This window comes from Hippoglossus hippoglossus, chromosome 6, assembly GCF_009819705.1.
Source record: "Hippoglossus hippoglossus isolate fHipHip1 chromosome 6, fHipHip1.pri, whole genome shotgun sequence".
NCBI lineage: Eukaryota > Metazoa > Chordata > Actinopteri > Pleuronectiformes > Pleuronectidae > Hippoglossus > Hippoglossus hippoglossus.
Window position 1 is genome coordinate 26,462,919 of NC_047156.1, and position 576,716 is coordinate 27,039,634.

A 576,716-nucleotide genomic window follows, 5' to 3' on the forward strand; every position below is an offset into this window, starting at 1 on the left:
CATCAAAGTAAAAATGTGGAAAATGGCCAATATGGCCACTAAAGTCAAAATGGCGGGCTTCCTGTTGCTTTTTTCCAATTGCACCTCCGATCTTTTTTGTTTGTCTGGTCATGATACACCTGGGCTACGATTTTTGTGAAGATCGGTGAGGGGCTTTTCCTTAGATGGCGCTGTTGAGCCATTTTTCCATGCCCATTTCAAATTACTCCAGAAAACAATTACTTTTTGAGGTTTTGAATTCCCTGCAAACTTTGGTATGAATTTGAGCATGTCTAGTCCTGAAAAAGCCCCAAAAGGGAAATACAAATCCTTCGAAATACAATAGGGCCTCCCACCGGAGGTGCTCGGGCCCTAAATAGCCATCAACCATTAATTTAAATTTCCCAAGGGGAACTAAGATATTTATTTTAGGACACTTTGTAATGAGTTCCAGGCAGTAGGCACAAAGAAACTAAAAGCAGTCCCAAACAAATACGCTGTACAAATATACAAATGCGAAGTATGGAAACAATAAAACATTGTTTGGGTACATGATTCCTAGAAAAGCCCCACTTTCACAATTCTTTAATGACTCTCAAGGACAATTCCACAGAACATTTATATAGCATGTCTGTGGTGCTTGGTCGTGGCCTTAATTAGATACTCAGTGGTGTTTGTAAAGAAGAAAGCTTCCAGGTCTAGTTTGGAATGTGTAGGCACAAAAATCAGACCTTTTTTTGGGGATCGTTCAAAACCAGCAATTGTAATGTTTTATTTGCTTTTCTCAAATCCACCATCTTCTAAGGATTTCCATGGAGTCGTGTATAGAAGCGCTCATAGGAGATTATAGTGTGTGTTCATACTCTGCCATTATCATGCCTTATATATATGACTCTGAGTTGGTATGATTTAAGTGCGGACTTAAATGCTGCAGGGAGCTTTTAGGATCTATTCAATTCAAGCAGTTTCTTTTCTGGGGGGGGTTGAGGGACAAGCGATCCGGGCGGGGCCAACAGACGCCCTGTCATTTAGGAGCCACACGGCATTATCCTGCTAGACAGCATGTTTTAAGGCTTCAAAAAAGTGGGAGTTTAAAGTTGCCGTAATTGGAGCAGAAGTCACATTCCTGAATTTGAAGTAGTCACCACAATGTAGCTGCTTTGTTGTGCAGATGATGATTAAAAGACGCCAGTGCCAGCTGACTCTCCTTATAATTTACCAGTTTATTTTTGGGTTCATGCTGATAGTTCAAAATTACTGAAAGTGTGTTCCAGATGTGGGAGGCGCACTCCTCCTCCTCCTCCGCCTCCTCCTCCTCCAGCCTCCACAATACCTGACATAGAGGAGGTGGAGGAGGGTGTTTGTCAGTGAGGGAAATTTGGCAAGTGCCCTGATCTCCTGCTTGTCCTGTTCTGTGCTGCTGAGGGTTCATCAGGATGAAGGCCGCTGGGCTCGTTATGTTGCTGCTGAGTCTTCATCACATGTGCTCCTCCTCTGCTCAGGTGAGTACAGGTGACATGAGGGAACTTGTTGGTGTCTCTACTGAGGCTGGATAATCATGTCCTCTGTGTGCAGAGGTTTCTAACAGCAGTGTCTGCTCCTCGTCACGTCCTCACATGGTAGATTCATGAACTTGTTAGAAAAGTGGTTCCCAGCCTGGAGATCGTAACAAATTATTTAGATGTGTTTGTTGTTTTTGTGGAATACTGGACACTTTCAGCTAATCACACCTCTAATAATCCTTTTAATTAAACCATGCTTTATGTATCACGTTCTTTTGAAATTGTAGTCGTATCCACAAGATGCTTGTAACCTGTGATGGGGTCCAGGTAAACTTTTTTCTTCTTGTAATGGGTCAAAAGCACAGAAGCATGGGAATGACATGACTGAGCAACTCTGAATATTAATGTTTACCACACCAGTGCTGTTTGCTGGAAGTGTAGTTTTATTCATTAAATGCTTAACATGAATATGTTCAAATATTTTTACATTCATTTAATAAAGTCAATTAAAACAATTTATCATCTGCCAAGAGGGATAATAAACAGAGTTTCTTTTTTGGGGACTTGATCATCCAAATGATTTTGAATGGGTCATGCTGTTGTTACTGACTCAATGTAATGCTGTTATTGTCTCGTCTTCACAAGAAAACTCTTTTAGAGTAGACTAGACTTTTAAATCAAGAGAAAATACAAATTCTGTATAAAATTGAGTTCAAATGTTTTAAAGCAAATGTCTTTTTAATTGTGACCCTTTTTAAGAGTCTTAAGGTCTGTTGAGATGTAAACCTCTTTTTCAGTAAAGATTTTGACTCTGAAGACTGAAAAATGAAATGACACATTACATGAGTCTGTATTGTAGTAGCTGATATATGCTGTATATGTTATATATGTCTGATATACAAATTATCAAAGGGACAAAACAGTTGAATCCAATGATTTTCTGAAAATGTTACTTGATAAAGATCAAATCAGTCCGAGCTGGTTTAAAAATGATTAATAATAATAAGAAAATGATTGGCAAAATACTCAAATATGCTTTAGACAGAAAAGGAACAATCCTAAATAATGTAAGATCTACTTAAACGTCACTAAGAACAAGGAGACATCAAAGTGTTTGGTGCTGCACAATGTTAATAATTGAGGATACACAAATGTAAGTGTTTAGCTCACAGACTCTTGGGAAGTAGTAGGGTGAGAAAGGAATTTCCTTTTTTAAGATGGAAGAAGTTTCAGTTTTTTGTGTGCAAACATGAATACAGTTCTTTCTTAAATGAACCTGGAATCAGTTGGAACAGAAGTGAGTGTGAGTGAGAGTTTCTGCTCTGTTTTCACCTCCTGTGTGTGTCTGTGTGTTGACTGTTGATTGTGATGGGCTCCAATTGGGTTCATGCTTCTGCTTGTTTCAGTGTCCTTCAATAAATAAACGTTTTATTTGACCTTTATCAGTCTGCTTTTTATTTGTTTAAAAAAGAACTCTTCAGTGTCCTGAACTCACTGAACTCAAGTTCACCTTCATTATATCCACCACTGTGTCATCCCACACACCACACATTCCTTATGTGGCTGCAGCCTCTTGTTGGGTTGTATTCGTGTTGCGTTGTGTTGATGGAAGTAGTGTATTGTTTTGTGTTATGCTGTGTTGTGTTACGCTGTCTTGATGGCGGCGGTGTGTTGTGTTGATAGCAGTAGTGTGTTGTGTTGTGTTGATGGCAGTGCTGTGATGTGTTGTGTTGATAGCAGTAGTGTGTTGTGTTGTGTTGATGGCAGTAATGGGTTGTGTTGTGTTGATGGCAGTGCTGTGTTGTGTTGTGTTGATGGCAATAGTGTGTTGTGTTGTTTTTATAGCAGTAGTGTGTTGTGTTGTGTCGTGTTGATAGCAGCAGTGTGTTGTGTTGCATGGTGTTAATGGCAGTAGTGTGATGTGATGTGTTGATAGCAGCAGTGTGTTGTGTTGTGTTGTGTTGATGGCAGTAGTGTGTTGTCTTGAGTGAATGGCTGTAGTGTGTTGTGTTAATGGCAGTAGTGTGTTGTGTTGCGTTGTGTTGATGGCAGCAGTGTGTTGTGTTGTGTAGTGTGAGGTCAGCGGCGGGCTCAGGGCCAGTTTTCACCCAGGTGTTAGTGTGCGTTTGAAAACCTCACCTCTATGTTTGGAGCTCACACCTGAAGCTGGAGACAGACTGGAGTTAGTCTGGTGTCATCGTCCTCTTCCTCTGCTGGAGTAGTGGAAAAATACATGTAGACAGTGTGAGTCCCTTTAATAACACGATGTAGCTACACACTTGTGTTGTTGTAGTTCAGATTTTTTTAATTGCATGTTCATTTGATGATTCTTTATCTTTTAAAGCTGTTATATTGACAGTGGATCAAACATCCACTTTCAGTTGTTGGTGTTGTGGTTCACAGTTCTCTCAACCTAATAGAACCAGGTAATGCATCATCAGAGAATCAGTCATCTTGTCTTCGTCCCACAGGAGTGTGCGTCCACTCACAACCTGCTGACCTCGCTGCAACAGGTGGAGAAGATGCTGGCAGTCCATGAGGCGTCGTACCAGCAGGGCCTCCGCTCCCTCAGGAAAAAGATTAGCGCCCTGCACAACAGCACCATCGCCATCTTTAAGACGACCAGGAACGGTGAGAAATACGGTGACACTCTGTGACTGGGTTTCTCTTGGGGAAGTGAACCTGGTAGGAGGAGGTGCAGATCATAACTTCATCTCAGGCCATGTCAGTGACCCATGAGGAGGAGGAAGTTGATATTGCGTTGGTCTTTATATATATATTTATATATATATATATACTTATACATTCTGTATATAGAATATATATATATATATATACAGACACATTCATACAGGGTATCTGTGTACAGCACTTTCTCTATCATACATCACTCACACACTGCCAGGGGCTGTTTAGGGTCAATATCTCGCCCAAGGACACCTCGGCACACAGAATGGGGGAAACTGGGATCAAACCACAGACCATATCCAGGGATCCCTCACCTGGCTCTCTCTGAGGTTTCTACATTTTATATCCCCCTCTTGATGAGGGTTGAGGGCAGAGGATGAGACAAACTGTGATTTGTGAATATTAGCTAAACAAATAAAATTGTATTGATTGATTGATCTCTATCTGGTCCAGTATCCTGTCCCAAACCAGAGGCCCCCTCTCACGGCCGCAGACTGGGCAGGGTGTTTGGCGTTGGACACGAGGTTCACTTCATGTGCAAACCCGGCTATGAGCTGATCGGCCCGAGGACCCGGTTGTGTCTGGAGTCTCTGAAGTGGAGCGGCCAACAGCCAATGTGCAGACGTGAGTCAAGCGATCAGCTAAACGAACCACTCCCTCTGGTTTCATGGCTGCAGCTTTGCTATTTTTTATAATTTTTTCTCTGAAGTTGTCTTTCTCTTTTTCTTCTCAGGTTTCAACAGCACCTCTAACTCCCTGGCCTCCTTCTCTCCTGCTGCTCCCTCCTCCTCCTCTTCCTCCTCATCCTCGTCATACCTCCCTGTCTCTGCCGCTCTGTCAGGGTCCTCCTCCACTTCTTCTTCCTTCTCAGCAATTCCAGCCTCTACTCTCTCCCCCTCATCACCTACATCTTCCTCTCCCTCCTCTTCTGTCCGACCGTCTCACTGTACCCACTTCCTGGGCTCCACCCGCTGCACCTGTGACGTGGGTTTCACCATATCAGGCCGTGACAACAACATCTGCACAGGTGATAAATATTATTCGTATAAATAACCAATTTGGTCTTAACTACCACTAAGCGCCCTGTGTCCTGTGTTCCAGACATCGACGAGTGTCGTCTGTTTCCTCTTGGTCAGCCCGGCCGGCTCTGCGTCCATCAGTGTGTGAACACTCCTGGCAGCTTCCACTGCTTCTGTCCAACAGGATATGACCTCGCCGCTGATGGCCGTAGCTGCAGAGGTCAGAGTTCACCGGTCATCTTATCAGTTACTAGTTAGTTGTGGTTGTAATCCTCCCCTCTGCTCTTCTTTGTCCAGACATCGACGAGTGTGAAAACCGCATGCACAACTGCACAGTGAACCAGTTGTGTGTGAACACATACGGGGGGTTCCAATGCGTGACGGTGGAGTGTCCTCACATGAAAAATGCCACGTACATCAAGACGTCACCAATGTAAGATCATGTCCTTCTGACGCACACTTTCTGTGATCAAATCATCTTTACTTCACCTGAGCTCTTCATTTCTCTCTGACCTTTACCAACACCCACAGAGGTCACAGGACGGTCTGTTCCAACAAGGATGCACTACGTACTGTATCACACATCAAGTGACAGCTCAAAAAAACCTTTGGGTTTTGTTAATTTCTTAAACCAATCATTGTGTATCATCCTGTCATTGGCCGGAGGCACTGTATATGAGACACAAATGTCAGAGCGGAGGCAGAAAAAGGCCATACACACAGAAGACACCAACGGAGATATCAAGAGAACTTTTGGTGCTTAGGACCAACACCGGTGTCCAAGTGATGTTAACATGTGATATCTGCAGTGGAATATATACGTTACGTCCTGCTTCAGCCTGCTTCAGCCTGCTGCACCACCCCTCACCTGAACGCTCTGGAGATGTCTGTGTTGTTGTGAACGCGTCTGAATGAAGAACATCCTGTTGTCTTCATCATATGTGGAAGGCAAACTCCGGAGAAAGTCTGAACCCAATTCTGCGGACATTCTCCAGAGTTGAAACTTACTAAGGTTGCCCCACAGTCCTGGATGGAAACTTCCTGTATCTTGAACAGTCTATAACTACCGTGGTAAATTAGCGATGATACATTACTCCCACCGGCTGGTTTTATTCAGCAAAAAGGCTGAAATATAGCTTTCAGTAACCAGGACTCCATGAAGAACACAGATCTCATCCACTATCACAACTTTGGCTCAGTTTCTGTAGACCTCCTACTCGGATGTTTGATGTTAGATTTGGCAGTAGTCAGCCTCACTCTTGTATATAGTAAATGCAGCTAACAGTACAATTCTCATTCAGCCATCTACACACACATTCGTACAGTGCCTGTATGCTGCACTTCTATCACACAGTCAGCACAGCCTTCCGTGGCAATATGGGGTTCAGTGTCTGTGCAACATTTTGCATTTCAGAGTTAAAAACAAGACATCTCATCGACACGGAATCACAAGACATCGAAACAAAGAAATTCATTTCAGTTCAATTCAGTTTTATTTGAATAGTGCCAAATCACAACGTACAGTCTCTCAAGGTGCTTTACATAGTAAGGTCAACCCTGTGGTGGGTTTCACAGCACTCCTTAAATATCAAACATGAGCGTCTGCGGCCGTACGAAGCACGCTGATCTGATGGAACCGTGACCCAATCCCCTCCATCTCCTTCCAAAAGAAACCAATAATCTGCACATCAATATATGGGGGTGTGTTGTCTTCTAACCAGAAGATCGGAGGTTCGATCCCTGTCTCCCCCATTCCGCATGGTAAATGGTCTATATTTATATATCGCTTCTCTAGTCTTGATGAGACTAGAGAAGAGTCGTCCCCTGACCCTGGAGACAGTGGTAAACAACATGTAAGCCTCTGACAGCCCAAATAGCTTAAAATAAACTGTAACAATGAAGCAGCAAACAAAGCAACTAGAGAAGAATGCAACGAGGGGATAGACAACCATAAACCTGTCATCTCAAAAGACACAGATCTGATTTATGACAGGGGCAGAGATGGAGAGAAATTCGAAAACAATGACTTTCACATCTTTGTCGGCCACCTCCTTTCTCCACCCGTCATTTAGCTTCCCTCCACTAACAGTAACCGAGCAGCGAGTCAGACTGAGGTTTGCCGCTCTGCAGGCGCCCTGCTGGGCCTTCAGGCTCCAGTCCGTTCATCAGCTGATTGGTCGAGAGGCGTAAAGCATGTTTATGATTATGGATGGCAACTAAATATAGTTGTCTGACTTTTATTCCAGCAGCTGAATTACAATGGTATATGTCGGTAATGAATGTAATTCTCATATTTGAGCAGCTGTAACCAGTAAATGTTTGGCATGCTATTATTATTATTATTATTATTCAAATACTTGTGTATTAATTTTCTGAGTGTAATTGTCGTTGCTCCAGCTACTATTACCATTGTCACTGACAGATGTTTTTATGTCATTAAAGCTTTGATGGTTTTATTCCTCTGTAAAAATGTAATAACAACCTTTCTTTATGTGTCACCGTCTCCAGGCGCTGTGAGAGGAACCCGTGCATGCTGGGAGACAAGGCTTGCACTCAGGCGCCAAACTCAATCTCTTTCCATTTCCTCTCTGTGGGGTCCAACATGTCCGCCCCTCGGGTCCTCTTCCGGGTTTCGGCGGCTCGCGTGTTGGGCGACACTCTGCGTTTCGGCCTGGCGGGCGGCCGTGGACGGGGCCACTTCAGCGTGCAGCGCTCAGGCCGACAGACTGGCACCCTCCTCCTGGTGACGCCAATAAAGGGTCCTGCCACTTTGGAGGCTGAGGTGGAGATGAGCGAGCTGGAGCGCAACGCTCTGCTGGGCCGCTACCTCACAAAGGTCACGCTGTTTGTTTCTCCGTACGAGTTCTAAGTGGAGCATGGATGGGTGGGGGTGCAAACCACTGAGTGTTTTCGGCCTCTTTGTAGGTGATTTACTGTATCTGTTGAACTCTTTAGACCACAGTTATCTAGTGCCTGGAAGTTCATCTAAACCCAACAGATTGTTTTCTTTTCTTTCTTTTTGATTGATATTTTTGGCCTTTATTGAAATGGAGAGCGAGAGCAGTGAAAGGGCCGATGATGGTCCCAGTGAGTCTGACAGGACGAGAGCCAGTCACCACAGTGCAACAGCAGTTTACACTGAAGGTGCATCAGTGTCTCTGTTTGATCAGTTGATGCGATTACAACTGATGAAGTCCAGGCAGCAAACTCACACACACAGATTTGTTTGGTTGGAAAACAGAAACAGGGATATTGTTGGCAGAGCTAAAATGATCAGTTGTTTTATCTTAAATATTACATTATCAATATAGAATTTATATTTTAATCTTTAGCCAAAATTTGGAGGATTTCACTGGTGCGTAAATGTGAGTATTTCCAGATTTCTGTGACTTGACCTCAATAAAACCAGTTTGTAAATTGTTCCACTGGTCGAGGCTGGGATCGACAGAAGAGTTTGAAAAGTCCTTACATGTTCATGTAATCTTGGCACTATGGTACAGAAACATGTTAAAGAATATATTTCCTTGATTACAACTTCAGTATCTTATGCTCTTGTAATCTTATAATCTTGTGGGGTTAAGTTCTTTTGTTATGCAGACTCATGTATCTTTTAGAATTGGTTTTCATTGAACAATGTCATTGCTTTTAATATGTGATTTGTATTTTCATTGATGTTTGCTATTGATGGCCTGTGTGTTTCTGTGTCTGTTCTGTGCTTCAGTCTGTTCACTGTGTTCACTGTGTGTGTTTTTGTTGAATCTGTCACTGTTTGTATTTATTTTTTAAATGTTTTATTTCTTGACCAGGACTCCCTGGCAGAAGAGATGTTTTATCTCAATGGGACCAAGAGGAGAAATAAAATAAATACATTTGATAATTATTCGATTCTAAGTCGTAGTAAGGAAACACGCTAAACTCTTTTCTGTCTAAGTCACTGAGCCCTTTTTCAGCTCAGCCTGAAATCTCCATAAATCATATTCTCTGTAGAAGTCACGGTGTTACAGCTTTTCTTTGGTCAATAGACACAAATCCAAGCTCACTATGGACAGTTTTAAAGAGACTCCTAAAAAGGATTAATTCTGGATGGAGAAACACTTTCAAAGAGAAATCAACAATCAGATTCTGGCTCCAAATGTAAGTTGCTGAATTAACAGCTGTTTGCTGCAGTGTCTCCTTATTCTCACATAGAGGAAAACTTGATTGACAGGCGAGCTCTGCAGTTATAATGAGTCACATTGAATCTAGACAGATGTGCATCATGTCTGTGTGTGATCTGACTGAAGTAGAAATTGCAGCAGGGAGGGTTTTTTAAGGGGATCCATAAATGTACATTTCAGTCTTCACACATCTTTATAAAAAAACTTTTATCATATGATGTCTACGACTTTTACTATCTGTATCTTTATTATGTTTTTACTCTGATTGAGAATTTCATATTGTTTGTTGTAAAGCACTTTGTTACTGGTATTGAAATGTGCTATACAAATAAAGTTATTATTATTGTTTACCCCCAAATCGTGTCACATGCATGTTTAATGTCGTTTTTTTGTCGCGTGAGAGTTTGTGAATACTCCTGGAAGCTACATTTGGATGTTTTGAGACATTTACATTGTTGTGTTCAACAGAAGCTGCGAGGTCGATGCACTTCAGTCTGTCGGCCTGAAGAATTTAACACGGATCTGTGAGACAGCCTGAAGCAGGCACAGACCAGACATACAGACACATGTGTTTACACTGAATGTCTGCAGACACCTTCTCACACGCATGTATGGCTGCATGGAGACCATACATACATATGGTATCTATATTTTTAGACAAATCCTCTGAGAATGAGAGATGTCAGCATACAGAGACCACATCATATGAGTGATTCAATATTTGTAAAGGAGCGCAGCCAACATGAGCTAACAAGACACTAATCACATCACCTTCAGATGCCAGAGGATGAAAAAGAAAGGAAGCCAGAACCTGTTCACTCGTGCCCAACATATGATAGCAGATATGAACTGAATTAAAGATTACATATAACTTATATGTTATGTATAAACATATATTCAGCTATAACATCAGAGCGATCACGATGCCCAGCAGACGTAACATGAGACTTTTGACGTGGATGACAGAGTTTTCATTCAATGTTTCATTCTCCACCTCCACATCAGCCACATATGAATTCATGACAGTCAGATGGTGTCCCATTGACCTGTAACACCAGTGACCCTGTCACTGTTGGTAAGAATAAGAAAGTTGTTTGAAGATATGATAAGAAACTCTCTCACGTTCAACCAAGACCTGTGTCATGTATTTTGTTGAGTTGTGTCGTTTAATGTACAACTTTCAAACCTGCAGAAATCAGAGAGTCATTTTAATCAAAGTAAGGTGCGTTTCATTTTGTCGCCTGTCAGTGGCATCAATGTGTTTGCCTGCCAGAAGAGTCAAAACGTTCTTTTTATGTCTGTAATACACTTTTGAACCAAATATTTTAATCAAATGAAGGAGTTGGTTGCCTGGACGTCTGGATCTTAAGTTATTAGAGAAATAAGATGAACAATCCCAATGTTAGCAGCAGCTAATGAAACCCTCATTTTTACAGTTTTATTTACAACTACAAACTTGGCATGACATATTAACACTTTACAAGTTCAAACCCTAGTTGACCCTGGGCCCATTGTTAGTTTGTGGTTTCAACACTAATGTCACCACGCTCACAATGACAATGTTTAGCAGGTGTAGTCTTCAACATGTTCACAACGTAAGTTTAGCGTTTCAGCCATCCATCCTGTACTACTGCTAATAATTCATGTTAAGGAGAACATGGATATTTGAACAACATTTTATGGCAATCCATCTTAAAGTTGAGAAATTACATGCACACACACACACATCCTTTATATATAAACCTCATGGTGGTGCCAGTGAAATATCATTCATCCTCTGAGGACCATCAATGTCTGAACCAAATTTCATAGCAGTCTGTGAAAACATTGATACAGTTTGGACCAAAGTGACTTACTGAAACTGAAACACAGCATCAGTTTTATATCTCTTTTAATTACAAAATAAAATTAGCAAATAACTGATAATGAAACAAATTTTTTTCATTGTCTCATTTTCAATTATCAAAGTATTATGAGATCATTCTTATTGTGTTATGCAAAATAAAACAATGAGCCAGTGGTAATGATGATTCCCTTCAGGTCAAATGTTGAGTGCAGAATTGTTTTATTCCACAGTGTAACAAACCACAACCACCGGCTGCAGGAGGGAAGGAAGACAAAACACTAAAACAATTGTGGGCTGGAATGTGAAGTTCACTGTATGTAATTCAGTTACAAGAGACGCCTCCTTCAATTTATTCAGAGCAAATATTGTCTATGTTCATGTCAGACTTTGTATAATCAAACATCATTATAGACAAAGCTACAACAGGATTACAGTTATTGTCTGCATGTTGTTTTCCTGCTGCTGACAAGTTGTCTCTTGGAAGTAAAACAAACAAGAGCAGTAGCCTGATAATGACACTGAAAACTGTCTCGGGGGATTTGTCTTTGGGAAACTGAATGCCCAAAGCAGCTGCATGCCCAAAGGTCCATGTCAGCCGTCCATCTCTGTGACGAGTTGAAAGGTTGTACGGCCTGGGCGACAAAAGACTTCCTGAGCCTGAATACAATGTCTCCAGGGGGAGCTGTTTGAAGTTTGATAAATGTCCTCAAGTGATGCTACCTGTGTCAGTGTAGGTTTGGTCTTAAGTCTACAATTTAAAAAAGTAAGACAATTAGGTAAGAAAGCTTATCACCTCCCCGACTGCTGCATGAACCTGCAGTTATAGAGATGCATTGTGGGTAATGTCGGCGTCAGCTTTGGACAAGGAAAAAGAAGGTCTCTCTTTCTGCTGCAAGGACAGTGGATAGTGGACAGATAGATGTGATATATTCCCTGCTTCAACAGTAGGTGGTGTTTTTTCACCCAATAACTGGATGTAAAGATGGATGACATTATGGCTCACAAAAGTCAAGCCAAAGTGTCTTGATTGCCCCCTGGAGGCTGGCTGCAGAATAGGCAGAGACACACATCCTGGGCGGCTGTGGCTGAGGGGTAGAGCGGTCGTCCTCCAACCTGAAGGTCGGCAGTTCGATCCCCAGTCGTCCCCATCTGCATGCCGAAGTGTCCTTGGGCAAGATGCTGAACCCCGAATTGCCCCTCATAGAACAAGAAAGTGCTGCTAATAGATGCACTGTGTGAATGTGTGTGTGAATGGGTGAATGTAAAACTGTACTGTAAAGAGCTTTGAGTGGTCATCAAGACTAGAAAAGAGATATATAAATACAAAACCATTTACCATTTACATCCACCATGTGGGACAATGACAAAACAAAAATCAAGTTCCCGTCAAATGTTTCCAAACATAAGTTTAATTCATTATTTGATGTTCGGAAATCCGGCTGTGATGTCATGACTGACAGTTGAGACCGACCTGTATCAGCAGGTGTATAGGCCTCACTTCCTGATCACTACTGTGCAGATTCTGGCTCCAAATGTAAGATATTTTCCCAGCTCAATATGGCAGCGCTCATGATATGTTGGCTTCATTTTTAGTGATACAGCACAATTATGTTTTTATTTGTATTATTCTGGCAGTCGTTCTACTTGCAGTAAAAGCCTCTCATAACTGTATAGAGATCAGGGAAAACTGACATTCCTGAAAAAAAACATCAGACATTGTAAAAAAAACCCCACACAATTGTCTTTTCCAGTACACAACACTGGCATTACTCAATTTCCTCATGGTCAACAAAGACCAAATCCAAAGGGTCTCCTAATATATGTACTATTACTTATCTTCCTAAAGCTTTCAGCTCATAAAAGGGTCAGTAACAGTGACCAGCTGTCACTGTAGCTTTTAATCAAACAGCAGGAAAGAATAATATTGTTGGGGAGTATTTTCAGAGGTGGATTAATACACATTTGGTAGGTTAGTGTGTCAAGTTTTCGGTATTAATAATTAATAGACACGTGCTCACAATACTTTTCGTTGAAATTAAATGAAATAAACAGACATGACAGTGGAATAGAAACCTTGCAGACTTTATTATTATTAACAAACTTTCCAATTTTCATCTGTACAGAACAAAAAAAGTGTACAGGGAGAAAATAAATCAGATGACGACTGAGGAGCTCCACGGATTCAGACACAAAATATTGTTTACAAAAACATCTTTATCATCACAAACTTTAAATCAAACGTTTTGGTCGCCATCACCTGGGACAACTAAGACCGCAAGGAATCGACTGGAGATCACGCAGCATTCGGTCCGAAATCTGTGGGCAACTCACACACACACAAACACACATCATCCATCAAACACCAACACACACTCACAGGCCCACATGCGTCTCTGCTGGGTGCCTCAGGGGGTTCTGGGATGTTCTGTACAGCGGGATCCCTCAGCGGGACGGCGAGTAGGCACGCTTTGATAAAACTGATGTCAAATGGGGGATAAAAAAAAACGCAAAGGCAGTTGAACGAATCAGAGCGTCTCATTTTCAAGCAGGAAGGGCAGCGCTCACCTCACCAAGCTGCAACAACTAGAAAGGAAAACAGTTCAGTCTAACTGCAAGGTGCGTAGTTTACAGTTTGTCACGCAGTACAGTGCACGAGTGCACATGACAGGCTCGAGCTGGGAGAGGACACATTCCCCTCTGGTGGTTTTACAGTCGGCAAAGTCGCTGACAGCGAAACCTTGTCTGCCTTCTTCCTCCAACATTAACCTTCAAATTTCCAAATGATGCATAAAATACACAGCCAAACAGCCAATGAATTGAATGACTCAGAATTAAAATGCTAAATATCACACAGATGCCTGCTTTGCTTTAACGCCTCAAACTTGACCATTGCATTTTTTTTTATATTATGTGAATCAGCCCAGTTGTTTTGTTTTGTACAGAGTTAAATCAACATCTTTTACATGAACCGAACAATACGTAACAGTTTAATCAAACTTCCTGTTTGGTCTTCATGTCCACATCACTGATTGGTTTTAATAGTGAAGCAGCAGTGGTCATTCCCAAAGTATCATCACATTCAAGACATCCATGTAACGACCGGATTTGTCTTTTTCAGTCACAAGCTCAGATTATGTGGAGCCTCACTGATCAACAGTCACTGAGTGTTCTGGACACTGTGACAACTCACTCTGCTGACCAAAGAGGCGTTTGCTGCCCCCTGTGGGAAAAAAAATATCAGTCTGCTGGAGTAAGTTGAAACCTTGAGGACGCTGAAACCTTCACCCCCCTCCCTCCCACACTTGCTCGCTGGAGAAAAGGCAACCAGAGAACATTCAAATCATTAAAAAAAAAGTTTGTCCATTAGTAAACAAATAAATAAGGCTATGACAAAACAATATATATATATTTATAGATATAAAAAAAGAACTAAAAATGTGCAATGATTCCAGTATCATCTTTACACAAAATGTTCACATCTCTATGATAATGTAAAGTATTTTTTTTCTTTCTTTCTTTCTTTCTTTCTTTCTTTTTTTTTCCTGCATTGCTCTCAGCTTCTCTGTGCCAACCAGCGTGACACCGACAGCCACTCTGCGAGTCATGAGTGGGGGAGAGGGTGGCGAGAGGGTGGCGAGACAGCCAGTTTTCCCAGTATGTCTGCTCCACCCAGTTCAGGTTCAGACAGGGATCACTATTGATCCGGTGGCGTGATGGAACGAGGCCAGAACTTCCCAAGCAGTTGCTAAAACTGTGATATCAGCTAAACTGGGAGCGGCAGGTGGATGTGGTGCGCTACGGCACAGATTAGGCTTTAATGTTGTGGGGCTGCATTGAGCGAGCTGGCTCCCCCGCCCCCCTTTTTCTCATCTTTGTGGCTCGGTGGAGGGCTGGCTGGTTGGCACCACCCGCCTGGCAGTCCCATGGCAATAAATTCTAACACATCATCAAAAAAATTTTGTTTAAATTGGGATTGATATATCCAGAGCCAAACAATCCAAAAAACCTTTAAGCAGGAGGACAAACTAAAAGAATGTGGTGGTTCAAAGACAGTTTGCATCACACACACACACACACACACACACACACACACACACACACACACACACACACACACACACACACACACACACACACACACACACACACACACACACACACACCTATACATGAGCATTTCCCATCCCACTTTCTACACATTTACATCCACATCCCTCTCCCCTAAAGTTTCACCTTTGACCCCGTATCCTTAAACCCCAGACTACCTCCGACCCCTCCCCTCCTAACCCGACCCCTCCCACCATGGTAATGGGGGCAGGGGGAGGAAGAAAAAAAAAATAGTCAAGTAATACTGCATCTACATCTGGTGAGCGCAGGTAAAACAGCAGGATGACCCGGCACTCTGTATTGAAAAAAAAATCTGAAGAAAAATCCATATGGATGTGGTCTTCCTGGGGAGTGGGCGGGTCACATGTAGCGCAGGCAAGTCACTGATCACGCCCACTTTCACTTGCAAGACTGTGAATGATGTCACTCAAGAAGAAGCAGGAAGTGATTTAAAATGAAACAGGGGTGCAAAATGGAGAAGCAGATGGAGTATCTGTGGCTGTCAGGGGGGTTAAATGATGGGGGAGGGGTGGTCCTATTTCAGCTGTGGTCGTTTCTCCTGTGGGTGTGTCCAGACCCCAGAGTTGGCGTGGTCTACCTGTCCTTCAGCTCCTGAGTGACACGCTTAGTGAAACGGCCGCAAAGCAGCCCCATCAGGAAGAGCACTGCAACACCTGCACCAATCATAGTCAGGATGTAGTTCTTGGACGGTGATGTCATCACCTGCATGGCCAGGTCTGAGAAACCCTCAGCGGGAGCCACCTGCCGGATCGTATGGACAAGACAGCACAGTCATGTCATACTCTCTTTTACAGAAATAATGTTTTCATACTAAGCTCCTGTTAAAAAAACCTCAATACTGCCTGCAGTTTCTCACATTAAAAGAATACCTTTATATAGGCGTCAAGATTTTTAAAGTTAAAACTCTGGAGGAAATCCTCAGTTATTTTCGTGGTGGCTTTACAATATTCAAGGACAAAAGAAAGTGCCCTGTTGAAGAATTAGCACTCAGGATTTTTTTCAGGTAAACATGGAGAAAGTTTGGAGCTTGTAATAACTGGGGAACAGGAAATGACACAAAGCTTTGCCAAAATAAAGTTTGGCTTATCTCTGCCACTGAGGAAACTAAAGGACCCAATTTTCAAACAAAAACTTTCAGTAAAAAAAATCTAAATAAAAGGTCCCCTAAACCGATGTTGTAAAACAACTCTAAAATTAAATACCATTTTAACCAGCTTGTCTACAGCTTATTACATACCTTTGAAATCGTTTCACCTCCATTATGTATTTATTTATTTATTTGAATGTTCTTTCTCGCCTGTTTGTTTGTTTTATATTAGCACTGCTTCATTTATCCCCGATGAATTGTCACTGCACTACATTGTAATTCTGGTGGACATGGACTTCAAGGGAACAAATGGGGATGAAAGAGGGTGGGGGGGATGTGGGGGACCTCTCATAACTGTAATATTTTGATTAACGCAGCTGTACTATATTGTATTTCAATATATGCTGTAAACAAATATACAGTTTCTCTAATGGAAAACCAATGAAGGTTTGTGCAGCTCGATAATTCAATTTCAAAATGACAAGTTTTGTTGACTTTATTTCAATAAATGCAAATCTAAGATTTTCTGCAGCTAATTCTATCAAGCAATTTCAGACTAAAAAGCACCTTGAGAGTGAGGTTAATGAAGCAGAATGACTTCGGCAATTCCTCTGCTGGATTGATAAGTAGATACTGTTACTTAAGTTTGTCTCCACAGACTTGAGAAAACTAACAGCAGAGCTCCTGTTTTTGTAGTTATTTTGTGTTGTGGTGTGAGGAGCTCAGAGTTTCTCCTGCTCTATCACATTACCGCCGTCTGTGTTTTCAGTGTTTGGACGGTTTCGCTGACAGTGCGAGGAAGCCGGGGGTCACGTACCTTGGCGGCGTAGCTCCACATGTCTATGCGGTCCTGAAGTCTCTTCTTGCATTCTGGCTGCAGACGAATGCGTTTGTCCTGCAGCGACTCCATGAGACAAGACATCTCTGACGAAAAACAAAACGCAACATTACTAACATTAATGTGTTATCTTGACTTGAATGAGCTTAAATGATTTAGAGTCGATGGTTACAAGCCACTCAGTCTTTACTTTTGAAATTGTTTTAGGTGTAATTATATATAATTAAACTTGTGGCAGCTTCTGGTACAGAGTGGTTAACATACAAACCATGTAACTGCAACATCACTGGTACAGTTTCAGCTGGGGCCTTTGCTGCATGTTGTTTCCTCCACTTTCACTGTCTCCCCTATGACTATCAAATATGGCATTGTGGAATATGACAGTATAACCAGAGCGTTGCAAAGATGATGTGAACTGGAGTTTTACTTTTAAACTACTTTTATATTGTTTGGAGGTTCGTAGGAGTTTTATTATGGCATTTAGTTTTATGTTTTTACTTGTGCTTATATTTTGCAGGTACTTATTCCCTGTAATTCAGCATTGGTTGGTTAGGATAGGAGCACTCTAATTTTAAATGGATCAATAACTTGTCCCTGAAATAATATCAAGAAATAAAAGCAGACTTTTTGTGGGTCAATAATCTAGATCTTTTATCACCAGAACCTTCACTACTAGTAATAAAATGGGGACTTTATATTTTTCGTGTCTACGTCACAGCTGAGGTGTTTGGTAGTTTGTGAACTCACGGCGCCCCCTGCCAGGTGGGATGGCGGCACAGTGGTGCTTGATGTCCAGAGCGCAGGCTGTGTGGAGGACAGGGTCGACGAAGATGTCCGCTTTACTTTCCTTCAGCATGTTCAACACCTCCTGCAGGGCGATGAGGGAGGCAGGGCAATAAGAGGGGAAGGAAGACAATGAGGAGAAAAATATTTTGGAAAAGGCCAAAGATGATGAAGATGTGGAGGAGGAAATGGAAGGTCAGCAGGAAAAAGCATCATGTGGTAAATGAGGAGTAAGAAAGAGGAAAAGAAAAAGATTTCATATGTTAGAATTAAAATCCAGAGAGGTAAAACATTGTAAAATGTGTTTCCTTAGTCTATATAAAGCAGAAATGGGGAATTGTTTTGAAATCTAATAAATCAGCATCTGTGCTGGCTGTACGTCATGTCGCTGGGGTTAACCTTTCTGCTCAGTAATCAGTGATGGCAGCAGTGGGTTGGTTTACCTTCTTACATGGGTCCTGTTTGATCTTTAGTAGGTTGACCTTGAGACACTCCTCCACCTGTCCCGTCTGCTCCTGAGCTGCTGCCTCCTCCGGACACAGACTGGAGATCTACACACCAGATGACATCTTGTCATTGTTTTCACATTGGTGCCATTGTTTGTATGAATTTCTATTTTAACTCAACATTTTGTTGTCAAAATGCTGTGTATGACCAGTAGCACAGCTTTTTAGTGTGCATGAAAGAACTGAAAAACTTTATTTTTTATTTTAATTTATCATTTTGAATAATCAAATTACAATAACATACACTCAGAATTCTCAGCGTTTTCACAGTGTGTTGTTTGAAAGCAGAAATGTATAAACCTCCTGTGTGCAATGGATCTGCAGCTGAAGGTCCAGTCTGTAGTCCAGCGCTGACTCCTGCAGGATGACCCTGATCTGATCCTCACAGTCTGTAGACAAACGCTGCCACAACGCACACACACACGCATGAATACATTTGTGGTAAATATCACTTGAAGAATTAATAATAGAGCCTTGTGATAACTACATTTTAGGCCTTAGGGGATATTTTTCCCCCTCTTAATTCATGTCCACACAAAACATTTTACTGTTGGTTGTACAAAATATCACCGTACAAACTACAATTAAAAAACAACCGCACAACAGTCCTAATGTTTGTATAGTTTATAGAGAGTTGTGATTCTCACCTGGTCGGCATATTTGAGTTTGAGGCAGGAGATGACCTGACCCTCCAGCTCGCTGTCTGCGGTTGCTTTGTTGAGGATGGGCTGACAGAACTTTGGGATGTCGGCTTTACAGGCTTTCCTCAGCACCGGGTTCAGCCTGTAGTCTGGACAGGGACACGTACACACACACACACACACACACACACACACACACACACACACACACACACACACACACACACACACACACACACACACACACACACACACACACACACACACACACACACACACACACACACACACACACAAAGAAAAAGTCAGCAGTCCTACTTGTGGTCTTGATGATGCTGAGAGAAAAGACGTGTGAGATTGTTTACCTGTGTTCTGGGTGATCTGTCTCTTCGTGATCATCTGTTTACATTTAGGATCCATGAGCTCACCGTTCTTGTTCTGTTTCAGACACTGAAGAACGTTCTTCCCCTCTGACTCTGTACAGAACCGCTGTAAAAAAACATAAACACACATGTTACATACATAAAAACAAACATAACAATGTGCGTTTGGGGGATCTACAATTTCAGGGTTATAATCCATCTTCAGGAAATTTAACTGATCCAATTTACGTGATCACTCGATGATAATAGGACCAAAAATAGTCAGGTGGCAAATGCAGTTTGGTGGAATGTTTACAAAAATATTCAGCTCACCCAAATTTACATGTGTTAACTGGGAAGTGACAAATTACCATCAGAAGCAGCAGATGGGGTATCACAGGTCCATCATCTTGTTAAGGATTTAGTGGACCTACCCTGATCATGTGCTTGCAGACTCTCATCAGCTGGTAGTCCAGTTCAGGATCGACCATCTCCACCTCCTGCAGCTTGAATATCCGCTGGTGGCAGCGAGAAGTCAACTGACGCTTGTTCTCTTTCAGACACTCAATGACCTACAGTGACACACGTGAACAGATTCGATCATTGGTGAGTCATTTGTATTTAATACAGAACATTCCTTACAGAGTGGACTGATGAGGAAAGCAGAAAAGCAAGGAGGTTTTAAAACCTTAAAATGTACATGTCTTGTTTTTTAAAGCAACACAAAGACCATGCACATAAGAAAGTATTAACTGTGTATAATGCACACACTGTTGATCAAATGTACTTCTTTCATCAAGGGAAATTCAATCAAGTGATTGACCCTTCATCCAAATTGTGTTATAGGACAAGATAAGTTTGGTAAATAATATAATAATATCAACAAATCAGTGTTATGGTATCATCAGTTGAGTCTAGTGGCTTTGAACATAAACAACAGCTGTTTCTGGTTCAACAAAAAAATCCCTCTCTTCAACATAACGTCATGTCTCTGTAGTAATCTGGTCCATAACGTTGTCTGTAATAATCTGAGTCTGTTAGTATCAAAAAACAACACTGCAATCCACATCTTGTGATATAGACAAAAGCTGTTTACACTGCAGTGCAGTTTTGCAGTTGCCTGGTTCACCATACTTGATTAATACTGAACAAATTGAGAATATTTTTTTCCTGGTCAATCATTTACAACTAAGGATGCACGATATATATATCAGCCCGATACATTATCTGCTCGATAATGGGAATTTTAAATTATTATTTATTGATCGGTTAATGAAATTATAGCCGATTGAATGTCTGATAAACGGAGGTCATGATGTCATTATACCGCGCCAGTCCATACCCGTGTTACATAGGAACTGAAAATACGTTTTTCACAGTTTCTGAGAGTGACTGTAGTTTTACAATTTGCAATAAATGTTTTACAAAGGTTCCGAGAGGGTGAAAAACATTTGCAAATTCTATCACTACCAATCTCATAAGTCACCTTAGAGTCCATCATCGTGACGAGGAAAAAGGCCACAGCGAGGGTCAGTGTGGCAGTGCCTATCCAGCAGGCATTTGAGAACTGCAGGAAGTTTGCTAGAGACAGTCCAAAGGCTAAAGAAATTAATAACAAAATCACAGAATGTATCGCTCTTGTTGACCAGCCATTTTCCGTGCTAGAAGACCAAGGATTTTGCCGGCTAATGGCACATCAGCACAAACTCGGCCAAGTCGCCACTACTTTTCAGATGTGTCCCTGCCTGACCTATATGATGTGGTCGTCGCACACATTCATAGTCTGATAGATACCAATGTAAGTAACATAAGTTACAATTGACATATCGACCTCAGACGTCAGTCCAGTGAGTATGCGTAGATTGATGGCTCAGTGGCTGGATGATGATTTAAACATGAAACGGACATTGTCTCATGCGCAGGAGTGTTCCGGGTCACATAGTGCGGCAGCTGTGAAGCTTTTGAAACTATGTTCAGGCAGTGGAACATAACAAAGGAGAGGGTTCACTTTGTACTTTGGGACAATGCTCGCACTATGACCATGGCTATGGAGGACTGTGGGGTTGCAAGCTTGGGCTGTATGGCGCACACTTTACAGCGAGATGTAGAGAGGCTCCCTTTATGTTTTCAATGAAGGGTGCACTTTATACTTTGTTTCAACTAATTGTGTTGACATTTCTGGTCAGAGATATTGTCAGTGCATTTAATATATTTAGAATTTTTATGCAAAACATTACATACATGAATGCCACAGTATAGAGAAACCTTCCTCACTCTCATGCACTAAAAGTACACGAGCTCTGCCCAACCTTTTTCCTTTTCTTTACTGAGCATAATATTCCATGTGCTTTGGTCAGTTTTTAATCATGCTTTTACTTCTATAATAGCCTTTATTTTTAATGCACGTTATTTGATTTAAATTACTATTTTAATACATTGACATGTCTTATTTGAGATGTCAAAATATTTTATTTAAATTATTTTGAAGGGGAAATGTTCTAACCTAAATTTGTTTGAAGTTTTCTGATGTACTTCACAAAAAAACTAAATAAACACTCAGATCTGAGTCAGAGCTGTTTTTGTTGCGTTAACAATGGAATATTAAATCATGCATATTTGCTTACTATATCTTAGCCATTCTACCCTCAGGTGTGAATAAGCTACAAGCTATGAACATCTATTTAATATGCAGAAATGTGAAATTAATATCGCTATCTGTACCGGCCATGCTAAACAGGTCGTTATCGGTTATGGTATCGGCCGAAAAAATCCATATCATACTATATACCCATTTACAGCCAAAAATATGGGTAAATAAGTGCTGGGTTCAAAGATCCCAGAGATATCTTGCGTACATGTAATCCCGATCTAATAATGGTGGCAAGAAGTTGCTATCACCTGAAGTCGGAACATTTCTCTCATGAAAGCCAAATTAACACATGGCTCCACTTCACTACCTGAGAAACATAATTGTGAATTTTCCTAAGAATATTTCAGATGATTTTTCAGTTTTTCCCTGAAATGAAACTATTTTTTAAGGCAGGGACCTGCCATCTGCTGGAAAATGACAGCGTCCACAACTGTTTCAGCTCATCAATGCTAAAACTATAGTTACTTGTACTGACTGAAGAATGTTTCTCAATATTTAATCACTTGAACTGACCACAATCCTATGACTAAAACATTTCTGAAATGTAACTGAAAATGTAAATTTAACTGAAATGAAACTACCAAATGTTGTAGACACATTTTAGCAAGGTGTCAAGGTTTGATAACTTGACTAAAGGTGAAATGTGTCTTTTTGAAGTGAACATGCAGAAATTAGTGCTTTTGCATGTGTGTCTCCTGACCTGTGCGTTGCCGTAAGCCACATTCTGACACAGTCTGGTGATGTCCTGCTTACAGGAGTCGTAAAGCTCCGGCTCCAGACGGATATCCTCCGACTGCAGAGATTCAAAAAGGATTTAGTAGACATACAGAAAACATGGACACACAAAGAAAAGCTGACGTTTAATGTGTGTAGGCATGAAAAAAACAAAACAGAAAATGTAGAGGTCCAGCATCAATTCCACTACACCTCTCATCATGCCTTATGGAGGAACATATATCGATCAGCCACAAAGGTAAAACCCGTAATGTTTCGGCAATTAGCATACACAGCACGGTTTACACAACTCTCTGTAACTTTCCAGTTTGACTACAAAACTGTGTTCAGGTCAACCGACTTGTTTTGTCTCATTAATGCAGTGAGCATTGTTGGGGTTATTACAGACTCCCCGTCTCTGTGCTGCTGTTTTGTCTCTGTGAGACATCAGGTGACCGACTGTGATGTTGCCGTGTCAGTGAACGTACCATCTCTACCTCCTCCACCCGGAGCTGTTTACGACATTTGACAGACACCCGCTGCTCCTTGGCCTCCTGCAGCGTATCGTTCCTCACTGTGGTGCTGAGGCAGATCACTACGTCCACCCTGAATGACAGGAAAACATAGGGTCATTCAACTCAGTCGGATTGTTTTTACTTCTCGCTATGGAGAGTCTGTTAATAAGTTGTGGAAATAACAGCAAAAAGAAAGTGTTTGGCTTCCAACCATTTTGTCCTGTGAGCCCATAAAAAACTAACCGTTGTCACTTTCATCCCAGGTTTTACATGTTCATGGGCTGTTTTAGATAACTGGAGAGGTAAACTTCACTTTAACCCTGATGTCCTGACTGTGCGCTTCTAGTGTTGTGTGCGCACGTGTTTAAAAACATCACTTTTGTAACTTTAACGTCTGAAATCTACATTAATTTCAATCACTACAACATACATTTTTTATGTATGAGCTTGGTTTGGGCCATTGCTATTTGATAGGAGTCAACGCCTGAGCTACGACCTGCCTCTGGACATTAAGTTGGATTTCGGGTATTTCATGATTTTTGGTAACATCATTCAGGTTTGTCAAAATATCTGCTATAAACTGCACCAAGCTTGTTTTACATTTCTGTTTTACAAGTTGTGGCTAAAACTGAAATATTGAGACTGAGCTGTGAACAGACAGATTTTCTCATCGCATAATTCACATATATAACAGTTTGTTTTTATTTCATCACCCTTACTCCTAAATACATGTTTCATTTATAGTTTACACTGAGCTATTGTAGTAACATATTTAAGGTAAGTAAAACAGTACTTTACATAACTTAATTCAAACAGTACTGCAAGTGACAGGTAGAAGACCTCGATATCAGGCTATTATCTACTGACCTCAGTCAATCCTAATGACAGGTTTGTCATTAGCATTGCTTTATAGCAATAACTGTGTGTGTGTGTGTGTGTGTGTGTGTGTGTGTGTGTGTGTGTGTGTGTGTGTGTGTGTGTATATATATATAATAATTCTGCTGTATCTGTCTGAAGCCTTTTTTTTTTCTCATGATTGAGTGTGTGGGTCTTACTTCTTCTTGATGTTGGGACACAGTTTGAGGACGTCCTCCTTGCAGGCTGTTTTGAACTTATAGGAGAAACGGAAATCCTTGATCTGAATCTGAGGAAAGAAACACAGACATTATTATTAGTGACAGATTTAACAGAAAACAAATGCCTACACAGTTGCATCTTCATTTTAAGTGATATAACTGAGAATTGGGTTAAACGTCCAGTGTGGAGGATTTAGGGGGATCTATCAGCCAACATCCGACAAACCAAACACTTGCTCTTGAAAGGGATTATTGCCTTTGTTCTTACTCAAGGACCTTTGGTTCTGCTACACGCTTCACCACTCAAAGCCACTGCATACTACACACTGAACCTTTAAGACTTCTCGTGTTGAGCAGAATTTGACCGGCCTGCTCACCAGCTGGAAGTGTGTCACTCCCACCGCACACTTCTCATTCATCTCCTTTTGGTGTTTGTTCTGAACCAAGCACTCCATCAGATCACCAGTGTCGATCTGATTATCAGCTACCTCCTGACAAACAGAAACATGTAGACGTTAAAAAAGAGGCAGTATTTTTTTGAGATCTGAATCATTTGCAACAATTAAATCTCTTAGAGTTTTATAATACTAATTTTATTCATCATGCATTTAGAGTCCATTTGAAATCCTTCCTGCTTTATTCTCTCTTTTCAGTACTTTGGTTTTAGAGGCCAGTTTTAATACAGTGGACTTCCTTATATCAAGGCAGCATATCTCTTCTCTGGGTGCCAAAAAATTCAAAAATTCTTCCTATTACTTAAACTGGATTTCAGTAGTCGTTGGAAAAGACTTACGTGGCAGTGGGCCTGGATGACGGGTTCACAGGCTCTCATAAGCAGTGCCTCGATCTGAATATCCTGAGGACAGAACAAATGGAGCGATGCAGTTAACACAAGACATCCAGTAAGATCAGATCAGTCAGCTCTGACGTTGCTGATATATAGTCACTGTAAGAATTAGATTTGGTTAGAGGAAGTTCCCAACCTGAGGGTCGGCATTAATCATAGTACGATTATTTTGACAGATAATGTGATTGGGATGAGTCATGATTTCAGTGGAAATGGTAAATTATAAATGTCATTTGAACTGAAGAGAAACATATATAAAAGACTTAAAATTTGCAAGTTAAAATGGTAAATAAAAGTTCACATAAACTAATTTTCATTTCTTTTTCTGAAAAGCAAGCACTTTATCATGAGGTACATTTTTCAAAAGCAGTTTCTTATACATTTTATTGTTAACATTACATGTATATATTGGTAGAGTACTCGTTATTAGTATTAGTTACTTTGTTTTGTCACATTCCCAATACAAGCCCTGCACACTTAGAATGATTATGTAGTGTAAATTTAAGTTGCTTTCAGATATGCAATGAACACCAGACATTTTAGTGACATTTTCCAGAGCTGCTGCACGTGCGAAAGCAAATGTCTATCAGAGGGAGTGAGCGGCTTTGGAAATTTTTCTGAACTTTTCCTGCTATCCCCCTAGTCAAATGGGAAATGTGAGAATACAGCAGGAAAACGTTTCAGGGTTAAAAAGTGGAGCCATACAAGTAGAATATTCTGACAAAGATGTCAACTTGGAAAGACAATGGGATTTTGACAATAAGGGCTGATGCAGGAGCAGTAAATCAAAACACGACTTCCACAGCAGAATTTATGTTATGTTCGGCCTCCTGCCTGCTCGACCCAAAGGCTTTCATGTGTTGTTAGCCGCTGAACCAGAGTATTATGGGATGCAGCAGCAGTTGCAGCAGCTGTGGTAGTTACCTCAGACTCCAGCTCTGTCAGGTTTCCCACCACATCTCGGCAGCTGGACACCAGGTCCTCTAGATGGTCCTGCAGACACTCAAGCTCCTGTCCTGCCTCAGTCTTCTCGCTACACCACTTCCCCAGGTCGGTCAAACAGCGTTTCTGCAGCTCCGGGTCCAGCTTCACGTCCAGTGCCCTCTGGTGGAGAATCCTCTGCACCTCCACCTTACAGTCCCGAGAGAGCTGTAGGAGAACGATTACCATGTCCAGTTAGAAAAAGACCAGAGAAACAGCTCCCTTTTATTGTTCACTGAAGCTTTAAACTGATACTCCACTCCAGAATTTCCATCCTTTACACAGACATTTTTCAAAGGTCGCCATTTTAAATATGCAGATTTGTATGTTTATTAAGTGATTTATAATAAAAGAAAAACTTTATATATATATATATATTTTTTTTTTTTTGAGTGGTCATCATCATCATATATATATATATATATATGACCACTCAAAAAGCACTTTACAGCACTTTCACTATCACACATGATTCACACACCGTCAAGGACAGCCAGAGCCACGGTCAGAACATAAAAAGGGTTTTTTTAAGAATAATTTGTCATTGTTTGGCCAAAATAGGGCTGCATAAACAGCGTCAAGTAGTTTTATTTTCAATTTTATTTTATATACAATTACCCAAGAAAATAATAACAGTAATAATAAATTAATCAGTGAATGAAAAAAATAATAAGTTGGAGCCTTTAACAAGACATGTGTGATTGATGAACTCCCTATTCCTCTTCTGTGGAGCAATGACATGAAAATGACATGTCAAAGTTCATCAACGTCAAACAAATTAACACAGATTGACGTTAACCCAAAAACGAATCCACTGATTGTCATGATTCCACTAAAATTTGCTAAATTCACTGTAAAATCTAGCAGTGTAAATTCTGGTGTGCCCAGACCTACAGAGGCTGAGAATTTATGTTTGGAGTATCATTTTAAAGCAAATGCAACACTGATGATTTTACCAAGAACTTGTTTCACTGCATTTGATTAATGAATATAAGCACATCAAGATTATCTGGAGCTAAGTATTGATTATTCACATCACAGTGCAGTAGCTCACTTCAGTTTACCAATTACTCTTGAAAATCAGCTCCCACATGCACCAATACCAGCGAAGAATTACCAGAACATAAATCACTTCCCCCAACAAACCACCAGTCATCTTGACAGACGTCCGGTTTACTGTAATTGTTAGCAACAGGACATACTCACAGTAAAACCTTGGTTTTCTGCTTCAGCTGGCCCACCAGGCAGCTATGAGAATATTATGGTCAGTGAGAAAGCTCACAAAAACTGTATTTACCACTGGCTCTATTATCTTCTGCATACAGCAACCTGCTGTAATAAATGTATATTTGTCAGGGGCAAAAAACAACAGTAATTCACTTAAATTTTCCAGAATTAAGAATGATCATGCTGATGCTAGCTGATTAGCATCAGCATGTGAAGTGGAGAGCTCTTAGTCTGTCTTTTGTCACAGTCAAAGAATAAATCGACACGTTCAAACCGCACCGCTGACCAGTAACAGTTTGACTTCTGCTAACAGCTAACTGTTGTTGTGCAGATGTCTTGACTGAGACTTTCAAGTTCACAGCAACAACATGAACACTTCCTTCCTGAGTAAAAGCATCAGTTATTCTACTTTGATTAGTTTAATCAGAACTGTTCTTTATTTGACTTTATCATAACAGTGCTTAATTTCACTAAAAGGAGGAAACTTCTGTATCAGTCCATAACCTCAGAGTTTATCCTACATCCAGATTTTTCATTAGCATTGCTTGAGGCCAGAACAAAGGAGTATGCTACTGAAATGAAACTCTAACAGACGGACTGACATGTGATGAGCATTTATTTTAGAAATATGACTTAGATGTTCTATCGAAGTGTATGATTCAACTGTTAGCCTTTGTCTAGTGTTAAATAAAATTACCAACAGTTGCACTAAATGGTCATATCAAATTGCAACAAAGTGTTGTAGTAGTTTTGCATAGATTATTAGTATTGTAGTAATTAGTATTGATCGTCCCAGCCCCTAATATCTATATTTTTGTTTTAAACATTTAGCTGACGCTTGTTGCTTTTTTAATTCAACAATCTTTTTTTTTAGATCTCCATTGCTGACATTCCTGCTGTTGATCCTGTGTGACAGTATCAAACACATTTTGTCCCTGTAACACAGAATCATTTGGTAATGACCATGTGAATAGATTCTGAATTTTCTTTGTGTGGCGTAAAATAGTTCAGAATGAGAACTGCAATTATTTGTAATTGTGTGAGCTGGTATATGTCAAACTTTAATCTGTATAGACAGACAACAGTATTATCATTTGGGTGAACAAATCCTTTAAAATTATTTTAAAAGGAAATGAGACAAAAAGTCTCTTTTGTACCGGAGTGATCACAGTAGAGACTTACCCTGCGCCCCTGCTCCACAGAGCGGTAAGCGTGACGGTACAAGCAGGAGAAAATGGCACCCGGCGGCATCATCTCGCTGGTCTCGTTCCAGCCGTGAGTGTGGCAGAGCCGAGCTGCATCCCCCTGGCATTTCTTATACAGGACGGGATCCAGCCTGAGCAGCAGCACATGCCATGATTAACAGATGGGTTGTTCACTGAGGGTACCTCATGTGTCAGTGTTCAAACATTACGTACTAATGCGGCTCAATACGGACCACATTTACTGAAAATATAATAGCCACATACATACACAAAACATACATTAATACCTACTAAAGACAGACTATTTACTGTTGGAAGGTTATCAACCAGCGAAGATAGTGTAGTTTTACCAAGCTCTTTTTAAAAAACAATTCCGACTGTAATTAAAATTTAAACAGAAATACACTTAAAAAATTACTTGAATTTAGTCACTGTTCCCTAAAGATTCTGATCTAAACCCCAATTGTGTTTTTGTTTACTGTGCATAAAAAACGTTCATCTTACTTCCAGTCTCTGGCAATAAAGTACTGCAGCTCCAGCAGTCTGTGTTCACAGTCCTCTACCATCTTCTCAGTGTACAGATGCTCCATCAGACATGATAGGATCCTGCAGGAACAACACCAATATATTCACGTCTAACCGATGTTACACAACAAACACAACACTGCAGACATCATTAGAAGTTCAATATTAATATAGATTTTAACACACAGTATAACCTGCTCGTCCGAATGATCATCAATTCATGATCATTTGTAATGAACAGAGGTCATTTTACCTTAACATTTAAACTTTTTATAGATTCTTTAAATCAGATTACACACACACACACACACACACACACACACACACACACACACACACACACACACACACACACACACACACACACACACACACACACACACACACACACACACACACACACACACACACACACACACACACCTCTAAAATAGTACCATAATAATAGTTACATGTGAGTTCAGGTGTGTTTTTATGACATGTTCATGTTATTTCGTCAACCCTCAAACTGACAGGTTTGATCAGTGAAAACCATGTGATTTATTAAAATATACCAGTCACATGCTACAAGATATCTACCAACTAATTCCACAAACGTTTGTCTATCTGTGGAACGCATATCTCGAGAACTGTTCATCTTGTTGACTTCACACAAACATGCATATTGTTAATGGCCCAGGAAAGTGCAGTGCCGTTTTGGTGTGATTTGGACATGCTATACATTCAGTATTAATACAAATTGAATAAACAGATGGCCAGTGCCCAGCAGCTGCCTGTGCAGTATGCCTTTAGTCTGTGGACCGACCTTTACGTTCTCTAACAGGAGCGGTTGCCAACTGGGTCAAACTGCTGCGCAAAATCACTGCCAGATCAATGATTTCCATCACGGCAGCAACATTAATAGAATCAATTCTTCTTTAGCAAGTTGTCTTCAAAGTAAAAGCACAACTTTGTTTTGTTGCTATAACGCTGAGTGTACAGCTGTAATGCAGCGCTATTATTTTGAAAAGGTGTGAACTCTGAAGATGATGAGTGTTGATTGCTTAACAGACCTCTGAAATAGCCGACACACAATGTATGAAAACAATAACACCAGTTAAGTAAATGATTTTAACTTATGTTAGCCACACGCGTGTTATAAAGCAAATACAGTTTCATTTCATGAAAAACATTAACCATAAAATCTTCACTGTAGATAAACCAGGTAGGATGAACACAACATTTTCTAACTTTACTCTGCACCATCGACTGTTTATATGTTTAATTCTGAAGTAGCTTCGGAGCATTACCACAGGCCAAGCAAACAGCCCACATTCCACCCACAGGCGGGTTTACAACGAACACAGCACCAAGAAAGTGTGAAGCTAAGGCATTGAAGAGTGGGAGGACGACTCACATGGGGTCTCCATTGCGGATGTGTTTGCAGGCAGTCTGGATGACCGACTCACACGCCTCGTTCAGTGCTCGATCGATGCGGTAGTCGGCTCCTGGATCGGCTTCCTGAATCAGAGTCTGGAGCTAAGGACAGAGAGGAATATTCCTATCAAGAAAGGAAAAAAACAGCTGGGGTTCTGCTCTGTGGGGTGCTGAAAGACATTCTGGGAAATTAAGTATTTACTGCTAAAATTAGACAGGGCAGCATAACCAGTGGGTCTCCGTATCGAAAACAAGGATCTGTGACTAAATGTATGACATCTGGAAAATTGTTAAGTAACATGGTTTTTAACTTTGTCCTTACCGATTCCTGAAAACAACTTTTCACTGTAACAGACTTGACTTGCTGAACTTGCCACGTCAACACGGAGGCTCTGTTCATATCCATGTCTCTCCAGACTCAATTTATAGATGTATGACTTAGGAGCATGTATTTATTAAACATATCAAGTGTATTTTTATCATAATAGGCATAGGAGTTATTGACAAAAATGTGTGTTGTGAGGTCACAGTGACCTCGACCATTGATCCCCATATTCGAATCAGTTCACGCTCGAGTTCAAGTAATCGTTTCTGCCAAATAATGGGATTTTCTCAAGGCGTTCCTTGGATACCACATTGAGGAGAAATGGTTGGATCAACAACTTGTTTACATATGGGTAAACAATGTCATTAGTTTGCCGAGTGTGAGATAAAACCAGAGTATTTCGCTCCCAGCCGGTTAACATCCACATGCCTCAACTGAATGTGTACACATGTTGCTTCAGTCCAGTGGTTACAGGTCGGTTTATCCTGACACATTACTGCTACATATAAATTAACTAAATATTTTTAAAAATTTACCAGACGAGTATTGCTGGTGCTGAAGGTAAGGTATTATTCCCAACCCAATCTAGATTATAGTACGTATTAATGTAGACTTACCGCCCTCTGACAGTTGGGGTCGATGGCTCCCATGTCTCCTCGGCCGACCCTCATCAGGCAGTGCAGTGTTCGTCCTTTTCGGTGTAGACCGGAGCAGTGACCCTCGATCTCGCTGCGACACTGCAGCACTATCTCCGGGCTCAGAGAAAAATCCTCCATCAGCATCCGCCTGTAGTCCATCATCTCTCCCTGACACTCGCCACTGACCACACGACCTGACAACATACATTCATACATACACATGCACTTAAGACTTTGGGGGCATGTTTAAGTATAAAATACTGGACTGAAAAGATTTTATCAGATTATCAGGTATATTTCTTCTTTTTCACTTTCTCTGAGCTGCTCACATTCAGAGCACATGGTTTTTTTCTTCTTAGAGTTCTTACTAATGATAAGACGTGAGCCAAACTGACAGACGCTCATTGTGTATTTGACAAGTAAATAAATCACAGGTGAAAACACACCAGTGACTGACAGGTAATCCAGCTAATAGTGGCCTTTGGCTGCCCAACAAACAATCAAGGACAGTGATTGGTGGTTGGGACTGAGAGTGACTGACAGGTTCACAATGAGGCGGAGATGCTCACCTCGATGCACAGCGGACTCCAGACAAAGGAGTAGGTAGGACAGACGAGCTTCTCGAGCCCGGGGCATGTTGGTGTCCACGCTGCAGCGGTACTTCCTCAGGTCTGACTTGCAGGCTTTGGCCAGCGAGTAGCTCACCTTATAGTCCTGAGCAATCAGCTTCTGCCTGGTGGTCAACGCCTCGCGGCACTAAGGACATGGAGCCAACATCAGCATTACAACAGAGCTAATAACTATTTGCCTCTGATGTGACAGACAATCTAATGTGGGATATTTACTCACAGAATTTGATGTTAATAATCGGTTTTCAATGTAACAAAATAATTTACAGCATTATCTATATCGATAGATAGATAGATAGATAGATAGATATATACAGATAGATATATTATAATATTCCTTTTCTATTCATTTCTCCTCAAATTATTTCACACTTTAGTAAACATGGGAATTTTAAAAGTTTAATGTTAATCGTCACAGTACAACACCAAGTCAGTTAAACTTCAGGAATATCAATCTGTCCATTTAGGAAGCACAAGTGATTGTGAATCAATTTCACTTGCTTTGGTGCAAATGAAAGTGACAACAGGTGCAGTGGAGAGGCCAAATCAAGTTGTGTTCTGCTCATGTCCTTGTCACTACTGGTAGCAAGAGGAGGTACCTGCAGCCCAATCAGGTTGCACAGGTAGTACAGGGCTCCTTTGTGCGAGGAGGAACAGGAGGAGCACTGCCAGAGCTCTACAAAATGACCTTCAGCAGACTACACGTGTGCATGTTTCTGACCAAACTGTCACAAACAGACTCCATGAGGGCGGCATGAGGGCCGGAGTCCTCTAGTGTGACCTGTGCTCACAGCCCAGCACCATGCAGCTTGATTGGCATTCACCAGAGAACACCAGAATTGGCAAGTCTGCCACTGGCGCCCTGTTCTCTTCACAGATGAGAGCCGGTTCACACTGAGCATGTGTGGCAGGCGTGAAAGGGTCTGCTTATTTACTTTGCTTTTCAGTGTGGTTTTGAATCCAGCCCTCAATAGGTTGATAATTTTTGTTTCTACTGACTGTTGTTTTGTCATTTAGTTCTCAACAAATTATGCAATGTACATCAGTAAAGATTTTCAACTTGAATAATTCGTTTATCCAGATCAATAAATAATTTATTTGAGCAGTATATATACACATATTTGTGCATTAGTATTTTAACCTAGAGATGCTCAAAACCACCCAACTACTTGGTGAAAATGTAAATCTACAAAATTTCTCTCGAAGATGGTGAAGAAAATAAATTCTTGGACTGTGAGCAGTACTCACCCTCTCAGTCATTGCCTCCTCAAACTTGTGATTGAAGAGGCATTTGTAAACTCGTCCCTCTCCTGCCAGTGTCTGGAAAATCAAAACAAAAGAACACTTCTTACACCACAGCTTGAGTTACTTAATCATTCAATAACTCAGAGGTGAGGGTAATGTCACAGATGATGTTAAGAACATTAACAGTGGACTTGGAAATCAGGTTGTATTTTCTTTAAGTGTGTTTAAGAAATCTTCAGGAACTAAACTTTCACTGTCAAAGAAAATGTATTTTCTCTCAAATTAATTTACTCCTTAACACTTACTTAGAAAATAAAGCGTACAAAGCTGCCTATCGAAGGGGTCCAACTTCACAATATCAGCCCCATTATAACCCAACCCAGAAAACATGGGATTAAGAAATGATCAATGGGCATAGGGTGTAACATGTGATTGGTTAGTGTGTTATAATGGTCAACAACCGACATTACATCCAGGGTTCCTCAGAGCTTCCTAAAAGAAAGACGAGCATGATTGATTTTTTTAAGCTTCCACGATGGGTTTTGTCATTTCTGTGACGTTAACCAATGGATCACAGCTAACAACGCTCTGCCGGAAGAAGAGAAACTGTACACAAATGAGGAATAATGATTACACACACACGTTTTTAGGCTTTTCCAAGCACAAGACAGCCAGTGTCATACACACTGCTTCTGATGCCATGTTTGTTTACTGTCTTGATTGGTTGGGGTATAATGTGTTGTCTGTCATCTCTATGACATGACAATAATCTATGACTCTATAATCACCTAATCTAACAAAGAGATCATTTTAACAAACAAAAATATCACCAGCATTAGGAGTTGTTGATTAGAACTGACTCTATAGTAATTCCATACTAGATCTGATCGTTTCATAAAAATATATTCAGTATGTTTTCTGACCTGAAAACCGAGTTAAAAAGCACAAAATGAAGTAGAACAGTTGCTAAAAACCAATGAGTTTCAAAATGCAGGCAACTGATTAACTTGTTTATAAAAATAAAGTGATCAGAAAAAGAAAAGGCAAAGTGATTACATCCTAAGTCAATCAAATTCTATTTGAATAGCCCATATTCATAAATCACAATTTGTCTCATAGGGCTTAACAAGATGCGACCAAAAGCGACTTAAAACTATTAAATGGGGAAACACATCCTATAATGTATATTATTGTAAAGCAGGATAGACAATTTGTAGCATAAGCTGAAATCAGTCTAACTGAAGGGAAATAAGAATTAATACTATGGTGATAGTCTGCTCTTTTGCAAAGCTGTAATCAATTAATCAAATTTTATTTGTATAGCCCATATTCACAAATCACAATTTGCCTCATAGTGCTTTAACAAGGTGTGACCTCCTCTGCCCTTAACCCTCAACAAGAGTAAGGAAAAACTACTAAAAACCCTTTTAACAGGGTAAAAAGAAGGTAGAAACCTCAGAGAGAGCCACATGTGAGGGATCCCTCTCCCAGGGCGGACAGAAGTGCAATAGATGTAACTCGAGATCAGGAATAATTAGACTTTTCCTGGTGCTGTGGAGATGTGTATAAATCCTTACATTTTCACAGAAGCGCTCCCGGTCCTCGCGGCAGGCGAAGTAGAGGTAGCGGTCAAGGTGGAAGTCATCTGAAGACAGTTCAGCCACTCTCATGATGGCCTTCTTACAGTCTTCCTTGATGGTGTGCGCCCCAGCCTGCTCTTCGGCCTCCCGTACCAAACCTTTCTCCAGACAGGCGATCACCTCACCCTGAGAGTGGACGTCCTGCACGGAGGTCAAAGATCCAAGAACAGCAGAGTTTTAGCAGGTAGATTTCAGTGTCACGGTCAATGTTGTTTAGCTCGGTTACAACCAGGATTCATTTTAGGAGAACAGATAATCATTTCTGTTATGTTCTTTCATTTCATTCACTCCTGTTTATATCAGCCTCATGCTTCGTGTATTTAGTAAGACACAGACATTGTCTTTAAACTCTTACTTTCAACAGCTACAGTACATCACAGCAGCTTCTGTCCTTTGCTTTGACTTCTTCACAAGCCTTATTAATAGGGTCAGCTTTCCCAAATTCAATAACAAACCATGTCCTTGTTACTTTGAATATGAACAGACTGTTGACAGAATTCACTGGGACAATTTCATCATTATAAACCAATAACAACTGATGACAGTTTGTTCTGTGTATTATCCAGACGAAGTTGTTATTATTATACGGCTTAACTGACCCTTTAGAAAGGTTCTGCTCTAGTGACACAAAAGTACATATGTGAAAATACAATTTTTCATACAGGCATTAGTGCTCAGCAACACTGGGGAACAGTAGAGGTTTGAAGTTTTACTTGAGTGTTTGAGTGACCAAAGTTCAATAACCTTAGTTTCAGAAAATTATTAATTTAAATCCACACTGCAGCCATTTTTATGACACCACAAGTTTCTCAACTCAACATATCTGATGTGTCTATATCTGTCCTGGTACAACAGCAGCTACTGCATGATCATTTCATCAGCCACAATGATCTGGTGTTCTGCTTTTTCCCTTGTGGTTTTAAACTAAATATCTTTTGTTTGTATTTGTCAATTGTCCTGACATTTTGAAGACCAAAACAGAGACAAAAAATTGTAAATGAAAACAATAATTATCTACGTGCCTAATACACAAACTCACAAATGTTCCACTGTGTGGATTATAGTATCACCACGACCATATGTATTACATTTTCTCAGTGTGGTTGGAGTCAGTCTCATCTCGATCACATAGAAGTCAGCCGCCGTGACAAATTCCTGATAATGAAAACCACCTCGCTCCCCCTGACAAATGAGTCATTTGCTCTGAGTTCTGATTGTGACGATGTGATATCCCATAATAACTGCATGTCTAACATATTTATGAGGGTTTAGCTTGGCTCAGCAGAAGGAAAACACGTTCAAAGATTAATTTGCTCTGCTCGCTCACAAACTGCCATCAAACTTCTCTTTTCTCAGTCCAGCTTTTTTCTAAGTGGAAGCAGTGACAAAGGTTCATCAGACCCATCACAAAATCTGGAAACACTTTAGCTGCTCGACGAGAATGCAGAGTCCCTAAAAAACACTTTCACCGCTTGTTGTTCAGACTTCATTTCACCTGTCCTGCTGAGGAAATCTACAGGTCAGTCACTTGGTCAGACACCCATCAAGAAATCATTGTGCTCTACTGGTGCAACAATTTTGGATTATGGTCCTTGACAGAAATCTGTTGAAGATCACCAGATCTTTTACAGCTGCATTCAAGCCGCACACCACATCTCGACCAAAGTATCTGCATCCTGTCAGACAACTCAGCGACTTTGTCCATGACCGGTGACATGTTACTGACTTGGCTTCTTCCCCTGAGGCCTTGGGCTTTATCGTCTCAGATCCAGGATCACAGCTGCGGCCAAATCATGAATCATGGTGGCAGCTGTATTATGACTAAAGCTAGATTGCTTACCCATATCCTGGGCCTCAACACATTTGTACAGTATTTACAATACAACTGACTGGAGCACGTTTCAACTGTTAATCATTCAATTAATCAATAAAATTGTATTTGTTTAGCCCATATTCACAAATTATAATTCGCTTCATAGGGATTACAAGGAGCAACATCCTATACCTTTAACCCTCAACAAGAGTAAGGAAAAACTGACAAAAACATATTGATACATAGATATGATTTGTGCTGCCCATAGATGCATTGTATGTATGAATGTTTGTGTGAATGGGTGAATGGCATAACTGTACTCTAAAGCGCTTTGAGTGGTCATCAAGACTAGAAAAGCACTATATAAATACAGACTATTTACCATATAATATATCATATCTATATATTAATATGTTGTTGCTTGTGTGTATGTATGTATATACCTCTTACATAAGTTTGTATATGGTGCTAGTCATAAATCCCTTTCTGGCTTCATAACTACATTATTACTAGTGCATTATTACAGCTATTACCATTATTAGAATATTATTGTTATTATTGTTGTTATCATAATTGCTATGCTATCACTGTATATTATTATTAGTATGCAGCATGTACACTCATTATTGTTATTAGCATTACTGTATACGTACAGTAATATATACATACAGTAATGTATATACATATTTTCACTTATTAACAAACAAAAATTACAAAATAGCTTATCTGTGAGAAATATTTAGATTTTTGGTTACTTTTCTTACCGAAATATTGAACAAGAATCCTAACAGTTCAATGAGAGCTGTAGTCAATTCAACAGAAAATAACCTACAGTATATAGCACCCCAATATAATTAGAGTGAATGCATGCAGCTGGTGCTATGTCAAATTCTTATCTTTAAACACACTAAGTTCAGGTTTTAAATTTCACCTTCTCTCCTGTGCTGATGCTGCCGCAGCGCAGAGTGTTGATGTCCTCGCGGCACTGGTCCATGAAGCCGCAGATGAGCCGGTAGTCGCTGAAGACGATGCTGGTCATTTTGGTGATGTACTGGTTGCACTGGTAGTCACTGATGTTGCTGCGGTGATCCACCAGGCAGGACACCAGGAAGCCTTTACCCAGCTCCTCCGCCGCGCATTCTTTAATCTGTGCGAAGAGAGCAGACAGTGTCACGACTTTTGAACTGCCTTGTTAGTGAAAGGTCCTGCACAAATGAACTTGTCTTGAAAAATAATAATAAATAAAGGATACAGCACAGAAGTGAGTTTAATAAAACATTGTGTCCAGAAAGCTTCAGCTGCCATTGAGGCATGATTCAGATGCTTCAAAAAGTTTTAATTTCCCACACGTGACATGCAGTGTCTGAGACCACTTTCCCATTCACGTGAACGTCAAACTAGAAGACCTGAACTGACTAAAATGAGCAAAATTCAACATTCAGAAAATAAAACCATCAAATAGTTTACATAAATCCAAGAGGCACACTCACATTGAAAAGACTATAGTTTCAAAATTCTCTTTAGGCAACAATAGCAGCTGTATCAAAACTGAAAACAAACTGAGGCTTGTATAATAGTGGGAAAACATCAATGAGATTAGGGGTGATTCTTTAACACTCAATTACAAGCACTACCCTGCAAAACAAATAAGTCTGAATAAGTCAGTCATTTTCTGAAAATTGAAATAAAAAAACAGCAAGGAAGCTGTAAAGATCGGGTGTGAGGAACTGACCTCAGAGATGATCGTCTTGCAGACCTCCACAGCTACAGACTCAAACTTTGGGTCGGTGGTCAGGTTCAGCTTGTAGTTCCACAGCAGCTAGAGGAGAGAAGACACATCAAACTACTGCAGGCTATTTTGTTTTCACTTTTCTTATTCTCATGTCCAGTATTAACAAAAACTTAATTACACAATCTCTATCAATGTGGTAAAAGAATGAAATGTGACAGATTCCTGGGGCACTGAGTGCTTTTCATACAAACTGTACAACTTGTCATAGTGGATGATGTGTTGTCAACTCTTGTTTTGACTGAAAACAGTTTATGCACATTCTACCCTTCTCTTAGGTTGCAACTATCTTATGGGTCAAGAATGACATTTCATGCTTAACATTCAAACCAATACAAACGTAAAGTGCTGAAATTCAATATTGATAGTGCTTCCAGCACTGCATCAGCCAGATCAGTAACTGGCTTCTGCAAGGAGAAAGCTTCCATTGACTTCTAAGTAGTCTTAATTTTGTCCCTTACCCTGCACCATATTTAGTCCATTTGTCTAAACATCCACTGACTACAATTCAACAAATAGCTAAGTACGATATTCCAGCATATGTCTTTGGAAATGTCAGATTTTCTAGACTGCACATACGGCACATGGAATTAAAGGATAACATGATGCATGCTGGGAGGTTGTGTTTTAGGGTGTGGCACCAGAAGTCACTTACATGGTTGCATTCGGCAGCAATCTCAGTCTCCTGAAAGACAGAAAGAAAGAAAGAAAGTGATTTAGAGTGCAACGTGCGACATACTTTCAAGTTTATTCCTGCAGAACTTCATGTCCTTTGGGGTCGTTGAACACTAAATATAGAACAGTGGGTCAACCACACTGCCATTTCGCAAGTAACCAATTTCCCACACATCCCATCATCATTGCAAGCTTATTTGTAGAGTGATGGTGCGTTTAGGTGTTTGTCATCGAGTCCACCTTCATAGGTGGCCACCTCCCAGTGAGGCAGCCCCTGACTCACAACACAGCTTCTCGGGTCCAATGTGGCCTCTGTGTTATTTTCATGCAGTGCTGTGTTGACCTGAGGTGACATGTCTGACTTTCTGCCTTGACCAGATGCCAAGCCCCTGTAGACCAATGGGCTCCCCTCCCCTTTAACTAGAGAAAACCCCAAATCACTGCTGTATTCCCAAAGGAGGGCCAACTGCTGTGTGTGTGTGAGTGTCTTTGAAATAACAACTCTGCAAATGAATGAAGAGTTTCTGACTGTTTACCACGTAGCAGCCACAGCATGGGCCAGGAATAGGTTGTCTGTCTGTCTGTGCGTGTGCGTGTGCGCGTGCGCGTGTGTGGTAGGTCCTATTTACAGTGTATTTTACACACTAGTGTTACAATGCCCTTCATACCGACAGTAAACGCAGTGTGATGAGCAGGTCTCAGCCTGGTCAACGCGAGGAACAGGACAACAGGATAGTAGGGTGGGAAGAGGACAGACCGATGTTATAAACTGCACTGAGCAGACTCAGTGGGTCAACAGGGCGGAAAAAAATAAATAAATTGTCTTAGAAATGTGACCTGGACTAACCCGAAACAGCTGACACACCCACCACCACCACCGCTAAAAGAAAAAGGGCCTTTCATTATTGTCTGAATGTTTAGTAGGATCTTTTAGACCTGCTGCACACGAGAGGATTTTCAACTCTTAAACGATTTTAGAAAAAATGAGGCCACAATTTGTAGGAAACAATTTCACAGTGGTGATTCCAGTGACTTGGGATCTCACATAAACTCATGCGAGTCTTCTACTTCTCTGTTATTATGGTGCTTGGCAAACAACTTTGAGGTGCATTACTGCTACCTTCCTAACTGGGGTCTGGAAAACTTGCATGATAAAACGTGACTTCATAAAAACCAAAAAAACATGGAGGAGAATCAACGTCATCAGCTGGCTACACTTGCATGTGTTAAAAACTATGGATGTATGCATGTCTTTGTATACATACGTACGTACATACATACGTACATACATACATACATATACGTACATACGTACATACATACATACAAACATAACCCTAAAATAAGCTGCAAAAATCAAGTATGGATTGGGCTCTCATGTCTGTGTATGAAAGTGTAAAAATGTACAAAAGTAATAAGGAGATATTAGAATTTTTTTCAGTTTCTTGTCTTTAGAGAAAACCCCACCTCTGCACTATGTTCTGTCCAACTCTGGACTGAAAAGGCAGACATCACATCACACTGGTGAAAATGTGATTAATGTGGGCGTGTGTCAAATCAAATCAAATTTGATGTGTATCGCCCATATTCACAAATCACAATTTGTCTCATAGGGCTTTAACAAGGTGTGACATCCTCTGCCCTTAACCCTCAACAAGAGTAAGGAAAAACTACCAAAAAAAAAACTTTTAAGAGGGTAAAAAGAACATAGAGTGTCCAGCTAGGCAGGGGAAGTAAACGTTTAAGAAAACAAAAACTTCTTATCTAGTCAATACAACACTGATTTTAAAGCCCAAATAAACTAACAATGATGAAACAAGATTGTTTCTGACCAAGTAGCTGATGAAAACTGAGAAAATTCTGAGTTTTCTGGATAATTAGCTGTTCAGGCCCAACAAGTTCATACTCAAAATCGCTGTCCAGCTGTTGGAGCTGTAATCACACACATTAGGAGGAAATTAAACCAACACAGATGACAAACCCATTCATATCAGGCTGATATTCAGCCTCCTTTTGTTTACCATCCTTCCAGCTGCACTCAGTGAACATGAAAAATCTTTCAAGATCTCCATCTCATTTAATAGCTGCAGCTACATTAAACGTAATCAGCTCTCGTCTTGGGAAAACCATGAGGCTGAGCTTTAACTGGAACTAGGTGAGAGGAAGAGGAGCAGAGAGAGAAAGACACCTTGATACAGAGTTTGTCCTTTTAAGCCTTAGGTTGTCTAAACTGAATGAATGTCAAATGAGTGTGACCACTGTCATAGACTTACTATTGTAGTCAGATTTTTGAATTGAAAACCTTATTTTGTAAATTGCAGCACAATTGTAATAACAGTTACATAATACTTTTTAAAGCACCTTTTAAATAAATACTGAGTTCATATTTATCTCGTGAGGCTAGTGAAGATGTACTCCTCTAATGTAGAGACAAGAAGAGTAGGGAATTAAGAGGGAAGCCAGCCATATCCAACACCTTCTGAATCGAGAAGCACAGAGAACAGCAGCTAGGTGTTAGCATTTACACAGCATTCATCTTCAAGAGCGTTTCAACACAACTATTAAGGCGACATCCACACTAAAACATTTTCATGACAACAATTTCTGTCCAGACGAGCATTGAAACCCTCTCTATCAGAAACAATCTCCCTCAGTACTACCAACACACATGACACGACCATTTACGTACAATGGAGATACTAGCAGATTGTTTACTCTGCATTTGGTTGTTTAAGCCCCATTTCCACTGGTCAAAAAACCCACTAACACCCACTAAAATCTGGCTTTTGTCTGCAATGGGAATGGATTCCTTCTTACATTGGTAGTTGTGACTGATAAGCACCAATCAGGATTACTGGAAACTTCTGACGGTCTTAAAGCAGACTCACCCTCTGTAAATCAGAGGGCAAAGTCAACCATTGGATTTTTATTTGGTATCTGTGTTATCCGAACAGAGAATATTAACACAAGAAGAATATGACATTCATTCTCCTTTCTGCAGTTTTCAGAAATGAAACCAGCAATGATTATGTCAGTGCCAAGTGTTAATAACATCATAGTTATTTCATTGATTGTGTTATATTTGTGTGGTGTATAAAATGTCAGATAATAGTCAAGGTGCCCGCAATGAATCAACCTGAGGGTGAACTATCATATAAAGCATATGTCCACATTTGAGTATTTTTGCAGGTATTAAAATAACAAATACAAATCTGTCTTATATAGATTTTTCAGAATATTGCTGCTCTTACACAGACGTTCAAAGCAGCACTGTCATCTTTCTTTGTGTACTGAAGCCACACTATGGATTGTTTCTTATACTCCTTCCTCCTGCAAATTTGAACGCAGTGTGACTTTTACATTATTGTTTGGCAAAATGTAGCTGCCAAAAAAATATGCAAGTATCAATGCAACAAATTTATGAGCTCAAAGGCAATTGGAACCACTTCTCAATTCCAATCCCTACAATTTATATATATTTAAAAATGAGCAGGTTCAGCAAAATCTGTCCCATTTGCATGAAGATAACAGAGCAGAAAAAAGAGCCACATATGCGACGCTCTGGTGAACATCAGCAAAGCAGCAGGAAAGTCAGCGAATCGTCTTTGGGAGCTGCTACGGGGTAACTTTGTGCAGCCACACTGATAAACGCTGAGCAACGCATGCTACATTTTCAATTAGCTAATTAAAGACTAACCATGGTTGACTGGAGGCAGCACATCAGCAAACAGAAAGTGTTCAACCACTTTTCTTGATTCAGGTCAGCCTGTACCTCACTCCAGCTTCAGCTGACTCTATCCAGTTTTATTTGACTCTCCACCCAGAAAACACTACTATTTTTTTTCCTACTCAACAGCTGGAGAGGGCAGTATTCAGTTCAGGTGTGTGACAGATGTGTGCGCTTTCCTCACCACTGAAAGCACACACAGAAGAGAAAAGAGTGGGGGATGCTGACATTTCATCAAACTGTGAAATCCAGAAGAAAGAGAAGAATAAATCTTCACAACCAGGAAAACCAAATAAACTGCACACACGCAAACACAGAATAAAGCCTCTTTTAAATATTGGTGATGACGGTGTTAAAACTAAGCTGCAGTTGGATGATCACTTGAACGGGTTTTGGAAAATATCAACAGTAAGCCTGGATGAACAGGACCACACAAACACTAGATGCTGAGAGGGTGCAAAGGGGTGTTGCTTAGCAACCAGGAACAATTTTTTTGTCTTTTTGGCACAGTTTCAAAATAAATATGTCACAACAAATTAAAGCTCAGTATACTTTTGGTGATTCAGGACCCAGAGATGCTTAATGTTGCTTAATCATTGCTTCACAGGTTTTTATCCTCAATCAGGAAACTGACTCTGGGACTGACAACCTGTTTACCATCTACTACCTTGACTGTGGTGGCCCACCAGTTTTATATCCCAAAACATTTTTACAATTCTTATAATAAGATTAGATCTCTAACGTGATGTTTTGCACTGCTGTTTCAACTTCGGTTTGGGAACGGCACCTCCCTGTTTCAGCCTGACAACGCCTCAGAGTACAAAGCCAAGTTTGATGTGAAGAGGTTAACTGGCCCGCACAGAGCCCTGACCTCAACAACCCATTTAACAGCCTTGAGTTGATCCAGAACTCCAACTGTGAGTCAGACTCTATCAGCCAGCATCAGTGGTGGACTTCACTGATGCTCTTGTGTCTGAATGAGAGCTAATCCCTGCAGCAGGTTAAACATCTGCTGGAAACACTGAGCCAAGAGGAGTGGAGCAGCATATAAATGTTCATAGTGTTAGAGTAACCTGTTCAAGGATTGCATTTGGATCCCATGCTAGGGTGTCCACATACTCTTTGCTTCAGTTATTGTTCACAGTTTTACAGATGTGGTGATTCAAACTGTTACATCGTTTTGGCGGATGCAGTTTATGATGCAGTTGAACTGTCTTGACGTTTCTTTGGGATGTAAAAATACAACTCCTGGCTATCAGAGAAAAAGTCAGGATCAAAGCTCCAAGAGAGATTTAGGCAAGGCACTGACACTGCCCAGTTTAGGGGTCCCACTCCCTGTGTTGCTCAACAGGCTGAACATTGCACAACAACTCGGTTTTTAAAAATGCAATATGCTGCAACTTGTGCTAATCGATAATTACTTAAATTGTAAACAAAATGGTTTGAACAGAGAGAACAAAGCAAAAGCAGACATACAGAGGCTTCACGTAACCGACCGGCCATAACGAAGCAAGTCTTCAATCTCCAGAGCCTCCTCCCTCTGGACTCTTAGGCTTTGCACCACGTACACAAAACCACAGCCACCAGCTGAACTGACAGTGGGCAGGCCGGAGACACACAAAAATGCTACAATTCTAAAAGCAGCTCTTAATCTCACCCTGGAACCAGAGAACAGCAGCAGCAGAGAGCCAGCTGGGTGACTCGGGGGAATTCACACTGACACTTCTGATCCAAAACAACACCCACTGAAGGTTTTGTCTGGTGACTACACCTGCTAGATTTTCTTTTTGGGCCCAAATGAAAAAAATAAAAGCTCTGAACAACCTATTTATATATTTGATTATATGAGGTTAGAAAATCCTTTTGAGAGGTGGCAGGTGCTTAACTGATGGACTGATTCCTTTTGTAGTTTAAGAATTTATTATATTGAGGAAGTTTCTTTTAAAATTGTTTAGCCTCTTTTGTTCTTTTAAATCAATAACTCATTAACATATTGTAAGATGTATATTGTATATTTTTCTTTTGCTCAAGTATAGAAATAAAATGTTATTTTCAGTTTATAGGCTTTGTAGATTATAGACAAGGTTTAGAAAAATAATTTGGGGCTACATCTGACGACATTCAAAGAAAACTATTGAATTAATATTCAAAATTGAATAAGAAAGGTCTTCAGCCTGCAGCCTCAAACTACCAGGACTGTGCAATGCGATAATATATATTGTGTGACAATAGAAAAATGTCTTTTGTTTCATATTATGCCCTGTTGTTTATTTATGTCCTTCATTTGGACAACATTTTGTGTTCTTCTGCACGGCATAGATGCAGGCATTGAGAAGTTTGACCAAACAAAGGTTTGGCACTTGTACTTTAAATATTGTAATTACAATTTTGTGTTGCTCGACAGACATGAGAGAAAAGCAGTGAATAGTCATGTGTGAATGTGAGCCAGGTTCAATGCTTGAAGTGATCAAGAGTCATTTATTTTTTATTGACCCAAATCGTCTCTTTCTTTTAAAAAAAATATAGTTTTCTTAGCAGCTACTGTTCTGTAGTTGTAAGTATTTCATGAAAACTGTTCCCAGCAGAGATGACGGCGTCTTGTGATTTTGACTAAGCAGATAATGGGCACAGACCAAGGCTTGTCTTAGCTGCTGTAAGCTCCTGCTGCAGTGTATAGAGAGCTCTGGGTCTGCTGCAGTTCTGCTGTGGACAAGAAGCTAATGAGCTTAAAGAAGTGAGTGAGCAGTCAGCTGCCACCCGGCCAACAGCCACAGTACAAGGTTGATCCCTCAGGATGCGCTTGAATGGGCCTAAAGGTCACAACAACAACCTAGTGTCCTGAAATCACAAGTTCACAAAAATACAGCATGCCTGAGTTCCTTGAGCAGCAACAATAATCTGGACAGCAGTGAGGTCTCTATACTGTAAAAACCCATCGATATCTCTCTGGAAACCAATGTTAAATGCAAGTTAACTAACTAATGAAAACACTGAGTGAAGTTGAATGGAGGACAGAGACCAGTCAGTGTGGGTCATCTCCTCCATCCTCCCTCTGCCGGAAGTCATCAAATCCCAGCAGGTAACGCTGCGACACCGGGGGCGGCGGCTCTCTCAGCCTGACGTTACAGGTTTACAAAAATGTGACAAGATATATGGCAGATGAGGCTGCCAGTAAACATAAGGATAGCTTTCCTATGTGCTTGTTCATAAGGGTTCACTATTAGCTTAACAAGTACACTGAGGTTGTGTAAAATATAGCGAAGTGGATGGGAGCAGTTGAATATGTGGCTTTCCTGAGTGTTTGGAGCTTGTTGAACAGGTGGTGTAGCAACAAAGAACTCTTATCGGCTGTTTACTGGTGAGGCTGCTGGTGAATGTTGCCTCTGGTATTTAGAGAATGTTTTCACTTTTTGTGTGAGTACATTGACTAAATTGAGCTGATTAATCAAAGAAATGATTGCTGATAAAAATGACTGTGCCAATGAGGTGGTACTTGGTTCTGCAGCCAAGTCACACCTCTGTTAATCTGGGTGTAGGTGACTTGGTGCAGTACTTCCATTTGCTATAGTTGCTTTATAAATGTGTGATTTACTCCTGAAATGAAAAAACAACAGCCTTGGTACTGCTTTTGAGGGCGAGTCCGGTGTAGATTTTTCTTTTTCTGGCCATTTATTGCCTTAGCATGTCAGGGCAACATTTACTACCCCTGAACCATAATGGCGAGTAAACGAGAGATGGTGGTGCATCCCCGGGCCGAAGGGGGAGGACACTGACCACCTTTCCCCGGGGAGAAGAGAGAGCCTCTGCAGACAAATGGGTTCAAACTGCTGTTTGCCTCACAGTAAGGTTAGCTACCTACCAACTTAGACCTGGTCGATCCCGCCTGTCATCAATAACTAGCTATGGTCAGCAACCAGTCATTACGGGTCAGTGCTGTGTAACACTAGGGTCTTAACGCAAGAGAAACCCTGTCATTACCGTTCCTACACAAAGGCAAACATCACCCAGCGAGAGGCTGAGGTGGCTCTCTAGACTAGCATGGCTAACATAGTGAAGGTACCCAATATTAGCTGCCTTATGCTTAACTAACCAAGTTACCAGGTTACCAGGTTACCTGTCTATCTAAAACGTCTGGTGCTGGATTGTTCCTCTGGTTCGTCGCGCCTGTAGGTTCGCAACGAATGCGAACAATTGGACATTTAGCCCATGGAAAGTTCTAGTCCAGATGCACGTCGCCTTGCAACCATAGAAAGTGCCCTGATAATGTACCAGTTTGTTATGATCTTACTCGCAGCGGCATGACGGAGGTGAGCAGAACTTACAGCCCTTCGTCAGCAGCTGCCCTTTCTGCTCATTTCGGCTGACAACAGCACCACAGAGCAGCTCGACCTCAGTGGGACCCTGTGCTTCTACTCCTCATCGGTAGCACGCCGCTCAGATTCCATGTATTGAGGTGAGACGAGAAATGTGAGGCGACGTGGATTCAAAAACTCACAAGTCGTTGGGAAGGCAAGCGCAATTAGTGGAGTTGCAGCATGACGAATTAAAGAGTGGACCCTGGCAACTTTTAAACTGTGTGCAGCCTTGCACTGTGACCTGTGCCATGTTGAGGAGGATATCATAAGTCATAAATGGAAGACTTTTCTACCGGCATTCGGCGTGACGTTCTCTCAATACCAGGGCTAGCGACTGGCTAACACTTGCAGCTAACATTAGCAGGTTCGTTCGTCAGTCACACCCCGCTTCTTCCCCAGCAGCCACGGGTCCCAGTCCCGCTGACTTACCTCTTTCTTGTCCTGGAGACACTCCAGCACCGCCAGGTTGTTGTTCCAAGAATGTTTAGGGCAAAGCCGGGTCAGGTCTTCCTTGCACACCGCCTCCTCTGCCAACTTCCAGCCGGCAGAGCGCCTCCGAGGCAGCGAGGCCCCAGCAACCAGGCTCCTCTCAGCGGCTACCGGGATGACCGCAGCCGGCACCGGACCACCGGCGGGATTCTGCTGCAGGTTATCAGCATTACCAGTAAGTCTGGAGACAACACTGTTGTCTCCTCGGGTATGATGCACGGCCGACAAGATGCACATCAGAAGCAGGAGCAGAGGAACACGTATACAGTCCGCCATCTTCACAGAGCCAGTCAGCCTGCTGCTGCCTTCAGGGGCTGTCGGGAATTCTGGGAACTAAGAATAAAGATGCACTCAGATTTTTTTCTTTCCTTCCGGGATGACCGCGGACAGCTCATGAATAATTCACGAGTGAATGTGGGTTTCGTGCTCTGTGTCATCCAATCAGATAACCACCATCAATACGTGTTCTGCAAATGAATCTGAAACTGGACAGCTATAGCTACAGCTCATTTTCATGGGTGATAATGTGGGGACCAGCAGCAGTGTTGGGGTCAGGCATGAGAACAAAATCGAGATGAGGCCATTTATAAAAGATCTGAATTAAATCAGAGGAGACATTTGTTTTACATTTTTGCAGGTTGAGAATAAAGTTGGAATTTCGAGATTAAAGCCGAACTTTTAAGAATATATCAAAGTAATCATATAAGTGCATAGGACTGCCTCTAAAAATGCTAAGTATAGATGAGAGGGTGAACTGTACTTAGAACTGGTTTCAACAAGGAAATGATTTCTCTTCTAGTTCATAAACACAGTGTGGTTAATGGTTTATAATATAAACTTCAACTATAATCTTCTTGATGTAGTTCATTTTACGTAATGATAGTGTTTGTGTCTGGAGGGTTCGTGGAGAGGCCTGTTTTACAGCTGCTGATCACTGGTCACAGTTGTTGAGGGATTTTTGACCATCCTCTCACATTACTGTATATGCCACTATATATTATGTATATAGTGTATATTATATCTGTACACCATTAAGAGAATAGTGCCTGTCTTATTCCACAGATACTCCCTTCTCTATCTAAGCAGTACCCAAGGTCAGATTATAGATAAAGGACCAACCAACAGTACATTGTAGTGTCTACACTCAGTGACTTTCATATCTATTTCAGATGTGACAGACAGAGAGGCACCAACTTCCACTCTTTTCTAAATTACACCAGTGGCAAGATGTAAGGACACAATATGATCTAGGAATGCATACTTTAGGCTTAACTATCCAATAGGATGCAAACACCTACATGTAACACAGAGAGTGACAGCAATTCTAGCCATTCATGGATGTGCTGTTAAAATGGGTGACGCAAGTAGAGGAAGGTATATGGGGATGCTGTTGGAGACATCTTCAGTCCCCTCCTTTCAAGGGACCTAAAGTAATTGGACAATTGACTCAAAAGCTGTTTCATGAGCCGGTGTGGGTTACTCCTTCTGTATTTCATCATCAATGAGCTTGGCAACACAAAAAGGCCCAGACGTCCACGGAAGACAACAGCGGTTAATGATCACAGGATCCTTTCCATGGTAAAGAAGAACCCCTTCACAACATCTAGTGAAGTGGAGTAGACTCTCCAGGAAGTAGGCGTATCCTTTCAAGGTCCCTTGAAAGGAGGAGACTATGTATGAAAATTGTTGCAATTCCTAAACCCTTCCTCCACTTTTGATGTAAATACCCTCAAATTAAAGCTGAAAGTCTGCACTTCAATAACATCTCGGTTATTTCATTTCAAATCGATTGTGGTAGCATACAGGGCCAAAATTATGAAAATTGTGTCGCTGTGCAAATATTTCCAGACCTAACCTGTAAGCAATGTATCAGCCAGACCTTTATTTTGCCTATTATATACTCCTATGATATACTTTAAAAACAGTTACACAAGGAGCATGTCTGCATGCTCTGAAGTACTCTGAACTGTCTCTGAACGTTGATATTAGGTTTAATATGCAGTACTGAATACAAATTCTACCAACTTGGTTGTGTGATCATTTAGTTAATGGTTCTGATTCTGAGATGAATGGATTCAGTCAACAGAAACCCTAGAGTGCTTTTATTTTGGAACAGGAAGTGTCCCAAATATTTTAGTTTGTGACATATTTGACATTGAAAATGTGGTGACCGATAATTGTCACTGTCTAGCTTGCTGTAAAACCATGGTTTGCAGAAAAAAAATAGGCAAGACCCCGACTCTCTAGAGAAGGAGTACAGCTCGCGCAGGAGATGCATGTCTAACACAGGCAGTGTGTCTGCTCTAACCTGATGACATGGGGGCTGAAATGAAACATACTGGACATGCACCGCTCAGGCATCCAGTGTGGCCCAGCGCAATCAGATCTCTGTGTAATAGAGCCTGATCAATGGTGGAAGTGTGAAGGTATTCTTCCGATTAATTATCAGTCCACTTAGTCACCTGTGATTAAAAATAACGTGTCATTTTTATTAACTTTGAAGTTGTACTCAAACAGTTGGTAGAAAATATACATATATACACAACATTCTTAAGAAATGAAAACCAAGAAGAGTAAAAATGGGTCCTTTGGCAGTGTTCATAGTTGTGGTTCAGTAAGGAGTGAGACAAGAAGACGGAAAGAAAGTGTGATGATGGAGCAGTTTTCTGCTTGTGACGATTAAAATCAAAACAAAATCAAATGTGCTATAAAAGGAGACATGGGACAAAAGAAGATCAGTTTTCATGAACAGTTGAAAATCTGGGGCTGTTCTCAATGCTGCTTCACTTTGATGCAGCTGGGCTCATTTTTGAAATCCAAGTTTCTCCAAGTTGTTTAAACTGATTTTCAGAACCAGATGATGATCTGGCTGCAACATCTAATTTAAAAAAAAAAAATCTTTTTAATCAAATAGCTATGAATTTGTCACTGCTGAGCTCACATTGGAGAAAAAACTCAAATCTGGTATTTTCTGTCAGACCTGCCCCTCACTGTGTTATCCCTGTGACAACAAATAATTCACATTTGACAACATAGTGAGGTTTTAGACCAGTGTTAGATGAAATGTGCTCAGAGCCAGTGGTGACCAGGCTGCAGCCAGATCACTATCTAACTTCTTTGTTTGTGGTGGATTCAAGGATCCTCTGACATCTGAACATTCAGTTGAGAAGCTACAGGAAGGCACTGCAGTGACGAGCTGACTGGTGTGTAGAAAACAGATGACGGGCCAACATAGAGGTTGTGAAAACAAGGACACAAGTTCCTGATCTGCACCCTGCTCTCAAACCTCAACGAATTTAACAGTTTGTCAGAAACTTTTTACTCATAGCTTATACCTTTCAATCTGCAGCAGCTTTCAAGCTTACACCACAAACTGACACCTCTGGCTGCCTGAAATGAGGTAAAGAAATCTCAAAGGGGACAACAGAGTCAAGGTAAATTATCCATAGTAATGTGCAAGACACACTTTAGCAGCAAACTAGCGGTAATGGTCCTTTAATATCTCCATTAGAGGACCACACCCATGGTTTAGCACAATTTAGCCCTTCATTTACAACTGAATCAAACTCACATCAGAACTAAACCAACTTTTCAAGCTATGCTACTGTTTTGTCCTGACGCGTTTTCTACCTTTCCAGACTTCTATTTGTGTAACCCATCTCAATGACAATACAGCTGGACCAACCAATAAGGGACTGCCTGAAAATTAATACTGAAAGTGGATAATAAAAGAGATGTCACAAATGGATGTGGCGAATGGAACAGTCTAGACACTAACTTCAGCGCTCTCTGGTGGACAAACACTGGGACCGTCATTTCTTGTCCACTACAAATGAAGGATGGTGGTTAGAAATCAGCTGATATGTCCTGCCAACATATAAGTCAGGCTCCAGTTGTGAGGTAATGCTGTGTAGACTTTTCAAATCAACAAACAACAATGTAGTAAGTGAAAGAGGAAACAATGCCAAATATCTGCTGATTCCAGTAACACATTCACAGAAAAAGTAATAGGCAAACTAGCTAATAGTAGAAGCAGAAGTTGCAGCCATAGACTTGATGTTGACTGTGATGGGTTACACAATTCTTAAGATTAAGCAGAGCAGAAGTTGTCAACGTGTAAGAAAAAACTAAATTAAAACAGTTACGGCCTAAGGATGGAGAGACAAAGTCAAAAACACATGGTTTGTAGTTGTAGTCGGTGCTTTAGCTGCAGGGCTGATACCAAAGTATCACAATGATCAAACCAAAACACCAACACACACCTGAGAGACACCAAGAGAAAATCACCATCTTCCCCTTTATCAGCTCCAGTGTTGAAACTTGGAAACTGCAGGACCTCAGGACAGAGACACATCGATACACACACGCAGAATATTAATAACTCGACCTCAGACTTGTATAAATATAACAAACATATTCCTTTGTATGGGATCACAGTTCAGCAGAACCTCAGTGTGTCTATACACACCTGACAGAGGCGTTCTGTCTCGGGTCAAATGTCAATAGTTGCAGAAACCAGTTTGTTTGGTTTTATGTGTAAACAAGCAGACAAAGGTTTAGCAGCATTCGATTTCCAGCACAGTCAGATTCTGTCCTTGTGCTGTGGGACTGTGTCTGGTCCTTGTTTCCTGGTTCACTCCCACCTGTAGAGCTTCAGCATCTTTTCCGTCAGCGAGGCCAGGAAGTGCTCCCCGTTCATCGCAAATGGACTGATGTCCAACACGGGGAGGTCGGCTGGAAGCTTTTGGAGCAGAGAGCCGCTGCTGGCGTCCCACACCTGAGGAGGAGGAAGAGGATGTCGAGATCGTTGTTGGGCAACAAACAAATTAAATTAAGAATTGTATTCAACAGCTTCAGTCTACTTATGATTGTATGAATACATATAAAGAAAAGACAACTTTATGTAAAATGAAAATAAACAAACAGCAAAAAAGGTTCATACAAAAAGAATTAAAAAGAAAAATGAATGAGGCTATTTTATAAAATCCACTAAAGCGGATTTTAAAGCCAGCTGTCTCCAGCGGCAGGACATGGGGTCTGTATGTGGCCTCGCTAAATCCACTAAATCCACTAAAGCCTAACATGACATAATAAGTCAGCATAAACTAAATGAATCATACTTAAAAAATATATTTTGAATACAAATTAGGAGAAATAAATGTCAAACATACAAACAGGAGAATCAACTAAATAAAAAAAAAACACTAATTTAAATAAAATACAAGTAGGGAGCTTTTAACTAGCAACAAAATAAATACAAAATACGTTTTAAAGAAAAATCACACACCAAATGCTCTTTCAAATAACAAAAACACAGGAGTTAAAGTTTCAGTGTGTAAGATTTAGGTGAAAGGGATCTATTGGCAGAAATTGAATATAAAATAATCCTAGTGATGTTCTCATCTAAATTAATCATCTATATTGTACGAATATTTGTTTTTTATTTAAATACTATATTTTTACATCCGGAGCGGGTCCCCTTTTTACAGTAACCCAGACTGGACAAATTTAAAACCCTTTCAGTTTTTATGAGAACTGAAGACTACCCATCATGTTCGGAAGGGGAGGGTGAGGTGATGGGTATTCAGCTGCAACATGCAACTTCACCACTAGATGTCACTAAATTCAACACACTGAACCTTTGATAATATTTAATGAAACACACACACACGCGCGCACACACGCACACGCACGCACACGACTGACCATGGTAGAGTTTGAGGCCTCGTCCCCGGCACAGACCAGTGTTCCTACTCCATCTGGACTCTTGAAGACGGCGTTCTTGGTGAGCAGTTTACAGGACGAGCCGGCGCTGAACGTCTGCACAGGAGAGCAGGAGCAGTTGGGCAGCTGACTCGAGTCCTGCTGAGGCGTTCGGTTCAGAGCCATCAGGACACAGCGCAGAGATGGATTGGAACGTCCTGCAGGAGAACCAAGGAAACTTACAGGAAACTCAAACCAACATGTCTGTTCCTCTATCACCAAGCCTTAACAAGAGCTGCAGCTAGAGACTTCACCCGTCCACTGCAAATATTAAGATGTTTCATTTAAACCAAAAATTCAAAAATGGTTGTTTATTTGTTTTACAAAATTCTTGAGAGCATATCATTGAGTTCTAGACTGATTGTCGGACAAAACAAGGCATGGAGACACCATCTCAGGCTCAGAGAGATAGTGATGGTATTTTTCCCCACAATTCTTTGTATTTTGTAAGTGAAATGGAAATAATTAACTGACATAATGAAAGTAGTAACCAGATGCAGCCCTAAACTGGACTACATGTTAGTCTGGTACTATGCAAGGGTCAGAGTATACAGGGTATAGATGATCTCTGGAACTCACCTGGCCTGTATGTGACCAGACAGTGACGGCTTTCTGTTTCCACCTGGATGTCGGTGCAGCCAGCTGTCTCCAGCGGCAGGACATGGGGTCTGTATGTGGCCTCGCTGACCTGCTCCCAGAAACACCCGCCCTCCAGAGACCCTGCGATCAACCCGCCGCAGGGGAACGAGCTGGATGCTGCCCGCGGGACATAGCAAAGAGATGCCACTGGACACCTGAAAAAAAAAAGGTGAGAAGAATACATTTTAGCTTGTAAATGTAGAGTGTGTAGGGTGACAGCTTCATCCATTTTGTAGTGGCAGACCGCTGCTGCTTCAGGATTGGGGCAGTCACACTTTTTAGGCCTGGTATCCTGCCGCATGTCCTCCCTGGACACTTGCCTACGCTCACTGATCAAGTTATTAGGACCTGAACAGTACATGGAGTTTACTTCATGTTTGTTTTATTCACTCCAGAATTTATGAGGCATGTATTTCAATAGGTTGAAAATAAGTGTTTTGTTCACACGCAGTTCAACTGCTACACACAACACGGGACGAGAAGCGCACAGCCAGGACATGAGGGTTAAAGTGACTGGAACGATCTGGATTCATGATCCACCATCGATTAATAAATGTGATTGTCAGTTTGTGTGTGAAGAGCGACTGAGCTGAGCACACAAATACACATCCAGGCTGCACACAGGAGAGAATTTCATCCCGCACAGTAAACAGTTTTTTAAACTTCATTGTTGCTTAAGAAGTGATGCCCTGTTTATCCAGGAACATAAATATAAATGCACAAGGTCATTATAAAGATCTGTGAGAAAAGAGCAGAGGAGCAGGGCTGACAGGTGAGGAGTATTGCTCCTCAATGCAGGGGCGCTGCCAAGGGAGGTGGGCATGTGGAGCCACCCTGACACAGTAATGGCTATAATCAGAGATTTTTCATGACTTAGGTGCACAAGAGCCTTAATGCGTCAATGTGGAGGGCATCAAAATAACTTAATCAGTAATTATTTGGGGTGGTCAGATGTCAAATCGCGGGTTGGGTTGGCCTGCCCCCGCTGCTAAAAACAAATCCTAGAGAAGACACTGGTGTGTGTTGCTTACCTGGAGCGAAGCGGCTGTAGCTCCTGGACGTGTGTGGTGGTGTCTCTGGTGTCGTAGACGAGCACCGAGCCGTTGCTCAGACCAGCATAGATGTAGTTACTGTTGTCCAAACACCAGCAGCAGCTCCACACTGGTTTGCCTGCATTATAGGTCTGAACCACTGTGTTGGTCAACAGACTGAAACACACACGGTCAGTCAGTCCACTTATCACGTGTTAACATCACTGATTCGCATTATGTCTGTGTGGCTGATCACAGAGAGGTGTGATATATAAACTTGTGTGTCTGTGTACCTGGTCAGTTTGATTGTGTTGTCCAGGGCAGCAGACAGCAGCAGACTGTCATTCTGTCTATTGAAGGACAAACCTCTGATCTGTTTACTGTGGATGGGGACGTACTGACTCGCCTTCATGTTCACCACACTCACCTTCTTCACCCCACAACCTGAGCAGAGGAGACACAACAGTCATGACTTAGAGAAGAGGGAAACCTTTCTTCAGAATAAGTTTTATTTATTTTCCTAAATGTTGTGTTAATCTGAAAATGTTCATTCTCCAAAGAGGAAAAATGTGCTCAGAGAGGCTACATCCACAGTAATACATTCTCATTTTAAAACATAACTAAACAATCTCCATCTACATGAAACCTTCTGACAGTACTACATCTGGAGAAGGGACAGTTTCGGACTTGAAAGAGGAGTTTCATGATCCGAATGCAGGTATAGTCCCAGAGTTCCAAATAAGGTTCCTGCATTCAAAAGCTCCAATAAATTTGTATTTGGGATGGTGGTGCTACAGGGAAGCTTATAATACATCAACGGCAAACGTGGTAAAGGTAATCCCATGAAATCCCAATAAGTTTCATATCTGGCCAGTAGTTGTAATGACATGTTAACCTGGAGTAAGGTGTAGGAAACAGAGGCCAGATGGGCAGATATTCTCAGGGCCCTGCTGCTTCTGCTGGTCCAATAGTAAAAGACTCACCAGGCACCAATGTGGCTTGTGGGGAAGGCTGCGAGGCAAGCAGGCAACTCAGAGGTTCACAGTATGACAAAACCCTACAGCCTCCAGCCTGAGACACTAAAATTGCCTTGGAGAAGCTGTATTGGGCCTTCCTGGAGCCCTCTTGCCTCTGAGTAAGGCCGAGGAGTACGGCTGACCCCGAGGAGGAAGAGGGAACCGAGCTTCTACCAGCCTGAGCCATTAGAGACCTCAGCTCCTACAGAGACAAGAAGAGAAGAGGAACAGTTTAACCAGGAGGACGTCAGGAGATTCATCTCTTGACATTTCTGTAGCTAGAGGAGAAAACTCACCTGAAATCAGGTTACTGGACATTGTTAAATGTATGAAGTCTTGGGTAAGCCAAGTTAATTATAATCAGCTAATCAATGAATGCATTTATATAGATATATCCCAGGATGAAATAGTGGTCAACAGAACAGTAAATAGTATTTTAAAAATCCAATAATCAGTTCATAAACTAAAGGCAAAAGAACAATTTTTATTTTGGAACATAGGAAGAGATGGAGAATATCCCTTGTACGTTTGAAGGTCTACCGCACTTATTAAGATGCCAACCACCAGCTGAGTACAAGCAGAGTACTATGAAATCCATGTGGCCCGCTCAGTATATCAGACATCATTACCTCAATGCCTTTTTAAACTGAACACCTGCTGCCAGAACTGAAACAGAGTCAAAAACTGTCCCAGCTAAGAACATAGGATGATATATGGAAGATGGAGAATATCCCTTGTATGTTCTACCGCACTAATCAAGATGTCAACCACCAGTTTGCTGATGTTAGTGGCCACCAGCGGATGTTAGGGACATATCAGTTGTGTACCTTAGTGTCATCAGGTGTTTTCACCTTCTGTAATCCTACGAAGTGGACGACGTGCAGGGTGTTGGACCAGAGTACCAGGTCTGGTCTCAGAGTGGTAGTGACAATGTGTGGTGGGACTATGAGCAGCTGACCTACATCCATCATTATTTCCCAATCTCTGGCTTGCTCCAGCTGAACACTCATGACCACACCACTAATAGTCTTAATTTTAAACCATTAGTTTTTGAAATACCTACATGTTAATATGTAAATATAAATACTGATACAAATGATTTAAATATGATCAAAGTATCAAGAAATCTGAAAAGGAACTGTAGTCATTGGTACCTGCAGCTCTTGTTCTACTTGTCCATATCTGCTGGTGACGACCTGTAGTTTGAGTTTGTACTGAGCTGACTCCAGTTCAGCCTTCCTTCTGAGGGACTGCTCCTGCTCCAGAGACCTACACACAATCAAACACAGAGGGGGGAAAAAAAATGTTGTAGTGATTTCAGCCCACAGGTTTATATCACAACCTGTCCTGTGACACGGGTTGAAATGCCGTGCACGTTGCACCTAAACCATAGAACAACCCAATTTATACTGCGTATAAATTCATAATTCATTTCCTTACCATTTATATATGCAACCTAAGTTTGCATAATAATCAATGGAATGGTTGTCAGAAATTCAATGCACATTTAAACAACAATGTTGGGACCTGATATCTGGTCAATTTTCATTTGGGCTAAATATTTAAATCCCATATATATTTAAACTGAGTCATTGTTTCTACATTTCTTCTAATGTTAAATATTTGGGGAGTGAAAAAGCAGCATTTAGACAATATTATAAACTAAAAATGAGTGCATACCTCAGCCAAGGCCTAATAGTCGCTTTATGAAACCACATTTAAATTTGCCAGAACCAGATTGTTATTTATTTGGATCTGCACCAAATTGTACACACACATAAATATCATTCTCCTATACATGCCTGATTTTTTTTAAATCAAGATCTATGAATTATTCTCACAGATCAATGAAGACGTTGAAAATGCCCTATCTCACAATGTTTAAGATATTCCTAGATCCGCCACATGATCCGGATCTGTCCCAAAATTTAATGGGTTCTTCCTTGTGCCATGCCCCAAGAAGGTATAACTTACAGAATTTTTTATTAAAAATGGATTATTTTAATGCATGGCAAAATGTATCAAACTGTATTATATATTTCTTAATTACCTGAAAAACAGATTATCAAACAACTCCAATTACCATGCCTATGTACACATTTGTTTCCCCCCAGACTCAATAATCTTATCAGTTTATCTTTGAGTCCAAATGACAACTGGTCAAAATGTGAAGAAATTCACTAAGGCAGACTTGAGATATCATGTCCAAGAGGCTAAAACCATGCTTTGAGGGGTCTAACCTTGACCTTTGACCTCCACAATCGAATCAGTTCATCTATGAGTCCAACTAAACATTTTTACCAAATTTGAAGAAATACCCTCAAGGCATTCTTGAGATATTGGAATCGCAAGAATGGTACAGACAGATGGAAAGGCAGATGGATGGACAGATGGACCCTAAAACATAATCCCTCCGGCCACACCGACACATTTATACCAAAAGGGGGCAGTGACAGGTTGATACAAAAAATCATGAACGTGGTAAGATACTAACTGTTGTGGATGCAAAGGAAACATCGACATAAACAGCAGCGTGGTGTGATGCCATTTGTTTCTGAATATACGTGCCACAGGTTCACAGCACAACAAGATTATCTTGTTTGGAGAACTAGGTTTTACCAGCAGCCTTCGATGCCTTTAGCAAACACATACAACCCATGGGTGCATGTTCCCACCTTTATCACTGTAAAGTGTATAAATCCACAAACTAGCACCCACATGCAAACCCTATGCCTCCCACTGATTAGGATTACTATTCCACTGACACTTTGGAACAGGACTTTGAGTGTTGTCTTCAAAAACATGAAAAGGGCATGTTAGCTGTACTCTGACTGTTCTTTTACCAGTGATACCTTTATTACACATATTTCTTCACACTAGTTGGACCTCTGTAAACTTGGTGTTGTGGCAGAGAAAGAATCACTCACTTTTTTAAGCTCTCCTCCTCAGAGTTGTCCAGCGCTCTCAGCTTTGGAGCGTACAGCAGCACGATGTCTGAACGCTTCGCTTTCTTGTTACACTAAAGACAAATAACAGGAACAACCAGTGGGTCAATTAACACAAAATCATCCAGACAACATTAAAACATGGCAGCATAAATAACCCTTCATTCACTAAGGCCACCATTTTAGCTTCAACTATTTATTAAACTTAAATTGGCCTCAAAAATGAAATTGACTTTTGTTGAAACTGTATATATTTACAGGGCCAATGTGACTGCCTGTTAAAATACAGTGACCTCACTGACCTGTGGACATTTAGCGGCTGAACCCTGAGCTTTCAGCCAGCGCTGGATGCAGGTGTAGCCGAAGAGATGTCCACAGCGCAGAGCGGACAGCCGGTGCTCGCCCGCCGTCGTCCACGCCTCGAAGCAGATGGTGCAGTTGTCGCGTTCACTCTCCTCACTCAGAGATGACAGAACGGAAGCCAAGGTTTCCGAGGCCAACTACACATGGTGATAGATAGAAAGAACATTATTTATCCACACATCGTGGAAATTCACTTGTAACAGCAGCAGGCAGGTCAGAAAGAGGTAGACAAGAGAATAAAGAAATACAAAAAAGGACAATAGAAATAAAATAAGGAATTTAAAAGTTAAAAGTTTAAATAAAAAATAAATAATGTAGAATAAAGATAAAGAAAATGCTGAGTATGAACATTCTGTACACACAGGATGAATTGTTGAAGATTCTTTGTGATGACAGTTAGAGTAACATTGATGATAAAAGACCCAGAGCAGAAGTACTGAAACTAAATGAGAGCCATTTAAGCACTTCTACTCAGCAATCCAGTTAAAGAAAAAGTGTGAGTGAAGGATTGAATGTTACCTTGGCGCCCTGATGTCGATTTTCTGTCCTCTCATTTTCTGCAGCTGAACTGGGGTCTGAACACAGAGCAGATACACATTGGATCGACAGTAACACATAAAATCAATGTAAGCCTAGTTGGAGCTTCATTATAAAACCCTTGTTAGACCATAACATATTCTTTAAGATGAAAGAGTCTGCACTAGTGTGGGAAAACTAGTTACGGTCATTTAGCTCAGACGCCAGGGCGTGAAACTCACTGGCTGAGCTGACATCCTGTGGCTGCGTGTGATATATGGAGGCGTTGAGGTGAGAAATGGTTGGTGGGGCGGGGTCAACAGGTAACACAGCAGCCGAGGCACCCTCTTCCCCCCCCGCTTCCACTGCTCCATCCTCTTCATCCGACTCGCTGACCTCTGTGGTGCTGCCGGACTCTGGCTCAGCCACGCTGGCAGCCGGCGCTCGCAGCAGAAAGTCAGGGAAGCCTCTGGAAGGTGCTGCCGTCTGGCTGGGGTAGTGCACTCTGAGGCCCTGCCTGCAGCACCACACACACAAGTTTAACCCTTAAGGAACACACAAGTTTGAGACAATACTATACAGACAGGAGACAAATTAAAGAGAGTGAGGAGTCTGAGACTTGAGTCAGATGCTACCAAGGACAGTATTCCCTCTCTTTTAGGTCTGTTTGGTCTCCACCACCTCCTGAGCTAAATACTCCACTCTGTCCAACTGTTTACAGCCTTTTCTCTGAACAGCTGCTTTGGCCAAAAGGGCCACAGTAATAGCAGTGAGAGTGAACCAGAACAGAAAGCATTGAGCTGAAACTTCATCACTAGAAGCAGCATTGTTCACATTGTCATTTCCTACTATGTTATTGAGATTATAGCCACTTTAATATAATATACAAGTTTCAAAACAGTATATATTACCAACGTAGAACACAGACGAATTCTGGGTACCTGACTCTCCTCCGCATGGGTGCCCCCCGAGCTGCTGATGGCGTGGCTGCAGTCCTGCTCACCGCCCTCTGACTAAACGCCCAGGTCGCGGGAAGCCTGGGAGGTGGCCGAGCTGCCGCCTGTCCCCCATTGTTATCATGTTCTTCGTCCTCCACCTCGGTACTGCTGCCGGAGTCTGAGATGACAAGTGGTGCATTGGCATTCTCGGCCTGGCCTGCAACAGCTGCCTGTGGCCGTCTGCTGCCTCCTTCCTGTATCTCCACAGGGGAGTCTACCTCCATTGCCTCCATCTGCACAGCAGCACAGTGTGGAAACAGCAGAGATTATATTGTTAGTCAGTCTGCTCTGACAGCACATCACACAGCAAGATTGAGGGTCAACTTCCAGTTTCGTTCTGAGCTGTCCACAAGTATGAATGACGGCTTCTTACAGTGCTGGTATGAGCTGCTTTCAGCACGGAACTCCAGAGAATCTCTGGATATTTTCCAGTAAGAATGTATGTGAGAACGCAAATGTCCGAGTGAGAGCCTCCAAACTTCCCCCAGAAATGTCTGTGTTGTTGCGAACACGTCTGAGCGGAGAATCTCCAGCTGCGTTATTCATGTGTCAAAAGCAAACTCTGCAGAAAGTTTTACTTATGGACTATTTTATTTGCAGGAATATTGAATGTTTGTGTGTACTGCCAACATTACTGCAACAACACGTTCCTGTAGATTCATGCTGCACAACATCAGGAGAATACGCCCCCTTCTCACTGAGAAGGTGGCGCAGGTTCTGGTCCAGGCTCTGGTCATCTCCCGCCTAGACTATTGTAACTCCCTCCTGGCAGGTCTACCTGCTAGTGCCATCCGACCTCTGCAGCTCATCCAGAATGCAGCAGCTCGACTGGTCTTTAACCTACCTATAATTCACTCACACTACTGTGCTCCTCCGCTCCCTTCACTGGTTACCAGTGGCTGCCCGCATCCGTTTCAAAACATTAGTACTTGCGTACCGTGCTGCGAACGGATCGGGTCCAGTCAGGACATGGTCAAACGTTACACCCCAGCCCGTTCACTCTGCTCTGCATCTGCCAATCGGCTTGTTGCTCCCTCACTGCGAGCTCAACACTCGTTTGCTGTCCTGGCTCCTAAATGGTGGAACAAGCTCCACAATGATATCAGGACAGCAGAAAGTCTACACATCTTCCACCTCAAACTAAAAACACATCTCTTCCGACTATACCTTGAATAACATTTTAAACTAACAATTTAGTAGCACTTAAATGGCACTTACTTAAAGCACTTTGTAGTTCTGACTTTCTTGATTCTTGTTGTTCTAGGTTTGTACCCTCATGGTTGAATGCACTTATTGTAAGTCGCTTTGGATAAAAGCGTCAGCTAAATGAAATGTAATGTAATGCAATACACAGTGCAGCACCATTCAACCTTAAAACATGCAATGTACAAATAAAGATTATCAGTATTGTCTTTAACCACTACACCAGCACCACTGTTTGCAACACCCTGGTGAAGCTGTGATCCAGATCTCTATGCAGACATGATAATGTTACACTTGTCAAAGTACCGTTCAGTGAACACCAACCCCTCTCCTGATCCTGGCTCACAGCCAGACACAGAAAGGAGGTCTAACACAATATAGTCACAAAATTCAGCTGGCACTCAAAGGTTATTTCACCCAGTCCCGGATTTTTCCTGAGTACCCAACGAGTCCCTCCTCTTCCTGTAGAAGTAAAGTGAACATCTGGCTGCAGCAGCCTCACTTTAACCCAGGAGCGGTTCTAATTCATCCTGGTTAAACTCTGCACACCGAGCAGCAGAGATGCATTTTCATATAAAGATAATAGTTGAATCTTTAACAGACATGTTTAACGTGTCACCAGCTCACATTCCTACCTCGTCTGTGGTGGTAAATACCTCCCGCTGTCTTTGCCGGGCCAGGTGGTGCCGTTCTTCGGCTAAGCACAAAACTAGAGCCCGAGGTCACTGAGGCCTCCGAGCAACACAAGCTAACAGTCAGTCCCTCTATTCATTTCTAACGTAGGACAGCTTGTATTTTTAATGTAGCACATTAGTACATGAGCATCGTTACAGAAAATTACAAGAAATAATTGAAATACGATTGTGTTTTTATCTTTTGGAGACAACCTGCGGTTGAGCTACATTAGCTTTAGCATGTGTGAGGCTGCAAGCACACGACTACTACTTTACACTGGGCTCAATATGTCCACGATCACTGACGATATGCCCGGTGCTGCTGACACTGTACATCAGCTTTAGAAAGGAGCCCGGTGGACTCGTGGTTTGACCGACTCGGCTGTGCAGGGGACGGGTGGAGCGGGAGCTGCACACACACAAACACCGACCTGCCTGGAAGAAGTGACGGTTTAAGAGCCGCAATTCCTGCTCGGTAATGCAACGACGGGCGGCACCATGGCTCCAAATCAGGCTGCTCTGGCTGTGGAGGGCTTGTGGTGGACATCCACTCCACGCAACGGTGTCAATAAAGTCAGGTCCGCGGGAACAGGGCTCGAATCTCCCGGCGCAGGTCCCACTCTGCCCGCCCCATCCTTCCGGAGCGTCACCGCCAAAGATCGTCTGGAGCGAAGATGGACGACACGCTCACTGTTTGATGAGCTGATGTGATGCTCGATTATCTAATAGCATCATTTTCGCCACACACACTGGGGATGTAGGTCATTTAGGTGTTAATGTTGACCTGTATTACATCAAAGCAGCGGTCAGTCAGTACCTGACCTGGTTAAGATTAAACTAGTCATCAATCAGACAATGTCTCCTCACCATAGTCCTGAGGGGTGTGTACTATGTGGTAACTTTATAAGATTAGCTGAGAATAATTACATCTAAAATACTTAGCCTTGGCCAGGAAGAGTTGATGTCATCAGACGGTGTCCAACGTTCTTTGGGTGTTTCAATCCTAAACCGTAATACCCTCCCGTTGGCTGGTCGGCAGTGGTGGCAAAATCACTGCCCATCTCCTCCTCCTGGCTTCCAGCTCAGCTCCTCTCTCCTGTTCCATAGCCAGCAAGAGGCTCTTTCTGCTGCCTCCCCCATCCTGCAAGCTGCTGTCTTCCTCTCCTTTCCTGTCATTACAATGACTGTAAGCATTCTCCATACCGACTGGGCCGGGAATCCTCTACAGCCGACCTCAACTGGAAACAGCCATGCCTGCCATCCTTTCCCCCTGCAGTCTTGCAAAAGGTCCTGGTATTTGGCACTCTTCCTTTCAAAGGCTTGGTCGCACCTTTCTTCCCACGGGACTGTAAGTTCAATCAGGATGATCTTCTTCGCCTCTTCAGACCACAGAACCGCATCTGGCCTCAGGGTTGTCTGGATGAAGAATATGCAGCACACAACTGAAATAGCAAATCAGTTGAATCAGAGCAAAGCATTTGACACAGTAGCCTGGAGTTTTCTCTGGTGCTCTGTGGTCCATGGACAGGAGCCCAATGGCTCAGATGATAATTCAGCCAAGGGCACAAGAGTGACCTTTGAAATTGTAAATCAAAATATTCACTTTCACATGTTCCAACTGCTCCATTTTGTCATTACACAGGCCCCTACATCATTTAGGGTTAGGTATGGTCATCAAGATGTAAGGTTGGAGGATTGCTTTTCCTGTTCCCACCTTATCAGCCAAGTTCAGAAGAATTTATTTCGTTGTATTCTTTAATTTTATTAAGTGCTTGTCATGTAATGCACGTACAAGTACTGTGTGTTGTACAGCTGAGGGGGTAGGGCGGTCATCCTCCAACTTGTGTGAATAGCAAAAAACTGTACTGTACAGCGTTTTGAGTGGTCATCAAGACGCGAAAAGAGTTATATATATATAGTCCAGATGTAAGAGATGGTCCAAGAAATGAGATAAAACGAGAAACCTTTTACATCCCACAATGGGGAAATTTGCGATGTAAAGAGGGCAGTCAAAAATTTACATCAGTAAGTAATAGTAAATAACGATGCAATACTTACAATTGTGGGGAAATTTAAATAAAGATTAAAAAAAATGTAATAAAGACTAATATATACCCATGCTTGCAGCGACTGTGTGCAACCCTTGTGGAAGCTGCCGCCAAAGTGACCTCTTCTTCAGACGTAATAAAACAACAGAAACATGCCTCCATTCTGCCTGTGTAGTGTGATCCAAGTGTCCCCAAACCCCGACACTGAGTCCAACGTGAATGTTGGGGCTTGGGGACACTTGGATGACACTATACGAGCAGTATGGAGGCATGTTATGTTTTTTTTCTGTTGTTTTATTACGCCGAAAGATCTGTTAGTAGATTGCGCCTTAATTCAGCACAAAAACTGTAAATGATCAACTCAAGTATCACGTTGATGAATCAGATTGAAAACATCATAAATTGAGTTATTCTCTCTCTAGAGACAGCCACCCGAGGGTCAATAGAAGAGTCTTGACCAGATGTCTAAAACATAAACTTTTCCCAGGAAATATTTTCTGTGTTTCAACTGTGGGTTAGTTCTGGACCCCAACTGTGGTCAGCCTGCCCTAGTGGAGGACTAACTGTGTTTAAAGGGCTGAAACGCCCAATGACACTAAGGTACACAACTGATGATATGTCCTGTAATGGAATTTACTTAATAACCACTTACTTTACTTAATAACTTCCTAGTTTATGCTTACAGCAGACATTTCCATCTAATGTACAGCTCGACATAAACTTTATGGTGCACCCGTTGTCTATTCATGTCTTGCAGAAGTTGATCCTGAGGTCACTTGAATTCTATAGTGACTTTTTGCAGCACTCTGGTTGAACTGTGTTTATCCTTTGTTCGAAGAACTCAGCTGACTGACATTATTTCCTCTCCAACACATTTAAGATGCAGCCTATAAGTCACACCTTTACAGACTATATGTTCCAGACACAGAACAATACATGACCCCATAACATCAAAGAAGTGCAGACCTCCAAACACAAGGGGTATTCACCATCTTGCCCTACGTTCTAAAACTGTATGTCTCTTCAGAACAGACACACAGCAATGGTGAGGATGGAGTTGTGAACTAGTCATCACAACCTGTTTCCTCTCTATTCCTCAACGGAGGATGGAAGCATCATTAAAGAAAAGTAAAGCATATATAATATGAATATGTTACAACCCAGTTTTTGTCGAGGAGGAAGGGAAGCAACACAGCGCAGATGGTGTCAGCAACGCAGCCTTTTATTGTTAAAGTACAACAAATGATTTGCATTAACAACAGTGAACAGTGAACAAAAGTGCTACCATGATTGTTGTCTATGTCACTGCTTACTGTGAAGTGTAAGAACAGTAAAAAGAATTAAGGAATTGATTAATTTATATAGGCCTTAATTAGTCTTGTTATTATATTCTTCCATGTTGTGGCTGACTCATAGTCTGATCTCAGAATAGAGGTCTGTCTCATAAAGGATCTGATGTTTTCTGTTTGCATTCATTTTTTAATTTACTGCCCACCTGTGGCAGCAGCAGGTTATTGTCCCTGGAAGCTAGTTTTGACATCCAGCCACTTATCCGACCAGTAGCCTTTATATACAGTAGAGTACTATAAAAGCAACAGCTATTAACTGAACCAAACCTAATAATATGTCTTATTAAAATGTTATTTGTTTTACTTTGGGAAAGTTAATCTTAAATATATTACTACATTTAATCTAAAAAAAAAAGATCAATATTTTCGAATGAAAACCTGTAGTGAATGCAACCAAGCATTGTGTATGTATCATTAAACCAAAACACTGAAAAATCGGTTGAGTTCTGAACATTTTCATTGTGGATTGACCTACTGCACAAGATTTGACCGTGAAGTAAAACAGCAAACAAGATGTGGTCTGGTTAGAATTGAGAATATGTGTTATTCTATTTAGGCAGTATAATTAAAGCAAAATGTCTGACAAATCCTTTGTTTTAAATAGCGACTTACTGGAGATCAGCCACCACTGAGCATTACTCAATCAACAAGGTGTGTGTCTTGGTTTTAGGGTTAGGGTTAGGGTTAGGTTTAGATTAGGGTTAGGCATTTAGTTTGGATGGTTAAGGGTAGGGTAAGGGGCTAGGGAATGTATTTGGTCAATGAGTCTCCTCATTAAGATAGAAGTACAAACGTGTGTTAGTGTGTGTGTGCGAGAGGCATATGAGAGGGGAATGCAATCTATCAAAACTTATGTATATTTATATCCTATTATATTATATGGTTATGTTTGACAACTCTCTGTTACCCCCATCCACCAACCCCCTGTAAAGTCAGCCCCTGGTCACAGTAACTTGTAGCTTTTAGTTCCTTGTAAACCTTTTGGTGATTTATCTTAAAGTTTTTCGCATATTACATTGACTTAACACTTGTTTCTGATTGGCCTGAGACGCTGATGATGATGAGAGTTTTATTCCGCCTCCATCTGTGTCAACAAGCTCCGCAGTTTGTCCAATATCACTGTAGAAGAAAAAGATCACCACAGTGTTATTACTATTATTTTAGATGCTTTCTAACAGTGTAAGCTGTTTTTTGTGAGGGTTTTAAATTATGTTACTTTCATCCCCACAAACACCAAATGTCTCAAATCATTATCTGAAACCTACTTCACTCCTATCTAAATACCTGCCAACCTCATGACGGCAGTACATGAGGTGAGGACAGTGACTAATTTACCTCCTGCAGATGGTCTCTGGAAGCTATCATAGTCCCGGCAGGCGTTGATCAGCTGTACCAGTGCGTCAGGACAGTCGTCAGGAAGAGGTTCTTTAAATTTCTCTTCGTACACTTTCTGATAGATTTCCTTTGTTGAACATCCTGCAAGAAGCAAGACCACAAGTGAGTGTGTGAGTGAGCGAGCCATTGATTGAGTGAGTGAGATGCCAAATTCATGTTTGGTATCAGAAAATAAACTCACAGTACAATCTTCAGTTTCACGTACCCATACACACTCCTAGGTTATAGGTATACATGTACTAGGTTATTATCTAGCCTTGTTTATTTAGTAGAATTCAAGCTCTATCAGTTTATTCTGTTTTCTCTATTGACTTTTTTGTCGGCTGCAAACAGGCTACACATAAATGACCCACAATGCATTTATTCTCTTTATGCGACAAGCAGTCAGGCTTTACACCTGCTTGTACCACTGTAATTGCTGCAGTTACTGTTACAACGTGACATTGTTAACTCGCCTGACAAAAGCAGCACTGTGCTGCCATTTTGGATCCTTTCTTCTTCTGTGCAATGCTTTCTTTCTCTTGACGGCAACATTTTGGTAAATTATCTGCTTTCTGTGGGTTTTGGTTCAACTCATATCTGTCTGATGGTTTCAATTGTAGATGTCAAATCAAATACCTAAATAATTGATAAAGATCCCTCAAGGCTCATTATTAGCACTACTGCTATTTACTCATAAATTATATCTATTTCCAACTCAGCGCTTTAACAACCATTTCCAGCAGGCTGGACTACATTTCTAACAATCTGATTGGAGTTTGCAACGCGAGCCTCTCTAGTCACATCTTTGAAGAGTTCCCACTTGGCCATCGGCGACTGCTGATTAAGCATTAATCTTGAACTTTTGTGAACTGACTGACCATTTGGGCTGAAAAACATTTAGTGAGAACTAGGCTCTAACTAACTATATGACTGTTAATCTGCATGTTATCTAAACTAACAAATAAATAACACTTAACATGACAGCAACATATATAATATTGCAGTAGCACACTGAGGAACTTTATATCTATATTGATGACAATGCACTGTGGAGACATAATTTACATGATTTACACAATCACACACTCCAATTCTTCCTAAAAGCTACAATCCACTTTCAAGTTTCAAAGTGGGATTTGACTTTTGTGTAATTAAAGTCTTGGAGTGGTGAAGGGTGGTTTATAGAAATGTAACACTAAGAATTATTTGTTTGTATCTGAAGCTCATCTTGCTGACTGGTCTGCAGCTTCAGTGACAACAAGTGACTATCAAACAGAATACAATGATATCTTGCACAAAAAAAAACTTGACACTGTAGATCTTAACAGGAAACAAGTTGCTGGCAGATAATTGGATGCTATTGTAATAAACACAGTGAAAAAGGAATCAAACTTATTCAACTTTTAGCAGCTGACTTTCTTAACTAAAGGAAGTGAATATCTGAGTTGCAAAACTACATTTAGGGTCAGAGTGGGATATCGATGGCTAATCCACACATACACACCTTCAAAAGGTTTCCTGCGAGTTGCAATTTCCCACAGGACGATACCAAAGCTGAAAGACAACATTCTCCATGAATTGAGTTGTTTATCAATGGTTCATTGACAGTATGAGGCAGGGGTAATACTGAGCAGCTGCCTGTATGAACACAATCAGTAGCACCTCCTAGTAAATTAACCACAATAAAGTTGCAATTGATGGCTTAATTAGCGGTTTATAAATCATCTTAAACTAAGACTTAACATAATCTATAAATCTGAAGACAGTTTGGGTTGCAAGGTTAGTGTTTATCCTCTGGCAGGACAACTTTCCTTTTTTAACCCTTTTATTTATTTGACCATAAAACCTTCTGGAAAACACCTGCGGTGACATGTGGACCAAAGGTGCTTTAGTAGCAGAAACTTATTTGAATACTTAGATAACTGGAGACTTTGAATGATATAAAAAAAAAAAGTCCCTTTACCAATTACCTAAAAAGTGCTACTTGTACGTCCCGAGTGACAAGGTATCGGGATGACTGGTTGGGGCTAGCTGTTTAGCAAGCTAGCTTCAATAGAAGCAAAGACATGGTTGAAGCAGAAGCAAAATAACACTGACATTACTTTGCACCACTTTGAACTGTAAATCTTTCTGCTAGATTTGTATCTAAAGAGTTGTTATTGCTAGTATTAGCTAGCACGAGCAAACATACTAACATATAGCACCTTTAATTACTTTTTGGTAATAAAAATGCCTGAATGCGAGAAAGTTGCAATCCTGAATTTAGGATTTATTAACATATGGAACTGTTAATGAATGATTAATTACAGAGTAAATATCAATGAGCATTTACACACCAGCTTTGTTCAGATTGGATATGCTTGTAGATTTAACAATGCAGTTGAAGAAAATGTTGCCTCATAATGTGTTGAATTGTTTTTAAAATATGTAGGGTGAATTCGGGTGATCTGGGACATTTGTTTCAATTTTGTCTTCTGCGACTTATTCCAATATCTGTTTTACACATTAGATCAATATATTACACATTTCTGTAATCCTTAAGATGTTTTCTTACCACACCAGAAGAAAGAATGGAGATATCATAGATGAGACATGACACAGCTTTCAGTGTTCTTTGTGCCAAAAGAAAGAAAGATCTGCCTGAATTTGACAGGTCACTTTGGAATCTGGAACACTTGTATTAGGGTTTTAAAAGAACCTAAATCACCTTGCCAAGCATGCCAAGCTCAACATTACCAATATAAAAAAAAAGCATTATGCAAAAAGGACAGAAAGCTGAATAAGAATTTAATTATTATTCAAAGAAATGTCATTAATTCATATTGACATACAAGTCATTTGTTTTCATAAAGAGCCCTTAACATCTTAAATTAAGAAACTTTAATATTAATTTAAAACAATAACAATAACAGATTATTTATTCAGTAATTTGCCTTCTATTCAGGGAACAAACAGGTGAGAGACCATCAGCATTGATCAGCCCATTGTCTTCTCCACATGTTTCGTAATAATAATGGCTGCCGACCACACAGACCTCTTCTTTTGGATCATCTTTTTCCTGGAGAGTTAACTTATTATGTGCTGGTTAGCTAACCAGACAATCAGTTTAAATAGATAGGGACCGACTGCATTTACCATTAACTCCTGTCTGACAAGTGAAGATCATATGCTACATCTCTTTAGTTTATCTGTATTTACTTCAGGAAGTCACTAAATGTATATTTCCCCCATTGTGAGAACTTCAATGTCCCAGATTATCCAAAGCATACTGTCCCACATTATCAATCATGATTGATAAAGTGGGACAGCTAACAAATGTTTGGAAAAAAAATTACTTTCTACAACGACACTTGCCCCGCCCGTCTCTGTGACATCAACCTCATGAAGTCATGTGATTTTAGTCACATGATATCCATGCTAACCTATAGTTAAAGTCCTATTGACTAGATTGTGTTCGAACAGGATATAAACAGACTGAAGTTTAGATGTCCCAGATTACCTGAATTCACCCCTATGATAAAACAGAAAATATTTGTACCACCCTTGGATATCCCTCTGTCACCACTGTTATTAAGTGTTGGGCCATGGTTCTTTGTGAAACCACACTTCGGCCTACATGTTCAGTCAAAGCCTGAAGCAGCATGTCCCTCCAGGACTCCGTCTCCCAGGGGCCATCAAAAACCAGAGCAAGGAACTCAGTCTCCCAGAGGGCATCAACTTCACACAGAGGTGTGAACCCCCCCCCCCCCAGGGACACAGGTTTCAACTCCCATTGGTCACTCTGGACCCCATGACCTGTGAGGTCACCGGGCCAATATAAGGCCTGTCCTCTGGATCTTCTGCTCTCTTTCTACACTCCCTCAACGGAGAGAAGGCTGTCGAGCCTCTTCCTGCCTCTTCCTACGATCCTTCCACAGGAGGGAAGGCTGTCGAGCCTCTTCTCCAGCTCACATCTTCTCTTCCCATCCAACTCTTCGAGAGGAGCACAAAGGTGCAGCTTCCAGCTCATCTCAGCAAGGAAACCTCCTCGCCCTCCAAGCTCTACCAACGTCCTAGCAGCGATGCGATGTCCTGCAGGAAAACTTCAGCCAGCAACTGAGGTACACAGCTCAACAGAAACCAGCAAGACGACACAAAACTTCGAACTGCACAGCAACTTCCTTTTTTCCCTTTCCACGGACTGGTAACACAACTGGGCTTAATAATTATACTAGGCTAAGCAAGACTGTTTATTCGATTCTGTGTGAGGTTTATAAGTTTGATTTGTGGTGTTGTGATATTTTGGGTACAAGTTATTGGGAAAGTAATGTTAGTCTGTTATGCTCTTCACAGTCTTTCGTTGCATCCAATCTAGTAACTTCCTCTAATTTGGCACACACACAGACACACGCATAACTCTTCACCTCATTATCTCTACAGGTCGTAAACATTCCAATAGGTGGGAGAAGGGTCTTATCTCTTTGGCCAGCTACCATTTTGAAAGCACGCTGACTGTTTTTCTTTCACAAATGTTTTTTCATTAATGTTGCATAAGTGAATTTTGCCAACCTCTACACTGTCAAAAACCCCATATCCTTCAACTTAGCTAACTATCTATATGGTAATTTTGGTTATAGTTATTAATTTAATTGTTAATCAGAGTTCCAAATTTGTAGTTAGAACCTTTATGAGACTTAATCAATAAATTGGCTATCTTTTCCCTTCCTTTGAAGGGTGGTGCCCCGAGGTAACTTTAATCAATTAAAGTTATTATTTAATATTAATAATAAAATATTTATATTTTATATTTTATTTTGATAACCAAATTTATTGAATGCCGAAAGGCACACCATTTCATGGTATCACGTTTGATGCATTATGGCACAACATAAGCCTATGTGCTGAAGGTGTAACGCAGCGGTTGGTTAATCTGTGGGTGGTTTCTGACCTGTACATCTCACACTCTTTGTTGTAGTCATGGTTGATGTCTTTGAGCGTCTGAGGAGAAGAGTAACACAGGGACCCGATCTCGCTCTTTTTGTCCTTTGTTGGCTTTCTCAGTGACGTCTCTGTTTTTGCCAGTTCAAAACCTCCCAGCTGAAAAACAATAAAATTAAATAAAATATCAAGATATTATTCACTGGCCTCAACACCTCAACTGCCACAATTCAGATGGATTGAAGCCAAACCGGCATACTGTGCTTTCACTACCTTGACCCTGTAGCCTTCAGCCACCAGGAACTTGTTGCTGTTGATACATCCATGAACCTTACTTTTTTCTTCAGTTTGGTGCAATCTTAAAAGAGAAAGAAATACTCAAATAATTGTATCACAATGATGAACTTATAAACTGTAACTAAGTGTTTTTATTATTAACACTAAATAAAATTATGGAAGGTTGTATTTGTTTTCTAAGTCCACAAATAATTCTCACCAACTCTGCAGCTCTGTCTGGGGCGTCTTTCCTCATTGTTTTGGTTGAATGGCACATATATTCAGTCAGCAGCTGTTTAGGCTGACTGCTCAGTCAGCCAATTTACAATGATCTATTTTAATATCAAACAATGTTTTCTCATGTTTCTCAATATGTGCCCAAATATGTGCTCAAATAAATACCCCCCCCCCCCCCCCACCCTGCTTATTTCTCTGTTCAATATTTCCTTGCACACCTTGCACATTCAAATTTGTCAGTAAATAAAACACAAAAGGAATACGTTTACTGACCGGTAGAGTCCTTGTGCTGCGTCCAGACACATACGAACTTTTCTGGTCCAGGACAGTTTAGAGCCAGAATCCAGAACCTGTCGGAGACTCCCCTTCTCACAGTACTCCATGACAATCAGGAACTGAGGGCTGGGTCCTAGGCGAACATACACATTGTTTGAATTCTAAAGGTTTAATTTGAATGGATCGTCTGTGATTTTCATCCTCACTCCTACTCACCGTCCTCATCCTGGACACAGATGCCAAACATTCGCAGGATGTTGGGCGACTCAAAACGTCTCATGGTTTCAACTTCCTTCTTGAAAACAGACTGTACCTCCCTACATTTTAGAGAAAATGTTTAGATTGATACAATACAACAGGCTATGGTAAAATTCATGCAGGACTGAGTTTTCTGGCCAACCGACCATCATTAACTCCTTTAATTAGTTAATTTCTAATTAACTTCTTATTGCTTGATGGTCAGTTGCATCCAAAGATACAGTGTCATTTGTATAAAAATCCTTCTTATTCCCACAGAGATGTCGCAAAACAGAACAAAAGTAAACAAAAGAAGGAATTTTGCACAGAAAAGACTGTAACATTGGAGTCAACTGCCACTTCATACAAGATTCAGATAAACTCTGAGGAACATTTTTGTATTTTGTGGATGTTGATCATCATCCCTTACATTGTAAATGCATGAAGTAGGGATTGCTAAAGGCCCAATATAGAAGAAATGATTACCTGACACATGTTTTAATACAGACTAATTGTCAACCTATACCCTTTAATATCCTCTGACTCATGGTCATCAATATACTGGTGTTAATCACACACTGATTTCATCTACCTGAAGTGCTGAAATTATATTTCTCCAGGACTGTGTTGTTTCGGGGGACAGTAGTCGTGTTTCTATATAATTTTCAAGTACATTAGTTCAACAAAAAATTTTATTAGGTGGGGTAGAAATTTGAGAGCTTAACATTGTTTGCAGTTTGCAACACCTTCCATAATTAGACCCACCAACAACCAAAAACCCTGGTGAGGAGTGAACCCTCTTGCAGTTTGCCTTTTAATTGATTTATGAAAATGTTGATTATATCAGTTGAAACCTGCAGCCTCAAGGACTGTAAAAAACAACTTCATACTTTAAATTGGCCAAACTCATAATAGTTTAAAATAAAATTACACTGGTAGTGTTGCCTGGTCAGTTAGAACTGCTTTCTTGTCTTTTCATTCAGTATCCTTCTGCAGTGGAGCACTGACCTTGGACTGGCTTTCACAGGGTCCGTATATCTCTTGATGACCACTGTGAATCCATTATACTGTCCTTTGTAGACCTCTGAGGTCAATGTCTCCATGAAGGGCCTCTTGGGAAAATGGTACTCCAGTTCTTCTGGTTTGATCATTCGGATATCCACATCGGTCTTGCTGGGCTTATTCACTGTGAAAATGCACAATTCAATTCAATTCAATTCAAATTGTTTTGTATAGCACTCAAATCATAACACACATCATCTCGAGAGAGAGACCAGAAACATTTGAGTCTGTCATCTGTCATCCTGGTAACAGCTATGTCACATCTCAAAATGTCCATTAGACCTGTGAAGACAGATTTTCTGTCATCATAAACAAGTATTGAACATAACACTGACATATCATCACCAACTTAGCAAACAGCTGCTTATCTCCACATCCAGCCATTCCAGAACTACACAATAATGAATTTGGAGTGGCGTTTGTGTCCATGTCCTAAGTCAAACATTTGGATAGTGAGCCCATGAGTGTTAGGGGTCGATGCATGTAGCACTATATGCAATAAAATACTAATCTAGAAGCTTGTGATCTGGTGTACTCACATAGCTCCATAATCTTTCCCAGATCTCTTCGCATGGCATCCATTTTGTCTTCCTGGTTCTTCATGTACTCCAGCAGCACTGAGGAAGAAATGACACTGATGACACAAAGGCAACGAGACCTTCAACATCATTAAACCATCTTCTCTATAGTATCACAATGTCAATTTAGAAAGTGTAAGCACATTATACTTCCAGCCATAATAAGTGTTCAAATAAGACAAGTCTGATTTTCCAAAACTTGATGAAAATCCAATCTTGGTCAAGACAATATCTGTTTGAATACATTTTGTGGCTTGGGTCAATGTGCAACACCAACAGAATTCTGTCATGAGGGCGTTTCGTTCAGGACAGAGAGGAATTACAAGGTTCAAGAACCGTCATGTAACTAATGCTGTCCCACTTCAAGAGTGAAGTGACAGTGTTTGTTAGATTCTTGCAAAGTTTGCATTAGCAAAACTTCTTTTTCACCAATTAAACGTTCTTGCATTGCTTTAATTTGACTGGTTGATGAGTGCAGATAAAATTTACTTTGAATCTATTTAATATTCTTTTAACATATTATTCTAAATGTCTTGCTTTTGTTTGATCAGTCACAGAATAATTGAAACCCTGAAACTGGGGGTGAGGTACTAAGCCTAGACAGGTCATCAAGCGTAAATTAGCAATATCAAATTTTAGCCTATGCAGACACATATTGAAGTTTGATTTTAAGCTAAATCTAAGCTACAAAAGCTAAGTCAAAATCAGGTTCCCTCACATTTCTTGAGCTCTGCATCGTCCTCCTTCCCATCGACCTCATCTGCTTTCACTCTGGAGGTCAGTTCAAACACGCGGTACACCGCGTTCCCCTGCTCCACCTGCAGAGCGCCAGACAGCCACTGGAAGGCATCATTTAGGCGTTCATTCACACTGTTGAATTCGTCTCCGTGGCTGCTGGATTTCAGGATGCGCTCCATCAAGTTGGCCAATGTGTACTTCTGGATGAGCTGCTGTGCTGATTTCAGAGTGATGGAGAGTTCCTCGAGGGCTTTTCCCACATCAGCAGCGGCTTGAACCGTGTCCCTCTTTTTGATGGACCTCACCAGCTCCTCCAGGGCTTTGACTCGGTGAGACACACGGTGGCAGCGTTTCTTGTTGGCCTTCACAGTCTCAACCAGGGTGTAGATCTCTGAGGCAATGGACAGGATGGGATCTATAAAGTCCATAATCAGCTAGAGAGAGAGTGAGAGGAAGTTACATTATGCCAATGACAAAAAATAAATCAGAGATGCATGCAAATTAACTTATAACTAGTAAGATTAAGTAATCTACAGTTTCCGGAACTGATGTAACCTGAAGCAAAGTGAGTTCATTTTCAATTCCCCGAGCAAGCCTGATTTAAAAAAAACTTTCTCTGCTGCTGTGGCTTGTTGCCAGAAGTAGATAGTGATGATGTTCACTTGCCAAGAACTTCTTTGTTTTTACAATACAAGAGGTTACAATTCTCCCTCCGAACAACACTACCTCGTCAAGCCAGACCAGGCCAACTGGATTAGGACAAGCTGATTAGCATGCTAATTTAAGAAGACGAAAAGAGGTGATTGGACATTGGCACAGCTTTTTGACTTTGGGGTAAAAGAATGAAGATGCTGAACTTGCTGTGTTAGACTGGTAAGGGAAACTGAGAAGGGCTGTGGTTACTGTCGAAAATATGGATTCATCTGCCACTGAAAATAGTTCCCAACAAAGAACATTTTAGTGATGTTTCAAAAAAACTACAGCAACCACCTGTTTAATCAAATTACTGAATCTTTTCTGTTAAATAACACTATAAGTTGTGTCCATTTGTTTTACTTCCATAGGAACCAATGGGCTTGGAGCTGAAAGTCACAAATGGAGTATGGGAAGTCAAAAGTTGAGACACAGCCTACCGCTTTTTGGGTTTGGATCTATTTATGGCATTCGCTGATGGAATAAAATGTCATGTCCTGCTGTTTGGTCCACACAACGAAGTGTTGATTTCCTTTTTTTTCAGACAGATTTAATGCTGCAGGTCTCTGGACATATAGTCTTAACATTACCAACGTACCACACATCTGAATTCAACACGAACTGGTCTGTATGTGTATGAAAGCGCCATGGGCTATGATGTTGATGGTTTATTCATAAAGTACCTGGTGAGAAAAATGCTGCCTTCATGATGTCCACAGTTGGATAAATGCTGAAATGAATAAAAACCTTTTGAGCTCTTTTGTCATGTATTGAGTATTACTGATAATCCTCGTTACTGCAGCTTTCTTGTTAAATAACAGTTAATTGAATCATACTAGGCTACAAAGATACAATGCACCCATGAAAAACACAATTTGTAATATTTTGATGAGAGCAAAATTAAACCTGCTTGTCCGCCACAATGCATGCATTCACCCAAATGGCCAAGCAGCTCAAATTGTTGTTAAAGATATTCGACTCAAGACCCAAATGTCAGCCTCATGGTGATGCCAAAGAAAAGGTCAGAGGATCATCCTAATCATTAGGATTCTCCCTCTGGGAACCATCCAATACTAGTTGAGATATTTCACAGGATGAATGAAGTCACCAAAGTCATTAGAATTCATCCTGCGGGGACCATGAATGTCAAATTGGTGCAAAATTCATTAAATCATTATTGAACTACAGTTTAGAGTGCGGACATAAGTGATGGGCCACCCTGACAGAAGCAGGGCATATAGATTATGGTCCCAACCACTAAAGTGCAGTGGATGAAATAATCAATCCTCTACATCAAGAGAAGATTAAAAATGCTGTAGAAATACCAAGCTAATGCTGTTTTATTTAAATTCAATAAACCATATTAAGTATTTTGTACTTGACATGAATGATACACTCTACATGTTATACTTGTTTAATACAATTTTTTTTTCCTGCAGTACGTTTTGTTGTTACTACCCTTTCTTACCCTGTGGGGAAGATATCCTTGTGGTAAAAATCTGTATAGCGGTAGCGTGAACGCTCACAGTTAAAGTAGTATGGTTAAACAATCAGCCCACCCGTCAATCTCCTCTACAATGCTTTCCAGTTCCTCCTGCAGGCCGCCAAGATGAGATACATCATATACTATATATTAAGCATGGGAGGGTCCAACAAGCTTACCAATTTATTCATATTGAGGATGTATCTACAGCTTTGTGCAAACATTCCTGTACCTACCCGATTGTTGTTGTCCATTCCGCCTCTATTCAAGGGCACCAACTGTGCAAGATCCGCACCAAGTGCTCCAAGTACTTAGTTGTGTCTACAAATCCTGATCTTCTTTGACTATGTGTAGAAGAGTTGTTCAGCAGGTAAATACTTGTCTTTGTTTAATCTGTGCATTTTGTTTTTCTTCTGTGTCTCAGCCTGTGACTATTCAGGCATGTGAACAGGTTAACTCCACCTTAAACTGCCGCTCCTCAGACAGAATTCATGTTGGAGCAATGAGCAGAGTAATTATCTCTTTCTCTTTCCCTGGGGATAATAAGTCGTCCTGGTGTCAGTTTTCACCAGGTTTTTCGCCCAATGCGTCTTCAGCAAAACCTTCTTAAAGAGTAAACTGCCACAGGGAGCTGTCAGCAGGGACAACCAAAACAAAAAGATGACTTACCTGTGAGTGGAAGTCAATGAAAGCTGCCTGTCTCTACCCAGGTAAAGTGTCTTTTGTTTGAGTGCTGGGAGAAAATGAAACTGTCTCTGCAGACTTCGAGTCCTCCCTCTGCTGCTCACAACTTCCTCTTCCTCTGTGACAGTTGTAGTCCTTCCCCCCTGTGGGATTTGCTCATGCACCTCTGCTCTGACACACCCTGGATTTATTAACCTGTTGGTTGAAGCAGAAGCATAACTCACTGCAAGGTGATGCATCCAGACCTGATCTGCTCTGCACCTCAGGTCTGGATGCTTTGTGACTTGTTGTTTTATTGATGATCTGTCAGGCCAGCTGTTTTCAGGGTCAGAGGATATATTAGTACCGGGGGTCCTCAAGACCAAACTGAGTAATTAAATAAATAATTAAATAATAGACGGTTTGATAAACAATTAATCTTCTCTTCAATATCTTCAAATCATTGTGTAGATTGAATCTATAGTTATTTTGTGAAGCACTAAACCAGCCTTCTCAACCCTGTCTGAAGAACCCAAAGAAACCTGTTACGCCCCCGTCCAAACCCGGTATTAGCGTCCTGAGAGATTGGACAGATTTCAATATCAGGTGTAAAACGACAAGCTTGTGATCAGATCTCTCAGGACGGAGAACAGAACAGGGCCTGCGCTCCCCTTCTGTTAGGAGAAGAGGGGGAGATTTTTGGTAAGGCGTTGAGTAACTATAGCAAAAGTTGGGTTTAAAAATGGCTAGAGAACACAGCAGTGCCACCTATGGATGCATTATAACAGTGGTTCTCAAGTGGTCTGGCTTCGAGACCCACCATCACCTCTTAATGACAAGCCGCGACCCAAATCGAGAAAAATGTTCAACTTCTCAAATTTATTTAATAAAAAGATGGTGCAGTTTGAACCTGAGATAGTACAGAATATCACAGTATGCCAACACAAAAAAACAAGTTTAATTATAAACCAAAACCACCAGCAGGTGGCGATGCTAGAGAGGGAAATATTCCCTTACACTCAATTAGCTGCCTTTTAATTAAAAACCAAAAAGTGCATCTTAAGGACACAAGGTAATACAACTTACATAACAATTCAGTAACTTCAGCCTTTTTTAACAGACTCAACAGTGCTTTCATCTACTGAGAAGTAGTTTCAAAAAGACCCAAATTATGTAGCTTTAGCTGAGAATACTCACTCACTGAATCTATGACAACAAACAAAACTGATCCTATTCACACTCCTTAACAAATACTGTTAATGAGTGTGAATAGACGGCACTCCGCTGCATAAAAAAATCCCCTTCAAAATAAAAGCACAGGATTTTTTTCTTAACATTTTTTTTTGCCAAGGCCTGAGGGGTGTGTACTATGTGGTAACTTTATAAGATTAGCTGAGAATAATTACATCTAAAATACTTAGCCTTGGCCAGGAAGGGTTGATGTCATCAGACGGTGTCCAACGTTCTTTGGGTGTTTCAATCCTAAACCGTAATACCCTCCTGTTGGCTGGTCGGCAGTGGTGGCAAAATCACTGCCCATCTCCTCCTCCTGGCTTCCAGCTCAGCTCCTCTCTCCTGTTCCATAGCCAGCAAGAGGCTCTTTCTGCTGCCTCCCCCATCCTGCAAGCTGCTGTCTTCCTCTCCTTTCCTGTCATTACAATGACTGTAAGCATTCTCCATACCGACTGGGCCGGGTATCCTCTACAGCCGACCTCAACTGGAAACAGCCATGCCTGCCATCCTTTCCCCCTGCAGTCTTGCAAAAGGTCCTGGTATTTGGCACTCTTCCTTTCAAAGGCTTGGTCGCACCTTTCTTCCCACGGGACTGTAAGTTCAATCAGGATGATCTTCTTCGCCTCTTCAGACCACAGAACCGCATCTGGCCTCAGGGTTGTCTGGATGAAGAATATGCAGCACACAACTGAAATAGCAAATCAGTTGAATCAGAGCAAAGCATTTGACACAGTAGCCTGGAGTTTTCTCTGGTGCTCTGTGGTCCATGGACAGGAGCCCAATGGCTCAGATGGTAATTCAGCCAAGGGCACAAGAGTGACCTTTGAAATTGTAAATCAAAATATTCACTTTCACATGTTCCAACTGCTCCATTTTGTCATTACACAGGCCCCTACATCATTTAGGGTTAGGTATGGTCATCAAGATGTAAGGTTGGAGGATTGCTTTTCCTGTTCCCACCTTATCAGCCAAGTTCAGAAGAATTTATTTCGTTGTATCTAAACTACAAAGGATCTCTTCAATTTTATTAAGTGTGTGTCATGTAATGCACGTACAAGTACTGTGTGTTGTACAGCTGAGGGGGTAGGGCGGTCATCCTCCAACTAGATGGTCGCCGGTCCGATCCCAGTCTTCCTCATCTGCATGCCGAAGTGTCCTTGGGCTAAATACTGAACCCCAAATTTGCCCCTCTCATAGAAACATGAATGTTTGTATGAATAGCAAAAAACGGTACTGTACAGCGTTTTGAGTGGTCATCAAGACTCGAAAAGAATTATATATATATAGTCCAGATGTAAGAGATGGTCCAAGAAATAAGATAAAATGAGAATCCTTTTACATCCCATAATGGGGAAATTTGCGATGTATAGAGGGGAGTCAAAAATGTACGTCAGTAAGTAATAGTAAATAAGGATGCAATACTTACAATTGTGGGGAAATGTTTAAAAAAACGATTTAAAATTAAAATAAAGATTTTTAAAAATGTAATAAAGACTAATATATACCCATGCTTGCAGCGACTGTGTGCAACCCTTGTGGAAGCTGCCGCCAAAGTGACCTCTTCTTCAGACGTAATAAAACAACAGAAACATGCCTCCATTCTGCCTGTGTAGTGTCATCCAAGTGTCCCCAAACCCCGACACTGAGTCCAATATGAATGTTGGGGCTTGGGGACACTTGGATGACACTATACGAGCAGTATGGAGGCATGTTATGGTTTTTTTCTGTTGTTTTATTACGCCGAAAGATCTGTTAGTAGATTGCGCCTTAATTCAGCACAAAAACTGCAAATGATCAACTCAAGTATCACGATGATGAATCAGATTGAAAACATCATAAATTGAGTTATTCTCTCTCTAGAGACAGCCACCCGAGGGTCAATAGAAGAGTCTTGAACAGATGTCTAAAACATAAACTTTTCCCAGGAAATATTTTCTGTGTTTCAACTGTGGGTTAGTTCTGGACCCCAACTGTGGTCAGCCTGCCCTAGTAGAGGACTAACTGTGTTTAAAGGGCTGAAACGCTCAATGACACGAAGGTACACAACTGATGATATGTCCTGTAATGGAATTTACTTAATAACCACTTACTTTACTTAATAACTTCCTAGTTTATGCTTACAGCAGACATTTCCATCTAATGTACAGCTCGACATAAACTTTATGGTGCACCCGTTGTCTATTCATGTCTTGCAGAAGTTGATCCTGAGGTCACCTGAATTCTATAGTGACTTTTTGCAGCACTCTGGTTGAACTGTGTTTATCCTTTGTTCGAAGAACTCAGCTGACTGACACTATTTCCTCTCCAACACATTTAAGATGCAGCCTATAAGTCACACCTTTACAGACTATATGTTCCAGACACAGAACAATACATGACCCCATAACATCAAAGAAGTGCAGACCTCCAAACACAAGGGGTATTCACCATCTTGCCCTACGTTCTAAAACTGTATGTCTCTTCAGAACAGACACACAGCAATGGTGAGGATGGAGTTGTGAACTAGTCATCACAACCTGTTTCCTCTCTATTCCTCAACGGAGGATGGAAGCATCATTAAAGAAAAGTAAAGCATATATAATATGTATATGTTACAACCCAGTTTTTGTCGAGGAGGAAGGGAAGCAACACAGCGCAGATGGTGTCAGCAACGCAGCCTTTTATTGTTAAAGTACAACAAATGATTTGCATTAACAACAGTGAACAGTGAACAAAAGTGCTACCATGATTGTTGTCTATGTCACTGCTTACTGTGAAGTGTAAGAACAGTAAAAAGAATTAAGGAATTGATTAATTTATATAGGCCTTAATTAGTCTTGTTATTATCTTCTTCCATGTTGTGGCTGACTCATAGTCTGATCTCAGAATAGTGGTCTGTCTCATAAAGGATCTGATGTTTTCTGTTTGCATTCATTTTGTAATTTACTGCCCACCTGTGGCAGCAGCAGGTTATTGTCCCTGGAAGCTAGTTTTGACATCCAGCCACTTATCAGACCAGTAGCCTTTATATACAGTAGAGTACTATAAAAGCAACAGCTATTAACTGAACCAAACCTAATAATATGTCTTATTAAAATGTTATTTGTTTTACTTTGGGAAAGTTAATCTTAAATATATTACTACATTTAATCTAAAAAAAAAGATCAATATTTTCAAATGAAAACCTGTAGTGAATGCAACCAAGCATAGTGTATGTATCATTGAACAAAAATACTGAAAAATCGGTTGAGTTCTGAACATTTTCATTGTGGATTGACCTACTGCACAAGATTTGACCGTGAGGTACAACAGCAAACAAGATGTGGTCTGGTTAGAATTGAGAATATGTGTTATTCTATTTAGGCAGTATAATTAAAGCAAAATGTCTGACAAATCCTTTGTTTTAAATAGAGACTTACTGGAGATCAGCCACCACTGAGCATTACTCAATCAACAAGGTGTGTGTGTGTCCTGTATCTTTGTGAGGACCATTTTAATCATAGACCCAACAGAGTGAGGACATTTTTGGAAAGTGAGGACATTTTGACCAGTCCTCACTTTTTCAAAGGGCTGTTTGAAGGTTAAGATTTGGTTTTAGGGTTAGGGTTAGGGTTAGGTTTAGATTAGGGTTAGGCATTTAGTTTGGATGGTTAAGGGTAGGGTAAGGGGCTAGGGAATGTATTTGGTCAATGAGTCTCCTCACTAAGATAGAAGTACAAACGTGTGTTAGTGTGTGTGTGCGAGAGGCATATGAGAGGGGGATTCAATCTATCAAAACTTATGTATATTTATATCCTATTATATTATATGGTTATGTTTGACAACTCTCTGTTACCCCCATCCACCAACCCCCTGTAAAGTCAGCCCCTGGTCACAGTAACTTGTAGCTTTTAGTTCCTTGTAAACCTTTTGGTGATTTATCTTTAAGTTTTTCGCATATTACATTGACTTAACACTTGTTTCTGATCGGCCTGAGACGCTGATGATGATGAGAGTTTTATTCCGCCTCCATCTGTGTCAACAAGCTCCGCAGTTTGTCCAATATCACTGTAGAAGAAAAAGATCATCACAGTGTTATTACTATTATTTTAGATGCTTTCTAACAGTGTAAGCTGTTTTTTGTGAGGGTTTTAAATTATGTTACTTTCATCCCCACAAACACCAAATGTCTCAAATCATTATCTGAAACCTACTTCACTCCTATCTAAATACCTGCCAACCTCATGACGGCAGTACATGAGGTGAGGACAGTGACTAATTTACCTCCTGCAGATGGTCTCTGGAAGCTATCATAGTCCCGGCAGGCGTTGATCAGCTGTACCAGTGCGTCAGGACAGTCGTCAGGAAGAGGTTCTTTAAATTTCTCTTCGTACACTTTCTGATAGATTTCCTTTGTTGAACATCCTGCAAGAAGCAAGACCACAAGTGAGTGTGTGAGTGAGCGAGCCATTGATTGAGTGAGTGAGATGCCAAATTCATGTTTGGTATCAGAAAATAAACTCACAGTACAATCTTCAGTTTCACGTACCCATACACACTCCTAGGTTATAGGTATACATGTACTAAGTTATTATCTAGCCTTGTTTATTTAGTAGAATTCAAGCTCTATCAGTTTATTCTGTTTTCTCTATTGATTTTTTTGTCGGCTGCAAACAGGCTACACATAAATGACCCACAATGCATTTATTCTCTTTATGCGACAAGCAGTCAGGCTTTACACCTGCTTGTACCACTGTAATTGCTGCAGTTACTGTTACAACGTGACATTGTTAACTCGCCTGACAAAAGCAGCACTGTGCTGCCATTTTGGATCCTTTCTTCTTCTGTCCAATGCTTTCTTTCTCTTGACGGCAACATTTTGGTAAATGATCTGCTTTCTGTGGGTTTTGGTTCAACTCATATCTGTCTGATGGTTTCAATTGTAGATGTCAAATCAAATACCTAAATAATTGATAAAGATCCCTCAAGGCTCATTATTAGCACTACTGCTATTTACTCATAAATTATATCTATTTCCAACTCAGCGCTTTAACAACCATTTCCAGCAGGCTGGACTACATTTCTAACAATCTGATTGGAGTTTGCAACGCGAGCCTCTCTAGTCACATCTTTGAAGAGTTCCCACTTGGCCATCGGCGACTGCTGATTAAGCATTAATCTTGAACTTTTGTGAACTGACTGACCATTTGGGCTGAAAAACATTTAGTGAGACCTAGGCTCTAACTAACTATATGACTGTTAATCTGCATGTTATCTAAACTAACAAATAAATAACACTTAACATGACAGCAACATATATAATATTGCAGTAGCACACTGAGGAACTTTATATCTATATTGATGACAATGCACTGTGGAGACATAATTTACATGATTTACACAATCACACACTCCAATTCTTCCTAAAAGCTACAATCCACTTTCAAATTTCAAAGTGGGATTTGACTTTTGTGTAATTAAAGTCTTGGAGTGGTGAAGGGTGGTTTATAGAAATGTAACACTAAGAATTATTTGTTTGTATCTGAAGCTCATCTTGCTGACTGGTCTGCAGCTTCAGTGACAACAAGTGACTATCAAACAGAATACAATGATATCTTGCACAAAAAAAAACTTGACACTGTAGATCTTAACAGGAAACAAGTTGCTGGCAGATAATTGGATGCTATTGTAATAAACACAGTGAAAAAGGAATCAAACTTATTCAACTTTTAGCAGCTGACTTTCTTAACTAAAGGAAGTGAATATCTGAGTTGCAAAACTACATTTAGGGTCAGAGTGGGATATCGATGGCTAATCCACACATACACACCTTCAAAAGGTTTCCTGCGAGTTGCAATTTCCCACAGGACGATACCAAAGCTGAAAGACAACATTCTCCATGAATTGAGTTGTTTATCAATGGTTCATTGACAGTATGAGGCAGGGGTAATACTGAGCAGCTGCCTGTATGAACACAATCAGTAGCACCTCCTAGTAAATTAACCACAATAAAGTTGCAATTGATGGCTTAATTAGCGGTTTATAAATCATCTTAAACTAAGACTTAGCATAATCTATAAATCTGAAGACAGTTTGGGTTGCAAGGTTAGTGTTTATCCTCTGGCAGGACAACTTTCCTTTTTTAACCCTTTTATTTATTTGACCATAAAACCTTCTGGAAAACACCTGCGGTGACATGTGGACCAAAGGTGCTTTAGTAGCAGAAACTTATTTGAATACTTAGATAACTGGAGACTTTGAATGATATAAAAAAAAAAGTCCCTTTACCAATTACCTAAAAAGTGCTCCTTGTACGTCCCGAGTGACAAGGTATCGGGATGACTGGTTGGGGCTAGCTGTTTAGCAAGCTAGCTTCAATAGAAGCAAAGACATGGTTGAAGCAGAAGCAAAATAACACTGACATTACTTTGCACCACTTTGAACTGTAAATCTTTCTGCTAGATTTGTATCTAAAGAGCTGTTATTGCTAGTATTAGCTAGCACGAGCAAACATACTAACATATAGCACCTTTAATTACTTTTTGGTAATAAAAATGCCTGAATGCGAGAAAGTTACAATCCTGAATTTAGGATTTATTAACATATGGAACTGTTAATGAATGATTAATTTCAGAGTAAATATCAATGAGCATTTACACACCAGCTTTGTTCAGATTGGATATGCTTGTAGATTTAACAATGCAGTTGAAGAAAATGTTGCCTCATAATGTGTTGAATTGTTTTTAAAATATGTAGGGTGAATTCGGGTGATCTGGGACATTTGTTTCAATTTTGTCTTCTGCGACTTATTCCGATATCTGTTTTACACATTAGATCAATATATTACACATTTCTGTAATCCTTAAGATGTTTTCTTACCACACCAGAAGAAAGAATGGAGATATCATAGATGAGACATGACACAGCTTTCAGTGTTCTTTGTGCCAAAAGAAAGAAAGATCTGCCTGAATTTGACAGGTCACTTTGGAATCTGGAACACTTGTATTAGGGTTTTAAAAGAACCTAAATCACCTTGCCAAGCATGCCAAGCTCAACATTACCAATATAAAAAAAAAGCATTATGCAAAAAGGACAGAAAGCTGAATAAGAAAATGTATATTATTCAAAGAAATGTCATTAATTCATATTGACATACAAGTCATTTGTTTTCATAAAGAGCCCTTAACATTAACATCTTAAATTAAGAAACTTTAATATTCATTTAAAACAATAACAATAACAGATTATTTATTCAGTAATTTGCCTTCTATTCAGGGAACAAACAGGTGAGAGACCATCAGCATTGATCAGCCCATTGTCTTCTCCACATGTTTCGTAACAACAATGGCTGCCGACCACACAGACCTCTTCTTTTGGATCATCTTTTTCCTGGAGAGTTAACTTATTATGTGCTGGTTAGCTAACCAGACAATCAGTTTAAATAGATAGGGACCGACTGCATTTACCATTAACTCCTGTCTGACAAGTGAAGATCATATGCTACATCTCTTTAGTTTATCTGTATTTACTTCAGGAAGTCACTAAATGTATATTTCCCCCATTGTGAGAACTTCAATGTCCCAGATTATCCAAAGCATACTGTCCCACTTTATCAATCATGATTGATAAAGTGGGACAGCTAACAAATGTTTGGAAAAAAAATTACTTTCTACAACTCAGTGCGTTTGTTGAATACATCACAAACATAATTTGATAACATTTAGGAACATTATTTATTTATAAAAGATTGATATCCTTAACATTAATCTTCTCAGAATCCTGACATTGACACTGTCATGCAATTCCAAGGGAGAGCTTCTGAGTGACACTTGCCCCGCCCGTCTCTGTGACATCAACCTCATGAAGTCATGTGATTTTAGTCACATGATATCCATGCTAACCTATAGTTAAAGTCCTATTGACTAGATTTTGTTCGAACAGGATATAAACAGACTGAAGTTTAGATGTCCCAGATTACCTGAATTCACCCCTATGATAAAACAGAAAATATTTGTACCACCCTTGGATATCCCTCTGTCACCACTGTTATTAAGCCTATGTGCTGAAGGTGTAACGCAGCGGTTGGTTAATCTGTGGGTGGTTTCTGACCTGTACATCTCACACTCTTTGTTGTAGTCGTGGTTGATGTCTTTGAGCGTCTGAGGAGAAGAGTAACACAGGGACCCGATCTCGCTCTTTTTGTCCTTTGTTGGCTTTCTCAGTGACGTCTCTGTTTTTGCCAGTTCAAAACCTCCCAGCTGAAAAACAATCAAATTAAATAAAATATCAAGATATTATTCACTGGCCTCAACACCTCAACTGCCACAATTCAGATGGATTGAAGCCAAACCGGCATACTCTGCTTTCACTACCTTGACCCTGTAGCCTTCAGCCACCATGAACTTGCTGCTGTTGATACATCCATGAACCTTACTTTTTTCTTCAGTTTGGTGCAATCTTAAAAGAGAAAGAAATACTCAAATAATTGTATCACAATGATGAACTTAAAATTATGGAAGGTTGTATTTGTTTTCTAAGTCCACAAATAATTCTCACCAACTCTGCAGCTCTGTCTGGGGCGTCTTTCCTCATTGTTTTGGTTGAATGGCACATATATTCAGTCAGCAGCTGTTTAGGCTGACTGCTCAGTCAGCCAATTTACAATGATCTATTTTAATATCAAACAATGTTTTCTCATGTTTCTCCGTTTGACCATTTGTCAAAGAACACGCTATACATTTTTGGTGTGACTAGCGCCTCCATGTGGCCTTTTAAAGATCCCTTTACCTTGGGTTGTTGAAACTTTATTCTGTTTGGTAGAGATAATATTAGGATTAACACAAAAACTTGTCAAATTCTTCAATTGACCTATTTTAGATAATAATGTCTTATTATTATTTAAGACAATACAATCATTTTAATTTAGACAATACAAATTTATGAGTGAATCACTGAGCAGATATCCTTTATGTCACTATGAAATAATGCGATAAAGTACAAACTGTATCATGTCAGTGATTCAATCAACTGAATTAGAGAAAATTGATTTTCAAGATCATTTCGTATTTCACAATATTAATCAATATCATGTTGGAAGATTAAATAAACCTTGACAGATGATTTTATCCTAATGCCAATTTTAAAGGGCACATATTCAAAACCAAACAAAATGGCATTTTGCTTTTTAAACTCACCTGCTCAAATAAATATCCCCCCCCCCCCCCCACCCCCCCACCCTGCTTATTTCTCTGTTCAATATTTCCTTGCACACCTTGCACATACAAATTTGTCAGTAAATAAAACACAAAAGGAATACGTTTACTGACCGGTAGAGTCCTTGTGCTGCGTCCAGACACATACGAACTTTTCTGGTCCAGGACAGTTTAGAGCCAGAATCCAGAACCTGTCGGAGACTCCCCTTCTCACAGTACTCCATGACAATCAGGAACTGAGGGCTGGGTCCTAGGCGAATATACACATTGTTTGAATTCTAAAGGTTTAATTTGAATGGATCGTTTGTGATTTTCATCCTCACTCCTACTCACCGTCCTCATCCTGGACACAGATGCCAAACATTCGCAGGATGTTGGGCGACTCAAAACGTCTCATGGTTTCAACTTCCTTCTTGAAAACAGACTGTACCTCCCTACATTTTAGAGAAAATGTTTAGATTGATACAATACAACAGGCTATGGTAAAACTCATGCAGGACTGAGTTTTCTGGCCAACCGACCATCATTAACTCCTTTAATTAGTTCATTTCTAATTAACTTCTTATTGCTTGATGGTCAGTTGCATCCAAAGATACAGTGTCATTTGTATAAAAATCCTTCTTATTCCCACAGAGATGTCGCAAAACAGAACAAAAGTAAACAAAAGAAGGAATTTTGCACAGAAAAGACTGTAACATTGGAGTCAACTGCCACTTCATACAAGATTCAGATAAACTCTGAGGAACATTTTTGTATTTTGTGGATGTTGATCATCATCCCTTACATTGTAAATGCATGAAGTAGGGATTGCTAAAGGCCCAATATAGAAGAAATGATTACCTGACACATGTTTTAATACAGACTAATTGTCAACCTATACCCTTTAATATCCTCTGACTCATGGTCATCAATATACTGGTGTTAATCACACACTGATTTCATCTACCTGAAGTGCTGAAATTATATTTCTCCAGGACTGTGTTGTTTCGGGGGACAGTAGTCGTGTTTCTATATAATTTTCAAGTACATTAGTTCAACAAAAAAATGTTTATTAGGTGGGGTAGAAATTTGAGAGCTTAACATTGTTTGCAGTTTGCAACACCTTCCATAATTAGACCCACCAACAACCAAAAACCCTGGTGAGGAGTGAACCCTCTTGCAGTTTGCCTTTTAATTGATTTATGAAAATGTTGATTATATCAGTTTAAACCTGCAGCCTCAAGGACTGTAAAAAACAACTTCATACTTTAAATTGGCCAAACTCATAATAGTTTAAAATAAAATTACACTGGTTGTGTTGTCTGGTCAGTTAGAACTGCTTTCTTGTCTTTTCATTCAGTATCCTTCTGCAGTGGAGCACTGACCTTGGACTGGCTTTCACAGGGTCCGTATATCTCTTGATGACCACTGTGAATCCATTATACTGTCCTTTGTAGAGCTCTGAGGTCAATGTCTCCATGAAGGGCCTCTTGGGAAAATGGTACTCCAGTTCTTCTGGTTTGATCATTCGGATTTCCACATCGGTCTTGCTGGGCTTATTCACTGTGAAAATGCACAATTCAATTCAATTCAATTCAAATTTTTTTGTATAGCACTCAAATCATAACACACATCATCTCAAGAGAGACCAGAAACATTTGAGTCTGTCATCTGTCATCCTGGTAACAGCTATGTCACATCTCAAAATGTCCATTAGACCTGTGAAGTCGGATTTTCTGTCATCATAAACAAGTATTGAACATAACACTGACATATCATCACCAACTTAGCAAACAGCTGCTTATCTCCACATCCAGCCATTCCAGAACTACACAATAATGAATTTGGAGTGGCGTTTGTGTCCATGTCCTAAGTCAAACATTTGGATAGTGAGCCCATGAGTGTTAGGGGTCGATGCATGTAGCACTATATGCAATAAAATACTAATCTAGAAAATGGTGATCTGGTGTACTCACATAGCTCCACAATCTTTCCCACATCTCTTCGCATGGCATCCATTTTGTCTTCCTGGTTCTTCATGTACTCCAGCAGCACTGAGGAAGAAATGACACTGATGACACAAAGGCAACGAGACCTTCAACATCATTAAACCATCTTCTCTATAGTATCACAATGTCAATTTAGAAAGTCTAAGCACATTATACTTCCAGCCATAATAAGTGTTCAAATAAGACAAGTCTGATTTTCCAAAACTTGATGAAAATCCAATCTTGGTCAAGACAATATCTGTTTGAATACATTTTGTGGCTTGGGTCAATGTGCAACACCAACAGAATTCTGTCATGAGGGTGTTTCGTTCAGGACATAGAGGAATTACAAGCTACAAAAGCTAAGTCAAAATCAGGTTCCCTCACATTTCTTGAGCTCTGCATCGTCCTCCTTCCCATCGACCTCATCTGCTTTCACTCTGGAGGTCAGTTCAAACACGCGGTACACCGCGTTCCCCTGCTCCACCTGCAGAGCGCCAGACAGCCACTGGAAGGCATCATTTAGGCGTTCATTCACACTGTTGAATTCGTCTCCGTGGCTGCTGGATTTCAGGATGCGCTCCATCAAGTTGGCCAATGTGTACTTCTGGATGAGCTGCTGTGCTGATTTCAGAGTGATGGAGAGTTCCTCGAGGGCTTTTCCCACATCAGCAGCGGCTTGAACCGTGTCCCTCTTTTTGATGGACCTCACCAGCTCCTCCAGGGCTTTGACTCGGTGAGACACACGGTGGCAGCGTTTCTTGTTGGCCTTCACAGTCTCAACCAGGGTGTAGATCTCTGAGGCAATGGACAGGATGGGATCTATAAAGTCCATAATCAGCTAGAGAGAGAGTGAGAGGAAGTTACATTATGCCAATGACAAAAAATAAATCAGAGATGCATGCAAATTAACTTATAACTAGTAAGATTAAGTAATCTACAGTTTCCTGAACTGATGTAACCTGAAGCAAAGTGAGTTCATTTTCAATTCCCCGAGCAAGCCTGATTTAAAAAAACTTTCTCTGCTGCTGTGGCTTGTTGCCAGAAGTAGATAGTGATGATGTTCACTTGCCAAGAACTTCTTTGTTTTTACAATACAAGAGGTTACAATTCTCCCTCCGAACAACACTACCTCGTCAAGCCAGACCAGGCCAACTGGATTAGGACAAACTGATTAGTATCCTAATTTAAGAAGACGAAAAGAGGTGATTGGACATTGGCACAGCTTTTTGACTTTGGGGTAAAAGAATGAAGATGCTGAACTTGCTGTGTTAGACTGGTAAGGGAAACTGAGAAGGGCTGTGGTTACTGTCGAAAATATGGATTCATCTGCCACTGAAAATAGTTCCCAACAAAGAACATTTTAGTGATGTTTCAAAAAAACTACAGCAACCACCTGTTTAATCAAATTACTGAATCTTTTCTGTTAAATAACACTATAAGTTGTGTCCATTTGTTTTACTTCCATAGGAACCAATGGGCTTGGAGCTGAAAGTCACAAATGGAGTATGGGAAGTCAAAAGTTGAGACACAGCCTACCACTTTTTGGGTTTGGATCTATTTATGGCATTTCGCTGATGGAATAAAATGTCATGTCCTGCTGTTTGGTCCACACAACGAAACACAGAATGAACCACAGCAGGAACTGAAACTTTCCTGACGTGACTGAGTGTTGATTTCCTTTTTTTTCAGACAGATTTAATGCTGCAGGTCTCTGGACATATAGTCTTAACATTACCAACGTACCACACATCTGAATTCAACACGAACTGGTCTGTATGTGTATGAAAGCGCCATGGGCTATGATGTTGATGGTTTATTCATAAAGTTTAAATCATTATTGAACTACAGTTTAGAGTGCGGACATAAATGATGGGCCACCCTGACAGAAGCAGGGCATATAGATTATGGTCCCAACCACTAAAGTGCAGTGGATGATATAATCAATCCTCGACATCAAGAGAAGATTAAAAATTCTGTAAAATACCAAGCTAATGCTGTTTTATTTAAATTCAATAAACCATATTAAGTATTTTGTACTTGACATGAATGATACACTCTACATGTTATACTTGTTTAATACAATTTTTTTTTCCTGCAGTACGTTTTGTTGTTATTACCCTTTCTTACCCTGTTGGTGTCATGAGATGTCTATAGATTACAGCTGTGTATTGATCAATTTATAAACTGGGAGAATTGGTCTCAATATTCAATATTCTCAGGTTTTTCGCCCAATGCGTCGTCAGCAAAACCTTCTTAAAGAGTAAAGCGCCATAGGGAGCTGTCAGCAGGGACAACCAAAACAAAAAGATGACTTACCTGTGAGTGGAAGTCAATGAAAGCTGACTGTCTCTACCCAGGTAAAGTGTCTTTTGTTTGAGTGCTGGGAGAAAATGAAACTGTCTCTGCAGACTTCGAGTCCTCCCTCTGCTGCTCACAACTTCCTCTTCCTCTGTGACAGTTGTAGTCCTTCCCCCCTCTGGGTTTTGCTCATGCACCTCTGCTCTGACACATCCTGGATTTATTAACCTGTTGGTTGAAGCAGAAGCATAACTCACTGCAAGGTGATGGAGGTGCAGAGCAGATCAGGTCTGGATGCTTTGTGACTTGCTGTTTTATTGATGATCTGTCAGGCCAGCTGTTTTCAGGGTCAGAGGGTGTATTAGTACCGGGGGTCCTCAAGACCAAACTGATTGATCCTTTTTCTATTCCACATTGGCACGTCATGTCAGTGATATATGTCCATCAACCTTGTCAGAGTGGGCACCCTATTTTTTAGATTGTGAATCTGGATGCCGAATCCAGGTGACACCCACAACTGGTGTTATAAAAACAATTGAATGGAGCAACGGCTACATTGTTGGCTTAAAGTTAATGCTGCAGGAAGAGCACCAGTCTGAGGGAGCAGTTAAACAGAAGATATTATTGCACCCAAAAGTGTGAGGCTGCGGTCAAAGACAACTCACCCTATTCAATAAGAGATGCTAGAAAGACATTGTCTGTTTGGACGCAACAAGTAGCATTTTATGGCTGAGGGACAAACATCATCTTTCTATATCCAAATTTCTGACATATATTTGGCATAAATTTGACATTGGACATCACTAAATACTGACACTTTTCTTTCATTTACCTCAGTAAATTTTGTTTTTCAATGACCAAAAAAAATCTCACACAATTCTGCAGACTGTCGTCAGAGAGAGGGGGAAATCATTTTGGTGACAAAATGATTTTTCCATGCTCAAAAGACAACTCATCATCATCTCAGTCAAATGTGACTTTATTTTCTTTCATTTGCAGCACTAATTTGTCACTTTATTTATAATGAAGAAATTAGATCTGAAATGTGAGGTAGAGAGTAAGGCTGAAAGCGGCACTGTTCTGACTCATGTGACACCCTAAAGCCACAGAGTGAGAACTTTGAAACTAATTGTACATCATCTAGTGAAAATGAACATGTAATTATTTTGTTAACGTATAAAATAATAATAATGAATAGACAGGTATATTTACAAAAGTATGCTCTGCGTACATATAGGCCTCAAGTCATCCATTTATTATCATAATTAATGTTCGGATTGTAAAAACTCCTCCTGCAGAGTTTACAGAGTATAATGAAGTATGAATGTTTTAAACATTCTGCAAGAAAAATTAAAATAAGGACAAAGACATTTTTGAAAAGACTTTTGATTGATGGACTCTGTGTTGAATTTCTGTTGACTTCTTATCCTTCTGTGTCTTTTTTTATACTTCCTGTCTTTGTCTGACTTTCTGGCTCCTGTCGGATTCTGTCCTGTTGTGTCACACCTGAGCTCAAGGATATCTGCCTCCTTTTGGGTAAATATGCTCCCCACTCTCCTCCGTCAGATAACCCGTTTACCTACATGGATATACCTTTCATTTCTGTTCCGTTCACTTTGGTTTCATTCAGTCCTGTTTGTTTCGGTCATGTTCCTCCTCCCGAGGTTTTACCACATGCCAGTTTCAGTGCCCGCCAATCAGCTACCAAAGACTGTAAGTCAGATTTATTAAATTCTCCTTTCTGCATGACTTGCCATTTCACGTGCCTCACAGCGTCTGCATTTGGGCCCTCACCTGTTTCTACATGTGACACACTGGCTTTTGCTTATTAATTTGCGCTGTGAATCCAGGATGTGAGATTGACATTTTATGTTTCAGTGACTTGAATAGCGTATACGTTTTTTCCCCGTTAATATGTTTTTTTGTAGTTTTTCCTTACTTCCTTAGTTGAGGGTTAAGGAGAGAGGATGTCGCACCTTGCTAAGCCCTATGAGACAAATTGTTATTTGTGAATGTAGGCTATACAAAAAAATTTGATTGATTGATTCACTTTGTTTGTCACTATTATCAACTCTACCAGCTGATGTCAGCGTTTCTTCTCATATAATTTTGAGAATTTTATTCATGCTTCTGACGATGTTGCTCATAATTAACGACTCTGCCTCTGTCCTGTGAACGCACTCGTAGTTAAGAAAACCCAGAGTTAACTGAGACAGTTGATAACCAGCTTCGTAGCACAGGTTATAATGATGGTCGATGTAGGTGTATGTGAAGCAGGATAACAAAAACATATCCTGGGTTTGTTGAACTTGATCTGTGGAGCAGGCCCTTGGTTAGATATAGAATAAATAAAATAAATGAATAACAAGAAGTCGTCAGATGATATTACTGCACACTACTACTCCATTAAACCACCAGCCACTAAGTTTACAATTTGAAATCTTTGGTGACAGAAGTCAATTTATTCATTAAAGGGGACATAGCATGCCCATTTTACCACAAGTTGATATGGTTCCTTGGGGTCTTAATGAAATGTCTGTAACATACTTTGGTCAAAATACCACAAGGATCATTTAAAACAGCACCCTTTTTACCCTGTATAAAACAGCCCTCCACAGAGTGACCTGCTTTGAGTGCCTGTTCCTTTAAATGCTAATGAGCCAGCTCCCCCCTCCCCCCTTGATTTTAAACAATATAAATTTATATTAACTGGGGGGGGATGAGGTGGGGGGTGGGCCAAGGCCATCTAGGGAGACTTCCAGTGTATTGTTACGACACAATACACAGGAAGCTCATTCCAGTCACTCAAGCATGACGTTTCTGACTTAGAGGAACCATAACAAAATGCGCGAGTGTTTTTTCCCCAGAGGTTTTGGGTTGGTAGACATGCCAGATACCCACATTAACGTGTAGAAGCACTAACAAAGTGGAATTTGCATGCTATGTCCCCTTTAAAATCTATTGAACCTGTAACAATACTTATCAGATAAATTCCAACTCCAATGTGATGTCTCAAGACGACTGTTTATTCCTATTCTTATTATTCTTATTATTCCTATTCTTATTATTATTCTTATTATTATTATTATTACAACATTTTTCAAATGTCAACTATCAATATCACTGTCCAATAATCAATAACGTATACAACTACAACTACAGCTACATCTTTTTTCATTTTTGTTTTCAGATTTTTTACCAGCAGGGTAAACACACGCTGCTTTCTGGGGCAAGACACACACTTTACTTTATAGGATTATATAGTATTATTGAAGTTATTTTAGAATATAGGACAAGATGTTGAATATTCCTTTTACATTTGAAGGTCTTCTGCAGAAATTAAGTTACCAACTACCAGTAGATGTTAGCAGGTGTTATCGGCCACCAGCAGATGTTGGGGACATAACTTTGCACCTTAGCGCCATCAAGTGTTTTGGGCTTGTTACCAATGATACAGGCTAAACTTGAGGGTACGCTGAGGCAAAAGGTAAATCTGTCTGGCTACTGGCTTGTATGGCAGTACTATGAAAGCCATGTGGCCCAGTCAGTAGAGCAGACATCATTACATCTATGCCTTTTTAAACTAAACACTTTCCCTTTTTGAACATAGGACAAGATGGAGAATATGTAATGTATGTTCTGCCGCACTAATTATTGCCTACCACCAGTTGATGTTATCAGATGTTAATGAACACCAGCGGATGTTAGGGACATATCTTCAGTTTCGGATTTTAAACACAAGACACCCTCTTCTAAGGCAGGCCCACCACAGGTGGATCAGATCTGGGTGCATGTCCCTAGCATCTTGGGGCCAAGTTGGGATCTTTCCTCCTGATCCAGAGTTCTGCAGTGTGTGATGTTTCTTTTATGGTCTGGCGCAGGACTTGTCCGTGGATCCCCAGATCTTTGAGCAACCTGATGGTGGAAGTTGCAATGAAACCCCTGCAGCCAACCTCCACAGGGCAAATGCCATGTCTGCATACCGCAGCCTTTTCCTCTCATTAGCTTCATCAACATTATCCTCCCAGGATACTGTCAATTCTATGAAGTAAACGACACGCAGGGTGTTGGACCAGAGTATCAGGTCTGTTGTAAGGGTGGTAGTTACAATATGTGATGAGACTGTAAGCCCCTGGCCCACGTCCACCATAATTCCCAAGTCTCGGGCCTCCTCAACTGACCAGTAGGCAGTTCTCTTTGTTTCTATTGTCGCTGCAAGGCATTTGAGTACCTGGTTGTGTCTCCACGTATACCTACCTTGGGAGAGACTAATTTTACAACCAGTGAGGATGTGCCTGAGGGTAGCTGGAGTTGAGCATAGTGGGTGTTGAGGAATTTTTGACCATCCTCACACATTACTGTATATGCCACTATGTATATTGTATATTACATTATATCTCTACAGGAGAATAGTGCCTGTCTAAATCCACAGATTCTCCCTTCTCTGTCCAAGTACCAAAGGTCAAGTTATAGATAAAGGGACAACCAACAGTACATAAGCGTGTCTACGCTCATGGACTTTCATATCTAATTAAGATGCCCCAGACAGAGAGGCACCAACTTCAACTCTTTTCTAAATTACACCAGTGACAAGACGTAAGGACAGAGTGTGATTTAGGAATGCATACTTTAGGCTTAACTATCCAATAGGATGCAAACACCTACATGTAACATAGAGAGTGACAGCAATTCTAGCCATTCATGGATGTGCTGTTGGAACAGGTGACCCAAGCAGAGGAAGATATATGGGGGTGCTGTGGGAGACATCTTGAGACCTGGCGGTGACAATTGCTCATGTTACTCTGTTAGCGTGTGTATATTGTTTCACCTTCTGGTCTCCTTGAGGCATCAAGTCTACATTAAAATCTTCCTTTCACCAGCTTCCAGACAACTTCCATAACAGTGGGCAGGACGGATCTTAATCCTGCTTGCTTCCATTCCCCACAGATCCTTACAGCTAGGTCCTTATTTTCTCAATGCTCTCCCATTTCATCTACTGCCCCTGTCTTGCTTCCTGACACCAATTTTCCAGGAATACCAATTTTTGCTGCTCTGAAGGAGTTGCCTTGTTCCACAGGGGTCCACTCTGACCTAGGCCCAAACCTTCTTTCCCCTGCTGAAACTCCACAAAGGAGTGTTGGATGTCAATAAATCAATACATTTACAATACATTTGGTTCTAAGAACATTTACATAATCTGAGCTGCAGTCACAGAAACTACAATAACTGCAGACAGGTCACCTATACCTGTGAAGTGTAAGAGCTCCAGAGTGTCACTTGTGCAGGACATGGAGCTGGCCCCTGCTGCTGTGTCCAATGTGTGAGCTGAAAGAATTTAAATAACTGGGGTCTAAATCTGAGCAAGGAACATAAATGACGTTCATTGGAGGATGATATCTTACCAGCTGACCTGCTGTAAAGATAAAAGAACATCAAATATCTCATACTCTCTCTCATACACACACCTGGATCACTAAAGGCAGTGTAATGGAAAATTCCACTGATCAATGTCTTACTACTGTGATGAATGTCTTACTGCTGTTTTGACTGTTTCCTGTGCACTTAGCAGATGCAACCTCAAAGTTCATGCCCTTACGCAATTTCACCTCCTGTTGACTTTTATCTGTGCAAGTGATGTCAGACATTTCCTTCGTGCTTTCTGTCGTGTTTTCTGTTTATCACATTGTATGAAACCCATCCTTTTTAACTACTCGTTGTTGCACTCTGAGCCATGTTGCTGGCTGTGTAACCCTCTGCAGAGCTAATAATTAAAACTCAAAGAAAACTCCGGTCTGAGAAACTCATTATTTCAAATGTCATGGTAATTTCCACTACAGCAGCTTGTGTCTACATCCCCTTTTGCAGTGAGTAAATCATTCCTCTTAGTTCTATCTTAATTTTTATATTGATATTTTTTACCATAGGGTCCTTTTGGAACATGTTTAGAAGAATGCTGTTTTCTGCATTGTTTAAAAATCAAGCAATGTTGATGTTCCCTTTGTGTTTTTGGTTATGTTTGTGTCTATCTGTCTATCTATCTATAAAGACAAATTGTGATCAAGATACATATAGGTTGATAGTTTTATAGTGTCTATTCTCTTAGAGAAACTAAGAATGAAGAATGTTTCTAAATGATCTCACACAGTACTATACTGTAAGTATCAGCCAACATTCAGATACCAGTATATCTGCACTAAGCTACTCTCACTATAATTGGTCAAGCTCTAGTGCCTCTGCACCAGTGAATACATATTTAATCACTGATCCACTGGAGAGATGGATTTCATCAATGGATGAAAGATTGAGGAACAAATTTGCAATTTTGAGATTGTTACTATTCATGTGGCAAAATTATTTTTGCAATTTTTCCATATAATGGAAACATGTTTAATAGCTGTATTGGGCAGCTCATATCCTAATATAGCAGCTATCTAGGTATATTTAAGTTGCTTTGTGTTATTCAGGCATATCATTTGTATTTTTTTTTACATACTGTTAAAAAAATTAATATATTAAAGGGGACATATTATGAAAATTCCACTTTTTTAGTGCTTCTACACATTCATTTGGGTATCTGGCATGTCTACCAACCCCAAAACGCTGGAAAAAAACCACTCGCGCGCGTTTTGTTATGGTTCCTCTAAGTCAGAAACGTCACGCTTGAGTGACTGGAATGAGCTTCCTGGGTTTTGTGTCGTCACAATACACTGGAAGTCTCCCTACATGGCCTTGGCCCACCCCCCACCTCATCCCCCCCGCCCCCCCACACTCGTTAGGCCGGGTTTACACCGGACGCGGAAGCGCCGCTGCGAGGCAGCGCAGCGCCATTCTCAAGCGCGCAGCCGCCTGGCTGTTCACACGGGACGCGCATTTCTCCGCTGGTCAGCCCCATAGACTGTATATATAAGGTCAGCCCGTGATTCTGCTTTCTCCGCTTGTTGTTGTACCCGTTGAATGTCGGGGTTCGGGGGTAAATGATGATGGTCTTCATAGCCCCCCCCCCCCACCTCTCTTTCTCTCTCTGTCTATCTGCTTGTGTGCTTGTAGTGGATGGGCAGAGGGGGACATTTAATTATGTGATTGGGAAAATTGGGAAAATTAAAACTCCAGGACAACAGAAGGGGAATACAAAGTATGGGATGCATATTTGATAATTTATATCATATAAAATATGTCATTTATATTGTTTAAAATCATGGGGGGAGAGGGGGGAGGGGGGAGCTGGCTCATTAGCAAGGAACAGGCACTCAAAACAGGTCACTCTGTGGAGGGCTGTTTTATACAGGGTAAAAAGCTGTTTTATATGATCCTTGTGGTATTTTGACCAAAGTATGTTACAGACATTTCATTAAGACCCCAAGGAACCATATCAACTTGTGGTAAAATGGGCATACGATGGGTCCTTTAAATATTTCCTTTATGTTCTTTACTTCCTCTGAAAGTACTGCACATTATCTACTAATGTCACCAACATCTGTCTGTCTGTGTAATCTTGTGATTACTGACTTCACACTTCACATGTGTATTGTTGATAGCCCAGTGAAGTGTACATTTTGTAAACCATGTAGGACACAACGTTTTCTAATTTCACTCTTCACCATGGACTGTTATAAAAAGCTCTGAACACCACGTCCAGCACACAAACAATAAAAAGTGACAGTATACTGTAGAACTGTTTGAGGAGGACTCACTAATGATAAGAAATAATTCTGAAGTAGCTCCAGAGGATTAACACAGGACAAGTGAACAGTCAGGTTTAGAACGGGCACTGCAGTAATTACTTGAAAACTACATTATATTTTAAAAGAAGCAGAATGTTAGGTCTAAAATGTCTTCACTTCTGCCCTGATAGGTCATACAGCTTAGCATCTTTGACCAAAGATTCAAGCCTAGTTTACAATATTAGTCCCCGTAAGTGGTTCCCAAAATATGGGTAGGGGCTCCCTAGGGGTGAATTAACGAAAGATAAAATATAGTGCTAAAATTTAAGCATGCCATCAGCTTTCCAATTTTCTTTGTCCCCAAGAAGACCCCTAGGGTGACCCTCTCTGGGGATTACAGGGGTCACGAGTCTCTGTTACCATTTTGGAGATCGGAGGCCGAAAGGTTTGGGGAGCCCTGGTCTAGGAAGGTTACTTTATCTCAACTTATAATCCTACGACTATAATAATAACTGCCACAGCTCACTCCAGTCATCAGCAGTCACTATAACCTATCTTTAAAAATATGTATATCTCTCATCAATGTCTTATTGATGCCATTCCATTATTTCCAGACTGCCCCTCTGTCTCGCCAGCTGATCATGGAGGTCATTACATCCTTCCGGACCTTTTACAACCTGTTTGACAGGATGAAGAGCAATGATCAGCAATGTCCCCATATTCGCCAGAGAATGAAAGCCCTGGAGCAACTGGTGCTTTTCATCCAGCACGAGATGCCACAACCACTCTCTGACGATGTGAAGGAAGCTTTGGAGAAACTCAGCGAGACTGTGACAAAAGCTGCTATAGTGATCACAAAATTCATGGAGACACACAAGCTGAATCAGATTGTTAAAGCCAGTGACTACAAACTAGAGTTTGATAACCTGAACAAAAGTCTCACTGATGCCTTTGTGACTCTCTCTGTGGCTCTGCATGTCTACCAGGAGAAGAAGCTGGACGAGCAGGAGATAAAGCTGGCAAAGCAGGAGAAGAGGCTGGCAGAACAGGAGAACAAGATCGCTGAGCAGGAAGACATACTACAAAGAGTGGAATCTGAATTATACAATCCAACCAGAGGGTACTACTGTACACTGCAGTGAAGAAGAGCTTAGTATGTTTACCTGACATGCCTTTTTTGTTTGTTTATTTTTGCGTCTGTCAGTCTGACACAAGTCTCATCATTTAAACAGGATTTATGTGTTTACAACCTTGTAAATGTACAAAATGATGTTATATCTGGCTCATTTTTAGGTTTATTGTGTTCCGGTTCTTAATCATGAGGTACGAGTGCTTCATAAATGCTATAATCCTCTTGTCACTGTTCATGATAGATTAATAAATATTGATATGGAATAGATGAATACATTCTGAAATAATCTTAAATGATTTTTTTAATCATATGCGTATGGTATCGGTGACTCACTGTGGACATTGTGGGTAACAGTGTTGTGACGTTTGCGAATGATCTGATTCAACAGCTCTCTGATATGAACGAAGGAAGCCGAGTTGTACTTCTCTGAGAGCCATTCTTTTTATCAGTGTCCATATTTAATCCACTGCCTGCCCTAAATTAATAAAATCCGGAGCCAGTGATGTTACTCCCCTTTATGTGAACAGTGAGAACTGTCTGTATCATGCATTGATAAAGGTCTATCAGCAAACAACAAACTAGTAGAATTAATAGTTATCAGATGAGGAGCCTACAATCAAATTGATGCAGGTACTGTTTAAGGCAGGACACTACAGGCAAAAAGGTTTTTTTTCATGTACTGGTCAATTTTTTGATTTTGGTCTATTTTGCTTCCATGGCTTCTTTCACTGTGATGGAAATAAAACTTCAAAAAATACCCATTAAGATGGTGTATGTTTTACTCTCTGTCTGTTTGCATCTTTAGATTTCTCCTAAATTCACCAAACAAGCTAATCTACATATTTAAACATAACATTTCTTGATGCGAGTCATTAACTGGAGAAGTTCTGTGGTGAAATGTTTTAGTTCATTTTTAACAATCCTGTTCACCTGCAGTGCCAATTGTCAATGTATGAAAATTGGCACATTTTGATCAGTTAATGCTTAATTTGCATATCAATGTGCCGATTGTGATGTCATTATTAGAAACAAATTTGACTGTCTTCACCTGTAGTGTCTCTCCTTAAGTACAGTAAATTAGCTTCTATGCCATTACGTATTACATTACATTACATTAGCAAGGCACAAGTGAACTATATTTAGGGCCCGAGCACCGAACAGTGGGAGACAATGGGAGGCCCTATTGAAATTGTAAGGATTAGTATTATTATTTTATTTTTTCAGGCAAATGAATTGGCTTTTTGAGGGCTTTAATTGTTTTTGTCTTTTGGCTAATTAGATGTAAACTGGAGGCACTGGTAGCTTAGTCCTTAGTTTATCACCACTCACCTCCACACAGGAGAAGAAAAACCACCACAACTGGGACAAGCGCTGGGAGGTGCTGCCTGTCTGACGTGACTGTGATGACTGTGTGTCACTAGAGGTGTGCACCTTCACTATCCTCACGTTTCGATCACGATTCAGCAGTCAACGATTCGAATGCACAACGATGCATCTTGATGCATTTCATCACATCCACAATTTCCTATATCAATTCATCATTCATCAATTCATATCAGTTACTAAAATCCTTTTTCCTGGGGCATATCTGACACCTCGTCCTCTTACTCGCCCCGACCGGGGCTGCTGCTAGGGCTATGGAGGAGGCCGGACACTCGGGTCGAGCGTCGTAGTCAACAGCTCTCTGTGCGGCGGCGGCGGCGGCGGCTTGCGCTCCCTTCGTGCGATGAACGGAGTCACGAGAGCCTTTCCCAGCTGCTCTAGGAACACCCTCCGCTTGTTCCGCTTGCCCGGCATCCAGTCTGGGTTGATCTCTCTCCATATCACGAAGGTGTTGTAGGAAGAGACGTCGAGAATGTTGTGAAAGACGACCAGGGGCCAGCGCGCGGTCATCCTCCTGCAGCTGTACATTCCGATCACCTTGTCTAGGTTGTCCACGCCACCTTTGTGCAGTTGTAGTCCAGGACGATGACCGGTTTCCCATCCTCGCGGTCGCTGATGTCGGCCTCAGGGTGCCGTGTGCTCAGGAGCACCACATTCCTGTTTTTCTTTGGGATGTAGGACACAAGAGTGGCAGTGGGCGTGAATGCGAACTTAGATGAGAACACCTCTCTTCCCTTGACCGCGAGCAGCCCGGTCGGGAGCTCGGGCTTGTTCTTCCGAACAGTGCCGACCACGGTGAGCTTCCTCTCCAGGAGCTGCCGCGCAAGTTCGTAGGAGGTGAAGTAATTGTCGCACGTGACGTTACGACCGTGCAGTCCCTCCGTTACATCGAGCACTACCCGCAACCCCTGGTTCCGTTCTGGGCGTCCGCTGCTCAGCTTTCCGGTGTACACTTGCATCTTCCAAGCGTAGCTTGATTTCGCATCGCAGGCCACCCACGACTTGATCCCGTATTTCGCCAGCTTGCTGGGCATGTACTGACAGAATGGACACCGGCCTAGGGAGAAAAACAGGAGGAGAAGAGATGAGAGGAGATGAGATGAGGACGAGGACTAGCAGCCGCTATCTACATAACATAACATAACATAACTAACATAACATAACATAACATAACATAACATAATAATAATATTTAAAAAAAAGACTAACCTCTGAACGGAACCAGTTGCTCGTCCACGGTCACTTCGGGCCCGGGTTGTAGAGGTGCGGTAGCCGCGACACCCACGTGTCCCAGACCTCTCGCACAGCCGGCAATTTGTACGTGGCTCGTCTCGTGCGTCTCGTCTCGCGGTCGTCAAAGCGCAGCAGTCTGGAGTACGTGTGGAAGAGTTTTAGGGGCATCGTGGCACGAAATATCGCCCGGCTGCTCTCGGCGTCCCACAGGCTGGCGGCGGCCTCGCCCTGGGACCTGTACACGCCCGCTAAGATCAGCAGCCCTACGTAGGCGCGCAGGTCGGTCTCGTCCATCCCTTTCCATTCGTCACCGTATTTTCGACGACCCTCCCGATTCGTCATCTCCAGGATGATGTTCTCTACCGTCGGTGTGATGAACAGGTGGAACGTCGAGGCTAGGTCACTGGTGCGGGACGTCGCGTGGATCGTGGGGCCCCCGGGGGACCCCGCTTTGAGCCGCAGCAGAGGAGGAGGAGGAGGAGGAGCAATGGCCCTCCTCTCGGCCGTACGCCCTCGAGGACCATGTTATTTCCCCGTTTCTTGAGGGGAAGGTCTCTCTTTCCACGAGTCCGGTGGTGGTGGTGGTGTCGCCGTGGTCTTGTCCTCCTTCTTCTTCTTCTTCCAAGGATGAAGAATCTGCAGAAGCATCACCCACTGGGTCGTAGTCTTCGTCACCGCCGTAGTCACCGTCGTCGTCTTCGTCGCTATCACCGTCATCTCCGTCTCCGTCCTCTTCTCGGTCTGCTTTTCTGTCTGCTTCTCGGTCTGCTTCTCCATCTCCTTGTCCGTCCGCTTCTCGGTCTGGCTCTTTCGCGTCCTCTTCGGGTTCAGAGGATGGTTGCTGGGAGAATAGCTGTTGGAGAACCTGTTCTCTGGTGAAACGCTCCTGACGTGACATCGTGCCATGGTCCATGAGAGAGTGGCACCTGTGGTTATCACTCCAAAATCGGACAATCGGACAATATCCACTGAAACAGAAAGCCATCGACGGTATTACACCAGTTTTCAATTCTCTATTGAGGGCAGGTGTAATTGTTCTTTGCAAGGATTAACTAGTGCACAATCAAGAATATTTTTGATAAATCACCACCTGATGATTGGCGATTCATCCAAGATTTTCAAGTTGTCAATGCCACAGTACAACAACGTGCTCCGTCTGTTTCAAATCCTGAAACAATCCTTTAGCAAGTTCAGCAGGATAGTAAATGGTTCTCTGTTGTTGATCTGGCAAATGCATTTTTCAAGTGTGGTGGAAAACTATTTTGTAGTTGAAAAGTAACTTTTTGTATACCTGTCTGAGACTTTTATGACCTGAACTGTTTGTGACCTGAAACCTATATGACCTGTCTAATACCTTTATGACCTTTCTATTACTTAAAGGGGACATAGCATGCAAATTCCACTTTGTTAGTGCTTCTACAGGTTAATGTGGGTATCTGGCATGTCTACCAACCCAAAAACTCTGGGGAAAAAACACTCGCGCGTTTTGTTATAGTTCCTCTAAGTCAGAAACGTCATGCTTGAGCGACTCGATTGCGCTTCCTGGGTTTTGTGTCGTAACAAGGAACTGGAAGTCTCCCTACATGGTCTTGGCCCACCCCCCGTCCCCCGTCCCCCCACACTCGCTACGCCGGGTTTACACTGGAGGCAGCGAGGCTGCGAGGCAGCGCAGCGCCGTTCCCAAGCACGCAGCCGGACTGTTCACACGGGACGAGCATTTCTCCGCTGGTCAGCCCACGATTCACTCACATGTGGCATTTGTCTGGATCGTTGGGACTGGGAGGCTGCAGCAGCTGCTCAGGCGCGACCGCTCGCTCTCCCGTGCGTGAGCTGGAATTTGTGTCAGCGCCACACAGCCAGCAGTGTGGAAGACTTCCGCAGTGTTCAGCACTACTGTAACCCCCGAACCCCGACATTCAACGGGTACAACAACAAGCGGAGAAAGCAGAATCGCGGGCTGACCTTATATATACAGTCTATGGGGCTGACCAGCGCGGAGAAATGCTCGTCCCGTGTGAACAGCCAGGCGGCTGCGCGCTTGAGAACGGCGCTGCGCTGCCTCGCAGCGGTCTTCCACACAGCCAGCTGTGTGGAAGACTTCCGCAGTGTTCAGCACTACTGTACGCCGGGGTACAGTAGTTACGCCGGGTTACAGTAGTTACGCCGGGTTTACACCGGACGCGGAAGCGCCGCTGCGAGGCAGCGCAGCGCCGTTCTCAAGCACGCAGCCGCCTGGCTGTTCACACGGGACGAGCATTTCTCCGCTGGTCAGCCCCATAGACTGTATATATAAGGTCAGCCCGCGATTCTGCTTTCTCCGCTTGTTGTTGTACCCGTTGAATGTCGGGGTTCGGGGGTAAATGATGGTCTTCATAGCCCCCCCCCCCCCACTCTCTTTCTCTCTCTGTCTGTCTGCTTGTGTGCTTGTAGTGGATGGGCAGAGGGGGACATTTAATTATGTGATTGGGAAAATTAAAACTCCAGGACAACAGAAGGGGAATACAAAGTATGGGATGCATATTTGATAATTTATATCATATAAAATATGTAATTTATATCGTTTAAAATCATGGGGGGAGAGGGGGGAGGGGGGAGCTGGCTCATTAGCATTTAAAGGAACAGGCACTCAAAACAGGTCACTCTGTGGAGGGCTGTTTTATACAGGGTAAAAAGGGTGCTGTTTTATATGATCCTTGTGGTATTTTGACCAAAGTATGTTACAGACATTTCATTAAGACCCCAAGGAACCATATCAACTTGTGGTAAAATGGGCATGCTATGTCCCCTTTAATGACTGTCCAAGAATTTAATTTCTGTCTGCTTTATCTCCCAAGGAAACGTATGCAAATCAGTTTCCTGTGTCTTAATTCCTGTCTCAAACTGCGCCTACAGAACCAGTCTGAACTGGCTCAGACAAACAGCCTTGGTTCTCCTATATAAGATCCTTGCATTTGACTGTTCTCCATCAACACTCTGAGATCCCTGTGACCCTCTGTGTTGATCCTTTCTGCAGAAATCCCCTATTAAAATACACAAAGACAAATTTGGTGTTCCAGCCTCTTGTATTTTCAGATTTCCTACACAGCAGACAATTTTCTATTTAACAGTTATGTGAAAAGAACAAGAAGTCATTCAGAGTAAATACATGTGTAGTCTTGGGATATAGTTGGGAGACATACATCAGATCTTTGGACAGTTCACATGTCATCACCTCTCAGTCTCATCAAAAGGACAATAATAATTTACATTTTGTATACACATGACCATTTAAAGTGATTTATATGTGAAATAATAATTAGTCACTGTATTTTTTATTAATTACTTCCTAATTGCATAATAATTACTATATAGCACAGAATGCAATAAAATAATTCTCATTTAATCATAAAAAGAGTGAATGTATTAAATTAAAACAAAATATACCCATGTAAACACCCAAGGTGCTAAAAACCTGTATGTATTATGTAGGTTGTTCAGTTCTATGGTCCAGAGTTCAGAAAAAAATTCTTTATTATTGTGATTATGAGTTATCAGGACTCTTGGGTTTAAAAAAACAACAACCTTCAAACCTTTCTCAATGTACATGTATATTAGTTGATTAATCAATGACTCACCATGACTGAATCTAGTGCAACATTGGTTTTGACAGACATTCTATAGAATACATTTTCAGTATTTATCTGCAGCATTTTTGGAAGGAACGCTACACTGCTGGTTTTTGTACAAAAAGCTTTACCAAGTAGTTTGAAATTGTTATTTTCAAACATAACCCCAACCCCATGTGCTTGTCAGATCATTTTTCTAAAACAGTGGCCATACACGCAGCATTTAGGTTTTCATCTATTCCACTCTTTGCACAACTACCTATGTCACATTTCATGAATTTGTCTAATTTTCCTGCGTTCTTTCCCTCTTTTTACCCATACGTCACAGAACATGCTTCTCTTGTTTTAACGCAAAAAAGATTTGACTAAACATGTTGCAGTCACAAACAGCCGGTGATTGTTGGCCATCCCTGTTACCCACTGTACCTGTGAGTTCAGAGATACACAGTAAAACTCTCATTAGACAAAATGAACACCTGCAGAGAGAAACTCACTTGTCTGGGATTGACAAGAAGGTTGGTGATGAACTAAATGTTTCTTACTATATATATTTGTATGTATTTTGGGGTGAAACTGTCATGATGGTAACAGGTCTGATGAAAGGCATTTGGGCCATGGTGGCTGTGGCCGGGGAGAAATTGAAGGAGGACATTGTAGCAGGGACACACTGGGGGACAAAAGTGGTGGAGAGAGTGATAGGGGCCATGGTTCTACTAAAAGACATGGGGTTCATGGGGCTAGATACTTGCATGTAGGGCATGATGCATTGCTTAGGCATGGTAGCTGCGGTAATGAACACTGGCCTGGGGCCCGCAAAGCTATGTGTTGGAGTTGTGGGGTGAAGCACTGGCCTTGGGAGATGCATAAATGGTGTTGGGTTAGCTAGAGGCAAGGTAAGAGGCATGGGGGCTGTAGGCATGGGGGCTGTAGGCATGGGGCGAGGCATCAGGGCTGTAGGCATGGGGGCTGTATGCATGGGGGCTGTAGGCATGGGGGCTGTATGCATGGGGGCTGTAGGCATGGGGGCTGTATGCATGGGGGCTGTATGCATGGGGGCTGTAGGCATGGGGGCTGTAGGCATGGGGAGAGGCATCAGGGCTGTGGGGCTAGTCAGAGGTAGCTCTTCATTGTGTTGCATTCCGGAAACACAGTCATAGACTTTGCACAGCATGTTCCCATTTTCGACCTGCAGAACTCCGGACAGGACCTGGAAGTTATAAGTGAGACTTTCGTTCATCTTGTAAAACTGTTCTTCATGGCTTTTGGATTTCACGAAGTTCAAGAAAGCCTTAGTTTGGGAGTATTTCTTTATCAGCTCATTGGTGGAAATCAGAGTGATCCAGAGGTCATTCAGAGCCTTGACCACAGCGGAAGACATTTGGCCCGGCCCCCTTTGTCTGATTAACAGAACCACTTCTTCCAAGGCTTTGACTCTTTGGGTGACTCGTTGACAGCGCTCCTTGTTGGTCTTCATATTTCCAACCATTCCATAAATGGTTTTGCATAAAGAGAAGATAGAAGATAGAAGTTCTAAATTGTCCATGATCAGCTGTAGAGACAGAGAGGCAGCTAGCTTGAAATGATATATAAGAATACCTCAGTGAAGAGAACTTTACCACAATGAACTGAATTTAGTAAGACTTCACTAAATTTCACAAAACAACATGCATTAAACAAATTTAACTGACCTAAGCTTTGAAACAAATGATCGGAATCTGGTGAACTGATGAACTCTACAGAAAATGTGTTGATACTGAGTTGAAATGTAAACTTGATATATTTTTATACTTTTATATACTTGACTTTTTCTTATTCTTATTCTTGGTTGAGGTCAGAGATCAGTGTTTGATATAGAAAAGGTTCATACGAACACTGGTCTTTGTCATTCATAACCATAACCCCTAACCCTAATGTTTGATATGAAAAAGTTGGAAACAGCAGAGGATTGTTGAGACCATGAGAACAAGAGTGGAGTTCATGTGGTAAGAATGGAGCTTGTTCAGTGGTGCACTTTGGCCACAGCCACGTTTGGTCAGTGTATGAAGTATAAATCCTCTGCAGTTGTTAAGATTGCATATAGAAAAAGGGGGTATTTCCTAATTTCATTGTCTTTCATGTACAAATACAAATGAATGTTGATGGGTGGGTGATTGACTAAACACTGTTAATGTTTGCCTGCACTGTTCGAAATGTTGGCATCAAATGAAGACATACAATCCAATTCAGTGAACCTCAGACTCAACTTGTTTCTTTATCCAATTTGTACAATGAAAATTGAAGGAACTCCAGAGATGGAACCAGACATCTCGCCTTCAAAGTAAAAGTTTTGGGTTGTGAGCTGGTTGGTTGCAGTGTTCAATTTAAGGAGAGCTAAACTAAACAAATAAACAAGAGCCTGATTAATGAATATAATAACTGATTTGCAGTTATATTTCTGACTCTTTTCCAACAACTTATTGTGAGTAAATTGCCAAAGGGGGCGAACACTTATTAGTAATGAATTTAAAAATGTTACTTTATATTATTTTCTCTTCAATGAGGTTTGGTTCTTTTTAAGCAACAAAATAACTTGGTTAAGTTTAGTGATTAAGCTATTGCTGGAGGAAAATTAAAATACAAGTGTACCGAGTGTACTCAAGTTACATTGCAATTTTTTGGGGGGGGTACTTATTCCACTACAGCAATACACAGACGCAAACAGTGCATATACTTCCTACCATGTTCTCGACAACTGACATACTCGATACTAACAGTCAAAGCACTGAAATGTTGTTTAATGACAATGTTCTGTTTTCATTGAGTCTGTCAACTCTGAACATGATAAAGCTATGCTGGCCTGCTGTGATAAAGATGAACATACAAAAATCTTACTACCATACATATGTCACATGTACAGTCAACGTGACATTTGCCATTCGTGACAGCTGACTGAAACTTCATTCTTGATTTGAGAAAATGGTGTTTCCTCTTAAGCAAAATAAACCATTTTTTTGTAAGCCCATGCAAAGTTTGACAGTTTTTACAATATCTCATATCAGAGCAGAGCAGTTTGTTCAGAGATGATACATGAATAAATAGATTTACCTGTGAGTGGATGTTGACAAGCAGTCTGTCTGGGCTCAAGTGTGGCATCTATGATGCCGTGTTTGCTAAACCTGCTTTTCATGTTAAGAATAATGTGAGACGTAGGCCAGAAACAAATAAACAAAATGAGGATCCACCCTCTTTCCAATTTGTTTCAACCTTTATGACCACTTCTGAACATAACAGAGTCATTTTTTTTAAAGTTCCTGAATGTCTATAAGGATGAAACTAACAAGTTAAATCAAGCTATTACACAAACTATAAAAAACAGTCCCCTCCACTAGTTTGGTCTTTGTCAGCACTAGTTGGACATTTGGTCGTACTAGTTCAGCATCTTACTGTACTAGTTGAACAAAAAATCTAACTAGTCACTATTTTTCAGCAACTAGTGGCACTTTTGTTCAACTGATTGCAACAGAAACTTTAGCTGGTTTATAGCCTTACTAGTAAACTAGTAAGGCTCAACTAGTGGGGTCAAAATGTGCACTAGTTTACTAGTTGAAGTGTTTTTTGACTTTACTAGTTGAACTAGTAAGGCTAAAAGTGTTTACTAGTTGAACTAGTGAAAGAGAAAATGCCTACTAGTGGCACGCCTAGTTGCATAACATGCTAATGAGGAGGTGGGAAAGGGGCATAAATTGAAGCTTCCTATTGGCTCTCCAGCAAGAATTCCACCCAGCAAAAATGTAACCCTATAAAGCCTGATGTGGTTTCACTGTTGTGAACCGTAGTTTGTAATGTGTCATTTTCACCTCTGTGCTGAGAGTGTGCTCTGCTTTATTCCCTGCATGTTTCATTCTTAAACTGCACAACTGTGACAATGTGGGATCTTGTTCCATTTAAACCTTTGAAACACCAGACATTTATAAAGAGAAGATAATTGTTTTTATTCTCGTTGCAGAGGGGGTTATGTTTTCTCTCTGGTGTATTTGAAAACCTGAAGATAAACTTTAGTGAACACACAATGCATTGAGATAATGCATGTTGTGATTTGGTGCTATGCAAATAAAATTGAATTGAATACAACAGTTATCGTTTTTTATAAAGTATTGATTTATTTGCAGCAGCTGACAAAATGTTTATTCATATCTAGTTTATATTATTTTGTCAGTTTTGGTTAATAACTATAATCTTACCCATTAGATCCCTAAGCTACTCTGCAACTGATCTCCGAGTTGTGCCAAAGATTTCCACAAAAACACATAGGAAGTGGCTGGCCGGCTGTATCTCCTGAGATTGAGCAGGTTGTCCACTGGTCTCAGAGTTGGTAGTTCGCTCCCTGTCTCCTCCTCATCATGTGCCAAGTGTCCTCAGGCAAAGCACTGAACCCCAAGTTGCCTCACTTGTAACTTGGGGTTCAGTTCCTTTTGCAACTGTGGCTCTTGTCTTTGGAACAGTCTGAGGGACTTTTTTAAAAGAAGCCTTCAGACACATTAAGTCTAAGATGACACTAAGCAGTCTGTGGTTTATATATTGTATCTACTGCATGTGTGATGATGAGGCTTTGGGCCATCATCCCACCTTTCCTGTTTAATGGGAGCCCCATCCTTTTTGCTTCACTTACTGCAGACACACACAAAGACTCTTGTCTCCTTTAGAGCTGCTGTATGCAGGTAGCATTCAGAAGTTTAGTCTTGAAGAATTTGGTTCAGGGTTGCATGGGGAAGGTTGTGAAGGAAGATGTGTATTACATTTTCTTTGTCCAACCCTGATTAACAACCTTTTAATCTTTTTTCACTAAAGTCACTTTAAGTAACCCATTGCCCATGCAGGCCCTGGAGACGGTATCGGTTTGAAGGTACAATTAGGGGCTAAATTCTAGATAATACTTATGTGTTGTTAACATTTTAACACATTTTATATGTATGTATGTGGCTGTTGTGCTGAAGTTCACCACAGGGACGACTTAGGGACTTGATATCTACAAGGTAAAAGTAACTTGGTAATTTACTCATTCATTTTGTGTGTGTGCTGTATATGTTGCCTGTTATGTATAACATTGTTTTACCCTTCCAGCAATGTTAAGTTCGACCTGAAGTTTCTGCAAGTAACATTGGAGCCAGATTTGGGTTGCCAGATATTGTGCTGTCTGAGTTTTGAGGTTAATGTGATGTGAGTGAGTGGTGTCTGTATGTTCAGGTGACGGTGTGTGTGTGTGTGTGTGTGTGTGTCAGTGCCCAAGTCTCCCGGCAGCAATCAGGAAACCCCCTACCTGTCTGGCTCAGATTAAAAGTGTATTAGGTAGGTATTTTAATTAGTTCGACTTTTTGTGTCGGTATTAACATATTTTTCCTAGATAGGCTAGGCTAGATCCTGAACCCAAATATTTCCACTTCTATATATATATATATATATATATATATATAGAAAGAGAGAGAGAGAGAGAGAGAGAGAGAGAGAGAGAGAGAGAGAGAGAGAGAGAGAGAGAGAGAGAGAGATTTATACACACCATTTACCATTCAAATGTTGCAGGAATTCTTTAAATATTTGATAAGAGAAAATCATTACAGGGGTTTTAAGCAGCTATTCCGGCATGTGCATGTTCTGCTCTCAGCATCTCGGCCTGCTGGTGTCAGTGTGGAAGAGTCTCTTGAGGACAAGGAGCTGCAGGTATCCAGTAAGGAGGATGATGAGACTTTGGGTCGCCGACCACCAGTTGATGTAGCTGAGGTTGGACAGGAGGAGGTAGTGATCTTTCCCTTTCCTCATCCGAGCAAAATTGTAATGATGCCACATGTGAAAGATCTGATTCTGGAGCCTCTGTACACTCTCCTGAAACAGATAGTGTATTTATTAGTTAAATATCACATATAACTGTGATATTTAGTGCGACATGTATAAAATTGAAAACTGTAAGGTTTATCAAAGCAGAAACAGAATTCCTTTGGATAACTTAACTATTGGATTACTAAAAATATTCATAATTTGTCTTGTCTCTTACAAAAAAGCAGTAGCCCACCTGGTCAGATATCTTTGAGCTGTCAGCAGAGATTTCCTCTACAAAATGCTCAAAGACGGTTTCATTTATTTACCTCTTATTTCACAAATAAAGACAATCCTACAAAATAAAACCAGATTGGTGCAGCAGTTTTTTCTTCTCTCCCAATGAGTCATTGTGACGACCCCTCCACCCTCACCTGGACACTAGGCGTATTCCTCTGAGCTGTAGGTGACGTCTGCTGCATCAGAGCACTCCTGGGCCCAGTCTGCTTCAGCCCTTCAGAGCCTTGCCTCATTCATGCCTCACTCTCTCTGCTTTACACAACTGACCTACTGATTTCTACCCATTCTACTGTTTCAATCAATTCAATTCAGCTTTATTGCCGACACAAAAGGTCCATATCTATACATACAACTAAAATGTGCAAATATAAAGAGACCAAATAAAAGCGAGGGAAAGTAATGACTTGCTTTCTCTGCGTGTGCCAGCCTTTATCTTCACTCCCTGCATTGGAACACTGCACCTTTGCAACCCTGCATAACATTTACTTTCTGTTGTCTGAACTAAAAAGCTCCCATCAGAGCAGGATTCATGTTGCCAGGAAATCTCAGGATCTCTCTAAAGCATATGATGCAGTTAAATGTTGCCCTCTGCTGAGAAACTATTGGTTTTGCTTTTTCACTTTTGTGTTGACTGTCACTAGGTACTGTAAATCTCAGAATGTCATTGTATAAAGCAAGCCACAATTAAGCCGAAAATACCCATATAGACTTGAATTGAGACTCATACCTCAATACTAGTCAAAGTGCTGTTGAGGACTTTGTGCCCTTCCTCCAGATCTCTCTTTGATTCCTCCGATCCTTCGTAGATGACACCAAAGCTCAGAAAGACCCTGATTCCTCCAAATTGGTTGTTGTGGTTCCCAAGACACATTCGGTAAAAACCTGTCAGGAGGAGACTACAGTAACTTTAGAGGAAATATACAGTAGAGTATATAATGGATGGTGGAGATTGATCCTACCTGTCAACTCAGTCTGGAAATTCAATCGACCAACGGCTTCATTGTGTGAAGCCACCAGAACGCCCTGTGGTGAGTTGACCGTCACAAACAGCCGGTGATTGTTGGCCATCCCTGTTACCCACTGTACCTGTGAGTTCAGAGATACACAGTAAAACTCTCATTAGACAAAATGAACACCTGCAGAGAGAAACTCACTTGTCTGGGATTGACAAGAAGGTTGGTGATGAACTAAATGTTTCTTACTATATATCTACTAATTGTGAAAATCCCGATCTATCTCTCTGTCTGTCTGTGGCTCCGTATCTCGAGATCTATTCATGTCACACTGGTCATGTGTATTGTTTAGGGCCCAAGGAAGTGCAGTGTGGAATTTGTGAGACGTTCAATATTAATAAACATCAAACCTTTGTTCTCAAAGACCTTTTCTCCGGAGGTGGAAAACAACACCAATCCCAACTCTTGGATTGTAACTATTGAAGTTAGCAGGCTAACCAAGTTAGCCTGGCCATCTTGTCATGTCACGAGTTGCAGTAATGTCAAACATCTTGTCTTGTAAATGCAACAATGGCTGAAGCACTCGACAAGGGACCATCACGACCACCTGCTTCCAACAAATAACCAGGCAGCAGACAAAACTTACATACTGCACCTTTAATGTGATCAAACTAGACACAGTTTAATCACTGCTACAGTTTTCTGGTATTTACTCAACATTGGACACATTATATAATTTTGTCTATGTGTCTTACCACAGACACAACAGTGAGGCTCAGAAGCAGAACCTGAAATGGATATATGAGTTCATGCAGATGGTTGCCTTTCACTTTGCGGGTCACCACAAATTATTCACATAACAGCTTAGAAACCTTTTAGTTTCATCAAAAATCTCCACCTGGGCTGCCATGAATTTTTATCACATTTTTATCAGAAACTTTTTTTCTCTCTCTCTCATTCTGTAACAATCACATGTTTAGAAGTCACCTTAGTCACCTTGAGAGTCAATGAGATAAGCCTAAAATGCACAAATGCACAGGCACATCTCCTGTTGTGCATTTATTTTATGACAGCACATACGATTAAAGACGTATGTATCTCTGCAGACAAGATGAAATCCAGTTTACTGTGAAAATCCTCACCATATATGTGAAGTAGAAGCTTCCACTCTGGTGGGCAAAGTGCCAGAAACACTCCATCCCTGCAGCAGAAACCTCGATGGCAAAGTCATATTTGTCTGATCCCCTGAACAATCCGACGGTGTCCCCCTCGCTGAGGGAGGGTTCAGACTTTCTGGCCCAGATGCACTGAGAGCTCAGTATTACCATAAGCAGAGTGTTCAGCAGCATGGCTGCAGTCTGAGGAGGAGAAGGACGCTGCGTTCTCCTTTCTAGAGTGAAGGGAAATTATTAACCACGATTACAAACTCTCAGTCCCAACAATGAATGTTTGATAACATATCAGTCTAAATTTAACAAAATCATCACTTGTATTTGGACAGAATTAATCAGTAACTCTTTACCATGGTTCATGAGGCTCACTCAGTGCTTACTTAGTGAACATTTTTTTTAAAGAAACTATATATTTGTAAGTTGTTTTTAAAGATTCAAATCTTCAGTTCAGCTCAGAGCCATATATGAAGTCACAAAGTGTTTACAGACAGAGAGAGTCATTTATTTGGATTTAGTAACAAGGGAAATAACATAATGTTACACCTATCGACTGTTTACACCCATGTCACTTTCTTCATAACTTCTTTCTCATGTAGAAAGCAAAAAAACAGTCCTCCTATTCAGTACTCAATCATTTGTTTAATCACCAATGTTCTCCCAAAAGAAACCACAGAATAGATTATATCTGCAAGTGTCCTAAAACAAGATCTGTTTACATTCAAGACTTCTAATCACCTTAAGAATTATGACTAGAGGAGGTCATGTAACACTATTGTAAAGCACCAAAGTCTATGGAGAACAAACAATGTAGTTTGCTAAACTTTGGAGGAGTTCATGGTTCTTGTTCTTGTTCTCTACCACCAGAATCTCCATGACTACATTTAAGAGGGTATATAGTTCATACACTTTTGACACTTTAAGAGTGTTAAATAATGTTGAGATCAAATGAGCTTTAAGACAAGAATGTGTGAGGATGTAAAACACAACCAGCATTAATGCTGATGTAAATAATAAATGAGATGATGCAACTCCAACATACAGAACTTCCTCAAATCACTGAGCAAGAAAGTAGGCCTCTGTATAACACACATCGTTACTGTCCACCTCCACCACAGCAGCATAAGCAGCCGTGGTGGGTTGAGGCCTGGGGGCTGCTGCATCATGATACAGAGAGGGAGCTGCGGCAGGAGAATAACGTGCAGGGGCCATGGCACCAAGGTGCCCCAACCCATCATCCCAGTCGACATCTTGGAGCATCCCGCTCTTCGTGCTCCATGGATCAACCTGTGCAGCACCAGCGAGGATGTGATAGGTGGCTCTCAGGTCTTCGTTCACACTGTTGAACTCACTTCGACACTTCACCAGGTTCACAAATTTGGTCTTGGCACATTTCTTGACCAACTCGTGGCCTGCAGTCAGAGTCATGGAGAGTTTCCAAAGGGCTCTGTTCACATTTGGGGCGATCTGGCCTGGCCCCCTTTGCTTGATGGCCTCAACCAACTGTTCTAGATCCTTGACTCTTTCTGCGAGGTGTCGACAGAAATCTTTTTGGATTTCGCATCAGCAGCCATCCAGGAGATGCCCCTGCATAAGCCCAAGATTTTTTCAATATGCTCCATGTGAAGCTGAAAAAAAAATCTGAGAGGCAAAAGAAATAAAATGAAAAGATTATTCAAATCAATCAGTACGAACGAACTGTTTAAATGGGAAAGAGCTAAAACACTCTGTAAACATTTACAGATCTATAGACACATTTTCATTTTCAAATTTTTTTTCAAAGATACCAAGTATATTAGATTGAGTTTTGAGGAAATGTGTTTGTCTGTATCTAATGTGGTTTTATACTGTGAATATACTGTAGTGTGTACTGCTTATATGTGTGGCACCATGACTGCAGTCTGCCTTGTCTCTTTCTGATATTGAAAGTATGATCTGCTGCCAATAAGGACATCACAGAGTGACACAGAGCTCCCTCCCGGAGGAACACAATGGGCGGGGTTTTCTCATAAACTCCCTGGCTGACCGAAAGTGACTGGCAGAGTGCAGCGTTCACATTCCACAGAAACAGGCCGAGTGAGTTTATATGTTTTTTACTGTACTTGTTTACTGTGGGTGTCAAAGTAAAACTGAAAGTGTTATGAATTTGTGTGGGGGCCTCTGGTGGTCACTTTCGACCCTTTCGTCACTTAAGGAAGGACACAAACTATTTCAATATATATTAACTTGGCTACTAATACGTGCTGCGCCGGGTATTCTATGTGTAAATGAAAATAAAAGAACAAATAAGCCATTTATTTATGTTGCATAAGTAAAGATTTATTGATACAATCACTAATTTAGGTATTTATTGTCTTTCTACCTCACGTTACCGTTGTATTCTCTTGGCTTCGGGTTTGAAATATTTACTTTCGCTTCCGGGTCACATGTCAGGAATGCAGAATAAGGCATTTCAAGGCTCCACAGGAACAGAGATTTGTCCCTTTTCCAAGGACTTTGCTCTTAGTGAATTATGAGACCTTTTGCATGCACAGAAAAACAATGACACACCAAAGGAAAGGGAACAGGCCCAAAATCATATGGACACCTGCAAAAATCAAGAATTACAAATAGTAGTAACAGCACTTCATTCAGCCATGTTTTGGTTCAAATCCTTTATTGCATCATATTAATGAACTGATTCTAGTGGTTCCCTGAAAGGAGCTGCTTTGATTAGACTACACCTGCTGGTGGTTTTAGTGGCCTGAGGAAAACATCTCAAACTGTTCATGTTATTATCTAAATGTTTCATTATATTGTGTATAGAAGTTCAGGGACAAAAATACAACACCAGAAAGAAAAATGGCTTCCACAGCCTTTTAGTTTAATTAGTGGATCCAGGTCCACCGTGTGTTTGGAATTCAGATCTGTTGGTATTTCTGACTGTGAACTGTGACACAGATTGTGTCAGCAGCGCGGCTTCTCCTCCTCGGTCTTGCTGACAAAGAGTCTTTTGAGGAAGAGGAGCTGCAGATACCCGGAGGTGACGATGAGGAGGCTGAGGGCTATCGACCACCAGGTGATGTACTGTGAGTTGGACAGCAGCAGGAAGTAGTCGGCGCTCTTCCCCATGCGACCAAAGCTGTAGTAGCGGAACACGTGGAAGATGTGGTTCTCCACTTTGTGAGTCGCATCCTGCAACAGCAGCAACACACAGGTCTGAATAAAAGTACCAGAAACTTCTTGACAATACTAATGTTACTGCTGCTTTTACTACCCCATTCACTTCTACTGGTCTATTAGTATTCTCCTGATTATGACACCCCTGGGAGGCCCTAAAACCATTACAACTATAACAGCTCTGTGTTACCTCTATGATGCTCAGTGTGTTGTTCAGTTCTTGGCTGACTTCTTCTGTCTTCTTCTTTTCCTCTTCTTTGCTCCTGGCAGGGTCCTGGTGGCCGTCGTAGTAAACACCAAAGCTGAGGAAGACCTGCATGCTGCCGAAGCGGTTGTGGAAGTTGCTGAAACACATTTGATAGAAACCTGGAGGGACGCAGAAGTGACAATATACTGTAAGTGCACACAGTATAAAGTATTGCTGTGTGTGTGTGTGACTGACGAGTGTGGCAAAATGCAGTGCAACCTAAAGGGACAGTTTACCCAGAAATGAAAATTCACTATCACTATCTTCTCACCACTATGCCTATGGAGGGGTGGGTACAATTTTAAAAACGTTATCTGAAGCCAGGAAGTTTTTGAGTGTGGAGGTTTTTTACGCAGTTTTGTTTCCAAACAGTCACATTGTTAGGTCTTCTTTTTCTTTGATTTACCTTATTGAGCTCCTTTGTTTTAAAGTCAACCATTTTTAATTTTTATGTAGATTTTAGCAATATTTTGTTGTGACAGATGTATGAACGGAGGGACAGAGGGACATACTGATGCACCGATGGACAGACAGACAGACCTGTTTCCTCAGCCTTGAAGTTAATCTGACCCTTCGCATCATCGACATTTGACACTAACAGACCACCGGGGGCGTTGACTGCGACGGACAGGTGTCTGTCATGGCCGACTCCCGTCACCCACTGCACCTACACACACAAAACAGAAAGAAGACATGTAGAAAATCAAACCGACAGCAGGAGCAGAGAGACAGTTGCATAACCTGTCATGTACTTTTGACCAGACAAGGTTTGCTGACGAAATAGTGCAATTGTGTCTCTCACAGTAAGGGGCTCCAGTTTGATGTTCCAGAGCAAGACACAGTATCTGATATATAAGCTCCATTACTGAAATATTCATCTCATAGGTTGAATCCTGAGTTTTTACACGTTGCTGAGCTGGAATGATGGCATCACAACAAAAACCTAATGAAATGAATGAAAACATCAGATCTGTGAGGAGCAACAAGAAGAGAAGGGAATATTCCTCACATCACTGGATGAAAGAAACGTTGTTTTATCTCCATCAACAATCAACTCATATTCACACAACAGGGGAGGATGGAAACTTTAATCTTATTTTATTTTTGCAGGTTTCTGAGGATAGTGAAGTCCTGATCGTTCATCTGATGCTGCCATTAGGCCAAATGTAAATGTGGTGAGCATGTGTGCATGATACACACTTTTCCTTTCCCTGACCCCATGGGCTCTCCGTTTGGTGTTTAATGTTTACACCACATTATTATGTCTAAAATGCAAGTGTTAGAATGCTTGGGCATTTTTTTGGTAATTGTTGTAATTCAAGAATATAGAACACAGACAGTAGTATTTTACTACATTACAATGTGTAGAGACATAAACAGACCTTCACAGCACTTGCACCATCTTGTGGTAGAGAATTGAATTTTATCTGCAGACTTCCTTTCCCACATGAAAATTAATTTTATGTATTGTAGGTATGTATGACATATGTTAAAAAAATAAAATTCAGTTATGTAGGTTGAGTATTATAAGAGCTTAACATCTAATTCTACATATACAGATATACTACTCGACTATGTGTGGAAAAATACTCAATACATGTGAATATACATACAGAATACTATAAACAAGTCTGTATTATATGCAAAAAATGAATTACTACTACTTACTACTAATACTACATAAACATCACACACTGCTATTCTTTACACACAAATACATTATGTATAAAAAATTACACGTTAAATATGAATACGACATGACTATATGTAAAAATAAACATTTGAACATATTTCAGGTTCTATATAAAAAAAAAACACTGATATTGTATGGTATATAAAAACCATATTCACATTTTAAGGAAGTTGAACTGAACTGAAGATTTTCTAAATCATCTTTGAAATAAATCTGCTCATGTTGCAGAGAAAACTGTGTGGAGGCCTCTGCCTTTCATCTCACCATGTAGCTGAGGTAGAATCGTTCTCCACGGTGAGCAAAGTGCCAGAAACACTCCAACCCAGAAGCACGGAGCACCACAGAGAAGTCGTACTGGTCGGCGCCCCAGAACAGCTCCTGGTCTGTTATGTTGGGGTGTAGGTTTGTCATGGGCCCACTGTGAACTGGAGCCCACAACACCAGAATAAAAAACATAAAGGGAATCCTCCACAACATGTCTGAAAAACAGGAGACTTCTCTCATTGAAATGTGGAGATAGAGTGAGTGTGTGTGGCAGCATGGAGAGTTTAGAAATGATTAACTGGGACAAAAATGTTGCCTCCATCAGTGGGAAAACTGGGCTGCCTTCACAGGTGGAGTCAGCACTGATAGAGAGAAATAACACTATGAAGGGCTGAAGTAAGAGCCAATCAGAACGGGTGATTTCTACAAGTCAGAATACTGGAAAGGGATTCTACCAAGAAACAAGTAACAACAAGTAACAACAAAGGGTACAATCTGACCGAATCATCTGCAAGGATCTAAACAGAGACACGGGATAAGCACTGGGAGCAGGTATTTCTCATTTCACACAGCCTTGAAGGTTTGATGAATCTGAAGAGAAATAAAAATGTCCCATTAAAAATCCCACAGTAACAACAACTTTATTTTTTTAACAACAATATTCATTAAGATGAGAAATAAAATGATTTATGATTTATTTCCAGCAACTATTCAAATGGTGTTTTCATTAGACTTGTCATGCTTTTTACATTTCTTTATAGTGCAGATCAACTATTACATACACACAAAAACATGCTTTAGAGGAGTGGTTCCCAACAGTTTGACAAAACTAATCTATGATTTAAAAACATTTAGTGTCCAAATTTGAATCACTCACATAAGCTTGAATGATTCATGTGGAAGCAACAAAGATTCTCCACATATCCTGCATCATTGGTCTGTGAGTAGGTGGAGAGATATTTTTTGCCCCTAGCTGGGATGATGTTCCCCCACCTTTCTTTTCACAGGGTCAGAAAACAAGCGATAGATATGGAGACTCAGCTCTTGCTTAGAGACACTGAACCAGTTTCCTCTGGCTCAGAAACAGCCTCCAGATCGAGGGACAACACAGAGGAGTGGAGTGCTCCACAAGCCCAGCTGGACTTTCTGCAGGGCCTTGACTGCAGGGGCTGGTTTCGATTCACCACCACCACCACAAGGAGGTACAACCTCTGTGGGGTGTTTGAATAACGTTGCGTCAGACTGAGAACTCTGCCCCACCCCTCCAGGTGCGTTTAGGTAGAAAGCTTGATAGTCTGAGTCCAGCGAAGGGGCTCATCCAGAGCAGGGAGGGCTGACCTCCAAACACCGACCTCAGGCCTGCCCAGCGAGTCCGACGCTCCCATGTTGGCTTCTCGTTCCTCAAACGCTCAATCTCCTAACAGATAAAGACACACAAACTAATTACATAAAGAATAGGAATCTGGAGGATCACTATGATCTGCAGAGCAGACAGACTACACATCAGTGGGTTACTGTTTGGGAGCCTGGCTGGTTTATGGACATGTGCTGTGAGAAGATAATCAGAGAAAAAAGGAATATACCCACTGCCCTTTGAGTGAGAATCTTTATAGCAAAGAGTCACACTCAGCCAAACTATGATTCTGAGTAACACATGAAAAATACCATGAATGAAAGAAAAAGAGTTCAATTATGAACAAAATGTGATTCAATCACAATATAAAAATATAATTTAAAGTCAATCTGAGGACCTATTTACATCTGGAGTCTGTCTTCTGTGACCATCTGTGATTAGATCTCACTTCCTAGCACTATTTGCAAATACACACGTCTTTTCTGTTTGCAAAAAACGATTGTAATTCTGTTTTAAACCAGCAGGAGGCAACAATGCATCCTGTGCCTAGCCCTATAAACTGTAGGGCCTGGTATTAAAAGAAGAAATTGGGTCTTCCAGTTCATCCAAATTGGCCAAGATGGTTGGCGCTATAATAATATCTCTCTTTGAGTTTTAACACGTTCTCACACATAATGGACAAAGGCAGCTTCTATTTAAGACTCAGAGCTGTCGGCACATGTTAATACCACATCTGAACAAGGTTTAGAGTGTGAAAAGCACATTGAAGATATTCTACAATATTCTTTACTTTCCAATGTTGGTATCACACTTCATCACAGTAAACTCATACCAGTGGGCACAGACAGCAGTGGTGCAGTTGGTTTTTAACAGTGTAAAATGTCCCACTCAGTCAGCACATAACCTGGTCATAATTCTTTAACGACTAAATTTCAGTACAAAAAACAATGTTTTGTCTATGAATATCTGCTAAAGCATTATTTCTAGAAATTTCAGTGTGATTGAGTTGTAAACATACACATAAAAGCAACATTATACATTAATAGCTGCTCATTACACACAGAGAACTAAAACCTCACCATAACAAACGCAATGTAAGACATAAGTCCTCACCGTCTCATCGTTGCAGATGGAGTGGAGCTGAGTGCAGAACATGATGGCTGTGAAGGTGAGGAAGAGGAGGCCTTCCATGCAGAGGAAGATCATCAGCATCATCGTCGCTGGAGGAGAGAAATCGCTGCACTCTGTGCAAAGACAAAACAAAAGCAGGCTGCTGGAACAGTTCTCTTAACAGACTCCACATCACATTGTATTCACAAACCACACATGTGTGTAAACAGCATTATGACACTCTCTGTTTTCATTAGAGAAAACCACACTGAGGAAGAAATAAGGATGGTAACCTCTCCACTGGACTCTGATGCACGTGATGAAGTGGTATCCACAGAGAGCCAGAGCGTGACCAGAGATTACAGCAATGTACATCTGCGGTAAGAAGAAAATGTATCAGACGTCTTCCTTCATCTCGCATGTGATAGACCCCTCAAAGTATTTTTCATCCCTTTCAGTCTGCTGTGTTGCCACATGGATTACATATGGCAAAATAAATGACAGAAGGTTTAGATGTAAAGAAAAAATAGAGGTTACCTGCTCAATGCAGAAAAGTAAGACATCTTACAATATAGATGATGCACAAATACATGAGAACTATTCTGAAATGGGTTTTTTCATGGATCATGGAGGTCTGCCAAATCTGTGGGGGGGACGCTGCAAAGCTGCATCTATCACCTGAACATTTTGCACCACATTCATCCTTTTCAGTATGATCACCACCATCAGTAAATCTGCTCACAGCAGCAAAATAAATGAATGTGGTGTTTGCCTTGGGTTAACACTTTTAACTGTAAACCCAAATTTGTGCATTTCACCAGCTAACTGTCTCATGGTGTTGACCTCTGAGCCTAACAGCGTATTAACGTGGAGCAAGCTCATGTGGTTATCTGGAAGCCAGAGATGGCTGCATTTACAACAGCAACAAATTATTCAAATTGATCTTCTGACAATTTCTCAATAAATGAATCAATTATTTGGTCGATAAAAATGCCAGATACAAGTGAAAACTGTGAAAAGCATGAAAGCAAATGTACTGTTTTTTTCAACGATTTATCCAAACAATATTGAATTTACTATCACGCAAGACTAAAAGCAGCAGTTTTTTCATGTGAAATTTATTTTTCTGTCTGTTGAATAATCAATTAATCAACTGCTCGCTCAACATAATTTCCAGATAGCCTCACAGCATCATCCTCAGCAGCATTTTAAACTAGTCAGAATCTTACTCAACATTGAAGCTCTGAATATCTTTCTAACTATTCATACAAATGCTACAACAGCACTAAAAACACAGTCTACTCTTTGTCTACACACAAATCTGTCACCAACATCACTTCTTTAATCCATCAGAGAGGAGTCACTGGTCTCAGAGAGTTTAGGTCGGCAATTCAGGAGACTGAACATAGACAGAAAAAGATAAAACCATTCAGACTGAAACAAAATTATCCAGCCATGTTTTCATTTTCATTTTAAAATAATCACCAGCATCTACTCCCTCTAAAGTGTACACTCTCTGCTAATTATCTTCCACTGATCAATTTTTGGTCAAAGAGCTGCTGTCTTAGTTACTTTCAAACGGCTGACCTCACTGAAAACATGAATATCTGAGGCAAATAGGTGCCTTCAATCCTCTGGAAATCTGCCATTTTACGTTACCAAACTTTCAGTGCTTTTTCATAACATACACTTTCCTGGTTTTCCTTTCTAGAAGTGTCTGCAGAAGAAGGTCAAATAACCTGGACTTGAAAATGAACTTAACAGTGAAGAGGACGAAGAAGCGCTGGTTCTTCTCTCCGACACAGTTGTTGACCCAGGGACAGTGATGGTCCATCTTTCGGATGCAGCGCTCACAGATACTATAGAAGAAGAGCATGGCAGCATCACTTACTTTCTGCGCTCAAAGTGACACAAAATAACCACAAGCAGACAAAATTCAACCCCAAAGATGGCACACATGGTCGAATAATCTGCCCCGGCATAGCAAATTGTTTATTTACGTTTTTGTTAAATTGGCATATGTCAATGAGCTCACCAGCTGTCTCAGACAGCCCAAAGTTACTGTCTTCAGCAGGTAAGAAAAAACATTCCAAGACCTCTCTGTAAAATAAACTATATTTCTTAATTAACTGAATAATTAGGTTTTAAAACCAACGAAAAACATTTAAGCATGGCAGGGGGACTTGGGGTCACTACCTGCAGTGATGAGCCCTCTCAGGTTTGATGCTGCAGCATTTTGGACATTTGTAGATGACCTTTCCTGGCTTCAGCTGCAGACTCTCCAAGTATTTCTTGTTGGCGTTTCCTTTTGGAACAGCTCCCTGAGAAGAGGAGGGTGGAAAGAGAGGATTAACAGAGGAGATGGTAAACATATAGCACTTGAATTGCAACAAAGTTCCTCTAATTTCTCTATCAAAATAAACCTCAGCCTCCTCACTGGGTCAGTCAGCATGGTGCGCAGGTGGGAGGCCAACGCCAGCACCGCCAGGCTGTTGAAGACCACCCCATTGATCACAGCGTACCAGAAGCTCCTGGAGGGAAGCAGCATAACGAAGGTGACCACAAAGTCAGCGAAGAAGACCAGGAACCAGGTGATGAAGGCACACACCATGCCGCAGCAGTCCTGGATGAACCAGAGCTGCTTAACCTCGCTGTAGAAACTCCTCTCAACCGCCTCCTCCTCCCCGTCCAGCAGGGGGTGCTGTTGCTCCATGTCCCTCATACGGTGGCTTGAGGACATTGTGCCCTGCTGGAAGTAACAGAAGACAAATGTGGATTTCAGCTGCTATTAATCAACATTTTTGCCAAACCCAAACTTTTTTAATTTACTACCCTGTCGTTGGTTTTATTCATCGGTTGCTAAAAGTAAAGTATATCAACTGCAGTGCAATTGACAATGATATTGCTTGTCAGAGGTTTAACATACAGTAAATAATTTATAACAATGAATAATGCCTTTCAAATTTACTCACAGTTACTTTGACAGAGTTTACCTTGCCATGACGCAAGAGAAATTTAAACAGCAGCAAAGGACACGAGCTCTGCACTATCAAGAGCATGGATGCATGTTTGTTGTAGGTTAGAGCTACCACTGACAACTGTTTTCACCCATTTATTTTCTTCAAAACTATCTTATTTTATCTGACCAACAATCTAAAACACACACATATGTGTGAAGCTGGAACATGAGTCTTTTCTTCAAGAAAAAATGTTTCTGTTGATTGACTCAACAATCAATCAATCAGCTAAGTAGAATGGCACTCAATAGAGCGCACACCTCTGCCAAGGCCTAAAAGTCCTCTTAAATTCAATCAAACCACACCAGATGTGTACACACTCATAGGTATCATTTCCCTAAATATGCGTGACTTATTTAATCAAGCTCCATGAATTAATTCCTGAGAATGCAGTGAAAATGCCCTATCAGAGATAAAACATTTCTGAATGCGTCCATTTGTCTGGACTTCTTCCTTGGTCCATAACCCATCCTTCCACCTAGTTTCAAAACAATCAGAAAACCTATCCTCCTTGACAGAGAGAATTATTGCAGATCTATTGTAGATTGCTGCAGATGTAGTTTGCTGCGAAAGAGAAAAACAGCTTGAGTGCAGACTCAGGATGATACAAACTTACTTCAAAGTGACTCTACTTTATGACATTATCTCGTCTTCCTTTCGCTCCATGGAGTCACAGGCTACTTTCACTCTGGGTCACATTGCTGTAGAGAGCAGAATAAAAGTTGTACTGTTGCTGAATAAGATTTAAACCTTTTCGGTTTGTCGATGATTGAAACGGAGAAGTTAGCTTTACCTTTCACTGTGCACAAAGGTGACAAACCTTTTTTCCCCTTGTACACTCTGGTAGGCTACAGATCAACAAAATACACTTGTAGAGATTTAACCTACCAACTAAGCCCAAAGAAGCAATGGTAGACAGTGCATTTACTATAGCTTTGTACATAGGTATAATTTTCATTTGATGCTATTTAATACTTCTACTCTACCACAATTCAGAGGGAAAACGTTATACCCTAACTAAGACTTGACAAACACAAACAAACTCACAATAAACTTATACAATGCAAAGCACTGTAAAATCATTAAACATGCGTAAACATAAATCAAACATAATTTGACTACTTGCTTCAGCACCACTGGGGAGTAACTAGTAACTGTAGCTACGCGATAAGATAACATAAGATAAGATAAGATAAGATAAGATAAGATAAGATAAGCATACTAGCAGCACAAGGAAGTAGCAGCGAAACAGGGAAAAGAGGAAAAATGTAGGAAGAAATAAAAAATAAATATAGAAACAAGAATCTAGAAAGAAATTGATAGAATAGAAGTACTATATGCAATAAAAAATTGAAATGTCCACACGGCTGGTTATCTAAATGTGCAATATAAAAGGTAAAAGTTGTGTAAATGTGCAATAAACAATATGGGCGGCAGTCTTTCTTGGATTATGGGCTTGTGATTGAATTACAAATGTGAAACAGAAGAAGCTATTGAGTTGCCTACAAATAGAATTCATCTTACATTACAATCCATATTTGTTCGTGCATCTGCACTGTCCTCTGCTCACGAGTCCATCTGCAGATGTTACATGTTGATGTCCACCCTTTCTTAGCTTGTTGTCCTGTTGCACTACTGTCTTCTACACTTTCACTCTATTTGCACATAGTCGTTGTGTTTATTTTGTAGCCTCTTTTTACTGTTGACTGTTTGTTAAGGACACTGGGCGCAGTTAACACACACACACACACATGACACACAATGCTGATTCTGAAATAGAAATACTGCAGGAAAGTACAAGTTACTTAGCTCAGTAATAAGTAACGTTAGCATAACACGCCAGACAGCGCGTGAATGCATGAGACACATTATAAGAGACAAAGTGCATCTTTAAATAAAGCAGGTATTACACTACGACACCAGAGGCAGCAGAAACACACAGCAGTGCACGCGAGGCAGCCAAGTAGCTAACCTGCCCTCACTGCTAACACGTCCAGCTGTCATGTCGTTAGCTTGTGAGGCTGTGGATGGTTTCCAGGGTCCTCACCTGGCAATGGAAACACACACAACAGCCGCGACGGACGCTGCAGGTCCTTTCATTGTCCAGCTGGCGGTGGGAACCCCTCACGTTGTGGACACAAGCAGCAACATATGAACTTTTCGGCGTTTTTAAAAGGTTGACAAATAAATAAGGATCACTATTCTACAAGCTCCTTGTTCCCAGGAACAACCGCCCCTGCCCTGACGATGATTGGCTTAGGTTCAATAAAGAAGCACGATGATTGGCTACGCTTAAGGAAGAATAGAATCAGGGTGAGCCAATAAGAGGCAGGGTAGCTCCCGTTCTTCTTCCGCCAAGGGTGGGGAGAAATAACGGGTTCTTCTTTTATTTCACTAAGACCTGTGTTTGACGCACTTTAGAGAGATATTTAACATTTTTGAAATTATTTTTCTGCTCGGACTCATCTCATATTTAGTCATGTATTTTCTGCCCTTCCTTCCATTCCGTCCCGTTTGTGTTTGGAGGAAGTGTTTCCCTCCAGGTTTCAGATAGCCAGCACTTCTAATGAAAGCTTCTCAGCCTTTAATAACCAGGCCCCTTTCTGTCTGAGTTAAATACATCAACAACCAGACCTCTGCACGAACCCAGAGAGAATTATCTTCATTTAGTATAAACACTGTTCAAATAAAAACCCAGATCAGTTACTGGAGTAAAAGTACCAATACCACATTTACTAAATATTCCATCACATCTAAAAGCCCTGGATTCAAAATCCTACACAAGCGACAGTATTTTAAAAAAAGGTCTGACAAAGGACCTTTCCTACATTGAGTTATTGGTGTTTCAGCAGTATTGTACTGTTGCAGGTACTTCACACTAGGTACACCAGTACTTCCCATGCTCAATGTACATTGTTTTGTATGGAATTCTCAGACATGTCCCTCCTCTATTTTTGTGACGTATTATCTCTGTGTCAGTAGGACTTGCTTTTCAATCCCTGTGGTAATTTGATACTCGTTTCTATTAACCCTGTGACATAAAACTTAAATACTTACATTATATAATGACTAATAAATGCTAGAATCCACTAAATATGAAAATGTAGTTAGTCAGGAGAAAAGAATGTACTTTATTATATCAGCTACTGGCAGACTTAATCTAGAAATGACTCTTTCCTTCAGTATTGATTTGACTTTTTATGAATTAAATGACTGTTCTGTTAATAACGTCAAAGGTTTGATGCTATATGCTAAAGACCAGTCAGGCTACTCTTGATTCTGCAGCTTAGAAAAAACCTTTGAGTTAATAAGAGCTCACTCTTTATTTGTACAGCCCTTCACTAAAGCTGTCCTTTAACTGAATGAGCCTTGTGATTAAACTATGTTCTCAACTGTCTCCAAAGTCAAGACTGAACATTGAGGCAACACAGATGGAATCAATCAATCATATTTTTGTATTTGTCTCATTATGCTTAACAAGGTTCAACAACCTCTGCCCTTAACCCTCAACAGTTAAGAGTGAGGGAAATCTACCCCAAAACAATTTGATGGGAAAAATAACTGTCGAAACTTCAGAAGGAGCCACATGGGAGAGTTTGTGTTCCTTGATGTGCTGAGAAGAAAATGCAGTTTTCAACAGTTCATGTGATCATATGTTCAAAAGCTACACAAACGCTTCCAAAAGGGACCTTCCATATTAAATTAGTAAAATTGTATACGTTTGTGTGTAAAACTATGCTGCACCCACACAGCTCATTGTGAAGTCAGTGTTTAGTAGTGCAGTCTAATGTGTCACAGGAAAACATGATGCGACTTGAACTGATGTGAACTTTTGCAAGATATTTAATTCTTGTACTTGTTAAATCTCTCCAAAATACAGAGAAAATGAAAAAAAGAACTAATATCAGTGCTTCCAAGTATTTAACCATAACAGATATGGTTCCAAAACAATAATAGAATGTACTTGTAAGTTTCAGTAAAAAATTAAACCGCTCAGAAAAAATGCAGAATTAGTCTAAATCATAGTTCAAATTACAGGTTTATTATTGGTTATTTGGGAGTGAATTAAATAAGGCACATTCACATCATCTTTAAACATCCAAACCTGAAAATAAAAACACATACAAAAATGATTAAGACTCATCGCTGGGTTTGAAATTTGAAACAAAAAGATGCTGCGTGTGTGTGACAGGCTAAACACAGACAGAGGGAGAGCACCGTGTAAACCTGGTGAACAGTCACAGAGGGAACGGAGGCAGTGAGCATCACCCTCACTCAAACTGTTTGCAATCAAATACATCCAGTCAGATAAGTGAGGTGTGTGAAGAGGCCATTAATGTGACCAGTCACACTGAAGGGGACAGTTATACAGCACTGCCCTGTGACTTCATTATACTGTAATACAGTTGTCTTGAAATGGTTATGTATATGAATACTTATGTTATAGGAGCAACCTGCTGGTTGTGCATGTTTTATTTGGTTCCTCTATGTTTCACATCACCGCTGGTTACTTTTCAAACTCATACCATCTGTTGTTAGTTCCGTCTCTTCGCGGGCAGTCATTGGTTTAATTTCATTCCAGTGTATTGTACAACCGAGCTGCAGTGACTTGAAACGGACTTGAGATGGGTAAAAACATCAATACTGAATAAATACAGAGAAGAGTTTGTTTTTACCAGTATTATATCATGATGTGAAAACCTCTAGTGAAATATAAAATGTTACACTTGCATACATTACTGAACAATTCACAAATGTAAACTTGAACTTTTCCTAGTTATTTACAAAAATTAGCTGATTTTTGACAACATAATAGATCAGTCACTTTATTTCTCATTGAATTAAAAGTGCATAAAAACTTCAATCAGTCCTTTTAAATACACCCACACAGTCTTGATGAAGTCTAATGAGCAGTTATTAAGTGGATAAAGCTGCTGTACATACACATCATAGCTGCCAATTTACTAAGTTCTGATTTTAGTTAGTTTTCCCAAACACTTATGTTTTCCCATCACAACCTCTGCAGTCTTGTTTATCTGATAGTCGGATAGGAAAAATTCACAATCGTAGATGAAAATCGTTTTTACCTGTGGATGACATTTTCCTGCATGAACCGACAATATAGAGTAGTAGGGGGCTCAGATTCTATTCATCAAGTTGAATGAGGATTATATCAACACATTTCTGTGGTTAAAGGTGCTTTGTGTACCCTGTTTGTTGTCAGGAGCAGGCAGTGGTGATGGTTACCTGCCAACTTGTTTGTTGGTTTGTTTGTTTGTTAATCAGCAGGATTACACAACAGCTACACAACTGATTTCCACAAAACTTGGTGGAGGGATGGGACATGGGCCAAGGATCTTTTAGAGTGGATCCAGACAAAGGGATGGATTTTTTTAACATTCTCACCAGTTACCCAGAGAATAATGCATGAATGTTGATGAAACAAATCAGGCATAGTTAGAGTTTGTGGTGCAGCTTCACTGAATTTAAATGACTTTTGGGTCGCTGGGTACAGCAACTTAAACATATGTTTTAAAAGTGATATATAACTATATCTATTATTATTATTGTTGAGCATTCTTTTCATATTCTACCTAAACTGTACCACATATATGTATTGACATAATATATAATAGGTTCAATGTGAAAAGACATATGCATATACACATATAGTATACTGAATATACTGTATCTGTAAAATTACTACACATTGCAATGCAGTGACAGTTAAAAACAAATAAACGTGCGTCTGACTATTGGCAGCAAGTTTCAAGAATCAAACTCAAGTGGCTGAAATTAACTGAAAATCTGACGATACGATTTGGAAAATCATCAGCAGTGATTGATTTGTAGTGAATGGATGAAAAACATGCAGAGCCAGAGGTTTGATCCTTCAACTTTATCCATGTCTGGGAAGAAAACACATTCTCACATTCAGGAGAAGTCGAACCTCTCTGAACACACAACACCCTCCCGACAACACAGTCATAAATAAAATGTAAATGTATCCAAACAATGAAACAGTACATGGAGAAGTACGATGTTAAATGGGAGGGAAAGAAAGAGAGAACCACTCAAACTGTAAATCAAATTCAACCCTGTAATCAATCCAATGTCTAACGTTCAAGTAAAACAAAGCTCAGATTTGAGCTGCACTCGAATGGCTTTACATAAAGCAAAAGCAACAACATTCAAACAGTATCAAACTAAAACAACATCAGTTTGCATCCCTTTTTCTTTTTGTTTAGCCTAGAAGTAGAAGAAAGTGCTTCACACTCAGGAGAGGAGGGGGAGATAGAGAAGCTGCTTCAGGGTAGACGAGGGAGGGGGGGGGGGAATCCTCAGCTCTGTTAGTATCACTGCTCAAGTCACAATGAAATGATACTTGAGCAGAATCTTTTAAATCCATATTAGCTATGGAAAAATCATGTTGAGGCTGGATTTAATGAAGGGAATCATTCAGCCCAGTTAATTTAGAACAGTGTTTGCATTGTTAAAGACAATCAGGACACAACAATGTGAAAAACGTCAGGTCCTAAACATGTTTTATATGTATTCGGTTGTGTTGTGGATGTTTTTCAATTAAGAAAAGTAAGTCAACAGGATGTTTGTTAGGATGGAAAAGATTAGTGCATTTTAGTGCATCTACTCATACATATAAAAATTAACTCCTGAAATGTGTTCGTCATGACAGCTCCTTCAAATCCAAGAATTTCTCGAGTTTAAAAACGACAGGGAGGGAATCGGTGGATTTGTGTGTGCTGTCAGAAATGTGGAACGGAAACCACTACACACCTTTTACACTTCATTGTGACTTTAAAGGATCAGTTATCCCAAATTACAAAAAATAGTTTCACTTTACCTTCCATGCAGAAACAGGTAGGTATTTGGTTCATCCACTTTTTGAGTCAGTCTCTGAAATTTCTGCCTCCACCTCTGCACAGTGGAAGTGGATAGAAACAACATCCCTTTCTGCAAACAGTGTTGTGGTTTCTTCACTGGAGAAGCCCCAGATCTTACTGTGAAGGCTGTTTTTTTATTTTAATACAACACAATTGAGAAGGTGCAAGTGCTAAACCCTGATGTATGATGTTGTAACTTTGCAGTTGACAGCGCTGCAGTGGAGACAGGGATAAAGTTATTGCTGCTGTGATAGCATTGAATAACCTGGCCATAAAGTTCTGAACCTGTGTGCAGTGTTGTGTCTGATTAACTGACTTCATGGATCATTGTCTCACGCCCACATCAACGCGGCACTGTGTTATTATTTTATTACACTGCTGTTTTTTGACTGAATAAATGAAAAGAAGAGAACAATTGTAGTCATACAAGTTAACTCCATTCATCTCTATTGTACTGGAGTGGAGGCAGAAATTTGAACCTGCAATACAACTACAGTAAGTGATCACATAGGTTCTTTCTAATATGAGTGAACTCTTTATCCCGTGTTGTTCCTGTGAAGTAAAAGCTGTAGAAAGCTTTTAGTTGAATCCATTTGACTGTTGGATGGGGGGGTGGTGGTCAGCGTGGTGGGTGGGATTAGAGTTTCCATCTTTGCCTTCTGAAGTCAAGGGCTCTGTGTCGATGCAAGGCCGAGTTTGGTCGTCACATGGCTCCACTAATGTTCCGTTTATAGGCTGGAGGCTTTGGCTGTTGGCGTGAGACGGCTCCTCTGACTCATGTGAAGCAGAGAGGTTAGTGAGGATGTGTGTGGGAGGGGCTTCAAACAAATAATCGGCATGTGATGACGTGTTGGATGGCGGGGATGGGGAGGTCTCGCTACCGGTGCTACAGCTCGAGACATCAGTGGAGTGAGCTTCATCTGTGTCTCTGGACGTGTGAACACCTGCTGACAGAGTGTCCTCACCGGTTCTGGGGGCGTGTGTGTCGTCAGTCTGACTGCTCTCTTTCTGGGTGCATTCAGATGCATTGCAAGTTGGAAAAGACACCAGCCGCTTTATTGTGGTTTCTCCAGAGTCCAGGGTGTGACAGCGTCCCAGGGGCCGCTCTCCCCGCCGGGGCCCGGGGTCGCAGCTTCCTGATGGACTGCTGCCCTCCACTGTCTCCCCTCGCCTCAACCTTCTCCTGTCTGGATTCTTCTGTGAAGAAATAAGGTTCAACTGTTTTACTGTTACTGTCATTCATCCTCATACCTAGAATACAGCTGAGCTAAATGTCATTCCTCACTGACCAAAGGGCAGAAAACAGTGCAAAATAAAAAGAGAGCAGAATAAGAAGGTGTGTGTTATTTGAGTGCAGGTGATTAAGTTGCTGTGTGCACAGCCGTATGTAAACACAGCAAATTGTGTTCACATACATTGGCAGAATAAATAATCAATACTAAACAGATTACCGATGTCCCCCACCTCTTGCCCAATGTCAGCTGGGATCGGCTCCAGTCCCCCCATGACCCTCAAAAGAATATGCATATAAGTGGTATAGGTATTGGATGGACAGATGCCACTCCAACTCTAAAACTGTAAGGTACTGTCTAAGAACATGCTCAACCATGTTTGCTTTTTTTGTGAAACAAAGTTACATATGAACATTCTCCATTGTTGATAATCATATATTTAATTTTATTCTGAATATATATGCATGTATTTGACATAAAATCGGTATAATTTTTCATGATTTCTGAGATGTATTCAAAATACTATAAATATGATAAATATCTCAGAATGGTGGATCTATTGCCCAGAAACATGTGTGATGTTTCACCGCCACACAGACGAGAAAGTCTCATTTATTGTTTCAATTAGTATAAAAGTCAAATTTTAACAGACTCTCACTACATTTTCTTCACAGAAGGTGAATTAAGTGAAATCTCACCAATTTGAAAGAAAGCTATTTAAAATACTAGCCATGTTACTATACTATTGTAAGAATCTATAAGAGCATTCATTTCAAGTGTACAGCTGAGGATGACATGTCAGTATTCTGAGAGCTTTGGTATAATTAAGTGAAGCAGAAACTGGTGAATGAAAACGTAAGTGGTCAGTCACTAGTTTCCATCCTCTGGAGACCATGAATGTCTGTAAACATTAAATGGAAATCTATCCATTTGTTGTTGAGGTATTTCACTATGGACTAAATAGGTGGACTTGGCCTCCTTGCCTTGTTGTGGCTAATACATGCTCACATAAGGAGTGCAACAGTGAGAATGTGCACAGTATAATACCTGGTTCAGGGTTGGTGAACACCTGGGGGGAGAACCAGAGGAACCTTTCTTCATCTGCTGCATCCTGAGTTAAAGGACATTAAAACAAAGTTTAAAAATGACTTTTAAATAAGCAAAGTCTATAGAACTCTAGATAAACAAGGCCGTCTACCTGCTGATGGACTGAGCCAGTTTCTGTCTCCTGCCATTGGAGTGATCCTGCAGCCTGAGACGCTGCACAAATGAATGAGCTGTAGTGGTGACAACAGAGAGAGATCATATCCTGATTAACTGCTGACACAGTAACTGACAAAAACGCCTGAAATGAGAAGAACATCTCAAGTACAGATTGATAGCCTTGTTCTAAAAGCTTTAAGTAAAAGGTGTCCTCTCATCAAAGAGGATTCGTGGCAGTTTGGAAATGATCAATGATGCTACTATTACCAAGAGCTCCTTTGGGCACAGAGAGGAGTTTGATGGGTTCATCATCAGGGGAAAGTCCAGACGCCTTCTGCAGAGCTCTCAGGATCTCAGTGTTCTGCAGAGGAGAAGAGGAATCAGTGTTACTGCTGTCACTCTTTCTAATCCTGCTTCAGGTTATTTGTACATTGCTCCACCAACCACTTTAATTGACAGTTGAGCTTTAATCCTGTTGACCGGTGGAAAATCAAATCACAACTGACAATAACATTCTGATGTGACATATACAGGAATATTCTTTTAAAAGACACCTTACATACAGTAAGTTATGGTATCATCACTACAGCCGGTGTAAACATCGATTGAGTTTAGCCGGTTGGTGTATAATTTAAACTGACAGCACAGTGGAACGTGGATGTGTGCTACCACAGTACAATAACACTGTGTCTTAATTTAAAATAGTCTAGTGGGTCCAGTGTGTACAATCTAGGGAGGATCTATTGGCAGATATATATTAGTGTATAACAAACAGCAGAGACAATGTCGGCAGCGTCGGCTGTGTGGGATTTCTTCACTGTCTCAGAGAAAGATCACCGTTTAGCAATTTGCAAGACATGTTCAGCCGACATTTCAAGAGGGGGTAATACCACCAAGGATTTCAACATGGCATCTAAAGTTACACTTGTCACTTTTTCTGTTTTTCATATTATTCAAGTAATAAACAAATATCGGTATCGGTATCGGCTATCGGCTAGATTGTTGTTTTAAATATCGGTATCGGTCAAGAAATTCCATATCGGTGCATCCCTAATATATATATATATATATACACAGTGTTTGCAGGACCACCTTTCCACCCAGTTCGTAGGCGCAGTCCAGTGGCGTCCTCTGCCTCTTGTTTCTGAGGCCGGGTGAGGCTCCACTCCTCAGCAGCAGCTCCACCAGTGCCTGGTTTCCGGCCCGCACCGCCTCATGGAGAGCCGTGTTCCCCTGAAGGTTTGCTACGTTCACCAGGGCGTTACTCTGCACAGATACATTTTACATCTCTTAGAAAAGGCATCTTCTAGAAGTTCCTACACTGATGTTTGTTTGAGTGTTCATTGTCTGATAAGTTTGGTTGTAATAAGTTGTTTGATGCTATAAGAACAGGGTGAAATTTCATGATTGACACTTGAGATTGACTCGCAATTGGACGAGCGAATGCATGGGTGGGACCTTGATACTTAGGCTCCACACCACGATCACTACTGAAAAGACTCTGGCCCCAAACGATGTCACCAACACAAGATGGCCTGGCACCTCTATCAGAGACATTTTGGTTTCAACTTTGTACAGTGGGAGGAAGAGGAGGTATGTTGTTCATCTTTATTTACAGTCACTATGTGGAATATGTAAGATTGCTGGTTTCATCAGTTTGTTTGCTGCGTCATTCAGACAATGGTGATTTTAAACATTAATGTTCCTCGTGGCATTATTCATTGAAACATATAAAAAAAAAGGAGCCTATTGGTCGGATTATTCCTGCAGTTGTACACAGATTTCTTTCCTTTTGTCTCTGTCATGCTGCCAGGGAACAATACTTTTTATTGACGGATCTGCTCTAAGAACATTCTGCTCATCTTAATGGTTTTCCTTCTGCATAGGAGATGAAGAAGCTCTGTAGCATCTTTCTCTTGCTGACCTCTCTCACAGCTTTTACGTCATTCTGGCAGCATTTAATTCAGACTTGACTTGTTGAAAGTGCTACAACAATGTTGATGGCTCCAACCCAATACAGTTGCAGTCATGGTGTTTAAATCAAAGTGAAAATGGTTTTAATTCATATGTGTTGAACTGCAGCCACAGTGTGTTTACCTGTAAGAGGGTAGTGACTGTCTCCAGGTTTCCACAGAGACAGGCAAGTATCAGAGGTGTGTTGCCATAGTGATCCTTTTTATTCAGTTTGGCATTGCACTCAAGCAGGAACCTCACCACCTACACACATGAAGGACACAAAACACACTCAGTCACTTCGTCATGTTGATACAAAATCCTTCACTGCAGGGGAACAAAAGCCCTGAAGCAAATTTACATTGACGAGGCATCAAATATTGTCTTTAAGATATTATATAACAAACTGAGCTCAATTAACTGACTTTGCAAAAGTGGTGTGATAGCAAAGATGATGCGCATAGAAGTGCAGTGTGAATGTGTGTGAATGGGTGAGCCCGACTTGTTCTGTAAAGCTCTTTGAGTGGTTGATCAGACTAGAACAGCTGTATAAATACAGTGGATTTACAGTGAATAGTGTGGAGACACGTTCTAATCCTGGGTGTGAACAGTCAGACTGTGACAGCTGTCCACTTGTGATCTGAACACCTGAAACAGGTGCTAATACCAGACCTGAACAGGGGCTGTGTGTGTGTGCGCAATGCCAACTGTTCACCAGACGGTGGTGCCACAGAACCTGACAAAACCAATGAACCAGACTTCCTTATTCCAGAGAAATGATCAGAGTGGTGGCTGACCTACTTCTACATACCAACACTTTTTATCACTGGGGTGAAACAACAGAGTAACACAGCACTGTGACCTGCTGCAGGAAACCTGCTGCCATACAAAACACTGAGGTTGAGCCTGCATCCACATTTCCACAGATTTTCTTCAAGATTTCATATAACAATGAGATTAAGTTAAAAACCAAAATAAGAACACATTGATTATAGAACTGTTGACTGATTTTAGCAGGGTAATGAGTAACATGTAACTGATTTCTGGATTTCTATCTTTAAAAGTTAACCAACAGGACAGTGAATGTTGATACAGAAGATAAATTCATCTACTGCCAGAGATTATTTATATTTAGAGCTACAATAGCATTAACTTTAACATCAGTGCTTGTAGGAGGCCACTATGAAGTGAAATTCTTCCTGCAAATATATTGTATAGTATATACTTTAGAATATACTTTTGCATCAATGTGATAAAAATGTGCTGCATGAGTCAAAACACACATTTTTGGTTATAATTATTATATAATAATTATTATTATTATTATTGTAACTATTGTTATATATATATATATATATATATATATATATATATATATATATATATATATATATCACATAGCACTTATTAAAACCAGAGAGTTCACACTGATATAAGAACAAAATACCAAACAAAAGCATGGGACTAGTTACCCAAACTTTACAGAAGTGATTTAAAGGAAGTATCCCTGTGATATAAAATGACATTGACATTTCCATACACATCTTCTCTTGCATCCAAATAGTTTTTGAGATCAACAGACCTTACTTCACAGAACACATCAAACTCCCTGAGCTATCTAACATGCTATATTGTTACACAAGCATTTTAATGTGGCAGTTTGAATTGTAAAATCTCTGCAGTGCATACACTACTTTTACAAAAAAATAAACCTGATGGCACAAAATAAATAATAGAAACATCAGAAACAGTTTGGACACTGTGAAACAGCATCGCTCCTTTAGTCAACCACTTCCCACCCCTACCTGGACGTGGCTGTTTTGGGTGGCCAGGTGAAGCGGCGTGGCGTTCTGGTTCGTGCGGGCGTTGACGTTGGCCCCGTGGCGGATCAGTTGGGCAGCCAGTGCCGAATGGCCGTGCAGGGCGGCAACATGGAGCGGCGTGAAGCCTTCAGCGTTACAGCTGTTAACACCGAGAGCTCCAGCCTGCAGAACAGACAGCTGCAAGACACAAGGAGGACAGAGGGTCAGATTTGTTCAGCCAATGCAAAGAAGCAGGACACATCATAAGGACTGAAGTCATGTTTTGTGTCCTTTTGGTTGCAAACAGACCAGTTTGTTATTGCTTTACTTTAGCTCTCACATGAAGCATTTATAACTAGTATGTAAAGGTTTAATAAGGGGTTTATAACAACCTTTACTGTTACAGCAGCCAAATACAGAATAAGCACGTTATATATCAAAATAAAATAATAGTCCAATATACATGATAAAAAAACAAAAAAAGGAATAACAAAATATAACCAATGTTTTATCTTACTATATTCATTATATTTTATTACATTTATCTTTAATTCTTTGTTGTACTGTATATTTTATAATTCTTTGCTTTCATGTCAAGTATTTTGTTGCATTTTATGATGAATTGTACGGTTCAAATAACTGATGGGCTTCCATGACAAATACATTAATTAACACTATGATCTGCTTACAACTGCATAATGGAGTTTATTAAACCCTTGTGTACTTCTTACAACTGTGAGTATATGGGAATATTATGTTACTGCCTGATGAGCTGTCACACCTTCTGAGTGGGGGCACAGTTTGGACACTGACAAAGCGGATGGCAGAGCAGCGCCTCAGACCGGAGCTCTTCTTCATCTTCCTCTTCCTCATCCATCCACTCCAACAGGTAACGCACCTGAAACAGACACACACACACACACACACACTCACTCAGATGACGTCAACAGAACATGGTGTTCAGGTAGTAATGGGATGTTGACCGCTGCTGTTTAACTTTGCCCTCACCATCTCCACATCACCATCTGCCACAGCACGCAGCAGCTTCTCCACCTGCCAAAGAGCATCATCATCATTATTGTCCAGTTTTTTAATTGTGTCGCTTCCTAGTTGTTGATCTTTAGTTTGTGGCGTCTGATCAGTGGATGATGTTGAGGTGAGATGGGTGTGTTAGGAGTGTCTCCTGTACTATCAGCATTTTCCCCCGTTACCTCTCTGTGTCTGACCCGTTCTCCCTCCGGTTTGGCCTCGGACCCCAGAGAGGAGGTGCTGGAGACTGAGGAGCGACGGCTGCTGCAATCTGAGGCCAGAGGGGAGCGACTGGGAGACTGTGATAAAGAGGAGGTAGAGGAGGATGGACAAAGGGAAATATTAAAACTTATCAAGGTAGATGTTCAAAATAAAAAACCTTCTTGAAGAGTAAGGATCTGAATTAAGCTTGTGTTTTGTGTAGAGTAATGCTGACTGGTGCATTTGTACATTTTAACTTGTACCTTGGTCACATAAACAGAGTGTTCCAGTTTGTATGTTACTTTGCTGAATCTGATCCTGCCCCTTTTCAAGTCATAAATTACAACCAGTGAATTATATTTTACTACTTTGTGTAAAATTTGACAAATTAATATCACAGGTACTACAGTTTCATCAGTACAATGGCCCTGATCACTGTTGTCATATGGAATTATTACTGATATATTCGTGTACAGTATTAGCAGCATTTTACTGTTGATGTATTTCAATCCTAAAAAAGTTATTTCCTACAAACATAAATATTTATATATTTAATATATATTTAAACTACTTCTATGTGTAAATCAACCCAAGAATCATGTTATATATTATGTGTATTTTAAACTAAGACAAAAAATGAAGGGGCATTGCGGCCCTAGAAGTAAGAAAAATGTCACTTGACGTATAAAAAATACTAGTGCAGAAAATAAGTAAAAGACTTTATTCTACCACTGATTACAGCAACCAATATTTCAACGGGTCATCGTTGTTGTGAGAAAACAACAATGCTGCACCTCCCTCATGTTGGCATGAAAATACCTGAAGTATTTTAGCCCTCTGAAAGCAGACTGCTGCTGCTTGCTTCATTGAGCTTTGTTTCTAAAACGTGTGGTGGAACTGAAAACACCCTTGAAGTAGAAGATGTCGCAGGGGAAAACTTCATGACTCATGGAAGAAATTTGTTTTGCAGAAAGCAAATGGAGTTAAAAAATGGTTGTGAATTTCTAATCTCATTCTAGACTGAATCAAAAATAGATTGTAATTTTTTTCTCTCTGGCACTTAGAGTGCTTTTTTTTCAGTCTAATTAATATTTGTTGCTTATCAGGTTTGGATTCTGTGACCCCCCGACCTCTCACGTTTACATGTTGCTTGATGAAGACACGTGAGTAGTTCAGACTCACATCAATTCGGCTGCGTCTGCGATGATGGCCGTTCTGACTTAACTGCAACAAAGCGAGGATCTACAGGAAAATAAGAATGAACACGAACACACACACACACACACACATACACACACACGTTAGTGACAGTAAGGTGTTTAAGCAATAATAAGATTAGCTGAGGTCAGATTCCTGTGATTCTTACACCCAGTATACACCCGCAATAAAATGTGTTAGGGTGATCTGATAGCAATCAGATAGCTTGACCACATTAAGACAGATTGTGATCTATTTGGCTGTGGTCAGGGACACATAATGACCAAATTGAACACAAGTGTAGTGCAGTTGTGTTGTTCATCCCCATATAACAACTACGTAAGCAGAACTAATATTCAAATTTGAGGTAGCAGCAGCTACGCAGGCTAACACAGCTAGCAGCCATTAGCCAGTAAGCAGTCCTTGTGTTCTTCTATACACATGTCAATGGAGAGTAGACAAGACCAATTGAAAAGCACGAAATCCCGATTTACATGAAGATCGAGGAGGATGTAACATGAGCTGGACAGAGTGATCAGTTCTCAATAAGATCTCAATGTGGACACTGGAGTCACTGATAAATACTAGGTGTAAATGTAATCATGGTGATATGAAATTATGTGAAAATAGGGGATTATCATGCAAAATAAAGATCGCTAGCATGGTAATGCTAGCACGCTCGCAATCTTTATTTTTTAAGGTTGTTGTGAAAAAATTACCATAATTCATTGAAATTATATTAAACTAAGATATTACAATCATTATCGTAATTTTATAATCCTTATCAATTGGAGAAATTGCTACATTTGTGGGTCTCTCTCCATACCCCTAGGTTTGAAGTGAGGGCTATAAAGCCCTAACCCTTAGCCCTACCCCTTCGTCCCAACAGGTATAAGGACAGCCTACCCCTACACGGGAATGCGCAAAACGAAGGGGAAGGGCTAAGGGGTAGGGCCAAGGGGTGAAATGGGATTGGGAAAATGGAAAAACTTAAAATAATGAAAGAAACTTTTGTCAAAGTTTGACAAACCTGAGCCCAGAGAACCAATACTTCTGAAATGTAAGAGGACAATGGCTTAAACTGAAGCCTCAGGGAGATGCAAGACGCAAGTTTTCACTTGGCTCAACACTGAACACTTTGGAAAGTTTTGTATATTCAACAGACATACAGAACATTTCTTAATGTGTTAATCTGGTTCGTCTCTTCTCCATGTGTGTTGCTGACCTTGGTGTTGAGTGCACACTGCAGTGGCGAATCCTTGCTCTTGTTAGGGACGTTGGTACTCGCTCCGTTCTCCAGCAGCACCTGGATGATTCCCTCGTAGCCCCATCGAGCCGCCATGTGCAGCGCTGTGTCACCTTTTTCGTTCTGCAGGTCCAGGCGGCACGTTTGGAGGTCATAGTACACCAAGGCCTTCACACACTTTACACACACAACAGAGCACAAACGACCATCACAATCATTTTCACTACCAGGTATTAAGTTGATCAGTGATTTTGATGAATTGCTGAAAATAAAGCATTGTGGTTCTATACCTTCGCCAACCAGTGCAGCTTCAGTCTACATAATTGTTTTTCCAGATTAACATGAGATAACTGACTTTAAACCTGTGACCACTGAAATCTAATCAGTTATTCTTTAACAACTGGTCAAAATTTGTGACAACTGGTCAAAATTTGTAGGAGACAAGCAGCTAATAGCAAATATTAGGCAATTTAAATAAGTGTGTTGAATAAATTGTTGATTTAAAAAAATTTCTGCTGACTAATTTTGTGTCTCTGTGAATTATCTGTCTATTAGCGAGATAGAATACTAATAAAATATCTTTAATCTTTGTTCGTTAAATACTTTACAGTTTTACCTCTTTAGGCATATCAAATAATGAACTGCTAACAGTTTATATTGAGAGATAGCTTGCACTTACTGCTTTGCATTTAGGGGTCATATTAAAGGTTGGGAACCACTGGACTGATGGATAATTCAAATTATAGTAGTGTGCAGAACGAGTGGCTGTGATGAACAGATCCTCAGTGTTCGACTTACGTCCTCGTGTCCATACATGCAGGCGAGGTGCAGCGGTGTGTTGCCGTTGTTGTCCTGAGCGTCTGGATTGGCCTTGTAGTGCAGCAGCAGCAGCTACAGGACAGAGAGTACATCATTCATGGATCATATCTATAGTATAGTATTATTTTGTTTTCTATCAATAATCCCAGCGCCTCTTTATTCATCTTTCCTAACACACTGATTTAGCACTGCAGGTTGATGGACAGCTCCAAAAAGGTAACATTTTTATTGATTGTTGTTTCATTAAACACATTCCTGATGCCTCACTTCTTTATAAACCCTCACCACCAGATTTTTTCAGACCAAACTGACGCTGACTCATCACAGCTCCCTCTCAATACATACGGCTTATGTAGCAGTACAGTTGCAATATACTTTGATTAAAATTAAGTTTGGACTATTCAAATGATTATTATTGTTATCATTTTTACTGTACAATGTTGAACCATAACATTCTAGTTCATTACTGTATATTCAATTATCTTATTATTTAGTTATACAATCCCACAGTACTGTGCTCTGTTCAACTCTTATAACTATTAGTGTTGTTTGAGTAATACATATTTGTTTTAATGTGCTTATATTATATTTTATACAAATATTTGTTACTGTATACTCTACTATAGTTATTATTCTATTCCCCACTCCACTCTATTACCTTTCGGGCGGGACAATTACTCTTGTCAACAATACACCTGGCTTTCTATTGGTTAGGGAATGTTGACAGACTTGTTGCACAAAAAATGCGAGAGCAGTGGAGAGATCTGAGAGCAGATGTTTCACGCATGCACAGAAGCAGCTTGAGTGCAAGGAGAAGAGCTGAAGCTGGAGCACAGGAAATCTAAGCACAAGCAGGGTGTATTTGAGTGCGAGCATTACAAAATCTGAACGTGAAATAAGTTCTGTTAATAACCTGAAAGATCACACTCTTGAATAAAGGAAGGAATATAATATAAAGCAAAAAAATCTCTAGAGCTGCTTGGATCATTGTTCCATCAGGCTTTCTCTGAAGTCATTCTGAAGCAGATTTACTTTCATGTTTAGAGCCATTGTGCTGCTTTATCAGCAGCTTTTACGGATGATTAGATGCAGACAAACACTGTGACATTATCCTGTAAGAGACACTAAGTCTTCACTGTTGGCATGACGTCATGTTTGTATGCTGTTCCCCTTTTTACAGCGTAGTGCTGCAAGTTCTTCGCAAACAATTAGTTTCATCGGTCTACAAAACATTTTTGCTAATGATGTAGAGAGTCAAGCTGATTGTTGAGTGTGAAGGGTACCTCCAGATGATTAACTTTAGGAGCTGATCAGTCTCAGGGGAAGGACACACTCTTACAGAGCAGGGCTGGTGTTAAGCTGAGGTCTGTCTGCCTGCTTAAAGCTGCCTGCTTGTCGCGTGAACATGCAGAGCAAAAGCGGTATCTACTGAGTGTCAACTATTCTGCCTGACAGTGGGCGGGGCTTCTCCTGGTGCTGTCATTGATCAGTCTGATTGAGACAGATTGGTCAGTGTGTCAACAATTGGGTAATATTTGTGAGTGGTAATATTTTTGTAAGGCCTGGTTCACATCAGCAGATGGCTCTTATGAACATAAAGTTCTGAATGTCTCACATTCTCATATTCTTGTACCTCGATCTTAATGAGGACACCCGTAGGCAAATTGCATTTGCCAGCCCCTTACCTTAACCTTCACAACTAAATGCCTAACCCTAACTCTTACCCTAACCCTAACCTACAACTAATTCTAAGCCTAAAACCTAAAAAGTCTTAACCCTCAAACAAGCCTGTGAAAACGTGAGGACCAGCCAAAATTGCCTCACTTTACAAAAACGTACTCAATCCGTAAGGTCTACGCTCAAAATGGTCCCTCAAATATATAGGTACAAGCACACCCATACACCCAGTGTACTGTAGGTTTGCGTGTGAGTGTATTCACCGTGACTCCCTGGTATCCCCGTTGGCAGGCCAGGTGCAGCGGTGTGAGGGCGTGGTAGTCTGTGGCATTGACTGTCGCTCCTTTAAACACCAGCAGGTCGATTAGCTGAGCCTGACCTGTTGTACATATGCACACACAGATAGAGTGAAGTTAGTTAATCAGTTTTCATGTACATTAGGGCTCTCCCTCTGTTAAAGGTATCAAAGCTCGTGTTTTATCCCTCTGTATGTTAGCAGCTGCTCACCACAGATAGCCGCAGCGTGCAGAGGAGTGTAACCTCGATCATCTCTGGAAAACGGTGTGATGATGGACGGATCATTCAGTCGCCTGCAACCGGATGCCAAAAGCCAGAGTCAGTTACAGCAGTAATAAAATACAGAGCACACTAAAAGTCAAGAGGCAAGAAACTGACTGATCTCAGTTAAAGACATGGGTGTTCAGGGAAATATATAAAGATCGGATCTTTAACAAATAAGCTGTCTTTGTAAAGGTTCTGATGACAGAAACTTTCAAATGTTCCTCACATCTCTTAATCTGTAAATGATTTCCAACAGTTTACGGCCACAGGAAATATGCTGGCGCTGGTGTGAATACCCTGTGAATGGAAGCTAAATGAACCAGATACCCTGACTGTGTGTGTGTGTGTGTGAGGGTTGAAGAGGGAAGTGAAATCAGGACACAGCTTTGTTTTTTTTCTTTTACTGCTGACAAGCCACATTCACTTTTAAACCATGTGATGACATTTTGGGTGGTGTTCAATAGAATTTGGTTTAAGTTAGTGTAAGAGCGTTTAGTCATGATGGATGAGTAGTGTGTCTGGATGCTGACCCGGACAGCTGGAGGTCGCAGAGGTCACAGGAACAGAGGGGGTGACACATCCTAACGTCCTCGTCGCTCTCTCCTTCACTCAGCAGACGTTCAACCTCAGCCTCATTTCCACTCGCTATGTGCTACATCACACACACACACACACACACACACACACACACACACACACACACACACACACACACACACACACACACACACACACACACACACACACACACACACAATAAGTTAATACTCATTTCCTTGTTACTGTAAATTGGTGATTTACTGTTAATGACCTACAATTCTAGCACCTTGAGACAACCTGAAAACATTGTGTGGTAAACCAATGAGTGTCTGGTGGGACATTGTAGCTGCTGAGTACAGAGTGGTGGTGCAGCTTACCTCAAACAGACAGTGGATGGGTGTGGTGGTGCTTTGAGACAAGGACCTCATCCTCTCTTTGAACAACGCCTTGTCGTTCAGTTCACCTAAACCCTGGGGGAACAGAACCAACAAAGCATCTTTAACATCAAATACTGCTGAGATACATCACTGATGATCGATTACAACTCTCTCTGTGTGTGTGTGTGTGTGTGTGTGTGTGTGTGTGTGTGTGTGTGTGTGTGTGTGTGTGTGTGTGTGTGTGTGTGTGTGTGTGTGTGTGTGTGTGTGTGTCTTACAGAGTGTGTGTCCTGCAGCTTCCCCAGGTTGATGTACTCAACTGCAGCCTCAAAGGTGCTCAGACAGTAGCTGAGCTCATCTTTACTGGAGTGGCTGAAGCAGAAGTTCCTGATGTAGCTCAGGTTGGCCATCCTGCAAACAAAAAACACATTAACATACACAGCTACTGGGAAACACTCGCTCCACCTGTATCTGTTAATCAGATGGACAGTGCATTCACTAAGTAGTCATCCCTGGAGGTGGTTGAAGCACATCAATGATATTGATTAAACAACATGTTTCCTGTGCTGCGGTAAATTGATCTGCTACAACTTGTGCTGTCACTACTCTGTCATAATCCCTTCAGAGGTCATTTGGGGGACTATTAGGAATTTGGGACAGAAAATAAGATGACATTTTTTTTCTATTTTTTAAATGGCTTCATTTCAAATTTAACAACTATTATATACATTTAATGTTACAATAATGGCTAAAATTGGCTATTTCCACTTCTGGAAATCATCTTGCAACCCCTCTTTGGTGTCTCACAGCCATCCAGGGGGTCCTGACCCCTATGGAACCACTGGTGAAAAATCATTTCCATCTTCGTATTTTATATTATATTTCAGTTGAACCTCCTGAAAGTCCACACAAACCAGTCTTTGTATTTTTTTCCCAACCAGCCACAAGGCCAGTGACTCCTCCCCACAGCTCACCAGTTGGGGATTTCCGTCTTCACCAGCAGGTAGAGGATGACAGAGAGCAGGTCATCTGCACTTACGGCCTCAATGCTGACTGCAGGGGGAAACCACACATTCTGTCAAGTGAAATGCTAAAAACAAAGCAACAGTCATTTTACACCTCATTTTCCCTCCATTCATCCTGCTGTGTCGTCCTCACGCTGCCCAAGAGCCTCTCCCTCTGTCCAGGCCAAATGACTAAATTGGCCACTTGACAAACATTAATTAGGAGTGGATCGTACCATGCTACAGAACGACAGTGGGGTTGTTGTTGGCCAATAAGCTTGGATTTCCAAAGCAAACTGGACAAACACATTAGAGTCTGACAGAGCATGCACTGTCCCATGTGCTGATCTGATTACAGACAGTGAGCGGGCACTCACAGACCAGGCAGGAGTTCTGTAGGCCTGTCCAGAGAGAAGACCAGCTTACATATTGATGTTACCAAATATTAATCTTTGATTTGGTAAATCAGCAGGGAAACGTTGATAGTCGTAACTAATTAAATCTGTATTAATAACAGTAGATATATGATGGAGATAAGGTGAAGCAGAGGAGTATCTCTTTCAGGCTAATAGAAATAAATGTAATTTAGTTTGAAGGAACAAATTCAAAGTTATATTACATTTTAAGATCTCAAGTTGTTTTTAGGAAATTCAATTCAGTTTAATTTGTATAGTGCAAAACACATTATATCAAAGCACTTTACAGAGTGAGGGTGAGACCTTACAATATAAAAGACAAAGGTTTTAAGATTAGCAAACACTTGGCAACAGTGAAGAGGAAAGACAACAGGAAGAAACCAAGAGCAGAAATGGGGGAGAGTGTGAAGAGAAATGTATGTGTTCATGACTGTCAATTAAACCTAGCACTGCACAGTGTCTCAAACTTTAACTGCGATTACATATTCTTACATCTATGATCCATGGGAGCTCTTGATTTGAGCATTAGTCTGAAAAAAAGCATCCGTTTTGCAACTGATCAAGTTTAATTCTTTGTGGAAGTCAAATATCTATCAATAAAGTTTATCTAAAATTTGATGAATAAGTAAATTTGATTGATTGACACACATAAACAAACACACCCACACTGTGTACCTGTGTGTTTGGGTGTCTGGGTAGCGGTCACAGTGACTCTGCGCAGGCACAGCAGTTTGAGGAGTGGAGAGGTATGCTGGTTGAGCTGACTCAGCTCTCTCTTTGCCCGGGACAGGTTTATACTACAGGAACACAAGAGGAGCACAGGTTACAGCAGTGGTAGACAGGAGCTTAAAACACTTGAAACAGAGAGGAAAAAAATGTAAATTAACCAGTTAGAGAAACTGTGGGATTCAAGAAAACCACATTAAGGCTACATCCGTAATACTACATTTATGTTCGAAAACATCACTTTCAAACTTAAACGATCTCTGTCCCCACGCGTGTTTTGGCTCTGTATCAGTTTTATTCCCTGTCCATACAAACACACCTGAAAACGTATATCAAGTGACCACTCAAGTACACTAGACATGAGCGTGCCAATGTGCACAGGAAGCATTTGGATGCAAGTTGCAGAATTGTTGTTGATTACTCGAATAAATGCTTGTCTCCTTCACATGTAAACAGTTGTATGGTTGTTAAATGCAGAATTTAACTGCTCTACAGCTGTTAGTAAATACAACAGGGTCAGTAACGCTTGTTGTTAATTATCCATGTTGTGTTCTACACTGGTAGCCAAGGCTAATGCCAGTTGTTTTCAGCAAGCAGTTGTTTGAGTCTAGGTCATTGTTTCCAAACATTTCTGTTTCTGCCCTTTCAGTCTAAAATGCTGCCCTTGAATTTCCAAACTAAAACAGGGCTAGAAGTGTTAGGTTTCTCAAAAGTGTGACGATTTGGCACAGAAGGACCCAGCTGCTAGCTGCACTGTTGTTTGGCTGATGCACAAATATCTGGGTCTTCCCGAATGCACCACACACACACACACAATCAAACATGAACAAAAACAAGGAGACTACATGCTATCTTTTGTGCCTGGGAGATGAATGAAAGATGCATCTATTGTGCTCCTGCTGCACACTTAGCAGTGCTCTGGCTGCTGCAACATGTTGAACTGACCTGAACTCAGGTTTGACTCCCAGCTCTTTCTGCTGCAGCTCTTGCAGACTCCTGGTGGTTTTGTTGAAGGCAGCATCCTGTTGATGAGCAGCAGAACAAACATGAGAACAGTTCTGTTACCAATGCCATCTATCCATCCACTGTTTCTCTCCTCAGCTACACTTTCAAGCTCCTCCTAGGAGATCCTGAGGTGTTCCCTCGGCAGATGGAATATTCAGTCCCTCAAACGGCTTCAGGATCTACCCCAGGTTGTCCTCCCAGTTGGATGTCCTTGGAAAACCTCCAATAGAAGGTGCCCAAGAGGTATCCTGATATGATCCCTGAACCACCTCAACTGGCCCTTTTCGAAACAAAAGAGCAGTGTCTCAACTCTGAGCTCCCTCCGGATGTCCGAGCTCCTCACCCTACCTACATAGATAGCTTATTTCAGCCGCTTGTATCTACAACCTCACTCTTTAGGTCACTACCCAGAGCTTGTAACCATAGGTGAGGGTTGGAACAAAAATCGACTGGTAAACCCAAATCTTTGCCTTGAGTTCCCTTTTTCACAATGGTTTGGTACAATTCTAACATTACTGACGCTGCCATTACGTTGACATGAAAAACATGAATCATCTTTGATTCATCTCAACAGGACATTTCTATCAGATTAAATTAAAAGAGAGTCAGAGAGGAAGCATACATAACCTAATGAAACTGTAACCAATGGTCTGATTAGCCCTTTTCAAACTGAGATCTAGTTATATTGCTGTCAGGGAGACCCCTCATTATGCCCCCATTCCTGTTTTACACTGAACCAAACAAAGCTTCCACATTGCCACTTTAGGACACATTCTGGTGTTCTAGAAGCAGAGATGTGACATAGAACACAACACTATACACTGACACCACCCACCATTTGAATTTGAGGGACTGACATCATCTGTTTAACGGACATTGATACATTTTTTAAAATGCCCTCCATAGAGAGGACCTGCTACCGGCTCATTCTAGGGTAAAGAAAACATCAATTTAGATGATTTCACACAAATGAAGGATTATTTTTATTTTCAATTTATGCCAATAGATCCCTTTCACCTAAATCTTACACACTGGACCTTTAATTTGTAAAGCAAATATCTGTATCACAATATGTTGGAGGTGTGGTGAAGCAGTGAGAGATCAGACCTACCTGGCTGGCTTCAAGAGTTCCCACAAAGTTAAACATTAAATCATGGATACCATGATGAACATACATCTGGGGAAAAGGAGGAGGAAAACAACATTTTGGTTTATAAGACAGTAAAGTCTGGACAATTGGATACAGAGTTTGATCACAGTTTGATTTTCACATATACACAACACAGCAGGAGGTTCTCTGCACAGATGCGTTAACGACAGAATCAAATCCTCTGCATTTATCAGGCGAGAGGTGGAGCAGCTAGGCCCATTTTCCAGAGGCAGGAAGTGACGTAATAACTCTGCTGCGTAGATCCCTTGATTTTACAGCAGCAGTGCACGCTCCTTTATAGTGATGGGGATTACAGCACTTTGAAGGGAGTTGGATCTTTTGGCTCTATTCCTGTCCGACTGGCTGCTTCTTACCGGTCACGTATGGGGTAAGTGGAAATTTGACGTTAGGATCTGGCAAAAACAACACACATGGACTGTCCTCGCATTTATTATAGTGAGGTGGATGATTAGTGGGCAGCAACAGTTGCCCCAGTGAAAGCAAGGCCTCATAGTCCTGTTGACGAGAATCAAGCGACTCCAGCAGGCATTGCAGATTTGGGCAAAGCAACAAAAGGATTTGGTTTCCTTTGTTGGTACCAACCCAAAAAATTCAAAACTTTCACAAATATAACATACTCTTTTTACACTCCAATGAAATGGAGGCTGCCTACTACCTTGTAGACTCATACTAAAGACTTTCACTACATGTAACCTTTTTGTACTGTCTGCAGATGAGCTTAGATATCTGCTCATCAAATGCGATTTTAGAAACAAACTTGAATCCTTAAACACATACTTCTTAGCTGAAACTAGTGATTGAAGTTGACTTAAACACAACAAGTGAAGTTACCTCCACAGCCTGTTTGAGAAGAGTCATCTGAAGCTCCTGCTTCGTCAGAAGTTTCTGTAGAGAAACACCATCCATCAGAGCAGTCAATGCAGAGAAATGCACAGCATGTGATGCAGCTCCTTGTATTAGCGTGATGAGGCAGAAAATTGGCCAGAGAAGAATGTGGGGCCGGGTCAAAACAGTTATGTCACAGATGATCTTGTTAGACTTCATAGGCTCTAACAAAACATTCTGATGTCCTGTGGAGTCATTACTGATTAACATGCATTCTGATGCTGAGAAGTCTAGGTTGAGTAGACGGATTATTCAGAGGACACGGGTCGTACTGAACACTCCTTTAGGAGACTCCTGAGGTCAGACCGGAGCATTCTTCACAAACAACACTTTTAAACTCTCATGCACATGATGAGCGCAACCTTCTAGATTTACTAATGTTTGAAGGTTAAAGGTGTAAATTCGATGGTAACATGTCATCGTAAAGTGTCAAAACATCCAAGCTTACATTTAAGGTTGTGAAACTCAAAACTTTAAAGTGCAGATGATCATAGAGCAATGGCCAAGTGTGTGACTAGTTAATGATAAATAAGTCAATGTCAAATGCATTTTTTTGTAATGCCCTGTGATGACATGTTCAGACAGAAAAGTTTTCGTCCTGCTTCCATTGTTTACATCCTGCAATGGCCTTTTCATCAGTCAACTTTTTGTGATACATCAACCAGTGCTCTATGAAGACCTGGTTTATACAACATGGTTGTTTATACGACATTTACAGACTTAAAGAAAGGTATGAATATTTTTAAATGGGCCATTGAGCATAAAAGCTGTAACTGTCAACCATCAAACAGCTGCAGAGTAATCTAAAGGGGCATTTGTCCACTAAAAGTTACAGTTTAGGGTTAAATTGTTAGTGACACTATTATGGAAAGAGTTCCTACAGAGATAAACCTTTAGAACATTTTATTTGACCATAAACAGTTATATTGCTATGTTAAAAGCCACTGACAAAAACAGTAATTTTAAGAGTTGCTGGTTTGACTGAATAATGGACTAACTACAAACTTTATTTGCTGTATTATTCATTTAGACCCAAAAAGATGGGAAAATGCAGTTTTAAAAATACCAGAACTATCCTTTAAGTCTGTAAACGGCCACATTGTATTTATCAAGTGTTTCTATGGATGTCTTGTTCACCACAGCTTAAAAGTTAGGATTCTTCCTTCTGAGCTGACTAAGCCCTCCAAGAAGAACAGAACAGCGACTGAGTGCAAAAAATGAACTGTCAATCTTCCAAGTTGTAGTGAATGATAACCATTCTTTAAACAACTGGCCAGTGCAAGTAGGTATGAGATAGTGAGCCTTGCAGAGTCTGCATTTGCCTTGTGGATCAATAATGTCATTTCCAGGGTCAAAATTCACCTGAACTTGGGCACAGTCTACAAGTTCTCACTGAACACTCTTCCGTTATCTCTATCAGCCTCCACTGTATCAGACTAACAGCTGATTCAACAAGTTTTTTACTCACCAGGCGAGAGTCTCTCAGTAGACACTGAAGACATTTAGTGTAGAGACCGTTCACTGAGTCCTGAGTGAAGAGAAGGTGGGAGATTTGTCAGTAGAGCAGAAAAGCTCCTCGATAGGTCATCACAACCGTCCATCTTCTAAAAACTAAATTATTATCACTACTATTAAAAAGCCAAACGTAAAAAAACTTTAATTGTTTGGTTCATTTTAAAAGAAATAAAAGTAAAAATACAATTTCTCCACAAATCCTTTTTATGTGTTTACTTCTTTACTCCATAGAAACAATACTTTAGAGTTAGACTGGTTCTAAAATTGTATTTCATACCTCTTTATACCTACCACCAACTTATACATAAACGTTTTGTGTATTTGTAATCTTTATGTAGAGAATTGCCTCGATTAAAAAAAGACCATAAACAACATTAAGGAAAAAAAGATGGGTGGATGATGGAATGAAGACAGAGGGACATACTAGAAAGAGGATAAAGGGGTGAGGAAGAAGAAAGGAAGTGTCAGAAGGAATGGAAGGAAAGACAATCTAAGAGAACAGAAAAGAAAAAATAAAGAGTGGTGAGGGGAGAACAAAATGTTGGCAGAATGAAGGAAGACATGATGGGAATGAAAGACAATGGGAATGAAAGACAATGGGAATGAAAGGAAATGGGAATGAAAGGAAATGAAAGAGTTCATCATACAATGTGGTGTCGGAGTCCCTTCCTCTCCTGCTCCTTGAAGGCCTGACAGAAGCCGTGGATGAACTTGTCCAGTTTCTGGGCATGGCGGCCCAGGAACTCCCTGACGTCCTCCACACTCTTCAGGCAGTAGGGGGGCGGCGGGCTGAGCTCGTTGGGGCTTGTGTCCACCTCCACAGGACGGGAGATGCACAGGATGCTGTAGCTCTGCTCTTGGTCATTGTAAAAGGTTTCCTCAAACAGGATGGACACCGATGCCGGAGCCGGGAAGCCGGATCCCAGCAGGACCTGTCTGTCCAGGATTCTGACCTCCTGAAAAACACAACAACAGCAACAGGTCAGTGCAGTTTTATTCTGACACAATAACAGCAAAATTAACATACGGTGGGCAAATCATCATATTTGAGTCCAGTGTAAAAAACCTTTGAAATAAACAGATTAACATTTTCACAGGTTTTCTGGATTTTGCAGTCAAGAAGACAAATATTTAAGTTTTAATAACATTCAAAAATAATTTCAAAAAAGTAAAGTGACACTATTATCAAATTATAAGAATATGAGTATTACTTTATCAAATCAGAATCTATGATTCAAGTTAAATTGTATTTGTCTTAAAAAAATGTGTCTGGGAAAATCTTGACCTTTACATTAACTTGCAGACAGTTTACACACTATCAAGATGACCTGTCACACAGAACCTTGAGTGTATAAATAGATTTTTTAACTCTGTATGATTAATTTATACATTAACTTGTATCATTTTAAATATTAACATTTGTTTACTTCCATGCCTTTCATATCACCCTTCTTCGGCTATCCCATTCTTTTTTTTAAATTTTATTTTACAGTCCTGACAATCCTAACGGAATATAATTGGATTCTGATGACTTTCATTCAGATGTTTGATTCAGATTTTCCAAATGTCTTGATCTAAAATTTGATTTTGCAATAGTCAATTGGATTCTCCCTCTTTTAATCTTGAATTTGGTGCAGCTAATAAGAACCCCTTGTCTTTAATATGGGCTTTAAATAGCCAAGATTTATCTTCTATACAATAATAAACTTTGTTCCTGCCAAATGTTGCGTTAGCGGTAAATTGAGAGTTGCCATGCAGAGAGCAGGAAGTTACAGTAGTCCAGTGAAAAGATTACGATGGCCTGAATAACCACGTTACACGTCTTTGGTTTAATCCAAAAAGTCTAATGTTAGAAATGTTTCTGAGATACAGAAAACTGGATTAGAACCACCTAAAGAGAAAGAAGAACAGGTTTATAAAAACCGCATTCAAACAAAGGGAAATACCAAACATTTTTGGGAACTACTTTTAAGAGAATCCAAAAGGTTCCTTCAGACTGCTGATCACCTGTTGTTCTGTGGTGAGCATATTGTATCACTTCCGGTTTCACTAGTGTTTGTGTACTGACTTCCCCTCTACTTCATCTTTCTTTAATTTTGCTATGTACTGTCTGTATATGTATTGTATGTATTGTCTTATGTACTGAGGCCAATTACCCGCTCTTCATAATGGAAATGAAAGTATTAGCCGATAATGTATGATGACACATTCACTTAATGTGCTGTTGTGATCCTTCATGTTGTTGTGTCCTCGACTCAGTGACATTAGTCAATAGTTAGTTATTTCCGGCTGTGACGAGTCAAAATGTTTGTAACAAGACCTTGAAGGAGATGATTGGATATTCTGCTGTTTCATAATTCATCATTCTATATTTATCAACAGAATTTTGTTTTGAACTCTTGGGGGAGATGCTTGGAGCAGAAGGGAGACAAACCTTTCCATCCAACGTCTGGTATCTGTCCTCCACAGGCTGCAGGACATAGTTGTCAAACTGATAGTCTGAGTAGCTGCCAACAGTCAAACTTCCACAGCAGGGAACAAGGACCTGCAGGTGTTTAGTACCATGGGAGAAAAGCAGAAAATCTTTTTACTTTAACAGCGATATCTTTACCAAGTTGTTTTTAATTCTCTATTAAAACATTAACTTGACATTCACTGATCCATAATCTGGGGGACTGGACAGTCACATCAGGTCCTAAACTTTAAGTGCAGCACAACAAAAAGCTCTTATTATGAGGACCTAAGAGGCCACGTAGATCTATACTTGTATATACAGTATGGTGGCACCGAGTTTTTTAAAACTCAGGTTGGTAATCTCGGAAAAGAAATAGACAAAGACAGAGTTTGTGGGTGGGAAGCCGGTGAGGGATCATGTCCAGGGTTGGTTGGTGCGCGGGGAGGGGACAGTATATTTTCACACATTAAAGCTGGGGTTGGTAATCCTGTAAAGGTTACAAGAGCAGGCTACACTTTGAAAAAATGCAAACATTACAACCAGCATCTCCCATCTGCCCTTTCATCAAAGCTACTCCCCAAAACACATGAGCGTGTGCCATGCACTGACTGACAACTGCTAGAACCCGACTTTTCCCTGGCTAGCTCACTAACATCTGGCTCTTGTCTCTGCGTCTTTAGCTGTGTACGTCTCTGCGGGGGGGGGGTCATGTGCAACAAGGGCAGGGTGCACGCAGGCAGGTTGGTTGGTTAGTGACAGACAGGTACACCAGCAAATGGACCAAATTAAATGATTGGTTGACTTTATTACATTCATGTGAAGGCAACAGAAACAGGATTTTTTTATTTCAGATTACTTCATATATTGATGGCTACCGAAACCTGAGGAGGATTTAAACAAACATTAAAAGTGTTTCAGAAACAATTTACCAACCCTACAATAAAGGACTTTAAAGTAATTCGCAGGATTTTGAATCCAAGCCTAAATTTAACAGGCAGGGGTGTAGTGAGACTAGCGCCAGGGTGAGGGGAGAAGCTGCGTTTTGGACTTATTTGAACCATACAACAGCACCTTGGATTGAAGAAGGTGAATGATGGGTTCTAGCTGTTGGAGCGGAAAATAATCAATCTCGCCAGATCTGAAAGTTCCTCAGGTTTCACAAATTCATAAAGCTGGACATCATCAGCATAACAGTGTTAGGAAATGCATCCAAAGTCAAATATGATGTTTCCTAAAGGCAGCATGTCAAGGGAGCATAAGACTAGACTCAGAATAGACCCTTGTGGGTTAGAAGAGCACAGTCAGATATTTTATCATCAACACATACAAAGTGAATTCAAGTGAAAGGCAAAGTGGTCTCAGACTTTTATGTCACAGAAAGACCTGCATTAGAATAAAAAAAAAAAACCTACGACAATCTCACTCTACAATATGGGACCTTCATGGTCTAAAATGTAACAATTTCTGTTCACTCGATCCAGATTTTCCTTCATACTCAGACAAATAAAAGCACAAAAGGTCAATAATTCTCACGTTCACATGACAAGATAACAATTCTTTATTTACTTGGTCATGAGAATTTAAGGATTGAAAAATCTGATCACGAGCCATAATATGAGGTTAAACCCTGATGTGTGGTCAAATGTGGAGTGTTCACAAATTGTTTTGTATGTTGCGTGTTGTTGTATGATTAATCTATTGGTCAGCAGTCTGTTATGCAATACAAACTGTAATCAACTTAGATGTATTTTGCGGCCATCAGGTCATATGAGTTTCCAGAGGAGTCCTGATGAGTCACAGCTGCACGGCCTGCTTTCAGACATCTGATTCTTATCTGCTAACGTTTTAAGCATCTTGATGCAGCATGTCGTAAACATTTCTTCTGTATAGTTGTTCCGGTCGTTTCAGGTAATGTATGTTGGACAATGGACTGTGATTACAGGAGGTGGTCTGACAGTTTAACATTTAGCTTGACTTTAAAAATAGGTCCAAGGTCTTCTGTCTCTTACTCTAAAACATTTTAACATTTATAATGAGTCTGATCCAGGGTTGGTGGAGTGACAACAGACTGTGAGAAATTCAGGGATATGTGTCAAAGTAGGTGGTTCTTTACTGTAAATTCAACCACAGAGGAGGAAGTGATCCATGAACGCTGCTGTCTTGTTCTGCTGTTGAGGGAGGGTGGCAGAATCTGCTCACACCCCAGATTGCACTGTTTCATTTTTTTGATTGACCTGAAGTATTCTACTGCGTCATCAGAGGGTATTTACAGGCAGTGTTGCTGATTTACACATGCTGTAATAAAATGCTGTATATGCCAGCACTTGCCAGAGTAGGACAGAAGCAAACAGAGGCTGAGACAAGGTAGAACATGACACCATGACAACAGTAATATGCATTTTAAAAGGCTGTAACGATTCTGAAACAGAGCCTGAAGGTATAAATCAAACCACTGATTTGGTGAATCATGCACCTTTACTAATTACTCCTTAATTTTGGACATTGACCATTCATCCATCCATCCATTATCCAGAGCACTTATCCTTTGAAGGTTGTAGGGGGAGCTGGAGCCAATCCCCGCTGACATTGGGTGGGAGGGCGGGGTACACCCTGGACAGGTCGCCAGCATATCACAGGGCCAACATACAGAGACAAACAACTATTCACACTCACATTCAAACTACAGTCCAATAAGAGTCTTCAATGAACCTAAATCCAATCTGCATGTCTCTGGACTGTGGGAGGAAGCTGAAGTACCCAGAGAAACACACACAGACACAGGGAGAACATGCAAACTGCTGCATGCCCACAAGGAACCTTCTTACTGGGAGGAGACCGCACCACCATGTTGCAACAATGATCTCACAAGCTGCAGTTGTATGCTTGATTTTAATTTGCAGCAAAATAACTTGGTTACCCACACTGGTGCTGGGATTCAATCTTAGCAGGACATATTTTCTACATTTGATAGTACCTATTAGACAGAAACCAAGGACTACTCAAACTGCCAGTACAAAGTATGTATTGCCATAAAAAACCAGAGCCTGCCCATCAGTTAGCCAGTATATATTTTTTATTACAAAATTATCCACCGTGAAGGATGAGTAAAGACAACTCAGAATGGACACTCCACACATAACTATTAACACCAACATTAACTAATTTATTAGGCAGAAGGGAACAAGTCCTGAACAACTGAGTCAACACACCAGCTGATATGTAGGTAGGCAGTTAACAGTTGTGTTAGGCGGGTTTCTATCCTCTTGTTCAACAGACTGTGGGGACATTTTTGTATATATACACACAAAATATATATATACACACATACATTTCTCAGAGAAAACACAAACATGCAGTGATGTACCAACCATTGCACATCACCTATCCTGACGTAGATTCAAGCTGGTCGCTAACAGGTTGTAAAATCAAACTAACTATATGGCGAAAACTTGTGACTCACAATGCCGTGGATCTCTGCCACTCGGCTGCAGAGGTCCGGTCTCTGCTTCTCCAAAGCCAAGTAGAAAGGATTCTTCAGGATGTTCTCATCATATACAGCCATAAGGAGCTGGAGATCTAGATCATGGAGAGGGGAGAGGGATGTTAAAAGAATCATGGCTGATAAGAACCAATCAGGCAAATAAACATTGCTGACAGTGTCATAACGGAGACGAAAGTCTCCGTTTTTGCCCGTTCATCCTACCACGCAGCCCATAAGTGGTCAAACTGAAACGGGGACACCAGTATTTCCAAATGCTTTAGGTGCTCGAAAACTCTGGAGTAGTGTGGACAGCAGGCGTAAACAAAGCAACAGTTCTGCATTTTTAAACCAAAAATTCAGAACAATGAGATAACTCATTAATAAGAAAAAGAATAACACAATTCTTACATATCATGACTGGCAAGTACCACGGAAACTATCAACAATAGCAAAGCTGATGTGGAATGTCACACATTCCAAAAGAAATTGACAAATGATAAATATAACCTAGAGCCTAGTTTGCGAGGCTGTGGTAGCACTGATAACAAAGACTCATCTTAAGAGTTGAACGAAATGAGCTACAAGGACAAATGATCTTGGACATTAGTAACTCACTTCAGTGGAGTTTGGATTCTTAACAAGCAGCTTTCAGAAGACCACAGTCTGACAGACAATGTTACACAAGTTCTGTGGTGAGTGAGCTAATAGCTGAGAAATAAGAAACTGAAATCTAGTTCAGAAGGAGAATCTGCTGGAACCAGACAAAGTCAATTGGTTCCAAAGTGTCAGTTTTTCATGAAGAACTGTCACAGACCAGATTGCCGATCTGGTACGAGATAGTGAATAGTGAACGGACAACACAGGAAAGTACAGTGTTTCTTCTCTGGCAGGAGAGAAGGCAGGAATTACTATCTCTGCAAGTCATGTATGGTCAGATGAAGATTTGTGTTTTGGTTAAACCAACTGAGACTATAGTAATCATCATCATCATCATCATCACGATAACAACTAAGATTGCTTATAAACTTTATACAATATGCCTATACTCACATATACTACTATTATTATACCTATATCATTACGATTGTCATTACTGCTCCCTTCTTCTCTGTCAGACCTTTTGTCTAATTAATAATTTAAATGTTGATACACCTCTTAGTTTAGGTTAGGGCATTGTCTTTTCTCAAAAGCATTTTAATTATTGTTATTTTGTTGATGTGCTCTGTTACATGAAGCATCTATTGCACTTCTGTCCATCCTGGGCAAGGGATCCCTCATATGTGACTCTATTGGAGGTGTTTTGGGGGGTAGTTTTTCCTTACTCTTGTTGAGGGCAGAGGATGTCACATCTTGTTAAGCCCAGTGAGAAAAATTGTGATTTGTGAATATGGGCTCTACAAATAACATTTGACAGAATGACTGATTGATTGATTGATTACAATCTGACATCAGACCCGCCAGAGAGAAGCAGTTCTAGCCATCACTCTAGAAAGTTAGTGATATAGTAAATTTTTTGTATAACACCTTTCACAGATTCAAAATCTCAAATCACTGTCAATAAAAACAATATTAAAATAAACAAATATAATATGTGCATAATATAATATGTGATAAATAATTTAATATAGTCTGTGAATGACGGTGCAAAAACTCAAATGGACCTTGATAGAAAAAAGGTTGGCCCTGGCTTTCACTTTAACTAGATTATTTGATAGATAATAATGAATGACTAAATGACGACAGTGACTGCTGTGTTTCCAATCAAAACATGTGGAAATGCTGCACATTTGCCAAAAATTTAGTTATAGCAGATTACTGATGTCTGAGAAACGGAAAACAAAGCTCCAAAAAAAGATCTTGTGATTCTTACATGTCTCAAAGCTAAATACTATTCTAGAGAACAGAGGAAAAAGTCCCTTTCAGACTGTTTTTTCAAAACTGCAGTTATGCCTTAATCTACTGCAGACATACAGACCCTTCTTTCAACTTCAGGTTGGGAAACTGTATCTGAAACACTTATCATATTTGTTGAAATCCTCTTCACGTTCTAATATTTTTTTTCCAAGATTACCAACCTGAGTTTTAAACAACTTAGTGCTACCATAAAGTATATTAGTACTGTATAGATCCATTGGCCTCTCAGGTCCTCATAACTAGAGGTTTTTGTTGTGCTGCACTTAAAGTTTAGGACCTGACGTGACCAATCATTTGATTAGGACAGAATTAGATGATTTGTTGGAGTACCTGTCTGCCACTAACCGACCTGCGTGCACACTGACCGTGCCCTCCCTGCACATTAGCAATAATCAGTGAATGTTCATGTGTTTTAGGGGCATAGCTTTGACGAGAGGGTCGAGGATTACCAACCTTAATGAGTGAAAAGGACCCACTGCCCCCTCCATGCAGGAACCCCCTCACTGACTTCCCATCCACAAACTCTATCTGTGTCTATTTCAACTATTTTGACAATCAATGAATCCTTTCCAAGAGAAATTTATAAAAATAGCTTGTCCTGTTTTTCACTACCTTACATAAAGATAAAAAAGTTTTGGACTGTTGATCGGAACAAGTTAAGACATTCAAAAACATCACTTTGAGCTCAGACAAAACTGTGATGTGCATTTTTCCCCCATTCCCACACGTTAATAACCGAAGGATATAAATTACAGTGTGATTTCTCTCCATGGGACAGGAAACGTTGTTGGAAAAGATGTTGCTGGACTGAGGCCGAGCTGTAAAGCTTCACATTGAGTAATCAGTACTGTATTGTACAATGAAAATATGTTCTACAATTTATACCATAATCAAACAGTGCTCCCTCACACTGTAAAAATTATCAGTTTATTAAGTGTAAACTTATAAATAAAGTCTTTAATTTTAATGAATTAAAAGTAATCAGATGAATAGATTTCTTTCTTCTTTTTTTTTTACAATATTTTTATAGAATTTTCAAGTGTATATCAAAACATATACATCAATGAACAAATAACAGTCACAAGTTCACACACGCACAAAAAAAAGGCAGGATCAATCATTCCATGTTACCTTTATAACATTTCCTTTTCAGTCAGTAATACAGCCCAAGACAAGTCATCAGCTCCCTTTTCCACATTTCAAGTGATGGTGGTTCTACATTTTTCCAACATAAAGCAATCACTCTCCTTGCATGGAGAAGTCTCAATGGAATATTATTCCATTGAGCAGTGAATCAGAGTTCCTTTCTCATTTAGGCATTTAACACAGACATCAGGAATGTTAGGGGAGATATAATGACGTTTAACAGGGGTTATGCAGTTTGTCCAGAAATGTATCTTGATGTTTGACTTCTGCATATTCTGACTTGTATAATAATTCCTAAAAATCCCCAAAGGGAGCATTAATTTCCACTGGGTCTACAGTTAAATTACTTGACTTTGTCGTTATACTGTTGATTGTTCTTTGGGCTTGCATTTTCTTAACCTGCCAGGCCAGTAATTTGCCTGGCTTTTCTCCCTGATCGTAGTATGTTTGTTTGTTCCATAAAAGGATTTTAGTAACTTTGTCAGTTGTCAGTTTATTGTATTCAGCTCTCATTACTGTTCATTTTTGCTGCTTGTCCATGTCATTGTTCTCATAAAGTTCTAATTCTAGTGATTTAAATTGTTGTTTTTTTATTTTCCCCATTGTATTGTTTGGTCTTGGAACTTGTATATTTATCATTTCTTCCCTTATATAAGCTTTGAATGCTTCCCATCTTACACTGGTGGTTGTTTCATCTGTGTTTAGTTGGAAATAGTTATCTATGAAGCTTCTATAAATTTAAGAAAGGATGGATCTTGTAATCAGTATACTTGAAACCTCCATCTTGGAAATTTACCTAGACATATTTCCATTGACACAGCTGCATGATCACTAATCACTATGCTGTCATACCAGCAGTTTTTGACATTACTCAGCAATTCAACCGATATTTAAAAATAATCAAGGCGTGAATACATTTTATAATTAGAAGAATGACAGGACAATTATTTTTTGTTTGGGTTTTGTTTCCTCCACACATCGACCATTCTTAGATCTCTTATGAATTAAGTCAGTATTTTCCTAGTCTGTACGTGTGCGGCGTCAACTCCAGTAAGCCGGTCCATTGCTAGATCTAAAGTACAATTAAGATCCCCTCCTAAAATATAGAGACCTTCTAGGGTGGACACATGCAGTCAACAGTTATTTCTTTTCTTTTCTTTCTTTAACAAGGTTTCCTAAGAGACTGGCTCGGAGACATCACACTCTTTAATAATGTTTAACACTTAACACACAAGTTGTCAAATCTTGATTTGCATCCCCTGCCTGCTTCACTCAGGTAGACTGCTGAAGAAACAATTACAAACATAATAATTGTTTTTTCCTGTACATTTATTTTTAAAACTCACAATGACTGTCTCTTGATAAGTGCAGTATCAACATTTCCGGGTGAAACCCAGTTTGCATTTTCTAAGGTTACACTCAATGACTGTATATAAAGATGGACAACATCTCCATTTCCTCACACTGGACAAAAACATAGCCCAAATACCCTAGATACGGGAACGGCCGTCTTGTCCTGGCCAGACGCTGTACCTTCAAACAGTCTCAGCTGTCAATCATGGCTTCTGAATGTTTTTTTAGCACCAAATAACTAATTAAAACCTTAATTATCAGACACATGAACAATTGAATCAGTGTGATAAAAACTACTTAAAATGACAGAAACCATCTTTGGAAAAATTTGCTGGACATGATTTTATTAATTTGGTCCCATCTACTAACAAGGAGGGGGCAGTGTTTATGACCTATACTACAGCCAGCCACCAGGTAACCAAAGTCACAAGGATTCATCTTCTGGGGACCATGATTATCTGTGTAAGATTTCAAGGCAATCCATTCAACAATTCTTGAGATATTTCAGTCTGGACCAGAGTGGTAAACCAACATACAGACCAGCATTCCCTTCACCAAAGCTGTGCCACCAGTGTGCCAAAGAACTAATAAATAACATCTAATACTCCCCTGTCTTACCCATCAGCCAAAAAACCTTAAACTTAATAACAAAATGCCATTAGTGAGAAGTAAGTCAATCTGTAAACAACACTACAACACTTACTATTAACTATTGAAAAGCCTTACAACATTTGGAATAAAACAGTTGATTGAATTGGTTTTGGGGCTTCGGTTAACCAAAACACATCATGGGTCTTATTCATAAAAGCATCCTGCTACAAAAAATTGCCTCTGGTAATGAAATTCTAAGAACTTTTTAAAGAATTTCCCCTCATTGTTAGGTCTAGATCTTGGGAGAGATAAATGTTACTCACAAGGTTTCTCAGCCGCTATGAGAGCTGCTGTCAGGAGGAGGGAGAAGGACTAAAGAGGCTTTTTTCCTTATATAGAGTGAAAATGCTGTTATTAGGATATTTAAAATAAGTTTACCAGCAGTTGTAAGTAAACTGTACAGCACTCATCTGTGTGTGAACAATCATGTTTGTGTGCTGCAGTCTCCATGCTCACTTTTTAACTGCAACACAATCCATCACTTCAAACAACCTGTCACTGATGCAGCACAACTGAATGGAACAAGGCATCCATCTGCTGTTGTGACCACTGATTTGTGATCTCTCAACATTCTACCAGTGATGTAACAACCTAAACACCCAATGAAATGAATCGATCAATCCAGGGGTCTGCTCCTCTGTCTATTCACTCCTCCATTCACTCATCATCAGAGGAGAAATCATACAGCACGCTGGCCATCCATAACACTCCACAGGTTAAATGCTCACCTCACCCCTCTGCTAAGACAAAAGATTCATCCGCCCCCTCAGCTCCAGTACAGACAATACGAGGAAGCAGTTCAACAGAGTGAAGACTGACCTCCTAACTGAGGGTGCAGCCTCAGCAGATGGCTCAGCTGGGATGAAACTGCAAGGAATGAATCACGTGACCCTCAACGTCCTTGTGACCTCTCAGGCTTGAAGCTACCAGTACAGATCAGTGGTGCAGAGGAATGTCCATCCCCTCAGGGCCAACACACACAGTTCGTTACATTACACACTGAAGATTAAAGTAATTCAGCTGATGTCTTAGCCTTGGGCTAATAATTTGTGTGAAAAGGAGGGGAATGACTCAGCAGCAGCAGAACAAACACCCTGCGGTAAGAAGATTAAAGCTCAGCCACCTTAATGATATTTTTCTGATCACAGCTGAGCTGAAATCATTCGTAGTTCGATTTTTAAATAACTTATCAAAACTTCCCGTTGGAGTCTGCACTTCTCTTTAGTACTAAAACAAGTCATCAGTACACAACATCATACAAAACTGCAAACATTTTCTGATTCCAGTGTCTTAGATGTGAGGGTTTGCTGCTGATCTGGGATTTGATATTATTGTAAATTGAAAATCTGACTATTGGTCAGAGAATACAAGACATGTAACAAACTATTTTGCTGTATAAAACTACGTGAACCTTATGTGGAAAAAATGAAGCTTGCCCTTTGTTTGGTGTAGTAAAGTAGATTTTACTGAAGCCAAGCAATTCCATCTAAGAGGACTAAGAGAATGAAAAAAGCACTTGAAAGAAATCATATTGATGCTACACTGCCACAGTAAAAAGTGTGATGTTCAGCTGTTGTTATCAGTGTGCACTAGGTGTAAGTACATTGAGAGCCAGTGTAATCCAGAGTCAAATAATTTGCATACACTATACAATACGCCTGCTCACACACTGACAGTGACTCCTCAGTTCGCTGCTGCTCCCTTCATCTCTATCGAACATTTTCCTATGTATAAATACTTTACAAACTGTTTCTCCTAATTAATGTTGTTTCTTTGGTAATTTTTCCTTACTCTTGTTGAGGGTTAAGGACAGAGGATGTCATACCTTGTTAAGCCCTGTGAGACTAATTGTGATTTGTGAATATGGACTATACAAATAAAATTTGGATTTGATTTGATACTTCGCCGATAAAGTTGATTCTGCTAATACAAAATTATGGGAATCTTTACAAATTCAAAAGTAAGTATACCTAACGTGGTAGGTTTTTATTCCCAATAACAAATCATTTTTACTCTTTTCTCCTAACACCACTTTCACAAACAACACTACATATGATAAGGCATAATGCCAATGAAAAGAGTTATGCTTGCACACAGATTCCAAACCACAAATGTAATTACATTAATAACCACTTGAACTCAGCTGAAAATCACTGATGTGTGTATCATTATGCTCCCTCTGTGACATAGACCAATGACCACTATGAGAGTGTGGGCGAAGTATGATTGATTTTATTTCTACAATCGTCTTTAAGTGTCTGCAGAAATATAAACTGCCACGGGAACAAATGTTCAGCCTTTCACATTAAAGCAAAATGTGAGTGAAAAAGTAGAGTGAGAAGATGGGAGAGGGGATGAGATGGACTGGGCAAAATGAAAGAAGACACCACTGCTCTCCTGCCTTCTGGTTTCACCGGATCAATAAAACTCTGTCAGGAGCTGAATCTTAAAACCACCAGAGAGAGGATTCGCAGCTCATAAGTGACCATCACACACTTCTCCTCAGGGCTGCACACATGATGCAGCCTGAACATTCATAGCAAAACTTTCCAGATGTCTTCTGAGAAAACAAGAAAAAGGTCTAACAGCCACTATGACCTATAAATAACCTGACCTTATCAGATGTGCTCTCAGAATCTGACAGTCAGGTGTGAGGCATTACCAGCAGCACTTCAAACACAAAGCAAAAAATCAACTGACCTTTAACACAAAACAATGATGTGTCCAGTGAGCCCGAGATAAAGAGGAGGCTTCTGGGAGCATTTTCTAAATAAAACCCTGATAAACCATTTGCAACATGTTCTAGTGCTACAACCTATAAGACAAGTGCAAAACCTTCCAATATTATATAGATATATTAATTCCGTTACAATAATACAGACCATCCACAGTGCTGCATACAAATAGAATAAAAAGACATTGGTATTCAATGTGGAATCTACTGCTTTATACTTATTTGGCTCCAAGGTAGCTGGTTTCTTTAGTGTGTAGAAATTTCAAACCAAAAATGTGCCACTTAAACGTTTGTTTGCTCACTGACAAAAGTGCAAAGCAACACAAATACAAAGCGATCCATGCAGAAGCTTTTCTCGGTCTTAACCTGTATTTGGAAAGTACATTGACATAACGACTGGATTTTAATTGAATAAAATCTCACTTGTTTTTTCTTTGAGACACTGCTTGATCCCTCAATATACTGTCATTAAACCAAAGTAGAGGCGAAACAGTGGTCTATATTATTTGCTTCTTTTATACCTAATACCTTATAGCGTTGGGGATTTGTTCGTATTCATTTAAAATAGGTTAGATTAGCTCGGTTGGTTTTGGGATGAGTTGTAGCGATTATGTCAGAGATGGCTTTAAAATACGATGTTACTGGAGGAGAACATTACAGGTGACAGAGGCTGTTTTTGCTAAAGTGCTAATTTACGTTAGCCGTCGGTTCGCCTTTGAGGTTTAAGACACTTTGTGGGCTTTAACACGACTCAGCCTCCGGACGGAGGGCTGGGTGGTTCATAAAGATTAGCCTGCTAGCTTCACTCAACATCGTTTTACCATACCAGGAATACAGAGCCGTAGACTAGCAGTTAGCATTAGCTCTGCTGGCAACAGCGCCCCGTATTATGATATTAGCTTAGCTTATGAACGTGTTAGGATGATCAACACGCTACGTGAACATCAGCCCAGTGTAGCGATGGTAATAAAGAAGTGTTACCTGCTTTCAGCGGGTCCCTCAGGTCATCCAGGCTTGAGCATGGCAGTGACAAACACCCTCCGCAGCAGCCTGTCAGGAGCTGTTTACTCGGATCATCTGGCTTCACAGCTGCAGTCACTGCTTAGCCTCCAGTGGCCAGCGGGTTGCCAGACTTCATAGAGTTAACACGCAAATTAAGCCGTCAAAAGAGCGTGTGTGTGGCATGGAATCCTAAACATTTACAAGTCAAATGAGATGATTAGTGATCCATACACGTAGTAACACGCTGAGAATGTTACAGGTTCATTTAAGTGACCCAGATGCATCAGAAACACAAACACGGATTCGCACTGCCCTCTACTGCCCAGCATCGGGTCTCTTGACCATTTTAGACAAGTTTATATTAAGCATCAGCAATCCTGTTGAAAACAGCTGAGTTCATTTTATTTATTTGTTTATTTATTTATTGTATTTTTATTTTTCAAGGGAGACCTAGCCAGGACGACACATGTTTCACACATATGAAACAATCCTAAAAACCAGGAGACAAATATACGAAGGTTGAAATAAGCATATCCACAGAAGGCTAAAAAACAACCGGTCAATGTTAAGAAAGATGAAAAAAGGAGATAAAAACAAAGCGTATTTCATAGAGTTTACGGCAGCATTACTCTCCATCTCCCTCTGCAACCTGTTCTGCAGCAGAAAACATGAGAGCTTTCTTTCTTTCCATCTGTGCCCCTAGACCAGGAGAATGACTGCACATACTGTATATGTTGGGTGATCTTAGATTGTGATCGTGAGATAAACTTTTTAACTTTGTCAATTCTTTATGATGCATCAGGATTTTCTCATTTTGGGCATGAGGACTGTAAATTTACAACTGAGAGACTGCATTAGAAACTTGGGGAATTAAAGCCTGTATTTATCAACCTGGAAATCCTAGTTACAAACGTATGAATAACAACTATTCATCAAACTTCTTTTGACTAAAACTGCTCTATAAGCTCAAGTTTACAAATTTTCAAGTCTGTCAGAAAAACAATAGTAAGTATAATAGTTCATGCTGGCCATTAAGACATTCGTTTCCACACCAATCAAAAAATCAGATAGACTTAGACTTTATTTTCCCTGGGGGAAATTTGTTTGTTTTCACAATCATTTCAGTACAATCAACACAAAAGGACACATTTCAGGAGAGGCCACCCGCCGAACAGATGCAACCTGCCAAACATCACGTGCAACATAAAACATTTAAAAACAAGTCCCATTCACGGTGGCAGTTTATTTAGTGCTACAATGGCAGGGGGTATGAAGCTCCTACTGAATCGGGCCCTTCTCCATTTAAGTGTTCTGTGCCTCTGTCCGGATGGCAGTAACTTGAAGTTGTGATTAAGGCGGTGGTCTGTGTCGTCTGCAATGGTGAGTGCTAGGCGTGTAATGGCTGTGTTGTTCAGGTCTGGGATTTTGGGTGTGGGAAGGCAGATGATGTGTCTGACAGAGGTGTGTTTGGTGTGCTAATGATTAGTTCCTTAGTCTTGTCAATGTTCAGCTGTAAGAAGTTGTTTATGCACCACTGTGTGAAGTGAGCAATAGAGCTGTGATAGGCTGTAACAGAGTTATTGAGTAATCCCAGAATGGCAGTGTCATCAGTGTATTTGAAGTATGTGCTGACGCGTGAGGGGCTGGTGCAGTTGTTAGTAGAGTGTGTGGAGGAAGGTACATTTTTTATCTTAAATGAGGTTTCAGCAGTCTGCGCTGGACAAATCATGGGTTTATCTATCACAAGTGCTGTGTTTTGGTAAATAATTATCTCTTTGTGTTACCATCCCTCCCTCCACAGTAGCTCAGCAACCAAACACTCCAAACGAGACTCGACTAGATTAACTCAAAAATATCACTCACATCAGCATCAGATAAACTGTGAAAAACTGGATGTCAACGAATTTCCTTCAGCTCAACTCAAACTCAAACAGGAATCCTTGTGATTGGGACACAACAGATCAGTCAAAAATACTGCCATTTATTGACCAACATGTTGTGTATTGTCTGACTCTAACCTTTCCTTTAAGCACTATACCACAAAAGTTGTCCAATTATATTTTTACCATCTCAGGAATATTACCAAATTAGATCCATTTTAAAATCTAGAGAAGCAGAAACTGTCATACATGCTTTTATTAACTCATATCTTGATTACTGCAACAACCTTTTCTCTGGTCTTAATCAGAAAACCATGAAATGATTGAGATCTGTATAAAATTCAGCAGCTTCGCTTTTAAATAGAAGTTTACTGTTATGGCTCCTTGTAGCCTGGCCCCAGGCAAGATGTTGGATCTTTTATTTCAATATTAAGCTGGAATCAATTGCCTGAGGAAATAAGGCTGTTGAGATAGTGTCTTCTTTTAGGTTTTGGATAAAAATCAACTCTTTTTGAAAGCCATAATGCTGATCAAACTTGGGGTGCCAGGTTATCATTTTTCTTTTATTATTATTATTTATGTACTCCCTTCTGTATTTTAACCATTTATTTTATGTTGTTTTTTACATTTTAAATTCACTAAACCTGAGGAGCACTGTTAATCTCATTGTATCCTGTACAATGGCAATAAAGCTTTCTATTCTATTCTATTCTGTTGTGTAGAATGTTATACTTTGTGTTGTGAAAATAAATAAAGTTAATGTTATTAATATTGTTATTATTATTGTTATTATTGTTGTTTTTGATTATTATTACACTATTAGGTCCAATACTCGTTTTTTCATGTTGGACACACCTCTGTAACTTAGGTTCAACACATTCAGCCTTTTTATTTGTAAAGGGCTGTGCAAACAAAGTTGGGGTTAGTGTTAAAAGGTCAGTAGGTGATGAAAGGAGAAAATATAACAACATCAAAAAAAGCAATTTTATTGTACACGTGGCGGCATGAATAGAGTTTTTTATGGCAGAAAGTTGTACGATTGAAGTAGTATTTGTAATACTTGTGATGGGGTATGTTTACATTGGATCTGATGCATTAGAGTTTGATTAGAGCCTGGACTCTTCTTCCATCCTCTAATTTAATACAACTCAACAACACATGCTTTTCACCGGGACGTGTGTCTCCACAGCGCCCTCTAACTGCCAGGACCTGAATCGCTCCTTTCTTTTTGTCTCATCGGTTGGTCGACGTCACCTGGAGAGAAGCTCGCACGCAGGTTCGTTTTTAAGCTTTGAATTATAAGGGAAATGACACGAAACATGATTGAAATGAAAAGCCATCACATTCTGCGTCATCTACGCACATTTCTTAGGTTTTTAGCGAGCTCGCGTTACTGTAGGTGAGCTAACGGTAGCGAATTAGCTAGCTGGCAGCCGCGGGTCAGCCTCAGGTTCAAAATGTCGACTTCAGTTCCACTCGAAAGTCGTGATTTGTCTCTCAGCGGGTGTCCCGTCACAGTCCGGCTCTCTGTTGTCTTACAGTGTCTGAGGAGCGGCTGGGGACTGACACGGCCACAAAATGCTCGAAATGTCAATTCTTAAGGTAAGTTGGCTTTTCATAGAGTTAACGTCAGCTAAGGTTAATTGTTCATAAGATGGTTGATGTGAATGCTGGAGCTTGCTTTGTGGCTATAAGTGGAAAGTGGTTCATTTATTGGGGATTTTGATTATGTGTTGTTAATTTCAGCCAGATCAGATTTGATAGTTTTTTATTTAATACATTTTAAATTTGAAAGCCACTCAAAGACAATGATTAAAATGTAATTTTCTTACATCGTCATAAGACAAATCAACCTAGCAAATTTTTTATAATCATAATTATTATCAATTGATATTTGAAAAAGTCTCAAAGTCACCTGGACAATTTACAAAGGTCATTAATACATTTGTGCAAACATTGTAGTTATTGGTTAAAATTGAGAGATGATTCACAATTCTGCCAATGGTTTCACATTTTACATCAAACTTGGATTTAAATTTGTTTTTATTTTTATGGCTTTGTCTTTCCTGTGGAAGTCTAAAAGATTTTTTTTTTTCCAAATAGGAATAGATATATTAATTTTATTTATTTGCTTTTGAAATGAGTGTGAATTTACTTTATTTGGCCTGTTTGTAACAAAGTTGTTGGACTGCAGGTTGAGAACCCCTCCTGTCTCTGGGGTCGGGTCGTTCGGTGTCGGGGCACTAACACAGAGACGACAGAGGAGTACAACAGTATGTTGTCTCAGATTAACCTCTTCTACCACGACGTTACTAAGGACCTGTGCAAACTGAAGCCCACGTCAATAGAGGAGGGACAGGTAATGCCCACCTGCTGTCTATCTTCACCCATAGTCTTGCACACCTGCTCCAGTGAGGAGAAACCTTCCTTCCTTGAACTGGAGGTGAATTTGATGAGTGTTAACTGCATGTCCTTTCAGGTGTGTGTGGTGTACTGGTCAGTGATGAAGTTGTGGTGTCGGGCCGTGGTGGAATCAATTACTATGGACTCTGTGTCCTGTAAAGCTCGCTGCCTGCTGGTTGACCACGGTGAACGTCTCGTCATTGCTTCAGACCAGTAAGATTAGAACATCGCTCCTCCACAACACCAGTCCACTGTCATTTTATCTTGTCTTGGGAGACTTTGTAGATTTTAACAACTGCTTTTTGCTTGCCCTGTATTTACTAAAAAATGGCATACCAGAGAGATGTTTAGTTTGTGTGTGTGCATTGATTGTGTATTTGTTCTGCTTTTTTATTTCCTCAGCCAAGGATTATGTTTTTACCCCTGTCCATTTGTTTTTTTTGTTGGTTTGTTTGTTTGTATACAAGATTACACAAAAACAACTGAACAGATTTCCAAGAAACTTGGTGTAAAGATATGGTGTAGGTTAAATTGTGTGGTCGATCTGCATCATGGGGCCGATCCAGGAATTTTCTCTTTCTTTAACAATGTGAGATAGAGTATTTTTCCAGGGTACAATTCATGGATCTTGATTTAATTAAAAACATTTCGAGGACTGACTTCTATGAGTGTGTGAAATTGATTGAATTTGAGGGGACTGAATTTGGTGATGGTGATATGCCCCCTACTTAGTGCCGTTGTAGTTAATTTGTTTTTTTTACTTCTGTCTGATAAGGATTCGAGTTGCTGTACAGAACTTCCTCCAGCTGCCATTTTGGGTGAAGAGGTTCCACCTGGCACGAATCAAACCAACAACCCTGCGAGTGTGTGTTTACCAGGAGAATGCAGAGCTTATGTAAGACAACCTCATTGCTTACTACTGTACCACTGAACAGTAGATGGATCTGTGAAGCACAACACACTATATAGGCTGTCTACAGTTCTTAAGTAATTTAAATACCCATTGTGTGTCCGTGTTGTGAAGTTTTATCTTTATTGTAAAACATAGACTCCATCCACACTAATTCGGGCCTTCTTCTTTTCCTCTGCAGTCCGACCGCTCATTGGGACAGCTCCGCTACGCTCTACCTACACAACCTGCTACAAGGTGAGCAGCATGGCAGACAGATTAACAACCGCTTTGTTTTTCATTTCATCTATTTATATTTTTAGAGACTTAACATGTTCAAAGAACATTATGTCCTCTAAACTGTTTTGCAGTAAGATTGATTTTAAAACATATTTATATTCTTGAGGAGATACTTTAAAAATGTCCTTCCTTTTGAAATCAAAGCGTCAACTTGGACAGAGGCTGTGTTGCTTGAATCTGACTCAGACTCCACCTCCATCGAGCTCTACCTAACTGTTGGAAACATCAAGGTGAACTTTTACCTTCCAAGTGTAGGACACAACAAATGCCATTAATCAAGAAATATTTTATAAATAAAGTCAAAATGGATATATTTTATTAATTTATAGTTAAAGTATTTTTTAACATTTAGTTTTTACACATAACAATGTAGGTTAGATCATATATATGATATGCTTTTTGATCTTATTGTTGATGACATTATCTCCCGTCTCTTGTTTAGGTTTTGTTTTTAGTTATTGTATATGGTGATGTCTGTTTTAACTTACATCTTCTCTTTTTGTATTTATTTACCAGATCTTATATTTTTATTCTCAAAGAAACAAGTCACTCTAATTCCATTCATAGTTGTTTTTATTTCCAGATCTGTGTGAATGATGACCTTGTGGCCAAGAGGTTTGCATATTACACCAGAGAGTCTGCGGAAAGCAGTGGGTTGGATGAGGTGGATCGATTTCCCATCATGTTGTCCTCCAGCATCTTAACCCAGAGCGCCTCCACAACCTCAAGCAAGCCGACAGCAGTAACACAACCACCTGCTGGTAAACATACGGATGTGACTGCCAGTGATAGACATCAGGGTAGAGCATGTGATTGGCTGACAGCTCCCTATTCGCCTCAGGTGAGCAGCTCCGCTCATTGTGTTAATGTCAGTAGTGCAATGAATATTCACGCATTCTGACCTCTGACCTCTCTGCTGTGTCAGAGCCAACAGCATGAGCTGAGGACCTCTAATGGAGACTGTAGGCCAAACATCACAGAAGAACAACTGTCTACCGGCAGCCAATCACGGAGCAGCTCTCAGACTGCTGCTACAGAGAGGTAAACACATACTATTCAAGTAAGAAAGTAAATCTAAGTGAAGTTACCTGCTACTTTGTTGTTTCAGTGACTCATCAGATGACACTGACTCCTCTCTGGCTGCAGCTCTGACCAGAAACCTCAGTTTGTTCAAGTGAGGGCTGATCTCAGTTACATAGAGTACCTCTTATCTGATTGGCTGAAATCATCAGCACATCGAACATTATTTGAACTAATTGGTTGATACTGAGAGAGCACATCCTCTTACAGGTTCCTGAAGTTTCTGAATCCTGGCAGCAGCTATCAGCAGGCGACTCACAGTGTAAGTACATATCGTGTGTTCACGCTCCTGAAGGTCATTTGTTTTAAAGAACAATGATTATGTGCAACCTCATCGCTGAATGGTGAAGGTATATGTGACAGCAATGCGCTATGCAAACTATTTTCTGTGTCACACAATGAAATTTAGGAGCACAGTGAAAAAGCAACTATTTATTATGTACATATTTTTACAATTGATTTCATACATATTTAATGTGTTTGTGCACATGTTTATGTTTCAAGTGAACAGAGTCCTCCACATTTTGTCTAAATGCTGGCAACATCATATAAGCACTGTAATAGCGACTGTTTATACTACCTGTAAATCTGTTTAAACACAACAGTGCTTAAATCATTGTGGATTATCAGGTGTAAGGAGTTGCTAATGTCAATTGACGCCAGGTAAGTACGGTCTTGCAGAAAAAAAAGATGAATATAATAGAACAGTATACATCAGGCCACTGAGCCTAACAGCTCTAAACTAAGTAGCTCAGACAAGGCTTTCCATCCACAAGGATATGGAGTAATATATGAGTATCCCCTCTCCTGCCTGGTTCCTATCACCCTGGGCAAATCTGGAAAAGGAGGGAGTCCAGCCCCTCTCTGGTAGTTTCCAGAACCTATGCTTTGCATTGAGGTGAGCCCAACTATATCTAGCTGGTATTGCTCTACTTCCTGCACAAGCCCAGGTTCCTTCCCTGCCAGAGAGGTAATGGTGCATGTCCCTAGAGCTAGTCTGACATTCCAGGGTCAGCACATCAAGGCTCCTGCCTTTTCCTGCCTCCCTGCCTCCCTGCTTGCACAACACTGTTGTGCGATACCTTGGTCAGTCCGCATGGTGGTGGCACCATGGTGTACTTTTGGGCTAGGCCAAGCCCCATGGGTGAAGGCTTGGCCACTAAATGCTCACTGGTGAGCTCCCCTCCCAGGTCTTGTTCCAGGAAGGGGCACTGTTTCCCCTATGGCGAAGTTACCCTCATCATTTTATCAGGGTTTACTGAATTGCCCTTTGTGTCTCTTGCAGGTTGGTGAGATTGAAGAGCTGAATGACTGTCAACCTAAAGAGCTGACTTCGGCCTCCAGCCCCTGCACAGGACAGGAAGAGTACGCTTATAACTGGTCTTTAAAAATTCTGTGAATTGACCATTCATCTGCCCAATACTCACTTATCACTTTGTCATACTGTCACGTTTCACGAAACCTCAATTTTAGATTTTACATGTTGTATGTAAAATATTTACCACAGTTTTTTTTGTTTTGTTTGTTTTAACACAGATTAACCCCTTTACACAACAGTGAGCCTGTAACATCAGACGAGGATGTGGTCCATATAAGGTGAGGAAACTGGCATGTGATTGATTTCTTGCTTCACTTCTTAACCTTAGTTAAATGAGCTGACTTTTTTGGTTTCCTTTTTGTTGACTGAATTGATCTTTCACCTTCAGTAGCTTCAATTTTACCTAAACTGACCTGTCTTTGCAGAAGTACAAAAAGTGGAGCTGCGGCTCTAATCAGTCTAAGCTATGAAATTGAATATCTGGCAGATGAAGATGTGGAAATTGCTTACAGTGATCTAAAAATAGATTGTAGCTTATGTATGATAGTCCCAGAACACACACTGTCACTCTATCTACCTATCTCTCAGTTCATATCTCTTATCATCAGGGCTCCAAACTAACTTGAACAATATGAACAAAATTATCATAACTAAAGCTCCGAACTGTGCAAGGAAATCTCTAACTTGGTGCATTATTAAAAATGTTACGGTAGGCCTGTCACAATAACACATTTTCTTGGACAATATTTTGTCACAGAAATGTATTGCGATTAATGTTATTATTGTCGTCATTGTGAAACCATTTTAAACCACTGGTATAATGATAATATTATAGCATAATCATGCAAGTACACCCTTTCAAAGAGCAATTCACTTTTAATTCTAAAGAATATTCAGTCAGTCATTTGATATGGCTAGGATATGGATAGGTTTAAAGGGGACATAGCATGCAAATTCCACTTTGTTAGTGCTTCTACAGGTTAATGTGGGTATCTGGCATGTCTACCAACCCAAAAACTCTGGGGAAAAAACACTCACGCGTTTTGTTATAGTTCCTCTAAGTCAGAAACGTCATGCTTGAGCGACTCGATTGAGCTTCCTGGGTTTTGTGTCGTAACAAGGTACTGGAAGTCTCCCTACATGGTCTTGGCCCACCCCCCCGTCCCACCCCGTCCCACCACACGCGTTACGACGGGTTTACACCGGAGGCAGCGAGGCTGCGAGGCAGCGCAGCGCCGTTCCCAAGCACGCAGCCGCCTGGCTGTTCACACGGGACGAGCATTTCTCCGTGCTGGTCAGCCCGCGATTCACTCACATGTGGCATTTGTCTGGATCGTTGGGACTGGGAGGCTGCAGCAGCTGCTCGGGAGCGAGCAACTGCAACTGCAAAAGCAAGTCTTCCACACTGCTGGCTGTGTGGAAGACTTCCGCAGTGTTCAGCACTACTGTACGCCGAGTTACAGTAGTTACGCCGGGTTTACACCGGACGCGGAAGCGCCGCTGCGAGGCAGCGCAGCGCCGTTCTCAAGCGCGCAGCCGCCTGGCTGTTCACACGGGACGTGCATTTCTCCGCGCTGGTCAGCCCCATAGACTGTATATATAAGGTCAGCCCGCGATTCTGCTTTCTCCGCTTGTTGTTGTACCCGTTGAATGTCGGGGTTCGGGGGTAAATGATGGTCTTCATAGCCCCCCCCACCTCTCTTTCTCTCTCTGTCTGTCTGCTTGTGTGCTTGTAGTGGATGGGCAGAGGGGGACATTTAATTATGTGATTGGGAAAATTAAAACTCCAGGACAACAGAAGGGGAATACAAAGTATGGGATGCATATTTGATAATTTATATCATATAAAATATGTAATTTATATCATTTAAAATCATGAGGGGGGAGGGGGGAGGGGGGGAGCTGGCTCATTAGCATTTAAAGGAACAGGCACTCAAAACAGGTCACTCTGTGGAGGGCTGTTTTATACAGGGTAAAAAGGGTGCTGTTTTATATGATCCTTGTGGTATTTTGACCAAAGTATGTTACAGACATTTCATTAAGACCCCAAGGAACCATATCAACTTGTGGTAAAATGGGCATGCTATGTCCCCTTTAAATAAAACATAAACCATTCACAACCAAAGCAATACATAAAATGGTCTCTGGCTCTGTTTTATAAAATTTGCTCTTGAATAAATATTAACATTTGGCTCAGGATATACATTACCAGCTCAGTAAACCGGATGGGATGGTTAAGATTTACAGGAGCTTTTAGGTTTGTATTGTATTAGGTTAGTATTCTAGCATTTCCGCTACAATTTTGTTACCATGACACTTCTGGTAGGTCAATGAAACTTTATTGGCAGACATGACCATAATGTTGTACAACAAACAAACTTATAAACAAACAGACAATTGATAATATTATAATAGTAACAACAACAACAACAATGGTATTAACAATGATAACTGTAATTGAGTGGGTGGGTGATATTCGGTTTACACTGTCTCTTTGTCTTTCAGCTGCAAAGGTAGTTTGGTAGAGTCAGGACCAGCAGAGACAAAGAAGATGAGGAGCAGTGAATTGGCCGGGGCTTGTTCACGGTGAGCTGCAGCTCAGAGGACATACACAAATGACCATCAGTGTTTGAACTCAACCGGTTAGACAAAAGTTTAGAATTCTTGTAGAGTACACTAACTGTTAAGGGCAATGAATATCTAGTGACTTGTGACCACAAATCTGTAATACGTATAAAGTGGAAAAACAAACAATTGAATTCCAAAGCAACATTTTCTATAAATCTCTTGTAATATCACATGAAATGTCATGTTTTTTCTCTAATACTTTAGATTTTTGTTATAATATGGGTGTTGTGTTTGGCCACAGGCTTTTGGAGTGGTTGAACCCTGAGCCTCTGAACCCTGATCCAGAAGCTGGAGATGACGCTGTAAGTTTGTAAAAGTTCGTCTTACGAGAACCTCCCCTTTTTGGATTTGGTTCTACTGCATGTCGTGGTTGTCTGCTGCGGTTCTGCAGCGGAGCCGCTTTGTGAGATTTCTAGTATAATTTATTTCCTGTATTTCCTTGATTAACAGTCGGGTTATGTACTCAACTAAATGCCAGGACACTACAGTATGAAGCCATGCATCTTCTGGTCTTGCAATCAATCAAAATCTTGATAAAACATATGAATGGATTCATTCAACAGAAACAGAGTAATTTACTTTGAAATGTGTACAGGAAGTGTTGCAAATATGTATATATATAACATATTCGACAGATAAACATTGTGGTGAAAGATAATTTTCACTGTCTATTTTGCTGTGAACCACGGGCGCTGTGAGGCGCAAGACCTCTATTCTCTCGAAGAGCTGTGCGACTACAGCTGCTGGACCGCACTGCTGAAGGAGGCAGTGTGGACACTCTAATCAACATGGGCGCCAAAATAAAAAGCAAGCTGTTCCGCAGTGCAACCACGCTGTTGAGGCAGGCAGTGTGGCCCAAGGGCCGAAAGTCACTGAAGCATCTCTTGTCATAATCAATTTAGTCATTACTTGATAGCCTAAAAAATAGCCTCATTCTTTGTGGGGCATACACAATCCCCTCTGCTTTTTCCCTAAAGGGTAGTAGTTCTTTTTTTCATAGCAGTGTTATATGATTTTTGCGGAGGTGTGTATTGATTGAAAATTTACTCTAGTTGATGTACTGGTCATTAGACTCAGCTGTGGCTGTTGCTCTGCTCCAGCTTTGCTGCAAAGTCTGATTTAAACTACGCCAGAAAGCACCAGAGCAGGTTGACACTGCTCTTCATTGTGTTGTCTTATTTATCTTTGTCTTGTCTCCTGACTGGTCACAGGTTGTTCCCAGTGAGCCCAGGTCAAATGGGATTCTGGTGCACTCTGCGCTCCCAGTTCAGCCCTGCACCAGTTTGGATGATGCCCCCATCACTGAAGCTCTCCGCTTGGTAAACAAGAATGTTCGCTAAGTTTTGTTTGAAGTTGTTTATACATGAAAATGTGAAAAACTAATGATCAATGTTCCTGATCCGAATCTAACCTGACGTGCATACGAGAGTCAACCCAAAGAGACCCAAGAATGAATAGACCAGATTCAAACACTGGCTCATTAGCAGCTCTTTCAATTTTTCTTTCATCATTCTTTAGAAATGTGTTCCACATCTACGTGTGTGTGTGTGTGTGTGTGTGTGTGTGTGTGTGTGTGTGTGTGTGTGTGTGTGTGTGTGTGTGTGTGTGTGTGTGTGTGTGTGTGTGTGTGTGTGTGTGTGTGTGTGTGTGTGTGTGTGTGTGTGTGTGTGTGTGCGCGCGCGCGCGCGCGCGCTTTCATTTCCTGTGGTTTTAGCAGTCATTAACATACGAGAATCCTCTGAGGTTATGGTTATGAAGTTTTCTCTTGATCGTTGAAGAGGAAACGTGTGCATGCAAACCAAACAAACACAAAGTAAACTTCTTTACTGTTCAGGTCCTAATACCTTGTGATAAGTATTTGTGTTTATTGTTATAGTGTAAAGTGTAACGTGAGCGCAGGTCAGCAGGAGTGTAGAGGCAGCAAATCCAGACTCTGACATGGTACAAACCAACCGGTGCTTCTACTCTTATCCTGAAGCAGTGGCGCTAATAATTTAGCAGAGGTGGGCCGTAGTGCAAACCCTGTAATCACACTTTTTGTTGCCAATGTTCTTTAACTTACTTGAGTGTGAGTGAGTGTAAACGACTATCTGCTCAACTTGTGTAACAATATTCTTTCTCAAACTTCCTGCAGGTGATTAATCAATGTAATTTGTTTGTTTTTTCACTGCTGTGTCACCAGTGAGGAAGAAACATTTTTAGTAACTTCCTAAGTAATTTTCACACTGCGTATGATAATGCTCACAAGTCACAACATACCGGATCTCTGAACAGTGCAGGTGAAGTCAGCGTTAGCTTGACAAGCACTCAGTCTGTAGTCAGTCTGCCATCAGAGATCCAAGGTTTGATCCTCAATGCGAACAACTCCAAAACAAGCTACTCTCCCTTCCGCTCGACAAGCTTCGGTATTTGCAAACAGTACACAAGATAGCTTCTCGAGACAATAACCTGCTGCCCCCACAAGAGGGCATAAATTCAAAATTAATGCAAACAGGCAACATCAGATCCTTTATTAGGAACAGCGGTGTCTTGGGATCAGATGGAAGGAGAGATATCGCTTCCACTTAGGGATCGTTTAATTGATGTCTATTTTTAGACATTTTTAGATTCAACAGGTCAAGCACTGCTTGACTTGCTTTCCCTGACAGCACACCACTGGTAGAAATAGCAGCTTTGGAAGTGTTTCAGTGATCCACCACTGGACCTTGAATAGTTGAGACTATTTGGCAAAAACTACAGACACTGACAGTAGTTGTTTGACACTATAGCAGTATTTGACTAACATGACTATGGAAAAGGCCAACAGTACCAACCACAGCTGACACCACAGTCCAGAAGAACTCCCTCTAAACTTCAGCTGAAGGAGCTCCAGGAGCCAGTTTGCCCTTGATGGCTTTCTCTTGGCAGGGGTGACCAGAGACAGAGGGAGATGATAGGCTGGCTGCAGATCCTTCAGTGGCCTTCCCCTGATCAACTGCAGCTGTCACTGACAAAAAGACTCATGATGAGATGATGGAAAGCCAAATAAACTTTGGGATCTTGTTTTTGTTTGTAGACTGTTTCTATCAGAAAGATGTTTATTCACTCTGAAACCAAGCCACATTAACTCCACCTGAGTTTCACATAGTGATCAATCTGTTTCTAGGTGCTTCAGAGGAAGCAGTACAACACTCTGTCTCCAGCTGACTGTTACAGCTGGCCAGCTGTATCTCGAGGATGCAACACCATCATCGTGTCCCACATTGCTGACCAGCCGCTCAGCTACCTAGCACCACTCCTCACCCACATCCTGCTCAACTCCATCTTCAGTTCCCTCACCTCCAGCACAGGGGTGAGTATATGAACACCGATCAGGAACGTGTTTATGGAATTAAACTTGCGTACTTTATCCATGATCTGATATTTTTGTTTTCAGAAGGTGGTGCTCTAATTTTGGGATCTGTTCTTTCTGTGTTGATGGGTATCCAGCCCATCGCAGTGCTGCTGTGTCCAGGCTGGGAGAAAGTCCAGCAGGTGTATGACCTGCTGGAGGATTTCAAGATCACCCACATGCTCCATCCCATCGTCCTGCTGCTGGGTGTTGGGAAGGACGAGGCCAAGACTATCAGGATCCCGAAGAACTGTGAGCAAAGCACATTCTCAGTCCTCCTGATCTGATCGGTTAATGCCTCAACATTTCTATGATTATTAATGAGATTTCCAAATGCAGACACATGATTTCCTGTATTTTTGAATTTTAACAGGCCTGCTGTTAGTGACCACACCCTTTAGTTTTGTCCGTCTGCTGTCTTGTCACTGCTTCATGTTCCTGCGTCTTCATCACCTGCTGTTGGACGAGGCCGACCAGCTCTTCACTTTCGCTCCGGATGAGGTAAACGTCATTGTTTATATTTGTCAGCTACTGTGCTAAAATAGCTGCAAACAGTGAACAGTTTTAACAATATTCTTATATAAAATGAATTATAATATAATATACAATATTTTAACTACAATGTAGAAATGAGTTTGCAGTGTGGAATTAAGATAACCACACCACTGTCGTCTCTTTAAAATAAATGTTCAGATGACGACATCATTTAGTTTTTTTTCTCAAAGGTATACACATGTAGGAAATAAAAACAAACACCACTCACACATTGAAAAGAAACCATGAACAATTAGGGAGGGATATTTGTTTCTCTGCAATAAAATGATTGTGAAATAAATCCGGTGTAGTTCGTAATGGTTTATGGTCACATAAGCCTTTCCTCTCCTACAAAATGAAAGGATTTTTTTCCCAAGCATTTAAAAAAAACATATATACTCTCCTGTTAGATGGAGATCATTTTGCAGCATTTCCAGAAGGTGACCTCCAGCGAGGAGAAGGCCTCCAGTCCTCTGCAGCTTGTTGCCGTGGCGAAAAGATGGACCAGTCAAGTGGAGGGATTGTTAACCAATCACATGCCCTACCCCTGCATTGTTATGACTGTCCCTGAGGAAGCTGCTCTCTACGGTAACGTTCAGCAGGTAATTCATTAAAGCAAAAACCTTATCCTATTGCCATGACACACTTTGCTCAGATAGATACTAAAATATCAAAATATGGTAAACTAGAAGGGAGCTCAAAAAGCACATACCTCCACCAAGGCTAACAATTTGGATCATGTCCCACCCCTCCATAAAATGTCCTGGATATTGGTTCAGGAGTTTTTGAGTATTCCTGCTGACAGAAAACAATGAAACAACAAACAGCAATGAAAACAGAAGCTTCTTGGTGGAGGTAAGGGATGCCACAGTGTGGAAATTCCCCCCTCCCCCATCAACATTTGTGACAACACAGGTGTTACCTATTACACCGGACATTTAACAAGAAAACATGTTTAGGCTCAGTGTCTGTACAGCTTTTTTCTCTCTCTCCCTCTATCTATCTTCTCTTTCATTTTTACACTGCACATGTCTGTAATCGGGGAAAACGAGCAATAACCATGTGTGTCAGGGACAGGGAAACGCAAACTCAGTGCAGCTTACATTAACTGCATCGGGTTGAGAATGTACGACACAAAAACAATACCTGTCTGGTTCGTGCAGGGCCATGTTAATTCTTCACTCTGACTCGGACAGAAAAAATGCAACCTGTGCTGCTCAGTTGTGACGGTAGACCCTCAAAATATCTAATCTTTTAACACCAAATGTTAGTCAACTCTCCTGTTGTCATGTGATAAGACTGTTACTCTGTGATGTGATTGCTGCTGTGAGGAACAGACACTTTCACTTTATAACTGCAGCGTCAGACAACGTATTGATCATTAGTGATGTGAGTGTCACCACTGATGCACAAAAATGAACCAAACAAGTTTGTCTATAAAAATAATTGTATAATATACAAATGTTGCTGCTATATTTTATGGTAAAATAAATAAAAAAGAAATCAAGACTAGGATGACACAAGTCACTGTCATAAGTTATTGTGTAGACATTTTTGATTTTATTTAATGTTTCTCTTCCTACAGTTCATCCTCATGACTCTAGAGAGCAGTAAGATCTCAGAACTGTTGGGGATGTTGGATTTCAGCCCAGATGTTGGCCAGAAGACTCTGATCATAGCCAACTGTGCTCAGGAAGTTGAAGATGTGTTCAAGGTGAAACAACAACTTTAGTTCTTATATTGTTATTCCCAGTGCTATAAATCCTCTTTGGAGAGGTAGAACCACTGTTTGCCCAACACCAAGTTTTATCAAACTGTACGTCTTGTCTACCTAAGTGTTTTGTTTTTTCTCATCTCCAGGCCGTGAGTCACAAATCTGCTTTCTGCCTCAAGACTCACGAGGGGTTAACATACCAGTTTGACTTTGTCATCCAGCAGTGGAGGAAAAACATCGGGCCTGGAACTCATGTTATTCTGGGTAAACTGAATGATTCTGATGGCTGCTCTTTACTTATCAGTAAAAATATTTGGAGCTCACTAGGGCTGGGAGTTGTTTGAATTTTGTTGATTCTGATTCCGCTTATCGATTCCGATTTTCAATCCCAATATGGTAAAAAAAAAAAAAGGGGGTAAAATGTTAAATATTTGTATTCTTTTTAGCATTAACAGAATATTAACATAGCATTACATACATTTATAACTGCTTGTTCCTGTACATCGTATTTATAGGAAAAATACTGACATAATATATAGATAAGTTCTAGAAAAATAAAAGTCCATCAGAGCAGCAATAGGGGCAAAATATGATAACTTAAGAACATTCAGTGCCGTAGGTAAACAACACCTAATTGTATGAAAACGGAGAGCATGTTAAAGATGTTTGCAACAATTCACAGTTTTCTCTTTAGTCATCTTTCCCTTCATTGCTGAAGGGAACTGTGTCTCGCGGCTCACTGTCCCTGGCTCATCCCGAGGCAGGACTCAAGGTGCTTGAGCTGGCTGAGCAGGCTGACACACTCACACCTGGAGACCCCAAAACATCCAACACTGTACATTGCTCCAAATCAATGCTTTGCTGCACTAAATATTTGGCTAGATTCAAGGTGCGAGCCGACTTGCAGCTTTTAAACACCCGGCATTTACCACACCCTTTTCCTTTTTGTTGTTTTCTCTGTCAAAGTACAGCCAGTCTTTCATGCAGCTGCTCGGACATTAATTGTTGATACTAAGTGGTAGCTCGTATAACAGACAGAACTTGGCAGATGAATAAAAAGCTCCTTGCAGGACACCCCACATCCTTGAAGACATTTGCAGCCTTTTTTCTTTTTTTTAAAATAATGATTAAATCTCTTTAAGGTTGATTAAAAGAGAAATTCAACTCTTTTTCCTAGTACATAGAACCCAGCATTTGGGATTCCGCTCTAATTAGGAATCAAGCTTCAGTTCCCAACCCTACAGTTCACAGAATTTTCTCCCTGAACATTAGGAGTGCTGCTATCCCTGACCTTTTGTTCTTTGACAATTTACTTGTAGTGACCACCAACGAGTGTCTGAAGTGTTTTGGAATCAGAGATGCATCTTGCGTCATCCACTACGGTTTCCCCACTTCTCCCAAGCTGTTTGGCAGTCGACTCTTCAGCATGGCTGAAAACTTCAGAAACCTCTCAGAACGGGTGAGAATAATCAAGTCATTATTCTCAGGATCAATTTGGTTAAAAAAATTAGTAATGTAACTACAGTTCCAGTGTCCACATCAGCGGCTTCACGAGTGCCCTGGATTAAATTTGTCTTTGATTTCTTTAAGGTTTCCACCCAGGATCAAACAGCGAGCCGCCCTCCTGTCACCAGGTCAGTGCTGTTGATCTCAGAGAGGAACGCTCCTCATGTTGTGGGGGTTGTGCGTTACCTGGGACGAACCAACGCCTTGCTGCCCCCTGAGCTACTGTCTTTCGGCCATGGCATCCATATGGCCAGGGAGGACCTGAAGACCAACAGGCCTCTCTGCAGCTACCTGAAGAGCTTTGGAGTCTGCAGGTCTGCTTCTTCAAATAATGATAAACTGCTTTATGAAATATTTTAGTTTTTGTTTGTTATCATTTTGTTTTTATCCAACACATAGGAGTTTTAACAGAATGTTAAATACTGAATTATTCTGAAGAAAAATATATTTTACACTTTGCTGATTTTTAAAATACGCTTTGTTTCTGTGTGTTTCTCCTCTGCAGAGACAGTAGAACATGTCCCGACCGTCACAAGTTCATTTCCCAGCTGGATCAGTCCGACCTTCCTGCAGCTGGGGTCATAGAAGTGAGGACATTTGTATCTGTTTCTTTTGTTGTGTCTCTTGTTTCTAAAATTCTGTCAAAGATTTCTGTCTCACTCCTTTACAGAACTTACCTATTAACAAACAAACCAAAAAGATCTGTTAATTTAACAAACTTTGACTTAACATTTTCTCAACTTGGGTTGTTTTGAAGTTTTAATCTCATTTGTTGAAATAATATTAAGTTCTTTGATTTGAAATAGTTGAATTGAGATTCATCTGCTGCCGAGTACAGCATACTAATTTGAACCTGTGTTGTGTCTCAGGTTTTACCTCTCTATATCAAGACGGCATCAGTCTTCTATGGTCGCATCGTCAGGAAAGATGATAATGGTTTTGATGGCTTAGCATCTGAGATGGCTTCTTACTATGCTGATAAGAAACCAGGACCCAGCACAGAGTTGTCGGAAGGAGGCTTATACGCTGTGCAGGAGGACAACGACTTCCACAGGTCTGACCTAAGAATTAAATACAAGCTCAGGAGATGATCACACAGGCTTTACAGGCTTGAAACATCCTTCAGCCACAACACTTGAAGCTGAATGATACAGAATTTTCTTCTCTAAAACTGAAATTTGTTTCCACTTGGTGTCTTATATTTTTTAACTGTAGCTTATTTCACCTTTTAAGAACAGTATGGGTCTTTCTGAATTACAGCTATGTAGGTAAACACCTGTTAACAGAATTGTTTGCACCCTGGCAGGGTGAAGATCCTCTCTGTCCCAGGCAGAGGTGACCACTTGTTTTTCAGGGTCTTAGTGCGGTTTATTGACACTGGAAAGGAAGAGGAGGTGAAATCCCATCAGATCCTTCAGCTGCCGGAGCAGTTTCACTCTCTGTCCTGCCAGGCTGTGGAGATCATTGTCTGCCGCATCAAACCAGTTGATGCCGAGATCGACTGGCACCCAAAGGTTCCTGCCCATCACCTCACTTTGCTCTTACAGATAAACACAATACCGCAAATTTTTTTCTCTATTAATTTACTTCATTCATCCATTATGTCAGGGGTTGACAAGTAAGTTTGGCCGTGAGCCAATTGTTTTGTAAGCCAGGAGATGGCAGGCCAGAACATAATCAAAGATTAATCAAGAAAAATCTTTAAAAAAGCACCTGACATTTTGAACAGACTGTTACAGAATGCTTAGTGAACTGATTCACTGTAATCAAATAGTGTTGTGGTGCTGTTATATACACAGAGCCACAGAAGTCAGTCAGTATTTTGGTTTTGCACAGCAGAATAAGCCTATAATAGTAGTACGTGTCTTGTAAACTCTGGATCAAATCAATCAAACAAAGTAAACTCCAGTTCCTTTCAGGTCCTAATAACTTGTGATTAGTGTTGGTGTTTATAGTTAAAGTGTAAAGTGAGCACAGGTCAGCAGGAGTGTGGAGGGAGGACACTCAGACAGAGACTCTGACACGATACAAACCAACCGCTGCTTCTGCTCTGATCCTGATTCAGCAGCACTAGTAATTTTACACCGTCTGTCGGTAGTGGAAACCCTTTCACTGTTAGACATTTACCAGCTAGTTCACCTCCTCTCCCTCATCTCAGCTTCACGTGTGTCAGTGAATGAGGGGGTGGTAGATGAGATGAGGAAGCGACACGACTTGAGCTCATACAGAGAAACACCAGCTAAAGGTTTGGCGCACTGGTGCGACCAAGGAACATTTTTACTCAAACTTAACAAATTCTTGGTCGTTCTGGAGCCCTGTCTATAAAGACAGCTTTTGTTTAGTCATGAAATATCATACATTTGTTCTGCAGGTCACCAGAGCCATCAGTCAGAAGATCCGAGGTCTGCAGCACCGTGCCAGAGCAGTTCTCAGTCTGGGAAACACTGTCTTTGTTGATCCCATGGTGTGTTTTCACTCAATCATCTCCTCATAAACTCACTGCGTTATTGATGGTCAACATTTTGTGAGTTACTAATACATTTTACAGGGTTTCCTTGGCTGACTGCTATGTATTAAAGGGGACATAGCATGCCCATTATACCACAAGTTGATATGGTTCCTTGGGGTCTTAATGAAATGTCTGTAACATACTTTGGTCAAAATACCACAAGGATCATTTAAAACAGCACCCTTTTTACCCTGTATAAAACAGCCCTCCACAGAGTGACCTGTTTTGAGTGCCTGTTCCTTTAAATGCTAATGAGCCAGCTCCCCTCTCCCCCCATGTTTTTAAACGATATAAATTACATATTTTATATGATATAAATTATCAAATATGCATCCCATACTTTGTATTCCCCTTCTGTTGTCCTGGAGTTTTAATTTTCCCAATCACATAATTAAATGTCCCCCTCTGCCCATCCACTACAAGCACACAAGCAGACAGACAGAGAGAGAAAGAGAGGTGGGGGGGGGGGGCTATGAAGACCATCATTTACCCCCGAACCCCGACATTCAACGGGTACAACAACAAGCGGAGAAAGCAGAATCGCGGGCTGACCTTATATATACAGTCTATGGGGCTGACCAGCGGAGAAATGCTCGTCCCATGTGAACAGCCAGGCGGCTGCGCGCTTGAGAACGGCGCTGCGCTGCCTCGCAGCGGCGCTTCCGCGTCCGGTGTAAATCTGGCGTAACGAGTGGGGGGGCTCGGTGTCTTTGTGCCGGTGTTACAGTAGTGCTGAACACTGCGGAAGTCTTCCACACTGCTGGCTGTGTGGCGCTGACACAAATTCCAGCTCACGCACGGGAGAGCGAGCGGTCGCGCCCGAGCAACTGCTGCAGCCTCCCAGTCCCAACGATCCAGACAAATGCCACATGTGAGTGAATCGCGGGCTGACCAGCGGAGAAATGCTTGTGCCGTGTGAGCAGCCAGGCGGCTGCACGCTTGGGAACGGCGCCTCGCTGCGTCCGGTGTAAACCCGGCGTAACGAGTGTGGGGGGACGGGGGGGGGTCAATCGAGTCACTCAAGCATGACGTTTCTGATTTAGAGGAACTATAACAAAACGCGCAAGTGTTTTTTTCCCAGAGTTTTTGGGTTGGTAGACATGCCAGATACCCACATTAACCTGTAGAAGCACTAACAAAGTGGAATTTGCATGCTATGTCCCCTTTAAACAATTTCCATTGTAATATGTTGCACGCTAAAGGGAAATTCTCGTATTTTTCAACCTTGGTCTTATGTCTATAATTGTGGGTGTGTGAATGAATGATACACACAAAAGCTTCAAGCTTCCAGTAGATCGCCTCCACTGGCAGCCGCAACACAGTGGCAGCGGCTACAATATAATCTTAAGTGGCAACAGTGACAGTCTCTCTCTTTGTCTGCTAATCAACCAACAAGTCTCACTCCCATGAGACTCCAGTCCTGTGAGACTTGGGTAGTTGCAGGAGGACGGTGATGGAAACATGAGTGAGAGTAAAAGACAGTTGCAGAGGAGTTGAGATTTTACTTAGAATTTTTAATGGCTGAAATTCTGAATCTTTTTCTGATGTGGATAATGTCAATGAAGCATTTGACTGTGATGGTCGTCCCTACTTTCTTGAGCGGGAGTTTATGTAGAGACAGAGAGCAGACATCAGAGAAGGAGGAACAGTTGCTGCACAGTTGAGTGAGCTTCTCGTTAAGCGAGACATGCGTAATGTTGCCAGGCTCTTAGCAAAGATGTGAAATAACAATTTGAGCCTTTTATTGGTGGAAAAACGTTCACAAAACAGTCTACAAAAACATTTTGTAGACTGTCACTGTTGCCCCATAAGATTACATTGACCCCGTTTCATGGCTGCAGGTGGAGAAGATCTACTGGACCAATTCAAACCAGAACTTCCTTTAATGCCTGTGATCCCTGGACTGTTTGGTTTCTATGGGCATCAGCAAATTTGGTTATTTCCTGTTTTTGAGGTACGGGTGAGCCAGGTGCCAGGTATGAAAACTGTCATCAACGAATATAGTGTCCAGTCTGAGATTCTGAATACTGGAATGGGAGTCAGCAACCCGGAGCATCTAAAACTGCTGAGGGCACTGTGCCAGGAGGGTGAAGACAGCAGCAGCAAAGAGGCAGGCCACACATATGGGTAAGTACTGTCAATTAGAGAGTACAAGTCAGGATTATCAGCCATTCTCAATAAATGAAAAGGGCTGAAGCAGCATGTTGCGTGTGACGTTTGTAGGTTGAAGGACAACTCGGTGTCTCTTGAAGTCAGGATCAAAGCTGAGGAAGAAGTTCTGGCTGAAGTCTTCAGAGCAGCCGAGGCCAGGAAGCTCTCTGCTCCTCCTCAACTCGAGCCATGTGAGCCATTAAACCCAGTATCTCCAATGAACCACACCCCAGTCCCAGCACCACCAGCTTGTCAACTCCGCCTGTTCCCAGTGTTTGAGCAGGAAGCTCTCTCAGAAATTCAGGCTGCAGATGAACAGAGATACAATCACACTCCTGATCTAAAGTCAGCTAAACAGATGATGAGGTTGGTGTCTTCACTCCCAAGTTCTGCTCAAATAGATTTACCAATAACACTGAAAAATCACTAGTTTGACTAGGTTTTCTTTTTTCAGACTTCAAAGCGTTTTCTTCTGTTAAAGGGGACATAGCATGCCCATTTTACCACAAGTTGATATGGTTCCTTGGGGTCTTAATGAAATGTCTGTAACATACTTTGGTCAAAATACCACAAGGATCATATAAAACAGCACCCTTTTTACCCTGTATAAAACAGCCCTCCACAGAGTGACCTGTTTTGAGTGCCTGTTCCTTTAAATGCTAATGAGCCAGCTCCCCCCTCCCCCCTCATGATTTTAAATGATATAAATTACATATTTTATATGATATAAATTATCAAATATGCATCCCATACTTTGTATTCCCCTTCTGTTGTCCTGGAGTTTTAATTTTCCCAATCACATAATTAAATGTCCCCCTCTGCCCATCCACTACAAGCACACAAGCAGACAGACAGAGAGAGAAAGAGAGGGGTGGGGGGGGCTATGAAGACCATCATTTACCCCCGAACCCCGACATTCAACGGGTACAACAACAAGCGGAGAAAGCAGAATCGCGGGCTGACCAGCGCGGAGAAATGCGCGTCCCTTGTGAACAGCCAGGCGGCTGCACGCTTGAGAATGGCGTGGCGCTTCCACGTCCGGTGTAAACCCGGCGTAACGAGTGGGGGGCGGGGGGGATGAGGTGGGGGGTGGGCCAAGGCCATGTAGGGAGACTTCCAGTGTATTGTGACGACACAATACACAGGAAGCTCATTCCAGTCACTCAAGCATGACGTTTCTGACTTAGAGGAACCATAACAAAACATGCAAGTGTTTTTTCCCCAGAGTTTTTGGGTTGGTAGACATGCCAGATACCCACATTAACCTGTAGAAGCACTAACAAAGTGGAATTTTCATGAAATGTCCCCTTTAAGTTTAGCTGAACAGTTTTTCTGACATGCTGTAATCTTTTTTTTTTTCTCTCCAAGATATCAATAGTATATTGGCCTTTTGAGAATTGAGAATCACTGTCATGATTGTGCCCTTTTGTACTAAGACTGTTTGGAGATCTTATATTATGTACATTTTCCCTATCAAGAGTATTTCCTTGAATTTGGTTTTGCGTTCTATTTGGTTGTTTACACTCTTGAGTTATCCGTTTCCTGTTTTATTAGGAACATTTTGTTGTGATCTTGTCATCTTGTGTGTCTCCAGCTGAACTTCCTGTCTTTTCCTGTTTCCTGCTCTTGTGATGTCTGCAGCTGTACTTCCACCCCTATGTACATAGGCTGTGTCTGAAATCACTCACTAATCACTATGTAGTGAGTTCGCCATTTGTTTGTGATGTTGAATGTTTAGTGATATTTTGTATTCCCTATATAGTGCATTCATTGTTTCTTATAGTAAATCTTGAAAAATATTGTACAACTGATGGTCACTAACCAAGCAATATTTACCATCATGCATTGCACTCGCGGCGGGAAGATGAGAGGGCAGCAGGAGCCGTCACAGCACAAACTGCGGCAAACAAGTTTATTTCTACATTTACAGATTTTCATTCAACATGTTTTTACCTAATAGTATTGAGACTAAGTTTAAAATAAACATTGAAAATTTATTGTGGGATTTTTCACCGGCCGACGTAAATTTTTGTTTTACGCCAATATCTTGCGACGATAACATCATTAACACAGAGTAGTGTCCGAAAGCGTTTTTTCCTTATTCTTATGAGCTCACTATATAGTGCTCTATATAGAAGCCCTTATATAGTAAAGTGGGGGTTAGTGAATGAGTGGGTGATTTCGGACACAGCAACTGTCTCTGTGCCTCCCTTTGTCAGTTCATCTGTTTCCTGTGTCCTATTGCCTTCCTTGTGTTTCAGTTCTGTTTTCCGTCGATGGATTAATTGGTGTTTCTTTGCTCACCACCATAATCCCGTTTTGTTTTTCACATCAAATTCATTACCAGCCAAGTGTTAGTGCCTGCATTTGGCTCCTTAACACTCTGGTTATCTTTAGGAGGTAGCAGACTGTTCGTTAAGCCAGGTTCAGAATACAGGAGTTTTAAAACAGTTTTTTACATTAAGATGCATCACACACATGAGAAACTTCACTCATGTTCTTCTAGTTAATCTCAAACATGAACTTGTATTTGTGCATTTGAAAATAATGGTGCATCACACGACAGGATATTAAGATTATCGTGCCAGGTTGAGTAATCAGGGATCACATGATCTATGTAATCTAATGGCGAACCAGATGTAAACCTCCAAGTTCCAACAGCCACCTTAAAAAAACATTTAAATTCACAAGATCATACAGATTTTGGAACATAATTATATACTGTATATGAACAGCACTGAGCACATGCATCAGCATCATAAGACAGTCCAGTCACAGAAAACAATCATCACACACAAATTTAAACAGTCAGAAATATTCAAAATATCAAGAGGGCACGAGTGTCTTTAACCACAGTCTGCCTGACTTGTGGATTTAACTAAACTTGTTGATTTACAGGAACAGAGATGGAGGAGAACTTTGTCCCACGACCAACCTGGCTGCTTGTCTCAACTCCTGTGATAGTGGTAAAAATACATTTCTATTCTCTTCAGCTTTCACAGGTTTTATCCTAATTTACACTATTCGATTTTTGGATATACTAACGTGTTTTCCTGCAGGTGGCAATGAAAGTAAAAGCCAGCAGGTCACCATCAGCACTAATGAAAAACACTACGAGAAAAAAAGGTACAAGACAAGTTATCTGGATAATTAAAAAAATTATTATTGTAATTTCTTCACTTGTGTTTACAAAAAGGATTCAGACTACAGACATGTAACATCAGTTGTTTAGTACTATAGAAACAAGGTGGTTGATTTTTATAACTAAAGGTTAAATATATTTGTTTTTACTTTGGTTGTTTCAGTTTCCATCCTCAGATCCGCTGGTACCAGACACCCGACGCTATGATTGTAACAGTGAAGCTGATGAACGCAGAGAGTCAGCGCTGTGACTTCTACCCTGACAGGGTCATCTACAGGTCTGTCAGGAGCAGACCACCAGTGATCACTTACCTCCTTCACATCACATCAAACATTCACTGGAGCTTTTTATCCAGAGCACTTCACACAGGTGGGAGTGGGCACATGTTTAGCATGCTATTTCTGTGTGAGTTAAACACACAAACCTGAGCTTAAACCATGGCCAAGAAAAATACCGGTGGTTCCATATTAAGGAAACATCAAACATAGTTCTGAGTCAAAGTTAATGATATAATCTCATATATCATTGATCTGTTACATTTCTTTTTTGGGACATTGGACGAAAATATCCTATATCTGTGATTGGCCATCGTCGCTTGATTTGTTATGAATTTATTTTGGGAGGGGGGGTGTTCGGGAAATGTTCGCCATTTTATCTTACTAATATAACGGTCTGCCTCCTTAAGAATTCATTCAACTCTCTAAATAATTAACCTAGCTACTGACCCTTATTATCAATCAATCAATCAATTTTTTTTGTATAGCCCATATTCACAAGTCACAATTTGTCTCATAGGGCTTTAACATGGTGTGACATCCTCTGCCCTTAACCCTCAACAAGAGTAAGGAAAAACTACTAAAAAACCCTTTTAACAGGGTAAAAAGAACGTAGAAACCTCAGAGAGAGCCACATGTGAGGGATCCCTCTCCCAGGACGGACAGAAGTGCAATAGATGTCAAGTGTAATGGAGAACATCAGAGAGATAAGGGTATTTGCAGCATTGATTAGAATAAACACTTTGTAGCATAACAAGGTCAATGAATTGATGGATTATTGTCAGTAATGGTTGAGTATCTGAGGAGAAATATTGTATATCAAGCAGTCTCTGGTCAGCAGCCAGCAAGATCATGATCCACCACCAATATCAGATGCCAACACGATACAGGATCCACCATTGCGATCCACAGATCTTAATCCACGATGCGGCCCTGGATCTGCGGACGATAAGGCAAAGGGACTCCGGGGAAGAAGTCAAGTCAGGAACATGTATTGATGAGATATTAATTTCTTTGATATGATAAGGATAGAGAAGACGAAGGAGTTGGACCTATAGCAGCATAACTAAGAGCAGGTCCAAGACAAGCCTGGACCAGCTCTAACTATAAGCTTTATCGTAAAGGAAGGTTTTAAGCCTACTCTTAAACGGACAGATGGTGTCTGCCCCCCGAACTGAAAGAGGGAGATGATTCCACAGGAGAGGAGCTTGATAGCTGAAAGCTCTGGCTCCTACTCTACTTTTAGAGACTTTAGGGACGACAAGTAAGCCTGAATTCTGGGAGCACAGTGCTCTAGTGGGGTGATAAGGTACTATCAGCTCTTTGAGGTATAATGGTGCCATATTATTAAGGGCCTTGAAGGTGAGGAGAATTTTAAATTCTATTCTAGATTTAGCCAAAAGCCAGTGTAGTGAAGCTAACACAGGAGAAATGTGGTCCCTTTTCCTGGTTCTTGTCAGGACACGTGCTGCAGCATTTTGGACAAGCTGCAGAGTCTTTAACGACTTACTGCTGGAGCCTGATAATAAGGAATTACAATAATCAAGTCTGGATGTAACAAAGGTGTGGACTAGTTTTTCTGCATCTTTTTGAGAAAGGACATGTCTGATTTTTGAGATGTTACACAAGTGAAAGAAGGCGGTCCTAGAAATTTGTTTTAAGTGAGAATTAAAGGACAAATCGGGATCGAAGATCACTCCCAAGTTCCTGACTGTTACATTGGAAGCAAGGGCAATGTCGTCTATTGACTTTTGCCAAGGCTGTCTCCGTGCTGTGATGAGCTCTAAACCCCAACTGAAAGTCTTCATATACATTACTTTCCTGGAGAAACTCACACAGATGATTGGCTACAACTTTTTCAAGGATTTTAGACAAGAAGGGGAGGTTGGATATCGGTCTGTAGTTGGCTAAAACCTCCGGGTCATATATTCTCATATACAGTATATTATATATTCATGCATTCAGTCCTTCCTTACTCCGTTCGCTCGCTCGCTCCTCTCTCTCTCTCTCTCTCTCATGCTGACACGCAGACACACAGACACCTGCTCAGCTGTTTTTGACTGATACTTTTCCTAAATGAGTACAATTTTCTGTCCTCATTTTTGAAGACCTCACAATCTTACCTTTTCAAGTTTCCCACTACATTGATTATTCAGTTAGTTTAACAATAGATTATTTTCTGTCATAGGTTTCACAGCTTAACTGCATTTTGGCTTCGACAAACATACACCAGCTACACCACAAAATCAAATGAAAATTTGTATGGCACACTAGTTCACATGGTGGTCTCAGACTTTATTACCCTCTGATGGACTTGACTATCAGACTGCCAGAGGACTTGAGTCATTCTGAAGAGAGGCGAGGACATACCTGTGGATTGTGTTTTACAGTCTATAGAAGCACAGAGGAGAAGATCAGTGCAGTTCATAATAGGGATGGGGCGACGCATAAATACGACTCACCTGAAGAGCAAGCTGAAGCGGGAAAAATAGCAAACGATCATATAGCATTGGTCCCCAATATTTTATTACTAGAGTACCCTCCAGTTCAATGTGAAAATTTATGATAAACATTGTTGAAATACTATTGAATTGTACTTTGTTTATTTTATTTGTTAGTTTGCCAGTTTTAGACTTCATACAGACATTGATACAACTACTAGGCTACTTTAAGATAATTTCTTTCATATTCCTCCAGTAAGTTACTTGAATTTTACTTTGGTTTTCATTTATTTTGTTGTTGGACAGCTTACTGTAGATTGATATATTCCTTTTACTTGAATGGAACCAGCTCTGGCACTTGAGAGATGTGAGACTGTAAAAGACTGATTAGCAGTTCAGGCTGGGCTATTTTTTGTTGTGGAATAATGCCTTGCACTGCATACTTAGTTTTTTGTCAGATTTGTTTGTATTTAAGAAAAGATGATTAAATATATATAAATGACAAGTTTTTTTTATTTTATTTTTGATAAATTCATTATTATATTTATCGAGTAATAAAAAACAATCGATAGGTGCAGCCCTAGTTCATAACACTAAATTAACATCTCTTGGTGCAAAATAGCAAAAAGAAAGAACAGTGAAGTAAGTCCTCGTTTTTCTGTGTGATCAGATTAACATTCTCCCTCTCTGCTGATTGTGCTCAGTGGCAGAGTGAACAGTCAGTCCTACAGAGCTGAGCTGGAGCTTCAGGGCAACATCGCTGTGGACCGCTGCTGCTGGGAAATGAAGTCCAATGAGCCAGTCCTCAAACTGGTCAAACAACAGCAGGGGCACTGGGAAAAACTACTCAGGAACAAGGTACTGGAGTTACATTTGTTTGTTAGAATTTATTTCTGGATGTATTTTCAGCTGTTTATTAGGGTAAGAACTTCATGATGACCACGATGGCCCTGACTGTGATGCCCTGTAAATCATTGTATGACCTATGGCCATTGTGTTCTTTGTATCACTGCATCTTAAGAGCTGTGTGCAGTGCTTCTGCTCCGCTCTGCTCTCTCACACTATTTAGCACATAATCAGACATACAAAAATTATATTTTGAAGTCCGAAGTTGACAAGTTTCATTTTTTTCATGTTCATACAGTTGAATGTTTTAAACTTAACTTCACTGTTATCTAATTAGCAACAGTTTATTTGTGAAAATTTGAATTTTAGAAGTAGATGTCATTTAACAAAAATGTCTGATACAAGTTAAGTAATATTTTTAATATGTATTTGTTATTCCAAATCCTTTAATTTCACTAAATGATCTTTGTGCCCCAAAAACTCTGTTCCACCAAAGGCCAAATGGCCTTGCCCCTAAAATATAAAAATCCCAAGACTGCTGTATATTTTGTATTTTCTCTTACAGAATATTTTTGTGAGTTATGATATGGAGCATTTTGAAGAGAATGAAGACAAAGCACCAAATGGTAAGAACCATAGTCTGTTAAACCTGAGAAAAAAAATCTGATTTTTTTGCTACATTGAACCGATGTATACTTTTTGTGTTTTGGTCTCCAGGTCTGTGGTTTGTGGGGAACACAGGAGAGGATAACTGTTATGTGAACTCAGAGAGTGGCAGTGAGAGTGACTGAAGATAAACACTCTGGTTATCTATTACAATCTAAGGATCACAGGAATATTTTTGTCATACATTGTGTTGTGACCATTGACGACCTCAATAATGAGGATTGTACTGTCAGGGTTCTGTGAATAGAAACTTCTGCAGTGAATTAACTGAATGTTTCAGAACTTTGAGATTCAAGCATTTAGGTACTGCTAAAAGTCAGATTTATAAATTTGTCTCAAGTATAATGCGACATGCAATGTGACTGTCACAGTTAAATGTTATCAAAGTGTTCATCCATAACTTTTGTCAGAATCTGTTCACCTCCATGTGACTAAGAAAAGAAGAATACCAAAGGGTTCAGTTTTTTCCATTTAGAAAATAGGGTCTGTCCCTATTTATTTTTTACTGTTGTTGCCATTTTTCATTTCTAGATAGAAGCTCTGTCATGATAAATCTCAATCTCATGAAAACAAATGAAACAGTCCAGCTATAAATCCCTCCTTCATGAAGCCTGTGCTCTTCTTTGTAGATTATTCAACTTCATGGTAATTTTGTAGGCTGCAGATTGTGGTCCTGTTTAATTGCATTTCATTATATGGATAAATGCCTCTATTTCCTTGTCCACCCCATCAATGTGGGTCAGACTTACAATAACAAACAATAAGTCTTGTTTCTAAACTGACATGTCATTATATATCCAGGACTTTTTCCAATAGGTTTATTTATTTTCTATGTTTTGTGAGCTGCCTTTAAGTAATTCTGCCACTTCCAGCTATGAGTAGCTCCTTTTTGCGGTAGTGAAGATCCAGATCATCAAAGTACGATTATAAGTAGGGTTGGGCGATGTGAATTTAATTGGCATATGACACATCTCAGACAGAAAACAGGAAAAACCTAACATGCCTCCATACTGCTCATGTGATGTCAAGTGTCCGCAAGCCCCGACATTCATATTCGACTCGAAATGGCGTCATTTACACCATGTTTTAAGCCTAAAAGTCCACCAGAAGTGCCGAAGCTAGCGTACGTTAGCATGTCCGACGGTCACTAAACGCACCCCGTCTGAAGATATCAGCGGACATTTAGGCTTAAAACTTGGTGTAAATGATGTTGAATTTGAATGTCGGGGCTTACGGACAGTTAGATGACACCACACGAGCCGTATGGAGGCATGTTATGTTTTTTTCTGTTTAATTACGTCTGGAGCTTTGGTCAACAGTTAGTTAAGTTGTATTGGATTCTGCTCTAACACTGTTTACCCCTGAAACTCCAGAAGTGTTTTGTGGACTCAACTTTTGAAGTGAAGGTGAACGGGGCCATTAAATGGTGTATTTGTGGTTGAGGAGGTTCAAACCCCTACAGTTTTGTATATTTTTGTTATGACTATTTCTCTGTTCCATATAAAGATTGATAAAGTTTATTTAAGGGGGAACTCAGTCATGTGTCTTTTCATATTATTGTTTGCTCTTAAACTTGTCTGGCTGTTTTCCTCCCCCTCTGAAAAAAATACTGCAAGAGCTCATTCAAGTGTCACAGACTGATTATTTGGTGTGTTTTTATTGGTTGTAATTTAGTTTTTAAAGCCATAGTATAGTCAGTTGAAACTTTGAAAGTGAAGTGAACAACACTGTAGATTTATAACTTTTTTCTGGTGAAACCAAGAATACTCTCAAACGTCATCTAGCAGACGACACATACGTATTACACTCCTAATATTTTTTTAAATACCACAAATCTTCTGCATTGTTTTATTAAATGTTCTAATATTGGCACATATCAGACACCATAATACTGAAATCTGTAATAAACCAATAAGTGTATGTGCAGATAAAACCAAAGTAATCTTAAACCCACTGAGAAATTAGAATCTCGGAAAAAATGTTCTTCAAAAACAGATTTATTTAACACAATAATCCAATGATTCACTAAAGGCAACAAAACTTTAGTTGGATCATTCTGAGACTAACTCCCCTGCACAGGGTCTGGAAGAATCCATAAATTCCACAGACATGAATGGGACGGTGCCATGTGATCATTACAAAGTTAGCGAGACGCCTTCAGTTGATGGTGAGCACATCACTCTGGATCTCATGGCTGAGCTGCGTCTGCAGGTCACTCAGCTTCTTCTTGAGGACGGCCAGTGCTGACATGACGATGGTCTCTGGCCGCAGAGAGCCGCATGACTCCACGTTGTAAAAGAATCTGTAAAGGAGAAAGAGCTGTGGATGCGTCTTGTTGCAGTTCAGACAATTGCATTGAACGCGCGCAATATAAAGAAAGATTAGACTCTTAAGAATAGTATCAATCACTATGTGGTGATCAGTGTTGATTTGTGGTGGTGGCTACAAACAAATCAATATTTAAACTGTGTGTGTCTGCGAGTCAGCGCAAGAGAGAAATGTGAGTGTGAAGAGTAAGGATGGAATGAATGATTATAATTAAAAATATATAAGTGCCAGTTAGTAGTTTAATTTATGCAGTGGATTGAATCCTCTGAGGTAGATGATTATACTAGCAAATAAAATGACTTGATAACCCCCCCCCACTAACGGTGGACTCAGCCAATCACTGATAGATGATATATTTGTCACCAAACCCTACTTCACATTTACCAAAGTGTAAAGAAAATTTTTTCCTCACCTTTCTGGTTTTCCATTGGGGTCATAGGTAGCCTGAACCTCATCCTCCTCAATCTCTGAGTATTCACTCTTTGGCCTAGAAATGAGAATGTCACATTTAGTTAAGATATGTGCACAACCATTTTGGTTTTGGGTTGTGAGAAGTTATTCTCTGGTGTATAGCACAGTAACGCACCACTCCTCAGGTCGTGGGAAGACTGTGTGCCGTAGTGCGTTGTCGGGGTCATACTCGAAGGACACCCCTGCTGTTGGGTTCCACTTGGCGTGCTCCTTACCAAAGCCTTTCTTTGCGTATGCCCTGAGTCGCAGTTCCTGACCTTTACGAAGCTTCACCAGCAAAATGTCTGTTGTGTCAGTGAATAACAACAGGAGGAAGCAGAGAGAGGACGGAGCAGATCAATGTTTAAAATGTGGCAAAGAGCTTAACAACTCATTATTCTCCCCCAAGATGACTTTCAGCTCACCATATTGTTCGACGTAGTCATTGGGATCATTGTCTCGACTCCTGGAAGTCACCTGGAAAGCCATGTTAAAGCCGTCAGCTCTTTACTTCTGCACACATGTTATAACTTATAAGAAAAGAGGACTCACCGGGATAACTCTGGGGTTGTTGGACAGAAGGTCACGTGAGGTGACGTGGCGCGTCTGATCGTCGGTGCATCGAACGTCCAGTGTCAACTCAACAGAACACTCTGGACAGAAATCATCACAGGTACAGTCCTGCATGAGGAACAGATACAGTGGGAAATTAGGTCTGCCCCTCAGTAAACACTTACCAGGAACTTTGGTATAAAAAAGGCACCCAGCACTCTGGCAGTCAGTGGGGCAGTGGGCCTTCAGTCTGTGGCAAGGTTGGAATTCTATGTCCTTAAGTAATCTACAGCAGCGGTCGGCAAGATAAACCAGGTATGATCAATGTAAAAGTGTATGTGTGTAGTTTTGTGGTGTTTTAGAGTCCGACTTGTGTTTCACTACCAGCAGAAAGTCCAATATTAATGAATTTACATTTAAGGGTCACTGGGCTACCACATTAATGACAGATGCCAGTGCACTCACCCTAGAATACTGCAGCTTGTCCACAATGTCATCACTTGTGAGAGGTATGAGACCTGGCAACACAGGAAACATCGATTCAATATTCACATGAATATTGTAACACTATAACAAATTATAGAATTACTGCCACGTCACATTGGTGGCTCATCACATAATACTGTACTTACCAACTCTGTGTGCTATGAACTCATCGTGCAGTACTGAGGAATTGGCATCGATCTGGATCCAATCTATTGCTGTAAAATAACAGTAATGCAACTTGAAGTTATTCATTTAGAGTTTTTGTGACACATTACTGGTTGGACAAAGTGTTGCAGACTACATTTCCCCTCCCATCACCTAAACCACTTCTTTACAGCACTCAGTTACAGTGTACTTCAGAATAATATATAATTTATGCAGGTGAATGACAAGCTGTAGGTTTGTATCTATTAGTTGATATTTGGACGATCACTAGACAGGACTGAAGCTAGGTGTGTCCCAGTGGGAAATTAATGGCTTTAAGTTATACAGTTAATTATGGGTAATCCTCGTCGTGGCAGGAAAGGCAGGTAATAAACCTGTTCTGTTAATATTAGGGATGCACTGATCTGACTGTTTCAGTGCCCATGCAGACACTGATAACTGGGCTTTGGGTCAAGACCAGTGTTTAATTAATAAGTGGTATGTGTGGAAGAGAACATTTTGTTCAAAATTACATTTGCAGCTAAATCAACTGACTGAACTGTATATGGGCCAAAATGTTTTCTATTACCCATTCTCTCAGACTGAGTCATGATTAGCCCCCCACAAATATGTACTGTACAGCAACAGGCCAGCTTTTCTCACATCATTTAGAATAGAGGCCAGGAGAAACACTTCTCAGGAACATGGTTTTTATTTATGATAACAGATGTGATGACCCATTTTATATGTAAAATGCCAAAGCCGAACTCTACTGCAGCGTCTTTGGCTCTTATGTTGAAAAGTAAATCTAGCCAAACAAGAAGCTCCTTTACCTATAGTGGGAACCTCTGACATGAAGACACGACGGATGGAATTTGCAACCCTGAAAAGGAGAAAGTGCAGTGTGACCAGAACATGCATTGAACTGGGAACATTACAAACCACTGGAAATTAACCTTTTATCCAAATCTGGTCTCCATCCAATACTAAGTATTTACATACTTGATATCAATTGTTAAAAGATGCTTTTTGTGTTTTGGACACAGTGATGTATTATGTGGGCGGAGCCAAACTGGAGACAGAAAGTGACAATCACTGTTAAGTTACAACAACTGAACGCCTTCTCTGAATATTCAATGGTTCAACCCCAAGCCCTTGTTAAATATTTTAAAGGCTGTTTTCTCAGATGGAGTTTACTTCTCATCTGCTGAGGCAGAAATCTCTTAAGTATCACTGTATACTGACATACACCAGACTCACCAGGTTTTATTGACTATATTTGTACAGATGGGTTCGTTCATATTTCATTCACATCCTGAATGAAAACATTTCACTCCGTGAAACATGGAGGAAATATTCATTCATGGCTGTAAAGAGTTTTTTCTGATTGGTGGAGAGATCCAAGAAGAGAGATTCAGAGCTCAAACCTTCACGTATTCCAGCTTCAAACAATGTTCAGATGTCTGTTCTGCAGATGTCGGTAGATCATAGACCTCACACAGTTCGCTGAGAGAAGATCTATTCAACATGTGGAGTCACAGCTGCATTGTTTTGGTGCTGAGGAGAGCAATGGCCGCTCTCTGCCGCGCACAGCCTCTGTGAATGGACCAGTAAACGGATACTTACGCTAAGTCGGTGTTTTCAATGACGAACTTGACATTTTCGTCTGTGAGGTCAGTGATTTTCACCGTCGGTTGGTTCGCATACGGCATCGTTACAGTCACACAACTGGAAAACTAACGTTGAGACCTTTTTATAAACAGTCTGTAGTTGAGACTCACTCACAAGCTCCACTGCCTCCACAGGAAGTAATTACTGCCCGCTCATTGGCCAGGAAATGTCAAGCTGGTTAGTGATTGGTCAGGAAATGTCAAGCTGGTTAGTGATTGGTCTCTTGCTCGGGCAGGGGGGTGGGCCTTTATTTCGTATCCGGGTCATCGGTGACTGGAAACACCCTTTCAAAATAAAAGCATGCCATCTTCATTTTGAAAAGCTAAAGCTTAGTTTGTCTAGATAAGATTTTCCCTGTGTCGAATTTAAAGTCAAATTATTCTGATTATGTATGCATTGATTTATGTATAGATAATCCTAGTGGAATGTTTACAATAGTGACTTTAAACAGCAAAACAATACTCCGGGATTTGTTTGCTCAAATTCAACCCTCAGTGATTTTATTTTAATTAAATAATTAAAAGACACAAAAATGTTAAATATACAATAATAAACTACTTTATTGAAGTCTCAATTGATCAAAACAGCAACATGACAGATCTGTGTCGTTTTATACAAACAGAAAAAAAGATCTGAGCAGGATAACAACATGTTGGGCAGTGAAAGAAACCCGGACCAATCCACTGGTCCTGCAGGTGAACAGAGGGAGAGATGTATGGCCTGTGTTAAATGAGAGCGTCTTACTCAGGAGTCCTAATCCAAAACCCTCAGTCGTTTCACACAGGCAATCAGAAATAAAGGCAAAAAGAAGATGAATTGATCTGCATCTCATGACACAACCTGGACGCTCTGTCAGGATCAGTGGTAGATGTTTTCACATCACCGCCTCTGGTTCATTCCTGTCAGGTTCTTCAGCTGTAAAACACAAGAAACGAGCCACATCTTTTTTTACATTTTTCATATTTTTAAACAACTCGAAACTTGACTCTGAAATGCAGAGTCACTGGTTGTATAAATCAGTATAAATCTTGATGCATGATTCAGATACTAATATCATGAGGAAATGTTTTAAATTAAGAGCAAAGATTCTTGATCACTGCGGCAAATACTCACGGTTACAGCAGCTCCCATTAGCCCCTGCACAACTGCTTCCCCAGTCGACTGCACCTAGAGAAAAAAGTAGAACACACAACAGCACCAGTCATCCAAAGACAGTTCAACACTCGTTCTATGCTCCACTCCTTTCATTCTGAACGTGTGTATCAAAGCATCTTTATTTGCATCCATATTCAGGACAACAGAGTTTGTTCAGGAGGACAATGACATTTCTTCTTAAGACACTGAGTCTGAGGTCAGTTTTGTAATTAGTCCACTGAAGGGTTTAGTTGGAGCTGGTGTTTCTACTTATCAAGGGTGCACTCTACCTGTTTGGCAGTGCTGGCCATGTTGACTACATCCTGAATGCGGTTGTCAAGGAAGTTCCAGGTGTCCTGGAAGTCTGGAGAGGAATCCTGGACCATCACTAGCTCTGTGGTGTTGTAGATGCCTGTCAGCGCTGCCCGTTTGGTGTACCAGTTCATCTACATGAGAGAGGGGTGGTACAGAAAGTTCACAACGTACGCATACAAAAAAAAAGGCAGTTTTATTCCTACTGGGCAGCAGTTTATGTATTTTTGCACACAAGCCTTCACAATGCTCCGACAATAAAACAGCTGTCAAACAACAAAATAAAACTTGTACATTGGCACTTTGCTACAACATTTTACTTTAAGAATTCTAACTACAGATCTGACTACACTTGCAGAAGAAAGTCATATATCCTTTTGTAATTCATGCAACTAAGTGTATTACCTTCCAGATGAACAACCTACAGTAAGTAATGTTCTCTAATAACTTTTAGTTTTCTCTCATATGATTTGTGATTCTGCACCATTTCTGTTTATATTATTAGGAACTGTGTCTCAAGTAGACTATATATACAGATATACAGACACGTGGTTGATCGGGTGGGTAGGTCGTAAAAAGTAACATTTCTGATTAATAGCAGATGGGTTCAGGTGGGTGAAATAGGCATCATACATCATTAATCTGTAAAATATTAATTACATTCTCTAAAATGTAAATGACAAACAAAGAGAATCGTGTGCATTCCTGTGCATCAATTGAGGCCAGACACAGTCTAACTGAGAGTCAATGAAAACATAGGGCCCCGTTTTTTGCACCAAGGCCCAAAGTGCAGTTAAATATCCAGTGTGCAGGGAGCGTGTCAGGGCGCATTCGGTACCCTGGTGACAGGACGCGCCTGGCGTATCTGAAAACGGGGAGTGATGAGATGTACTGGGTTGTTAGCAGTGGGATAACTCAGATTTCACATATCTGCCGGTGAAGCTGGTATTTGAGTGTAAAACTCTGGTTTTACCTCCACAGGTAAATATGGACCCACATGGAAGAAATAAATAAAAAGGAAGTAAGAGAATGTGGGTTTTTACATCATTGTTTCCAAAAGTTTCTGTTTCGTGTTTTCGCAAACTCTGGAGTAGTGTAGTCGTCAGGTGTGAACATAAAAAAAAGTGATGTGTGTTAAAACTAAAATCAAATTCCATTAATTGTTATTTGTATAGTGCCAAATCATAATATACATTATCTCAAGGCACATTAGTGTGGACATAGCCAGAGAGCGCTAGTGAGGGGAGTGGGAGTAACCTGGAGAGTGGCAGGCCGGATATTGTGGGGATGGTGATGAAAGGGGGACAGGAAGGTATGAGCAGAAGAAGGAGGGGATCGAGGGTGATGGGATCCACTCACGTCTGTGGATCGGTCTCCAGCATAGTACCAGATGTCGTCTACCAGGGTGGAGAGGTGCTTCAGACTGTCTGGGATGTTGTGAGGAAGGAGAAGGATACTCATCGCCTGAGGACACAGACACAAGGTTGAGGATCAAATGTAGTTTCTGCTTTAGGCCTAAAAGCATCTCATCATTATGCACACATTACCTGTGGCCATGTTTCAATGTAAGAGATGTGCATCCTTAGTCTGGTCTCCACAGCATCTCTTAGAAAGTCAGCAGTCTTCTTTGGTCTGAAACACAGATGAAATCTGCAATTTTCTATTTGGAGATCAACTGTACTAGTTACAAAAACCCCAGAATGTAAATGAGCAGCTTCAGGGAGTTGTGTGACATGAAAAGCGGAGAATGCTTTGCATGAAAATCAAGAAAACTGAATGTTAAAGTCAATAAAATCTATCAACTATTCCCCCCTATTTTGATCGTGGTTCTAACACGCGTCAGACACTAAAATTAAAAGAAAAACCAAAGTGTGTGTGTGTGTGGTATACGTACTCGGCCTGGCCAAGCTGGACCTGCTTGTGTTGTTCAGCCAGGATCTCTGTCAGCTGTGAGTTGCATTGGGCGATAAAATGTAGAACCAAGTCTCCAGATCCATTGTTGAACATACCAGTGGAGGCTGAGGACAGGCCAAGTGTCTGGTGACGACGTACATCAACAAACAAACACACACACAAACACACACAAAGTGAAATCCCCATTAACTGCCTTGCTGATCCCTGGTTGGACTGGGGACGCTGTGGTTAATGGTTGTTATGTTTAAACCATTGACATCACTCTACACGATAAAGCTCCATTAAGTTTACACGTTTTCTTCATATAGTCGTTCTTGGATGCTACATTCCCGTCCAATCAGAAAATGTACATCTTTCATCCAGTGTGCAGCATTGTAGGACTGAAGGGTGCACCAGCTTTGCCCGTGGTTCATAGCAGCAGTCACATAATGTCATTTAGCTCCATTTGGTTTGGACAGTTAGACTGTCTTTGTTTCAGAGCTCTACATCAGCTGTATCGGTACAATATCTTTGATTGATATTCAACGTTCTCTAGATTCTCAGCTCTTGATTAGGTACACAAGAGCCAGTGGAAACCCAGTGCCCCCTGCATGGAGTCAAGTTCAAGCATTTTTAACAGTACATTTAAGCCACATGTGAGATGATGTGACCCTGGCGTGATAAGTTTAAGTGCTCCAACTGTTTGCAGCTCACCTCAGCACCAGATGCAATGGCTTCCATTGACCAGCCGTGCAGCGGGACGAACTCCAGAGCAGCGGTCAGGATTCGAGCTTGAAGCTGATCCTCTGTTTCGTACTCTTCACCCTGCTCTCCGCCCTGGTCCTGGTAACTTAACACACAGACACACATTTGTTATCAGAAAGAGAGAAAACTTCAATACATTGAAATTCAAACACTTATAGGTAATGGTAGTAGACCGCACACAACAAATATCCTGCCAGCTGAAGGCGTGCACCAGCTGACCTGGTGTTTGGCCTGGAAGCCTCCTCTGCTTCTGGCTCAGCTGCAGAACCTCCCTGTGAAGCTGCTGTTGTGTCCTGTTCAGATGGGTGAGTCTGGTAGTGCTCATGGTAGGTTGTGGATGAGGGGGCTGGAGGTCTGTCAGATTTGGAGTCATCCTGAAGCCTCAGCAATGAGCTCTGGAAGCCTCGTCTCAGACTGCTGCACTGGAGGTGTGTTGCTGGAGGTGCAGCCACCGCTGGAGGGGAGGAATATTTTGTTTAGCTTCTCAGAATTTGACTCAGAGAGAACCAAACTCCATTGTGAAATCTTGTATTCAGAACTCAAAACAACCTGTCTATGTAGACCAAATAATAAGTGATTTTCCCGTGTAGCTCACAAATGGCTCACGAATGAATGAATACAGTGACCAGATAGAAATAGATTTGTCTCCACAAATCTCCATTGAACTACCATAACTTTGTTTTTCCACTCAGAGCTGAATATACCACCCAGACCTTTTCTACTGATGGTTTAAACATCTTCTCTGATCCATTTCTGAGGTTTAATAAAAGCCTTCTCCTTACTGCTCTTTGCAGATCCCTCCACAGGAGTTTGATTGGATTTGGATTGAGTTAGAGACTGATTCAAGTTTAAACTGCTGATGCAACAGTAAATGTGAATCAGGTTCTTTTACCAGCACTTACTGTGCAGCCATGTGACTCACGTGTCTTAATAACTTTGTGTGGAGTGTGTACAGCAGCATTAAGGTCCTTTGCAAGTGTGCATCGCTTCACAATTGTTGAATGATTCTTATATTCCAGGTGCCCGAACAGCCACAGGCAACACCTTCCACAATCAACTATCTACTCCAGCTTCAGGCATTCATAACAACACTTCTACCATGTATAAAGCTAGTGTGTTTAATTACATACTCTGTGCAGATTTATTATTGGTTCCATTTGACAATCGTTTCAATTTAGCAGACTTCAGAATGTTCAAAGTACAAACTACATAGGAGTCAGTCACCTGCCTGAAAACAAGGGATTTCTTTCAATGTGTAAAGTGGCCACTGATAATTGTGGTGCACATTTGCTTTATGTGTGCCATGAGACTAGATTTAGATTTCTACCAATTGATTTGTTGCGCCGCAAACCAAAATAATGAGTACATGTCATGTGTGTAATTGCTAGAATAAGACTTCCCTGTCCGTTTCATTCAAGTCAACACTGTGTTACTCCACATTCCAACCTTGATGAAGGAGGGTTTCCTGCTGCACTGGACTTTAGCTGTAGCTGTGCTCCTGATCAACACTTTGACAGCTTGCATAACCACAGAGAAGACGCCCCCCAGCTGCAGGAACGTGTTTACCATATAACGCATGTCTTAAGGTTGAGGTCAACTACCCCGCTGCAGCAACAACACCCCTCCACCTGACATGCAGTGTTTTTAAAGCCTCAGACAGCATCATGTTGTCCTTCATGATCACCTTCTGGGACAAGTGACATTGGCAGGGACAGCTAACGCCAGCGCGAGCTCGTTTCAACACCATGCAACCAGAGAGAAACAGCACCGACAGGAGTCAACATGCGGCTACAGACACACAGCGGCCCGGCCTTACCGCCTCCCAGCCCCCGCAGTGCCCTTCCAACCCGCAGAGCTCTCAGCAGCGCCGCCATGTCGAGCTGCACTACTGCCACTTCAGCTGCGTCACTTCTGTGCGACTCACTGACAAACGCACAGCGATCAAGCTGATAAGAATGAGACCGGAAATACTGCCGTCAAACCAGCCCCCACTCATGTCGCGGTGCGCACTTTCTCTAAGCATTACGTTACAGGCGTGTGAGGCGTTGTGGTACGAGCACGTTAGAGTGGTTTCAAAATAAAAGGCGACATTTCTGTCAATGGGACACCACCTTTCACATTTGCCACATTGTATCTACAAAATAAAAAGCATTATACTTTGAATACTCTCACAAATATAGACCAATGAGGATATATTTCATACTTTTTCCACACTGTGGAAATACAGCATGTGTAATCTATCATCAGGTCAAGAGTGCAGCTACATGCTAAGAAACCACAGATTTATTTTCATAGAATTTATATGATTATTAAAACTTGAGGTAATTAGGGCCCGAGCACCTCCGGTGGGAGGCCCTATTGTATTTCGAAGGATTTGTATTTCCCTTTTGGGGCTTTTTCAGGGCCTAGACATGCTCAAATTGTTACCAAAGTTTGCAGGGAATTCAAAACCCCAAAAAGTAATTGTATTCTGGAGTAATTTGAAATGGGCGTGGAAAATGGCTCAACAGCGCCATCTAAGGAAAAGCCCCTCAGTTAGCTTTCACCGATCTTCACAAAAATCGTAGCCCAGGTGTATCATGACCAGACAAACAAAAAAGGTCAGAGGTGCAATTGGAAAAAAGCAACAGGAAGCCCGCCATTTTGACTTTAGTGGCCATATTGGCCATTTCCCACATTTTTACTTTGATGTACTTTGATGTACTTGTCCCAGGGCTTTCATCAGATCAACTTCATATGGAGATGCCTGTCATCACAACAAGATGGAGATGAAAACTACCTCAAAGATCGAGTTTGATTACACGCCATCAAAACACGAAATATGTATCTCAGACATATTTGGTCCAATCGAGTCCAAACTAGACACGTAAGACAAGATTCCCGGCCTGATGACATCTACACAGAAATTATGAATTGAAATCACAGCGCCCCCTGGTGGCAACAGGAAATGTCTTGTTTTTGGAACGTCTTACACTTGGAAGTATTCCTCCTCATCCACTGACCAAAACCATGTCAAACTGTGTCAAATGGGTCTCAAGACATTGATAATGTAGGCATAAGATTACTGTGACTTTTCGTCAAACGCCATAATAGTGGCGTGGCGTCAAATTTCATCAACTCGCCGTGACACACGAAATTGCTATAACTTCGGTGTTCGAGGTTCAACCTCCCTCAAACTACATTTGTGTAACAACAGCCCTTTTCAGATATTCAGATGGTTTTAAGGAATGGGCGTGGCAAAATAACTGACTAGCGCCCACTAAAGGGCAGCCCCGGCACTACGATTGGCCAACATCTACAAAAATCGATAAGGACATGTGTCTATTCATAACAAACAAATAAGTATCTTGGATAGATATGCTAGACCAAACAGGAAGCCCGCCATTTTTACTTTAATGGCCATTTTGGCCATTTTCCACATTTTTACTTTGACGAACTTGTCGTAGGGCTTTTATCTGATCAACTTCAACTTCTGGGAATGTCATCTCAACAAGATGGAGATATAAACTACCTCGGTATATTTGATTTCGTCACACAGTGTGACCGTGGCGTGGCATCAAAGTTTGATTACACGCCATCAAAACATGAGGTTCTGTATCTCGAACATATTTGGCCCAATCAAGTCCAAACTAGACATGTAAGACAAGAGTCCCGGCCTGATGACATCTACACAGAAATCATGACTTAAAATCACAGCGCCACCTGCTGGCTACAGGAAGTGACATGTTTTATACTTTGATGCACTGCTCCTGGCTGCTTTACAATATGCAGTTCAAATGAGCTCAGTCAAGTCATTGGACCATGGTCAGAATTGTGACATTTCCTCAAACCGTGTAAACATTGAGGTGTGGCGAAGGATCATCCTTCGCCAAAGGAGACGATGTTGTCATAACTCCAGTGTGCATAGTCCTATCACCGCCAAACTTCTGTCAAATGATCAGAGTCCAAGCCTGAACAGCTCTATGTGTCAATAATTCCTCAGTGTCATAGCGCCACCTACTGATTCGCCATGAAACAGGAAGTACTTTGTAAATCCACTCTGCATTATCCAACCGGCCCCAAACTACTGACCTATGATCACAATCCTGACCTGACCAGCTCCATATATTAATATTAGTTCAGGGTCATAGCGCCACCTACTGATCAGTGTGAAAATGAAGTTGTTGTAACATTGTCCAATTGACACAAAATTACTCACGCTACTTCAGAGCCCCTACTTGAACAGATCTATTAGTCTGCATGTAATAATACTGATGGTGCCACCTACTGGCAACAGGAAATAAGCTTTGTTTTACAACTATCATTCAATTTACATAAACTTTTCACAGTGTGATGTGCAATTGATAGCGTGGACCGTAATGAGCAATTAGCAGGCAAGGATCGACATCGCGTGACGGAGGCAGGAAGTGAAGCGTTTGTCCTTGCCGCAGTGCGCAAAACACATGCAACGTGGAGACGTGCACTTGGTCATTGATCGCTCTCTCCACTAACCGCAACAGGCTTCGAAATGCCTGTGCTCGGGCCCATCAGTGCTACAACGTAGCCCTAGTTTGTGAACTGTATTTTTTGTGACTAATAAAAAATGTTTTTTTTAACCATATTCTATAGGCCTAGTTTAAAGTCAATGGAAATACTGTAATATGATATGCAGCCTTTAGTCCTTCCGCCCACCCACCTCATCAACAACAATAAATTTTAATGATTTTAAGTCATGATTTCTGTGTAGATGTCATCAGGCCGGGACTTTTGTCTTCCATGTCTAGTTTGGACTCGATTGGACCAAATATCTCCGAGTACAGAACCTTGTGTTTTGATGGCGTGTAATCAAACTTTGACGCCACGCCACGGTCACACCGTGTGACGAAAATTCAAAATTCGTGGTAGTTTTTATCTCTATCTTGTTGTGATGACACTCATCTCAATATGAAGTTGATCTGATGAAAGCCTTGGGACAAGTTCGTCAAAGTAAAAATGTGGAAAATGTGGAAAATGGCCACTAAATCTAAAATGGTGGGCTTCCTTTTGTGTTTTTCACAATGCACCTCTAGACTTTTTTGTGCGTCTGGTCATGATACACTTGTGTCCCGATTTTTGTGAAGATCTGTGAAAGCTAACTGAGGGGCTTTTCCTTAGATGGCGCTGTTGAGCAATTTTGCCACGCCCATTTCAAATTACTCCAGAATTCAAATACTTTTTAGGGTTTTGAATTTCCTGCAAACTTTGGTAACAATTTGAGCATGTCTAGGCCCTGAAAAAGCCCCAAAAGGGAAATAAAAATCCTTCGAAATACAATAGGGCCTCCCACCGGAGGTGCTCGGGCCCTAATAAATGCAGGCATTAATAACGATATCGAAAATTCAAGGATGTATCTTAGGCTCATGTTGTTTTTAGTTGTTTTTCATAAAGAACCAATACGTCTACTCACCCTTGCACTTTCTTCGCCATTTTGTAAAGTCTGTTGTCATTGATCAACATGCACGCACCTTTCAATTGGTAACGTGCACATGGCTACGCCCCAGGATGCTGAGCACGTGAGTAAAGCGTGCCCTGTTATATTCTTAGCACAAGACTGTTAGGGCCTGAAATTGTCAGAGAGAGACTCGGAGGTGGTGAAGTGAAGTTAGTCTGTGGAGCAGGTAGTTTCTCAATGACAGTCTCAGTTTGTTGCTTACATTTCAGTGGTACTGGTACGTGGTTATGAGCAATTACGACATATTAAATTATATTTGTCATTATTTCATTTTCAAGTAATTTTGTGTGTTTTCATTATCTAATTAATTTTATTAATTTGTCATCCTCATGAGGACCAAGTCCACAGATGTGACGTCCCATTAAGCCAACAGGAAGTTCGCCTTTATTTTGAAAACATTCTAAAAGGCTATCGAAACGTAATGCTTAGAAGAAATGCGCACCGTCAAATGAGTGGCGTTTGGTTTGACCGCAGTCCGGATATGACGAGTTGTATCTTTCAAACTAAAACGCTTCATATATTATTCGAGGTTGCAAATAATAAGAAAACAGTAGAAAATCGGGCTACTTTATTTTTTCATGTCTAAACTCATTCAAATTTTACATATACATCTTACGCTGTGCTCATTGGGTGTTTGAGTCACCAAAACACATAAACAAAGATTTTATTTGGAAAATTCAAACCGGAAAAAAGCTGTTTAGATGCGAACACTTGACAATCGACTGCCACCGTTGCAGCAGGTAGGTCAGTGACCACGTAATGGTGATAATGTGTTTTATTGAAGTGTTTTAACAGCAAAGCGTTTCAGGACAATCGTATAAAACGGGTTCATTCCACTGGCTGTGGTGTCCGGAAGTCTCGCTGTCCACAGCGGTGTGTTTAACTTGAGTAGCACCGGTCTCCTGCGTCACGCTGTTTGTTTCATGTGACACAACTAACCTCCCTTTATCACCAGTGTCACCACTAAACTAGTTGTGTTAACTACCACTGTGGTAGTTAACACAGCTCAGTGAACTCACTTCTGACGTAACGGGACGCACAAACTATTTGAACCTTTGAGATCTGTCCAATATTTCACATTACACCAACCCTGTGTTTGTTATCGTGGGCCAGCTGCTCGCTGTGCAGTATTTCGGCTAAAGATGTCACATTGTTAAGGTCTTATCTATCAGACTGTTCCCCTGGATACGTCCTGGGCCAAACACCGTGGTGTAAATGATCCATGTGTTTAGGTTGGGAGGTTTCTCGTGGTCTCATTGGGTCATCGGGGACAGACACGTGTCCTCAGTTATACACGATCAGACAGAGAAGCAGGAGTCTGGTTCTCAGTTACTGTATGTTCACTAATAATGAACGAGTGTGAGTTTCCCTTTGTAAACTATGAGACTGAGTCAGTCCTCACTCAGACGTTCGTCACTAAAGTGGTTCTGACCTGAAGTGAACTCAGCTGCTGCAAGTTGTCAAAAGCCAGGATGAAACCAGCAGTTCTACCAGTTACTCTCCCACTACAGTTTTAGGACTGTTATATAAATAATGTCTGGTTGTATGTTCATTGTTAGAATGTGATCATGGAGACTCCAGAGGAACTGAGAGAAGCTTGACTTTCTTTCAGGACATCATGGCAGATCTTGGCGTCAGAGCAGGAGACACTGTGCTGTTTGTTTGGGCCCAGCCCTCAGCACCTGCAGCCCTGAAACAATATGCAGAGGAGCTGGGTGCTGCTGTTGGTGCACATGGACGAGTGTCAGTGGAGAACATGGAAAGACTGTTGCTATGTGAGTGACAATCAATTATACTGTGCTTTTATTAAGAAACACACACACACACTTTATTAATCTGATTCTTAAAATACTGCTACTACTGAGTGTTTTATCTCAACAAATGTTGATGTTGGGACTCATATTGTACATAAAGCTGTGGTGTATGTATGTACCCCTATTATACACACTTAGACAGGATGCCATGAGTCCATGTGAGGAGTAAACATATCTCTGGTCCCCTCCCCTCAGCCTCCCATTCTGCATCCACCTTCGACTGGGTGCTCTCCAGCCTTCTGGCCGACAGCTCCTCCGTCCACACCTTAGAGACTCTGGCTGAGATGGCCCGATTGCTCAAACCTGGTGGGAAGATAGTTCTGGATGAAGCAGTTACTGGTGAGGAAAAAAGTTTTGTTCTGTAGTTTTTTGCTCAGTAAGTGCAAATATCCTTTTGGATTGCAGGGATGTTTGAAAGACTGTGTCAGGGTCCGAGGGATTCTTGACCCTAAAGTCAAAGTCAATTAGAAGTGCTACATGAGCTCTTTTGTTGTCATTGTGTGTGAGTGTGTTGGACTCTTTTCTCTCTCTGCTGAAGGAGCTGAGACGCAGAGTGTGAGGACTGCTGAGAAGCTGACATCAGCTCTGAAGTTGTCGGGCTTCATGTCTGTGACAGAGGTGAGTAAGAGAGGATCCAGCACAGAGCTGCAGGACAAAATCTGCTCACACGCACTGTTGTACATTAATGTTTGCACGAGAAAGAATTGTTGCACTGACCAAACCACAATGTGCAGTCTAGGAAAGAATCCCAGAAATATATAGCTGGGGTTGATAATAATTATATTATTATCTCCTTTTTGACCTGGTTACCCTCTTGACTTCTCTTCTTCTAGGTCAGTAAAGCAGAATTGAGTCCAGAGGCTTTGAGCTCGCTCAGGACGGTCACCAGTTACCAAGGAAACACGCTGTCTAGACTCCGCATATCTGCCTCCAAACCCAACTATGAGGTTGGAGCATCCAGCCAGATTAAACTGTCATTCGGGAAAAAAACACCCAAGCCAGGTGGGTTTCTTACCCTTTTTTCATTTTCTTCTGAGGGTATATTCAAATGCAAGGAGGTCACTGCAGGTAGTGGAAGGATTGTTCATCTGTCTGTCACATGTGTTGCCTCTGAAACCACTGGTCAGATTTTGGAAAAATAATTTTTCTCACGTTGGTTAAAAGTGCTTTGACTCAGCAAAGGTAAAGAAAACCATGGAAACCAGTCTTATGTCACACACTGACACTGGTGCTTGAATGGCTTTCCCATTGGTTGTAGTGTAGAGAATTGGAAATATCAGTGAATTACAATTAGATGTCATCCATAACAAAATGTTTCTCAGTAGTTAGTAGTTCAGGATTTTTACACATATATTTAATGTCCTTTTTTCAAGTAGAAAACATATTACGGTTTATTGATTTGACAGGTTTTAAAATATAGAGCATGGGACCCAACTAATGTTAAGCTTCTTCATTTTCTTTTTTTGTTTTCAGTTAGTGACCGTCATGTGTCAGATATGTTTCTCATGATAATGTGCATAATCAAAGAATTTAAAAGAATCGTGTTTACTGATGGAATAATGAGGCCCCATGCAGCTGTATTGTGATGTGAAGCTAATTTTTGCTGATGTCTGCGGTTGCAGCAGAGAAACCTGCTCTGGATCCCAACACTGTTAAGATGTGGACACTGTCAGCCAATGACATGAATGACGATGATGTGGTGAGTTATTATTGATTTGTGTAATCTGTACATTTTGGCTAGGTGGGGTTTACATGTACATAAAGACATGTCAGATATCATATTAGGGCTCTCATCTTCCTGTGTTTACTGACTTAGTCTTATCCCTCTTTCTGTAGGACATGGTAGACTCTGATGCTCTGCTGGACGAAGATGACTTGAAGAAACCGGATCCAGCTTCCCTTCGAGCCCCCAGCTGTGGAGAAGGAGCTGAAAAGAAGAAGAAAGCTTGCAAAAACTGGTGAGGTCAAAACTGGTGTTTTTAAACCTTAGACAAAAGCTTGTGGGGGCATGTCAGGTTGTAACTGCAACAGAAGCAGCTGGGCTTATTGTTAATTTACCTTTGCTTTCAAAAGGACTAAGACCTTCTGTGATTTATGTTTCATGTGCAGCACGTGTGGTCTTGCTGAAGAGTTGGATCAGGAGAGTAAAGGACAACAAAAGACAGACCTCCCAAAGTCGGCCTGTGGAAGTGTGAGTACATCTATTATGCCTCTGGTCCAGCCAGATGTTTTCAGATTGTCTGTCTTTCCTCTTCTCGTGATGAGATATCTCAGTTACGCAGGGAGGCAATGTTGTCAAAACTCTTCAGACGTTCTCTTGGAAAGGTGAACTGTTAAGATTTCGGTGGTCAAAGGTCACTCCGACCTCACAAGACACTTTTTGACCATAACTAAATCATACACAAAGTATGATGAAATACACTCACTACAATTATGAGCCTGGACCAAAACTTCACTGGTTGGAGGCTTTCACCTACGGCCACTGTGATGTTAACCATACTTACCTGTTAACAGTGTGAAGAAATAAGGATTTGAATGGTGTCCATCATGTGTTTGTGGCAGTGTTACCTTGGTGATGCGTTCCGGTGTGCCAGCTGTCCGTACTTGGGGATGCCAGCGTTCAAGCCAGGACAGAAGATCGTATTGGACAACACTTCGCTGACGGACGCTTGAAGCCGCAGAGTTCACACCTTTATCCCATATGCTTCATAACATCACATTCCCTATTGTCCCCTCCATCCTGAGATGGCCCTGAAGAAACAACTGACTCTGCAACAGTGACTTGTGTAAAAACGTCCTTCTCTTTGGACGTCACCTCTGATGTTTGTCTGTCTGGAGCTCTGTGGGCAGGCTTCTGTTTGATGTGATAAGTTTCAAATTACAATCCATATCCATATCTAGCCAGTATTGATCGCCATGCTGTTTGTTATATTACAACACTGGCAACAGTAAGTAGCTTCTCAAAGAATTTCTTAGTTTGAGTTGGCATTGCAGCTTTGACAGTGTGAAAACTGAAATCACCTGGATCGTTTAAATGCACTGAAACGTTCTGTTCATTTACATCTGATAATTGATGTAACAGTATACATAACTATAGAGAATATAAAACTTGTTCAGCAAAACAATTGAAGCATAGAGATACAGATGTACTTCAAGCTTATTTGTGTATATAAAGGCAAACAGTTTGGCAATAAGATATGCTGTTTTTATTTATGTCATATAAACACCACAAACTAAAGGCAGCCTTGTTTTGATAACCGAACCAGACACATTACGTGAGCAGAGGAACAGCTTCTCTTGCTACTTGAGTTAGCTCACTGACGCGTTAACTTTAGCACAAACAGCTGGGACATGTTACAACTACAGCAGCCGCAGTAATTGGTCCTCTGTCATGAAGGTTCAAATCAGTCATTATCACAACTGCATGACAATAGTGATGGAATCAGCTGTATCCTTATGAAGGATGCACTGAGCAGTGTTTTACCCTCCACTCTTATGTAAATAGAAATATCTAGTTCTACAGCTCCATCAAATGCAGCCTCCTGAATGACATAGGTTGAAAAACATTTGAACCTTCATGATTGGTTTGATTTACTGTAAAACTGTGGACTGTACTAGTCTCAACATGAAGTAAATTACATACTGAGTGTATATCAGCACATTAGTTCATCAGTGTTGGGACAACAGTGACACGTGAATGAACTGTGAACAGTATCTATCATTAGCCTGAGTCAACGACAGTTACGATACCAAAAATAGACAACCAATATAAAACTTTATTCAACATTTGGGTTTGTCAGTAATTCACAAAAACTGTCAACTCTGTTCCAAGTTCTCACAATTTCTCTTGCTGTAATGACCCTAATATGGTGCTTCAACAAAGCCACTGACTGAATATCCATTAGCCTTCAATGATGGATGTGGATGTATTTTAGAGTTGGTAAATACTTCTTTAATCTCTTAAAGAAAAGCCCTTGACATGGGTTATTATATATATGAATTATATTTATACTTAATATGGCCATTAATAACATTCTGGGCTTTGGTGGAGAGCCTCCATCTTCCACAGTCTAACAACACGGGGTTCTGGTCAGGATTAGGATTAATAATTGTCACATTACAATTTTTCCGCTATTGAAAAAGAATGCTATTGAATCAAAATGCAAAGAGTGACATAAGGTGAAAAGCAGAGCGTTAACAGTTTGTTCTTCAGTAGATTGTTCAGCATCACTGAGCCTTGATGCTGAAGTCCATCTTAATGTCTCCTGAACTGGGTTCAAAGGTGAAGCTGTAAGACACTGCAGCTCTGGCGTCATCTGAGCTTTCCCACGGTGATCTGAAGAAATACACTCCCTGCTTCCTGTGTCGAGCCCACTCACAGTCACCCTGCAGGAGAAGGCAGGACAATCAAACCATTAGATCTGTCAGGACATCGAACACCAACAGTCCCAGTGTGTCACCAAACTCTTCATTCCTGCTCACGTTTCCTTTTTACAGAAAACAATGCAGCTGAAAATGAGGAATTAAGGAACAGCCAGAAGCTACACAAAAAGATCCTCTGCTTTTATTGATGAACGCAGATAGAACGCAGAGCAGTTCCTGGCGTCAATGACAACTAATGATATTGATTAGGTCAGATTCAGTATGAAAGGAGGCGCTGGGCTGGAGGTAGGTTATGAGGTAGCTAACAGTGGAAGCAGGAGGAGTAGGCAGCTAAAACAGCCTAAAGTTTAAACAGAGCGCCAATATGAGCTTTGCAATTGAATGTATGGGAGGGATGAAGTGAGCCATCAGCGGATGTGGGCTGGTACAGACTTCTGCTGTCAGCTAACATAATAATAATAATAATAATAAATCATATTCACATATCACTGTTTGTCTCACAGGGCTTAAAATAAATAAATAGATACACAAAATGCACGCATTTTAATTTACGTATGAGTGTAAAACTTGGTGTATTGATCAAAGCTAAATGCTGCAGGGGAGAGAAAAAGGACGGCAGATGAAAACAACTCTTGTGGAGTGATGAATTAAAACAAGTGCTCCCTGTCAGTAGGCTTTCATCACGTTAACACAGTCATGGTTTCCTTTCCTTTGAGCTTTGATTTGTTTTATTTCCGTCATTTTGTTGCATGGATGCCTTATGAGACCTTGTGGTGCCCTCTTCTTCTGCAGTGCAGTAATGGCACCTGACTGGAGAATTAGCACCAGCCTGATCTCAATGAACCAACTTCTATATAAGAGGTTATGTCCTCTGAGCAGACTGGACACTACAGTGCCTCCATATTGCAAAGTGAAAAGATGGTTGGGCTGGTTAGCTCACTAACTTCATTAAAGGAAAAATAAAGAAATAGAAATAGTTAACACACATTACGTTCCACTGCTGTAGACAGCTCTTGGTGAGAATACGGAATAAATGTGATGCTCAACATACAATGGGCCTCATTCACAAACCGTTCTTAAGAAGAAACTTCTTCTTAAAGCCCACATACACAGTTTTTACAAAGATTCTGACATTCACAAATGTTTTCTGGGAATCTACGCACTACTGAAATGCTAATACTTTTAATTCTACAATTGTATAATAAGATTTCAATTACCACAGTATCAGTGGTAGTTATCATAGTTTTATAATTTTTATCTTAAATAGAGACAGACAAGTTTCAGTGCATATTATAATTTTTTTAAACAAAGGGAAATGTTGAAGAGGAAAACACACAGAATATAATTTGGTCTATACTGCAAACGATAACACTTTAATGTCATGAACATGTTGAAGAGGAGAATATTCAGTCACAAAACTAGTCAGCCATCTTTAGGTTGTACACACTGGTGTTTACATATTAAATGTATTACATGTGCAACTATTTTACTGCTATAGCTTTTAGTTAAAATGTTGCATCCATGTGTAACCTGTTAATTCTGAAAACTGTTTTCTTCTGTTCTGAGAGATGTCTCATGAGATGCACTGCACCACACAGGGACCAACCAGGTCTGAGGGGACAGGGCTCCCTGTTTGCGCACCGAGCGGAACCTGAACCCAAATATTATTCAGAACATTTGATCTGAACCTGGCCCAGCATGTCCGCTCTCGATGGGTCCACAGGCTCAGGTCGAGTATCCACAGATGCTCAGCTGAGGGTTCACCTGTAGTGCTGTGTTTCTAATGATGGGCACAGCTCCAGCTCAGATAACTCTGAGCAGCTTCCTTTTTTTTATTTTGACTTCAAATCTGAGATCAAACTATTTTTTTTACTACAATTATGCGACTTTCTCCTGATACAGCTTTCACTGAACGTGTGACTGCATTCCATGTATCGTTTTATGTGGTATTTTATGTCAACTGCTGACACTACAAAATATAACTTTTTTTACAGTATGAGTCTAGTGCGGCACAATCTTTAAATGGTTATGGTTTGGTTTATATTTATATAGAGCTGTTCTAGCCTTTATGACCACTCAAAGCGCTTTACAGTACAGTTTGCCATTCACACACACATTCATACAGTGCATCTATTAGCAGCACTTTTTGTTTTCCTATGAGGGGCAATTCGGGGTTCAGCATCTTGCCCGAGGGCCCTTCGGCATGCAGATGGGGAAGACTGGGGATCGAACTGCCGTCCTTCTGGCAGCCGGCAGGGCATTTACCTATGCTAATTAGGGAAAACTGACACGTGCTTTCAACTTACGAAGACATGGCCTTCATCAATATAAGAACACAGATGTAAACAATTCTGCAGTTTAAGAATGCGTCATGAATCTGACATAGAGTTTTCTTAGAAAACTTCTTAAGAACAAATTTAAGAAAATTATTAAAAAGATATTGGTGAATGAGGCCCAATTTTGTTAAGTAAACAGCCATTAATGCTAATGTTGTATGTAGCAATAGCAAAAACAAAAAAATAACACTGTTAAAATTTTAAACACAATTGCAAAAATAAAAATAAGAAAATCTCAAGATGCTCAATTTGTTCAGGAAAGAAATAGGAAAAAAGTTACCTGCTCACTGATAGGTCCAATCAGACCTGCACTGACACTGATGTCATGGGTGAGTTGGTATTCCATCCACAATGCAACACCATGGCAACGACCACCCCTGGAACAGACATGTCAACAGTTACCAACTGAGAATGTTTGAGTATTGTACTGTGTCCATCTGTGTAGGACCACGGCCAAACACAGAACAAGGTGCCGCTGTTCTGTCTCAACCAGTCTAGTCTTCTTACTGTATATTTTTTTGTATATACAAAGGTTACTTTTTTATGACTTTGAGCTACTGCCTGCATAATCTTGGAATCTGTCAGCTCTCACCTGATGACAAATTAGCCTCTGGGGGCAATGGGCAATATTTTGTGGCTTCTGGTGTAGACAGCAGATATCCGTGCCATGACTCTGTCTTCCATTCGCTGTACATCGTTTACAGTCTGACTAGTTTCTATCATCACACTTTTTGTAGGGATTCTTGGTTCCAGACGACATTTTGCCTTATCTCTATTAACAGCTGTATATGAATGCAGATAAATTAAAAAGCAGAAAGCAGATGCGTTTCGCTCAATGTGTTCTGCCTCTGTTGCTCTCCCTATGGACTGTTTACCTGCAGCAACCAAAGCCTGCATATTCACATGCAGAATCTATTTATAGTGATTACTGACGGCATAATGCCAGACAATCAAGATATCAACTCAAAATAAAACTGGTTGGCTATTGACTAACTTTTATCAGGTTGTTTGAGGTTATTTTGATGCCTGTTAAGAACTTCTCAGTGTTCCACTGTTTATGAGAGGAGAGATGAGACTGTGGCCTGACTTCAGTATTCAGAGGGGTATCGCTGTGAGCAGTGACTTTAACTCCTACTGCACCAACATTTAGTCACTGTCTGATCAAAAGCCACTTTTGTGATTATGATAATACAAAGAGACTATACCTTATGAAAGGCAGTGAGCCCTGACTGCTGACTGGCTCCTGAGGGACACACTGTGTGAAGTCAAAGGTCATGACGGCTGTGGACTGGGTCAGGGCCCGGCACGGGTACTCCCACAGAGGATGGGGCTCTGCCTCGCGGGACTCACGGAAATCCAGAGATTGCTGGAGGCACAGAAGAGGTTAGTTATATTTTCACAAAAACATTTTTTTGTGGAACTGGGGGAATTGAAACAGAGCTAATTAAGACTTTTATTAAGTATTATACTTTTTTATAATTTTTTGGGCTAATGAATGGAGACATAAATATTAGTCCAATATTGAACGAGAATGCTACAACTGGTAACTGTCAAACAACTAAACAACTGCTTCAAAGTAAATATCTACTTAAAGGTTCAGCGTCTATCTAATTTAGTGACATCTAGTGGTGAAGTGTCATGTTGCAGCTGAATAGCCCTCACCTCACCCTCCCCTTCCAAACATGAAAGAGAACCTGTGGTAGCCTTCAGTTGTCATAAAAACTCAAAAGGTGTTTAGTTTGTCCTGTTTGGATTACTGTAAAAAACATGGCGGCCTCCGTAGAGAGGGCCCGCTCCCGATGTAAACACAAGTATTAAAATTTCTTCCAATTTAGATGATCACACACGAGTGAGAACACCACTAGGATTATTTTATATTCAATTTCTGCCAATAGTTCCCTTTCACCTAAATTTTACACACTGAACCTTAAGAGTTTTTGCCACAGGTTCAGATTGTTAATGTAAGTGTCTGATGGAATAATGGAAAAGATTTCATCAAAGACAGAAGTGTGAAGACAACTTTCTGAAACAAAATGATGCACCACACTTTTTGAAGCTTTCACTGACGACCTTTGGAGGACACCTCTGTTCACGCACACTGCACCTCGCAGACCATCGTGTTTGCAGTGACTACTTTGAGCGGGATGAGTAACTCTTAGTAGAATAAGAGAAGAAATCCCACACCTAAGAAGGATTACACTGAAGCCTTTTCAGTCGGCAGTTACAGCGTTCTTGCTCAACACTGGACCAGTTCCAAAAATGTTGGCCTTATGAATCATTTAGACCTAAAAATAAGAGACGATAGAGCCCAGGGTCAAAAATAAAAGAATTATCCTTTAACTTTAGCTGAATATCACACACGCTCTACTGTCCAATGTTCAAACCATCAAATAACTGCAGGATACAAAGATCATTTTTTCCTTCATTACATTGTATTACAGTTCTCCGTCTCTTGTGTTTTGGAATCATGCTTTTACCTCAAAAAATATTTCTGCAGTGCAGTTTTGAATTATGCGAATATTACTATTTGTCTCATTCTCTACACCTCATCGAATAAAATCAACTGAAGATGTTCCTTTTCCATAAAAACCCCTCTAAGCAAGCATATGTAATCATACCCACACACTCCAGAGAGAGACGTTTACTTTCAAATGTCCCTGTCCCTCTTCTTTCATGTATTTTCTATTTTTAGTGTAATACATTTCTCCTCCGTGATCAAAGCATCGTATCATGTACGAGAGAAGGACTCACTTTAGTGGATGTAAAACCTGACAGCTAAGAAAACATCTGAAGGACAGAACATTTTTACCTGGACCATTTCATCCATGGGTGTAACGTCAAAGCCCTCACAGGTTCCACACGGTGCTCTAATCCTCCACAAATCCTAAAAGAAATGGCACAAACAAGTCTCTCAACAGGGAATTACCTTTAACAAATATTATTATTCACTACAATTCTTCCAAAACAGAAATCCTTAATACAGGCCCTGTGCCTGCTCTTATCTCTCGAGCTCAGCACATGGTTCCCTTTGTGTTATTTTAGACTATAACCTCACTACCTCACTCTCAAGTGTCACGTGAATAGATCAACTCTGTCATCTTATTTTCACTTGAGAAATTGTTCTAGAATTAAATCTTCCATTTCTTTTAATGACCTTCAAAAACCAGCTCTTAGCCTGAGATCTTCTGATGAAGCTGTTAGCTATTCTCTCTGTCTAAGCAGGAGAACAAAGACGGCAGGCCTCTGCAGTCGGGGCCCTGACCCTCTGGAATAGTTTACCTCAGGAAATCCTCTCAAATCTGGCTTTAACAAAAATGTAAGATTGATTTTCTTTAACCATTACTTTGAACTGCTTTGTGTACTATATTACTTGTAGACTTTGGTTTAAAATGATATGTAGTTATTTAATTTGTATTTATTTGTAAGAAGAGGATAAAGGAAAGATCAGGATACACCAAGCCCTAAACAAAAATACTGTGAAAATGATGGTGGATGATCTTTTGTGTCCTCTTTGTCACAGTAATAGAGATAATCGAAAATCTGGACATATGAAAATATTCTCCTCTGTCCCACCTGGAACTCCACAGCCACCATGTGAAGTGTGGCAGAGGAAGGCAATATGGTGGCGTTGGGCTGCAGGAGGCCTGCCAGGGCGGTGCGACAATACCAGAAGTACAGGGAGTGCCAGGGTAGGAGGCTAGTGCCGAAGTACGGTTCAGCCATCAGGACAGAGATCTGTATGAGACAACATAAATTCGATCATTCTGCTGTTTGGGTCAGTTACAAAACTACACAGTATATATTTGGTTATTGTTATAATATGAAATTGGTTGAATTCCAGCAAATGGAAAAAAGAGCTGAGGCAGCATTAATATTTTTTTAGGCTACAGGCAATAAACACAATATCTAAATGTAGTGCAATGTTAACCACATTTCAAAGAGAAACTAAAGAACATGCAAATGAATGTTTCCTTCCACTACCTTCATACACATATTTGGGTGATTATTGTCAGAAGGTTTATTACTACGAGAAACAAATTTCACATTACACATTGTTGATAAATTGTCTTTACCTTTTTTTCTATTGTATTCTACAGATTTCACCAAATGCTGTTTGTCCTCTGCAGTTTATTAATCATTAAATTGATTGGTGATGTCGTTACTGTCTGATACCTGGCTCCTCTTTGACTCATTGTTTCAGCCTGTGGCTTTGGTACAAAGATGGTACAGTGACAAAGCAACGATGCAGACCAGAGTTCATTGAATGTTAATACCAGAAAAGAAACAGCAACAAACAGCATTTCACTTAAGGCTTGTTCCACAAGTACCTGTTCTCCTCCAATGTCATTCCTGGTCAGCTGGTCAGGCCTCATCTCCAGCAGCTCAACACCTCCTTTTATCAAGTTGGCCTCCAACACCTGCACAGAAACAATGTGTAGTATCATGAGCACTTGTTAACCTGCTAGAAGCCGACTTTTCTGTGACTCGCTCGCAAACTTCAGGCTTTCGACTCCGCTACAGCGGTGTATGTCTCTCTGGCTGAAGACTACAGTCATGTGCAGTGAGAGCACGGGCAGGTGCACATAGGCAGGAAGGGCAGTTAGTGGCAGACAGGTACACCCACCAATCATTTCATTTTGAATGAATGAGTCTTGTGATGGCCACAGCCTTTTTTCTTTTTTTTCAGAAGACTGTTTATTGATGGCGATTGGGACAAATAAAAAGTGTTTGAAAAAAGAAATTACACACCCTAAAGTTTAAGTACAATAAAAAGTTGTCATTTACCTGCTCGATAACCTGTTTGGACATTCTGGAGTTTTCCAAACCAAAGACCTAAGCAGAGGCAGAATGAATACAAAGACCAGGCATTAACAGAGTCTGCTTGGAGAAGGTGCAGTAAAAGTTCACATGCTCAAACAGAGTACCTTTTTGGCTCCGAGCATGTGAGCAAACACAGGAAGCAGACTTCCATCACTGACACTGAGACACACGCTTTCCTCTCTCAGAACCTGCAGGTGGCACAGACAGAAACATGTCAACAAGCATATCCATGAATTCATTAACAAACTGTCTGGACTCCGGTGCACCTTGACTTACACTGCGCAGTGCACTGACGTAGCTCTCTGTACGCCGTCTGTCGTTTAGTTCACCAAACCGAGGCCGAGTCCATACTAGGTGAGCCTGGCAGGTACAACATGGCCGAGACGAAAGAGCTTTAGTCTGTGACTCTGGAGTCTGTTGGCTGAGAATGTGAATATGCAGATAGTCATTTAGAGGGACAGTCATTTTCTCTCATCTGCTGTCACATTCATTTCTATCGAAACATGTATATTTTGTCTTCTAACTGCACATGATTATTTTGGTCCAATCGTGATCAAGCGATCATACCTGTGGTAAAGGTTAGGCTGGTTTAATGACCTCAAGGATTAGTGTAGAAATAAAAATGATGGTTTTGGCTCAGGTAGTAGAGCGGGTTGTACTCTAATCAGAAGGTCGGCAGTTCGATCCCAGTCTTGGTAGTGTTCTTGGGCGAGATACTGAACCCCAAATTGCATAGAAAACGTGCTGCCCATAGATGCACTGTATAAATGTTTGTGTGAATGGATGAATGGCAAAAACTGTACTGTAAAGCACTTTGAGTGGAATGTGCTATATAAATACAGAGCATTTGCCATTTATCTGTAATTAATTCAGTGAAAGCCGGACAGGTACTGGAGACTGTGTGATACCACTGAAAGCCCCACAACAGCCAATAGGAGGAGTTTGTGGTGAGATTATTTGGTCATTAACTGATGCTCTTGTTCCTGGAGAAGCACACGAGGAACCTCTCACCTCGGGTTAGTAAAACAAGCATTACTGTGTCACTTTTCAGTGAGGCAGGAGGCACAGAATATTCATTTCTACAGCAGAGCAGGAAATATACAGTATGTTGTATCTGAGCTGTTTCACCTGGGAGACTGCAGACTGTACCACAGACTGTAGTCATCATGGCAGACAGTCAGACTGAGCTCCTCTCCTTCTGTCACCCCCCTCTCCACAGGCAGGAAGTACACACTCTGCATCCAGTGGTCCCGCCACTACAACACACCACAGCATTAACAAAGTGGTGATGGGAGCCTGAATCACAGCATCATAACCTTATGTCCTGTAACTCACCGGAGCCATCTTTGGCTGTGTGTATGTCCAGCTGGGAGCCATGGTGCACACAATGCTTCCACTGGGATCCATGTCAAGGTCCCACCAGGACAGGACCACCTGCGCTCGACCGCCAGACTGAGCCACAAACTGGGAGGAGTGGGACTGGAAGGCACTGCTCACAGGCTTACTGAAATCCACACTGAAGGGGAAAAGATGGGGTGCAGGAGGAGGGGAAGTAAGATGTGATGAAAAAAATGTTGAAAGAAAACAGTGTAGAAGATTTTTCATCTTTCTCCTTTTCATACCTGAACATGGTGCAGAGAGGGCCCAGCGGGGTGAAGCTGTTTGGGGATACCTGGCTCAGCTGGATGTCACACACCGAATGGGCTCCAGCACAGCGGCCCACAGCGGGCGGCGGGACCAGACGGGCCCCTTCCACCTCCACCGGCTGCATCTGAGCCCAGCTCCACAGCAGCTCCGACTCCACCAGCTGAGCGTAGACCGTGGCCCGATGAGGAACAGCCTCGCAGCCCTCCTGCAGGTTGGAGGGACACAAGCACTGTTGGTGAATTTCACTCTTTTGACTCATGGTAACAAACAAAGATACAAGTGTAAACATACACACCTGGACAAGGTTTTGATGAGCATGTTCATAGCTGGGCAGAGCTCCTTCACCTATGAGCTCTGTATCAAACAGCTCTGTTATTAGGACGTTGGCCTTCATCTGCATATCCCCATCTGTAATAAATCACAAATACAAAACCTCTCATGAGAATGTAGACAAAATTCCCTCTGACAAATATCAACTACAGAGACACGACCACATGACAATATTCAGAGTGTGTGTATAGGTGTCCGAGGTGTGTGTGTGTGTGTAGGTGTAGTTTCTGACCAGGCCCCACAGTGACATCAGTAGAGTGTTTGTTGATAATCTTGATCCTGTCAGAGAAGCCGTTCTTCTCCACAATGCACTGAGCAGCTTTAGCCATGGGCTTAAAAACCTGCAGTCACAAAGGAAACAGAGACGACACCTGAAACTCCAACGGCTGAGGGCTAGGATGATTAGTTGGTTAATCAATTGGCCCAGTTTTGATAGTTGATAAATACAAGTTATTTATCCATCAAAGCTGCCGGACATTCCCTGATTCCAGCTTCTCAAATGTTTTTTTGTTTTGTATCAATTCAAATAAGTAAATCCATCTATTTGAGTTTTAGAGTGTTGCTTTTTTCAATTTCAAGATATCACTGTGAAAGAAATTATAGGAGGAATTTCTCAGGAATATTTGTCATTTTATACAACTAAATTGAACTGTTAACTTAATCACTAAACAATTTAAAATAATACATTACCTAAGAGAATGATTTCAGCATGAGTGGCATGCTACAGAACAAACATACTGGGAAAACTGGTGTTTTGAATGTTAGATCAACACACGCAATGCGCCTGCACAGCTGTGTTACCAATGTGGGACAGAACCAGACTTTGCATCTATTTATTTATTCATTCATAAATTCAAACATACAGTCCACTCTAACATGTGTTATGTCTCATAATGGGTTGAAGGATTTTTTTTTCAATTGAGTTAAAGCTGCCAGTCAGACAGACAAATCTTTTCATTTATAAAACAGTGGAAATATGGTGAAACAGCTAATATGGCACCACTTTACCTTAAAGAGTTGATAGTACCGTATCACCCCACTAGAGCACTGCGCTTCCAGAACTCAGGCTTACTTGTCGTCCCTAAAGTCTCTTAAAGAGTAGGAGCAGGAGACAGAGCCATCAGCTATCACTTTGCTCTCTGTGGAATCATCTCCCACTTTCAGTTCGGGAGGCAGACACCCTCTCTACGTTTAAGAGTAGGCTAAAAACCTTTCTTTTGGATAAAGCTTATAGTTTGAGCTGGTTCAGGTTTGTCTTGGACCAGCTCTTAGTAATGTTGCTATAGGTCTAGAATATCAGAGGACATATGATGCATAAAGCTTCTCTTTCCTCCTCTTCATCATAATAATGTCTCATCAGTACATGTTACTGACTTGACTTCTTCCCTGGAGTCCTTGTGCTTTATCGTTGTAGATCCAGGATCAAGACTGCAGCCACATCGTGGATGGTGATCACCGTGGCAACTGATCTTGGATTATGATTACAACTAGATTGCTCAGATATATAATATTCTTACTCACATATACTACCATTACTAGCAATACCTCCATCATAACAATTCTCATTACTGCTCCCTTCATCTCTGTCAGACATTCTCTTATGTATAAATATTTTAAACATTGATACACCGGTCCATTCATGTTAGACACTGTCTTTTCTAATGAATGTTGTAAATATGTTGTTGACATGATCTGTTACAGAGAGCATCTAATTCACTTCTGTTCATCCTGGGAGAGGGATCTCTTACTTGTAGGTCTCATGAGATTTCTACCTTTTTTTCCTGTTAATGTTTTTTTTGGAAGTTTTTCTTCAATCTTGTCGAGGATTAAGGGCAGAGGATGTTGCACCTTGTTAAACCCTATGAGACAAATTGTGATTTGTAAAATGGGCTTTACAAATAAAAATTGATTGATTTATCTGAAAATAATAAATAATTATTGAGATATGGCCAAAAATATGTTTTGTGAGACCAGTGACCTTTTTGTTTGTTTGAGTGTCAACAACTGAGTATGTACTAACATGAAAAATATTTAACCTCTCGCCTTCCATTCCCAAGTGATAGCGTTGAATAATGGTCAGAAAATTGTGAGACTGACAGACAACTAGAAGACATGATGGCCACGGCTGTGACTGACACAGAGGCACCAAATGAGGAAGAAGCTTTTGGCCATGCTAAAGTACAGTATCCATTAAGCACATATAAGGAGTATGTGTACCTCTACAGCATAGCAGAAGTCAGCTCCAGCAGTGAGGGCCATCATGGACAGTAGACCTGTCCCTGTCCCAATGTCCAGGATGATGACCTTCTCACCACGAGCCTTAACTCTGGCCACAGCCGCCCGGATCCCCTGGTAGTACTTCTCATTCTGAAAGGGAGTGAGGACGTCAGCTGTGCTTTAGGAAGGCTGACTGCTTGTTGATATTTCAGTAGGGAAAATGTAGTGTGCAGTCAGTGTTGTTCTGTCTACATCCAAACAATACTTTCAAATCTTATAAAGTTAAAAATAACATGTTCTCCAAAACTTACCCTGTCGTGATCATGCAGCATGTCCGCGTAACAGGACCTGAAAGATAAACACGCTCCAATCAGAATGTATACATGTGACTAATGAAACAGCCACGTAAGAGACCAACCAAATATCAAAGTCAAGTTAAAATCTGTCTTTGGGGAACTGGACCAAGTCCTGATACATGTCATGTGAACACAGGGAGGATCCAGCAGCAGGGCACTGGCTTCAGCTGAATTCTGATTGGACCCTGAATTCCCCCGGGCAGAGGTGGATATTTTTTATAAACTACTCACTAACAATACGAACAATAAATATGACAATTCGGTCAACATTTTAACTCTTTTTTTTAGAGTAAACAATGTGCTTGAACATCAAAATATATTCATCGACGTGTGGCTTTGCTCCAAGCTACAGAACTAACAGTAAACAAGGAATGACTTAAATGTTCACCTTCCTGAATCAGGAATTGGACATGGCTGTTGGACATATAATTGGCCCCTCTGTGTAAATGGTGGCCCCTTTAAGTCCCCTGCTTTAAAACACCCTAGATCCGCCACTGTGTGAACATGAACCGTGAAAGTACCAACACTACTACTTCAGCACTAACTACACATCTTCTCTGTGTTTTCATACTGAACGTGAGTTCTCCATGACTTGCAACAGCATCAGTTCTCCTCTACCTGGCTATCTCCTGGTGGAAGTCGTACTCCTCACTCTCCTCCACCCAGTCCAGAGCCCCGGTGGTCGGGTTAGCTCTCCCGCAGAAGGTCTTCATTTGTTCCGACGCTCCGCTGAGCTGTGACACGTTAGATAAAAGCCCTGTTCTATTCTACACAAGTCTGTAAACACACTGATTCACAGAAGCGTTGCTTCAGTGGAGGCGGCCATTTTTCTCACAGACGTCAGAAACTCTTCTAGCTCTTCTGTTGTTTAAAGGGCTGGTAAAAACGTTTGCGGTGCGTTACCGCCCTCTGCTGGAGAGGAGTGTGCAGCAGAACGACTGTTAAATCTAATTGGATTCAATTCTTACTAATTACAGTGTTTTCGAAAAAATCGGAATATATCTGTGTAACCTACATCCCCTGAACTTCCATGCAGCATGTCTCTGATACTCAATGTGTCATGTGTTATAGACTTTTTAGTAGCATGCTACTGGAATCAGAACCTTACCTTACCTTTCTTAACACAACTAAGATTCTATGTGAAAATAGTTGCATGAAAAACACCATGTTGATAAGTTACATTTGAATAAAGGGCTTTCGTCACTGACAGTGTGAACATTTTTATCCCCAAACCTTAACCTTTAAAAGTAGAACTACACTCAGTAGATTGGTCCATCAGTCCCTCTAAATTCAATCAAGCCACAATAAATTGCAAAGACTCATAGATATCAGTCCCCTAAATATGCCTGTTTTTCATCAAGATCCAATTGTTCCCTGGAAAATCTGTGGAAAAAGTCCCAAAAAATAACTATCTGTCATTGTTGAAGAAAGCGATGAAAGAATTCTGGATCTGGATTAATTTTTGCTCAACTTTTTTGAGTAAACCAACAAACAAACCAACGGACACTTTTCACCTCCTTTGTGAAAGTGAGAAGAAGCTCAGCTTAAAGGTACGGAAAGTGTGTGGTTGAATACAATTTAGATTAATTCTAAAAAATTGGGTGATTTATTGATTGGTTGATTGTGTATACAGCATGATAGCTATTGTATAGTATGTCATAACATTTCCTACATGTGAATCTACAATATATATGTGTATACACGTGTATGTGTGTATATATATATAATTTTGTATAATGAGGACAATAAAAAGCATCAACTTGCAGCAATTATATTCAATAATAATAATTGACTTTACTTTTCAAAGCATTTATGTACATTTATGTAGACATTTGTTAAAAAGAATTTACACTGTGACATTAAACCATAAAAGCAAAATATCCTTTGAAATACCACTAGGAAACACATCACATAAATACAATAAATACTTTTAAAACAATCTGATTTAAAACATCCAATAAAAACCATGATAAAGGTTAAATTTGGAGAAAATAAAAGTACAGAAAGAGAGAGATTAATGAAAAAATATTTATATATTTTAAATGGATCATTATAGGTAATGAATCAGCAGCATATGTTCCTCAGGTAGGATGGTTGACAGTTCCAGAGTCCTCACTGAATACTATATGTTGTAACTCATATAACAACAACCATCTCTTCATTTCTTTCCCAAAAAGCATCTGTGCGCTTTAAGAGCTTCATTCCTCTCCATATGTACATGATGCTGTGAAATTATACCACAAATTAGCATGTTTCATTCTGATTAAATTTTTTACACCCCTCAATCTGAATACATATAGCATGACCCTGAGGCTAAAAATGAGATGAAACTAGGCATCATATATATGAACTGATGAGACGGTTCTTCAGGAGGACGTTATCAGAGGCTTTGAATTGGATCAGTCACAGTCAGTGATAATGTGCCAACCTCAGGGTCCAGTAAAGATCTGTGACTGTCTGGTTTCTCAGCTGTTGGTCAGGAGTCAGAGGCGTCACAAGGTCCTTAAAGATCTGTCATATGTAACAGTGCCTTCTACAATGTGTAACTAAAAGGGACTGTTACCCAAAACATTAAAGATAATAAGAAAAAATATTATTATATATATTATATAGTGCCTCTAAGTGCCTCTGCTGCAAAGTCAATACAGTGGAGGTGAAAGAAAAAGTTACCTACAGCAAATTAAAAGCTGCTCTGTTATTTTTGAGTGTCACAAATTGAGGCCAACATGATATCTGAGTGAGAACAGGAACATTACAGGTAATCTTTCTTTTAAAAATTGCTCTAATTCTGTAGCACAAACAGCTAAGACATTTACAACAAGTTGTAACAAACACCGTTCTACCTGTAATATTTTTTTACTACATTAATGCAGCTGTTGTTATCAAATCAGCTCCAGTGGATCATAGATTCAGACAAATGTGTTTCTGAACTTCGACCTGAACCAGTAAAGACCAGCTCAAATCTCTGGCAGATGAAGGAGAAGAATATGAATCCCTATCAAAGACTGTGAGGGGGGTACTGAGCAGCTCCCTATACGAAAGATGTGTGTTACACTAGAGTGCAAAGCAGGGTGGTAGGGAGGAAATGAAAACGAATAAATTATCGCTGGATAAATAATGAGAATACAGGTTGATTACAGGTTGTCCATCCATCAACATAGCGTGAGATATAGCAGGAACAGATTCACTAGCATTTTTCTGCTCTGCATTTTTAGTGTATCAACTAGCTAAGGGGACCTGGGTTTGATGATCCATCAGAGAACCAGGTCCACCTGGATTAGAATGAGAAAAACGGAGTACGGGCCAAAGTTTCAATTGTAGTCATGCACACTTGGCAGTGGGCAGACAGAAGGCCATGGTCGTGGGAGGCACCAGGATGTCAGTGAAGATGGGCCGATATCCTGCCGGCAAAGGGGGGGCGCTCTGCTCCAGCAAGTCCAATACAGCCCCTCTGATGTCCCTGGACACATCACCGCGGATGTCCAGCAGTACAGACACGTGTTCTTCACTGAGAGAACAGAAAAACAGGCAGACGCAAGAATTTAATTAACAATGTGTTTGAATTTATAAATATTGTGACACTTAACAGTTAGTAACAGCTAATTCAGTAACAAGGATCTGGTTTGACATGAATCACACTGTGATGAAAACTGGTCTTTAACCAATGCACACAAAGAGCAGGACAGGCTGAAAAGCATCAGTCAGGGGAGAGCAGTGAGGTCAGGTTACCTGATGTCAGGATATTTGGTTACGAGTCCTGACACTTCCAGAGTGAGCATGGTGGTGTCTTTGAGTCGGATGAAGTCAGCAAGGACGGGTAGTAAGGCTAAAGGGTTCACCTCAGGTGCCGACCCCTCGCCCTCCTACACAGGCACACAGTTACTGTACACACCTGAGTTTGACTGATTAGGGTGTTGTGAATGTTGCCATTGGTAACTGTGGAGACGTTGTATCACATAATATAAGAATTGCATTTTGATTCACACAGATACGTTTACAAACCAGTACTTCAGTCAGTTTAACTCTACAGTGAAACCTTGCAACTACCATTATTAACCCAGTTTAAAAAATGTCTGTATTTCTGGAGAATCACGCCACAATTTTAACATAGTATCTTTTAGTTTCAGAATTTTCCTCAGTTAATGTCACGTCAATCACACATGAAAGATGAAAATCTGACACAATCAGACACAAACACCATAATACTGCAAAGGGCTGGTTAGTGGTTAATGAGAAATCTCTCTGAACTCTAGTGAGCATCAGGTGAGCGTGAGCACTTCTGATGTCAGTAACGCTCACCAGGCTGTGGAGGATTTCTCTGAACAGCTGGTCATCCTGAACCATCTGCTGAGCAAGCTGCCTCCTCTCGTCTGCGCTGCGACACACCAGCCTCTTCTGCATCAGAGCCCTGACGTACTCCACCACCATCAGCCACTGGGCCTCCTCCTGCAGACGCTGCAAGACACGGCCATAACATTCAGCAGTGCACGTGGACTGAACACGTTTTCAACAGCAACGAGAACGAATACTCCCAATGCAAATACAGAATATTATAGTTCCAACGGAGGAAATATTCCTCACAACTCTCCAGTATGTGCACTGTTAGAGATAAACCTTTTTATGTCGGGCAGGTAATAAACTACTTTAAGGTTTTGTTGACACAATATCATCCTCTGTTATGAAGGCAGAGTATTGCTGAGATATGACTCAACATAAGTATTATTTACATTTTAGGCAGACATCTAAGCCTCTTAAATCACTTTTTTTCAACAAAATCTTGTGAATACTGGTATAAAATGTCATTAATAATTAAACAACCTAAAACCATTGAGTGAATAAAATGGAGAATTGAAGGAGTGGTCTGCAGGAGAATCCTCTGCTTTATTCTGTTATTACTTTCACAGTCGTTCTGCTCCACTCACTGGGTTTTATTAAACATTCATTTCCTCCAGCTTTACCCCAAAGAAGTGCAGTACAGCTAAACTACGATATCTCACTGGGGCTGGAAACAGAGCAGAGCAGTGACCTGTCGGCAGGGCGGCCGAACGCGGCTGTACAGCTCCAGGTGACGTTCCAGGACATGGCAGAGTTTGGGGGTGGGGTCTCCCTGGACCAGCCAGGGTCGGGTCAGCAAGCCTGGGAGGAGAGGCTGGAGGTCCAAAAGGAGCTGATCCATCACCAGGCGACATGCTCGTCTCACCGCCCGGTCCAGAGCTGCCAGCGGGTTGGGAGGGGTCCGAGAAAACTGTCCCGCTGAGCGTGATGACTGCTGCTGCTGCAGGCTCTCTGTGGACTTTCTGCGTCATACACAAGAGCACACCGAATGGTTTTATAAACAAGCTGAGATTTGATTCTGCTTTTTCTCTTGGTTATTCCTGAAATGATTTTTCCTTTCATTGTGGGAGAAATGCTATATAAACAGCACAGATGAAAACACAATCTAATAATTTTCTAAGTAAAGGGAAAGTCTCCAAGCTGCATGCAGTGTATGAAGAGTGAATACACTGTCTCTTTAGCAGGATATGTGATGCTGACTGAATGATATTAACCCACACTAGGTCCCTGGAGCATTGAATCTACAGTATACTGTGCCATAATCTTACTTGAGAATGATGCAGTTGCTGATAGACGCCAGCAAGTAGTGGAGGTAGAACTTGTTTTTGTCGTTGCTCGGAGCCCTTCGACGTTCTTTCCCGAATTCCACCAGAGCTTCCCGAAACCTGGAGGTGAGGAAATGTGAAGACAAGAGGTGGTGAACTGCAGCAGAGCAGCTGAGTATAAAACAGGAGGCAGGTATGTACAAACACACACACGCACGCACGCACGCACGCACGCACACACACACACACACACACACACACACACACACACACACACACACACACACACACACACACACACACACACACACACACACACCTGTTCAAAAGGTTCTCCATCTCATACAGTCCCATCTGTATGGTCTGATCTCGAAGGGATTCTCCGATCATAAGAGCCACCCGGGCGTTCTCCTCCAGCATCTGTCACAGTCCCACAAACAGAACAAGGCCACAGAAAGTGTAAAGGGTATTGTGGTGCTGAAAAGTGGCTACAACGTTTTTTTTAAATTTAATTTAAAGATGCAATAAGCACAGTGTCATTACTAAGTGTGTCTCCAGGCAGTGGACGGGGATGAAGAACATTTGCACCAGTATCACTCATCATGACCACCTGTCTGGACAGTTGACTGCTTCAGTGTGAAGTTGTATTGAAGGCAGTTTGAATGGCACTTAAAGTGGCTGTAGGTGCCACAGTTCTTATTGCAGGCTCTCTGCGTGTACGTTCAGGATGTGGTTGTTGTATTTTGTGTCTTGTGCTGCATATTGTATACCTGTGTGATGATGGTAGGCAGGCTGGTTTGGTAGAAACCTTCATGGTCTGTATCTGGTTCCTGGTCCCTCTGCCAGTCTTGCAGCTCCACCTGTAGAGCTTTGTGCATCCACTCTGACACACTCTTCTATAACAGCAGCAACATGGACACACACAGTGACAGACACCACCAGGTTTCTGATTACAGTAGTTTCACTGAGTCCTGACTTTTCCAGAGACAAACTGGTATTATTTTCACAGGTAGTCGATACATCGCCCTTTCCCAAAAGACAGATTTTTGGTGAACAAACAAAGTAAAGTGTTGGTGAATAAAGTGTTGGTGAATATGACCTATGATGAGGGTTGAACACGAAATGTGTCATGAAAGTCATGAACATTAGTTAAATCAGGAAGACTTTCTCTATGACCCATTTATTCGCAATTCTCTCTCACGCTCTCCTCTTCCTATCAGATTACTGTGGGTGTTTGCTTTCATCCAATCAGATTTTGCCACAGTCTCAATCAGCCAATCATAGTTGGTGTCAAACTTTCAATCTGGTCTTCCCTCTCTTACTGTCAGCTGTCATTTCAGTGATTTGCTGGGACCCTCCTCCTACCCAGTCACCTCCAGTCTCGATATCCAGTGCCCTGGTCAAACCCAGCACGGTCTTCATCTCATCTCAGCAGATGACCTCTCATTTATATCACATTACTTTCATATCTTATTGTGCATAGCAACACATTTTGTGTGACAATATGGTCACTTCTCCTCACCAGGATACAGGTCACTGATGTGAAATCTTGAGAAAAAGAAAAAGTTTGCGGTCAACTCACCCGAACACTCTGCACATATTTGCCCTGCAGCCGCTCCAGGCCCTCGGTGGAGATGAGAGGTCCCAGCTCTTCTTTCTCCATCTCAGTCACCAGCTCTGGATGACCCATCATGTCTGGGCTGCCAAAACAAGACTGTCACACTCAGAGCTGTTGATGGTTAAAAATACTTAATTCAAATTTTTTATGTGTCCATTTATGTAACTTCAGAAGTTATACATATGTACGTAGGCCACTGGACTGGCTTGCTTTTAATGACAAAGTTCACAAAGAAATTCATACAAAGAAGGTTTTTGGCGGTATTGTACAGAATGAATGCTGCTGATGATGACATGTCTGAAAACGGCTTAAGACTGTTTCATTTAGTTTTTTCTTAATAAATTATCAATTCATCTAGCAAGCTGCAGTGCCTGCATTTGGGTCCTCTGCTAAAACCTGTGACAGTTGCCTACGTGCACTTGTACAACTCGTGAAGCTACCGTGACCTGGATGAAACACAGCAGATATGTTAATATATGTAAGATATATAATTACAAATAATTGTTTTGCCACGTTAACAAACATTGAACCTGGACAGAACAAGCTGAGACTCTATGGGACTTGTAACACTGTCATAGGCTACATATGTCTTTAACCTTCGAGCAGTGCAAGAGAGTGATGTTTTATTCTCCACTGTTTTAAAGGCTTGAAGACGTAATAACATGTAAAGATTAGATCAATTTGTGACACAGAAATCGTTTCCTCTTCTAATGTCTTTAACCTTGAAAATGTAAGACAACAGTTTGACAACAGATGTGTTTTATGTATTTGTCATCATTCATGCTTCTTTAGATGCTTGTCAGGGGAAAGGGGCAGAGAATACAAATTAGAGGCTGTTTTTATGTGTATTAGCTTCGACTGGTTGAGTGTTGCCCAAAGCTGCTACACTACACATCAACAATAATGTGCACAAGGAACTACACAAAGACAGCAAGACAAATATGAAAATGCCTCACCTGTTATAGATGTGTAGCACCCAGTTAAGCACTGCAAAGATTTCACCACTCTCCAGGTCCCAGCTGCTAACCTAAGCCACAAATATCACTTACATGTGTGTAGTGAGATCTTTTCAAATGAATTCAAATCAAAAATATAATTAGCTTAGTGAAAGAAGTAGCTCTAATAGTCTCTGTAATTGTTCAGAGAGATGTGGAGTCCACATATTAATGAGTGACACAGTGCAGCACTGGTCTCCTTCTGTCCCATCACTCACCTGTGCCAGGTGAGCATGTAAACAGCGATGGCTGGCCCTCAGGTATGCTCCTGTTAGTCGGTAGTGGGGTGGCACACAGTGCTCCAGCAGGTGGCGTACAGTGGCCAGGTCAGCCATGGTAGCGTGCTGGAGAGCAGCGAGGTGTCCTGCCAGACCTGGGCCACGCGTGTGCAGGTAGGACACGCTACGGAACCGCGCAGAAACCGCCTCCTCTAGTACCTGAGAGGTGGGGGAATCGAGAGAGAACACAGTCAGAATTTTGAATCTAAAGGTGAAGTGTTATGTATCAGTTGGCTCTGACCTGGAAGAAGCATGCTCTCCAGCAGCGAGGTCGTCCAGGGGGCAGGGGCCTGCTGTTGCTCCTGGTGCCCCCTCTGTCCTCCAGCAGAGCTTGGTCCAGGGCTTCCTCCCGCTCCACTATCCTCACTGCCGATACAAACGGTGTGGGGTTTTGTCGGGCCAGAGCCAGAGCACTGCTCACCACTGCCCAGAGCTCCTTACCTGCAGGGACAGGGTGGATGTTGAGGATGTTAGAGACTCATCCTGGAACTGGTCTTTTTTTCATTAATGCTGTTGATATTCATAGCACTCTCTTCTGCCTGCTTTTATCAAGGTTACACATAAAATATAGTGTTGTGTTATTGTCTTTACGTATTTTAGGTTTTCATTAGACAGACCCTCACATTAACGTGTTGACAGATGTTGAGCAAAGAATATATAAGGCCAAAGGGATGGCAGCTTGCTTTGGGGAAGCAGCTGAAGTTCAGATCCCCTCCTCGTCTCAGAGGTCACAAAGAACATTGTGTTGTTAGAACTGACAATGCTGTGGGGGCATCTGGAGGAAGTCAGTGAGTGGAAGAAGACTAAGTATGACGAGTTGGTTGCCAGACAAAGGGCCTATCAAGACTGCAGGTCCATCACTCTCTAAAGCCTTACATGCACTGGGTATCAACGAGTTTGGAGAGGAGCCATCACAAATATCACTGAGGCAGCAGAGAAAGCCTTGAGATGGCTCTGGATCAGGAGAGGAGATCCATGAGGAGGAGCACACTCACACAAGTCAACATCTAATCCACCTCAGCTGGGTCATCTGGGCAAGGCTGTGTCTAATAAGAGCCGAAAAACCCAATGACCCCAGGTTACATCACTGGTGATGGGTTCAGGAGCATCCAAGATGCATCTGCTATCAGTCAGATCCTGTCCCACCATGACAACTTAAAGACCTAATAATAAGAATAATATGAATAGTAAAAATAATAACAATAATAATATAGCTGTACAACCTCCCTGGATCCAGACAGCAGACTCACAAAAAAGGAACTATTCCAGTGGAGTATTTAGAAGCTGAAGCAGCAGCTGAAGCAGCAGAATATTCCTGGTAAACACAACTCCAGGTGAATGCTAATGATACACTGTGTCAGCTGGATGTATACTGCAAATACAACTGTCTGCCAGTGTTCTGTTATGAGTTTGTTCTGCTGCCCCCAAGTGGTAAAATAAGTCTATAAAATTAGTATAATTTATTTTGTAGCCATATATAACGAAGAGACCTGTCCAGGGTGTAACGTATTGGTGCCATGTCAGAGAAAGAAAGAAAAGATCAGTACTATGTAATATCATGAAACAAGGTGTTCTTTCATGCTATAACATATTTTACTGCTATATTGTATATATTGTATGCGATCAACATACAAACTTATAACTCTATAACAATAAACTTTTCTTGTTATTAATAATATATATAATTTATCTATAAATGCCCAGCTAATCATTGAGAACAGACATTACCTCCTAAGGCTCATACTTCCTCCTTTCTTCCTTGGGTGTAGGTGCAGACTCATCACAGCATCATACTCAGTCCTCATTAACAGCATAATCTCACCATGTCTCAACCGAAGTGTGAAGCAGAATTTAATCAGATGAGCCATATTCATTCATTTACTTGTTCTCTGCACGTTTTATCATTCAAACATGAGTTTCACCTTTTTAAATTCATCACAAGATAACAACAACAAGGTAAATAGTATATTCTTGTTGTAATGTGATAAATTTGTATGTCGTAATAAAAATAATAAAAATATTTTGTTATAACGAGCACAAAACATCTTAGTAAAAAAAATCCACGTTATAAAGTGATACTGATCCGTTTTTCATTTTCTGACATGACAGCAATACCCCTTTATCCTTTGTATTCAAAACTATTTACTTTATCACTTAAAATAAATAAATAACTGAATATAATTTTAACATTTAACCAAAATATGCAAACAAATGTGTTTAATGTAATTTTAACACATAGTTATCAAGAACTATCATGAACTACAATAGTTCAGATTTGAATCCTGTCTAATCAAAAAGGAAGAAAACAAAACTGAGCGGGTTGGTGTAACACACAAAATAAATACAACTACAATACAAAGAAGTAGTGCTGTCTTATACTGTGTAGTTTGTTTTGTCAAATTGAACTGAACTAATATTACTGAGTAAACTGAGATGATGTTCTCACCCAAGGCGTCTACAAGCTGCCCAACACCACAGAAATATTTGGCCACCAGCTCTTTGTCTTCACTGCTGATTGCACTTCCTGCCGTCCCAGCAGCTCCATGGAGCTGCCAGAGGATGTCGTCCTGCCAGAGCTCCAGATCCATCAGCCGGGCGTGGGCCTCCAGGAGCCGGCGGGATTCCACCAGACGCTCAGTCTCTAACACCAGACTATGCACTGTGAAGAGTAAGACAGGAAGGAGGGAGAGAGAACTTTCATTCCTCTAACTGTCAACAATTTATGCAACCTTAGTTTCCAGCAAAAATGTTCTACATTGCACCATAAGCATTTGAGGATGCAGGGATGTTTCTCAGAGAATTCCTGTTATTTTCTTTGGCTCTGCACAGAACCAGAATAGCTGGGTAAAAGAAATAAGCAGTAAAGACTCTGTTTCAATTTTATAGTGAATGCAAACACAATAAATTGCCCTTTTCTTGGTTCCATGGTTAGAAATAATTACAATTCAGATGCTTTTTATTTATGTTTGCTATATTTTAACCATATAGACATTTATAGGTGTATATCTCAAAATTTAGGATTAAGAGTAAAACCAATTACACAGATTAACTAGTTCATTACTTAGCAGACTTGAAACATTATCCCTCTGTCACAATATGAATTAGAAATACCACACTGTCACACACACCCAAACAGTGCAGTTTCCATCTTCGAAAATGTGTTTCTTAGATTCATATAAGGTCACCATGACCTTTACCTTTGACCACTGAAATCTAATCAGTTAATAATTGAGAATGTATGAAATTTAAAGAAATTCCCTCAAGGCATTTTTGAGATTCACAAGGAAATACATGTGTTTTGTGAGGTCACAGTGACAGTGCCTTTGAAATCCAAAATCTGGTCATTTGTGTCCACGTCAATGTTTGAGCCAGATGTAATAAAATTCCCCTTGGGTATTGCTGATGTATCACGTTCACAACAACATAAGGTTGCATGACATTGACCTTTGACCTTCGATCACCAAAATCGAATCAGTTCATCTTTGAGTTCAAGTCTGTACTAAATTTGAAGATATTCCCTCAAGCTAATCGTAAGATATCACATTGACGTAAAACATAAACATACTTTGTAGGGCCACTGTGACCATGAACTATCACCTTTGGCAACCAAAGTCAAATCTGTTATTTCTTGAGTCAAAGTGATTGTATGTACCAAATGTGAAGAAATTCCCTCAAGGCATTCTTGAGATATTGCGTTCACGTAAATGGGACAGAAGGACGGACAACCCCAAAACATTATGCTACCTGCCACTGGTGAACATTCTGAGCTTCATCAAAGTGGCATTTACAGCAGAGCTGATCTCCAGGACTATGTTATATTATATTATATTAACAGTACAGTATTTTTTTAGAATGATCTAGGCTGTAATATGGTACAAAAGTATTAAGGCAAATACAACTATGGTGACTTAAACTATTATGAATGAATTACATTTCCCCCCAAAAAATGTTTCTTCATCCATGTACATCAAACATTCTGGACCTGATTAAATGTGAAAAGCACAGGTAATGTAGATTAAACAGTAAATTGATTCATTATCTGTGTCCATAAAGAAGCGTGTCACCTGAGTACAGACGTGGCAAGTTGCTGACAGCAGCGAGGAGCTGACGGTGGTTGACTGACACTTCTCTCAGCCTCTCCAGAGGCTTCACCCCGTTGGCGTTTTGATTGGATTCCAGTCCTGCTCTCTTCAAAGTGTGTGACACCTCCCTCAGCTCCGCCCGGGCCTCCTGGAGCTGCTCCAGTCCCCAGCCTACCCCTTCCAGGTACGACTGGACCATGGACTGGGAGGAAGTGATGATAACAAGAAAGAAAGTGACATTGGTTTAACAGGGATTAAATCCCAGCGAGACCATCATATGCGAGACCATTTGATAAACTGTGACTGCAACTGATCATTAGTTTGTTGTGTGCATTTAGATGTGTCCCTGTGTTGTCACCTTGAGCCTGGTGTGTATGGAAGCAGTCCTCTGACTCTCTCTCTTCTTGTACTGGCTCAGACGCTCCAGATGTTCTGGCCGACAGAAAACACCTGATGCCCACTTCAAGGCAGCGCCACGGGCCAAGCACTCGGCCCTCTCCACCTCCGGCCATACCTCAGCCACCGGCACCATGTCTGTCGGGCAGATACAGGAGGGAAACGTCAGGTCAGTGTTTCCTGTCCTACATTTTTTATGTTACAGACATATAGAGCCAAAATCATTGTGTAACTGTTTGAGTTAGAGCCACATGTGTGCAACGTTTTACAATTCAATTTGTATTTCTTTTTTCTGATGAAATTAGTTTTTGTTAACCACATTTTTTGATAGTACTTTTAAAAGTTGCCACAGTTGGAAATGTTCTAATCGTAAACATTGGGGCTTTAAAATTGAAGAAAGAATCAGAACCAGTGTTTTTAAGTGAAGCCCATCAGAGAACAGAGGGAACAAGGAACTAGAACAAATATCTCACCAAGGCCAAGCACTCATACACAGGTCTGTCTTAGCTCTTATAATAGAAAAAAGGAAAAGGAAGTAGTCTGCTAATCTGCACCAAATTATACACACTCACTGATCTTGTGTCTATATATATTCAAATCATGATTTAAAAATTGTTTCCTCAGAAACTGAAGAATATGAAAATGCTCTACATATCACACTGTAAAGGAAAAACATTTGTTTTTAATCCTTAATTTGCCCCTTTAACTGGATCTAGACCAAACTATAACAGGACCTGTCCCTCCAACTCGCAATTGCAAGGCTGGAAAAGTAATGCAACAATGTGAGTTTTGTTCTCATTGACTATTCAACATGTGATCGTCTCCCATGTGAAACAGTCAGTCACTAACAACATTCAACATCAGCTGAGGAACAACAAAGGGAGAATTCATTTAGCACAGACGATTTACAGAAGGGCTCTATATTAATAATGTTAGTTCATGGTCTATAGGACATGGAGCATGTACATTTAGTTTGTATCCAATCCTCTTTGGTTGGTTTAACTTCAGACAAAACGGTTGGTTCACGAGGATTGTACTAGCATGACAATGACCCTAAACATACAATGAAATGAATAACTGAAAATATAACGAGGGCTTTCTTCAGTCAAGTCCAAACCCAACCCAACCCAACCCAACCCAACCCAACCCTGGGGATACAGAAGCACAACAGCAGTTCGTTAGACACTATTCATATTAGCAGCTCTGTTGGCCGTGAATTCCATATGTGGCAGCCACAGTTTCAAAGAACCCGATACCCTTTGCAATTGATGTAACAATATATTTTGTCAAGACATGTGTATATTTATCATTTATTTAGATAATTCAGCAATTTATCATACGTATTCAATTTTCCAGTTCATTGTTAGACCTTTTCTTGCAGCTAAACATGCAAGATTGATATATTTGTTTGACTTGTTTGTACAAAATGTTTCTGGCATGCAATATGTGTATAATTTCGAGATTGAGAAAGTTCATGCCTTTACTGTTCATTCCTTGTTACTTAAAACTAAGCTTTCCACTTTTGTCTAATAGCCTGTTTCTATTATCCCCTACAGCATGCTTTTACATAACTTGGAAATTCTCATCAATTGCTCATTATTATTATAAAGTTAACTCTTGATTTTAGATGGGTTATGTTCTTATCACAACCTTTGAAAAACCTAGATCAATTCTCTAATTCTCTTGTTGCGACAATGTTTAAAAGTTTCAATGTGTCGTCATGAAAAACGGAAATAAAGACGAGGATCTCTCCACAGTGTAGTAGAATCAGAAATGGACTCATTGTGGCCCAGAGGTCAATGCCCCTGGTTGTGTGGTATGCGTAAACTGTTTCTGACACAAGTGTTCTTTTCTTATTATAAGTCAAATGTGGAGAAACACTGTATGACACATTCACTTAAGGGTTTGGAGAACCATTGTTTACTTGAGCTAAGCTGAAACAAAATAGAGTAGCAAGGTTAAGATGTGAAGCATTTGAGAACTGATGCAAGACTTATCATTCCATATAAAGGAAGAATTAAGAAAGGAAATATTTAAGGAAATTGGTCATTTTTGGAATATATGTAGAAATTTAGGTAGAATAGATATTTTAGGATTAGTGAGTATGATTCAGTGGCATAAAGTGATAAGGTTGCAGATTGAAACCAGCTGAATAGCCTAACAGTCTAACCAGGTCATGCTTGAGTCTAAATTAATGTACGTGCCAGATGTAATGTAATTCCCTATGGGTGTTGGTGATAAATTGCATTTAAAAACATGAGGTCACAGTGACCTTTGACCACCAAAGTATATTCAGTAAATTCTTAAGTCCAATTAAATGTTAATTAAATTAAATGCTGGATATTCTCCACTGGACTTGTCTGAAAACGGTTATGAAAACTGCTTTGACATGGCGACATTAGATAGTTTGTTTCCAGTAGCACCATTGGCTGAGTACTTTTTATAAAGCTCTCGCCGGGGTCAGTATTTATGTGTCTACAGCAGCTCTGCCACAAACAAATGTTTGGGGAAATAAGATCCAGTGTGCTGTGATAAAGTTTGTTCCCAGATGCAAGATTTCGGTCAAAAGTTATTATCTATTGCATTGCCTGTTGTATTGTTCATTTGTTTCTCATTTACCAGCTCAAGAAAAGTACATCGTGTTTGTTATGACTAACAATTTGGTTCCCAAATGTCCTCTCAGCTCTCTCATGCTTTCACTGTTCACTGCTGTGCTACCAACCATATAGCCCATAAAACAGATCATTTTGAGCAAGCTAGGGAGCAGTCATATCGAGGTTTAGGGAGAGGGATATGCTGTTCAGTAAAACACATCTCAACGTCATAATGGAGAGGATATTTTTTACAGCAGAGACGACTGCTTTCAGCCGGCCTGTCAGGTAAGCAGGATATAATTTCTCCTCTGCTAGTCAGCTAGACGGGCGGCTTGGCAACCATCAGAGGCACATGGCAATGCTTCCATTTGAATGGCCCATTATAATTGGACTTAACTGAATAATGAACGGGTTGGTGACTCAGCAGAGAGCTATGACCTAGCACTGAGCAGTCTCTCTCTGTGACTTAGGGGTTGAAAGCGTCATTGATTGTGCAGAGATTACAATATCCAACAATCACAGACTAAGCGTTTATCACTAAAGGTTTGGATTGTGGGAGTGAGAGCACCTGATATTTAGTAATTCCTGACTGTGTGTGTGTTTGTATGTGTGTGCGTGTGTGTGTGTGTGTGTGTGTGTTTGGATGTCTCAATTACATAAACAGGATTGTTTCTGTCTCTTATGGCATACTCTCTTTACCAAGACTAAATCCTCAACAGCTCTGTAAAACAACTAACCATAGAGCTCAGGAAAGTGATGAGCGCCATGCAAGCACTGCTGCACAGATCACCAATTACCTATAACACCATTATCCTGCCGTAATGGTGAGCTGGTGTGGAGGTGCAGCAGAGTCAAGACGATTCCACTCTGAAGGCAATACAACAAACCAATGTGTTCCGAGGTTATTTTACATGCAAATATTCAATGTTTTTAAAGGTGCACTCCACCAATATTACATGTTCACGTCAATATACCAGTCATAGGATAGGTCTGTATATAAAGATGGATGACACCTCTCCACTTCCTCCCACTGCACAAAACTGAAGCTAAAATAACTCTGATACCAGTGCTGCCATCACTGGTGATATCATTTGGAGCCAGAGTCTGTGCAGTAGTGATCATGTTGTGGAACCACAGTATCAAGGTCACACTCATACAATGCTCTACCAATGGTGAGTCCACCTCAGCTGTCGATTAGGGCTTTTTTTATAGCATCAAAGAACTGATTAAAACTGAACTTATCAGAAACATGACAAAACCACCTAAAATAAGAAGTGTACCTTTAGTTTTTTTGTTTGGTCTGTGTCCCATTCACTAACATGGAGGTGGCAGGGTTTATACTATACTGCAGCCAGCCACCAGGGGGCGATCCAGATGTTTTGGATTCACGTTTGAGGAGCTGTCATGTCAACCATATTTATATGCAGTCACTGGTCAAGAAGATCTCAAAAAGATGCTATCAAGTTGCTTTATGGGGGGTGTTGATTTTGGAGTTTGACCCAGTTTTGACCCATACCCTGAACCTTTGGTTATCTTGGCCTCTGTTGTTGATTGCTCTCTCCAGAGTCCACCAACTTTATGGATGTTCCAGACTAAATCAATGGACTATCCATTGGAAGTCACACATTTTTACTTCAAAAACTGTTTTGAAGCAGAAAATCTTTTCCATGCTTAGACAGAAACAAAACTTTTAACAAGACGTCAGGGCAAAAAACATCTACTGATGAAGACCACAACAACTTCTGAACACTCAGGATTTAAACCCATTTGTACGCAGCAGTAACCAGACAGGAACCTTCCCACTCAGGGTGGATGGCGCTGACTTGCAGATATTCAATATGTAATTCAAAGCCAGCGCCGGCCCACAGATCAATACATCATTATAAACCTGACTCCTAAATAATGGATACTGAAGAGTTTATTCATTTCTCTCTCAGAGAAGCAACACACAGTCATACACAGCTTTGATATGTCTCTAGTCATTCTTTTAACGAATAAGTGGGTGTTGGCCATCAGCAGGCAGTGTTTGTGTGTGTGTCATTACCTCCTGGTTTGTCACCACCATTCTTCTGATCTCCTGCTGACATTGAAGTTCACTGTTCAGCTGCCCATGCACCGGTCAAGTCTCCTGTTCCCTGAGGGTGTCCAGGGTGCAACACTGGCAGAGAATGGGTGAAGAAATGAAGATGAGACAGAGGAGAAGAAAGGGGGGAGAACAGAGGGTGGAGGAGAGAGGGCACATATCCATTCTACTGGCGGCTTTCCCTCTTCTCCCTCACACACACACTCTCTCACCCAGACACATCCTCTGCTGAGAGGCCAGCAGGAAAGGGAGGGAGCCAGGAGGAGGAGGAGAGAGGGTGGGTGGGGGGGTGAAGAGGGAAGAGAATAATGCCTGAGGGCAGGGAGGGGGGAGGGGGGAGGGGAGAAAGGGGTAGGAACAGGGAGGGTAAAGAGAGACATGCTGCATTCAGGGGCCTGGTAACAAGATGGAAAGGAGAGCAACATGTCACTCAGCTTCCTGATTACTGGAACTGATTGGACTGAACTGTCCCCACTCAAGGTCAACTTACTAGCTTTCTCCAAAACTCAACTTACTAGCTTTCTCCAAAACTCAACTTACTAGCTTTCTCCAAAACTCAACTTACTAGCTTTCTCCAAAACTCAACTTACTAGCTTTCTCCAAAACTCAACTTACTAGCTTTCTCCAAAACTCTCAGCCACACACAAAAATGTCAACTTTTTTTAGAGTAAGATGACATGATCGATACAACTCTTATGTCTTGTACAAGAAACTGAAATGTAAAACTAAAATATTTTACACTTACATGTGTTCACGGTGATGTTGAGTCATGGTTACAAGATTCAAACAGAACAGAGGTCTCTTTTTTTTCTCAGCCAAGGACCCCCTACAAGATAGATAGTATTCCGTGGACCCTCTCATATATATGTTCCTTGGCATACTTTGATATAGTTTTTTTTATTCTTCTATAGTTATGTGAAAGAAGAACACAAGAGTCATTTTTGGAAAATACATTTTCAACCCTGGATACCGATATATCATGATCATTTTAATGGATGAATCTTGAAACTTTTCGCAGACCCCAGAGGGTCCCTGGACTCCATCTGAGAACCATATAATTGAGAATTGCAGGAGAAAGAGAGAATACCAAGGAGAAGGGAGCAGGTAAAGAATCCAGATGGTGGCAGAGGGGGTGAGGGGTGGGGGAAGTAATGTTCCATAAAACCTTCTTGGAGCCTGAGAGCTCCCTTGACTCGTAAAGGGAAAACAATTAAGCACATTGTAACAGGAAGAAGCAATGTATAATGCATAAGTCATTAACCGACAGTCCACTGTGAAAAAGGGATCACAAAGCAGCCAAGGACTAATGGAGGCCAAGACCATTTCTCTTTTACTGTGAGGCACTTGGCAGGTGTCTTAGAAGGTTTAAACCAGACATCAGTCATGATTCACAGAACTGCATTGGTCAATCATCAACATTTCTTTGTCACCAAGTAGGTAAACTCTGTGGCTCTGTGGTCAAGGCTGAACAAATTGTGTTGGAAGAAAAGGAAACAATAACAGAAACTATGTCATTGACCATCTCCAATCCTCTGCATTGTTTGACCAGTGCTGGCTTCTTCCACTGAGGGAACTTGGTTTATTTGCGGCCCAGTTGAGCCCTCTGACCCCACCACCCTGTTTATGCCAATGAGCTTCCCGGACCTCTTCACAACACAGTGGGGAGCGTGCCAAGTGGCCACAACAGGCTATCTGCAGGACACACACAGGAACGTCATCTTCCAGTGCTTCAGATTTTCTCATGCAATCTGAAACTGTGTGCGTGGGTGTTAAATAACAAGTTGAATCTGAACAAGGGACAACATTGTGACAGACGAGACACTGACAAACCTCCTGTAGCTCCTACTTTACTCTTTTTTAAAAAGCGAGACAAAAACTACAGTGACTTCACCTCTATGAATCAAAATAATGCATAAAGATTTAAAGAGGAAATAACTGTTTGATTTTTTTAGACAGTGTAAACAAGCTGTGACACTGACATATTCACTATGTAGACGGATATGTACGGTGGCCCTGAGGGTCATAGGACAACATTTCACTAAACACAACCTTTCTGATTATGGAAAGGGTTAGACAACTGCTTTGTTGTTGTTCGTGATGGGATGGAAACCAAGGCCCTGGCGACAATTCAATGTCATTTCCTGTTTCTATTTCTTTCTGGACTTGTAAACTTGAGTTGGGAAGAATTGAGAATAAGATTGAAATCATGGGTGAATATTTTCACTATGCCTATTCAATGTTTTTTTTTATTTTTATGTTATTGCATTTTCTAAACTGTTTTTGACCTCAGGGCCAGTGTAGCTATATGGCTATCTTGTTTGCATTATAGACTGTATAAGGATGGACGACATGACAGCTCCCCTAAAGTGAGGCCAAAGTGTCTCGATCGCTCCCTGGTGACTGGCTGCAGTATAGGTCATAAACCCAGCCTCCTCCATGTTGAAGCTAAAGGTTAAGATATTGATCATAGCTTCTTTAACCAAAAAAGTAAAACCAGGTTTGTATGTATACAACATGTCAGATATGATGACAGAAATACAAAAAGGAATCCCAGTTGAGACTCTGTATCAGTGTTATACAGTGTCTTACTCTCTTCACACAGAATGAAACCTTGTTGAGGAAATCATCAGGCTGTTCAGTTTAGGTAGAATTTCAAGTGAAATCCACATCCATTTCTCCATCCTGTATTAGTCCTGTTAGCAGGGGAGCCCACCTTAGTATCACCTCTTGTTTGTTTGCCACAGGAACAGTTTCCTCCAGGGTCGTGTAGGGAACCAGAGCAGGGCAGAGGCTGACACACCAGGATGTTGTGCCGAACATATTCCTGCAGGGTGGGAACACATCACTGAGGACAGAGAGGCCACTGACCTGCCGAGCTCCAGCCCAGAGACAGCAGGGCTGACTGCCGTCTGAGTGGTTCTCCCCAGCTCAGTCACTCCCTCTGCTGTAGAACTACTATCTGGTTTGCATTCACAGCAATGAGGGCTGGAATCATCACACATAATTTGAATTTAAATGCTTATGGAAGTGAGGAAACCTGCCTGCCATTTTATTTGTTGCTGTGATAATGAACTGAACTGGCTCACGGTCTACTATTCATCATTCACAATAAAATCCATCTGATATTTATTGTATCATTCTGATACGTCCATTTAAATCCTCAACCCCTGATGAACTGAATGACTGCAGGGGGCGTGGTTTTGATTGACATTTCAGTGGGAATTTGACTGTTCCATGTTTCAGTTCACATGCATTTTCATCACCTCAACCTTTAGAGGTTCAGTTCTGTGACTTGATCCCCTCAGACGCCGTCGTGCAGCAGACTCAGAGAGTTCAAGAGTTCAAAGATGAAGTCTAGAGTCTGATGTTCCAACTACCTGATCCTCTGACTGACTGTCCAAGTTAGATAATGGTGACCTGCTGACCCTTCGTCTTGCGCCATAAGACCAATATTGTTAATTGAACACAAGATGTAAGTCAGCTGAGTAAAATGTCCAAGAAATCGGTTGGATTTAGTCAAATGTTTCCATCTAGCCACGAATTCTACAAACATCTGTCTGTGGAACGCATATCTCACAAAAACATTCATCTTATCGAATTTACACTTGGTATGTCTATCGTTAATGGCCCAGATTTGGACACATGATATACGTTTAATGTTAATAAGATTTGAATAAACAGGTGACCAGTAGTGCCCTGTAGCAGTCAGTGGGGGTGAAGCAGTGTGTCTTCAGTCTGCAGACCGTGTTGAACAGGTCTTCTGCTGCCTCAGATAAACTACAGCAGTGATCAGCAACCGGGTCTGATCGATCGGTCTGAAGATTGTGACATGCAATGTATGAAAAATAACAGCGTTATAAAACATTGACTCTGAAATCTCCACTGCAGACAAACCAGGTAGGATGAACACAGTTTTCTAACTTCACTATGCACCATAGACTGTTTATAAAGGCTCCGCACATGTCCAGCACACAAACAATAAAAAGTGACAGTATATTGTAGAACTGTTTGAGGAGGACTCACTAATGATAAGAAATTATTCCGAAGTAGCTCCTGAGCATTAACACAGGACAAGAGAACAGCCTATTGTAAACAGACATGTTTAGAATGGGCACTACACTAGTTCTGATCTGTGTAATCTATTTTGCTGCGATAAATCTGTGGCTTGTAACAGCCAGTGTTGTCTGATTGGAGATGACCGTGCGAGTACTAAAAACAGAATGCTGCCCTCCCTTTGTTGTCATCACCTTAAACTCCATAACATCCAGCAGCGCCTCCACCCAGAGGCTCTGGGATGAACAGGACGTCTAATTCTAGACCACTTCCTGTATGACATTCCTGACCCGAGCGGCCTTCCTGCCAGACTCACTCAGGTCTGTATGACAATCTATGGCTCAGCCTCCTGCAATTCTCCATTCTTAAGTATGTGAATAAAAATGTACAGAAAAGTGTGGGAGAAACAAAGGGGCGAGAAGTGTCATACCAGCGCATGATACTGCATACCAGTCACATTCATCCATTGAAACGGTTTTTGTTGCCTTTGAATTCCATTCATTTTATTGGTACCTTCCATTAAGTGCATATGAGAGTTGACATGATAACATTTATAACAAAGCGACAGACTGATCAGTTGAAATACATGGAAAAGAACAGGACATCAGACAGAACAGACCACATTCATTGCAGCAGCATCACCATAGTCCCCTCTTTTACCCCGTTCATCTGGTGTATTACGTATATAACACAAGTCTACAAATGTAAATATACAGCTTTAAATGTGCAGTGACACAAATCATGTACTCAAGAATATGAGCAAACTCTTAAGGGCACTGAGTAGAAAGTACAACCCCAAGACACCAGTGACACTTTGTGCCGACAATAGGAATAGATTGAGACTCGAGATCGAGTTATAAACAGTCAAACATTGATTGGTTCATTGGAACATAAACCCACGTTATCTTCAACTTAGAGCCCCTGATCAAAAACCTATTACTTCACTAGACAGAAATAGATACTGTGCCTAAATGACTAACAGAAGCTCCCATCCCAACACTGGCACTCCTTCAATAGTTCCCTGCCATTTCAAATACATTCTCACCCTAAATCAGTTTAGTAGATTTAAAGATTTCCTTCTCCTTCAATATTCATTAGTGTCTAAATAAATGTGTCTATCATTCCAGTTTAAATGATACAAACATACAATATTACTTTCATCATTTCAAAAATATATAAGCTACAAGAGGAGTTTCATCTTAGCTACTCAAAGTGACAATATAACAGTTCCAATGAAGGCTAAAGCAGCTGATTGCCATAGAAGAAAAGTAAAAACATAACGTAAAGTAAAGAGAAACTAAAAAGATTTAAATGACAACTGTAACTTGGCAAATAAAAGTGAAAACCAACAGTAAATGATTGGATTCAGATAAAAAGAAATAAACAGAAACTTAAACAGAAGAATCTCCCAAAAATATATCAACATGAGACACATCACGTGTTACCTGTTTGTTTTATGTTTAGAATTTGGCTGTTTGGTTTAATCAGTGAAACAGAGGCTCATCTCCTGCTGCACTGACATTGAGAATCTACCAGCCCTACATGCCTCCATGGATCCCAGACAGACACAACTCATTTCAACTGCATCTGAGCACATAGCGATGTAGTTACAGTATGCTCTCCCTCAAGTTCCCACTGCCTGTGTTTGACTGCTGACTTTCTGTTTGGGTCGCTGATGCTCGCTTCCACGTGTGAACGTCCAAAAGAACTTGGTTGAGTTTCTCCATCCAGTCCGATCGCTCCTGTTTGGTGTCGGCTGAAAACCAGCACCTGAGCAAGACAGAAGAACACCAGTGATCAGTTCATCTGCAGGAATGTTTCCAGCCACAACCCAAATATGATGTCACAGAAGGTGTTTCTGCCAAACGTTTAACACCCACTGTGACATCACTGCAGCCACATGAGGAGCAGACTTCAAGCTTACTGTGTGGTAATTATATGTAACAGACTATGATGATGAATTCTATGGGCCAAAATGTACAACATCAAATATGATGAAAAGGTTCGTCTAGGTCAAGGGTTAACACATGGTAGGTAAATTAATCACAATCCAAGAACACCACAAAAATTCTTCTTCACAAACTCGCAAAGTTCTATTTCTTTTATTCAGACTTACTTGGCAAATGCCTCCTGGCTGTCGTCCTGCTGCTGATGTGGAAGGTTGCTCACCAGCTCGAAGGTGAAAGGTCGAGCACATGAGTCCCTCTTGACAGGCCTGACACACTGACTGGGAGAGCTGGACAGAGAGATGCTGCCCTCTGCCTGCTGAGAGGTGAACCCACAAGACTGAATCAAAGCTGCTCAAAGTAACTTGGTGAGTTCTTCTGCACATTTTGGGTGTTGGTGTATTCATACCTTGGTTTCTCTGTCATTAGGATGGTTCCAGTAGTGCATGCTGTATCCCTCCAGGACAAAATATCTGCGATGCCACACACCATATCCACTGACCAACTCAAACATTGTCTGGGAACAGAACCAGGATAACACCAGTGAGACTACTAAATGCAACAAGGCACAATAAAATGTTCTTAAATTAAATTGTCTACTTTGAACAAAGTAGTATTAGGGCCACTCAAGGATTTTTTTCCCAGAACATGAGAATAAATTTGTAATAGGAGAAAAAAGTCTTAGCCTAATTTTATTATTCATAATATTACGAAAATTAAGTCATCATTTTTGGAGAATAAAGTTGCAAATGAATAAAAATAGTTTTAAATGGACTTAATTCTTGTAATATCACAACATTTAAATCAACCATGTAAGTAAAGCTATACAATTTCCCACAGGAGTTTAATGTAAATCTCTATTTGCTTTATATGTCAACATTCTAATACAGAATGTGTGACACTGATCAAGTCAGACACTACGTTGACACTACAAGCCTTTGTGTAGCTATTCACATTACTTTTTAAATTTCACCGGGATCAGAATCCAACATGAACTGGTCATAGCCCTGATTTGACCCGGGTCATAAACATGGAGGCCACAGATGTGAGTGTTTACGGGTTTCTCTTGATGTGCATTCAAACACACTTGATATGCATTCAAACACAAACCAGTTACTATACGACCCCTCAAAAATCAGAACTGTATCTGATTTAGAACAACATAGGAAAATGGCCCAAATCTGACTCAAAAAAACCAAACGCAGATTCCATGTGATTTGTGTCATTAAACAATCCGATCTGGGTCACATAGTGGAAAAAACTAAATCAGATTCTGGCCACTTGAGCCCACTGTGTGAACGTAGTGAGAGAATAAAAACCTCACTGACCAGGAAGCCTTGGTGCTGCACATTGGAGTGACTCTGGCTGTCCAGTCTTAGGTAGATGTTGCCCTCTAGAGGAGAGAGAAAAGGCACCTACAGGCCGGGAGAGAAGAGGGAGGAGAAATGGTAGGACGTGGAAGAGATGCAAACAGAAAACAGTATCTTGAAGAAGTCACAAAGTGCTCAGACATGGTCACAACTTCTCTCATTTTTAAGAAATTTAATTTATACCCGTTGTATACCGAGTTTGTAGTAATATTTTCACAAATACATTTAACTACGAATTTACTCCTTGGAATAGGCATCAGAGTAAATGGACAGGCATTTAGAGTCAAAATATGAACATAACGGATTGCAATGCAAGGTTGAACTAAAAGGAGTAAATGCAATCATGAACCAACGGAATAAAGACAGTGACAGTGAGGCAGTGGAGCTGAGTGGAAAGTGAGAGGTGAAGGGGTGACAGTGTTGAGAAAAGAGTGAAACCTTTTCCTGAAATTCATCTCCCAGCAGTCTCCTGATTTTGCCATCAAGTTTCATCTGAGTGGAAGAAGCAAGACAGAGAGAGGGGAGGGAGACAGACACGTTACATCACCAGTGAGCCCACCCAAGTGCACAAGTTCTAACAGAATAATAAATGGAGCAAAGGGGTAGGTGTACTGTGTAGTGGTGCCCGGAGCAAAGCCTGGTGACAGTGATTTTGTGACGTGCCATGCTTTTCATTGACTCTTTTAACAACTTCGTCTGTACTCACAAAAACACATCCACCAAAGTTTTGCACACCAATCTGACAAACATCTGAGCTGATGTGGACATGAACCGTTTTAATTTATCGCTGAAGATCAGCATGTAAAATGATTAGACTGACAAACAATCCTGCTTTCCCCCAGCATCCCTTACTACGTAGTCCAGACACAATCTTGGCTGCAATGTGACAGAGTGAGCAGCTCTTCCCAGACATTTACCTTATCCAGAGGGAACTTGCTGTGTCCCAGTGAGGCCAAGGTGATCTTGTGGGAGCCCACGAGACAAAAGTTACTGGAGCGACGAGCGTTGAGAGCAGGCATAGCAGCAGCTGAAGGACAAGAATGAAAGCTCATAGGAAAAAAAGAAATACGCCTGACCATTACGACCAGTGTTTAACTAGGCCTTTTCAGTACAAAGAAGAACTGATGCCACATTAAATACTCAAAGCTTTATTTAAACTTTTACTAGCTACTATTCTAGAGTTACTGGATTCAGTGAAAAGGGGGAAATGACATTTAGCACTGACCAAAATAATCTCAACTCACATGTCAGAGTGTTACTGGATCTCTGTAGAAAAATAAATGAAAAGGTTTAGGCGCAACACTTCTGGGACAAGTAATGGGGAAAAAACAGCATAAAACATGCCTGGATATATATAAGTATGAAATAAAGACATTGTACTCACTGTGATAGTGTTCAAAAGCTTTCTAGGTGTAACCTGAGTATATAAAGACACAATAAGGGAGTTAGAAATTAATAAAGTCACATCTATTTGTTTGTAAGAAATTCATGTAATTACCCGTGACTTGGTGGTGGTCCGGTCCACGCTGCAGTTACTACCTGAAGTGTGGGACTAGATGGCACGAAAACAGAAAAAGATAATCAATGCATCACATCAATCAAACTGTGAAGTGGATTTATCCACTTTCTATGACTGAAACTGAAAAAAGAGTTATGATCCAGTGCCCGCAGTGTTTGGCATTTAAATGAACAAGGTTTTGTTTTTTGACACATGAAAGATCTTATGGTGTTTTGTACTTTTACTCTGTTGTAGACCTCTCTCTCACAGACACATTGACAACAGGCCTGTCAGTCATAGTCAGAGGCCATTTAGAAAAATATTTCCTAGTGTTTGTACTGTCCTCTGCAGACAGGCAGAGCTCACAATAACACCAGTAGTTTCTACTTCAGCTGTGCAAATTTTGTTTGACTGACACTGGGTCTGTCTGTGAAACTATCACTCCGGGTGTGCATGAGAATGGGCAGAATGCACGTGCCAGGACTGGGCTCACAGGCTTCGCTGCCCCGAGCTGGATAATGTCTCTGTTCATGAGCCTACCTGGTTGCATAGAGTCCACAGCAGAGAGAGGTTTGCGAAAATGCAGCTTGACACTCCACAACAAAACTTTAGCACAGCGTTTGTCTATACTTGTGACACAGCCCACTCTGTAGTAAGTCTATTCACGTCTGTCTGCAACACGGCCAGCTAACAACATGCTAGCTTGCGACATGCCAAACCAGCAGAATGCTGCTCAACCCACCAGGCAACCTGCACAGTACCTGAGCCACAGAATAGGCCAAACTATCTGTGGAGCATACTCACTCCATCCACCACATTAACCAAGAAAGCCTCTTCATCTACCTCATCACAACACACAAACACCTCTGTCTTTAGTATAAACGTGTGGAAATAATAAAGTACAAACATCAGAACATTTAAGAAAGTTTACATTATTTACAATTGATGTCCCATCCACAACACAAGCAAACATTCAAGCACACAAAATACTCCACGTCTGTGTTAAGGAACATACAGGGTATGAATAACAGTAACATTGTATATATGAATTTATAAATACTGGCATCTGTGGCACCAACCACTTGTATTCAAAATATTCAACAAAGTACAGCAAATCAAAATGCCAATGTTTATCTCACCAGACTATAGACTTCTACATCAATCTCAAATGATGAGCGAATGTCCTTCCTGAAATATCAAGCAAAGGACAAAACATAACAAGATTTAATCAACATTATAGATTTGAAATAAACATATTAATTATGTCATTAAACTCTCTACAGACGAAGAGGAAGTCAATATGAAATCTGTGCTAAACCGTATGAGAGTTGTTTACATGTGACCATTCAATACATACTTAAAAATGTAAATTTGATTAATTCTGGTGAACTGCAGCTTACAGTGTCACAGAGGTGGGGAAGGAGATGGTGTCTCCATTCTGAGCATCAGCAGCTGTGGCCAGTGGAGTAGCGATGATGTTGCAGGGCCCGTAGCGGATCAGGATGAAAAAGAAGTGACTTGGTCTACCTGAACAGGTACAAAAACAGTCCTTTTAAAGAGGATGTCAATCACTATGTTTGTGTTAATCACGTTTTTAGTGAAGAGATATAAAAGCTGTATGAGTGACCCAGCAAGCTAGAAAATAGTAGATATGTCTTTGCTGTTTTACCTGTGCGGCTGTGGGAGGAGCAGACAAATTCAAACTTAAGCGGCAGCTGGATGTTTGTGATGCTGACGGTGCCTCTACAGGGCTGCTGGGAAACATATTCCTTGTCCTCCCCTGCTGCCCCTCCAGTCTCTGAGTTCCTCTCCTCCCTCAGTCTAGACACTTCCACCAGCAGGGCAGAGCGTTTCTCACCTGAAATGCATCACAAGAATAAGGCTACAGAGAAATAATAAAAATGATCCTACTTTGAGATTTTTAAAGGTTCAGTCTGTAGAATTTAATGACATCTAGTGGTGAATTTTCATGTTGCAGCTGAATACCCCTCACCTCACCCTCCCCTTCCAAACATCCAAGAGAACCTGTGGTAGCCTTCAGTTGTCATAAAAACTCAAAAGGTGTTAAGTTTGTCCAGTCTGGGCTACTGTGAAAAAACATGGCAGCCTACATAGAGAGGACCTGCTCCTGATGTAAATATAAAGTATTTAAATATAAAGGGCCCATTCTGGGGTAAAGAAAACACTAGCGCGGCAGCGATCTTTTGTTTTAAGGTTTTTGTGAAAAAAGTGACCATATGAAATTGAAATGATATTAAACTAAGATCATTATCGTAATTTTCAAATCCTTATTAAATGGAGAAAATACTACATTTGTGGGTCTCTCTCGCAGCTTGCCAGTGATTCCTAAGGCATTCTGGGTACCCCTCCGTTTGGAGGGGTATAAAGCCCTACCCCTCGGTCCCAACAAGTATTGGGACACCCTACCCCTACACTTGAACCCGCAAAACGTAGGGGAAGGGCTAAGGGGTGAAATGGGATTCGGCCTTAGTCTTTGTCACTTGGAATCTGTTGCGCATGAGAGAAACCTTTGTGCACTAGCAACCACGCTACCGCCATAGATTTAATTAATTATGTGGGAAACGCTGATTAAATGGTGGGGATATCTACATTAGTTGTTCCAGAGACTTAATCAAGTGATGAAGAAATATATTCTAAAAGAGTGAACAAACAAACAGCCATGTGGTCTACTTACAGGACACCAGCAGTAGTTTTTCAGCTTCAGCCTCCTCCAGCGAGCCTCGTCCATGCTCCTCATCAGTACAGCAGTTCAGAGCCTGCAGGGTCTGGCTGATCACAGTCTGCAGTTTGCCTGCTTCCTCATTAAGAGCCTGGTGATGCACAGAATAATAAGTGGTATTATGGGTAAAGGAACATTTGTATGAGATTTAATTAAATCAAACAGAAGTCAAGTTTCAGCGCTACAGTTTACATTTTCAGTTGTCAGTGTTTTGTAATGGGGAGAACATGGTAAGAAGTAACTCAGAATAGTAAATGGTATACCGTGAGAATTTGTCTTGTTCCAACAATCAAATAAATAATCAAATACTGTGTTACACACCGTGATTCTCTCCTTGGTGTTGACAGAATGTTGAGGCTGTGACTTCTCTGGAGCTCGTCTCTGAACCCCGGGAGTGACGCTCTGAATGGGGGGCAACTTGTTCTGCCTTTGTGTACGGTAGGCATCAATACTGTCAATCATAGAAACAACAATCAGATTACAGTTGAGCATGTTACAGGACAATATATATACACTCGTATTTTGGATTATTAGTGATAGATAGTACAGGTGTATCTGATCCTACTTGGAAAACAAATTCACTGGGGATGTTATTTCTTAGATTTTTAAGGTCTTGACCTTCGATGTTAAGCACCTTGAGATAAAGTACATTATGATTTGGCGCTATACAAATAAAATTGAATCGAATGAGATGTGTCACATGAGTGATATCTGACAAAACACAACACTGTAAGGATTAGTTAACAAATCTGGTGCCAATCAGGCACCGTTTCCTACACAGTCGGTGCGTATCTGACCGAATCGCAACACATATTTTGGGACACTGGGATGTGCAGCAAATGTTTGACAACAATTCTGTATTAAGTGAGGAACATGACACACTTAATGAAGGACCTGGTCAGAGGTCCTTCATTAATATCAGAGGAAATCAGAGGGATGCTCTGTATTTGACTGTTTGTGTGAAAATCTGTTGATATCATCATCTGTGGTTATGAGCTCTTTTAAGGAAAAAGTATTGGTTCTGGCACAGTTTAGGCATCAGAACAGTGTTAAAACAATCGATTTAGCACCAGCACCAGAAAAAGCCTAAACGATAATAAACCCTAATCACTAATGATTCAAGACTGAGATAGTCTCTGGTTTATTCCAAATAGAGTGGATGCTTTGACCTGTACCTGTACCTGTACAGAGGAACAGAGTCAGGGGAGAGGGTCTCCTCTGGAGTCAGGAGCAGAGAGGGAGGATTGGATTCCAGGCTTGTTGCCAGCCGCTGTTGGTGGAATATTAATCATTAATAAACTATACTTTTCCTGCTTCTGAATCTATTAACTTTCCCAACATTACTTAAGCCAGAAAATGTCCTTAAATGGTACTTGTGAATGAACATCTCAGCAGTAAAAAGTCTTCTTACCAGAGGGGTAACCCAAGCCTCCACCGACTTGCTGAGAGGAGAGAGGATGCCACTGGGAGGGAAAGTGAGCAACTCATCTCCGTTGCCTTCAAGCTCCTTGCTCTCATCACACTCTTCTTTGGCCTCTCCCTCCTCTTTACTTTTCTCCTTCTTAGACTCTGTGTCCATTTTATCTTTGTCTCCAGAGCAAACACCAATGCCACTATCACCGTACTCAGGATCTTCATCATTCCCCCTCTCTTCCTCCATCCTTCCAGCATATTCCAGCACCTCATCGAACATCCGATCGATAATTTCATTGGTGTTGGTCTCATCATGAGAGCTCAGCTCAGCATCTAAGAAACAAAACATTACAAAAATAAAGCAAATCCCTTTTAGAGGCAAATAAGGATTACACTTCCTGCAAAAGGTAGATGGGCTGGTGACTTTCCAGAAAACCAGTCATTATATATAAAAAACCTACAATAGATGGCAACATACATGTCTCATTTGCCCTTTATACCTTCATAAGCACCTGTTTGTCTGTCTCGAAGCACTTTTCAACATACTTAGTCTCAAATAATAGTTTTGCAAAACCACATGTTATTCACACAAACATCCCCTTCCCAGTGTGTGCAGTTTATTAGTGGTGAAGGACCTGTTTCACCAACAACGTCACCAACGTGCTCCACCTCTGTCTTCAGGCAGCCCAGTGCTCACACACACATCCTTACTGGTCTTACCTGACATGCTCGTCTCTGCTCTGGACTCCTCAGAGGTCCTGGCCTCAGACAGTGCTGAGTCATTGATTAGCTCAGGCTCCAGGATAAATGTGACTTTCTTTAAGCTCTCTCCTCCCACTGCCTTGTGAGTTTCTGCTGGCCCATCTAGAACACCCTGTCTTTCATCTTCTATTTCTGGATCCTTTTCCTCTTTCAGACTGTATTCTGACACCTGGACCTCTGTTAAACTTAGAGCTGGATCATCTGCAGCAACGTCTACAGGCTGGACATTGGCCTTTGTTTTTGACTGTGCTGCATCTTCAGTGGTTCTCTGAAATTCTGTATACACTGTCTGTATTTCTTTCTGAGCTACATCTGCAAAAGGAGATGATGTTATTTGTTCCCCTCTGCTATTTAGGCCTGACTCTAGATCCATATGTTCTTCCTTTATATCGATTGTTAGGATGTCTTCTGACTGTTGACATAAATCATCCTCTTGAGTACACTCCTCTGTGTCTTTCTGGCCTTGTATTGTGGTAGAAATACCAGTATATCCACTGGCTGCTCCCTCCTTACATTCTTCATCGGACTCCATGTTCACATGTTCCCTGTTTAAAGAACACTGGTCTGCCACAGAGTCCTCTTCTGGTGTAGATTCATCATCTTCCTGCAATTCAGAGGAACTGGCCATCTCAAAAGAGACATCAACCAAATAACAGTCACTGTCCTGGACTTCAGAGGGATCACTGTGATCTGCAACACTGCCTCCTTTCTCCTCTTCCAATCCAGATAATTCCAGCTTCTCCTCAGCACACACATCTTCCTGCAGCTCTTCAGACATGACAGACTCTTCCTCTTTGCATACCTTGTACTGAGGATATCTCCACGACCGACACTCCTCGTCTGTTGAGGGCTCAATGTACTCGTCATTATATAAAGAATCATCATCCATCTTTTCATCTTCTTCCAATGAAAAACTCTCTTTCCTGCTCTGTTCAGTTGCTTTGGAAACCTCACCGGTTTTCTCATTGTTTGACTCGTGGGGACAAGTTGATTCTAGTAGCCTGTCTTCATCACATGACACTTTTGGATCCTCACTGAAACATGTTTTGGAGAAACTCTGATCCTCACTAAAAGACAGCTTCAACACAGTCTTTGATTCTTCTGACACAAGCTGCTCTTCATTTCCAACTGAAGCCTTGTGGTCGCTCTCTTTCATGACTTCTTCACCCTGATGAGTGTTTTCCTTCCCCTTAATTTGCAGCTGCCCTTCACTAGAGCTTTTGAGCTCTACAGGTACTGGTGCTTCAGAGTCATACTGTGATCTTTGACCTGTTGAAAGATTAGTCTCACATCTTAACACTTAGTGTCAAAGCAGTAACCGTAACATAAGTTAGAGCATGTAACAAGTATGTGCAAGAACTCTTCGTACAAACAAATTTGTTCTCAAGTTCTGTATACAAGTGATATAGGATATAGAGTTTCCTCCAGTTCAGTGTGAACATTTTTAATAAACATATTTGAAATGCTATTGAATTGAACTTTCTTTATTTTAGTTTTTGACTTCATGCAGACATTGACACAACTACGGCTACTTCAAAATATATGGCACTGAATCATAACGCATGTTAGACATTATGATGTTTCGGACCTTTGCTTGAGGAAATTCGATTTTTTAATTATTTAAATAATCGCTCGATTATTCAAATAAATTATCGTTAGATTAATTAATAAAAGTCGTTAGGTTCAGCCCTACTTTGAATCAATTAAAAATAAATATATAAATTATACCTCATAAATATGTTTACATTACTGTTTAACTCTTATTATTATTATGCAAATAATAAAATAATTATAATTCCATTGACGCATCTGTCGCTGCTTGATAGCTAGAAGAGTTGCATAACTTCTTTGTGCTGAAAAATATTGCAGTTGGCATGCGTCTTGCAGAAGGCACACCCAGATATGGCTCATCAATATTGATATTGCACAGCAATTCAGGACATTCATACTTTACAAGGGTTAAGTCTGTTCACAGGAAAGAAGTTATACATTTCATTACGAATAGTCTATTGGGGAAAACTTTAGCATCATAAAAGTCTTACCTGTTGTGTTTAGAGATGGATTCTCTGCAGCTGATGTAGGAGCTTCACTGAAGCTGCCATCTTTCTTCTCAGCTTTACCCTCATCCTGCTGAGAGAAACAATATTGGCCCAATAAGAGGTAGCTCAGTTTTATGTAGATCATTGCAAATAAATAAGTGGACCAAAAAAAATACTTTATAGACACTACAAATATTTGGTCAGCATCAAATGAAACGGTGTGAGAAGATAGTGAGAAGATAACAGCCCACTTCCATAAAACCACACCACAGACTATCTAAAAGGTGAAATTCTTTCCTCTGAAGAGGTGGGCCAAGTTAAGATTACCAAGTGTATTGGCTCAAAGTATTTCCCATGTGCACCACGTGACCAGAGAGTAATCACTGACTCACATCCCTGGGCTGCATGGGAGGCCAATGAACTCTCCTTCCAGATCTAGGGACCCAGGAGGAAGGAGATGAGGGGCCAGGAGTGCTCCTTCCCTGCTAATGTTTACACAGGCAGATGTGTAAAAAAACACTCAAAGTGTAAAAGAGACTAAAACTTAAGTGAAACAATAATTACATCCACAAAAACAACATATTGAGTTTTCAATCATCAGGTTCCTTTGGACATGTGCCGGCGAGGGAAGAGGAAGAATCCCTGATCCTTGAACCTAATACACTAAAGACTTAGAGAAAATGTTGAGGTTATCATTATCAATCGATGTATATTAATATAAAATTAACCACATTAACTTTGGCCCCCTGAGAATTGAAGGGGGGGCAAATCGAAGTTAAATTGGCCCAAAATGCCTAAGGTCGGAGCTCTGCTGGAGACAACCTTATCCTTTTTTAGAATCTACTAAATTTCTGGACATTCAGGTTTTAAAGAATTTTTGTCTAGTTTTATTCCACCAACCAACAATGAGGATTTTAGCCAAACATCAGCAAAGTGCTTTCAACCAAATGATTTTAACATCCTGGAAATAAGCAGCAACAATAACAAATCTTTCACAAAGAGTCAATCACAGAGTGACTAGAAAAAAAAAAAAGGGAAACCCTCACAACCAAAGAGAACCTTGTACAACAGCCCTGCCTCATCTGCCTCATATCCTCATCTTATAATGTTCAGGTTGTCAGGTCTGGGGCAGAAAGGTTGATTTTATGATGTAGTTTTGTGAGCTTGCGGTGGGTTGTACACTTCCACTTTGATATACTTGTTAGGAAAATGTTTGAAACCTCTTTTCACACAAAGCCCATACACAACGTACGCAGTGTCTGTGTGGTGCGTTTAGGTGTTTCCTCCGTTCTGTGATTTTCTTGCCAGTGATTTTGTAGCTTCATCATATTTAAAGCAGATCCAAATGTCAACCTGGTTTGTTGCTGTCATTATCTGATTTTAAGAAGCCATAATATTAAAGTTTAACACTGGGCACAGTACAGTGCTGATGTCAGTATGTTGCACTGCTGGTAGGAAGGAATCACCAGAAAGATAATTTGATAGGAAAAGAAATTTGACATTTAGATCAAGTTATTGTTGTTTGGGACAAAAGAAAAACCCCACTGTAAATTCCTTCTTTTTTTTTTTTTCCATCAATAGAAATATAGCAAGGTTTTGGTAAAGTTTGTATTTTTTAAAATGTGTTAGTCTTCTCATTTTGACAATGATATTTCATGTTGATATAGTCACAGTAAGAGTCATTGCTGTCTCATCTTGTCATAATCATGGTAAAAAAAACATCAGATATTTTTTTCATTAACAAAATAAACTCACTTGAGCCAATGAGGGATCAGAGCTGCTTCTCTTTAGCCAGGCATTCTCACTAATTGGTTGGAAATGTAGCTGGCTTATTTCCTGATCCCGTTCCTGAACCAAGAAACAACATTAGACACAACCTCTTTAGATTTACTATCAAATTACATCAAAATAGGAATTATACAGATATAAAATTAACCCATTCATACATTTAAAATGATACAGTGACTGCTATTGGCCTCGGTTTAGAAACATTTTACATTTAAAGAATTACAGTCACAACTGAAGAGTACTACAAATCATTTATAGGTCATCATGATCCATTTCATCAAATAATGTATGAGTTCACTTACACATGTAAGTATGAGCTACAAATGTGCTGATCCCAGTTTTGTAGATGCTACTGATTTTAGTCATAAGGCAGGTCAACCAACCTGGCGAATGCGAGAGGCCTGCTTGGAGCTGGGTGTCGTCGTGCCCTGGAGTTTCTGATGGATGTCAGATACTAAGTTGGATCGGGTTCGAGAGCTCAGGCTGGAAGGGCTCGGTGTGAGGCCAATCTGGAGAACTGGCACTTTAAACCGCTCCACTCGCTGACTGAACTCTCCCTGACCTGGATGGACAAAAAAGGTAGATATGAATTCTAAAAACGTAAATAAAAATGAAGTCCATTTAATGAAATATGATTGCCTTGGGATTTCAAAGAGTATTTAGAGTATTGACTGATACCAAGTTCCATAAATCTATATTTACAGCTGTATGGCTTGTACTTCAAGTGGGTTTGAGTTAGTAAAGCCAGCCCAGTTTAAGTTATCTGTACTTGGTATGGCAATAAACATAAATCTCAAATTAGTTTATGAATAAATAAGTAATAAAATATAAATAATAACATCCACCCTCAGGTCTGCCTTAGCAGAGGGGGGTCTTGTGAGTAAAGACACACCTCTTAATACTACGGTACACAACTGAAGATATGTCCCTAACATCTGATGGTGGTCGCTAACATCAACTAGTGATCAGCAACTAGTGGTGAAGACCTTCAAATGTACTAGGGATATTCTCCATCTTGTCCTAAGTTCTATAAAAATAAATAAATAAATAATTAATGTAAGTTTATTTTTAATGTTTCCACCCCTGTTTGTTTATGTGCAAGATTATGCAAAACTACTGTATTTCCACAAGACTTGGTAGAAGGATGGGACATGGGCAAAGTAAGAAACCATTAAATTGTAGTGTGGATCTAGATAAAGGGGACGGATCAAGAAATGCTTTCTTTCCTACCTTGGGGTAGGTATGCACTTTGCTGAGTAGCATTCTAGTTTGATTTGTTATGTTGTGATGCTGCCTATGTACTACTGTATTAGTGTGTATGTTCACTGAGAGAAATAAGGTCTGTTCCTTGTACATGTTCACATGCCAATAAAGTTGATTCATGAGTTGATTGATTAAAAGCTGCAGCCATGACAGTGGACAATAACTGAAATTAGATGTTGCTTCAAAGAAGCTAAAAATTCTGAAGCGTGGATTTTTCACACACATCTTCAATCTGGAAGGAAACCAATATGATCACCAGTTTCAAGGTGGACACCCAAGATTACTGTCACCAATTCAGTGTCTGACAAATTGTAAATAACCATCACAATGATGTCGTTCGATTCTTTTCATGAGTTAAGGTGCTGAATAACCAGAGAATTGTTTTTGTAGAATATTCTGATGTCCCTCTATTGCTGATTGCATTCACAAGAATGTGATGGATGTGAGGTCAGTGACCTTTAACCTGTAGTGATCTTTATTGAAATAACTTGTCCACGAGAATGTGACAGATGGATGTACAACCTGAAAAAATAATCCAAATGCATCCAAACTGTAGTTTATGTGCTGTTAACAGGGATTTTCCTGCATAGAGAACTGTGAGACAGCCGTCTAAGTCCAAATTTATGCCACCCCCCTGAAAAAATTCTAGTAATTGGGTCTTTTCATACACTTTTGTATGATTTTCTTAACATATGTCAAATGACACTGTGTTTTATTTGTGTGTGCGAGTCTGTTGGTGTGTGTCAGCCAAGAGAAAAAGAGAGAGCAGAGTCAGTACAATCTGAATTATGTATTAATGCATGCAGCTATGAAGAAAGATTTTACTAATTTAAGAAAAGTATCGATCGTGATGTGGTGATCCGTGTTGATATTGTGGTGTCATTTAAAAAATGTCATTTAAACTGTCAGAGACATCAGCTGAGTCAGTGTGTGTCTTTCTGTGTCAGAGAGGGAGTGTGTGTGTGTGTGCACGCGCATAAACACATACGCGAGTGGGCACTATGATATCACCCTTATCTTGTGATATTTCTGGGAATACCTTGCAACACTACTTCAAGTACCAATACAATGCTACAAAGTGGGGTCCCGAACTGGCATTCATTGGAATGCTGAGTGATTAGCACCACTCCACCCAAATAATTCACATTTACACACTAATTTTCACTCGCATTGTGACAACTTCCATCTATTATATTCTACATTATGCATGTGTTAATATGCATTCTTACCAAGGAGATGCTCCCTGAAGCCCTTGTCATGGATGTTGGCTGCTGGGCTGCCAGCCCCAGGATCCGAGAAGCACCTCTGGGCCGTTGGAGCTTCTTCATTGAAAATACAAAAACACATACTACTGTTATAAACTACTGCATTTATCACCTGTTTATCACACAGTTTACTCAACTCCTTGACTTAATAGTTCTTGTGTTACATGCAGATAATCTGGAGAACTGGAAGCAATCACAAATCTAGACATATTTTACAGGCTTTGTGATACAGCTGGGTGAACAATATATAAAAGGCAGGATTACCCTCTCTTCTGTGGGTGAGCTGGTGGACCCGGGACTGCACTGAGGGAACCATCGGTGTATCAGCCTTTATCCCCAGCTCAGCTAGTCGTCCAGAGCTGGATGGTTTAGGGCTTCGGTTCTCTTGACCTGCTGCGTCCAGACGCCGCCGCTTCTGGCCATCTTTCATATCTGACACATAGGAGACAACAATGGAGATAAGCAAATGATATGCAAGTAATAAATATAGATAAAGATGTGAAACTTGGCATTCTTGTTAATACAGGCACAAACCAACCTGAGGGCGTGAAGACATTGTCTTCAGAATCTGACAGAGGTGTTCTCTGTCTCTTCATGCTTGCGTTGTTTTCCTCGCCAGCTTCCATACTGAGCTGCAATCAGAGACATTACACACTGGATATGTTTTCTAATCAAGATGCCTGCTCTCACTGTCAGTGAGCAGAAACAAAGAGTCAGGTTTGTGTAGGAGTTTGGCTTCAATGATGACACCTGTTTCCCAACCTCTATAGATGGATCCTACTGTACTCGATTGTAAATAGTAGCGTTACTGTTATCTGGCACAAGAATTTGCTTTGGAATTTATAAAGTCTGTCTTATTCTATCGTATAAAGAGGAGAATGCTTAACGGTGAAGGTCGTGGACATAGTCACCATGTTACAGTTTGTATACGTTCAAAACTATTTGATGACTATTCGATTAAAACGACTGAAGCTAGCTTTAACATTTGTACCAAATGGGCTAACGGCTAACGGGGTTAAAACGTTTCGTGTGTGTCCCAGATTCATGAAACGCGACAACGCCCCACAGTTTCAGCTCGCCTCATTCCAACATGACTCGGTTCCTTTGCTAGTGGAGCTAGCAGCAAGTCAGCTGAATACGTTGCGTCATCTGATAAACGCTGCCAACACATCAAAACCGCCATGTTAGCTGCACTTAACTGCACTGATAACCCAATAGCTACATTAGCCACATTAGCTGCATGTACGAGTCAACTCTGCTGGACAAAACGTTAGCCTAGCTTTGAGAACATTTAGCTAATATTAGCAGGAACAAACCGAAGCGTGTAACGTTAGCAACGTGCAGAGTGAAGAGCTCAACGTGGGGTCGTACCTGAGGAGATGTGGGAGAGTTCCGACTGACGAGGAGAGGGGTCTTCTTGTTCTGACCACAGACATAAACACATAGAAACCTCCAGTCTCCTCCTCCTCCAACTTTGAATTTCAGCGGGTCTTCTGACGTGATGGGGCGGGTCCCAGTCCGTAAACACTCTCCAGCAGCGCTGATCTGGGACCAGTCTACACCTCCATATGCAGTCTATGGCCCACACACGCAGCTGCTGGGTCAGCTCATACACAGTCTGATCCCAGGTCTGTTGTGCGACTGGCTCCAAACGAGGCCATTTTACCCTAATAAACAGAGTAAACACGCAAATCAAGATTCCACTACTTCATATTGGAATGGTTCACCTTTGACCACTTAACTGTACAAATCTCTGTTCTGGTGTGTGACACATAGATTTAACGTGTATAATAACAAATATTAGGCTAAATTCAGCAGGCAGGACTAGGTGAGCGTTCCAAGAATCAAGGTCTAAAACAAAGCAGGCAATTTGAAGCATGACAGGTGTTAAAGGAGGGCAGGTTATTCTGTGAACAGGTAAAATAGGTGTTACAGAGTGACAAGATTCAAAATGCAAGACGGAGGAGGCGGTCGTAGTGTTGCTATCAGCATGGGTGTGTCTTGTGGGATAAACCAGTCTTTATATAGAGATGCCAGCTTGACAACTTGACTGTGGAGTGAGACTCAGGGTCGTAGGACAATAGGCAGGAGAACAGGAACTGGGGAAAACAAACACACACACACACACACACACACACACGAACATCGACAAGACATGGACAGACGACGCAGCAGGAATGCGGAAAAACGGCAGGAAAACACAAGGAAACAGGGAAGGAGGATACATTTCCAACTCTCTCCCTTTGCATTTAGTGCATTGGAGCTGTTTTTGTTGATAATTAATTGATAATTGATTATGCACTGAAAACTGAGGCGGATGTTTGTGGATGTCAGTGGCTTTTTTGACCTGTGAGAAAGGGGCTTTAGACAAAGAGCCCTAAACCAAGTAAAACAGTGATTGTAGCCGTCACCACAGACACCACAGACAATTACACAGTTTCTAAGAAGATTTACTTTAAGCCATTGATGATAACAACAATCACCTCTGTGTCTTCTTCCATGGAGGAATTCTTCCTCATCTTATCTGTGGACAGCTTGAAGTCAAAGGCTGAAGTCCACTGCTTCACTTCGGATTTTAATGTGGCCAACTTGATTCAGAGCCTTGGCCTTTTTAAACTGTCCACAGCATGCTAAGGTGCTCCCAGTTAAAGCAACTCAAGTTAGCTTTTATACCTTAAATGAACAGCTGCAAAATCATTTTGATGTCACACAAAATTATAATTGGGAGAAGGACATGTCTGTCAATGTCACAGCACTCGCTGGAAGCTTGGAACTGCACAAAGGAACGGTTGTACCAAGCTGGAACATTATGACCTGCGTTACGGTTACAATACAACACACACCAACAACCAGAGTCGGAGCTAGCAGCTAGATGAAAGAGACAACCAGCTCGCCTCTCTCAGTGTGGACACCATGGAAGAGCCACCGAAGACACTGAAGAGGACGCTGTCGGAGGAAAAGAGAAAGTAGCTGAGTAAGAAAACGAACAAGACTGAATAGCGAAAGGTAAAAGACGCCAAAGGATGTAGGACAAATAGCGACCTGATGTTGTTGTTACTGGACAAGTAAGTCATAACTTGTTTACTATGTCTTGTGCTGTTCTGCTTGCTTGACCTTGGGCTGTGTAAGTCAAGTTGTTGACTTGCTTGTTCCAGGTAAACCTACTTAAATGGAGGTTTAGTAAGTTAGCCAAACATTTCAATGTGCTTGGATACATTGATAACTGCCTCAGCTACTTGCTTTGCTGTGTTTCAGCTAAACTAAAACACTGGTCATTCTTTAGTTATGTTAGTTTTCATCTGCAATGTCACACCAAATGAAACTTGTGGGTTTGTGTAAAATCTCCATCTCATCAGTTCACATAGTTCTTTGGCTTGTGAAGTTGCTGGTTTCTTTTCTGTCAGCTTCTCAACAAATGTACAGCTGTGTGCATGAGGAGGCTGAGACTTCTCGTATTTACGACAGTGAATTATGCATCCCGTCTGTAGGGGGAGCCTGAATGTAGCTGAGAGCGAATCTTGCATTGTGCCGCTTTACAGGGTTCATGTTAAGACTCAGAGGATCAAACATGGTGCAATTGATTACATGTGAACTTTGGGTTTGACAGTTATGTCATCATTTCTGTTTGTCATAGTGACTCATAGTGACATTCACTTATATGCTTGGTCAAAGTCTGACACCAAAGACACATTCAACCCACACCTCTCCAATAGATGTTCCAAAAGCAACATGTCCTATAAAAAACTGTTGACAGTGTTATGGAAATAAACTACAGATGAGGAAATTAATGGGGTTCTGGGTGATCACAAAATAGGTCACTGCTGCATTTCTAAACCTGGGTTTGTGTGTATGCATCTGAGCAGCTGTGATAAGATCTTTATAACTTCATGGTATTCCATCAAAGGTTTGCATCAGTAGGGGAAGGAAACCAAGTTCTGCCACAGACATATTTAGTGGCTGTTGATTTCCTGCAGCCATCTGATTAAAGATAGTTTGTACTTACAAAACCTTGAACTTTGACTTTTTTTTAATTACAAAACATTTAAGGAAACCAAAACGTTGTCAATGGCCTGATACCACTAACGGTCGTTGGATAATATATTTATCTGTTGGATTATATATATTTTATCACATTTAAATCTAGATTTTTGATGTCAGCCCCTAAATGAATATATAAATACAATACACCAACCCTCCATACTGATACACAGTACAGTATACAGTATGGTCTGTTCTTAAGGAGCACTGAAATCTTAATCTAGTTCTTGTTGCTTGTAAAAATCCACTCAGTGACTTTGGCAGTTCAGGTTTTTTGATGTTGTTTTATTTAGTGGCTGCAACCACAGCTGGATTAACCTGCTGTAGGGGAGCATGGGGAAATACAGGGCCACTATATTTACACCACATTCCTCCTACTTTATTTACATTTTGTATTTCAAAACTTTCCTAAAACACCTGGCACCTACTGTAGATCAGCTTTGGAATTATTTCATTGCATGCATTAATGTATGAGAATAACTTTAAAATACTACAACCACTATTAATCAGGGCCTTAGGATCAAGTAATAAAGCAGGACATATTTAAAGGCCCTTGACATGCCATCTTATATTATTCTCTTCCTGGTGCATATTCACAAACTTATTTTCAATCAAATAAAAAAAAAAGTAAGCTTTTTTTTTCCAACCAAAACAGTTGCTTACTTTGCCAGTTTGGTAGTCAACCCCGTTTTGGACCGTAGAATGTTACATTGCCAAGTGTTTTGATGTAATATACAATACATCTGTCTTCTCTACAGCAAAACTGTGAATTTACCGTAACCTCCCTCCCCTCGACACAGCAGCAGACATGTGAGCAGTTCTGTGGTTCAAACGCAAAGGAGGTGTTGGGGGGTGGGAATTATGCTAATGTCATGTGGAAGGACTAATGTATGAATTGGAAAATGCTGACATCATACACAATTCCGCTTTAGACAAGATATAAATTGGACGCAGAACTGAGACTTAATCACAGCAAAGTGATTTGTTACCACCTGGCTCAAGGCTGGCAACAAAAAGGGAGATCACACACAGATCGATCAATCAAAAGTTATTTATTCAACTGAACTCAAACATCATATTTACTAACTAGTGAGGTGTGTAAGTATGAAGGGCATCAGTTGTGTCAGAAGTGTGTGGATGAGTGAGAATATCGTGTGATGCGTGTTTGTTAGTGCAGCAAACCAAACAAAGGATCCAGGTTCAGGCTGGTGCAGCAGGCCCTGCTGAGAGAGAGAGACACTCCCAGAAGAGCAGACTTATATGCTTTCTGGGAAGGCCCACCCCTATGGGCAGGTAGGTGGCTGTAGCTCCACCCACCAGCACAGAGCAAGGCACACCGGCAGGCAGAATGAGAGGGTCGTCACACCCCCTTCCTTAAGATGGGGGTCCTCCTTTGGATCCCCAAAATTTTACAACAACTACCAAATACCTGCTCAATAACTAAACCAACATATAATACTACAGATTTTAATAAAACACAATTAGGAATATTAATGTTAACCTGTGAATGTCTGTACCACCTGCAGGCAATCTCACCCTTGAGCATTGTGACTCCCCCCCCCCTCTGCAACTTTGGTACCTAAGAAGCAATTTAAGAGAGAAGAAAACCAGAACAGACAGAAGGAGACCCTGCAGGGAGTAAAAACACAAGTTAACTTACAATCATAGCTCGGGACATGGCATCAGCCACCGTATTTTCAGTTCCTTTTACATGTCGTATATTTAAATGAAATGGCTGTAGGAAAAGACACCAACGCATAAGCCTTAGATTTGGGTTTTGGAGTGAGTGGAGAAAGGTTAGGGGATTATGATCCGTGTACACCACTAAAGGTCTTACTCCACCCCCCACATAAACCTCAAAGTGTTTCAATGCCCAGATGAGTGCCAGTGCCTCCTTTTCAATAATTGAGTAGTTTAACTGGTGTGAATTGAACTTTTTAGAAAAGAAACTCACTGGGCAGTCAACACCGCTTTCATTAGCCTGCATCAATACAGCACCAGCTTGTTTCTTGGTTGTCGGAACAGGAAACTGATCAACTGCCAATACTTTTGCTCTTACTGGGCGCACCTGCCCTTGGCCAACTACCTTTCCCAGGTACGTTACTGTTGCCTTAGCAAACTCACATTTTGCCAGATTAATGGTCAGACGAGCCCAGGTCAGACGGTCGAACAGTGCTTGAATGCGCTGAAGATGATTCTCCCAGGTGTCACTGTAAATCACCACGTCATCCAAATACACAGCGCAGCCGACCAATCCTGACACCACCTTGTTCATTAGGCGCTGGAAGGTGGCTGGGGCAGTACGTAACCCAAACGGCAAAACGGTATAGGAATACAAACCACTGGATGTAATGAAAGTGGCGATCTCCCTAGCTCTGGAAGTTAAAGGAACTTGCCAGTAGCCTTTAAGTAGGTCAAACTTACTGACAAACTTCGCAGAGCCAACCTGGTCCACACAGTCCTCCATACGTGGGAGTGGAAAAGAGTCTGATTCACCTTTCGGAGAGGTACCATCTGGCTTCTTTGCGAGTAAGCATGGGGAAGACCAACTAGATGCACATGGCTCAGCAATGTTATTTTCCAGCATATATTTGACCTCTGCTTCTAAGTGCTCTCTTTTATCTGGAGACGATAAAAGCGTTGTCTGACTGGCTGGGCCTCTCCCACGTCAATATCATGCTCAAGAAGATGAGTACGAGAAGGTGTATCTGCAAACAGGCAGGGATAACCTTTAATAATATTCACCAACGCTGTTCGCTTTGGTTCAGGTAAATGATTCAATATTATATCAAGATTGGAAAGTGACTCCGAATTTTTAAGACGCCCTTTCAACATGCCATCATCTGGTGTATAACACGGATCAAGAGGTGGAGCTGAAGGACCCACTGGAACTGCTGCAGCAACAGATGAAAACGACCCAGGACCTGGCACAGGGGAGCGAGCAAAGTAGGGTTTTAACAAATTAATGTGACACAACTGCACAGACTTCTTCCGGTCAGGGGTCGAGATTAAATAATTAAGGTCCGACACTTTTCGGGTCACTGTATAAGGGCCAGAGAACTTAGCCTGAAAAGGAGAGCCAACTAAAGGCAGAAGTGCCAGAACTTGATCCCCAGTACTAAATTCCCAGCGTTCCGCACGCGTTCTGCACGCCGATCATACAGACTCTTCATTTTATTTTGAACTGCCTGTAAGTTCTCTCTCGCCATTTTATTTGCCTGATACAGCCGCAGTTTGAAACCATTTACATGCCTAAGTGTCCTGAACCCCTAAATGGCCCCTCATAGATGTTGAATGCACTAAGTCGCTTTGGATAAAAGCTTCTGCCAAATGACAGATAATGTTATGTAACACAGAAACTGCACAAACAAAGGATCAAGGTTCAGGCTGGTGCAGCAGGCCCTGCTGAGAGAGAGAGAGACACTCCCAGAAGAGCAGACTTATATGCTTTCTGGGAAGGCCCACCCAGATGGGCAGGTAGGTGGCTGTAGCTCCACCCACCAGCACAGAGCAAGGTACACAGGCAGGTAAAATAAGAGGGTCCTCACAAAAGAAGAAGAAAGACAGAGATCATCGTCATCATCATCATCATCATCATCATCATCATCATCATGAAGACTCTTTGCTTCACCCTGGGACTGCTGCTACTCACTGTCTGCTGCTACAGCGCCGATCGTAAGTGATCTCTATTTGTTGCTCATCGACTTCAGAGTTTGCTCAGAGACATGTTTGTACTGACTTCATCTGGTTACTTTCCTAACAGCCAGAGGAGTGAGCTTCACAGCACCTCGGACCTGCTGCCAAAACTTTTCCACACAAGAATTACCATCAGAGCGTGTGACCAGCATAACTCAGACCGACAGATCCTGTTCGAAGAAGGCATTCATGTAAGTCTGCCCGTCAAGTCTTTTGCTGATGATGAGATGAATAGAAAAATGGATATCCTAGTACATCTAATCAAGGTGGATCAAATCAATTGTTCCCTCTCTCATTTTTGCAGAGTCCAAACAGTTAAAGGGAGACAGATCTGCTACAGCAGGACTTTCAAGTGGGCTCTGGATGTCTACAATCTGCTCCACAACACTGAGTATTAGACATGTATTATTGTGTAATAATATAATAATGACAGAACCATGTCTGGTTTTGCAGATCTAAATGGATCTGATGATTTTTTTTATATTGCTGTAAAAGCCAAAGTTTTTTCTGAGGACAGTTTGCATTGACTAGGGTTACTGTAACTCAGGTTTAAAAATGTTGGCCCTTGAAACAATCAGATGTGGATTAGTCATTTGCTGACTGGAGCTACAACACTGTTTGCATAAATATTTGAATTCATTTCAAGTGTGTGAATGTTTTAAAATCCGTGAGGGTTATGATTAAGGAGATACTGCACAGATAAATGTGTTTTTTGAGCTGTGAAATAAAATTTTAAACGGTTCTATGTGTCGTTTGACGTTCATTTACAATCTTTTTAGGCCAGAAGATGTGGCATGGTTTCATGAGGCATCCATTTATTATGGTAATGTCACCTTTTACTACGCACCAGCATTTTGAGCCATAGAGGAGAACAGATTTGAGATTGCTGTCGTTGGAGTCTGACCTTTGTTCTCATGCTGTACTAATTTTGACTTATTATTTATAACCAAATTTATAAAATAATTCTACATTTATGGAATGAACATGGCTCATAATTCCAGTGTTTCAAACCATCTTGACCTTTCAGGGCCAATGCTTACGGAGAGTCAAGCGTTTGGGGCGTCTCTCCATCATGACATTTATATATGCAGTATTTGAAAAGTTAAAACCCACTAATCAAGAGTTAATCCTTAAAAAGGTGATTACACAATTTTTTACGTAAAACCCCCCACCACAAAAAAATTTCTACATACTACATGGTAATGATATTATTTTTGGAGGGTTAACACAGCTTGGCATATGTCATTGATTAGCAACATTGATTTTTACAAATTCTTATTTTTAGTGTACTGTCACATATAAAAAACAATACCCTCTGTACCTTCGAGCCCTAAAACTGCTGTAGTACGCTACAAATATTAATTTGTTTCACTTAATAATTTTATTTTATTAAACAATATCAGTCCTCATCATAAATATCAAATATTCATTAATTTTCATTATTTTAACCCTTAAAAATTCCTGTTTGTTTACATGACACCCCCAGTTTTTATGTAAAAAAAGATATATGTCACGGATAAGTTACAAAATACATATTTTTGAGATTATCACAGCCTTGGATATGTCAATACACACACACACACTGAAAGCTTAGCATGCTGTAACTCATATACAAAAAATCACAGCAAAATAGAGGTTTCAGTAATTATATTGTATTGAGTGTACATGTAGACGTGCACGTCATGTTTGTGTGTGTGAGAGGTGGGATTGGTGATGATGTGTGCATGTGTGTGAGAGAGACAGAGAGGGAGAGAGACAGGGAGTGAGGAATAATATCATTACACAAAATTATTTCTCTGATTTGTCTACCTCTGGATACTGTCATAATTGCAAACAAACACACACACACACATTTATTTTTAATCATCCGACTCTCTGAAGTCCATATCAACACAAACACATCATTTCAGTTGCAAACATTAGTTTTATGGATTTCATTATACAGAAATAGTGCCACTACAGGAAGCCAGTAAATAGTACGTATTTTACCTATATACCAAATCCCAGGAAATGGGTCAATATGATGGTAAATAGTAAAAAATATAAATTTGAAGCCAGGATAAAAACATGGAATGCATGATTTTATGGTCTAATGGCAGAGAGATAATAAAAAAGCAGTTAGAATGGGTTGCAATGGGCCATTTCTTGCCACAAAGGTACCAGAAGGTACTTTTTTATAGTGACAAAAAGACATATAATAGGAAAAGAGGTGGAAAGTCTAAAATTCCACAAAAACTACACACCCTTGGATAAGTTAAAGCCATATGCATTACCCCGCCAGAATTATCGTACCACAACCTTCCACCAAGTTTTGTGCAGATCTGTTGAGTCTTTCTTTTGTGCGATCCTGCCGACAACCAACCAACAAACAAACGGACCAACCTGGAAGTTGTGAGCTTATGGTTACGACATGTGCACGGTGTGCTCCACATTCAAGTGGTTTAGTTGTGAGATGGCTGCTGCTGGTCGATAGCAATCCTAACAATTTAGCTAGAAGGCTAGTAACGTAATACAGGAAATACTAAAGCATAATGACAGAAGGAATATCACCATTTTCATTAGACACATTAAAACATTTCTAAGATAAACTCTATACAATTAAAATTACATTGAAAAATAAACTTCCATCACCTCCACCATTTCTGAAAATGTCAGCAAAATCATCACAACCCATGAACTCAGACATTGTCACATTAACACAGTAAACACAATCTCATGGCAAGGCAGAAATCTCATGAGATTAGAGAACTGACTCAGAAACATAGATTAGTTTCTATGTTTCTGAGACTTTAATTCACCTAAAGTGTAAAGAAATGACAGAAACCTGATCGTCCTTTATTGTACTGTGGAGAAAGATGAGCAAGACAGGCTTTTTTTATATAATATTCCATATAATGAGCTTGTTTATTGGGGTTAAGTGTGTCATGAGACAAATCTTTGATGTAGGCTATTATATAATGTAGAGACATTTGTAAAACAACACATCGTAAAGGACTCGGTGTGTCTGACACAATCAAAAGATCTTCATGTTTTCTTTATCTGCACACAAACCGATGCCACAGGCTGTTCTCTTTCTTGCTTCCTGAGAAGCTTGTGAAAGCTTCAGCTTTCAGATGTTATCACATGGCCTTCTGAATCAGATTAGATCAGATTAGTTTACATTTACCAAACAGTTTTATTTAGTTCAGGGGATAGTAAGGTTTAGATAGTATAGCCTCAGTTTAACATTTAGTAGTTTATATGATATAAGGATTCAATGGTTTATTTGTTACATATAAAATAATGTGTCTGTTAACTACAGACTGGCTCTTCTAAAAACCATTTATTTAGCATGGGTGACAAGTGCTATATGAATACAGACCATTTATATACAAATACAGCAAGTAATGAAATTAATGAACTGTGCAGTTTTCTGTAAAATTTCAAAAGACAATACACACACATGCACACTTGCATTTAAATTTTTTCTTATTACTTTATAACATTTTTCCTGATGTTTTCGTTTTCAGTATCCCTTCCTCTGTGGTGACATTGTAATTTCCCCAAAATTGGTTTGAATAAAGGATTCTCTTATCTCATGATTTGGTTCAGGAGTTTAGATATTACCCCACTTCCATTTTATTACCCCATATCATTTAAAATCATGGGGGGAGAGGGGGGAGGGGGGAGCTGGCTCATTAGCATTTAAAGGAACAGGCACTCAAAACAGGTCACTCTGTGGAGGGCTGTTTTATACAGGGTAAAAAGGGTGCGGTTTTAAATGATCCTTGTGGTATTTTGACCAAAGTATGTTACAGACATTTCATTAAGACCCCAAGGAACCATATCAACTTGTGGTAAAATGGGCATGCTATGTCCCCTTTAAGTATCGATTGAATCAAAAAGATTAATGATCACATGGCATTCAGAAATTGGGCAATAGGCAATTTAATTAAGGTGGGGTTTGGGGAAGCCCCCCCCAGTCCAGCATAGGTTGTCATGACTCAGACTTTGAAAACCCCTACTCTAAGAGTATGCAAATATACTACTGTTATCAATATACATCTATACATGTGTAGCTTACTCTGAAACTCAGGTTAGATGCTAAACTGGATGCCATTGTCTCAGTACTCAAGACCTCTCTTCTGTGGGTGAGCTGGTGGACCCGGGACTGCACTGAGGGAACCATCGGTGTATCGGCCTTTATCCCCAGCTCAGCTAGTCGTCCAGAGCTGGATGGTTTAGGGCTTCGGTTCTCTTGACCTGCTGCGTCCAGACGCCGCCGCTTCTGGCCATCTTTCATATCTGACACATAGGAGACAACAATGGAGATAAGCAAAGGATATGCAAGTAATAAATATAGATAAAGATGTGAAACTTGGCATTCTTGTTAATACAGGCACAAACCAACCTGAGGGCGAGAAGACATTGTCTTCAGAATCTGACAGAGGTGTTCTCTGTCTCTTCATGCTTGCGTTGTTTTCCTCGCCAGCTTCCATACTGAGCTGCAATCAGAGACATTACACACTGGATATGTTTTCTAATCAAGATGCCTGCTCTCACTGTCAGTGAGCAGAAACAAAGAGTCAGGTTTGTGTAGGAGTTTGGCTTCAATGATGACACCTGTTTCCCAACCTCTATAGATGGATCCTACTGTACTCGATTGTAAATTGTAGCGTTACTGTTATCTGGCACAAGAATTTGCTTTGGAATTTATAAAGTCTGTCTTATTCTATCGTATAAAGAGGAGAATGCTTAACGGTGAAGGTCGTGGACATAGTCACCATGTTACAGTTTGTATACGTTCAAAACTATTTGATGACTATTCGACTATTAAAACGACTGAAGCTAGCTTTAACATTTGTACCAAAAGGGCTAACGGCTAACGGGGTTAAAACGTTTCGTGTGTGTCCCGGATTCATGAAACGCGACAACGCCCCACAGTTTCAGCTCGCCTCATTCCAACATGACTCGGATCTATTTCGACCTCACTCAGACCGTCACCACGGTCTTTACCTTGAATGATGCCCTCATCTCCCTATCCTCGAGACCATATATCATCAATGTCATGTTAGTGACCTTAGGGGGCTGGGCTCGCCGCCCATAAAGCTCCCCGTTGAGCGCGGCCGCCTCCTCTTTGCTTCACTCGCCTCATCCGAGACCGGCAGGTAAGTGATATATATTTTGGGACTCCACTTTTATCAATCCGCCACTTTTGTGCAGGCGCCTTGTGTCCCTGAGGATTGTATGTGGTTTCCCCCTTTTCTAATAGCGAGGCAGAGGGTTACACTGCATGTGTTAAACTCTGCTCTTTGTTTCAGGCAGCTTAATTTGCTGCACCTGGTACTACCTACTCTTGCTTGCAGCTTCGGGTAAGTGTTGTTTATCTCACACTGTTTGTTTCCATACAGAGTTGTCTCTTACAGGAGTGAGTAGAAAGAAAGTTTGGAAGTGTGATCACAAAATTATCTCTTCCTAAAGGCAAGTTGATTTAGATCGGGGGTTGCCCCCCCCACCCCTTGGGAATGGCACATTTGATGGATGATATTGAGAACCCCTGTGTGGCAGCAGTGGAACTGCCTGTGGAGGAGCGTGTTAAAAGAGCCAGATGGGTGGAGCAGTCTGTTCGTACTGGGGCAGTGCAGCCTCTACCAGCCCAACTAAATGAAAGGGGACACACCTCAAGGAAAGGCCCCCGGAAACTTGGCATGAACACACCCCTGTTCGCAGGCGGGACTCAGGCAAGAAACAGGCTCCCCAATCTTCACATTATCCAGCTGGTCAGCAGGATGACACTCAGCTGCAAATCCTAGCTGCCATACGTGGTCTGTCAGAGAGGTTGGGTAGAGTTGAGGCCCAGTACCTGGCCACAACAGCTAAGGCATCAGGGCATGGGCACTCAAAGGAATCCTCCCCGGACAGGTTACCCTCCTATCAGGAGGAGAATGTGGTTCACCCTGACATTCTCTCTCTCTATGCTCAAAATTCCCTTTTTGAAGGTGATGAGCAGTCTGATGGTGCTGCTGGGCTAGAGCAGCCTAAGTCCACACAATTTGAGTGGCCGTCCAAATTCAGCAACATGGGTGACAGTGAGCATTCACCCATGGACGTCATCTCAAAGATTTCAAGTGCGGCAAAAATTGTGCATGTAGGAGTCAACTGTGCTCGACAAAACGTCAGCTTAGCTTTGAGAACGTTTAGCTAATATTAGCAGGAACAAACCGAAGCGTGTAACGTTAGCAACGTGCAGAGTGAAGAGCTCAACGTGGGGTCGTACCTGAGGAGATGTGGGAGAGTTCCGACTGACGAGGAGAGGGGTCTTCTTGTTCTGACCACAGACATAAACACATAGAAACCTCCAGTCTCCTCCTCCTCCAACTTTGAATTTCAGCGGGTCTTCTGACGTGATGGGGCGGGTCCCAGTCCGTAAACACTCTCCAGCAGCGCTGATCTGGGACCAGTCTACACCTCCATATGCAGTCTATGGCCCACACACGCAGCTGCTGGGTCAGCTCATACACAGTCTGATCCCAGGTCTGTTGTGCGACTGGCTCCAAACGAGGCCATTTTACCCTAATAAACAGAGTAAACACGCAAATCAAGATTCCACTACTTCATATTGGAATGGTTCACCTTTGACCACTTAACTGTACAAATCTCTGTTTTGGTGTGTGACACATAGATTTAACGTGTATAATAACAAATATTAGGCTAAATTCAGCAGGCAGGACTAGGTGAGCGTTCCAAGAATCAAGGTCTAAAACAAAGCAGGCAATTTGAAGCATGGCAGGTGTTAAAGGAGGGCAGGTTATTCTGTGAACAGGTAAAATAGGTGTTACAGAGTGACAAGATTCAAAATGCAAGACAGAGGAGGCGGTCGTAGTGTTGCTATCAGCATGGGTGTGTCTTGTGGGATAAACCAGTCTTTATATAGAGATGCCAGCTTGACAACTTGACTGTGGAGTGAGACTCAGGGTCGCAGGACAATAGGCAGGAGAACAGGAACTGGGGAAAACAAACACACACACACACGCACGCACGAACATTGACAAGACATGGACAGACGACGCAGCAGGAATGCAGAAAAACGGCAGGAAAACACAAGGAAACAGGGAAGGAGGATACATTTCCAACTCTCTCCCTTTGCATTTAGTGCATTGGAGCTGTTTTTGTTGATAATTAATTGATAATTGATTATGCACTGAAAACTGAGGCGGATGTTTGTGGATTTCAGTGGCTTTTTTTGACCTGTGAGAAAGGGGCTTTAGACAAAGAGCCCTAAACCAAGTAAAACAGTGATTGTAGCCGTCACCACAGACACCACAGACAATTACACAGTTTCTAAGAAGATTTACTTTAAGCCATTGATGATAACAACAATCACCTCTGTGTCTTCTTCCATGGAGGAATTCTTCCTCATCTTATCTGTGGACAGCTTGAAGTCAAAGGCTGAAGTCCACTGCTTCACTTCGGATTTTAATGTGGCCAACTTGATGCAGAGCCTTGGCCTTTTTAAACTGTCCACAGCATGCTAAGGTGCTCCCAGTTAAAGCAACTCAAGTTAGCTTTTATACCTTAAAATAACAGCTGCAAAATCATTTTGATGTTACACAAAATTATAATTGGGAGAAGGACATGTCTGTCAATGTCACAGCACTCGCTGGAAGCTTGGAACTGCACAAAGGAACGGTTGTACCAAGCTGGAACATTATGACCTGCGTTACGGTTACAATACAACACACACCAACAACCAGAGTCGGAGCTAGCAGCTAGATGAAAGAGACAACCAGCTCGCCTCTCTCAGTGTGGACACCATGGAAGAGCCACCGAAGACACTGAAGAGGACGCTGTCGGAGGAAAAGAGAAAGTAGCTGAGTAAGAAAATGAACAAGACTGAATAGCAAAAGGTAAAAGACGCCAAAGGATGTAGGACAAATATCGACCTGATGTTGTTGTTATTGGACAAGTAAGTCATAACTTGTTTACTATGTCTTGTGCTGTTCTGCTTGCTTGACCTTGGGCTGTGTAAGTCAAGTTGTTGACTTGCTTGTTCCAGGTAAACCTACTTAAATGGAGGTTTAGTAAGTTAGCCAAACATTTCAATGTGCTTGGATACATTGATAACTGCCTCAGCTACTTGCTTTGCTGTGTTTCAGCTAAACTAAAACACTGGTCATTCTTTAGTTATGTTAGTTTTCATCTGCAATGTCACACCAAATGAAACTTGTGGGTTTGTGTAAAATCTCCATCTCATCAGTTCACATAGTTCTTTGGCTTGTGAAGTTGCTGGTTTCTTTTCTGTCAGCTTCTCAACAAATGTACAGCTGTGTGCATGAGGAGGCTGAGACTTCTCGTATTTACGACAGTGAATTATGCATCCCGTCTGTAGGGGGAGCCTGAATGTAGCTGAGAGCGAATCTTGCATTGTGCCGCTTTAAAGGGTTCATGTTAAGACTCAGAGGATCAAACATGGTGCAATTGATTACATGTGAAGTGTATTGAGACATGTGCAATAAAGATATTCAAACTTGATTATACTGTACATTTATTTTTGTGTCATTTCCTCTATGACCATACTCCACTTTATGAGTCACAGTGGCAGCAGGTGGAGATGACCAAAACGCATTTTCTCCAGCAAAATATGTTGAATTTAGTTATTATTATTATATATTTTTTATTTGAATTTAAGTGCGACCCCTTGATCACAATATAAAAACCTATTGAGATACACCACAGACTGCACAGTGAACTATGAAATACTGTATGAAATATGTTTGGTATCTTTGCAATGAATCAAACAGGAAGTAAGGAACTTTGGGTTTGACAGTCATCATTTCTGTTTGTCATAGTGACTCATAGTGACATTCACTTATATGCTTGGTCAAAGTCTGAAAAGACATTCAACCCACACCTCTCCAATAGATGTTCCAAAAGCAACATGTCCTATAAAAAACTGTTGACAGTGTTATGGAAATAAACTACAGATGAGGAAATTAATGGGGTTCTGGGTGATCACAAAATAGGTCACTGCTGCATTTCTAAACCTGGGTTTGTGTGTATGCATCTGAGCAGCTGTGATAAGATCTTTATAACTTCATGGTATTCCATCAAAGGTTTGCATCAGTAGGGGAAGGAAACCAAGTTCTGCCACAGACATATTTAGTGGCTGTTGATTTCCTGCAGCCGTCTGATTAAAGATAGTTTGTACTTACAAAACCTTGAACTTTGACTTTTTTTAATTACAAAAACATTTAATAAAACCAAAACGTTGTCAATGGCCTGATACCACTAACGGTCGTTGGATAATATATTTATCTGTTGGATTATATATATTTTATCACATTTAAATCTAGATTTTTGATATCAGCCCCTAAATGAATATATAAATACAATACACCAACCCTCCATACTGATACACAGTACAGTATACAGTATGGTCTGTTCTTAAGGAGCACTGAAATCTTAATCTAGTTCTTGTTGCTTGTAAAAATCCACTCAGTGACTTTGGCAGTTCAGGTTTTTTGATGTTGTTTTATTTAGTGGCTGGAACCACAGCTGGATTAACCTGCTGTAGGGGAGCATGGGGAAATACAGGGCCACTATATTTACACCACATTCCTCCTACTTTATTTACATTTTGTATTTCAAAACTTTCCTAAAACACCTGGCACCTACTGTAGATCAGCTTTGGAATTATTTCATTGCATGCATTAATGTATGAGAATAACTTTAAAATACTACAACCACTATTAATCAGGGCCTTAGGATCAAGTAATAAAGCAGGACATATTTAAAGGCCCTTGACATGCCATCTTATATTCTTCTCTTCCTGGTGCATATTCACAAACTTATTTTCAATCAAATAAAAAAAAAGTAAGCTTTCTTTTTTTCAACCAAAACAGTTGCTTACTTTGCCAGTTTGGTAGTCAACCCCGTTTTGGACCGTAGAATGTTACATTGCCAAGTGTTTTGATGTAATATACAATACATCTGTCTTTGTGACTAAAAAAGTGCCTCTGTATTCACCCAGTAAACAATTAGGTTATGGTTAAGGTTAGTGTGTGTTCTCTGAAATCCATCAATAAAATGTTATTATAGTGCATTTGATCTTTCTGTGTGAACTCTATATCTGCCCCCTGAAATGTTATTAATTTGTTGAGTAAAATGCTGTTGTCTGCTCTACTCTCTTTTGTGGTTTGTTGAAAACAAAAAGTTTATGATGGACATGAATGTTCAAAATAACTCTTCCTGTCACTGAATAGAAACCAAGATGTAAAGATAAAGCGATTGTTCCATCTTCTGTGGTACAAGAGGCGATTTAATCTCTACAGCAAAACTGTGAATTTACCGTAACCTCCCTCCCCTCGACACAGCAGCAGACATGTGAGCAGTTCTGTGGTTCAAACACAAACGAGGTGTTGGGGGGGTGGGAATTATGCTAATGTCGTGTGGAAGGACTAATGTATGAATTGGAAAATGCTAACATCATACACAATTCCGCTTTAGACAAGATATAAATTGGACGCAGAACTGAGAGTTAATCACAGCAAAGAAGAAGAAAGACAGAGATCATCGTCATCATCATCATCATCATGAAGACTCTTTGCTTCACCCTGGGACTGCTGCTACTCACTGTCTGCTGCTGCAACGCCAATCGTAAGTGATCTCTATTTGTTGCTCATCGACTTCAGAGTTTACTCAGAGACATGTTTGTACTGACTTCATCTGGTTACTTTCCTAACAGCCAGAGGAGTGAGCTTCACAGCACCTCGGACCTGCTGCCAAAACTTTTCCACACAAGAATTACCATCAGAGCGTGTGACCAGCATAACTCAGACCGACAGATCCTGTTCGAAGAAGGCATTCATGTAAGTCTGCCCGTCAAGTCTTTTGCTGATGATGAGATGAATAGAAAAATGGATATCCTAGTACATCTAAACAAGGTGGATCAAATCAATTGTTCCCTCTCTCATTTTTGCAGAGTCCAAACAATTAAAGGGAGACAGATCTGCTACAGCAGGACTTTCAAGTGGGCTCTGGATGTCTACAATCTGCTCCACAACACTGAGTATTAGACATGTATTATTGTGTAATAATATAATAATGACAGAACCATGTCTGGTTTTGCAGATCTAAATGGATCTGATGATTTTTTTTATATTGCTGTAAAAGCCATAGTTTTTTCTGAGGACAGTTTGCATTGACTAGGGTTACTGTAACTCAGGTTTAAAAATGTTGGCCCTTGAAACAATCAGATGTGGATTAGTCATTTGCTGACTGGAGCTACAACACTGTTTGCATAAATACTTATGAATTAATTTCAAGTGTGTGAATGTTTTAAAATCCGTGAGGGTTATGATTAAGGAGATACTGCACAGATAAATGTGTTTTTTGAGCTGTGAAATAAAATTTTAAACGGTTCTATGTGTCGTTTGACGTTCATTTACGATCTTTTTAGGCCAGAAGATGTGGCATGGTTTCATGAGGCATCCATTTATTATGGTAATGTCACCTTTTACTACGCACCAGCATTTTGAGCCATAGAGGAGAACAGATTTGAGATTGCTGTCGTTGGAGTCTGACCTTTGTTCTCATGCTGTACTAATTTTGACTTATTATTTATAACCAAATTTATAAAATAATTCTACATTTATGGAATGAACATGGCTCATAATTCCAGTGTTTCAAACCATCTTGACCTTTCAGGGCCAATGCTTACGGAGAGTCAAGCGTTTGGGGCGTCTCTCCATCATGACATTTATATATGCAGTATTTGAAAAGTTAAAACCCACTAATCAAGAGTTAATCCTTAAAAAGGTGATTCCACAGTTTTGTAACTCATATACAAAAATTCACAGCAAAATAGAGGTTTCAGTAATTATATTGTATTGAGTGTACATGTAGAAGTGCACGTCATGTTTGTGTGTGTGAGAGGTGGGATTGGTGATGATGTGTGCATGTGTGTGAGAGAGACAGAGAGGGAGAGAGACAGGGAGTGAGGAATAATATCATTACACAAAATTATTTCTCTGATTTGTCTACCTCTGGATGCTGTCATAACTGCAAACACACACACACACACACACACACACACACACACACAAACATTTATTTTCAATGATCCGACTCTCTGAAGTCCATATCAACCCAAACACATCATCTCAGTTGCAAACATTAGTTTTATGGATTTCATTATACAGAAATAGTGCCACTACAGGAAGCCAGTAAATAGTACGTATTTTACCTATATACCAAATCCCAGGAAATGGGTCAATATGATGGTAAATAGTAAAAAATATAAATTTGAAGCCAGGATAAAAACGTGGAATGCATGATTTTATGGTCTAATGGCAGAGAGATAAAAAAAAGCAGTTAGAATGGGTTGCAATGGGCCATTTCGTGCCACAAAGGTACCAGAAGGTACTTTTTTTATAAAAAAGTCACAAAAAGACATAATAGGAAAAGAGGTGGAAAGTTTAAAATTCCACAAAAAATACACACCCTTGGATAAGTTAAAGCCATATGCATTAACACAGCCAGAATTATCGTACCACACCCTTCCACCAAGTTTTGTGCGATCCTGCAGACAACCAACCAACAAACAAACGGACCAAGGTGAAAACATGAGTGGGTGAGCTAATAAAATGTCGCCTTCATCTGGAAGTTGTGAGCTTATGGTTACGACATGTGCACGGTGTGCTCCACATTCAAGTGGTTTAGTTGTGAGATGGCTGCTGCTGGTCGATAGCAATCCTAACAATTTAGCTAGAAGGCTAGTAACGTAATACAGGAAATACTAAAGCATAATGACAGAAGGAATATCACCATTTTCATTAGACACATTAAAACATTTCTAAGATAAACTTCCATCACCTCCACCATTTCTGAAAATGTCAGCAAAATCATCACAACCCATGAACTCAGACATTGTCACATTAACACAGTAAACACAATCTCATGGCAAGGCAGAAATCTCATGAGATTAGAGAACTGACTCAGAAACATAGATTAGTTTCTATGTTTCTGAGACTTTGCTTTAATTCACCTAAAGTGTAAAGAAATGACAGAAACCCGATCATCTTTTATTGTACTGTGGAGAAAGATGAGCAAGACGAGACAATGGAAAAACTGTTGATGTTTCTGTTTGTAAAAGATATCTTCTGTATGAATGTCAATGATATGGAAACCATATCATTTTAAAAAGTGTAGTTTTTTAATCAGGCTTTTTTTATATAATATTCCATATAATGAGCTTGTTTATTGGGGTTAAGTGTTTCATGAGACAAATCTTTGATGTAGGCTATTATATAATGTAGAGACATTTGTAAAACAACACATCGTAAAGGACTCGGTGTGTCTGACACAATCAAAAGATCTTCATGTTTTCTTTATCTGCACACAAACCGATGCCACAGGCTGTTCTCTTTCTTGCTTCCTGAGAAGCTTGTGAAAGCTTCAGCTTTCAGATGTTATCACATGGCCTTCTGAATCAGATTAGATCAGATTAGTTTACATTTACCAAACAGTTTTATTTAGTTCAGGGGATAGTAAGGTTTAGATAGTATAGCCTCAGTTTAACATTTAGTAGTTTATATGATATAAGGATTCAATGGTTTATTTGTTACATATAAAATAATGTGTCTGTTAACTACAGACTGGCTCTTCTAAAAACCATTTATTTAGCATGGGTGACAAGTGCTATATGAATACAGACCATTTATATACAAATACAGCAAGTAATGAAATTAATGAACTGTGCAGTTTTCTGTAAAATTTCAAAAGACAATACACACACATGCACACATGCGCATTTAAATTTTTTCTTATTACTTTATAACATTTTTCCTGATGTTTTCGTTTTCAGTATCCCTTCCTCTGCGGTAACATTGTAATTTCCCCAAAATTGGTTTGAATAAAGGATTCTCTTATCTCATGATTTGGTTCAGGAGTTTAGATATTACCCCACTTCCACACTTTTTATTCCCCCCCCCAAAAGCCTTAGCATTACCATTTTTTGTGTAGTCTAAAGTTATGTAAAAAATCTACATCTTTGCTCAATTGTTAAGTATCGATTGAATCAAAAAGATTAATGATCACATGGCATTCAGAAATTGGGCAATAGGCAATTGAATTAAGGTGGGGTTTGGGGAAGCCCCCCCCAGTCCAGCATAGGTTGTCATGACTCAGACTTTGAAAACCCCTACTCTAAGAGCATGTAAATATACTACTGTTATCAATATACATCTATACATGTGTAGCTTACTCTGAAACTCAGGTTAGATGCTAAACTGCATGCCATTGTCTCAGTACTCAAGACCTCTCTTCTGTGGGTGAGCTGGTGGACCCGGGACTGCACTGAGGGAACCATCGGTGTATCAGCCTTTATCCCCAGCTCAGCTAGTCGTCCAGAGCTGGATGGTTTAGGGCTTCGGTTCTCTTGACCTGCTGCGTCCAGACACCGCCGCTTCTGGCCATCTTTCATATCTGACACATAGGAGACAACAATGGAGATAAGCAAAGGATATGCAAGTAATAAATATAGATAAAGATGTGAAACTTGGCATTCTTGTTAATACAGGCACAAACAAACCTGAGGGCGAGAAGACATTGTCTTCAGAATCTGACAGAGGTGTTCTCTGTCTCTTCATGCTTGCGTTGTTTTCCTCGCCAGCTTCCATACTGAGCTGCAATCAGAGACATTACACACTGGATATGTTTTCTAATCAAGATGCCTGCTCTCACTGTCAGTGAGCAGAAACAAAGAGTCAGGTTTGTGTAGGAGTTTGTCTTCAATGATGACACCTGTTTCCCAACCTCTATAGATGGATCCTACTGTACTCGATTGTAAATTGTAGCGTTACTGTTATCTGGCACAAGAATTTGCTTTGGAATTTATAAAGTCTGTCTTATTCTATCGTATAAAGAGGAGAATGCTTAACGGTGAAGGTCGTGGACATAGTCACCATGTTACAGTTTGTATACGTTCAAAACTATTTGATGACTATTCGATTAAAACGACTGAAGCTAGCTCTAACATTTGTACCAAAAGGGCTAACGGCTAACGGGGTTAAAACGTTTCGTGTGTGTCCCAGATTCATGAAACGCGATCTATTTCGACCTCACTCAGACCGTCACCACGGTCTTTACCTTGAATGATGCCCTCATCTCCCTATCCTCGAGACCATATATCATCAATGTCATGTTAGTGACCTTAGGGGGCTGGGCTCGCCGCCCATAAAGCTCCCCGTTGAGCGCGGCCGCCTCCTCTTTGCTTCACTCGCCTCATCCGAGACCGGCAGGTAAGTGATATATATTTTGGGACTCCACTTTTATCAATCCGCCACTTTTGTGCAGGCGCCTTGTGTCCCTGAGGATTGTATGTGGTTTCCCCCTTTTCTAATAGCGAGGCAGAGGGTTACACTGCATGTGTTAAACTCTGCTCTTTGTTTCAGGCAGCTTAATTTGCTGCACCTGGTACTACCTACTCTTGCTTGCAGCTTTGGGTAAGTGTTGTTTATCTCACACTGTTTGTTTCCATACAGAGTTTTCTCTTACAGGAGTGAGTAGAAAGAAAGTTTGGAAGTGTGATCACAAAATGATCTCTTCCTAAAGGCAAGTTGATTTAGATCGGGGGTTGCCCCCCCCACCCCTTGGGAATGGCACATTTGATGGATGTGTTGGGCCATGGTTTTGTGTGAAACCACACTTCGGCCTACATGTGCCATCAAAGCCGGAAGCAGCATGTCCCTCCAGGACTCCGTCTCCCAGGGGCCATTAAAAACCAGAGCAAGGAACTCAATGTCCCAGAGGGCATCAACTTCACACAGAGGGGTGGAAACCCCCCCCAGAGACACAGATTTCAACTCCCATTGGTCACTCTGGACCCCATGACCTGTGAGGTCACCGGGCCAATATAAGGCCTGTCCTCTGGATCTTCTGCTCTCTTTCTACACTCCCTCAACGGAGAGAAGGCTGTCGAGCCTCTCCTGCCTCTTCCTACGATCCTTCCACAGGAGGGAAGGCTGTGGAGCCTCTTCTCCAGCTCACATCTTCTCTTCCCATCCAACTCTTCGAGAGGAGCACAAAGGTGCAGCTTCCAGCTCATCTCAGCAAGGAAACCTCCTCGCCCTCCAAGCTCTACCAACGTCCTAGCAGCGATGCGATGTCCTGCAGGAAAACTTCAGCCAGCAACTGAGGTACACAGCTCAACAGAAACCAGCAAGACGACACAAAACTGCGAACTGCACAGCAACTTCCTTTTTCCCCTTTCCACGGACTGGTAACACAACTGGGCTTAATAATTATACTAGGCTAAGCAAGACTGTTTATTCGATTCTGTGTGAGGTTTATAAGTTTGATTTGTGGTGTTGTGATATTTTGGGTACAAGTTATTGAGAAAGTAATGTTAGTCTGTTATGCTCTTCACAGTCTTTCGTTGCATCCAATCTAGTAACTTCCTCTAATTTGGCACACACACAGACACATGCATAACTCTTCACCTCATTAGCTCTACAGGTCGTAAACATTCCAATAGGTGGGGGACGGGTGTTATCTCTTTGGCCAGCCACCATCTTGAAAGCACGCTGACTCACACAGACACACACACATGTATACACACATACCTATCTTTGTTTAGCAATTAGACCGTTAGTAATTTGTGTTTTTATACTTTATTATATTCATAATAAATGTTTTTCTTTCACAAATGTTTTTTTTTAATGTTTAATGTTTCGCCAACCTCTACACTGTCAAGAACCCCATATCTTTCAACTTAGCTAACTATCTATATGGTAATTTTGGTTATAGTTATTAATTTAATTGTTAATCAGAGTTCCAAAATTTGTAGTTAGAACCTTAATCTATGAGACTTAATCAATAAATTGGCTATCTTTTCCCTTCCTTTGAAGGGTGGTGCCCCGAGGTAACTTTAATCAATTAAAGCTATTATTTAATATTAATAATAAAATATTAATATCTAATATTTTATTTTGATAACCAAATTTATTGAATGCCGAAAGGCACACCATTTTATGGTATCACGTTTGATGCATTATGGCACAACAGATGATATTGAGAACCCCTGTGTGGCAGCAGTGGAACTGCCTGTGGAGGAGCGTGTTAAAAGAGCCAGATGGGTGGAGCAGTCTGTTCGTACTGGGGCAGTGCAGCCTCTACCAGCCCAACTAAATGAAAGGGGACACACCTCAAAGAAAGGCCCCCGGAAACTTGGCATGAACACACCCCTGTTCGCAGGCGGGACTCAGGCAAGAAACAGGCTCCCCAATCTTCACATTACCCAGCTAGTCAGCAGGATGACACTCAGCTGCAAATCCTAGCTGCCATACGTGGTCTGTCAGAGAGGTTGGGTAGAGTTGAGGCCCAGTACCTGGCCACAACAGCTAAGGCATCAGGGCATGGGCACTCAAAGGAATCCTCCCCGGACAGGTTACCCTCCTATCAGGAGGAGAATGTGGTTCACCCTGACATTCTCTCTCTCTATGCTAAAAATTCCCTTTTTGAAGGTGATGAGCAGTCTGATGGTGCTGCTGGGCTAGAGCAGCCTAAATCCACACAATTTGAGGGGCCGTCCAAACTCAGCAACATGGGTGACAGTGAGCATTCACCCATGGACGTCATCTCAAAGGTTTCAAGTGTGGCAAAAATTGTGGGGCTCAATGTTCCAACTGAGGCTCCTGCTCCAGTGGATGGGATTTGGGCCGGCATCACTCAGTCACAGCAATCAGTTACTGTACCTGTGGCTGGTGACTATTTGCACATGCTCAGGAAAGCATGGAACATCCCTAGTGGTGCACCTCAGTTCAATGCAGGTTGCCGGAGACGGGCTAAGATACAGTATGCTCCTGAAACAGGAATGGGAGATATGCCTCCAGTTGAGCGGGAGATGGCAGCCTTAACATCTCTGGGTCCAGAGCGGGTAACCGCCAATCCACGCTGTCCACTGAAAGAGTGTGATAAGTCGGACAACTCTCCCCGAGAATATCAGGAAAGAACTGACCAATATGCCAATCGTGGCAGCACACGTTTTTCATACTGACTCCCAGGGTGTGTTAGATAAGGCTGAACAGTCTCGGCGTACCAGAGAGTCTGGCACGTTCACGGGCAGCTGGGAATAAACTGTGTCAGACCCATGGGTGCTTGCTACAGTATCAAAGGGGTACAGAATTCAGTTTCAGCATCTGGCTTCACTCAAAGCAATCTTTATCCCAGGGATTGTAAATCGAGCAGCAGACCTCCTGTCCAGGACTGGTCCTCCCCCAGGAGAGTGGAGGCTTCATCCAGAAGTTGTATCCCTCTTATGGAGTCGGTTTGGCATGGCTCAGGCTGATCTATTTGCATCAGCAGAGACAACTCACTGCAGGATGTGGTTCTCTCTGAAAGGCCAAGGAGGTCCTCTAGGCCTAGATGCACTATCTCAAGAATGGCCGGAAGGGTTGTTGTAAGCTTTCCCTCCATTCCCTCTGATTCCCCAGGTACTCAACCGGATCGCCTCGGGCCACTACGAGGTGCTATTAATAGCCCCCAGGTGGCCAGGGAGGCATTGGTTCCCAACGCTCCTTCGCCTGGTTCACGGTCAACCATGAGCCCTGCCAGTCAGGGCAGACCTCCTCTCACAGGCAGAAGGTCAGATATGGCACCCCAGATCAGACATTCTGCAGCTTTGGGCTTGGCCCCTTCTCAGTACCTCTCTCAGGGGTTAGATGAGGCTATCCTGAGGACCATAGACAATGCCCGGGCTCCCTCCACTCAGGCTAACTACGGCCTAAAGTGGAGGGTGTTTTCTACATGGTGTCACAACAGACAGGAAAATCCAGCCACTTGTCGTATTGAGCTGGTTCTCCGCTTCCTTCAGTCACTTTTGGACTCGAACAGGGGGCCCAGCACCATTAAGGTATACACTGCTGCAATTTATTTCTTCCATGAGACAGTGGGAGATGTTACAGTTGGGAGACATCCTTTAGTGTCTCAGTTCATTAAAGGAGCATACCGCATACTCACAAAACAGCTTTCCTCCTGGCTATATGCTCTGCCAAGAAGGTGAGTGAATTGCATGCTCTGTCTATAAGTGACAATTGTTTAAGATGGAGGGCAGGTGACAGAGGTGTGTCTCTCTGGCCAAACCCCTCGTTTTTGCCTAAAGTCATAAACCCTCAGACGGTAAATCAGGTGGTTGAAATCAGCACTTTTCAACCTGATCTGGCTCTACTGCAGGAGGAAGCCGGCCTGCCTACTTTGTGCCCAGTAAGGGCACTGAAGGCTTATATTGCATGCACACAGTCTCTGAGGGGCTCACACTCTCAGTTATTTGTCTGTTTTGGTGGTAAAAAAGTCGGCCACCCTGTGTTTAAACAGTGTTTGTCCCATTGGCAGAGGCCTATTCTGGACAGAACCTACCAGTCCCAGATTCCTTGGTAGCTCATTCCACCAGGAGTGTGGCCACTTCCTGGGCTGCTTTGAAGGGGGTCCCTCTTTCAGAAATCTGTGCAGCAGCAACATGGAGCGCTACCTGTATGTTCTTTAGGTTCTACAGGATCAACGTGGCTTCCCCCACACCATTGGCTTCCGCGGTGCTGCTCTCAGCTGCTGGGCGAGGATGTGAGGCGGTGGAGTCCTCTATTCTTCGCGACCCTGATGGTACTAGTCATCCAAGGTAAAGACCGTGGTGACGGTCATCATTCGGTCTCATAGATCCATAATTATAGTCATAACTTACATTCCTTTGCTAGTGGAGCTAGCAGCAAGTCAGCTGAATACGTAGCGTCATCTGATAAACGCTGCCAACACATCAAAACCGCCATTTTAGCTCAACTTAACTGCACTGATAACCCAATAGCTACATTAGCCACATTAGCTGCATGTAAGAGTCAACTGTGCTCGACAAAACGTCAGCCTAGCTTTGAGAACGGCTAGCTAATATTAGCAGGAACAAACCGAAGCGTGTAACGTTAGCAACGTGCAGAGTGAAGAGCTCAACGTGGGGTCGTACCTGAGGAGATGTGGGAGAGTTCCGACTGACGAGGAGAGGGGTCTTCTTGTTCTGACCACAGACATAAACACATAGAAACCTCCAGTCTCCTCCTCCTCCAACTTTGAATTTCAGCGGGTCTTCTGACGTGATGGGGCGGGTCCCAGTCCGTAAACACTCTCCAGCAGCGCTGATCTGGGACCAGTCTACACCTCCATATGCAGTCTATGGCCCACACACGCAGCTGCTGGGTCAGCTCATACACAGTCTGATCCCAGGTCTGTTGTGCGACTGGCTCCAAACGAGGCCATTTTACCCTAATAAACAGAGTAAACATGCAAATCAAGATTCCACTACTTCATATTGGAATGGTTCACCTTTGACCACTTAACTGTACAAATCTCTGTTTTGTTGTGTGACACATATATTTAACGTGTATAATAACAAATATTAGGCTAAATTCAGCAGGCAGGACTAGGTGAGCGTTCCAAGAATCAAGGTCTAAAACAAAGCAGGCAATTTGAAGCATGGCAGGTGTTAAAGGAGGGCAGGTTATTCTGTGAACAGGTAAAATAGGTGTTACAGAGTGACAAGATTCAAAATGCAAGACAGAGGAGGCGGTCGTAGTGTTGCTATCAGCATGGGTGTGTCTTGTGGGATAAACCGGTCTTTATATAGAGATGCCAGCTTGACAACTTGACTGTGGAGTGAGACTCAGGGTCGCAGGTCAATAAGCAGGAGAACAGGAACTGGGGAAAACAAACACACACACACACACGAACATTGACAAGACATGGACAGACGACGCAGCAGGAATGCGGAAAAACGGCAGGAAAACACAAGGAAACAGGGAAGGAGGATACATTTCCAACTCTCTCCCTTTGCATTTAGTGCATTGGAGCTGTTTTTGTTGATAATTAATTGATAATTGATTATGCACTGAAAACTGAGGCGGATGTTTGTGAATGTCAGTGGCTTTTTTTGACCTGTGAGAAAGGGGCTTTAGACAAAGAGCCCTAAACCAAGTAAAACAGTGATTGTAGCCGTCACCACAGACACCACAGACAATTACACAGTTTCTAAGAAGATTTACTTTAAGCCATTGATGATAACAACAATCACCTCTGTGTCTTCTTCCATGGAGGAATTCTTCCTCATCTTATCTGTGGACAGCTTGAAGTCAAAGGCTGAAGTCCACTGCTTCACTTCGGATTTTAATGTAGCCAACTTGATGCAGAGCCTTGGCCTTTTTAAACTGTCCACAGCATGCTAAGGTGCTCCCAGTTAAAGCAACTCAAGTTAGCTTTTATACCTTAAAATAACAGCTGCAAAATCATTTTGATGTTACACAAAATTATAATTGGGAGAAGGACATGTCTGTCAATGTCACAGCACTCGCTGGAAGCTTGGAACTGCACAAAGGAACGGTTGTACCAAGCTGGAACATTATGACCTGCGTTACGGTTACAATACAACACACACCAACAACCAGAGTCGGAGCTAGCAGCTAGATGAAAGAGACAACCAGCTCGCCTCTCTCAGTGTGGACACCATGGAAGAGCCACCGAAGACACTGAAGAGGACGCTGTCGGAGGAAAAGAGAAAGTAGCTGAGTAAGAAAACGAACAAGACTGAATAGCGAAAGGTAAAAGACGCCAAAGGATGTAGGACAAATATCGACCTGATGTTGTTGTTACTGGACAAGTAAGTCATAACTTGTTTACTATGTCTTGTGCTGTTCTGCTTGCTTGACCTTGGGCTGTGTAAGTCAAGTTGTTGACTTGCTTGTTCCAGGTAAACCTACTTAAATGGAGGTTTAGTAAGTTCGCCAAACATTTCAATGTGCTTGGATACATTGATAACTGCCTCAGCTACTTGCTTTGCTGTGTTTCAGCTAAACTAAAACACTGGTCATTCTTTAGTTATGTTAGTTTTCATCTGCAATGTCACACCAAATGAAACTTGTGGGTTTGTGTAAAATCTCCATCTCATCAGTTCACATAGTTCTTTGGCTTGTGAAGTTGCTGGTTTCTTTTCTGTCAGTTTCTCAACAAATGTACAGCTGTGTGCATGGGGAGGCTGAGACTTCTCGTATTTACGACAGTGAATTATGCATCCCGTCTGTAGGGGGAGCCTGAATGTAGCTGAGAGCGAATCTTGCATTGTGCCGCTTTACAGGGTTCATGTTAAGACTCAGAGGATCAAACATGGTGCAATTGATTACATGTGAAGTGTATTGAGACATGTGCAATAAAGATATTCAAACTTGATTATACTGTACATTTATTTTTGTGTCATTTCCTCTATGACCATACTCCACTTTATGAGTCACAGTGGCAGCAGGTGGAGATGACCAAAACGCATTTTCTCCAGCAAAATATGTTGAATTTTAGTTATTATTATTATATATTTTTTATTTGAATTTTAAGTGCGACCCCTTGATCACAATATAAAAACCTATTGAGATACACCACAGACTGCACAGTGAACTATGAAATACTGTATGAAATATGTTTGGTATCTTTGCAATGAATCAAACAGGAAGTAAGGAACTTTGGGTTTGACAGTCATCATTTCTGTTTGTCATAGTGACTCATAGTGACATTCACTTATATGCTTGGTCAAAGTCTGAAAAGACATTCAACCCACACCTCTCCAATAGATGTTCCAAAAGCAACATGTCCTATAAAAAACTGTTGACAGTGTTATGGAAATAAACTACAGATGAGGAAATTAATGGGGTTCTGGGTGATCACAAAATAGGTCACTGCTGCATTTCTAAACCTGGGTTTGTGTGTATGCATCTGAGCAGCTGTGATAAGATCTTTATAACTTCATGGTATTCCATCAAAGGTTTGCATCAGTAGGGGAAGGAAACCAAGTTCTGCCACAGACATATTTAGTGGCTGTTGATTTCCTGCAGCCGTCTGATTAAAGATAGTTTGTACTTACAAAACCTTGAACTTTGACTTTTTTTTAATTACAAAACATTTAATAAAACCAAAACGTTGTCAATGGCCTGATACCACTAACGGTCGTTGGATAATATATTTATCTGTTGGATTATATATATTTTATCACATTTAAATCTAGATTTTTGATGTCAGCCCCTAAATGAATATATAAATACAATACACCAACCCTCCATACTGATACACAGTACAGTATACAGTATGGTCTGTTCTTAAGGAGCACTGAAATCTTAATCTAGTTCTTGTTGCTTGTAAAAATCCACTCAGTGACTTTGGCAGTTCAGGTTTTTTGATGTTGTTTTATTTAGTGGCTGGAACCACAGCTGGATTAACCTGCTGTAGGGGAGCATGGGGAAATACAGGGCCACTATATTTACACCACATTCCGCCTACTTTATTTACATTTTGTATTTCAAAACTTTCCTAAAACACCTGGCACCTACTGTAGATCAGCTTTGGAATTATTTCATTGCATGCATTAATGTATGAGAATAACTTTAAAATACTACAACCACTATTAATCAGGGCCTTAGGATCAAGTAATAAAGCAGGACATATTTAAAGGCCCTTGACATGCCATCTTATATTCTTCTCTTCCTGGTGCATATTCACAAACTTATTTTCAATCAAATAAAAAAAAAGTAAGCTTTCTTTTTTTCAACCAAAACAGTTGCTTACTTTGCCAGTTTGGTAGTCAACCCCGTTTTGGACCGTAGAATGTTACATTGCCAAGTGTTTTGATGTAATATACAATACATCTGTCTTTGTGACTAAAAAAGTGCCTCTGTATTCACCCAGTAAACAATTAGGTTATGGTTAAGGTTAGTGTGTGTTCTCTGAAATCCATCAATAAAATGTTATTATAGTGCATTTGATCTTTCTGTGTGAACTCTATATCTGCCCCCTGAAATGTTATTAATTTGTTGAGTAAAATGCTGTTGTCTGCTCTACTCTCTTTTGTGGTTTGTTGAAAACAAAAAGTTTATGATGGACATGAATGTTCAAAATAACTCTTCCTGTCACTGAATAGAAACCAAGATGTAAAGATAAAGCGATTGTTCCATCTTCTGTGGTACAAGAGGCGATTTAATCTCTACAGCAAAACTGTGAATTTACCGTAACCTCCCTCCCCTCGACACAGCAGCAGACATGTGAGCAGTTCTGTGGTTCAAACACAAACGAGGTGTTGGGGGGGTGGGAATTATGCTAATGTCGTGTGGAAGGACTAATGAATGAATTGGAAAATGCTAACATCATACACAATTCCGCTTTAGACAAGATATAAATTGGACGCAGAACTGAGAGTTAATCACAGCAAAGAAGAAGAAAGACAGAGATCATCGTCATCATCATCATCATCATCATCATCATCATCATCATGAAGACTCTTTGCTTCACCCTGGGACTGCTGCTACTCACTGTCTGCTGCTGCAACGCCAATCGTAAGTGATCTCTATTTGTTGCTCATCGACTTCAGAGTTTACTCAGAGACATGTTTGTACTGACTTCATCTGGTTACTTTCCTAACAGCCAAAGCAGTGAGCTTCACAGCACCTCGGACCTGCTGCCAAAACTTTTCCACACAAGAATTACCATCAGAGCGTGTGACCAGCATAACTCAGACCGACAGATCCTGTTCGAAGAAGGCATTCATGTAAGTCTGCCCGTCAAGTCTTTTGCTGATGATGAGATGAATAGAAAAATGGATATCCTAGTACATCTAATCAAGGTGGATCAAATCAATTGTTCCCTCTCTCATTTTTGCAGAGTCCAAACAATTAAAGGGAGACAGATCTGCTACAGCAGGACTTTCAAGTGGGCTCTGGATGTCTACAATCTGCTCCACAACACTGAGTATTAGACATGTATTATTGTGTAATAATAATACACCACTCAGTATTATTGTGTAATAATATAATAGTGACATAACCATGTCTGGTTTTGCAGATCTAAATGGATCTGATGATTTTTTTTATATTGCTGTAAAAGCCAAAGTTTTTTCTGAGGACAGTTTGCATTGACTAGGGTTACTGTAACTCAGGTTTAAAAATGTTGGCCCTTGAAACAATCAGATGTGGATTAGTCATTTGCTGACTGGAGCTACAACACTGTTTGCATAAATACTTATGAATTAATTTCAAGTGTGTGAATGTTTTAAAATCCGTGAGGGTTATGATTAAGGAGATACTGCACAGATAAATGTGTTTTTTGAGCTGTGAAATAAAATTTTAAACAGTTCTATGTGTCGTTTGACGTTCATTTACAATCTTTTTAGGCCAGAAGATGTGGCATGGTTTCATGAGGCATCCATTTATTATGGTAATGTCACCTTTTACTACGCACCAGCATTTTGAGCCATAGAGGAGAACAGATTTGAGATTGCTGTCGTTGGAGTCTGACCTTTGTTCTCATGTTGTACTAATTTTAACTTATTATTTATAACCAAATTTATAAAATAATTCTACATTTATGGAATGAACATGGCTCATAATTCCAGTGTTTCAAACCATCTTGACCTTTCAGGGCCAATGCTTACGGAGAGTCAAGCGTTTGGGGCGTCTCTCCATCATGACATTTATATATGCAGTATTTGAAAAGTTAAAACCCACTAATCAAGAGTTAATCCTTAAAAAGGTGATTACACAGTTTTTTCTGTAAACCCCCCCCACAAAAAAATTCAATATTTTCCATATACTACATGGTAATGATATTATTTTTGGATGCCTGGCATATGTCATTGATTAGCAACATTGATTTTTTCGAATTATTCTTTTTAGTGTACTGTCACATATAAAAAACAATACCCTCTGTACCTTCGAGCCCTAAAACTGCTGTAGTACGCTACAAATATTAATTTGTTTCACTTTTAATTATTTTATTTTATTTACAATATCAGTCCTCATCATAAATATAAAATATTCATTCATTTTCATTATTTTAACCCTTTAAAATTCCTGTTTGTTTAATGACAACCCCAGTTTTTATGTAAAAAAAGATATATGTCACGGATAAGTTACAAAATACATATTTTTGAGATTATCACAGCCTTGGATATGTCAATACACACACACACACTGAAAGCTTAGCATGCTGTAACTCATATACAAAAAATCACAGCAAAATAGAGGTTTCAGTAATTATATTGTATTGAGTGTACATGTAGACGTGCACGTCATGTTTGTGTGTGTGAGAGGTGGGATTGGTGATGATGTGTGCATGTGTGTGAGAGAGACAGAGAGGGAGAGAGACAGGGAGTGAGGAATAATATCATTACACAAAATTATTTCTCTGATTTGTCTACCTCTGGATGCTGTCATAACTGCAAACACACACACACAAACATTTATTTTTAATCATCCGACTCTCTGAAGTCCATATCAACCCAAACACATCATTTCAGTTGCAAACATTAGTTTTATGGATTTCATTATACAGAAATAGTGCCACTACAGGAAGCCAGTAAATAGTACGTATTTTACCTATATACCAAATCCCAGGAAATGGGTCAATATGATGGTAAATAGTAAAAAATATTAATTTGAAGCCAGGATAAAAACGTGGAATGCATGATTTTATGGTCTAATGGCAGAGAGATAAAAAAAAAGCAGTTAGAATGGGTTGCAATGGGCCATTTCGTGCCACAAAGGTACCAGAAGGTACTTTTTTATAGTGACAAAAAGACATATAATAGGAAAAGAGGTGGAAAGTCTAAAATTCCACAAAAACTACACACCCTTGGATAAGTTAAAGCCATATGCATTAACACAGCCAGAATTATCGTACCACACCCTTCCACCAAGTTTTGTGCGATCCTGCAGACAACCAACCAACAAACAAACGGACCAAGGTGAAAACATGAGTGGGTGAGCTAATAAAATGTCGCCTTCATCTGGAAGTTGTGAGCTTGTGGTTACGACATGTGCACGGTGTGCTCCACATTCAAGTGGTTTAGTTGTGAGATGGCTGCTGCTGGTCGATAGCAATCCTAACAATTTAGCTAGAAGGCTAGTAACGTAATACAGGAAATACTAAAGCATAATGACAGAAGGAATATCACCATTTTCATTAGACATAGTCAAACATTTCTAAGATAAACTTCCATCACCTCCACCATTTCTGAAAATGTCAGCAAAATCATCACAACCCATGAACTCAGACATTGTCACATTAACACAGTAAACACAATCTCATGGCAAGGCAGAAATCTCATGAGATTAGAGAACTGACTCAGAAACATAGATTAGTTTCTATGTTTCTGAGACTTTAATTCACCTAAAGTGTAAAGAAATGACAGAAACCCGATCGTCCTTTATTGTACTGTGGAGAAAGATGAGCAAGACAGGCTTTTTTTAATATAATATTCCATATAATGAGCTTGTTTATTGGGGTTAAGTGTGTCATGAGACAAATCTTTGATGTAGGCTATTATATAATGTAGAGACATTTGTAAAACAACACATCGTAAAGGACTCGGTGTGTCTGACACAATCAAAAGATCTTCATGTTTTCTTTATCTGCACACAAACCGATGCCACAGGCTGTTCTCTTTCTTGCTTCCTGAGAAGCTTGTGAAAGCTTCAGCTTTCAGATGTTATCACATGGCCTTCTGAATCAGATTAGATCAGATTAGTTTACATTTACCAAACAGTTTTATTTAGTTCAGGGGATAGTAAGGTTTAGATAGTATAGCCTCAGTTTAACATTTAGTAGTTTATATGATATAAGGATTCAATGGTTTATTTGTTACATATAAAATAATGTGTCTGTTAACTACAGACTGGCTCTTCTAAAAACCATTTATTTAGCATGGGTGACAAGTGCTATATGAATACAGACCATTTATATACAAATACAGCAAGTAATGAAATTAATGAACTGTGCAGTTTTCTGTAAAATTTCAAAAGACAATACACACACATGCACACTTGCATTTAAATTTGTTCTTATTATTATATAACATTTATACTGATGTTTCCATTTTCAGTATCCCTTCCTCTGCAGTAACATTCTAATTTTCCCAAAATTGGTTTGAATAAAGGATTCTCTTATCTCATGATTTGGTTCCAGAGCTCAGATATTACCCCACTTCCACACTTTTTATTCCCCCCCCTCCCAAAAAAGCCTCATTTTTTGTGTAGTCTTAAGTTATGTAAAAAAATATATATCTTTGCTCAATTGTTAAGTATCTATTGACTCAAAAAGATATGGTGATCACATAGCATTCAGAAATTGGGCAATAGCCAATTGAATTAAGGTGGGGTTTGGGGAAGCCCCCCCCCAGTCCAGCGTAGGTTGTCATGACTCAGACTTTGAAAACCCCTACTCTAAGAGTATGTAAATATACTACTGTTATCTATATACATCTATACATGTGTAGCTTACTCTGAAACTCGGGTTAGATGCTAAACTGCATGCCATTGTCTCAGTACTCAATAAAGGTAAATCTTTAATCGAATACTGTATTTCCTGATATTTACTACATCCTAATCCCAAACCTCATCCAGAAGGATCCCAAAGGTTTCTACAACATTCTCTACGATAATTCATTTCATGGGTGTATTAACAAAAGAGAACCTGCACACATTGGAAATTAAAGCATAACCTTGTCAACTTTAATATTAAACATGTACAGTTAGAGCCAGAACACACAATAAAACAAAGAAGAGAAGCAGAAAACAGTGTACATACAGTATATATATATATATATATAAAAAGAAAATATTACAAAAAAATCCACCTTAACTTAAATCTATCTCCCTTGGTGTTATTAGAAGGTGAGTGGTTCACAAGCATTTAAAAGGAAAATGAACTTTTTAAAATCTTGTAGAAAAACAGAATAGCTTTTCTCTGGACCTAAAGAAAACGTCTAGTGTATCGGAGCAGTCCTGAGAAGGTGTACTCTTGGCATATATATGTGTGTGTGTGTGTGTGTGTGTGTGTGTGTGTGTGTGTGTGTGTGTGTGTGTGTGTGTGTGTGTGTGTGTGTGTGTGTGTGTGTGTGTGTGTGTGTGTGTGTGTGTAAATGTAAGGAAATTTATTCATGGGGTATTGAGGAGTTCTGTCCAGAGTACAAGTTCTGTTGTTATTCCTAAAAAAAATTAAATAATAAACACCTCAAGAAACAAAGGCCACTGAGCAGCCTCCAGTATGTACATAAAATATGCTTTTCCATCAAAAACAAACAGGCAATATTTAACGTGTTGAAGGTGTAAGGTTTGTCCCTTTAGCATTTTGCTCTAAATGCAGGTAGTTTAAAAAACTATACTAAAAATAACTGAGTAATCAAGGAGTTATTAAAGGAAACTACAGGGAAAGGTGTCATATGTCAACCGTGCATATAGTATTATCATCATCATATGAAAATAAAACATGACAACTCTGGGAAAGTTTTAATAAAGGTTAGACTGTGTGGCACAGTGTGCTGCTTTCTAACTCGGAATTGGCTCAGACCTGGACAAAATTCTTATTCTGTTTGACGGGAAAGCTAAGGGGTAATATTTTGTTGTCTGCAGGAGCATTTGAATTTGAATATTATTAACAGTCAGAGACAAGGTTATGGCTGAATTGGCAAACATCTCTGAACAGCTGCCTTTCGGGGAAATCTAGGGAGAAAGAGAGGAATATAATCTGTACAGTGGGGTTCAGGTCTATGACAACATCCACCACTTACATCACAATATGAAACATCTTTGTAATCACTGTAACCTGTGAAGTTGTAGATACCAATGAGGCTTTTGCATAATATCTTCTATTTAAATAGGAAACACACACTGCAATGACACTATTCAGGCTGCTGTCAAACCAAATCTCCTTTCTCCTGTCTGTATGGTTCAGACAGACAGTATCTATGACCTCAGACATAGCATTGAACACCACACACCTGTCACTTCACAGTAGACCCCATCTAAAGGCCCAGGCACACCAGCATATAAAAACAGAAGCATTTTGTTTTAGTGTCAAGTTTGGTCTGCTCCACTGGCCGATCACCTGTTACCTCTAATGAAATCATCTCTGTTGCTTTTGAACTGCTCCACAGTAAAGTAATGGACTTTAGACAGTTATGAGATAACAGTCGATGGTACAAGTAAGTGTTATAGTAAATTATTATTTCACTTATCTACATATTTCATAATGGAGCATTAACTTGTAAAGGGACAATAAGGTCCATTAGCAAACACATTCTTATTTCACCCATCAACTGAGCTGACAACTCTGCTGGCTAACACTTGGAACCTTATTGAAAGTAATAATGCAAAATCCAGAGAAAGAAATGAGAGGAGGAAGTAAAGTAAGGCTAGCATGTTCACAGCTGGCTAGTGTCTTCTTATTCAGTTCAACAGCTAATTAACTAATGAGCTGTTACCAAGACACACAGATCCATTTCACTGAGCCACTCTGTTAGTGGGACCTGGGCCTCCCTTCCACCTTCGTCCTCCACAGCTGCCGCCTGCCGCTCAGTTATCCTGCCTTCACTCACATACTGTACACTCGCCCTTCTCCGAACACACTCTCACCAGGCTCCTTGTGACTGGATGTCTGAGTGGGGTTTCTCTTGTATAACATATTTGAGAACAATAAAAAAAAAGAGGGCATTGAGGAGGGAGATAGTACATCTATCCATCTACGAATATCTAGAGAATGTACAACTACTACATGTGTACAAATTGCTATGCATGGTCCCTGCCCCGTGTTTTGACTGTACTCTCAGAGGAAATCCGGCTTCTCCTCTTTGTCAGGAAATATAGGAAAATAGACTTTCACAGACACATGCATTCCTCAAGAAAATGAAAACGATTACCCCACGTTGTAAAACCCTGCAGAGAGATAAGCATGTGGGAGATGTGGGCATTGGCATATCTAAATGTGTGTAAATGGTGTCCATGTTAAATGCAACACAGAGGAATGTTATGGAATGAGTTGAATATATATCTGTATGTGTGTGTGTGTGTGTTTGTTTTCTGAGGGCCACAGTAGACTTGAGGAAGAGGAAGAAGAGAAAATGAGGTTGCGTAAAACTGAAGGAACAGGTCATGTCTCACTTCAAAAGATTTTCCCTTTCTTCTTGTTCTTTTCCATCGTCCTGTGTGACAAGCAGAGTAAACACAGAGAACATTACATCAATCATCTCCTGACCAATCAGACAACAGGAAAAACTCCTGACATGGACTAAAGGGTTTATCGTAAAGAGACAATTCATAAAGAGCAATAGCTATTTCTTTTATAGGTCAGTGGAATCTGTTGAGCTCTAACAAACTGAAAGTGATTGTACCAAAGTGAACAACTACATAATGACTTTTAGAGCTATAGCTAAGATTCTTTCATCCTGCGGTGGATTCCTGGTGACTCTGAGATGCTTTTACACTCTTAGTCGACCGCCACGCTACTATGAATACGTTTGAAAACGCATTGACGCTGCTACAGATACACCTGGTGTCCACTCTGCTACTCTACTCTGGAGTTTTAGAGCTGCTAAAACTGAGAAGTCTGGAAACACTGCTGGCAACATTTTAGTTTACAGTCACAACTGCATGCTGATTGGGTCTTTTTGGTCACGACGTAGCCTTCGCTGATTTGTCAGGGTCCCTTCTGGAAGAAAATGACTGGTATTATCCTCAACTACCAGTGTAGAGCACAAAATGGATTACAAGCGTGGCTGACCCTGTTATCTTTACTAACAGTTGTTCTGCAGTTAAATTCTGCATTTTACGATGATACAACTGTTTACATGCGTTTGCTAATATTGTAGCATTCTGCGACAATTCCCGTGTCCAACGGGACGCGTAGGCCAGTATACGTGAGTAGTCATGTGATATGCATTTTCAGGCGCATTAGTATGGACAAGGATTAAAACTGATATAGAGACAAAACACAGTTTTCAAACTAAAACAGTATTTTGAATGTAGCCTTACTCCATCACTCTGCTCAGAATAATCTGAGGCAACACATAGACCTAATGAGACTTGAACTACTTTTCTCCTGCTCTCTCCACCACCTCTGCTCTGGCAGTAGCAATAGACTGCCAGAGCAGGTTCAGAATTGTTTATTCATCAACAGACAAAAAAAAAAAAAAATCACTCTATATTACAGACATACAGGATGTAATAATTTTTGCACTTTTGACAGCCCGAGTGAAACGTGTAGAACAGTGTATGTGTGTGTGCTACTGACTTGGAGGCATCCAGTTTCTGCTGCTCGAGGATTCTCTGCTGAGCCTCCCAGTTAACCTTCTCATCCTCGTACACTCGTCTCTTCTCCTCCAGCTCTTTGTACTGCGCCTCCAAGTTCCTCTTCATCTGTTCGTGCCGTCGCTCAAGCTGAGGGGCACAATATTTCACACATTCACTCACTCAACAGCCTCAATTTCTGCGTGCCACTCATTTGTTCACTTATACATCTGATTTTGAGCCGTTTTTTCTGCTAAGGAACATAAAGTAGCTACAACACTATTTTGGGCTGGAGTTTGCTTAGTTAGTAGCTGTGCAAATTCCTTCAATTGATAAAGAGTTGATGAAAATGCAGTTTAAAGCTAAAGCTAGTAAGTTGACATTGTATTGATTTCATTTTGTCAACCAGTGTTGTGCAGGAACACTCTCACAGAGAGCCTAACCCTAACCCCTGTGCGTGCTCATATTTCTGGTGAACTGTGAACCGGATCAGTTTGCAACTGCTGATGTGATCGTGACCATCGTTCACTCTAGTGGGAAGGAATAGTGCTTTATGGCACCATAAAATGAAAGATTTAATTTCCCCCAAACAATTTTTGGTTACATATTTTTGAATTAATATCGTCTATGAAATCGTGCAGGTGTAGCCCCAAACCTCGAGCAATCAATAGTACAACATCTGAACATTATCTGTGCAACATGTTTCTATAATGAAGTGAAGTAGAGCAAAGTTAGAGGATTTAGTCTGTAAACCGAGACATTGGACTAGCGAGTTATGGACTAAAACAAAACATAACGTGACAAAAGATCAGAGGTAAGACATAATCTTTGTATTTTTTTCTCTCCTTACACTTTAATATTAGTACATTCATTAAGAGCTGTAACACACAACTGCATCATAGATATCTCTTTATACTGTCTATTACTGAAATAAAACAGATACCTGCAAGTTAATCAGAATCCAGAATGCTCATTGTTCATGGTGTGAACCTTTCAATACCAATTGCTTAAAATAATTTAAATTAAAAGCTTAATGATAATGAAAGTGATATTTAAATTATCCAAATGTGGTTTCAACCATCAGCCTGCCAAACCTGAAACTGCCACAATATGCCGCTGCTTCACTGAGCCAGAGAAACACACAAATCCTCAAACCCACCTCGGCCTCCGAATCCTTCAGTTTCTGCTTCTTCTCCTTCACCTTCATTTCGAAAACCTGTTCCATCTCTGCCTCCATCTTTTTCATTTTCATCACATGCTCCCTCCGTTCCTCCTCCATCTGTGCCAAGGGACTCCTGTTGATCGAGGACATTAGGTATTTAGTGGCGAATGGATCAGATCAATACTGCTAGTTCTGCAGTAAAGCTTTAATGCTCCTGCTGTCTTGTCCTCCACAGTCACTGAGGAGTGCACCACTGCTAGCAGGCAGTGAAACAGAGATTGGATCCACAGAATCAGCAGCAGGGTCAATGCTAAGCAGGTCAGTTTCAGCCAGACGTAGCTGATCCACAATGAAAATTGCTTCTTCACTAAGGTTATAATAAAATTCAGTGTTTCTGCCTCATTCAGTCACAGTGAGTTAAATTAAGCATTTAAGAAAAACCTAGACATATGTTTTGAGCACTTGACCTGTGTGAAATAATTTCCCATCCAAAAGAAGAAAAAAAGCTTATAAAGAGTGTGATTTACAACACTGATTAATGATAGCACATAATATGAAAGAACAAATGTTTTTCTGTTGTCACATGATTTATAAGTTGCTATATGGGACTTCACCTTGAGAGAATAGAATAAATGTGCTTTCCACAGGGTCTTATTTTCTAAGCGTAACCCCGTTTCTCTTGCAGCAAAGAGGAGCATTAGCGAGGTACTCTAGACTTGAGTGAAAGTCTCCTCTACCAAAAAATGACTGAAACTTTCCACTAATCCAAAAGTAATCATTATCTTTGTCAGCCTCACAATTTCAAACCATATTCCTCAAAACTGCTTCACTCAAAGATTTTGGTTTTGACCTGCTTCAGTATTTATGTCTAAATATTCTGTGTGTTGAAAAACCTGGATAGTTTAAGTTTACTGAGCAAGAACATACTTTGTGAGCTGTCCCTTGGACTTGGAATTGTCCACTCCATTACAGGTGACGGCAGCGAGTTTCTTACTGCGATAATTCTCGTAGTGGACATTGTTGGTAACATCCTTCAGATCCTGCATATGGGTTCTATGGAAAGGAGCAGAAATCAATCAGGAACATTAATCCAGAAGGCGTATCTGTTGGAATACACAATAAACCTACTACCTAATTCAACAAGCAGTAAATCCAACTTTGACTATTGTTACATGAGCATTTGAGAGAGTATAATTAATCAATCTAATAATTCCAAAAAAAGTCTGACCGTGGAAACCATATCTCGAGAACTGATCATCAACTCGTTTTCACACTTGGTCTGTGTATTGTTAAGGGTTCAAGAAAGTTTAGTATAAAATTTGGTAATTCAATATGTTCAATATTAATAAAATTTGAATAAACGGGTGACGCGCACTCTGTAGCAGCGGCTGCTGGGACTCAACATACGTAAGTGACGATCTGTGAAGTGTCGTTCACGACCACAAAATGTTCCGGGAATTACCATAGGCCAAGCAAACCTTCCATTACAAACACTAATTTGATATCAAAAGTTAAAAGTTTGGTGAATCGAGACAAGCAGAACCCGTCTCACCTTATGAGCATGTTGCGGAGCACAGTGAAATCGCAGTGTTCGCCATTCTCCACTGAAACACACAGGGAGAGAGAGGAAAACAGAGAGGGAGGAACAGAGACAAACACACACACATCACAATTACTACACATTAACACTTTTCACAGTAACAATCATTCATCATTATTAACTAGTCTCAAGAGAAACAGCAATAAAAATGCCTTGCAAGCATGAATGGGTGAGCTTCTACAGATATTTGTACAGACTGTCCTAAAGGTGCGACAAAGCTGAAATGAACTTTGGGTAAATTGCGATCAGTTGCTGTGGTTCATCTCTGGCTAAGTGTTCATATACAGAGGCAGTCCCAGCTAAAACACACGTTATTATGTTTTGGGTGAGTAAAATCAATACAACTGTAGTGTGTGTTATTCACATAACACATATTATTGTAAAACAGACAAAGGATAACAAATTATAAGCAAAACACCATCCAGTTCAAATTAATGTTATAAATCTCAATACATATACATTATCATAACATGTAAAGTTCATTTATGCATCAGTAACAAAAGGAAGGGGGAGACGCTAAGAGCCAGATGTAGCCCTTGTTTAGATGCACAACAATATCAGTTGTGGTAGCACATTTACAGAATACAGTAAAGGGCAAAGAGACGTCAGGCCATGATCACATAGGATGGTTTTATTATGAGCATTCAAATGGGTTTCAATAAGTTTTTCAAAAAGCTGAAAAGAGAAACGATATGGATATTCTCTGGAATAGAATAGACTACAATAAACTAGAACACCTTTGCTATTCTAAGCAATAAAACACATAACTGCTCACTTCAATACCCTCACAGGTTGTACTGCTAAAGCCCTGTTTGGTCTACAGCTTGGTGGCTATTACCTTCGTTTAAGCAAATTTTACATATTGTTGCGCAACTATGGATATATTATCCGAATTCCTTAATCTTCTTTAGACAACATTTAAAAGTGTTCACATTTTGCGAAATCACAGGCCCAGCCTTGCTTCTGTAAACAATATGAATGAGACTGATGCAAAAGGCTTTTCACATTACAGAGACATAACTTTACTGAATGCAACTTTAATCTCTTCTTTATAATACAAAAAACCAAACAAACAACAGAATAGCACTCAGTAGAGCGCATACCTACGCCAAGGCCCCAAAGTGTCTTTATGAAACCTGATTTAAATTCACTTGATACCGATTTGCATCTCCACCAAATTGTACACATAAAAAAATATTAGTCCCCTAAACATGCCAGATTCTTTTAAATCAAGATCCATGATTTACTTTTCTTATAAATAAACGAAAACGATGACCCCGGACCCATTCACCAAAGTTCATGGTAATCTGCCAAGTAGTTTTTGAGTAATCTTGGATACACATCGACCAACCAACTAACAGACAGATAGGGGTAAAAACAAAACCTCCCTTGCGGAGGTAATTGAGCGGTACTGTGGAGTGTCTCTTGAAAAGTCTTCATTTAAGTAGTAGATTTGTTGAAACCAGTAGATGTATTTCTCTGACATCCTGTTCTGTGACACTACCAAGCCTCATAGCTGAGTTTGGTGTTGGAGCCCAAGAAAAACACCTCCTATCTGATCACAGCCTGTTACTATTGAACACACTGACGCCACACACTTAGAACAAACAGGAGTTCCTGGTCAGACTACAACAAACACAACTGGTCTTTTTTCAACATAGTACAGTTAGATGATTTTGTATGGGGCTTTTTTCCTATCTTTATTGACGAGCGTGGTCTTTCAGTTGAGAGCATGACTTGTTGAATTTCTGTTCAGATTTGTCTGTATTACGTTTCATCAAAGCCTGCCCTTGCACTCAAATAGCCCCTTTTTGCACTGAAATTTGCTCTGCTTCTGCTCAAAACTGTGTGCTTGCACAGATATATTGTTGCTCGCATGGATTTTCCTGCGCTCCAGCTTCAGCCCTTCTCCTCACTTCGGGCTGCTTTCTGTGCGCTGGTGAATCGTCTTCTCTCAGATTTCTCCTCTGCTCTTGGATTTGTTTGTGCAACAACCCCGTCGAAGTTCCCCAACCAATAGAATTCCAGGTGTAGTGTTGACCACTGGTCAACCAATGAAATTAATGAAATGATCCCTGCCTCGGGCGCGTTCCCTTTACTTCAGAGCGTCCTGTGCAGGCGGTTTACTCTTTACTCTTTGGGATAAAAAGACAGTTATTTTATATACGAGGGCACATACTACTTTTTATTTTATAATAATATCTAAAATTGTATACATTTGTTTTCTACACCCGTGTGCTAGAAGGGAAAACGTCAACTTCATGACTGACGAGTCTATATACATATAATAAAGCCGTGGTGGGCGGGAGTGGATGAACCCGGTTAAAGAAAAAAAAAAAATCCAAGAGCAGAGGAGAAATCTGAGAGAAGACGATTCACCAGCGCACAGAAAGCAGCCCGAGTGCGGAGAAGGGCTGAAGCTGGAGCGCAGGAAATCCGTGCAAGCAACAATATATCTGAGTGCAAGCACACAGTTTGAGCAGAAGCAGAGCAAATTTAAGTGCAAACAGGGGCTATTTGAGTGCAAGGGCAGGGCTTTGATGAAAAGTAATACACAATCTCAACATAAATTCAACACGTCATGCTCCCAAACTGAAAGACCCCGCTCTTGAATAAAGATAGGAAAAAATCTCCATTATTGTGAGTCTTCGTCTCAACAGCACAGACACGGTTACATGGTCAGATGGGAATCTGGAAAAGGACTGCAAATACTGCTGTTGAGGATGTGTGTGGCGGATGTCCAGCCTGCTCTTCATCAAATATGCTGCTCCTTATTGGTTAGCCTCCATCCTTCATCATGAGGGGAGCAAATAAGGAGGACACCTTACCATTGATGAAACTTAAGCAGTCCCGCCTCTTGGCATCCAAAGCCAGCCATTGACCTCCTGTCTCTTCTAGAGGAGGGAGCTCTGACGGAGGGGAGGGGTATGGTTTTTCAGTTACTGCTTGTCCCCGGTGGTGGGGGCTAAATCTGGGTCTGGAGCAGTTGAGTATATCATGGCTCAGACTTGGCCCGGTTTGGACCCAAAACCAGCCCAAGTTTGGCCCAGATTCAGCCCAGATCAACACCATCGCCTGCATGTGTCCAAGTTAACTGTCTAAAGAGGCTTGCAGAGGGAGTGTGGTTATTGGAGGGGGTGTTACATGAGGATCTATGCATGACCAGCTGTGGAAAGTCTCAACGAGGGAACAAGTTGAGGAGCTAAGTGGGGTCAAGGGTCATAGGACAAAAGTGGGTCGTAACACACAGTAAGCAGATCTTAGTGGTTGATGAATGGCAGAAAATACCTGATGCATACTTTAGTGTTAACCCATGTCACCTCAGTTTATCGTCTGTCAATCAGTCAGACATGGACATGAATGGAAAACAGTCTTTGTTCATCAGGTGTTTTGAGCCTGAGTTCTATTCACTAGCAGTGTTTATTAAGGCCATGATGATGAACTGCGCTGGTTTAATGGATCAAGCTGTTCGCTGAAACATGCAACAACGTGTGTGTCTGTGTGCGAGTGAGTGTGCACTTAAAAAGTAGGACATAAAAAAATCCAAGTGTGCTAATGATTGAGAATTTATGATACAGAGCCATGTGTTATCTTGATGTCTTAAATGAGCCGCTACATGCTCTAATGCAAAAACACTAAGTCAACGCAAACATTAACTGCACATGAACCTATAAGCAATGTGTTAGGATGGTGGATCCCAGTCCTTGGTCCAGTGATACACTGAGGCCTGCACACCTTTCTCAACCTGCACCAACACAACAGATTCAACCCAAACAAGACAGGGAGCTGAATCATGTGGTGAATCAGGGCTGAGAGTAAACTGCTGCTTTTCATACCATAGGAGCAAAGAAGGGAACCACAGCATTAGAGTGATGTTTCTATTGCAGCTGTAGCTTCAGCACCAAACAGCCTCTAGTTTCCTCCATGACTATACACAGCATCAGACCTGGGACAAAATAACTCTGTGTGTTTTTTAAAGCACACGAGTTTAACATGTCCTGACAAGAATCCTGTCAGGTAAATATCATCAAATGCACCTCACATGGCAATTCCTATTTACTACATGGTCTTATTTTTGCCATCAAGCTCATTAGTAATACTTATAATTATACTATCCATGTTAATGTGCTGAGATCTGGGAACACAGTGATTTTTGTTTTTATTTATTTATTCTTTATTTAACCAGGACGGCTCCAGTGAGATACAATATTTCTTCTGCCTGGGAGTCCTGGTCAAGATGGGCACCAATGGAGTAAACAAGTTTTAAATATAAATAAAAGTGATTTTACGAAAATATCTGATGGAGCAAAATACTACAGTGTGATAACTGTCAGACACATGCAACTATATCAGCCCCATGTGTCAGGATAGTGTTTATGTGTGGGTGTGTTTCTTTAGGGGGTCAGATTGGGATCAGTGGGTGTCTGTAAGTCAGATGTGGTCAATGGACAGACAACACAGATGTTGCTAGGATCTGTGAAGTTTTACCATCTAGCTTTTTTGCAGACTACATAGCAGTTCTCCAGGACATGTTCACTTTATTTACTGGGATATGCAACATGAGTTCCTTAGTCTAGGGAAGGAGACTATTAATCTCTATCTGTAATTTTCTAAGTGTATATGTGTGTGTGGTGCACTGGAGTTAGTATCCAGTTTTGAGAGGAAGTTGCAGGTGACATAATCCATTTGTTGGAATCTTTTTTTATACTGATAATGAACATGCTGCACATGTAATGATAACCATAACTTCATAATACCATAGTTTACAGTGATACAGTGGCATCCCTATAAGATACAATGACCATACAGGTTTTAAACAAAACCTTGTTTAAACCTTTTTCCTGTTTAGTGAGGGATTGAGGGATTGTCAGCAACATTTCAGCCAGGCTCACTTCGCTTCACTCCCAAACAAAATGGTTTAAATAAACCAGGTAAACTGTTGGTTGGTTTACAATCTGCTTGATTGTTCTTTCTTGCCCTGTCAGACCTTGATGTAGTAATATCACCTTGTTCCCAGATCTCAGTTATTACTGTGGAGAGTGCAGTATTAATGCACTAGAGATAAATGACAATCAAAACCATGAAAATAAGACTCAAAATGTGACAGTGAGATTTTTAAAAGATCGTCTTCTAGGTTGACTTTCAAATTAAGAACCAAGACAAGAAAAATAATTGTTCATGTGTCCCCCTGCTGGATTACTAGCTTCTTACACTGTAAGTATTGATTAAATAGTTTGTAGGCTGTGAATAATATCCAAATAATCTTTTAGCGAGTGAGAAAGCAATGCAAAGGGGTTTACTTTGGTGCAGTCTGGTTTATTTTTTCCTTTGTGAACTGGTGTGTGGGTTTTTGTGTGATATACTGCACGCTGTTGAGGTGTTGTTTTTAAGCAGAATCTCAAAAGAACTGTTGCAACTCTAGAGCTCACTGTAGTAATTAAAAGTAAAGTTTACATTCGAACGAAAAAGATACTGGATTTTTATAAAATGTATGGATTTACTACTTTTAAGAAAATGACAAAGTAATTTTCTGATAAGAATCCTTACATTTGTGATTTAAGACTAAGATATGGACAAAGCTTTCACATTTTCAAAATAAACTTGTTAGTGCTCTCTTGTGGACAAATCAATTTCTGTAATAAACTAAAATGAGCTGATAATGTGTATACTATTTGCTGCATTGACACTGATCATTAACCTGTAAAATATAAGAAAATAAATAATTACTAATAATTACCATTAGAATGTTAATATAAACGTGAAGTCTTCTTACTTAGGTCAAAGCTACATTTCATTAAGGGGCTCATTCAGCATTAGTACTAGAGCATCTGGGCATACATTCTTTCAGGGACACATGAATAAAGTTAGTGTCTTACGTTCTTTATTTATAACAAAATATGATATGTTCACACTTGTATCACAATGTATCCACGTTCTTCTTTGTTTTGATGTTTCTAAAATATGGTGCATTCAAGTGTTTGGAAAGGTTTTAGTGAGTATTTAGCCCAAGTCTGATTAGAGCATTGGTTTGACCATCAGCCTAATGATGAGACAGCACAGCAAAAGAAGAGTGGATGGAGAGGAGGGATGGAGAATTTGGGTGGACACTCGAGAGGTAGGAGGAGTGGGGGGAGAAAATGAGGTTGAAATAAAGTGAAAGATGGTTTTGTTTACCAAAAATGCCCTCTGTCAGTCATGGAAAAGAATAGACAAAGCAAAAAGAACAAAGAGAGAAAAGAAAGAATGAAAAAGTGAAAGACTGATAAACGGTCAACCACAGAGCAACAAAGGTAAATGACTTTATATAGAGAACGCTAGTGCAGATCATCTTTCAGAGGGCTTGCACACACATGAAAACACCAGAGTGAGCAACAACTTTCTTGGGACTAATGGTGAAAAGGTGATGTCAGCTGGCTCAGTCGGTGCTTGCTGCCAAAAATCCCATAACGCACTCTGTCTATCCTAGTTTTTCAGTATCTTTATCAGGATCGAGAGCAGCACCGACAAAATGACTGTGTGTTTGTGTGTGTTGAAGAGAAGAATGGTGGGTGGATGTAGTAACAACGTTATAACTGGCACATAAGTAAGATACTCGTCACACTGTGATGACGTTGTTGTGGTTTTAGGTTTCAGGCACCAAGGATGAATTCCTAAGTCCCCTCTCTTCTACTGCTATCTAACAAAGCCAATGGAACAATGAACAACAATGAAAACCACATACAAATCCAAAATATCATTTTTTGGGGTTTTAAATCAACATCCCATTCACCCTCTCTTTGTGGAGGGAATAGACAACCAGACACCTCCTCCCATTTACTACAGCTTTTCAACAGCAGAGAACTTCATCAGGATGCTACAATGAGGAGGTGGGCCATCAGACGATCTTATGTCGTGACCTCAAAGACGTCCAAGATCTACTTTTTAAGTGAAATAATTTTACCTCACAGGTAGGGCTCAACATCAGTAGTGATTCGGCTCTGTACAGTCGGATCAGTATAGTTATCTGCAAAGGTCGGCAGTTCTTGGGATAATACGAAAAACCTATAGAGCATCAAAAAATACGATCAAAGCAGCAAACGATGGAAAGTGGCGACTGAGGCCGTCACATCTGGCTTAAATAAACCTTCATTATCCTGACATAGAAAATTTGAAGTCAACAAGCACAACAACCCGAGACATGTGGATAAATAAGTAAGACATTGGTGGTGTGGAAATAATGGAGAGTAACCACCAGGGGATGAAAACTCATCCAGGGTTTGATTAACAGATGGGTAATGTTACTGTAAACTCTACCAAATCAAGTGCCTACCAATAACTAATTTTATCACCCGAAAGTCCAGCAATTAGACACAAGCCCAGAAATCATCAATCAGGCGTAAACTTACTTCCAGTCTATGTTCCACCTATTTCTGAGTTTATATGTCATTGCATTACCTGGTAGTAAAAACATAGAGTGGACACAGGGGGTCGTTGTGGAGAACATGCACTGTGTGCCACACACTTTAAGGAATATCACGCTTCAACCACTCCAACAAAGAAAGTACTGCGAGAGATTGACAATCTCAAAGACATCAAACTCCTGATGCTTCTCTCCAGGATCAGTCACTGTCAAAAGGTGCAATGACAAACAGCATGTAGAGTAAAAAAACATCCCTAACACTTTCTCTTATTAAGCTTGAAATATATTCTATAGTTCACCTCCCTTTGTCACTTGGCCACAAATTTACAATTGTGTTTTTTCTGTTGGGCAGTAGACCTTGGTGAACCTACCTTCTGCCACGCCCCATGGGTACTGGCGACCTCTGACCTTCTTGCCGTTCACCTCAATCACCACGTTGCTGCCGACTACAGCCAGAGGCATCTTCTCCTGGAGGGGGAACACACACAACTTTTTAAAAGTTTTTTTTTTAACCCACAAAAGCTTCTTTCAGCTCCCTGCTGTTTAGATGACTGTTCACGTTGTGTGACCGTTGCTTTCAGTGGCCACTGACCATACACACCTGATGACACAAATATATCTGACTTAAACCTTCTGTCTTTATGATGACCAACATCACCATTAAAAAATAAGTCACCGTGTATGGTGGATATCATGCCAGAGGAAACAGTAACTGGGGCCGAGAGTCACAAGGGCAACAATCACTCTTCAATGCGCTTGTCTATAAAGTTAATTATGAGTTTGGTTGCCGTGCGGAGGGAAGAGGCAGCTCCAGGGGTTGGATGACCAAAGGACAGCCTGACCTTTGGCTGTCTCTGACTCTCTCTCTCCCTCCCTCTCTGTCTGCCCGTCTTCCAGCTGTGATCAATCAGAGGCAGGTATTAAACTACTAACAAGACTGTGTGGTCCATTACCTTTATCTTTCGGATGAGCTTGTTGTCCTCGTCATCCTCCGTGTCTGGGAATTCATAAATCTTGATTTTGTGTTCTTGTATCTCTTTCATTATCTGAGGAAGGGATAGAGTAATCAGAACAACACACACATAGGCCTGCATAAATTTGTAGCTTGAAAATGAGTTAGTTCCAAATACTTTTAGAATTAGTTTGACATTTATGCGAGTTCAAAACATTTTTGAACTTGCATAAAAGGGTATGCTTTCATTAAGGAGGATGAAACTGCTAGCTTGGCTCTGTCAACAGTTCAAGAGACCAACACCTATAAAACTCACTAATTAACACATTGCTTCAAGTTTATTTTATCTGTACACAAACATCAATGTTTAAATGACAAGTTATGGATTTAAACAATGTTGTGAACTGGACATTTTTCAGTGTTTTTAACAACTTCAATTATTTATGCTAAGCTAGGCTAAATTAGGCATAAGAGTGGTTGAGATCTTCAGCTTCCTTTTAAAAGGAAAGCTAGTAAACATATTTCCAATAATGTCTAATTATTACTTAAAAAAGATGCCACATATGCCACAAATTGTCTTATGTGAACAGCAGTGCTTATCCCTCTTATGTGATAAAAACACATACCTGTTTTTTAAAGAGCTGGCACTCTTCAGGGGTCAGAGTGTCGGCTTTTGCAATGAGAGGGATGACGTTGACTTTGTCGTGGAGTCTCTTCATGAATTCTATGTCCAATGGTTTCAGACTGAAGGGGAAACAGAAAGAACTGTCAGAGGTGCAAGCGGCTGATGACCCAACTCATTAACAAGTTAATGGAAGTCATTTTCTACTCAGCTGATCAATGCTTAGTTGGTTTATCACTGAAGAAAATGTATTTTATTAATTTAATCTTTAATCTTTAATCCCTAACCCTGTAAACAGTAAAACTGTAATCGAACATTGGTGGATGTTATTGAGATTGTCCTTGTATAGAAGAATTAATTTACAGGAACAATTCCAAAAGGAAAAGACATATACTTCCTTCCCGTGTTGCTAAAATGTAGTTCAGTGGGTCACCAGTAGAGGGCCAAACACAACTGTGCATTACAGGTAGCTTGCAGCAAAGACACAATAAAGCAGACAGAGTGTGACTGACTTTATGCCCTATTTGTTCTTCTTCTGTGGTGACATGGCTTAAGAGGGTTTGTCTTTGTAATACCATGGTGGGCTCTCCATCTCAGCTGGACTGATATTCCACTGTGTGGCCAGAGACTGAGAGCTTTGGTCAGGCAGTTTGGTGGGCTCTCTGCCAATGTGGGCAGTGAGTGGGAGAGTGAGTATGTGCAGCACAATGGAAGAAAACTCTATAAATATATAACTGTGCTGGTATCCAGTTGTGCCGATATGAAATAAATTGATGTGCATGCAAAGGATGCATGCTATGTTGGGGACACGGTTCTGTAACATGTGTGCATGTCTGTGTGTAATGTGTGTTAATAAAGGGGATGAGAGTTACTCATCCCAGGAATGCAGAAAAACAAAGAGGGCAAGAAACAGCTGTTCAGTGGTTCACTAGTTCACAGGGACACAGAAAGTGTGTGTGAATGAGCTACTACAGGCTCAGGTCAGTGGGTGTTGCAGCATAAGGGCAGGGCTGGAGTGACTGTGGCCCCAGATAGAGTCAGAGTCTCTGGTCTGTGGCGGGTCAGACTTGAGGACCTGAGAAGATACCAAATGTCAAGGCACTTCTGTGATCTTGAAATATTATTCCTTTCAGTGTAAAATGATAAATCATCTGTTCACTGACAGTGATATATTTGAAGCAGCAGTGAGAGAAAGACTCACTGTTGGAACCTCTCCCATCTTTCCAAAGCAAAGCTTGGAAACATACCTTTATGGCTGATGCCAGAGTTCTAAGTTTTACAGCCACATGTCCGTGACATTTGAAGTCTGCAACATGCAAACTGTTAAACTGCAGCTGTTGCAGGAGAAACAAAGGGATGAACCAAATGCTTAGAAACTATATACTTATACTATATAGAGTAGAGGAACGAGTTGGAAGTAGAACTGAGGACATGATGTCCGGGGCGTATGCACTCATGTAGTATGAATCCAGACCATTCGGCCGTTGGATTGGGATTTATACGCAACAGTCACGACGGCAGTGAGGCTCAGACCTGTAGTATCCCCTTCAAACTTCCACTATGGAACAAGTCTGAACTGACTGCTGTCAAATAAATATTAACAAACACTGCAAAATCAGGACACTCACATGCCTCACAATGACAGTGTTAACATGTAAATGTTTAGTAGGTATAATGGAAATTTGGACTGTATAATGACAGAAAAACAACACAAGTGATTAAAGATTTAAATTAAATGTTATTTGTAAAGGGCCAAATCACAACATGCATTACTCAAGGCACTTGACACTTTAAGGTCAAGACCATACTATATTATAGTGTAACCCAACAGTTACCACAACGAGCAAACACTGGGCTACTGTGGAGAGAGAAAACTCCTTGTACAAAAGATTATGTCAATGTGGAAACATAGATCCACATTTTAAAGTGTGACGGACACTGCAGGGTGTCAGAGGACAGAGAGAGTCTGTCTGAGAGGAGATGCTTTCCTCTGTTAGTTGCCTTCACTCTCACTGACTGGGTGATTCAGTGACGGAGAGCAGAACTCTACTGAGCATGAGCAGAAGTGGGTTATATAACCTTTGTGGGTCACAAACACTGGCTGCCAGCCTCCTCGTCTATGGCACAGACACTATATGTGCTGCAAAGAGAAGGAGCTGAGTGGAACGGCAGAAAGAGTCAAGCGAACTAAAGACATGGCTAAGAATCTGCAGGTTTTCCACAGACTTTAACGCTGCATCAGCACAGTCACTGGGACAGTGTTGTGACTTCAACTTACCCAGAACAAATTTAGATAACCCATGATTACAAACAAGTGTCTTCTACACAACATAAAAACTTTATAACATGATGATGAGGGCAACCGAAGCACCGGAGACAGAACGGAGAGTTTAAATACATTTGTCACAACTATTTACAGAACTTATCACATCTGATTCAACATAATAAGGCATTGACTAGGTGTTAATGCATTAACCCTCATTCATCAGGGCTATTATAAGAGGTGTGACACAACGATGAACATCACGACACGAACACTGACGGCTTATTGGTTAGAGTAAGTGCCCTACTTAGATTATTTTATTTTTTACTCAGTCCCTATTACATAAATCTCATCCAATTGCACTTTCATCACATGCAGTACCTACCCATGTCCAGAGGGTGCAATGAAATAAAGGCAGCAGTGGACTCTGTTGTCTGGCATGGATCTGCGGTTTACCCTCGACTCTGCATTCAGGAAGTCCTCACACTTACTGTCGATGTAGTTTATTACAGGCTGCCAACTGGGAAGATAGAAGGAGACGAAGAAGAGGAAGATCAAAAAAACTGATCAGACTGATGCCTCTGACAACCAATGTAATTTCAGTTCCTTCAGGTGTTCCTTACAAATTGCATTCATAATAATATGAGGCCACTGTGACCTTGACCATCCAAATCTAATTAGTTAATCTGTGACTCCAACTGAGCATTTGTACCAAATTTAATAGAACAATCCTTTAGTGTTCTTTTGATATTGCATTCACAAGACCAAAAGCCTAATTTTGCAATGATCTTTGACCAACAAATTGAATTTGAAAATTTGAAAGGATCCCTTTGAGGTGTTGCAGAAATATCATGTTCACAAGGGTCACAGTGACCTTGAATGCTGACCTCCAAAATCTTATCAGTTAAACCTTGAGACCATGAGTTTGTACCAAATTTGGAGAAATCCTCTCAAGGCGTTCTTGAGATATCCTGTTCACAAGAATAGGAAGGACAGACGTGTGGACGGACGGACAGACATGTGGACAGACGGACATGCCTCCAGCCACTGCCTGGCACCAGCGTTGAGGCATGAAATCTACTCACCAGTTACTGTTATCCACTGCATCTCCGAAGCCTGGTGTATCCACAATGGTGAGTGTCAGCTGGACCCCTCCTTCCTTGATCAGAACTTTGGATTGCTCCACCTAAATCACAGCAACAGCCACAGATTTAAGTATATTTGTGCCCTGCCTTGTTGAAAAACATAAATTCATGTCACAGCCTCTACCTTCTGAATCTGTATGGAAGCCTATGTCATACTCGGATCCTAGTTGTTGAGACATTCTGATAATCCTTCTATGATTGACCCAGCACTTTGGAAATACACTTTAGAATACAATTTGGCAACACAAACGGGCCCACACACGTTGGCTTGCATGTTTAATTATGTGACATCATCACTCTGCACCCACACAACCTGCTGGGAGATCCACTGAAACCATTATCTGCTGGTTGTATGTGGGAGGATTCAGACAATATTTCCTTCCTCTAAGCAGCAAAAATTCAGTGTGAATAGCAAATATCCAGTGAGGAGATGGTATCCATCCATCACTGGATATGCATTCAATCATTAAGTGTAACCCTTCATGGAAACAAACCCTAGAACTGGCATGAGGGAGTTGAAGTACCAAGTTGTGTTTGAAGGAAAGGCCCTGCTGCAGTGACCTTTAAAGGTTGAAAGCTAAAGCTGGAAATATACTTGCTGTTAACTTCACGTACGTGTAAGCATGATGGCTGCCTCGCGTACCCTGCTTCCATTTGGAGCATCGGTCGTGCACGTCCTCAGAAATTAAGAGAGATTTGCCATGTTTATTGTTTACATCATGCAAATCCAGAAGTTCTATACAGTCTGATTTCTCTGGTGTGCCCTCTAGTGGTATCCTACGTAGTACATCGGCAAGTAAGTGAACAACTACGTTGTCTACGCCGGTTGTCTACGCGAACGAGTGTTTAAACAGCAAGTAAATCTCTGGCCTTAAAGTCTATTGCATTTCTGTCTAATGCTTTAAGATGTGCTAAACTACAGTTAATCTCAAAACTTGGTTTATGATTTATGCATGAGAATGTGTGCTGTAAAAGTAATTAAAACTGAACATGGACAGAATTGATGCAGAGAACTAAACTGTCGGTAACAGTGGAGTTTAAATACCGACTAACTAATCCTGGGTGTGATTTGGGGCATGGCATGCAATAAAGTAATAAAGAGTGCCACCTCCCCTTCACTGTAAAAGCCTGCTACACCTTGGCAGATTTGTCAGGTTGTAAGAGTGAACTTTCCTCTACAGAGGAAATTGTATCACTTTTAAACAGATCATCAATGTGTAACAATAAGAGTGTACGTTCCTTGTGCACCTTCTTATAGGAACATATTACTATCTTGATAATGAATAATGTTACTGTACTGCACTACTGAATTCAGAACAGGTTTGAACTGCCTCAATATATCAATGCTCAAAAAATACCATGGGTGCTCATACGGGCAGAAGTGCATTTTCTACTTAAAGAACGATGGCACTGGACGGGAAAATGACAACTGTACTGGTCTGAAACTCACAAAGACACTAACAGTGTACTTGAAACAACTTTTGGAGTGTTGCAAGATAGCGCACCAAGTACTAAAAGTGTGTCATTGTGCACCTGAGGGTGGAGTTGTGGCTAAAGGTAGGCCAGAGGTGTGCCCGACGAAGCATTAGTTTTAGTCTAAGATGATGGTGCTTTATCGGGACATCTAGTGCCAGTGAATATCTTTTATACATTTAACCATTAAATATTTTAGAAAACTATAAGGTTGTGACTAAAATTGTCAAATATAACATGAATGCTGTTGCAAAATATGCAGCGATCTCTGGATCGTCATGGAAGACTGCTACTGATAAAAGACAGTGCCAGTAATTAAAGATCCATATATACATATGATTAGGGCCATTAATTTTTGTAACGCATGCACAGAATGACCCGCTCCATGTACCCATACCCGTCCCAACTCATTCGCTCAGAGCGACACACGCAGTGAGATCAGAGCTCTCAGAGTTTCTCTGGTCTCAGCTGCTCAGTGATCAGCGCCGCTGCTTCATGATCAGAGCAGAAGCTGCAGTTGGTTTGTACAGAACTGGAGTTTCTGTGTCCTCCTCCACTTTGCTCTCACTTGAACTAATAAACACTCATCACTAGTTATCAGGACCTGATCAGAACAAGAAGTAACTTAGTGTTTGTTTGATTCGCTCCAGAGTTTATGAGGCTGCATTTAAACATCATGAAAATGACTCGTCAACGTTTTGTGCTCAGTACAACACGAGACGCTCACAGTCAGGACTCAGTGTTAAAATGAGCGGAGCGACACGCAGACATGATCCGACACCATCGATTCAGAACCAAACACATGACCGGACGTTTGTCACCTAAATCATTTTCTAAATAACATCATCCTATGTTTGCTCAGATGCAGAGCAAAGAGACAGCCAAATTTAATTATGGTGTGGTATGTTTTAGATTTATTTTATTTTTCAATCTTAATAACGCCATCATTTGGGCTTGTCATCAATAAAAAAACAAAAGTTAAATGTATATATCCGCCTTCTGTCGTTTATCTCTCCGTTCCCACAACAATATACATAGAAAATGGTGATTTATCGGGCATTTAGAAATGGTGATTAATCACCATTAATCACCATTAATTAATCAATTTTAATTGTTTGACAGCCCTACATATGATATATTGAAAATAACATGATGATGGATTTCTGCTTGTGGCTTGAAACAGTGAAAGCAGACAGAACCACTCTAACTCATCACACACTTTCGCACAGATCCAGTATTTCCTGCAGCTCGTTCACTCGTCCCACACTTTGCCTCATACTTTCACAAGGCCATCTAGTTATTTTAGGATCCCCTTTAACTCAAACTACAGCCCTCTCACTCTAACACAAACATTCTTCAGCTTCCACAAACCTTGAGATAATCTGTCTGACTTTACAGCTGAGCATATACAAATATATCATCCACCACAGTTCCTTGACATATCTGAACTTAATTGTGCATCCAGCATGTGTTTTAAAAGAGTGTGTTTGTACTGTAAGTGTCTGTGCATGACATGTCATCCAATCTCAAAACCAACTCTGCTATTTCCACTGTTTCTGTGAAGGAAAACAGATTGAGAGAAAACCTCAAGAATGCCGTCAGTCTCAACACTATCATTTAAAAGAAATCTGATCTGGGGGAATGTGAGTGAGCGACACAACACAAGATTGTTCTGGAATATAAATACTCTGACCTCGTCTCTCCGCCTCAGCCTCAGACCACAGCACCCATGGCAAACAAACTTTCACATGCTAACTGTTACATGCAGGAGAGCGTTTATACCCGTGTTGTGCCTGTGGGGTTCACATGAGGTTTAATGTGAGCGACGGACCGAAAAGGAGTCTGAAGCAAAAGGATCTTAATGTTTTCAGTCTCGCCCAAACAGAGTGCATTCAGCAACGTGCTGCTGCCTAGACTGGAACACAACAGAAGTGCTGTTAAGTGGAGATGCAAAAGATACAGGGGCATCACCTGATGTGCCTTCACAGCTTCCACTGTACCAGGGTACAGAACCATACATCACTGCCCAGTAGCCATAAAAATGACCACTCATGAATTGATCTAGTGAGAGCATGAATGCTGAATGAAGAAATTGATTCTTGCAGAATTTTTGTTGTGACAAAAACATCTAGGCAAAATTTTAGTAATGGTCGACTTAAAATATTTTCCTCTGACTTTCAACTGTCTCATGGTTTTTATCAGTTGTTCATGGGAGTTACTTTGCTTGACAGAAGATCCATAACCATCAATTTACACTTAGTAATCCACAATAAAATAGTCAAAGACTAACTTATTAAAAACCAAAAACTAAAATCCAACACAAATAAAAGTACTTAATTAAAACCTATAAATGCAGCTTTAAGTCCTCTTGGTTAAATGTCTGCAAGCTTTGCCTTATCTCTTTCTTCCTTGAAGAGCAGGTTTTCTTTAAAAACTCTGTATTTTGTGTTCAATCTTCCCTCAGTTCTGAATAGTCTTACCCATCCCTGCCACTGAGAAAAGCCCCATAATGTGATGCTGCCACCACTATGCTTCACCATAAGCATGGTATTAGCCAGGTGGTGAGAAACGTCCATCTTAAAAGGTCTAGCTGATGAGGAGATCCATCTTTTCACCTCATGGGAAATTGGAACTATTGTAGTATAGTGGAGCTCATGCTTAGTTGGTACCACTGTCTGCAAGGAAACAACGAATTAGCAGGTACACAGATGTCAACACTGTCCTTTGAGTGACCATTGGGTTCTTGGTCACCTCCCTGACTTAGAACCTTCTTGTCTAGTTATTTCGTTTGGGTGGACGACCAACTCTATGAAGTCATGGTGTTTCCAAACTCCTTCAAAAGCTTTGGCAATGTCTCGCCATAGTTTTATGATGAAGGTCTACAGAGTGTATTATTTGCAAATAATACTAGAAATCCTCGACATTTCCAGCTGACTACTTTTGAACCGTTTCAAATCACATCACTGTCACTTCTTATAACCACAACCGTTTAACCATTTGATGCCGGTATTTTAAGTAACCAGAGAAACACACTGGACAACCAGAGTCCCTCCTGATGCCCTGTGTCAGGCAAACAACAACAGAGAAACGTTGAATTTTAAAGGTGTATGCCTCTCCGGCTTATGAAGACTCACTTTACACAGTGATAGCACAAACAGGTCGGTTAGTGAGAGACAGGTACACCAGCTCATCAATTCATTCGGTCGTGTGTTTGATAAGAAACTCAAACTGGAAATCTATACTTCAATTAAATCATTATGGTTATGTTTCAAATGCATTGTGGTGGTGTCCAAATATTGTGTACCTAACTGTGTGTGTGGGGGTGCTGGTTACGTTTCATGAGAACATTCTTGCCCTACTACTGACCTTCTCAAACCACTACTCTTTGTTTTTCTTTGTCTCTCCACTGTCACATCTCTCTCTCTCTAACACATAAACACGCACTTTATCTTCTACCTGCATCCTTCCTGCATTTGCTCCTGGCTTCAACGCTCCTTTACCCTCAACCCTTTGCTCCCGCCACAGAGTGGTTTCTTTCTTTTTTTACTCCTTCTCTTCCTTTCTCTTTCACAGTCCTTTATGGTTTTCCCAAATTGCTTCTCGTCCCTCCCTCCCTCTGTCTTCTGCTGCTCCAGATGTAGCCTCCTCCTCAGTTTGTCATGACCATAAAAGGACAAAACCAGGCCCTGTGGCCTTGCTTTTTCCCTCTATGTCCCTCCATCTCTCATTCTCTTCACACATACACGAATGAAGCCACAGTAGAGCTAAAGATTGAATAAGCTCACCTGCACAGTCTTCTTAATGCGCTGGGATGGCCCAGGGTAGTCCTTAGAGTACAGGTCAGTCAGGAACAGTGAGTTGATGAGTGTTGATTTCCCAAGACCAGACTCACCTAAGGACACAGACAGTGGATTTAACAACAGTATATATGTCTGTTTATATATATATTTGGGTAAGATTAGTGGGTAAGATTATAAATGCAATGCTTTCTCCATTTTGTGAAAAAAGCTATGAGAGTTGAGAAGTATAGATGCCAATCATACACACATTCTTACACACACAGGGCCTGGGGGGGATGGGGCTGAAGCTGGGAAATAGAGTTGATTAATTGTCTGAAAAAGGAAAAAGGCCAGGAGCTCGGCTGCCAGCAAGAAAAGCTTTCAGATAGAGGGAATAAAACATTTCCTCTCCCCCTCCTGCGCACCATCCCCATTCATCCACTCTCTTTCTATCCCTCTCACTCAATGCTTCCCTTATAACATAAATCTTACTGTTTCTCTCCTTACTGTGCCAACTTTCCATTCCCTACTGCCATTAAGATGCAAAGAGCAGCCACACAAACACACAGTTAACATTAACTTGACAAAGCACACATCTATAAACAATGCACACGCGCACACACACACACACACACAAACAATGCTGTGATTAATGGGGTAGCCGGTGGCTCGTGTCTCGTGAAAAAAGTGCATTGGAAGAGAGTTTGGGTGGAGGGAAGGAGGCCTGCCTGTCCTAAAAAGACCTCAGCACCACTCTCAGCCACTACTACTGGACTTGGAAGCATCATGGGTTTCCAGTAAGTTGCAGTGACACAAGAGACAAAGCAGCACTTTTTAGATAGATGAACCTCTAAAAAAACAGTGTAAAACCAGGAAACTGAGCAAGTATTGACTGAGGATAATGTCCATCAGAAACTATTGAATGACCACATACCAATGTTTCAGAACTTTAGTCCAAAAGCTCCCACTTAATGTTTTCAAATTAAAAGACAATAATGTTTTTTTGGTTTCCCTAATAGTACTTAAAGATATTGGACTATGATCCTGAAAGGTAGACACATAGAGTTAAGGGGTTTGTTATCTATTGACCTGTTCATTTTCTTTGAACTCAATTAATAGATTTTTAGTTTAAAATGGCTAAGAAAATGCTATGTTTGTCAAACCCTCTCTAAAATCATGGGACATTTAATAAGCTGGAGCAGGCAAATATTAGGCATTTTGGCTTTCATTTGATTCTAAATATATACCATAGATGTGATTTTTTGACAATGGTTTTGGCTCTAACTTTTTTTATTTTATTTTTAGTTATCGCCTTTGATAGATAGGACAGAGTAAGCTTGTGAAAGGGGGATAGAAAAGGAATGGGTGAGGACATGCATACATGGCTGCGGGTTGGAATCTAACCAGGGCCTCTGCGGGTTGAGGCGGCAGCTCTAACAGGTGAGCTTGAACTTTGAAACAGCATTGCTGGGGCAGTAACCCCACACTTCCTCTATCAGTCATTTAAACTGTTAATTCCCTGTTACAGTTAAGCTGTTTTTAAAATAAAACTAATTTAACCTTGAAGTGACAGTTAGTGTGTAACAGTATATACATTATATATATCATATATCTTTGACTCTGAATATCAGTGTTGCAAACAGACAGAGACACTACTGCACTCAAAGAAATCCTCCTGCTTTCGACAAATAAAAACAACGTGTGGAATGCTGCAAAGCTCTGTTGCTCTTATCATAGAGCATCTGTGAGCCTTAGAGTAGAAAGCTGGAGGTTTTCCATATTCAAATGATCATCAGATGCTCCAGTAATTCTAAATTGATTTGTGATTTTCCAGAAATCCAAGAGCTGGCAAACTGATGTGCCATATCTGGGGCTCCTTAAAGTGCTCCAGATTGACTTGTTCTGCCGTAACTGGTTAGTGTGGAGTAAAATGCCAATTCAACGAAACATGTCGGAAATAAAATAAAATTTAAACCCTTAAATCAGAAGTCAGGATAACTGGAATTACCGCTGTACGGTTGTATGCCTCTACCAACCAGTAAAATTTCAGTCTACATACGTTTTCTTTCCAGACTCATAGGACCACCGGAATCTAATCAATTAGTCTTTGAGTCCAATTGACAACTGGTCAAATTCCCCAAAGAAATACCATCATAAAGACGCCAAAAACATGACATTTGACCTTTGGCTATCAAAATCATATCAGTTAATCCCCGTGTCCAAATGAATGTTTGTGCCAAAGGATTCCCTCAAGGCATTCTTGAAATAACTCATTCACAAGAACGGGAAGTACATCAAACAACCTGAAAACATAATGTGATTTTCTTCAAATCAGCCACCTGCAGGGAGGGTACATCTGCAGGGGAACGGTTTCATTCACTCTGTCCACAGGACATACTGACATGGTGTGACGGCCGGCTGGATTCTAGTCTTCACACTCTCTTAACCCATCGTTCTGTCCCCAGTTTGTTTGCACAGTTATGGATGATGTTCTGTCCCTTTGTGAGTTATGAACACACTCTGTGGCCCCTGCAGCCATGTAACTTAAAAAGTATGACAAAACATTTTCACTGGTCTGCCTGACATTCAGCTGGTCTGTCTGTGTGCACTTTTTTCCAACCCACATTCTGCAAAGACCACTCCAGTATCTGCCTCTGACCCTGATATTCTCTTTATATATGATAGGAATAATGGTGATAAACACTTTTTGAATATGTTGTATTTTAAAAGCCTGTTACCTTAACCATAGTGTTGAATGTTCATCTTAAAAGTAACTTTTACCAAGACCAAAAGTAACCAAGGCCGTCAAATAAATATGTCCTTCCAAAATGTGTGAGTGGAAATTCTTAAGTGCCTCAAAACTGTACAGCACAGTACTTAAGTAAATGCATTTAAACATTTTTCGCCACTGGCCAGAACCTACAACATACAATGACCAAAATATCATGCACGCACACACACACAAAGTTCCATGATGAAATAGCACCGATGTATGAAAGCGCGGAGGGGCTCCGGTGTGTTTGTCTCTACTCCTGCGGTTAGCACTGCCATTTGGCAGCTATGTGTTACTACCTACTGATGCTACCATGACGAAACAAACACCAGGAAATGAAGTGAAACTAATCCAACAATGACCCCAGTCACACTTAGGTTTGAGCGGGATACTCCACTTTAGCTTGTCCGATATCTGTTTAACAGGTGTGATGGATTAACAGGAAAAAACAACCAGTCACTGTGACCGTGTGGCTCGCCGAAACATCTGCAGTAATCCTGGCAAATTGCTGATAACATTATAATGACTTTCCAAGTTTGTTTCAGTGTGATGGTCACAATGGATCTGAACTACAGTTAATGAAATTCATCTGTTTCACCTGCTTGTATGGTATCACACAGTGTCATAGACTTGGCTCCTTTGGTGAGTGAGTATGCTAGCTAGTTAGCAAGCTAACAGTTTGTTGCAGTATCTGAAGTGATCTCTGAAACAGTGTCTTTTTGGAAAAAGAAGAATAACGTGGACAAACAGTGTTATAAATTGAATATGGTGAAAGTGATTCTCTTCAAACTTAGATGTGAAACAACATTAGTATTCACTTGTACACATGGTTTCTCTGTGCATAGAACCTCCCGCTGCATTGTGCATGTGTGAAAGGCAAACTGCGGTTTAACTCTGAAGGCAATTCTCCATTCTCCCGACAGCAGACAGTCTGTATCCATAGTCTTTCTTGCAACCAAGCAGAGTAGACTGAGATCAATTCCAAACAGGGTGTTTGTAGGTTGTCAGTTATCAGTTCCACATTAGGCTTGTTTGTAGTTATCTTACAGTGTGCCATTATCTGTATCTTTGAGAGAGATCTACATCAAAGTGCAGCAGAATAAACATGTTACTGCCTCTACATGCTGAACCACTCGGCACCTAAACGCTCCGGAGATGTCTGTGTCATTCTGAGCGTGTCTCAGCCAACTGGGTGTAAAGCAACTTATCCTTTTACTCCACACCACCTGTTTATCGAGAAAGCTATGGCCCATCGGTATATTTTTAAACTCACCAGGTGATTTAATCTGTGTCAAAGCTTGGGTCTCGGTCTAATTTCTGGACAGAAAGTCGTGGGTCAAAGGTTTTAGTTCCTCTTCCTGTGACAGCCCCCCTCCGTGCTCTTGCTAAAGCAAACCTTTCCATTCTTGTCAGTGGTGCCGATGTGATACTGACATCGGTCATTCCAAAACTCAACAAACAAATGGTAAATGGTCTGTATTTATAAAGGGCTTTTCTAGTCTTGACAGTACAGGTTATTCACACACATTCATACAGTGCATCTATTTTTCTCTATGACGGGCCATTCAGGGTTCAGTATCTACCCCCTACACAACACACTGGCTCTTCTGAATTTAACAGGTCTCTTAAAGGGGACATAGCATGCCCATTTTACCACAAGTTGATATGGTTCCTTGGGGTCTTAATGAAATGTCTGTAACATACTTTGGTCAAAATACCACAAGGATCATTTAAAACAGCACCCTTTTTACCCTGTATAAAACAGCCCTCCACAGAGTGACCTGTTTTGAGTGCCTGTTCCTTTAAATGCTAATGAGCCAGCTCCCCTCTCCCCCCATGATTTTAAACGATATAAATTACATATTTTATATGATATAAATTATCAAATATGCATCCTATACTTTGTATTCCCCTTCTGTTGTCCTGGAGTTTTAATTTCCCCAATCACATAATTAAATGTCCCCCTCTGCCCATCCACTACAAGCACACACGCAGACAGACAGAGAGAGAAAGAGAGGGGTGGGGGGGGCTATGAAGACCATCATTTACCCCCGAACCCCGACATTCAACGGGTACAACAACAAGCGGAGAAAGCAGAATCGCGGGCTGACCAGCGCGGAACAGCCAGGCGGCTGCGCGCTTGAGAATGGTGCTGCGCAGCGCTGCGCTGCACCATTCTCAAACCCGGCGTAACGAGGGTGGGGGGGGCGGGGGGGCTGAGGTGGGAGGTGGGCCAAGGCCATGTAGGGAGACTTCCAGTGTATTGTGACGACACAGTACACAGGAAGCTCATCCCAGTCACTCAAGCATGACGTTTCTGACTTAGAGGAACCATAACAAAACGCGCGAGTGGTTTTTCCCAGAGTTTTTGGGTTGGTAGACATGCCAGATACCCACATTAACGTGTAGAAGCACTAACAAAGTGGAATTTTCATGATATGTCCCCTTTAAATACTGTAATCACAAACATAGCAGTGATGCATTGTAAGCCAATCTCTGCATAACATTCAAACCCCCTGGGGTTCTAATAGTATTGGCTTTAAGGCCAATGCCAATATGTTTAGATCAATGTTGCAGATAGCGGATATCAATTGCACTTGCCTTGAATGTGTACAGAGAAAATATCAACCCATTCGCCACACCAAAACATGATGATTTATTGTGTGCTTGTTGATAAAGGTTGATCCTTGGTATGAGTATAAATAAAGTCAATGTAGGAATGGCCAGGATTCAGCACTTTTAACTGACCTTTGTGAAAGTAACGAGGAAACCAGTCAAGACTTAACTAAATGAAATGCAGTGAAACGCTGTGAATCATTATGCTTTAATTAAATATTGGTTCTACATGTTAAGTGAAAGCACAGGGCCAGTGCTCTGTAAACAGACTAATGACCTAAACGTCAGTGATGGATAGTCGACCCCTTCATCCCTGCTGCTCCTCTTCCTCACTTTCTCCATGGCTCCTTCTCTGAGTCAGTCTGCCTCCAACCACATTCCATTTTGTCCTACTTCTCGGTCCTTGCTGTAAGTTCTGTAGTTGACTGATTATTCATACATCTCCTAATGTTTGTCTTCTTCTTTTGTTCATTTATGTGTTATATTATATACTTGACTCTTACTGACAGTAATTTACAGAATTTGGGCAAATATTCTCCAACGTGAGTCTCAACAAGAGACTGCATAGATAAATATCCACAGAGCAACTGCACAGCTCTTTCAGAACACTACATAAACTTTTTTATGTTATCATGAGATGTGCAAAAAGAAATTGGGTCATTATGAAACTGTCTGGACAAATTAGAATATAGCAGGCCTTCCAAGACAAAGCTATGGTTAAACTGGCGTTTATCTATTTGACTTCTCTTTATTATAGTTTAATGTACAGCTCTTTGGTTAAACTTTGGTTGATTTAAAATATGCCTTATATATAAAGTTGACATGAATTGACTTGATGGTCGGGGTATCATCTAACAATGTTTGAGCTGATGCATCAGCCGGGAAGGCAACACTTTCTATAGCTGCCTGAAAGAACACAGAGCACTGCAGAAGCAGCATTGTGGCAGGCTGTAAACTTTCCAACCAAATCTGGTCTTAAAATGACCAAACCACAAACGTAACTGATGAAAGCAGAGACAGCTGATGGTACCAGATGGAAATGCCAGGAAGCAGGACAATCATCTGCTGGCTGCCCTGATACTCTCGGCTCTGGTGACAGACTGATAGCACTCTCAGCAGAAACTGTTTCTTTTCTTTGTCTGTATCTGATGCTTCCTAACACTGTCAAAACCCAAGGTTATGACATGGAGACCAGGGTTTTTAAAGAAAACATGACAAAATGCAAATGAGGGTGGTGTGAGGTGGCTCTCAATCATGACTTGATGATTAATAGATACATTTTTTCTTGCTTGTCTTGCAGTGTAGAGTTTATTACACCATTTATTAACTAGGTTCAACGGTCGTACTGTGATGTGTTCATTGGTTAATTGATGCTGTTTTTTCACACACACACACACACACACACACACACACACACACACACACACACACACACACACACACACACACACACACACACACACACACACACACACACACACACACACACACACACACACACACACACACACACACACACACACACCAAGCTGGACTGTGAGAGACAGAAAAACCTACAAATGGTCAAAGTGGGTTTCCCATGGGATTCCTCACATTCCTCCCTCTCAGCCCTGAGGCAGCAGCTGGCCCCCCTCGCATCCTGACAGGACTCCACCTAGCAAGCAAGCAAGCGCACACACACACACACACTCACTCACACCCAACAGATGTGTGAAGCCTGAACCACAAAGTGCGAAATGACACATCTGGGGAACATACAGGCAAACAGTGGAGAGCAACAGACCAATGGTGAATGTGAGGGACATTGTGTTAACTGAACCCCAGACTGCTGGAAAAGATAATTCTCCATTGTTGAGGCTAAATGGAACTGGCTTAAACTGGGGGGGCAAAGGTCAGTGCTTTAGGAAAGATAAGGATCTGCAAGTCCAGCGGAGTCTACTAGAGACTCCGAATCCAAAATAAACTGTGTCAGCACCCAGTCTGACTGGGGTGGTCCACATGGGCTGGCTACAGGAGCCTTGGAGGGACACAACCCACTTCCCTCTGGTTTTTTTAAATTAGAGAGTGAGTGTTCTGCTGCGATCAACCAAGCCTGAGACTAAAACTGACAGAATCGGCACGTGCTGGGTCACGGCAGACATGTGCGTCTCAAAATAGAGACGCACAGAACGGGAGCAGAAAAGAGAACGGATGAAAGCTGAGAAAAGAGAGGGAGCCTGACCGAGCATGTATGACCACCATTGCTGCACACATATAAACACTTGGCGGCCTGTTGTGCCTAGAGGCGATGAGGCATCTTTGTGAAGTAGGTTTGTAAACAGGCTGCTGTCCTGTAATAATGACGAAGCGTGGACTCTACCATGGACAGATTCATGCCAAAGTGTCCTTGGGCAAGATACGGAACCCCAAATTGCCCCTGACCTCTGTGCCGTGTGACCTCTGCGTGTGAGAGATGTGCGTATGATAGAAAAAACACTTTATATAGATGCACTGTATGAATGTGCATGTGAATGGGGAATGGCAAACTGTACTGTAAAGCACTTTGGGTGGTCAAGATTAGAAAAGCGCAACATAAAGCTACATAAAAAGACCATTTACCACGCGGGTGAACACACTAAACTACTGTATGTGAAAGACAAATCCTACACATTGGACCATGAACACAAACTGAACTGACCACACATCCTGGATGGTTATCAGACAGCAAAACACTGACCTTGAGACTGTGACATCATTCTGTAACTTTCAGCTGATTAGGTAGGAAAATGTATTTCTGGAGACACAAGACTTTTCTTAGTACATGTTTTGGTGTTCTTTATGATGAACATTGAATTGCCCAAATCCAACAGGCTTCCTGTCAAAAAAGGATGTATCCAGGGATGAAAACAATAATGAAACCAAGACAATATTGCAGTAATGAGAATCCACAACGTGTTGATGACTCAGAAACCTTAGAGAACTTTGTGGTTGTCAAAGAGACGTTGTCTTTGCCTTTTCATTCCTAAATGTGATGCTCCTGGAATACACCAGATGAGAAACTGTGCACAGCCTGTAAGAATAGCCAGCCAAGTAGTTTAGGACCACATAGCACAGCTGTGTGTAGCTCATACTGCATTATACAGGGTGTGGACACAGTAAAAGCAACACCTGTGCAATGTAACATAGTTTAACAGCCCATTCATCCATTCATTCTTTTTCCACATAACCCACAAGTCCTTCTCCACATCTCCAGTTCCTCTTTGCAGCTGCTGAGACATTCCCTGGGTAGATAGGGAATATTATCCCACATCCATATCAGACTATGTGGAGAATAATAATTATAAAGAAATAATTCTTCTTCACTTTTTTCTTAATAGTGAGTATATTATTATTATTTGCCATGCCAGATTTTACGTACACTATCTGTTATATTTAAAAAATAATTCCATTGCAATTTTTCAAAACCTGTTGTATTTTGAAGGAGGGTGGAGATTCTCTGCAGCCTTTATCCTTTTAAATAACTTTTTGTTTGCAAGTATGTATGAAACTGATTATTTGGTATGTAATCAAGTTTAAAAAGATTTTTTAATGAACCCATCTCACCAACCAAGCATAACAGACAGTATCTATTTGCATTTAGTTTTAAGCATTGGTTTTAGCAAAGTTTTCTTTGAATAAATCACCTTGTGTTCCTTTATGTTTTTTAGCTTACTAATCCCTATTTTTAACTAGTCCAGTTGCACACAGCTTTTCACTAAGTGTTCCCTTAATTGCACCAAGGAATGAGGAACCAAATGATTTAAGTCGTTACATTTTGAATCATATGATCAAGTGCTTGAAGCAACACTATGTAACTTTTGCTTAGCGACAAGCCACAAGTAGCAGTAGCAGCCACAAGTAGTGATTCATTATGATGGGCTCTGTGTCGGAAAGTTGCAGGGTTTTTGTACAGAAAAACAAATCACTTGACTGTAGCTCCAACTGTATAGTCACAGTTACTGAACTCAAACCTGGCTGAAAGGTGTATAATCTTAATGATCCCAGTTGTGAACCAGAAATGCTGTTGCTGTAAAGCCAATCATCTGGAAATTCATTATGTTTTTGCTGAATATAGGAGATGAATGCTGTTTTTTTTTAATGTAACTGATCTACAGTTTAGAATTACTCTTGAACTTGCTGAGCCTATAATTCCAACAGTTTAAGCCCCTGACTAACAGTGTGCACTTCACTTGAGCAGCGGATTTTACCCACTCAAGCAAAGTTGCATATTGAAAGAATAGTCATTTAGGGCACAGGGTGGAAGTGAAAGATGTTACCAACACAACAAACAACAATCAAAATATTTTTTTTTAATGGTGAAATAGTTTCTCAAAGCAGACATGTTGTGCTTTTTAAGTTTTACTCTTCTCTAGTGTATTATACGTTTTTTTAGTGAATGTTAAAGGTCTGCAAAGTTAAAAAGCCATACGGATGCAGTTGGGCTTTTTTTTTATGTGTTTAAATACTTGTCTCATGAACTCTTGAGTGAATCTAACAAACACAAAGTAAACTGCAGCAATGTACTCAGAAAGGGATGTGTGTCCTAAACATTAGAGCATGTTAACATTTTCAAGTAATAACACACATTTAAAAAAAGTTTTGACAGTTTTTTAACTCGAATTAAATACCTCGGTGACAGTGAAGTTTGTTGAATCTATGTAATTAAAATGTTGTGTCCCAGTAAAACATCTGAAATTGTATGCAGCCCCTGTTAACCAGACCCACCCATAGCCTTAATGGGGCCCTTAGCAGAATTTTAATTGGGGGCCCCCCAATGCCATGGTGTCCTTGACCATTGTCAACTGTAAATCTGACACCCCCATTGTCAATTATATTAGTTGGCTGTGTTGCTCATACCAGTGCCAGCCTTTATGCTTCTATGGATTTTAATCTTTATAAGTATGAACACACATGACCTTTGTCAGACATATGGCGAAAAAGAAATAGATCCTAAATTGATACTAAATTATAAATCAGCCTTTTATTTCATTAATGATACTCTTGCTCTACGCATAGTCATAAAAAACATGAGTAGATGAAATAGAATTGCAAACAGACAAAAGAAGAAGAATTTAAGAATATGGTAAATAGTCTGTATTTATATAGAGCTCTTCTAGTCTTGCTGACCACTCAAAGCGCTTTACAGTACGGTTTGCCATTCACCCATTCACACACACATTCATACAGTACATCAATTAGAAGCCCTTTTTTTCTATGAGGGGCAATTCAGGGTTAAGCAACTTGCCCAAGGACATACAGATGGGAAGGACTCGAAATGCCTATCTTCTGTTTGGAGGACGACCGCTCTACCCCTCAGCCACAGCCGCCCCATATGGCAGCCACCATGGAAGCTGTGTTATTGTGTGTTCTTCCTTTTCGATTGGTCGAGTCCTCACTCCATCCACAAGGGCCTTGAATAATGTGAGAACTGAGGAGAGGACTCCTTCCTGTGTTTACTGGCTTATATGGCTGTTGCTAACTTGCTGGTTTGGAACAGTAGTGTGTGATAATAATTTCTGTCCACATAGTTCTTGTATGTGGATTGACGACACAATTTACACTAATGTTTAATGTGGTCAGAATGGGTCCCTGACCACTTCTGTAGGTGGTTTGGCTAATAAGATCTCAATATGTACTTAATGCATCTCAGGTGCATGTTGTACTTTTACAAATATACGAAAAGGAATTCTGTGTTGCCAATCCTTTGGGAATTAAAAACAGCTTGAATTTAGGGCTGTGCGATACGACTTCAAATCAATATCACGATTATTTCAAACTTTGACCTTGATTACGATTAATGAACAATGATTTTATGCCAGCCCCCCCACACACCCTCCACCGGATCGTGATCAGATGCAAAATTAACGTAGCGGACAGTTTATGAATGTTCCCATTGGGGAAAGTATTAACCAAATTGACCTACATTAGCAGTTTCGATATCTTTTCGGTTAATTGCCCAGTCTTTTTTTTGCGAGAAAAGTCAATGGAGGAAGTTAGTTCCACTGATATATTTGAGAATAAGCATCTTTTAAAAATAGCAAATTTATCAATTTAAGATTTTGCAGACAACTATTCCATATGATAAATTACAGAATTATCACCCTAAATTTTGGTGTTAGTGCCTCACCCTAGAAGTTCAAAAATTATGCTGGGAGGTGGTACAGTCATATAATTTATAGCTAAAAACAGTGAGCAGTTTTAGATCCTGAAAGGCCTTCAAGGAAACAAAGTTGTAAAGAAAACAAAACTGCTCTTCTCAAAACAAGATATTTCTGTGGGCACTTAGAAACCACAGTCTGCGACCTTTAACCATCAGATGTCAAGTGTTGAGTAGGGCTCTGTTCAGCAATATGAGGAGAGCCAAACACAGGCATATGCATTTTAAGAGAACTAAAAATCTAAATAAGGAAGTATAGTAGGCCACCAATCTCTACATGGCAGCTCTGACTGTGTCTGGGCTGTTTTCAACCACAGTTTGTTCTTTTCAGGACCGTTTTTTCCTTTTGTTACAGATCAAATGGTGAAACGGGGACAGCAGCTGGGTGAAGCTTTATGATAAGAGATGGAAATAAGAGTCATGGAAGTAGATGGGAGGAAAAAGGAGAGAGACAGTTTTCACACATACAGGTCAGCTGTTGAAACAGTGAACGTGTGCTCGGTGTGTATTAACGCATTTGGTTAAACCCGCAGATTAACGAGACCAAAGCCTTCCTTCACTCACTCCCTTCTGCAAGGTCAGTAGGCAAGGCGGTCAATCCTAAGCCTGTCAGACCATCTTATCTGCGCACATGCACACACACACACACACACACACACAGCTCACAAGCCTAGAGGAGTGCAGCAATAACAGGACGGACAGCAGGAGACAGTCTAACAATCCCACACACGTATCAGTGTGGCAGATAAATAGACTACTACTGGAGTAGAAAAGTGATTTAAGATCATCCACATTATTGGCTGCTTCATTCACAGGTCTTCACTAGTGAATGAAGGCCTTCTACTATGTCATATGCCTGTTCCAGTTTTAAAATCCCAACCTGAAATAGTTTAATGTACGATGCTACTGTATACCATGTAGGGTGTTTTCTTTCTAATTTTGCAAAAGCTATTTACATTTTTTTACCTTTTTACTTTTCCATCTTGTTTACACCCAGAGCATGTGCCATCAAGCAGTTGGTAACTGCCATATATTTGTGTTGCATATATTTACATAATGCGTCTACTAGTGGATTATTGCTTATTCCGAGTATGATTTTATTATTTATTCAGGTTAAGGAAATCAGAAAATGCAGTTTACAAGGCAGCATTTTTTTCAGACTATTGGCTTAATCCGGTTGGTATCAGAATATTTGTGTCCATTTAAACGCAATCTATAGCCATTTTGAGACATGACCTGAGGAGGAACTCCGAAGAACTGGGTCCAGACTTTCTCCGCAGTTTGACTTTCACACATGCACAACGCAGCGGGAGATTCTCTGCTCAGACGCATTCACAGCAGCAACAGTCCTCCAGAGGATTCAGGTGAGGGGTGATGCAGCAGGCAGAGGCAGGACATAATGTATAAATTCTGCTGCAGAGATCACGTGTTTTTTATTTATACCACATCGACACCATCGTCGGTCCTTATCATCACATACTCTCTTGACATCCTCGTCTGTATCTTCTACGTGTTCCGCTTTAGCGTCCTGCGATATTTGTTTTCTTTTTGTTTGTTTTGCATTTTTGGGTCTGTAGCATATTAGCAGCGTAATTAACCCCCCACTCGCTCGCAGCTAAATCTTGCAGAAGATCTCATGCTGTGTTCTCACAGCGGCTCCTCCGGACTATCTGCAGACTTTATACTAGGGCGCCAGTCAAAGAAACTCTGGAGGTTCTCACTCGCACATTTGCGTTCACACACACCTCTGGAAAAAACTGCGGAGGATCTCCGCAGTGTGAAAGTGGTCTATGCAGACAGATTTTTTTTGTTTTTTCAAACATTCCATTTCAACAACATGGTTTTATTGAAAAAACCTCCACCTGGCTACCGACACAGGGACCACGGACAGCTCCACAGCCCGAGTGAGAGGGCGCACAGCCCAGTCACAGCACCACCAAGTCTGGGGCAGACACCCAGGGAGCCATGCACAGCTCCACTAAGTCCACTTAAAGTCGTCATCGACTAAATGTACAAGAACCTGTTGTTTTAACCCAGTCTGAGTTTACAGTGTGTGTGTGTGTGTGTGTGTGTGTGTGTGTGTGTGTGTGTGTGTGTGTGTGTGTGTGTGTGTGTGAGTGAGTGAGTGAGTGAGTGAGTGAGTGAGTGAGTGAGTGAGTGAGTGAGTGAGTGAGTGAGAGAGAGAGTGAGAGAGTGAGAGAGAGAGAGAGAGAGAGAGAGAGAGAGAGAGAGAGAGAGAGAGACCCATCGAAAATCTGAATATCTTCAATGTATTAGCTAGGGCAGCAGGGCTCCATCTGATTGGCCAAATATATTATTATGCAGAGCGTGAACACATGGCACATGGAACACCATTTATTGCAGTTCAAGCAGTCTTTTGCGATAAGTATTGCACACGTTGATGTCGCGATGACGATAGATTTTCAATATATCATGCAGCCCTAATCAACAGTATGTGAAAGAAGAGTTTAGTAAGGTATGGTTAGTTTAGTAAGTAGAATCTCAGAGTTCCACCACTAGTAGGAACCAAATTTCCAGGCTATCCATCAAAAATGTTATAGTTACAGTAACTGACATTTCGTCAAAGAATAACAAATACCAATTCACGGTGGTGCTACATGGTCAGTGGGCTCCCCAGAGTCATACGGCTGGACAAGTGTGTATAGCTGCACAGATATTTCAGGCTGGATCAACGTGGTGGGCCAACTGACCAACATCAGCATCCCTCAAGCCACACTGCAAGCACGGCTAAAAATACTACATATTTGCTTGCTCCAGATACTCTTGGAGTATCTAACAGAAAACAAGACAAAATAAACTATGCTAAGCACTTTGAGCTATGGTGTAGGGACTTGTGAAATTGCTGTGATTTTCAATATAAACAATTAGAAGATTAGATTGATTAGGAGAGACGGATTTACTGCAAGTGAAAGTAATTTTAGTTGTAGTAGTTTTCAATACCTTACAGCGAGAAACATTGATATTCCTCCAAAATACAGTTGAACAAATTAAAAACTGAAGCCAGAGAAGAAAAAAACTTAAATTTGAGAAATTTTGATCTGGAATCTAATCAGAAATAAGTACAGTAAGTTATTACAAGTCAGTGACACTTGGGACAGACTTATTAGTTTAGCTGTAGTGTGAGGGCCCATGTGAAACCCAGCTCTGCTTGCACGGTCAGACTCATAGGAGATGTCTGATGCGCTCTCCTCCTGAGGCAGCTGTGATGAAGATCTTGCCTTCAGAATGAAGCATCGCTTCCCCTCTCCTATCCTCTCCGCTCTTGAGATCTGATCCGACTCTCAGCTCTATTCAACCCTCTGCTGCACTGGCGCTGGATCGTGCTAATCTTTCCAGGAGTCTCAATTCAATGTGCCAGCTGGACAAAGGGACAGGAAGCAGCCTTTTCCCCCTCAGAAAGAGGTGGGCTGAGAGTTGGATGGATGGGTGGAAGAAAAGACAAAATACCAGAAGAGTAGTTTCTGGTAGAAACATGCAGAGCTGCTTGGTGGAGAGTCCAGAGCTCCACATTTGCAAGACAAGCACTTGTGAACACAGTGTGATTACACTAACATCACTGTGACTTCCACATGGCAATAGATTTAATATGTAAAACCAACAACGTGACCACTATAAACCACATCGGAGCACAACACAGCCAATGGTGTGGAGGCTGTTCATCATCTATGTTGGCACAGCAGGGTTGAGGGTGGGCACACAGTAAAAATTACAAAATGAAAGACTCTCTATCTCAGCTTTTACTGAAACATCAATGTGCATCATTAGCCAATCACTAATATGTTAATTTCCACCTCACAAATTTGTTTTTTTGTCATACGGTAGTTTTCTAATGAAAATTTACATTTGTTTGAGGCAAATTGTAGTCATTAGATCTTTGTTATTTAAGTGAGCTAAACTAAATAGATTTAAGTCTAAGTGGCCAGCCCTATAAACACAGCCTGTGTCTGCGGTCAGACAGAAATGTAGGTATCATGCATTGATCACCGGGGTGATAGATTCTGTGCCCTGTCTTATTGCAAGCGAGCCTACCAACACAGTTACTTCCACACAGCACAGCTGGACAGAATCTCTTAATCTGAAATGTCTTAAATACATTTTAGTGCTCGGTTTCAACCAGTCATATGTCTCCATCTTACCCTGTCTCCTGCCCTCTCTCTCTCCCCTACATTTACTCTTACTTTCTTATTACTGGGCTCTTGTCACATCATTGCTCTGAAGTGCATTTAGGACCAGGATGCTGTTGCAGCAAATCAACCTTCATGTTTTTTTTACAATTATCAACAGCAACTCTTTCAGGTGAGACCCAAGACTGAATACTTGCTCAACAATGTCCATTAGCCAAATGAATGCTGAAATAGAGGCCTTGACAAATGTTTTCTGTAACAAGTCTAAATGTAGTCAGGTCACATTAGTTCTGCAGTCCAAATGCACATTTCACTCCTGTCCCTGAACTATGGTGGAAGCAGAGAGGGGGGTTGTGATGCTCCCATATGTAAAATAGTTTGTGATGTAGTCATGGCTGGGGCAGGTGAGGGTGTTTGAAGAAGCTCTCTCTATAGTCTTCAATAGAACCTATGTTGTTACATTATCACATTTGAATGTGGTGGCTACAGAACTGCCTTCCTCCCGCTGTGCTGTTGGAAATTGAGTGAGTTACCTGCAGGCATCAGCCCTCTCATGTTCCACCATCTGTCTGTCCCAAAAATACAGAGAGACAACACAGAGCTCTGCTGAGAGATCACACTTCGCAACAATGCCAAATATAGCAGAGCTCAATATCTTACAAACACCTGTATTTCCTTTTTACTGTCACCTCTCCATTTAATTGTTTTATGATTATAGTTATATTTATGAGCTCCTTATTTGGATTCTGTGTTTTACAGTGAAGAAAGGACATTATTATTTTTTCTAAAATTACACAGTATAAGAGTCTATGGTAAATTACTATTTTATCATTTTAACTGTAGAGACTTCACATGATTTATGAAGTCTCAATTGTAGTCCCTTGCAGACATGTACGTCTGTGCATGTGAGTTAATGTGCAGTTGGTGCCTCTGTGGCACAATGGCAGTGTGGAATGGAATGGACATCTCTCTGTGGGCACAAAAAATTGGAGGGGTATGCTCAAGTCTGGGCAGTCTGGCCTACACCCTCTGATGAAATGTATGTCATGTGAACCCTGGTGCCCACTCATACTAGCTGCTGCAGAAAGTAGAACACTTGTCTAATAGATGCATTGGACAGGATATTGCACACGTTTATAAGTCTGCCCAATCCAATTTTACACATGAGGAGCTTTCAAAATTTGATTAGACTGTCAATTTGTTCAAAAACAAAAGTTAAACAACCCCTTGTCACGATGTAAGTCAAAGTTATTTCCTTTTTAATGACCTACTTTTCTTCCTCCCTACCTTACCATTCCTGAACCTGCGTGTGGTTTGATAAAGTACATCATTAGAGTTTTACTTTATATTGAACCCATTGTTTGAATTATTAAGAATGAGACAAAAAATTATGTGTGAGCGTCCCCTGATGACATAGGTCTAGAATAGGTAAATGTGCTGGGGCTAAGGCGTGAACAGCCCCAGCTATATTTAACTCGTTAAAAATACTTACTTGAATATATTAATAACTATAAAATTGCTTTTATTTGCGTTATTTATTATGTGAATATACATATTTTAACTTCCTTTTTGGCTTTTTCATTTATTAATATCACAAATATGAATTTACATTTTATTTTAAGAACATTCTCAAGTGGGAAGAACTTTCCCTCTGATCCTGATCTGCAAGGTTGCTCTGTGTTGAGTCGTGAACACACTGCTATACTCTCCACATTTGTTATGTGCGAAATTTTGATCAGTTTGGGTATGTGATCTGAGAGCCAAGAGAGCTAGGGGGACGGATACAGGGGCCCATGTGTGCGAACGATTGAAAGAGGATCTGGTTGATTGTGGTTCTCTCTGGTTCTTTCCCAAGCCATCACTCTGCTGTCTTTGTCTCCCTCCTGCTACTTGTCGACAGTGGCTGTTTACTAAACAGGAAGCAAAAACCCCAGGCTGAGATAATAAAGGCTGGACGCCTCTTTGTGTTAATGTCTGTCTCCTTTCACTGAACTGATCATGATCACCACATGACACACACAGTTAGATTTATAACCTTAAAACATTTAACTGGTAACTGCAACTGAGTTTAAAGAAAGCAGACAACATGCCCAATCCACAATATTTCTGACGGAGCAGAAACAAAGACGACTTTTCAAGCGCTTCTTATTTAGGGTTTTAAAGGAATTGGTGCAGCATATTGGAAAGTATAGTAATATAAGACTGAAATGAAGTCAAAAGATGGCTAGCCTAGCTTAGCATAAATACTTGGGAAAGTGCTAGCCTGGCTCTGTCCAAAGTTCAAATATACACCTACTAACGCGTCACAACAAAAAAATTTAAGAAAATATATGGCCAAACAGCTATTGACTATGTTTGTTATTGACTTATTATTTGTCATTGATTTGTTATTGAAATTATTGACTATATGTTGACTATGTTTGAATTAACTTTTTTGCTTAATGGTGGGGCTGAGTGAAATTACCAAAATCTCTTCTTCTGATCAAGGTAATTTCATATCCAGATGAGGACACATATTGACTCATTAATACCATGTAAATTGTGTCCATGTCTTTGCAGATGTTCAGTTGTAACAGAAGCCGTTGTGTCCTTCCATCTCTGTGAGTCTTTGTCATATGATGATCTTATTTCTATCATTATTTCATGTTTTTAAACAAAAAACTGCACAGTGCACACTTACTCCACTCCATATTGTGAGCACAGGAAGCGACTCAGTATAACTAAGTCAAGTTTGATGGCTGAACAGCTCCACAGGACTTTCTCCACACAATCCATATCTGCTCATTAGAGGGCCCTTTCACACAGAGCATGGTTCAATATGTCATTACAACACTGCTATAATTTGTGTGTGGGTATGTGTGTGTCTGTATAGACTGCAAAACCCATGGTTCCTCCACCCCTCTGTCCACTTCCACCCCTCTGTCCACTTCCCTCCCTCTGTAATGCCGTTAACCACATTCTGCATCCAAGCTCATTCACACTTGAACCAACATCCTGCAATTCACTCTCCAAATCAAATAATCCAAAACACACAGATGTCACTGTGCATCCTGAGGCTACAGAAAGGAAACTCCCCTGGGAAACTGGGATCCAGCTCTTACAAGAAATATGCTCACATGCACACATTCTTCATTCTTAGTCACAGATCAACACAATGCACATGTTGAAAAAGCCATGCTGGACCACACAGCTCTGCAGAGAGTGCTTTTTAAATTGTCAGCTCATCATCCGGAGCAGCTGAGAGCTCAAGATTCCACACATGCTTTACCTGCGCTGATGACACACACACACACACACACACACACACACACACACACACACACACACACACACACACACACACACACACACACACACACACACACACACACACACACACACACACGCACACACACGCACACGCACACACACGATTATTCCAACTTACCGACAACCATCAATGTAAACTCAAAACCTCTTTTGACCGACTTCCTATACACCTGGTTGGGGAGATTGGCGAAGCCCACATAGCCCTCAAGGTTCCGCTGCTGAAGGAAAACACACACAGACAAACACACTTTGTATTAAAGCAGGAATAACAAAGCATCACACTGTCTAAAATGTTTTATCTTTAACAGAATATGGGCCTGTAATGGCACATTAGATGGGCCCTTATCAACACATGCAAACACACACAAAACTGTGACTATGGTATTTTTATACGTGTGTGTACAAATACAAAGTAATAAAAAACTAGCTGCACACAGAAGCAAACAGTCATTATATGCCACAAAGTGATGAAAATCTTGTTTTTCGTGAACCTGCAATTAGCATTTCTAGGTCATGCAGAGACCCCTTTGAAGCGAAGCACAGCTGGGATAAATACAAGAGGAGCAAAGGGCTGTTTGAAGGGGGAGAGAGGTGAAGTGAGGGTGACTCACAGAGAAATAACAGGCCTTCTGTGAGGAGCATGGAAAGAGGAAGTGGAGTCAACACTGCCAAAGTAAGTCAAACAAGTCAACTAAGACATAAAAGTAATGTTAACCAGTAAATTAAGTCAATGAATTCATCAATGCAGAAACATCAAGTGGACGAAGACGAGGCGACGCAAACAAACTACTTGATTGTCCCTACGTGTTGAGTTGTATCCATCATGTCCCTTGTGAATCTTAGTCCAGATCACAGCCAGGCTTCACAGCTGCTCTCTCTCTTTACCACCAGGTCTCTCTTCATCCCGTAATGCTTCCCCATCTCCTCCCTCTGCCTTTCTGTATCTCCCTGTCTGCCGTCAGATAACACCCCCCCCACTTCCAGTCACTGTGCACTGTCCTGCACGCTACATGAGGCAAACACAATTGATTGCTGGCCTCTCAGACTCTGTCATGCATGGCTACGATGGAAAACTGCAGCGCTGATAGAGCATGGGTTTAAACTAGCTACAGCTGAAATTAAGACCAATTCAAAGCAGGACTAAAAGATGTACAAAGAAAACTATGGCAATTTTTGATGATCCAAACCAAACAATCATGTTCCCTAATGGGTCTGACTGGGCCGGGGCATCTCAGTAGCATCACACTGTTTCATTCATAATAGTATGATGTGACATCTTTTATGTTATGGAAAGAATGCAGTAGGCCTGCCCCCTGAAATTTGAAGGTTGAGACCACTCAGTCAACCCAGATTCTTCAAGGCGAGTGTCAGTAGAAAATATTTGCGATCTGTTGTTGGTGTAATTAGCATGCATTAGCTCAGAGGGACAATTTGACCTTGTTTACTATTTTACATGTACATCATTGTGACCCTGAACATCCCTTCAAACCCCATTAAAAAAAACAGGCAGTAAGAGTTGCTTTATAATCTATATGAAAGACAAGGAACACATCGTCATAGTGAACAGCCAGACTAAAATCTGTCTGTTAAATCCATGACAACAGCACCTGCGATCTGGATGCTGCCTTTGGCAATAATGTGATTGGATTAGTTTTTAAATGAATTGTTTATTGTTTACAGTATTTTTGTTATTATTGTTTATAGTATTATTTTTTATAGTATACACAATGAACACTTAGGGTATACACTTTATCCCACATAAAACTGTTCCATGACTGAACAAGGCAAGTGATGGTTCAGTAAAGAAAAGAAACTGAAGTTATTAAGATTTAATAATTACACAAAAAGGATTTAAATAATTGATTTGGGTCAATTCAAAGACAATACAGTGAATTTTAAAGCAACTGATTTTAAATAAATATAGGATTATTAAAAAAATAGGATGATCTGCTGCTTTTCTAAATTTCTTTGATTCGTCTTTAAAATTTAAAGTCAAGACAGTTTTTTGTTATGATAATTATTGGAGTAATAAAAAAATGTATAGAAAAATCTAGTCTGTGCTGCAGTGCAGGTTAGACACCACACTGAGGTTAATTTGACCGGTTTACCCACCAGACTCTGCTCTGCAGCCAGTGAGGAATAGTTTCTCATCTGTATTCAATCTGCAAACCAACTTGGTTTGGTGAACACTGTCACAATGTGTGACCGACTGTAGTAAAAAACTGAGGCAGGAAGTCAGCGCAAGTTTACCTTTTATACATGATGAGTGAGAGCAGTCATTTTCTAAAGAACGCCAAGACTTCAACAACAGACCTCACTAGCATTTTTAAAGTACAAACACTTTTATTACTGCTTATCTTTTATGAGCATCGTCTACTAGAAAGTCAAGTCAAGTATCTGTTAGTGCACTGATTCGTACCGCGCCATCATCCCTGCTCTGTTTTCATTCAATGACGAAAAATCTGTAAGCAGGTAAATCTGCAATTGCTTGCATTCACTTAAAACTGACAATAACCACCCCCTTGAACAAACAAGAATGTGAAGTCACCAGATGAGAGGACGAACTGCAGCAGGGAATCATTAGAGACGTTTAAAAACCGCTTCAACTGACGAATTGTGAGTCAATCATAAAATTCACCACAAACGTATCACTTATTAGTTTAGCGATTACATTTTTCGACTATTTTTTTATTGAAAGAATTAACTTCACTTAATCAAAAAGCATGAATTTTATTCATATTACTGAAGCAATCGGCCATATTCTCCCTTTACATGGATGCAATAAGGCTACGCACCCACAGATGTGAAGGGAACGTACACAAAAGTGTGTGGACACCTTTCTTTACACACTTTTTTGAGGCTTTTGGTTTGTTTTTCATGGCTTCAGTGTTGTAACATAAAAGAACACTAGGCTGTAATGTTAAGGTGTCTGCATACTCTTGATTACTATATGCCACACTTTTCCATCATCCACACTTTGACAGAACAGCCATCCCAAGGACAATTCAGCATAGGGACTGAAGAGCCAGGAATAGAAACCCCAACTTTCTGGTTAGTGGACAACCCTCCCTATGCTTGAACCACAGCCCCAATAACAAGCATATTACTGATGCATTTCACAATTACAAACACATATAGGCCTGGAGGCTGTTTCCAGGAACACAAACATAAAACCTGAACTTCTGCAAGTTGTTTTATTAATCTAGACATGCATACAAATAATGTGATTGCCAAAGTTACCAGTATTCTATCTTCTAACTTACAGGTTTGCAAGCCCCCTCACATCACCATACATTCCTAACATTACAAATACTATGTGTTGGAAAACAATACAACACCATTTCAGGATGTCCGAACTGTGTTGCTGTAGCTGTAAATCAATGACTTCTGTCACACCAACAGTAAGTGGCCATGGCTGACCCAACTCTACATTCTACTGTCCATTTCACAGTTCCTCCTGCTGACTGTGACATTCAAAAAACCTTAGGTTACACACGAGCATCAACAGTGGATGTTATGGACACACATACTGCAGCAAACTACTAGGAAACTACCTATTCGCCTCATCAATACTCTTTGGTGCTAACAGCTCAACAGCAGGCAGAACTTCAGTGAACGAGCCTGGGGCACTTTCCATTTCCATGTTTGATCCACCCACATACAAGTTCTGTGTGTGTGTGTGTTACATAAGTGGCCTCCTCTGATGGTCTGGCTATTTCCTGTTAAAGTGCATGGCAGGCAGCACAGGTAATATAACGCACTGTTAGGCTGTTAGCTATAAAAAGCTATTTGTTGTATGTCCATCAACATACAGTATGCATGATCATGAGTTAACGAAGAAATGAATCCAACAATAGTTTCCACCTTAATTATAGTTATAGTAAGCATCATCCTGTCCCGGTAATGTTTGCATGTTGCATCAGCATTTTGTGTAATTTATTTAGATTCGTATGGATTTTTTCATAACAACGTGACTTATGGAGAGAAAAAAAACCAGACAGCAGACTTAAAAAAGGAAGTAATGGGGGGATGAGAGAAAGGAGGGCTGCTCAGTGACTCCATACCATTCATGGAAACCCCTCCCCCAGTCCACCCAGTGGTGATAGTAGCTGCCTGGTTCACTGACATCATCTGTGGTGCCAAGTCCCACACCCTCATATATTCAGCAGCTGATGCTGAGCCCTTCTCATGGCTATTTATTACAAATGCAATGCTAGTTATGTTATAGTTAATGCATTGCTTTGAAGTAGTGTCCCGTTCTTCGTCTTCTGTTATTTTTAGCAGGGAGCACGTTGGGCCCTCTGTGTCTTCACTACGTCTCCGGGAGGTCGGTGTGTGTTATGTCCACGTCTTTGTGTGAAGGGAATCACAAACAGACACAAACACAAAGCAGCTGTGTTGTACTGTGTTGGGTGGTGATGAGTGATCGCTCCCTGCTGAGTTCAAGCGAAATGAGGTGTCCCACTCGATCCCACAGAGGAGCAGTTGTGAAGGCTTGTAATCCAGTCGACAGGGAGCAGGCTTTTACTATCTACTACTAGTGAATGCTTCAGCCACTGTTGTCTTGTATGAAATGCGGCCCACCAAGCCATGTTTCAGTTCATTCCTCCTTTTTGGACTTGATATAGCTGCTGGTCTTAATCGAGAGATTTCATATAGACATTTGGCGCAGGAGAGTAAATCTCATCAGGGCTCTGGTCCTCAAAGCATGACATCAGACCGTGGGGGGCTGGGTCTATTACCTGGATTTGGGTTATTTACATTCTTGCAATAGTGTCACTGTCAAAGTGGGTGTGAAAACACGTCTAAATCGAACAAGTCAGAGCCAACCTGTCTCCAGCAGCTGGAGTAGGGACCAGTCCACGTAAACCCTGCTGAGTGCAGGGAACCGTCAAACCAGTAGAGCGTTATGTGGGCGTTACAGCGTTATATCTCTATATTATAACTAAAGTGAAAACCAAGAAAACGCACTGTCCACCACACATACCATATAGCGACACAATGTTACTAATCACGTTAGAGATCGCCACCCACGACCTGACTACATCACAGTATGTCTGCAGCGATGGGAGGCGTGGTACATTCTCAAAACTACGACATCTACCGTGCTCCCGCAAATGAAGCGGGTTTAATGAAGCCGAACTCATCAGTGGAGTACACACATTCACGAGAAGGTGTTTGTGAGCTTGTATTCGTGTTCTCGCCTCCGGGGGCACATACAGTGCTCTAAAAACCTCCACATCGTCAAAGGAGCTCGTTGTGTGGTTCTCTCCACACTTGGGAAAATCGGTGCCAGCAGCGACTGAAACACGCGGGTCCGGTTCAAAAGAGAAACCGGGCGAGATGTCGACCAGCAGCGGACAGAAAACAGACATGTGAACATTGGTGTGTGTGCTTGAAGCGGACTTACGGCGATGCTGGGAACAGCGGTCTCTGGTCGCTCGATCATCGTCCTGTGTTTTCACCGGCCCACCGAGGCAGACACCGATACGCGACGGGAGAAAGACGCAGCAGAGGGGAGCACACAATGTGAACACACCGTCTATAGTGAACACGAAGCGAAAAGCGTCCGAGGGTGAATGAATGAGGTTAAATTACATATGGCCGCGGATGAGACCACTACAGATGTAGATCACTGAAGAAAACTGCTCCGACTGTTTTCCTCTCTGGGCAGCGGCAGACTGTATCCGGTTCTACATCCGGCGGAGAGTTTCAGAATAAGACGAAATCCATCGCAACATTTAAGAGAAGATCAGATAACCCTTTATTGAGCCATACACCGGGGAAATGCAGTTGTTGCAGCAGCAGGCAAGTCAGAATGAGGAGGACAAGGGAATAACAAATACAAGAAAAAGGCAATAGAATCGAAAATTAAATAAAAAATGCTGAGTATGTAAATTCTATACACCTTTCACTGTAGTGGTTTGTATAGAAATGTTGTAAAGTAAAGTGCAGTGGACAGGATGATTGCATAAGAAAGTAAAAAAACTTTTTGTACATAAGAGAAATACGTTTGTACATAAGAAAAAACAGTACCTAAGAATGTATTAGCTTCACTACACTGGCTTCCTGTTTTTGAATATAATTTCAAATTCTCCTCCTCACCTACAAAGCCCTTAATAATATGGCACCACTATACCTCAAAGATCTCATGGTACTATATCAACCCACTAGAGCACTGCGCTCCCAGAACTCAGGCTTACTTGTCGTCCCTAAAGTCTCTAAAAGTAGAGTAGGAGCCAGAGCTTTCAGCTATCAAGCTCCTCTCCTGTGGAATCATCTCCCACTTTCATAGAGCTTCTCTTTCCTCCTCTTCCTCTTCATCACATGAATGTCTCAACAATACCTGTTACTAACTTGACATCTTCCCTGGAGTCCTTGTGTTTTATCTTTGCAGAGCTAGTATCGCGACTGTGGCCACTTCATGGATTGTGGATCATGGATTGTGGCAGCCTGGATTATGATTACAACTAGATGGCTTAGATATAATATTCCTACTCACATAAACTGCTTTTACTGCCAATACCTCTATTATTACAATGGTCATTGCTGCTTCCTGCGTCCGTCAGACTTTTTTTTCGTTAACATTGATACACCTCTCCATTTATGTCAGACACTGTCTTTTCTCATGAATGTTGTATACAGTATATTCTTATTTTTATTTTGATGACGATGTTAGGCGTCAGTGCTGTAAATTGTTTTAACTGGCTTGTGAATAAATGTTGGCACACACATTTTCTATTTGTATACAGATGATGTTAAATTAGCAATTTTTAGAGCCTACTCTACTCCACTTTACACAGGACACTTGTGGTGCCGCTATAGTCATGAAAAGGCTTCAGGTGGTATATAATAATACATTTGGCTTTAGCTGCCAAGATGGACAAGTGCACATATTTGTGCATGGCTTGCAACGTCCCCACCCTTCATGCTCTGCTGAGGAATTTTATGTTTCTATTAACTGACTCAAAAAACTTGATCATGAGGGCCTTAACAGAGACAACAGAGTGTGACACAAGGTACTGACACACTGGAACAAATTTCTGTCTGTGTTTTTAATCCCTGTTGACCTGTAGAGTGATATGATTATATTTTTTATAATTCTTTGCTTTATTTTCTCACTTATTCATTTATTTAATACTGATATGGACCAACGTGTCTGAAATAAAACTCTAACTTACTAACTAATTTCTGCTCTACTCTGAATAACATGAGTTTGGCAAACATGGGTTTTTTAAAGGAACTGAAGTTAAGACAGTTAATTGTGTCACATTTCTGTCTTCCTAGACATAAAACAGATACCTGGACTTTGTGTCCATATCAGTAAGTTAAGTTTCATTTTAAAAATAGTAAACCAGATTAAAATCATATCATGTAGCTGCTGTAATGCTAAATAACAGATATATTAGTTAAGATTAAATTTTATAAAAACTCCAGCATTATCAGCATTTCAGGACAATAAACGAAACTAATGGCGCACAGTGCTAACCAATTAGCTTTAGAAGCGATAAGCTCTTAGTTTGAAAGTAAATGCACATATTTTCCGGTTGTTGGATGTGTGTTGAGCTTGACGCACCTGTGGGGAACCTTCTCATTGGTCGAAGGAGAACGTGACCGTCCTCTGACTGTTCGTGTGAGGCCTTCAAGTGCTGGAGGCAACAAAATGCTGCCTTCAAAGACCGCTGTGAATAGCGGCACCAAACAATTGTGATTGGCCACATACCCTGGAGTATGAAGTGAGACAGTGAGGAGGCCTTTAAAAGCCACAAAACAAAGATCATAAACTGCACTATAGTATTTCTTAAAAACACAGATTTATCAAAAATAGATTATTATTATTATTATTATTATTATTATTATTATTATTATTATTATTATTATTATTATTATTATTATCAATAATAACAATAATAATAATAATATTTATTAGTAATAATAATAATAACTTTATTTGTAGAAAACCTATCTAAATGAGGTTAGAAAGTGCTTCACACTTGCACAGTAGCGAGAATATAAGATGCACTGTTGGTTTGGGTGTAGATGTCAGAAGATGCAGGATTTTCTACATTTTCTTCCTTCTTATCTCAGAATGCTTCTGCTTGTCAGATTTTATGTGTCATGTATTAAACAAGGAATATGATTAGAACACTGGGGTGAAAATCAGACTGTAAGACACTGTTCAACCAAAGGAAACCAGGATTTATGTGGTTGCTTTAAGAACATTTATTTCAGTTAATTTACCAGTTTACTAAGAAGTCATCATTGCAAGCAGCACTAAAGGCACTGTGTGACTTGTTGTTTAGCCGACATACAAACTGATCAAACTCAAGCTTACTCCTGTGGTCAGATGTTTGTCGATGTGACACTGAATGGTCCATTTGCCCACCCAAAGAAACCGTCAAGAGACGTTCCAGCATATTTCTCAAAGTGATATCCCACTTGCTCTTCAGTTCAGTTATAGCTACATTACTTGTGCTGGAATCCAAATGTGACTGTAAGTGACCTGTGTAAAGAACCCTTTCCTGTGACAACAGTCACTTTAAAAGAGACCCACAGATCTAATGTTTGCAAAATATACTGTATTGAACTTGTACATGATGCACTGTTCATCACACAACTTCATGTTTCCATGTCCATGGAAACATTTGAAGTTGTGTGAAAAGTCCTAATATTGATGTATATTTACAGTTTACAAAAATAATTATATGTAAACACACACAGACACTTGTCTCTCTATAGTTGTTAGGACAGGATCACCCTGTGATCAACAGATATCACAATAATGTAATTTTACCTAATGTATTGGCTATGCTGTGTATGTACCACTGTTTGGGAGTAAGGGCATAAATGTAGCTACAAAATGTGATAATAGTAAAAGTATGATCTGTATTAGGTTATGATATAATCAATAATAATTCTATTCTGATTATTATTATCAAGATAATATGTGGCTTTTGGTACCTATAGATAAAATATCTTCAAATTTCTGCTGTTATATTAAATCTGTTTAAATTGTGTAAATGAATACTGGTAGTGATGCAATTTTGACCCCTGTTAAGAAGAGAGGAAACGACAGACTTTCACCTTGTCTTGCTTTGATATGTAAGGGAAATGTAACATTTTGACCACAATATGATCATGTTAATTTCCCCTTTGATTGATCATGATTGAATCTCATACAATGTAACCTTGATCATGCTGTATCCTGTACAACTGAATGAATCTTGGCCTGATTGCTTTAACTAAGGCATTGTTGCCTTGATGTCATCAGAAGATCCTGACCTTTGACTTTGTAACAAACCCAACCAGAGTGGGAGGGATGAGCCAAATGTATAAAGACAAAGAACTGTTTCCCATCAGGGTGCATATTACAAACTAACCTTTGTCGTATGCACCATGCTCTGAGCATTAAAGTGTGACAATACTGTAAGAGAATTGTGTCTCGTTCCTCGTTGTCAGAGTGGGATTGTAGAAATTGCCACGACAATTTGGGGGCTCGTCCGGGATGCCTAACTCATTCACGCTTCAAACCACTTTCAAGACCAAGTATAAATCTGCGCGCAGTCGGTGAGGGGATTCTAAATTGCCCAAGAACCAGAAGTCTTTCTCTCCTGAGGGCAAGTCGTAATCGACTCCCAGGGTGAGAAGAGGCTGCTTGTGAGATCTTGGAATGAAGATAGTTCGATACGGCATCTAAAATTTTTTTAAGGAGGATACAGTATTGAAGACCACGGGGTGACGTCTGAGGTAGAGTGACATTACTTAGGGGTGACGACCCATTGATGAAGGAAATAATGAATAATATCAATGAATGTCATGTCTGAGAGAGATCTCTGTTTGCTGGTAAGTGAGTGACTGCGAATTAATATCGAAATGGGGAAACTTAGTAGCAAACCTTTTACTGAAGTTTCTGATCTAATGGGATGTGCAAAAATTATGTGTGAGAAACATGGTGATGACTCCTGTAAACAGCTTCTGTTGTGGGTAGGAAAGTTTGAATTTTCTGAGAATGGTAGTTTTAGTATAAATCATATACAGACGCTCCAAAATAAATTGGGAAAATATGACAAAATAAAGGGTAAAACCAAAATAAATCAGAGAGCATTTATGATGTGTGAATCAGAAAAAAAAAGAAAAGACACCGACAACAAAGTAGTGAGCAGGGGCGCAAGAGGGAGGGGAGGGAAACTAATCAATGTCCTCAGCTCTCACATTCACAGAAAGAACTGGATCTCCTCCCTGCCTCAGCCGCATATCAGAGTCACCTGAACCAACAGCCTGCTATCTCATACCGAGACATCCAAGTACAGTCGGCCGCAACAGAACACCAAATCAGGCGCAGCATCCGCTCCAACCCCATAGTGAGGCCGCTGCAACCATCGCGGCGCAAGTCCCATATCCACAAGAACAAGAGCACGAGACGTCCACAATCTCCAAATGATTGAGGTGCCTAATCCAAGAGCAGACGCCGATGCAGTGATGTATGTCTACAGAGCCTGGACACCAGAGGAGATGCGCTGAATTTCCAGTGACCTGCCAGACATAGCCACACAAGGATGGGCTGCAGTTGTTGAAGTACTGGCCCAAATTGTACAACAGTAAAGGCAGAATTTGAGAGAAACCAGAAGTCTCTTGCTCCACAGCATGAAACTGAAATGGGGCAAAGTATAAGGAGACTGGCCAGAGACAGACATGCGCTATGACTGGAGAACAGATGCTGTTTATCGCGGACATGTGGAGAGACTTTATGAGAACAGTCTGCTGAATAGGTGGTCAGATTGATGAAAGTCTTCAAAGAAAACAGCTGAATGTTGCCACCAGAAGACCCTGAGCACTGTGCGAGAGACTGTAACAGAACAAGGCTGAAAAGGGGATCCACTGGACTTCTTTTTCACTTATCCCAGAGACTGCACAGAGGATGAGGCATGGCTTGCGGCAGAGGCAGAGGAGACTCCAGATTCAGGTGAACGCACCCCCAACACCACATACACGTACAAACATTACAAAGAATTGTTTAACATGACAAAAAAACAAGTGGATCTGAAGTTTTACCTGAAATAACTCTACAGGTAGCAGGCAAAATATCACATTTCTGGTTGATTCTGGGGCCATAAAACAAAAATTATCTTCCAAAATTGAGTGGTATATATATTTTCACTGTTGGGGCATCAGGCACCACAATTAAATAATCATATACCACACCACTGTCTGTTACCAAAACAGATGGGGATATAAAAAGTAAATGTTGACTTGTAAATTTGTTAGCAAGAGACCTAATGTGTGTTTTAGGCTTGATTTTGCATTATACAGAGGAAGGGGTTAAAGTCACCAGAACATGAGATATCCCAGGTGAATATGTACAACCAGATCATGGTAAGCCACTGTACATATACCAATGGGACCTGTTACCCTCAGGGCCCAGGTACATAACCTAAGATCTGCTTGAAATAGCACACACACACGACGTCATGCAAGCACCTGATTTACATTGCACAGCCACAGTTAGTGAAGGACCAGACACAGAGTTTGAAAAAGCTGGTTCCAGGAAGATAAAGAAAGCAATTTTATTACTAGTGATTGGGTGTATTACAATAATAGAATGTGCGCATTGACTGTTGTGTTGACCCCCGCAGTAGCCAAATTCTTTAATATACATAACTCATCACCACATGTGTCTCTAGCTAAAGCAAATGATGTGCAGTGGGAAAATTTGGCACCCTGGGTCACTCGGTGTTCACGAGATTGTACATGCGAGGATAGGGGAGAAGGAATTCAATATTCACCCCGAATGCAAACATACAGATGCCCATTTCAGAGCACTTTTCTGGGGGAAAACGAACTGTGCATTTAGCACAAACTGCTAAATTTAAACAAAAGGTTTGGATACATTTTTCTCAGTTAACCATTGACTCTTCAGAGTTACAAGAAGTGCAACAAAAGTTATGGGCTAATGATAAGTATGATCTGGGATTAGTTAAAGAGACTGAACCTCTCAATGTGACACCAAAGAGCACATACCGTTTATGTCAAGCACAACATCCACTCAAACCAGAAGCAGTAGCAGGGATAACACCAGTATTTAAAAACCTGGTAAAAACCGGAGTCATCATTCCATGTGCACACTCACCAGTAAGAATGCCTATTAAATGAATTAAAATTTTAAAAAAAGAGAGAAAGATAATATACAAGTTTCTCTAGTTCCACCAGAAAGCACGTGTTTTTTTTGTTTTTTTTTCAATTGTTGATTTGGCTAATGCATTTTTCAGTGTCCCAGTTCATCCGGACTCTCAGTATTGGTTTGCTTTCACATTCCAGGGCAAATCATATACATTTAGATGTATGTCCCAAGGTTTTGTGGAATCCCCTGCAGTCGACTCACAGGTGTTATATGCAAGTCTTGAGGACTTGTAGTTACCAGCGGGAAGCGCGCTGATACAATATGTTGATGATTTGATGATTTGTTCACCAACAAAACAGGCCTGTAAAAGTCGACACAGTAGCATTGCTAAAATATCTTGCAGACCAGGGCCACAAGGCCAGCCTGGCTAAGCTGCAATTTGTCCAGAAAAGTGTAACTTTCCGAGGACACGAAATCTCTAGCAGCGGTAAAACATTGAGCTCAAAACGAGTGGAAGCCATCCTCAAGATTCCAAAACCGCGTACCAAAAGACAATTAATGTCATTTTTAGGGATGACAGGCTACTGTAGACAGTGGATCTGTGATTATGCATCCCTGGAGGCTCCACTCTTGTATGTTATGCATGGCCAAGGACTGAGACCAACAGACAACCTGACGTGGACGACAGACGCTGACACAGCATTTACCCAGCTACAACAGACTGACGTCTACACCTACACTGGGACTACCGGATCAAAACAGATCATTTACACAGACTGTAAATGAGAAAGGGGGTTTCATGACAACAGTAGAGTACAACGACCAGTGGCGTATTTCTCCTAAAAAAAAAAAAAATTAGATAGCTTGGCATTGGGTCAGCCTCTCTGTCTAAGCAGAAAGGATATCAAGAGGTCACATTGTTAGTGCCATATTCTGTATCTTCTATTCTGCTAGAGCAACAACCTAATTCTATTAACAGCCATTTTACTCCCTACAGCGATATCTGTCTGTAAGTGTGAGGCTCACACTAAAAGTGATTCTGTTTCAACAGGTAATGCTCAAGCAGATACAGCAGCAAAGGAAGCGGCACAACTAACCAACATACTGTAAATGTCACAATTGATTGATACTCCTCTTGCCTTTCTCTCACAGATTTAGCAGAAGCACAGAGCCATGCTAACAACATAGAGAAAGCAGCCTGTAAAAGGGCTGAATGTACATATGCTAACAATGCATGTCAATCTGAGGACGGCCGTCCATGTCTGTTTAAATGTTTATTTGTTGTTTGTTTGTTTTTTGTTTTTATTGAAAATTGTTGGGTTTCACAAATTACTCACAATGTTTTTTCCAAAATGTTTAATTTGTCTGACAAGCAACACTACAAGAGGCCAGGACATACAAGCCCCTGGCCAACCGTTTGATCACTTGCTAATGGATTTCATTGAACTAACACCATGTGAAGGAAAGAAATATTGTCTTGTGGCTGTTGACATGTTTTCTAAATGGGTTGAAGTTTTCCCTACAGGTAAAGCAGATGCCTCTGCAGTGGCAAAGGTGTTAGTGTGAGAAATCATTCCCCCATTGGGAATCCCACATAAAATCAACAGTGATAACGGAACTTTTGTAAATAATGCAAATAATCAACTTTCAACATTTTTAGGTATCAATCTGAAACAGCATTGCACCTATCATCCACAGAGTGGTGGAGCAGTTGAAAGAGAAAATGGAACAATTAAAAACAAACTGGTCAAATGCTGTGATGACACAGGACTCTCATGGATAAAAGCACTACCGGTAGTGTTAATGGCCATGAGAGGGAGGGGAAGGGCCAGAACAGGTCTGTCACCATTTGAAATTCTTCCAGGCAGACCTATGAATACCGAGATGGCCCTCCCCCAAGAAAATCAAGTCCTCAACTCAGAACTCCTAGAAGATGTGATGCTTAGTTACTGTGTGCACTTAACCAAAATGTTGAGCCTTATACACACAGGTAAAAGCAACACTACCGCAACCAGCAGAGGGCCAGTTGCATAACCTGAAACCAGGAGACTGGGTGCTGATAACCTACAGCGGTTAATGTGAAAGAAAGAACCACCGGGACACACGCCAGCCATTGCAGAAAGGTGCCGCCACTTGAGACGGAGGCCGAGGGAGAGAGTCCCGCTCCACTCACAGACAAGGAACAGAAGCAGAAGAAAGACGGCTGCTCTCACTGAGGTGTAAAAAACCTACCAACAACCAACAGCTGTTGCAGACCAAGGAAGAAACAGCAAAAAGAAGACAGAAGGAACAAAAAAAAAAAAAGAAAAAAAGAAAAAGGGGGAGGTTTAGGGCTAAATATCAATGCCTGACTACAAACTCCAGCACCCCTTTGGGGAGACAGTCCGTGATCTTGAACGAACAACATGTTGCCGTACAATGATCTCAACACAGCTAAATATCTGAAACAATCGGTAATCTGGTGTCAAAAACACAAGGAACGACCTACATACCGTATGGACGCCGATTGGCCACCAGGGCACCAGTCACAAATTTGTAAAAACACAACAAAGTCCACACCTCCTGCAAATCAACAATACAAGCGAAGGAGACGATACATAATTGATAAAGACAATTTAGCCATCACTATGATGCAAGTATGGGTTTACTGCCCGAAACATTTCTGATTGCTGGATCTGCCAACATTTACCTACATCATCACAGACACCTATGGTAATGCCTGTACCATTATCAGTAGCAGACCTTAAAGTATTTAAAGTTGCAAAATTACAGAGACCTTCTCAGACTGTTATATTCCAGGGCTAACTCATCATAACCGACCTGAGTGAAATGGACATCATTTATTTTATCTTATCAGAATTTAACAGAGCGCTACAGACCAAGTGAGTTAAAAAACTGCAGTACTGTGGAAAATATCCAAGTTCGAGACCATTGTGCATGCAATGGTCCAACATCGTGTAGAATTCCTAGCTGTGCCTGCTAGCTGCAATGAGACAGAATGCTGGCCAGTAAGCAATACAGAATATACTTATAGCATCATGGCAGGAGTGTGGATAGCCCCGTGGAAAACTCAAACCCAAATAATGTTCTTAGGATTTAAATGTACGTAATTGTTCAAAGCCTATATTTTCAGCTAAATCCTCAGCCCGCAACTGTTCAGTCGCTTGGCCTCCTCTGCGAGTGCATCCTCTGTCAAATGTTTCTTTATGTGTACAGGATCCTAGCCACATAATTACAGCAAATATTACTTATTGTAATCAAACAAAGACTGTTTCTTTTAACAGACAGTCCATTTTTAGTACCCCTAATCAGAGAAGTATCTGCAGCAGAGCTATCATCACTCCACCGCAGGGCCAGACGCACAATAACAACCACCCAACGTGTATTAGGACTCCTAATACCCTCATATGGGGTGTTTATGTCCCAAGAAGAGATTCAGTCACTATCCACAGTGTTAGAACGTCACATGAATCTTTCTACAGTCACCATAACAGCTACATCAAGGCGCTTAGACGATGTAGCACGGGTAGCAACAGAAAACAGAATGGCCTTGGACCTTTTGCTGGCCTCTCAGGGTGGTGTATGTCAAGTTATTCATACTGAATGTTGTTCCTATATTGCTAGTAATGACGCAGAGATAACTAAGCTAAAACAGAATACTGAACAAAGGATAAAAGATCTGCATGATGTGCATGGGTGGGACCCTTTTTCGAAGGTGTTTGGCCCCCTGTCATCCATGGGTACATCGTTCTTTCGCACATTGATTGTAAGCATTGTCATGTTTTTGATTGCTATTTCTGTTATCACTTGTATGATTGGTCTGATACGCAAACAATGCACTAAGGCCATTGTTACTGCTATGCAAATTGACCTCTACCCTATCCCAGACTGGATTCCACCATCTAATGTTGATGATCTTGGCACACAACTGAAGTAACCTCAATCGGTCAACCCCTGACAGAGTGGGATTCCCCCACCTTATAAAGTGTTTACTTTAAGCGTTGATCCAACATGATCAAAAGGGGGGATTGTAAGGGAAATGTAACATTTTGACCACAATATGATCATGTTAATTTCCCCTTTGATTGATCATGATTGAATCTCATACAATGTAACCTTGATCATGCTGTATCCTGTACAACTGAATGAATCTTGGCCTGATTGCTTTAACTAAGGCATTGTTGCCTTGATGTCATCAGAAGATCCTGACCTTTGACTTTGTAACAAACCCAACCAGAGTGGGAGGGATGAGCCAAATGTATAAAGACAAAGAACTGTTTCCCATCGGGGTGCATATTACAAACTAACCTTTGTCGTATGCACCATGCTCTGAGCATTAAAGTGTGACAATACTGTAAGAGAATTGTGTCTCGTTCCTCGTTGTCAGAGTGGGATTGTAGAAATTGCCACGACAGATACAACCCCAACTCAGAACAGACAGACAGCAGTGATTTCTAAATTGTATTTGTATTTTATTGCAGACAGTGTGAACATAAAATATGTTTTGTCTGGTCAACTTCATTTCATTTGTAAATGTACATCCATTCCTGCCATTCAGGCAATTTAGGGCTAATAATCAGGTAGAATGATTACAAAATGAAGTGATTTGAAATAGGTGATGTCAACAGGTGATTGTAATCATGATTTGGTAGAAAAGCAGCATCCAGGAAAGGCCTAGCTCTTTAGGAGCAAAGATGGGCCGAGGATCGCCAGTTTGCCAACAAATGTGTGAGAAAATTATTAAAATGTTTAAAAACCTTGTTCCTCAAAGAAGGATAGGAAGGGATTTGGATATTTCATCCTCTACGGAGCATAACATCATTAAAAGATTCAAGGAATCTGGAGGAATTTCAGCGCGTAAAGGACAAGGGCGCAAGCCTAAGCAATATAACCACATGGGCTCAGGATTACTTTGGCAAACCTTTGTCAAGCACTACAATACATAATTACATCCACAAATGCCAGTTAAAACTGTACTGTGTCAAAAGGAAGCCTTATGTTAATCGAGTCCAGAGGCGCCGTCGACTTCTCTGGGCTCGAAGGCATCTGGGATGGACCATAGCACAGTGGAAACGTGTATTGTGGTCAGACGAGCCAGTATTTCAGGTCTTTTTTGGAAGAAATGGATGCTGTGTACTCCAGACCAAAGATGAAAAGGACCAGCAAGAAGTCCAAAAGCAAGAGTCTGTCATGGTATGGGGTTGTGTCAGTGCCCTTGTTAAAGGTAACTTACACTTCTGGGATGGCACCATTAATGCTGAAAAGTACGTAAAGATTTTGGAGCAGCATCTGCTGCCTTCAAGACGACATCTTTTCCAGAGACATCCATGCATATTGCACAAGACAATGCAAAACCACATTGTGCACACATTACAAAGGCATGGCTGTGGAAGAAGAGGGTGCGGGTGCAAGACTGGCCTGCGTGCAGACCAGACTTGGCCACAATAGAGAATATGTGGCGCATTTTGAAACGCAAAAACGACAACGGAGACCCCGCACTGTTGCACGCCTTAAGACTTATTTGCAGGAAGAATGGGACAAAATTACCCCTTTTACCTTCCCAACTTTTTTTGAAATATGTGTATGTGAAATATGTTTATTTTGAAAAAACAACACAATTCATGAGGTCAAACATCAAATAATGTGCCTTTGTATTGTTTTTATTGTAATACAGGTCAAAGATAATTTATAAATCACTGTTTTCAGTTTTCAGTTTAAATTCTGATTTGGGGTTGTACAAGAGAATCAAATTTGCAGCATAAACACAACAGAAATAAATTATTGTTTTCTTGTCAGAATGGGTTACTTATCTGTACAAGTACCTTGAGTCAAATCACGACTTAAAAAAAATCACATCATCACTTCATATAAAACAAGTCAAAGAGTTCACAATGGTTCAGTGTAGAAACACAGTGGTTTGGTCTGTAGCTTAGTCAACTGATGACACCATGTGGAGTTGCAACACATTGGTCTTTCAAAGTGAATGGACTTTGTGTGACTCCGTTCAAACGACAACAGTAGATCACAGTGTAACATGTTATGTTTACATTCTATGTATAGCTCATCCTGGCATATTTTATCAAGACTATGTAATATAATATTAGAAGTATATACCGTTGGCATGTAGTTAAGACCTCATGGTGGAGATAGCGACATACTATAAATGGATAAAACATCTCTTAGTTTAAAAGTTAAGGTTTGAAAAGTTGCAGCATCAAATTACATCAAGGTTTTGTTCACAGAAGACTCTTGTGGTGGGATTGGTTGCCATGGTTACAGGTTGGACGCCTCTCCTGGCTTGGATTTGGCGTTCAGGTTGTTGATGGTCTCTTTCACCCATGCGGCTGATGGTTTGGCACACAGCTCACGACCGTTCTCTGTCTGCAACCTGACTCACACAAACATACAGACCAACAACACAGTCAGGTTTGGTGCATTCATGTTTAGGTGCAATAATGTTAATGCTCCATTTTTCTTTCTCCTTACAAGACGGCTGGGTTGGGACACCGCTGGCTAGTCTTCCTGTAGCCGATCACGCGGCCCTCAGGCTGGTTCTTGATGAAACGAAAGCAGCACTTCTTTGGGCCAGAACCACGCAGACCTGCAAACAGTCATCTATGAACAAACAACTAACCAACTTACAACAATCTCACAAACATTGTCTGTTCGTTCCTCCTTTTGTTCCCTTTTTAGTTTCCTGTTGGCCAACGTGACACCAAACCTAATGACTTTATTTTTATCAGTGTGGAAAGTGTGTCACTGCTCAGTTGTTCCATTGTGATATTGAAAAGCTCTTTGACGTATGTAACTCTGCTGTGTAGATGAAATAAGGTCTTGTTCTGTTTAGGAAAGAACATTGGTTTTTTTTGACATTTTTATATATATTTTAGAGCAGATCTTCTCTGATACAACTAGTGTATGAAGTGCTGAAGCCTGACCACCAAGGAGCAGCAGAACTAGATAAAAATAGTTGGTATGGCTAATGTGTTGGCAAACAGTTGTATATTCACACATTCAGCAGACACATTGCGACATTAGCCTTCATTTGGAGTCATTTGTATGCATTTAAGTCCAATATTCACACTTGTTTCTCCTCTGATTTGGTCCACAGCAACTCTATTCTGTTAGCCTGTCTGCTGTTTGGTGCTTGGCAGTTAGTCAGTCAGTTTATCTGAATCTCTTTCCTCAAAGACAGCAGCCTGCTGCTGCTAGAAACGAGGCTGAGGCAAATGTTGAGAATGACTCTGAACAGTGAAGCAGCAGAGACAAAAACAATAAGGCCAAAATGGGCTAAGCAGAGCTTAGCTTGAGAGATTCTCCACTCAGACGCGTTCACATCAGCAACAAATCTTTTGGAGGATTCAGGTGAGGGGTGGTGCAGGCAGGATGTTCTGTTTTATACTACTACAGAGATCACATGTTTTTGTGGACATCAACACTGGCGTCAGCTCTTATCACAGCAAAATCTTTTGACATCTTCGTGTTCTACTCATATGGCTTTTTCATCTTGAGATATTGGTTTTCTTTGATTTTTTGCATCTGTTACATGTGAGAAACATCTGGACTCTCTGCGGACTTTATACTGGAGGGCAACAAGGAGAAAGTCCTCAGAAACTCCAGAGGCTCTCACTCTGACATTTTTTGTTCACACATGCATCCCCTGCGGTGAAAGTTCGGAGTATCTCCGGAGTTCAGTGCATGTCTGAAAGCAGCTCAACAGAGATCTCATTTAGCTGCACACAGTCATTCAATGCAGTGTTTGTTTCAAAATACTGATCCGTGAATGTCCTGAAACTCACAACCAGAGCCACGAGGGAGCTGTCAAACTACCATGTGAAGCTGAGCATGGCTGAGTGTGGAGGAAGCTTTAAAATATGATCATATAATAACCATGCTACAAGTAAAAATAGATAATCATATTTTTTTATTTACTTCCTTCTTATGGGATGGTATTTGTTTCCCTGTTTCATTTCTATTTTAAAACTAGTATTTTTTTACCAGTACTGCTGACAGATTCACTTCCAATACACATCAGTCAAATAATGAAACAGACTGAATCATAGATGACTGCAGTTGTAGCATTTTAAAGAAGAGTACAGTTATTCACATCTCGCTCACTCAGTGATCGAACACAGTGTTATCAATTAAGCTCGTCCTTACCTTCGCTCAGAGTAATGGCAGCCAGCATCAGCACCAGCACCGACAGACACAGACGAGCAGCAGCCATCTTGAAACGTGTGTGTTCTCTTCACAGTGTAGTACGAGGTGAACGTCCGAGTTGAGCCGTTAAACTGTGTTGTCCTCCACTCCATCAGCTTCCACATTTATAGAGCTGAGCAGCGTCAGAAAGACCGGGACTTAACAATGACGTGTCGGCTTCACCTTTGGGGATTTACCAGCAGTTTCATGTGTAGGCATTCTTGTGTGGGGTGAAAGTTAATCTTAGTTCCTTAAAAAAGATGACTATGACCTATCAACAGGAGAAAACAAGAAGTATCACCACCTACATGTCACATGTCAATGCTCTCATTCTGACCTCACAGACCTTTTGGTTGATATGTGTGTTGAATGTGTGTTGCATTCTGCAGTAGCTTAGTGTAAACCACAGTGTTGCTGAAACAATTATGAAAGTGACAAATAGAGGGCAGGATGTGATTGGCATTCAATTAAACTCTTATTTCAAATGAATTTAACTATGCAACAGTAAAAGCAGTTTGGGGATTTCTAAGGGTAGGTTGGGGATTGCTGCGCAGGAAACTGCACAGCAATGCAAATCCTACCATAAACACAGGGAGGGAGATTTCATCTTGACCGTTTGGACTTTCCCTGTTTCAGTGTTTCCCAACTTGAGGATCAGGACTCCTCTTGGGGTCTCAAGACACATCTGAGAGGTCACCAGGTAAATAAAGGTCCTCCATTTACTTTCTATTGAACTCCCGTAAGCTAGGATTTAAAATTACAATAAAACATTCAATTTCAAAGAATACAACCCACAATCTAAATCGTTTTAAGTTCATTAAACTTAGAAACATGATCCCCCTTGCCACCCAGCAAATAAACAAAACATTTTCTAAATTAAGTTATCTGAACCTGAGTTCAAGAATTATTGTGACAAATATAAATTGTGACTGTTAATTCACATATACAGTCATTAGATAGAATTGTTTTCCCTCTATGGCTACGTCTTCATTAAAGCTATGTCAACGTTGATACTGTGTCTACATTAATACTGTTGTGTAAGTTTTCTGTAAGTTGGTGAAAAGAGAACTCAGGCAGCAGCTGATTTCTTATGCAGAAGGTTTTAATGTAGACTTGATGCTTCAAGGAGACCAGAAGGTTGAACAATATACAAACGCTAACAGAGTAACATGAGCAATTGTCACCCAAAGTCTGAAGATGTCTCCCACAGCATCCCCATATATCTTCCTCTACTTGCATCACCCATTCCAACAGCACATCCATGAATGGCTTGAATTGCTGTCACTCTCTGTGTTCGCATCCTATTGGATAGTTTAGCCTAAAGTATGCATTCCTAAATCACATTGTGTCCTTACATCTCGTCACTGGTGAAATACGCAAAGAATCAAAGTTGGTGATGGTTGAAGTTGGTGCCTCTCTGTCTGGTGCATCTGAGTTAGATATGAAAGTCCCTCAACGTAGACACTACAATGTACTGTTGGTTGGCCCTTTATCTACAACCTGACCTTGGGTACTGCCTAGAGAGAGAAGGGAGTATCTGTGGAATTTAGACAGGCACTATTCTCCTGTACAGATATAATGTAATATACAATTTACATAATATATGGTGGCATATACAGTAATGTGAGGATCGTCAAAAATTCCTGAACAAATACTGTGTCTACATCAATACTATCAATACAAACCATTTACTATTTACTATGTCTACATAAAACTATGTCAACATTAATACTATGTCTACATTAAAGGGATAGTTCACAGAAAAATGAAAATTCCCTCATTATCTACTCACCCCTATGCCGATGGAGGAGTGGGTGAAGGGTTTGAGTCCACAAACGCAAACGTTGGGATTTATAAAAACAAACTTGACGGGAAAATTTGCGTATTTCCACGCAAACTCTGACCCATGCGTACGAACGTTTTGGAGACGGGAAAGTGGCGACACAGACGTGAGGTGGTGAACTGAAGCAGATTATTGATCCAATTCATCATTTACATTAAAACCAACAGCTTAGTTTTGCTCACGCGACATTTCTGTTCCACACGAACCTTTTAATTAAAACATATATAAAACAACTTACAGCAAATTACGTTTAGATTCCATTTAACAGCAGAGTTACGGAGTCGAGTCATTAACAGGTTTTAATAATATCTTCTAACGCTGTGCGTGTATCATCAGATCACTGCAGTGAACGGGACTGTGCCATCAGGCGCACAGAGCGACCTGGAGATCACTGACAAGAAATGAAGACACTTTCCAAATAATATCCCAGAGTGGAGGTTAGGATCCACTGATGTGAGGGAATCAGTCCGATGCTCTAAATAAATAAATACTGCCGTGACACTGGTGCAGGGTTCTGCGTGATGTGTGCATGCGAATGGAAGGATGAGGAGGAAACAAGGGTTCAGCGGTGTCTGATCAGCTGATATAGATTCTATTGATCTGTGATCTGTGATCTTTTTTTTACTTCAGGCTCCGTTCTTTCTATCGTCTTCACTCTCACACACTGTGTTATCCACAGCAGCGGCAGAGTATCAGTGTATTTTCTTTATTAGTGACATCACTGCTGTCCCATGAATCGCTCTTCACCCCCACCTCACTAACAAACACCTCATGTCAGTGTCAGAAAGTTTCACTTCCTCTTCTCATCGCTTGATGCCGTGACTCCGTCAGGACTCACAGTAGAAACCCATTGGTCAGCAGCATAATTTAATATTCATTCCGTGCTTTGCATTGACCATTTATGGTGTAAAGTGGGCGTGTGGAGGGCGGATTTGGAGGCAGATCCACGTACGAACGTTTCCAGGTGGACTGTGATTCATAAAGCGAACATTGCGTTCAGGTGTGCGTGCGCACGGTTTTATAAATCGGAATTTCCTTTGGCGTACGCCATTTCCGGTTTTTGGGCGTACGTACACTTTTAGTATGAATCCTACACAATGTTTGATAAATGAGACCCCTGGAGTCTCAGGGGTAAACAGAGTAGCAGCTGAATCTAATACAATTGATATAAATGATGACCGATTCTTCTTCAAGATTTGACTTGAAACAGCATTATCTACACCCTGTTTTTAGCCGGAATCGCTGTTATCTTCCTCCGGAGCCACATTCAGACATTTAGGCTAAAAACATGGTGTAAATGACGCCATTTAGAGTCAAATTTGAATGTCGGGGCTTACAGACACTTGGATGACACAACAGGAGCAGTATGGAGGCATTTTATGTTTACAGTTGTTTTTAACGTCTGAAGGAGTCACCAGTTACTTCAATTGTATTGAATTTGACTGCAACGCTGTTTACCCCTGAAACTCCAAAAGTGTTTTGTGGACTCAAACACTTCAGCCACCCCTCCATCGACATAGTGGCGAGTAGATAATGAGTGAATTTTCCCTTTATCCCTTTAAGCTGTAAACACAACACTGACATAATGTATTATGTCAAACAGGTTAGAAAACAGTTGGCTACTTACCCGGCAGACGTGAAGCAACAATAGTTCATCTGAGGTTTTGTCTGTCTACCTCCTGAGAAACATGTTTGTTTCTTTAGCAGCTAAACACACCTCCACAGTGCTCACTGATAACTACCATTGTCTCTCTGCTGTTTGGTGCTGGGTAACCTACTTTAACCTGGTTCTGTTTTTAATTTTCAGTAGTTTTCAATTGCGTGCAGGTATACAGTGCGTGTGGAGAGTAAAAGAGTTGAATCACATTGACAAACATTTGTCTGCGATTGGCTTCTTAATTCATCTGCATTCATCTGCATAATGCATAATAGAGATTAGTCAAAATCTATGGACCTAAAACACTTAGTATCACTGTGTGTTGTGTGGAAAAACTTGTGTCAGTCCCAAAATATTGGAGAGTCTAATTCATCATCAGATGATAGGCAATGGGCTCCAAGGTTGGGCGCTGGGCAGCTAGTGTGCACTATAGTCCCTGGTTTTTAAAGCTTTTTTCTAACTGCCTGCTGCTAAAATCGATGAGCATGGTGACACTTAATTGAAACAATCGAACAAAACCATAGAGCTGACAGACGGTACAGAGCTCTGCAGGACTGAGCTACAGAGTTGAGTGATATGCTGCCTTCAAATGGAACTTGTGAGCTTGTGTTTACCATGAGGGGAGTCTAGTATATTGTACATTTGGCTTGCAGGTTGTTAAGTTGTGTGAATACTACTACTCAGCAATGGCAGCGTGTTTGCTAATACTGTCAGTATCTACACACCACAGAGGCTAACAATGTAATAAGGAAATGGGGCAAAGAAAAATGCACAACGACTAAAATAGTATCTTAACTTATTATCAAATTAAAAAATAACTTCCATGGTCTCTCCCACAATGTCAGCAAACACGTCACAATTCTAAAACTGGTAAAAAAAAGTTTAGAGGATTTGGAGGTTGTGAATTGATGTGGTCAGATGTGTTCAGATGGACTCTTCTCGTTACAACAGTGACCATGATCTGATTTGAAAGCACTTATAATCTCTAGGTTTGTCACTAGAGACTCCCTCAGACATACTGGTTATCAAGTTTCACAGGAATCCATAAAATACCCCACCACTGGCTACACTTTCGTTAGCTACACTGGGAAATATTTGGATATTTAGAAAAACTTTTGACATGGTTCCAGTGCAGTGATTTGTTTGTTCATCATATGCATGCATGACTCATCTGACTAGTTTCTGTGTAGGGGTTTTCCCTCTTACACTGTACATTTTTAGTGGTCCTCTTTCCCCCCTGTTCATCAAAAGCAGAAGGACTCCACAAATGTTTGTTTCACTTCTTCATACTTTGTCCTTTAAGCGAGACAAATGAGCTGTTATTTGTCTCAAACTTAGTGTTGTATTCAAATACCAGCCTAACTGGAGAGTCCGAGAACCAGTCATATTGTTACATTGTGTGAATTTGAAAAAAGGGGAAACCAACTGACACACATACCACTATAATGCCTTTTCATTTGAGTGAAACTTGACATCAGCCTCCGCCTACACAGACTACATCATTTGTACTTGCATTAAGGTCACTATTATTTTGGTCTGGTTAGCTACTAGCCTACTATTCAATTCAATTACATTTAATTTTATTTGTAAAGCGCCAAATCATAAAATACTTTATTTCAAGGCACTTTACATCGAAAGTCAAGAGGTTACAAAAAAAACCAGTTCCCAGAATGAGCAGCACTTTGGCGACTGTGGAGAGAAAAAACTCCCTCAATAACTGGAAGAAACTTCCAGCAGTACCAGAGAGAGAGAGAGAGAGAGAGAGAGAGAGAGAGAAAGAGAGAGAAAGAGAAAGAGAAAGAGAAAGAGAAAGAGAGAGAGAGAGAGAGAGAGAGAGAGAGAGAGAGAGAGAGAGAGAGAGAGAGAGAAAGAGAGGGGGAAAAAACACAAAGTCAGACAACAGAAAGAATGGGAGAAGTGCTCAGTGCATGATAGGAGTTCCCCCAGCAGTCTATTCCTTTAGCAGCATAAGGACTAAATCAGGTGACATAGTGTAAAGAGCAGCAAAGTTGGCACCAGGAGGTGGTTGGAGTAGATGGATGGATCAACAAAATACAGAACTTTGACCAGGAGAGCCCTGTTTGTTTAATGTGTGAAACCAATAGTCAACATTTTATTTTTTAACTATGACTGTTGAATAACTATGAATGATTTGAGTCTGCAGTTATCCTGAGCTCTGCACAGTATTGTAATGCCTTTCAGAGAAGCTTTTCTTGTTTAAGCACCAACAACTTCACTCTCCTGGATCAATGTGACTGCTCTCATCAGCTCACTTCCAAACAGCAACAGGCAGCGAAAAAGATTTTAGAAACATCTCGTATCAAACAGCAGACAGTTATAGTTAGTTAAAAGCAAGATAAAATATAATAGCATTTAGTAGCTAAAAAAAGAGATATTTTTCACAGTTTTGGTGAAACCAAAACAGAACTACTCTTAAGTGTCAGAAAAAGGATGAAGCCCATCTGCTGGGTTCTGATTTCATCCTTTCATGAATCTGATTTGTAGCTAACTGACTGAAATGTCTGGATCCCACCATCTGTAGACTTCCTGTATTTGGGCAATAGGGCTCACCATCAACATCCACACCAAACAAAACGTTAGAGAATCTGTAACTTTCTATAAACTTTCTATAACTCACTGTTGACCGATAGTGTATTTACTCGAGTATTTGAGGATACTCATTGACATAATGCATTCCCTAGCCCCTTACCCTAACCTTAACCATCAAAGCTAAGTGCCTAACCCTAATCTAACCCTAATCTAACCCTAATCTAACCCTAATTCTAACCCCAACCCTCATAACTATAGGTAAACAAACACACAAAGAGTTTCACGCTTGCCACAGGCCTGTATGATGCATACTGTAGCCTACTGCCCAAAATGTGTTAACTTTCAGCACAGTGTGTTCGGAGAAAAATCTGTTAGCACATTTGTATTGAAAAACACAATGTTGAAACTGACTCCTGGTGCCAAGTAACAGGTCTAATACTGCTGTAAACATTGTTTACCATGGAAATCAAACTGTATCTGAAACCTTTAACTGTTACTGTAATCCATGTTTTATTCAAAAAACAGACTTCTACATAGGTTATTTTTTACACACGTCATATAAAGGTGCTAACGTTAGCATTAACCGCTGTTTACTTGCCACGAGGTACAGCCATTGTTGCATTTACAAGACAAGATGTTGGAAAGTGTCCTCCGAGCAGCCCTACTTCTTCAGAGCAGGCTGGACACTACAGTGACGTGCTATCACAAAGTAGATGACCTGGGCCAGGGCTAGCTTGTTAGCATGCTAACTTTAGTTGACAAAAGAATTGATAGAAATAGCAGCAAAACATAGAGTCAACATTGGTGGTGCTTTCTGGAGACAGCTCTTGGCAAATAAAGGTTAGGTTTGATGCTGAATTTGCGACGTTCCTGCTAAACACGATTTAATTGACTATGTAGCAATAGCACCTTTAAAAGAAATACACAGCCTGACTTTGGTAGTTGTCCCATGTTGACTGATGACGACATTGACAGCAACATGATCCTTGTGTTCCCAGTACAGTAGATCATTGATCTGCAGTTTCCTGCATATTATCATGAATAATATTGATCGATAGGGAGGATACCATCACAAAAAACACTTGTTTTTTAATAGCTTTAATAGGAGCATTTTCAAGAAAAAAAAACCTTGACTTTCCTGTTACAAATGAAAAGAAAAAAATTCATCAATAAAAAACACCCTTACTCATTTGTGTTTTTTCCGCATCAACCTTATTTGGTCTTGTATGACCAGTAATTTGTAGTGGCTAAAGCAAACTTTTGTAAAATTGTTGTTGTATAAAGAACAATATGCAATAACAATAACAATATTCTCTCTAAGATATGGCCATATCTCATTAAAGATGACTGAGAATTTAGGTCTGGGCCTGCTTCCACATTCAACATAGTGTTCAATGGGAGCACCTGAGCTAATGGGTCTACAGGGGACACAAGGAAAGTTTATGTAAACAAGTCTCTTAACAATTACACTGACTCAACTGCTCTAAACAACATTTCAGCTCCTGTTAAACTCTATGGACTGTGTGGCTCTGTTAAAGATTGGGAGTAAATGCTAATGAAATAGTGCAACAGTATTTTTATGAACTACAATACTCCAAAGGTTGTAATCTCTGGATTTGTGTGCATCCTTCTTTAGATCACATTGATGTCCAACCAGCAGCAGAAGTAATGTGTGAATAGGTGAGAGGAGCAGAATACTAAAGGCTGAATAAATGTGAAGAACAGCACAACTTGCAATATTTTTGCCACACTCACCACATGGATTCTGTATATTGGTTGGTGGGCTAGTCTTGATCTTGATTGGAACTTAATAAAATGTGTAAACATATTATTTACTATAAATTATACAGTATATGTGCAGCCTTTAGGTCTTCAAGGGGGTTCTGTGTCATGAGGTTTTTTCCACTAGCCAATATGGCTGTGGTTGTACAAAAAATCTGGGCTGCATGCTATAAATTAGCAAGTGCACAGATCAGATGTGCTTACAGCACCACGATGGCTTACTAACAAGATAGATACAATAGTTTGTTGGACTGACAATATCAACGGTTGTAGACATGGCGAAGTTGTTATTTGAGCACCCCAAACACAGCCAGCAAAGGCTGTGTTACATCATCCTCTGATGTGTGTAGTTGTGTTTCTGCTTTAAGTAAATCCTCAGTCTGTTGCCTTTGTAAGTTACATCAACAGGGTCCAGTCTCACATGCACAGATGCCACTCTGGCATACCGTTAGTGTATGTTTCAGGGCAAAATCCTTCCTGACTCGTCAGGCATCCAGACTTATGCAAGCAAGTATCGAGTCTCTATATTAATGTTGTAAACTGATACCGTTTCCTTCATGCATCAGCAAATTCTCAGTTCAAACTATTATACCAAAAATGTCCTTTACTTTTTAAATTGTCACCAATCATGGCTGAAAAACATGCTATAAGCGTTGCATCAAACAACTTTCTTCTTCAGTTTCATCCCATTAAACAATACCTCTCGTGAGAAACATACAATATAGTATTAAACAGGCATTAAACTTACTATAAAAAGTAATGTGGCGACAATAGAAATTTTATCATATTATTTTTCTGCTTTTAGAAACACTAGTTTTAGTTACAAGAAAAAAAGACACTTGTTGAGGTTCCTGGGAATGACATGGGAGCAGTAAGGTGAATGACTGACAGCAGAACACATGGACACAGACGGTCAGTGTAAAGGCCAGTCAGCTGCTGTACACTCTCATCACTTAAATCATGGGTTTTCCTCTTTTTACATAGTCAGTAAAGGAGGATCCAACTGTCCCTGAAGGTAGAGTCATAAAAAAAAAATACTTACACTACAACTGAAACAGATCAAATAAAAGGAGAGTGTAAAATGGCTACATAAACAATTCGCTGTAAATAAAACTCTCTAAAGTCAAAAGGGAGTGTTGGAGGAGAGGAACGGAGACGCCAGGCGATATTCAACAGTCAAAGTCTTGATTACTTGTGGTGTGTGTGTGTCTGTGTGATGAACATCTTTCTGGCTTTCTAAACTAAGTCCAGAGATTTTTCCTTTCATATACAATTACTGCTCACTCTTGTCTACCTTCTGATTCTCAATTCATCCAAGCACTCCTCTGCTCACTCATTCCTTCATTACACTTTCTATTCTTCTCTCAAAAAGCTCCATATCCGTAAACTCTTAATTCTTTCTTCTTTTCCTGGACGCCCGTCGTTCCTCCATGGCAGTATTTTAGAAAAGCTCAGGTGGTCAATCTAAGGCTCCTCCTCCCCGGTGGAAACAGCCAATCTCATAGCCACAGACAGGTGGTCGGTGAGGCCGGCCAACTGGGTGACAAAGCTGAACTCCTCGATATCCTGTAGGGGAAAGAGAAAAGAACCCTTATTATCAAATCATCGATGGGAAGGGGTTAAAGTAAAGGTTTACCTAAGGATGGGCACTGTTCCAAAAATCACATCAATCTTTAAAACTAAATATTGCTTCGGAATCGTGATCTTTCTTCTCAATTTTGAAATATACTGGTAAGGATTTCCAGACAGGAACCAGCGTATAGAATTATATTTTTTCGAACTGTTCTCAAAATGATAATGTGCATCATTGTCTTAAATCCACAGTTTTATACACACTGTATCTTAAGGCAGCATTATTTCCTCACTGCTCTATAATGCACCTGTCAATGATTGTTTATGTTTCTGACTGTCAGGTTGTACTGATCTGAGTAAAACACTGTCCCTATGTTCCATTGGATGCTTCCTTCCAAGGTGAGTAAAGTAAGAATCTCTTGAAAATTAATTGTAGATGTCAAGATTATGATATAGCCTGCAATTGTCAGTGCTACCCTCCATTTGTTCTTGCAGCGACTACTTGCAGTCAGTGTTCCAGTTCATCTCAGAGGTACTGGATGGGACTGAGATCATATCTGTGCAGTCCAGTCAAGTTCTCCTACAGCAAATTTGGAAAAATGATTTCTTTATGGGACTGGTTCCGAGAACAGGGACACTGTCCTGCTGAAATGAAAGAGGACCTCAACCAACATTAGACCAGAAGACCAAAATGTCACATTGTTCACTGGAACGAAGGGTAGTATGGCAAGCCGTTTGAGCATTTATTCCATATCCTTGATATCACATGTCAGTCCCCTCCACTAGTTCGGTCTTTGTCAGCACTAGTTGGACATTTGGTCGCACTAGTTCAGCATCTTATTGTACTAGTTCAACAAAAAATCTAACTAGTCACTATTTTTCAGCAACTAGTGGCACTTTTGTCCAACTAGTTCCAACAGAAACCTTACTAGTAACATTGTGCACCGCACTAGTAGCACCAAAGTCCCTACTAGTTGGCTTTTTACCGCACTAGTGGCCCTCTGGACCGAACTAGTAATGCTGAAAGTCTTACTAGTTAACTAGTGAGCATCAAAAGCTTTGACATGTTAGCTAGTCAAACATGGATTCAGCTCACTAGTTTACTAGTAGCCTACAATTTTCTGCACTAGTTGAACTAGTGTGCATTTTTGCTCACACTAGTAAGCTTAACTAGAAAGACTTTCAGCGTTACTACTTACTAGTGCATCAAAAAGCCGACTAGTAGGGACTTTGGTGCTACTAGTGCGGCACACAGTGTTACTAGTAAGGTTTCTGTTGGAGCTAGTTGGACAAAAGTGCCACTAGCTGCTGAACAAGAGTGACTAGTTAGGGTTTTTGTTCAACTAGTACAATAAGATGCTGAACTAGTGCGACCAAATGTCCAACTAGTGCTGACAAAGACCGAACTAGTGGAGGGGACTGACATGTGATATCAAGGATATGGAATAAATGCTCAAACGGGACGCAATAGTAATAGAAAGGGACTCACAAACATACCCAGACTAAACAATGAGGAGTGCAACATCTGATTCCGTTATAATTTGGAAGTATATATATTTATACACATATTTGTGTGTGTGTTTTCATTTTTGTTGCCTCTTAAGGGCCTTTTCCAGTATCAACAATGGGCCTCATAAAAATGTTTTAACTTGTTCTTAAGAAGTTTTCTAAGAAAACTCTACGTCAGTTAAATGACGCATTCTTAAACTACAGAATTGTTCCCAGTTGTTTTGTTATATTGATGAATGCCTTAAAAGGGTATGAGAGTGTGTGTTAGAGTGCTCTTTAGTGTGCGTAGATTCTGTTCTTACATAAGAACAAATTCCAGATAAGAAAACATTGGTGAATGTCAAAATCTACGTAAAAACTGCGTAAGTGGGTTTTAAGAAGACATTTCTTCTTCAGAAAGATTGCTGAACAAGGCAATAAGGAAAACAGATCAATTTCACTGTCAGTGTCAAGTGAAATGATATTACAGTTACTACATTCTGGCACAAGGTGGCACCAAGTGGCTGTGGTTTGAGAGAGTCAGAACAGAAAGAGAGATGTTCAGTGTAAATGATGTGATTTGGTTTTCCAATGACACTATTACCCTCATTCCTTCCAATTAGTTTTTTTGAGTGTCATTGTTCAAAATGGTTTTAAATCTTTTAAAATCTCTTTTTTAATCCTTTTAACAAGTCGAACATTTTCCTGTGTAATGAGAAAGTTTAACTTCCAGTAATATTTCATGTGCCTCATGTGTTGGTAGGTTTCTGCTATTAATTGTAAGCTGAGAGAACGTATACAGATATGTATAAATAAACAAAGTTATTATGTGTTTGACTTTTCAAATCAAATGTCCAGTCAACTGAAATTAGCCCAAGTGACCTCCAGTAAAAGTGTCATAGCAAAGTGTCTCAATACTTTTCATTTTTAACACATTAAAAAATATATATGTTTGTTCTTTGGGTATATTTTTTTTTGTAGACTGTTGATGGAAAAGTATTATTTTTCAACATAACAAAATTTACTTTCTGAATGCACTGTAACATGGAACATGGAGCTCTTTGGCACGGAAGAATATAATATATCAAGCTTTGGATGCTCAGATTGTATCATTGTTGGTTTTGATCTTTTTTTACAGGATCTGTTGACAGTAATAAAAATACTAAATATCTATTGCAGCTTCATCCTCTAAAACTTTTGCTCCTGAACCATACCAGTTTCCAGTCCTGCTGCAGGCCCTCATCGCTGTAGAGGATGTAGTCAATCCGGCGTCCATTGCCCTTCAGTGGGATCTTCCTCCCCTTCTGACTGCTAGCGGGACACTGGCTCTTACTGGGGGGGAACACCAGGTACTCCTTCCTCCCGTCCTCGTTCTCCATCACTCTGATGGACACACAGTGCAGGGGAAGCATCAGAATATGTAGTGAAGATTGGACAGAGAAACAAACAGATACAAAGGAGGACAGAGAGTGTAGCCTTGAATATATCTGGTCAAACTCCAAATGCAGGAAAAGTCAAGGAAGCAAAAATCACAAGTAAAAAACATAAAAAATGTAGTCAAATTACATTGTTAAATTAAAGTGTAAATTAAATCTTTTCCTGGTTTCTATGAACCTGCTAAAACTGAAAACTGCTAATGATTGTACTGCTGCCTGTTTCTCCTGTAGGGTGCACTGTTACATTCTTGTGTGTGGCTTCCCACATCATTTCCACTGAAAGGTACTGATTGGCAGAGTGCGACTCCTGCAATGCCTGTGTCCCACACAGTTTAGCAAACCTGCGGTAGAACAGGTGGAACTGTGGAAGCATCTTCTGGCTGATAAATAATGAATCAGAGAAAATAGGCTACAGTGATGGAGAATCTAGTGAGCTGCTGGAAGAGCAGGTGCAATTTATTGAGATAAGCAGCAGTTAACACTATGTACGTCTGAAGGCTTTACAGGGGACATTAACAGCCAGATATCATCACATAGTGCAGACTTATGCTGTAGATCCTTCTGACCTCCGTCCCCCTGAGGGAGACCAAGTGACCATGAGACACTGCATGTTATGGCTGTGTGCCTAATCAGTAACATCATAGCCATCCGAGAGACACATGCTGAACTATTGTTTATAGGAAATGACATGTGAGTGGGACCTGTGTATACAAGCAGCACATAGTGGACACCTAATCATACAGGAATACATCTTTTGGTAACATATATACAATAACGTCATATATTTATTATTGCAACAGTATAATCACCACATCCTTTTGTCTCTCTTTGCTCCTACGCACGCACACACACACACACACACACACACACACACACACACACACACACACACACACACACACACACACACACACACACACACACACACACAAACAACCTATTTCATCTCTACTCCAGAAACCCTTATTTCATCACGACATTATCATACACATCACTTTAACTGCATTAGGTGTTACTCATGTTGCTGCCTACACAGTCACATTATGGGGACTTCTTCTTCCTCATGGTGAAGTTTTAAGGTGAATACATGTTTTAAGGTTAGGTTAACTTATGGTTAGAGTGACTGTCTAGGAAATCAATATAAATCAATGTAATGTCCTCCTAAATGAGAAAAACAAAATGAATCAGAACACGTCTGTGTGCGTGACTTACTTTTGTAAACTTTCAGGTGAGCTGACCTCATCGTCATAAAGGCCACTGGGATCCAGTAGAGTACCTGTTGGAATAGTCACACATTACTATTTATTTATAATAGTTTATCTTATTATTTCAGTGTCTCCCTAAAAAACCCATAAAACAAGACATACACCCCCCCCCCCCCCCCCCCCCCCCCCTCATAGGCAAGTCAAAGGGAGGTTGAAAAGATAATTAAAAGCAACAAAAAAAAATGTAATACAAAATGCATAATATGTACTAAATATACACCTTTCACTGCAGAAGTGGTCTGTACATGTTATTTGGTAAAGTGCAGTGGCACATGATGATTGCACGAGTCTGTAAAAAGCTGTGTTTGCAGTTTGTATGTTGATAGAATATATTGTCCTATTGCACCTACACACTCTATATGAGTAAAGGATGTAGTAAAAGCAGTTCAGAAAGTGCTGTTTTTGATAGCGTGAATCTGCTCTGTGGGGTCTGGGTCACTGGCAGTCTCCATTTCAAAGTTTCTGCAAATATGTCCACAGTTCTTTTCTGTAGCATGCTTATTGATCCAGTGTACACCTTACAATCCTCCTCCTACTGGTGACCAGCAAATATATATAGAGATTTATATATATATATAATACATTTATTGTAAGTCGCTTTGGATAAAAGCGTTAGCTTAATGATATGTCATGTAATGTAATGTAATATAATATGTAAATGATGTTTAAGTGCAACATGGCTGTATTTGATGTGGCAACGGAGGAGTCAGCACTTTATTGGGCAGCCCTGAGAGCAGCCCTGTCTCAGCCTTTATGGTCCTCAGACCACAATCCACTGTCATTCAGTGAAATATAAGAGCCAGAGAGAGACGAGCACTCAGAGACAACAAGGATTTGAGGCCGATGTTCAAATGTGTTTAAAATGGCCCGTATGGAGAAAGCAGCACTCCAGTGTTACTCCAGTCTATTCACAGGTTTTGGCAGCTCTTAGTAAAAGTAGGCGTCTGATGTGCAGCCGGCACTTTTCACACATCTAAAAGCAGGTTTAAGATCACTGAAACAAAGATGGTGAGGTGGCATACTCAATGAAGCACAGAGTGGCTACTGCCTGTCTGCTACCTTCAGCTCATTTGGGAAAGAGTCGATAAAAAAGAGTTTTCCTATTTCAAGTGGTTAACATGAGCCCTGTTTCTCTGTCCTCTTCAATCCTGACATCACAGACCAGCTGCAGTCTACATGTGGGGAATAAGAGAAATGTGCATTCACACCATTTTATACCACACCCCCTAAAATACACAGAGAGCCACAGCTAAGTATACTTCGTGGTTTTTGGTTTGTGGTTGTTTCATTTGCCATCAAACGTTAACTGAAAGGCACCTTCAAGAGAGTAATGCAAATAGCGGAGGTGATGATCAAATTTGAGTCGTGTGAGTCCCTAAATGGTCTGAGTGGTCCCTGCTTGCCACCATTCCCGGTGATTTAAATCCAACATGAGCTCCGTAGGTTGTGTGTGCACTTGGTTGACAGAGTGGCGTCTCTCTCAGAGCGGAGCACATTTCATGAAATCTGAATAGCTAGCAGCCTGGCTCTCTGCCCATCTCTTTCGGCTGGCTTTTGTTTTCATTTAGGTCCAATCTCCTTTGCATAATCTTTATGAAACGGGATCATCCTTCCTCCCTTTTTCTGTTAATGATTCATTGTTCTATTCTTCCCCCGCTCTCCCTCTTCCCCTCCTGTAAAAGCGGCCTAACGGGCTGTGCTCCTCTGGCCCCTCTTGCACAATGTTCCTGTCCAAATAAACACGCCCTCCTCTAAACGAGCCCTTTCACTCGGTCCTGCCCACACGTGTCCCTAAAATACCACTGGCCTAAATAATCCAGACCAAAACCCCCCAGTCTTTACGTCACTAATGCCCATGTATCACACGCTGTAGGCTACTGGGTGTATTTTAACTCACACAGTGGGTGAATCCTGATTTAGCCAGACAGAGCCAGATTATATGCTCTGCTCTACATGCTCTGTATATATCACCAGATTTCTTGGGCCACGGAGGTTATGTCTCTTTGAATGTGTATGTACAGCAACACATTCATGTCATAATGCAGTATAACACCATAACTCATTTAAGGATGAGTTTGTGGTGTTGTTGTATATTTTCATCTTTAAATTCATATTTATGTGCATGATGATCTAGTGTGTGTGATGTCATAGTGTGACCCTATGTATGGCTGTGAGTGTGTGCGTTTGGGTGTGCGTTGTTACCCAGAGCCCATGGTTTGTCCTCCCCTGGCCCCAGGCGACATGGGTCCTTGTATTGAGTAAAAAGTGCGTGCTGCTGCTCCAGCTTGTCCTCTGGAAAACACACACACACACACACACACAATTGTGATGTCACATGCCTCCTGTTTGGCTTCCATACTGTGACGTCTCATGTGATGCACATTGAAGGTCTGTGGAGTTTGTTTTGATGAGTGCTAAAGGTTGCCTAGCTGCAAACAGTGTACACCTTTTGATGCAAGACACTTGAAATGAAATGAGATCAAACCGATGGGAACAAGGTTTAATAAGTACACGTAACCTGTGAGGACATGAAATATGAGGTGGGAATTTCAGTAGATTAACATCAATCATATTTAGAGTAGGTAGAAAGAAAGATAATGGCTTATTATTATGTAACTGTGATATTAATTCTGCAACTACAACATAAATATATTGCAATGTAACTGTGGGAAAAACAATTATGTTAATGTTACAATAATATGCTTATTAATTTGCACCGTGGAAAGCCTGGCCCCATGCAGCTATAGGAGGTCCTACACATGCTTAATGAATTACAGTTTACATCACGTATACGTAATGGGTGCTTCTTATGGAAGAGATGTTGGTCGATGGAACCTCTTTCAGGTTGTTGTGTGAACTGATTGGCTTCAAAGTAATTTCGAGTAAAGAGGTTTAGCTGAGACAGCTGCATACCCGAGGAGCAGTTGTCGAAGTTGAGGTCTCCCAGGATGACATCAAAGGCCACCAGGTCTTCCAGCACTTTCTCTCCTTCAGGCGATTTGGATGAGGACTGACGAAACTCGGCCCCCCACCGGAGCACCATGTCCAGCTGCTCACATCGTACAGAGGAGTCACCTGATGGACATCGCAGTGTGTGTATGTGTGTGTTAAGTGAAGAGAGGGAGAATGTGAGAGAAGTAAATTAACAAGTACCACAATGCCAAAATGACCTGAACTGATCTACACATGCAGTCAGAAAAGCTGTGTCCAATTAGCGCCTACTATATCATCATATAATATGAGGTTTTTCAATAAAAAATATTACAAAATACAACACTTCAGGACATAATAAACTGTTAGTATATTCAAGTCTTTTTGACCTATTAAGTCCAACAATTTATTTGAAAATACCCATTTTCTTGGATCCCTGTTTAAAATTATGCTCATAGTCAATAACATACATTTAATAACAACTTTTACATTCTACACATTATTGATATTTAATGATACACTAGAGTCAATATTTCACCTGAACAATGGCTCTAATAAACATGTATAACGTGAGAACGGTCACTTGATAGGCAGCAGCAGCCAAGGAAAGCCTCTTAACAAATATTTTCTGAGAAAAAAAAGATATTTTTTAAAGTGTTATCATACTTCTTGAGGTGGTGTAGTGAATCAAACAGTGCCCTCTGCCACTGTATTTGTGCATTACAATGTATAGCTGTGTGTTCTGTATCTTGCACGCCAGTGGGTATGTCAAAGACATAATAGATATGATATTATCCAAGGTTGTGAGATATATAATTCCTCTGGTACTGATAACCAGCACTTTTGAATTTTAGAAATTACACTTTGAGAAATTTAGCAGCTAAATAAGCTTCTGTTAACAGTTCACTCAGAAGTTGGTGGAGACCAAAGTCAGAGCTAAAAGGAGAGTAACTATTGGACGTTGCCGTTACTTAATGTCTGCTGCCATGCATCACTATATCGTGTCTAATGCCTTTCTTTGCACGTAGCTTGTATGTATTATTACTGTATTTTCCAGTTGCACAAAACTAGAACTGTTTCCTTACACGATGGCATGCATTTAGGTTTATTTGCTCTGTTACAAATGTTAGTGCATTTTTTGTGCTATTTTGCTATTGGCAGCGTTGCCTCTGTCCCCCTGCTGCCAGGAAATCAGATAAATTGGAAGTGGAGAGCGTGTGTATAGAGGGAGAAGGTGTGTATAGAGGGAGGTGGTGGGTGAGAGTGTGAGAAACAAAGAGGTGTCAAGATATTGGTGGGTAAGTGGGTGGCTTTGGCTTGATTACTCTCAGCACCAACTCAAGTACAAGTGAAATGTAATGCTTTTTCTTTTTTCTTTTTGTGTTGCTGGATTACTTAGAGAGAGAGACAAAGCTGGGGACCATGGAGGTGTGTTTACTCTGAAGTTACCTATGGATGTGTGAATATTGTGTGTGTGTATGTGTGTGTGTTTGGGTATGTGTGTTTGTGTGTTGTTAATGTTTGTAGTTGTAACACAATATTTAAAAAATGCAACCAGGATGTTGTCCTGAAAATGGTCAGCAAAATGTTAAATATCAATGGTGATATTTTGCATTATACAGTATGTATGTATGCATGGTGAAATACATGTCAGACAAATCTTTTTTTAAAACCATTTATTATATTACAGACTCTAAAATAATAGATCGTTAATTGCACAGATCAGCTATTAATTATTATGTCTAACCAAGAAGAGACCATTAATGGGTGTATTGATTTTGGTGATCCAGCACCGCACAGGAGTTAACCTATTAAATACTTTGGCAGTCCGTGTTTTCGGCCTTGGACTTTGGAGATGGTCCCTGCCCACTCGTCCTACTAAAGGCTGTACATGGAGACCAATGGTTTTCCTCCCGATTGGATTTCAGCTTGTTTTGATGAAAATAATGCTGTAGCTGGTTGGTTACCTTACTTTGATTGGAAGGGGGCTTCATTTGTGTTTTAAGGACATTTAGTTTATTAGTTATTCATACAAAAATCAATACCCTTCCATACTTCCATACATCAGGACTAATGTAAGACATTTTTTTTTTCAGTCTAAGGGGTGAATTAATGGAACAGATACAACAAGGCACTATGTTCACATTAAGGCAGTCTGTAAATGCATCTTTTCCTCTCTGTTGCAGTCCTCCTTTCCAAATAAAATAGTGTTTTTCTCCCTCTGCAAAGGAGCTTTTCCAAAATGGCCTCTAGAGTATGTTCAGTATATCCTAAAACCGCAGTGTGGTGTTGCAGTGTGTACACAGTAAACAGACTTTTTCCAAAGGGATGACCTAAGCCAGCCCACTGAGGGTCGGGTGATGTGGCAGTAAACCTGTAGCTGCCTCTAAATGCCAGCGTAGCCAAACACACAGCAGAGCTGCTGTTGTTGATTTTGTCTGGCATCATGACCATAAAATAAGGTTTTTAACACAAGGTTCATTGGAAAACGAATGCTTGTTAACATGTAATGTTTATGGATCTAGATAAAGTAAGATTTTTTTTTGTCAGAGGACCCCACAATGGAATAATGACTGTCTCACTTCTAACTATGTTGGCTGTGTTGTACAGTTTAGTTATTTGTCGAGAGGAAGAAGGACAAGAAAGAAAAAGATTTACCAATTGGCTTATTGCAGATGTATCCAGAAAACATGTAGCATACATGTAGCAAATGACTTAATAGAAAAAATTGTAAGTGTATGATCAGAAGAACATTTTGCAGGGACAGTGTAAAATGTCTTTCTTTCTGTTACTATTTGACCTCAGTTGGGTGGTAAATTGTAAAAATGGTTCAGGTTAGAAGCCTAAGCTTGCTTTAGTATAAATAAAGTATTCATCTTTTATTGACCGAAATTAACTAAAATTTTAAAAACACACTGAAATGGATGTAGATTAAATCCTTCCTACTACTGCTAATGATGCTACAATGCTATGACAGCGTATGGACACATTCATATAAAAGGTCTGGACACATTGTTCACTCTCACACATCCAAACTACACTGAAACTGGAGTAAAACAACAGACTTACAGCTTTACAGCAGTAATGTCAGATTAAGGTTTTACCACTTACAGACATCATTATTGTTCATTACATCACACAGATTTCTCATATACAACTTCTTCCTCTCAGAAAAAAACAGGTCACCATGCCCCTTTTTTCCTCTGCATCTTAGCCCCTAGCCCCCAAAGGGTTTATGTTTGATCTATTTTTAGAAACAGACCTGGCATTTCTATATTTAGGCCTGTGTGAATAGTAGGAGTAGCTCTAAATAGCAAGCGAAAGGGGGGAGATATGTCTTTGGTAAAAAATGAGGGAGGCATCGACCAGAGGCTTTAAATAGGGCTGTGACGCCTTAAACAGCTTGAGCCAGTCGCCATGGGAACAGCAGGAGGAGGCAAGCCGGGGTTTTGATGCACCCATTTATCTAGCTATCTGAACATACACATACACACACACACACACACACACACACACACACACACACACACACACACACACACACACACACACACACACACACACACACACAACCACTTTGTTCTCCGGTCCTAAAATTGTGTATATATTATTGTGTACATAAACATTTATTAGTGTGAAAGTTGGTCAGAGAAAGCGACACAGAGAGTTTAGACAAATGCAGAACATGTTACTGTACCTTCTATGGCATGGAGGTGTGTACACGTGAGATATCCCACAACCCTTTGCTCCTGATGGGAGGTGCCCACGTGAACCTGCAGGGGACCAGAGACAAACATGACTTAATGTCACTCCGCTGTGTTCAAACGAGCAACATCAAAGCCCACTTAACAAGTGTGTTTGTGTATGAAGAGTGTGTGATCATGAAAGCTGAGCTGAAACTCCAAACCCTGTGGGGAACAGAGACATTTCTGCTGTTTAGGTGAATCCTGGGGTAAAGAGAATGAATGAAAAATACGTAGCTTGCATTTACCTCAGCGAACAAAATTAACTGACTGTTGACTTAAAAGCTCATAATCCACATCACATGATTAAAAGAAAAGCCTCTAATAATTGCAAAGATCATCATAATAGCATCCTTATAGTGTAAAAAATTATGTAACATTAAATAACTCCATTGGTAAGATAACAAAAGGATATTGTATGAATTGAAATTGCAATATTACTAGATCATTTTCATAATTATGACATACATATTTTGCTCATATGAAATCCTCATCTTTTAAATATTAAGCAATATTTAAGTTATGTTATGATAATATATATATATATATTTTAATATACAATATAATATATATATATATATGTATACCAATACCAATGTAAGTAAACTGTATAACAATTGAAAAATGAGAAGAGATAAGATCTGATACAAAGAGCATTCATATACATATATAAGTATATATATATATATACAAATAAATATATATATATATAAATATGATAAAAATGGAGTTAATAAATATTTGAAAGAAGAATACCCTTAATAGTTATGCCCTCCTTGTATTATGAATAACATGCCGTGCTCTCATGGACATAATACATTTTTTATTAGCAGGGAGGGAAAATGTCAGCTACTGACTACTGTAAACAAAAGAAAAAATGGAAGCACAGAGCCTCTGCACCAAAGCCAATGAAAGGCGCAAGGTTCTTCATAGATTATCTAATGTATGTAATGAGTGGGTTAATGATCTGCCCAAGAATCAGACTGAGTCAATCAGTGTGAGCTCAACACGTGACTGAGGATATTATTTCTTCAACCTCATAGACTTTTTTCAATACTTCTTCCCGGATGCAATTTCCTCATTCGCTGAGCAGCAGAGTGAGCGATGCTGCAGCGAACTCAGCATCACTCAAGATTTAATCAGAGACCTTTAGCATCAGTTTTAAGAAGTGCTTCAGCAACAGGGAAACAAGACATGGAGCGAGGCAGAGGCTGGCAGCACTGAAGTGCCAGTGGGTGGCTGCAGACTGATGAGGAGGAGGAGGAATAAAGGGCTACAGAGAAAGGGAGATGGTGATTGTGGAGTGGGAAGGTGTCTGGGTGGAGCAGATCTGTAACAAGGCAGAATACACCCTGTTTGAGGACAGCGTTCAACACTTAATATACTGTAGCTCCATCCTCATCATAAAGAAGGGTGTTTATCAAAGCCATGGAGTCAGCAATCAATGTGCCACTTAATCTAAGTAACAAACCCCAATACATTATATTCATGTAGATGGCTGCCAGCTGCAACACAACAGTAATTCAACATCCTGTTTATCCAATTAATGAAAGCTTTTATATTTGCTGTTCTAAAAGCTTGCTGTCTGGCAAGGTTTTTGCTCAGAATAATCCTCTGACAAACAGGAAAATGGTGCTTTCAGTCTGTGTTCTTGAATTTAACAGAACAGCTGGCCTCTTTGTGTGGAGTCTGTGCATGGGAGTTTCATGTTTCATGAGTCCAGATCCAAGCAAGTTTGGTGAGGTGCCTCTAAAGCAGCGATAAGCTACCTTTTTGCTGAGATCTACCACCCCGATATCTTCTGAAAAACACAGGGGTCATATTTATTATTTTTGCAATCACTTTTTATGCATCTTTATATATTCAATGCACAATATTCACATTAATATCTGTTCAATAAATCTATTCACATTTACAGAATCTGTTCAATGCACAGTATTTAGCTTGTCAGCTCAACAATATGTTCTGCAGTGGAGATGCTAATGCTAGCGCTATGTTTTTACATAGGGTTTGCCTTGAAAATTGCCATAAATATGATAAAATAAATATGCACTCAAATAAATACAAGTACTATATAGTATGTAGCCGTACATCCTCAACTCCTGCATATATCTGACATTAAAACCCTTTTTTGAAAGAATGAATTGATTTTAGTCAACAGAAACGCTTTTATTTTGAAACGCGTACAGGAAGTGTTGTTGTATTTGTGATGTAAATTCAAAAGATAGACATTAAACATATAATGAATGATAATTTCACCGTCTATTCTGCTGTGAACTGTGTGCAATGTTTATCTGTCGAATATGTCATAAACATACATATTTGCAACACACCAATTTCAAAGTAAAAGTTCTCCAGCACTCCAATAATTTGTTTTAAACCAGGCTTTTATTGTTATCGATTCACAAGACCGGAAGATGCACGGCTTCATACTGTAGAGTCCTGACATTTATTTATTTGAGTACATAACCCAAGTTTTATATGAGGAAATACAGTAGATATACCAGTAGCTACGTGCAAAACCACAGCAGAACAACAGACCTGGTGAGACGCAGCAGATCCGTGGCGCAACTGCAGCCAGTGTGGCCCAAGCATTAAGGGGATCGACACTGAAGGCTTTTGAGATCGCAACCGACCTGTTGGTTAACTCTGCTCTGTAGTATTGAGGACCAAAGACACAAACATCCCTTTACTGTTTTTTTTTGTCACTACTGTAGAGTTACATGATTATACAGTTTCCCTATGAGAGGCCAGCATCCCGGCTCTGATCATTTGTATTCACCATCCACATATCCGGGGTTTCAGTGACTCCAGCAGCCACAACTTGACTATGTGGTCCAGCAAGTCAAGCAGAGTGAATCATCAGACTCCCAGACAGGTTTAAAAATAATCCCTAGTTAAATATGATTATTCAAACCATAATAAGTAAAAGAAATTAAAAAACCTCCTATTAAGTTTACGTTTATGGCAGCATGGTTGGTTAAAACTGAATCACAAACCAATAAGATTTATTGGATTTAAAGGATGTTTACAAAAGATGGTCATAACTTTAAAACTGCATTAATTGAGAGATTAATTGGGGCAGCATAACTGTCCATACAGCCCAGTTCACACTACACAACTTTATTAACCGGGTAAGTTGACGTCAGATGTAAAGGATAGAAATCGCTGTCCGAGCCTAAGAGAAAACTAACCAAGCCCAAGCTGAACCCGACAGGCATTCTGCTTTTTCTGTCTGAACCTGATCTGAGCCTGATACAGTTAATTTAAGCTTCACTGAGTTTGTGTTACTCTGTCCCCAACACGCATGGTTATTGCTTGTTTTTCTCCGATTACAGACATGTGCAGTGTAAATACGGAGGGACCTCACCACTACACTACTCCCTTCACTCTGTCCTAATTGGCTGGAGTTAGCTGGAGTTGTCGCAGACTCTGGTTGGAGTCTGCAATGCGTCAGTGAGTCTCTCCGATCGCGTCTTTAAAGAGTTCACATAGTGATTGGTAACTGCTGATCAAGCATCGATCACAGGATAATGTCTGCGAGGCTTAGACAAACTATCTAACATATCGCTTTAACAAAGTTGTCATTAGGCATACGTTTACAATTTTTTTTTACAGTGGATACAGAGGACTATAAGCAATACTTTTAAAATCAGTCTTGAGGCAAAGATTTCGTCTGTTTCATATATTTATGATAGGGCTCCTGGTCATGTTCAGAGAGGTGCTTTGATCTGACATGCTCCACTAAACTGTGCTTGACCGGACCAAAGCAGCCGACTTCACTGAAACCCTCAGGCAGACCTTTGAAGAATACTGCAATGAGGACAGCTTCAATGAGCTGTGGAATACAGTGACAGAAACATGTAATGAAAGCAACTTTCCTACCAACAAACAAACAATTGTTGAGAGAAAAGATGCCGTCACAAAAAACTAAATGATCAAGTAGATGGAGAGATGTGCCTCAAAGTCCAACTGTTGCATAATGAGGGGCATACATGCTCTAAAATAATAACAACAATTACATGGTGAAGCCATGGCTACTATCGTGCACACAGGTCAGTCTCATATCATCACCGGACAGCGTGGAAGCTCTCCCATGTTCAGACACACTGTCACCCTGCTGCAGCTGGACGTGCTGACCCTTCCCCTCACAGGGGGATTGGTTTTATTAGTGATGATGAATGATCAAGTTAGAATTTCAAGACGGATTGACAGTTTGTCAAACAATGGCCAGACACAACCTGATGAATGATGCAGAGCCAGTAAGAGCTGCACAGTTGTCTTGCATGAACATGTTGAGGTTAGGGTTACGCATGAATTAGTAATGGGCAGGTTAGTGATAAGGTTTCGGTTAGGCTGCCCACAATGAAGTCCACGCAAAGTCTGAATAAGGATATCTGCACAAACCTCTGATGATCAACCCAGTGAGTAAGAAGGTTAACTTGATCTTGTCAGTTCAAAACTAAAACAAACGTTCTGAACAGAATGTACGGTAACTTCCCCTAAATATATGAAGGCTGAAGGTAGTAAGAAGTAAATTCACATAGCTGCATCCTCCAGTAAAATATTTTGCCCTGAGCTCATAACATGCTTTTCGTGTGATGCCTTCATTCAGTCAAACAAATGTGTATAATTTAGGATCAATTTGTGTGTTTACTATAATGAAGAAAGAAATTCACACTAACATGTTTGGCCATGGTGTTAAAGCAGCCCACTGAGGAGGGGACTTTCATTTAGGCAATTGGAAAACAGTTGCCAACAATGTGATGGCTGTTTTGGCTTGATATCTGTGCTGAGCTCCTAATGAAAAATCCTGACAGTCGCAATAAAGCATTCTCCTAATTAGGTTGATTTTAATACCAGAGCTCTGGCTGTAGACTGAAGCACAGTGAATACACCTTACAGCAAAGCTTTTAAATTTTCCTCTGAAGATTTTAGGTTCTAATTCAATTGCTTTTAATGGAATGGGTACTTTGTGAGAATGGGCTTGCGGAGCAGAGCAGACAGATTTGTTCACTTTTGTTAAATGCATTATCAGTTGCTTTTCTAATCATGCTGAATAAGACGTATGTCAATGAAAATGTGACATCTGTATTGGTTTGCTGATACCGCCTGACCAACCCTGTCCCCTTTCTTTGTTCACACATTAAAACAAGTAACCCAACCACCACCTCTAAGGTTCATTAATTAACACATTCAATGTTGGCTGTTTTACTGAAGTGGGAAAACATCAGGTAGTAGTTTTACAGTGATTAGGAAACCATTCCACCTGTCCAGGAAATAGTCCAGCTCATCAAGCCAAATCAAACCTCATCAAATGAAGTCACATTGTAATATGCATTAAAAACTTTGTTTTTGTATGGATTATACTAAACAGATGCACATTTTTTAACCTGTTAAGAGAGCCAGAGAACTTATTTTACTATTCTTATCTAAGGCTTGGCAAAATAAGCCAATAAGCTATTTCCCACAGTGATAAACTATTCCCTCAAGTACTAATATATGAACTTTAATTAAATCCATAAATGTAAGAAATATGCCCGCTCAGTCTGCTTTGACCACTCTGTGTTAACAAACTATAATATATATGTAATATGAGAGCCTGTATTTGTTTCTGTTACATGCCTTTTATGTCCTCGTTGGTTTTTATGTCTCAGTTTGAGTAAATCTTACCACAGGGGCCATTAAAATTTCATCTAATCATCTCATGTTTTTTTTTCTGTCCCATCCCCCTGACTCTGTCCTCATTGCCTCTCTTTATGTTGCTCCCTCCCTCTCCGTCTTCCTTCCCGTCTGCTCTTCTCTCCATCTGCATGCCATGCTCTGTATTAATATTTCAGGAGCTTATATATGCTTCAATAGGTGTGTGTGCACCATGAAACTGACTAGAAGCCTGAGGGGAATCTAATGTGTCATGCATACAGGAAAGACGGGACTTCCATTGTGTTTACTTTGTCTGTGGTTTTTGCAGGGGATGGAGTTCAGAAAGCTAAATATGTTGGAGTTCTGTGTAATGATTTAGGAAAACCTGGACTGGAAGCAATTTGTGCTGAAATGAGCAGACAGTGTCTTTACCCCTTCAGTTCTGTAGGTCTTTACCTGCCTAGGTAAAAAAAGAACATGATGTTAAAAGGAAATGCATTTCTTTAAACACAGTAAATGATTTGGAATACCCAATATGAGATGCTACAACCTCCCAAGACTTCTCCCTCTCTTTACAGGCCATTGAGTCAGAACTGAGCGGAACTGAAATGAGCTGTGAGTGGGGATATCAATCTAAAAGCCAAGCAAAACAATCTGAGTTATAAAATCCTGATTATGAAGCCTTCAAGGGTGCTGTAACTAATTACCTTAACTTTGCAGGGTGACTCGAGCTACCACTCTGCATTACTCGCATGAGTTTTATGGCTTCACTTGAAAAACAAGCAGCCATTTTATTGTGGTGACAGACAGGCGGGAGAAAACAGCAGGGCGGCTTTCTACCACTACATGCCTTGACATGTGGATTTGTTTTTTGGTCTTTAAAGATGAGCAAAACAAGTCTTTTCTCATTCAGCATGGTAGCAGTATTATCCTTAATGGATGCAGTGTGGTGTTTCACTGCTGTAAATCTTGTGGAACTAAAGATGCTGCCTTTAGTTTTCAAACAATTCCCTCACATCCATTTCAATGCATATTCTCTTCATTACACACTGTATCACAAAACTCTTCTCAAGGGATTTGGGCTGGTTAAAATTAATTATGAGACGTCCAGTCTCAAGTGAGCTGAGGAAATGTTAATCAATTTACGTTAAACAAATCACATCAAGTCTGATTTCAGTTAAAGTCCATGTCAAGTCTTAAATCAGTAAAGAAATAAATAATTAAGTCAAAATTTAAAGGGGGTATATGTAAGTTTTTACTATTTCTACATGGACAACTTTAGCATTAGCAGCTGTTTACACTACTGGACAGACTGCAAAAGTAGATGGGACTTTCTGGCAATGTGCTTAATTGCTTCAACATACATTTACAAGATAGGAACTACTTTGTGTCAGTCTGCAAATATGTCTTTGAGCAAAATAAAAAAAGACAAGTGGTGTTCCTCAAGGGTCCATTCTTGGGCCTCTTTGATTCAGCATCTCCACGCACCCTCAGATTATGGAATATTATATATAAAATATCTTATTAAAATTATACAGAAGATATACCTCTCGCTACACTGCATCAGAGTAGAACAGAAATGGAAACTTAACCTTGGAACTCCATCCCCCAAAACTAACACAACTAACTATGAGCACTTGTTTCCATACTGCGATTACTAAAAAGATGAATTAATTGTGGTGTATACACAAGAATAGTTTGTTTTTCAGACATAAAGCATGCTGCTAGTGTTTGATGGTAGAGTTTTTTTGAAAACTTTGAAGAGGAAAGCAATGTATGTCAATAAACTGAATTGACCCAGATAGTGAACAAAGGTCCTTTCGGTCATTAATGACCAGGGGTAGATTTGAGGGGATTCTACCATTGATTCCTTTCTATCCATCCTAGATTTGAGTGTGTCCCTGTTTTAAGGTCTAATCTGTAATGCATTTTAGCTTTGTATTTAAAAACACACACATACACACACATACAAACACACTTCAACCATGCACTTAGCAGTTTGAAATAATTATAAGAGGGGATAAATGTTGAGACTGAAAAGCTTTAATTACGGAGCCAGCGCTGGCTCTCTCTTTAGGGAAACATTTTTTAATTAATATTCTATCTCTCCCTCACCCACCCATCTCTCTCTTCCTCTGGTGCATCAGTTCTCAAGTTCAGATTTATGTTGCTGACCTGCTACCTCTGCAGGTAAATGCATCCATGGGGAAAATAGTTCATATTTCAAGTGATATTTGATAGATAATGAATTTATGGAATTTATGTAAGAAGAGCAGAACTAAACATGGCAATGGTTGAAATACATCTGTGTGGACACAACAGCAGGACTCATATGGAGATGGAACAGCACTAAGTAGTGCTCATACTGAGGCCCAACAGTCCCCTTATGAAACCACAATAAATTTTACTTGATCCAGATTTTTTTCAACAATGTTTCTTGTTCATTCATCCAGTATTTTTTGTGGAATTTTTCTCACAAACAAATCTACAAATGGACAGGGGTGAAAATATAAAAATTAAACCTCTGTGACTTAGGTCATTAATCATGTGCTTGATATGTTAACCTAAATAAACGCACACTAAAACAAAGTAAAAAATAAACTATAAAGGAAATAGTTTACTACCATGAAGCTACTAATGGAAATGTTGCATGTTAGATGATGTATCTCTACTTATTATTAATTTTAAATGTGCCGATAACAAGCAAAGTCCTGTGGCAGTGGCATGTTTAGGATTAGGGTGTATTTAAAATAGGCAAAACAACATTGAACAGACAATAATTACTTTAACAATTATGTTGATTGAGCATCCTAGTTTGTGTTTGATATGACTGAAGCACCCAGTAGCATGAACATCAGGTCAATCAAATGAAATGCCTCTAATGAGATGCCTCCCAGATGGCAGGGAAGCGAGGCGGAGTATTGGGTCATAATGAGTGAGAATGGCTTAAGGTTCATGGAGGAGGAAGCGAGGGATCACAACAAGATGCAGCAATGGAGAGCTGCCAAGATGTCTGGAGGTCAGTTAGGGGCGGGTAATGAACACTGATCAGAGCCTGCAGCTGGCTGAGAGACAGGCAGGTTACAGCAAAAAGGCAAAGCTGAACATTGATGAGGAAAATAACATGCAGTCAGGGAAGTAAGAGCATAGTAAGAAAGAAACATGTGGCTCTAAAACTTACTCCATATTGATGTTTAAAGCATGGTATGCAAAGAAGCATCCCCAATGTCCACTTGAACTCTGCTAAAAACATGACCGATGAAGACATCTCCCTGCTCTGTTATTCTTTGGTGGCATAAGGCAATATTATGAACTATTGCCAATCTTAACTTACTAACCCTTAACAAATAATCTTATTAATCTTATACTTAAATAACCCTGACAACAGCAACGTATGGCATCTAATCAGAACTTCAACCAACCAATCAGCCCAAAATCTGTTGTAAAACACAAGGCTTTTTAATTAACTGATATATAATATTATCTGGGTAAATGGGGCAGCAATGTCCAACAAAAATTCTCTTCCCCCGACTGGCCAACATGGCCAGTATGTCAGTGTTTTTACAGGCCACTTGTGTATATTCGCTGGCCTGGCAGCCAAAAAAGGATTATTTTCTCCATAATTTTAAATTATAGAGCCCCTTTATTGCAACACTTAAAGCTGCAGTCGGTAAGGAGAAAGGAGAGAGAGAAACAGACAGTGAGTACAGCTTCCAGGCCCCTCCCTCCCCCTCTCAGCAGATCAGGCTGTGGTGCATGCACAGGATAGTAACCATGGCAACAGAAGAGGCCAGTGAGCAGTGACATTTAGTTAGACACTCCCCCCCGGCTCTGATTGGAGGTTTAGAAACAGGTCATTGGATTATTCAAAATTGCATTACAAGCTGTATGTGGCGCCAAGTTATCTGCCTCATGTATTACTGTCAGATCATGGACAGCCTTAGTAAACAAGACAAAAAGTTATTTTTGGAAATGATCCCTACAGCATCATACCCTTACACTAGAAAACATTGGGTTAATATTTACATCATCATCATCATCATCATCATCATCATCATCATCATCATCATCATCATCATCATCATCATCATCATTTGTATTGTTGTTGTTGATGTCGCTGTCCATAAATTTCGCAAGGATGGGAGCAACACATCTGATTCACAGTCCTTGAAGTGACATGACTTGTTTACATTGCTGTCTGTGTTGTTTGAATAAAGCGAAACACTGTGAAACATCAACATGAATTATTTTGTCTCTACTTGAGAGATTTGTGCCAGAAACAAAGTCCTGCCTAATAAAAACCTACTGCACTTTAAACAGTCAGCTACAGTAAAAGATGATGTTAGCTTTATGTTTTCAATACAGTCAGTGAGAGGTGAGCAGCTGAAATAGAAAAAGTCTGTGCCAGGCACAAACACACTGAAGAAAATGTGATTACCAATAGGTGGCCTGTCTATTGGGATGACCTAACAAAGAAATAATGACTAACTATTAATATTGCAAGCTAAACTGTAATGTACATAATGACAATTACATTATAGGGGTGCTTTCAGGTCACACCCCTATAATATCAAGTTTTTGGGTCTGATCACCATCGTGAGCAGATTTACAGTAGGTGAACTTTAATTCACATTGAGATACTACATAAATGAAACAGAAGAATCCACAGGCCAGTGACTGTTAAATCAATCTGTAATGCATCAACTTTTACTGGCCCTGCAGGGCCGTTGGTTTTGTTGGGCTCTAATTAGGATGCAGATTTTCTGTCATATTGTATTGTGCAACTATTCGTTGTGTGGCTTTAAACACAATGTGACAACTAGATACAGGAGAAGGAAGTCATCATATCTAAACAGCAAATTTATGTTAACCTAAGAAAATTTCAGAAACAACTCGTAATGCAACATTTATGTGAAAACACTGCATCAGTGAAACAGTAAGGTTCAGTTAAGAGACTGAAAGAACACAAACAGACAACTGACAAATTCAACCATCTCCATGACAGCAACCTCAATGCTCTAACGCCTGGGCCACACTGGCTGCGGTTGCAAGGCGGAATGGCTTAAAATAAAATGCCTTTCACTAGTATTTCTCTAACTATGAATAAACCCAAACTGTTATTTTTCTGATTTCTTCATATATACACTGCTTAGGCCACTGGAGAACGCAATGGTTAACAAACTAAAATTTATTTTCAATGAAAATACAGAGCAACAACAACATAAAACAAACATACACCAAAGGCGGTGCATGTGTCACTCATGTTGGACTCTGAACGAGTCTAGCTGTAGCCTCCAAAACATAACTTCTTCCTGGCAGTCAGGAGAATATTTTGATTACATTGTTAATCAAAATTATTCCTCCCCTCTCCCATGGGGGTAGCATGATGGTTTCTTTCTCTGTCAGTTGCAAGCATAAGCAGCTTGCATTAACCCATGTACGTGCCAGCTGGCTGAGAGCCGGCTTGTCAGTGGGACCTGGAGTGAACTCAAATACAAGGAGTTGATGAAAGATGAATGTGAGGCCTGCTTGTAAACTGCAGCGACAGTCAGCAAGCAGCAGGGCTAACAGGATGAGACTGTCAGCATGCAGCCTGTGATAGCAGTGTGTCTTACCTAGATCTGGTATATGTAAGGGCATGTACACACAGACGCTCACACACATTACAGGTACCCATCGTCAGCATCAGGTCACAATGAGCAGATCCATTCCAATCGCAACTGGATCAGCTCCAGACTCACATCCTCCCTGTCTAAGTACGTGGCTGATTAATGAAATCACAAGCTGTCCACACTCATCACAGAACCTGACCACTGATTGCTTTGTCTCTGATTCGTCGCACATTGTCTGCTTTTTTTTTATCTCCAAAGGGGTATTGCATGTTCTCTTTATGTCATACCTACATCTGATCTGTCTTACTACTGAACATGTCTACTTTACTTTCTAACTTAGTGTTTCTACAGCAGCTTTTGACTGCAATGGGATACATGACATAATATCTCTCAGTTACTATTGAGAGGTGGAACGACTGGAACAACTATCAGGCGTCCATCAATAATCACTTTGTGTGTGTGTGTCACTTTGTGATTTTTGAGTGTCTCAAAATGTAATGTCAAAATAAATAAAAAACACCATGCAGACTTTTTATTGTTGTTCTGCCCTGCGTAAAAATTTAAGATTTCTGATCAACTGGAAAAAGAAAGAATCAATAAAGGTGAAACACACGCATGCAACTAAGTCAATCAGTTAGAGTTACTCTAAATTACACTATATAAACCCAAGGCAAGACAAGTGTGTGGAACCAGGCCGGCCAGCCACAAAATGAGTTGTTAACCACAACAAATTTGATTCAGACCAAAATAAATTATTGGAAAACACAAAAAGACAAAGGTACAAGATTGTTCATAATTATTTTAAGAGTGAAGGAACCACACATCCCGTAAACCATTGCAAATGATCCCTTTCCAATGACTTCAAGACCAATGACTTCTTTACTTTAACCTTGTTGTTAAGATAGGGTTGCGATGTATTGAAGTTTCTATCTTGTATGTAGCATTTCATATATATAGTATGGCAACATAGCGTAGTAACGCTGAAATCATCATCGGGTGGGACCGCCATGATTTTCACAGATGTTCTATACATTTTCACAGCGAGCTCCACCAATCAGAAATGTTGCTACACCTGTAGATTGTGGGTAATGTAGTACTTATCCTTGAAAACACAAATAAAAAATGTTTTTCTTAAAATGCAGTGGATATCATACAGACTCTACAGGAACATATAGCATTGTTTCACAACCTTGTAGCTCTTGGTAATAAATCTACATCAGGAGGTTACAATATTATGGCTGATAATCAAAATCTCTTCTGAAAATGAATGGGATTTTTACTTCCAGAACCAATCTGTTGAGCTCTGTTGGGAGGCCCAGTCACCTGTAGGTACTAGCGGTGTGAAAATCAAGTATACGTATAAGGCAATAGATAACCTGGGATGAGCCAGTGCATGGATATTAAAAGGATAGTTAACCCAAAAATGACTCTGCCGATGAAGGGGTGGGTAAAGTGTTTAAGTCCACAAAACACCTGAGGAGTTTCAGGGTAAACAGTTTTGCAGCCACATCCAATACAATTGAAGTAAATGGGGACCGATTCTTCAAACAGAAAAAAAACGGAAGAATAAAACATAACACACCTCCATACAGCTCCTGCGGTGTCATCCATGTGTCCGTAAGCCTCGCCCTCAAATTTTACTCAAATTCTACTCGAAACGGCGATCATGGATCACAGTGGACATTTAGGCTAATTTAAAGAATCGGTCACGATTTACTTCCTTTGTATTGGATTTGCCTGTAGTGCTGTTTACCCCTGTGGTTGAGTCCACAAAAAGTGTTTTGTGGACTCAAACACTTCACCCACCCCTCCATCGGCATAGTGGTGAGTAGATAATGACTGCATTTTCATTTTTAGGTGAACTATCCCTTTAATGCATATATACATTTTTTTTTTATAAAACATTCAATGCTGGGCAGACTTGAAAACACATGACAACATGTATTTTTACTTTTTCCACACAGCATTGGTGGAAAGGCTGAGCGGTCTGAAATAACCGGGATTTGTGCACTCATCACAATATAGGTGAAGTGATGTGGGTGTAAGTAAGTGTATTTGCCAAGTACTGTCTGCAATCTGTGGATTCTTCAGTCCAACAGCATTGTAGTAGTGGTAGATAAAGCAGACAGATACTGATGTGTCATCGCTTTTACAGGGGTGAGCGATCAGATCTGAGAATAAGAATTTGGATGAAATCTTTTCCTACAGGATACCATACGACAAAGCTCTGCGGTGACAATACAGACAGCTGGCAGGTCATTTTAAATATGACACTCTTTCCCTCTCTTGAACACTCACACCCTCTTTTACACATGTAAAATAAGTTAAAATAGATTTAATGGGCAGATTAGATTAGCACTTTTCCAAATTCATGTAGATAGCATCAGAGATGACAGGATTGGCAGGATTGGTTGAAACAGCACCAAGCAGCATTTGCAGCATAGACACATACGGTAGTATTCAACAGTTAATATTGCACAGCCCTGAGAGACAAGTGACAAGTGCTAGCCCAGTCTAGATAGGTTTAAAATAATTATTGTTTACTTCTAGGTGATTTTTTATTTCTCCAAGCACTTTTGTGTTATGTAATATTACAATTACTGCATTCAATATAAGGCAGGAGCACACTGTATCTGGTTGGCTAGTTTTACTAAATCTTAAGTTTTGGACTATGTCGTGCAAAGTTCTGTTGTTAGTGTGAAGTTGACAGGCTTTACAGGACAGAACCAGGGTAAGTAAAAGTAAAGTAAAACCTCTGACCTTAGCAAACAGGGCCCCCTTGGCTGCCAGTGCATCCTCTCCTCTCCCATTAGGGTAGCACTCGTACCGCGCATCCAGAATAGGGTAGCGGCTGGCCAGCATCAGCCCACTGTTCAGGAATTTGAACCTGGAGCAGCAGCCTTTCCAGCCGTATCGCCCAACATCACTCAGCACATAGGGAAAGTAGCGATGCAATTGCCTCCGCAGTCTAGTCGTCGATCCATGGTCAAACACTTCCTGTAGAGCCAGGAAATCCAAGTTGGCAGGGAAAAAGGCAGAGATGTCGTGGTCGAACGTCTCATCCCCATGGCGGCGTTTTCTTCCCTGGCGCTTAAAGACTGAAGTACGTGGAACATGAGAGAGAGTATTGTTGGAGGTTATCCCTACGCCACTGTCACCTCCATGGTAACGAGCAAGGGACTCCCTGGAGGCAGTCATGCTGCTTGTGTCTCCTCCTCCCTGATCCCCAGGTCGATGGTTCCCTGTTTCGGCCTCTTCCTCCTCAGGGTCAGGCTCTGGTGCGCTGATGCTGATTTGAACACCTGAGGTGTGAAGTGGGCAGTCTGTGGAGGATTTTGGCTGCGTCCCTTCACCATGTAAGGGACAATCATCCTGGCCAGGGACGTTCTGATGCCCTGTCGAATGCATGGGGCAGTCTGTAGCCCCTCCTGAGGTGTGAACGGGACAGTCAGAGTTGTTGTTAGCCCCTGCACAGTGGAGTTGGCAGTCTGCCGTCGTGTCTACTACATCTGTGTGAAGCGGGCATCCAGAGGAGCCCTGATCTCCAGCAGTAGGGTGAACAGGGCAGTCGGCAGCACCTGCGGGGTGAATTGGGCACTCAGTGAAGGGTTCAGCTTCAGTGTCGGCTGGACCATTTGTGATGTGTGTTTGCTCTGGACGTTGGTCCAGAGAGGAGGTTCGACGGAAACCTGTGGCAAGGCTGCTGAAGGATGCCGCACTGATGAAAAGACAGGAAGAGGCAAGCAAAGAAAGATTTATTGAAAATACTTTTGTTTGGTTGATATTACTGATGGAAATAAATGGTTCTGCAGCTGTTAGGACACAAGCAGGAGGAGCCCAGCAGGAAGTTCTCTTCACCTGATGGAAGTGTTGGTAGGCGAATCGATGTAGATCTTTATTTGAGGCCGACTGGCACCATTGCGGATCCTCTTCCCCACCTCACGGGCTCTCCTGTGGGTGTCTGACAGGTTGTTGAATCTGGCCAGGGAGTCGGGCAGCAGGCATACATTGGCACTACAGAAACAGAAGCTTCTGCCCTGTGGCCTCCATTCGGCATTACCTATGCCCCCTGCTTGGCCCTGCTCGGCCTGGTGTTTGTCTGGTCTGCACACAATAAGAAAGAAATATCACATTAAGTCAGACTGGAGAAAACACCCCCTAAACATAATGTATCAAAGGTTTGGTCTGACCGTTTAGAAAATATGCTTTTTCACTTCTGCTAAACCTAGCTAAGCATAAAGACTGGATGTTGTGGTCGTTGATTAACATGTTCATTTTAAGTTGTAGACAATTTTTAAGTCTTCTTTGCTATATTAATAATGATGCTAAGTTAAATCAATGTTGCTGCTGCTACGTTAGTTGCGCACCTTAGCACATAGGTGGTGTTCACTAATGCCACATATTGTATATCGTATATATTAGGAAGTCACAGGTTAACAGTTGCCGAGCATCGCAATCAGGGAAGGTCACCTTACATCCGATAACATCAACAGCAAAACATCATACAATCATCATAAAACATACATAAACAGCAAAAGTAATAGAACATAATTACCACCAACAGTGCCAAAGAGCAGAACTTGAAAATAAATAAAATCAATAATTGTAACTAACAGAAATAAAGATGGATCGAAAAGGATTTAGAGTGAGTACGTTAGTTTAAACAGATGGGTTTTAAGAGCAGTTTTATATTTTGTAATGGAGTCCAGTGTGCAGATGTGGTGGGGAAGGGAGTTCCAGAGTTTGGGTGCAGCATGAGAGAAGGCCCTGGTGCAGACTATTGTATAAGATGAATCTTTGAAAGTGTAATTATGGTTTATTAGGCTACTCTTGATCAGATTAGTTGCTCTGTGAGGAAAAAATGGTGTACATTTTAATAAACCTGATATCACCTTGAGTTCCTGTAGCTCTGCTGCTAATGTTACATTTTCAGTCTACTGACTGCCAGACAGACAGATGAACCTACATGTCTTGCAGATGTAGAAGTGGAGAAGCACCATCAACCCTCCACGGATACACAGGTTGTGGTTATGCAAGGAAATGGGTCCAATTTTTCTAAATTCACCATTTCTTCCTATTACAAAAATGGTTGTTTATTTTTGAGAAGATTTATGCAGTATAGGCCTCAAGTGGAATACTGTCTACGCTAACTGAAAAAAATGATTGCTTAGGTGACTTTCAAATGTTTATACACCTTTCTTTAGTAAAAAAAAAAAAATTCATTATCATGTTTTTCAAATAAAACCGTATTTAATAAATCCTTTGGCTTTTTGCTCCTGCACTCTCCCGGGCCACATCTTATTTTGTTAAAACTGGTGGTACCCCTTAAATTCAACAAACCACTAGTACATTGAAGTGGGAGAGCAGTATAATTACTGAAAAAAACAAAGGGGAACATCTATCACACTGTGTGAGCCTGCTGAGTAGCTAGAGGAGAGTGGTGCTCTACCACAGCAAACACTTTTTCATAGTTTGTGGTTATGGTGAGAAGCCCAGACACCCACTGAGAACTGATTGAGCCTGACAGCTGGAGGCCAGACCAATAGGCACACTTCTTGAAATCCTCAGGCAATCTGAACCACCGGCTTTCTTGATATCAAATGAAGCATGACTCAACTGCACGGCTTATATCACTGATCTCAAATTGATTCAAAAAAATCAATTTTAATGCATAGTTTTGAAGACACATGGCAATGTCACAGGCTGTTTCCAGAAAAGGTAGTGAGTGAGTGAGATGTCAATTAACTGTCAATAATCTGTTACAGCCCACCTAAAATAATAAATCTATACAAAATGTTGTTATTGGAGTATTATTTTTACCAGCAGCTTCCTTATAATGATATCCTCAAGGCTCAACATAATATAGTAATTTCCAGGACAATTTAACAAAACCATAGATGTTTGTAATGGCCATCAATGTATCTGTTTCAATCAGGTTATTAAATTGTATCAGAGCCATTGGTCTGTTGCAAGGTTTCTGCAAAATTGGCTTGGATGTTTTGAACTGAAATGTTCTTTTGATATAGTTGATGTCTATTATTTTATTTTATCTCCATGGTCTAGAACCTTAAGAGTTCTATGACACACTCCAGACTCCCTGATATTTCATGGTCACTCAAACCTTAGTCAACACCATTAAGGTATCTGGAGAGTGGCACAATGTTATATTCCTACAACATTGTATTGTAGTTCTTTTTCTACTGCTCTTCAAATCTGATATCCACTCCACTGACTAAAATGTTTTTGTTTAGAGTGTTATGGCACTTTATTTAGGTTAGGGAAAGATCGTGGTGCTGGTTAAATGATAAAAAAATGTAATGGTAACTTTATCAACATGTCAAGAAACAAACTCTTTCTATTACCTTAACCAAAATGTCTCTGATGCCTACATTTACCCTCACCATACCCCAGTGTCCGGTCCTGCACTTAATAGTAAATCATCACTCAACATGGTATTTTTCACATCAAAATATATTTTGTAAAACAAATGAATACTATAAACTATTGAAACAAATCACTTCTGGTGAGTTGAGTCTTTTCAAATGGAGCATGTCAAAGTTTCACAGTATGTGAGATTTGGTCTAAATTTGGAGACACTAACAATACCACAGTTTTGATGCAGACGTTACCAATCGTCTCATTTATTATGTAACTTGACAACAACAATCAGTCGTAGTAGAGACATCTGTGCCACCAATATTAACACTAACCTGCGGTAGGTGTACAAGTAGGGTTGGCGGACGGCCTGCAGAGGAGCCCAGATGATGAAGCCCAGAAGGGCAAAAGGCAGGGAGGCGAGGAGGAGGAGCAAGTAAAGGGGTGCAGAGATCAGGACGCACAGGGTGAGGAAGGAGCAGGGGTCCTGGGAGCGCTGGCGCTTCTCCAACGAGGTGGCTACACATGAGGCCAGGAGCCGGTCCAGGAGCCAGTAGCAGGGGAACACCAAGCTCCACGATAAGCCATCCAGGAAGTGCAGACAGGCACTGGTGTAAGGGGTGGTGTGGAGGACCATCTCTTTCAATCTTTCTTTCTCTCTTTCTTCCTCTCTGTCACTTTCTCCTCACCTCACACACTCTGTCCACACCCACATAAAATGTTTAAACAAGTACAACTCTGTTCCAGGGAGAAACAGAAATAATAAAAAAATTAAATAAACCAGACTCAATTTTAGACCCTCCCCCCTCCTTGGAGAAAGCTACACTACATGTTTTATGTGATTTTATCTTCACAGGCAAAAGTGTCTAAGTCTCACTAACTCCCTTAGCAATTACACCCTCTACAGGTGGGGTCAAGGAGCACAGACTGGAGGAAGGGGGTTGCCATGATGAGAGCCTTTCCCTTGACGATGGATCTATGATTGCCAGGACTCGAACAACCTCTGGATGGGGTTACTCTCAAACATCACCAGAACTAGAAGATCTGGAGAAAGTGAACAGATTGATGGAAGAATAGAGGAAGGAGACAGGGAGGGGGAGAGAGGGAGGGAGGGGGAGAGAGGAAGGAAAAAGAATCAGATTAATGATTCACGAGCTCTGATGTAGACATGCTGGGTACAGAATTAACCTTTAAATAAAATACAAATATATAAAATAAAATGATAGGTTTTGCCCCCTGGATATGATAATTGTCTTTATCTTTCATTTTTATTTATTTTAGAAGACATCCAATTTTTCAACAGTGACATTTCCTATCAAAACTTTGATGGATTAAATTAAATGTTATCCAGTTGATGAGAGACAAATTATATTACAATGGATCTCATTTTAATGTAATTGTTAAGTATGTACTGCATTTGTATTTTCTGGTCTTAATGGCCTCTCAAAGTGCTTTAATTTACATTCATCCAGTCACACACATATTCTTACACACATTCATCTCGCAGGTACGCTTGGTATTATGGATGGAAGCAGAATTATATGTATGTATGTATATTTATTTATGTATATTTTGTATACATTATGTTAAAAAAATGTAAAGTGAAGTTTTTGGTTTTCTTTAGAAGCATGAATATAGCTATTTTTTATTATTAAACACATATTGCAGTTAGTCTCTAGTGGATCTAAACCTAGCTTGTTGTCTGTCAACAAGCAGGCTAATACAAAAGAAAATCTACCTGGAGGCAAGGTTTCCTTAATTAGATTAGGCTAACTGATTCAGTACAAAATGTTATATAGGCACTGGGTGTGTGGATACAGGTCAATTAACCTCTAATAGACTTTATAGCAAAGCTATATGACAGACTAGTCATGTATAGTCATGTAGCTATACTATACATTTGATTTAAAAGGGGCTATAGCCTCTGAGAGCACAAGGATAAGTAAAGTGTCTTTTCTTACAGAACAGAAATGATGCCACCATATTTTATACTAAAGTTTTTTTTTATTAATTTGAAATACTAGTGGAAATAGTTGCAGTAAATTCGTGATGAGAATGACCTACTGCTGTTTAAGAGATCTTATTTACCTTCTGCCTACAGATGACTTAACCAGAAATTTAAGTCCTTGAATGATTTTACCATCACAATCCAGAGTGGTAAGATAATCAATTCCACTTGTATTAATAACTAATGACTAGATTCATTCATTCATGTCAACAGCTCGGGGTGACTCAAAGACTCCGGGAGAGCGCTGACCTCAGTATAACCCCACATGCTCCACAGGGACCACCAGAGCAACGCTTCAACAACCTCCAGCCTTTAAATGATTGCAGTGTATCATCTCCAGCACGACAATATGACTCACTAATCTATTGAACCCAATTGCTCATCATATGATGTGCACACAAGATGCTAACATGTGGCACATGCACATCCTATATTAAAACATGCAGCACTGTCTCCAATTACACTGGTGAGTGGCTCTCTTAAATGAACGACAGTCAAATAATTTGAGAGCATGCAATAAAGTCTTCATCCAGGTGACTCAGAAACAGAAGCAAGCATTTCAAATTGAAAGACAAAAATAATGTAATATTTATTGAATTTGTAAAAATAAAAACAGACAAGGCTGATACATGGCCTGGAATATATATACACTGCAAGAACACCTTTCAACTGAACACCACCAGAATTTATCATTACAGTCTGCTTTTTCTTTCACAATGACAATAGCACATCTCTATCAGAATTACAATAACCACTGCCTCCTGCATTCCACTAATCCTCTCCTCTATGCTCAAAACCTTTGTGTAGAGCAATGATTTATGTTATTTAGCAAAATGACTGACTTGCTGCCTGCTGCTGACTGACTTTTTGGTGTCGTGGTTGACCAAACGCGACATGAGGACAGGACCTGCTGACTCACCACTGGGCCTGAGTAGCATGACTGGACTGCTGTGCCTCCAGCTGCCAGACAGACTGTTTCACTGTCTGAATGGCTTTCTGAGTTGATGTGTGAAGGCAGATTAGCGACAGCAGTTCTTTTAACTGGGTAAATACTCAGGATTGAGTTTATGACCTGTAGTTACTGTATATTTAAGATAGTAAATATTATTGATCAACCTACTAATCATGAAACTCCATTAAGCATGAAGAAAGGGACTGAGCACGCAGAGAAAAAGTCAATGAATTGATGAAAGGAAGCAAGCAGATGGTTTACCTCCCTACATAAACTCTAATCCAGACAAATTCACTTATTGCACCACTGCCTGGTGATGCAATTTGCTGCCATTCCTCATTATTATGAGCAATTATTGGCTCATTGTATTAAGTTTCATTAAGAAAAAGTAATGCATGATTCAACAGAAATGTCAGTTTTGTTTGTACATTTATACAGTTACTGATTAAAAAACGAAACAAAAGAAAAACATGTTGGCAAAGAGGTGGCTGTGGGGATGGAGCGGGTCATCCACTAGACCCAAGGTCAGTGGTTTGATCCCCAGCTCCACTAGTCCACATGCCGAAGTGTCCTTGGGTAAGATAATAAACCAAAGTGTGTGAATGGTGTGACAGACAAATCGCAGCATATAGCAGCGCCGCTGAATGTGTGTGAATGCTCTTGAGACTTGTGCTGTTGTGAACCTGTCTGAGAGAAAGAATCTACTGCTGTATTGTTCATATGTGAAAGACAAACTCTAGAGTGAGTCCCTAGTCAATTCTGTGAGTTTTTAAATGATATCTGAAAGGGCTTAAGTGACGTTGTCGTCTCAAACAACAGCGCTTGTTTCGATTCCACAGGTCAGGGTTCTGCATACTGAGCTGAGCTTCACCAAACTTTGAAGAAACACCTCGAGCAGTTCTTTGCGCAGCAGCAGTGGTGCAGCTTCAGTGTTCTGTAGACTGAGTTCTGAAGCTGGTCTTTACTTGCCGTGGCTCAATTACTGCAGGTCAGAGTAACAGAAAGAAAGAAAGCTGCAACCAGCGTCACCACAGGTCAAGCAAACAGCCCATTGCAAACAGATGGGTTTAGAACAGGCACTGCACTAGTCTTCAAAATGATACATAGACATGCTTTGATATGAAAAATTTTAATCACGGATTTACTATCTCAAACCGAAATGTAAAGAGAGGCTACGCTAATTTTACATTTCTGTTAAATTGCTGCGTGAAATCTCCTTTAAACAGAACAAGTATTCCTCAGATGGTGAGAATATTTTCTTTCTATATTTGCAGACAACATCAACAAACAGAGAAAGACATCCACCAATCAGAGCTGCTACAGCATCAGCGAACACAACCTGACCTCATCATGGGAAACACAGCAGTGCATAATTCATTTATACACTTTAGTGCCAGAGAGAAATCCTTTAATATACTGCATTATTCTTGGGTGCCGGCGGCTACTAATTAGAGCCACTGTTGTTTACTTTTGAAATCCTACTACCAGAGGAACAATGACTAATAGGAAACAAGCATTGTGTCCTGCAGAGGGAGACTGAAGTGTCTCCTCTGTCTTTAGTGGCCGTGCACGATATCTTCTTCTAAAGCAGGGGTCTTCAACGTTTTTCAGGCCAAGGACCCCCAAACTGATGGAGAGATGGAGCAGGGACCCCCTACTATATATATTGTATAAAACTGTGTTTTATATTAAACTGGGCCTAGTGCCATGTATAAACATAGCTACCCTGTTATTGTGCATTCAATACTAAGCTATTCAAATAATACACAGGTTCATATATTCATGTTTTTATTTTAAACATGTGCAAGGTACAGGGTGGCCGTGCCACTGCCATTTATAAACATACAAACATACAACACTGAGCTATTAAAATAATTCACAGATTCATGTTAATGTGTATTTAAAGACATTTAAATTTGTGGAAAAAAAAAAATGTAATTAAAAAAACGTTTTAAATTGTCTAATCAACCAAATATTTCGCGACCCCCCTGCAGTAACTCCCTGTTGAAGACCTCTGTTCTAAAGAATATCTTGAAAACCACCTTTATGCTTTGTAACAGCCAAACTGGGGCTAGAGGTCTTATTACGCAGTTGAATCATTGTTACTGATCAACTTTCACAGACAATAGTGTTGTTGTAGTATGGTGTGTGGGCCATCGGGTTTTGAATTATAACTTTAGATGTACATAGGTCACATAGAGATTAATTCTCCTCAACAAAGCCCCACTTTTTTCAGGTTCATGTTTTGTTCGTGTTGCTTGAAACGACAGAGGGCAACAGGTTCTTCTGATATGACATCACACTGTATTGAAACAGTTTTGATTAAGTCAGCTTAATTGTTGATTGTAAGCATTGTTTAAAACTGCTTTAATTGCCTTTTTGCCCATCACTGGTACATTAGCGCTTTAGTGTTTTTGTTGGGAAACAACCAACACCTCCAGCGGATATGGTGCTTTATTGGCCATAAGACAAAATTAAGTACTGTTTTGTAGCAATTCCTGAGAAGACGATCTTCCTCTGAAGCCCCTTAACATGTAATTATGTTCAACAGCCATTGCTCATTTCTTCTTCTGTATTTATTACTGTAAACAGGTGCCTGACCAAAAAATGTTGCTGAAATATGCCAAAATGCTATGTATAGTTGAAGGGAACCCATGCATGCAGTGTGATCATCCTATTTGAGTTTCTCACTTCACTGTTCACATAACACACCTTGCAGCTCTATCAGTTCCAAAAAGTTAAAAATTTATCTTTTGTGGTGATTATTGACATTTAAAAAAAACATTTAATGAGATATAAAAAAGAGGAAGATAATTAGACAACCTAATTTCCTACATGACTTATATCCTGGACATGAGACAGAAGTCTCCACACTGACATCACATTGGACAGGAAAAACGATAAACAACAACAAAAACATTTACACTGAAGTTGTGAGTTATCGTTGTGTTAACTCTCCTTGAGATTAAAAGTCAAACCCACCCTTGTCACATGTTGACTGTATGAGCTCAACTTTCTTTCAGCAAGTTAACTCACATTATGTTAGCTAGCTATCCAACGATAATAATTAATGTATGAGTGGTACGACCCAAGGCTAATAATACAAACTTAAAAAGACCTTCAGGCTTCCTAGAAGTTCAGTGTTCATTTGTGACTGAGTTGTAACATTTGGCTTTTTCGTCTGATTTAGGTCAAAAACATTGAGCTGTCAGGCCCTGTACAATTAATCATATCACTACTAGAGCAGTGCTCGCTCTAAACATGGCGGTATGCTTGGCATGTGGTGATGCTCTGGAGCGACTTTAGGATTATTCCATGTCAAACAGTTCTACAAAGTACTGTCACTTTGTATTGATTTTGTGCTCTATGGTGCAGAGAGAAGTTAGAATCTGTACCTACCTGGTTTATCTGCAATGAAGACTTTAGAGTCAATGTTTTTCTATATGATTTACTTAACTGCTGTTATTTTTCATAAATTGCATGTTGACTTTCAGCAGATAGTCAAATAAAATAGCAAGAATTTCAATGTGTTTTTACTTTAAAGATAACTTTCCAAACAGAAAGTGATTCTGTTGAATGTTGCTGTGACCAGCATCAACAGCAACTGTGAATGTCTGGGTCAGTGCAATATGATTAATTAGAAAAAAGAAAAGAAAAAAAAAAATCAAAAATTATGTGGCGCTGATTTATGACCTGTGGTTTGACCCAGTTGTAGAATGCTGCTGTAGTTTAACCATAGAAGAGGATTCAAATTGGTCCATGAGGAGGATTGAGGCACGCTACATGTGTCCATAATCGCACCGAACTGCACTTCCCATACCACTACGAACACTCACACCAAGTGCGAAGTCGATCAGATTGTTCTGTAGCAGTTTGCAAGATATATGTTCCGTAGAAATGGATAAACCAACAACCTTGTTCATGTGCCATGTATTTCTACAATTACTCATTTAATACACCTCATCCAAAATGACTACTACATTCTGACAGGTGCCAAAGAACAAACAGTCACTGTGAATATGATTTACTTCAAGTAAATATTTTGTTAGCTGTGTGTCTCCTGCTGTTCATGAATCCAGAAATGGGGCTTGTTTTACATTACAGAGAGATGAAAACTCTAGTGCCCAGCATGAGTACAATAGTGTGATGAGTGGTGCTTTAATCAAAGGGATGTGTGGGAGTTTGTCTCCTATTGAGACAAAAAACAGCAACACTTCAAAATGACCTTTTCCTCATTTACATACATAATGAATGAAATGAAATTAAATATGACACATTATGGTGGATAGAAGCTGCGAACCAGGACCCCTGACACTACCTTGTAACTACATAGGTCACATTTCCTTATCTCCAATCTTCTTATTGTTTCTTAATTGTTAGTGGAAATGGAACGTTATTCATACATATCCCAACCCAAACACATCCTCTAAATGATGCACACCTCACTGTACTGAGAAGCTCATTAGGGCCCCACGGATCGACAACCAGGAAGCGAGTGATAAATGACTGTGTCGGCTTGGGAGCTGTAGTCTGTTAAAGTTTCCCCAAAGATCCGCTCCACCCTCCCTCAGCCACAATCAATACTGTCTGTCTGGATAAACAGGAGAAAAACTGTGTGCTCACTGTTTGTGCGTGTGCACGTGTGTGTGTGTCTGTGCGTTTGTGTGTGTGTGTGCACGTGGCTTGAGTCCATCAGTAAAGATTTTGTCTGTGAGTGTATTTGGGTGTACTTGTACATGCACATTGTGAAGCATAAACCTGCATCTGTGTTCTTGTGAGTCCGTCAGTACATTGTAGTTCCGTGGCTGCATGGAGAATAACAGTAATCAATGCCCTTCTTTTGTTATGTAGTAGAGAGAATAGAGAGTTGGGCGAAGTACACACACAGCTCAGATAATCAATGGGGGAGTAGTGTGAGACAAATAAGACCATGTGGAAGAAATAAGATAGTGCTAGGATGCAGTATCAGACTCTCTGCATCTAATATGTCTTTTCATTTTCCTTTGTCAGTCTTTTGGCTCCACCCGTTATTCTCTCTCTCTTTTTTCCTATAGTCTTCATCGTCTCTTTTAATTTACAGACCATTTAATTTCCTGTGTCTGTTTCTATCGCACAGTAGATTTGGCAGGACCCACAGTTAATTCAGCAAATGCCACATATACTGTACACACACACACACACACACACACACACACACACACACACACACACACACACACACACACACACACACACACACACACACATACACACACAAACACACACACACATGCACATGCACATGCAAAGGCCAGTGACGTCACTGTGCTCTCAGCATGCTCCAGGGAGTTCTGTTGTCATGGTGACCCAGTCACATGTACTCAGTAACTGTACTAGTGTAGCTGCCCATCAGTTTACAGAGAACAGGCAGTCAGGACACAGCTGTGGCTCTCTCTCGCTCTCAAACACACACAAACACACACACACACACACACACACACACACACACACACACAAACACACACAAACACACACACACACACACACACACACACACACAAACACACACACACACACACACACACACACACACACACACACACAAACACACACAAACACACACACACACACACACACACACACACACACACACAAACACACACACACACACACACACACACACACACACAGTGTACAGTGAAACATGTCAGGTGCTTAGCTCATGTTTTAAGGTCCAGCGGGGGCAACTCAACCCCAAACAAGCGATGGTTATTTTCAAGGATGGTTATATTTCTTTTCAGGTAATAATTGGAGCTCTGTCAATAGCTACATATTTACATCAACAAACAAAGCAATCTTGGCTGAAATTAGACCAATGGGAACAGTGGAGCGGAAAGAAGCTAATTGCCCTCAGTAATTTGTCAGCTGTATTATAGCTCGTCTCAGGAGGTTGTCTATATGTGGAGGCCAAAATTGTGGAAATGTGACCCTATGACACAAATGCTTAATTTCAGACTCATGCATAAACACAAAGTTCTGAGTAAAAAAGAAAAACAACGGTGTCAGGGGCCCTCACAGGACTGTTATAAACACAACCAATTGAATCAAATGATTGGCTGCAAACTTGTACGCTCCCTGTCGTTGCTCTCACTCCGCATGACTGGAGTCCTCACAAGCCAGAGAGACATACACTGCTACCTATACTCGCTAGTTAGCATGCGAGACATAGAAAAGTTGGCTTCTAGCAGTTGTGGGGCAATGCACGTTTATGTGCGTAGCTGTGACGAAAGAGCCGATTGGAGAGGGTGGTATGTGTCTGTAGCATTTATTCAAAGTGTAGCCTGCCCCTTCTACCTTCAAGATTAGCAACACTAAGTACCGTTACCTCCATGAGGCTGATTGGTATGTCATTAGTTGTATTTAGTCACAAGTGTAGACGAAGTAAAGGTTGAACCTGGTGGTAGAACGAGAAGAAAAGGAAAATGATCCCTAGTTCATTAGGATTTTTCTCTGGGTATCACGAGAATCTGCAGGAAATCTGGCAATTAGAGTCTTAGACCAGAGTGACCCATCCCAAGCCATGCGGCTGGTATGGTTACAGTGAGCAGAAAATAACAGATACACGCAGAAATCAAAAACAACTATTTGAGTTTTCTCAGCAGGACTCTCAGTCCGGGACATTTAACTCTGTGATGTGAGTTAAAGAGATAACATTAACTCTGTGATCAAACACCAAGCCCAGACCCCACCTGCTCATATTGCTATCAGTCATACTGTATTGTTTCTGTAGCTTTCACCGTGACCTGTGTGCACATGTGCTTCTGGCCACTAATACTGCATACATGACTTTGTCCCACTCACGAGTTATTGTGCCAGAGGCTGCTGCTCACAATATTATTTGCACCCATTTTGTAGAAATGAGAGGCTGAGGCCTGAATGACTGACTTTTACACATTGCATATTTCCTCTCCCTTTGTTGTTACTAAACTCAGTTTCAGTATCTCCTACACTTAAAAATATCAGTGAGTATTTTGAGCTATATCAAGAGATCACACCCTCCTTCTCTGCCTCCGTCTCTCTGTCTCCGCTGTCTGTGTAATTGTGGTTGCATAATGTGGTTAGTGGTAGCATATAATACCATCACTATGAGACACAATGTAATCAGTGTGGTAATTTGATCAGATCAAGACCTGCTGCCACCTGCTCTTGAGCAACATTATTGCTCTCATGACAACAAATGGGACAAGGATGACTCAAAGCAGGAGGGAACACAACATGGTTTTGGTACTTTTTTTTTTTTAAATAACTCAATTTAAAAATTTTAAAAATCTGCTACTGGTCAGAAACTTCAACTCCTTGCATTGAAACTATTGCATCAGTCCTCCCAATTAAACACATAACTAGCTGCAGTTTGAAATGTATGATGCTGTTACACAGTTTGTATATAAATGGTGAATAGACACGCATTCACACAGCAGCACTTTTTCTAACCATCACACACTGTCAGAATGTTGACAGGAGTTGCTGGGGAAAAGCGCTATATTAATACAGTATTGTATTAATAATTTCATCTCCCATGAACACCAGACATATACAACACACATGGATTGTTTAATGGCCATGTCGTTTACCATATTCTGGGGGTTTTGTAGAATCCTCCACTATTGACACTGTCCAGTGATAGGGAAGCATACTCAGACTCATTGTCCCCTTTGTATGAACTCTTTTTATCTTCTCTCTCTCAACATTACAAAAGCCACAGGCAAGAAAGAGCCAGAAGATCTTCTCAACCTCCACCTACCATTGTTTGTGTTTTCCTTTCATTTCTTAACCTTGAATAAAATAAGACACAATCACAGGTGGCTTGGTAGCATGTTGACAAAGATACATTATCAGCCAGATCAGTAAGTGCTCTCTGCTCCTCTTCTGGTGTCTACCCGCTGACTGTTCACTATAATTGAACAGGGAGGAGGTTTAGTACTCAACCAAGCTCCTTTATTACATTAACAAGACTTACTAATGTCTTCCTTCCTTGCTTTCTACAAATCATGTGCTGCCTCAGTTCATCTACACTCACACCAGCTAATTGGAGTGCACAAGTGTGTTCACACAGACAAGTATGAAAACAGGCAGTAAGTGCCAGGATGGTGAACTCAAAATGGTCAAAGTGGTGACAGGATGGACACTTCTTGCTCCAAACAACAGGGGGGGGGGGGGGTCGTCGGTCACATGTTTCAGTTGTTATCCTCAGTGAGTGTACAGCGTGTTTGAGCTAATCATTGGTTGGAGAAATGTCCAACTCCTGTGAGAGGAGCCTACTGTGTACTGTGTACTCAGTGAGGACTGAAGTATGAAGTATTTGAGACACAGACTCAGTCAGTGTTGTGAGACCACTTGACAACCACTTTAAGACAATCCAGTCCAATCAGACCTGCCTATGGCAAAGCACACTCTTAGATGATATGCTCACATTCAACCTTTTGTAATCATGACTCACAATTATTCATCAGCCCTCGCTGCACTCATCGATACATCTGTGTGTGTCATTGTGTGCATGCCCTCTTCCTGTGTGTTCATTTACATGGATGTGTGAATGAATGCGGAGCTGCTGCTGTGTTTGTTCCATGTAATCCAGAGCAGCCAGTTGAATCAGTGCTGCAGACTGAGGGAGGTTTTATGGCAGGACACATGGCTCTCCTATGGCTCATCCAAAAGCCTCATTCACTTGCTTGTAGTCACATGCTTAATAGAGCAGTAGCTGATTTGACACTTCTGGGTATTCAGTCAGTTAACAAAACAAACTCACACAGTGGGTCATATTTTTTGCGAAGCTTTCAAACGAACCCTGAACAGTTTAGTGTGTCCTATGTTTTTGTCTAAGGAAACTTACTGTTATCTGGGAACATAGCAGCTCAGACATACTGCCAGGAGAAGATGATGTTTCTTTTCATTGATGGCCTGTGCACCAGTTTATCTGGTTCCTTTTGCATACGATTCATGACCATCTGCTGTTAAATACCGCTCTCATGCTCTCCTAAAATAGGATTTCTATTGTATTTCTTAATTTTTTTTTATGATTTAAAATTTTCCACAGGGTCTACAAGACAGTTGCCACACTTGCGCCAGTGCTTTGGATGTAGGCTTTGAGAGGGAATGAACATTTTTAATAATATGATATTTTATAAAGCTGCATGAACAGTTTTCAGTGTGTCAGTGCACATCGTCAAATCATGCAGCTGTCACTCATGATTTACTGCTTTGAAAATTAGATTATGGACTCAAAGTGTGACAAAGCGTTTACAAAACAAAATGTTAGACTCAAAGTAAAGAAACAGATTTTACAAGTTATTTCAGAGACAAATTAAACCCTGGGACACTCAACAAATCAAGTGTGTTCATTGCGTTTTTTTCAAATTTGATAAATATGAAACACCACTGTGGTGTTTTTTAACAATTATGAGGAGGACCAGTGTATCTGAAGCCACTCCTCCATCAGCAGCCTTATATGGAAATATATCATTGGGGAGCTGTCCCAGTTCACTTTCAATCAGTGCGAATGCAGGGGAAAATAAGAAAACCAATCCAAAACGTGGCTTCACATGGAGTTTAACTTTGGTGATCTCTGACCCGTGATATTCAGTTTGCATTTGCGTATTTGTGACTGTACCCTCGAGATCCAAGGTGCAAAACAAAACAAGCTCTCCCCTCCGCTTGACAAGCCCTTGCAAACGGGACACACCCACGAAAATGCCAAAAATTGTAGATGTAGCGGCTGGAAGTGAATCTAGCTTCCAGAGACAACAATCCGCTGCTACCACAAGATGGCGTAAATTAAAAGCGCTGTTCTAAAAACCAGATGTAAGGAGAGATATTGCCTTCACTTAGGTATGATTCTATTTATGTCTGTTTTCAGATGGCTTGACTGCACACCACTCGCCTCTGCCCAAATTATAGCCTACTCTCTTTCTCTGTCTCCCACTTTTTTCTCTTACCCTGCCTCCCTCCTAATGCTTTCTCTCTTTTTCTACTTCCATTTCAATCAGATTCTTTGACCTATTGACCTCTGACCTTTGTCCTTTTGCCCAAGCACACACACACACACACACACACACACACACACACACACACACACACACACACACACACACACAACCAATAACAGGCAGGAGACATAAAGACAGACAGACACTCCCGCTGCTTTAAGTCATCAATACTTGACCAGGTCATTACAATACACAACATCTGTGTACACAAGCCCATAAACACACACTCATGTATACATTATTCTCTCTCACACACACACACACACACACACACACACACACACACACACACACACACACACACACACACACACACACTGCTCTAAGGCGTAGCTGCAGACAGAGCAGTATAGATTGTTCAGCATTGATTTGCTCTACATTTGTTACAGCAAACAGCTGCCTACTGATCCACTGTCAAAGCAAACACAACAACAGTTTCACTCCCAGTCAAGCCATGGTAATGTATTTTATATCCCTGTGCCACATGTGCTGGCACACTCTCACATTTATAAGTTGCCTTTTAACTATTTTAAATTATGTTTGGCCCCCTGCCCAAACAGCCCAAAAAAAGAGAAGCTGAAATCTATTCCATCATGTGCCTGTCGTCATTCACCAACATGCTCCCAGTAGCAAGGTCATATTTCTTTTATCTCACGTCAAAATCCTGTTTATCATCTTTGCCACAAACCAGATATGTAGACTGACAAGCCGGTGTTAACGCCGAACTTTAAAGTGAAAAGACTGAAGAGGCTCAAAAAGAGTTCCCACGTGGAGCTGACTGTGCTGTGATGGGAAAATGTATATTTAGGAAAGTCAAACTGGCAAAAATATGGTTGTCTTAAATTAGACATTAAATTAAAAAGGGAGATGTAGTAGATGGAAAAAATCTGTATGAGTGAAGGCAAGGCATCTGTACACATTAGAACTTTTCAATCACAGAGGCAATTCAAAGAACAACAACAAAAGAATTGGCACTAAAATAAAATCCGTATGAGTAAAATGAGATTTCAGAATGAAAGTGAAACATAAATAGACAAAGATAATAGTTGACCACAGATACAGTTGTGATGCAGTTACAGTAATATAGTAATACGTTGCCATTTGCCCCAAATGGAACAAAGACTGTATTAGATCAATCAGTCAATCAATGAACCAATCAAACAAAGGCACAGGGAAGCAGCTGACATTTAGATTTAGCTAGAGTTGGTGCACATTGAACATCATCAGAAAGTTGGCTTTATCTGTGTGCAGCATAGGAGCCACATGCAGCTTCACCCAGCTGGCTGCTCCCTACAGATCAAACAGTTGAACTCAGAAATGTTTCTTGGTCCTATATCGCAGAGTGATTTACAGAGGCCTCAGAAACCCCTTCATGTATATAAGATCCCATAATTCACACCGCATGTGAGGACTAACCCCAAACCACGGCAACCAATAAACTCTCAGTAATAAAACAGTGGTAAGACATAGATCAGGACATGAGCATAAAACCATTTCTAAAGCTTTGAGTGTTACCAAGAGCACAGTGGCTTCAGTAAGTGTGAAATGGAAGAAACCAGGAATTTTTAAAGTTTGCCATCTGACGTAAGAAGGGCCTTGGTCAGAGATGTGACCTGCTGGGAGTACGATCATCACAGCAGCTCTCAATCAGGCCTCTGCAATAGAGTGGCAAGACAGAAGCCTCTTTGAGTACAAAGAGGATGAGGAAAAAGATTGTCTGCTCCGATGAGACAGAAATGAAAGTGGTCACAACAGAGGAAGGATTATAGCAGCTAAATATAGAGAGGTACGACAATTACCTGTAGCATACAACCGGAGTGGAGTGCCCTTGACTCACTCTATGACTGTATATGACTTGCCCAGTCAAAGACCAGAAACACAAAAAGATAAATTATTTTATATTTTCACATGAAACTGCAAATCAGATTTATTTCCTTATTTAATTTAAAAATCAAAGTTGCTGGCAAGCCATTCCCAATCATACCTGTCATCTTTAACCCCTAGGCAACACACACACACACACACACATATATATTAAGACAAACATCTTAATATATAAAGCTTTCTTCTAAAAGCTTTATATATCTTCCTAAAGCTTTTTTATTTTTTTTATTTTAGTAAAAGTCTCTGACTCTAACTGAAATTACACGTAAAAAGCAGCCCCCTGTAGCTCACTGTTGCTAAGTTGAAGATATTGTTCTTCAGAAGTATGTCCCTATCCACTTAGCTACCCTGGCTAAACCAGGATACTAAATTGTTTAAAGCTTTAAGAGATTCACTATATTCGTATGATGTAACTTATGTTGTTATTAAATAATGAAAGATGATAAGTATGAAGTGATTCTATGATCTAAAATGACTCGTCTGATTATTTTTGCTGCTTCTCTGTGTTGAATTCTCCTTCCGTGATTGACCAATGTTCCTTTGTCATCAGACGAGTCAAACAGAGCTACTGACTGTTCCCTAACATGCTATGGAAGTGAGGAAGTCGAGCAGAGGTGCAGTATTTCTGTCCCCAAAGCTCTTTTAAACCAGTGCATGGGTCACTGAGTGGGAGTGTTGCATTTTATAAACACTTCATGGCTTCCAAAAGACATAGTGAATCGCACACATGAACACTTCATACAGGAATAGAAATATATAAAACCAAAGCAAAGGTTAAACTCTCTTCTCTAAATCCTAAGATAGGAGAGTCCACGCTGAGTCACTTTGTGGCTATAGAGGATATCTGGAGAATAACAGCTAATATTTGTGAACATTTAAGGCAAGGGCATAAAATTGCAGGAACACATTGCAAATATAGACTAACCTTAAAAGTTAAAGGAATAACTGTTGTGGTTCAGAACAATATTTTTTTAAATGTGCATTAACTATTGTTTTTATTTAAACAAATATTTGTAATCTGTAACTTTTTAGTGAAGCACATCTGGGGCCTGTACTATAAAGCAAGTTAACATACCTTCTTTCCGAGATCCAGCTGAACTTAACAATTAACAATTGCAGTCAGGCTAAGTGGTCACATGAAGCTGCTTATTAACTCCATAAGTCAACCAAGGTTTTCCTCATCAGGATCTGAACGCGTGCACATAAAAGAGGCGTGTTTACTGCAAATGACCAATCACAGACATGGACAAGTTTGACTGACAGCAGAGCAGCACATTTCACAACAAGGATAACTGTTATTTTACAAAAATTACAAGTACAAACACATTATCCAGACTAAAAGAAACAGTTACAGCTGCTAAATGCAGGAAGAACAGCTGGTAAAACATCTCTGATTGTGTGAATGTGTAAGTTACGGAGCCACTGATAATATATTATGTGACAACGATAAAATAATGTGTGGGAACGAGTTAAATAACTCTGGCCACGAGATGTGAATCAGTTCTTTACTAAAAACACGTGTGGAACTGAGATGAAGAAGCCTCTTGGATGAGAGATGAAACGTTCCACTGAATCACATGATGTACGTAGCCTCTATAATGTGCTTTAGTTTGTCACACACTGTCTGCACTGACTCTGAGGACACACTGTGGTGGACACGTCTACAATTACTCAAACACATGGACCTGTTTTCGGGAATGTGACTAATCTGGTGACAGGATGCGCCTGGCACAGCTGGACACAGGGAGCGATTGAGATGTACTGGGTGTGTTCATGGCGCGGATTGACTTAACCAACCAGACATTGTTTGAAACTTCCTTTATCCTTTCCTTTCAGGAGAGTGTAAAACAGTGTAGTCATTTTGGTAAGGACTGACTGGCTCAGAGAGAGAGAGAGAGAGAGAGAGAGAGAGAGAGAGAGAGAGAGAGAGAGAGAGAGAGAGAGAGGGAGAGGAGGGAGGGATGGAGGCTGTTACAAGGTAAATCTGTAAACTATCTATCCCCTTTCCAAATAATTAATTAATTTCATAGTATAATCCTACTTAAAAGATCAAAGTTTAAAACTATGTCTGGTTATCCCGCCACTAACACACCCAGTTCATCAATATCAGTAACTCCCACTCGCAAAGAAGTGTAGAGCGATGCAGTCTGTGTTGCTGTGAGCACATTGCTCCTACATGTCAGGTTGGTTATGTACGGCTGCATCAGCTGACAAAGGTTTATCATTCCCTCTGATGAGGATCTATATCTTTCAGAAAGATACTTATTAGAGAAGGTAAAATGGTTTTGTGGGTCTCTGAAGACCCTTGTCCTCCTCAGGGACCCAGCTCTACGGGATCCTCTAAGAACTCTGATGTCATGTTTCAAAGGAATTGATTGGTCAGTGGGCGGATCTTTTATACGGGTTGATCTTTTATCTCCAACTTAACCTGCTCCTGACCAGGTTCGCCATTCAGCATAAGTTACCATGGTGATTTACACGGATCAGAAGTGAACAAGCTTCAAACGACGAGCGTCATAGGACCTGAAGCCCAGATAAATCAGGCTTCATAGTACAATGCCCTGGAGAATAATCATTTTAGGATATTTCAGCTTTTTGTTTTTACAGACTGCATCTTTAAAGATCTGATGCACTTTGTTCTAGTTTTTACAGTTTTGGAAATACTGATCTAAGACCCTTGAACAAAACAACAGAACAGAACTAAAACCAATACAAAAAAATCCAGACTTTGTGCATATGGGACGACTGGTCTGGCCACAGCGAGGTCAGTGTCTTTGTACAACAAGATCCTTGGTTTTAACCCCCTCAGGTTGTTGGGGAAATCACTGTGTTGGGTTTACTTGGTCTCTCCATGTCCCTGTGGCTTTCTTCTCTCCACGAAGGACACATGCATGTGCCGTTGTCCATGAACAAGGCCGTGATCCCAGAACAGACTGATTCTGTTGTCATCCTCCCTACAATAAATGTTTCTATTGCTGCCTTTGCTGATCTCTCCCTTGACAACCAAAGCCCCTTCCGGTTCCAGTCTCTTATTATTTATCATACTGGTGACAGCACTTTCTACCTAGTGCATAATACATGCTTTATATCTCAGTCATAGATGTCTGCAGGATGCTGTTCTGTTACACCTGGAGAGAACTCTGCTTGCTAAATATTGCCTGGTCTGTTTCCAAATTCTCCGTAGCACTTACAAATGAAAAGCCTATGGTGATTTTGTCTCTTCTCTAACCTGAACATTTTTTTCAGGTTAGAGAAGAGACAAAATCTCTTCTCTCTTCACCCCCCCCCCCCAACCCCTTGCTCAGGGAAATGGTGATAGGAAGAACAAATGGAAAAAGAGGGAGAGAGAGGAGCACATCGTTGGTGAATGTAACAAATGACCACTGGCTGACTGGCTGTAGCTGTCACCATGTGTGGAAAATGTTGCCTTAGTAACGGCCCAAAGTTCAGGTAACGGCAAACACAGGTGAAGTGTTTGGGTAGGACAGAGAGAGAGAGACTGAACTGAGATGTCCCTCTACATCTCCATATGGTGCCAGTCATGTGGAAATGATTGGAGTTGAGGTTGTTCATTTAAGATTAAACTGTAATGTTTGTTGAAAGAAGCACATGCATGTTCATGCAATGAAGTGTGGATACGAAACAGCAACAGAACTACACAAGACAGAAATATTGAATATGTGCTTATAATATGAGGAAAATAATACTATACAATCACCACATAGATTTATATACAGTGCATGTTACACTTCCTTCAGTAAAAGTGAAACAACGCCAATGATTTTTACTATTTACTTCTGGTAGTTTGACAATTGACCAAATACACTTGTATCTTACTTAATTTTCCTCACATAACAAAACTAAATGTTATGTTTTTTTCATTAAGTTACATATTTTAACTATCTCTTGCTGAAGTAGCATCCAACCACTGTTTGCTAAGATATACAAAAATTTGACCCAACAGTTGTGCAGTTCCTAAAAAGTGGTTCAATATTGCGCACACAGGCCAATAACACTGTTAATAATTACTGTGATCCACCAGTGTAGTTTTTAAAGTTCAAAAACTACTTTAATGTGTGTAACAATATCTTCTGTATTTCAAATGATAATGTAACTCACCAACCAGCTCCCGATTCAGCCCTTGGCCTACATTCATACTGATGTCTGCAGGTGACTAGTCTGTACTGAATATAACAGGTCAGAGGCTGGAAGAGTTGATGACTGATAGCTGGTTTTATCTGATGAGCAGGTTTATTTAATTCTTTAGATATCAGTATTCAGTGTGATGAGGTTTTAGCACTATGCAGTGTTTATGATTATAATGCAATACATGATAAGACACTGAAATGATCTTTGTCTAGTATCAACACATATGGAAGGCTTGCTTCCTTTAGAAATATAAATATAGCTATAGAATTGAAGCTGTTTTATTTGATGATATTGTTTAAAAAAAATTGTTTTCACTTGATTGATGTGGGAAAGCAGTATTTTCTGCTGCCATTTTTATGTTAAGAGTATCAGTTTCAAGGCATCACAGTAAAAACTAACTTTTCGGCAAATTCACTGATTTATTTTGGTTTTCTTTCTTATATAATTATGATATTATTTTTTTTTTAATCAAAGGTCAAGGAGGTTTTGGCTCTTAGGGTATAGTGTAATCTGTAGTGACACACATTTTAAAAGTAACCTTCCTGTCATTGTCCTTTCCTATCATCCATAAAAGCTCTTCTACCCACAACCTCCTTGAATTTAAAGAATAAGTCTTGACACGTCACGGTGCAAAAAGCTTCAATGATGTCAAAACATTATTTATAACTATATGCCTATATATATTATATATTATATAGTATATATATATATATATATTTATATATATATTGGGATGTTTATGACACAAACATCCCGAATTCATGAAAGTTCTATGCTTCACTTACGTGATGAAGTACATGTGCAGGACACATCAGGTCATGCACCAGTAGCTTAAGTCTGACATCAAACGTTCACTTCTGATCAAGGTGTTTACCATCGTTGTGATGAGCATCCTGTCCATCAGCACCCTTACTTTCCTCTTTCATCATCACACACAATTAGTCAGAAATCAATTCAACATTACATTTATTTTAAATCATCTCGATATATTGTTTGCAGTTAAACTCCTCTTTCAATTATTTCACAAACGTTTAACTATTTGATTCTTTTAATAAAACAATCTTTTTTAATCAGCCTTATCATTCCTAAATCTGATTTTACACATGTAACCGCTTGGCACAATACAGTCAAGAACATAAATCATTTCAATGCATGTTTAATAGTTCTTATTTTCGTTGTGTTGGCCTTGGATTCAGCCTTGTCAGTGGCACATCACATATCAGAGACAAAGAGACCAAGAAATCTCACATGTGTTGTCTTTTTGTGCGTCTCCTGTTGAAGAATAGACATTGTCATCATTCTTCTTCCTTTTGTGGCCTCCTCATCTGGGCTTTATCTGATTTAACCCTTTGACTCAGGAGGGGTCTTCTCTGGCCTGCATGTCTGTGGAGACCTATAAATCCTCCTGATTTTAGCAACAACATCAGTTTTTCTGGCTTCTTTGTCAGTGTGATTAAATGCTTTTTTCGCAGTTGGGTCCTCTTTCATTTGGTAAGCTATAAATCATTCAACTACCCATTCCAAACAAAATGACAACGAATGAGTCAACACATAATATTGATATCAGAATGATCAACCCCTCACAGTTATACCACCATTACGGGTGATGTAAAATTTTAATTTAAAATGTGAAAAAAATAATAAGAATGACAGGACTCCCAGAGGAAAGTAATTAAACCATCACCAGACTCATTAACAGGCAAGTTGGAGCTATTAGTTTGTAATGGTGCTATTACATTTACGCTATGTGTGCAAATGAAATCAATGCATCATGGGGGGTGTACCTTTGTTTTAACAGAGTTGACGTGTACATGGTAGCCTCCTCAGGGACAAAAGGCCCTGATTCATTCAGCCGACCTGTTGTTTTTGATCAGTGACACCAGATCCGAACAACACCAGATGTAATCAAGGAGACAGTATACGACTTCTGAATCTCACATTAGGCATTGTGTTTTATTTTGTGGGCTTGATTGTGTGACCTTTCACACCACCATACAATTTGTAAGTTGTAATGAAGCAGTCATTTTAAATAAATGGAGGCTCACAATAAACTTTGCTGTTTTTTTCTGAAGTAGAAGTTATGAAATATTTTGGAGAATGCTCATAATTTAACAACAAAGCAATTTTATGCAAATAAAATTGCCTGATGACCTGTCCAGTGTGTACCCAAACCTCTCACCAAATGTGAGCTGGGATTGCCTCCTTCCCCTTGCAACATTAAAAATTTAAAAAGTATTTCAAAACAAATACTTGTTTTACTCTTAATGTAATTCAGTGTCAAATGGAGTTCATTTTTGTTCTTTACTTTGTGCAGTGCTGGCTGTCTGTGTGGCTCAGAGTGGGTTTTGGTTTTGGTGACATTGGTTCAATGGTTTGGATGAGAGGCTGAGACTGGCGGATGTAACATATAATCCTCTTGGCTCTGCCTGTGATTTACTGCAAGGTGCCCTGTATTTATCTTGTTCCCCCATGATTATTTACACATGTGTGGCATCAGCTGCTTGTTTCAGCTGATAGAGAGTGAGAGGCACCGAGCTGGGCCATCTCACATTTTCTGATCACTTAGCAAAGCTCTGCAACAGCATCTGTTGCAACTTGAAAATTGGGACGATTTTTTTGTACGATTGAAATGTTCTTTTGACCTGTGTCCTTGACAAAACAAAACTATTCCAGCAGCTACATTTCAGTCTGGGTTGTTAATGCAGTTCATTGCTGTTGAGCAGCAATTCTCCCCAAACCTGTTCACTGTGGGTTTCATGTATCTGCTGTTCAGGGGAACAGCAGATACATCACCTTATAAAACAGTTTTTATAGAATATGTTACACAACTGACATGGAGCATAATTAGATTAATTTAAAATTCTTTGTCCTTCCAACATCCATGCTACTTTTAGCTCTGTTCTGGTCTCTGGCAACTTGTGACAAAAATATAATCAAAAATATTAAACAGCTAAAAAGATGCTACACCACTTACACTTGTGGGAACTGAATAAACTCTTTGGACACAGTGACTGTGTCATTTGACATTACACATCACATCATTTTATCCATTGTTCATGAAGAAGTGCTGAGTACTGCAGCTTTGAGAATTGTATTTAAGCTTCAACACTTTCTCTGTGGCCTGCCTGCCCATAGTTGGTCTCTAAGTTGTAGTCACTTAGGCTCACAGAAAGCTAAAGAGAAGCCCCAACACAAGAGCTGACATAAGCTGCTTTCAGACATGCACCTAACTCCGGAGATCCTCCAGAGTGTGTGAATGCAAATGTCCGAGTGAGAGCCTCCAGGGTTTCTGCAGAATTAATCAGAAAATCTGGAGGAGCCAATATAGCAACACAGCCGGAGAGATTGTTCACAGTGAGCCAGTGGAGGAGTTGATGGCGCTTCTAACACACGACAGACTCATATATAAAAACAAAGCAATCCACGATGACCAGAGAGTTGGTTGGCATAAGAGCCGACGCCATTGTCAATGTACTGTAAAAGTATATCTATGTATGTACTGTATACGTCCTGTCTCTGTCTACTACACCACCCCTCACCTCCTGTGGATGATTTATAGCTGTTGAGAATGCGTCTGTGCAGAGAATCTGCAGCTGCATTTTGCATGTGTGAAAGCTGCGGAGATAGTCCAGACCCAAATCTGAAGGTCTTTTGCAGGACATGTCTGAAAAAACGGCTAAAATCAGCAACAGGAGACCTCTGGCCAAAGTAGACTTAGTCTTATTCCAGTTTCAGACTACTCCTTCTTTGGTTGCACCAGACTCTGTGGATACTCTCCCTGATCAATGCTGCCAGCTGCACCAGCTGCATCTGCATCTCTGTGTTGTGAGTCCTTTGACAGCCATGAAAGACATTTTGAATTTACCACACAGGAGGCTGAGGATAGAAAGAGCATGAGGAGGAAGTTCAAAATCAAGGTCAACATGCAGCACGGAGCTACCGCCTACTACCTCAACATCATCTTTAACCTCAGCACCTCACTTTATACCGTAAAGGGCTGTGATGCCTCCACAAATGACACATTACGTAAAAATTGCTGTGATGGGATCTACTGTAAACTGTCATGGACAGTCGTCAGTAAAGATTTAACATCATTAAAACATCAAGAGTCTATTTTTGTACAATCAATCACATTGATCCGTCTTGTATTTGGGTATGATTGAGAGGCTACGTCTATTCTCTGCAGAACACCAGAGATCAGAGCCGTCATGTTTGCAGATGTGAGGCTCAATTGTCTTCACGCTTTGGACTAAAAGTCACAAGCATTCAATATTTAAAACAGGTTTGATGGGGCTACTCCTGCAATATATTTTAGAAGATATTCAAGAACAGCATGATGAGAGGGTATGAAAAGGTAACATGCCTGAGGGCACACACACACACACACACACACACACACACACACACACACACACACACACACACACACACACACACACACACACACACATACACACACAGTGAGGTCAGAACAGGTAGGTCAAGAGGTTCTCACATGTTTCCTCCTCTTGTTATCAGTATGTGGTTGGTTCTCCTTGAATTTCTAAAGCCAGATGTGTGCACGTCAGATGTGGTCAACTCACACACACACACACACACACACACACACACACACTACTCCACCCAAAGCACCTCTCACTCTTCCAGACCTCACACAAATAGATTCAGGCCTTTTCTGAGAAATAACAGAAGGGCACCTCCTCTGGTGCAGACAGAGTGGCAGCACAACCTTAACTGTAGCTAACATGTGCCGACCACAGACACAGGACTGATGAGCATGTCTATGATTTAATCAGTTAACAGGGTAGATGACTGACAGCGCACACACACACACACACACACACACACACACACACACACACACACACACACACACACACACACACACACACACACACACACACACACACACACACACACACACACACACAGTTTCCAAATATAAACCTCAGACTGCGGATTAAATCAACCAAACCCAAATCCTGCTCTCTGCGTCCTCTCAGCAGAGGTAAAGACAGGACCAGTGGTGGAAAAATAATCTCTCCATGTTCACACAGTCTGTTCACACTGACCTGCCAACAGCAGCAGCCAGGCAACCAGCCCCCACCCCTGACTGCACATCTGTCTTCTCCAAATGTAGCTTTAGTGAGATGCACATATTTCAACAAAATTAATATTATCCAGAGTAAATATCGGCCAGCCAATCTCGTTCAGATGGATTACATAGAGAAACCGTTCCCTTCCCTAATCCACCCCTAGAAAAACCAATTTGAGCTTGGTGATGCTATAATCTCAGTCCCTTCAGTTTACATTAGTGAACATGAAATAGTCCCTAACCAAAGCTATTGGATAAAGTTTAGCATCTGTAACTAAGTCTCTTTAAATAAGTGCAAGACCCACCCCTGCTCTAGCAAAGCCCTTCCTTCCATAATAATGTCAATCAAAATACTGCCTTACTCATTTTACGATTCCCTCAAAGAATCGTGTTCATGTGGTTCGTCAACAGTGCTTCTACAAGTGTGATGCCTCCACAAGTGACACATTACGTAAAAATTGCTGTGATGGGATCTACTGTAAACTGTCATGGACAGTCGTCAGTAAAGATTTCACATCATTAAAACATCAAGAGTCTATTTTTGTACAATCAATCACATTGATCCGTCTTGTATTTGGGTATGATTGAGAGGCTACGTCTATTCTCTGCAGAACACCAGAGATCAGAGCCGTCATGTTTGCAGATGTGAGGCTCAATTGTCTTCACGCTTTGGACTAAAAGTCACAAGCATTCAATATTTAAAACAGGTTTGATGGGGCTACTCCTGCAATATATTTTAGAAGATATTCAAGAACAGCATGATGAGAGGGTATGAAAAGGTAACATGCCTGAGGGCACACACACACACACACACACACACACACACACACACACACACACACACACACACACACACACACACACACACACACACACACACACACACACACACACATACATTTACTTTGTATGTATGGAGGCATTATTTAGACTTGCATTTGTTTCCTGGAGGACTACAATGACTCTACTGCTAAACATGCCTTGTCTTACCCTAACACTAACCAGTGACCCAGAGAAGCAGCTGTGAGCAGGACAGGAAGGACACCAGTGACCGAGTGACACCTCTCCTCCCCACTCAGTTAGACTTCCAAATGTCACAACAGAATAATCCAAGCTCTCTCTCTCTCTCTCTCTCTCTCTCTCTCTCTCTCTCTCTCTCTCTCCTGAGCACAATTCCATTGATGCTGCTGCCTTTGCTCCAAAATGATGAATGTTGACCTCTCGATTAATAAAAGTGGGGGATATGATAAAAGTTTCTATTAGGAACCCTTCATAAAACAGAAGTACTTTGCAGACTGTGAGTGCCCTCGTCTGTTTGGAGTTTTCTCATATCCTCATATCCTGCTCAGTGAGTTTCACATCATTAAAGACATTGAGAGTCATGTTGCAGCCAAGTCCCACTGTAATGCTGGATGTCTCCTGTCATGTGTATTCTTTGAAAGAGATGAAACTTGAGAATGCTTCACATGAGTGAAAATCCAGGAGTGATGGATCAGGTATGGTTTTACTGTTATCCTCCTGAATGTGGCAGCCTTCATTGACGTAGATGAATCAGTAGTTTTGCTGGTATGTGTGCTGCTAATAGATGCACTGTATGAATGTGTGTGTGAATGGGTGAATGGCAAACTGTACTGTAGAGCGATGTGATTGAGTGGTGATCAAGACTAGAAAAGCACGATATAAATACAAACCATTTACCAGTTGTAAACCCACAGACACTTAATCCCCAACTCTGCAGGTACCCTGTGGACCATGAATAGTTTAATGTCCACAAACAAACAAATGTAGAGGAAAACCTAACCTCATTGGTGGATTCCGTTTTAACAAAGTTTAGATGTAAAACAATTGTCAACATAAGATGAATAGAATTGCTGAAGCTGTTAATTAGATGATTTCAGTATCAGATGGATGGTGACTTGGTTGAGAATAGATTGTTTAAAAGGAGATCTTTGCTGAAATCTGTAGCATATGTTCACAGACAATTGCAGCAAAAATGGCATCATTGCTTTGCAGTGAGACTGTCATTTGCTCTGGGTAAATTTTATCTAACCAAAATGAAAAAGTGAGATATCAATGGCATTGTCAGCTGAATAGGTGCCACGTGACACCTTGACAGGAGTCATTCTACGATTTCAACATATGTAGAAATGATAAATAAGAAAATCATCCAGGTCTTTAGATGTAGCCTAACCAGTTAGCAGAATTTACAAACTGCTACTGTTTGTAGGAACTTTAGTTTAACACCAAGCACTAAATTTTGATGATGCCTGATAAAACACAAGGATGTCAGGCTGCATCCGTCCCTCAGCATTGGACAGCGATTCTTTGGACGAAGTACAAACCAAAGCCATAGAGTTTAATAGACATACACCCATGCTGCCATGCTGGCACATGGACCTGCCGGCATGGAAGTAGGGGAGGAGAAAGACAGATGGAGGAGACAGAGAAGACAGGAGGATGGCAGACACACAAGACTGATGGGGGAAGAGAGCGATATGTAAAGGACTCACTCCCACATGAAGGCAGGATGAAATGTGAAGCCTCTACGGTCTGAGTAAAAATGAAAGAGAGGAGGATAGTACCGAGGGTGGAGGATAGATGATAAATGGTCTGGTCTCTAATCATATCTACAGGGTCTATAATTAGGGCTAAAGTAGTCACATGTTGTAATCATACACTATATCTACATGTACATATGTATATATGTATATACTGCCCGTTAAACATAGCTATGTTTGGGGTGGGTGCACTCCCTGAACCTGACCCATCTTATTAAGTGGGTGAAACCCATACTTTTTACTCACTAATCAGAAGGTTGGTGGTTTCATCCCAGGCCCCTTCAGTCCGCATTCCAAAGTGTCCTTGGGCAAGAAACTGCCCCTGACAGCTGGTCTGACAGTGTGTGAATGATGAGATGAAAGGGACAGCATATAGAAGTGCTGTATGAACCTGTGTTTGAATGGGTGAATGTGACTTGTATTGTAAAGTGGTTTGAGTCGGACTTGTTTAGCTTGGCTTAGCATAAGGAGTGTAATTTGTAGTTTAAGGTGGAGGTATTGTATGTGGAGGTATGTGTTGGAGCTATTTTTGACAAACAACACTTTATCTTTCTGTGTAGTATTTCCAGCTAGTGTGTGAGTTGTCACGAAAGAGTCATTGATCACGGGTTCTGCTTTCAGACCAGACTCCACACAGTCACTGCAAGCAGCTGTTCTTCTCTCAGAAATATTATACATTTCTTAAAACCACAAACTGTTCCCACATTTCTCTCTGCACAAGTAAAGCAAATGAAGTACAACATCTTCATTATTGAGGGATATAGGTATCATCAGATATTCAAGCTGGCTGACTATTGGCTATACGTTTTGGAAAAGAAAACCTCAGAATTTCTTGTCCCACTCTGTACATATTTTGGTTAGGACCAAAGTCCATTTATTACTAAATGTAAGGGATTATCAATAAAAATGTTATATAACATGACTACCAGGCATTTTACTGTGTTCAAACTTCAAAAATCACTCTACCTGCCTCTGACTCCTGTCATCCTCATATCCAGTTATGCCTCTTTAACAAGCAATAGAGCAACAAACCTTTTATGGCTTGTCACCACATCCTAGCACCTCTGCTACTGTCCCGCTTGGAAAAATTCTATTATTCCTAATTCCTGTGACCCAATTTATAGTGAGCCTGCTACCACAGTATCCTAATCTTATCCACTGCCCCTTTTTGTCCAGGTCTCCTGAATTCTGTCCTTGAGACATGCACAGAGGTGTTTTGTCCAGATGACCCAGAAGATGGAGTACGACTTGGTGGGACCAGGAAGAAAGTGAGATCAGTAGACCTGGGTGTCTTCTGCTCTGCCGGTCTAACAGCGGCAACCTTGGAGTCCCACCAAGACATGATTTTCACATGATTATGAAATAAATTGAAACAGGTGACTGTTTGTTTAGTACCATAGAAGAAACTCAACATCTAACTGACGTCTTTTGCAGTGTGAACACAGCAACATGCGCAAAGATTTAATGTGCCAAAAGAATGATCCACATGAGTTGCTGCCTCTGCCAATGAGAGGCTACCTTGCACCTGCCTGTTCTCCATGATTGATGTTATTTCTTCCTCATTGATGTGGTTCCTATTGAGCCACCTGCCCGGATCATCACCGTTGCCAACTCTGTGTTCAACACCCTCACATCTGCTGCTGAAGGAGAGTACACGAGTCAGTCTCAGTGAGAGGGATGCTGGGTCACATAAAGTATGTTGATGTATTGTATTCCTCCTCCCTAGCTGACGTGGCATCAGCCCTGTGATGGGGAGACCCCCTGGCTGCCTCCGTCCACAGGCAGCTGTCATCCTGCTTGTTTTGTCATTCACAGTCCGTGTCTCCCCTCCACTTTACAGCCACTATGGCCATGACTGCAGTGGGCCACATACACTGACTCTGAGTGGAAACCTCCTCCTCAATTCACTACAACTGGATGTGGGCCTATGTTAGTGTAACTTTTTGGCTCCTTTATTTGTTTCTTGTATTTTTGTTTGTATATTTAATTAGTCAAGTGTGAGTCAGATTTAACCGCTTCAAGCCTTTATACATCATGAGACGTCCTTCTCAGGGAGGTTTTTATACAATTGCACTGTTGACCTTTCTTTTAAGAGAAGATGTTTAAAGTGCAAAAACAATAGCTGCTCCATGTGTGCAATAATTCCTCTGAGGAATTGATTTTGTAGGTGTATAGTGTTGAATGTGTCTTATTTAGCTCTAGTCTCGTTGTCTGATTCTACCATAGTAGTAGACCACAACCACAAAATCATTGTTGTTACTGAGAAACTCAAAAAGTCAAACAGAGACACAACTTAAAAATAAGCCATTATGGTGATAAAAATCTCTATGCATTATGCTTAATATTTATAGAGAAATGTTAGTGGTTAGTGAAACTGTAAATAGGACATCTGTCCTAACCAATCAGACTTAAAGGGATAGTTCACTGAAAAATAAATATTCACTCATTATCTACTCAGATAATGGAGGAGTGGGTGAAGTGCTTGAGTCCACAAAACACTTTAATAGCCTCAGGGATTTGAAATCCAATACAATTGAAGTACTGGTGATATATTTTTCAAACGTAATAAAACAATAGAAAAAAACAACACATTTGACTTGAAATGGCGTCATTTACACCATGTTTTAAGCCTTAAAGCTCGCAGGTGGAAGTGGTGATGCTAGCGGATGTAGCGATGCTACCGCGCACTGCAAGTGCCCTTGGGCGTGAGCTTGTGTGCAGTGTGTGTGCATTTCAGGTGTGTGTGAGTGAACGTGCCTCCAAAGAGGATATCAGAGGACATTTAGGTTGAAAACATGGTGTAAATGACGCCACTTCGAGTTTATATGAATGTCGGGGCTTTCGGACACTTGGATGACACCACACAAGCAGCATGGAGGCATTTAGTTTTTTTCTGTTGTTTTTTTACATTTGAAGAAATCCCTGTTTACTTCAATTGTATTGGATTTGGCTGCAACGCTGTTTACCCCTGAGACTCCAAAAGTGTTTCATGGACTCAAACACTTCACCCACCCCTCTATCGGCATAGTGGTGAGTAGACATTGTGTGGTTGCATATCAATCAAATTGTATTGGTATAACCCATATTCACAATTTGTCTCATGGAGCTCAACAAGGTGAGTCATCCTCTACCCTTAACCTTCAACAAGAGTAAGGAAAAAAACAGGGGAAAGAAACATAGAAACCTCTGAGAGAGCCACATGTGAGGGATCCCTCTCCCAGGATGGACTGAAGTGCAAACATGCTGCGGGTAGCAGTCAACAAAATTACAATATTCACAACATTGATTACACATTACCCGTTGTTTGTGGCATGAAGACATATGTCAACAACTGAGCTGGAGATTGATGGAGCTGTAAATGCTGTTTAGAATAGAATACTCAATGTGATGTTTTTCTGGTCAGTGTGAAACATTTAGTGTTTTCTGCTACTGGAAAACGCTCACACAGCTTCTGTGTCAGCTGAAAAACAGCATCACTGGGCCACTGCAAAACAAACAGTCAGCAAGACATCACATAACACAAATAACAAAAGTGCATGAATGAAGTGAAACAAAGTGTATATTCAGACTTACTGACAGGACAACATGAAGCGGGCAATGTATAGAGTTTAGCTTCTGACCTCTTCTTGTACCTTTCTGTCAGTTTTATAATAACCATTGTATTATTAGACAGACAGTATACTCTTATTTAGAAAGTCTGTTCTAATAGAGGGTCAGACAGTTTGTTCCTTCATGGTCTTAAGTTTACAGCATAAGCTCCCGTTTATGGCACATCCTTTAAGGTATGCAGTTGATTCAAAAGACGGTAGGCCTCTAAAACCAGGTGTATTTGCTGCAGTCTAAAGTATTGAGATTTATGTTTACTTTGAAGCAGTTGTCTTGCATGAGAGTACGTAGAGGAGGGCTGGAGAGGAAATAAGAGAAAATGAAGGCAAGTGTTTTGAATAAGCAATTAGAGTGGCAGAGTTTCAGATGTTGTTGACATTCTGAATCAATTAAATCTGGAGCAGACGTTTGAAAATGTGAGGGCAGCAGAGTCCTTGAGAGAGTTAGGATTCATTCCAAGCCAATGAACAGATATTTTTCAGTAAAAATTATCACAATTATAAACTGTAATCACTGTTATCACCTTGTATGGGCAGTATCCAGTCCAATATGATAAAAGGGGCAATCGCAACGTCAGGTCACTCCTAATGGACAGTTCAGAGAACTGCTAGGGAACCACAGCTGATGTGAAGATGGTTTCTCATGATGGATATCTTAAGAGGCTACATTGAATCTTGTGGTCATAACCTTGGACTTATAATACCCAAACATTCCAGTTCTCTCTCCTGAACATGGCAGCCATTAGAGCTGCTGGATATTAGAATTTTATTGTGAGCATTTTAGCACGCTGATGTTAGTTTTTGACTCAAAACACAGCTTTGACTCAAAGCCTGCAAAGCCTAAAGTATTCGCCTGGTGAAACATAAAATCTTCAGTTTATATCAAAATATTTTCAACTGACAGTGAGAATGTGGAGGTCTGTAACATTACACCACCTGTCAGCCTCAGATCCTGTGGCTTCTCTTAGGAAGTTTAGAATCACAAAGTTCCCACAGTGAATCATTTACAAAATAAACACTCATGGCCTGTTGAGTTTTTCTGTGACGGTCTATTTCTGTGAAGAGCAACAGTAACAAGGAATGTCCATCCATCCATTATTTAAAGTGCTTATCCTGGGGCCAATCCCTACTGACACTGGGAGAGAGGCAGGGTAGTCCCTGTACAAGGTGCCAGTTCATCACTGACATATAGAGACAAACAACCGTACACGTTCACATTCACCCCTGCTGTCTTCAGTGAACCTGCATGTGTTTGGGAGGAAACAAACTCCAAAGAGAAAGGTTCAAATTCAGAATCCTCCTATTATCTCATTTAAAGATTAAAGAAAACCCTCAAACTATCATCCCATCATGACATAATTGATGTCAGCATCATCTAGCTCCACAAACCTTAGCATTCATACTGGTATAAACCACAATTACTTCATTTCATCCAACGCTTTACACTGCTGAGTATTAACGACTATCACTAATGTTTCTCCGCCAGCACACAGGTTGAGAAACCAGATCCTGTACTATCAGGTTTCACTGGACTCCCGAATCTCCATCCAACCACCACACCCCACCCCACTGCCCTATCGGCCTGCCAGCTCCACTCAACCACCTGCCTGCTCTGTCTTGACCAGAAAGCCTGTGGATACCCAATAAGAGCCACTTTTCTGGATGTGGCGAGAGAGACGCGTTGATCTTTTTAGAGGCCAATGACTATGGGCGTCTGAGGAAAAGCTGGCGTTTCACAGGGAAACATTTTATGTAATGACAAAGTTTTTGAGTGGCTTTGAAAGTACAATATAAACAGAAGCCAGTCATCAATATGCACTCAGTACCAATCACACCGTAATGTGTTCAACATGCTCTAAACTGGAATTAAAGCATTTAGACTTGTTCTAAGGTATGACGCATAAAAGCTCTCTGCTTAGTTTAATAAAGACCAGACCTCTTATTTGACAAATTATAGATCTAAAACTCACTTACAAACAGGAACTCATCAAAGAGGTGTATGACTAACACCGTTTTGAACAAAATGATCAAACAGAAGGCAATCGAAAAGGGAGACATCATGAATAGCCAGACTGAATAGCTTAGTCTCTCGATTATGTTTCAAGATGCAGGCATGTTGTGAAGCCTTCTGCTTCCTCTTGCAGGGGCGTCTAAATCCAAGAGTCAAATGCAACCATGGTGTGTGAACCAAAAGGAATCACTCTAAAACAGAAATAATTGGTAAAATGTGAGCAGATCTAACTCCACGGGGACAGAAATTAAACTCATGTAGCCACAAAGAAAAAAATTAACGATGCTGCTCTCCATCTATCTAGATCATCCCTGAACTATCTAAACGATTACTTTTGCAACTCTGTAATTATGTCACCTTTCACATATCAGCCTCTGTGCTCAAATGTCAGGATGTGTTAATTTCAGGAAGTGTGGAGAGCGGCACCCAAGAGAAAACAGATGGCCCATGTGCATCTTGTGGAAGCTCAGAGGAAAGTTAAAAAAACAGGATGCTTATCTTCACAAACACAGGAATATTCCAGCCTCTGTAACACAACCGTATCTTATTTGTAATTCTGTCTCTGAGCATGGTATTTGATGAAGTTTCAGAAGATGTATTATGGTAAATGTAGGGTGCAGCCTTTTTGGACTCTGACCCATTCAAAGTCAAATCTGACATCTGTCAGCATCTGTTGCTGCAGTCTTAACTATTTTATTTAGTTTCTTGTCCAAGCATCATGGGACTGTGAGTTTAAATGGCTGGAATAGCGCTTTAATATCCCAAAGGAAAGGGCCTCACTACATTTTTGACACTCTCATTTTAATGTCATGTATAGTAAATAGCAAACTAGATGGAAATAATCTGTTTTACAATATTATAGTGCCAACACAAATTCAAAGACACTATAAAAGTGATTGGCAGTTGCTTCCCTTTCAATACATGTATATGTGTAGATGAAGGAAAGAGGCAGTTTTACAGCACCTAGTGTGTCAAAATGAGAGGAGACGAGAGGAGCGGAGGCCAGGAGCCAGGCCACACCTAATTGTACTGGAGTCAAAATAGAAACATCTCTCTGCATATTCACCAGATCCTGTACATTCCCTCACATGCTGCGATGCTGTTTGAAGAAACCCGGCAGCAACGTGACCACTAACAGACCAATCCCAGTATATCTCTGTTTATCCCGACCAGTAAAACTACTTCGCAATGGGTCAGCCAACTGGAAAATTCCAAACTAAAAGAATCAAAACCATAGAATTGAAATAATTTTCAATTATAGGCTAGAATCCACCTTTTTAAAAGCATGTATCTGAGGAACACAGACACAGACACACGCACACCCAACACACACACACACACACCAAACACACACACACACACACACACACACACACACACACACACACACACACACACACACACACACACACACACACACACACACACACACAAAGACGAAGGAGGGATATGGGAATACAGACAATAATAATAAGAGAGAGATGAGCATTACTCTTTATATTTGTATTTTTCATAATAGTTGTATTATATCGTTTCTGCATCTGCCTATATTTCTGATCGCAGGCATTCATACAACCGCGCGCGCGCGCGCACGCGAGAAAGAGAGCGAGAGAGGGAGAGAGAGAGAGAGAGAGAGAGAGAGAGAGAGAGAGAGAGAGAACATCTCTGACCATTGGATCATGCAAATATGAGTCAAATGTTTTACCCCGGGCAGGCACAGGGTAAGATTGAGGCGCGGCTGGAAGACTTGCCTCACTGGACAAACACGGGCTGGTAATTACACACAGCGTGGATGTAGGTTATCTGTTCTGCAGCCCTCAGTAAAGTGATTTCAGTGTGCAGGATTTATTAGCAGTACTAAGCCAGTAAGGATGAAATCCATCCCCGCTGCTTTAAGACTCCGCACACACAGAGACAGAAAGAAACGAGGTGACTTACTTGTTGTAAATCGCTTCCACATGGGTTTCAGGGGTAGACGGTGCGGGCATTTTCTTCTTCCTCCTCCGCTTTTGTATGTTCCCGTGCTGAGCGCCGATAAACGAAATCCAGCGTTGGAGCAGCAGCTGATGGCTGCGACCAACCGAGCGAGGGAGCGGCTGTCTGACTGAGAGGAGACGATCCTCTTCAGCACCACACCACTGTGAACAGCTCCCGCTGACGTCACTGACCAGATACGACGCCACGCCCTCTCCCCTAGCGACCGCCTCTGGAGAGAGAGAGAGAGAGAGAGAGAGAGAGAGAGAGAGAGCTTAGACTACTGTATAATCATTTCTTACTCTGGATAATTGGACTGTGGGTTTCCAGGCTAATAAATCCTTGAACCAAGGGTGAGGAACCCTTTTCTTACCAATGGCCATTTCATTTTTTGTATCATCCATCGAGGGCCGCACAGTAGGGCCTTGCAGCATCCGAACATTAAATATCATGTTTTTATCGTCTGAAAGTCTGAAAGAAAGCGCAGCCTCTGCTGGTAATCCACTAAACTGGTTTTGAGTTGGTGACAACATGAGTGATTTGGACCAATCGAGAGTTAAGTGTGTTTCTTAAGTCAGCTTGATCCCTCACTTCACACAGCGGCTTGGCTAGCATAATGTAAGTGTTTGCCTTAGTTTTTCTCTGTGGAAATAGACATAAGAAAGGGGTTTACCAGTAAGTTAAGCTCAACTAATGACGATGGTCGCTCAGCAGCAGCTACAGCCTCAGTACAAGGTTCACCCACCTCTAGTAATGAAACAAGAATTATTACTTTTAAGTGTATGTTTGCCTATACAGATATGTAAGAGCAGAATAAATGGTCCTGAGCTTCATGCTGTCCTAGTCCTGCTTGTTTGGTGAGTGGTGCTGTGCATGGAGTTGACGTAATTGTCCCAATATCATTGTGTGTTAGTTTAGTGCGTGATCAACTGACTAAGGCCTTGGAGTCAGACAGTTGGTGGAATGAAATGTAAGGTTTGATAGTGAAGTGACTGAGACTTGTGATGGGAATCTGAAAATACAAGAGGCTGGAACACCAAATTTGTCTTTGTGTATTTTAATAGGGGCTTTCTGCAGAAAGGATCAACACAGAGGGTCACAGGGATCTCAGAGTGTTGATGGAGAACAGTCAAATCCAAGGATCTTATATAGAAGAACTAAGGCTGTTTGTCTGAGCCAGTTCAGACTGGTTCTGTAGGCGCAGTTTGAGACAGGAATTAAGACACAGGAAACTGATTTGCATATGTTTCCTTTGAAGATAAAGCAGATGGAAATTAAGTTCTTGGACAGTCAATAAGTAATAGAAAGGTCATAAAGGTATTAGACAGGTCATATAGGTTTCAGGTCACAAACAGTTCAGGTCATAAACGTCTCAAACAGGTATACAAAAAGTGACTTTTCAACTACAAAATAGTTTTCCACCAGCCTTAATTTTTTTCCACTACAGACTCCAATTCAGCCATTGTATAAATAATCGGCTATATTGTCGGGTCACAATTCATATCGGCCGACATCATTGAATTTAAGTTAAAAAGTGTATACATTTTCTTTGTCGGATTTTAACATATTTTTGATATTCGACATGAATACATTGTTGAATTTAAAAAATCCTTTGATTGTTATAAAAATCAGATGCCCTGACATTGAATATCCTCTGGAACCAGGACTGGTCAGACGACATTATTGAAGACATATATCACACTAAAATCACAATGTAATGGCTGGAACTGCATCTCTTTGGCAACATGTCTGTCATGTCGGTTATGTTCATTTCCTTTTGTTTACTTTTCATTTCCTCAAACCTCAAATGCCTGAAGGAGCCTTGCAAACTTACCTGAACGTATTCTGATGTCGTAGCAGCTTTGGTTCTTGGAGAGAAGATGGAGTTTTAATCTTTTCCACTTGTACTTTCAACAGCACAGTACACAAACAACTTTAAAAAACAGTCAATCCTCTCTTCCGTCAAACTCAGCAGTGATACCACACATAAAAAAATGTTTTTAGTTGATCTTTATTTGTTAAGTCTGTTGTTTCATGAGAGGCCCGAGAGAAAAACTGAAAAATATTGTATTTTCATTCTATTTACTGTATTTTCTAGTATTGTATTTATTGTCTTTAACTACATCAACAATCTGCACAGTGACAGCTCTTGAATCCAAACCGATACTTCGGAACAAACTGACTTTGCTCCACAGCAGCAAACACAGCTCCTTTATGAATTATCCTTGTAAATGAGATTTCAGTTTATTAACTATTAGCTCACTCACCACAGAACTAATGTTAAATGTTCTCTGTCTGAATATGATCTTGTGAGAGCTGCTTGTTGAGAATCCCAAAATCCAAACTCCACCCAAGTGTGTTAATGTTATTTAATGTTATGATAATTCATGTTAATTAATTATGTCCAAGATCCTTTGTTCTTGTAGCTCATCTAGTTTAGCAACATGTATTGCAGTTGCAATGATGCTTGAGACTGTTCTTTTTCATCCCTGTGAGTGTGTCCCCAAAACTACAACAAAAAATGTTAATTTCTCCTGAAAATTGTGACATTCCACATCTAATCTTTTTTTATCTACATTCATGGCGACTGAAAGCAATGATATGTGGCCACATGTGTGTTTAATTGCCCTTACTGCTGCCTGACAGGCATACAGCAAGTAGGGACCGTACTGAAAAACAAGTTAGTTACTATTTTATGTTATTTTTATCTTTTATCACATTAAATCAAATTATAATCATAATAATGTTTTGTATTGATGAGTTGTCACATTACCCTAAACAATCTGGCTCACAGCCCTTATATGGTCAGAGGCAGGATGTTGTTCACCCGTGCAGCTAATGATGAGTTCATGTGTGAAATGGAGTTATCACTGTCTTTATAAATCATACCTGATAAACCATGATTAGCTGCTGAGCAGCACAAATGTATTCATTACTAATAACTTAATGATTAATTGCTCCTTTGCACAGCCCCACAGAAAGTGTCACATCATATTGAGTAATTACTAGTAGTTCCTCATTACTCATGATTAGTATAGACTGAGCTTTTATTGGGGAGTTCATAAGAACCTTATACCTTGATGAAGTTGCTGATAATAAATTAGAGACAAAGGCATCAACAAATATTCTGTCCTATTCTGTTGTGTTGACACCTTAGAATGAATATAACAAACAATTATGTACCAGTCAGTAAGCTGAAAGGTTTGATGGAGCTGTGTGGAAAGACAATTACTCAAAACATAAACTTATAATGTCATAACTTGCATTTACATATTAACATAATGTCTTAATCTCTAGCAAACATGAGTCAGCTTTCCATAAAAATGTACTGGATATTTTAACCAGATTTCCAGGAAATCTGCAAAAGAAAAGTTAGAAGAACAGCAGTTGGAAGCAGTTGTGTCAACTAGAGGATGTTAGATAAACCACAAAAATGCTTCTCCCTTGCCCAGAATCAAGAAGATTTTGCAGCCTTATCTGAACACAGTGGTTTTCTGTGTTCCTCACTAGTGGCAGGTCACAAATACCCAGAGAAAAACCACTTGGAACACCTTTGGTCTCTGTATTGCGCAGGCACCATTCCAACAGCTACCACCACAATGTTTAAGTTGCCAGGTAGTTACAGTAAATCCTTACTGGCATATAAGGAGCACATTATCATCTACTCACCTGGTTTCTCCTCCCACCTGCAGTCTAGAACAGGTGATCCACAGGCTGTGGCAGCATAGCTTGATACTGCACGTGGTCAAGTATGAGCATAAGCATGCCAGAGTCGCACACCCTCTAAATCAACTGCTGAAAGGCATTCCAGCTCCAGAGTTCAGTTCCAAGTACCAAAAATATTTTGATGCACTGGAACAGACACAAGCACCTGTTTTTGCGTATGCTAACTATTCTCTGCCCTTTATCGTCTACATAGATGCAAACAACCAGGGATAAGGAGCAGATCCAGCACTGGTTCAAGAAGGGCGACATAGTGTAATAGCTTATGCCAGCTAAAGCCCACATCCAAGAGAATGGAATTATGTCAACGACAGTCCATTCAAATAGTAACTTCTGGCCCTTCATTTGTCTGTGACTGAGCTCAGACCAGAGTAAAAACCCTGTGGACTCAGGTGTAATGCTACCTCCCACAGACAACACTGTCACAAGAGGGCCAGAGCCTCACTGCTGTAACCTGGAGAGAGAGAGTCTGGGTACAAGGAAGAGGCAAAGCAGAGGAAAGGTGTGTACTTTGACTAGTTAAGAGCCAGATGTGATTTTAGAGTTAGTGGGAGACACAGGCTGGTGGAGGGAGATACAGGGTGGAGCAAGAGAAGGGTGAACACATACAGACCCAACACAGAAAGGCCCTGCTAGCAGTATTTTACAGCTTTTTACCCAACTCAGAAACTGAGCCTGTTTACACTGACAAATAAGAAGTCACTCTAAAACTCTCCACAAGAGAAAACCTTTGCCAAACCCCTTTTGTTTCACTAACAGACTGGAAACATAAGGTTGTGAGGAGATGTTTATTTATATTTACATTTGCTTTGTTATGTATGATCTTTTTATGGTTATGTTTTATTTCTATGTCTTATTTTGTTTAATTGTTCTTATAGTGCTGGGTTTATTATTGTCTATGGTATGGTATTAAGTTGAAATGCAGTTTTTGCAGTTTTTTATTGTACTATATACGTAGTGTTGAACTTTGCCGCTGTGCATTTTATAACCATTACTTTGTCTTTCTTGAAGAACTGGTCATTCTACAGGACAGTTTTGAGTGCTTGATTTTAGAGGACCTCTACAGGGCGGCTGTGGCTGAGGTAGAGTGGTCATCCTCCAACCTGAAGGTCGGCAGTTCGATCCCCAGTCTTCCCCATCTGCATGCCGAAGTGTCCTTGGGCAAGATGCTGAACCCTGAATTGCCCCTCATAGAACAACAAAGTGCTGCTAATAGATGCACTGTATGAATGTGTGTGTGAATGGGTGAATGTAAAACTGTACTGTAAAGAGCTTTGAGTGGTCATCAAGACTAGAAAAGCTCTATATAAATACAAAACCATTTACCATTTACAAATTTTATTCAAAATACCGATATCATTTCTCCCATCACCTACTTTTTATAAATATTTGGAGTTGGTTCATAGAGATAAACAATAGTTTAATCCTCAAGTCAGGTGCCATTATACTATATTATGCAGAGGCTCCAGACTCTAAGTGTTATATTGCAGACACATCAACAGATTCGTCACTCTCAAAAAGTAGATATACAATTTTCTGTATATACAAGGGAAAGATAAGCATCTTATGTAGGGTTTGATGGTGAATTATATGAAAGTTTAGGATTATAGTGAATTGAAAAACCTCCAGTGGAATATAAAATATAAACTTGTTAGATAGAGAGATAAATTTGATGCAGTAGAATCCTTCTCAGTGAGCGACACAGCTAGACAAAGCAACAAGGCGAATGTTTGACAGTGGAACCTGATGTGCAGCAGAATGTCTAGTTCCTAAAAAATCCTTGTGAAATGAGCCAAGTAAAATTACTAGTTGTATATCCAATGTCTGCACAGTCTAGCCAAGATTCTTTCCTCAAATACTTTCTTTGTTAAAAGAAGCAACTGTAACTGTAAGCCGGTTTATCATTCATGTACTGAAGAAATTTTTTTTTTTTTTTTGGTCCAAAGAAATCTCACATTTCTATAAAATATATCAATAAAACTTTTTTTTCACTAAAACTTATAAGTAGCACAAGAACATGAAACATACACAGTAAAACAAAAATAAAAATAATGTGGCACTGAGCTTTCTAAAAAGCCTAAATAAGGTAAGCAGAGGTCACATTGGGGTCACAGGAGTTTTTGTTTACAGCACATCTCTTGGCCCTTAAGTGTCCGTGTATGGAAATATTTCAGGATTGAAAACATCTGAAATATTTGCATTCTTTTAGTTTTTTTCTTTTTTGCTTCTGTCACGTGTTAGAAATGTCATCAACACACCCACTCGCTGGCAGTGAATCCTGTGGAGGATCTCCTGATGTGTTCTCACATTGGCTCATTTGCATGTTATCCAAACTTTTTACTCGAGGGCTGGCAGGAAAACTCTGCAGAAAGTCCAGAGCATCTCTCGAAAGCCCTTCCAGAAAATGTCAGGAAATTATCCAGAGTTCAGGGAATGTCTGAAATCAGTTTTACTGTGTTTGTTGTGCAATTTAAGACAATGAAGCACCTTTGAAATGAACTAGGATAGGATGGATGAGCCAAAAGCAGGTTTTTGTCTTGTTTATTTCCCCTCCAGTGTCAGACTAGATGGATGTGTGAACCTCCTACGCACTGTCTGCTCTAATTCCAAACTGAGAGGCAGCTGCAGTGCCCATCGCAGCCTGATGCTCCCAAAGGTGTCTCCACTCCTTTAGGTACCACTAGGAGCAGGTTCCGTCTATGTTTGGAAACATCAAACAAACACATAAGGTCAGATATCATGAGAAGTAACGGTTCTCCATCCATCCATCCATCTAAACGTCCCTCTCCTCTATAACACTTGTTGCGTGCCAGGCAGTGGGCAAAGTGCTGTGTGTGTGTGTGTGTGTGTGTGTGTGTGTGTGTTGTCTTTCCCTTCCTGCTGTTCCCCCGGGTGCCGTCCATAGCTGCCCACTGCTCCGTGTGTTCACTGTGTGTGTTGTTTCCTGTGTGCTGTGTTCACACGGATGGGTCAAAAGCAGAGGACAAATTTCCCCCATTGCATGTTGTGTGTGTGCGCACGTGTGTGGGACCAATAAAGGAATCTTAATCTTAATCTGTCTCTGCTTCTCCCCCTGTTTTCTCTACAGGTGAGATGGGAGTGGTTCCTTCCTCCACTCATTAGAGCTTGTCCAACCAGCAGTGAGGGGGATCTACGAAAGGAGCACACCTGAGAGTCTCGTTCTCTTTGTTCTCTCTGACCTCAGCCTATGTGCAGCACCACTGAGCATTTTCTTGTATTGTTATTAGATCAAACTTGTTTAAAGTGCAATGGTAGATGTGGTGGGAAGGAAGGACTAGGTAAATTGGGTACCCTGTACACTCACTCACATAGGTACTCTCTTTTGTTTAGAAACACTAGTCAGTTTGGTTGTTGCCGCCTTTGTATTTATTTCAGTGAAGCTCCTTTTAGATAATCAGTGTAGGCCTTTTGTTTGTGGTTTTGTTTAAGAGGTAGCAAGTCGTCAGGCCTAGTTTTGTTATATTTATTTCATTTCTCTGGCAACTTTCTCTGTTCCTTCTTCCCCCGCATTCTGTGCTTCTGAGTTATGTTTGCACTTGATTTATAATTTAAATAAAAGACACCTTATTTGTCACATCTGCTCTGACTCCATCAGTTTATTGGTTGTTGTGTGTTACCGTCCTCCTTTAATCCTAGTTCCACCCAGGGGACGTAACACACTTATAAATTCCTGCTGGGGAATCCTGAGGCTTTCCTAGGGCAGATGGGAATTTTATCCCTCCAACAGGTTGTGCACCCTGTTGGGTGTGGGTTCCTGGATCTGTAATGTGTTTCCCTTTAAGTGTATGCTCTTGAAAAGCACTTTGTACTTTGGGGCCACCATAGTTTGTTATCTTTAGCTGATATTCTGCAACAACCCATGCATCTCTTTATAACTACAACTACTACAACCATGATCCCAAATGACCTGGAATGATGCATATTTGTGGCATAATTATTCATCTTTAAAACCTAGGAATGTTCTAGTTCTGTGGTAAAACACGCATCCAAATGAAGTGAGAACTTACTGGTTGCATAGGAGAAGACATGGGCTAGAAGGGTTTTGTCTCCCACACACACATGTGAGATTTTAGCTGAGATGCTAAGGTGTCCCAGGCAGCCATGCAGACAGAAGTAGGTGATGTTAGAGGACGTGAAAGAGGGCTGTAACGATAAATCTAGGGCAGGAAGGCGTCTGTGTCTAAGGTGATTTGCCATGCATCATGTGAGCAGCATCACCTGGCCTCAGTGGATGGCTGAGGGGATAGATGCAGTGCTCTGTTCAGAGGAGACGAGGAATCACAATATCCAGGTGTTACCCCAACTGTCACTGATGGATTTGGAGGAATGAATTATAAGATGTACATGTGTACATTTCTGTAATTGTATGCAATGTAATAAATGTAACAGATTGTGTAAGTAATACAAAATATATTACTGATATTAGGAATTAAGCAAAATAAATGAATCAAAAAGATGCTTCTTCACACACACACACAAACACACAGTTTTTGTTGTAGCATGATTGTCAGTTTTAGACGGTCTGATCTTAATGTTTGTAAGACTATTGATCTCCTGGGACACACAACAGGCTCTGGAGGAGAATAGTCAGATTGGTTGGAGCTGACACAAAGTCTACAGTCAGTCAGCCACTAACAATGGTAAGAAAAAAAAATGCGTCCAATCTCAAGGTGGAGGACTGACAACAGCATATCATGTACTTTGTTTGCTTCCTTTGACATATTTATACCAGTGTAGACTTTTGGGGTCCATTCACACACTGTATCTTGTTTGGTCCAGACTTTCAGACTTGATTGACTCTTCAGACTCCGTTTGGACATAATATAGCATGTTGGATTGTTCAGATTTTCAGACTTACTACAGAAAGGCAGAAAAATAACTGGAAGAGAAATAAAAAAATAGGCAACGGTAGTACAAGAGGAGAGGAGGAGACAAAATATTTGAATGAAATATGATTTACACAAAAAAGGTGACACGAACATTAGACATAAGCCTGTCTAAACACTCATCACTGTCAAGTACAGGAAGGTGCTACACACTGGTGTGTAAAATGTTTTGAGACCAAAATTGGGTCAAATGTACACAGTGTAAAAGAAACACTTTAGTTTATGGTATCTGTCCAGACCCCAAAACACTATCCTACATTTCCCATTATACACCGTTAAAGATTGGTTGCATTCTGCCCTTCCTACATAGTAAAAGGGGTTTGGTTATGGTTCGGGCTAACTAACCCTAACCCTAACCCTATCAATTTTTGATGCCAAATTTTTTGTTAGAAGTTTAGAATCCAAGAAAAAAATGGTGAAATGAAAATCCGGTTTATTTCATCTTGTAATGACAAAGTTCCTCCAGAGCGAAGAGAGAGGATATTTTCAAATTGTTTCCACAGACTGAGTAAGATTCAATATGAGGGGTAAACTGATTTCATGAATCACCCATGTGTGAAGTTGGTTATGAATGTAAAAATAAAAGCATATATATGTAGAACCACATTATAATCCCTTTTTCTGTTTCTCATTTGCTGAGACTTCTTTGCCACATACCAGGATGTCTGGGTGAGCTCAGGGACATTTACATCCGCCAAGCATGAAGTCATCTACTGCGAAAACGAGACACAGTCCACAAGAAGGGCACTCAGTAGAGCACATACTCCAACCAACGCCAAACAGTCCCCTTATGAAACCACATTTAGATTCACTAGATTCAGATTTGTATTTGGATCTGCACCAATTTACATCAATATCTGTCACCTAAACATGACAAATTTATTTCATCCTGCTGTCTAACAATCAAACAAACGTCAGAAGAAAACTTTACCTCCTTGGCAGAGCAGGCCGAGTTTCCCCAAAATGACATCGCAGTGATGCATTCTGGGGGGTTCAGCATCAACCTGGTGTGTAGCTCCAGATGATTTTGCAGATTAGTAAATGTCAGAGGGTTAACCCTAACCCTAAACCTCATTGACATAATGCATTCCCTAGCCCCTTACCCTTATCCAACAAAACTAAATGCCTTATCCTAACCCGTACCTTAACCTAATTCTATTGTTACCCGAAAAGCAAGTCTTGACCCTCAAACAGCCCATTAAAAGTGGGCCAGAAAGTCCTCACTAACCCAAAATGTCCTCACTCCGTAGGTTCTAGGCTCAAAATGGTCCTCACAAAGAGGACAAGTACACACACACTCACACAGATGAATTATACAAAGTAGTGCAGACGCCGCCTCTTGTCCTGTGAGCCCATTAACCATGACAGTAATTCCTGCTCTTGTCAAGATGAGGTGGTGGACCATAGTGTGTTTATGTGTGTGTGTGTGCGTTGAGAGCGAGAGAGAGAGAGAGAGAGAGAGAGAGAGAGAATGTATTTGCTGAGTAGCTCATATTCAAGCCAAATTCAGCCCTGTTATTCTGATCATCATAGACAGTGGAGAATCCCGGGGAGCAGGTTGAAGTAAGTTGTGCAGGGAGTTTTCTATGTTTCCCTCACATGAGTGTTTTAAAGCCTGAAGGAGAAAGGAGCATCAATGCCGGCTGCAGCAGCAATAGAGTTGCTGACAGTAAATTAGTCAGGTTGACATCATAGGTGACATGTCTCCTTTCCCAGCACTTGCTTTCTTGATCTCTTGTCGTTAGAAATACATTGCTTGTGTGTTAGCTGTGGGGTAACACAGACCAACGAGTCAATAATCATATTTATTATTATTATGTTATATATATATCATGTTTCTTGTGTTTGACACAAGGAAAAACTGACTGCGACTCTTGTTGCAAAGAGACATTCATAGCTACAAGTATTACATCATCACATCTGATATCTGAAATCCATTATTGCCCATATTACACCTCCACATATGCATCAAAACCAACACAGTATGATACAGTGAGGCTCTGGTTGCTCTCTTCAGAATTGACTGGCTTAAATTTCCCTGGTAGATCCAAAGCTGGTTGACCTGTCAGCTGTCTTGTTTTCTTTTTGACATTTCTGTTTGTTGATGAAAACAAAGAAATGATTAATGACAATTCAGCGGCCTTCGTCAGTTTAGTAATAATAGGTGATCATTCAATACTTAAATAAATAAATGCAAGGAAACATTAAATAATAAAGGGTGGATTCTGGGACATATTTTGCAATTTTGACTTCTGCGACTTATTCCGAAATCTGTTTTACACATATCTACAGTATATATTATACCTTTCGGTAATCCTTAAGATGTTTTCTAACCACATCAGAAGAAAATTCTGCCTGAATTTGATAATCTGTGACAGGTCACTTTGGAATCTGGAACACTTGTATTAGGGTTTAAAAAGAAACAAAATCACCTTGCCAAGCATGCCAAGCTCAACATTACCAATATTTTCAAAAAGCATTTTGCAAAAAATTACCTAGACAATTAATAGGAAAATATATAGTATTCATTCAATAATTTATATTGAAATTGTTTCCATAAAGAACCTTAGCCTAAATAAAGAAACTATACAATTAATTTATAACATTATATTAAAGGTGTATCACATTTTTTTTAAATCTATTAAAATTCAATGAACAGCAAGCACCAATAACAATAACAGATTCATTATTTAGTAATTTACCTTCTATTGGGTCTATTCAAGGAACAAACAGTCCTTGCAGGTGAGAGACCATCAGCATTGATCGGCCCATTGTCTGCTCCACATGTTTCGTGACACCAATGGCTGCAGACCACACAGACACTCTTCTTTAGGATCATCTCTGTCTTAAAGAGCTAAGTGATTATGTGTTAGCTAACCAGACAATCAGTTTAAATAGACAGGGACTGTAACTCCTGTCTGACAACTGCAGATCATATGCGACATCTCTTTTGTCTCCCATTTGGAGAACTTAAAGGGATAGTGGAAAAATAAAAATTCACAAATTTTCTACTCACCACTATGCCAATGGAGGGGTAGATGAAGTGTTCCAGTCCACAAAACACTTTGGGAGTTTCCGGGGTAAAGAGTGTTGCAGCTAAATCCAATACAATCAAATAAGTGGTGATCAATTCTTTAAACGTAAAATAACAACAGAAAAAAACATAAAATGCCTCCATATTGCTCCTGTGGTGTTATCCAAGTGTCTACCAGACCTGGCATTCAAATTTGACTCAAAACAGCATCATTTACACCATGTTTTTAGCCTAAATGTCCTCTGATATCTTCAGCCCAGGGCTGCGTTCGTGTTCGCGCACACACATCGCACGCAAGCTCTCGCATCTATGCTCTCACCCAGGGGGCAAGTGACGACATTAACGATACTCAGCAGTAACTCCAGCTATGCAGGGATGCTACCGTAAGTAGTGATGCTACAATAACTAGCGATGCTACCGTAACTAGCGATGCTACCATAACTAGCGATGCTGCCGTGCACTCTTGGGCGAGAGCTTTGTCCGGTTAAACATGTACTGTAAAGCTTTGAGCGGTCGATAAGACTAGATAGCAGCAAAATAAAGCTGGCAATTTACAATCTACTTTTTAGTTTTCACCCTGTTCCATCTGGTAACATGGAGGTAGCAGGGTTCTATACTGCTACCGGGGGGCAATTGAGATGCTTTGGCCTCACTATTGTGTAGCTGCAATGTCGCCATCTGTTGCTCCGCCTACAAAATGAAATAAAGTAAGCGGACTCATCCAGACTTTATAGAGCAAAAACAAGATGTAAAAAATCATGTGTGTGAAAACATCTACACTTATTAGTGTAGTTTTCCACCTGAATCTTCAATACAGTAGAAAACATAATGAATTTAACAAGGAGAATAAAGAAAAGTACAAAGAAACATCCCAGGACGCCCTCTCCTAACAAACTCATCTATACTCAGACTCCATCTCACAGAAAGACTACTTAAGTCAATGAATGATTAATACGACTGTGGTCATCACTGGAGCAGCCTGCAGCTACTGGCTGCTACAGTCCTCATCAGAGAAAGGAATAATATGGCGCCGACCCAGGGGGGAGCTACAGATGTTAAACTGACTGGCTGATAGCATGGGCAGATTTGGAAGGATTGAGAGACGTGAATGTATTCAAGTACTTTCTTATTAGACAGCAGAACCAGTGTTTAATTTGTTACATGTTATCAGGTGCCAGCATCAGTTTGTGTCAGGAGTACATTTTTGTGTGTTGCTGTCAATAGACTGTGTGTGTATGTTGATGCTAATAGGCAGGAAACAGAAGAGTAGGGGCAGCATAGAGTTTGTCTCCAGGGACCAAAACCAGCTCACAAGAGCTACTCTATTAGAGGTTATAAGATTAAAGAGGCTTTGAGCCGATCCACTCCTCGAGTGCTTTCAGTCTTCTGCCTGCTTCAGCTTATCACACATAACTGACCCTCACTTCTCTGAAAAGCATTTGGCACAAGAGGCTGAGTGGTTGACAGTAATTTGGATGCTGACTGTATGTAGTGGAGCACATATGCTTACTCCTCTGGCCAATACAAAGTTTTTTACAGTATGTACTCATGTGTATTGGTTTGTTATATTTAAACAGAAAGAGAGGTGACACCTTGCCTCTGAGTTTTAACTTGCAATACCATATTATGAGATAACATACAATCAGGGGTTTCAGTGTATCAAGGCTATTAAACTTAAATGAAACAAAGATTGTGTTACGATGAAAAGGGAGACAAAGACTGTAAGCTTCCTCTTCATTAAGTAATGACTTCTTTTGTCTCCCCACCTTACATCTACTTCGCTCTCTGCCACTCATCTGACTTACTGACAGACAAGATGTGCTCGGCTCATCTGCCGGAGTTAAAAGAAACCTCTTGACAGAAAAAAGTCCAATCCAGTGTGTGGCAGTTGACCATGCCACAGGGCTCTCCCACACACAGCCAGAGACAAGGGTGTTGCATTTCAGCATCTTTGATTAACACACATGACGAAGCATAAAGTCCAAACTAAACACAAACTGTCCAACCTATAACCTTTTCAGGCTCGTCGTGTCTCTCTCCTCCTCGGCAGCTCTGCTGCTGCCTTTTAAGCCTGAGGATCAATAAGCTAACAGCTCTCACCTGCGCTGATGGATCCTCTGGTCCAGGTGAAGGTGCTCTCCCAGCTACCTCCACACAGGGACAGTTCAGATATTCACAGTTCTTACATCATCAAGGCTTTCTATAAGGAAATGGAGCAGTGAGCCAGTTGAAGTAGTCAGCAGGGGGTCTTAAAGTCTTCTTCGACACCATCAGTAACTTTGCGAACCATGTACCTCCTGATGTGCCTGTATTTTCAAACAAGGACAGCTGAAACTTTCCTGCTGTTTTAAAAAAAAAAAAGAATGTGATAGGGCAAGCATCATCCCTTCCTCCTCCTCCTTCACTATTAATACATTTTGGAACATTATTGGTCTAAATATGAAACCTTCCTCTAGTCTTGTAGATACCCATGCATAAAGATGTATTCAGGTCTATTGGTCCATGACAAGGCTGGGCTCGCTGAGGGGCCTCTTTGGTTCTAGCTGACTGGTGGGTAGTTACATATGTAAAAGATCGAGAGAAGTTATATGCCTAAGACCCCCAGCTGGTCAGTTGGGGCTGGGGAGACCTCTTGAATGGGAGGTCATTTCCCAGGGGCCCAGGCAGGTCCACTTGCCCATGGGCACTTGTACAAGTCCTGAAGATTAGTGACTGTTTTAGTTCCTGTTTTTACTGAGTGTTTTATACTTATGCGTGTACTTTGGGTTTGGGGGGGTGGTATTATTAATTTTGGGTGAAGCACTTTGTGCTATATTTTGTTTGTTTGAAAAGTGCTATGTAAATTAAGTCTGATTGATTGATTAATGCCTAGTCACTATCATTAAAAGCTAATATTTGAAAAATGAAGTTGTTCAGCCTCTCTACATTTACATTGATCCACCACTTCCCAATATCTGCAGGACCATATCTAAGTTGCCTTATATTTAAACATTTTTTGAGAATCTTGTTTCCAAAGAACTTAATGCCATCCTGTCAGCACACAATAATCGGACAAATTCCAACTTGGTTTCTGTCAGAAGCATTCCAATGAAACATCGCTTCTGTGTCACTAATCATACTATTTCTAGAAGTGCCCTTGACTGGTTTGCCTCCAATCTTTCCAATAGAAGCTTTTTTGGGTGTCACTTCAAATATGTCTGAAGCTGCTGCCTTCTTTGTGTATTGTGTATATCCTTTAGGTCATATCATAAGCAAATCGCTTACCACTGTTATGCTGTTGATATTCAACTGTACGTTTCTTTTAAGCCTAACGACTGATCAAATTAATCTTGTACCAATTTCGGACAGCCATAGAGGTCTGGATGGCCGAAACGTTTTACATTGCTCCAGACAGCATAGCTTCACAAGTTGCTCAAACTATTGGTTAATTTCGTCTGCTGCACGGTCTTACTAGAAATCTTGGTGTTATGTTTGATAAGCCAATGCTCTTCGAACATCACATCAAACCGCTAACCCATTATTGTTTTTGCTACTGAAGAAATGTATTCTAAACTGCTGTTTTTATTCGGTTCTGTATTCAATTTTTATTTAAATCATGGTTTTTTTTTTGTTGTGTTTCATATGGCTGTGCACCTTCTTCAACAGCAGTCATATGCAACACACACCTTTATTTTGTTTGTTATGTTTATATGCTGCATGTTTCGTTGATTTCTTTTGCACCTTTGTGAAAAACATCATTTCATTTAGACATATATTTTAATGTTTGACCTGGGGCCCCTCAGGATGTTAATCTGGCAATGATTGTCATCATTTCACTTTGAGTAATTTAGTAATCTAAATAAGCGTCTGCTGGAAACATATCTAGTAAAGTTCCACAGTAACTTTCATACAGGAATGCCTATATGCACATATCAAATTAAATCACAAATTAATTGCATAAATTATGTCATATGCACAGAAGTATGCTCCCAAACACAGGTCTACCATTTGTTGTAGCAGAGGAACAAAAACTCAGGGATTACATTTTGTTGAGGGGAAAAGCCTGTCTGTTCTGCCCTGTCCTGCTCTAAATAAAACACTGAAGCTGATCCAGGTACAGTTTCACTTGCTTTAACAGCTTCTCTTCAAGTCAGGAAACACACACATACACACACAGGCTACATTGATACACTGACTATTAATTTTAAAATGTTTCAATGCTAAATTTACGCCTGACGTCCACACTGGACACAATACCAGCCCCAGTTTGGTTTGAAAACTCCAGGGTTGCTTTAGTCTACCACCTTGTCATCAGTCCATGAAAATAAATCCCTCCTCTTACCTTTCACTATTGCTGTTCAGCATTTGTAGCATTTTCTGTAAATAAACAACCAACTGTAGAGAATACTTTCTCCTTCCTGGCACGCCCATGTCCAGTGTAAGTGAATGGTCATGTCACATCACATGAACATTCATGGACACTGGGCAGGTGTATTAGCAAGGACGGTGATTGTTTCTGTTTTTGGGCAAAAACACTTTTCGGGTGATGAAGATGCTGTGTTCCGTCTGGAGGAGCTAGAGGCTGAAAACGCCTGGCTGAAGGAGCTGGAGGTACTAAACGGCCGACTGGAGGCTGAAAATGCCTTGCTGAAGGCTGAAAGCGCCCCTTCTGGAGGAGCTAGAGGCTGAAAACACCTGGCTGAAGGAGCTGGAGGTACTAAACGGCCGACTGGAGGCTGAAAATGCCTTGCTGAAGGCTGAAAATGCCCGGGTGAAAGACCTGGAGGCTGAAAACCAACGGCTGGAGAAGCTGAGGGCTGAAAACGCTGCTCTCAAAAAGCAGATCACCATGGAAAATATTTCCTGGGGAGAAGAGAGGAAGAAGATGGTCGAGAAGTTGGAGTCTTCTGCCTCACTTCTGTTGAGGTCCAAAGACGACCTGACCAGCTTGATTCAGCTCGTGGAGTCTGAAAAAGCCAAAGAGAAGAAGCTGGAGAAGGAGCTCAGAAACATGAACATGAGCTTTAAAGTAAAAGAGGAAGAGGTCGTCTCCCTGAATGCAGACCTGAAGTTCCAGGAGGACAAGCTGCAGCACTACATCCTTGAAAATGAAGGCAGGTCCGAGGAAATAGAGGAGCTGCAAAAAAAAATGAGAGACTTAGATGAAAGGTGGTCCACCGAGCACGAGGAGTCCCTAGAAAAGGAAATCAAGCTGGAGGACGATCCAGCAGAACATTGTGCTTCAGGTACGTTACACCAACTCATTCTGATTTGAATAAGATTGGATTGTTGATTTGTTTCCGATTCAGACTTTGAAAAAGAAAAGAGTGAAACTTATGTTGTCTCTGTCTTTTCAGGAACAGGTCTTGAAGACCCACAGCTACAAGGAGAGGGTCAAGAAGGAGAAAGAGGAGAAGAAAGAAAGGAAGAAGATCCGAGAGAGTCTCTCAGAATGTAAGGCACGGCGGCCCCAGCACGCTACTTATTACCTATTTTACAGGTACACACGAATACACAGAAACCAGAAATCTGCACTGTGGAAGGTGTTTATAAAAAGCTACATTTTAGTGAACTAAAACACAGTTTGCATGTAGGAAAGAAGCTCAAACACAGGGGAAAATGTTTATTTTGCTAAATATCTACGTTAGTGTGGACAGGCCTCATAGCCCCGCCCAGCAGAAACACAAGGGAGGGGGAAATATGGAGGAAACATTAGGAAAAGATGACTGAATTTAATGGATGCTTGCTGTCAGTTTGTGGGGCATGTGACAGTCATGACTTCCCTCTTGTTTCTTTGAATAGCTGGCAGTTAGTTTGTATCATAAGGACTGAGCAGGTGGGAGACTGTTGGACTTTAGAACATGAGCACATGGCCCATTCCAGGAGGCAGTACCTACCAGTGCAGACCTATTAAGAATAAAAGTTTCAAAAGAATAAGAATATTTTTTTACAACAGGTTTTTTATGTTGGTTAATTTGAGCTAGCATAAACACCCACCCAAAACTGGGACATCACCAAAAGACACAGAAAAATCACTTCTCCCTGTCACAAGAGGCATGGTGCTGGCACAGTGACATGCCACACTCCAAATGTAATAGCTTTATCTAGAAAGATCCTTTTACACATTGACTCAATCACATACAATGTGGGCACACAACAAACACACACACACACACACACACACTTGGAAAAATCCTACCACATTGGTGGATCATGAGAAAATCCAGTTTTTACCATCCTCAGCAGGACAGTCAAGACCTAAAACTAACACCTAGGGTTTGCATAAAAGTATGTGTCTGCATGCTGCCAAGTTCATCAGACACATTTTGACTCATTAATGTTATAGGTTCACTTTTGGAATAAGGTTAAATCTGAAAATTTGAATAGACGATGGGGCTGGTGGTCACATCAGTGGCTACATGATCACACTTGATGGCATGTTCCTGAACACTGTGTGATACTGGCAACACTAGCAGGTGACCAGTGTAATTGCCAAAAGAATCCAGTTAAAACAAATGTATAAAAAAAAGACTAGCAGACGAATAGAAAAACATTTTGTTTACTGCAGCAGGTTTGGTTGCACCAAAAGAGAACCAAAAAACCAATAGAAGGTTTGTGTGTAACTAAAAGGGTTCCTCTGTCTAATGTGGTTCTTGTTATTTTATTCATTTATTGCAGTTTCCCCACTCTTTTGTCAACAGAGGGCAAACATCTGTGAAACAGGACTTTGAATTATGAGCAAAACTCAAAAGGCTACAGTTACTCATTAAAAGACATGTGAGACCACACATTTCAAATGTAAATCCATCACAATTATACGAGGATCGGGTTTGTGTTAAATGGGTGCTCAACATGAGAAACATCTGTGACACAGTAGCACACTGTGGACCAAAGAACAAGTTAGAAAGAAAAACTGTCCAACCAGTGTATGAATTAACTCACACTCACAAACACGCAGACCCACCCACACTGCCTCTCCAACCACCCTGTCATTTGAAGCAGGGATGGTGGACTCTTTCCACATTTTGCATGGAACAGTTTTTTAAAAGTATTTATATCTTCAAACTCCGGATGCCTTGTCATTAGAAGGCCTCATATAGCAGCAGGCTGGTTCCACCCATTACAGCTCGCCTCCCATACCCCTTCTCCCAGCCTCTCCCTCTCTGATCAAGGCCAATACCTTTGTGGTTTTGCTTAAACAGTACCAGCAGCTTTTTGAGATGAATGTTACACTGAACAAGTGTATCCAGACACTTTCTCTGCTGCAGTTTCTCTTATAACTTCTTTGCAGACACAAGTAGCAAACATCCGGCTGTGCCATCATAAACCCACACTGGTTCAAACAGCCAGTCCCATACACTATGTGGTTCCCACTGAGACTCTTTGTCAAGGTGTTGTTAACCCATCGTAGTCTGCAAACAGCTGTTAGAGCCCCCCACACTCCATTACACTGCACATTTAAAGGAAAAGCCCAGAGGAATATGATCATTATAACATGGTTCCATTGATTCGTTTAACACCCTTTCTTTAATTAAAAGATTTACAAATTAATATGCTGCCTGTATGTTTGTTTGACCTCAGCTCTATTGGAAATGCTAATTTCTTAGATTTATGTAATTAATTATTGTCTTATTCATTATGCATTCCTTCAGCGCCCCTGACCTGACACAGTTATACTCTTTATAATCTTTGCAAGACACATGTGTAAATGTTGGCACAAGGAAGTTTTCATCTTTATTTGCAGAATTACACAAAAAGTACAGGACAGTTCTTATGTTATTGTATTAGCACACTAAACTTCTTACCTCAGACAGACCACCAGACACCACTCTGGTTCACTAGGATCCCAGTATGAGGGGCTGGCAGATAGTATTTCTTGTATTTGGCAGTTTCATTTAGTTTTTTGACATCCCTTGTGTAAAAAAGGCCTAAAAAATAGCAGATGAGGACAGAGTCGCTTTGGCATTTACATCAGCAAAACTTTGCTCTGCTCTGAGCTTTTATAATTTTGACATGCAAATTCATGCTATTGCCTGCATTGCATCTGGATAGTCCTAAATAGTCATGATGTCATCTTCAGGTTAACCTCTGTTCCTTCGTGTTCAGTAACACAGTAGTATCTGTAATTCAAAATATCTTTCATCTGTCTTTCTGAAGAAAATTGTTCCAAAGGATTTCTATCGAAATTGTAGAAGAAATTCACATCCACTTCAAAATGTTGCATTTTTGTTATTTGAATCATTATCTGAGATTTTGTCCAAATAATTCCTCTGGAACAGAACTTGAAAGTTCTGGGTTCACTTTGGCTCACTAGTTTGTTGTAATAGTTTATAAATACGAATTCTTGTTGGTTTCCCAAATTAAACTAAAGAAACTTTTAAATGCTAAGTTTTTCAAGGATTATTTAAACAAGCTGCTTTGTATCCATTTATATGAGGGATGGTTCACTGCTTTATCAAACCACCCTGAGTGGAGAAGAATGGTGGAGGTTATAAAACACAGAGGGAGGTGCAAAGTACTGTATGTGAGGAGGTGATCAAGGAGGGCAGGAATGGGTTGTGGTGGTGGGGGACAGAAGGAGAAGGAGGGAGGAGGTTGGGAAGAGTCGTAGTGGGAGTCAAGGGAGGTGGAGGTAAATTGGTGTGTAATTACTCTCTTACTCTCTAAAATTAGAGGGGAGGACAGTGCTGCCAACCTCCAGCTCGGGCCTGATGTCTGCAGCTGTATTCTTCATCCACCCTTTCCTTTCTCCTCTCTTTGTGCAGAAATCATTTCTGTAAGCAAACCATTACAATTTTGATAATCATTTCAATTAAATTATCTAAATGAGCCACAGTAATGCCAGCATTTGACTCAAAGGAAAAAATTGATGAGAGCATGGATTTCATGTGCTTTATTAACCTAATCAGTAGGGAAACGGCCCTTGGTGAGGGAACAGTGAGGATTAAAGTCCCTTCACAGGCTTAGGGTTCATGAGAAATTATGCTCCTGAAAATGACAAGTACAAAAGAGAATTCATCTTCACATTAAAACCTTCTGCACTTCTTGTTGTGGGATGCCTATCTGCAAAAGCTTGCTTAACAGCTTTGAATTTGTCATCAAAATGTTAGAAAAACAAACCTTTTCATCAGTTTGATTGTTTGGTTTGATTATAATGTATTCAGACCAAACTCACAAAATTGCATCTCACCTTATTTGCGTAAGAATTGCCACTGCACTGTTAACTCAATCAATCAATCAAATATTATTTGTATAGCCCATATTCACAAATCACAATTTGTCTCATATGGCTTAACAAGGTGTGACCTCCTCTGCCCTTAACCCTCAACAAGAGTAAGGACTAGGGGTAAAAACTACCAAAAAAAACTATTAACTGGGGAAAAAATTTAGAAACCTCAGAGAGAGCTACATGTGAGGGATCCCTCTCCCAGGACGGACAGAAGTACGTCTAACTGAGCACATCAGCAAAATAACAGTATTTACAACACTGATTAGAAGAAACAGTTTGTAACATTATGGAAAGTAAATTAATTGAGGGGTTATTGTCAGTAATGATAGAGTATGTGAGTAGGCATATTGTATATCAAGCAGTCTTGTTGAAAATAATAGTGCACGATCAGCTCCCATCCTGATCAGGATCCACCACCACAATTAGATGCCATCATGATCCACAATCCATCGTCATGATCCACTGCCAATATTAGAATCCACCATTGTTATCCACCATCAGCTGCCACCTCAATCATGGTCCTTCACCACTATCCACGATCAGCTGCCAACAAGATCAAGATACACCACCATGATCGGATGCCACCATAGTTCATAATCCATCGTCATGATCCACTGCCCCCTTTAGGATCCACCATCAGCTGCCACCTCGATCATGGTCCACCACCACTATCAGATGCCAACACTGTTGTGTTTACAGACACATTAATGCTTTGTTGCTGTTACATCAGTTACTCCTCTCCACCCCTAGGAGGTGAGGAGAGACAGTGAAGAGTGAAAAAGAGCAGAGAGTGAGAGGAGGAGAAGAAGAGAGTAGAAAAAGTGCTGTACGCTGTGAGCTGTTGAAGAGGCTAAATAAAGAAAGATTAAGACTGTTTGTCATCTCCCGTACCTGACTCACCAACATAACAAACACGATACAGGGTCCGCCATCACTATCACGATCAGCCAGGACGACACAGGATCCACCATTACGATCACGATCTCTGATTCGCGGTCCACCATCATAATCCACGATGTGGCCGCAGCCGTGGCCCTGGATCTGCAGACGATAAGGCACAGAGACTCCAGGGAAGAAGTCGAGCTAGTAACATGTATTGATGAGATATTCATTTCTTTGATGTTATAAGGAGGGAGAAGAGGAAGGAGAAGCTATAAAGAAAAGCTTAATTTGTCATGTGTTCCCCGACATTCTAGACCTATAGCAGCATAAGAGCAGGTCTAAGACAGGCCTGTACCAGCTCTAACTATAAGCTTTATCGTAAAGGAAGGTTTTAAGCCTACTCTTAAACGTACAGATGGTGTCTGCCTCCCGAACTGAACCTGGGAGATGATTCCACAGGAGAGGAGCTTGATAGCTGAAAGCTCTGGCTCCTACTCTGCTTTTAAAGACTTTAGCCTGAATTCTGGGAGCGCAGTGCTCTAGTGGGGTGATATGGTACTATGAGCTCCTTAAGGTATGATGGTGCTATATTATTAAGGGCCGTGTAGGTGAGGGGGAGAATTTAAAATTCTATTATAGAACCGGAAGCCAGTGTAGTGAAGCTAATACACGAGAAATGTGGTCTCTTTTCCTGGTTCTTGTCAGAACACATGCTCCAGCATCTCGGACGAGCTTTAAGTCTTTAAACATGCTGGATGTTTAGTAAATTGATTACATTGTTCTGGTTTTATTGATAGCTATAAATGGGTATCATCAGCATAGCAGTGCAAATTTACAGAGTGTGCCTGATAATGTTTCCTAGTGGAAGCATATATAATGAGAATAAATTTGGGCCGAGCACAGAACCCTGTGGAACACCTTGGTTAACTTTGGTGCACATAGATGACTCATCATTAATTTGCACAAATGGGAATCGATCTGAAAAATAGGATTTAATCCAGTTTAGGTGCGGTTCCATTAATGCCAATTAACTATTCTAGTCTCTGTAATAAAATGTGATGATCAATAGTGTTGAATGCTGCACTAAGATCTAACAGAACGAGGACGGACACAAACACTTCTTATAAAGTTATTTGATGCCATTAGTGACTCTTGCCAAGGCTGTCTCCGTGCTGTGATGAGCTCTAAACCCCGACTGAAAGTCTTCATATACATTACTTTCCTGGAGAAACTCACACAGCTGATTGGCTACAACCTTCTCGAGTATTTTAGACAGGAAGGGGAGGTTAGATATCGGTCTGTAGTTGGCTAAAACCTCCGGGTCCAGAGTGGGTTTTTTGAGATGGGGTTTGATTACAGCTAGTTTAAAGGACTGTGGTACATATCCTGATGATAATGACAGATTGATTGTGTTCAGTAAAGTACTATTTATAAGGGGCAGAATTTATTTGAGCAACTTTGTAGGAATAGGATCTCAGATACAAGTTGTAGGTTTAGACGAGGAGATTATTGTGGACGCTGATCAAGGGTGATCAGATAGAAGCTGTCTTAATAATTAATAAGATTCTCAGCTGTTCCTTTCTGTGCTTGATGATGTATTAACATCAATTGAGGGCAGGAGATGGTGGATTATATTTCTAATAGTTAGCATTTTATCGCTAAAGACGTTCATAAAGACATTGCTATTCAGGAATGGAGGTATACTGGATTAAATGGAGCTGTGACTCTGTCAGCCTAACACTAGTGCTAAATTTAGAAGATAACTGGAATCATGTTACACACAGAAATATGTGTCCTAGTCCTTTTCTTGGATCCCTCTGATTTATGGTTTTGTCTTCAGAGTCAAATTGAAACATTTTCAAGTCGTATGTATGCACCTTTTTTGACGACTGCTAATTTTCAGCTATTCACATCTTTGACTTTGTTTGCAAAAAGAAGAAGAAAAATTCTCCCAGTTATACATAAACAAACTTGGGTAAGTGTTTCCAGTTTTTCGAGTTAAAACCAGCTGGACTACGACTTCCGGTGTCATGGCGGAGTGAGGACGTCTTCTGGAAACTCTCCTCACCTATTTCATATTTTATTTGTTAGAAACACGTATTTAGTTTAAAGTCGCGTCGCATTCCTTTACTTAAACCTCCTACTCCATTAATCGTTTCTGTCTGACCGGTAAATATGTCAAACAAAGCCGGGAGAGGTAAACAAGCTGGCAAGAATGATCAGGCCATGCCGCCCGAAGCCGGTGCTAGCAAGCAAACGTCGGGCAGTGCTAGCTTGGAGCTAACGCACGGGGCACTGAAAGAACTGCGAGATGGCATCAAAGAGGATGTGGCTGCGGTGAGGGACGAGATATTATCAGAGCTACGTTCATCTGTTTCGACCCTCCAAACGACCGTCTCCATGCACGTTGAAAAATTTGCAGGCATCGAAACCTCTCTGACGGACGTGGATCAGAGAGTTACTGAGCTTGAAACTTCCCACACCGCACTGCAAGCTGAAAACTCCAAGCTACACGCTAAACTGGACACTCTGGAAAATTTCTCGAGGAGGAATAATATAAGGGTGACTGGTCTGGAGGAGAAAATTGAAGGAAACCACCCCTCTGCCTTTATAGAAAAGTTCCTGACCGAGGTGTTTGGAGAGGACAGTTTCACTCGCCCACCTGTGGTGGACCGTGCCCATCGCACTCTGAGACCGCCGCAGCCGACAGGTCCCCCGCGGGCTATGGTGGTGCGCATGCATTACTACCAGACGAAGGAGCAGATTCTGCGGATGTCGTGGGTGAAAGGGCAGCTGAAATACCGAGGAGCAAAGATCAGCTTTTACCCCGATCTCAGCGCGGACCTACTACGTAGAAGAACCGCGTTCCTCCCAGTCAAGAAACAGCTTCGGGAGGCGGGAGTGAAATACTCTCTGCTACACCCAGCAAGGCTCCGGTTCCTTTTCAACGGAAAGAAGTACGAGTTTGAAACCCCAACGGAGGCGGCTGCTTTTGTCAAGGCCAAGATTCTACCAGCGGTGACATCAGAAAACGACGGAGAGTGATGGTATGTAGGCTCACTACAGCCAGTACAAGACTGTGACAATGTAACCCAATCTATAGCGTGAGGACACACTCCGTGAGACAAATGTAAGCTAACGTTACATCAAAATGCACAGTTGTCTACGTTAATGCTACTTCAGAATTTATAATGCCCTGTGTTCTATATTTCAATTCTTTCCGTATTTTTTATTTTTTATTTATTTTCTTTTGAATGGGCCAATCTGGGAATAGTAGCCTGCCCTAATTATATTGGAATATTAAAGCTCAATGGCCTGTTTGTAGAAGGTGGGATGTTTGATGGCAAAATGTGTCAGGCAGAATATAGCCTCGTGACAAACACCAGGCAGATATGTTATCAAAGGAGGTAAACAACATAATAATTGACTCTTTAAACGTGTTTCGTTATCCTCTGTTAGATGAGGAGAGTTAGGTGCAAGCGTTGTTTAGCTAAGATGCACCTTTTTGCACTTGTTTTCTGGGGTTTTAATGCACTTAGTTTGGGTAAGTGCTGGGGGAGGGGGGGAAGCATCCTTTTTATTTTGCTGTCTTTTTGTAATGTAATGTACACGTCGCATCTTTTTGTTTTTTTCAATGTCTTACTCTTATCTATGGCCATCCTTTTTTATTGTGACACTCTTTGTACTACATAGCGCAATGTTCTGTCTTCCTGCCCTATATATGCTAGTACAGCACAACTCTGTAAAGTATGAGTACAGTTAGGAATAGTGGTAGAAAAGTGAAATTCATCTCTTGGAATGTGAAATCGCTAAATCACCCCGTGAAGAGGAACAAGGTACTGGCACATTTAGGTCAACTTGGGGTAGGGGTAGCCTTCCTCCAAGAGACACACCTACGAAGGGCAGATGTTTCGGGTATTCAGAGGAGTTGGGTGGGGAAAGTCTTTCATTCCAAGTTCAACGCTAGGGCCAGGGGCGCAGCTATTCTTATACACAAAAGTGTTACCTTTGATAGTGATCAGGTAATTGCAGACACGAATGGCCGGTTTGTCATAGTCACCGGTCAGCTTTTCAATAAACCTGTTATCCTCGCCAGTGTATACGCTCCAAACTGGGACGACAGCGCTTTTATTAACTCTTTTTTCTCTACTGTCCCTGGGATCAATAGCCACCACTTGATTGTTGGGGATGACTTTAATTGTGTTCTCTGCCCCAGTCTTGATCGGTCTTCTACCAAACATGCACCACTGTCTAAAATGGCCACAGCTATTAGTACCTTTATTGAGCAGTATGGAATGGTTGACCCCTGGCGTTTACACTTCCCTACAGGAAAGGCTTTTTCTTTCTTTTCACCAGTTCACCATACGTTTTCCAGGATTGATTATTTTATTCTAGATGCCCGGCTTATACCCTCTTCTAGCCTTCCCACTTACCATAGTATAGTTATATCTGATCACGCTCCCCTATCCTTTGAACTAGATTTCCCTGATCATCCTGCCCCATATAAACAGTGGCGCCTGAACCCTCTTCTACTCTCTGACAGCGCTTTTGTAAAATTCATCCAAACCCACATACAAATTTTTATTGAGACCAATGCATCACCGGAGGTATCTCATAGCACCATATGGGAAGCGCTGAAAGCATACTTGCGAGGCCAAATTATTGGCTATGCCTCAAATACCAAAAAGGCGAGGATGGCCAAATTGAAAGAGCTTTCTGTCAAAATTTCACAGCTGGACAATCAGTATGCCTCGACGCCTACTCCAGAACTTTATCAAAAGCGGATTCACCTACAGACTGAGTTTGATCTAGCCTCCACCTCAGCAGCAGAGCAGCTGTTATTAAAGTCCCGACATTCGTTTTACGAGTTTGGCGACAAAGCAGGCCGGCTTCTTGCTCACCAAGCCCGCCAAACCGCAGCCTCACGCCAGATAACTCAAATCAAGACCACCTCGGGTTCAGTGACCACAGACCACAAGGAGATTAATGATGCTTTTGTAGCGTTTTATACAAACTTATACTCGTCTGAATGTGACGATGAGGCTTCCGATTCAGAGTCGTTTTTTCGGAATTTGAACCTACCAACCCTTGAGGACTCTCAGAAAGATGCCCTCGACTCCCCCCTGACGCTGGAGGAGGTTTGTGATGCCATTAAATATATGCAATCTGGCAAATCCCCTGGACCAGACGGGTTCCCAGTGGAGTTCTTTAAGAAATTTGCAGAAGACTTATCCCCAATACTACTATCAATGTTTAATGAATCATTTTCAATTGGCCATCTCCCTGAAACCCTGAACCAAGCCTCCATCTGTCTCCTACCTAAAAAGGACAAAGACCCCTTGTTGTGCGGGTCTCACAGACCGATTTCCCTTCTAAATGTGGACTGTAAAATTCTCGCTAAGTCCCTTGCTCTGCGGCTTGAAAGTGCTCTTCCCAAGCTGGTGCTACCTGACCAAACCGGATTTATTCGAAGCAGACATTCCTATTCTAATATCCGTAGGCTGTTCGATATTATTTATACTACCACCAGTTCGGATGATCCTGAGCTTGTAATATCCTTAGATGCAGAGAAGGCGTTCGACCGGGTGGAGTGGGAATATTTATTTATGACCATGAGGAAATTTGGCTTTGGTGATGATTTTATCTCCTGGGTTAAATTGTTGTACGCCTCTCCCTTAGCCTCTGTCCATACTAATGACTCTCACTCAAAATATTTCCCACTACATAGAGGCACGAGACAGGGCTGTCCTATGAGTCCTCTGCTTTTTGCTCTGGCAATTGAACCGCTTGCGGCTTCTATTCGTCAATGCCAGGCAATTGAAGGGATAACTCGAGGGGACACGACACACAAGCTCTCGCTTTATGCCGATGATTTACTTTTGTACATTGCTAACCCAGTATATTCTTTGCCGCACGTCCTGTCTACTTTGGAACGATTTGGAAAGTTTTCAGGTTACAAACTGAATTTAGAAAAAAGCAAACTTTATCCCATAAACAAAGCAGCTCTCGATATCCCGGCCACAGCCTTCCCATTCAAGAGAGTGTCTTCCCATTTTAAATACCTTGGGGTGGTGGTGCCGCGGTCTTTTCACAAGTTATATAAACTAAACTTCACACCGTTATTGGATCGATGCAGGCAGGACATAAACCGCTGGCGCACATTACCCTTATCATTAGCTGGCCGGATTAACCTAATCAAGATGAATGTTCTTCCTAGGTTTCTGTATTTGTATCAATGTATTCCGATTTTCATTCCTAAAAAACATTTTTTTACACTGGACCAAATACTATTTGCATTTATATGGGATGGAAAGGCCCCCCGTATTCGCAGAACTTTTTTACAAAGGCCGAAAAAGTTAGGAGGAATGTCAATGCCTAATTTTCTTCACTATTACTGGGCCTGCAATGTTCAAAAGGTCATAATGTGGGCTAATAGTGGTGCAGATGTGGACGCTCCCGCTTGGGTTGAATTGGAATCTTTTAAATTGCAACTCCACTCACTGGTCACGGCTCCTTTACCGCTTAATTCTGGTTCTTTCAAAAACCCTGTAGTTGCCAATACTTTGAAGATCTGGGTACAATTTCGGAAGCATTTTGGCTTGCAGAGCGCATCAATACAGGCTCCTATTCTGGCAAATCATCTTTTCACCCCTTCCAAGTCAGATCTGGCCTTTCGGGCCTGGCATGGCAATGGGATTAGACTTGTTAAGGATCTATATGTTAACAAGGTGTTCGCTTCATTCGATCAACTGTCAGGGAGGTATGCGTTGCCCCGTTCCCATTTTTTTCGATACCTACAGATTAGGCACTTTGTACAAAGGGGTTACCATCCTTTCCCTGCACAACCCCCAAGCACGCCCTTAGATAGTCTCCTAGGATTCAATGCCAGTCTCAAGGGCGCCATTTCCCGGATTTATGGGGAAATTGATGCGATAAACCCACAGTCTCTGAATAACTTAAGGACACTTTGGGAACAAGACCTAGGCCTGTCATTTGCTGATGGTCAGTGGGCTTCAATCCTTGGCCGGGTTCATTCCTCCTCCCCCTGTGCTAGGCACGGTCTAATACAGTTTAAGATAGTTCATCGTCTCCATTTCACCAAGGAGAAATTAGCAAGAATATACCCTAATACTGATCCTACATGTGACCGATGTAAGCTAGCTACTGCAACCTGGCTACACATGTTTTGGCTGTGCTCGAGCCTCCAAACATATTGGGAGAAAATCTTTGGATCGCTGAGTGACATCTATGGCATGACGATTGAACCTCAACCTGTAATTGCACTCTTTGGGGTGATGCCCGAAGGCACAGTATGGCCGGTTGGCATACATGTTGTGATCGCCTTTACCACTCTGTTAGCTCGGCGCCTTATCCTCCTTAACTGGAGGAGGCCGGTGCCACCATCTCATACAAGATGGCTTAAAGAGATCATGTTCTATTTGAAGCTTGAAAAGATTAAATATACACTGAGGGGAGTTGCAGATACATTTGAAAGGGTATGGAGGCCTTTTCTTGCATACTATGACAATTTAACCCAAATAACAGACTGGGAGGATTCATAATTCCTTTGGTATAGCACAGTGCTGATGTACTCAGTTTTATAAGGAGTGTACATTACATGTTTATTTATTCACTGTTTTTGTTTTGTGTGTTATTTACTCAACATTGTATACAGATGTTTATTTAAATATTTGGTGGTGTGTCTGTCAAGGGGATGCTGGGTTGGGGTGGGGGAGGGCACATGGGAAGGGAGTTATGTAGGATGTATTTCAAATGTTGACTGTGAATTATCCATGTAAAATTCCAATAAACAGAAGTTGAAAAAAAAAAAAAACAGCTGCGATTAGGATCATCATCATCATCATCATCATCATCATCATCATCATCATCATCATCATCATCATCACTACTATTTGACATCAGACACCTTGCCAAATAGATGCAGTTCCATCCATCGCATTTGAGAACTAAGTGTGATATATGTGTTCAACCAATCAGGATAGCCATTGAAGCATGCTATAAATTAAAAAGGCCTGGTTTCCCACCTTGATCAGTTTGTTCCCTGTGGGGAAATTTTTTTGAGTATTTCAGCAGTGGCACAACTGGCAGGACACCAGTGAGAAGTAGGTGAGTGGGAAAGTATTTTTCATTATCCTCTTTTTGTAGAGCAGGTGTGCTTCTGCCAGAATGGAAATATGAGCTACACAAATAAATAGGTTACATTGGGCTAACAGCCATTTGACTCCAGTGTGAGTGCCCACAGGAAAAGAGAATGCTGTGTATCTGAGAATAAAGTCTGATATTCCAAGCATTTCAACCTGATACAACAATTCATTGTGAGTCAAGTGAATGGATGTCCATGAAAACAATGGGGTTTCAGAGATTATACTTTATCACTGATTGCAGATACTTAGTCAACAGTTTAATAAGTACATGCTGGCTGAGCATTGAACCCTGTCTTTCTTTCAGTGAGGACAGGGTTTCTACAGTGATGCTGCACTAACCTGCACTGAATTTACAATACAAATTCAATACAAATGAATGAAGACTTAAAGGGAACATATCATGCAAATTCCACTTTGTTAGTGCTTCTACAGGTTAATGTGGGTATCTGGCATGTCTACCAATCCAAAAACTCTGGGAAAAAAACACTCGAGCGTTTTGTTATAGTTCCTCTAAGTCAGAAACGTCATGCTTGAGTGACTGGAATGAGCTTCCTGGGTTTTGTGTCGTAACAAGGCACTGGAAATCTCCTTACATGGCCTTGGCCCACCCCCCACCTCATCCCCCCGCCACCCCCACACTCATTACGCCGGGTTTACACCAGACGCAGCGAGGCTGCGAGGCAGCGCAGCGCCGTTCCCAAGCACGCAGCCGGGCTGTTCACACGGGACGAGCATTTCTCCGCGCTGGTCAGCCCGCGATTCACTCACATGTGGCATTTGTCTGGATCGTTGGGACTGGGAGGCTGCAGCAGCTGCTCGGGAGCGACCGCTCGCTCTCCCATGCGTGAGCTGGAATTTGTGTCAACGCCACACAGCCAGCAGTGTGGAAGACTTCCGCAGTGTTCAGCACTACTGTAACACTGGCACAAACACACAGAGCCCCCCCACTCGTTACGCCGGGTTTACACCGGACGCAGCGAGGCTGCGAGGCAGCGCAGCGCAGCGCCGTTCTCAAGCGCAGCCGCCTGGCTGTTCACACGGGACGCGCATTTCTCCGCGCTGGTCAGCCCGCGATTCTGCTTTCTCCGCTTGTTGTTGTACCCGTTGAATGTCAGGGTTCGGGGGTAAATGATGGTCTTCATAGACCCTCCCCCCCTCTCTCTTTCTCTCTCTGTCTATCTGCTTGTGTGCTTGTAGTGGATGGGCAGAGGGGGACATTTAATTATGTGATTGGGAAAATTAAAACTCCAGGACAACAGAAGGGGAATACAAAGTATGGGATGCATATTTGATAATTTATATCATATAAAATATGTAATTTATATCGTTTAAAATCATGGGGGGAGAGGGGGGAGGGGGGAGCTGGCTCATTAGCATTTAAAGGAACAGGCACTCAAAACAGGTCACTCTGTGGAGGGCTGTTTTAGACAGGGTAAAAAGGGTGCTGTTTTAAATGATCCTTGTGGTATTTTGACCAAAGTATGTTACAGACATTTCATTAAGACCCCAAGGAACCATATCAACTTGTGGTAAAATGGGCATACAATGTCCCCTTTAACAGAATTTCAAAGGACACTAAAGGACGTCCTTGGAAATGCTTCTTCCAAAACTGAGGTGCAAGATACTGTATTGAATGTGTTATGAAAGTTTTCTGGAAGTTGGTGAAAGGAGAACTCAGGCAGCAGCTGAGGTTTTATGCAGAAGATTTTAATGTAGACTTGATGCATCAAGGAGACCAGAAGGTGGAACAATATACAAACGCTAACAGAGTAACATGAGGAATTGTCACCCTCAAGTCTGAAGATGTCTCCCACAGCACCCCCATATCTCCCTCTACTTGCATCACCCGTTCTAACAGCACATCCATGAATGGCTAGAACATACTATATATAGTGGCATATACAGTAATGTGGGAGGATGGTCAAAAATTCCTATTGGTGGCCTACATGTGTATGAAAGACTATGCCCTCATGTGCACAGGTAGTAAAATACAGAATGTGGAAAAACATGTAACTGACAGCACTAATCATTAAGTACACACACACCCACACAAAAGACTATATATATATATATATATATAAGCATCTGGCATTCATTCATGTTAATCTAGCGTAGCACTTCTATAATCCTATTAACCCCCTACAGATCTCGTGGCTGTATATATCATTATAAAACATGGCCACAGTCAAATTCTGTGTAAATAAACTGCAGTATTGGGGACTATAGAGTTTTGGTTGATGACTATGTTGACCAAATAAACAAATATGTAACAGGAAATTTTGTGTTTACTTTAACCATCATGTATTGAGTCATGCAGACAGTGTGTGCAGATTACAGAATATAAGCAGAGCCATGACACTAATGCTGATGTTGGAGGATGGGTTATGGAGGAGTGTTCTTGGGTGAATTAATGCTGAGACATCATCTAGGTACTGTAACATACAGTTGGTTCACCTGCTGACTCTAGACATTAAAGCCCCATAATGTTGCTATACATTTTATATTCTTCCAGCAGCTAGCAGGAAGTACTTTTGTTTTACACTCCAACAAAACTGGACTGAAAAATCAGTAGAAGAACATATTCAAACATAACTCATGTGTTATAATTTTACAGTGTGTTTGATGTATGGATTTTGATGATCAATGTGACACATATGTACAGGACTGTACACCATTATGTTGACTAAAGCACAATTGTACATTAATGAACCTGAAATGTTCATTATTACATCCAACAAATGATTAGCTATGGTAAATGAGCTGTATGTATACAGAGCTTTTCTAGTCTTGATGACCACTCAAAGCGCTTTACAGTTTATTGCCATTCACCCATTCACACACACATACATACAGTAAATCTATAGGAAGCACTTTTCTATGAGGGGCAATTTGGGGTTCAGTATGTTGCTCAAGGACACTTTGGCATGCAGATGGGGAAGTCTGAGATCAAAATATGAGTAATATTACACCTACTGCACATACATGGTCCCCAGAGGATAAACACAATAATTCCAAATAAATAGATGGACGCTCAGTTCAGTAGTTTTTGAGTAATCCTGCTTACAGACAGGCAAACTAACAAATGTTTGCAGAGGAAACAAACGTGTCGGAACCCTTTAAGAATTGAAAATGTCTCATCAATTTGCAATAATTTCTGAAACACAACACTTTCTCCATTTACAATGTGTCTGAGGGCTTTTGTGAAAATACTGGCCAGTGTTTCCTTAGATTTGTTGCTATGAATCAAACTTGTCAAAGCTAAGTTAGACTCTCTGTATAGTAAATTAGAATTGATTTATTATAATCTTTTTAAGAATTTACCCTTAAGTGTGCTTGACCAACCAGCCAACGTCATTTCATTAGAAATATATCATCATTTCTACTGTGTATACTATCCGTCTATTATATCTCCATGTTTGAACAGTACATGCTCCTATGGATTTAAGCGGATAAACCAGGCTTATTTTTCCATGAAATCAGCCTGGTGCAGCTTTAGAGGGATAGTTCATAGAAAAACAAAAATTCACTCATTATTTACTCACCACTATGCCAATGGTCTCAGGGGGAAACAGCATTGCAGCAGAATCAAATACAATTGAAGTCCATTGTGACCTCTTCTTCAGACGTAATAAAACAACAGAAAAAACAACATGCCTCCATACTGCTCGTGTGATGTCATCCTCTGATATCCTCCTTGGAGCATGTTCACCTTCTCACGGACACACCAGAAAAGTGCACACACTGTCACCAAAGGGTGTTGCTATGTCCGCTTGCTTCGACACTTCCGGTGTTGGACTCTTAGGCTTAAAACTTGGTGTAAATGACCTTGTTTTGAGTCGAATGTGAATGTCTGGGCCTACGGACACTTGGACACCACACAAGCAGGAGGCATGTTGTGTTTTTTCTGTTATTATGTCTGAAATAGAAGTCGCCTTGGCTGCAACACTGTTTACCCCTGAGAAGTGTTTTGTGGACTCAAATACTTCACCCACCCCTCCATCGTCATAGTGGTGAGTAGATTGAATGTTATAGAGTGAACTTTCATTTTTCGGTGACCTATCCTTTTAAGGAAGATAGGCTTATGATGATTGGTCAGCTGATGTCAGTCATTGCTGGTAATATTTTTTTCTTGTTACCAGCAGCAAGTGATAATGGCTGTGTTTATCAGATGGACTCTTTAGTGTGACCATTACATATTATGGGTGATGATGGAGTGATGAAGATTAAAGGTAAAGCGGTCAGGCTGTCATCATAGTATGATTTGGCCCTGGAGACTTCAGAGTATGGACTTCCTGGCAATAACTTTGAGGCAGTGCTTTAAGTGGTCACTACAGCCGCAGCTACAACACACAGTGATAATGCATTTTAAAAGATAAATGTGATGGGGAGCAATGCTTTTTAAACCACTGCATTGGTCTTTAGGCTCACTTCCTATAGACACCACTCTCTCCACCTCATTTGTGGGGAATGTCCTGGTTCTCTCAGGCGCTCTGATGTCACAGATATTAAATTACTATTATATGAAGGAAAAAAATATATGAAACTACAGATCCACCAGAAGTAATGGATTGCAATTAACAGAATCTCTTATTAGTATACTAAGCTATCAAACACCAATAAATACTAGAATGGCACTTCGAAGAGTGCATACCTCCACCAAGCCCCAACAGGCGCTTATGAAACCACATTTAAATTAATCACATCTGGATTTTTATTTGGATCTGTAACAAATTGCACACACTCATAAACACGAGTCCCCCTACACATGTCTGTTTTACTCCCTGAGAAATCAAGGAAAATGTTGAAAAACACTCAAAATCCTGAAGATAGTGAAGAAGAAAATTCCTCCAGATAAGCACCAAAGTTTAAATAGATAAAGATAAGATAACCATGAAGTGATGAGAGGGCCCTTTGTAACTACTCAGTGTAATGTATGACTTTAGTTGAGTAATTTCTGAGTAATATTGCTTAAATACTTAATATTGCTTATTCTTTTTGTTGACCTCAACTAAAGTCATACATTACACTGAGTAGTTACTAAGGGCTCTCTCATCACTTCATGGTTATCTTATGTTTACCTGCTGTGTTTGTGACACCTAAAGTAAAACAATTGCAGAACTAGAATGGCACTCATCATTTTTTCATCAAGATCCATGAATTATTCTCTGGTAAAATTGTGAATATATTGAAATCTTGCAATGTTATAGAAAGTGGAAAAAAATGGGTGGATGATCTGATCTGGATCTAGTTGAATTGGTTTTATTCCTGAACCATATACCAAGTCTTTCCACCAAGTTTTGTTGAAATCTGTTCTGCTGTATTTGTGATATCTCGTTTACAAACAAACAAATATACAAACCAACCCACAAACAAAAAGACGGGTGAAAACACAACCTCCTTTGGAGAGGTTATGAGCTCTAATAGTAGATCTATTGCATTTCTTCATCTATTATCATACTTTCTGACTTGTTTCTGTATGACAATTTTAGAGTAAATGATCTGTAACTGGTCTTTCCTACAGAAGGGAAAAATAGCTATGATGAAAGAGAAGAATTGAAGATTAAATTATGACTGAAGGCAATCAAAATCTTACTATATCCCAGTATGTCATTACAGAACATGTAGATCCTCCCCAGCCTGTTTCCCTGTACAGAAACATGAAATCAGTCTAACCACATACAGTAAAGAGTAGGCCATTAAGTTCTGTCCTGGGCCAGCCGACTGCTGTTTGGCGTCTATAAATCTGCAGGGCAGCAGGTCTGTCATTATGTGAACAGCGCTTTGGGTGTGTCTGAGAGGCAGCCATCCAGAAACTGGAAACCAGGCCACAGCAGCATCTGTCCTCCTGAAGTCAGCCCGAGCATCCACTGCCTCCTACTGTGTACTAGCAGTACTGCTACAAACTGTTTCTCTACGTCATTTACTATACGTACACTCCAGTGTGCGGTCATTGTGGAACTAATTTAAAGTTTAAAAACCTTGAGTTTCAATGAAGGAATCCGGAGGTACTCACTCGCTCTCCCACAGGACAGGATTGTGGGTGTTTTGGCTTTATTAAAAAAAAATAGAATAAAAACAATAAAGTTGTTAGAACCTTGGGATGACTTTTGCAACTGTGTAGATTAGATTAGTTAGAACTGTATATATCCACACATCGGGGAAATTCACTTGTTACAGCAACAGTCAGGCCAGAATGAGGCAGACACGAGAATAAAGAAATATAAAAGGAGAATAGAATAAATATAAAGAATTTAAAAGTTAAAATATTAAATTAAATAAATAAATAAAATTAAGAAGTATGAACATTTTGTACACACAGGATGAATTGTACGACACACAGGATGAATAGCATGTGGCAAGTAAATACTCTGTGTGCAAACAGTTTCTTCCTCTTAAAAGTAGTGCATAATAGTACTAAAAAGTGGGAATGACTGTGACTCTGTTTGTGAACATGTGGTAAGATGTCAAGATGCCTCCAACAAGGATGTGGCTTTTGTTCAACCAGTGAACTGTGTGTGCTGTCCAACTTGAATGTCTGGCTTTCTCTTCCAAATAAGTCTGGCAAACTCAAAAATCATTTGAAATCTGTTTCACTGGCTAACCCCTGACCTGTTGGACCTATCAGAAGTAATGCTGCCATGTTTCCAGGTCTCACTTTATTAACCTACAAGACTAAATTCCAGGTTGTTCCAAAAATAGTTTCTCATTAACAAAAGCTGCTTTCAAATATGCCCTGAACTCTGACTTTTGACATTCTCCGGGGGCTGTATGTGAGATCACCAAATATTTGAGTGAAAGGCTCCAGACTTTCTCCATAGTTTCTCTTCAGCCCCCTGGTAAACATTTAGGATAATGTCTGACTGGGCCCATGTTAGAACACAGCATTCTGGGACATCACTCTGCTACCTGGGCATTAAACTGTGTTTCGGCTGGTATTTCTTAGAGCTGGTTGAGATTATTATTCAATATAAATAAAATAAAAACAGTTGGCTAAGGCTAGCTTCCGTGTTAGAATAATTGCCAAGGCTATTGCTGATACTAATTGTTGCATAAGCCTCAAAGATCGACAATAGATCAACACTGTGCAAAGTAGCGCAACGATAGCTCAGCACATCACTTAAAAGTAGTGGTGCACCGATGTATCGGCCGTATATCGGTAGCGGCCGATATTCGCCTCGTTTACTGCCATCGGCGTATCGGTAATAAACTTGACTTTCACCGATAACATTGGCCGATGTTCATTGGTATGTTTTCTGCAGCCTGCCAATCTGGCATCCAGATTATGGTACACTGACGCCGGGTTTACACCGGGCGCTGAAGGGGCGCTGAAGCGCCGCGCCGCGCAGCGCCAAGGTAAGCCAGGCGCCTCCCATCCCCCCCCCTGTTAAACCTTTGTGCGGTTCACATGGGCTGCGATGCGCCGCGCCGCGCCAGCGCCCTTCACCGATGGTTTCGGCGTGCGAGCGAGCGTATCGCGCCAGGAAACAGACTGAAAAATTATTTTAAACGATATAAATTACATATTTTATATGATATAAATGATCAAATATGCATCCCATACTTTGTATTCCCCTTCTGTTGTCCTGGAGTTTTAATTTTCCCAATTTTCCCAATCACATAATTAAATGTCCCCCTCTGCCCATCCACTACAGCCACACAAGCAGTCATATAGATAAAAAGAGAGAGGGGGGGCTAAAGGCTTGCTTGGAGAATACGTCATTTACCCCCGACACCGACATTGAACGGGTTACATACAACAACAAGCGGAGAATCGCGGGCTGACCGGCGCGGAGAAATGCGGGTCCGGTGTGAACAGAATGAGAATGACGCTGCGCGGCGCGGGGCTGATCCTGTGATTTATGGTGTCAAAAGATTCAGAAGAACAAATACTGAGACAAGTCCATTGTCTGAGGCCATGCAAAGGACATTAATCACTTTTAATAGTGCTGTCTCTGTGCAATGATGGATTCTAAATTCTGACTGATAGTTTTCAAACAAACCATTCCTATGCAAATCATTTCATAAATTGTCCGCAAGGAGGTTGGATATGGGTCTGTAGTTAGCTAAAACCACAAAATATATCACTGCACGCGAAGCCGAATTTTCGCCCCTGCAAACGCCTGCAAACTCGCCTAATTCCTGTCAGTTAGTGCCCGTTTACAGGATGCGAATTCCGCGTTCGCCCGTGACACAAATTGGCAGAGACATACCCTGGTAGCGCAGTGGGGGGGCTGGGGAGGGGGGAGTGCCGGTCTTCTTTAAAGTGTGGCACACAGGTCGGTGAGCTCCTGGCTGTGGAAGGATGGATCCATGTCATCTGTCCTGCTTCAATCAGCTGTAAACACAATCAGTGCAATCAGCACAGTTCAATGACAACATACACCTACACATGTAACTGAAAAATGATCTAATGAATCTAATCTTACCCTCTTTCTTCTCTGTCGACTCCTGAACTTTTCAATGCTGCTGCAAGAGCTGCAAGGTCCGGTTGGATGTACGGGAAGTTCCTTCATACTGGCTCTTAGTACATCTTAGTACGTCATAGTACAGGCAGCTGGAAAACAACATGAGTAACATGAGTATATTATTAATAAACGGAAATAGCCTCGCTACATCACTGTTGGAAGATCCACAGTAAAAAAACACAATTACTAAACAGTTACTTACAGACAATGGCCTCATTTTCCACACTGCAAATCCGAACTTGCAGCGAGAGTCTCGGCCGAATGTGCAGTGACTGCCTCGTTGTGGGGGGGGGGGGGGGGGGGGGGGGCTCAGGCTGTGAAAACACAATGATGAAATGGATCAGATAAAGTAACCTGGAGAATGTATTTTATACAGCACAGCGCGTCTCTTCTTTAATCTTACCCTTGCTCCGCTTCGTGGCACCGGCCATTTGCCTCAGAGGTGTGCAGACGACGGACAGTTTCCTATAAAATACAACTGGACAAAAAGTCACGTTTATGAAAAAACTTAACGAGAACAAACTCTTAAATTTAAGCAGTTCGTACATATTTAAACATGCACTAGTTCTGCTCAAGCACTTGATGCTCTCTTCTTCTTTTAGCAACTTTCTCGCTAATCCCACAGCTGTTAACTCGCTATTCAGATCTAAGAGTTACTTAGTTAGCTTAGCAGTTAGCAATGGCTTCTCTCTTTAGCTTAGCTCTAACCGTAATTTTGGGATTGTCCGCCCGCCTTCTCCACTTCGACTCCTCCACACTGGGCCCGCGGCTTTGCTTTCCAACGCAGTCATCCTCTCCTCCAGGGAAACAGTGTCTGGTCGACTTCAGCAAGTTTTTTACACCGAAAACTCTGTCATTCACGAGGCTGTGATTGGACGAGCCCTCTAACGCGATGACGTTAACGACTGACGTGGCATCTTCAGGAATGGACGTATTCACGAGCTGAGTGTGATGTTTTCAGAGTAAAACTTAACATATAACCTTTTCACTTTTGAGGCAGCGATTATAACAGTTTTTAAATTGTACTTTACATTTATATGGGATGAGTATGTGACTGAGGACCAGTTTATTCTTTCTGGTATTAAGGTTATGTACTTACATGATTCTTGCTGTTCTGTGTTTGTACCCTCATAGTTGAATGGAATACTGGGAAAGTTTAATAACAACAATAGGACAATTGAAGTCCAAATTATGAGGCAATTTCAGCAGAGTCAACAGCTTAGTACGCCATGGACATGTGAATATGGTGCTGAGTTTTTCCCAGTAGTTTGGGAGGACAAATGTTTGGGACTTTGTCACGCGATGACACAGCTGATATGCTTTATGTGAAGCACAGTGCAGAAAGACTTCTATTAGATGTATCATCAGATGTACCCTGAAAATTGTATCACTGATTACACTCATTATAGCATAATTACTTATATAAGGCAAATCTATTCAAGCTACAAATGATTCTATAATTATACTAAGCCTGATGTGTTTATCGGAGAGATTTTCTTAAAAGGGAGTTAGTACCTTTTCGAAAAAAGGTGTAACCTCTGCACCACTGAGTGAAACTATCCTGATTTGCATTTGTAAAGATCAGAGTTTTGTCATTTACATGTGAAAGCCCCCCCATAGACCTAGGAGCAGGGGGGTCAACTGCCAAGCTTCTCAGGCTTGTAAAACTGCCCAAAACTGGAACCCCACGTCAATTTCCGGCAGTTCCTGGTAGTTTTCTGTGCTGCTTGTAGATTCCTGTGAACAGTCGTTAACCTGAACTTCCACCGAAATTTAAAGGGGCACTAACTGACACAAATTCTTCTTTTCATGCAGTGTGTGTTAGTATATTGTGCATGGATAAGTGACTAGGTTGTATAATCTGGAACATAGTAGATGTTTATTAATTATGAATTGCTATATGCTATTTTTATCACTTGGCTGTATTATAACGTGGTATAATTTCCCTCAATTTGTGTAATGGTGTTGTCAATTATTCCATATGCTTTGTATTTCATTTTGAATTTAGTTCAGAACGATATTACCACCTCCCCTAACACACCTTTAATATATGGCAAGAATAAAGAGGCAAATGGAAATAACCACTGCTTAAGTCTTAATGAAATAAATTGCTGTATTTTTTATTTATTTACACCATAATTACTACATGAAAAGACACAAAGTTACATGCTGTATATGAAATGCTTTTATCTTTTAAACAATTGCTGACATTGGCTTACCCATGACACCGTTTGAATAGTCTCTAATGATATGTTTCCAGCTTTGCTCCTTTCCTGTGTTATATGAACATGGCTAACATGAGAAATAGCGAGTACAAGTGCATCAGATCAGAAGTGGGCCTGGTAGGCCAGTAGATATCCGTTATTGTACATGTAGATCTGCCTGTTGGTGGGGTTGTAGCTCAGACTGGATACTCCTTTATCCACCTTTTCCAATGACAGTGAAAGTGTGTTGTCCTCTCTGCCTGTTGCGGGGTTGAAGGCGTAGAAAACCTCTTCATAGTTGTTGTCCACATAACGGGTGGCATACAGCACACCGCACACCATAAAAGCATTACTCACTGCCTTCTTGAAAAGCCTCGTTTCCCATGTCTGTGTGACATTGAGTGTTTCACCTTCACTGTCCCAAACTAGCCGGCTCACCACTAGATTACCATGGTTACCAACGGTGGCATAGATGGCCCATAGTCCTGTCTCATCTGCCTCTATATCTACATCGCTATTGGCCTGGCAGTCATAGTAACAATACGGGAACTTGTTGTTGAAACCCACTCCGTTGCCTGGAAGTGTAACACGTTTGACGTCGTTTGTTTTGAGGTCGTAGCGGCAAACATCTACAGAGCGGTAACAGTGATAGTACAGTGCTTCACCATATAGGACAGCACTGGGACCCTCAATAGCATTTGCATGGCTGTATGATGGAGCAAAGGTAAAGATATTGTGGTTGACAGAGGCCATGAAGTCGTCAAAGGTTTGGTATACGCGCAGAGTGTTTCCCCAGATGTGGCTGCTGATCAGAGACTGAACCCAATAGCTGGTCTTCTGCTCACCACTGTCCATCTGCGCCTGTTTGCCCCATGAACCAGAGACGTAGCTCTTTCCATTGGGGCTGATCTTAGTCGTGACAGGTTTACTGATGTTGGTGATCAGACCTTTAAGGCAGTACCTTCCCTGGCCTGGAAATAGAGAGTAGAGAGGAGTCTCACGGTCAGGTACAGTACAGTGCAGACAGAATAAATGTCTCTCTGTCTTGATGCCTAAGGGTATATGATTGGTTTCAGAAATTATTATTTACAAAATATCATACACGGTTTGTATATGCATGGCATTTATAATTTATGATAAAACTTGGAATTAAAAAATACAAATTCTGTTGACACCTCTGTGTTGATAAACTTGACCTAATATCAATGATTATGTTATATATTTCTGGGTTTCACATTAAGAGAACTGTGCTTTACTGCTTTATCTCTGATATAAATACTTTTAAACTGATATTTTAAGTTGTAGTTGTAATTTAAATAAACATATAAATGAAATTATTTTCTTAATCACACAGAGAATGTGGAAGGTCTTTTTTTTCTGGATTCTGGCGCAGTCTCACGACACAGTTTAGAGACAAATCAAACTAAAAGTACAGTTAACTAGTAACTGGTAACTATTCCCTTGTCTGTAACTATTCCCTTGTCTGTACATGTAAGAAAGCTGAGTAAATGTTAGATAAAGATTACTAAATGAAAATTGTTGCCCCTGCCTCACTTACAGTACAAACCTAATTAATTTTTTACTATTTAATATGTTGGGAAAATGTTTATCCAAGTTGAATTGTATTTCATTAAACATTGTCGAAGATGCCGGAGTTCTCAAAAAACATAGGTTTCTCTCGTATTTAGGTTTGTTGCATTGTCACTATGTTTTGTAGCTACAATGTTACACATTGTGACTGTGGTACAGTTCATGCTTTGAGACATGTATCTGCATATGAGATAAAGCAGAGCCATGTTTACACTTTTTTTGTCAATTTATTTGGTCTGTTTGTTTGTATTGCTTATTGCAATCATGGTACATAGGTCATTACATTGACTTGCATTAATTTCCTGGAGACATAACTATTATCTGCCTAGGACTAACTCCTAAAGATGAAGGTCTTTACAATACACACACTCACACACACACACACACACACACACACACACACACACACACACACACACAGACACACGTATGTTTGTACTTCTATCTTATTGAGTACACTCATTGACTTAATACATTCCCTATTCCCTTACCATAACCTTAAGTGTAAAAACTAAATGCCGGACCCTAACCCTTACCTCCTTATTTCAGGAAAACTTAACCTAACCTTAAGATAATTCTGACCCCTAAAACCAAGTCTTAACATCAAATAGCCCATTGAAAAAGTCAAAATGTCCTCACTTTCCAGAAATGTCCTCACTCTGTAGGATCGAGGCTTAAAATGGTCCTCACAAAGATATAAGTAGAAGGGCACACACACACACACACACACACACACACACACACACACACACACACACACACACACACACACACACACACACTTACCTCTGAAGTCTTGGGGGATTGACTTGCAGGACTCAGCACTGTTCTTCAGGTGGCGCAATTTGTCTTTGACAGTCTTCACGTTAATGGTGTCTGACATTGTCATCCTGTCTATATCTCTGCGCAATTTACCCACCTACACACATACACACACATTATATATCTTCATGCTGCTTAATGCAGTAATATGGTAGCCTTTTTCTTTGCTGTACTATAATGATGTTTGCAGTACCTCTTTAGAGAGTTTCTGTGTTTGGTCGTTGTTTAACTGGTTGTGGATGGCACTGATGTCTGTCTCCAGCTGGCTGAGCTCCTGTCCCAGCAGGCGCAAAGACAAGTCAGTGTACAGGCCCTGGTAGTGCAGGTACTGGTAAGGCTCCAGCCGAGCTGTCATATTCGCAAACAGAGCCTGGATCTGAGGGAGACGCTGACGGGATAATCCCACCTGCAAGGAAACACGAGGGAAACTGACATTTTACTCTTTCACCAGACATGCTAAACCAGCCATTCCCAAAGTGTGGGCCGCGGCCCCCTGGTGGGCCGTGAAGCCACTGCAGGTGGGCCATGAGAGGTCATCAGAAAATAAATAGATAAAAAAGTTTCAGATTTGTAAGTAAGCGTTGATTACCACAAAAAATGTATGATTGATTTAAAAAAAAAAAAAAGGAATCATCACAGGTAATGAAACAAAGACATGAGATATAAATTCCACGTTCCACTTATTTTATCTGACCTATATAGCAGGTGTCATTGTTTTTGCTGACCGTCACATTAACACTTGAACGCATCATTAGCGGGGGAATCATAGGTGAGGGAGAACTTTGTTGTGAGCTGGGTCAAGCAAGATGGCATCAGCCGAAAAAGGATGATTATTGAATCGGGACAACACACCCGTTTATTTTCCTTCACTCTTCCAAAACTTCTCTCCGCGACAGAACCCACTTCTGTTAGAACCCCTTCAAAACAAGAGTCCCAACCAACACCCTGCTTATAACAGGAACTACACACCAACCTTCCATAATAAAGCCACTAAATAAAATAGCTTACAATATGTATGGTAATAGTTGATTCTAGTCCTGTGTGTGGATCATATAGTTTTGATTAAAGGTGTGGGTGGGCTGCACAAATTTTTCAGTTTTCAAATTGGGCCGCGGCATTCTTAAGTTTGGGAATGGCTGTGCTAAACAGGTAAATTGAGGGGTCTGATAGTTATCATAATTACCACTGTTATTGATCTTACCTGTTCCTGCAGGTTGTCTAAAGAATCGTCACAGGAAAGAACCTGCTGCAGCACAGCCTCGTACTTCACAGCAGGGAATGACCAAATGTTGGAGTTTACCTCGCACGCACACGAGCCATTCTTCTTCCAACCCGACACACGCTCAGTCTGACTGTCATCCTGCACTCACATATGCATTTAACATGAAATTATAATTCATATAATATGTAATACCAGATGTTACAACATTTACAGTTGACGAACCGCAGAAAAGAGACTGCAACAAAACAAAGAACCAAAAAAGAAGAAAAGTATTTTCTTTTATGGCTAGCTTGTAGAAGTAAGACACACTCACAGTAAATGACAGCAGCAGGAGGAGCAGCAGCAGCATCTTTAGAGCTGGAGAAAAGAATCGTGGACGAACAATGACAGAAGCTCTTAGCACTGGAAAGACCAGCCCTCCTCTTCCTAATACATTAATAGCAACAACACATCTTTTGCTGACGCAGCCTTGAAATTTCAAACGTGGATGTGAAACTCCAAAAAGTTGAAGTTATGGAGTTTCCCCTTCACCAACAGCATATTTTCCCACCCTTCATAAAATGGTTATAACCTCCATCCCCTTTGCAATATCCTCCTAGTGTTGTTTACTCTTTAAAATGCTTTGAAAGACCTGATCTTGGTAAGGACATGTAAGAAACACTTCTAAAACATTATAATACAGTTACATGTTTTAATATATCAGCAGAATACTGAAATATATCTCAAATATCACTGCACAATTCATTTTACAGTTACAGATATTATGATCACTATCTTGATTTTCCCTGGTTACTTTATTCTAAACTCCACCATCACAAGTAAAACATTTTACTCCACTACATTTAACTGACAACTACTATAACTACTGAGATTTTGCATGCAGTACAAGGTTGGGTCAGATACTTTGAATGGTAGTCACTAACAGAAAAAAAAATACACAATGTAAGAATGACTTATATGTTTGTCTGTGCTGTCTCTCAGAGATCCCCCTCCAAACTCTCCGTTTAGCCAAACGAGGTTCGATTATTAAACATTACACAAACCAAGCAAAGATGAGGACAAAGTCCAAAACATAAGAAATACATTTGTATGGTGAACAGTTGTTGCTTTTATTCTTTTTCAATCATTCTCTCATCTTTACTTTAAGGGATATTTGAGAATTATAGATACAAATATTTCCTAAATGGTTGTAAAGGTAATGTCAATATGACATAAACTGTATATAGAAAGACATTTTTCTTTCAATTTCTGTTCTCTACACTGAAAAAACAATTAATATAAAACAAAGAAACAGTTAAAAGAGCTAAATCTCTTGGTGAATTGGGTAATTGCACATTTCAGTTATACTGCACACGGTAACTCATGTTTAGAAGCATAATGATGCTAATATGTAGAATTTATATAATTTTAAATAAAGAAAAGTGGCAACTGCATTAATGTTGATATATATACAGTATATATGTATATTTTTTACTGTTGTGTATTTAGTCTTGTTTTAAGTTAACAAGCAAATTTAAATCTGATATCCTGACATGCTTTTAGCTGTGTAATGGTCTCCACCAACAGAATATCTCTGGTATGTTCACAAGCTGTCTGCTGTTTGCTGCTGGTAAACTTGTGGAATCTTTATCACTTAAAGCAGCGGTGTGATGAGTATGCTGAAGGTGACCCACAACTGTTAAGTTGCTGGCAATAAAACAAAAACCTTAGAGATAATAAAACATGCCATAAAGCTGCAAGGAAAAGTAAAGTTAGGTGATAAATCCCTTTGGGTTAGTCACTATGAGCAATACCCTTCACATTGCATATTGTCATTTGATCTCCTGATATACAGCTTTGACTACATTGTGCTGTTAATATATTTCTGTACTCAAGCAAATACAGTCCTGCTCACCATTATTGGCACCCAAGAAGTTTAAGTACATAATGTGGAATATCTCCTGAAAAAAATGAATCAAGTGAAACAACTTTTTTCTATAGAGACTTCGTGTTTGATACAAAAGAGTAAATGATAAACAACAATTTAAAACAATAAACAATGGGGGGGGGGGGGAATAGAAAAACTTAAAGCTTGCTGTGTCACTGATATTGGCACCCTTTGCTGTAAATCAGTATGGAAACACATTATGACTCACCTGTGGTAAATCACAAATGACAATCGCCTGTGATAAATTGTCTGTGCCCATGTGACATTAATTAGCCAATGAATGATGACTTCCGTGTTTTAAAAAGCCACCTGTTTTTCCCTGTTCCTTTGTCACAATTGTGAAGACAAAGGAGCTGTCTGAGGACATCAGAAGGGCTATTATTAGCATACACAAGACCTCCAAAGGGTATAAGGCCATCTCCAAAGACCTTGGTATCCCTGTTTCAACAGTGCGTAATGTTATTAAGAAGTTTGCCAAGCATGGAACTGTCAAGAACCTCCCTGGACGTGGGGGGAAGAGAAAAATTGATGAGAGAAGTCTTCGAAGGTTGGTGCAAATGGTGGAAAAAACACCACGTCAAACAGACCTGAAGGCCAACCTGGAACAGTCTGGGGTCATGGTTTCAACAAGTACCATACGCCGCACACTAAACCAAACAGGGCTTTATGGGCGAAGGCCAAGGAAGACACCATTGCTGAGGAAAAGACATAAAAAGGAACGACTGATCTTTGCCAAAGAGTACCTGGACAAACCGCAGTCCTTCTGGGAAAATGTTCTGTGGACAGATGAAACAAAAATAAAGCTTTTTGGCAATGCACACCAACAGTTTGTTTACAGACGGCGCAATGAAGCCTACAAGGAAAAGAACACCCTACCAACAGTTAAGCATGGTGGAGGATCCATAATGCTGTGGGGCTGCTTTGCTGCATCTGGTACTGGAGGCCTTGACCGTATCACAAGAATCATGAAATCAGAGAATTATCAAGAGATTTTAGAGCGAAATGTCCTTCCCAGTGTAAGAAAACTTGGTTTGAGTCGAAGATCATGGGTCCTCCAGCAAGACAAAGACCCAAAGCACACATCCAAAAGCACGCAGGAATGGTTGAAAAGGAAAAAATGGACTGTTTTAAAATGGCCAGCAATGAGTCCTGATCTCAATCCGATTGAAAATCTTTGGGGTGAGCTGAAATCTGCTATTGGGGAAAAGAACCCTGCAAACGTTCAAGAGCTTGAACAAATTGCAAAGGAAGAGTGGGAGAAAATACCAGCTGAGAAGTGCAAGAAGCTTATAGATGGCTACAAGAAACGTTTGGAGGCTGTCATCACTGCCAAAGGGTGTGCAACCAAATATTAAAGAGGGGTGCCGTTATTGCTGCACATGATGTTTTTTCTGTTTCTTCTTTGAAATTACAATATGAGTTGAAAAAACAATTTTCTTTGTTAAATTACTTTGGACCTCCAATTAAAAGATCCTGATGATATAAATTTGGTACATTTCCATTTATTTCTGAAGATATTGTACAGGTTATGCAAAAAATGAAGGGGTGCCAATAATGGTGAGCAGTACTGTAAATTGAATGCAAGAGGTTTGCTGAATGGAGTGTTTTTACATATTAAGAGTGTAAAGAATCTGAATAATACCAACAGCACTGATTTTGGTGTTTACATGTTACTTCCTAAAGGTTTTTTTATATCGACACTATTTCCCTTTATTGAGTAAAAGAATATTCCCTGTTTTTGCAATCCCCACCAAAAGAAGGAAGTGGTCACATTTTGAAGGGAGCATGACGCATCTTGCTCTCCCACACACACACACACACACACACACACACACACACACACACACACACACACACACACACACACACACACACACACACGCACACACACACACACACACACACACACACACACACACACACACACACACACACACACACAACCTGCTTATACAGTGAGACAGTCACATTAAAACTGCTCAGGGCCAGTTTCATTAAGTTCTGGTCTTCACTCCACTATGATGCTGTTTATGATTGTGCCACTGTGTGCTCTGTTCACTTTCAGCCAACAGGTAAGAAAACACAATTAATATAGTGATTATTATCACTTTTATTATTGCTAAACACTGCCCATGTGAAACAGGAATATTTTGTATATCTTTTTTACATGCCATGTTCAATATTCTTGATTTCAGGCGAGGTCAGCAGATAAGTGTGTGTGTGAGTTGACTAATTCTGAGCAGGCATTCCCTCATGACAAACTCAGCACAGTGGAGGACAATGCATCAAAATGCAACAGGGAGATTACCTCCCAGAAGGTAACTACTATTTATTTATACCAGACTGTGTATAACAGATCCTCCCTCTGCTTCTTAAAATGTAGTTACACTACTCTTTTTATGCGTACAGTCATACTAAATGGATCTCTGAGTGATGTCTGATCAAAGGGTCTGCCTGTCCTCCCTGAAGATTCTAGAGCTGGAGAGTTTGCTGCTGGGTTTGGACCGACGTCTCCCCCAGCTGCAGGAAGACGTGGCGATGCTGGAGAGAGAGGATGACGGAGAGCTTTATGGAGTTGTCAGCCTGCAGGTAATAGAGAATGAAATGAAGGACATCGAACAGCTCATCGACAGGCTGAATAGCACCACCATGGAAGACCAGCACCTCGCTCTTGACGTAACGAAACAGGTAGATTCACCCAACATGCTGCTCACCAGGGTTAATACTAATGAAGGCAACATCTGTGTGTAAACCTCTAATATGCTATTAATGTTAATTGGAACTTTTACTGCACTGTCCCTACAGCATACATGCAAATCTGTCATTATGATATTATGACTTTTCCGGTCACAGTACAGTTCCATGGCCTTTTTAAAACTGCTCTTACCAATATTATAAACAACAGTTTTTAATAACTATGTGAAATGTCAATGTTTCGTTTGTAGTGAAAAAAATGGAAGTAGAGAGAGTATTAATGTATTTTAACTCACTGTGCTCATTATTAATGTATCAGCCAGCCCAGTTTCTCAGATGACAGGCGATGCTGTATTCAAAGTCATTTATATTTGTAGAAAGAAAATGTTGTGACATCTGCTGTGCTGCTATCTCTCAGCTGGAAGACGTGAAAGCAGAGATGCAAGATATGAAAAAGTACGACACCATGCAGGTGGTGATGAGACAAGAAGCTAACCAGCGTTTGAAGAGAGAATTGAACCAGTGCAGGAATGGACTTCACCCCATCATCCAACCCACTCAGCCCCAACATGGTAAGTCTCAAAACCACGCTGAAGTGGCAGTTAGAGACAATATTACATTGTGACAAGTCATATTATTAGTATTTTCAATTCATGATAACCTACACCTCTTGTATGACACAATGGACTTGTCAAAACTGTAAATGTGAGGTTCAATCAGGAGAGACTTGATTCACGATTTAACAATGTTTATTTGACAAGTGCACACAGTAATGTGAATGTTTTAGTCGTTGGTGTTTTAGACCCCTGTGTGATGTCATAAGGTTTAGAAAGGGGGTGAAGCAGAGCGCAGAACAGGAATACCCCCCCCCCCCCCGGGTCTAGACACTGGTGGTGGTTCAATTAATCATGCGACATCCTCTGCCCTTAACCCTCAACAAGAGTAAGGAAAAACTACAAAAAACCTATTAACAGGGGAAAAACGTAGAAACCTCAGGAAGAGCCACATGTGAGGGATCCCTCTTCCAGGATGGACAGAAGTGTAATAGATGCTACGAGTAATAGGTATATTGTGTCAGGCAGTCTTGTTGAATTTAGTCCGCGATCAGCCACCACCATGATCAGATAACGCCATAATCCACAATCCATCGTCTGGATCCATGATCAGCTGCCAACACGATACAGGATTATACATATGAACACGATCAGTTGAGGTCGGAGATCCGGATGAGGTGAAGATGATTCTGCTGAAGACTGGAGGAGATTGGGGTGGAGGTGGGTTATGCACGTCAATGAATGACGGCTGACTGCGGAAGAGAGGAGAGGGGATTTTAAAGGTTGACAGGTGCTGAATGATTGGCTGAAAGAGACTGTGGCAGATCTGATTGGCCATTTAGGAACGCCCACAATCAGCTGACCAATAAGCAGGTTAAGTCTTACTGACTGAATTTACGCTAAGCTTCATTTTGGTCTCCTTAGGAGAAGGCTTTTGATAAGGTTGATCATGAGGACCTGTTTAAGACTTCACATGCATTTGGGGCGGCTGTGGCTCAGGAAGTAGAGCGGGTAGTCCCCTAACCAGAGAGTCAGCAGCTCAATCTTAGTCTCCAGCGTTTCACGTGCAGAAGTTACCTTGCCATTTACCATGCATTTGGACTGGGGTGAAATATGTCATGCTAGGGCCTCAGATCTGGTCAAGTTAGCAGGTGGACTATGTAGATCATTAGGAGGAGAGTTTTTTTTTTATATGTGCAGTTCGGTAACTACTTTTAATGGATGTCTGTGAAGATTCTCTGTCATCCAGGTCATGGTATATCCAAGTGCTCAAACTCAACCAAGTAATGGACACTGTATAGCCAGACTGACTAAAGAACACCATTTGTTTTTTGTAAAACAGAAATTGACATTCATGTTTTTACGTCTAGTGCAAGGAAGGGGGATCTGATTAGAAATGGTCACTGGAGACACATTCTAATGCCAGGTGTGAACAGGCAAACTTAGAACTGTCCGCTTGTGGATCAGAGGAGCAGGATGTTGACACCAGGTTTGAGCAGACCATAAAGTGCCACTTTAAATGAGGTCACTCACATCTGTGACAGGCCAATGCTCACTAAACTAATGTGGGATAGAAATGAACTGGATATTGTGGGGCACTATCAGTATCAATAACCTCAATTAAAAAGTGAATAGCCAGTAGCTTTCTACCTCTCAATCAGTTGTACATATTTAGTATCCCAACATTGGTACAGGTTCTTTATCTGTTTTCACATTTACCCCTCAGGTAACTGTCCACATGGTCAGTTTGTGAACATCACTGGGCCCAGGGTGAACACAGTAGGAGAGTATCCTGGCACCCACAAGTATGGCGCTTGGGGTCGGGATCCCCAACCAGAGGTGGGGAAAGAGAACTGGCACTGGCTGGTAATGATGATAACCAGCAACAGATACTCCAACTATGTTCGTCTGTACTCAAGCCTGAGTTCTCTCATCGTTGGGGTGAGCGTCCCAGGTAAAGAATGTTCTGGTTGTAATATCAGCTCACTAGACATTTCTAATAGACAAACATTAAAGCATCACTGGTAATAATAACCTTGGAAACAACTTCACTATCACTGTATTTTTTCATTCTTTCTTACATTTTTTAAATCAGAAAGCTAATTCCAGAATATGTGTTCACTGAAAGCTTCAAGTGGTTTAAAGCAATGATGCTGCTGGAATAAAACTTCAAAACATTTCCCCAAACCCATTGGGAAATATGATTAATGATATACATAGTCTCTAGGAATAACAATTCAACTTTCTCTCACGGTCTAGTCTTAAAATCAAATTACAATATTTGTAAAATAACATTATTTAAAACTCCCAACACATATTGAATCTGTTTCCAAGTTTTGTGAAAGTATTGATAGGATCAAATTGTGAGATAATAAGCCCATATAAATGATTCATGTTTAAATAGAGCTGCCACAAAGGAAGACAATAATCAGGCCTTAGGCTCACACATACTCAGAAGGATGAATTCATTGTTGATTTTGATCATTCAATTGCATTTGTTTCAAAAGCTAAGGCACATATATTATTGATTATTTTGATGTACTGATAACTCCTCTTTCCCCTTCTTTCAGGGAATATCGTGATCCACACCAGTAACCCAACCACCAACACCATCCAGGGTCCAAATGTTGTTCTGTTTAGTGGGGCCTTATACTACAACTGTTACAACCAAGATGCTGTTTGTCGATTCAACCTCACCGCTAAAACCGTTACCACATTACAGCTACCCAAAGGCACCAGGTTCGCTGCTCACCTTTTTCTTTCAGCTCATGTGGACAGACAGTGTTTAAGTCAATATTTTATTCATTACAGACCACATATTTTAAACAATAATATACATATGCAATATTACAGTACAAAACAATACATAGTAGAATAGAATACAGAGGAAAACAATGAATAAAGAATTAAATCTAAAATATAATTGAAGATAAAAATTAAAATGTATTGTAAATGAAAAAAAGTGTATACCGAGTAATAAACGGCCAATTAGTATATATCAATAGAATTGAGAAAAAGACAAGTAGCAGTGAGTAGAAATTAAATGATAAAGGAGTAAGTAAAATGGGATATTGCATATGATATTTCGATTGTAATAAAGAGCAAGTAGCTGGGAATTCAAAAAATAAATGATGATGTCACAATGGAAGTAGTAAATGGTGTGTGACAGAAAAAGTGCTGTGTATACAAGCACTGTATGTGTGCGTGAATGGGTGAATGCGACTTGTACCATAAAGCGCTTTGAGAAGTTGATAAGACTAGAAATGTGCAATATAAATAGGGCCCATTTCCCATTTAAAACTCCATACAGTTCATATTTGTATGTCTATGTGTGGAGAGAAACAAAAAAGTAAAGATCACCCACCTATCACTTCTGTCGTCTGTTTTGTCAGATTTAACTCAAAGGGAAACTTCTGCTACCTTGATGAATGCTACCCGTTCACCGACCTGGACCTGGCAACAGATGAGTCCGGGGTCTGGGTTATCTACACCACCACCCAGGACTGTGGAAACCTGGTGCTGTCCAAGGTGGAGAACAATGAAAATATGACACTTGGCCAAACCTGGCATACCTCGGTCTACAAGCTGGGGGTGACCAATACCTTTATGGCCTGCGGTGTGCTCTATGCCACACGGTACATCGACAAAGAAATGGAAGAGATCTTCTACTCGTTCAACACCGTGACAGGGGTGGAGAAATTCAACATTGGAATCTTCATCAGGAAGATGTCTCCCAACATGTATTCCCTGAACTATAGCCCTGTGGACCAGATGTTACATGCATACTGTGACTCCATCATGGTCTCCTATAAGGTTTTGTTTGAATGAAATATACATTTTGCATACTTCTGTATTTGCATAATGGATAGAGTAAAGCTTACCTGTGCTATGCATGTCCCAATAATGTAGATTTGACTAATGACTAAGATTTTCTACTAATTTGCTATATGAAGTGTAAATTGTATTGGCATTTACTTAACACTAGAGAAATACAAAATATATGTATACATATAAATGTAAGTATGTATTATGTAGAAAAACGGAAGAAAAAATGGTTTGAGAAAAAAAGACCTGTAGCTATTTGCTAAAGTAATTACCTGTAACATGACTCTCTCGCAATAATTCTTTTTTTGTCAAATACATTTTAAAATTAAAAGTTCTTTCTGCAAAAGTATTCAACCATTTCACTGAATTCAATTGGGTGACATAACCAAATGAGTTGTTTTCAACTAGAAAGTGACGTACAACCTGATAGTACTCCTGAGACTATGAGTAATGTTAATGTAAGAGGTTGGGGAGGATTTACATTTACAATCTTTACACTGCTTAGTTATGTGAATTCAATAGAAGCTGACTGTCCAATCTTTCACCTGGTTCTTGCTCCCTTTCTGTCCACTCATCCTGCTCTCACTCCTTCTCTCTGACTCTATCCACCTCTCTCCCTCTGGGTGCTGTCAACTAAAAGGCAAATATAGCTAATCATAATGTAATAAAATAGAATGTATAATTTGAACCATATCAATTTAAAGCATGAATTAGCTAGTAGATTGTTGTTTTGGTAAGGGCAATGTAATGTGGTCATTTCACTTTTTATATTACATTACATTTCATTTAGCTGACGCTTTTATCCAAAGCGTCTTACAAGAAGTGCATTCAACCATGAGGGTACAAACCCAGAACAGCAAGAATCAAGAAAGTACAATTTGCTTCAAAAAAGCCAAACTACAAAGTGCTATATGTAAGTGCCATATAAGTGCTACTAAATTTTTTTTCTTTCTTTAACATAAACACCAGAATAGACAAAAGTTTATAAGACATCATCTTCTTAACCCTTGTGTTGTCCCTGCTTCCCCCGGCTGTTGTCCCTGCTTCCCCCGGCTGTTGGCCCCCTCACATAGCCCACCACATATTAGCACGCACACGTAGGGCAATAGACAAGTGAGCAGCCCTTGCAGATGTATTTGTTACACCCGCGGTAAACGCCCTCGAGGACCATGTTATTTCCCCGTTTCTTGACAGGAAGGTCTCTCTTTCCACGAGTCCGGTGGTGGTGGTGGTGGTGCCGTGGTCTTGTCCTTCTTCTTCTTCTTCTTCCAAGGATGACGAATCTGCAGCAGCATCACCCACTGGGTCTTCGTCTTCGTCTTCGTCTTCGTCTTCGTCTCCGTCTTCGTCTTCGTCTCCGTCTTCGTCTTCGTCTTCGTCGTCGTCGTCGTCGTCGTCGTTGTCGTTGTCTTCGTCGTCTTCGTCTTCGTCTTCGTCTTCGTCTTCGTCATCGTCTTCGTCTTCGTCGCTGTCTTCGTCATCTCTGTCTTCTTCTCCATCTGCTTCTCCGTCTACTTCTCGGTCTGGCTCTTTCACGTCCTCTTCGGGTTCAGAGGATTGTTGCTGGGAGAATAGCTGTTGGAGAACCTGTTCTCTGGTGAAACACGCTTGACGTGACATCGTGACATGGTCAGGGAGAATGGCACACCGGCTTCTCTGTGGGTCTAATATACCCCCCGAGATTACAATTGGAATCAGGTGTGGGTCTAAATGACCCCACAGAGCAACACAGTGCCCTCTCTGGGGGTCTAAATGACCCCCCAGGAGAATCGAGAATGACAATCCATTGGTCTCAATGACCCCAGGAGAATTGGATAATGACAATCCTTGGGTCACCCTAACCCTAACCCTGACTGGCCAGGGCTTGCGGATGGTCACACGCACGCACGCACGCACGCACGCACGCACGCACGCACGCACGCACGCACACACACATACAGACACACACACACTCTGGGTCAATCCGACCCAGGAACAACACGAGGGTTAACCAAGCTGTAGTCAGAAGAGACATGTCTTTAGTCTGCGGCGGGAGATGTGTAGACTTGCTGCTGTCCTAATGTCAAAGGGGAGCTAGTTCCACCATTTAGGAGCCAGGACAGCAAACAGTCGTGATTTTGATGAGTGTTTAGCTCGCAGTGAGGGAGCAATAAGCTGATTGGCAGATGCAGAGCAGAGTGGATGGGCTGGGGTGTAACGTTTGACCATGTCCTGGATGTAGACTGGGCCCGATCCATTCACACTACAGTACGCAAGTACTAGTGTCTTGAAAAAAATGCCAGCAGCCCCTGTAACCAGTGAAGGGAACAGAGGAGTGTAGTGTGAGTGAACTTAGGTAGGTTAAAGACCAGTCGAGCTGCTGCATTCTGGATGAGCTGCAGAGGTCGGATGGCACTAGCAGGTAGACCTGCCAGGAGGGAGTTACAATAGTCTAGGCGTGAGATGACCAGAGCCTGGACCAGAACCTGCGCCGCCTTCTGAGTGAGAAGGGGACGTATTCTCCTGATGTTGTGCAGTATGTATCTACACGAGCGGGTTGTTGCAGCAATGTTGGAAGTAAGGGAGAGTTGACAGTCGAGTGTCACACCCAGGTTCCTAGCAGTCTGGGTGGGGGCTACCACGGAGTTGTCAATGGTAATAGTGAGGTCAGGTTTGTGAAAGCCTTTCCCTGGAAGGAAAAGTAGTTTGGTCTTGTCAAGATATTTTTTTCAGGTGGTGTCCACTGAGTGACAGGCAGAGATTCGTGCTGCTACCTGTGCTTCAGATTCGGGAAAAGAGAGAATTAGTTGGGTGTCATCAGCATAGCTATGGTATGAAAAGCCATGTGAGTGAATGACAGAGCCAAGAGAGTTGGTGTACAGAGAGAAGAGGAGGGTACCCAGGATGGAACCTTGAGGGACCCCAGTAGTGAGAGAACAAGGTTCTGACACAGGTCCTCTCCAAGTTACCCAGTAAGTGCGGTCTTTGAGGTAGGATGAGAGCAGGGAGAGTGCAGAGCCTGAGATACCCAGATCCTGAAGGGAGGAAATCTAGTGGTTCACTGTGTCAAATGCAGCAAAAAGAAGGATGAGGACAGAGGAGAGAGAGGCTGCTCTAGCAGTGGGAAGTTGCTCAGAGACAGCAATGAGGGCAGTCTCAGTTGAGTGGCCTGCCTTGAAACCGGACTGGTGAGGATCAAGAAGGTTGTTCTGGTGAAGGAGGGAGCCGCAAGTGAGAGATGGATGAAGGATGGACAGAAGTGGACTAGATAGGCCCGGCACAATTTCAGTTTTCTGGACACAACCTCGACAGCCGGCAGTGGAAGGACGACGGATGATGTGGAGCCCTGTACATTTAATCACTGGTGAGATTAGGCAGAGTCCGACATTATTTTTGCAACTACAAACTAAATATTATTATATTTTTGGGACCTCCAACTGATCTAATCGTGTGTCATTATCACAGACGTGAATAACAATTATACCATATCTACTTTTATCCTTAGCCGGCAGTTTGAAATATCATGTAAAGTCACATGCTCTGGCCCCAGGAATCCATTTAGCTATATATATATAACAATTTAACTATGTGTTGGCAACACATTACAGATCATGTAAATTCATAAGAAAGTGTTTTATTTTGGTCACATGTAATCCAGTGTTTCCAAAATCAAAAAGCAGAAAAGAAATCTAAACAAGCCAGTAAATAATCCAATCCAAGACCTTGGTTACCCACCCCCTCTTTATGTAGGACAGCTGTCAGAAGCTCACATAAAGTTCTTAAAAATCACTGGTAATGAAATGTAGTGACATTCCTGGCCTGGTTTCAGCTGTCACTGAGCCAAGGTGGAGGAAACAGATGCTATGACATGCAAGTTGACCTCTACCATATCTCCATACCATAAAACTTGATTTCTGCCAGGAAACCAAAAAGAAGGGGTTGCTGTTCTTCCAAACAAATTGCTTTTAACCAGTTTTTTGTGGTCAGTTCATTATCAGTGTTTCTCTTCCCACTCAGTGGAGGCTCACCATGAGCAGATATCACTTAAGGACTTAAGGTCATAACACCTTCCACTCTGAACTAAAAACCAGCCAATTTTATTGAATGTCTAAAACAATGTGAGAATAATGTTCGACCTTTCTGAGATTTGTTTACTATTATTTTCGAATTAATTTACACTGTACACAAATGTACGCTGTTTTAAGTCTTAATGATAGCTGAATTGATTTAGAGGTCTGATATTCTGATATTCATCTCACATAGAACAATACATTTACCATATAAATAGACTGCAACTAGTCATATTTTGTTTCATTTCCCTTTGTCATAAATACATGCTTTATTTATTAATGTTATGATAGTTGTTCATTATACTGTACAATTAACAATGACAAATTTTATTGATCCATCCATGATTCCCTATAAACCACATTTGTTGAAATCACTTTCTGCCGAACATTGTTTATTTGGTTTTACATACAACAAATGTTTATTGGGTTATTGTGGAGATACTAGATGCGATTGCACCCTTTATACATTAGCTTACACAACTAAATAATACCAAATAATTACATCTCCTCCAAAAGTGAAGAGTCTTAAGTGTGACTGACAAAAACAGTATTCAGACAAAGACTCACTCACTTGTGTTTCCACTTCAATTTTTACTTTACACACTTATTTCTTTTAAGTGTCTCGCCTTTAAAATGTACCTATAGAATTACTTTATCTGCATGTTTAAGTAACTTTAATGTGTGTTTTTTGTTGTTGTCTTTAAGCCATATCAACAGCCAGCTGATCAGAAGAATACTGCATCAAATGCTAATTTTTTGTTAATCTTAGTTGATCTAAGTCTCATTCAGAGACCCAGTGCCCGAGGAGAGAGCTTGGAGAAGAGGCCTCACTGCAGCTGCAACTATTGGCAGAACTACCTGCTGAACAACTACGTTGTCGCAAGGAGAAACCATCTGGACCTAACGTGAGGTTACCACCCACTGAACCATGGTTGTACAGCATCATTCTAGTAGGCTAGTCAAATCATTCCATTGTGCTATTACTGACTATAGGTTGATGTCGTTAACCGAATTGTAATCTCTACATCTACCTTCATAGAATCCCTCACTCATTCACTAATAGATTATTTGCCATTTACGTTATCACTGCAAAATCCTCTTTAAGATATCATCTTTCACTATCACCCAAATAATCACCTTTCAATTCCATTGCTATAAATCCATATGGTTCATTTATACCATTTGCATATTACATGTCTTACCTAGTACATATTAGTCAATAAGTCTCATATTTTACTTTTGATGTATCTGTGTTCGTTTGGAGTACAGAACTGAGACTGATTATTAATTAAACTATCAGAATTTGCTCGATAGTAGCTGGTGCCCCTTTTTTATGAAATTCATCAGAACGCTACATAAACTATTCTTCATCTTCTGAAATATTTAAGTTTCAAAGCTAAACTAAACAGAGACTTGTGTTAATGACTCAAGTAAATGTGTAAGTATTAATTCAACTTCTTTGCTCAAGGAAAAAGTAATAAGGTACAATCACTGAAATGTACTCAAAGTATAAGTTGTAGAAATGTCCCTTCTGTGGGATGCATCTGTGCAAAGCAAACAGAGATTTGTGTCACATTGATATAATTTAAAGACTATTTAATTTAAACCCCTCTTACTTCAAATAAAATAAAGATACTAATTACCAGCTTGTAAAGCAAGAAAAGATTTGTGAGCATGAAAATTTTTTCAGGATAAAATGTGTACAATGTATTGAATGGATTTTTATTCATTTAAATGATATCATGGATTAAGAACTTTTTATTTTTTTTGCTCTGCTTTGTTGATACTCCATGTTTTTCCATGTTGTTACTCCTTGTCACGGACATAGGTGCTGCTCCTCTTGGTGGTTGAGTCTCCCTCTCTTGTCTGTTTCGTCTTGATACGTCTTTTATGCCATGTATGTTTGTGTGTGTGATTTATACAAAGAATTGTCTTTTCTGTGTTATGGTCCCATTCATTTAGGTTGAAGCCTGTCTTGATGTTGGGAAGGTGGTTCGGATTATAAAAAAAAAAGTATTCCCCTTAAATACATTAAATGAAAGTAACAAGCCTGTTTTAAAATTGTAAGAAGTCGAAAGTACAGATATTTGTGTTAAATGTAAGTAAAAGTAAGAAGTCTTCAGAAAACAAATACTCAAGTAAAATGGGAAATGGTCTGTATTTATATAACGCTTTTCTAGTCTGGATGACCACTCAAAGTGCTTTACAGTACAGTTTTGCCATTCACCTATTTGGCAATCAGGATCTTGCCCAAGGACACTTCGGCATACAGATGGAGAAGGCTGGGATCAAGCTGCCGGCCTTCTGGTTGGAGAACGACCGATTTACCCCTTAGCCACAGCCGCTAAGTAAAGGACAGGTACCTAAAACATCTATTTAAGATGTTAAATGCTGAAAAGTGATGAACACGGGGTGAAACACACTGAGAATTCAAGTAATCTGACAAATATAACATGATTCGTCTTTTTCAGATTGACAGGTATTTACTTAGAAGTTCTTGATCGGAAAAAGATGAAGCTAGCATGTTGTATAGCTAACTAACATAACAGTTGGCTTTTTCCCAATTAAGTAATTGGATATTGTACTTGAATTGGCAGGCTGATAATATGCACAAGGGCTGTCTACAACAGCATTAAAACATTTTTTAATACTTCAATCAAAATGTTAAAATAAGTATAAAAGCATTTATTTTATCTCAGTTTCCAACAACAGTGAGGAATAGCCAACTTAAAATAGAAGCTTAATGACTCATGAACAATGGGAACACAGGCATGTCCCAGTAATGTTCACACCATTTTTAGGATATCCCCTGGAAACAGTTCTGTTGTGTTGTAGGGATTTGGTTGTGTTGTGAGTATTTGCAGCCCATCTTCTTAACGCTTTATGTGTGTTACCAAATTGATGTAGATATTTTCTCCATTTGCATGTGTTCTTATGTTGCAGTGAATTGAGCGCTCAAGGCCACTTTAGGTTTCAGTGTCAGTCTCATGTGTAATAAGTCTGACCCACAACATTCAGTGTATTTGTGGTAAGCCATGCATAGTAATCACAATATCCACAGATAAGATGCTATAGAAATATATTTATTCAGTAACATGGAAAAATTATCTTCAAATTTCACTAAGCAGTAGAGACAGCATCGTAGCTATGCTCTTAGTACAAGATGTTGCACTACAAGCAACATCAGAGCAAGTACAATATAAAAACAGTTATGAACATTTCTGGAGAGTGAAGCAAGTTTTTTCTTTCTAAAAATACCTGGTTACATTAACAAAACTCTATAGTTTAAAGTTTGATAATGCAATGTATTTCAAAACTAACAAATTAAGTAATGCTTCCAATAATGAGATACTGTAAGTAGCTAAGACTCTTGACTACACCATGACTATTTTCTTTATGTTTATTTGCCCCTGCTGTGACACTAGCAGCATGTAGGGAATCAAACAGCATCTGTTTGGAACTAAATGTGGAGCAAAATAACTATTGTGACGAGTTGTAAAACTGCTCCTCTTTCCAGATGTGTAGTCAAATGTATGAAAGTGTACAAGAGCCTCTGAATGTTTACCTTTGTTAATGTGTATGGTGATTATCCTTCTCATATGGTGCTGGGATGTTTGAGTATTGATTCCTTGGTACATGTCTTCATGCTAGTGCAGTCTTCCTGAATTAAGCATTGTACATCTATCAGGCCACAAGGCACAGCAATAAGATATTATATGGAGTGGAAGTATCTTATGCATCATCTTGGCTATTATTTTTACAAGTTATCAGCAAAACCTCTATGTATACTGTATCATGACAATAACATAAATTACACATGATCTGGAGTCCATAAAAGCATAACTACAAAAGCCTAATTCATGCTTCTGCATCAAACCTATGCGTAGACGTGTACCCTACGCAGAGCCCTATGCCGTACCCTGCCGTACCCTGCCGTACCCTGCGACGCAGACCGCAAGAGCTGTGATTGGTAGCATCACATCTCTGGCAGACTTTGACAGCCATTTTTGAATTGAGTTGAAGGAACGAACACGGACAGCATCTTTCTCTTCTTCGTTGCAGTTCTTCAAGAAAAAGTAATTGGTCTTCAACATCTATCACCTCCAACAACAACATGATCTGCTTAGTAACACTCGCCATTGTTCTGAAGCAAACAGAAACGCCAGAGAATTTGTAAATAGGCGGACCAGAAACAGGAAGACCCTCAACACCAGCATAGAAACTCTACCGCCACTAGCGTTTTGGCAGCGTAGGTTCGGCGCGACTCACAGGCTGCGCAGCTTTGTAGCCTATTTGTGAACCAAACTGTACTGTTCTCCAGATGCATGCAGCCCAAGATGACTTCAGCATTTGACTATGGTCTGTCTTCTTTCCCACCATTCCTGCAGCCTCTCCGCTAACGGCACAATGGAGTCTTTTTCAGCATGTCCCTGTGGGTCTATTTTCTCAAATAACCACAACAGATGAATGTGTTTCCACTTCCTGATTTAATTATTAATACATGCCTGGCAATTGGTATATTAAAAAGGAGAGGGAACCACTAAGATTGCCTATGTGCCCCAATTTTAGTGCTGTACCTCTGCTTACCTTTAAGAACTGGATGACATACTTGTTTACAACATAATAATCGTGACCTGTGAAGGGCAACTGACCCATTCCAGCTATCATGGTGACTGAAATCTGACACATTTTTTGGGTAGTTAAAATAAGACATTGTATTTACAATCAGCTGTCATTTTATGAAGAACACCTAGTAAAAACTAATACATATTTTTCAATTTGGTATTTAAAGCCCCTACCAGGTGTTTTTAGCTGGTTATGAAATGGTCTTATTTTAATATTGCTGCATCTTTATGACCTACAACAGCCAATGAGACAATCAGGGAGAAAAGAGATTACCACAGCAGCAATTTACGACAGTCAGGCTGGAAATGCCTATGTTTAGACAGAGGGAGAGGAAACGGAAGCGGGGGATGTGAGCTGGGCTACGTGCTAGGCTAAAGGCTAAATCATACAGACCAGCGCTCCTGATTCTGTTCCTCGCCAACTCCATGTCTCTTACAAACAAGATGGATGAGATCAGAATGAGAATTATGATACATTACCTCACCGCTATACATCCTGGAAACAGCTGTGTAATGGTGTGGTTTTATATTCCAGCCTACTTTAGGCCCCTATACATTGAGTGACTTGGTATTGTCTCATTTAGGATGTTTCATTTGCCCACAAGAGGAGGAGGAAGTATGGATTTCTCATACCTGTTTAATTTTATTTTATACACTCTGTCTGGACCAAGGTTTATACAACAGGTGACAGTGGAAACACTCCCGCTTCTGTCGACAGAGGCGCAAAATCAACGAAAATTAAAAGTTCCTTGTAGGACCTTTTACATAAGTCAGAAGGTTTTAAACTGATATATATATATATATATATTATCTATCAAATTGGCTGATGTCAGACAGATTATAATCGTCTTCACAAATTTAGGAGTTTAGAAATGTATTAGGCAGTTGATACAGTGCTGCTTTGGTATGGCATTCAAGTTTGAAAATGCAAATTTGATTGAAACCTCCTTTTGCTGAGAATCTCCATTGTGAAATAAACATATGGCACCTCATATTTGCAGTGCAAACGGATGGGTAGTCTTACTTAACAATGGGTTAGGGTTACGTTTAGTGTTAGGTAGGTAGGTAGGTAGGTAGGTAGGTAGGTAGGTAGGTTTTGTTGTTGTCTACCTGTACCAGTAGCAGTAATGTTAGCTTGTCTACAGCAAGATATCTTAAAGGGCCCATATTTTACACCTTTCTGGGATTTTATTTGAGCTATTGGTCCCCCTAAGATGATATATCAGTGGTTTAAAGTCGAAAAAGCTGCTGCAATGTGTATTTCCATATCGTCTCTTCTGCCTCTCTCTGGAGCTGCAGTAAGAACAGGCTGTTTTCACCTGCCTCTTGAGCCTCTCCTCTGATTGGCTGACTGCACTTTGATTGACATGCGACCAGGCCATCACCAGTCTCATTCTGGCGCATTCACTCTGGTAAACACAGCTGAAACTCACGTTGGTATGTTTGGATATCGCTATAGAAGACCAGCCACATATTTACAGTCGGTTACAACAGGATGTTTCTGAACGGTAAGTTACACCGTCCTCTGTTTGTTCAAATTTTAGCAGGACAGTCGGCCAATGTAGGAGTAACATCCCGAGTTACAGTATGGAGTTTCACAACGGAGTTTCAATACGGACTAACATGTCTGCTTAGTGTCGAGTTTGGTATGGAGGGGTGGTGGTGTGGAGCGGGGGTGGTGGGTTCGGTGGCTGGACTGGTACCGGCTGGGTGGGGCTGAGAGACGAGTGCGATCCCGAATGACATCATACGGGGGAGGAAGTACGAAACGAGACGTTTCGATAACATATTTCTTAGAATGAACTGAGTGAAAAAGTCTGCGGAGTGACTGTTTCCATACTTTGAGGGTCCCTACTCTTCCCCTTCAAGTAATTAAAGATAATAAAAGCCCAGAACATGTATTTTACACAATATGGGCCCTTTAAGCCTTGTTCTGCCCAGTGACCATAGTGTCAAGTTTGTCCTTGATCATTTTCTATCAGATATGAGGTATTAATTTCTGAAGGCTGTTGTGACAGCAATATCCTCACATGCTGTGTAAGGGAATGGTGGGTCACACTGCGGCTGTTTGTATGTTTGTTGCCTCTGAATACAGCACAGAAAAAAGATTAAGTGATGTGTTCATTAAATTTTTTCGGGGGCTAAATGCATGCAACTTTAATCTTTATTACCCCACTGCAGTAGTACAATGCTATGTTTCAGCTACAATGCTCCAAATGCTAAATTCTATTTATATATGAAAATGTATTATTTCCCATTATTCATCAGATGTCTTTAGTCCCACTAACTTCAGCATGTTACTTTGTGACCCCATCACAACTGGCATTAGGAACACAGTGACTGAATCACAGTGTAACATATGGCTTACTGTTACAAATGGAACTGAGATGACCACTGACGTAGAAATAAACGGTCACAACATGCAGTAAATTAAGATTAATCCAGTGCAGGTTATTATCCTTATCCTTACATAGCTACCAGTTCCATAACCGTTGGTATAGCATTTTCAAAATAATAATAAATCAGGCTTTAATGTTTCATATACATTTGCTTACAGAAACCAGAAAAGTGCTAGCTTGCCTTCAACAATAAAATACAAAACATGGGAAGCTACTGTAATAAGTAATAAAAATCTGATTTACTTAGAAGAAACACTGTTGATGCTATTTTGCTTTAGTCATTTTTAGATTTCAGGTACAAAGTTAACAATCCTATCAAGCTGGCAGTTCCTTGACGGATGGAAAGTAGAGAAAACCTGGCTCAGCCCTGTTTCTTTGTGCCAGAGGTGTTGGGTACAGTGCAGTGGCTTCCGTAGCTCTACAGCACCATCACAGCATCATTGTTTCGGATGCTTCCCATGGTGCAGTTCTCTACACTACATGAAAAGAATGGTGCTGGCACTGTGAGCCTGTGAGCTTTGTGTCAGGTCTAAGAAAACCTTACATTTTCAGATACAGCAGGAGCGTAGTATTATTTCAGAAAACAGTCAAGTGACAAGTGTAACTGAGATGGAGGTGAAGTATTCTTTTTTCCAGCTCTTAAAGCCAAATACCCATTCCGTTCCAACACTCATTTAACACTCAGTTCCTTACATAACCATACCAGTACTCCAAAGAAATGCAGGTTATTTGTAAATGTGTATGTGAGTGTAATTGGTTGTTTGTGTCAGCCCTGTGATGGATATATATTATATGTATTTTCTATCATGATGGGTATAACATCAACAACCTTCTCCAACAATTCTGATTGGCCTTTGAGTGAGGTTGATGAAAATCTGTCAAAACAGAAATGGTATGCCTTACTGCCCTTCTATGTTAAATTATATATCCACATGCTATGTTGTCTAATACTGTTTACAATAAAAAATATTTTGCAATAAAAATGATTGCGTACACATTTAACGATTCCCGTACACGTTCACAAAACTGACTACACTTTTAGAGATTGTTGTACACTTTCACAAATGTATATGTACGAAGTAGTTTTCAGTTCGATAGCTGTCTACACACACTGCAACACATTTGGCCCCATTTTCCTCACATCTCATCAGCCAGCAAATCTCCCAGTTGAAGGAATGTTCTGAACAAGAACAAAAACAAAGAGTTTAGGTTGGCCTGAGCAAGCAGGCTGCTAGCAAGCTTTGACTTGCTAACTAAGACTGTACCAAGAAATCACTGTTACGAGCATTAGAAGCTCTTAGTGTTGTTGTTTTGGAGTCCGGAGCGTGGGTGGGCCATTGTGCAGTTGTTGTTGTTGCTACCGCTGCAGTTCTCCTTGCCTCCTGTAGAGGATCTGCTCTCAAGGATAAGGACCTTGCCCTGCTCTTCCTTCATGAAGAGGTCTACCAATAGAATCTTCTCCTTGTGGATCTGAAGGCTGATGTCTTTAGGGATGTCTGGAATTAGCCAGTCCACAACATCATTCATCAGCAGCACAACATTCTGGTGGTGATAAATGGAAGAGAATCAGTTCTTTTGTATTTGTTTGTGTTATCTCTAATGAATTATTAAAGAACTAGTTGTTACAACTGAAATGTGATTTCAAATGCAGAATCTTCCAATCCTGCACTGTGTATATAGGAACATATGTGATATATTAAAACGTGAAGTTAAAGAAACATTAAATCACTAAAGCCTGTGTCAAATTTGGAGGCAAAATAAATTAGGAAGACTGCAGAGACAACATGATAATACAAAATTCCAAAAGTTGACAAAGACTTGTTTGAGTGAAGCTACATCCACACTAATATGTTTTCATTCTAAAATGAATACAATCTCCATCTAGATAATCTGAATCCAGGGTTTCAGATTATCAGAAGTAATCTCCACACATATTAACACACCTGAGAACACATACCACATGACCATTCATGTACACCGAGCATGTGTGGGTTAGTGTAAGTAGGAAGATTGTCAGTTGGTTGCTTAATCTTTCATCATGATGGGAAGGTTTGCACTCTATTTTACTGCTACAACACACACTTTGTGTGAAGGGAGCGTCACTAGATGGCAGCATGACATCACCATAGTGCCAGTAGCCTGATTTTCTGTATGGTGATATCAAGTCAGACTGGCAGCTGGTTTCTGCTGACTTGAAAATATTGTGTCATTTATGGTCAAATTTTGGCCAGCTTCTATGTCATTATGGGAGGGTGTTTCCTTCACTCTGTTTTGAAGTCTTAACTTACTGCTATCAGAGTTCACAGTTGATACTGAGCTGAATGTGCTGTCAGGTGGTACAGTCCAGTACCCAATAGTGCCTGGACTGGTGAGGATAACTGATCTGACAGCAAATCCATCCAGATAAAAAGCCAGATCAGCATTGTTTCACCCATTAAAGGCAAACTGGCCAGGGGCAAGCTGCCTTTATTTAATTATATAATAAATACATAAATCTCTATGACTTTTTGCGTGTGTCAACTTACCTGGAAAACAATGACAAAGGCCAGTCGCACGGCCAGCACCGCCCAGAACTCCTTGGAGATCTCATATGGAGTGGCTGACCAAGGAGGTTCTCTGTAGTCCTTATACCTTTAGTGAAGATCAATCAATCATTATACTTGTATAGCCCATATTCCAATATCAAATTTTTCTCATAGGGCTGAACATTGTGTCAAATGCTCTGCTCTTAACCCTCAGTGAGACAAATGAAAAACTCAAAACAACCAAAACCCCAAATACCACAGTGCGGTTGTATGCCTCGATCAACCAGTGGAGTTTCTATCTAAAAATGTTTTCTTCCAGATAATTATAAGGTCCATGACCTACCTTTGATCACTGAAATATAATCAATTAATTATTTCCAAGTGACAACTGATAAGAAGTAGAAGAAATTCCCTCAAGGTGGTCTTGAAAAATCACATTCAAGAGGCCAAAAACCTTTCCCTTTGATCTCTGATCATCAAAAATAATCATTTAATCTATGAATCCAATTGCCTGTTTGTCCCAAATGTGAAAGGATTCCCTCAAGGCATCCCAGAGATATCACATTCACCTCAGCAGAACACCTCAACAAAATAACAATATTTACAAAATTCATGAGAAAAGTTGGGTGCTGTCCATTTAAGAACAGTTTAAGTTTTTGTTAAAGGAAGTTTTAGTTGATGAATGCTCCTGTTTTTCTTGATGTGGCTATCTTATCCCTTTTTTAAGACATTTTACTCCTCCGATTGTAATTTCTACTTGTTTATGTAAATGCAGCGCACCATCGTAAACGAGAGCTCTGCTCTCAATTGGTTAATATCCTGTCTAAATAAAGGTTATCTATAGTCCTCTTACATTTCATGTCTCTTACATGTTTCATCAAGAAATTGACAACTGTGAACTGAAATGGATTTCCCACCTGCAAATCTCAACAGGGTAGCCAAGTTGCAATGGATCCATAGGTTCTTTGCCGTCCTGGAAGTGGCTGACATTAAAATGGGACAGGGTGTTGTTGACAAATCCATGCATGGAGCCATCTGGGCTGTACATGTACTGGTAGACCATCCGAGGTATGAAGTCTGAGGTGAAGGAGATGACAAATGCCTGGAATTGGAGTAGGGGATGGAGTGGTAGGGTGGGGGTTCAAAGGTCAAAGACATGAATACGAGTTAAGCTAATGTGAATATATATTTCATATACCTTGTACAATCAAAACTGTGTGGAATGAAACAAAAAAAACTAAGTCACAATTCAGGGGCTGAATCCTTTGGATTTTGAAGACTGATTGGCGGCTCGGTCAACTTGGACATCCCATTTTGAAGGCTCCTTCAAATGTGGTTAACAAATGCATGCTTTCATTCCTGGCCAACAAAGGATCCAATGAGTGTGTCCTTCTATGGCCAACCTATTCCAGGATTCATTGCACCCCAGTGACAAATAGGATTTTTGAATATCAGGTTTTAACTCACTCGAATAGCTATTCGTACAAATAAAATAAAAAATATATCTGTTTTCAGACATAAGTAAGAAAATAAAATCAGACCAGACCATTTCATTTGGTTCGGCCTCTGCAGTGTGAAGGATGCAGCCCCTGAAATGGGACATAGTATAGTGTCAAGTTGAAATGAAACAATACACTGGACTATAGTGTTTGAGTTGAAGTTGTTCTATCACTCATACAGAGGCTTCTACTGGTTGTATTGCAAGGCATCAAGATGGTGTGGTAGTATGGGCAAGACTACTCACAAGGTGTTTCTGGAGCTTCAGGAGCAGTATTTTCATGAGGGAGAGAAGCTCCATTCACTGCGTACTACACAGCTTTTTAACTTTGCAGCTTTGATTCAGTCACAATATGTTTAGGAGAGGCAGACAGTCATGTGGCTCTGTCATTGATCTCTGGTCGAGGCTGTTAATTTGGCAACATAGTGGCTGTGAAGCCCGCCTCTATACGTGCCCAATTCCTGTGTGCCCTGCTTATGTAACGTAGTGGTGAGTAGAGAATGAGTGAATTTTCATTTTTCTGTGAACTATCCCTTTAAGTGCCTTGAGATAATGTATGGTATGATTTGGTGCTTTACAAATAAAATTAAAATGAATTGAATATAGACAACAGATGTTGATCATATAGCTAAATGTAATTTAATCACATACACTTGTAATCTGAAGATGATTTGGTAGAGAGCTGCACCCACATCATCAGAGAGCCTGTGTCATTTCTTGGCTAATTTGTTTTGTTTGACCTTGTTTAACCAGCACAAGGCTCAAAGTGTCACAGAAAGACTAAGCAGAGGAGCTGAATGAAAAATAAATCTGAACAGTTAATAGGGAAAGGAAAAGAAGTGTAATTAAAATGGGGCAGGACATTTTTTTCCCCTCAACCATTGCAGTTCTCCATTGGCTTTAAGTAACATTGTGACAACATTTCTCTGCCTTGATTTGACCAATGACTGTATATAATAAATAATGTGGATCGCTGCAGGGGTGGCTGCCGAAGAGGTCATAAGTCTTGTCCCTTGGACATCGTACAAACTAAAAGAATCAAACTACTAGTTTATTTCTGATAAACTTACTTGGCGCTATTTAAATGGAGTGAAATGTCATAAACTGGTGATCGGTCAGGCAGGTGTATTGGCAGGACATCAATATCCCAGCCGGACTCCATGACTAATGCTGGGCAGATATTTCAGGCTCGAAATGACCTTACCAGCGCAAGAAGGCAGCTCCCATATCCAGGATATTTTGGCCTTACTTTTGTACAGTGGGTGAATGTGGAAACGTTCATCATTACATTACAGTCACTCGGGTAGATGTCTACTTTGTCGACAATATTACGTAGTTTTCAAATGAAACATTTCACTGTGGCATTGATGCTATTATTGATATTCTGCATCCTCAGTGTTATAGGGCTTTCATCTCCATGTTTAAACAGTGGCCCATTTTGTCTGTCCGTCCCTGCATCATTTTAAACCCAGAGTGATGGAGTACTGAGCCAAAATATAGCCAGACTACATACAGATATGCATTAGGATAAGTCAATACATTAATATGTTACTTACATTGATGATGACAGCCACTTTTGCCACTCCTCTAAGTATGTTGTACCATATACCTGTAGATATAACAATATGCATAGATTACTGGATTTCAGCGTTAAGACAGTGAAAGGATATGTCCTCAAAGCTTGTTGGTCTTGAAGAGCAAGCTTATAGGACAACATTAACAACATTTCCCCAAGATTTCACTGTATTCCTTTAATATTGGGTATGTGTCTGTGTATTTCATGCCTTTTTATAATATCTGCAGTAAAATGAATGTAACCCACCAATGTCTTTGGCTCTTGCTGCCACTGGTCTCCGCAACTCTGCCACAAATTTCTTGGCATCAAGTCGTATTTCAATGATGTTGTTGAGCAGAGCAAAGAGTGGAGCCAGCGGGAAGGACGCCACGAACAAGGTAACAAAACCAAACTGGATGACTGGACATAGAGGACGACAGACAAAAATATTAGGTTATCACAACCAACTGTCAGCCATATCTGTGTTTAAATCCAGCCTCGATTGGACAACAGAAGCCCTATACATTAAACTATATTATAGTATATTATGCACATGAGAAGAACATTGGATTAATACTGGATGAAGGGGTTAACAGGATTCCTGCCACAAATAGCTAAATCCTTTATTTTGAACTTAGTTCAGCATTGGTTCTCCTCTTCATAGCACCACGCAACACAAAATAGTTACACTGTCCATGATCATCCCCTTTTAAGGTTCAATTTATTTTCTCACTGATTGCAATTGTATTCTTTAAAAGTGGAGTAAGCAATTCATTCAGTTTACTTTTTGTCATGTTCCATCTATTCCACAGGCCTATGACACTGGTAAATGCATGAAGATCCAAATGCAGCATTGAGGAAAACATTGAAACATTTTAATGTGTTATGACTGTGTGTGTGTGTGTGTGTGTGTGTGTGTGTGTGTGTGTGTGTGTGTGTGTGTGTGTGTGTGTGTGTGTGTGTGTTTGTGTGTGAATGTATGTGGTGTGATACTGACTCATTTCCATATATTCTGGTGTTAACCCAGCAAATGGTTCCAGAAAGTGGTCTGTTTCATATCTCATCAGCTTCTTCTTTCTCTCTTCCTCCTGAAAAGCACCTCGCTTTGACCGAATGTAGCGAATCAACTTCTTCAGCTTGCTGAGGAATATGCACATTTGCACACACACACACACACACACACACACACACACACACACACACACACACACACACACACACACACACACACACACACACACACACACACACACACATGAACAGACAAGCATGCAGACATATTATTGACTTAGTGGTATGCAGCAATGATTACTTGCACATTTCTGTTTTTGTCATGAATATACCCCAGTGGTCGCCAACCGGCGATCCCAGATCAGCTGTGTGTCGGTTGTCTGTTGATCACACTGGCAGTGTGCCCGCTACTGGCTGTGGGGCTGCTGGTTTATCAACTGCATTTCCTTCAATACAAGTCCGATTATGTACTAAACTAAATGTAAGAACTCTACGGTATGAAGACGTGCATCTTCTGGTCTTGTGATAACGATCAAAGCCCCGTTGGAACAAATGAATGTATTCAGAAAGTGAAACGCTGGAGTGCTTTTACTTTAAAACCAGTTCGGAATGTGATAAACATACGTATGTATGTGACATAGACAGATAAACACTGTGGTTCACAGCAGAATAAACAGAGAAAATGATCTTTCACCTGAGTTTAAATGTTTATCACAACAGTTCCTGTATGCATTTCAAAATAAAAGCAATCCAGCGTTTCTGTTGACCGAATCCATTCTTTTGTTTAAAAAAAGCAGTTTTATTGTGACATATTTGCAGGAGCGAAAGATGCACTGCTTCATACTGTATAGTACTTGTATTTATTTGAGTGCACAGGACAACTTTTATACAAGGAAATAGTCATATTTACGGCCATATTCAAGGCAAAGCCTATGTAAAAACATTGTGCTGCAGTAGCAGCTCCTCTGCAAAATATCTTGTTGAACTGAGAACCAAAATATTGTGCATTGAACAGATGCTGTAAATATGAATTGATAATAATGTCAATATTGAGCATTAAATAGATAAAGTTGCATATCTGCCTTTTTTTGTGTATATTTATAAAGCCTTTAACAGAAATAATAAATATGATCATGATGATGAAGTTTTTCGGAAGATATCCGGGTGGTAGATCCCGGCTTACGTTTGGAATAAAAGAGGGATCTTGGGCTCGAAAAGGTTGGTGACCACTGATCTACACTCATTAAAGCTTCAGTGTGTAAGATTTAGATGAAAGGGATCTATTGGCATAAATTGTATACAAAGTAATTCTAGTGATGTTCTCACAAGTGTTTCATCTAAATTGTCTGAATTGTTGTTTTCTTACCCTAGAATGGGACCTCTTTACAGAGGCTGCCATGTATTTACAGTAGCCCAGACTGGACAAACTAAACACCTTTTGAGTTTTTATGACAACGGAAGGTTTCCACAGGTTCTCTTTCATGTTTGGAAGGGGAGGGTGAGGTGAGGGGTATTCAGCTGCAACATGCAACTTCACCACTAGATGTCACTAAATAGTCTGTTTTTATACAAATGATCTGTATTTATATAGCAATTCTCTAGTCTTGATGACCACTCAAAGCCCTTTTCAGTACAGATTTATGACATTATTTCAGTAGGCTATTTCGTAGAAGACTCTTTGGAAGCAGTGTTGAGTTCTCTGGGTCTGCAGTCTCTACCTGGATTAGGGATCTCATTCATCTTGGCAGATAGTGTCTGTAAACCTGTGACCTTTGATCTTCACGTCTTAAAAAGATTTAAGACAAGGATGAAGACTGCAGTTTGGCTGGGCCACTTAAATCAGAGACTTGTCCCAAAGTCACTCCAGTGTTGTTTTGGCCTAATGCCTCGGTTCGCCCTAGTCTCAGGTTGCGTGCACTGTGGAGCAGTTCTCATTTCTGACCAAGGTATTATCCAGATGATGATGCCTGTTAACCAGACACTGTGTATGAAGTTTTGTTTAAAGGGTCTAATTTGTGTCTCATCAGAGCAGATAATCTTTCTCCCCATGCTCCATGAGGTCTTTAAATACTGTTTGGAAAAATCCAAGCAGTTCTTGTCTTTCACTTAAAATAGCGCCAACCCACTCCACCGGAAAGTTCTGACTGATGGAGATAGTCGAGGTTGCAGCAGGTTCTCCCATCCCAGCCGAGGACCTCTGCAGCTCTGTTAAAGGGACTATCGAGTACTTTATCATAATTTTCTCTTATCATTAAATTGCATAATGTCATGAATTTATTAAGAAAAGGGGGAAAGTATGAATACTTACTTTTTTAATGTCTACAATAAAGAACACTATTCTTTATTATCATTTCCCTGATGTGTTTATGTCTTCGTAATTACTGACAGATGTGGATGTGTAATTTAGTTGCAGTTCTTGTGAAAAAGAAGCAACTGCTCTTGCACAAATATAGTAATAATAGGGAAACTGTTATTTGTATAAACAGCATGTTTTCTATTTTTTCAAGCTTCATTACGTGCAAGTTTGGCATACTTACGGTACTCCAATTTCAAAAAGGTTGTTCTGAATTAGCTGCTTTCCCAACATGGTGATACTCAGCTGGATACACAGCTCCATCAGACAGCCTCCATGAGCACACTGCAAAACATTCCATGTCCTGTGTTTAAGTGTGTGCTCCAAAATCAATTGCATGATTCTGTAGACACCTGTCACAAAACATACAGCAGCACTGTGTGTGTTGTTGCAGTAGTTACAGAAACAAGACCCACAGGCTGCTGCACCAGTGTCATTTGGTTGTAATGTGTGGAGTAATAAGGGGTGTATAGTTATAATGTTAATGCCTAAACATACTACACTATAAGTGCCATACACAAAGGGAGTATTTACGCAATCAGGACCAATCAGGATTGCTTCTGTTTCTTTTTAATTTATTTCAAATGCACAATACAAAAAAAATGCAGTCTAGCATCAATCTGGAGCATATTTTTTCGCATTCACATGTAGGTGGCATTTAAAATTCTGTACAAACTCCAGATATGTTTAGGCTAACATGGTTTCCATAAATGGGTTCTTTTGGTTTCATCCTGCTGACCATCTGTTTTTAAGTGACATATATATATATATATATATATATATATATATATGTCACTTGGAGTTTCTTATATGATGATATAGCCTACTGGTATTAAGCTGTGTATATTTGAAGTCTAATGAAAAAAATATTGATAAATTACTCTTTTCCATAAATTTAAATAAGAAGGCTAAAGTGAAGGGTCACAAGTGTGCCCCTTTAGTGACTTTTGTCCCAGCGCGCAGTTTCTTTTTATCTTAAATGTATCAATCTAGGTATATGTTTAAGATTATATCATAATAACTATATCAACTTTTTACCTTTAGTTTATATCCAGAGAATTATACTGTCAACACAACAAGGATGTTTATCTCAACTCTAATCCTAGTGTCTGATTAGGAAGCATTTAGTTTGCCATTCATTTTCAAATGTGTAAACCTTACCTCTTCCATTCTGTAGGACTCAAACACATACAGGTAGCTGCCTGGCCTGCCTACCAGTCTAGAGGAGAAAATCAATAAAAGGCATTAAAAGGATATAACCTTGTCTTAACCCTAAACTATTTTCATTGCAATTATTTAAATAAAAAAAATTCCATCAATATAATGCATTTTACTAAATATTATACAAATATTACTACTCATGTGAGTACATTACGATGTTACTAACCTTCCCCTGAAGAAAGCAATGTAGATGATGGGGGTGAAAGCGTTGAAAAACTTCAGGATGAAGGTCTTGAAGATGAGTCGTTCTTCAAAACTCTTGTCTGATTTAGGAACCTCTAAAAGGGAACATTAGATTCTTTAATTTTAACTTGAAATGAAAAATAGACCAACAGTACTTCTGAGCACAGACCCTCCATTACAAGCCATTACAGGCAAGTGAGATTTTGTTATAATATTTCGGCCAGGGTCATTTATTTTTTGTAATACTGAATTGCACCAAGTCTCTCTGGCATAAATATTTCCCAGCTTAAATTAAATTAATAGAATAAAATAAATAGATTGAAATAAATGACACATAACAAGCACACTATGTGGTACATACAGCAGCAAGAAACTTGAGTTAAATTTCAAGGAAGTCAGTGGGTACGGGACATAAAGCAACATATGTAGCTGTCCATTGGTGTCTAACTAAAGTAACCCTTCTAACATTTGCAACAGTTTTTTTTCTCTCTCTCTCAATAAGTAACAAAAAAAAGAATAGGATAGGCCTTTCACAAGCCAAGTTAGCAAACAGACATGGTAAATGGAATGTATTTATACAGCAACTTTTCTGGTCATCCTTACACCACAAGTTACTTTCACCCATTCACACCCATTCATACAGAACTTCTAAATATTGTGCTTCTCTATCATACACGACATGTTTTGTGAAAAGCTGAGTAAAGCTTAATATTTTGTTACATTAATTAACTGTGAGCAGAGATGGTTCACACAAGTGCATGAATAGAAAATGTGAACGCAAAAGCCACAACCCAACTGCAAAATCAACACAATGGAAACACAACCACAATGGAAGTGAGCAACAACTGACGTTGAAAATGAAACAAACTGAATTGCTTGCTGCGGTCAAGTGAGCCGTGTTGGTGTTCCAGTTCATGGATAATATTAGTTCACATTTCCACAATAATTTACAAATGTGTGTAAAATCCAAAACTATGTGTCGGTAATGCTACCAAAGATCAGCTTGGTCAAATTAACCACCTTTACACCAAAAGTCCTGTTTAGCCTTTCAGTCGCTTACCTCAGGTTTTTTTCAGAGAACACGCATGTTAACTGGGCATAGTTACATCTTCAACATCAGGCTGGAGTTCTCATTAATACTTCACACATTTGGGTACCTGTGCGCCTGTGTGCTTACTATATGTATGACACCATTACAAACTACTGGACCTTGCACATCGAATAAGCAAAAGCCCCAAAAAACATTTCTATTAGCGCATATTGGCGTTTCTCGTGCTTATTGAGGTTCTGTCATCCAAATGAGTATCAAATGTAATACAAATGCCCAAAAGTATCTCATTATTCATGAAAAATTGTTCAACAACATCATAAAAAATATATAATAAATTGTTGAAAAATACTATGTGTGTCTGTTGGACCACATGCACAATTAGTTAGTCACAGAGGTTAGTTTGGGGCTGGAAGTCTCTCCTTTGTATCCACAGCCCATCAGTGTCTCATTAATGTGACCTACTGATACTATAATAAAAAAAAAGTTTGCATAAAGAGCACAAAATACATGTATTTAGCCTAACCCTATTTTTACACATATTTACACCATTGGCCATGATACCTTTTTTACATTGTATAGTTTTATTATTTTTACAGTTTTTCTCAATTGTTTATACTGTTGTGTCCCCTCTGACATAAACAATATAGCTATTAGTAGGAACTGAATGAGTTATACTTTCCTGTGATTTGTTATAAATATGTGGTATTTGTTTATTATTATAGTGTGTGCCAAAAAAGGCAAGCTCACTATTTTGCTCTGTATCAGATTGAATGTCATTCATTTTCCAAACTTTCCAAACTCAAAAAGGCTAAATACTCTCAATAAAATACTTTAAAGTTGAACAGTTGACATCACAGTAAGGAAACCACACGGAAATTAAACACAGAAATATACAAAAGATACAAAAAAGCCCCTTTGGTCCATGCTTGAAACATCTATGGCAATTACATAGCAATAGGCATAAATAAGCATATATTTGGTTTGATTAGATAATAGTGTAGTTGTGGACATAAAGAATTTATTTAAAATGGATCAAAAAATTGTAAGAGACATCCTGAGGTATAATGTCCATCCTGTAGGCTCTGCATCCAAGGACCACTGTATTATAAAGAGGAGATGTAAAAAATTCTACCTTTAAGGGTAAATAGTAGGCCATGTCAATTCAACAAGGTACTATTGTGATGGCCCTCAAATGGGCAGCTTCACCTCTTTCCAACTGCAGATAGCCCAAAAGCTCATCACAGAAACAAGTTGGTTTCCGCTTTGTTTTTGTTCATATTATATAGCAAGAACTATTTGCAAAGATAACATGACTATCTGTTATCAACAGATGATTTGTTTGGTTTATGTCTGGTTTGTGGTGAAGACGACAAACATATGCAATGGTTAAGGCATGTTTTAAGCACTTTTTACATCTTTTCGCACTGCCATATATGTCATTTATTTTCCACTGTATGGATGTTTGAGTATAGCTGGTTCCACTGGATCTGTTTTGGGCAACCACCAGTGGATTTAAATGTTTGAACAAATAAAGTCTCTTATCAAACTATTCCTATGCTATTTATGTAAACACAATAAACTTATTAAATGATAGTGTTTGCAGAACAATTGCATAGCTTTTGCTACTCTCACACACAGTCACTAAATTGCCATATCCTACATTCTTTACATTTGTTCAGACAGGGTTTTATCTGGTATTAAATGGTCATTTCAAATTCAAATTGCACTTTTAAACACGGCACAAACAGTAACCAAGCTCAACGGTTAAATTTTCATACGAAAACAAAAACAAAAAAAAGGAACAGGACAAAGAAATTCAGCTGAAAACAAGCCCCCATCCATATTGCCACAGAGGACACTGTAACATGTGCAATGGTGGAACGGGCTTGGGCTTGGCTTGTCTCCATGACAACTGCAATGTATCGGGTATGTTAAAAGTGTAATGGTGATCAGCCTTTTCTCTAGTCAAGACCATGAATGTGTTAAATAAAATGTAATCTTTAGCTCCTCCTAATACAAATAGCTCACCATGGAGAGCATGCAACTTAGATGCATGCTTTTCTTCGTGGCCAGGATTCGAATGACAGAATTGCACATCTGGAATTTGTTCTTAAATTAATATAAACAGTTTACTAGACCTTTGTAAAAAGGTAATTAGTGTTGCTGATTGCCGTTAGCTTATGACTCCCTTGTTTAAAGATGGCAGCATGTCAGAGAGGTGCTGACTGATCACAGAGAGAAGAAGCACACACAAGTGTCCTGTGTGCTCTGTGCTGAGAAAACCTACTGTGGTAATCAACTAGTGTTACTAATACCCTTGGGTGAAACATCTCGGCCATCATAGATTTACACCTTTGCACTTAGACACCTTTGAAAAGCAAAGATTTGGTGTAAATAAATATGGTCTTGAAATGATCTCTCTTGATTTATTAATGCTTATAAAAGATTTTCTTGCAATAAAAGCCATACTCTATTTAAATGCATCACATCAAACGTCAACTGCTGTACCTAATGTTCACTTCACATCTGAGAGCCACAATCCTAACATGGCCTTTACAACAATAACCGTTTTAAATGCAACAACAAACAAATAATTATGTCACACCTTTATCAATGGAAACCATGATCAGGTTTTACAAATAAACGTGCAAAACAGTTTAAAAAGGTTCAAAGGTCTCATTGTGATGACATGCGGCCTGTTTTCACACAGTTAACTGCCTATGCCAGTTTTTCACTGAACTTACCTAACACAGTGAGCCATCGTGCCACAGCACCATACACCTCATCCAGTATGAGGATGACCACCAGGTTGATGATGGCTGCAGTGGTTTTAACCGTCAGTTGTACATGGTTTCGTGTAATGGGATTGGAACTCATGTGGAGAGCAGCTTTGGTGGAGATCCGGTAGAGGATTACACCAAACACAATGGCAAATGTAACACCAATCTGACAAGGCAAAGGTTTGCAGAATTAAACACAGGATACGTGGACTTTGAGAGAAAAGGAATAACCGTTCATCAGTGATTTACAACATACGTGTGAGGGTGAGGGTGGGCCTGGTGTCAACACCACACTCACCATTACCCGCACAGTACGTCAAGACGTTTTCCTCACCATCAACAGCATCATGACAATATTAGTCATGTAGGCAGGAAGGCGGTCTCGAAAGGTGAGCTTTTCCACCTAAAGTAGAAACACAAAAATGTTCAGTAAGACTGCAACATCCAGATTTAGTGAAGTGGGTTGTAAATACAGATATTCCAACATTGAGAGGCTGTTGACAATGAGCTATGTGACATGCTGAACAAAGCAAGGACGATTACAACAGAAACAGCTCAGCTGATTTTTCACCATAGAACATGGAGAAAAGGAGTCGTACAGTCTGAACTTCAAGTTCAAAGGTCCAAAAGCACTCTAATGACATAAAATACAATGATGAGGTGATGACATTTTATATTGGACTAACTTCACACATGTGATTTCCTGCAGAAAGAGTTCATATTACTCCACAACTCAGGGAGGGAAAGGTTGTCACCATGGAGGCAGCAGCTACTTTGATTTGTGGCGGGGCTGCAAAAAGTGCTGATGGGATGAAGTGGAATGAACTGACTTGGCATTGTACATTATCTATCTAACTATTTAATGGAAATAGAAGATGGTACTCTGATTGGTTTATGACATGTTACACCAAAAACATAAATATTTATTAAGAGACTAAGTACAACCCTTTAACCCTGCATCTGGTGCAGTGACCTTCTGTTTGTCGTTTAAGTTGCAGGAGTGGATTTGGAACTGCGTCTTTAAATAGATCTTTGAAAAAATATCTGTAACCATGCCTTTAAAACACAAATAGCAAAACACAAACCACTGTGCATTTAAAAGAATATATATCAATACGTTTTTTATCTATACCAGCTTTTAAAACGCAATGATGTGCTGGACCCTGTCCCAGCTATTGACACAATATATATAAAGTGCAAATAAAAGTCAATGACATACAACCAAGTAGCCTGGTTTAAAGAGTATGGCAAAATAATGTATGTGATGTTTTGAATTAACACATACAACTTGAGAGATACAAATATGCAGAGCTTATATGTTATTACCTTGTGCGGGGCTTTCTGATCTTTGCACATAGACTTCTGCATCACCTTGAATTCATATTCAGCCCTGGGGTGGTCCTGTAACAGTGACACAAAGAGAAATGACATGAAAGTGAAACACATAGAAAAGCTGCTGAATTGAAGTGGAATCACCAGCTGGATATGTGTATTGTACAGGTGGGAGGTTTGATAAGCACAGTGTCATATACGCTCTAAAAACTAGTGGATTTAAAATATTTCAATGCTGTGTGAGTATTTTCAAGGGGTCTTGAAGCTAGTTTTGAGGAACGTTTTTATTGCTCTCATAAATGTGGTCTGGTGTGATCAGTAGGTCCTACTGTTAGGGTGACAGTCCCTTTTCTCTGTTTGTATTTGCCTAACATGGAATGAAAATGTGTAGGAGGCTGATTTGTTTAACATCCAACAAATAAAATCATCTGTATTCATTGGAATATTTATGCTTATTTGACACATACACATTGCCTTGATATTAATGTGATGATGATGGGGGGCACATGTATATGTGTTATGTTGTAGATGAGGTGTCATTATTTCCTTAGAAACAACAATCATACGTGTCAAACAAGAAGGATCCTTATGTATTGATCCAACATTTATCATATAACATTTATTGGTCCAAACTTCAAATGAAACAAGCGAAATCCCTTTAAAATTTGCGAGCCTTGTGCTTAGTGTCGCTACACCACTACTGCATTATGGGTTGCTGAGAAGTTACTTTCAGCTGCAGTGCACCTGAGGCCAAGTCCAGGTGATTATGGTAAATGTAGTAGTTAGTTACAGTTAATTCACCAAAACCCAGTGTGCAGTGTGTAGAATTTAGTGACATAAAGTGGTGAAGTGTTGCAGCTGAATACCCCCCCCCCCCCCCCCCCCCAAACAAGAAAGAGAACCTTTGGTAACCTTCAGTTTTCATAAAAACTCAAAGGGTGTTTAATTTGTCCAGTCTGGGCTACTACAAGAAACATGGCGGCCTCCGAAGAGAGGACCCCCCCTGTTGTAAATATAAAGTATTTCAATATAAAGGCCCATTCTAGGGTAAAGAAAACAAGAATTTGTATAATTTAGATGAAACACACTAGTGAAAACATCACTAGGATTATTTCATATAAAATTTCTCTCAATATATCCCTTTCAGTTAAATCTCACACACTGGACCTTTAACCTCTCACCCCCCACAAACCAACAACTTCTCCTTTCCCTCCACCCCCACAAACCCAGATAACACCTCTCAACCCCCACATCACCCAACAACCCTTCCTACCCCTGGCAAGTGGCAGCTGTTTTCACCAACAGCTTCAGGGGGGCCGGGGGACACATGTAGAGTCCAGTTATACTCACCACTTAAACATTGCAAGTGTTTAAATATCAAACAGATTTTAAAAGAAACATAAACGTGAAGGGAGCACTGAGCTAGAGTTAAAGTGAACAGAGGTGAGGCTTGAGGTGAAAGCACAGAGTGCATGTTATGATATTATAAAGGTTGATGGTAATTGTAGAAGCTGCAGTTTATGGAGCCTGGGAGAGGGATTGTCTTACCCTGGAAAATGTTAGTTAATCAATATATGTTAAATATGTCGGTAAATATGAACATTTTTGCACAATTTCTGACATTAATCAATAACATTTTTTTTTCTTTTTATGACAGTAAGAATGTGTTGATTTCACACTTGCCACTGGCACTGCAGTTTGTGTGCTGTAGTACTGGACATACATACACACATATATGTATATAAAACGTCTGCAAATGTCTAAGGACAAATTATAGCTTTTGGTGATTTTATTTAAGAAGCAGAATCGGTAATTTAAACCCCTGCAGCACATGTTAATGCTTTGTTAAATTGTTATTTCATGAAGTTAAAATGGTGAAAAAAATAATAATTATAGCATGTGCAAAAGTTTGGCCACCCTACTAGGTTAGTCCTCCCGTTTATCAGATGGCTTTTGTGCAGTGTTTGCAGTCAAGGTTTCTGCTGTCACACAGGCTCGTCTTTGTCTTTCTGTCCAGTCCTGGACCTGCAGTTTGATCCTTGTCTTCCACATCTTGTCTTGTCTTCCACAGTTGGGTTAGCCCTTTAACTACCCTCGGACAATGTTTGGAGAATCAGAGAATTAATCAGTTTTGGAAACGCCATCAGCTGACAGTTTCTAATGATTGTTTTAGTCCTGCATTTCATGTCCTAACCGGCCGAATGAGCTGATGAAGTTCTAACTATTTTCCAAAAAAGTAGAGTGCTCAAACTTTTGCACCTGCCACAATTACATGAAATAAAAAGTAACAGTACATTAACATTTGAAGAAAACTTGTTAAGAGTCTGTTTGCTGCATGGGTTCTATTAAAATCCATCCGATTAAAAAATCAACAGAGTACGTCAGAATATAATCAGCTGCATTATCAAATGATCCTATTTACTGTATGTTGCCTGTCCCCTGTTGTAGTATGTGGTGTGCTTGCATCTTTCCCAGGCTCCAGTCTGTGTGGCTGAGAGAGAGAGAGAGAGAGAGAGAGAGAGAGAGAAGCAGCAGCGATCAAGAGAGCAGAGTGACTCAGATATGAAACAATCAGAAAGCACCTTGTTCCCAGTCTGATCTCAATGTAAAACATGAGCTCACAATGTTTTGGGAGGATTTGCATTTGTGAACTGGCGACTGCTATATGCATCAGATGCTCTAGTCAGACCTTTGTGTTTGTGTGTGGCAAATGGTGTGTACATATAGTTTATTAGTGTGGTCCCTGGGCTCTTATGGCATGGCATGTCAATGACAAACTGCATCTAACATAATGTTGTAGCCATGTGTATTTTCATTTTTTAATTTAAATCTTGCTATAAGAAGATTACAGTCAAGGAGTCCGGCAGAAGCAAAAAGCCTCTCATTCCCTGTTTTACAAAAGAAAGATCTGCCATGTTTGTTCACCTCTCACATAAACACATGTGTACACATGGTTTTCTAGATTGATCTGAGCACGATGCTCTTGGTACAGATGGGGCGATAATAAAAGAGAAGTTTCTGATCATTTAGCTGATTCCTGACTGTAAACTGTGGCGGAGAAAATGATTTGCTGCTGGACAACAGAATTGAATTACCACCAAGCCTCACCAGCTACTGACAGGAGACATGGCTTTGCTGCCAACAGCAGAAATAATGTAGGCATTACCCACAACAGAGGTGAGCTCAGCTAGTTTTCTGCCAGAGCTCCACTCTGTGTGGTCGACTCAGTCTGCACTGGTCCAAGCTCCTATCTTCTTACATGAAGAATTATGCACCAAGCCATGGTGTTCACCCTGTCTTTAACAAATAAATGCAGACAGAAAATAAACCATACATCAGTCTCCCATCTGGAATGCTCATATTAGATAAGACCCAACCTCCTTACAAGAACAACCAATCAAAACTGATAAATAACAACCTGTGATCGCAACATGAAGCACTTAATGAAACTATATCAGTCATATAAACTAAATTACTGATATTATAACTGACTTTCTGTCAGCATCACTGCAAATGATTGTTACAGGTAAACATGTTGAATTAATCCATGTATATGTAAATAATTAATAATAATCCTAATATTTAAAAGCGATCACAGCTGTGTGCTGCAGTGGTGTATAACGACCACTGCTGAATTCAATCAATCAATCAAATTTTATTTGTATAGCCCATATTCACAAATCACAATTTGTCTCATAGTGCTTTAACAAGGTGTGACATCCTCTGCCCTTAACCCTCAACAAGAGTAAGGAAAAACTACTAAAAACCCTTTTAACAGGGTAAAAAGAACGTAGAAACCTCAGAGAGAGCCACATGTGAGGGATCCCTCTCCCAGGACGGACAGAAGTGCAATAGATGTCAAGTGTAAAGGAGAACATCAGAGAGATAAGGGTTTTAGCAGCATTGATAAGGGTAAACAGTCAAATTCAACTGCACTTATTCTTTACAGTTCTCTTATCAAACATTGTACAAAGCTGTTAGTGAACAAAGTTCTCAGATCTTGACACTGACTTTCTACCAGCCAAAGACATGACTTAAAAATTCTGCTGTTGGTTTAAACAGCACTGAGTAGTTGTATACATTTCTGATTTACTATATCTTATCAACCATCCGGACCCCTCAGGTAGTCTGGAACAGGTCTGCTCTTTGTCTGCAGAGTCAAAACTAAACATAGAAAAGCAGCATTCAGGTTTTATTCTCCTGCTGTGGCCACAGTGTTTCCCGTGTTTTCCTGTGTTCTTCCTGTGTCTCCCTGTGTCCATTCCTACCCTGTGTGTTCTATGTGTGTGTGTTGTGGGCACATCTGTATTTCATCTGCTTATCAACCCAGTAATACAAATACAGTGCTCCTGATACTCCTTGCCAGATTAGTTGGTATAAGTTCTTTCAGTGGCTTTACATTACTCTAGTGTCTATTGCTTCAAGTAAAAAAACAAAAAAGTAATGTTCACTGTAACTCTTCTTAGATTTTTTTATTCTTTATTGTGGTGTCTCATTTTGCTTCCACAATTTGTCACGATGCCTCTTTTATTTGATGCAAAGTACTTACTATATAAATACACTTCCCTAGTAGTGTTGGATGAGCAAAGAGCTGATCATGGACATATTTATCCTTTCAGTGTTAAAGAGTGGGAGTGAAAATGAGCTTAGAGCCGGAGCACATATTTATAACAGAGAACCATGTGTACACGTGTGTGTGAAAGAATGCAGATGGAAGGAGTTGCAGAAACACTGAGATCATACTAGAAACACATGTGGGAACGCTTCCTTCACACTGAACATATCAAACTGCTGAATCTTACTCGTAATTTTTTGTGAATTAGTTGTTGAGTTTAAGTTGCAGTATGTTAAGCTCTTTCGTCCACTCGCGCCTGTAAGAATACAGACACTAATTGTTGCTTTTTGAATCATGAAACATGTGACTTTGATTGTTGCTACACTAATCAGCCATTGTCTCCAGGCACATGGAGATGACCTTTGTGTCCTGAGGGTCAGGGGGAATATATGTGATGGGAGGAAAAATTCTGTGACCACATATTCTGCAAAAGATTTTTCTAAAAAACTTAAGTTCTGCCAGTCAGTTATTCATGTGAATGAACTCACGCTGAAACAACACCCAGCTGCTCAAGACAGTGGCCAAGTGTCCAATTACCTTTGAACACTTGCAGTTTGGGCACTATGTGTTAAAAGGGAGACACTGTATACGCTACACGGTTCTTTGACACTGAGGTAAACCTACTCAAATCAAAGCAGAGCCTCTACACTTCAGTAGCCATTATCTCAAACTGAATGTAGTGAAGCTTGGAATCTGAAGAACAAAAATGTACAACTGTCCAAATATTTATGGACTGTGCTGGTAATTTCTATCTCACATACACAGACTTTTAATGTTGAATGGGCACTTAGGTATATCCATGGAAGGAAACATGGTCAATGATTACTTTTCATACCAAATGACCTGGATAGGGCAGGTTTTTGTGCTCTTTGTGTCCAAGTTCTTTATCTTTGTTCACGCTCCTGAGAAATAAGTGGAAATAAAATAAGTGGACCACTGCTTTCCTGAGCTTTGATTCGTGATCACTTGTACTTGTTTTGCAGGTATTCGGTGTGACCGTTTGTTTAGTGTAATTGTTTAGTTTACATACATCTAAAGTAAGAAAATCGAGTGAAATGCTGAAGGAGGAAAACTGCAGCCACAATGTGTTGTAGATGCAGACTACATTTGCAAATATCATTTACAGTTTACAGTGTTTTTTTGTGATATGTTATGAGAGATTGGCAGCAGCAGCAGCAGAAAGGCTACAAAGAGAAAAGAGAGAACTTAATCTAGAAACAGGAATGTATCCAAACCTTGAGAGCTTCCTGTGAAAAATAACCCAGAGAGACAGAGACAAAGGGGGTGGGGTAAGGGGATTCCAGAGTTAGTAAAAATAAGTCAGATAATACCATTGCAAATAACGTGGCATGTTTTGAATGTGTTGAAGAGGACTTGAATACTCTGCTGATGTTGAAAATGTGCTCCACAAAACATTGCAGCAAAAGAGGAGGAAAAACCCCAACAATGAGAGAAACACAACAAAACCAAAAACACTCACAACAAAATATTATATATGTAATAAATACTGTATAAAGTACACACATGTATGTGTATATTACATGTTAATTTTTTAAAAGGGAATGTGCACATTAATGAAGATGCACACTTAAGTCCATCATGTAAATGTGCCATCCCTGCAGGTTGATGTTAAAGACATACAAAAACTTACAGTATTATAGTCACATGTGTAAGAACAAAGAAGTACAGGCACAGACACTTACATAATTAATAATTAATCAATGACATGACTGTATGATATACGCATGGACAAAAGCTCATAGCACACGAAAGGCACAAAAGTACAATTATTAGTAAAACAACATAAAGACACAGGTGTAACAAGAAAGGCACATAAACAATAGAGCAAAACACACAATATTTAGTAAAATGAGTAGTAAAACAAAAGCACAACTCCAGATGATGACATATGTCCAATAACAACTGTTTTAAAGAATGAAGAGGGAAGTTCTAGATGTTGCTCAGTTCTTTGGGTATTGTGTTCCAGTTATGTGCTCCATGATAAGAAAGTTACTGCGCGAATATTATGCACTTCAGAAAATACCACAAATACAACCCGTGGTTTGTATGGGGATGAGGGGGATGCCAGCCATCAAAATTACCCCCCCAAAACAACCCCTAAACTACCTGTCAGTTTCTAATCCCCTTTCATCCACTATGAGAGCACATGGAGAATTTGAGTGTGCAGTTGATCATCACTTAGTTAATACTGATAATTAAATTGAAAATAGCATGATGAGGGGCGGCGTATAGCTCACCTGGTAGAGCTGCGACCCCATTGAGGCTAGGCCTCACCCGTAGCAGCCCGGGTTCAATTCCAGTCTGTGACCCTACATGTCATCCCCCTTTCACCAGTAACTCTCTCTGTCCTATCAAATTAAGGCCACAAAAGCCCATATAAAATATACATATAAACTGCTGGTACGTGAATTATTCAGCATTAACTATACTATCCTGCACACATTCTCTATCTGCATACGCAGCCTTTTCTCTCATAGGGGACAGGGGCCCTAACTGGTGGAGGCAGATGGCTGCACACATTGAGTTTGGTTGCCGCTATAGATGGCATCCCCACTTATCCTCCTACAGTTTGCCTGGTTCTGGCCAAATGTGTTTCCTCAGGTATAAATTGTAAAGAATAGTTAATGAAAATATTTTTGGTTAATGTATTTTTTCTATAATCTGAAAGGAGATGCATACGTGAGATGAAACCTGATTCAATTCCATTATTAGCTTATACTTATAATAATGTATTCACTTATCAAAACATGGAATTTCACATCCTTTAAAAATAATTGCTTAAAATTAAAACCAGTATCATCAGTTTGCAAAACTTAAAATGCTAAATATTGTAATAGAATCAAACATCAATATATATACTCTATGTTATCTATACCTGTCTATGATTTCAGCGCCACTCACCTCCTCATCTTCAAACCCCGTCAGGTCCCATTCATAGTTCAGTCTCATCTGCAGCCTCTTCCAGTGCTCCATGAACATGGCAGCTTTGAGGCACAGATAAAGATCAGGCTCAGACACTCAACTATACATGCTGACACCTGAGTGAGTGCATTAGGGCAGACTGGTATTAGTAATTATAACAGGTACATCTCAGGTAATATGGGGGGGGGGACTGGTTGGGTGAAGTTATTGTCATCTACCATGTACACTGAAATGGGTTGATTAATAAAAGGTAGCCTACCCTAGGTAAGAAACATGATGAATAGTTACTTAGGTGCGCTGATAAAAAGAGACAGATGGTTCACTTATATACTGTAATGTGAATGTAAAGACTGCTGCACGATAACAAGATGACCGAGATAACAAAATAGGGTAACAAGATAACAGGACGTGTTCAAATCTGGAAATGGTGAAAGTCACAAGTGAAACACAAAGGCTCTCTATCAGCATTACACCTCTTCCTAACATAAACGGAGCCTACGTAGTGTTATATACTGTGAGCAACAGAGCCTAATGAGGGGATGTGAAAGAAGGCCATGAGCAGTGAAAGGAAGTGAGTGGATCCCTTCACCAATATCACTGCTTAGTGACTCCAATTTGTTTCATATTGCAAATTTCCCAAACAAATAGAAGAATAAAAGAGAAATACTGTAGGTTTCCTCAATTTTAATTGTTGAAATGGTGTTTAATCAAACTCCATTTTTAAAACTGTGCTTCAATAAATGTTTTATTAGGCTGCAGCCATTGTTGAGTTTATTTAGTTCATATATCTCTTTGTGACTTGTCTTTGGTAATTATTTTACATGTTACATTTGAAAACACATAGTTCAAGACTAAGACGTTCAACGTGTGTTTAAACTCTATATATAAAATCTATGAAGTGCCCATTGAAATTTAAGGGTCCATGCTATATGAGTCAGTTCAGCTGAAAATGTGTATAGCTAGTTGGACCTCACAAGGTGGACACTGATTATATTAGCAAAGTGAATTGTTTGGTGTTGCCTCACCCCACAGAGCCATGAATATAGAGAAGAAAACAGTGGCAGGGTTGTCAAACAGGTGGCTGGCCCGAGCTGTCCCACAGGCTGTGCTCAGTTTCCAGTAGCTGCACACTCTGTCACACAGAGGACACATGGTGATGTTGTTCTTTGGATGGCAGATCTCCATGCTGGAAAACAAGATACAGACCAACACCTGTTTTACTATCCCCAAGGGGGATGCATTGAAATGCCCCTAACCCTAAACTTAACCATCACAGCTAAATGATGGTTTAGCTGTGATGGTTAACCGAAACCAAATGCTAAACCCTACAAAGTCGTAACCATAGTGGTCTCGCAATATTTGTCAAATTGGCAGTCACACATATATGTATATGCATATATACAATATGTGTGTGTGGTTTGTGTGTATATATATATACATACATTTATATACACACAAATCCTTCTAATCTCCATTTTCTCTTTGCTTTCTTTTAGATCTGAAATATTGGATGATTTATATCACCTGCAGTTCCTCCTGAAGTGTTTCTTTCCACAGAATGAGTTCCATTAGACGGACAACTTCCTGACTGCTTTGGGGTTCTGCTTTGTCTTACTGTGTGGTTACGTGCCATGGTGACACTCTGATCCTCACACTTCTGCTCAGCGTGTGTGGTGCATGTCTGCAGTGAGTGCAAATATGTACCGGCAGTGTGTGTCATAATATCCTGTGGATGATGAGAAGCAGGTAGAGGAAGGAGCGGAGGCCCCTCTATTTTCTCAACTCATTCATCAATGTGCTTCCTTTGTCTCCCCCTTTGTATTTCAGATTTTCATTTCTTCATTCACGTTGATTTCATTTTTTCTTAAAGTTTACAACACTGACTTATTTTGTATGTCATTAAGAATATCAAGTCACTTAAAACAGTATTGATTCTAACAATATACAGTACATAATGTTGTTCCTTTATGACAATAAATCATTCTACAAGCTGTAGAACCACTCTAGTGATGTCACCGCATTTTGTGTTCGATTTCTCTGCAGATCTGAGGATTGTTAAGAAAACATTGTATTAACCATAAGACTAAGGCCCAAAACAGTTTCCTGCACATTAAGCAGAAGCATCACATATTCAGTTTGCTGTGACAATCAACACACATCACATCATATGTCAGCTCTCTTCATTCCTGTGCTTGTTAAACAAAGTGTGTGTGTGTGTGTGTGTGTGTGTGTGTGTGTGTGTGTGTGTGTGTGTGTGTGTGTGTGTGTGTGTGTGTGTGTGTGTGTGTGTGTGTGTGTGCAAGTCTGCACAGTTACCTTGGTATGTTGTCATCAACTGTGGCACATCCATAGAGAAAGACAATGACCCCGACTAGAGAGGCAGGAATCAGCATCTGGGTATACAGGCCTAACCAGGCAAAGTACAGACCAATCTTCTCGCCAAAGTACTTTCTACACACACACAAACACACACACGCATAGAGATGCAAAGGGTTTAATTTGTTCGGACAAAAAGAGCTGTGCAGTAAAACGGGAGGGGCTGACCCGTGGTGTTATTTCCGGTCCTAGTGAGATAAGTGATACAATCCAGGTAGAGGAAGAAACGACATGTTTATAAGACTTAAATATAACGGGAAATAAAATTTACGGCATATGAGAAAAATCAGTCATGTTGCCTTTGTTACATTCATGAACATTTGCCATTACTGAGCCTCGCTGCCCCTCTCAATGTCGTTCTGTACTATTAAGTTGTGTGGTGAAATGCTACTTAATTTTATGGTTTTCATTTGAAATTTAAAGATTCATGTTAAAATTGTAAAATGCATGGGTTTTATTTTATTATATGTGTACTATTTCTGTTGTTTTGGCCACTAACTTAAAAGGGTTTTGTGTATGTATAAACTTTCAGGCAAAGTCTGCATTATGGCAAACTCAGGCCTCACTGTAAGGAACATAAGCTTTAACATGTGAGTTACAGGGGACATACTTAAGCTCCCATTTCCTTGTATAACTTCTGGTACTTGTCATGTTTAGGAGGTGAGAAAGCATAAAAACAAACCAGCAGACAATGAATGGGTTTTATGTTGTCCTCATCACTCCCTGAATTACTGTCTATCCTCATCACCAACTATACAACCCAGGCCATTAATAAAGAAGACAGAGGAGTTATGAACATCGTCCATATTGTATTATTAACCAGCCCTCATGGCAACGCTAGGTTAAAACTGTATTGGCCTGGATACAAGATGACATTCGTTGTATGTTCTTCAAACAAAGATGAATCTGTTGTGAATATGTAAACGCATAGTTCTGGAACATCATGCAAGCACTACAATTTCTAATAAAACACATAGATGACCTAATCATCTTATATTCAAAAACCCAACTTAACAGATTTTACCCATTGGAGAGTTTAGACAATACATTTATGTAAAATCCTATGATATACAATTGTAATATTACAAACTGATGAGCTGGAACAGCAGTTCTTCAAAATAAAAGCCTTATTGTATTATAACACTCAGTTATTACCTTCAAAGGATGATTGACAATAATCATAATCACCTACAGAAATAGGTACTTACCGCACAAGTCCGATAGGCTGATACTTGTAGAAGACACCGTAGTTTGCCCACTCCTCATACAAAAGCTGAAGAAGACAATTTCTTTACATTAATTGTCTTGTATCACACTTCTAGCCTTTCTATTGACATAACTTTTATTATTACAAAAGTTTGTTAGCGTTACTCTTCGTATTTCCTGGCAGTGTCCCCTTTTTATATTAATTTTTCAAATGTATTCAACAACAGAGGCTCAGTAAAACAAACAGAACCACAACATTTCAGTTGGACTATTTTTTTGTTGCTACAAGGCCAAAGTTCATCCTGCTTTCAGCTCTGTTTTTGGTCTCCTCCTGTGGCTCTTTAGCTGCTGAATGCAGATGGGGGGGTAGTGTTCAGTTGGTTTATTGAGTTTTTAAGAGCTGCCTGCTTCAATCAAAAGTTACATAATGAGAGCAGGAAATAAGAAGAATGGGTCAGAAAAAGAAACGTACAGAGCAGACAGCTGACGGATGAGCTGAAACCCTGTCAGGCTCCATATAGCTGAGCTGCATATTCAGGTGCTAATTCTCTGTAGGTTCATGATTATGAGCAACTCCTTCACATTTATGGTCTGGCGCAGGGCTTGTCCGTGGATCCCCAGATCTTTGAGCAACCTGATGGTGGATGCAGCCAACCTCCACAGGACAAACTAATGCTATTCAGCCCCATTGCTCCGCCTCAAATGCCATGTGTGCATCCTGCATCGAAGAGGACGACACGCAGGGTGTTTGACCAGAGTATCAGGTCTGGTTTTAGAGTGGTAGTGACACAAAACACCCGGACATTTGTGAACCTGAACCGAATATGAACCATGAACACGTCTGTATAAAGCTCGAAAAAACTCTCTTACCTTTCTGTCATTGGACTCTGCACTCTCCTGATTTATTTCCCCCTGTAAGTGGAAAGTAAAGAATCAGTTTGGAAGATCTTTTGTGGAATTCTCCGATAATTAGCATTTTTTTTCCCAGCGCAAATGGATTACACTTCCACAGGAAAGGACAGACAGTACTAGATGCTGTACACAAGGAGTGGAGACTGCATGCCAGGTTTTCATCCAGACTCGACTACTGCAACAGTTTACTCTTTGCTGCCACAAACAAAGTCCTTCGCAAACTCCAGTATGTCCAGAACTCTGCCGCCTGCCTACTTACCAGTACCTGCTCAACTGATCACATCACCCCAGTCCTCCATGACCTCCACTGGCTCCCGGTAAAATACAGGATAAACTTCCAGATTCTACTCACCACCTACAAAACCCTCAACAACCTCGCTCCCCCCAACCTCTCCGACCTCCTCCACCAGCACACCCCCACCCGACACCTCAGATCTTCTGATGGCAGCCTCCTTCAGGTCCCTAGGACCAAGTGCCGAACCTGGGGTGACAGGACGTTTTCAGTCACCCCCTCCTCTCTGTGGAACTCATTACCACCACACATCAAAAATGCCCCTACACTGCTATCATTTAAAAAGGCCCTCAAAACCCACCTCTTCAGACTTGCCTTCCCCAGCTAAACCCCCCCACCCCAGATGTTTTTTTATTTTCTTAGTATACCTCATTCTTACCACTTTCTTTTTATTTGTATTAAAGAGTATATTGATTGCTTCCTTATTTTATCCTTCACTATGTAAAGCATCTTTTAGAGCTTTGAAAAGCGAGATATAAATGCAATGTATTATTATTATTATTATTCATACGATGGATTCATAAATAGGTGAGGCCATAGTGGTCAATTGCCACTGTCTTTTTATCTTATCATCTGCTGAACAGCTCTAAAGCTTGAGTATATTACCATACTGTTGAACTATCATCTGTAATTATATAGTAGCATTGTTACTACTCACATCATGAAGAGGGTAAGCTGCTGTATAGACACCGCTACCAAGAAGACTGGTGATACCTGCCAAGGGAAAACAGAGGCACATGTTACATGCATTTCACATCTTTGGATCCTAGCTCGGTGAATGTGACCAGAGTAGATCTCCTTTTCTTACATAATAGTCAGTGCTTAAATATCCATTCAATTAAATCTCTGACCAAATCTCTATACAATACCAATGACAAGATTGGACCCAAGAGACAAGAGAAAAGATTTTAAGTTTTTGTTTAACGGTTAATATTTAAAAAAGTGAATCCACGTCAACCTGATGCATGTGCATGATCCATTTAGACAACAGGCCAGTTTGCTCCTTTATGCAGAATCAACAGATTATCCAGTTTGTCAATCATGTAACTGTGGTAACAGCATGGCATATGCACTGCCGCCCAACATGCAGCGGTGCAAGATCCATTTAGTGCTACTTCCAGCTTCGACACACTATATACTGAGGCATCCTAAATTGATCCCTGGGATGGGACTGACCAGTTGGGGGCTCCACAATGAGCAGTCCCCAGACCCAGGGGGAGGGAGCTTGTCCACTGGGATTCAGAGTGTACTGTAATAAGAACCCCTGCCATCATCATCATCATCATCATCATCTTCATCACCATCATACCACCTCCCATTCCCAGCTCATTTGAGCTCAATAGGTGTGTTGTAAGACTTGATGTCAGGGTTTTGACAATTTGTGGTGAACTTACATTTGTTGGTTGGTTAGTTAGGTTAGTGACGATTCAGTGATTTAGTTTGCTCTCCACCAAGCTATAAAAGTGGAAGAAATGATTGTATTTTAGTGGAAGTTAGTTAGTTAGTAGCTAATTGTAGTTTATTCATTTATTTTTTGTTTTTGAATTCATTCGGCTACAAAAGCTGCAATAGATCATATATAATATGTTTTTACATCTCTACTATAAATACTTGACACACATTTTGTCGAGATGTCAGAGAGATCCACACTTACCCATGCTGTACTTGGCCTTGCATTTTGTTCTTTTTAGTATTTCAAAAACCTGAATGGGAATGAAAACATGAGAAGTGTTTTAAATTCTCTGTGCTGTCGAAGAAAAATAATTACCAAAAAGTATTTAAGTGTTATTTTTCGTAATCAAGAATGGTATAGCTCTAATCTTCAATAATGGCCACGACCAAACTACCAATTGTTTCTTTCAAATTTACATAAAACAGCTTGAAAAAGTAAATATTTTACAAAAGAGAATTACCTGCCCACCACTATACTGTCCACTATAAATGTATGTTTTTACATTTGTTCATTAACTGTAATTTCAGAAAAGAATGAATACTTCTTTTCCATCATCTGGATAAATCACAACAAAGCTTCAGTGGACTCACTATTGAACTCCTGGTTTTGCTGTCAAAGAAGGAATCTTTGTCTGAAAGGTCAAACCTGTTAACACACACACACACACACACAAAAGTTGAAGCTGACATTTTATCATAGGTAGAGGAGTGCTTGTTCTCCTGGACTGTGGATGGTATTCATTCAGTTGATGTAAAGTCTAATTTAAACACAACAGTTGTGGACACTGACAATTCTTATTTTGATCTCTGATCGCAAGATACTTCAACAGAATATAGAAGCGGTTAGTTTACACACACACTCTCTCACACACACACACACACACACTCTCACACACACACACACACACACAGTGAGATACATTTAATTACCTTGCTGAGGTTTTACTTCAAGTCAAGTTTCATATAGGACATTTTGTATGTGTATTTTCAACCCTCACGTCACAGAGGAAACTCAAATGACTCACACTGGACTGGAACCTCAGATGACATTATGACAGCTGCACAAACAGAGCGTTGGGTTAAAGTGGCTACATTTAGCTTGCCATATCGTTCTTATATTGACTGCTCTGCTTTTTATTACATTGCCGCCCTCTGCTGGATTTCACCAGTGGACCTGACAGCTGATGTTGTGGCTACATGCACAGTAAGTTGGTCCTGCTGAGGCTGTCACACAGTTGTTACATGTAAACAGAAGTCCTAGCTCAAACTGCCACAATTTTTGCACCACATAAACCGTTTGCATACATGAACTTTAGAGGTTGTCCACAGAATTGTGTCCAGACTTTCTCCAGAGTTTGCCGTTCACACATGACCAACAACACAGATATCTCTTGAGCATTCAGAGGGGTGAGGGGTGACGCAACGGGCACAGGCAGAATGTATGGTATAAATTATCCTCTAGATTCTCCAGTTTTTAACAGGGGGCTGATTGGTGAAACTCCGCAGGAAGTCTAGGGGCTCTCTCTTGGACATTTGTATTCTCACATACAGCCCCTCTGGAGAATGCCCGGTTCACATCTGAAATCAGCTGGATCTCACAACTATTAAGACCTAATCCTTCATTTTGAGTGGAATATAGCTAATAACTAAAAGTCTCTGCATCATAACCTGGAGTTATGGTTTTCTTGTGTGAAATCATAAATGGCTACTCATTCGCTATATATATATATATATATATAGATTAGCTTTTTTGAGAAACTAATGTAATTTACAAAATGAGCCAGACCCTGCATTCAAAATATTTGCCCTTACCCTTTAGTAAGCAAAGTTTTAAGAATTCCAAGGTAAGTCTCTGCAAGCTTTGCACACCTTAATTTCACCCGTTTCTCTCATTCCTCCTGACGTCAGCTCCCTCGGTGTCTGTGAACTGTCGTCTCCAGGCCTTCCACAATTGTTCGATGGACTGTTAGTCTTTTAACCCTTACATACTGTTCATATTTCATGTCTTCACAGTATGGCCACGAATTCCCTTATAATAAGTCTATATGCCGAATTTCGAACTACAGGTCTATTTAGAATGTATAAATAGCCAATCTGACATTAATAAATGGATGATTAATCTTTAATTAATGTTTCAGAGAGCAGGGAGAGTGTAATTTTGAGGTTTTTTACACCAATCATCTTTTGGAGAAAAACATCTACTATCACACAATATCATGTCCTGTTGTACCTAAGACATGAAAACACAACAGCCGTAATGATTTGAATACATTTGTTTGAAAGTGATAATGGCGAGAACATTCTGGAACTGTTGGCATTTATTATGCAACCATGTATAACCATGTGTAACCATTATAACCGTTAAAACCAAGTCACTTGAATGACACGGCTGCCATCCTGCCTGCAACTTGATGTGGAAGTGAGGACCAACTGTTGTTTTGACAAACTGTTGACAAACTGTTGACAAACTGTTGACAAACCATTGTTTTTCTATATTAATATAGATTCCCCCCTCAATGTACAAAAATTTGTAGCATGTAAAATATTAAAATTTGTGTGTATTTTGTATTTTGGGTCACTTTAGGAAAAGTCGTCAAATTTCAGGCTAAAAGAATGACATTTAGGGTATTTTTACTGTTGTCAAATGTCAGAACTGATCAAATTTGACCCGAACAGTATGTAAGGGTTACGGGAAGTGAATGTCGGCCTAGTCCCGGGCCATGTACACTCAGGAGTAGGTTTTCAACCTCTTTCAACGTCTAACCATTTCTGCTATACAAATTAAATAGAATGAAATGGAATTAGCCTAGCGTTGTGCAGTGTCCGGTGTTCACACTCATTCAGTGTTTAGCTCTCACCCAGTTACTCAGTTTACCTGGTGATCTGACACTAGGAAGAGTCCTTGTGACTCCATTTCACAATTTCTGTGGTCACTGTGTTTCTGAGAAAACTCAGAGTTTAAGGAATTAATATGCAAGTTCCTTGGACTTGGAGCATAAGGCTAAAGCACACTATGCTAAATGAGATGATTTAGTTTTTGATTTCCTTTTTTTTATTATTTGCTACTAAGCTTATACTGACAAATTGGCAATTTCACTAATATACAATAAATCTATAACACTATGGAAAAGCTAACGGGTCTGACTACATTATGACGCCACTGTAGAAGGAGAGATGATCAGAAGGAAGCTAGTGTTAAATGGCCCATGAGGAGAGAGAATACCTATTGATTCCTTTTACAATGTCATGCTGTTTAACTGTGAGGTGCCACATGTGCTCTCTCAGTTAGCTCTTTGGCTGCTCTGAAGTAGGACATTTCTTACTACAGGTCCTCCTCCACCTCCCCTGACCAGGAGGGTAACAAAGGAACAGATCACATTGATGCTGGTCAGTTTTTAGAAACAACTGTATCCTGGTTCAGTTTTCTAAGTTAACTAAGACTTTTCCATAGTAAATCCTACTCAGAGTAAGCCTCCCTAATGAAACACCCGTCAGGCAACACTATTTGTCTATTTAATTGCGAGGCAATTGTGTTACAAGGCAACATGGGTCCACTTTTTTTCCATCAAAGTGTGAAAGAAATAAAATTGCACTTACAGGTGTTGTTTTTCTCTGGAGAAAGTGTGTGACAGATGTTTGATGTTCTTGGGTTTATGTTCCTCAACATGAGGGTGGAGAGGCTCCAGAGCTTTACTGACCAGAGAGCTGATCTTCTCCATGACACCACTCGACTGCTTGACTTCATACACCTAGAAATCACCACAGAACACGCACTCAAGGTTAAGTTGTATATTCACACCTGTACACATGTTTATGCATTTATCCATCCATCCAAATGTGGCAGCAGTGCAGTGTGTAAAATCATTCAGGTAAAAGTCAGGAGCGCCAGTGAGCAGCAATTCTGTGTTGATGAGAGAGGTCACAAGAGAGGTCACAGACCTCTCAACCACAGGTTGGAGCTGACAGAAAACCGTCAACAGCACATAGGGTTCATCAGGTCATGGGTTGAATGTCACAGCCTATGTGAGGGTTCTTTCTGACCATGCTCATAGATTTTTGGCCACAGTTTACCATCTTTTACAGTTTTTTTCGATTGCATAAACATTAAAATCAAAAGTATTACACAATTATCAAGACCTTACACTCAAGGAGCAAAACATCGGCCCAGATTTGCACCACTGTAAGCACAATGTCAGCCTCACACTTTTTGCAAAACAATACACACAGTGATTTGCAAAACACTAAACACACTTGTATACATTAGACACAGAAGTATATCAAGATGTCACTTCCTTGCAATTCCAAAGCACTCACTCAAATTACCACCCCCATGAGCCAGTTGGTTCAACACAGCCATCAGGTGCGCAAACACATGATTGCTAAATTGTAGACACACCAATCAGGTTTAAGCACTATACAAATGCAGCAGGTGAGTTCACCTGTCTTCAACTAAAATGGAAGGAGTCAGAAGAAGAAGAAGAGTGAGGGTGAGAGGGGGAATCCACGGAGGAGGAGAAGGAGGAAAAGGAAGAGGCGGAGGCCGTGCCAGAGGTAGAGGTCGAGGTGGAGGTAGAGGAAGAGGAAGAGGAAGACCTGAAGCAGGAGGAGAACGTGCTCAAAGAAGAAGAGGACCAAATTTATCAAATGAAATTCGCGCAACACTAGTTGACCATGTCGTGAACCACGGATTGACGCTGAGGGAGTCTGGACTAAGAGTTCAGATCTTAGCAGATATACAGTGAAATCTGTCATTGTAACCTGTACTGGATACAGAGTGTTCTGTTGGTCTGATATTTGCTGAGCTTATAGTGTTATGCACACTACTGTAGTAGCATGAAAACTGGGACATGTTTTGTTGTGATTCTCCATGTTGACATGTTGAATGACTTGGGAATATGGATATCAGTCTGCAGCATTGGTCTTGTGTAGTGTTTGGTGAATTTATTGTATATTTGCACTTTCTCTGTGTACTTCAGTTACAGTACTCTAATCACTGAGAAGTAGAATTGCTAAAAGTGTTTTAGGATAGCAACAGCAGTGTGTAACTGGTTCAAACAGAATTAAGTCATATGAAACGTGTGTGTTTCATATGGTAACAAAATATGGTTTTGATAAATTAGTGTATAGTTTTTACAAGAGTGTTTCATTTTGCAAAGGATCTGAGGTGTTCTGCTAATTGGGTGTGTGGTTGTGCTAATTGTGTGTAGTGTTTTGAAACACCGGGCCCTGTTTTAAAAATCGTGCTTAAGCAATCGAGAAAAACTGTAATGGCTACTTCCAGCAGGATGACGCTTCATGTCACAAAGTAAAAGTCTTAATCTGGTTTCCTGAACATGTGAGTGAATTCAATGAACTTCAATGACCTCCACAGTCACCAAGGATAGTTGCACTGGTGCTTTTCTTGGTCTTAAGATATGTCAGTTGAAACTCAAGTCCAACAACACAAGTGTGTGTGTGTGTGTGTGTGTGTGTGTGTGTGTGTGTGTGTGTGTGTGTGTGTGTTTTTGTGTTTGTGTGTGTGTGTGTGTGTGTGTGTGTGTGTGTGTGTGTGTGTGTGTGTGTGTGTGTGTGTGTGTGTGTGTGTGTGTGTGTGTGTGTGTGTTATGGGAAGGGAATGTGTCTGGGAAATGAACATAAGTCGATGTGAAGTCTCATAAGAGTGCATGCAGGCAGAAATCTCACCTTCTTAGTGGGCATCTTTAGCTTCATGAACTCAGCCTCTCGACAGAGAATCTTCCAGGGAGCATGAATCTTCACAAAACCCACCCCTGGAATCTTGGTCTGAGACAAATAACATACAGATATAGCTCAGTTATGTTTATTCATAATCCGCCCACAGATTGATATGCACATACTTTTTGGTGCAAATATAACAATGTTTCATATAGGATGTCCTTCTCAGGTTGTAGCCCGCTTTGTCCATATATAATTTTGTAAGTTACCAGGAAGTAGATTCAATTCCACTAGATTCACGAGTTTCAATTCATGTGACAGATTATTGGTGTGTTCCCAATATCCGGCATCTTGTAAGATCCCTTATGTCTTTATGTTGCCCATACCTCATCAAGATAATTCAATTATGGTAATACCAGTATAAAATACAGAGTGTAAAATGATTTATGATCCAGAATGTGTCTAACTTTTTCGCAAAACTGCAATGCTCTCTGCTACTTTTACATTTTCAATAATGACATTGTTGATCATAATTTGTACTTTGCATGAGTTTGGTTTTGTTCAAATTTAGTTTAGTTGGTATCAAACTACATCTTTCATGAATGAATCCTTATATAATACAATAGTATTTAACAATAGATACACATTTACAATCGATAGGGAACATCAGTACAGGGGGAAACACGGTGCAGTGGTTAGCATTAAGAGGGTTCGGAGTTTGAACATAATGGCTGGACGAAGCCAAATTTGTGTGGAGTTTGCATGTTCTCCTCATGTCTGCGTGTTTTTTCTCTTGGTACTCCAGCTTTGGATGATCTCCAGCTTTGGATGATCCCCAAAAAAGTTGTGTGGGAATATCTTCCTCTGTGTGATGGCCATGCCCACACATGGTAATATGCTCCAAATTCACACTCTCTCTCCTCATCAGTTTGCTACACACATTTAATTTGTACTCAGCCACACCAAACAATTAACTTCACAGTTTGCTTATTTGGAATCGGTTTAATTGCTTTTAACCTTACAATGTTTAGATGAAGTGCACACATTTTAACACTGTAGGGTTACAGAGGAAATTGTTTGTTATATTAATCATTTGCTTCTTGGTCTTTGAGTTACCGTGGCTGTTGGGGGAGGTCCCTTCCTGCTGGCAAAAGGCGTGGGTCAGTGTTAAGGACTCTTAAAACCTGGAGCCAGCTCATCGGGCCAAACCATGTGCTTGTTTACCCCTTGTTTGTTATTTGCTATATATGTCGCCTCATGTCTCATTGTGGGGGGTCAGTTTGTTCAGTTAACACAGTATTTTGTTCCTTTAAGTATAGTTACCTTTTGTTGACTTCTTTTATTGGCCTAGTTATAACATTTTAGGTTCATAATGTTTATAATGTTTCTAAAGTGAGGGCTGTAGTCTGACCAGGAGGAAACCATCTATGTGTGTATTGATTTGAGGGACTCAACACTGTACATCAGTACTGCCTGCTGTGCATAGAGACTAATGGTTTCCCTCCTGATCTGATTTCTGCTTGTTGTGAGGAAAATAATTTGTTTATAATTTGACTTGACCAATTAAGGATTAGATTAAGTAGTTTAAAAGAAAGCTTCACAATGATTTAAATCTGTCTCCAAATATGTGCCCATATGTATACTGAAAAATGTTTTACTTTCTATATTTACACTTCATGTCCATAATGCCCATTCAAATATGACAGATGTTGTTTGCACTCTGGTGTATAAAGCTAACAATGTAATTTGTGCCAGGCTTTTAGGTTCTGCTGGATCACTTCAATGAGTCACATTGGAGAAGTGTTATGGGTATATTTGGTCCTTGTTGAAAATCTAATCAAACTATGTTTGAAAAATGAAGATAAAAATGCAAATAATAAGTAAATAACTCAAAAAATAATTAAATATTAACTGATTTCACACAAACCCTTTTCCCCTGGCTGAAAGCGCTGTTCTTGACCCATTCCTCCACCACAACTTCTTTCACTTCAGACTCTGTCTCTCATTATGTCACCTCATCTGAATCCCCAAAAGCTTTCTACTAGAAAACAGTGCATTAAATGGCACATTGGAACAATCCAATATGCAGTTCTCCATCTTCTAGAGAAAACACAAAAATCAGGGCTCATAAAGAGTAACTGGGCGTTATATCAATGTAAATTGCCAAATAGCTCAAATGTGACTAGACTTTGCAGTTGCAGACACTCAAATAGACAAAGTCAGTTGGTCCCTAGGGAGTAAATACAAAAGTATTGTTGTGTGCATGTTAAGTGGATATCTTCCAAAGTAAGGGTTTTTCCTTTCTCTCTTGAAAATCTTGACACACAATTAGCAAAACCATGAAAACCTTAAAGTTCCCATTTGCAGGTTTGTAATTTTAATTTGGGGTTCTACACTCCAGCCTCACACACTATAGGAATGGAAGCAACCAAAAAGCAGACTATTGGCACTTTAATTAGCAAGGTTGTCTGTCTGTTAGTTAGCAGGATTACACAAAAAGTGTAAGTTATGAAATGATCAAAACATTAATAATTAAACATACGCAATGGAAGTTTTGGATTTGGCACTCTTGTGTCCAGCTTTAGTGAAACAGGTATTAAGACCTTCTTTGAAGTAGTGGTAACCTCAGGTCAGCCATTTCAAGACACTGCTGTAGACAGTCTTATTTTCTATTTATACACTGGCATTAGGTCATCTTATACATATGCAGAATATCAGTTTACACTTTTACATGGCAGATACTCAGATATTTCTAATCTGCAACCATGCAAATAGTTTTACAGAATCAGCCTGCCTCCAAATTGAGAAGTGGCTGCCTCCTAACTTCTTATAGATGAATAGAAACAAAGCCAAAGACAAGCCTAAACTTATCTGACAGTGCTGTTTACTCGTGAAAACAACTTCAGTCTACACAAATCGGGTGTAAAATAAGAACTAAACATACGTTATACTCAGACTTACATACCTTCTCAAACCTAAAATTGCTAAAGCAGGTACAATAATAGGTAACATAATGGGAACAGCTTTTAGCTCCAAGTTTTCAATATGCAACACAAGACCAAGTCCAAATAAATGAAGAATGTACAAAGTGCTATGCTAATCAATTGGGATATTAAGATCACATCCATCCATTACAGTACTCAAAGACGTCTGTCCCAGACTTCTATACTAATGTCCGAACTCTTCACATAAGTTACGATAGAAATAACTTACACCCAGTTAGAGTTTTCTACTAAACCATTAGAATTTGTTCACCTTCCTCCAACATTATTAGCAGGCATCAAACTTTAATTTGAAAGAGAACTGTTTCTTTATATCGTGTTCAGATTTGGTAATGCTTGCTCTAACAACCCAGCCCTCTCTAATGATCTATGTTCATGTGCAAACTGATGTGTGGACTGTGTGGACTCCGATTTGACTGTTGCTCGACTGTCCCTGCTTCACTTTGGGCACTTTTCCTCACCCATACTCAGGTGCTCATAAAATGTCTGCTCTCAGATTTCTGCTCTTGGATTTATGTGAAATGACCCTGTCAAAATTCCCCAACCAGTAGAATGCCTGGTGTGATGTTGAGCAATGAAATAGTCTACTACTTCATCGCAGATGCATTCCCTTTTCATTCTTATAGAGTCCCTCATGGGTTCTTACTGTTTAACAGGTTTAGCAGATCACTCACCAGCATGCCTCATTGTTTTTATTTTAAATGGTAGTCATATTTAGAGCATGGGAATACATCCATGGTGTTATGCTTAATTATGCAAACATTCGTTTTAAGTCTTAGTGGTTGCTATCTAACACATGAAGACAGCAGAAGACAATAGTAACATTTTAGGAAACTGGTGAGGTCAGGCATATGCATATATTAAAACTGAGGAAATCGTTAAGTTGTCACAAAATATTATTACAATTTAGAACATTTTAGTTCTTGCTACAGTAAGATACATATGTTGACCTCACTGCGTTTGTTTCAGAAACAATCACAAATGTCATACCTGGCATTTTATTGTTTGGGGAATTTTGACAGGGTCATCTCACAAAAATGCAAGCGCAGGAGCAGAAATGTGTGAGCAGAAGTTTTTGAAACTCAGGACATTTGTACAGCAACAGTTTATCTGAGTGCAGAGCAAATTTACACGTGAGAACTTTAATGCCTAGTTCACAAAAAATAAGTTTCAGCCTGATTTCCACCCAACATACAAAACCCAGCAAAACCCCCGATCACAAGATGGAAAGAAATCTTTTCTCAAAACCAACTTAAGCAGTTTTTACGAAGATCCTGACATCAGTTATTATGTTTTTTTCTTTTAATTCTACAGTTGTTTAATACGATTTAAATTGCCATAATATTTTATCATTTTTAAAATATTTAGTCACAAAATTAGTCACCCATCTTTAGGTTTTACACACTGATGTTTAATTGCTGCAGCTTTTAGTTAAAATCTTTTCTAAAATTAGGTGTAGCCCGTTGATTTAAAAAAAAAAAGTTAAATTTCCGTTCTGAGACAAGAGATGTTTCAGGAGATGCAACTGCACCACACAGGGAGCCCTGCACCCAGGTTGGCTCTGGCAGGACCTGAACCCAAATATTGTTCAAAACATTTTTGTCTGAACCTTAAGGTCTCGCTCGACCTTCTATGTAAAGTGCCTTGAGATAATGCATGTAATGATTTAGCGCTATACAAAGAAAACTGAATTGAATTGAACCTGGCCCAGCATGTCCGGTCCAGCATGTCCGGTCCGGTCCTCAGGTCTCTCCACAGATGCTCAGCTGAGGGTTCACCTCCAGTGCCGTGTTTCCAATGATGTGTTGCTGCAGCTCAGATAACTCTGTGCACCTCCATTTTCTTTTTACATCCTACTCTTAGGTGTTTGACAATATATATTTTGACTTCAAATCTAAGACCAAACAACTTTTTTTACTTCAATTATTCCACTTTCACCTGATACAGCTTTCACTGCATTCCATGTATAGTTTTTTGTTGTATTTTATGCAAACTACTGACAAATACCAAATATAACAATTTTTTTTACACACATCCACCCCTGAAGTGGCACAAATACGCTTGCATGGATTTAACACAGTGTTTATAAGAAATTGTTTGTAAATAATTTGATTTCAATAGTTTATGAAATAGTACGACTTTTTAAAGATTTGTTGAATCTACTTTATATTGGCCCATTTAAAAATACTGTATAAATGAGAGAGTACCGCATGTAACGTGCAGAGAGTCTGTTGACTTAAAAAAAAAACATTTCTAATGAATAGTTAGTATATTTTGATAAATTTGTGTGTTACTAGAGTATTTATGCCACTTCACTGGCAACGACAGAAGACGTCACATTATTTCCTATTATAAGAGTGGAGATACTGTATCTGTTGCTCATGGGCTTACGGACATACTGTGCCTTAAGTCAAAGTCTAAAAATGCTAGAATTGTACAATATCATAATTTTAAGCCACAATAACAAATTGTTTTCGAGATTACGCTTTGCTCTGCAAGGTCTGTTGGGGTAAGATATTGGGTAATTCTGGTAATTGCAAACTGGAACCAGCTATAACTGGTTCCATATATTCATGACTGGTAAACTGATCTTCAAGTGTAAATTGGTGGAGTGAGTTCCCTTTTAAATACCAGTGTAGTTTGATCTGTAGATATTTTCCCTCTTATCTGCAGCCAGACGTTATAAGTAGACTTCAGAAGGAGAAATACTGCAACAGGCTCAGCTCATGACACTTGGGACAGATCATAATTCATGCACTATTTATTTCTGTGCAGTTTAAGAACGCATCATGACGTAGAGTTTTCATGAACCATTTTCAGACATGACCGAATCCAATCAATTGAGTAAGAAAGAGTTTTACAGATGATAGGTTTGTGTGAACAGGTACTCGTGGGTACAGATACCGAGTCAGTGTGAGAGACTCAGCCCTGCAGCTGTGGGCTGAAGCAGGACTGCAAACACTGTGACCTGTGACACACAGTGACAACCCCACTTACTTACCTCTCTGTTTACAATGTTGAACTTTGAACACTTTTCCGCTAATCTCCTTCTCTTTACTTAACTTACATCGTGTTAGGTGTTTCTCATTTATTTAATTTCCAATATGTCATTAATAAATGTAATAATTTCGACATGTTATTTCCTACTTTATGACAGTAACTTGTATTATTGTGATATTGCTTTGCGAACAGAATAAAGAAACATGTCAATAGAGTAGATGCCGTTAGAGCTAGATGTTATGTGGAGTGTTTCTGGAGAGGGTAAATGGATAAAGATATAAACTCACATCATCTTTCTCCAGCTCCAGCCCCATATCTCTCAGTTTCCCCTCAAACTCCTCCCTCCTGAAGGCCTTGTGATCCTCGTGGCCATTAAATGTCTCTCCAGGACAGCCAAGCTCCACGTCGGCTCCTGCTGATGTCGAGTCTTTCGGCCTTGGCACTTGGGGACGTCGAAGACGTTCGTCTCGGCCGTGGGGGACACGTCGTAGGCTGCGGGCAACAGCATTTTCAGTCAGCAGGTGTGCTGAGTGTCGACAGGAGCGGCCCCCACCTGGCTTCTTCACATGGTAGGTGAGGACGTAGTCAACACGCCGCTGACCGTCCTGGAAGTAGAGGCCGTGCTGACAATGGGTGTTCTCCTCTGGGGTTAGAGCCTTCAGCAGCTGGCAGAATGCACAGGAGTATAAACAGGGAGGGGTGAGGATTTCAAATGCAGTCTTATGAACACTGATTTATGAATGCAAGATTTCTTTTGTTTTTGTCTGTTGATATGAACAAATCCAGAAGACAAAGCAAAACATTTCAAATGACTTTGCAAAACAGGTCAATTTATTAGTTTCCCTTTAAAGTTTCAGACTCTGTGGAGCTCATTTTTTCCAGTGTTTCCACATTCTGATCAATACACAGGTCATGGTGTTAAACTATTTCACTGATCAGCAGATGGTGGTGACATATCAACATGTACTGCAATAAATCAGCAAAGGCAGGGAACAAGACGGTACACCAACACAGTAGATGGCAGTAATGCACCTTGACATTGGTTGCCTCCCGCCAATAAACCTAACAAAGACAGAAAGAAAACTCCACAAGGCACAGCACCACTGCTCCCATCAGGAGTCTTATTAATGTTCAATTAAACAAGTATAATCAATGCTTATATAAGATTAATTTATTTAAAATGTAGACATTCCAGCTGGGCTCTCTATGTCTCAGCTCATTGTTTCTTTCTACAATGACTACTCAACCATTATTACATTATTATGTTTATAAATATTATGATTATTATTATCATCATCATCGATATTATTATTATTATCATTATTATTTATGTTGTTGCCACGATAGACATCAGCACCCATGATGATCTGTGTAATGGTAAAAGAAAATTATGAACTATGAATTTTTAATTTTGTTTTGGTTGCCACCTGCTGCCATAGGTTATCTGAGACTGTAGAAAAGGGCGTGTTCAACTCGTTTGGCAAACTGCCTGTTAAGAGACGCTGCACCGCCCCCACTGATTATAAGGCACTGTTTGCCTGTTTATTGACATTTTATTAATATTGAACAAATTGTGTGTTCAAATCACACCACATTCGACACTACCCTTCCTTGGACCCTTAATAAAACAGATGCCAAGTTGCTTGCATACATATAAATATTTTTTATCCAAATTTTTAATTAAAATCTCTTGAGTTAATTACTACAAGGAACTTCTTATGTTCATTGATTTTGGCGCCTCTGTGGATAAAAGTGGTAGTGTTTCCACAGTCTCCTGTGGTAACAACTTTGGTCTAGTCAGCATGCGCATTTCTTTAGGATGGAGTGGAAAAAAGTCACTCAGCTGTTTGCAGGATAGCTATGAGATAATGTATCTTTATGTTGCTGTATGATTGATAACTGTAATATGACAACCGTTTATACACTTTGGTTACATGTAAATTCATTGTAAAAGCGAAAGTAACCAACATTCCCTCGTAATATTTTGTCTTCATTATGCCAACAGCAGATATAAATCGCTGGCAAGGCCAACAGAAAATGTTAAGTTATAAGCCAACTGCTGCTGACTGGAAAGTATACATAAATAATTATATAAATACATACATAAAAGGATAAATAAATAAATAAATGTATAAATAAATACATAATTATATAATTAAATGCCTGAATAAATGACTAAATGTGTATTTATACATTTATTTATACATGTATTTACATATTTCGAGTTTTATCAATTTATTTATACTTCCATTTATACTTTGCGTAACCTGCCGGACAGAACAAAATAAAACTGTCAACTTCAGTCATCAATAGTCAGGGGGCGGGTTAAAGCTTCTGATGCACGATATTAGGAAAACATGCGATATGAGATAACATTGTTTAATATCGCGATGACAATATGATTTGGGATAAATAAACATAAATGGTCCCTGGCTCCGGACGCAGAGACCACGACAGCTCCTTGGCCGGGAGAAGGCGCACAGCCCGGCCGCAGCGCCACGTGTGTGTGTGTGTGTGAGAAAGTAAGAGAGAGAGAGAGAGAGAGAGAGAGAGAGAGAGGAAAAGAGGGAGCTAGCAAGCGACGGGTGAATGCGCTGCTCTGAATAAAGATTTAATTCATTAATAAAAGTATCGATCTTTATGTGATGATCAGTATTGATATTGTGACGACAAACAAATCAACTTTTAAACTGTAGCGAGTCAGATACGTCAGCTGAGAGAGTGAGAGAGAGAGAGAGAGAGAGAGAGAGAGAGAGAGAGAGAGAGAGAGAGAGAGAGAAAGAGAGAAAGAGAGAGAGCGCGAGCGCAAGCATGTGTTCGCGCTGTTACTTCCCTCAGGTTCTGGGATCATAGTTCAGGTTCTGGGATCATAAATAAGCTTCATAATTCTATATATAATCAACAGCTCATATTGATGAAGCCGACCCGGGACAAACGTGATCACTAGAAGTTTCCACAGCAGAATTTAGTTGGAGGAGGCAGAGCGAGAGTGACTCGGCTACGTCAAATATGTTTTTTAATGACTGAAGTTGACAGTTTTATTGTTCTGTCCAGCAGGTTACGCAAAGGATAAATAAAAGGATAAATAAAAAAATAAATATATAAAATTCGAAATATATAAATAAATGTATAAATAAAAAAATAAAAAAGTATATGTATAAATGAATACATAAATAAATGTATAAATACACATTTAGTCAATTATTTAGGCATTTAATTATATAATTATGTATTTATTTATACATGTATTTATCCTTTTATTTATGTATTTATATAATAATTTATGTATTTATACATATAGTTTTGGCCCATAAAACCCTCCATAGAAAGCAATAAAGCATACTAAAGAGCAGTTTCTTTCCTCAGGCTTTGAAACTTTTCAATTCATCTTGCAGTAAATCAATTTGTGTAATCTCATTGGTGGTAATTGTGTTGTAGGTCACAAAGAGGCAGCGGGGGGTGTTTGTTGGGTGCCATAGCATTGGTGGCAGCTGCTATGGCTACTATGGCACTTTTGAGTACATTTTATAAAAGAAAGAAATAGTGTATGAATTATGATCTGTCACGAGTGTCATGAGCTGAGCCTATTGCAGTATTTCTCCTTCTGAAGTCTACTTATAGCATCTGGCTGCAGATAAGAGGGAAAGTATCTACAGATCAAACTACACTGGTATTTTAAAGGGAACTCACTCCACCAATTTACACTTGAAGATCAGTTTACTAGTCATGAATAGACTGGGTTTGTTATAGTTGGTTCCAGTTTGCAATTGGAGAAATACCTGAATTACCCAATATCTTACCCCAACAGACCTTGCAGAGCAAAGAGTAATCTAGAAAACATTTGGTTATTGTGGCTTAAAATGATGATATTGTATAATTCTAGCATTTTTAGACTTTGACTTAAAGGTTCAGTGTGTATAATTTAGTGACATCTAGTGGTGAATTTGCATGTTGAATACCCCTCACCTCAACCTACCCTTCCAAACATGAAAGAGAACCTGTGTCAGCCCTCAGTTGTCTTAAAAACATTGAGGTGTTTAGTTTGTCCAGTTTGGACACTGTAAAAAACATGGCCGCCTCCCTAGAGATAACCCGCTGCCGATGTAAATATATAAACGTTTTTTAAAGTTAAAGGGACCATTCTCGGGTAAAGACAACAACAATTCGAACAATTTAGATGATTACACACATGAAAACATCACTAGGATGATTTATATTCAATTTCTTCCAATAGATCCCTTTCACCTAAATATTATACACTGGACCTTTAAGAGTTGAGCATCAGCTTCTGCTGTTTTGATTATGACCATTCTTTTGTTTAAATCTTCTGTTTTAATCTGATCCTTTGTAGTAACCCAACTTTACGTAATAACAATAATTAATTACTACCACACCCCTAAACATGGGTGCCACATGGCCATGTTTCTGAGAGTAGCTCTGATGCCTTCAGTCCCTTGGTAATTTCCACCAAAACCTTTTGAGATCTGTGGTATATAGAACTGATTATTACACACATGTAATTTCTTATCAAAATGTTAAGGACTCTAAGCTCACAGTATAAAGTTTGTGGAGCACATTTGGACATGTGAAAATCAATTTTTTTAGTTTATTGGCAGAAAAAGTTTGGTGCGCTAGATACATGGTTCAAAAGAGTCCTCCCTAGTCTCTAAATAAATCATGGGTGTGCTTAGACATAACATGCAATAAACCAAACATAGTGTTATCTAACATGCTCTTTAAAATACAAGTATAACAGCACCTTTGCTGATTGCTATTTTAATGGCAGATTTGTCAGGTATTAAGCGACAGTACTCGTGCACAAGCAGATCATTGTGTTTATGTAGATGCATATTACTTGTTGCTAATATGACCACTGACTTGAGACAATGATTTTTAACCATTGCTCCTACTGCTTCAAGATAGCAATGTTTCAACATTGCACCTGACCACAACTCATTTTAAGGCCGCTGCAACATCTTTGCTTACAGAAGGTTCATTAAGAAGGCCCCATGTTCATTCCCTTCTGGCAGTTTTAATCCAGCTCTTCTCTGGGCTCTTTGCTGCCCAGACCACCAGTGAAGGGACATACAGTACAGTGGAGGTCTGGACAACAAAGAGCAGTAAAGTGCGATCAGCAGAATGAACTTTGTTTTGATCTTCCTATTGGACTGAATTAGCAGTGATGGTGCAGGGGGGAATGTCATCAATGTGGTCGTATGACTTCACTTTTACAACTCTGTTTTGCTGGTGGAATCACAAATGGACGATGAGCACAGACAATAATGAAAGTCTTCTATCACTTTTAATAAGAACAAAGGTTAGGTGCTGTATTGAGGATTGTTTATCTTGGTGGCTATTGTTATGTTTTATGTTCATCCATTTATATTTTTTTCCCAGACTTTTAGATCTTCTGTAAAATCCCTGTGATTTTTGGATTAGTGGCCAAACATCGGACTGACACAACAATAATTAAACTGGTTGTTGTGGCCCTTAGCTTAATCTGATATACATATTTTGAAACTTGTTACAATTAAGGTATCCAAAATCACAGCATACTTCATGTGACAAGTGTCTCAGGATTGTCCATACTGTGCACAGCAGAATTAATTCAGTTACTCTGTCTGTCTTGCCTTATCTCTGCCTGTCAGCCTCCGCATGCTCTGTCTCTCTCTCTCATGGAGAGGCTCACCTTAAACTTGCCATGGAAGATAACATCTCGTAGAAAATGTGGAGCCTGTTGCTCAGACTTGGAGGTCGGAGACAGGTTGACTTCCACTTCTGCGTCCTCGGTCATTGTCCAATCCCTGCAGGTCGAAAACGGAGATAAACCGATGTGGTGAGGAATTGTTTGCAAGCCTAATAGTCCACTTTGTGCTCTTCCTCTCTCTACGTCTGTGTCTCCTGTTTGAAATGTCTCGTTATATGACAGTGTTTGGTGTTGAGGAACCCCTCCCCTCCCCTGCTTCTCCTCTGATTTTCTTCTGAGTTGCCACTCGTCTGGGGCTTTGCTCGCCTCCCTTTACAGCTCTGTGAGGAGTTCTGTTGCTGTCTCAGTGTGGAGTGGCTGAAGTGAGCCTGCAGCCCCTGTTACTTGAGAAGCGGTCTGTGAGCCAAGATCTAAACTTAGACAACGATAAAACTCTGATGAAACTCCCTCACTCTCTGTCTCTGCTCAACTGCAATCATGACAAGATCAACCATCCCAATACACAGCCAACATCTCTCTCTCTCTCTGTTTGGCACTTTGCCAGTTGCTACTAATCCATGCAAGGTCAAATGTCATGCATTACATGGCTCACAACCTAAAAACATGTCCAAACAACATTCATAAGTCAACAGGAGCTTTTATATGTGTATTTGTGTGTGTGTGTGTGTGTGTGTGTGTGTGTGTGTGTGTGTGTGTGTGTGTGTGTGTGTGTGTGTGTGTGTGTGTGTGCCGCAGACTGAATCAATTAATGGTCATGACGTGAATGCAGTAGCAGCGGTAGTACTACAACTTTAACGACAACAACTTTAGCCTCTGCTACAGTGGACACCCTGTAGAACACATCACAGTTTGACAAAGAAGGGGACAAGACCGCTGGACCACCACCAGTTAATGTGCCCCAGTGTTCAGTGGATCGGCAAGTGGTGCAACTTGCATTCACCTCTCTCTCCACTCAGCAGCTTGCGTGTAGCTACACATACTCTGTATGACTTCATTTGTATATCTAGCAAACAGTTGATTAATGCTCAAAATTTAAATATTACTACATCTGTCATAAATGTGGTGACAGCACGTTTTAAGAAAAGGAAAGACTGAAAAGAAACCTGTATGTGCTGAAGAACAGGCAGCTTTAGTTACACCTGACAATCCTGGGACAACAGTGGTCTGAGTCTAAAAGAAAAGGACCATGCGACATTAGGGTGCTGATTCAAAACGTAGGCACTGATTCAAAACATAACATGCCTCCATACTGCTTGTGTGGTGTCCCCCAATTGTTCGCAAGCCCAGACATTCATATGTGACTCGAAACGAGGTCATTTACACCGTGTTTTGAGCCTATAAGTCACTTGATGACCTTGTGACCTAAATGACCCTGTTTCGAGTCGAATATGAATGTCGGGGCTTGTGAACACTTGGAATGCACCACACGACCAGTATGGAGGCATGTTATGTTTTTTCTGTTGTTTTATTACGTCTGAGGTTTAGGTCACCATCGACTTCGGTTGTATTGGCTTTGGCTGCAACACTGTTTAACCCTGAGACTCCAAAAGTGTTTTGTGGACTCAAACACCTCACCCACCCCTCCATCAGTGAAGTATCCCTTTAAGCTTCCAATCTTCTATGGGTTGTGCCTTACCTGTGTTAAACAGGGTCACAACAGCATAATGCACCAAAATTGGCATGAACAGAGGGAATCCTGACAGTGGCATGAGAGTCGTCTCCATGGGTTTCCACCATCATAAACACCTAAACAAAATACATACTATATGTTGAGTTTTGAGGTGTAACCATTTTTCATATTTAACTATTTAAGGCTAGACTAATGTCCCTAATCACTTAAATACAGTACAATGCATGGTGTGTTTAAGTCTAAGTGTTTATGTTCCTTTAAGTTGGCCAGGATAATGTGGGACACATAGCAATTTTGGGCATATTAATGGAAACTGGACCTGTTGAATCCTTCTCATAAATATTGTTATTGTTTGTATTTTACAGTATCTTATTTTGTAATAGCAGATGCAATATGTAGTAGGTCACAGTTACAAGGTTTGGAGCTCACATCCGCACTTTGGGCAACTTTTTCAACAAAATAAAATAAGTAAAGACATAATTTTAAATGTAAACATACCTTGAAGTCACTTTTGTGTCTAAGTTTGCAGCAGTAACCTACCTCTACTCGTTTGGCACTAACTGTGTCTATGAGTTGAAAAAGGATATTAAAAATGTTAGCATTAAAAAAGATTCTAGGTTTGCACTAGTGAACTACTGACATTTCCTTCTAGTGGCCAGGTTTCCTTTTTGGCACGATGTGTGAAAATAGAAATTTGTTATCATGGTCTCCCACATCAGCTCACATTACAGTTGAGTGAAAAGATAATCAGTTATGTTTTCTGTTTGGGTCATTAAAATAAACACAACTGAGTGACATTAATAGCTTCAAGAGAACATTATGAAGTTATATGGACAGAACCAGTTTCAAATAGAATGCACCATAACTATGCAGTAAAGAGTCAATTCATTTATCAAGGAACAATGTTGTTACATTTAACATTTAAGCAGTACAGAGAAAGCAGTCAAGGAGCAAAAAAACACATAAGGCACAAGGTACAATATCTGAGGTCAAAACAAAAGAAAACAGGTGCAAAACCATTTCAAATACAAAACAACAGGAGAAAGAAAAAGGAAGCCAGGTGTTGAAGAAGCTGTTTGCAGTTATGCAGACTGAAAATATGTTAAATGTGTTGCTTCAGGTTGCTGAAACACAGGTTTAAATATCAATATTTTAGGTGCTAATGAGACTTGAAATAAAATCCAGGAAGTGCAGCTTGAGTAACAGATTAATGCAGTCAAAAGATAACAACATTCCTCCCAAAGGAAATTTGTCTTGGACATTCTGTTTACTGCATCCGCTGCTGAAAAAACAATCAATATAATACATTCAACCTCCCCATGTGTCATTCTTTGACACACACTGCAAAGTCACAAACTCTGACCACCACCGACAAACCAATGCACAAGTCCTTGATGCAGTGTATCTTGAGCCAGAACAAATAAATATAGCGTGAGGTTAAAATAAACAAACTGCTAACATTACTCTGGCTAGCTTGTTGTCTGAAGGATTTGATAGACAAGAGTTCTGAAAAACTGTAAAGTACAAATTAATAAGAAACACAGCTTACGTGATTTAAACTAGCTAAAGGCAGACAAACAGATGTCAGAGCTCTTTCATTGAGCATATGTATGTGTCCAGTAAAAACACAAAGTTATGAAGGTAATTGTTGCAGATATTAATTGGTTTGTTCAGTCGCCAGTACTGATCACTGGATCGTGATCGTAAATGGTTTTGTATTTATATAGCGCTTTTCTATTCTTGATGACCACTCAAAGCGCTTTACAGTACAGTTTTACATTCACCCATTCACACACACATTCACACAGTGCATCTATTAGCAGCACTTTGTTGTTCTATGAGGGGCAATTCGGGGTTCAGCATCTTGCCCAAGGACACTTCGGCATGCAGATGGGGAAGACTGGGGATCGAACTGCTGACCTTCAGGTTGGAGGACGACCGCTCTACCCCTCAGCCACAGCCACCCCATCGTGGTGGCACCTGATCATAGATTATGATAACAACTATATTCCTTGTACAATATAACCTCCTCACATATTCTAGCATTACTGACAACACCTCTATCATTTCAACTGTCATTTCTGCTTCCTTCATCTCTGTCAGACATTTTCTTACGTACAAATACTTTAAACATTGATACACCTCTCCATTTATGTTAGACACTGTCTCTTGTAAATATTGTTTCTTTGTTGATGTGCTCTGTTACTCAGCATCTATTACACTTCTGTCCATGCTGGTAGTGGGATCCCTTACATGTGGCTCTCTGAGGTTTCTATGTTTTTTACCCCTTGTTAAAAGAGTTTTTTGGTAGTTTTTTTCTTACTCTTTTTAAGGGTTAAGGACAGAGGATGTTGCACCTTCTTAAGAACCATGAGACAAACTGTGAAATGTGAATATTGGCTCTACAAAAATGTTATTGATTGAACATGAAAAGTAATGCATACAGCCTGCAGCCACTTTCACCTTCACAGTGTAGGAATTTTTGAGATTACAACTGTGCACACTTTCAAGTTGATTGTGATCTATGAAGAGACATTTGGACACAAATGTCCATGTGCACAGTTTCATAAATCTGATTCTGTTTTGACTTGGGGCTATTTTTGTCTATTGTGTGTAGATATTTTTTGGAAGCAATCCTACAGTAAGTTGTAGAAATGAGGCCGCAGGACAGAAAAAAAAGTTACTGAATAAGTCTGTTTAAAAACACAAATAATCCTTAGCAGTTTTTTCTAAAAAGATGGTGAATTCTTTAACTTGTAATTCCTTTTACTAGAAAAAATACATGTATTATCTACAGTATTTTAATTAGCTGAAGAAATACTTCAATAAATGACACCTCAGTCACAACAGTTGCAAAGAGAATATTGTGTGTAAAAAAATGAAGCTGACATGATCCATGATCCATTTCTGGGGATGAGGGGACATTCTTTTTGAAAGTAGGCATGGTCATACTGCTTTTGTTCATATAACTCTGGAATATAGACTAAATATAGTTTGAGTAATTGACTTCATTACTGTTAGTATTTGGTTTTAAAGTGGAGCTTAGGAAACCTGTGACGTTTTTCCTCAAGCAATAAAAACTGTCCAAAACATTGAGCTTGAAGTTAATTCTGTGTAGATTTTTCTCTGTGAAGCCACTCCAGGAAACTGTTCTTTCTTCCTCAATTGTTTACTTTGTGAGAACTGAGATCCAGAAACTTTCTGTACAACCTCTCATTCCTGACACTTCAATCCTACAAGCTTATGTAACACGGCAGCAACATCCGCACTCAAGGATATTTTTAGATTTTAAGAGTTCAAAAATATACAGAGAATCAAGCAAAGGAAAGCAGGGACCTTGAGCAGAGGCTCCCAGGGGACAGCATGTGTCTGACTGGATGCATGGGAGCAAGATGTAGGGGTTAAAGGTCAGTTCTCACAGGAAATAGAAGGAAGTGGTGTTTGTGTTCACATGCTGTGATTCAGATTTCCAATGCAATGGCTTAAACCTTAGACATCAGTCAACATGAGTTTCGACTAATCGTGGCTTTCACCACTTCAGCTGTTCACTGAGCCTCACAATGAAACTGTCTATAGAGAAGTGGGTACACTTAACTACAGAGTACTCAGGAATGTGAGTAGTGACCAAGGAGCAAGTGAGGATGTAATCAGGAAGGTCCTAATATATATTGACTATTTAATATTTATATCGTGTATGATATATTAGATAATCATGAGTTGAGCAGATAAGAACAGACTAATGATTTAGGAATAATACGGTAATGATTAGTTCATAAATAATTGTCAACAAACTGACTTTCTTCATGATCGTTGAGTTAGCAGCACTAGACTAATGACTTACTTACCTATGAATTACTTTACCAACCACTTAGTGATTGGGTGCAGATTTTCTCCAGAGTTTGCCTTACACACATGAACAACACAGCAGAGGAATCAAACGTGTTCACAACAGAGCATTCAGGTGAGGGGTGGTGCTGCAAGAAGATCCAGGAAGTAACATATTAATTCTGCTGCAGAGATCATGATGTGTTGGTTTAAAACATATCAACACCGGCATCAGCCCTTATCATCACAAATTGTCTTGACATCTTTTTCTTTGTCTGTGAGATATTTGTATTCCTTTTGTTAGTTTTAGTTTTTTTGCATTTGTCACATGTTAGAAACGTCATCAACCCTTCCACTTGCTCGCAGTAAATCCTGCGGAGGCTCTCCTGCTGTGTCTTGACTTCCTGCAGATATTTTACGAGGGGGTTCTCTGGAGTGAATGTCCGAAAGCTGCTTTAGTGATTACCATATAGACTTGTGTGAACCCCAAGTTAAAACGTACATCATGGTTAGTGCATAATCCCTTATCTTTAGCTGTTCATAATTTACCCCTCCCCCCAACATAAGTGAAAGCATCATCATATAACTGACAAGCAGCCACCGAGTTTTTACTTGCAAATTCAATTTTAGTTTTAGTTTAGACTCAGATTTTCTGTTAAAAACTATCAAACACTGTGTGTGTGTGTGTGTTGATACATATTGGGCAGTAAGATTTCACCTGTCTCATTTTCCTCAGAGTATCTTTAATCCTGAGATATAATTTACGTCACCGAAAGGCAGAATTGTTCATTTGAATTAAGTAAATGCCCCTGATTTAATTTAGTGGTTTGCATCTTAACCTCACCTGTCCAACAGTGACCACATCTTTTGTTTCCTTGTGTTTAGTTGTGTTGTGCAATAATGCATTAAACGTGATACCATAAAATGGTGTGCCTTTCGGCATTCAATAAATTTGGTTATCAAAATATATTGAATATATATATATATATATTATATATATTATATTAAATATTGAATATTAATATTAAAAATATTAATATTATATAATAACTTTAATTGGTTAAAGTTACCTCGGGGCACCACCCTTCAAAGGAAAGGAAAAGATAGCCAATTTATTGATTAAGTCTCATAAAAGTACTAACTACAAATTTGGAACTCTGATTAACAATTAAATTAATAACTATGACCAAAATTACCGTATAGATAGTTAGCTAAGTTGAAGGATATAGAGTTCTTGACAGTGTAGAGGTTGGCAAAATTCACTTATGCAACATTAATAAAAAAACATTTGTGAAAGAAAAACATTTATTATGAATATAATAAAGTGTAAAAACACAAATTACTAACGGTGTACTTAGGTATGTGAGTATGCATGTGTGTGTCTGTGTGCTTCCAAAATGGCGGCTGGCCACTTTGAAGATAACACCCTCCCCCCTTTTTGGAATGTTTACGACATGTAGCGGGGTTCAGAGGTAATTAGGTGAAGAGATATGCGTGTGTCTGTGTGTGTTGGTGCCAAGTTAGAGAAAGAGTGTAGAGTGAATGCAACGAAAGACTGTGAAGAGCATAACAAACTAGCATTAACTTTCAAAGAACTTATAACCAAAATATCACAACACCACAAATCAAACTTATAAACATCACAAGGAATCGAATAAACAGTCTTTGCTTAGCCTAGTATAATTATTAAGCCCAGTAGTGTTACCCATCCGTGGAAAGGGAAAAGAGGTTGCTGTGCAGTTCGCAGTTCGGTGATGTCGTCTTGCTTGTTGTGTGGCTACTGCCTTCATAGTTCTGTTGGGCTGTGCAGCTCAGTTGCTGGTTGAAGTTCTCCTGCAGGACATCGCGTTGCTGCTAGGAGGTTGGTAGAGCTTGGATTGCGAGGAGGTTTCCTTGGTGAGATGAGCTGGAGCTCCTCTCGAAGAGTTGGATGGAAAGAGAAGATGTGAGCTGGAGAAGCCAGGCTTCTCCCCTCGGCGATGCAGGAAAAGAGGCTGAGCACCCTTCTCCTCTCGAAGGATTGTAGAAAGAGATAGAAGAAAGGGGGAACAGGCCTTATATTGGCCCGGTGACCCCACAGGTCATGGGGCCCAGAGTGACCAATAGGAGTTGAAACCTGTGTCCCTGGGTTTTTTTTCACACCTCTGTGTGACGTTGAGGCCCCTGGGAGACTGAGTTCCTTGCTCTGGTTTTCTCTGGAACAAAGGACATGCGGCTTCAGGCTTTTGACGACCCATGTAGGCCGAAGTGTAGTACACAAATAACCATGTCCCAACATTGCCTTATACTATTTTTGCTGTGACGGTCAGTTGTTGACTAGATACAGACATAACATCTGATATTTAAACATATGTTGCACTCAATCATTGCGCTAGTAAGTCATCATGATGTTCTGGACCTTTGATTGAAGACATGTTCTCTCTGGACGACTGAATTTGAATTGAAATGTATTTAATATTCTGAAAATATTTCTTACTGATTTTGGCAGAACTGGTCACTGAAGTAATTAAAAGCTCTGCAGTGGAAGCCGACTCAAATAATATACCTCTTCACTAGCAGTGAATAAACATATCCAACAGCAACATCATCTTTGAATTGGATCCAGTCAGGGCCAATAGACACTAATTGCACCAAATTACTCACCATTTCATCTATTTTAAGCAACACTTTGTTTGCATTTTTAGACAGGACACAAGTTGTAGAACGCATTAGCTGAGGCACATGTAAGAGTTTATTAAGTGTGTTGACTAAGAACACTTCTCAGCTGGCTGAGAGTGGCTGACAGACACAAAGAGGTGACAGTTCAGTTCAGGTAGGCAGGCATGTAACAAAAAATCTGATCCAAAGACCAAAGTGTAACCACCAAAGTGATGGACAACAATCTAGCAGAGTGGTGGTGTCCAAGCTTTTCCTTAAACACTGCAGCCTTATGTGAGGTTGATTGAATAAGTCAAGTCAGGAAACCCTAACCCAGCTCTGGAAACACACTACATGGGGCAGCTCACAAGGTGGAGACAGATAACAAGCAACTCATCGACTGTATAACTCCAACATACCTGCGCTGTTTACCCAATTCAAATTCAGAATAGAAAACATGGATGTGCTGACATGTGATATCAGATAGCTCTGTATCATTTCTTTTTTATGACATTAAAAGCATGAGCTGACTGAGACAGCTGCTAATGGAGTCACTCATAGCTAGATAATAAAGCCAATGCATTTTGTATGTGTGTGTGTGTTTGTGTGTGTATAGAGCAGGGGTCTTCAACGTTTTTGAGGCCAAGGACCCCCAAACTGATGGAGAGATGGAGCAGGGACCCCCTACTATATACAGTGCCTTGCATAAGTATTCACCCCCTTTGGACTTTTCTACATTTTGTCATGGTATAACCACAGATTAAAATTTATTTCATCGTGAGTTTATGTAATGGACCAACACAAAATAGTGCATCATTTGGAAGTGGGGGGAAATATTACATAGATTTCACAATTATTTACAAATAAAAATCTGAAAAGTGTTGAGTGCATATGTATTCACCCCCTTTACTGTGAAACCCCTAACAAAGATCTGGTGCGACCAATTGCATTCACAAGTCACATTTGCAAGTCACATAATTAGTAAATAGGGTCCACCTGTCTGCAATTTAATCTCAGTATAAATACACCTGTTCTGTGACGGACTCAGAGTTTGTTGGAGATCATTACTGAACAAACAGCATCATGAAGACCAAGGAGCTCACCAAACAGGTCAGGGATAAAGTTGTGGAGAAATATGAAGCAGGGTTAGGTTATAAAAAAATATCCAGAGCTTTGAACATCTCTCTGAGCACCATAAAATCCATCATAAGAAAATGGAAAGAATATGGCACAACCGCAAACCTACCAAGAGGAGGCCGTCCACCCAAACTGAAGAGTCGGACAAGGAGAAAATTAATCAGAGAAGCAACCAGGAGGCCCATGGTTACTCTGGAGGAGTTGCAGAGATCCACAGCTGAGGTGGGAGAATCTGTCCACAGGACAACTATTAGTCGTCTACTCCACAAATCTGGCCTTTATGGAAGAGTGGCAAGAAGAAAGCCATTGTTGAAAGGGATCCATAAAAAATCCCGTTTGGAGTTTGCCAGAAGCCATGTGGGAGACACAGCAAACATGTGGAAGAAGGTGCTCTGGTCAGATGAGACCAAAATTGAACTTTTTGGCCTCAATGCAAAACGCTATGTGTGGCGAAAACCCAACACTGCCCATCACCCTGAGCACACCATCCCAACAGTGAAATATGGTGGTGGTAGCATCATGCTGTGGGGATGCTTCTCTTCAGCAGGTACAGGGAAACTGGTCAGAATAGAGGGAAAGATGGATGGAGCCAAATACAGGGAAATCCTTGAAGAAAATCTGATGCAGTCTGCAAAAGACTTGAGACTTGGGCGGAGGTTCATCTTCCAGCAGGACAATGACCCTAAACATACAGCCAGAGCTACAAAGGAATGGTTTGGATTAAAGAATGTTAATGTCTTAAAATGGCCCAGTCAAAGCCCAGACCTCAATCCAATAGAGAATCTATGGCAAGACTTGAAGATTGCGGTTCACAGACGGTCTCCATCCAATCTGACTGAGCTTCATCTTTTTTGCCAAGAAGAATGGACAAACCTTTCCATCTCTAGATGTGCAAAGCTGGTAGAGACATACCCCAAAAGACTTGCAGCTGTAATTGCAGCGAAAGGGGGTTCTACCAAGTATTGACACGGGGGTGAATACTTATGCACCCAACAGATGTCAACTTTTTTGTTCTCATTATTGTTTGTGTCACAATAAAATTTATTTTGCACCTCCAAAGTACTATGCATGTTTTGTTGATCAAACGGGAAAAAGTTTATTTAAGTCTATTTGAATTCCAGTTAGTAACAGTACATAATGGGAAAAAGTCCAAGGGGGGTGAATACTTATGCAAGGCACTGTATATTGTATAAAATAGTGTTTTATATTAAACTGGGCCTAGTGCCATGTATAAACATAGCTACCCTGTTATTGTGCATTCAATACTAAGCTATTCAAATAATACACAGGTTCATATATTCATGTTTTTATTATTGTGTGTCGCTGAATGTGTGCATTGCTGACGGAAAGATAACGTCTTCTACCTCCATTTATCCGTTCGCTACAATATGTTGGATTCATGTCAATGTGTATTTAAAGAAATTTTAATTTGTGGGAAAAAAATTGTTTTTTTATAATTACAAAAATTACAAAAATTGTCTAATCAACCAAAAATTTCGCGACCCCCCTGTTGAAGACCTCTGGTATAGAGGGAGAGGCACTTCAGCTAAAGTTTAGGGATGAAATTATATATAAATTTCAGGATATTCCGCTGCACACACTACTTTAATATCAGCAAATGCCAGGGGCGTAATATTGGATTGAACATTGGGTTGACGGCAGAGTTAGTACTAAGATTACAATAAAATAAACAACATGGTTGATATGAATACAAGCAAGGTCAAATACGTTTTAAGCAGTTTTTAAAAAAGTAGGAGTTCATTCCAAAATTTTGGATAACTATAACTATATATATATATAGTATGAATAGCAGTTTAACTAATAACACAGCATAATACAAAGAAACATAAAGAGATATCATGATCAATTCATATTTTTATTGACATTATTTTATTCGCTCCATTCCTTCCCTCCATCTTTTAATGGCTCTAACTGTGTATGTTATGATATGAAGAAAGAATAGACATACTTGTCCCTCAGGCATTTATTTTCCAAACTTCAGCAAAAGCAGCCTGAATTGTGAAGAAATTTGACACTCAAAGGTTGTAGATGTTGCGCATACATGTTGTGTAAGATCTTGAGTACAGTCACTAAATGCTCTATGCTAGTGACAGTACACAACAATGTATATTGTTTCTGAGGAACTACACATTCACATTTACAATCAAAAGGAGCTTAGGTGAATATAGAAGAATAAATGCATATATTCCAAGAAAAGTTCTGAAACAAAGCCAGTTGGAAGTGCAACAATTAAGGTTAAAAGAAAAACTCACAATACTTCCAGTGATAACCTCAAGAACTGCTCGTTTTGGAAAGGTACCCTTACATGAAACCCATAACCCTAACGTGTATGCTTTTAAATGAACATGATGACAGCAAAAATAATCCTGAGTAAATGCACTATATTTTGCTTCTATCATGTAGTTTATGGCGAGAAACCGTTGCAGGGGCATCCAAAGCGAACTTTGTAGTCGTGGCACCGATATCCTGCCTGGTCTTGATTGCGACAGACAAATCCTTGAGTTGGACTGTAGCTGAAAAATTAATCAAGGCAGTTAGTAAATCAGTAAGTTACTCAAAACTAATGAAGATATACACTTGCAGTGCTCAAAGGGAAATTCAGTTTGTTGTCTTCCCTGTGTGTGTGTGTGTGTGTGTGTGTGTGTGTGTGTGTGTGTGTGTGTGTGTGTGTGCGTGAGCGTGTGCGTGTGCGTGTGAGTGTGTGTGTGTGTGTGTGTGTGTGTGAGTGTGCACTCGTGCATGTGTGTGCCAAATAACACTTCAACACATTTTCACCAAACTTGGTGACACTATAACTTGGGAGGGTATCTCTCAGGGCCTCATTTTAACCATTGTCAATACACAAAACAGGGTCTGAAAGATGCTGAGACCATGCAAGCACCTCCAGTCAAGTAGAGCCAGGAAAGTGAGTCATAAGACAGCAGTTACACATAAGAATCCCATGGAACACAAATGTCATGTACTGTATCTGTGATCCTAGGAAGATATGGTCTTAGAAAGTTTTAAATGTTTGGGGGGACTATCTGAGAAAAGGTTTTCATATTGTTTTAAAGGTCTTTTCCAGCTCCTTATTTATCGTAACAGTATAATCATTAATATCAATATAAAAAATAACAACATTATATGGGTTTATATCAATTAAAAGTGAATAGCAAAAATACCTGTATATTAAATTTGATTTTGAAATTAGTTTATAATGTCACTGAGCCCTTCAGAAAGTTTGATCTTTGGTTTTTGATTTGTTGCTGAGATATCATTGCTTATCTGAACTGACGTCATATCACTGATTTCTTCTTAGTGATCAGTGAGACCACTGGATAATGTGTTCAAAGAAATACAACATGTGTGGAACGATATTTTTTAAGTTAAATGTTAATTCAATTTGTTGCAAAAACTATATTTGAATGTTGAGGTGGTAATGAACCTCTAAGAAACAGTCGCAATTTCTGCTCCTTCAAAGTCCCTGATGCAGCAATTGTAAAAGTATTTAGATGCTTTATTATCTAAGCATTTTACCAATCTTCACCATATTGGAATCGAAAATCAGAGTCAATCAAAACTGGAAGTGATAAGCAGAATCAGAATCAATAAAATTCGAAAGTACCCAAATCTAGACATGGGTCTTAAATTTCATTAATTATGGTCTTAAAAAAAGTCTTATAAAATTGTAACCAGCAGGAATCCTGAGGACAGAATGCTTACCGCGTGAACATGCACAACAACAGCAGTATCTACCAAGTTCAGGCCAAATTCTGCTCAAGACTTTTTATGGATGTTTTAATGAAACACCTACTCTTTTGTGCTGCTGATGGTCGTTCTGATGGTTAAAGACAGGTCATTGTGCGTTTGTGAGTGTGTGTGAGTCATATACAGCAGGTTTGCACCAAGAAGCAACAGTGCTCACCACTCAAAGCACTGTACCTCAGTGTCTTAGTCAGAAGTTATAGTTTTCCTCAAGTCAACTTACACATAGTGGGTCTGGCCTGTAGAGGTAAATGGGGTATTTGTGTCCGTTGTAACAACATCTATGTAGAGTGGGTTGTCACAGATTCCTTTTGGATCCTGTTTTCTCATGTCACTCAGATATTCCCAGTCCCCAGTTCCACAGGGATTGTCGCGATCATACCACTTCGTCCAGCAAACTGGCAAAGACACCACGAAAGAGAAGATGACAAAATCAACTATTGCACCAGCCAGTGGACCAGTTAAAGAAAAGAAGTTTAAAGATTTATACAAGCATTACAGCATTTTTCAAACCTGTTTGAGTGCAGAAGTCTGAGGGGCACTGGAAGCGAACACGATAATCTTTACAACTGCCTCCAGCCTGGTCTGAGTTCTTACAGATGAATCCAGTGTTTGTGTCAGATCTACACAAGAGACATGGGTGTTCATTTAGGACAACTCACACCCTGATACAATGTTTATGTTGATTAGGATATGCCAATAGAAGCCAATTTACTTTTATAGCTTGCGACTAAATGTAGAAGATTATGTGTTGGAGTTGGATGAACATGAGTGAAAGACAATATAATCTACCAGGTGTACAACAAAAAAAAAAAAGGGAAAAAATTGCATAAAGAATGGGTGAATCGAGTACTCACACAGCAATAACATTTCCTGTAGAAGCTATACTGGCCCCAGATGTAGTTTGGACCTGGATTTGAAGTGGATTTTTGCAGATCTTTCCTGGGTTTTCTCTTCGCAGATCAGTGAGGGTCTCCCAGTCTCCGGTTCCAGAGGGGTTATCTCGATCCAACCATGGTGTCCAGCATTTTGGAGCTATCATCCAGGAAGGAGCACATAAGTGAAGATGTGCCATTTGAGAAAATACTTACAATACAGTAGATAGAAATGCTAAGGAAAAGGACATTTGACCTAATATCCCTGAAACTTAAAGGGATATTAGGTAAAATAGCCAATAATGACAACAATCAGAAACAGGGGATACAGGTACAGATTCTTAAGACGTATGTTGTAAAGTTACAGGATGGGTCAACACTTACGTGTCACTGTACAGAATGTGTCAGGGCACAGGAAACGAACACGGAAATCTTTGCAACTGCCCTTAGTCTGGTCTTTATTCTTACAGACGAATCCAGTGTTTGTGTCAGATCTGCACAAGGAGACATAGACGTTCAATCAGGACAACTCACACTGATATAAATGTTTTGTTAGTTATATTAGTTAGTAATAGTTATAATGTAAGGAAGAGGTAGATGGTGATGAGTGAGAGACATCAAACCTTCCAGGTGAACAACATCCAAACAATGAGCATTGATTCATCAGATACATTGTCAGTAATCATGGCATATTTTAAGGGCATATCCTGTGCTTAATCTAAGAATTGGGTTTGTTGCCCTGTAATCTACTTTATTGTCTTTTGCGATCTTTGTTTGCTGCTGCCTGTCCTCATTTGGGTCCTCTTCCTGACCATATTGTTGCTGGCTGGCCATGGCTTGTGGTTGGCTCCTCTCTTACCCATTCATCCATGCACCTTTAACTCATCATCGAAATGCCACCTTCCCCTAACTCTTAATAATGACTGGTTCTATTAGGACCCGGTTTTGTACCTCCCTTTTCTTTCCCTGTGTGTCTACCTTGAGCTGGTCGGGGCCTCCTGTTTTCAGCCTGGCTGCGCAGCTGAGCTTTCATGTCCTCATCAACTCCACCTCTTCTCAGTCTACAGAAACCCCAGCTAATCTCTCCTGTCTTCGCCAGATCGTCCATTCACCAGTGTGCTAACATATCATCAGTTTAGTGATTTAACTTCTAACTAAGTTTTTTGTCCCTTGCTTTTTGCTGCATATTTACCCAGTGCTGCCTTTTTTGTCACAGAACCAGCTGCACAGCATTCACCTGTTTGTTCACCTTCATCTGCTCCGGCCTCAGCTTGCCAGCACCTTCGAATCTCCTCTGCCTGCCACCCCCTTCATCTATACGCTGCTCAGTTATTGTTCTTCATAGGGGATTATCTACATGTTCTCTGGTCTGCATTACTCAGCCAGCACACAATACCACGCCATCATATCTTACCCTCAGTTAGAAGCCTGTTGGACCCTGGACTGTGATCTTTGGACATTTATTTGGATTTTAGAAACTGAATTATCTCATTGTCAACATATTCAAAATTCCTGTGACAAATTTCTCTTAAAAAAAACACTGTCTCTGCTCCTGTGTTCTACCTATGTGTGCCCATTTAAATTTAAGAATAAAACTTACACAGCAATAACATTTCCTGTAGAAGCTACGCTGGCCCCAGATGTAGTTTGGACCTGGATTTGAAGTGGATTTTTGCAGATCTTTCCTGGGTTTTCTCTTCGCAGATCAGTGAGGGTCTCCCAGTCTCCGGTTCCAGAGGGGTTATCTCGATCCAACCATGGTGTCCAGCATTTTGGAGCTATCATCCAGGAAGGAGCACATAAGTGAAGATGTGCCATTTGAGAAAATACTTACAATACAGTAGATAGAAATGCTAAGGAAAAGGACATTTGACCTAATATCCCTTAAACTTAAAGGGATATTAGGTCAAATTCCCAATAATGACAACAATCAGAAACAGGGGATACAGGTACAGATTCTTAAGACGTATGTTGTAAAGTTACAGGATGGGTCAACACTTACGTGTCACTGTACAGAATGTGTCAGGGCACAGGAAACGAACACGGAAATCTTTGCAACTGCCCTTAGTCTGGTCTTTATTCTTACAGACGAATCCAGTGTTTGTGTCAGATCTGCACAAGGAGACATAGACGTTCAATCAGGACAACTCACACTGATATAAATGTTTTGTTAGTTATATTAGTTAGTAATAGTTATAATGTAAGGAAGAGGTAGATGGTGATGAGTGAGAGACATCAAACCTTCCAGGTGAACAACATCCAAACAATGAGCATTGATTCATCAGATACATTGTCAGTAATCATGGCATATTTTAAGGGCATATCCTGTGCTTAATCTAAGAATTGGGTTTGTTGCCCTGTAATCTACTTTATTGTCTTTTGCGATCTTTGTTTGCTGCTGCCTGTCCTCATTTGGGTCCTCTTCCTGACCATATTGTTGCTGGCTGGCCATGGCTTGTGGTTGGCTCCTCTCTTACCCATTCATCCATGCACCTTTAACTCATCATCGAAATGCCACCTTCTCCTAACTCTTAATAACGACTGGTTCATTCATCTAGAAAATGCTATACTGTCGTTCTTCATAGGGGATTATCTACATGGTCTCTGGTCTTCATCACTCAGTCAGCACACAATAACATGCAACCATATCTGACCTGCTGTTAAAAGCCTGTTGGACTCTAGACCTGGATCTTTGGACATTTCTTTGGATTCTAGAAACTGTGAATTATCTCGTTGTCAACACATTCAGAATTCCTGTGACAAATTTAGCAGAAAACATAAGAAAACCATTTATGTCTCTGTTGCTGTGTTTTATCATAACAACTTACACAGCAATAACATTTCCTGTAGAAGCTACGCTGGCCCCAGATGTAGTTTGGACCTGGATTTGAAGTGGATTTTTGCAGATCTTTCCTGGGTTTTCTCTTCGCAGATCAGTGAGGGTCTCCCAGTCTCCGGTTCCAGAGGGATTATCTCGATCCAACCATGGTGTCCAGCATTTTGGAGCTATCATCCAGGAAGGAGCACATAAGTGAAGATGTGCCATTTGAGAAAATACTTACAATACAGTAGATAGAAATGCTAAGGAAAAGGACATTTGACCTAATATCCCTTCAACTTAAAGGGATATTAGGTCAAATTCCCAATAATGACAACAATCAGAAACAGGGGATACAGGTACAGATTCTTAAGACGTATGTTGTAAAGTTACAGGATGGGTCAACACTTACGTGTCACTGTACAGAATGTGTCAGGGCACAGGAAACGAACACGGAAATCTTTGCAACTGCCCTTAGTCTGGTCTTTATTCTTACAGATGAATCCAGTGTTTGTGTCAGATCTGCACAAGGAGACATAGACGTTCAATCAGGACAACTCACACTGATATAAATGTTTTGTTAGTTATATTAGTTAGTAATAGTTATAATGTAAGGAAGAGGTAGATGGTGATGAGTGAGAGACATCAAACCTTCCAGGTGAACAACATCCAAACAATGAGCATTGATTCATCAGATACATTGTCAGTAATCATGGCATATTTTAAGGGCATATCCTGTGCTTAATCTAAGAATTGGGTTTGTTGCCCTGTAATCTACTTTATTGTCTTTTGCGATCTTTGTTTGCTGCTACCTGTCCTCATTTGGGTCCTCTTCCTGACCATATTGTTGCTGGCTGGCCATGGCTTGTGGTTGGCTCCTCTCTTACCCATTCATCCATGCACCTTTAACTCATCATCGAAATGCCACCTTCTCCTAACTCTTAATAATGACTGGTTCATTCATCTTGAAAATGCTATACTGTCGTTCTTCATAGGGGATTATCTACATGGTCTCTGGTCTGCATCTCTCAGTCAGCACACAATACCACGCAACCATATCTGACCTGCTGTTAAAAGCCTGTTGGACTCTAGACCTGGATCTTTGGACATTTCTTTGGATTCTAGAAACTGTGAATTATCTCGTTGTCAACACATTCAGAATTCCTGTGACAAATTTAGCAGAAAACATAAGAAAACCATTTATGTCTCTGTTGCTGTGTTTTATCATAACAACTTACACAGCAATAACATTTCCTGTAGAAGCTACGCTGGCCCCAGATGTAGTTTGGACCTGGATTTGAAGTGGATTTTTGCAGATCTTTCCTGGGTTTTCTCTTCGCAGATCAGTGAGGGTCTCCCAGTCTCCGGTTCCAGAGGGATTATCTCGATCCAACCATGGTGTCCAGCATTTTGGAGCTATCATCCAGGAAGGAGCACATAAGTGAAGATGTGCCATTTGAGAAAATACTTACAATACAGTAGATAGAAATGCTAAGGAAAAGGACATTTGACCTAATATCCCTTCAACTTAAAGGGATATTAGGTCAAATTCCCAATAATGACAACAATCAGAAACAGGGGATACAGGTACAGATTCTTAAGACGTATGTTGTAAAGTTACAGGATGGGTCAACACTTACGTGTCACTGTACAGAATGTGTCAGGGCACAGGAAACGAACACGGAAATCTTTGCAACTGCCCTTAGTCTGGTCTTTATTCTTACAGACGAATCCAGTGTTTGTGTCAGATCTGCACAAGGAGACATAGACGTTCAATCAGGACAACTCACACTGATATAAATGTTTTGTTAGTTATATTAGTTAGTAATAGTTATAATGTAAGGAAGAGGTAAATGGTGATGAGTGAGAGACATCAAACCTTCCAGGTGAACAACATCCAAACAATGAGCATTGATTCATCAGATACATTGTCAGTAATCATGGCATATTTTAAGGGCATATCCTGTGCTTAATCTAAGAATTGGGTTTGTTGCCCTGTAATCTACTTTATTGTCTTTTGCGATCTTTGTTTGCTGCTGCCTGTTCTCATTTGGGTCCTCTTCCTGACCATATTGTTGCTGGCTGGCCATGGCTTGTGGTTGGCTCCTCTCTTACCCATTCATCCATGCACGTTTAACTCATCATCGAAATGCCACCTTCTCCTAACTCTTAATAATGACTGGTTCATTCATCTTGAAAATGCTATACTGTCGTTCTTCATAGGGGATTATCTACATGGTCTCTGGTCTTCATCACTCAGTCAGCACACAATACCACGCAACCATATCTGACCTGCTGTTAAAAGCCTGTTGGACTCTAGACCTGGATCTTTGGACATTTCTTTGGATTCTAGAAACTGTGAATTATCTCGTTGTCAACACATTCAGAATTCCTGTGACAAATTTAGCAGAAAACATAAGAAAACCATTTATGTCCCTGTTGCTGTGTTTTATCATAACAACTTACACAGCAATAACATTTCCTGTAGAAGCTACACTGGCCCCAGATGTAGTTTGGACCTGGATTTGAAGTGGATTTTTGCAGATCTTTCCTGGGTTTTCTCTTCGCAGATCAGTGAGGGTCTCCCAGTCTCCGGTTCCAGAGGGATTATCTCGATCCAACCATGGTGTCCAGCATTTTGGAGCTATCATCCAGGAAGGAGCACATAAGTGAAGATGTGCCATTTGAGAAAATACTTACAATACAGTAGATAGAAATGCTAAGGAAAAGGACATTTGACCTAATATCCCTTCAACTTAAAGGGATATTAGGTCAAATTCCCAATAATGACAACAATCAGAAACAGGGGATACAGGTACAGATTCTTAAGACGTATGTTGTAAAGTTACAGGATGGGTCAACACTTACGTGTCACTGTACAGAATGTGTCAGGGCACAGGAAACGAACACGGAAATCTTTGCAACTGCCCTTAGTCTGGTCTTTATTCTTACAGACGAATCCAGTGTTTGTGTCAGATCTGCACAAGGAGACATAGACGTTCAATCAGGACAACTCACACTGATATAAATGTTTTGTTCGTTATATTAGTTAGTAATAGTTATAATGTAAGGAAGAGGTAGATGGTGATGAGTGAGAGACATCAAACCTTCCAGGTGAACAACATCCAAACAATGAGCATTGATTCATCAGATACATTGTCAGTAATCATGGCATATTTTAAGGGCATATCCTGTGCTTAATCTAAGAATTGGGTTTGTCGCCCTGTAATCTACTTTATTGTCTTTTGCGATCTTTGTTTGCTGCTGCCTGTCCTCATTTGGGTCCTCTTCCTGACCATATTGTTGCTGGCTGGCCATGGCTTGTGGTTGGCTCCTCTCTTACCCATTCATCCATGCACCTTTAACTCATCATCGAAATGCCACCTTCTCCTAACTCTTAATAATGACTGGTTCATTCATCTTGAAAATGCTATACTGTCGTTCTTCATAGGGGATTATCTACATGGTCTCTGGTCTTCATCACTCAGTCAGCACACAATACCACGCAACCATATCTGACCTGCTGTTAAAAGCCTGTTGGACTCTAGACCTGGATCTTTGGACATTTCTTTGGATTCTAGAAACTGTGAATTATCTCGTTGTCAACACATTCAGAATTCCTGTGACAAATTTAGCAGAAAACATAAGAAAACCATTTATGTCTCTGTTGCTGTGTTTTATCATAACAACTTACACAGCAATAACATTTCCTGTAGAAGCTACGCTGGCCCCAGATGTAGTTTGGACCTGGATTTGAAGTGGATTTTTGCAGATCTTTCCTGGGTTTTCTCTTCGCAGATCAGTGAGGGTCTCCCAGTCTCCGGTTCCAGAGGGATTATCTCGATCCAACCATGGTGTCCAGCATTTTGGAGCTATCATCCAGGAAGGAGCACATAAGTGAAGATGTGCCATTTGAGAAAATACTTACAATACAGTAGATAGAAATGCTAAGGAAAAGGACATTTGACCTAATATCCCTTCAACTTAAAGGGATATTAGGTCAAATTCCCAATAATGACAACAATCAGAAACAGGGGATACAGGTACAGATTCTTAAGACGTATGTTGTAAAGTTACAGGATGGGTCAACACTTACGTGTCACTGTACAGAATGTGTCAGGGCACAGGAAACGAACACGGAAATCTTTGCAACTGCCCTTAGTCTGGTCTTTATTCTTACAGACGAATCCAGTGTTTGTGTCAGATCTGCACAAGGAGACATAGACGTTCAATCAGGACAACTCACACTGATATAAATGTTTTGTTAGTTATATTAGTTAGTAATAGTTATAATGTAAGGAAGAGGTAGATGGTGATGAGTGAGAGACATCAAACCTTCCAGGTGAACAACATCCAAACAATGAGCATTGATTCATCAGATACATTGTCAGTAATCATGGCATATTTTAAGGGCATATCCTGTGCTTAATCTAAGAATTGGGTTTGTCTCCCTGTAATCTACTTTATTGTCTTTTGCGATCTTTGTTTGCTGCTGCCTGTCCTCATTTGGGTCCTCTTCCTGACCATATTGTTGCTGGCTGGCCATGGCTTGTGGTTGACTCCTCTCTTACCCATTCATCCATGCACCTTTAACTCATCATCGAAATGCCACCTTCTCCTAACTCTTAATAACGACTGGTTCATTCATCTAGAAAATGCTATACTGTCATTCTTCATAGGGGATTATCTACATGGTCTCTGGTCTGCATCTCTCAGTCAGCACACAATACCACGCAACCATATCTGACCTGCTGTTAAAAGCCTGTTGGACTCTAGACCTGGATCTTTGGACATTTCTTTGGATTCTAGAAACTGTGAATTATCTCGTTGTCAACACATTCAGAATTCCTGTGACAAATTTAGCAGAAAACATAAGAAAACCATTTATGTCTCTGTTGCTGTGTTTTATCATAACAACTTACACAGCAATAACATTTCCTGTAGAAGCTACGCTGGCCCCAGATGTAGTTTGGACCTGGATTTGAAGTGGATTTTTGCAGATCTTTCCTGGGTTTTCTCTTCGCAGATCAGTGAGGGTCTCCCAGTCTCCGGTTCCAGAGGGGTTATCTCGATCCAACCATGGTGTCCAGCATTTTGGAGCTATCATCCAGGAAGGAGCACATAAGTGAAGATGTGCCATTTGAGAAAATACTTACAATACAGTAGATAGAAATGCTAAGGAAAAGGACATTTGACCTAATATCCCTTAAACTTAAAGGGATATTAGGTCAAATTCCCAATAATGACAACAATCAGAAACAGGGGATACAGGTACAGATTCTTAAGACGTATGTTGTAAAGTTACAGGATGGGTCAACACTTACGTGTCACTGTACAGAATGTGTCAGGGCACAGGAAACGAACACGGAAATCTTTGCAACTGCCCTTAGTCTGGTCTTTATTCTTACAGACGAATCCAGTGTTTGTGTCAGATCTGCACAAGGAGACATAGACGTTCAATCAGGACAACTCACACTGATATAAATGTTTTGTTAGTTATATTAGTTAGTAATAGTTATAATGTAAGGAAGAGGTAGATGGTGATGAGTGAGAGACATCAAACCTTCCAGGTGAACAACATCCAAACAATGAGCATTGATTCATCAGATACATTGTCAGTAATCATGGCATATTTTAAGGGCATATCCTGTGCTTAATCTAAGAATTGGGTTTGTTGCCCTGTAATCTACTTTATTGTCTTTTGCGATCTTTGTTTGCTGCTGCCTGTCCTCATTTGGGTCCTCTTCCTGACCATATTGTTGCTGGCTGGCCATGGCTTGTGGTTGGCTCCTCTCTTACCCATTCATCCATGCACCTTTAACTCATCATCGAAATGCCACCTTCTCCTAACTCTTAATAATGACTGGTTCATTCATCTTGAAAATGCTATACTGTCGTTCTTCATAGGGGATTATCTACATGGTCTCTGGTCTGCATCTCTCAGTCAGCACACAATACCACGCAACCATATCTGACCTGCTGTTAAAAGCCTGTTGGACTCTGGACCTGGATCTTTGGACATTTCTTTGGATTCTAGAAACTGTGAATTATCTCGTTGTCAACACATTCAGAATTCCTGTGACAAATTTAGCAGAAAACATAAGAAAACCATTTATGTCTCTGTTGCTGTGTTTTATCATAACAACTTACACAGCAATAACATTTCCTGTAGAAGCTACGCTGGCCCCAGATGTAGTTTGGACCTGGATTTGAAGTGGATTTTTGCAGATCTTTCCTGGGTTTTCTCTTCGCAGATCAGTGAGGGTCTCCCAGTCTCCGGTTCCAGAGGGGTTATCTCGATCCAACCATGGTGTCCAGCATTTTGGAGCTATCATCCAGGAAGGAGCACATAAGTGAAGATGTGCCATTTGAGAAAATACTTACAATACAGTAGATAGAAATGCTAAGGAAAAGGACATTTGACCTAATATCCCTTCAACTTAAAGGGATATTAGGTCAAATTCCCAATAATGACAACAATCAGAAACAGGGGATACAGGTACAGATTCTTAAGACGTATGTTGTAAAGTTACAGGATGGGTCAACACTTACGTGTCACTGTACAGAATGTGTCAGGGCACAGGAAACGAACACGGAAATCTTTGCAACTGCCCTTAGTCTGGTCTTTATTCTTACAGACGAATCCAGTGTTTGTGTCAGATCTGCACAAGGAGACATAGACGTTCAATCAGGACAACTCACACTGATATAAATGTTTTGTTCATTATATTAGTTAGTAATAGTTATAATG

General features: G+C 40.5%; 23 protein-coding genes and 5 long non-coding RNA genes across 63 annotated transcripts; 9 read left to right on the forward strand and 19 right to left on the reverse strand.

Moving 5' to 3' along the window:
• The first annotated feature begins 1,369 nt into the window (after positions 1–1,369).
• Positions 1,370–8,134, forward strand: LOC117762794 (fibulin-7). Its single transcript, XM_034587407.1, has 7 exons — positions 1,370–1,481; positions 3,953–4,112; positions 4,623–4,793; positions 4,903–5,196; positions 5,271–5,408; positions 5,486–5,621; positions 7,697–8,134. Exons 1-7 carry the CDS (start codon positions 1,416–1,418, stop codon positions 8,055–8,057), a joined length of 1,326 nt encoding a protein of 441 aa, XP_034443298.1. The 5' UTR covers positions 1,370–1,415; the 3' UTR covers positions 8,058–8,134.
• A 7,559-nt stretch (positions 8,135–15,693) lies between these two features.
• glg1a (golgi glycoprotein 1a) lies at positions 15,694–48,345 on the reverse strand. Of its 2 annotated transcripts, XM_034587369.1 has the most exons (26): positions 47,958–48,320; positions 39,427–39,456; positions 38,715–38,801; positions 37,914–38,129; positions 35,107–35,310; positions 33,533–33,604; positions 32,225–32,411; positions 31,635–31,849; positions 30,673–30,794; positions 29,256–29,357; positions 28,729–28,882; positions 27,526–27,567; positions 26,263–26,487; positions 25,285–25,347; positions 24,869–24,982; positions 24,471–24,559; positions 23,389–23,506; positions 22,887–22,979; positions 19,971–20,108; positions 19,540–19,663; positions 19,181–19,323; positions 18,834–18,935; positions 18,471–18,578; positions 17,992–18,112; positions 17,224–17,330; positions 15,694–16,060 (listed from the first exon to the last, which is right to left on the reverse strand). In XM_034587369.1, the coding sequence occupies exons 1-26, from the start codon at positions 48,291–48,293 to the stop codon at positions 15,893–15,895; spliced, it is 3,480 nt and encodes a 1,159-aa protein (XP_034443260.1). In that variant the 5' UTR covers positions 48,294–48,320; the 3' UTR covers positions 15,694–15,892. The 2 variants fall into 2 exon arrangements, with proteins under 2 accessions (XP_034443260.1, XP_034443261.1); XM_034587370.1 differs by lacking the exon at positions 27,526–27,567 and having other exon boundaries at positions 47,958–48,345.
• Positions 48,346–50,480: 2,135 nt separating this feature from the next.
• Positions 50,481–63,845, reverse strand: rfwd3 (ring finger and WD repeat domain 3). Of its 3 annotated transcripts, none has more exons than XM_034587386.1 (13): positions 63,597–63,845; positions 61,232–61,521; positions 60,533–60,807; positions 60,294–60,349; positions 59,714–59,911; positions 59,394–59,485; positions 57,621–57,735; positions 56,434–56,668; positions 55,744–55,894; positions 55,451–55,627; positions 54,360–54,574; positions 53,724–53,938; positions 50,481–52,794 (listed from the first exon to the last, which is right to left on the reverse strand). In XM_034587386.1, the coding sequence occupies exons 2-13, from the start codon at positions 61,519–61,521 to the stop codon at positions 52,651–52,653; spliced, it is 2,163 nt and encodes a 720-aa protein (XP_034443277.1). In that variant the 5' UTR covers positions 63,597–63,845; the 3' UTR covers positions 50,481–52,650. The 3 variants fall into 3 exon arrangements, with proteins under 3 accessions (XP_034443277.1, XP_034443276.1, XP_034443278.1); XM_034587385.1 differs by having other exon boundaries at positions 51,019–52,794; positions 63,601–63,834; XM_034587387.1 differs by having other exon boundaries at positions 51,019–52,794; positions 59,714–59,896; positions 63,597–63,833.
• Positions 63,846–67,228: 3,383 nt separating this feature from the next.
• LOC117762791 (mixed lineage kinase domain-like protein) lies at positions 67,229–79,289 on the reverse strand. Of its 2 annotated transcripts, none has more exons than XM_034587399.1 (11): positions 79,106–79,289; positions 76,241–76,690; positions 75,484–75,561; positions 74,891–75,068; positions 73,862–73,962; positions 73,643–73,778; positions 73,130–73,214; positions 72,867–73,015; positions 69,444–69,493; positions 67,898–68,038; positions 67,229–67,681 (listed from the first exon to the last, which is right to left on the reverse strand). In XM_034587399.1, exons 2-11 carry the CDS (start codon positions 76,686–76,688, stop codon positions 67,632–67,634), a joined length of 1,416 nt encoding a protein of 471 aa, XP_034443290.1. In that variant the 5' UTR covers positions 76,689–76,690; positions 79,106–79,289; the 3' UTR covers positions 67,229–67,631. The 2 variants fall into 2 exon arrangements, with proteins under 2 accessions (XP_034443290.1, XP_034443289.1); XM_034587398.1 differs by having other exon boundaries at positions 76,241–76,694; positions 79,106–79,280.
• Positions 79,290–83,966: 4,677 nt separating this feature from the next.
• On the reverse strand, positions 83,967–93,828 carry LOC117762790 (mixed lineage kinase domain-like protein). Of its 2 annotated transcripts, none has more exons than XM_034587396.1 (11): positions 93,789–93,828; positions 91,857–92,310; positions 91,458–91,535; positions 90,867–91,044; positions 89,836–89,936; positions 89,617–89,752; positions 88,663–88,747; positions 88,400–88,548; positions 86,121–86,170; positions 84,575–84,715; positions 83,967–84,358 (listed from the first exon to the last, which is right to left on the reverse strand). In XM_034587396.1, the coding sequence occupies exons 2-11, from the start codon at positions 92,302–92,304 to the stop codon at positions 84,309–84,311; spliced, it is 1,416 nt and encodes a 471-aa protein (XP_034443287.1). In that variant the 5' UTR covers positions 92,305–92,310; positions 93,789–93,828; the 3' UTR covers positions 83,967–84,308. The 2 variants fall into 2 exon arrangements, with proteins under 2 accessions (XP_034443287.1, XP_034443288.1); XM_034587397.1 differs by having other exon boundaries at positions 91,857–92,306; positions 93,789–93,819.
• A 20,442-nt stretch (positions 93,829–114,270) lies between these two features.
• On the reverse strand, positions 114,271–117,633 carry LOC117762801 (transmembrane emp24 domain-containing protein 6-like). The gene is made up of 5 exons (XM_034587426.1): positions 117,566–117,633; positions 116,967–117,214; positions 115,831–115,957; positions 115,599–115,753; positions 114,271–114,640 (listed from the first exon to the last, which is right to left on the reverse strand). Exons 2-5 carry the CDS (start codon positions 117,171–117,173, stop codon positions 114,419–114,421), a joined length of 711 nt encoding a protein of 236 aa, XP_034443317.1. The 5' UTR covers positions 117,174–117,214; positions 117,566–117,633; the 3' UTR covers positions 114,271–114,418.
• A 1,762-nt stretch (positions 117,634–119,395) lies between these two features.
• tmed6 (transmembrane p24 trafficking protein 6) lies at positions 119,396–122,609 on the reverse strand. Its single transcript, XM_034587412.1, has 4 exons — positions 122,357–122,609; positions 120,940–121,066; positions 120,343–120,518; positions 119,396–120,167 (listed from the first exon to the last, which is right to left on the reverse strand). Exons 1-4 carry the CDS (start codon positions 122,594–122,596, stop codon positions 119,940–119,942), a joined length of 771 nt encoding a protein of 256 aa, XP_034443303.1. The 5' UTR covers positions 122,597–122,609; the 3' UTR covers positions 119,396–119,939.
• Positions 120,060–121,069, forward strand: LOC117762811. Of its 2 annotated transcripts, XR_004614081.1 has the most exons (3): positions 120,060–120,189; positions 120,443–120,547; positions 120,882–121,069. It is a non-coding gene; the product is annotated as an uncharacterized LOC117762811 (long non-coding RNA). The 2 variants fall into 2 exon arrangements; XR_004614080.1 differs by lacking the exon at positions 120,882–121,069 and having other exon boundaries at positions 120,443–120,699.
• A 369-nt stretch (positions 122,610–122,978) lies between the features above and the next one.
• LOC117762799 (palmitoyltransferase ZDHHC7-like) lies at positions 122,979–130,248 on the reverse strand. Of its 7 annotated transcripts, XM_034587422.1 has the most exons (8): positions 129,885–130,248; positions 128,454–128,538; positions 127,258–127,569; positions 127,017–127,141; positions 126,583–126,679; positions 125,114–125,195; positions 124,824–124,954; positions 122,982–123,773 (listed from the first exon to the last, which is right to left on the reverse strand). In XM_034587422.1, the coding sequence occupies exons 3-8, from the start codon at positions 127,558–127,560 to the stop codon at positions 123,594–123,596; spliced, it is 918 nt and encodes a 305-aa protein (XP_034443313.1). In that variant the 5' UTR covers positions 127,561–127,569; positions 128,454–128,538; positions 129,885–130,248; the 3' UTR covers positions 122,982–123,593. The 7 variants fall into 7 exon arrangements, with proteins under 7 accessions (XP_034443311.1, XP_034443313.1, XP_034443315.1 ...); XM_034587420.1 differs by lacking the exon at positions 128,454–128,538 and having other exon boundaries at positions 122,979–123,773; positions 129,885–130,247; XM_034587424.1 differs by lacking the exon at positions 128,454–128,538 and having other exon boundaries at positions 127,258–127,566.
• A 4,915-nt stretch (positions 130,249–135,163) lies between these two features.
• ankrd27 (ankyrin repeat domain 27 (VPS9 domain)) lies at positions 135,164–170,309 on the reverse strand. 3 transcript variants are annotated; one of them, XM_034587367.1, is made up of 28 exons: positions 170,014–170,309; positions 161,214–161,329; positions 157,733–157,843; positions 155,946–156,254; positions 155,252–155,311; positions 153,730–153,783; positions 152,839–152,904; positions 151,668–151,744; positions 150,672–150,793; positions 149,551–149,629; positions 148,855–148,987; positions 148,577–148,669; positions 148,190–148,311; positions 147,606–147,688; positions 147,362–147,477; positions 145,401–145,493; positions 144,582–144,779; positions 143,342–143,401; positions 142,141–142,257; positions 141,938–141,982; positions 141,711–141,827; positions 140,933–141,127; positions 139,272–139,391; positions 138,267–138,440; positions 137,442–137,535; positions 137,170–137,248; positions 137,019–137,082; positions 135,164–135,933 (listed from the first exon to the last, which is right to left on the reverse strand). In XM_034587367.1, the coding sequence occupies exons 2-28, from the start codon at positions 161,313–161,315 to the stop codon at positions 135,319–135,321; spliced, it is 3,498 nt and encodes a 1,165-aa protein (XP_034443258.1). In that variant the 5' UTR covers positions 161,316–161,329; positions 170,014–170,309; the 3' UTR covers positions 135,164–135,318. The 3 variants fall into 3 exon arrangements, with proteins under 3 accessions (XP_034443258.1, XP_034443257.1, XP_034443259.1); XM_034587366.1 differs by having other exon boundaries at positions 135,164–135,936; XM_034587368.1 differs by lacking the exon at positions 157,733–157,843 and having other exon boundaries at positions 135,164–135,936.
• On the forward strand, positions 156,192–200,129 carry tdrd12 (tudor domain containing 12). Its single transcript, XM_034587365.1, has 36 exons — positions 156,192–156,279; positions 173,104–173,194; positions 173,456–173,516; positions 174,109–174,273; positions 174,394–174,530; positions 175,093–175,212; positions 175,409–175,464; positions 175,651–175,736; positions 176,090–176,347; positions 176,432–176,547; positions 176,615–176,680; positions 176,797–176,848; positions 177,872–177,951; positions 180,410–180,490; positions 180,774–180,834; positions 181,744–181,851; positions 183,678–183,863; positions 184,001–184,154; positions 184,276–184,403; positions 184,847–185,038; positions 186,022–186,150; positions 186,297–186,414; positions 187,470–187,609; positions 187,741–187,970; positions 188,162–188,243; positions 188,526–188,710; positions 188,963–189,170; positions 190,028–190,120; positions 192,120–192,292; positions 192,389–192,682; positions 195,221–195,282; positions 195,376–195,442; positions 195,622–195,735; positions 198,879–199,032; positions 199,586–199,646; positions 199,738–200,129. Exons 3-36 carry the CDS (start codon positions 173,493–173,495, stop codon positions 199,809–199,811), a joined length of 4,254 nt encoding a protein of 1,417 aa, XP_034443256.1. The 5' UTR covers positions 156,192–156,279; positions 173,104–173,194; positions 173,456–173,492; the 3' UTR covers positions 199,812–200,129.
• Positions 200,130–201,510: 1,381 nt separating this feature from the next.
• On the reverse strand, positions 201,511–205,470 carry polr2c (polymerase (RNA) II (DNA directed) polypeptide C). The gene is made up of 9 exons (XM_034587425.1): positions 205,273–205,470; positions 204,480–204,529; positions 203,649–203,717; positions 203,482–203,534; positions 203,017–203,145; positions 202,890–202,941; positions 202,601–202,769; positions 202,427–202,501; positions 201,511–201,988 (listed from the first exon to the last, which is right to left on the reverse strand). Exons 1-9 carry the CDS (start codon positions 205,356–205,358, stop codon positions 201,844–201,846), a joined length of 828 nt encoding a protein of 275 aa, XP_034443316.1. The 5' UTR covers positions 205,359–205,470; the 3' UTR covers positions 201,511–201,843.
• Positions 205,471–205,857: 387 nt separating this feature from the next.
• Positions 205,858–211,384, reverse strand: coq9 (coenzyme Q9 homolog (S. cerevisiae)). 4 transcript variants are annotated; one of them, XM_034587411.1, is made up of 9 exons: positions 211,238–211,384; positions 209,641–209,875; positions 209,371–209,506; positions 208,658–208,800; positions 208,311–208,395; positions 208,123–208,227; positions 206,742–206,897; positions 206,431–206,484; positions 205,858–206,232 (listed from the first exon to the last, which is right to left on the reverse strand). In XM_034587411.1, exons 1-9 carry the CDS (start codon positions 211,293–211,295, stop codon positions 206,197–206,199), a joined length of 1,008 nt encoding a protein of 335 aa, XP_034443302.1. In that variant the 5' UTR covers positions 211,296–211,384; the 3' UTR covers positions 205,858–206,196. The 4 variants fall into 4 exon arrangements, with proteins under 4 accessions (XP_034443302.1, XP_034443300.1, XP_034443301.1 ...); XM_034587409.1 differs by having other exon boundaries at positions 208,021–208,227; XM_034587410.1 differs by lacking the exon at positions 205,858–206,232 and having other exon boundaries at positions 206,371–206,484.
• A 4,093-nt stretch (positions 211,385–215,477) lies between these two features.
• On the forward strand, positions 215,478–219,901 carry ciapin1 (cytokine induced apoptosis inhibitor 1). 3 transcript variants are annotated; one of them, XM_034587415.1, is made up of 9 exons: positions 215,478–215,631; positions 216,504–216,666; positions 216,901–217,044; positions 217,247–217,323; positions 217,539–217,707; positions 218,328–218,404; positions 218,542–218,663; positions 218,815–218,896; positions 219,268–219,901. In XM_034587415.1, the coding sequence occupies exons 1-9, from the start codon at positions 215,593–215,595 to the stop codon at positions 219,376–219,378; spliced, it is 984 nt and encodes a 327-aa protein (XP_034443306.1). In that variant the 5' UTR covers positions 215,478–215,592; the 3' UTR covers positions 219,379–219,901. The 3 variants fall into 3 exon arrangements, with proteins under 3 accessions (XP_034443306.1, XP_034443305.1, XP_034443307.1); XM_034587414.1 differs by having other exon boundaries at positions 215,479–215,631; positions 217,244–217,323; XM_034587416.1 differs by having other exon boundaries at positions 215,602–215,635; positions 217,244–217,323.
• Positions 219,902–220,463: 562 nt separating this feature from the next.
• prmt7 (protein arginine methyltransferase 7) lies at positions 220,464–233,631 on the reverse strand. Its single transcript, XM_034587388.1, has 17 exons — positions 233,414–233,631; positions 232,751–232,787; positions 232,440–232,589; positions 230,455–230,563; positions 230,188–230,300; positions 229,868–230,097; positions 229,581–229,761; positions 229,374–229,501; positions 228,522–228,666; positions 228,350–228,433; positions 228,210–228,257; positions 227,753–227,842; positions 226,998–227,159; positions 226,234–226,308; positions 224,630–224,790; positions 223,705–223,801; positions 220,464–221,091 (listed from the first exon to the last, which is right to left on the reverse strand). The coding sequence occupies exons 1-17, from the start codon at positions 233,506–233,508 to the stop codon at positions 220,933–220,935; spliced, it is 2,064 nt and encodes a 687-aa protein (XP_034443279.1). The 5' UTR covers positions 233,509–233,631; the 3' UTR covers positions 220,464–220,932.
• Positions 233,632–235,738: 2,107 nt separating this feature from the next.
• Positions 235,739–250,674, reverse strand: exoc3l1 (exocyst complex component 3-like 1). The gene is made up of 15 exons (XM_034587381.1): positions 250,403–250,674; positions 245,727–245,902; positions 245,351–245,570; positions 243,733–243,945; positions 241,528–241,727; positions 241,227–241,445; positions 240,970–241,040; positions 239,978–240,095; positions 239,166–239,291; positions 238,715–238,815; positions 238,399–238,515; positions 237,822–238,092; positions 237,095–237,250; positions 236,525–236,658; positions 235,739–236,303 (listed from the first exon to the last, which is right to left on the reverse strand). The coding sequence occupies exons 1-15, from the start codon at positions 250,443–250,445 to the stop codon at positions 236,117–236,119; spliced, it is 2,352 nt and encodes a 783-aa protein (XP_034443272.1). The 5' UTR covers positions 250,446–250,674; the 3' UTR covers positions 235,739–236,116.
• Positions 250,675–254,969: 4,295 nt separating this feature from the next.
• On the reverse strand, positions 254,970–284,851 carry si:dkey-30c15.10 (uncharacterized protein LOC559353 homolog). Of its 9 annotated transcripts, none has more exons than XM_034587378.1 (24): positions 284,569–284,851; positions 282,703–282,796; positions 282,430–282,596; positions 270,543–270,636; positions 268,434–268,612; positions 268,018–268,110; positions 266,655–266,747; positions 266,266–266,350; positions 263,460–263,794; positions 263,230–263,318; positions 262,370–262,499; positions 262,004–262,139; positions 260,978–261,166; positions 260,709–260,835; positions 260,448–260,496; positions 259,309–259,362; positions 259,195–259,227; positions 259,055–259,076; positions 258,728–258,837; positions 258,249–258,302; positions 257,769–257,855; positions 256,850–256,957; positions 256,611–256,759; positions 254,970–256,264 (listed from the first exon to the last, which is right to left on the reverse strand). In XM_034587378.1, exons 2-24 carry the CDS (start codon positions 282,788–282,790, stop codon positions 256,102–256,104), a joined length of 2,634 nt encoding a protein of 877 aa, XP_034443269.1. In that variant the 5' UTR covers positions 282,791–282,796; positions 284,569–284,851; the 3' UTR covers positions 254,970–256,101. The 9 variants fall into 9 exon arrangements, with proteins under 9 accessions (XP_034443269.1, XP_034443265.1, XP_034443268.1 ...); XM_034587374.1 differs by having other exon boundaries at positions 266,266–266,353; XM_034587377.1 differs by lacking the exon at positions 284,569–284,851 and adding an exon at positions 282,901–283,096 and having other exon boundaries at positions 266,266–266,353; positions 282,703–282,837.
• On the forward strand, positions 278,367–279,049 carry LOC117762809. The gene is made up of 2 exons (XR_004614078.1): positions 278,367–278,503; positions 278,617–279,049. It is a non-coding gene; the product is annotated as an uncharacterized LOC117762809 (long non-coding RNA).
• Positions 284,852–288,747: 3,896 nt separating the features above from the next.
• Positions 288,748–289,159, forward strand: LOC117762810. The gene is made up of 2 exons (XR_004614079.1): positions 288,748–288,947; positions 289,036–289,159. It is a non-coding gene; the product is annotated as an uncharacterized LOC117762810 (long non-coding RNA).
• Positions 289,160–292,613: 3,454 nt separating this feature from the next.
• Positions 292,614–298,579, reverse strand: LOC117762808. Its single transcript, XR_004614077.1, has 3 exons — positions 298,297–298,579; positions 292,882–292,975; positions 292,614–292,775 (listed from the first exon to the last, which is right to left on the reverse strand). It is a non-coding gene; the product is annotated as an uncharacterized LOC117762808 (long non-coding RNA).
• A 3,954-nt stretch (positions 298,580–302,533) lies between these two features.
• LOC117762807 (C-C motif chemokine 3-like) lies at positions 302,534–303,480 on the forward strand. The gene is made up of 3 exons (XM_034587434.1): positions 302,534–302,689; positions 302,778–302,901; positions 303,015–303,480. Exons 1-3 carry the CDS (start codon positions 302,626–302,628, stop codon positions 303,106–303,108), a joined length of 282 nt encoding a protein of 93 aa, XP_034443325.1. The 5' UTR covers positions 302,534–302,625; the 3' UTR covers positions 303,109–303,480.
• A 3,355-nt stretch (positions 303,481–306,835) lies between these two features.
• LOC117762793 (septin-7-like) lies at positions 306,836–355,520 on the reverse strand. Of its 6 annotated transcripts, none has more exons than XM_034587404.1 (14): positions 355,235–355,516; positions 349,943–350,042; positions 330,813–330,919; positions 325,495–325,595; positions 324,795–324,929; positions 322,151–322,268; positions 321,526–321,618; positions 320,944–321,040; positions 319,348–319,359; positions 313,126–313,177; positions 312,501–312,626; positions 311,571–311,706; positions 310,416–310,561; positions 306,836–309,327 (listed from the first exon to the last, which is right to left on the reverse strand). In XM_034587404.1, the coding sequence occupies exons 1-14, from the start codon at positions 355,271–355,273 to the stop codon at positions 309,288–309,290; spliced, it is 1,302 nt and encodes a 433-aa protein (XP_034443295.1). In that variant the 5' UTR covers positions 355,274–355,516; the 3' UTR covers positions 306,836–309,287. The 6 variants fall into 6 exon arrangements, with proteins under 6 accessions (XP_034443295.1, XP_034443297.1, XP_034443296.1 ...); XM_034587401.1 differs by lacking the exon at positions 306,836–309,327 and adding an exon at positions 309,680–309,705 and having other exon boundaries at positions 310,354–310,561; positions 349,943–350,039; positions 355,235–355,520; XM_034587400.1 differs by lacking the exon at positions 306,836–309,327 and adding an exon at positions 309,680–309,705 and having other exon boundaries at positions 310,354–310,561; positions 355,235–355,519.
• A 7,989-nt stretch (positions 355,521–363,509) lies between these two features.
• LOC117762813 lies at positions 363,510–364,004 on the forward strand. Its single transcript, XR_004614083.1, has 3 exons — positions 363,510–363,548; positions 363,641–363,783; positions 363,889–364,004. It is a non-coding gene; the product is annotated as an uncharacterized LOC117762813 (long non-coding RNA).
• A 3,599-nt stretch (positions 364,005–367,603) lies between these two features.
• LOC117762806 (C-C motif chemokine 4-like) lies at positions 367,604–370,258 on the reverse strand. The gene is made up of 3 exons (XM_034587432.1): positions 370,103–370,258; positions 368,429–368,543; positions 367,604–368,330 (listed from the first exon to the last, which is right to left on the reverse strand). Exons 1-3 carry the CDS (start codon positions 370,167–370,169, stop codon positions 368,216–368,218), a joined length of 297 nt encoding a protein of 98 aa, XP_034443323.1. The 5' UTR covers positions 370,170–370,258; the 3' UTR covers positions 367,604–368,215.
• A 6,391-nt stretch (positions 370,259–376,649) lies between these two features.
• Positions 376,650–442,494, reverse strand: smpd3 (sphingomyelin phosphodiesterase 3). The gene is made up of 10 exons (XM_034587384.1): positions 442,261–442,494; positions 408,374–409,082; positions 405,522–405,767; positions 404,424–405,381; positions 390,363–390,438; positions 386,648–386,809; positions 385,937–386,026; positions 383,682–383,745; positions 382,248–382,416; positions 376,650–379,539 (listed from the first exon to the last, which is right to left on the reverse strand). Exons 2-10 carry the CDS (start codon positions 408,673–408,675, stop codon positions 379,438–379,440), a joined length of 2,169 nt encoding a protein of 722 aa, XP_034443275.1. The 5' UTR covers positions 408,676–409,082; positions 442,261–442,494; the 3' UTR covers positions 376,650–379,437.
• A 40,289-nt stretch (positions 442,495–482,783) lies between these two features.
• On the reverse strand, positions 482,784–486,954 carry LOC117763599 (olfactomedin-like). The gene is made up of 5 exons (XM_034588837.1): positions 486,832–486,954; positions 486,498–486,656; positions 485,490–485,702; positions 485,261–485,393; positions 482,784–483,855 (listed from the first exon to the last, which is right to left on the reverse strand). Exons 1-5 carry the CDS (start codon positions 486,865–486,867, stop codon positions 483,008–483,010), a joined length of 1,389 nt encoding a protein of 462 aa, XP_034444728.1. The 5' UTR covers positions 486,868–486,954; the 3' UTR covers positions 482,784–483,007.
• Positions 486,955–490,463: 3,509 nt separating this feature from the next.
• Positions 490,464–496,228, forward strand: LOC117763608 (olfactomedin-4-like). Of its 2 annotated transcripts, XM_034588873.1 has the most exons (8): positions 490,464–490,517; positions 490,641–490,763; positions 490,915–491,133; positions 491,558–491,711; positions 493,420–493,647; positions 494,264–494,432; positions 495,086–495,545; positions 495,577–496,228. In XM_034588873.1, exons 1-7 carry the CDS (start codon positions 490,464–490,466, stop codon positions 495,519–495,521), a joined length of 1,383 nt encoding a protein of 460 aa, XP_034444764.1. In that variant the 3' UTR covers positions 495,522–495,545; positions 495,577–496,228. The 2 variants fall into 2 exon arrangements, with proteins under 2 accessions (XP_034444764.1, XP_034444763.1); XM_034588872.1 differs by having other exon boundaries at positions 495,086–496,228.
• An 11,406-nt stretch (positions 496,229–507,634) lies between these two features.
• Positions 507,635–553,690, reverse strand: LOC117763434 (anoctamin-1-like). 3 transcript variants are annotated; one of them, XM_034588549.1, is made up of 26 exons: positions 553,519–553,690; positions 553,261–553,375; positions 547,859–548,236; positions 541,579–541,677; positions 539,494–539,645; positions 536,488–536,542; positions 536,099–536,147; positions 535,103–535,158; positions 534,111–534,152; positions 533,243–533,307; positions 531,975–532,109; positions 530,684–530,844; positions 529,638–529,720; positions 527,951–527,962; positions 522,095–522,169; positions 521,103–521,171; positions 520,733–520,934; positions 516,921–517,032; positions 516,695–516,752; positions 515,718–515,818; positions 513,167–513,309; positions 512,437–512,589; positions 512,171–512,223; positions 510,034–510,218; positions 509,117–509,222; positions 507,635–508,133 (listed from the first exon to the last, which is right to left on the reverse strand). In XM_034588549.1, the coding sequence occupies exons 2-26, from the start codon at positions 553,363–553,365 to the stop codon at positions 507,879–507,881; spliced, it is 2,904 nt and encodes a 967-aa protein (XP_034444440.1). In that variant the 5' UTR covers positions 553,366–553,375; positions 553,519–553,690; the 3' UTR covers positions 507,635–507,878. The 3 variants fall into 3 exon arrangements, with proteins under 3 accessions (XP_034444440.1, XP_034444439.1, XP_034444441.1); XM_034588548.1 differs by having other exon boundaries at positions 553,261–553,690; XM_034588550.1 differs by lacking the exon at positions 527,951–527,962 and having other exon boundaries at positions 553,261–553,689.
• Between the last annotated feature and the right edge of the window lie 23,026 nt (positions 553,691–576,716).

What these genes read in the sequence shown, in the direction of transcription:
- rfwd3 (XM_034587386.1), bottom strand. Translation starts at nt 61,521, where the DNA reads ATGGAGGCAATGGAGGTAGACTCCCCTGTGGAGATACAGGAAGGAGGC. An exon ending in CAGCCGCTAAATGTCCACAG is followed by an intron (nt 59,486 to 59,713) that starts GTCAGTGAGGTC and finishes ATTTGTCTTTAG; the next exon opens with TGTAACAAGAAAGCGAAGCG. An exon ending in AACACAATCAAACTGACCAG is followed by an intron (nt 55,628 to 55,743) that starts GTACACAGACAC and finishes TGTGTGTTTCAG; the next exon opens with TCTGTTGACCAACACAGTGG.
- LOC117762799 (XM_034587417.1), bottom strand. An exon ending in GCTTCTTCGTCCTCTTCACT is followed by an intron (nt 125,196 to 126,582) that starts GTTAAGTTCATT and finishes TTCTTACCGCAG; the next exon opens with ATGTACATTGCTGTAATCTC. An exon ending in CCATCTGCAACGATGAGACG is followed by an intron (nt 123,774 to 124,823) that starts GTGAGGACTTAT and finishes TTTATCTGTTAG; the next exon opens with GAGATTGAGCGTTTGAGGAA.
- exoc3l1 (XM_034587381.1), bottom strand. Translation starts at nt 250,445, where the DNA reads ATGTCAGCAGGAGATCAGAAGAATGGTGGTGACAAACCAGGAG. An exon ending in TACATGCTCACCTGGCACAG is followed by an intron (nt 241,041 to 241,226) that starts GTGAGTGATGGG and finishes TTTGTGGCTTAG; the next exon opens with GTTAGCAGCTGGGACCTGGA. An exon ending in GTGCTACACATCTATAACAG is followed by an intron (nt 240,096 to 240,969) that starts GTGAGGCATTTT and finishes TTGTTTTGGCAG; the next exon opens with CCCAGACATGATGGGTCATC.
- LOC117762806 (XM_034587432.1), bottom strand. Translation starts at nt 370,169, where the DNA reads ATGGCTGCTGCTCGTCTGTGTCTGTCGGTGCTGGTGCTGATGCTGGCT. An exon ending in TGCCATTACTCTGAGCGAAG is followed by an intron (nt 368,544 to 370,102) that starts GTAAGGACGAGC and finishes GACTGTTTGCAG; the next exon opens with GTCTGCGTGGTTCTGGCCCA. An exon ending in TGTCCCAACCCAGCCGTCTT is followed by an intron (nt 368,331 to 368,428) that starts GTAAGGAGAAAG and finishes TGTGTGAGTCAG; the next exon opens with GTTGCAGACAGAGAACGGTC.
- LOC117762793 (XM_034587400.1), bottom strand. Translation starts at nt 355,273, where the DNA reads ATGATCGAGCGACCAGAGACCGCTGTTCCCAGCATCGCC. An exon ending in CCGCTGTTCCCAGCATCGCC is followed by an intron (nt 350,043 to 355,234) that starts GTAAGTCCGCTT and finishes GTTTTCCTTCAG; the next exon opens with CAGCGGAACCTTGAGGGCTA. An exon ending in TCCAAGGGACAGCTCACAAA is followed by an intron (nt 311,707 to 312,500) that starts GTATGTTCTTGC and finishes CTCGATCAACAG; the next exon opens with GAGTCCCTTGGCACAGATGG.
- LOC117763434 (XM_034588549.1), bottom strand. Translation starts at nt 553,365, where the DNA reads ATGACCGAGGACGCAGAAGTGGAAGTCAACCTGTCTCCGACCTCCAAG. An exon ending in ACGATGGCTCACTGTGTTAG is followed by an intron (nt 517,033 to 520,732) that starts GTAAGTTCAGTG and finishes GTTCCCTTTTAG; the next exon opens with AGGTTCCTAAATCAGACAAG. An exon ending in AGTCCTACAGAATGGAAGAG is followed by an intron (nt 515,819 to 516,694) that starts GTAAGGTTTACA and finishes AATGTTTTGCAG; the next exon opens with TGTGCTCATGGAGGCTGTCT.
- coq9 (XM_034587408.1), bottom strand. Translation starts at nt 211,295, where the DNA reads ATGGCGGCGCTGCTGAGAGCTCTGCGGGTTGGAAGGGCACTGCGGGGG. An exon ending in ACTGCGGGGGCTGGGAGGCG is followed by an intron (nt 209,876 to 211,237) that starts GTAAGGCCGGGC and finishes CCTCCCCTCCAG; the next exon opens with CGGTGGCTGCACCTCCAGCA. An exon ending in GTCCAGCTTGGCCAGGCCGA is followed by an intron (nt 208,396 to 208,657) that starts GTACGTATACCA and finishes TCTGTGTTTCAG; the next exon opens with ACCAAAGAAGACTGCTGACT.
- LOC117762791 (XM_034587399.1), bottom strand. Translation starts at nt 76,688, where the DNA reads ATGGACTTTATAGATCCCATCCTGTCCATTGCCTCAGAGATCTACACC. An exon ending in GCAGCACAAGGACTCTACCG is followed by an intron (nt 73,215 to 73,642) that starts GTCAGTAAACGT and finishes TTCTCTTTTAAG; the next exon opens with ATTGCACCAAACTGAAGAAA. An exon ending in CCAGAGACCATCTGCAGGAG is followed by an intron (nt 67,682 to 67,897) that starts GTAAATTAGTCA and finishes TTTCTTCTACAG; the next exon opens with TGATATTGGACAAACTGCGG.
- tmed6 (XM_034587412.1), bottom strand. Translation starts at nt 122,596, where the DNA reads ATGAGAGAAGTCTCCTGTTTTTCAGACATGTTGTGGAGGATTCCCTTT. An exon ending in GATTCTACCTCAGCTACATG is followed by an intron (nt 121,067 to 122,356) that starts GTGAGATGAAAG and finishes TTGTGTGTGTAG; the next exon opens with GTGCAGTGGGTGACGGGAGT. An exon ending in ACACACTGAGCATCATAGAG is followed by an intron (nt 120,168 to 120,342) that starts GTAACACAGAGC and finishes CTGCTGTTGCAG; the next exon opens with GATGCGACTCACAAAGTGGA.
- ankrd27 (XM_034587366.1), bottom strand. Translation starts at nt 161,315, where the DNA reads ATGGCTGTATATGATGAGAACATCCTGAAGAATCCTTTCTACTTGGCT. An exon ending in CAGATGGTGATGTGGAGATG is followed by an intron (nt 141,828 to 141,937) that starts GTGAGGGCAAAG and finishes TGTCTGTTTCAG; the next exon opens with GTGCGTTACCTGTTGGAGTG. An exon ending in ACTGTGCCCCCACTCAGAAG is followed by an intron (nt 141,128 to 141,710) that starts GTGTGACAGCTC and finishes TGTGTCTTGCAG; the next exon opens with CTGTCTGTTCTGCAGGCTGG.
- tdrd12 (XM_034587365.1), top strand. Translation starts at nt 173,493, where the DNA reads ATGCTCGAAATGTCAATTCTTAAG. An exon ending in TCACTGAAGCTCTCCGCTTG is followed by an intron (nt 181,852 to 183,677) that starts GTAAACAAGAAT and finishes ATCTGTTTCTAG; the next exon opens with GTGCTTCAGAGGAAGCAGTA. An exon ending in AAGTTGAAGATGTGTTCAAG is followed by an intron (nt 186,151 to 186,296) that starts GTGAAACAACAA and finishes TCTCATCTCCAG; the next exon opens with GCCGTGAGTCACAAATCTGC.
- LOC117762790 (XM_034587396.1), bottom strand. Translation starts at nt 92,304, where the DNA reads ATGGACTTTATAGATCCCATCCTGTCCATTGCCTCAGAGATCTACACC. An exon ending in CCTGTGAAAGCCAGTCCAAG is followed by an intron (nt 89,937 to 90,866) that starts GTCAGTGCTCCA and finishes TCTAAAATGTAG; the next exon opens with GGAGGTACAGTCTGTTTTCA. An exon ending in CTGAAGGCTACAGGGTCAAG is followed by an intron (nt 88,549 to 88,662) that starts GTAGTGAAAGCA and finishes ATTGTTTTTCAG; the next exon opens with CTGGGAGGTTTTGAACTGGC.
- smpd3 (XM_034587384.1), bottom strand. Translation starts at nt 408,675, where the DNA reads ATGGTCCTCCACACCACCCCTTACACCAGTGCCTGTCTGCACTTCCTG. An exon ending in AGGGGGCCCTGTTTGCTAAG is followed by an intron (nt 390,439 to 404,423) that starts GTCAGAGGTTTT and finishes GGTCCCCTGCAG; the next exon opens with GTTCACGTGGGCACCTCCCA. An exon ending in CTTCGACAACTGCTCCTCGG is followed by an intron (nt 386,027 to 386,647) that starts GTATGCAGCTGT and finishes TGTGTTTTCCAG; the next exon opens with AGGACAAGCTGGAGCAGCAG.
- LOC117762807 (XM_034587434.1), top strand. Translation starts at nt 302,626, where the DNA reads ATGAAGACTCTTTGCTTCACCCTGGGACTGCTGCTACTCACTGTCTGC. An exon ending in CTGCTGCTGCAACGCCAATC is followed by an intron (nt 302,690 to 302,777) that starts GTAAGTGATCTC and finishes CTTTCCTAACAG; the next exon opens with CCAAAGCAGTGAGCTTCACA. An exon ending in TGTTCGAAGAAGGCATTCAT is followed by an intron (nt 302,902 to 303,014) that starts GTAAGTCTGCCC and finishes TCATTTTTGCAG; the next exon opens with AGTCCAAACAATTAAAGGGA.
- polr2c (XM_034587425.1), bottom strand. Translation starts at nt 205,358, where the DNA reads ATGCCGTATGCGAACCAACCGACGGTGAAAATCACTGACCTCACAGAC. An exon ending in TGACTACGTCGAACAATATG is followed by an intron (nt 202,770 to 202,889) that starts GTGAGCTGAAAG and finishes CTGACACAACAG; the next exon opens with ACATTTTGCTGGTGAAGCTT. An exon ending in TTCCCACGACCTGAGGAGTG is followed by an intron (nt 202,502 to 202,600) that starts GTGCGTTACTGT and finishes TCTCATTTCTAG; the next exon opens with GCCAAAGAGTGAATACTCAG.
- LOC117763599 (XM_034588837.1), bottom strand. Translation starts at nt 486,867, where the DNA reads ATGCTGCTGCTGCTCCTCCTGCTGCTGTCATTTACT. An exon ending in CACAGAAACTCTCTAAAGAG is followed by an intron (nt 485,394 to 485,489) that starts GTACTGCAAACA and finishes GTATGTGTGTAG; the next exon opens with GTGGGTAAATTGCGCAGAGA. An exon ending in AATCCCCCAAGACTTCAGAG is followed by an intron (nt 483,856 to 485,260) that starts GTAAGTGTGTGT and finishes CTCTATTTCCAG; the next exon opens with GCCAGGGAAGGTACTGCCTT.
- si:dkey-30c15.10 (XM_034587371.1), bottom strand. Translation starts at nt 265,379, where the DNA reads ATGAAAGAGAGCGACCACAAGGCTTCAGTTGGAAATGAAGAGCAGCTT. An exon ending in CTCCTCCCACAGCCGCACAG is followed by an intron (nt 260,836 to 260,977) that starts GTAAAACAGCAA and finishes GTACCTGTTCAG; the next exon opens with GTAGACCAAGTCACTTCTTT. An exon ending in GCAAGTTCCCTCTGGATAAG is followed by an intron (nt 258,303 to 258,727) that starts GTAAATGTCTGG and finishes TCTTCCACTCAG; the next exon opens with ATGAAACTTGATGGCAAAAT.
- LOC117762794 (XM_034587407.1), top strand. Translation starts at nt 1,416, where the DNA reads ATGAAGGCCGCTGGGCTCGTTATGTTGCTGCTGAGTCTTCATCACATG. An exon ending in CTTTAAGACGACCAGGAACG is followed by an intron (nt 4,113 to 4,622) that starts GTGAGAAATACG and finishes TATCTGGTCCAG; the next exon opens with TATCCTGTCCCAAACCAGAG. An exon ending in TGACAACAACATCTGCACAG is followed by an intron (nt 5,197 to 5,270) that starts GTGATAAATATT and finishes CCTGTGTTCCAG; the next exon opens with ACATCGACGAGTGTCGTCTG.
- LOC117762801 (XM_034587426.1), bottom strand. Translation starts at nt 117,173, where the DNA reads ATGCTGCTGAACACTCTGCTTATGGTAATACTGAGCTCTCAGTGCATC. An exon ending in GCTTCTACTTCACATATATG is followed by an intron (nt 115,958 to 116,966) that starts GTGAGGATTTTC and finishes CTGAACTCACAG; the next exon opens with GTACAGTGGGTAACAGGGAT. An exon ending in TTTCCAGACTGAGTTGACAG is followed by an intron (nt 115,754 to 115,830) that starts GTAGGATCAATC and finishes TCCTCCTGACAG; the next exon opens with GTTTTTACCGAATGTGTCTT.
- prmt7 (XM_034587388.1), bottom strand. Translation starts at nt 233,508, where the DNA reads ATGAAGACCTTCTGCGGGAGAGCTAACCCGACCACCGGGGCTCTGGAC. An exon ending in CTCATCAAAACCTTGTCCAG is followed by an intron (nt 230,098 to 230,187) that starts GTGTGTATGTTT and finishes TCCAACCTGCAG; the next exon opens with GAGGGCTGCGAGGCTGTTCC. An exon ending in ATGACATTGGAGGAGAACAG is followed by an intron (nt 227,160 to 227,752) that starts GTACTTGTGGAA and finishes TGTCTCATACAG; the next exon opens with ATCTCTGTCCTGATGGCTGA.
- glg1a (XM_034587369.1), bottom strand. Translation starts at nt 48,293, where the DNA reads ATGGCGGACTGTATACGTGTTCCTCTGCTCCTGCTTCTGATGTGCATC. An exon ending in TGACAGAGCTGGAGTCTGAG is followed by an intron (nt 25,348 to 26,262) that starts GTAACTACCACA and finishes TTCTGTCCTCAG; the next exon opens with GATATTCAGATCGAGGCACT. An exon ending in AGATCCATTGCACACAGGAG is followed by an intron (nt 18,579 to 18,833) that starts GTTTATACATTT and finishes TCTGGTGTGTAG; the next exon opens with ATCTCCAGTCTGTGTCCGGA.
- ciapin1 (XM_034587414.1), top strand. Translation starts at nt 215,593, where the DNA reads ATGCGAACACTTGACAATCGACTGCCACCGTTGCAGCAG. An exon ending in GACTGCCACCGTTGCAGCAG is followed by an intron (nt 215,632 to 216,503) that starts GTAGGTCAGTGA and finishes ACTTTCTTTCAG; the next exon opens with GACATCATGGCAGATCTTGG. An exon ending in ACATGAATGACGATGATGTG is followed by an intron (nt 218,405 to 218,541) that starts GTGAGTTATTAT and finishes CTCTTTCTGTAG; the next exon opens with GACATGGTAGACTCTGATGC.
- LOC117763608 (XM_034588872.1), top strand. Translation starts at nt 490,464, where the DNA reads ATGATGCTGTTTATGATTGTGCCACTGTGTGCTCTGTTCACTTTCAGC. An exon ending in TGTTCACTTTCAGCCAACAG is followed by an intron (nt 490,518 to 490,640) that starts GTAAGAAAACAC and finishes TCTTGATTTCAG; the next exon opens with GCGAGGTCAGCAGATAAGTG. An exon ending in CAGCTACCCAAAGGCACCAG is followed by an intron (nt 494,433 to 495,085) that starts GTTCGCTGCTCA and finishes CTGTTTTGTCAG; the next exon opens with ATTTAACTCAAAGGGAAACT.